At 40.0% G+C, this 411,202-nt stretch overlaps 2 protein-coding genes across 3 annotated transcripts; one reads left to right on the top strand and one right to left on the bottom strand.

The window, feature by feature from the left end:
• The first annotated feature begins 12,815 nt into the window (after window positions 1–12,815).
• Window positions 12,816–274,734, top strand: CREB5 (cAMP responsive element binding protein 5). 2 transcript variants are annotated; one of them, XM_061996946.1, is made up of 11 exons: window positions 12,816–12,854; window positions 55,238–55,309; window positions 58,353–58,446; window positions 68,398–68,519; window positions 99,192–99,364; window positions 198,753–198,879; window positions 200,942–201,052; window positions 261,151–261,474; window positions 266,967–267,194; window positions 268,069–268,177; window positions 269,373–274,734. In XM_061996946.1, exons 2-11 carry the CDS (start codon window positions 55,256–55,258, stop codon window positions 269,534–269,536), a joined length of 1,506 nt encoding a protein of 501 aa, XP_061852930.1. In that variant the 5' UTR covers window positions 12,816–12,854; window positions 55,238–55,255; the 3' UTR covers window positions 269,537–274,734. The 2 variants fall into 2 exon arrangements, with proteins under 2 accessions (XP_061852930.1, XP_061852932.1); XM_061996948.1 differs by lacking the exons at window positions 12,816–12,854; window positions 55,238–55,309; window positions 58,353–58,446; window positions 68,398–68,519; window positions 99,192–99,364 and adding an exon at window positions 170,900–170,950.
• Window positions 274,735–322,548: 47,814 nt separating this feature from the next.
• TRIL (TLR4 interactor with leucine rich repeats) lies at window positions 322,549–327,204 on the bottom strand. The gene has a single exon (XM_061996685.1). The coding sequence runs from the start codon at window positions 326,913–326,915 to the stop codon at window positions 324,609–324,611; it is 2,307 nt and encodes a 768-aa protein (XP_061852669.1). The 5' UTR covers window positions 326,916–327,204; the 3' UTR covers window positions 322,549–324,608.
• Between the last annotated feature and the right edge of the window lie 83,998 nt (window positions 327,205–411,202).

Here is a 411,202-nt window from a genome sequence, read left to right as displayed (position 1 = left end):
ATTACATTGAAATAAGCCTGAGTGAGTAAGTGCAATATCTCACTGAAATGAAAAAGCATGGCGCAAGACGGGGACTTTTTGGCCTCCTTATGCAGTTTTTAGTCCGACATTTCTAAATGGTATAAATACTTAAAAAGTTCTGGGTATTTTCAGTTGCTATTGTTAGACAGAAAACAAGCTCTGGTTTCTTCAAACCTTATTTCATTGAATGTGTCTGAGTCATAGGAAAAGTCATTCCATCATGTCTAGAAACTGTTTTTATTCAGAGCACTTGTCAGGAAAGAAAATAAACAAGTATTAGTTCCTGCCACCATTCATTTCAGAATGGTTAAAACCAATATAATTAAGTCTCAGTTTTGAGGTTTTTTGGTCCTTTTTTCCTTTAAAAAAAAAAAAAAAATCTGAATGCAAAGATATAAGATTGTATGTGTCAGTTGCTGAACATTTGGCATGAACAGCTTTTCCAGCACTTGCTCTGGTTATTATAAGGTTTGAGTTGTAAATGCCTGCATTCAGCAGCAAACCTGTCAGGTTGGAGAGCTTTTCATTAAATGTTTGATCTAGAAATTTTTAATCAGTGCACAAATAAAACAAATTATTAAAGCACTACATCAGCTGCAGTATATGTAATTGGGATGAATGGGGTGATGTAACTGGTGGGGAACAGCACAGGCATTCTTAACAGAAAGCCTGGAGCTACAGAACTTGTTGCCACTAGAGATGAAACAGAGCTTGAGTCTTAACCTGTATCTTGAAAACGGTAAGATGCACCTATTAAAGACATTCCCAAATAAACTGGTGATAAATCACGTACCTTGTGCAGCTTTACTGGAGAAGCTGGGGAAGGATCACCTAAAATACCTTGTGTTTGTGAAATAATGCTGGGATGGAGTGTGTGCAGCAGGTCTTATTTATAAAAAGAAACATGACCAGTTTATATTCTCAAGTTTTTACCAGTGTTCTCTGCCCTAGATGAAGGCAAGTCTGTAACATCTACTTTAGTAAATTGTCTAACTTGCAACTTCAGTACTTTAATCAGGGTAGTGGTTATGACTGTGGTCCTACTGTGACTTCTGTTGTTGCTGCTCTGATACAAGTATTACTAACATTTTAGTTGAAAACAGCAGTTCTTTTAGCAAGTCTAGTTAGTGACATTTCTGAAAAAGTCAGCAGCAAGGTGTTGCAGCTAGACTAACATTTAAAAGGAAATTCACTTACATATACCAGATTAAAAACCAACACCACATAATAATCGGACACAATGCTCCTGTATACTTCCTAATAGATTTTTTTTTTTAGGGTGGTTTTGTTTGTCATTTGTATCTAGGCTAAGATACATTTTTTTTTGTTTTCTAATTTTTGTTTCCTAGTTTAGGAAAGCTAATAAATACAAAAGCGAGGAGTTATATTTTGTTCTGATGGTTACAATAAATCTAATGTTTCATGGCTGAAAAGTCTGTCTTATGTCCCTCTATCAGTAGCAGAGAATTAGACTTGCCTACAGGTTTGTGAGCCTGAAGTCAGAAGCTGACGTAGGTCAGTGAGTATTCCCAAGTATTTCACCCATCTTAGCCACAAATTTTACTGCTGTTTTCAGACGAGTCAGAACTTCACTTTAAAATACTATACTTGGCAACAGCAAGCGATCCCAGCAATCCATGTATCATGAGGGTTACAAGCCAACCAAATGCCTATCAGCTTCGTGGTGGGTTGCACATACACAGCTTTGCATATTTTTGTCTTCAATCTCAGGTATTGCAGAAGTAGAAAAACTCAAGCTCCCCTGCTGATCTGGAGCCTCACAAGCTCTGAAACAACAGGAGGAGAAGTATGTCTTGAAAATGCAGGATCTGACAAGGTTAAACACAACCCAATGCAACAAACAAATCTGTCTCTTGGTCTCTAGACACTACTGGTTAGCTAATGCTCACCACATGGTAATGCACCAGAGATGAAGAAAAGCAATTTTTGATCAAAAATCTTTCAACTCTGAAAATTTAATTCTGTTATAGCTGCTAGTCTCTGGTGGTGCCTCCCTGCAGGGTGCAGGACCTGGGAGGTGTTGGAGCACCAGCCACAGGGGCAGAAGTGGAATAATTTTTAGGTGTCTTTGGCAAATGTTCCTTGAGTGCTCTGAGGCATAAAGGGATTAAGAGGTTTTATTAGCTGTTTTAAGATGGAAACTGATTTGGCTGTGATGCTCTGAGCCACAAGCAGCCCCACATGTAGCTGCACAGCCTCAGTTGGCTCTGTGGCTCCCAGCTCTGACAAAGGTGCTGTTTCTCCCTCTCACTGTGTCTTTCTGGACCTCTGTGGGGATAGAGAATGTGACAAATATAATTTTAGTCTTTGCTGCTGCTGTACCTTTAAAAGAAAAGATTTCTTTCATATTTTTTTTTTTATTTTTTTTTAAATTGCATCCCTTGCCTTTCAAACAGCAATATATATCCTATGTACCTTATCCCAGATAAGATAAAAATAGTGGCTTCACTCCATCAGTGTAATCAGCTGCGTTAATACCTCTGATTGTAGGCTTGGCTCAGAGTTTGCATTACCCCATATGGGCTATGTCTGTGCAAGCACTATTTAAGATACCTTTAGAAACTACCACACATTTAAAATGAAAAAAAATTCTACATGATGAGATTGTAGTTTTTAAGAGCTGTTCTAAAGCAACCAAGTCAAAGATGTTTTCCTTCAGTTTACAACAGTCTTTAAAATTTATCCCAAATTAAACAAGTTAGTGTATTTTGTCTCATTTCTATATAGCTTTTTAAACACACACCAACAAAGTACAAGCTGGTGCTAATATATACTGAAAGCATTTCCTAGTTACAGAGTGTGAAATATTGTCACATGTTTCTCTACATATGGTAAACAAAAATATAATTAGATGCTAGCATTTGCCATCTTTGAAGAAGGATGACTTTGGTATGGCCAACAACTGAGTAATATTCTCATAAGATCTGATCAATTGTAATTCTTCTCTGGTTCCCTGAAGATGTCCCTACATACTACATCTCATTGTTTGACTGGCTATTTTCTGCTCCACTTTCAAGGCTAATGCTTCCAAAATCATTTAAACTTCTTAGGAAATGCTTGGCTTCCTGTTCTGAAATTAACTCTTGCCCATAGTCTTTCTCTTCTAAAAATATTTAACAGCAACCTAGATTAACTCTCTTTGTAATTTTATTCCTGAGTCATCAACAGCCTTTGTGTTTATCTGCGTGTATATTTTGGTAGCTCACAGAACTTCTTCACTGTCTCCAAATCATCTTACCTGGTGTGTCCTGTGTGCCCTTCCCAGTGGGGAAAAACTAGGATGTAAACACAGAGTCAGCAATTAATAGTAAAACTTCTATGAACATCACAAAGTCTAGGATTTCAGAGTTAAGCCTTTTTTCCCTTGCATTTCTAGTAGGCTTTTTGCCATCTTTTAGGGCTTTCCACAAATAAATTAATGCCTCAGTCACTTGGAATTGTGTTCCTTCGTTCTCCTCTCCTACAGAAAAATAAGCTCTTACAGTTCTGTATTTTCCCACATCTTTTTGTTGAAGAAAACCAGCTCTATCACTCTGGCCATTTAATTTCCCTTCTAACCCTGTGATCTTTACAGCACTGTTTATTTCATGCTACTTTGTGCCGAGTGCCATTGGATCTTCAGGCAAGAGTTGTCGGTTTTCTCTCCTGACATTAGCTATTTTATCTTTGCTGCTCAAACAGTACTTCAAATTGTTTAAAATTACAGCTTCAGAAAAACAAGTTCTCTGTTTTTCCATGATGCACCTGTATTTCCTAAAGGTGTTTCTAGTCAAACTTGCTCTAGTTGAATGATTTTTAGTGTTGCTGCTCACTTAAAGGAACTAGGTAATCCATCCTGCATATTTAAGTGCATTAATCTTTTCTAGCAGCAGAGAATATGGAAAGCTGTTTTATCCTCCATTCTGATTTCTCTTCAAGCTATGGTAGGATCATTCCAGCTGTACAAGTGGGGACAATAGGTACTCTGCTTGGTCATATGGCAGTTGTTCAGGAAAAATTCCTTTGAATTTTAGATGGGCTTTTATTGATCCAGAAGGATGAGATTTAATTTCTATGTTTCCCTGTTATTTGCTCATATAGACTCCCTATCCACCTGTGCTTCTATGTAGTTACTGATGGGGCTTTGAGAGACTTTTATGATGACAAATATACTGGGAGTTTAGTTATATTGTTGTATTGTTGCTCTTAGGGATGAAATACATCAGTTCCAAAAGAATGAGTTAATTTACTCTTAAAGTATCATTCTGTATTAGGTAAATCTGAATAGGAATTTATTCTTATTTTACATAACACGTTCACTGGGTTGCTACCATTGCTATTAGCTAAAGTTCAGTGATGTCTGAATAAGTGTCTTACTTGTAACTTTGTATAATATGTAAGAAAAAAACTCTTCTTGAAGGTTTCAGTGCATGTACCATGTATTTTAGAAAATCTTTTTAATTTGCTCACCATCAATATTACATTGCTAACTTAACTGTCTTTGGAGCATAAAGTGTGTTGCTTGATTCCTGAGAGGAGGAGGAGGAGAAGAGGAAATCAAGGTTCATGCCATGTACTGTGTCTGTTGTCCTACTTCTTGATTTTCTGTCGCTTTCATATGTCATTTCTTCTTTTTCATAACAGTATGCTGAAGTTTGGAGCCAAACTTAAAGCACTGCAAAATAAAATACGACTCACAAATATTTGTCCTATTTCCTTACATTATTGTCTGAGATAAAGGTCCCTTCCAACCCCTACCATTCCATGATTCTATGATTTCAGAAGTGGAGGTACTTGAATGTTTCCCTCTTACAATCAAAGAACAAAATGTGCAAAAGAAACTTGCAAAAGTTAACAAGTGAATTATTGATAAATAGATTAAGTTAAAACTGATGTATTTTTTAAATGTCAGATCGGGAACATGCCTAGAAAATCCAGTCTGACACTCACCTACGTACAAATTTTGTAAATGTTTTTCTAGGAGTAACTAGGAGAGCCATTAATGCCTGAGTCTCAAGTCTCCAAAATATTTGCTAACTACTCCAAGTATTTTACAGTAATTTTTTTCCAGTGTAGTCATTCATTGGACCCTGCTACATTTCAATGATTGATTACAGACATGGAATGAAATGTTGGCCTCACAGAATCCATGGGAGTTTTCCTATTGATTTCAGTGAAGCTGGGGTTTTACCCATGGATTTACAGCAGCAAAATGCAACAAATCTGATTCTATACTTCAGCTCAAATAAAACCCATGACACATTTTGTGTTACAAGAATGAAAGCAAAGCTATATACCCTTCTTAAAAAAATTTCTTAAGCATCTGTAAGCTTTTGTTAAATGAATGGTTCTGCACCTGTTGGGGTAAAAGTACTAAAAAGTCAAACTGCTGTTGTTTTGGTATGCATATCTAATTTTGTAATACATACTGCATTAGTTCATCATTTAAAAAAATCACAAGTTAAAAGGTTTTTTTTTCACACACTAGTAATATCATCTTTATGTTACCTGTGAAAGTACCATATAATTTACATAGTCATGATATCAGCAGTATATTATGTAAGTTCTTAGTGGTAGGTGAGCTTTAGTCATGCAGACTGATTTTTAGTTTATTTGATACGGTGTTTAGTCATTTTTTTCTTGAAAAAAGTATTTCAACCCACAAGTCACTACATATTTTCATTTCTTCCTGATATGGCTGCTCTTTATATGTGTCTAAAGCAAATCACACACTAAAACGACATGCTTAACTTTCTTTACCGATGTTTGTGTGAAATGCTGACAGTGCTGCATGGTAGCAAAAACTTCTCTTGCTGCACTGTCACAATCATGATCTTTGCAATGAGAACTGGTGGAGTTATTCCTCACTATCTCCTCAACTTTTCAGGAAGAAAGTAAGGCAGAAATTTGACTCGCCTTGCATCAAAGCCTGATTAAGTATACTATACAGAGATCTTTAAGAGGGGTTATAAATCCATGAACTGTGAGAAGGCTCTATTAAAATCTGTCTTCAGCCCTCACCTCTGGGCTAGAAAATGAACCCCTGACAGTCTACACCTTTACCCTTTGTCCACAAAAGTTGAATTTCTGTGTGTCATCTTTGTTAGGATAGTTCATGTCTTCCTCCTTGTCTCTTGCATTTTTAAGCATATTGATGTGACAGTGTTAGCAGAAGCATTTAGAACAGAGTACCTGTGGATTCTCACAGAAAATATTTCCTTCCCTTCTGTTTTGAGCAGCAAAAGTCATATGAAGATGTCAATGAGCCATCTTTATAGCACATTTAAAGGAGGTGGAGAAACCTTTGTATTTCTGACATTCTTGACATCCCCAAGAAGAGAAGTGGTAAGAGGAGTTGGGTAAAAAAAAAAAAAAAGCCACATGATCCTACGATTTTTATGCATTAATACAGTTGTTAAGTTATTCCAGTCTATTAAGAATCAGAGATGGAACCAAATGAGGCAGATTAGAATTTGTTGAAGAAATCGTGTTCTTTCCTTATTGCTTAAGTATGGTTTTTAAGTTAATCTTATGGAAACATAGAAAAATATCATTTCTTTCACCTCTTTATTTACTATTTTGCTCTTAAAGACAAAAAACCTCCAACAAACCAGACTACAAAAACGAGACCCAAAATCCCAATCAAACAGCAAAAATCTTTATAAATCTCCATGTGTCTGACTTGAGATACTTTATGCAAAAAATGTCAATCACATCAGTCTTCTATATTCATGCACTAAATGGTTAAATTGTAAGTAGGAGTATTCCAACTAGCAAAACATCAAAAAGAGTAAATTAAATAAAATAAGTAATGCAGGAATGGGGGAATAATAATGTGAATAATTTTATAATCACAGAATCATTTCAGCTGAAAGAGAACTTCTGGAGAGAGTCCAGCGCAGGGCCACTAAGATGATCAGGAGACTGGAGCATTTTTCATACGAGAAAAGGCTGCGGGAACTGAGGCTGTTTAGTCCAGAAAAGAGGGGATTGAGGGGAGATCTTATTAACATTTACAAATATCTAAATGGAGGATGTCAGGATGTCAGTTCAGTGATTCTGTGAGTCCAGCCTTTGTCCCAGGCCTATTAACCACTAGACCATTTCCCTAAGTGCAACACCCGACTGTCTCTTAAAACATCTCCAGGGACAGTGACTCCACCACCTCCTTGGGCAGCCCCTTCCAATGCCTGACAAGCCTTTCTGTAAATTAATTGTTCTTCATATCCAGCCTGAACCTCCCCTGCTACAATTTGAGGCCATTTCCTCTTTTTCTATTGCTTGTTACTAGGGAGAACAGGCTGACCTTCACCTTGCTACAAATTCCTTTCAGGTAGTTGTAGAGTGATAAGGTCTACCCTGAGCCTTCCTTTCTCCAGGCTAAACAACCCCAGATCCCTCAGCCGTTCCTCACGTGAGATGTGCTCCAAATCCTTTACTGGCTTGGTAGCCCACTTCTGTATCTTCTCCATCACCTCAATGTCCCTCTTGTAGAGAGGGGCCCAAAACTGGACACAGTATTAAAGATGTGGCCTCAACAAAGCCAAGTACAGGGGAATGACCACTTCCCTGCTCCTGATGACAACTCTAAAGAAGCATGAAATAATGGTGTCTGAGTATGGGGGAAACAAACTGTTCTTTGAATTGTTGTGGACAGAGAAGGAAATATAGTCTTTCTTTTCTGTCTCCCTGGAACAGACAACATGGAACACAGCTATGATAAAGAGATTGTTGGGATATCTGTGATCAGACACACTTGGGGAACCATTACATACCCATCTGTGTACAAAAGTTGAGGAGTTAGATGACATTGTGTGTCGGAGCTGAGAGAAGATGCATTCTCAGCGTCAACAATAAATGCACACTGAGATCTGAAAGAGAGGAGGTTGGAGAAACGCTGTGTGCTTCCTGACATACTGGGATCCCTTAGGAGTGGAGCAAGAGAAATGATGAAAAAAGAGTAGAGACAACTCTCCATCTTACGGTTATGGGCCTTGTGTGTACCCTGGCTGTTCTCACTAGGTTGAAGAGGCCAACACACACCTTTCTGCATGGATTAGCTTCCATCTGGGTCTTTCCTGTGGTGTCTCTCCATTCTCCTGCCCATTCTTTCTATATAGTATAAGCATAGCCCATGGCTTCTCTTAAGTTTACCAGAAGTAAGGAGAAATCTGGAATAGGACTGATTTTGGGCAGCTCGGGAAGAGCTAAAAGCCAGACTTGACATGTCAATGCAAGGCTGTTTCACATCCCTGTGATGTATCACACTTCCTTTCCTCTCCAGCCCACTGGAGAAATGACACGGTTGAACAGGAACATTGCTTACCGTTTATATTTCAGCTCTCAGAAGGGATTTTTTTCAACGTTGAATACTCCTTAACTTCTGGTTAATATTACTTATTCTCTAATTTCTGCCTCATCCTTAAGACCAATCTGGTACTTCCTAGTGAGTCCCTGAAACCATAGAGAATACTTGGTTCCCTTTGCTCATATCCCTTTCAGTCTGTTACTAAAATAAGTAGAGATGAGATCTGAACAGAGTTGTAATAATTAAGGAATCAAGTGTTGCACAAAAACACCATATTTACATCTGCTCAGGATATCATTAGGATTATTATACATTAAATAGCATAATTTGTACCTCCTTTTAAAATATATTTTACTATCACTGTGTATTAAAGCAGATTTGAAGACCTACAAATCATTTTTCCCCCTTACCATTTCATTTCTAAGACTTCACTTTTGTGCATCTAGTACAAATCTTTACTAAAGCGAAAAGAGTGCTGATTGACTTTTTTAAAAACATTTGTCAGGTATTTTCACATGATAAATGTGGAGATCTGAAGTTTTAGTAGTATGAAAAGACGTGAATAAATTACTGTTCGATTGGACTAAAAGATACTGCTGAAAAGTACTTGTAACAAGATAATTGTGAGTGCCAAAGCTGAGAGTAACACTCAATGCCGGCAGCAGCTTAGTTAAACATGTGGTTAACGATGTTATAGGAAGAATGGCTATGTAAAATATTCAGCTGTGCCAGCAGTAAATATTAATTTAATGAGACAGCAATAGTGCCTTACTGAGACTGATATTTGACATACAAAACTCCTGTAATTATTTTAATATTTTTACTTCCCAATGATTTTAATGATATGGCAAAGATTTTAGGTCTTTGCTGAAACAGCACTGCTGTCATTTACTATCAGTCAAACAAAATGTCATTCTAACTCATTTCACTGTAAACGTCTGAGTAGCTTTCACATCACTGCTGCAAATAGTATGTTCTTTTGATGTTTATACTTAAAGAATAAAAAATGACAAAGATATATCTGGAAAATATTTATTAGGACATATTATACAGAAAAGTATTTAAGTAGGGATTTGCCATTAGAAGAAAGCAGCTTTATAAAAGCCTAAGTATAACAATAGAAAAGCAGCTTATGATTTTCTGCCTTTAAATTAGTTATGAAACATTACAGATAAAACAGCTAGGGCCTCATGTAGTTGACTGCTCAGTACTTTTCATAAGCTTCTTCATTCACTTAGAAACATTGCCAAGTTTTGAACCATTCAGGATGGAATTTTCGATGACAGGTGCCTGCCCTATCCAGGAGTATTTTGGAAAGCTGCTTCCAAAACTCAGTCATTCCAGAAAAGGTGAGTTTCCTTGCCTAATACTATCCAACATCTCAGAAGGGGTTGGTTTTGCTTCTTCTTTCTTTCTTTTTTTTTTTTTCCACAAACATGTAGTTCTGCAGAATGATCACTGTCACAGGAGGTGCCTTTGATTGGCCTCTAAGGTTTGCCCAAATTTGTCCCTCACAGAGAGCATGTTCTCAAGTTACGGCTTGTCAGTTGAGCTGTGGTAACTGACTCTGTGTACATTCCTCAATTGATGAGTAGAATATGCTAATCTGAACCACCTTTATAGGGCTTCATATTAAAGAGTTGTTCTTCAGGGTGACAACACACAAGCAGTCTTTGGCTCAGACTGAAAGCAGCAACTTTGCAGTCAGAGTCGTTCCTCTTGTCCTATCAGCATCTTGCAGTCTGTATCAGAAAGACTCAGCACTTAGTTTTCTCAGTGTCCCTTCTCTTCGTGATGTCCTCAGGCTGAAGGGACCAACATTCTCTCCACTGTTAACTGTACAATAACCAGGCACTGAAGTGAACATAGAACAAAACAAAGCTGCGTCTCTCAGTGTTCATTTTTTCATTCCACTTCAGAGATCAGAGTGGTTGCCTTAGGACAGAAGATTTGCAACAGGCAAGAGGAAAGTGGAAACCGAGAAGGAAAGACATGGAAGAGGGAGAACAACAGCAACATCTCAGGGTGACAAGTGAAGCAGAAGTTGGGCATGGAGGAATGCAACAATATGTGACACGTTGCAGCAGGCTTAAACCTGAGAGGAACCATTGACTCTATTCTGTACTCATCCCCCCAAGGGACTACAGCTCATTTTAAGAGTCAAGAGGCTTCCCTCGGGACTTGAGACTCATTTCAGGAATCCCAAATCTCTCTGCTCTGCTGTCAGCAAAAACCAACATAACCACCTATGAAAGTATTTGTCACCACCCTCCCAAAGACACACACACACAAACCGCAGCTGCAAGCTGCCTGTCTCTTTAAGTGGTAGAGATCTGCCCAAATAGATAAGCAAAGTTACTGGTCTGACTAATGTGGCAGTCCTATTCATCTTGCTTTTAAGATGCCTTTTTGCATAACACTCTGGACTGGGCAGAAAGACATGCAGAATATTCAAGTCAAGAATGTTAAACTAAATTTATTAAATTAAAGAACACCCAAAGTGGGTCCACTTCTTTATCCACTGTAATCTGTGTGCAAGTCACAATATAACTCATAAGAAAGCATCACTGTTGGACTGATAACATAAAACTATGGCTAATACTTCACTTACCATTTTGTTTGCTTCTGTGTCAAATTTGCCATAACTGATTCTTACTACACAGGTACCTGGGGGAATTTGGCCTTGTTATCTTTGACTGACATCTGAATTGTCCATTAGCAGTTCCAGTTTGGTCTCTGTGAGAAACCTGAAGAAAAAAAACACCGCCATGACCCCCAGAAAACCCATTGATCAGCCACAGTCCCAGCTGCATGTCTGTAAGAAGTGTGAGTACATAAATTGTATGATGAAATCTCAATGAGAGATGCAGAGCTTCTTCTCACACTTAAATCTTTTTGTCGTGGCCTTAAAAAACAGTAGTGTTTCTCTATGTTAAAATCTTTCCTGTCTGACAGAAGTAACTGCAATTATTAGTCTAGTCATCTCTGTAGTTTATAATTTCAGGACATTTAGAGGTAAGGCACTTTGCACTTCTTAGGCAGTTTCCAAGTAAAATACTTGACAAAATGAAGGTTTATGGTGACAGCATCATTGAGCCTGATCCTAAGTAGTTAAATGAGTTCAAAACCTATCATTAGTCACTGATAAGATCCGCTTCTATCTGCTTAAATCCTGCATAAAGTGCCAGTGAATTATTAAAAGCTGAGGATGACTACTAGATAGTCTAATATAAACCTGTGAAAGAATGGTAATATTGGGAGTAAAGTGCTATATTACTGCTGTTTGTAAAGTATTTCCTGATCTTGGCAGTACAGTACATGTTATATCATTCTTATCACTCTGTCTTCTCTTAACTGAGCATTAGAGAAAAACCAAACCAAGCAATATGTTGCAGATTCTAAGACTGTCTCGAAACACTGTGAGGTTTCCTCACAAGTCATCCCAGGCTTAGGTGCTAAGGCACTGCATTGAAATGAAACCAAACGTCTTGGCGTGAATCAGCAGTTAAATCCAGGTAATGATCATTTGGATCTTTGATTAGACTACCTCCTGGATAACTACAGCATTAGGCTGACAGTGAGGAAGTATTCTTAATACAAGAAAACCCAGAAAAGGAGGCACTGAAGTAGCTTCAGAGTGGAAGGATAAATCTGCCACTGGTCACCGTCTGTGTGTCAGACGTGCCATCAACTAGATACAGAATGTTAGGCACTGAAAAAGCAGTGAAATACGTGATTACATTAGTTAAGATTCTTTACTACTGTGCTGCCTCAGCGCCTCTGGGTCCGCCCCGGCACTCGAGCCTTTACCAAGACACGCGTGGACGACCGAGCACACCTGAGCGGCAGAGGCGCACCCTCGCAGGGCTGCAGCTCGGCACACAGGTTTCCCTCCCTCCTCGGACACTCTGTTATTTTTTAGACATTTTCTAGATAAAACCCAAACGAAATCCCGAAAGAGTTTGGGGTTGCAAGAGCCGAGCCTCAGTCGAGCGCGGGCCTCCCCTGCGTCTGCCGGGCAGCGGGAGCAGCCCCTCGGAGCTCCCTCCGTCCCGCAGCATAGGCGCGCTGCGCCCTGCCCAAGCTGGGAGACGGGGCTGGCAGCCCCCGCACCACCTCATCCCCACCCGGGCGGACGCACAGCCAAGTTACGGAGCCCTCTCCCGGACTGCGCGATCCCGGATCCCGGGGTCCGCGGTCCCCGGCGCGCGGGGCGGGACATTGTTTCCAGGCTGACTCACCCGCGCCGCCCCCGCGCCCGCCCCCGCGCCCTCCCGCGCGCGCAGGGGGAGGGGACGATTGAGACCCGCCCCCGCCCCGCCCCGCGCGCCCGGCCCCCCCCCCCCCCCCCCCCCCCCCCCAGCCTGCCCGGCACGGACCGCAATGATTTAGAAGTTCAGGAATCCCACGTGACGTCACGGAGGGTGATGTAATGCTTCTCTAAATAGAACGTATTGTAACCGTCCCTCAGTCCAACGTGGTTCCTCCGGCCGCGCTGCCGGTCCCGTCCCCGCCGCGCCGGGCGGTAAGTTCCTAAAAATACGGGGCTGCCCCGGGAAGGCGCCCGGCGCGGCGCGCAGCGCACCCCGCACTCCGCCGCACGGCACGGCGCGGCACGGACCGCGCGGGGCAGCAGCGGCGCGGTGAGCGGCTGGGGAAGGGGCAGCCTGCGGCCACGGGAGCCCTTCGCCACCGCATCCGCTACGGAGGCGGGAGCGCCAGTCCCTGCCGCGCCGCTGCCGGGCGCGGGGAACCCACTGCTCCCCCGTCTCCGCAGTGCCCCGCCGAGGGAGAGCAGGGAGAGGGGGCGTAAGCGACCCCCGCATCCCGTGGAGGGTCGGACTGGGCAGGGCAAGGCGGTGGAGGGCCAGGGGTGCACGGCTGCCCTGCCGTGGGGTAGCAGGGCTCCCTGCCCGCACCTCGGGGAGTTTGGGAAGTCTCCGCGCGCCACTTCCCGGGATGGGATGGGATGGGATGGGATGGGATGGGATGGGATGGGATGGGATGGGATGGGATGGGATGGGATGGAGCGGCTGCTGCGGGGCGCAGGCAGCACGCCATATCGCGCTGCCCCTCTCGAGGCGGGTAGGTGGGCAGCTCCCGGCGGAGGTACCGCGGTCTCCTCTGCCCCTCGGCCCCTGCCAGCCCCGGCAGCAGCCAGTAGCTGGTGGTAGCTCGGTGGCGCGCTGCCCCGCCGCGGTTCAACTTCTGGACAAGTTTTGCGGCGGCGCCCAGGCGCCCCATCGAGCCGAGACCCGCTGGCGGTGGCCGCGGAGCAGTGCGCGGAGCGATGCGCGGTCGCCTCCGGCAGACACCCGGAGTGCCGGGCTGTGCCCAGCCCTTACGTCATGCTACCGGCCGGTGTGGGGCTGATGCTCCGTTTCTGATGCCGTCGGGTCCAGGGCGGGGGTGGGGGGAGGAGTGCTGACAAGGTCCCCTCGCTCTACCTTTTCAGTCTCACTGGTCCGCTCATCTCCTCCCTCCCCAGCTCCACATCCCCCCTGCCTCCGCCCTCCCTCACAGGGATCTCTTTCTCCCCAGCGAAGTTTTCAGGACGATAAGAGCTTCAGGAGTGTAAGGGGAATACTTGCTAAACTCTGCCTCCTCTATTATTTATGTCCAAGCATGGTGAGTGATCTTTCATCTCCAGGGCTTATTATAAGCTTTGCCAGTGGGAAGAGAGGTCATTCAAAGACAAGGGCAGGAATAAAGGAAAAAGAAATGTCCATGTGTAGTGAGGTTTTTGTTTGTTTGTTTGTTTTGTTTTTAAATAATCCAGAGCGATATTAGGAGTATCTTAAGATGCAAGATTAGAAGATTTCCATGTATTATCAGTGCTTAACTAGATGAAATCAAAATGTGAGTGGAAGAGTAATAGTTACGGTGATCCATCTTGATTGGGTTTTCCTTGAGACTATGCAGTTTTCAGAAAGATACTGACCTGCTGGCTTGCTCTGGACTTTTCTTGTCCGGCACTCTGAACAAGCAACAGTGCGTCAAGTAACAGTGGGTGCTGGAAAACTCTCTTGTAAAACACTGTCATACAGAAATAATCCAGAAACTGGACTGAAAGAGAATGGAGAGGTGCAAGGTGAGAGCTGAATGCAAAAAAAAAAAGAAAAGTAGCGTAATTTGGGGGAATTTTGGTGAAGGAGGTACACTGTCATGAGGGTATGGTTTTTTTTCAGTAGAAAAGTGTACAGTGTTGAAAGTTAGTGCTCAGTATTTTGTAACTTTCATGTGGTGAATGAGGTTGTTGGTATCAAAAGCTGGAAATTCTTTATATGAAATGGCTAAAATCCTTATTTGTGACTCCTTAATCCTAAGGGGAGTTGTACAGGTCGCAAAGCACTAGGGAAAAGTGTGATTAATGATCAGTGATTAGTGATAAGTGATTAGTGGTTTTATTCAAACTGTTACCTCTGACTAGAAGCACACATCAGAGGATTAACAGGCTCTTTAGATAAATGCTCATTAGTGGAAGGGGGAAAGCAAAGATAATAGACGTGCACACAGGGACAACTTTCTAGGAAAATCATTCTTGTCTCCGGCATAATAAGCTCTATTAGCAGAAAGGCTTTTTAATTTAAAAGTTGCTTTTATCTTGTAAATCAAAGATAGATGTAGAAGTTCCCTGCGCTATTATGGACTAAATTTTCCCATATCCACTAGCTGTGGATTATCTCAGTAGTGATATTTTATGTAAAAAAAGAAACCCTAAACAATTGAATCTTTAAGGAACAGAGCATTCCGAAGTGCTGAAGCTCTGCATCCCAAGGCATCGGCTCCCGACAGGCAGCGCAGAGCCTGCTGGCAGCTGACTAGGTGGCGCAGTCCTCTTCCTTGCGAGTATACCGTCCTGGGTGATGAACTTAGCAAGTAGCAGCTTGTTAGGTGTCCTTCAACACTTAGAACAAAGTTGATTCTGTGCTGGATTGGAGACTAGACAGTGCTAGGAGTTTGTAGTCACATTTTCCACGTCAGTTCACCTAGTAAGTTAAAGGCTACTGGAAAAATTAGTCTCATTTACTGAAAGAAACGGTAAGAGAGAGGAGGAGAGAGCAAGAGAGGGGCAAATAGCTACAACCTGGTATGTAACTCTTGATTGAACTGTTTTCTACTGCTTTAATGAAGTACAGTTCTGAGGACCTTAATTATTGAAACCTAAAATCTCTCGGGAGTTTTTCCCCCAGCTATTGTTGGCAAGTGAGGGTTTGGTTTGTGTTTTTTTTTTAAAAAAGTTCCTAAAAGAAAGAATTGTTGGCGTGGTGGTTGAACAATACAATTTGGAACTGATCACACTCAACAAATAATGGTAAGGAGTCTGTTTTTATGATCACTAACCAGGGATTTCTCATTACTCTTTATCATGCATGCATTGTGAAGAACTGGTATGTACCACTGTCCATAGACTTGGGGATGCTTCTACTGTCCCGTTTGCCTATGTGGGATTTGTGTTTGTTTGCACCTGTGGAGATCATAAAAGTTTTAAAACTTTAAATAAAACACTTGAGCAAAACAGAAAATAGAAATAACGAACTTACGGCATGCAAAAGAAACTGCTGTAATCTATTGTTACGTGTTTAATTGGAGACTGTTAGGAGTAGTCAGGCTAGTGCTTAAAATCAAAGTTTTGTAATAGCATATAAAAAAGGCAATAAGCTCTGGCTGCCACTCTTGAATATTGAATGGCACTCATCCAGGAATTAAAATTGCAATATTTAAAAAAGTTTACACATGTAGAACAAGCAGATCCCTTTCTTCCTCAACAAAATACCCAGTTCAGCTTCAATTTATCAAACTCGAGCTGTGCTAATTTAACCCGGGTGTTGTAAAGGGAGACAAACCATGCATATCGATTAAAACAAAAGATAGATGTGAGATTGAACATGTCATTTTACATATATCTCCGTTTAGCAGAACAACTTTCACAGATAAAGAGTAATACCTTTATAAAGAAAATGCTTTTTTAAAATTTGGTGTTCACTTTCTCACTTTGAGAATCTGAAATACACTGCAATCCCATTTATCCTGTGCACTGTGCAGGAGTTTTATGTAAAAGATTGTTTCAGTGAGAGTTAGAGTTGACTCTGGAGTTGATGAGAAAGAGTGCTTTAAGAAGGCAGCTTTTACGTGCTAAACCTTTCAGCTTTGTGTGGGCAGAATCTCTGTGAGCTCAGTAAGTCTCGTAGAAATGATCTGAAACTTGGTTATTAACTTGTCTGCTTGTGGCCCTGTTTAAAAACCTGTCTCAGTGTCCCTAATCAAGGCATGAGGATCTTAAATATTAGAAGAGTTATTGCAAGGTTGTTCTTGCTTTTAAATCAGCTTATTTAATCAAAGAGTTTTCCTCTAATCTTTGTCATCTTGTGTCTATAATTTCTGCCATTAGTTATCTTTCTGTATTTTCTACAAACGTGTTGCTTGGAGAACTTACACCTGTGTTTCTGTCTTATTAGCTAGCTTTCAATCTTAATTTTAATTCCAGTAACCATCTTTCCTATAAGCCCTTTATGATGAGAAAATTATTTCTGAACAAGATTTTGGAAAAAAAAAAGTTTTTGGAAAAAAAAAGAGCAAAACTGTTTCTAGTTAAATATATTTTTTAAATTATTATTAAGGATCATATGATTTATTGTTGGAACAAACCTGTAATTTTTCTCAAGGCTCTTAAATACTGATTTTTGTCTTGTAACTTGTTACAGGAAAATGCTGCTGAGTACATGCAGTTGCTGGAAACACAGATACATGTACAAAGCAGCAGGTCTTTCAGTTCTGCTTCATAGGTCCAGGTTATTCTTTTGCTTTGATTTGGTTTTGCTTATCTCATACTAAGGAAATTAATAGGTAGGCACGTGTAATTAAAGTCGCTTACTTGACGATTTTTGTGTATAAACTCTCATTGCAATGAATACATCAGAGTCCTAGTGGAAGTGCTTAAAATGCTTTGAGATTCTGTCAGTCATGGATACTAATGCCAAGGCCAATCAGACAGCCTGGTAGGTCTTTACCAGTCTGCATTATCTCAAAACAATTTCTTTTGATTTGTCCTCTCCCTCTCTCCATGCTGTGTGTTATTTAACCCCAGAACCATTTCGCCCTGCCCCCCCTAGAAATTTACATTTCTAGGTAAATTATACATTCAGCTCTGCAAATGATAATGCTCCGGGGCTTTTAGCGATCTTGCCCTGAAGTATTTTTTAGGGCTTTTTCATTTTTCTGTCTTGAGAAACCATCAAAGTTGATCACAAATTTGAAGCAACAGTTTGGAATAAGAGCTATGGAATAAGAGCTGTAAGAGCTCTTATTGGAATAAGAGCTAAACACCTTTTCCTCTTACCACAACTTCTATTACTATGCTAATTTACGTTTTTTATTGAAGGTGTAGTGTTTTCTGACACAAGCAAGACAATGATCTTGAACAATATCTTACCATGATGTATTTGAACGTTAGTCATGTTACAGCAGTAAGTACAGAAATTAGCTTTTGTAGACTTGATATGTAAAACCAAAATGCTGTTATGGAAATATTTTCTTTGTTGTCGTATGTATAATCAAAGAAATTATTTAAATTGACTCAAGTGTACATAACAAGCACAATATAACACATATAAAACAATTATTTCAGTGATGTGGTGAAAAGACTTGTTGAGACAGATAAGCTGTTGTGTCTTGTTACATCCAAGGAGCTGTTCTGTTGGTTTGTGCGCTGATCGCTTGCTCCTGTTACGGCTCAGGTTGAAGGGGCAACCCTGACACTTTAAAATAATAGTAAGTCTACTATTTTTTCACTGAGGTGTTATTTTACTTTGTAATTAAAAATACTGAGAGTCAGCATTTTTTTTACTAGCCATCACATGGGAAATGCAGCTGTTATTTGCCCTCAGAGAGTTTAGAAAGGGTTGGTTGCACTGGTTTGTAGGTTTCTAGATGGTGATATCAAATGCTATTTTATAAACACAAAGAAATTTTCCAAGGATTTTGCTGAAGGCTGTAGGATTTTCAAAGTAAAACATTGAAAGCTTACAACCATTTCCTTAGCTTAGAAGATGTTTTGCTTTTGGTTCTTGTTTCTGACTTACATTTTTAAAAGAATTTGTTCAAGAAGTCAGTCCCATAAATATGCAACTTCAAAATAAATGCCTTGAAACATTGTTATCAGCAGTGTTTGTCTACGTGTTCAGTTTTAATAATCTCGTCTTTTGAAACAGCTCATGCCACTGTTGTGACAACCTTCCACATAAGGTGATTTGAAGCTGTGGGGTGCAGCCCCTCTTGGCCAGAGAACTCCACTCAGCAGGTGATAAAAAGGGCAACATTTTTAGGAGAAGCCGGAGGGAATGAGATCTGAATTTAATTGGGGAAAAATACTACAAATCCTCTATTACCTTTGCCAGCATCAGGAGCTGAGTTTGTTTTTCTTTGGCTCTAAATGTTTTCATTACTCTTACTAGGGTACCGAGACCTATGTTAGCTCAGGAACCGGGCTTTCATCCTCAGCTTTGTACCCCACATAATCTCTACAAACAGTTTCTGTCACCTTTTGGTCCTTTGCTGTATTTTCTCAAATGTCTTTCTTTGCTCATATCGCATTTACTTTTTTTCCTTCCTGAGGGCCTTGTCTGTGGTTGCCACCATGCAGTGAATGTTTCAATGCAGTTAAAGTATTTGGTCCCAATCTCAGTATTTTTTGTATGTTTTGAAGTTTTCTGTCCAGGGATGTACTCAGCTTAAACTGGTCATACCTTGGTCACACTGCCTAAATTTAATACAGGGAAATGTATTTAATTAGGCTGATCTTTTTCTCATTCAGAGGAAGAAGCTGCCTTTTTACCTATTTACTTTGTGGGCTTGTGCCTTCAGTCACTCTTTCATTGCATGTAAGGCAGCATTGTTCATAGGCAACTTTTTCTGAGCTGTTTGCAGAACAGAAACTCAGAAATTAATGTGGCTTATGTGGGAAATTAATGCGGACCAGTGGTTCCTAGATTTAACCTCTGAGTTAACATCTCCTGGCCAAACTGTAAGTTTTGCTAGTTAATATGTGACACTCAACACAGGGGGCTCTGCAGCACAATAAACGGAACCTGAGATTGGTTTAGGATGCATTGTATGGAGTGGCTACAACACTAAGCACTAAATTGAGATGTTGTGTTCTCTCTATTTTCCTTTTTTTGTACTTAAAATCTTTCAGTTCTGGACTTCTGAGTTGGTATGGTAATTACCTGTAGGATAGTATTCTAAGTAAGCTCCAAGGTATGGATATGATATTAGTAGGTCATTTGATTGTGTATTGTTGCTACAAACCAACTACCAGTAATTCAGTCATGTGTGAACTAGTTCACTATTGTTCCCAGTCCAAATACACCTCTCGCTTAACTTTTAAAAAAACTTGTATTGATCAACAATACTGAAATATTGCTAGGTGAGGAGCTTCAAATTGTCAATAATAAACCATACCTCCATAGATACTCTGAATTATCAGTTTTAGCTAGTTGGTTAAATCTGGGCCTACCTTTGGTTCTGGTCAGGTCAGTGAATGAATTTGTCACTAAATAAGACCCCAGCTGGAACTCCAAAGGTGACCTGACTGTGTCAGGCTCCAGCAAAGAGCCTGGAACTGCTTGTTCAGAGATGAGCACTGTATTAGAAATTTGGACATGCTAGTATCTCACTTACAGGAAATTTCTTTGTGTGAGGTGGTGGTAAACTAAAAGCTGATAAATGGAGTAAGAAAAAGTTAGTCAATTGCTTTGTTCAGGCATATCTTTTGCTACCTACTGTTTAACTTCATTACTGAGGGAAAGTTTTAGAAAGAAGAAATGTTTGTTAAGGGTTTGTGACTATTTCAGCCATGACATCAACTTCTCATTTTTGTGACTTTTAAAAAAAAAAGAAAAAAAGCTGCTGATTTTTCTGGTATTGGGGGGCTTGAGGGAGGTGTTGGGGTTTTTTTAAGTTGAAGAGATCAGGATCAGCATCTGTAGAGACTTCCATCATTTGCTAGAAAATACACAAAGTGAAGGAAAATAAGAGATTCTGTAGTTAAAAACAAGTAAAAGAATTTTCTTTCTTTCCTCACTTCCATATCCTAAAGTGTATCCATCTAGCACTTAAAGCTTACCTTATACTAGTTGCTAAATAACGCCAGTGTAAGCTTCATCTACTGGCTGTAAAATGGAAAACTATTTGAAAAAGACAGTTGGAAAACAATGAATGAGATAAAGACTGATTCACTTTCTGCAATTGCTGTACTGCTCTCTTCAGAGCTAATAAAGCAGTGCATGGACTCAAGCATGAAAATAGCTTAAATTTGAGTAGTTGCTGGTTAATCACAAAAAGTAAGGAAAAGCAGCAATTTAACTATTTTGATGTGAATCTTTAAAAGACAAGTTTCTCTAAATAACTTGATACGAAAGTAGAAAAGGCCAAAAAGAGCCATGGGTTTTATGATTGGATAAGGAGAAGTACAGTCTTGTAGATTTAAAAAGTATCAGAGTAGAACCTAATTCTCTACTCACCCCAATAGAAATCTGGAGCAACTCTATTGAAATCTGAGGAGTTATCGACTGCAATAACACTCATTGATAAGAAAATTTGATTCACGGGGTCTATTCTGAACATCAGCTATGCGCTGTGCAAATATTAAAGTAATAGTCTGATATGTCACGTTAAGGATGGCTGTTTTTCCAAAATAAACATGTTTGTAGCCCTCCTCATCTTGTGACTACTTTTTAAGAGGGAAAGGGGATATTGAGAATACTTATTTTGTGCTCAATTAATATTCCTTCCGTGCACTCTCCTTCCTCTCACACGCTTTATGTGTGGGTACGCAGTCTGCACTCTCCATCATCTATCTGTCTGTGTCTCTTTGGCTGTGACAGTCACCACTCTGGCCTCAGGCTTGCATGACGTAGAGGAAAAGCCAACCAAGATTTTCAGTTAAACGTAGCTGGAGATATTTCTGCTTCTAAATATTTTGTGCATTATCAGTGTTAATGATGCTGTTGTGAATTGAGATTAACACCTTAGACTTCAGTTATGTTTTATTTGTGAAGTTGTGTGGGGGTTTTTTTTCCAATACAAAAAAACCAAAGTGACAGATGGAGGGGGAGAGAAGTAGGAAGGCAGTGTAGCCTTGTAGTTTTAATAAATTGAAGTGTTCGTTTTCAGCACTGGAAAGCAAGGCCCGGGCTACTCAAACATCTTGCAGAGCTCCCAGGCTGACCTGCGAGTGAGAGCAAAGTCTTTCAGAAATTGGCAAAAATCTCATCACTGCCTGACCTACTGTGATTTTTTTAAACAGCGCAATTGACGGGGCATTTTGTACAAGAAAAACATTGTAAAGAGTGATGAACAGTGTTGAGTGTACAACCTCCTTCCTGAGCCTTAAACATATGTACTTACTTCCAATTTTCTTCGTTTGACCCAGGATATATGGGGTCAGCTCTGTAACTTTTGAAATTGGTACAAATCCGTTGACTGAAACCGTGGAATGAGGGTATGGCCCACAGTTGTTTACTGATGGCACACAGCAGGTAACTTGTGTGTATAATCTTTTGTGGGAGGATATAATGAAAAGTTTTCAGTCTTATAACCACCCTGGTGTGGAAAGGTTCTCCAGACCCTTAACAGTCCAGAGGTTAATTTATAAAAAAAAATTTGAAAGAAACCCACAACTATTATTCCATTGCCAAGCATTTAAAAAAAGCACTATTTATGTAGGCCCTATATAAGCACACATTGTTTTATGTTCTTTCTGCTGGCTTTGCATTTGACTAAACCATTATTCTCAGAGCACTGCTGTGCTGAGCTCATCAGTGGTGATGGTGTGAAAACAAACAAGTTTTAGCATGAGAAGTCACTATATAATTTGACAAGGAGGTTGTCAACACCAAAACATTCACGTTATTTTCATCTCTGGTCAAAGTGAAGTAAAAATTGGGTGACTAGTGGGAAATATACCTTCTTAGGAGGAAAGGAAGGGATTGGATCTAATTCTGCAAAGTGTTGTGTCAACTAAAAGGAGGACCTGTCTCAATCCTCATTGAAGTCAATGGGCATTGAGGGCTCTTGGGGACTAGTAGCTTTGTGTCCTTTTCCCCCAAAGTTTAGTAACTGCTGAGATGAAACTTAATTCCTCATTAATTCAAACTCCTAGCAAGTTCTTGGGAGAAAAGCTCTCTTTGTTAAAGATTAAGATACCCTCCACCTCTTCAATAGAGTTAAAAAAGTACATACTCCAATTCTGAGTCCTTCAACATGAAGAGTGACAATAAATGCTGATATTCTGCACATACCTTAACAGTACAAAAATCCTGCTTTGGAGAAGAAACATTTCTGGCCTCTGTTCCATTCCTCAAAACAAGGAGACGGCTTCCTATTTTATTCTATTGAAAGTGATCTTACTGTTATCAAGAATGATTTTGTGTTCTCCGGTGTTAAATTACGAAGCTTTGGCACTAATAAGTTCAACTATGAGTAGTCAAATAGGTACTGTGAAAAATAAGCTATCAGCAGAGGTGCATGCCCCCACCTTTTTTTTCATTTGTTCCTTCATGAAAACTTTTGGTGAGTTGTTTTTAACATAATCAGTTAAAGTCCATGAATCCTAGATGAGTCAATCAACTTCATAATCATCTAAAATTTAGGGATTACAGACAGTTTATTTTACTGCTCTACTATGGCCTTACACTTGAACCTTTTACTGGATTGAATTGAGTGGAGTTTGCAGGATACACAAAGAAACACTTTGAAAAACGTTGCTCCCTCTGTAGTAGTTAGGATGCTATGTCTTGTATTTTCTGTCTCATGCTGTCTAATTCTAAACAATTTTTCTTGCCAAAAAATGGTATTCCAAAGTATTAAGACAGACTATTTCTAGGCTGTCGGTCTTCCAGTTTTCATTTCAGAGTTTTTAGTCAGTGCACTGTCAGCCAAATGCTTTTCAGCAGACTGAAAGTTTTTAGAGACAGAATAAGCTTAGGAAAAGTATTTTGAGTGTTGTAATTAATGCTATATTAATTTATAACAAGGACAATAAGAGTTATGATGAGGACTGTCTTATCTAGCTAACCATGGAAATAGATTTTTTTTTCAATTTGAATTTGCTGTGTTGGCTTCAGATAGCTTAAATGTACTGAGGATGCCTTGCAGTGAAACGTCGGTTTGGCATGCTGTGTACTAAGAGGTCTTTGCTGTACCTCCTCTTTTGAGGAAACACCCTTCTTTAAACAGGGGAAGATGCAGCACTGAGAGTGCTGCTGAACCGTGTGGCCATCTTGCATGGTGTGGGAGCCCACACTGCATGACAGGTGCAAATATGGCTGTGGAAGCCACCTTATGCATTTGCCCACTCATAAAATTGCCAGCTGCAGGGTTCAAGTGCCTTCAGAAAGCTCAAGAAAAAATTCAAGCCAGTATCTTACTTGGCTCCAGTGCTTAGAAAATACTGGACAGGGAAATGCCCAAGTCTACATCTACTGAGGCTTTAGTGCTACGTAGAACATGAAAATGGCAACTATGACATGAAGAACACATTTCGTAAAATATCAACCATTTGTAGCCTGACATCACGGAACTTTAAGAGTAAAACCAAGGCTGCAACTGGATAACTGGTTTGTATGGATAGACTCTTGTGTACATAGTAAATGATATACAGGAATAAATTGTGTAGCTTATTGCTGAGTGAGAAAAACGTAAAAGCAAATGCTCAGTGCTATGGAAATAACAAATATTTGATAAATGCTGATTGTCAAAGAGTTAAAAGAAAATGCAAATAACAGTACTATTTAGCCTCTTTTAATTCTGCATATAGCATTTTCTTTGTATCGCAGAATCACAGAATCTTAAGGGTTGGAAGGGACCTCAGAATTCCAACACCCCTGCCAGAGCAGGACCACCTAGAGTAATAACCAACTTCATATTGCAGTGCTGGTTATTTCTTCATCTAATGACCAGCTCTGCTTTGAGCTGTCTGTACTCTCAAGTATGGTGTATATGTGATGGTCTCTGAGTGGCAAGGTCCTGACAGAACCTCTTGTCTCTTGCCAAGACCCATATTTAGCACAGAGGGGATTTCCTTGCCGTTGTGCAGAGAAGACAGTTGGGCCACGGGGTTTCTCCGCAGCCCCATCCAATCCTGAGTTAAATCAAGTAGTAGTTGCCAGGGCAAAAGAGGGTGTCCTGCAAGACACAAAAATACAGACTGAAAAATACAGAGGCCTGAAGCTGTTCATAGTTGACAGATCAGATTTTGTGTCTAGCTTCAGCCAAAATGAATTGGATGAATTGGGAAGAAAATACGTGAAAAAGTCTAAGTACTCAATTTCAACATTTTTTTTCAAAATGAGATACAACTCCTTTGAAAACTGACATATTAAGGAAGACACAAGGCACTAAATCTTTCAGAGATTAGTTTGCTGGATTTTTTTGTTTTGGTGCTGAAAAAAGTCCTTCAGATTGATGCAAATAATTTGTATGTTTGTCTGTTTTTATTTGTCTGCTCTTGGGTTAATGAGCTTGGGTCTCTTTACCTTTCTTGTCCAAATAATACAACACTCTGCAGGTAAGACACGTAAGCTCCTGGAAAGCTGTGTTGTCTGAGAACTTCAAATAGCTAGGTAGAGCCAAATCTTCCAAGTATTTCCCGAGACTTGGTGTGATCTGGTTTGATCTGACTGGGACAGAGAAGATGACTTAATCAACTTAATCAATTGGCTTAATCAACTGGTGGGATAAAAAAAAGGCTGAAAGAATCCAAGTCTTTTTATGGCAACTTTGCTGAGAATAGAGGCTGTCCTCTAAGAATACTGTCAGAAATGTCTTGGATTTCTTTTTTTGCAATTAAATCATGGCATAATTGCTAAATTCAGAAAGTGACGTAAATAGAGAAATAGGGCTTTTTGACTATGCTACTGGCTTAGGTTTTTAGGGTCTTTTTAATTTGTTTCTTCTTTAGGTGAAATGTCAACGTCTAAATGGAAACTGAGTTTTGGTAATTACCCAGTGGAAGTTCTGATAAAAGGTTAGATTAATTTGAATATTCAAGGATGGGTTGAAAGGGAGCTGAAGGAACAATTAGTTTATAGGTATAGAGTTTTTGTTTGCCTGTGATCAGATTAGTTTATCATATTCATCATGCCATATTAGGTTTTGGTGAGGAAGAAATTATTGTTTTTTTATAGTTAAGTGCGAAATTGCATTTCTTGCAGCTTTTCTTAAACCACGTGCAGTATTTAATCTCCATGTGATGGCTCTTTAACTAACCTGTCTTTTCAAGTGAATTTTTTGGTGGCTTGATGGTATGTAGAATATTTCCTTCCTCTACTTCAGCATTTCTAACCAAAATCTGAGCACATTTGAAACCTTAGCTTATTCACACTTCCTAATCATAATCCCCTTGGTTTCCTTGTCAGCACCTTTTTGTGGTATTTCTCTGGACACCTCTATCTAATATCTCCAGAGGTTATTCTACAGACTAACCTTTGACAAGATCTATTACTTACTACTTACTGCTTTTAACAAGGTGAAAAGAGGTCAGGCTCTGTAAAAGGCAGGCATTATTAGAAGACTGCTGTAGAGTCTCTTGGTGGCTTGTCCATCTCTTCTGACAGGACTGTCTGCAAATCAGTTCAGACGCTTCTTCTGCAGCACAAATTACATTTGTGGCTGGGTGTGATCTTATGTAGATAACATACATCCTTGAGAAAGTGATACTACGTGCATTAAAAAACTGTAAGTTGTTTCTCTGTCAAACTTGTAGCCTACCAATGCACTCTATGGAATCTGTGAGACTTTTGCTGTCAGCTTCAAAATTGACAGGGTTTCAGCCTGTTAGTTTTCGTATGATCCATTTAATTGAGCTTCGTGACTGATGCTAATGACTTTTGCTGCTGCAAGAATTGGACTGGTAATGTGGTTACCCCTCCTATCAGAGTTCAGGCTTTTCTAAATGGGAGTTGGTGTTGTCTATTTCTTTAACCTAATTAAGATGCAAAAGCTACCTCTTTCTGATTTGAAAAAAACAGATTGCACAATCTCACTTTGTCAAAAGAGTAATTACAAATCCTTTTGGTTGACATGCAAAATCTTAGAAACTAACCAAAACATAATTTCTCCCAAATTAATTTAAAAGCTGAGAAATTGTACAGGAGAGTTTAGACAGATCCCAGAGGTGATTCATGATTTCTGTACATGTAGAATCTACAGAAACTCCTAGTATATCTTTCAGATGCAAATAGCTATAGTACTGGAGAAAAAAAAAAAAACAACCTGCTGTCTGAGGCTTAACAATAAATTGTGTTTTACCTCTCGCCTCCAAACACTGAAAAGCAGGCTAACTTGTTGCTAACATAGATTTCACTTTTGTCCAGAGTCTATCAATTAACCACATGCAGCCAGTGACTGAAGTGCTCTGTTGTGGGATAGAATTTAAATTTGATTTGTCTAATGGGACCTGATTGCCACATTGCCACCGTATGTGTATGGCATGGGCAGCTGGGGCTGAGTCCTTCACAGAAATTAGGCATGATAACTGTCTGGAGACTATCTAAAGGTAGAGAGAGAGAGTTGGGTGTAAATATGAAATGTATATTAATTATTTTTGCTTCAAAAAAGAACATGAAAAATGAAGTAATGCTTATTTTTCCAGTATGATCACATAGAGGTTAAAATGTGTACTGTTAAGGCAAAATGAAAAAGAGATTCCCTTTGAGTGTTAGGATCCCTGATGTTCCATTTGTTTCCCATGTGAGCAATCTCCCTGAAATCCGCTCACTAAGAATTTATATGTAGCAGTGTCTCGGCATACTCCTTCTTGCCAAACTCACTGTATTTTTCAGGTTACAGACAAGTTCTTTTAAATTTTTTTAATTTTCTTTTTTTAATTGCATTTTCTCTTTTTGGTTCAAACTCTTTGTAGCAGGACATTTATTAATTTACCAAGTGAATTAGCCTTCAGTGTTAAGTTTTAAAATTAAAAGCTGTATGCTGTGGGCAAAGTAAAGCCTCTGTCCTTGTTTAGATGAGCAAGTGTTTGCAGAATGTTTCTTTGAGACAGAAACTTAGAGAATGAGACCAAGAGGTTGTAAGGTGTCTGGATGCACTAACATGGTAGAGCAAGGGATGAATAAACAAATCTTTACTAACAGAAAAGTGGAAAAGCTTGGAGACAGTTTTCTGGTCCATTTTTGGACTGAGAAGGATTTTACTGGGGGCTTCAGAAGCATAAGGTGGGATAGAGTCAGGGTCAGACCCAACAGTGGGTCAAAATCTGCTTCTTTCTCAAAGCTGTTGGATTTTGTGGAGGCTCTGAAAAAAGCCATGAAGCCAGCTGCAGGTAGAATCCATCCCTGCTAGAAGCTGCTGACCACTTATAGCAAACCTGTCTTAATACAAGTTGAGTACAACTTCTGTCAGAGAAGCTTGTATGTGTGCTTGTTTGTTTGATTGATTGATTTTTCCCTAAACCAGCCACAAAAGCCCTACTTTTTATCAGTGTAAAATGTTGCACTGATGTAAAGGGGAATTCCATGTTCAATAGCAAAACCAGAAGATGCAGAACCTGTAGTGTGAGAGAAAATAGTGATGCGCTCTCTCTCTCTCTCTCTCTCTCTCTCTCTCTCTTCACATCTGCTTTCATGCTTCCTTTTACTCAAGATTTTCCAAATCCTTTATTAAGTGTAGAAGACCGTGAAGCTGTAAATATTGAGAATACTTGGAGTGGTAAGTAAAGGTCAATGAAGTTTAGAAGAGTTAAAAGGAATAGGCCCAGTGAATTCTTGTGAGTGTAGTGACTGAGCGGATGAATTCCCCTGACTGCTAACTTTTGTTTGTGCATAGTCTGGCTGGGAGAATGCAGCTCAAGTTAAATGCATTTTCGATTTCTGTAAGGTACTTAATGGTTGACTTTATGCAGATGAGAAACTCACAGCTCATGGCCTCCATTCCACATGCACTCATGATGAGATAAAAAAAAATAGAAGCCAGCTACAGAGCTTTTTGTACAAAGTATTTGCTTTCATTGTAAATTTTGCCTCAAACCTGGAAATGAGACATCTGCTTGGTCTAGCTGGGAACTTTCTTGTCACTGTGGGTATATTTTTTTCAAGTGGTAGTTGACCACATGCTCTGTTTGCATCAGCTGGAGCAGAAACCTGGGACCTGCTGGGAACTGAGGCTCTTCATCAAGAGTTTAGGCTGTGTTATCTCTTTCCAGTCCTTTCACTTCTGCCAAGGAGAATTTATCTGTCCTCCCTTCACCAGTACCTGCTGGATAACGGGAAGTCAAATCCTTTGCCGTGCCTTTTCCTTTCTTGGTTAAGTGATCTGCCTAGTTAAGTGATCTATCCAATTTGGAAGGTGCGATTTTCCTTTCTGACATGTCATGGTCACAAGGAGAGCAGCTCCATGCTCCTGTGCTCTCTCTCTTAAGGCTGCTGAAAAAAATTTGGAGGAGATAGCTCCAGGTGAATTGGAAGAGGGCTGATAGTGCAGAAATGTGCTATTTCACAGTCAGTGATGTTCTTGGCCCTTCCCACATCTCCAGGATAAAGTTAATTTGCCATAAGATAAGGTGGGTCTTCTTATCATGAAAAGAATATTCCAAAACAACATTGGCTTTCATTTCAAAGCAGAGGGAAAATGTGAGTTCAGATCAATCAGTAAGTCAGTGAAGGTGTTTTGTGTCAAAAGACAAGTTCTTTTCTGGATGTAAACATTGTTAAACTATTTGCAATATAATACTGTTGTTTATACTTTTAACTTTTTGCCTATTAAAACAAATTTAAGATGATTAAATGCTTTTAATTTTTAAACATTTTCTTTACCTGGTGGTGCAGTGATTTTTTTTATGGAATAAATTACCCAAATTAGGTGATTCTCCTTGGCCAGCTGGATAAAAAAAATCTTGCAGTAAATTGGTGTGGTATTAAATCGGATTGCTGCTGCTTCTGCTGTTGTTCTGCAACTCTGGTCCAAAATGCTTGTAATTTCAGTGTTTCCAAAGGCTTGGAAAAATACTCTCATGTAAAACTAAACATAGTGGGTAATGAAGGCTAAAATTGTTTATGCTAATCATGTCAATTGGAAAATGATCTTCACTCAGCAACTCTTTTACCAGCAAATTAAGATGGCAAGTGAGTATGTTGGTGTTCGGGATGGGGTTTACTTTGCAGCTTCTAGTGTGCTTCGGAGCTGTCTAACCAATAAGTGCATCTTCTCCTCCTCTCTTTTAGGGCTTTTCTTTTCAGTTTATGTGATGTGTATAAAAAAAAAAATAAAATAAATATGTGTATGCTGCAATTTGTTGCAGTTTGAAAACCTAGAGGAACTTCTCGCGTTCTTTACTCGGAAGGAAGTCGTAGCATTCCAGCAGCACTCCGCTCCTTGCTATCGTGAGCCTGCTTTTGCCAGCTCTTAGCGCGGTGCAGCACCGCCCAGCCGCAAAGGTACTGGGCTGCGGCCGTACCTACTGGGTGAGGGGGCCGGTGCGCGGTGGGCTCAGCCCCTCTGCCCGCCCGCTTGCCAGCAGAGGCTTTTGCGAGCCCCGCTGCCCGCCCGCTGGCCCACAGAGGCTGCCGCCAGTCCCGCTGCCCGCTCGCCCGCAGAGGCTGTTACCAGTCCCGCTGCCCGCTCGCCCACAGAGGCTGTTACCAGTCCCGCTGCCCGCTCGCCCATCAGCAGAAGCTGTTACCAGTCCCGCTGCCCGCTCGCCCACAGAGGCTGTTACCAGTCCCGCTGCCCGCTCGCCCATCAGCAGAAGCTGTTACCAGTCCCACTGCCCGCTCGCCCACAGAGGCTGTTACCAGTCCCGCTGCCCGCTCGCCCATCAGCAGAAGCTGTTACCAGTCCCACTGCCCGCTCGCCCACAGAGGCTGTTACCAGTCCCGCTGCCCGCTCGCCCATCAGCAGAAGCTGTTACCAGTCCCGCTGCCCGCTCGCCCACAGAGGCTGTTACCAGTCCCGCTGCCCGCTCGCCCATCAGCAGAAGCTGTTACCAGTCCCACTGCCCGCTCGCCCACAGAGGCTGTTACCAGTCCCGCTGCCCGCTCGCCCATCAGCAGAAGCTGTTGCCAGCCCCGCTGCCCGCTCGCCCACAGAGGCTGCTGCCAGCCCCGTTGCCCACCCGTCAGCAGAGGCTGTTGCCAGTCCCGCTGCCCGCTCGCGCACAGAGGCTGTTGCCAGCCCCGCTGCCCGCTCGCCCGTCAGCAGAGGCTGTTGCGAGTCCCGCTGCCCGCTCGCCCGTCAGCAGAGGCTGTTACCAGTCCCGCTGCCCGCTCGCCCGTCAACAGAGGCTGTTGCGAGTCCCGCTGCCCGCTCGCCCGTCAGCAGAGGCTGTTGCCAGCCCCGTTGCCCGCCCGTCAGCAGAGGCTGTTGCGAGCCCCGCTGCCCGCTCGCCCACAGAGGCTGCTGCCAGCCCCGCTGCCCGCCCGCTCGCCCGCAGAGGCTGCTGCCAGCCCCGCTGCCCGCCCGCTCGCCCGCAGAGGCTGCTGCCAGCCCCGCTGCCCGCCCGCTCGCCCGCAGAGGCTGCTGCCAGCCCCGCTGCCCGCCCGCTCGCCCGCAGAGGCTGCTGCCAGCCCCGCTGCCCGCCCGCTCGCCCGCAGAGGCTGCTGCCAGCCCCGCTGCCCGCTCGCCCGTCAGCAGAGGCTGTTGCCAGCCCCGCTGCCCGCCCGCTCGCCCACAGAGGCTGCTGCCAGCCCCGCTGCCCGCTCGCCCACAGAGGCTGCTGCCAGCCCCGCTGCCCGCCCGCTCGCCCACAGAGGCTGCTGCCAGCCCCGCTGCCCGCCCGCTCGCCCACAGAGGCTGCTGCCAGTCCCGCTGCCCGCTCGCCAGCAGAGGCTGCTGCCAACCCGCGTCGCGCCACGCCGAGCGGCTCGCCCCTCGGGGCCGGGGCGGCTGCGGGGCTGGTGCGGTGGGCTCTCCTGAGGGAGCCTGGCGTGCCTACGCAAACGTGAGCAAAAAGGAATCAACGACGTTTCAGAGGCCAGTGTGACCCGCTTTAAAGAAAGCTCTCTAAGTAAACCCAAACTCAGTGACGTGTGACTTATGAAGAGAGCTCTTGAGTCAGTTTTAGGAACTCGAAGCATTTTTGTCCTATAGAAACTTTACATCTATTCCGCCTATACTTTCTGCAGCGATGTTTGGTCTCAAGCAGAGTCTTTCATCTGTCAGCTTGTTTCACATATGCAAGTGTGCAGTAACTCAAGGGACTTAAAAGTCAGACGTGCATATAAATCTCACTGAAGAGCAGGGGAGCTGCACACAGAACTGAGTGTTTGCAAGACCAAGATTAAAAGGCAATAAATTAATGTGTTTCTGCCATGGGGCATTAAAACCACTGTATATATTAACAGGGTTCCCAATATTTTTGTAATAGGACACTACTGTTAAAAACAGAACATCATAGGTTTCTGATTATTTTCTGTAGGCAAATGAGAGCTCTTGTTTTTATCCCAGGAGTGCATGGAGTTTTAATCAGCAAGATTCAGATCTTGGGCTTGTTCCCTTTCCATAGTAGTAAATCATTCCTGAATTTTAAGGAGATGATCCACAAATTCTGCTATCGGTGTAGTGCTTCACATCCAGCAACACTGATTTATTTAAGCATAGGTCTTGTACCTTTTGAGAATGTACCATCTGGTCAAATTGTGTTTACTATATGGAAGAAGTCAGCATTTTACTGGTGAATTATAGAAAAATGTAGCCTGACTTACTGTTTAAGTGACATTTGTTTAGGAATAATTTGTTAATTGCTGCTTTGAAGGTGATTCTTGTGTTTTTCAAATGAATATGTTTAGTTAATATCACATACTAATTTACTGAATAGCTAGTCAAGTCACTGTAATGCAACAATGATAGCACGTAATTACCTGCTACAGTTACTCCAGTCTGCTTCCAAGACTCAGCTCCAGAGAAGAGGGAGGGAGAAATATTTGAGATAGAGAGAAGGTCATATTTTTCACTAGTGTGTAGTCCCATTATTCATTCATTCCAAAAGACTCTAGTCTGTAAATCCACCATCCACCTGCTTCGTGTTGGAAGCCTTTCTACAAAGGAGCTCTGGTGAGGTACAGTCCTGACGTCCTGCAAAGAGGTCTCACTGAAGTCGGCCTATGACTACAGTGCTAGTGTTTGCATAGCTGCTATTCTGAAGCTTGTAACGTATACATTTTAGTGTAATTACAATCCTAACAGCTGTCCCATGCTGAAAACGATTTTAAATTTTTCCTAGTGAGACAAGGGGAGGGGTTTTTTTCCCCCTGAAGTAATTCTACATATTTTATTACTGTGCCCAGTTTGAACATGAAGTGTGTATCTGATGTTCTAGCAGACTAGGCATATGCATTTATATACTTTTGATAGTGTTATTTACTTAGTATATTTAGGAATTTGTTAATTTGTAAGTGCTCAGTCAGTGGAAGGTATTTGCTTCAGATGTACGTACTGCTGCTGAAGGACAGATTTCTGTCTATAAGAACTTTATGCAGTTGTACTGAGTGGTTTTATGGGTGAATAGTTACTCTGCATAGTTTTCTTTTCAATGTGTGTATTACCACGTACAGCAGTATCACAATTGCTGCATAGCAGTAGCTCCCAGTTTAGTACAGGACCCTTACATTAACATATATAAGAAACTTTCTATTCCTTCAGTGCACAAGAAAAGGCACAGTTAGTCACTTTACTATAGGAAATAGGTTTGTTTACATACCAAAGTATGTAAACAAATGTGTAGCAACAAGTAGAGTGCATAAACAAGTATAGGGAGTACACTACATAGAGGAGAGTAACGATTTTTGAGGTCTTCAAGACCCGCCTGGACATGTTCCTATGCGACCTGATCTAGGTGAACGTGCTATGCAGGGGGGGCTGGACTAGATGATCTCTAAAGGTCCCTTCCAACCCATACCATTCCATGATTCTATGATTGCAGTATTTGTCATAGATTACTGAGTTGCTAGTAGGTTTATGATGGTAATGTACGTGGCTACAATAGGAACAAGTGTGAGAGAAAACCTTTTGGTTTTTAGCTCTCCCCTTCTATACAAAACATACTACTGGGAAAGAGGAAAGAGACTCCTGCTGTGAAGAGACTGTAGTCACTACAGAGGCTATCAAGATTTCATGTACTTGGTATTACCATGAGTGGACACCATGTTGCTAAGTGAAGCTACTTTTAGTGAGATAGATGCAGGAATACTGCAGCTTTGGTTATCATTTGGGGGTTTTTTTTGTTTACCTAGGGAAGCTGGGTGACCAGGTGTTTGTTTATGGTTTGGGAATGAACTGCTTGGATTGCTGTAGTCTGTTTCAGCTGCTAGATCCTTCTCAGTTTGAGATACTTTTTTTTTTTTTTTAGTGTGTCTGCTAGGCATTACTAACATAAGCCCGTGGGTGGCTTTGTTCCTGGGCATCCCTGTTCATGTTTTTGCTCTGCCTGCTCCTCATGGTTGTAATGCCCTAAACCTGGCATCTCTTGTCTGCCTTTGCCTGTTTTCTCTGTCTGGGTTTTGACTTCCAGGCTCCCCACCACCCCCTGCCCCCTGTGCATTGCTGGATATTAACTGAGTTCAAGCATCATGTTGCTGATGCATATCAAATCTGGAACGATTTGACAAACACTCTACCCACTTGTGTCTGGGTGTTTCTTAGAGGTTTTGGGTTTCTTAGGATTTAGCATTTGAGTGTCCATGTCCAAAGCAGGAAGTCATATTGCTTTTCCATTTCAGACTCCTACTCTACTTGTATTTAGGAATAACTGAAGCCAGTTCTTACAGTCCTGAAATGCCTCTTCCTTAACATTTTCTTCTACAATAATAGCAACACTAAGACATGAGTCTCTCCTCATGTCTGTCAGTTTACAGTAGACAAGGCTAGTGCCCTTGGTGTTCACATTTGGTAGCCAATAGATGTGACAGACCTTCTTTTATCACCATAAAAGAAAATGCCTCAATATATTGTAGTAGTATCACCTCAGCTGGTGCTATTAAGTTTCAACCTCTTTGCTGTACCGCCTTTGTCAGCATTTTTGAATTGTTGTATGTACTCTGATCTTTATTTTAATTTTTAATTTTTTTTTTTTGCTAAGGTGGCCAATCTAGTCTTTACTCATTTCTACAGGTACCATGCCTTTTTGCAGGACTGATGGATTCAGCAGCTCTCCTAAACCGTGAAACCCTCTGCATTTTAGCTTGTTTTTACTTGGCTCTACCTTGTTTTATAGGTATTCTTGTCTTTGAAACAACCTATGTGTTCAGCCAGAGCACTGTGTGACCCACAGTGGCTATTCATCCTCAAGGTATTAGATGAAGGAGTTGTAGTATTGCATTGCATTCAAATCGGTGTCTTGCTCTGTCCTGTTGCCTAGCAGTGGGTGTTACTCCTGTGAGTCATCTACTATAAATGCCAAATGATACCATCTTTGCTTCATGATGTTCTCATTGGCAGCGTTGTGCATCACCAGCACTCGGTCACACTTCTCCCGTCTAATATTGCTGCTCATCACAATTGCAGTGATCATGTTGCAGCTGGCTTCACAACTCAGATGGAATCTAACTAGTTGTTTTATCTAGTGGCAGAGTTGCAGATATAGCCGACAGTTTTCTTGTATAGCATTTGTACACAAACAGTCTCTGCTTAAGTTCCAGATCCTACATTCCCCTCTTATAGGGAGGAGTTTTCTGTCTTCATTACTGCCTGTACAACTAAATGAATTACTTGCTTACCCCACTCCGTGGGATTATTGCAGCATTAGTAGATAAAGCAGTTTCCCACAGTTGTCCATAGTCTGTGCATTTTTTTCTAGTGTCCTTTCCTGATGCTTTCCAGATCCTGTGTACAGGATCAGGGTGTCAACAATCTCAGTTAGTCTGTGTTTGCTGTGCCCTCTAAATTCTTCAAATGTGCCTCTATATACTTCATCTTCACTAGAAGTTATCATTGTTTCAATCCTTTCCCTGTATAATTCATCTGCCTGTGATATTCACAGATATTTGACTTGAGTTACATTTGTTTCCTTCCGTTGATTCCTCTACAAATGCTCTTGCCCTAAATAATGGTTTTTGTCTCTCTAAACTTGAAGTGGATGGCTGCATTCTTAGTTCTCTGATGCAAGCATCTATTCCTTCTTAATGTCTCATGGCATCAGGCTGATTTTTTTTTTCCTATGGTATCATTTTATTTGAGGTCACAGAACTCTGTACACAATTCATTTTTTTCCCCACTATTTCCAGCATTTTAAACACCATCTTCTCATTCACTTTTTGTCTGTTTCTTCCTTGTACTCTTTGTTAGATTGGGGGAATGATGGAAAAAAATGAAGTAGTAAAGCTTTTAAAAATTCCGGTCTTGCTCCTGTGACTGTGCAATGCATTTTGTCTGAAAAGCTGTGTTTTTCTGAATGCCTGTGTTTTTCACTCTTCCTTGCATCTATCCTGCTAGGCTGGTTGCTGTCATTTTTTTGGTATGTTGGGTGCTTGTTATTGATACTAGAGGATTCTGTTTCTGAAACTTATTAAAAAATGGCCTTTATTTCTGTCAATGCAAAATGCTACATTTAGTAGTTTTAGGAAAGTCAATGGGAACCAGCTGCTCTTTATCTCCAGGCCTACAGAGGCATGGGGGTACCCTATATACTGGGTAGGCCCTGGATGGCCCAGATGCTGTGGAGGTGCAACACAGGGCAGTGCAGGTCTGCATGACCCATGGTGAACTATGCTGGTGCTGATCTGGCTGTGGCAGAGCTGCTCAGGTGTCTTTGGACTATGTTTCCTGGTGCTCTGAGTCTGGTGGGGGTAATTTGATATGGTGCAAACTAGTCTGCATTGGTCTCAAGATAATAGCTTGAGCAGGAGTGGTGTTTGAACCAGCAGCCTGACCTCAGAGCCCTGCCAGAGCCTCACAGGCACCATGTAGCACCAGGTACAGTGTTTCTCTGTCTGTACGTAGTTAATCCACTGGATCTGGTTAAACTACCCATGGATAATTGAGAGTCAGGAGTGCTTGTGTATGCTGAAACTTAAGTATGCAATCGAGCGCTTTGATGAATCTGGTCACTAATGATTACCCAAGGTGCAAACCAGTGGGGAACTGGAACCAAGAGTCCTGGGACCTCAGTGGAAACATGGAGAAAACTAAGCAAGTAATCATCTTTAAAGCTGATTTACAGAAGCAGGTGTGCTAATCCTGCAACCCTCTTACTCATGTAGTTAGCTTGGGAAGACCAAAAATGCTAACACTACTGCTGTCTCTTCTGCAAATATATCCCTCCTTAAATTTTAAGTTTGAAGCCTGTCTCATTTTCGTCTGTTCTGTACCAGGACTTCCTCATCCATCATCTCTTGTTTTAATTTATTCTGATACTGTTGCCCTCTCTCCCCTGAAGTCCCTTTGCTTGTGTGTCCTGTCAGTAGATCAGATGAAATACCACCTCCATACCTTCTGATGTTGAAAGTTTATTTATACTAAGCTCTTTGCAACTGAAAAGTGCTTATTATTATTATTAGTGCACGGTTATTTTACTGTGGATCTCCTAAAAGTTTTTTAATTTTTTAAATTATTTCCAAATTTGCATTTCTTCTGCATTTGCCGAATTTTGAGACTCATTCCAGATCCAGAGCCCATAACATTATCACTATTAGTCAGAACTTGTTTGGAAAGGGGATTTCTTCCATATTGACCAATGCTCCATTGTGGCATAGAACACTTGGAAGGTCTTGGCCCCTTTTCTGAGTGCCATTTCAGACACATTTCTGCCAAAGGAGAAAAAGTAATTGGCTGAAGACAAGTGATCGTAGTATCTTTTAAAAAAGTTATTATGTTAATTTTCCTTGAGGGACTTCTCTTTAGATTCTCCTGTAACTTAGTTTTAAAAAAGGTATTCTTGGTTCAAAAGCTTTCTCTTGGTTATGGAGGGGTTGGTATTTTGCTTAGAGTGAGTTTATCTTTTTTTTCTTTTTTTTTTTTTTGTGATGCATCAGAAAGCAATCGGTGTTTTTATAAATTAAAGACAAATGTGGAAAATGCAAATATTTCCCCTATACTAGAGGGATATATTTCCGGGGAGAAACCAGGCCAGGGGTGGCTGTTTTATGTGGTGTATAAGAGATTGCTGTCATCACCCAGATGCAGGAAATACCAGTGCTGGGCTTGAAGGGGACAAAGTAAACTCGACAATGGACTGAAAAGAAAAATAAACAATGGACCAACCATTTTTTATAGCTTGTTTTTTCTTTTGCTTTAACAGTAACATTCACCTTCATTTAACAGAGTTCTGTGAAACATCTGTATCAAGCCTTAAACTTTCTTGACCTTAGTTTAGGTTCAAGGTTCAATATATTCCATGTGCACAGATGATTTTACAAATCCATGAAAGCTCTGACTCTATGCAAAGCATTTTCCCTGTCCCAGATTTGGCCTCTTTCTTGCTAAATAGATCCAAGGACAACTTTTTCTCTCTGTGTCTTTCTCTGAAGACTGCTGCAGAAGCGCCCTTTGGGGCTTGCAGGGTGTTCCAAGGTTTAGAAATAAAAAAGGAAATTTGCCTTAGAGGATGAAGTCAACCTACCATAACAACTGCCCCAGATGTAGTCTTTTATAAGTTGAAGAATTTCATTTAAAGGCTTCATTTTGCTAAATGTTCCAAAACAAATGGTTCAGCATTTGTATAATTTAAAATCTGTACTTCTTATCTCATTTGTAAAATCAAGACAGATCTCTAAATGGCTCTGAGCAAGTCTCTGAGAAGAACAATTTCTCTCCTTCACCTGCCTAGCTGTATTTCTTTCTAAAGCTCATGCTGATTACTATATAACAAATAGTTTCATTTATAGGGTACAGAATTTGGGTCTTAAAGAACCTGGTGGCAGTCAAACCATGAGGCCGGAAATAAAAATTAAGTGTTCAGAAGTGTAACTTCTGTATGCGACAGCATACAAGCTCAACCAAAATTTAAAGTGCCATCTTTTACAGCTATTATCTGAACATAGATGGAGTTTGGGGAATAAAGGATGAGAAAACACATTTAGACAATCTGTGCTGGATTGCCCACATAGCATGAGATACCCTGCCCTGCCTGGGGTCCCACATCACAGTTGTCTTCTGCCTAAGGAAGGTCTGCATGTACTCAGCCAGAGAGTTATTCTTATGTGATCAAGAGGGTCAGTGTGTGCAATATGAAGCACTCCTTTCCCTTGGGATAGTGTGGAATATTTCCTCTTGCTAATTCCAGCAGGTCCCAGGGCGGGAGGTGCCACATGAAGAGAAGTGTGGAGGCTGGAGCCAGCCTTCTGCTCTGGTGGCAGCAAAACATCATCTGGATTAAAAAAAAAAAAGAAAAAAGAAGTGATACGTCTTGGACACTTTTTTAATCTTTCACTTTCTCTCTAATTTCTGCTTTAGGAATGAGAATAGCAACAGTGTTATGTGGGGTTTTTTTTCAGTGTGCTGCCATCCATAGATTTAAGGGCACAGGCAAGCAGCCAGCATGGTCCTAGCTCAGAAAGCTGTGGTAATTTGAGTGTGGAGGAATGGGTTTTTCTGACCACATACAAGCATCTACATGTTGCCTGAGCTAATCCTCCAGGCTTCTTTCAGAGTTGGTAGGGAGAAATTGACAATTCTAGCTCCTGGTTGCTCTTCCTGATCTGGATGTCTACATCAAGTGGATACTGTTCATGTCCCTGTTTCTCTCCACTGATTAGGAAGGAAGTCTGCGATGATTGACTGAGATAGAAATGCTGAGGATGCTTAAAGTCAAGTTGATTATGTGTTCATCATACAGAAGCCACTCAGCTTAGTATGGATGGCAAATTTCTATCTGCAAGGGGCCTATCCACATCAGCAGAGTTTGTGTGTGGATTAGTTAGCCCCACTGAAAGACATGGCTGATTGATTAGTTCAAAAGCAATGTTGTGCTGATATTATTTCCACGATGTGAGTTAGTTGTCTCAGCCCAGTTCTGCATCATGCTGTCTAAACAGGCACGTTGCCTCAGAATCAGCTCAGGTATTTTGTGTGACACAGGAGAGTTGTATCATTAGCTTAGGGATAACTTTTTGATGCAACAGACTTAGTGATTTTACACACTTACAGGCAGGTTGTTAAAGTATTTTCTCTGCAGAGGGCATGAGTTTTGTTGAAGAAGCACATAAGGCACTGGCATTTGTATTTCTCCTGTAATGATTTTGATGCCATAAGATGCAGACCTTATTTATCAGCACACCTCTGGGAAACCATAGATCCCTCCCTTTCATCTCCCCACAATCAATTCCATTTTTGCCTTGAAGTAAATAAATTTTCAAAATAACTACAGTTTATGGAAGAGGGTTCATGAAGCTGTGATAAAGCACTTCAGGCTGTAACTTACACTTGTTTCTGAGGCTTCACTTTTATTGCTTTAAAAAATTCTTATGTGATCTCATGTTAGAATTGGGCACTTCAAAGGGTGTTCAGTCCACGTTCCTTCAAGGCTCCCTATGCAGGCCTATAATTTTTTTTTTCCCATGTTCTGGTCTCTTTTTCTCTTTTTTTTTTTTCTTTCATCCTTATTAACTGGCAAACACCAAAGGGATTTTCACACGCCAAAATGAATAATCTTGCAATATTCTTGCTGGACTTCTTTAAAAGTCGCTGTAAAATCACAGTCCATGGTGGATATACGTATTCATGTTCATGTTCTATCAGCAAGTGCCTGAACTAGTCTTGCTATACAGGCTTGCTTGCTGGAGATCTGCAGGCAGAACTGTCCTGGGAAAGTTCTCCAAAAGGGATTTGATTTAAATTAGAAGTAACTGTTTTACCAACTATGATTTATCACACAATTAAAGTCCTCCATCAAAAAGCACAAGCTATACAGGCTTTGTGAAAAGGGATGGAGGAAAGAAGCAATCTTTTGCAGCATAAATGTAGTCTGATTTTCTTTGCTTGTCCCCCAAATACAGTCATATCCAATAGTGAAATGGGCTTGATCTCTCTAACATCTTGAAATTGGGATGTTCATTAGTATGAGGTTTCACTGGTTGCGTCTCAGGGCTGCATTCTCTGTCAGGAAATTGTGATGAGCTTACTAAAATTGCCATGTCAACTTGTGTATCGTGCATGAACAGAAGAGCCTATCTAGACTTATTAAATTCCCTAGAGACTGCATTGAGGATGAAAGTAAAATATTTCCATAATTGTCCCCTGAACTCTGTCACACAAATGCACTCCCCAAAATATTTTTTCACTGTCATTTCACTTTCTTTTCTATTTCCTTTTTCAGTAGGAAACTAGGAGAATGGGAATGAGGTTGCCAGAGAAAGACTTTAAGAAAAGAGGATGGAGAGAACTTAAGTTCTTGTTGGTGTGAAGGAGTACAATGACTTAAAATTCTTTGTAAATTCTTTTGTTTTGATATTCACCTACCAAAGTGATTTGCACCCTTGTACATCTAAGGTCAAAATACATAAAGAAAAATGTAGAGTCTAGCTAAAACATTGAGGATGGAAGCAATAAACCTTTGAATATTTCTCATAAACAATTAATTGAAAAGACATATGCTTTCAAGATATTTACCTCTGCAATTTTGTCTTTGTTACAGCCTAGGTAATGCTCTGTGAATTTTTTTCCAGGTTAACTTCAAATAGAAGATGCGGCCTGTACCTCAACATGTGTTTTTTGGCATTTGTGAAATGACAGCAAGAGAAAGCTTTGCATTTTAGATTGATTGGTTAGCCAGTATGTTCTTTCATGAGCAGAAATATTTTATTGCTTCTTTGCTTACTGTTGCCCACAGAAAGGAGCCAACTTCTTAGGTCTACATCTCAGCCAAGACAATACCAAAGATGTTGGTGTAGTTTCAAAGCACCTCAAAGGAGGACCTATTTTTTTATTAACAGAGTGACAATCAAATGTTCATATGATGTTGTGTACCACAAATCTATGCATGCTATGAAGTAATGTAAAAATGCATAATAATAAATACCCGTGTAAATGCAAAAGGAATGGTCCAAGATCAAAGGCCGCTTCATGTCAGAGCAAGACAGTATGTAAGAAAGAGGAACACGAGGGGAGAAGTAGGAAGGTGTAGCATAGGAATCTGCTAGAGGAGGTGGGTGGTAGTCCTTGGAAGGAGGCTTCATAATAGTTGCATATGTTCTTGGCGATCTCCAAACTTTTTCTGTTCCACAGAATTTTGCAAAGGACCATATTATTTGGATGATCCAACCAAAGTGGATGTTAAGCATTTTCTTTCTCCATTTGGACACATGAAAAGATAATAGCATCTATTTATAATTGCCACTAACTATCCTGAAAGAAAATCAAGCAATATTAATATTCAAAAAGCTATTTGTGGCACCGATAAATGCAAAAGTTTTAGTCAATATCCAAAAGTGTTCATATAAATATCTCTGTGAAGAAAACCCAGCCTTATTTATAAAAATATTGGATGATGTGTCATACAAAATTATGACAGCTAGAGCATATAGACCTAATGGCCTTCATATTGCTAATGTATACTTGGAGAGAAGTATCCTGCAGCTTTCTGAGAAGAACTCCTGACCCTCCTCAGGTGTCTGATCGGAGGCAGACAGCACAAAAGTCTCTGCAGTTCCAGACACTGAAGCTCACATTTGTAATCTGTTTATCGGGTGCAGTCACTGATATTACTTATCTGTAAAATCTGCATTCACAGGAATTCTGTCACCAGTTACACCTTTATTTTTTGATTATGTTACCACTAAAGCATAGATACACTAATGGATAGACAGATCTGGTCTGATGACATGAGACATCCATTGCTTTTTTGCTGTACGGACATATATATATGACAATAAGGTTAGTGATTCTGCTTGAAAAGACTATGACCTTTAGGGGATTTTTGTGTAGTGGGTTATAGTATCTATATTATTAGGGAATGTTAATGCTTATGTTCTGTTTACTTTTATAATAAGGGGTTTTTTTTTTGTTGTCCTGGTACAAATCTCAATGATCTGTTCCTGCAAGGAGCGGACAAAGGAATTGCATTTGTGTGCTTGCTGGACCATAAGAACAGCCTATACATGAAATTCTCTTTTTAGAAACTGAGGCAATTATATGTCGAGAAAACTTTTTATTTTTTTTAATTCTATTTTAACTTCTCATACAGAGAATGCATTATTCATGGCTCTGTGCACCCTAGTTCAAAATGAGATAAATTATATTAATTAAAAATGCAAAAAGCCAGATCAGTCTATTGCAGTCCAATCCCAAACTAATGATCATGTAGTTTAGTATATTGTAACTATAAATATATACAAGTTTATTTCCCAGCTTTGGCACTGACTTTACATGACTTGGGATAGATCTAAGTTAGGATTTTTTACATGAAACTACAGATTCAACATACTTAAAGATCCTTGCACTTATGATTTGGAGTATAATTAAACCCTGTAGAAAAAAATCAGTCTTTAAATATGTGCTCTTTAGTTTCTTGTCTATATGAAGCCTCTTGTCTTAACTAAGAGAAGAATGAAACAAAATAATATGTATGTGTCTGGCCTTTTCTTATTTGCTTACTTTTAAAGATAAACGTTCCCTCAAGGGATATGATTTGCAGAGGGTGTGTGCAGCATGAGTTGAAAATGAAGCCTTTTAAAGTATTTCTGATTGGACACCTAAAAACTGGAGGCACACAGTATCACCACTTGTTCTTGAAAATCTCAGCCAAGATTTTTTCATTTTTCCCAGAAGAACTATGGCCAGGATGGCTGAGGGTTGAAAGCTGTGTATTTACATAAGCGCAAGTTACAAATCTGTGGTTTTTAGAGATGTTTGAATTTCACCGCTTTGCACTTGCAGCATGTTATAAGTTGCTGGGAGTTGTTCACAGATTGTGAATGTACAGCCTATGGAGAATTACTCCTTACTTTGACTCTTTCTTTTTAGGAAAAAGAATCTTTTTTCATATGTGTGGGCTTTTAATATTCTTGATTGTAGTTGTGGATTGGTCACTGCCAGAAATTTGTGGCTACTCACTGGCTGGGAATTGTTTCATTTTGACATACTGCCTCCTTAACGGAGGCAATAATCCATCAGCCAGAAGGCAGATTTTTTTAATGGGATACAGCAATCTTTTGAGAAGAGTTCTGAGGTCTTTTATGTTGCTGAGAGGTGCTTGTAGCCCTTTAGGAGGGAAAGAAACATCCCTTTGCACACTCACACCTACCCCAGTTTCACATGCACATGCACAAACAGGCACATTTGCTCCTGTAGAGAAGGGCCACCTTCAGTGCCTGCCAAGCAGATCTCTCTGCTATCTATCAGCTGTTGGGACTGTTTCCCATATTTTACATGTGCATTTGTCTAATGACTGTTCTATAACTGGTGCTGTGTCAGTTGATTCTGGAAAGCAGACTCATCTCCATGCCCAACCAGTGGTAGCAGCTTGCTTTGCAGCAGCTCTCTTGATCAAGAACACAGTGGCAACCCATGTCAGATGTCCCCTGCATGTCAAGTGGCAGTGGGGCAAGGACTGCATTTATGTCCCTTTACTTCTGCATCTCAGTTCTCTCATTCCTTGAGGTGGAGCTTGAGCTCTGTTTATATGGAAGTGCACAAGCTATACCTGTGTGGGTTTGTTGCAGAGTCCTGGGTCCAAACTAAGACTGCTTTGGCATAGGAGCGCGCCCAGGGGACCAGCAGCTGAGCAGCCTCCCCACATGTGTCTTGGACTGTTTAACTCTCCAACAGAGACCACCAGGGAAGCTGTATGTCAGGCCAGGGGGCTTGGAGACTCCTTGGGGGCTTGAACCACATAGGGCTCCTGTGGGTGTCTGGGACAGGACCCATCCCTTTCCCCAGCCAGGGAGCAGGGCAGACAGAGCAGCTTCAGCCCAGGTATTGGAACATTCTTGTCTACGCTGCAGCTCTTCTGAGATACTAATGTTTGGACTGCTGTTCTGAAATACTGAGAAGGAGGCAGAGTTTTGTTTGCCTCTAGCATGTAACAAACCTTCTTGCAGGGTGGGTGTTAGTGCTGAGAGCTGGAGGAGGCCTCTAGCCCTCACCACTGGAGCACTCTTGAGTTGCCGGGAAGGCAGGGATCCCTGCTTATGTGCACAGAACAGGCATATATTTAATAAAACTCTTTGAAGATCTGTGTTGGACTCTCATCAAAGTTAGCCTCTCTCTTGGGTCCAGTCCTTTAGTGATTGAAATGCTTGACCCATAGGTTATGGATGCGTCCAGGGTGGAGGAGGATGCCAGCGCCAAGCTGGGGGATCTACAGGAGAGCAGGGAGAACAGCACAAAATGGCTTGGGTAGTTTTATTTTGTTTTGGTTTAGATGTCTCCCAAGCAGTTTGTGGGCCATCCTGTGCTCTTTTGAAGTCAGATACCTGAATTACCAGGGCAGACAGTCCTCAGCCTCCACTCTGACACTGTCTGGATGGAATCCTTCAGTCTTCTGAGGGACTTTTCAGCATTGCTGCTGGCCTGTGTAATGGGGGAAAGGAGGGAGCTTCCCTGTTGAGCCTGACTATCCCAGGCATCACTTGCCTTTCCTGATGTTTTTATATCTGCCTGCAGCAGGGCATCATTTGTTCATGACACCTGCACTGGCCATGTCCCGTGATTACTGCAGTTGCTTCAGCTGTGTCCAGGAGCCTGAAACCAAACTACCCAAAATACACACCCTCCCCCTATGCCCCAGCTCTCATTAATGTTTGCAAATTGTTCTTCTGGCCCATAGTTTTAACTGGTTTGATAAGATGAAAGCCTCCAGTCTGACAAAAATCTCCAGAAGATGCTAGTTGTAATGTGCAAGTGGACCATCAAAATATGGACCTCTTGTTTTAATATCTGCAGCTTCTGAGTGTATAATTTTTTTTTTTAAGTTACGAGTTAGTTCAAGAAAATCCTTGCTTACTGCTTTGCTTGCATATGGCCCTTTTAAAGTCCAGTTGCCCTGTGCTATATTCAGTGCAAATAGTAAGAGTGATTTGGAAACAGCTTTTTAACCTGGTTCCAGAACTCAAACCCTCTTATTTTAATGAAGGAATTTTAACAATAGGCTGCCTCCATGTGTTTGTTCCTAAAAAACATATGGATATGCCAAATCCAACTAAAACTTAAATGAAATAGGTTGTTAAGTTGCTATTAGTAAAACTTGTATGATGGTGAGAAAATCTCTGAAGATAAGGTGTATGTATTGGAGATTGACAATAGCTTTGAACATACAAAGTTTAAAGTGCTGAAAATCAGTCTGCCCTTGATTTGTCAGGGCTGAAAAGAACAGGTTTTAGTTTTTAATGTCTAATGCTGAGTACTGCCTAAGGGGATGTGCGGGCTGCCAGTGTTCTCAGCAGAGATTTGTTAGCTGAGAGGATTTTGTCTTATACTAAGAACACTGAAGATTGAAGGCTCGATTCAGGAGTTTTTTTGTCATTTAGAAGAGAGTCCACAATACCAAAAAAAAAAACCCCTTTAAAATTGTAATTAAAAATTGGTGAAAGTTAATAATTCATGGCTTGTAGCTGAGTTATTAATGGCCTCATTTTTCTGTGTAATGAAAGTCTTAAGCTGACTTGCACATTAACTATTAAAAGAAAGTAAAAAGTGAGATTTACCTTAATTTAAGATTATTTAAAATATACAGAATTGCAGAGTTGTATCCATAAAATATATAAAGTTGGTTTGCAGAGTTCTGGTTTAGGAATTATTTTATATAATAGACCAGAAGGAAAATTTGGGCTGGCATAAGTTTCAAAGCTTGTGTTAAAGCCCCTAACTGCTTCTGGTATGAAAGTCAACTAAGCAGCCTTGTGTTGTTGTTTCCCCCAGGATATCTTTTATCCTTTCTTTTTTTCAATTCCTTCCCTTTGGAAATCCAAGTGTTTATTTGCATGCAAGGTAGGTGAATTCTTTTATCTATTTGTGTATCGTAAACCAAAGCAATTAGCATACTGCAGTTACAGTACACTTAAAACAACCCTTCAAAACCTTCAGTCAATATTATTCCTGGAGGGAAAACTCTTAATTAAATTGTATGCAAACTACAACAATAGGCAAAGTTGTTCAGTGTTTAATAATAACTGCTGGGTGGTGGGAGGGAGGAGTGAAAAGACTAAGTGTAGCAGAGAGCTTTGCATGCCATTAACCCAAGGATAGAAATGAGGTCAGCCTTTGAAAGGATGGACAACACACTTATCTGCCAACACTGGAAAGTCCCAAAAGATTAGCTTATTTGCCAGATGTTACTGGGAGTTCATCATTGACACCCTCTGCTTCATGGGCTTCGTCTCTCACCGCAGTTGCAGTTGCCTTTTCTGCCCTTTGCAGGCTTCCTGTACACCTTCTCTGGTGCATAATGCTTGAATTTTTTCCTTGAAGTACATTTGGTGTTTTGGGGTTTTTTTGGGGGTTTGTTTTCATTTGTTTTTTTTTTATTTGTGGGTTTTTTTTTTTTTTATTTCACAGGAATAATCATGATGAATCACCTTAACTTGCAAAGATAATCTAAAGACTTTGTTTTTCTTTCATACACCCACAATAATACTCTTGGCATAGGAACCACTGATGTGAAGCATGGTGACATCTACAACCCTGGAAATGGGTTTGTTTGTGAAGGGGTTGAATGGGTGTTTGTTAAGGGGTTTGTAGATGACAGAGGACCCACCTCACTTAATCATCAGTATTAACCCTTGGGAGATGAGTGAATATTAGGGCAGATTGTCTGACAGGCTAAACATCTTCTTTTTTATTGCTTTGCCTGGAAAATAACTGTAGATAAAATATTAAGCAGACTGTTCTTATGTTATTTGTGACTTGTTAGGCATAAAATATTGCACTGTAGCACTGTTAAGTGTATAACCCCCTAAAAATTATCAGTGAGAGGGGGTGCTCTGAGATTCATGTTAATAATGACTGTAAGAGCCTGGAATGACATGCTCTGCATGTATTTTCTCCTTTAAATCTTTCAGGAGTTTGGTAGTAAATATTGATTTCAGCTAATGGTGGTTTTAACTTCTGTGTGTGTATTCTATGCCTCAAGGGACTGTCCCCCAAACAAGGGAGAAGCCAAGACTTGCTCATAAAGAACAGAACAAATATGTTTTTTCTTTAAAATGCTAGCTATTAGTGGCTGTCTCTTGAAGCAGATTCCTGTCATTTGTATTCCTGCAGTTGTTCTACAGTTCTCCCACCTGCTTTTCTCCAGAACAATTTGTGAGATGGGCAGTGGCTTAAGTAAGGGCAGATACTATTGCCACTTACATGCATTCAATCAAAGAAGTCTGAGTGTTGAAGCTTTTGAGATAGCAGAGAGTCCTTTTGTAGCAGACAGTTTAAAGCATCTGTTTGAATCCTGCCTTAACACAGTCTGTTCCTACCTTCCTTCCTTCCTTCCTTCCTTCCTTCCTTCCTTCCTTCCTTCCTTCCTTCCTTCCTTCCTCACTTAGCCTTTTACCATGACCACTTAAATCGAATGCCTGATGGTACAGAGTAAGGACAATATTTTTTCATGTTGAGATAACCATGAAATTCTGATGCTATTTGGCTACCCATAGACACTTCATATTCTCCCTAACATTTGGCATGTTAAGTTCATAGACTCAGATACTGGTTTTACTTAAGTAGGGCTGGGCTAGCTATTGAATTCACAGCACTGAAAAACTAGCAGAAAATTGCACATAGGAAAAATGAAGAAATGCTGGTGTGCCAAATGTTCATTGTTGAATAGTGCTTTTTCCTTGCATTGCTAGTCTTTGTGGTTATAGCACTACAGCTTGTGCTGCTGCTGCATGTTCTGCTGAGCAAACCTCTGTGCTCTCAGCAAGGTTAATCTAGTCTCGTGTCATTTCAGACTTGTAACTAGGGGGAGCAGGTATTAGGCTTGTTCTGAAAATGCCATCAGTGGAGGACAGTTGCAGAACCACAAGCCTGGGACACTTCCAGGTCAGGCTGTCCCTGTTTGCCCAATTGTAGAGTGCAAAATAACCACATATTCCTCAAAGTGTTTTTGCATAACTGAAGTAATAGCCATCTTTCCCTATAAATATCTGTTTTCTACTATAGAATATTTCTGTGCTGAGATAACTTTCATGAGCTGTTTTCCGAAGTGCTAAGTGCTTTGTATTTGGTTTTGTGTTGTTTTGGTTTGGTTTTTTTTAGAATTCTCTCTCTACTTCTGTTCTCTGTTTCCTTTTTTTGTCTTCTGTTGCCTGTGCTTAGTAACCTCATGGTGTCCTGCAAAACAGCGAATCTTTTTGCTCTATACCAAGTGAATCCACGATGAGTCTCCTATAATGAAGCAGAGAGCCTAACAGAGTAAACATTTAGACTTGTACACGTTCACTGGAATGGAGATATAGCTCATGCAGTGTAGAGGACAAATTATGCCCTCTACCAAATACTCTTACCGTGCATGGATCGCATACAGTGTTGAGCTCTCATGTTGCTATTGTGGGGGAAGGCAGTAGAGCAGGTCATCTGCTTTATATTTTGAGTTTCCTTTTCAGAGGTATCCTTTTACTTCCTTCTTCTTCCTCAGCCCAGTCCTCCAGCCCTCACTTTCATTCTATTTCTCTTTTTTTATTTCCACTGGTGGTTCCTTGCCCCCATCCCCTTACAGATTCTTCTTCCTCTTATTTTTCCCCTTCTTAATTCCTGACTTTTCAGGCTTTGTTCTTGTTCCCTTTTGGAATTTGTTATCTTTGCCTCTTCTTGTTTAGTTATCCCCAGTTCTCTCTTGAGAAGAAATGAGCTCCGCGTAAGCAAAAGAAAGTCAGTCGGCAGCTATTTTGTTTTCCTTCATAAGAGAAACGGGTGTTTTTTGTGGCCAACACTGAGTGGGGAAGCATCTCCCTTACCTGGTTTGGAGGTGAATGGATATACCTGGAAGAGACATATGGGGGAAAAAACCTTCGAACTCTTGGGGGGCCTTCCCAGTGCTGGATTTTGTTCAGACAACTACTATTCAGTTTGAAAACAACTAGGGTGGTTGGAAGTGTGAAACAAAAACTTTTTTGGTACTCCATTCAGAAATTATGACCCTGATACATACCAGTGGCCAGCAACTTTGCAGGTGGCAAGGGGCTAACTAGTAGTGATGTACCCCCCATTCCACATGGGAAGGTGTGTGCTCACTGCTGGGCGGCAGTGCTGCCAGCCACAAGGAAGGGGCTGAAGGCTGCTTGCTGTTGGGGCAATTCACACATCAACCGCTTTTTGAGAGCACTCGGCTCTGCCTAAAGATTTATGGGGGCTCTCTTCTTTTAAAGCAAATGAATAAAGGCCGAAGCTGAGTGTTTTTCCACATTAAATGTCATAAACGGAATAAAAATTCACTGGAGTATCAGTGAGGGCTTCAGCCTCAGCTCAAATGTGAATCATATTAAAGTCCTTCTTGGGGACTCCAGACACAAATTGCTTTCCAGCATCCAGAACCATTTGGAAATGCTTTAATCCTGAAACAAGGGGATTTCTAATGGAAAGGCTGACAGACTCTTCGTTGTAGCAGCTGAAGCAGGCAGGGCCATGATAATGAGCCCTGTATGTGTGCATGTGGAAAGCATGATGCTGGTTGCAGAAAACAAGCACTTCCACTGAGAAGCTCATGCTGACAAAAACCACCATGCACTGTTGCAGAGCAATGATACTTAAAATTGGCTTTGCTCATACAAGGATATATTGGGAACAACCGTAGTCATTAACCCTTCATGTACTACACTTCCAAAAGCAACATCTTGAGGCGATTGAGGGGTGATCTTATTAACATTTATAAATATCTGAAGTGTGGGTGTCAGGAGATTGGGACATCCCTTTTTTCTATAGTAGCTAGCAACAGGACAAGGGGTAATGGGATGAAGCTGGAACACAAAAAATTCCACTTAAACACAAGAAAAAACTATTTCACTGTGAGGGTGAGGGAGCAGTGGAACAGGCTGCCCAGAGGGGTTGTGGAGTCTCCTTCCTTGGAGGCCTTCAAGACCCGCCGGGACATGTTCCTGTGCAACCTGATCTAGGTGAACCTGCTTCTGCAGGGGCATTGGACTAGATGATCTCTAAAGGTCCCTTCCAACCCCTACCATTCTATGATTCTATAATCTGTAATAACACTGTATTTACCTGTGAATACTACACTGAATACTTGCGACTGGCAGTTTGAAATGCTGCATACACCAACGGAGTTCTTTAATATTCACAAGTGCAGCATAATCATATCTTCTTTCAATTTTTATACATTGTGACTGTAACCCTAAAAAATAGGTGATATTTCATTTATTGCTCATGTCTCTGCATACTGCTGCTGATGCTAGTGACTGTGTATTTTGTGCTTGTATTTGAAAATCTTAGTGACCTTGGTTATACCAAACTGAAGAAACCTGTCTTGCAAGCATGTGCCCAGGTGATTAATTTCAACAAACAGGTTACTTATAAGACTGTAATTACTCACTTGTGCAAATGACAGGATGGGTGCACTGACCTGTATTAGACACATTGTATACATCTCCCCATCGGTCCTTTTTCACTGTTAATCAGAGGACTGAAAACCCTGTAACATTTAGACAGCTAGAGGTTGAAGGCTGAAATGTCACTTTTTAAAAGAAGGTTAAAAAGGTCACACAGCTGCAAATAATAATAGTCCAATGAAAATCAGATTCTTACTGCAGCCCACTTCAAGAATAACATTGAAACAGGAAACAAGCCTCCTTGATGTTTTTACCAGTATAGCAGTAAGATTACTGCTGAGTTTAAGAAAGGGGGAGAGAGACAGAAAAGAGCATGCTTTCTTGGTGTTAGATGTTAGAACTATTTTTCTGATTCAGAAAGGGTGCTCGTGGGACTCTGCAAAACCTCCTTGAGGAGCCTGAGGACATGGGGTACTTCCCTCTGATGCTGCTGAGAGGGAATGTGGTTTGTCACTGTGTCCTAAGGGTCAGTTTGGTTTTTTTGTTTGCTTTATATTTCTTTGTTATGTTCTTTCATTCTTCACTGTGGGCTTAAATTTTATTAATTACAATAAAAAATGTTTAGAGGTATCTCACGCAGAAATCAAGTAATGGAAGAAAATCTGGCTTGCTGCAGAACTTGTCTCTTTTTCATGTGACATGGCTTGGAGGAGTCTTTCTGTTTCTTCTGTATTTTGTTTATTTATTTTTATAATTGGAATACCTTAACTTCTCCTAAGCAAAGTGATATTTCAGGAGAATGGCAGGCTACAACAGTGTAGCAGATTTCCTCACTTACACATTCTGCCAATAAGGCTCTTTATGTGGTCACAATAGGGCAGTAAATGCTGACAGATGTTGTTAACATGTCTATTAAAATTCAGCCTCCTTTTCTGCTGGATAATGCACTCATGCCTGTTGTTAATAATATCAGAACTAATGCTGACATATCAGTATTAGTCCTTGCTTATATTTAAAATCCTTGTTTGTTTCTTCAAAGAGGTCACAAAGTTGCAATAAATTAAGGTATTGATAACAGAAGTAAAAAATACAGACCTGTGCAATTTTTAACTTTTTAGTCATCATAGATTTGTCTGATATAATTGTTGCAATTAACACACGTGAGGAAGATGTAGTACTGTGAAAGGTGCATGAGTGTAACCTGAATTTTTAAGATACAAAAGGTTAATAAGCACCTTAATTCAGATGGAAAGGTTGCTCTGATTTATTTTTATTAGGTGAAATCGAAATGTTGCCATGAGTTGTGTTATTTCCTGGAACCCTCTACACACACTTTTGAAAAAGAAAGCACGGGTTTATGCAGCCCAGCAACATGCACGAGCCCTGTGGACTGTGTGACAGAGATTGTATACGATTCTGCATCCTGAACTGGAGGATGTGAGTTGCATGCCTGCATCTTGAAAAGAGTGCCATGCAAATTGTGCTGTGCACAAGCAAAACACTTCTATTGCTGAGAGCTCGCATCCTGCTGCAAACTTGGACTTGGACATTGCTTGTGCGTCTGCAGGTCTTACAGAGTTCAGCGGGAATGAGGGATGCAAGAGGTTCACACAGCCCAGATTTCAGCTGCTCATTTCTGGTCAACATTCATGCATAAAACTTGAATTATTACTGTAAGAAAGCCAAGCATCGGACACCTTCTCAAAAATTGGAGGCAATAGGCAGCTTCTTTCACTCATTTATTATTTTAAGAGAGTCAGTAGTACTACAGTCTCAACTATGGTGATAGCATCACATATAAATACAAATTTTGCACAGTACAGTTTGTCTTGAGGGCATTGTACTATCTGGTATCATGTTATATGGGTCAAGTTATGCTAGACTCTATCCTGGAGGGCACACGTGATGTAACCATTCAGGATTATTACTTTTTTTTTTTTTTAAGGATTACTATCTGCAAAGAGTGATTCTCATGGGAACCAACAGTTGCTTGTACATTTGTGGTAAACAACCACACTTTGAATATGACACCTTTTCAAAGTACTGAGGAAAAAAACCGAAGTCCGTGTTTTTCCAGACTCTATCCACACAGTCAGGATTCAAATCCTCATTGAGTATGTTATTTTGGTGCTTAGTCCATGCATTTCTATCTAGATAACCTTGTGAATCATTTAATTGTTATCAGGGTATGTGCTGATGGATTTAGGGACTAAAGCTCAAGCTCAGAGTGGGGAGGGAAGTCTTAGACTAAGAATACTCAACAAGAAAACAAATCCCAAATAATTCCTGGTAATGTTTTGAAATTCACTTGGACGCCTGGGACCAGAATTGTTGCTCTCTTGTTTTCTTTAACTCAGTCTCATCTGTTGTTCCGCTATTGAAAATGCAGTTGTCACTCTCCCCTGAGGAGGGGAGAAAGGGGTAACAGAAACCTTTGGCAGTGCTTCAGTTTCAGAAGTAATTGAGATATCAGATAAAGCCTTTCATTATCCACATGTAGCTTTATTTTTTTTCTTTTCTTTCTGTGAAAGAGTCTTTAGGAAAGAAAACATCCCAGGGTCACATCCTATAAGTAGAGGTGGATTTAAAAATCAAACTTAGCTGAAAGTTTTGGTTTTGTTTTTGTGGGAGTTTGTTCAGTCAGTTATCTCTCTGTTGCTTGTTTCTTTCAGACAGGGTAGCATGAATCAGAGCATTTTTATTGCTTCACCTCTGAAGAGCTTGTCTATGCACAGTCTGGAACCGAAATAACTGAAATTAGAAGTAATTTAACACCTTTAGTTATTTTAGTATAAGCCACTATATGAACATACTCTTTCATTTCTGATTATGAGTATCATATTTCAGTTTAACATAACTGTAAGTTGAATCAAAACAGGATGTGAATAATCTTAAAGGAATAGATTACATACAATTTTAGTTATTTCAGTTTTAGCCTTGTGTAGATAGATAGCTTAGCCCTGAATTCAGATCATTCTTCACACCTGATTGTGTTTGGTGCAATAAATCAATTGTGTCAGGCCAGGTGTTGGTAGAAATGTCCACTTCAAGAAAATCAGTTGATACTAATTGTCACCTGTAGGGGTAGTGTCCTTGTGGTGGTTGAAGGGCAAGTAAAACCAGAAATTCTGCACTTCTGCGTGCTGCTTCTGAGAGTCGGTTAAAGGATTCTCTACTGCCACGATTTTTGCTTCCCTTTAAGTTCACAAGTAGGAAAATATCATGTCAGGCTAATGCTGTCCACCCAAATGAAATTTAATTAATAACTTATCATCCAGAAGTTTTGGTTTTGGGTTGGTTTTTTTTTTTTTTGAGAACTTGAGGCATTAAAAAGAATTGTTGGAGTTACAGGTCTATCTAATATTCCGTTTAATGGTGTATTTATTGTTTGCAGGGAATGGTAGCAACTCTTCTGAAAATAAAGCTTTTCTAGCAACAAGTCTTAAGTGTGGTAAAGATATTCCGGATGACAGGAAACATGGTGGCAGGGATGAATAATTTTAGAACTTCTCCTTCTGCAAATTTTTGTAGTTTTAAAGTCTGCTTTTCCACCCAGATATTTGTCTTTGTGTTATGAAAAAGAAATAACACAAACACAACTCTGGTATTTGTCTAAATGGGGCTCCAGTGAGGCTGGATTTTAAGAGGTTTGAGATGTAAGCAGAAATCATATGTTGCACTTTAAGAAGGGTCAGCTACTGTAGTCTAACTTGTAATGCCAATTGTACCAACAGGCTCAAAACATTTCTGGAAAAAGTGTGGTTTTGGGTTTTTTTAATATCCTAAAATGTTACTAAAACATTATTTTTGTTGATGGTGGTCAGGGACACTGCCATAATATTGACTCAAAATCAGCTGCATCACTGTCTTCTGAGGGCAAATGTTTCCTTCGTCAATTTTGTTCAAGACTCAGGAGCTCTCCTACCAGCCTTTAATTGAAATTGACAGGAATGGGAGATGCTATGGGGAAGCTTCAGTTTTAGACAGAACTTACTTCTCAGGCTCCTGAGGATCTAGTTGACCTCCTAAAGGATGAGGATGCACAATTACTTTGTATGTTTAGAGAGCATGTATTTATGTTCTTAGTATTGAATCGTATGGATGAACTTCAAAAAGTAGGTTCTTCTTAGAAGTAACCTAGACGTCTGGTTTTAATGTTCTTCAGCAGGAACTAAAAAAGGAAAGGTAAAAACCCTTTAATCGAGATATTTCTAAGCAGACACGGTCTTATCTAATAACAACACTGAACATATGCTTTTTTTCTGAGGCAGATTTCTGCTGTGAAAGCTTAATGGATTTTTTTTTTTCTTCCTTCAAAGTAAATATGTGCTCAGGAAGGAGTAATAAGAACTTAGACTGTAGGGAGCCTGTTGAATATTAGTGAATTTAATACTCTGAGGAGGAAACTTTTGTTCTTGTCTGTTTTGCGTGTTTGAAATAAAAGCACAAGTAATGTTGATTGTATGTTGCATGTATGTGTGAAGTTTAGAATGTATATATTCATAGGTTCCCTTTCTTTCCCCCTCCCCCTTTTAACATGTAGATTTATGAGGAATCAAAGATGAACTTGGAGCAGGAGAGGCCTTTTGTCTGCAGTGCCCCAGGCTGCTCACAGGTGAGTGGAGTCAGCGGTGATATTAATTGAGTCCTCAGCACTAGCTCTGGCTTGTATAATGCCTCCTGATATATTAACACTTGTCTAATAATAATTTTTGTGTTGTTTTTTTTTTAAGTTCTTCTCCCCCTCAATTCCCTCCTTACCACACAAGATACTATTACAAAATATTTTAAGCAACTGCAACAGCCAGTCAAAAGTGAGTTGGTGAAAGTGCTTCTCAAGCTGCTTCTGTGCTTTCTCTCATCCCAGAGCCTGACATTTCAAGCCAGGTATTGCAGATTGCTTTAGTGAGTAGCAAGAGAGGACACACAAGGCAAGACACGTTTGTCTGTCTTCTGCTTTAATGTATAGGGGAATATTTCCTATTCAATGTGTTAACCCTCTTGATTTTTTTAAATACTTAAATTCAGTGATATTAGGTTTGTTGTTTTGTGTTTTGTTTTGTTTTTTTTTTTTCCTAATCTTTAAGACGTCTTCCTACTAAATATTCTTTGTACGAAATGTGGTCTGTAGATAAATTCTGCCCCAGGATGTACATTTGGGTTTCTTGCTTGCTGGTTATCTTCTGAGGGTATAATTTGACCTGTAACATTAAGTGTTTAATGATCTTAAAAAAATCTGAAGTGTCAATGATTGTACCTGCTGAGATTCTGAACTGAGATTTATGGTATGGGTTTTTTTGATGGTGATTTTGCATTGATGAGGGAAGTTCCACATGTGGTGCTTCTGATGCTAATTCGGTTTAGTGGCAAGAGTTTGTGGGTAAAATTTGCAGGAAAGGGTATATTTTAGGCTTTTGCCACAGGCTGCCTGTATGCATCCGTTTTAAGTAATTTAGCTTACCCATTTCCCACAGTCCTCCTTTCTTAATGAGAGTACTATTTCTCTGCTTTAACTGTTTGTTGCGAGTTTTTACAACCCTTTTGGTTCTTTTGGTGGAATGATGGGTGACTTCTACTGGAGTGTAGGTGTTGATTTTGCCGTGAGCTGAAACAAAGAAGGGAAGAAGCCTGAGGTCTGGTTAACAACTGGCTGAGCAGTTTTACTGTTTCACTAAGTGGAAGCTTTTCTATGTATGTCAGAATGCATCTTTGTCCCTCTGAATTAGGATTTGTTAGTTCAGATCTTCGTGAGCAGAGTTAAACTTTAACCATTCTGTCACAGAAATAGAAGTATCTGAGCTTTAAGGTAATTTCTTCTACCTTTTTGTTGAATCTTAAAACTAACTTCTGCTCAAATCAGTGGACTTGAATGTTTTCATGTCAGCTATTAATTTCCTCCGTGGAGGAGAAGCTGATCCAAACAAACTCATTTAGGTATTCGGAGAGCAGGTTTGGTCATATGCTGTTACAGTTTGGAACAGCAAGCAACTTAGATGTGATATTGTCTTAAAACCCATTCTGTTTCCCATTTCAAGACATGACCTTTGCTTATTGTAAATGAGGGCTTGACAGAAGTGCAGAGTGTAGTGCTGCTATCCAGCTAAGATGCCTGGGGACTGTCATCTGTATGGCCCGTTTGAATGTGTATTGAGGACTGAGTGAGTTGAACTTCTGCAGAAGGAAGAAAGTAGACTTGCAAAAAAGACAGAGAAGTCTTGGCTGGAGGAATAGCTTCTCTGTTGTCCCATGTTCTTTTTAAGCTGTCTGATTTCCCTCTGAAAACAGAGCATTATGTCTATGAAGGAAAATCCGTTTCTATGAGAAAAAAACATGGTGGGTTTTTTTTCCCCCTCACAATTTCATTGAGCAAGATCTTTCATAAATTCCATAATTTTTAACATAATTTTTTAGTGCTACATTTCTTTCAGAGAAATAAACAAGGAATCGGGATTTCAGTGATGAAAAGGTCTTTGGATTCTTTTTTTCCCCTGTGAATTCATTCCCATTATTTATGCTTCTTTGTCTACGGGCTTAGAGAGATTGTCAGAAGGTGTAACATACTGTCACTATTTATACTATAGCCACAAGCAAAGTCACTTAGCCAAAAATCTACAGTGTTGAAAATATTAAGTCACTTTAACTCTATTGTTGCCAGTGTTTACAGTTTCCTGTGTACCTGTTGCTTTAAAAAGCTGCTTTAATAACTTTTTTTTTTCACCCTCAAGCCTGGGTGATACTGCTTTGGCCTTTGCTAGTCCAGAAATAACCCTGTTAAAACTATTACAGTAGTCTGTAGCAAAGGTCTATATATGTGCCTACTGGTGAAAGAAACTTGACAGAACCAGTCTGCTTTTAGAGCTCAAGTGTACAAGTGCTTGAACATTCAAGCTTGTCTTTTCTTTGTCTTATTTGAAAGAAGCTATTTGTTGAAGTCTGTTATCAGACTGTAAAACAAAAATAGCACACTGATTAGTTTCTTACAAAGCACATGTCTCCACCTTCTCTGCTTGACAAAGGAAAATAATTTAATTTAGTATCATAAAAGGTCATAATTAGTTGTTATATACTGAGCACCGTTGCATTGCTTCTTTGAATCAGGTCAAAGTATCAGAATTTTCCAAAATTAAAGGTGCATTTTGCCTGAATACTTTTGAGTTGGGAAAAGATGGCTTATTTGATCATTTTTATTGCTGTTCAGCAGATACAGATTGCAGAAAGACACAAAATTAGAAAAATCCAATAAAGTGATTTAAGATACGCTGTATTATTTTGCATTTGCTGTGGGCTAAGAGCATATACAACAGCAGTTACTGCAGATCCTCAGGCACGTGGTGACTTGTGAGGCTGTAGTAGCTGGAACATGTATTTGAGACCCTTAGATTCCAAAACTTGGTCTGCAGCTTTTTTCAAGTAAATGTGTGACACCTTGCAGTTTTCAACCCCAGAGAACACTGCAGCAAATACATTTCTAAGTAGAGTACAGCTACTTGTTATTCATACTCACTTGCATTTTCAAATATTCTGCTTTCTGTGCCATTTGGACACATTTCTAGCTGGATACATTTCTTTCTCTCATTTTTTAAATTCTGTCCAATGCCAAAAGTTTATTAGAGAATTAAAATTTTCTCTTCCTTTCTTTCTCTGTGTTTGCCTGACAGCGTTTTCCAACAGAGGATCATCTGATGATTCACAGGCACAAACATGAAATGACTTTGAAGTTTCCTTCAATAAAAACAGATAATATGTTATCAGGTAAGAAGACACAAATTCAAGAGTCAAGATAACTGTTCAGATGATGTTGAAAGCATGATTCCTACTGGAAAGCTACTGGCAAAATACTTCTAAGATTGGTTTTAAAAGCCCCAGCTCCAATTAAATGACAAGTAGAGATGAAATAAGCTAAAATGCACATCTTTGGACAATAAGGTATCTGCCATTCTTATGCCTTCCCACAGATTTGGCATGAGAAGGAGGGAAATTGTTCAACCTCAGACATGCTGGCAGCTGTATTGCTGACTCCCGTGTCAACATGCCAGTGAAATATAGGCACTTAAGCACACGTCACCTTAGAGCCCAACAGTGAACGTGTTAATGAAGTGCATTTGTACTGTTACTATAAGACTCACTATTTTAAGTTTGATGGGTTCACTTCAGCAACTGTAACAGACCACATTGTATGAGTCACCTTTCTGGTGACTCGAGACTTTCCCACTGTAAATAGCCTTAACCAGAATGGTAAACTAATTGAGTAATATCCAGTACTCTTTCCCCCTAAAGGTAACCACCTCTCTGCACTTTCACTGTCGTACACAGAGGCTATTTGGTATTATATGCAATTACATCCTTTAGTTTCTTACATACTTTTTTCTTAGGCAGTTTTTTCCTACTCTTGTCTGAAGCACATTGGTGGCTTGCTGGCATTCAAGTAGTGAATAAGCTCATGCTAGCTTTAATGTTACTGCTTCTCTCCTCCCCTGTTCCCTTTCCTATCGTAAATTCCTTGGGCTATAACAATAGATTATTAAGAATAATATCCTTAGGATTTTTCAGGTTTCAAAGTAATTGTAGAAGTAAAACCATTACATAAATGTGTACATGTGTATGTTAACCATTATTTGATATTTATATTTTGGAATAGGCTTCTTCAAGGTAAATTGTGCCATTTTAGGTGCAAATATATCATGATTAAAGAGTCTGCAGCAGAGTAACTCTTTTATGGATAAACTGTTTCCATATTTATGAAAATCATAATTGAGTAGCAATGGCTTGCAAATATTTGATTTAGGCATTTTGTTTTGTTGGGACAAAGCACCATCAAGAAATCAGACAGACCTTGTTCCAAATAGAATTTCTTTTCCTCTTAACACTTGAAAAATGCCATAGGTGACTAAGTGTAGAAAGGAACAGTACATAGCACATTGAGGAGCAGGTCTTGTAAAGTGCCTGCATGCCAGCTATGCCCACACAATCCTGTGTTTGCAAGCACAAGTGAGAAATTGCTGCTCTTGCACTTGGCCATGTCCTCTGGCAGTGAAACTGCTTGAAGACATCTGTGCTGTGTGCACATTCATCCTGTCAAAGTGCTGGCTTTTGTCATGACTTTCTGTTTGGCAAGACTTTTGCTCAAAGGCAGTTTCTAAGGATTATATTCTGTCATCAGTAGTCATGTTTATGTATGGTCAGTTCTATGATTTAGCTGTCCCAATCCTTCTGAGGGGTTGTTTTCCCAGGCAAAAAGCTTTAAGTGGCTACTGCCACTATCACCACTAGTGGGGCCCCATGACCTGCAATTAGCCAACTAAGTATAATTTCGTGGCCAGAAAGGCTCTAAAATTGCTTTTGAGGGATTTATTCTTTGTCCTTTGTGTATGACAATCCTCTGTAGTAATGAAAGAGTAAAAGGCTGCACGTGTTCTCAAAGACTGTGGCAAATGTGTCTGACCGTAAAGGCCTGGCAACCTGGTGCTGCTGTGTATCAACTTTTCTTTTTGCGTTCGTTTGGTGGAGTTGTTTGGCATTTTGCAATCCTTAGTTTGGAAGCATCGTAGATCATCTATTCTCTGCAGGGAGACATTGAAAAATAGTTGCTTCATTACCCACCTAAACCCCGGGGAAATCTAAATACCTTAAAGTTTAAGGTGTTTTATTCTTAGATTTCATAATGAAAAAAATAATGATATATGGGGAAAAGAGTCAGACTCTTCTATGAGACATTTGTCTTAATCTGTTCTCCTTGTGTGTATGTTTGAGTTTAAAAACATTTTTTTTAGTTATTTTACTTTTTAAAATTCGTTTCTGTCATCAGTGGGTTCAAAGAATTACAGCCAACAATTGTCTTCTAATAAGCCAGGTGCAGTGTTAGTGTGGGGTGGGGTTTTTTCCTCTTTTTATTAGTCTGCCTAGAAGTCTAGACTTTCTCCTTTTTTTCCCCCGGTATGTTGGATACTATCTTTTGATACGTTGTATTTGATCCATTCATTATTAGTAATTAGTCATGCAAAACAAGGGGCTGTATGGTTTCAGGTAGCCATTAGAATTACTTATTCTCTTTCCAGAGATAGCTAATCCCCAGTCTGGGATCAGTTTTGTATCAGTAAGATTGAAGATGCACTAAGTGTGTTTTCTATAAATGACCATTGGAGATAGGCACTGAAACTGAAAGGGCTTTTAGTCTTGTACCAATTGGTACAAAATGAAATATGACGAGGAAGTTGGAAACAAAAAATATGACTAGGAAGTAGGAACTTGTTTCCTGTGTGAAATGTGTGCTGAGATCTGAAAGATCAATTTGTTAAGTGAAAGGTAAAGTTCTGTTAGATGTAAAGTTATATATTACTGTGTAGGTGGGGTCAGTCTTTAATAAAAAGGTTCTGTGACCTGATTTAAACTATTGTTGCTATGCAGGTTTATCAGGTAGTTTAGCCAAGAGCTTTGTTATCAGTTAGCTCCACTATATTTTCTTCCATTTATTTCACGCTGGCTGAAAAAGAACAAGTTTTATTAAATCCAGTGACTCTTGAACTACTCAGAAACTCCAGGTACCTACATGCACTAAATAGCAGTGGTTCTCTGACTGTATAGTTGGAGAAGTCTACTAGAGACGTTTCATTAAAATGCAAGTGATTTTTTGTTGGATAATTGACATTACAAACTTTTTTTCCTGTCTTTTAAAATTAATATTGTTTGTTCCTTTTTATGTATGTGTTTTATTTTTGTTTGTTAGAAAATCTTGATATTAATATGGGTAGAAAATCACTGATGCTTTCCATTTCCATCTTTCCTAGCCAAAAAAGAGCTGTTTGAGATAACACAAAATATCTTGTGTAAGTGTTGCACGCTAGTTGTTGTTGCAGGAAACTTTGTAGTGAGGCTGACTAAAATAGATGTAATCTATTTGCTGTTGTGCTAATTGAACATTGCATTGCTTTGAAATCCTGTAGTTTGTTGTGTGTTAAAGCTTTTTTTGTTTTAACACCAAAATATTCATGTCCATGAGGTAGATTGTTCTCTCCAGGTAAGTACTAAAGTCCATGTGGAACTGAACTTTGGGAGCTGAGGACACTGAAATTCCTGTGGTAACAAATTTGGGAAGGGAAGGAGTGATATCTTACCCTTGCTGGAGAGGGGAGAGTCCTTCCAAAAGTGCTGCTAGCAGATGCAGAAGAGGCCAGGATTATCTACATAGAAACCTTGTTTCTTCATGATTGTATTTGCTGAAATCCAGTCCTCTAGATTTCCACTGGTAAATCTTCCTGTGGAGTTAGAAACAGTTTCCTCCAGATGAAAAAGGATGTGCAATAAAGGTAGCACAAATGTATTGCTTTTCCCACGTAATGCCTGTGTCAGTGAAGTAATTTTCTGTATCCTGGTTGTCTAAATTTTTTTCTCATTGTGGTTTACACAGGGAGGTTTAGGCATGAATTTTGTGGAGTGTAAAATGATTGTTGATAAGGAAAAATAATGCTGTTTGATTTCTTGTTTGATTTTGTGTCCCTTGCGACAGCAAATAATGAAAAGTTTTCTAATATTCAACTGGTCAGGTTTTGAATGACCAGAAGAGACTGTAGGTGTGCTGTACCCAGTATGTGTACCCCCACAGAAAGTCCAACCAGAGCTTTAAACAGTAAGTCTTTGTGCTGTAAAGTTTTTGGTAGCACTATTCAGTGAGATGAGGTGGAGGTGAGGGCAGTTCTGCCAGGTATGACGGGCTGCACCTCTTCCTCCTCTTTTAGCACCTGCTTGAGGTGTTTTGACCTTGAGCATTTTGATGCACTTGGGAAGTAACCTGCCAAATCAGTGAAGACACCTTGAATTTCTCAGAATGTTCCTCTTTTCTCATGGCTTCTTGATGGGCAGCCTTTCACATTTCAGTGCTAGCCTGATTACGCTGCCTTTGTTATCGTTGTACAAAAGTATAACATGGGTAAGCATAACAACAGCGCCCACAGCTGAGCAAGCCAAATACCTGTTATTACTGTACATCAGACTAAACTTTTTTTTTAAGAGAGATGAAGAATTAGGTTACACACTTTGGACAAATACTGATGATATCTCATACTGAATCTGTTTTGGTTTTTTTTTTTCAGAAATGAAAACATGTTTCATGTAGCTGTCCTTTGGTTCTCCAATTAAAATTTAAAATTTGAAACTTTCATTTCTGCATTTGTGCATCAAGGAGCCAGGCTAGTTTTACAAAATGCCTTCAAATAAACTCTCTGTGTAGCAAGCTAATGTGGCACTTCTGAAATGCTGGTTTTGAAAGCAATATATTTATACCTAGTATCCTTTCTAAGACTATTTCAGTAATTAGAAAAAGACCCCCACTACTCAAAACGAAACAACAACACAATTTCTTTAGCCAAACATAATATGTAAATAGTGAGATCTCTTTATTAATTTATTTTTCAATTATTCTGGAGAATCAGGCATCACTTCACACAGTGAGGACAGGTTTTCAAAATGGTCAGCACAAAAACATATTCAGTATATCAGAGTGATCAGAGTGTAATTGCTGAATGCTTCTGAAGTCTTCTCCTATGAGATATAATAGGTTGACTTGGGATCTGTACAGGCAAGATCATTCAATCTTATTCTGTGGCTTTTATGTTGTCCACTTACATTTTTGAAGTTTATTTATGCTTGCTGTTTCTTGTAGCTATTCTAGCCATGACTATGTCATCAGAGTGGCTGGTTAGCCACTTAAGTAACAGGCTGCATGAGATATTCATTGCCTAATTTGAAGCTTGACAGGTTATGTCAACCCGGTGGTAAAGGTGAGATTGGAAATAACTTCCTAAGTGATTGTCAGATGACACAGGTTCATCTGTAAAGTAACAATTGGCTAGAGCTAGATGCCTTAAAGCATAGTAAACTAGTTCTGGTAGCAGTTGGGGTTAGAAAGATTTTACATACTGAACAATGGGACTGGGTTGGGATGGCTGGTCAGTATAACAGCCAGATACCTAGGGCTAACACAGACAGGCCTTTATCCCAAGCTGCCTGGTTCAAAATGCAGTTTGGGCCACTGTAGTCCTGGATTTTGTGGCTAACAGCATGCATGCTGACAGCTTCCCACAGTAACGCATGTCCTCAGCAGGAATGCTGACTGGTAATAGCTCTGTCTGAGTTTTGGTCCAGATGGGTCTTGCACATCCAGTTTCTGAAGTGCGACAAATCAGAGCCCTTTTCTCAGTGAGCCTGCAATAGTTGTGGGCGCTGGTGATAGCAACAAAAGTTTTGTTTGTACCAACAGGGAACAGTGAGGTCAGGCACAAGCTGTTGGAACTATTAATGCATTTTTAAGTGCTGAGAATTAGGAATATTTTATTAATTTTGGGAGACCTGAATGTGTAACTTATGCTAAGATCTCCTTTGTGATATTGTTCCAAATTAAAACAGAAAGGCTTGCATAATCTAGGCAAAATAATTACTGTGGAGTGAGAGTAATATCTTCTACTACTTTGCCCTCCTTCTGAGGGAGAACTGCTGTTTTGCAGAGGCAAAATAGTTGCCTCAGGAGCAAAGAAAGACCACTGGACTTGGTAGCCCTGAAGTCCTGAAATCAGTGGGTGTAGTGTATGTGCAATATTACTATACTACACAAAGTCTCCATTTTTTAAAAAGTCTTGATCTTTATCAGTTCTTCTCTCACACAAACACAGAGGTTTTGTGAACTTTGCTTTTGTGAATGTTGAAGGATGAAGTATTACAAGGTAGAAACACAGCTCTTGTTTTACATCTGACTGAGCTGGCTTCCTTGTCTGTGGATTGAGTTTGAGTTTAGGCTGAGTGGTTAGTGGTGTTCCCTCACTGACTGAAAGGTGGGGAAGGCTATCTATTTTAACAAAATTTTGTTGTGAATTCCTGCCCAATTTCTATATCATAGAAACTACAGTAACTGTATGGGGAGACTGAAGCAATCATTTAAGATCACTGTGTCAATATGTAAGTAGTGTAAAGAGTGTAACTTAATGTATCTGTTTGGATGCTTTTAGATAATAAAATAGTTAATTTGAAAGATCAGTTGTAGGCAACACATTTGATTAACTCAGACTGCTTGTGGTGCTGAAGATACAATTCAGTGTGCTCAGAGAAAAGCTGATGAGGCCTTTTTACATTTGAAGTCACATTCTTCTGGGTTGCCTATTTTCTCTGTTAAAATGGATTTACTTCACTGAGAACGTTTTGTTGTCTAACATTTATGGAATGGATGCTGAACAGATTGGGAACTTCTGCTGCACGTGCCTGATCACTACCCTTTTACTCACTAAGTTGCCTCTGACCTAATGTAGCCTGATTTCTGGATCAGCTGTGTACCTTGATGGAGGACAGCAAGACCTTATCTATGTTAGTGTATTTTCTTACCTGCCTGCAAAATTCTCAAGCAACTCTGGAAAAAAAAAAAAAAAAGGTTTGTTTTTTTTTATTCTAGTGAAAGTGGTATCATCAATTTCTTTATGAAATACTAGAAATTGATACCATGCTTATTTGGTATGGATGTTAACACTTCTGAAAAGAAAATATTTCCTATATTTGCTTCACATTCAGATACTAATGTGCTCTTTATGTTCAGGAAGGCATGTCAGCGATTATCTTTGTTTTTCTACCAACCAGTCTTGTTGTTCACTAAAGTAATATTTAATCATTTTTGGAAATAAACCCCAGTTCTCCTGCTTTTTAGTGCACTTCATTTCCCATACAAACTGCAGTCCAAAGGCCAAAGACGGCCCTGCTGTGTAACTCTACTGAGTTGAGTGAGGTTACCCTAAAGCTTAGTTTGGTGTTACTTATTTAAGATATGGACCCATAAAGTGTTGAGCTCCCATGAATGTCAACACGTGGTTGACTCGGCTTCTTATGCTGAGTTCTTGCAAAATTCTTGGAAAGTCTTGTTTCCAACTGCTTTAATACAGTAGTTAGCTGTGAAAACTAATAGATAAATATGTGTGCATTCCCAAACACTTGGGTTTTGTTTCCTTTAAGGTCACAAGTATGATGTTAAAGGCAAAAGAAATAAAGCAGAATTTTAGCATTAAGGACTTGCTTTTTACGTTATTATGTTCCTTCAGAGATGGAAATGTAAATTACTGTGTTTGCATTTAGGTTACTTGTAAAGGTCAAAACCATAGGGCCATACCTGATACAGGTGGAAACTGGCTTTCAGTTGGCATTATAATGGGTGAGGCTGATCCTCTGCTTTTGACTGCAAGTGAAAACTGCATTTCATTTTGTGTGCATTACCTCTATGCTGCCTTTTGTTTAAGGGTTGCTGTGTATTTCTATGCTCATCATGTAAAGGTCATTTTGTCTGGTAACTGTTCCCTGTAAGAGGCAAATAGTAAAACTTGACCCAGCTTAGCTAGATGCCAGAAAACAAATTTTCCTTTGGTCCAATATGGGCATCTGTGATTAGTTTAATAGAGTTTTAATTCTTTAAAGAATTAATTTTAAACAATAGGAAGATTAGTTTTGCAGAATGTGAGTCCAATTTTCCCACAAAATTAGGTACAAAACAGATCAGGCTGGAATGGGAGCTTGAGAACAAGAAACTGACATGCAAGAGAGGATTTTTTATTTCTTTGTATAAAATGTGTGTAAAGCTGATAGGGCCATATAGAGGCTACCTTGCTTTTTTAAATGCAGTTCTGTATTGTAATTTTGAGGGGAAGCTGAGGCAGAATAGTTAAGAACGTGCCTCAGAATGAATGGAGGTGCCTCAGAGTTGACTTTTGAGTCCTTGGTTCCAAAGTTTGGGCTTGATTTTTTACTTCCTACTGAAAGACTAGTCAAGGCCATAGCTGAAATGACAGTCCACAGGCCAATTTAGCTCATCTCTCTTGCAGATTTTTGAAAATGAATGTGATGGTTTAACCCTGGCTGGGTGCCAATTGTTCATCAAGTCATTCTATCACTCCCCATCCTAAACTAGTCGGGAGAGAGAGATATGTAACAAAGGGCTCACAAACCAAGGTAAGGACAGGGAGATCACTCAGCAATTACCATCATAGACAAAACAGATTCAACTTTGGATAAGAACTTTGGTTTATTAATGAACAATCAGAACAGAGAAGGGAAATGAAAAATAAAAAATTAATCTTAAAACACCTCCCTCCTCCCCTCCCTTCTCCCTGGCACTCCCTTCCCCCACAACAATGCAGGAGATGAGTGTTGTGATCAGTTCATTACAGATGGGTTTTGCGGCTACTTCTTCTCAGAAAGAGAAGTCCTCACACTTCCCACTGCTATAGTGTAGGGTCCCTCCTATGGGAGATTATTTTTCATTAACTTCTCCAACATGGGTCCTTCCCACAGGGTGCAGTTCTTCACTAATGGGGAAAACAATCCTTCAGGAACAGACTGCTTCAACATGGATCCTCCATATGGTCACAAGTCCTGACAGCAAAACTACTCTCTGGTGTGGGCTTCTCTCTCCCTGTGGGTTCCCAGGTCCTGCCAGGAACTTGCTCCTATATGGGCTTCCCACAGAGTCACAGCCTCCTTTGGGCATCCACCTGCTCCAGTGTGGGCTCATCCACGGGCTGCGAGTGGATCACTGCTCCCCCTGTGGTCCTACATGGACTGCAGGGAGATAGCCTGCCTCACCATGGGCTGCACTGCAAGTCACAGTGGAATCTCTCTTTCACTGCCAGGGCACCTCCTCCCCCTCCTTCTCCACTGGCCTTGGTGTCTGCAGAGATGTTGTTCTCACATTCTCACTCCCTGTTGCTGCTGCAGTTTAGCAACTGTGCAGCAACTTCTTCTGCTTCTCAAATACGTTATTCAGAGAGGTGTTACCTCAGTCACTAATTGGCCAGGCCTTGGTCAGTGGTCCATCTCAGAGCCGACTGGCACTGACCCTGTCAGCTACACGGGAATCATTTGTTTAAAGAAGCCACCCCTGTAGCTCCCCACTACCAAAACCTGGCCATACAAAACACTACAAGGAGGCCAAAATCTTTTTAACTTGAGTTCCTCCTGACTGTGGCATTAAAGAGAGTCCTGTGCTTCCCCACATTATATCTGAGGTGGCAAAAAATTCCTAAAGATGAAGGCTTGCATTAAAAATCTTTGACTGCAGGTCTCATGGTTTATATGTATTATGAACACTTTTAGGTATAAAACACACAAGGACACTCTTTGTGGTCAAAGTTTAACATTTTATAGCTTTTCTAAAAGTAATTTTGCTCCTTCTTTGGAAATTGTGTTAGAAGCAGAACTTCGTGCTCTGGCTAACTTCATGTGTTTTACAAAGTATATGTACGTCTGAGATGTTTTTTAAGCACTTGAAGGCAGTAACTAGTCTGTATCTGCAGCAGTTTTCTTTGTGCCATGGTGTAAACATGCATTATGATATGCATTGTGTGTTATTTTGCATGATCCTATTATTGGAGGTTTATAGACAGTTATAATGACCATTTGTACATATTTAGACTTATGTGTTGTGTGCCCTGTGAAAACCTGGCCTGCTGTCATTCTTTTTGAATGATGACTGCTGCCTGGTTTTGGATGCTATTGGCAAGCACTGGCTGTCTGTAGTGCATGGTGTCAAAATTCAGTGCTGTGTGGTTTGTTTCTAATGGTGTGGTAGGGGTGGGAAGCCATGGAGAGGTTAGCTAGACCTTCTCTTTTCCTAGAGGGCTATTTAACTATGTCTCTCTCCTTTTAATATTAAAAAACAATGATCATTTCTTGTCACATTCTCAGATCAGACTCCTACACCAACACGCTTTCTGAAGAACTGTGAGGAAGTGGGCCTCTTCAATGACATCGACTGCTCCCTAGAGCACGAGTTTAGGAAGGCACAAGAAGAGGAGAACAATAAAAGAGTGAGTGTGAGCACCCCAAAGCCGCCTTCCCCCTTTGGTTCCTTAAAACATTAAAGGACACTTTATGAAAGCAAATAGTACCTGGTAGTAACCTTTTAGTTAGAAACTAGGTGGCACTTTAAGTTGTGAAATGCTTTTTAAAGTATTGAAACGGTTGACAAAAAATCCCAAACCAACAAAAAAAGAACATTATATTTCCACGAGTGTGTAACTCTGTTTGCCAGGGCTTGATTCCAAGTCTCTACTTTTAAGTAAACTATAATACAAACCACACACCTCTTGAGGGAGAGGCTTAGGAAAAGTATATCATCCCTGAAGTAAGGATTACAAACTTGCTCAAATACATTCCAGGGAAATGTGGATCATAAGGAGGCATTTAGTTTACACACACACACGCGCGTGCATGCACTCAAAAAGTTTTGCTCTTTCCTCTTCAACGTGATGGGCTGCTGGATTTATTTGTCATCATTACTAGCTTTATCGTGTTTCTGTATTTTTCATAAAGTCTTAATATTGAAGAGGGAAACTTTAACTAGATTATACCTAGTAGACAACAGATCCAATTTCCAATTAGTATTCTTTTTGTCTCAGTATTTGTAAGTTTAGTTTGAATTTTATAGATCACTTTATGTGGAGTTAAGTGTACTCGTGTGCCCAAAGACTGTTAAGAGTTGTTTTGAGGGATTCTAAAGAGCTTTTAAAACTTTCAAGGAAATATAAAAGAGCTTAGTGCGATACAGAGGCCGGCAAGAGGTAATGCATGAAATTTTCACTTTTCAAATAAGCATCCAAAGTTCTGATTCCTTTTGAGAACTAAGACGTGTGAGTAATGTCGGGCTTCCTACAGAAGCATATTGCTCCCTGCAGCCCTCCAACAACCTGACCAGTGCCTCTCCTTCAGAATGTTCTCTTTTGTGCCTCTGTTTTCCCCTCTCCCATTTCTACAGCTCTTGGAAATTCTTAGGTAATATGTCCCCTGCCATGGGAGTTCCCCAGTTATTGAATACTGTGTGATTTGACTTAGTTCTTGTGGTAATCTCTGTTTGTCTAATTTGAACATTAACTGGCACCATAATTCAAAGTAAGGCAAAGATGGCCATGAAGCAGCTACGCTACTTAAAGCCAGAGGGCACTTCTCCCTAGCTTGCCTCTGCATTATGTTGCCTCTTGGAGCATCTGTACATCAAATTGCAAGGGCTTCCTGTATGGGTGCTGTTTCTTATAGCTGCTGTATTGTGTCACTTGCTTTGCCCTTTGGTGATTGCTGCCTAACTAAAATTTCATATGAGGCATATGCGTGCTGCTGGGGCTTGTGAAATGTGGAGGCAGCAGCGTTTAAGGATCTTGAGGTCTGCAAAGTAAAGTCTTGCGGGCTTTCAGGAAAAGGGGGGTAAAGTGGATTGCTAATGTGCAGAATGGAAGATGAGACTTGTAGAAGAGACATGGAGAGAGAGAGTCTAGGAGTGGTTTGATTTTGTCTTATGGGGAAGGGAGTCCATGGAGAGTTTATTTGTGGCTCAGAAGGAAAGAGACTGGGACAGATAAAGGAGGAGAGAAGCTACAGGATGATATGCTGAGCAAGGAAAAAGCTTGTCTAAATGTGAGAGTCCAAGCTTGGTCAAGGATGGGTAAAATAGCCCAGACTGACTCTTATAGCTTTGTGTGTAGGACAAATGCTAGGAAACAGCCATGTAATGAGATAAATGTGTCTAAACTTAGACTTAACTTGTTAGTACTTTCTTTGTTATGTGCTGCAGAGGGGAGATGGCCAAAAGCAAGGAGAATATTTCTATATGTTCCCACTTCTTTGCAAATGAGAGGATTCCTAAGCTTTTTTTTTTCTGTGTGGTGGTTATTTTGCAGGAGAAATCTTCTTTAAGTGGGCTTCTGTGCAGTTAGCCACAGATTGCAATGCTTGATGTTGCTGAGTCCATTTCAGTTTATAAGACGTAGTTGTACAACCTGATTAGAAACTAGACAATGACATCACGTTACCTGATAATTCCAATTGTTTAACAGCCTCTGGAAACCTTATTCTGCCTTCCTGCAGCTGCTACTGGTGATCTCCAGGAAGCAAAAGAGTGATGGGGAAATGCTAAAAAAAACCAAAAAAAAACAAGAGGAGGTGAAAAAAAGGCCCCTCCCAAAGGCAGAAGTCCCACAGCTAGCTAACCTGTAACATTTGCTCTGTATTTCCACTTAGCCTGCTGTATGTTCATTCTTATGTTACTAACTGACTGTCAGATAGGAATCTGAAGCAGGCCCCAGTAGGGCTTTACCCAAAGGCAAGAGACAAAGGCTGGGAGAGAAAGGGACTCCTCAGGCTGCAGCCGCCACTAACAAAATGCTTCTAACAGCCTGTCCCTGGCATACGAGTGCAACGTAGCCTTGTCCTAATGGACCTATCAACACTTGGAGACTAAGTCTAGCTGCATAGAAATCTTACTCATGGCTTAGAAAAGTCTTCCAAAAATATTTTTGGTAGTGTTAATTTCTCTGGACTCTGAAAGAAATAGTTTTGTTTGTTTTAGTTGCTGTGGCTTAGCACACAGCTTGATACTGAAATCTTGTAAGAGGAAAAGACTTGGGTTGTTTTTTTTCCTTCCTCCTTGAGATTCATCATTTGAAAACTCAAAGAATAAAGCTCAATTAGCTGCATTCTTTCTTTTTCTTCCTTTCTCTTTTTTTCCCCTTCTGAGTGGTAGCCCATGGATAATCCGTGAGAATTTGTTGTGATTAAGCTGATTATATGGACTGGTGACATTACAAATTAACTGTGAAGCACTGAGTGCAGGGTTTTAGGAACACCACTTGTACCCTTTTTAGTAAAAGTAGTATTACCAGGAGAGCACGTGCATTAATATTCCCATTGCTTATCCATGAACAAATCATTTAACAACTTTTTGCCATAGTTGCTCATATGTAAAGTGGGAGAAGTGGCTCTTTCTGGCTTCTATACTTGATATGTCTTGTGGTCTTTGACAGATGAGTTTACAATCATCTCTTAAAAGATATGTGGGTTTGCTTTTGCTTTGGGACTGTAATAGTAATAATGATGATGACCTCCAGGACCTAAATATTTCAATAAGAAAAATAAAGTTACAAATGGAAATGAGACTGTCAGTTTGGGGTTTATATAATCAAATAATTAACTGGAAGTCTCTGCTTGAGAAACATTTACTCCCTAAAGACAAGGGATGCTGTAGATCAGCAGTAAGTATATCGATAAGCATATAAGAGGCTTTTTGCTTCCTCTTGATGACACTCTTCCTGACACAAAGATCCTACCTGACAAAATTAGCACAGGTGAAAGCATACTCCTACTTGCAAAACTGTAATTATTAAAGCTCTTACGAGCTTGAGGCGGGCTTGAGCTTGGCATCAGACAAAATTTGCAAGCTAAACCAACAAAGCAGGTAGTGCTGGCAGATCAGATGACCATCTTAGCCTACTAGCTGCAGGTTTTAGGTTTACACTGCTCAGAGCATCAACTATCCAAAGCATGTGTACTGAGTTGTACTTGCAGACACATGACCTTTGCTGCTATTGGATAGGCCCTATAGGCCCTGCTGTCACATCTTGTTTTGAGCCTTGAGGTCGGGTCTGAGAGGATAATGTCAAATATGGGAAGAGGCAGGATCTGTGTCTGAATAACTAATTGCACCTGCTTAATTAAAATACATCTAGCCTTACCTCTCTGCATGAAATGAAAAAGAATAGAAATATGCTTACTGTACCATGTGGAGTACTACCTTAAGTATTTATTAGAAATAGTGAGTTGAGTGTTTTAAACATGAGGCATTTTTAAAATCACATTCTGCATATGTTAGAATTTGGATATATGACTTCCTATGGCTTATCCTGAAACTTTGAAGTCTTCTAACCAGTGTTCTCAACCACAGTTTGGTTCTAATATTGGTTTTTCAATGTCAATTTACAAAGCTCATGGCCAGCAAGTACTCTACATGGCTTAATATGCCTCTTCTAACTATACTATTCCACCACAAACACCTCACTGCTAGAAAAGCATCAGCAAATTGAAGCAGTCTGGTAAAGAGAAATAACTGAAACAAGTACAGATCATTTGATGGTTGAATAAGTTAAATCTACAGAATGATTAAAAAGCCTAAATATCCAGTTTAGTTGTGTTAAGCAAGGGATGATGCTACAATATTTGCAAGACATAGATTTGGTTTGTACCTTCTAAGTTCTCTTTCTATCTTGCATGTATTTTTATATATTGGTTTAAGAAGGCAGATAAAATGGACTTGTCTGCTTTATACCACCTCACAATTTCCTGCTGAACTCAGTGATTCTGATCGCCAGAAGAGAATTCTTGCAAATATTTTCTGCATGTCATAGCCCCGTGCTGTAACCTATAATTATGGGGAGGACACTCTTAATTCAAGTCTAGCTATAAATGATAGAATCTATCTCTTGAACAGGTGTATTTTAGTGAAACTCCATTTCCACACTCTGTTGAAATCATATGCTATGCATACCTGGCCCACATGTGTTTGCCTCAGTCTTCTGAAAAGTGTGCAGAAAAAACATGATGGGTTTTTCTCAACCGAAGTATATTTTTTAAAGGAAACCTCTTATATTGCAATAAGGAGATAAAAAGTAAATACCAAATCAATGCCCCTAAATTTGATGAAATAAGAATGTCCAATAAACATTTCTTGTGTTGCACAAACTTGATAGGTCTGGATGCTGTTCTTTTTTTGAGATTTGGTTTGAGTTAACCAATGAAAAAAAAGCCTGATACAGTTTGCTCATGTCAATAGAGAGGAGAAGCAAGCCCTGAGGGAACACTGCTCATTTGAAAAAGATGCCATTTTGGAATCTTCTAACTTTCTCATTAGGAGAAGCTGCAAGACCAGTGTTGGTTGGATATTATGAAACACTTTGTATCTTGTTTTAACCTGGTCCATCATTCCAGTAAAGCAGAAAGTTCACTCCTACATTTAATCATTGGCAATACAGCAGCTGAAACTAGCAGGGCAGTAAATGGGACCCTTGGACAGGAAAGGTTAATACAATACCCATATATGGGAAGAAAAAAATATCTGTTTGGTGATAGAGCACATATAAGTGTTTGGGTTTTAGAGGTCTATATTGTGAAAGTAATAGGCAATATAGTAATGTTTGCCATGCACTTTGTTGAAAGCAAAGAACAGGGAGGAAGGGTTCATTATGGTGGCTGGCTTATTTGATGGATAGCAAATCTAACACTGGCCATTTATGAAATACAGCTGCCCTCCTAAGGAGTACACTCACCTGACTTCACATTATGAATGTGCAGCACAGACAATTGTTTCAAGATGGATATCCATTTTTTGCGCCTAGTTTTCTAGTAATCTAGGAGAGGAGACCTGCAGATTAATTTCCTTTTAAGTGTCATCTTGTAGGAGGTGTTGCCAATGCTGTAGTGCTTTTATATAGAACAGTATAACTTCTGAGTGTGTACCCTGCCTCTATAGCAATCACACTAGCTACAGTTTTCCCTTGTGAATACTCTGAATCCCCTGTGGGGTTGTTGAGAAGAATAGTGTGCTGGTAGTCGTTTCAGAGGCAAGTGCTCTGAAACAGCTGAATTTCTGCTGTGAAGTAATACAAACCAACAAACTCATAAGCCTGTTCCTAGAGCACTTTTGACTCATTGGCTGGCAGTCTGGAACCACAGAAGAAGGCAAAGACGGACTCATGTTTAAATGTTTGCTATTTTGATTGTTGTTTTTAAATTATATGATCATAAATAAACATATATACATTCTCCCTGCCTTTATCTAAAAATGGTGTAAGAGTGTCCATGTTTTTTTCCATTCAAAGATCTCTCTGACATCTTACTCTTCCACTGAGATTATGTATCTTACATGGTGAGTGAGTTACAGCAGATGCAAAATAAGACTAGGAATTTGACTATGGTAATATAGTGCTTAAGGGCCAGGGTACTGTTGTTGTAGGTATGATAATAACTTCAAGCTGTTGCTTTCTTATCAGTTCAGCTGTTTTCAAGGTGATAGCTCAAAACTCTGAATTTCAAAGTCCAAAATATCACCTCACATTCCAAGATTTCAGTATAATGGTTTCTATACTCTAACACCTCAATGTGTGAAGATATGAGCATCTTCACAGCATATTATTTCTTCTGGATGACACACTGAAGTACTGTAAAATACATTATAACACTGTATCAGGGTTTTTCTAATGAGTTATTCTGAATTTTCAGCAGGTTATTTATCTGCTTCATGGGTTCACTGTTGGCTTATATACCTCTTTCTCTTAATTATTAACTTTTGCAGCATTCCTATGGAAAAGAGAAATGCCCTGTCTCTTATTTTCCAAGGCAAAACATATTTCAGAGGATGTTGTTTTCCAAAACTTCTTCATAGTGAGACACCAAATTCTTGAAGAAATTGCACATATGGAGTGAGAACTGCAGGGAAGCTGGGTCCTTTCCACCATTCTGTTGAGCAAGTGGCTTTGTATCTCTCTTGGTTCCTAAGTATCTTTAACAGTGTGGCTCAAAAAGACTGATAGACACCTTCAAAGGCATTTTGGTACCTTGCTCCCACTGAAATAAAGCAGGAGTGAATCAGAGAGCTACCGTAAAGGATCTGGGCTCAAGTGATGTGTTAAAAATTGCACAGGAAGCCTGTGGCAGAGTCTTGGATTGACTCCACATCTCCTTGGTCTCAGCATAGGGCATCCCACAAACCATGTGTGTTAAAGATTTATCAGCTGTTGTTCAGTGTTGCTAAAGACGGGAAGAATACTCTCCTCCCCAGATGGGTAGGCTTGCTGGATTTTAACTGCTTTTCTCTACTTTTGGATCTTTCATGGTAGACGTGTAGTCGCACGTAATATTTTATATGGCAGTTCTGCAACTGGCACTTCAGTCCTTTGACTTTGTGACTCCTGTTTCAAACATATATCTATGTCTAGGCACTTAGTTACCCTTAGCTGAGCTATGTTACAATAGGGCCACTTTCTGTGTAATGATGCAGAAAAGCTGTCAAAACGACAGTTTCTAACATGAGCTTGCAGAAATATTCAGAGGAATAGGCTTTAACTTGGGTTTGTTGCTTTTGGTACAATATCTTCTGCTTGAAGTCAAATCTGTCTTGTCTTCTGTAGCAATGGAGTGTGTTTGAATGGATTTACAGATTTAGATTCTCACATTTGGAGAGAAGACCTGAATGTTTTTCTCCAGCAGAAAGTGCCCATATCATGCAGAAATGCAATTCTTGAGGGCATACATTTTTGATTGAGCTAAACCTCCTTAACCATAATCCTTCCATGTTCCTCAGAATTCCAGCTGATGAATCATCCTGCAGGCCTCAGTCAAGACAGTCCACTTTCCTTCTGGTTCTTATTGTCTCTGTCCCAGAGAAGTTGAGTCACTCTATTGCAATGTTTGGGGTTTTGTTGTGTTTTGTATATTTTGGCTACTTCAAAAAAAGGAGGCCTGCCTGATTTCATTCTGACATTTCTTTCACAACAACACAGCATAGTTGTGCATTTAGCCTTGGTCTTCCTATGAATGTTTTTAATGGCACGGCTTTCTTGTTACCAGTTCAGATTTCAGCAGCATGGACTGGGTGGCACATGATGAAGGGATAAACCTTCCGTGTAGTGGCATTTTTATAAGTCTATCTCTTAGGTAAAGCCCCTAAATCTTGGCAATCTCGTTAGAGCATATGCTCTGCTATTAAACACAAGCTCTTTGCTGCACAGCATGGACTGAAGTCTATATGGTTGGGTAGGTAATAAGATACTGCTGATATGTTTCAGAGCAAGGTGCACTTTTACTTTATTTATGAAGATAGACATGCTGGTCAAGGGCTTAATCACAGCTGATAAATCATTTTAAGAAAGCCTATTAAAACCATATGCTGATTCTTTGTATTAATATGGTGTGTCTGTTTCTAGTCTAATAAGGCGGGGTCTCTTCCCCATCTCCCTTCCTCCTGCCTGGTATGAGAACTGTTTATCTGTTTAAGTGATATTCCTTGCTTGGGGGCATTTCCCTCTTTAAGAGATATCGTTAATAAAGCAAGGTGAATGGAGGAGAGAGGTTCTCTCTCCAGAGCAAGTGAAGCTGCATGTTTTCAGTCACCTTTGTTGAGATAGAATTGCAGAGCAAATGTCTAAAAGCTGAGATGAGGAAACCTATTGGCTGAAGACTGGAGAACCATGGCATGGCCTTCACAGCAGCATAAGGTTGTCATTTTAGCCCAGGTGGTTACAATTCCAGAGCCAAAGAGTTGCGAGGGGGTGGGTGTGCTGACATTTTGGTTACCTCACCTTTCCCTCACTTGAGAGAGAGCTGCTGCAGGAACAGGTTCCATGGCCATCTAATGAGATCCACATTGGTGAAGTTATATTCTGTGCCAAGTCCGATTTATCATTAATTGCTGGGTTCACTTGCAGATCTTTCCTATTATTTGCTGATTATACCCCTACACGTTTTATTATCTTGCCAAAATTTAGATGCTAATAATTTCTTCATTTATTATTTGTTTATAACTCTGTCTACTGCCTAAATGGACATAGTTAGAAGATTTCAGAACAACAACAGCTCTTATGCTGACTGGGTTTCTTTCACGTTTTGCACATGGCAGTCTATTTATAAACCTCCATAGGGACTCCTAAACCTTTACAGTTGGGTTCCTCCCACAACTTCAGCCCCTTTTCTCCCTCGCTCCCCTAAGGCAAGTCTTGTTTTTTTGGCATAAAGACAATGATGGTGATTGTTATGTGGAGAAAATGTCTACAAGCTATGAACTGTGGGTAAGGATTTTTAATTTGTACCTCGAGCAAAAGAATTTGGAAATAAGAGACATCCAGGAGAGTAAGGGTATTTTCACCATAAGGTAGGAGATCCTGATCTGAGTTGCTGGTATTCTCCAGTCTTACAAAATGTGAAACTGAAAAACTGAAAGCTCACTTTACACCAGTTGCGTACATTCTGTAGCATGACCCATTTCCAGTCCTGTATGAAATTACTGTATTTCTAAAAGCCCCCAAACTTGACTGCTAAACCTGAAGTACTTCAGAGTAATAGAAAGAAACCAGAACAACTGAGCACATGCCACGACAGTTAATGATTTCTACAGCTGGATGTATAGCCTCATACATCTCTGGGGCAGTGCTATTGGCTTTACTGGAATTTAAATTTTTAGCCTATTACAACAATGCAAGGATCTGAAGGAAGAAAAGTCTTTGCTTAGAGACTAGGAAAAAAACCCTGAACAACTGTGGTCATGAAGTGATGTGAAGTATCTGGGTACTTGTTGATGTCCTGATAATATGTAAAAACAGGGCCTTTTAAAAAACACACAAGGGAGCAAAAAAAGTAGTTTAACTTTTTCCTTATTCTGGTTTCTCTCTCACATACTTCTCCACAAAATTTGCCAAGTTCACTCGTATCAAATAAATATCGGCTTTCTTTCTTCCCTGAAATGTGAGTAAACTGTGTGTGGCTGGGTATGGTCCCTGGGAAGGGAACAGCCATCCATTCGCCATGTGAATGTACATGTCAAAGTGCAGCTCTGCCAGCTGGTCTGGGGCTGGGTGGGGAGAGACACAGGGAGAATGAACTCTGTGTTACAAACTGTCTCTCTTGAATTTCTACAACCTATTAGTCACAGCAAGCTGCCCTTATTGATTTTGGTAAGAGAGGTCACTTTTAATCCTCTAAAGTGAAGAGAGCTGGCTGCACTCTCCATAGCATGAGATTAAAATTGACACAGCTCTGCATCAATTCTATGAAAATGCCCTAAACCTAGATGGATTATTGCCTTGCCTTTCAATGGATACAATCACAGCATAGTAACCTAGATTAGGTGTAAAAGCTTTAAAACACTTGTTAAGGAAAGCATAGCCAAAAGAAGCTAGAAAATATGTGAGCCTGCTAAAAAAAACCTGCCCCTGCAGAAACAGGCCATTAGATAAACTTTATTTTCCCCTTTTTTTTTTAGAAAAAAAATAAGTCAACACAGAGAAGTTGAGATTATCATATAAAAGAACAAACAAAAGATGACACTATGATTATGAGGAAAGCTTTATTCTGGCTGATGGCCCTTGCTAGTTTTGTTTATGTTCTTTAGAGAACTAAATCTTTGAATACAATTAGAATAGTCTGACTTGAATCTTAAGTGTGCCTCAAAATAAACAGCAGAGGTGAACTTTCAGCAGTTGTCTTTTCATCTTTGTTATCCTCACCCCGACCTGTTTTTCCTGCCTAATGATAATTTGTGGCATACAATTATTAAGAGGAATCTTCTTGATGGAAAAATATGCTTAAAGGAGATAGGAAAATGGTTGTGAGCCTGGAGAAGTATTTTTTTTTCTTTCTTTGGAATTCCAGTAAATGACTACTGACCCATTTAATTTTATGCTAGGTTTTATTTGGAAATTTGTTTTCTGAAGTTTTTGCTGATTTTTCTGTGAGTCTCAGTAAAAATGCAAAATGTAGTGTTTAGGGAAATCTATTGGCTTATCGTCTGAGCCTTGTGTTTTCCCTTTTCACTAGCTCTTGCTTACTGCAGTATTTGTTATTAAAGGCTAGAAATTCCCTTTCTAAATAAAAGGAACTGCAGTAAAAAAACAGTAAGGTACAATGTTAAACTCTAAGCTGTGTAGCTTGTGAGTGTAATGTGTATAATGATGATGGTGCTTTCAATAATCTAGAAGTACTCTATGGTTGTTAGTTGAGCAGATCTCTGAGGTCCTTCTCAAGAGAGATTAAAGTGTATGTGTGTCTTTACAGACAATATGGCTTCTCCTTCTATATTAAGAGAAATTTGCTCTTCCTCACCTGAGGTGGCAGGTAGTATTTTCTCTCAGTTCATGGTCTTATCAAGGCACAGGGAAATTCAAAGTAGGCACAGAAAGGGAGTTGGCTTTTGACTTAACACTGTCACTGAGAAATGACACCTGGAAGAAAACGCAGAAAGTGCCCTGTCTGCAGATTGTTTGATCTTATTATTACCTCCAGTTTTAGCTTTTCTTTTCCTATCAAGGGAGAAAGAAAAATAAGTTATGTATCCAGTCCCTCTTCCTTCATGTTGGAAGAATCTTCGCTGATGTCCTAGCCCTGTATGAGATAGAGAGAAAGGAGGAAGATGGGAAAGTATGGACTGATGAAGGGTAGAAAGGAAGGAAAGAAAGAAAAATACCTTTCATTTTTACTTTATATAAAGGACATACTCCTACCCCAGGTTAGATTTGTGAGGGAAAATGAAAATTCACACAGAAAAAGAGCAAAAATGATAATACGCAGACATGAAGAAAGCTGAGGCAGACTACTATGGGGCTGTGTAAGTGAAAGAGGAATGAATGAATGAATGAATGAAAGAAAGAAAGAACAGCACTCGCATGGGGTAGACATTTAAAAGGCAATTCTTTGTTTCCTGAGCAGTGGATTATTAATATGTTCCTGTGAGGTCCATCTTCACAGAATTGGATGAGCAGAGATACAGGAGTGTGAAAAGCATAATTTCCTTTTCTGCCCACCATCCCTGGTCCCCTAACCCAAGGGAACTGAGTTAGTTTCTCTGCCAAATGTTTCATTGAGATGTCAAGTGATGCAGATGTGCAAGAGAAGACATCAAGACATCAAGTGCTTGTTGATGTCGGGTATTAGAATAGCTTTTTCATGGAAAAAAAAAGTAAGGGAGAATCAGTCTGGATGCTATTGATCTTTACAAAATATTCTTCTCTCATCACACTTCTGTCTTATCTCTGAGGTCCATATGTACATCTCTTGGTATGTATATATCTATGTAAGGCCTGTTTCTCTAATGACAAAGTTATCACAATTCTCTCCCATTTATGCTATTTTTTTCCCCAATAAAGGTAAACTCATGCAAATGTAAATGCTAACATATATGTTTCAAGAAAACCAGGAAAGCTATTAAATGCATTACACCTCTGCACATAAGTTCTTATTTTGTGGATTATTGTTTGACTGGTATCTTTTTCAGGTACAGCTCTCTTATGCCAATTTATTTTCTTTGCTTCATCCATCTCAGCCAGCTAAATGTGCATATAACTGATTCTCTGAAATGAGGCCAAAGTCCATGTACTTCAATAGATCTTAAACATGTGGTTAACTTCAAGCATGTGTGCAGAAGTTTGCTGAATCAGGACTTCTCAACACTAAGATTTTAAATTGCAAACAATCTTCTGTTTTAATGTATTTTATCTACTTCCTCCCATGGACTGTACGTAACTATTGTTACTTGACTCCTGCAGGTGAAGAAAGTTGTAGTTGGTTGAACAGTAATTCAATGGTGAAGCCAATCTTTCTGAGACCCTGCTGTGACAACTGTATTTTTACTTCCTCCTAATAAGTAACTTAACTATGTTATGTGAAAGAGAATAATGGTTGGTTTTTCATGTTATGATGAAAAACTTATTTTTCTGGAGGAATAAAAAAGATCAGCTGCTTTGAAAAACATAATTTATTATAGCTTTTTTTTTGTTTTAAATGAGATTTCTGTATATTCTAACAAAATCTGGTACTAAGATGGCAGTATATGTACAGCATTGTTCACCAAGTAAATGTGAGGCATCTAGCCAGTCTTCTGGATGCATAAATTTGTGTGACTTCCTAAGAGAACAATAAAAGTGTGTGTGTGTGTGTGTGTGTGTGTATATATATTTCTCTATGTAAAAAAAACCCACAAAAAAACCCAACCACACACCCAACCAAACAAAAAAAACCGCACCCAAACCCACACAAAATAAAGCAAAAAAAAAAGCCACAACAGAAATCTGGTGCATCCTTCTGTGTGCAGGGATAAATGGGACAAGGCAGCCTGCTCTGTGTTGTTTTGGTTTTCCCCATCCTGGATCACTGATAGGATGAGGTGAAAAGCATATTCCACAGTGCAAATGCATCTGTCAGAAGGTGCAGGCAGGGGGAAAGAAGCAGTGAGGGAACTATTCCTTTCACAAGGCTTCTTAATATGCTGTTAGTGATGGAGTGCTCCAGTTGCCTTCTTGATGACAGGGAAGAAAAAACCCACATATCTTACTATTGTAGTTGATGCACTTAATGCAGTGTTTTAAAACAAGGTACTCTTCCCTTGTTTTTGTGAAAGGTGGTAAGATTTAAAAAAAAACATTGTGTTTTCACCTTCTTTTCTTACTACTTTTCAGAATTCACTTCCTCACATTTCATCTTCAAACCAGCTAATCTGTCTCCCCTTCTTCTTGAATAGCATTATGCTGACAACAGAGCAGTGAAAAGAGCCGAGACTGCAGGACTTCTAACAATGCCAGAGGGCCCCAGGAACAGGAATGCCCTGAAAAAAATGTGCTCCCATCCAGCTGCCCTTCATATTGTTGTCTCCCTGTCCAATTTACTAGAGAATTTCCCACTGGCTCTTGGCTCATTCCCAAATGAGAATGTAATCTTTTAAAGATTACACTGCATAATGGAGGGACAAGGAGCTCTTTATTAACTGGGATGGGGAGTCACTTGCCATTAGGCAAGGGAGAGGGAGAGGGATGGACTGTAGTAGTGTTTTGTGGGCTCTGCTTTCTGCCCCTTCTTGTCTCCTCAGTTATAGGATGGCAGGTTGGGAGTGGGAAACCGCTGCAGCTGCAATCTAGCAAAAGAATTAATTGAATGAAGGTTATGATTATGGCAATTACTTTTATAACATGAGGGATTACACTATAACTATTATATTGACAACAAGATTAAATTACTAACCTAATACCATAGCATGTTTTGCCAGAAAATAAAAAAAAAATCTCTGCTCGTTCCAGACTTGATGTTTTCAGAAACTGTTACTGCAACATGAAAGAGGTGAGCAGCTAAGGAACCTAACGTGTCCAGATATTGTCTGGATCAGACCTCTGTCACTCGCATGAGTTGTGCCAGCTAGACATCCTAACTCCTTTTGCTATATAAAGCAATGTGGTACCCTGGTAATCTTAAATGCTCCTACTCTTTCTTATTAAGCAGATAAGCTTCTGCCAGCAATAGTTAATAAAGAGATAACCAAAAGTTATACTTGCAATGGGGAAATTTTAAAAACTTCACAAAGGGACCAGATTTGCTCATGTAAACCCATTGAACTGATTGCAAAGCTTTCACACTGTGTTCTCCTTTTACTCTGTCTTTTGAAAATATTGTTTAATACTGAGGATATAGGTAGGTAAAATGAGATGAGTTTTGCTAAAGTCATTTGGAGTCTTCAGTGTGATTTCTTTGGTTTTTAAAATTTTTCTTGCCTGTGTGCTTAGCAAGGTCATAGATGAGACTTTGTCATATAAATAGTACAGATATAGCCTTGTATAGACTGTTCACCATAGGGCTATAAGCTAAGTTAATTACACAGGAAGAGCAGTTTCCTTTTGTTCATGAGCTGGAAAATGAGTAGAAAATTGAATTTTGGAGGCTTCAGAAATATATCATGAGGTGATCATTACTAGCAAATTATCTGACTACATGGAAGAGCCGATGTTCAGCTTCTAAAGAGAAATATAGGTGAACAACATAATTCCATAAATATTTTTATTATTTTTAATATGCTATGTGCTGTGTGATATCTTAAGCAGTTGATTTCATTTTTGGTGCATATACATGTAAGTCTTCTACATACTGCTGGCCTTACGAAAAATCTGTTATCACTGAAGCTAACTGATGCATTTTGAAAGAATGGATTTGTATTTGTAAATCAAGCTTTTCTTCTTCCTTTTCTAGGGAGGAACTGGAGTTAGGGGTAACAAATTGAAGTAAAATGAGAATACTGTTATTTTTGGCAGGATATGAAACCTGTGAATGGCAGACTGTACCTTATTTGATTTTTTTTTTCCTTCATTGTACAGACAAAGAAGAAAATCATCATGCTCTTATGCTGAATCTTTGCAGATGTGACCAGTGACACTTATGAACTGTTTGCATCCATGACACAGGCTTTTTGCTCTTTGATCTTACTATTTGTTTGAGCTTGAAAGAGTCACCTTGGGTAAATAGTGCTCTCAGTAATCAGACATTGAGAGCATTGGGTACTGTTGAGAAGCGGGTATTGAAAGTTGGTTTCATAATTTCCTGTGGTGTCTAAGCAGGCAAACAAATGTATTCTTCTACTTGGTAACTGCAAAATGTCTTGTCGTCAAGTGAGAGTATCTTTCCATTCCCTCCCATGGCTTATAGCACTTTCAGACACAGTTTCTGTGTTTCAAGCAAAACATCCTGTATTAACCTTCTCTGAGGTCTCTAGGTTTGTCCCTGTTGCATTAGATTCTCACTAGTAGGAACAGTTGCACAAGGAATCAACTAGTTTTCTTTTACCTCCTACGCCCAGGGCATCCTATTAAGTCTTTGATTGCTGCTTGCTTTAAGAAAGAAGGTCAGTATGGGTTTACTGCACATCTGCCAGTAGCTTGCAAAATGCTAGATCTTCATATGTGCCCACCAGGCAAGTGTTACCTTTCACAGGCTGCACAGAGGGAATCATAACCCATGGAAAGGGGCTGACCAGATGCATGAGCTATGCCTCAAGCTGTCACAGGAGTTTTACCAGTTCTTGCTGTTCATTGACTTTCCTGACCTCTGTGCATCATGTGCTTAAGCAATGTCTTAAAAGTCAGACTGTGTGTCTCAGAGCATTAGCTGCAAGTGGTAGTGCAACATGATCTGCTGGAAATAGTAAAATCAGTGATACGGATTTGTGCAGACTTCTGTGTGTGCCCTCTCACTGTTAATAGGTAACAAATCACTAACATTTCAGTGTAATGGGGGTGATTATTTTTGTATGACCCTGTGTTTAACTGCCATAAAGATACAGGTGTAAAATTTTTGAAGTTATATGATAAGTACTGAAATACCACCTAGACATAACTGGTATGTTTAGAAGGTCTTGCAATAAAGTTTGGGTGGTTTTCTTGATGTTGATTCTAGAGCATAAACTGGACTGAATATAACTTTTTCTCTTCTACAAACATCCCAGTGGAATTATTTTTAGAGCCTATGGGAAACTTCTTCAAGACCTTCTCATAAGCAGTGTTTTTGTGGTGGTGGTGTTTTCCTGCTGATTTGTATTTTCCCTGTCTTATTAACACTTTGAAAACTTTCAGCGTCTTTATGTGAGTTTCTATGTCAATTAATGTTGAAAAACAGTTTCAAAATCATAGCTGGAACTTTTATTTACCAAAATATTTGGCGTGTAGTTTAGTCCATCTGAACACATCTAAGTGGCACATTAAGTTAGCTTCTTTTTCTTCTGACACGCGAATGGCCATGCAAATACTCTTAGCTTGCCCTAAATATTATGGAAGGAGAGAGAGAAGTATGTAAAGGTCATTACTGTGGTTTACTTGATAGACAGTAGTTTACTATCAACTCTTGTGACTCAATTGTTTTTTAAATACTTGTATATCTTATCTCAACTGAAGGATACAAGGGAAGCTTCTAGTCTTTCCAGATGTTATACATCTCATGAGGGTTTTTTTAATGGTACAACATGGACTGTAACCTGCTTGCATGAAGCATGCAATTTGATACATATCTGTAGAAGACGAATATTTTGATTCCATCTTTAAGTAATATTATAGTGCACACAACTCCTAAATTATAAGCCTTATTTTTACATTGAATCTTTTCAGATGGATGATTTTTTGGTGCTTTAAAACAATAGGCATTTTTGTAATACATGAGTATAACACAGAAAATGTATTGCAGTTTCTTTTGATGATTTTGTTATTTGATACAGTGACATGGCACTAGTGTCTAGCAAGTGAATGCATTCCTGTAGTGTTTTCAAAAGCATATGAGAAACCATATGTTTTCATAGGAAAACAGCTGTTACCAAGCATATGCTTTCGTAGAGTGACAGTTATTAAAAGGGCAAGGTAGGACCACAGCTTGTTGAATAAAGCTAGCAATAACTGTCACTTTGAATGTTCAGTGGTGGTGCATGCAGATATTGCCATGTAAAGTTGTAACTGGAAGGAGAGAGAGAGATTAACATCTATAGTCTGTAGTTTGGAAAAGACAATATAAATCTCTGTCCTGCTTTGAGCTGTGAATGCCTCTGTAGGAGTTATAGTAACAGACAAATTAGCATAATGTAATTGGCTGGCAAGGTCAGCCCCTCTCCAGGAGCATTAGCAATGTTTACTGTAAGAAGAGACAGACAAAGTATTGTGGGGTAGTACATTGTCCTTTTTGAAGGAAGAATAATCATTTTGGACTCTACATCACACTGTATCTTATTTGAAGTCAGATTGTCATATTTCTGCCTTAAAGCAAATATTCTAAAAGAAAAACAAACAATGTTCTCTACTATCATACTTCTTTTTCTTTTGAACCTCATTGAGTTTACATATTTGTTTTTTTCTTCTTTCATTCAGTTGAACAGCCTTTCTCTGAATGCTAAACCTGCATACACGTCTCTACCAATACCTAATAAATCTTGCTGGGAGGATTAAAATTTCTAGTCCTACTACATGGGACACAATTAGTAAATCCAGACAAACTTACCAGCTTTTTTGTTTGGATCTTTTGAAAGTGTGAAACTTTGCACAAAATTCTGGGCCAGCTCTAGCGATCCAGAGTCACTGGATTCAGCTTTGCAAACCCTTTCGCAACTGTGTCAGAAATGTGAGATGGTGCCCATGTTTAGATGACTTTGCATTGAGCCACAAACAGCACCAACTTTTTAGCATTTGATCTCAAATTGGACAAGTTGTGCCAGGTATTTGAAATGAGTTGTGGTTTTAGCCCTGGCTGAGTGCCAGATGCCCACCAAGTCGTTTTGTCACTCCCCCTCCTAAGCTGGACAGGAGAGAGAGAAATATAATGAGAGGTTCCTGAGTCAAGATAAGGACAGGGAGATCACTCAGCAATTAGCGTCAGACTCAACTTGGGGAGAAAAAGGTTTGATTTATTAATGAACAATCAAAAAAAGAGCAGGAGATGAGACATAAAACCAAATCTTAAAACACCTCCCCCCACCCCTCTTTTTCCCCAGGACTTTTCTTTCCTCCCATCCAGCGGCACATGGGACGGGGGTTGCGGTCAGTTTGTTACAGATGGACTTTGCTGCTGCTTCTTCTCAGAGGGAGGCCTCATCACACTTCCCACTGCTACACTGTGGGGTCCCTCCCTATGGGAGACAGTTCCTCACGAACTTCTCCATGTGGGTCCTTCCCATGGGCTACAGTTCCTCACAGAGTGCTCCAGCATGGGGCCTCCCATGGGGGCAGCTTCTCACACTCTGCCCCAACGTGAGTCATCCACGGGGAGAACAGTCCTTCAGGTACTGACTGCTCCAGCGTGAGTCCCTCAGGATCACAAATCCTGACAGCAAACCTGCTCTGACATGGGCTCTCTACTCATGGGTTTCCAGGTCCTGCCAGGAACTTGCTCCAGGGTGAACTTCCCATGGAGTCACAGCCTTCTTTGGACATCCACCTGCTCTGGTGTGGGGTCTTCCACAGGCTGCAAGTGGATCTCTGCTCCCACATTCTAGGTCCTCCCTAGAATGCAGGGGTACAGCCTGTCTCACCATGATCCTTACCACAGGTCACAGGGGAATCTTTCTTTCAGGGCCTAAGCACCCTCCTCCCCTTCCTTCTACACTGGCCTTGGTGTCTGCAGAGATGTTTTCATATTCTCACTCCCTGTTGCTGCTGCAGTTTAGCAACTGCGCAGCATCTTCTTCCCCTTCTCCAATACATTATTCACAGAGGCGTTACCTCAGTCACTACTTGGCCAGGCCTGGGTCAGCTGCAGGGTCCACCTTATAATTGGGAAATGGCTTTCAGAATATCACACACGGGTTGCATTGCCTTTTCTTATATATGAATCACCAGGAATGCTGCAGCTATTTAGCAGCTGTCTTCAGTTAAGTCTTTAAAATATTGTCTGTCACCAAGAGTTGCCACTGTAATTTTCTAGAGAATCAGCAGACAGGACAAAACATGCACATCATCACCTTCAGAGCACTCTCTTACTGGAAAACCTATTTCTTTGTGTGTAGACAGTGTGATCCAATGGATTTCCAAGCACAGTCCTTTCCGTGCTATGATGATGAAGAAAAACCAGACAGCAATCCCTGGACTCTTCAGCAGCTGTATCTTGAGTTTATATAGTAATAACTTCCAGCCTAATTGTAGGTTAGGTGGGTTTAAAATTAGCTGTTGTTACTGTGTACAATCTAATGCTGATACCCCATTAGCTAGCTGCTTTTGAGAAGAAGTATCATGGTGCTACTCGTGCCAAGCTGGCATTCCTAACCCTTTCCTCTGTCCCTTAACTTTCAGATATCAAGTTGATTTGGTTAGTAAACATCCCATTGATATCCACTTTGTAGGCAAAAAAAGCTGCTCTTTGAAGGAGAGCATTGAGAATGACAGTTTTTCATGTGCAGCTAGGTTGTTCCTCACAGTTGTGTGCCTGCCCAGTTTCATACATGGCTCATCTGAAGCTCCTGCTTTCCATTGCCTGTATTATGTTTTACCTCCTTGTATGAAGCTGTCTGACTGTCTGTCACACCATTAGGGGAAGACCAATTGTTTATTACTTATGAAACTGAATACTGTGGCTTCTCAGGTGGAGTGAGACCTCACAGAAGTATGTGGTATTCCAAATGAACAGTATGTAATTTCCACAGGATGGCTCCACACTGCATTTAATTAGTGTGACTGGAAGCATGTACATCTGGATAATTGTCTAATAGCATTATCAAGTACAGTGCAGCTTGTTTGTAGTTCTCTCCATTTATTCCAGTCAGAATAGAAGCTGAGTGAAATATGTTTTGCTTTTGAGAATTCACCCCCTCCACCATGACTGCCATATAACCTCAGTAAGATTTTTAGCCTGACTCTTCTAAAATGGCTTGCAATTTTTAGTGTCCATATTTGGATGTACAGCTGGGAATGCTTTAATTAGATCCAATTTTCTGCAGATGATGAGTTCTCCTTCTCTGAAGAATAGATCCTGCAATGCTATCTGGACTTGGGCATGCAGTAATTCTTCGCTTTTACTAATTTACATGCCCTTCTCTGCTTTCCTGTTTCTAATCATCAAATAACCATTCTTTTGTCTTGCTATTATTCTAATGATATTCATCATATAATTCTTTTCTGCATTGGTTAAAGTATCTTGGTTATAATTTCTTGTCATTTCTGTGAGGCTGAAATTCAAATGCACGCTAATCTGAAGTCCTGTGGAATTGTTCTCTTGCAAAAAACGCCATCTGTTCTATCACTGCTATATTACATTGCTTTCCTAAGTATACTGTGTTGTCTCTAAAAGCTATTAACTTCTTGTAATTTCCAACCACTGTGTAGTCGTTGAAGATATTCATCCTGTTTTAAGTGTAAAGTAGAAGAATGTGAAGTAATTTACTCATAAGTCATGCAATAACTCTGTAGCAGAGTGAAGAAAAGGGTGTCTATGCAGTTCCTCGTGTACCTGACCTGCAGAACACCTTTGGAGTCCAAGGAATTATTTCTAATGTCTTCTGCTGTCCCAATCCTGGCAATACTAGCTTGTTATTTGGTTTATTTCCTGTTAACAGTAGCTCTGCTTTCAGCAAAACCCAGCAAGCTGTGCTTTAATACTAAAGTCATATGCCTTGATTGATGAACTGTCAACTGCTTTTTGCAGGAGGACCATTATTTGTTTCTCTTTCTTCCAAGCATGTTCTTCGAGTCTCGTTAGTGTTTTTTTCCTGCCTGTCTGCTACTGCAAAAGGTAACTGCTGAAACCAAGGCAGAGGTGGGCAAGGGCACTGCGTTTCTCCTTAATCAGACTGCAGAATGTCAGAAACATCTTTGAGGATTTGGAGAGCACTTTCTTGTAATACCTGTTTGCCCATAGCCCTTGCTGTACTCAATGGAACTGAATTTCTCTTAGCTAGAATTGTATTTAACTTTTTTGCCTTCTATGTAGACAATCTAATTGCCTTCCTAAACACTGATGTTTTAAACTCTTATAGCTACAGCAATTGTTAACTTTGTCTGAATGCTTCCAACTGATGAGCCTAATTCTCTAAGTTCTTTCAGTCCAAGATCTAAACTAAGCTAGCCCTCCTCTGCCACTTTTGGCCTTGACTCCTGGACATTTCCCAGCATTTCGTTTTAGTCCTCACATAGTCCCTAGCCAGCCTGGCACAATGTAACTGCTGAGTGGGTTAGGGTTAAAAGAATATTTAGGAGATGCATTTTTATTACCAGGGTAGCAGCATTTCCACTTGACTTCTTATCAGGAAAGTTAAGACTGCTGTTTTTCTGCTTGAAACTGCCTGAATGGAAAATCAGTGGCTGTTTTGTTGCTACCGTCCTTGCTCTCCTTTACCAACTGCTCTGTCTAAAAAACGTTCTGGTCATTGCATGCAGTCAAACAGCTATTGCTGTAACTCACACATGATGCCAATAGCTTATGCCAATGAAATCAATAATGAGAGTTTCAAAGAAGTTTTAAATAAAATATAACAAATTTAAATGCCAAAGTTCTGTCTCTGTGAATTTGCTATTAACAGATTATAAATCGTTTGCATAATGTTGAAAAGCCCAGTGCCTTCAGTTAGCAGTATCAAAGGCTTGTTTAAAGCAATTCCTGGAGGATTGCCGCCCTCCCTCCCAGCTTTCTGTTTCATGATGGATAAAACCAAAACTCCTTACAATAAAGAACGGAAAGGCAGGTTTTCAACTACCCTCTGACTGGACTGCAGATCTGGCAGCTGCTTTTAGATGTCTAATTGCTTGTCCTGCAAAAGTTGACATGCATCTACTTTGAGAAGGTTTTTTGAGTACCCACTTTGTACATACATTCTGTCTGATTTACAGAAATGAAACAGTAGTGCTGGAAAAATACAGAGTAGAGCTTATAATACTGTTTTGTGGGGGGAGTGGGGGTGTTTTTTGTTTTTATTTGATTTTTCCTGGTTTTCTGAATTTATATATAAGTACTAGATGCAGAGAAACATTGCAAAATACTGGATAAGACAGTGGACTTGGGAAAAAAAACCCTTCCATTGAGTCCCGATTTTTGGCTACAAAAATTGTTTACTTTCTCTTTTTCTTCCTTCTTCTTTCCTCACTTTGTCTTTAGATTCTAAGGCTTATGGGCAAGTATAGTCCATCAATGTATCTATACAGATTTTAGCACAATAAGGCCTTGATTTCAACTGAGGCCTCTAGGAATTACACCTAGTGAGTATACTAGCAAATCTTTTTGCTTCCCTGTCAAGTTTCTTACCAGTGCTTCTCCATTTGAAATTCATGGCAAGCTTCCTTGTTTACAGTGATCTAATGGGACCATAACTGAGTCCCCAAGATAACTTTACAGATCTAAGCCATTTTTTCCTGAGACAAAGTTCTATGGAGAACGTATTTTCTTATAAACATGCTTTTTATAAAAGGGTTTGTTGTTTTGTATTTATTGGTGTTCCATCTGCTCTAGAGAATACATTTGAGAAAAACTAGCTCCAGCATGGCATATAATGTTTCATTAGCAGGCATAACCTTGTTTATTTGCTTTTTAAAATTGTATTTAGAAAAGGAAATCAGTTTGCACCATTGACATGCTGCCAGGTTCCTGTTTATAAATGTCACAATAGGCAACTTGGAAGAAATGAAATAGACAATTTATGGCTTTTGCATAAAGTATGACAGAAGTGGGTAGAGACAGGCAGCCAGTTGTGCTTCCTCTGTTTTGCAGCCTTCCAGTTTGCAGGACGTGGTGCAGTGTTAGCACTGCAAAACACCCTGAATGACCCAAATGGAGCTATGCACACTTAGTGTTACTGAAGTTTATTTGAGCAGAAGCAACTCTTTGTGCTATCTTGCTTAGATGGCTATCTTCGGCAAGTAATTGTGCATGAAACAAGCAACACTGAGGAAAATGGGAGATATCTGTAGGAAACTTCACGACATAAGCATGCAATCTGATGTCATCTTTTCCCATAGAGAAGCTATTTCCTTTCAAACTCTAGTGAGACCAGTCTTTCAAAATTTCCTTCTCCTTTGAAATATGTTCATTGTGTTTCCTTTAGACCACTTTTTTCCTTTCTGCTAGTAAATGGTTTATCGTGGGTATGTCTGGTACACACCATTTATTTATTACTCTATATGTCAAAAGCATCATCTGGACAGATGTGCTGAAAAGGGCGTGAGGAGGGTAGTGAGGGGAAGAGAGGAGGGAATCGTGGAAGACAAGGGTCATCTTTCAGTATTCATTTGTACTGATAATTAGAGGGCACCACTTAATGTCTGTAATTAGATCATGTCACAAAAATTGATAAAAGATGAAAAATTCTAAATCTACATTTTGTTCATAATATCAGAGGAGCATTTGCTTAAACCAGCAGCCAAAGTGGAGGACAGGCAGGGAGGATTAACTTAATCACTCCGAAGGTGAGAAGAAGAGAGCAGAAGAGGTGATTGTGCACTCTGGGTTCCAGAAGCTAAGGAGTAGAAGCTAAGCAGAGGCATGCCAAAGGCTGGTCTGCACCGTGATCTGTGTTGCAGATATTTTGTGCAGGGCTATCACCCTTCAGGCAGTGGCTAAACAGACCCTTCGGACTTCAAGTTATGGAGGTGACTGCTGCAGCCTTGAAGTGGCTTATACGTGGCTTAGCACTATGTATGCCTGTCCTGTATCTTGTGCCATGCTTCTTAGCAGCACCACATAGTTTGCTGGAGATTAACAGACTTATTTGCATCACTTAGTGTATCTCAGAAAGTCCTTCTGATAACATAGTAACAACTATTGAAAGAAAACAGGAAAAAAAAGAGTAGTTATGAGGGTTGGTGGGTTTTTAATGCCTCTTTGGAAACAGCCAGCATGTCTATGTTTAAGAATAATTCATCCTAACTTAAAAAAAGAAGTTTCCCTGAATATTCTAGTGTAGATATTTAAGATAAAATTTTGCAAAGCTCCTGCCAGCCCCAGTATGTGTGATATATTAATTAAGAGTAATTGTTCATTAAGACTCAAAAAGACTGAAGATACTTTGAAAAAAGGGCTTGGGTTTTACTGAAGTTCATAGATACCTTTAGAAATGTTATCTTTTTTTGTCAAGAAACTGTAGTTTATGTGCTCTGAAGCAGTAGTTGGGCAACAGTTAAACTCAGGTCTGTGAACTGCTGGTGGTCACAAAGCTGTGGTAAGTCATCTGCAGCTGGTCTGTGGAACCATCTTGCCTTAATTACACAATTTATGATAAGAGCACGGAGTGCTCTGTGAAAATTCAGAGGGCTGACAGAGGTCTGTGATCCAAAAAATTGGAAACCAGTGTCTGAGACTGATAAGTACAGATTCAAAGCTTTCTGATTTCAGTGAGAGCAATGTTTCCCTTCTTCCCCCATCTGCCTATCATTACTTGCCATATTTGAGTAAGGAGATTAATTTTTCTTTACATTTTTACCTCTAAGAAGATCAGGTTGATAACATTTGATTGAACAGTGGGTGCCCAAGGTTCAAGGAGTCAGATATACTTGTACTGCTCCCAGCCTTTGTGTCTCCAGTACTGTGTGGATAGCTAGCTGCGTCCAGTTCAGGGTCAGCTGCCAAATGGGGCTTGGGAGCAGGAAAGAGTTCTTATACATTCTGAGATGTGTCATACATGCTGGTTTGGGTTTCTTTCAGTGTGCCATTTTTGTCTAGTACCTGTTAAGTGAGCAGTTGCCTGCCTTTGAAATGTTTTGAGAAATAGATCTTTTGGCATCAGTTCTGTATCTTTGTATCATCTTCATGCAGAGATTTCATACCTCTTGCTAAATCAAAGAGATAAATGGATTTTAGCAACTGGCAATAAGATCTTCCTTTATCTCTATGCTTAATGTTACTACACAGCCCTTTCCAGCAGTTCCATTCTATGTCTTTTTTTCTGCTTTAGTGCTTTTCTTCATTCAAGCTATACAGATGTTACTGTTTAAAAAAAGTATTGCATTTCAGTCTCCACCAAGTTTATGCTTTCCCATCTTTTGCATAATGGAGCGGTATCTGTTTTCTTTTTCTTTTTTTTTTTTTTAATTTAAATCTCCATAATGGACTTTCTTTTTCCTGTAATCCTTCAACTGCATTAGTAATCTGATTCAATTTATCTCTGTTTTCTTCCCTAGTTCAGCTGCTATGTTTGCTGGCCTTGGGTGGGCAACAAGCTTGGTTCTGTGCTTCTGTCAGTTCAGGTGTTGCATGCTAGTAACAGATTGAACAGTTGCAGTGGGCTTGTGTGAGAGTGTTTTCCTTACACATTGATCTGAATAACGAGAAAACGAATGAGATGGTCGTGTTTCTGGGGAGATTTAATAATTTTTCATTTGAGATGATCTTTTTCTTCTGTTAGGGGAGAATTCATAGATATTCAGTAATTTTGATGGAGGTTGTATATGATTAAAATAATTTTGAAGCCAGCCATTATTTGACACATTTAGTCTGTAATTTTCTTTACAGGAAAACTTCTTCTGAGTTTTTAAGCCAGTGTATTCTTTGGCTGTGTTAGCAGCATATGCAATGAGCGAGTGTGTCACTAGTGGTTTCCACTCGTGTATTATATATATTGTGAAGTTGTGATTTCCATAATGAGGCAAAATGCTACTTTATGCTTCTTAAAAGTGTACATGTGTCTCTTGGTTGTCCTGAATGCTGTGTGTCTGTGGAGCCTTCTAGAATACTTTAGGTTAGACATACATGTTTTTTCCCCATAAATTGTAAAATGCCTGAAAGTGGGACAGTTTAACAATCTTTGTTAAAGTATATTGAGAGGACAGGCTATACAAATTCTAAGATATTTTTGTGTATTTGATTGCTATCTTTAATTTATTTTTTATTTTAAAATTGATGCCTTTTCTGTTGAACTATTTGAAAAATATTTTAAGTTGTTGTTTGGAAAAAGACAGTTAATAACTTTTTGCAGAAAACAGGAAAAATTCAAAAAACAGCTTTTGTCTTCTTTAGATGAATTGAATTTTCTCTCAATTTTGCATAGCAAATATGTTCTCATTTTAGAATTTATGTAATAGTCTGCAAGATATATTTATGTACAATTGGTTATAGGTGAGAGCTCTATTGATCTAAAGGTTCCCTCAGAACATGAATGAGTCTTCAGTTTGTGTTTAACTGGTATTGGCAATTTTCATTAAACCTCTGAGTTAAAAAAGAATAGCTGGAAAATACAAGCTGGCTTTGGTTCAGAAACTAGCTTTTCTAGTTTAAAACCACAAACAAACTCTATATGAAACTCAGAATATTAAAGTGGATTGTAAGGGATGGATCTATCTTCTTCATCCTTTGCCTTCAGTAGATGGAGATGTGTGATACAGGTGGTGTTGTGTGACATGGGTGGGATTTTCTCTGCAAGAACTGGGGATTAGTGGAAATGGTGAGTTGCCTGTGTCTGCAGAGCCATCATTTCTCTGCTGTGGCTGCCAACAGGGTGTGTGTTCTTGTGGAGTGATGCGTAATACTCTCCACCAGAACATGGAAGCATGACTTCAAGAAATTTTTAGTGATTAGAAAAAAAAGAAGTGGGTTGCCTATCTGAACTTAAATGGTTGCATGTGAGAGAAAAATGTTTTCTTGAAAGTCCGAAGCTAAAATGGGGAATAGTATAACTGGGAAGAAGTGAAGCTGCTGCTGATCTATTCCCTTTCCTCTTGCAGCTGGAAAGGTTGAGAATGAACATGCTGATTTGAAAACAGTTTGTGGATATGGCTTGGTTTTTGTTTTATTTATTTGAATGTTAAATACTGCTGGATAGTACAGTATGAGCATGTGGGTGAGGGGAGCATTTCTGTAAAAGCTCTTCAATGTTATAATCGTGGTTTTTGCTTTGGTGGGAGTAACTGAGAACTTTGGTGAGGATGAAACTAAGTTCTAAAAGAAAGAAATTCCTCTTAATTTGTCTGATCTTAATTAAGATCTATGAAATGAATCTTAAGGACAGGTGATGTCTTTCGTGTCCCTAGCTCTAGCATGCAGGTGGCCTGTACCTGTGTGAACATTTAGGTTCAATTTAATAAAATAGATAATAATAATAATAATCTCATATGCCTTCTTGCAATACTGAAGGACAGTTGTGAAGATCTCTCAGAAAACTCTGTGTATTGTACTTTCTCAGAGTGTGGATGGGTCTTGGGAGTGTTAAAAGCAGAGGGAGAGGTTTGTTCACATCATCACTCCTGTTTACTTCTGTGAGTTGGAGTGCTGCCAGCTCCCCATCTAGTAGCAATTAATCTTACCCCTTGGCTTAAGAACTGGAGGAGAAGGAAAAGAGGAGTCAAAGTGAGATGTTCTTCATGGACTCCTGGTGGAAGAGCACGCAGAACTCCTTAAAAGTATAGCTGTAAGCGGCCTAGCCAAATAACAATTCATTTATTAAGTGGAGGTCTCTATTTTAGTCAACATTGCTGAATTTGTCCTGTTTCTGTGACGGCTTAAAGTCAGGTCTGCAAGAAGATAATTAATATCCTATCCAGATCCATTCTGAATTAAGTGCAGAGTTCAACACAGCTATGCTGTTTTGGGACTTCTGAAGACTGTTTGCATCACACATGCATCAAGCCTAGTCTTGCTGTGTTGATGATAAAGTCATTCTGCATGTCTTCATGCATACGACTAGATCTGATAGGCTTTGTGCAGTACCTTCTTACCATCTTTCAAAGCATAGGTATTGTTATTTAAATATGAACTTGCTTGAACTTCTCTGTAAATTCACAAGCGCATCTCACGGATGTAAATTATTCTGAGATTGCCAAATCCTTTTCTTATGAATGTGAGAGTCATGCTGAGTTTAACATTTTGTTGGGAAATCTTAGGCTTTCTCTTGGCAGTGTAGTATCAAGCTATAGTTCCTGCCCAGCAACAGCGCTCGTATTTGAGAAGAACAGACATCTGGATGCTTTGACAGGTTTTCATTCTGTTTTTACTCTCCATGCATCACATGTTCAGCTTATTTTCTGAAAAGATACATTTTATTGGAAATGCTTAAAACTTTTAAAACAGTGTTACAAGTTTATGCATGTACGCTAACAATTACCATGTCTTATGTGAAAACAGAATTTTTTATACCCATCATAATTCATACCACTTGTACCTTAGAGAGTTCTGGAAATACAGGAGAAAAGGAGACAGGAGAAGAAAATTGAAATGCTGGAACTAGGAGTATAGAAACCTGATATTAAATCTTTAAATTCTGCCACACCACGGTTCAACAAAATCCAGTCAAAATCTGGGCAAGTGCTGGGCTACCACTTGTTGAAAGCTTGTGACGGATGTGCATTCTGTCCCTTCCCAGGCCTCATGGGATCATGGCACCATCCATGTTTTCTTTAAAGATCCTTCCACGTAGCAGAGTGTTCTGTAGCTCTTGAAAATCTGTGGCCTGGAGACTTTAATCTACAGAAAGGCTTTCTGAATCCTGGACAGTTTCCTGCCAGTGCTTTGGCTTTGTGCAGACAGCTCTCTTGGAAGCAAGGCAGGCATGTGCAGGCAGATCTGTGCTGGCAGTGGCCAGGGGCGGTGGTACAGCACTAGAGAGTAAACTCATTGTGGGTGACTGATGCTTTTTTCTTTGTTACCCTCTATGCACACAGAGGAACAGGTACTCTATACCTATCTTGCAATTTAATATTTGTTCTAGTGAACATATTACTGAAAGAAAACAGGCAATGCAGAAATATTTGTAAGGATTCAGAAACCGTGGAGGAGGTATAAAGGAGAAATTGAGGGTGAACTTTGAAACAAGTAGCTATCACATATTTATAGGTTTCAATAGAAACACACACATATGATATAAATGAGAAGATTTAGAAGGGATAATGCTAAGATTTACTTGCAGATGATTAGATATTAGACCTGGTTTTGCAAAATCTTGTAATGATCAAAAAAGTCAATGCAGTTTTGAATCCTGAACTTGATTTGGTTTTGTGTGTTTGTTGTTTGTTTCTTTTAAGTAGAACAGGTTTTTTATCAGAAAACACCAATCCATTGAAGAAGTGTTATTTTAATAGGAATGTGGTAAAAAAGGGAGAACTTCTGAAAAACATTCCATCTATCTAAGGCTATTCTCTCTTACTGCCTGATGACATACTTACTGGGCTATGAAAAATTGCAGTTAAAGTCCTTGGCTTGGCTTCCTCTGCAGTCAGTGCTCCTAAGTGAATATGGGATCTGTTGGACCTGATTAATAATGCCTAAATTATTTACTGGAAGAAGAACTCAGAGCTGGGTCTTCTTCGTACTATGTGATTGATCTAACAACTCTGAAGGGAGTACCTCTCCCTCTATATGTTTATGAAGACTGAAACAATTTCCATTAAAGAAACAGAGATCTCTCTGTTCACACTGGCCAGGGAAATCACTTGAAATATGTAAGAATTGAGACAAAGGGGGATTATAGCTAAGGTCTTCAACTATGAGTCCTCTAATTATTGGCTACTTTTGCATGAAGAACATCATCTAAAGCCTTTATTCTGGTTTTGATTCAGAATGTAATCTTTCTTTTTAGGTCTTGGATTTAATAGGTTGTCCGCCTCTCATGTCCTCTACCTTTGATCAGATCTCTGAGTTTCTCACCAACTTCTTCTCTATCATTATTTTGTGGGGTTTGTGTGTTTCCTAGATCAAATTGCCTTATAAGTTGGAATTTTCAATGAAATTTAACTTTAGTTTTCAATCCTGAGTATTGTGGTGGTCACTAAGATGCTTTATGTGAGTCTTGGTGGCAAAGTATGCATGTAAAGGTGGCTTTTTCCCCCCTTTTCCACGGCCTAGCATGAGGTGACAATGGAAAGTTTCTTTTCCTCTTACTGCTAACAATCCACACGTTGATGCCTAATAGGAAAAATAATACTCTCAATGTTACCATGTTTTTCCTATGTAAGCACTGTGGGTTATCTCTGGCTTGAAAGTATTGTTTGTTTTTAAATGTGGGCCAAGTCAAACCCTGTGGTTTAGCAGCAGCATATATTGTGTGTGCAGGCATAACAGGAGAGAAGTTTTATTCCATGTAGTATCCTTAGTAGTACCCTGGTCTCTCATGGCTTGTTTGCTCTGTGGACATGAGCTATCTGTGATTTTTTTATTTTTATTTTTTAAATAACTTTTTAAAGACTCTGAGTTACCTGAAGCAAAGGTTATATATGTGCAAATACAGTGCTATTATTCTGGGCCTCTGGGATACTGTTGCTCTACAAAATGTATGGAGGCTAATAGAAATGGGTGTTTCGTGACATACCATGTACCTCTTGTTACTTTGGGACTATAAAACTTGATTTGCTTGTCAGCGTCAGCAGACCTAGTACACAGTAAACAGCCCAAGTAGTAAATCAAGGTGTCCTGCCCTTAACACAGAAGTAATTTTCAAACAAAGTATATATCGTGTTTAGTTAGAAGAATATGTGCTAAATATTCCCGTTGTAAATTACAAGTCAGAATCTCAGAAGAGTGATTAGTCAACTTGCAGGTATTTTTCCATTTATATTGCCCTGCAAAAGCAAATAGTTGTTTTCCATTTCTTTATCATTGTTGGTTAAAACAAGATTGATTAACCTGGGAGTTGCCAGGAGCCAAAACTTCTCATACAGTTGATATTTTCAGATATTTGGTTGTATTCCTATAAGACAGAAAACCAAGATAAGACATTCATTTTTTAAATTTTTCTCCACCGTTTCCCATCTCCTTTCTTTTCACAGAATATCTCCATGCATAACACAGTTGGAGGAGCAATGGCAGGACCTGGATCTCACCAGCTAGCAAATACGAGGATGCCAAACCATGACACCAGCGTCGTGATTCAACAAGCCATGCCATCTCCTCAGTCCAGTTCAGTCATTACACAAGCACCTTCCACAAATCGCCAGATTGGGTGAGTCTGCTTCCATTTCCTCATTTTTCCAGTTGATTAGTTCCGGCAGCTCCATGTAGAACCAGATGTTGTCCTCGTGGTTCTTAAGGTTCAGCTACATGCAGGACTAGATGTTGTCGCTGGGGTTCTTGAGCTTATGAGTTTTGTACTTAGTCCTGCCAGAATGTGGGAAGGACCCCTGCAATGTGTGTTGCAGGCTGGGGGCGAATGACTGGGTTACTGCATCTACTCCAGACCTGGCACTTTGGTTCAAAAGGGGCTGAGTGCTGTACTAGCAGAGAAATCCTGCTTTCTCCATCCAGTTTTTAGTTTTTATCTGCTTACATTCAAAGTTATTTGTATAACTGCTGTAAGAAGAACGAGTATTTCTGAAGCTGAACCTTTCACTTCCCTCAATAAGAGTTCTGGGTGCTCAGTGGGACTGGGGTATTCTCTGTGTACTCTGTTTAACTGAAGATTGCTAGAAGAAAAAATTAAAAGACCGTCAAGATAAATGGAATTTGGCACAGATACCTCTGTGGAAAGTTGCACAATTGGTGATGATGGATCCATATTTATTCCCATAAATTGATGTTATGGATGCTTATTGTATTGGCTTGAATACCAATTGTGTGCTTATGTTTAGAGAACTGTGTGAACAAAAATATCCATGTTTTGTATATTTGGTTGCTTCCAGCAAACATGAGGTCCTTATAAGTCACAACAACTTGTTTTCAATTATAGAGAAACTGCCGGGATGGTTTGAGGATGCAGTTTTTTTGTCACATAACTGAGAATTTTAGGGAGTTTATGTATGAAAACATTTAGATAAAAAGATATGAGAATGCAGTAGTTGAGATTCATTATCCATAATTTTTAATTTGCTTATCCATTATATGGTAAGTGCAAAAGCAGTCTTTGTCCCCAGTCCATGTATAAATAATTGATGAGCAACTTACAGTCCCTTGAGAGTGAAATCAAAGAATGAAATCCTGGTACTGAAACCTCAAAATCCAGTCCTTGAGTTTTCTTTCAATATTCCTCATGGCTGGAGCAGGATATAGATCACAGCCACTTTGTCTCCCAGTGCTGTGGTAGCAGGGATGGCCCATGGAACTGATTGTTCCTTAAGGCTAGTCAGCTGTGCACACGCAGTTTTGTGCTTCTGGCAAAGCTCCTCTACTTTCCTTTTTAGTACTACTTCAGGATTTGATTCTTAGTGTAGAAATCTGACAGGTAAACATTCAATAGATGTGCCTCTGTGTATATTACATATTGACAAAGCACAGTATTCACTGAAATTTCACATGTAATACTATTCGCCTGTGAATCCTAGACAGTTGTCTTATCCAAGCCCGATTCTGTTCAAAGAAAGGAGACTGGGAGGGAGGGAGAGTGGAAGACAGAGATTATTTTTCAGCATCTAATGCCTTGTTTCAGTTAAGAATGGTTAAGCTTCTGTTCAAATTGTGACATAATAGTTCTAGTAGTAATTATGATCCTAATTAAAAACCAAAAAAAACCTCTCCAGACAACTTCTAATGCTCAGTGGTGAGGTGTTTTATATGAGACTGTACTTTCTAAATAATGAGAAAAAATCCCAACTATGTGTGGTTTTGCAAGACCCTGTCAGTCAGGGTTTGGGTTTGTATTGGTTTGAGGCCATGATCATTAGAATCTCCAAAGTTGGAGGAGTTAGGAGAAAAAAGCCTATTTCCTAGTCGGTCATGAGCATCTCATTTGGGAAACTTTGTCATGACATATCTTATTTCTCTCCTACGACTGAATCACACAAATGTTTCCTAAGTTTGAAGTTAAAGCTGCTTTATTGAGAGGCAATTGTCAGCATTTTGCTCTCTGTGAGATGATGTGTGAATGAGACTTGGTGTGACATCCAACATACTCTGTTCCTCATTCTTTCTTCCTAGGCAGTTTTGTTTCCTGTTCATGCTGCGTCCTAGGAGATAATTGATGTATTTTGGACTTCATCTACTTGCCAAAGTGTTGAACATCCTTGTTGTTTGTCTTCTTTTCCTTCAGTCTTTTCCCTATGGTGCCTGTTTTATTTCTTCAAAGAATATATCTTGTCACTTTCATTTATCTTCATCTTATCCTTCTAAATGTGTTAAGAATCCAAGACTCATTCATACAGATGAGACAATGATTTTGGTATTAGGCAACTGAGAAAAATTCAGACGGATTCAAAAAATGTTTGAGTGCTGCAAAGTTTTGAGAGTTTGTTTTGGCTTTACAAAGTTGAGATGGTTCAGCTTTTTAACAAGCTGAGGGGCTCAAATCAGTAGTTTTGGATTGGGTTCCCTCTCTTTAAAAAAACCCAAAACAACAAAAACATGTGAAGCTGCCCTGAAGGGTAGATGTGTTCTTACCATGGAGAACTGGGCCAGGGAATATGTCTTTTAATGAGCAATAACAACAGCAGAGAGCAACTGGGCAAAACTCTTATTGAGCTTGTTCTGTAAGAGCAGGATCAAGCCCTAAAGGTTATATAGAACCATCTTGTAGCAATATTCTGATTTTTATCACAACCACAAATATTTTAGTGTCAGACTATGGCCAAGCCACCTGCAAATGTTTGTTATGGCCTTACTCCAATGAAAACAGGGAACAGCAATGAAAGTCTTCATTTAGACCCTGCTTGTAGGCTGTGCTCCAGTAACAGAGAATAGGACCCACCTGTGCCTGCATGCAGCTCGTTTCATGGTGAGGAGTGGGCAAGCTCACAGCAGCTGACATTCCCGAGGGATGCAATTTTTCCTTACTTTCTTCTCTTTTTCCTCACTCTCCCTCAATCCCTCTCTACCCTCTGTGCCTCTTTTTTTGTTTGTTTGTTTTTTTGTTTTCCTATCCCATGCTCTGGCTCTGGGGGCTTACATATAAAATGAGATACCAAAAAAGGCATGGGAAAACATGACAGAAATGAGTGTAATGAGTGTTGTTGGGCAAGCCTTACTGGCACAGTGTACATACACACATTGTTTCAGGTATTAAGCTTCAGCTACTACTGGACAGGCATCCAGCCAGATTAACTGGAAAAAGGAAAGAGCATGAAGGTTAATAACTTAAAGAATAAGACAGGGTGCAGTCCCACTTTCCTCCCACCATGTACCTTAGTTTGAGAATAAACAGCAACATTATCTTTACAGCAAACTGGCAGGTTGCTATAAAGGTCCCAGATAGTATTTACGTTGTGAGGCAGTCTCTAACCTCCTTGCCATCTCTCCTCCCTCCTTGCCAAGGCTTTAGCATGTGGGAGGAATGCTGTAACTAGTAACTACTTGTGCTGATGAAAAATCAGTCGAGGAACACTTAGCAGTGAAGGGTGTCTTTGGCTGATTAATAGCACATCAGTTAGAGATAAGATACATGGAGGAAAAGCAGTAAAGCATATGGAAGAAGGGGAGAAAAAATGATATAAAGCATGCATTTGTCAAAGGTATAGAAAGGCAGATAAGCCAAATCAGCTCAAGATACGGGACCATGAACTAGGCTGTACAATAGTAGTGCTTGACATCTTTTTCTTAAATAACTCCATTTCTTTCCAGTGACTGAGTATTCAGCAAAGTAAGTGGAAATTATAGTCAGACAAATTGGTGATAACACAGTACACTGGTTGCTAGATCTGAGCATGTCTTTTTCTAGTTAGGATGTCTTTTTCAGATCAGGAAAGACTGTAGGTGGCTGCAGTCTAACAGTGGAGCATTGCTGGAGAAAGTAAACCTGCTCCCGTTTTTCAAGCTAGTAGCAGAAATAACTAGTAATTATTCCAGCTTGAAACTCACTGATACTACTCTGTAGCTGAAAGGGAACATGGAAGAATCGAGGATTGTCACAGATCCACCAAGTTGTTAACATTGTACTAAACGGAGAGGGAGATATGAGCCCAGTTTCGGTGAACGCAGTCTCCAAAAGTGTAGAACACTAACCATGTGATATAGATTATCTGTTTTCAAAATGTTGTAGAGCATTTAAATCAAGATGGTCTTCTGGCAGAGTATCAGAAGGGAGAAAGTGCAACCACATTTGGTGAAATGCAAGCAGGTAGAAGACAACAAAAGAGGTTTGGAAGATGCCTCTGATGCCTTTATGTACCAAAGAATCATGGTATTAGTGGAAGGACAGCCTTTCAGTCCCTTCCTGCTGCATTCATTTTAGCACCTATGTATTTCCTTTTTGTCCCTCTCCCCTCTCATGATGCCGTCCATCTTTCTCTGTTTTCTAATTTGTCAACTTTTCATGCAGTTGAATGCTTTCCAAACAACAGGGGATGGGAAAGGAAGGGAGTGGTCATGAAAACTGCATGTAATGGCACTAATAGAGGTTCAGTGACACAATGAAGAGCAGACTCACTGTGAGTGCCCTTGGGGATTTGGAAAATGAAAAAAATCTTCTCAGCTGTAGTGTGAGGGACTTGGGATAGTAGAAGGACAGGGCTCATCTGTGGCAAGCACAGGAGTTTTACCATAGCAGCAAGAAATCTGAGGCTGAAGGTGCTGGGTGGCTTCTCAGAGTATCCTGCTATCATCCTTTATAGCTTGAGGAAACAGAAAAGACTCCTGTAAGAGACAGTCATGGGCAGAAACCTTTCCACAATGGGGCTAGTTCTGGAAGACACTTGGAATAGGCATGTTCTGGAGCTACTGGTCTTTGTATATTCCAGGGAAGGTCTATCTTGAAGCTCCAAGTAAGTTGGAGGAGTGACAGGCATCAAAGAGGCTATAGGATATTGTACTTTTATTAAATTCAAAGGCCTTTCCAGAAAACCTGGGATAAAAGACTCTATTCCAACTCATATATTTGAACTGTTGTGAAATGAGAAGTCATCTACAGTGAGAGATAAGTGTCAAAGGACTTTGTGGTTGCTTGATCAGGTCTACACTGTAGCCTTGGTTGCACAAGTTGTAAGAACATCAGTTAGATCACTGAAAGGGGAGGAAAAGGAAGAAGTGAGACAGTGTCATTCCATCCAAATATGGGTTTTTTCTGGCTTTGTACTCAAAGTTGGGCTGTGTGCCCTGTTTAATGTTCCTGCTTTTTCTATTTATGCTAAGACATATTTTCTACACTCCCTTCTACTACACCGACCTCTAACAACTTTAACGTAGAATCCCATCAAGACACATGTGCACAACAGCCACAAGTCTGTGGGAAGCTCAGGTGAATTACTTCAGAAATTGAAAAGTTGAAAAGAAATTGATAAATTGAAAGTGAGCCATTCACAGAAATAAGTTGTTTCGTAGCTCACAGCTAACAGACAGGGTGATATGGGAGAAAATGAAGTCTGATAGATGGATTCTGTCAAGAAGTTTCATCTGTTTTAGCTAGCTGCTGCCCAGGTCCACATGTTGACCTGCAGACCAAACAATGCCACTCTGCACTGACATTTGGAAGCTCTGTCTGCTTCCTGGGCTCGCCTGTTGTTGTTTGCATTGGTATGTTCAGGAGCTGCTGACTCAATTCCTCCTGACACTGCTGAGTCAGGAAGAAAAAGAGCAAATGGCACTAATGTGTGTGTCAGACACAGCACAAAGGACTGATTGTTCATGACATCTCTCTTCTATCCCCAACCACATATTCCTATGCCTTCCCAAAATCTCTAGCTTGTAAGGTTGAGGGAAGGGTTGGGAAGTACTGACATATATCGAGCTGACTTTCAGAGGACTGAAAGGAAGATCATTAGCCAGATAATAAAGAGCCTGTCAAGCAGGAACGGAGACAGTTTAGTGTATTTCTTATCCGACTTGAAGTCAACTGTTATACTGAAATTTATGCACTTATTTTACATATTGGTTAAATTTATTAATGAACGCAGTATTTTATGCTTTATTCTTTCTACTTCACAAAAGTCCTAAGCTTATTAGAAATGTTGCTTATTCACAAGAACACCAAAAATTGTCAGGGATATTGTGTGAGTTGCTGGCCACTGACTCTTACTGGGATTGTTGTCTTTCATTATGAAGAGAAACCATCCCTCTCCTGATGGTTGCCTCAGGTAGCACAACAGCACTCAAGCCAATTCTTGTGTAAGTGGTTTCTAAGAAATGGATCATGGTGTTTCTGTTCTGGAAAGCTTGTCCTGCCCAAGCGCTATAGGAAAGCAAGGTTGGAATAGTGTACTGTACCCATAGCTATCTGAATAGAAATACTGAGCTTTACAGGCATAGGTTGGCTCTCACATCAGAGTAAGTCATAAATAGGACTTAAGTATGATACACAGAACTTAGAGAATGCAATATTGGCTGCTTAATTTTAGTGGCTGGTATCTCTTATGTACCTCCCATGTATGTGTGTATGTATCTATATATATAATACACACTGTATAAATCTTCTTTAAAGGTGTCATCAAAATTTACAATCAGAGCTTCTGATTTTTATGACTCTCTGAACTAAACCAGATGTAAGATCATTTCTGGATGGAAGAAGATCTCAGAGATGCACTGGGTTCGATGCAACAGATCAAACTTTCCCAGACCAGAAATGATCATTAGAGCTCTGCAGAGCCGAATCACATAGCTCTGCTCTTCATCACAGGTTTGCGCTTAATGTGCCCTGATGCATGATTCCAGTATGTGTTTTATCCAAGTGTCAGCCTGTTTGACAGGTAACTAAGCCACAGTAAAACACTAACTCAAACAATATAGACTTCATTTGGTGTAAGGCTTTTTTTCTTCTTTTTTATTTAAGAGAATAATTTGCAGGTTCCAGAGATATAGCACCCTTTGAGTTACTGCCTCACAGGTCTATAATGAGTGAGTAAAAAGTGAAGAGCTTTATGTGTCAGGAATTCTGATAAAAAAATCTAATTACTCATGAAGAAGTTATGTTTATATCTATTTCAGTAGGGGAAGTGACACTGATGTGCTGAACAGAAATGACCTTGATTTGATGTGGTTTGTCTTGCTAATGTATTTTTCTGAACACCTTCAAAAAGATATTAAAATGTACTGTAAGTTAGTAAAGTGTTAATGGTTTTGGACTGGGTTTTTTTAGGGGGGAGGGGGAGGTTTTTGTGGTTCGGGGTTCTTTTTGATTGATTGTTTTTTGGGGGGATTTTGAGGGGGAGTTAGTTTGTTTGATTTTGTTTGGGTATTTTTTTAAGCTGGTACCTGGTTGAAAACGAACAACAATAGTTCAGAGAAAAATGCCTGGGGAAATACACAGAAATTAGACTATATGTACAGAAATTAGACTATATGTAAAGTCTACAGGTAGTATTTCACTACTTGTAGAAGAAGGCATCCCTATGAGTTGATGAATTTTAGAAATCAGTATGGTACCATGTAAGGCATATATATGGTTTGATTTATACTTATGAATAGGCCAAATATTCATTTAAAAAAAACCAACCAACCAACAAACAAAAAAAACCCAAACGTAATTTAAATTAAAAACCTAGATAAAGCTAAGATAATAACATCACCAAGAGTATTTCTTTAAAACAAATGTAATGTTGCTTGATTTAGAAGGGAAAACTAATTTAAATAAATCTGTCATTTTGGAAAACTTCTAAGCAAAGTTCCATGTGCTAAATCATAATTTGAAATTATCCTATCAATGTTTAGTAAAGACTTGCTGAGATGAACAAGGAACTGGTGGCTAGACAGAACCCGCATGTAGGTTAAGAAGTGTTTGTTTTGATGAGTGCAGGAAGAATGTTCCTTGGAAGAAGGAACAAACTAGAGAGTATGTTTTAGAAACATTTACTGCTATGAGCGTCTGTATTCTGCCAACAGAGACCTTTATTTTGAGCTCACATAAATGAAGTGGAATTTTGCCAGTAAGAGCAATTGTGTTACTCCAGTTGTAGGATCCAGGTCCTAATTGGTTTATGAAACAAAGGGGGCAATCACTGAGTTATTACCAGCTTCCTCTGCAGCAAGTGAAGTGAATTGCAGCTGTTCTGATAGGGTCTGTAAAAACTTGGCGAGGTAATAAGGCATTTTAGTGCACAGTTCTCCAAATGAGTGAAATCCAAACCCCTAACTTATTTGACAGTCTTCAGAGAATTGTATATACTTCCTGGGGAATTCTGATTTATGTTACTTTTATCACGCTCTTCAACCATAGCAACCAGGATGACTGGTGCTGTAAATGTAAGAGTTTAAAGTAGCATTCTTACTTCTTAACCCTACAAATTGAAATACAGCGTGCACATAGCAAACATTTGATATAAGAAAAAAGTTGTGCCTGTTGTTAGTTTTCTACCTTTTCTTGCTTGTGTCTTTTTACTTTTCTGTCCCCTTCGTCTCTTGCTCATTTTGTGAGATTAAAAAAAAAAAAAAAGGCACAGTTGTCATCAAATGATCCTAGACAAATTCTTCTGGTGCTTCTAATCCCATGATTTCTTTAATGAAAACCATACTTCTAGTTCTTTGTAAGTTTTCTTCAAACAACGTAAAATTTTCTAGATCTGGTTAGAAGTCAGATATGCTAATCCTTAGCAGAACAGTTGTTCTGAACCATTTGTTCGGTTCATGCTGGTTTTGGGAGAGATTACGTACATCTGGTAGGCCCTAAAGATCAAATACAACCTGACATTTTTTGTATCATTGTATATGTTGAGGAATTCACAATTTTCCATGAAGACCATTCAATGTTTGTTTAAAGTTCTGCTGTTCTTCTCAGCATTCTTGGAATTAAGCATTTTTATTTAGGGCCTGGATGTCTTTAAACAGTATTGGTCCCCCCCTGCGAAATGTCTGTGATTTCCCAGGCAAAGACATGATGACTCTACCTTTGAAAGCAAGATGACCTAAAAGGAGAAAATAATGAGAAGGTTGTTAAAGAGTAATAAATTGAGTTTCCAGGTTGGGTAAATCTCAGCTGATTGGACTTGTTGTGGGCATCCACTTTGAAACCTCAAATCTTCTCCTATTATATTAGCCCTTGCATGGTGGATGTTGCTTGTCATATCTTAAATAGGCTGCTGCCTCTGGCGTCTTGAAAGTGACCATACCACTGCATTTCAGCTGCAAGCCATCTGCGGAAGGCCTCTGATCCTTTAAGCACTTTGGAAGTAAGTTGAATATCTCGCTTCCTTTCCTGACAGGTGTTTTCTCATACCACAAGTCCGTGTCTTGTAACATGCAGTAGGGGTGTCCCACGTATTGCATAGGAAGGTGTTGGAGATGCACAGACCTGAATAGGGATGCTTTCCTGGAGCACCTGGGCAGAGCTTCGTGCAGAAAGCTTCCCTGACATACTCCTGCATCAAGCAGCAAATGTTTTTGCACTATTACTAGCAACTACTCCTGAAGAAGTGAACTTCTGACTCCATATGTCTGAAGGAATGTCTCTTCAGATATGGTGGGCTTCATTAAGTCATTATCACTGCAAGTTGTTGATGTAGCTTCTTTGAGCAACACATGTAAACGAGCATTATGAAAGCAGGCAAAAAGCAGCAGCAGTTTTTAAGTATTCAGTCAAACAAGAAAGTCAGTTAAACTCCACAGGCTGATCCTGGTTGAAATACTACTACAACATTTGAAGACATGAACCGATAAACAAAGGAGACCAAATTGGAACCAAATTCCTATTTCTTTCAGTGTGTGCTTGTTATGAATGACTTTGTTTGAGATTACACAGTGTAGGTAAAAAGCTAAATCTGTACTGAAAATATGTGGTCAGTAGATTGTGCAATTGGAGCTGGTTAATACATACACCAAATGGAAGAGTCATGTGGAAAACTTTGCCTCTTTACAATTAATTTACTTTTTAGTCTGTTTTAATTTCTTTTTTCTCTGCAGTCCATTCAAGGTCCACAGAAGAAAGAGAACTAGGGTATCTTTGAATTGTTCCTGACCTGTGGGGAAATAAAATAGGAAGCAGAATAATATTTCTACTGTGAAGTAGCAAAGAAAGCTGGAAGAAAGTAGTCAATGAGTTCCCTTTGTGCCATACTAAATGGATATGGAGAAAGATACGGATTCTGGGCTTCATGACAGAGAAGCAAATCCATACTCGCTTCCAAATTTTTCCCATGCGTCTCTGTAGTTCTATTGTTCCAATAAGAAATTTGTGACTCAGAGGACTTATTCAAAATCTATATAAAACATAATAGGCAAAGTTCTTTCCAGAAGCCATTGAGTCAAACTGTATTTCTCTGTGGGGAAAGTTGAGGTCCCTTCCAGTCTGGTCTTTTTCTGTACACAGCCTAGTAGTGTGAAGCTTTTTCTTGCGAGTTAATGCAACATCAAAGGTTCTGGGGCCCTAACTCCTATAAGGCAAATGGTAGAAACAATATTGGACCCAAGCAGAACCTATAAATGCAGAGAGAAGCAAAATCCCATATATAAAAGAAAACAGAGCTTGAGAACAAAAGCAGAAAACCACACTTCAAACCCCAAAGGAAAAAAAAGCCATTGATTTTTGTTTGGAGAAATGGAAAAAAAATCCTCGGAAATGTTCAGTTTTCCGTGTAACCAAGTTGGGAAGCTGTAAGATGTGTCCTTGAAGACAGTGTAAATGACTCCAAGCCAAAAAAAATACTCCATGTTGACAATAAAAACCCACCACTGAGGTATGCATTTCCTTCTTACTCCTCCTGCTTGCCCATTATACAAACAGGAAAATAGAGACATTCCTGCCATGTTTACAGGCCCTGCCTTGTTATTTGTATGATGGACAGAGAGCTAAAAGCTGTATTGCCAACACTGCTTATTGGAAAAACCTGGAACTAATTAAGAAACCTCATTTGTTAGTGCTCGTTTGTTCACTGGTGGAAATGATTTGGGAGAACAGTTCTACCAGTACAGAACAGTGCTCTGTAATAGAACTGTAGAAAAATGACAGAGGCAACAACAGCTTTGGGGGAATAGAATGAAAAATATTAACCTAAAACAATTTACTACGTTGGCTTTGAAAGTCAATTTCTTTGTCTTCCAGTGGGGAAAAGAGAATGTAATCTGCCTGAACTAGATGATGACTTGTAATATTTTTCCATGTTGATGATTTACTTACTTGAATGAAATTTATGAAATGCAGTGGAAGTTTCAGTTGAGTAATATTCAATATTGAGTTATATTATTGCTGAATTTGCTGAATGTTCCTTTCTATGGTGCCTTCTTCCAAGAACTATAAGCACTGTGAATCTAGTCCATGCTACTTTTTTAAAATCAAGGCTGTGCATTCCAAAATCAAGATAAAAATCTACCCAATCAAAGGGACTTTTAGTATTTCAACACACTGCTCCCTTTTTTTCTGCATTTCTTGTCAGCTGTCTGCTTAATTCCAGATCTGTTTCCACAAGCTGATACAGGTCTTTATTTTCAAGTTGTGTCACAGGGTAAGAGGTGAGTATACCTGTTGTACAGTGCTTTCCTTGTTGCTGAGATAGGATGGGATTTTCTGAATGAGAAGCTGCAGTAGTGTTGGTTCATTTCAGCAGGGCATAAGGCACAATGCAGTGCCACAGAGAGAAGAGTTGATGAGTAAAAGGTGATGCATGGTCTTGTTGGGGAAAAAAAAGCCTCAACAAGCCAGAAAATAAAAACCAATCTGAATTCACTTGAAAATCAGTCTCTTAAGATTTCGGGCTTTGTTGTAATTGCCGTTTGCAGTCTCTTCTCCATCATGTAGTGGTGCATTAGATGCATTCTCTGTTTTGGCTTTTGCTGTGACGGTGCAAGACTTGCATAACTGCATATGCTAAGGCAGTTTTTCTAGGATGCGTGATCACTTGCAGCTGCACCTAGATGTTCTCCTTCTCTCTGATTCTCCAGTTTTGCAGAGTTGCAAGGGCACATGATCTCTCACGACAAGCTGTGATATTTCAGCTCCCAGTTCGGTGGTGTCTTTGGGATCCAAACTTGTAGCCTAAAAATGGCTAAAGGGCTGTTACTGTCAAGAATAAAGCCATGTACTGTAACTGAGTCTAATCAGTTTGGATCACACTCACAGATTCTTTGTATTAGCTTTATCAGGTCAGGCCATCAGAGAGCAGATAGACAGGTAAGACCAAAAGACCTCTGAACCCAATTAAAGTTGTACCACAAAGAAATCAAATTCATGTGGTATACATTTCAGAAAGTTACATTTGGTGGGCTGTACTTACTTTTATTCTGTAACCTAATGCAGACCATGTGAACATTTGAAACGCTTTTAGCAGTTAAACCAGCTCAAATAACACAGAACCAGAGCAGCAATAAAGAATGAATTAAGACTGATTGCAACTACAGCCTTTTTTTTTCCTCTTAAAGAAATATAAAGGAGTGATATATTTAAAAACTACCCTATATACAGTAATTTTGTTTTCAGCTTTTAGCACGACAATAGCCATTCTCTCATCTTTTAAAGTAAATGTCTGGTTTAGAAAGCAGTGCTGAACCCACCGTCTTTTATTTGCAGTGTTTCAGAGTGAGTTTGGATGTGCTGTGGAACGACTGATATTCCCATTGATGCACATAGTTTTGGAATTTGTCATACAGCTCTGAGATAATCCTGAGGAGCTGGGAATTAAAGACTTGGCACAATAAGAGCATGAGTATGTGAGGATAAGAAAATAGGTGTTTTATTTGCAGTCTCCTTTCTTAAAACCAGCAGATATGTGTGCAGCTTTTCATTCACAAACACTCCTTGCTTGCTGACATTAGATAGGCCTTACGTGTGGTGCAAATAGAGGTTCAGCTGGTGCAGTCTGGTGTGTGTTCACCTTCTGTATTTGCTGAACAAAGAGACTGAAAGAAAGTCCTGAAGCCTCCAAAAGACGTGACTGGAGGTGGACAGTGCCAAATGTGCCTGTGTCCTGCATCTAACTCCAGAAAACTGCTGTGGTTTACATCCAAGGGGGACAAAATGACTAGCTTTCATACCAGTAGGATTGTTCGGTTGGACCAGTTTCTTCATTTTTGCTCTATAACAATGATTTTTCTGGGACTTTGGGAGTCCTGGACTTCCTGGTGTTGGGGAAAGAGATCAGGTCCACAGCTCTTGTCTGTGCTATGTTCTCTCCTCGAGGAAAAATGTCCTAGGGCCCCAGTGCTCTCCTAGTATCTCCAAGCCACTGAAATGCAAACCTCGTGCCATTCAGCTTTTTGGCTCAGAGCCACCTGGCTATCAGCAACTGAGCTCAGCTTCCTGGCTCCAGAGCACGACTGCTAGCCTGAGTGCATACAGCTCAGTTTCCCCAACAGCTGTCCTGATGTGTCTGTGTGTATAACAGCTTTCTTCGCAGCTCCTCCTGTAGAGCTAGCTGCTCTGTCTTTATCCTCCTGTCTTTCCCATAAGCTTTTGGGGCTGATGTGGCTGTGAGTGTGTTCAGGGATGAGGCTCTCAATTTGGCCTGATTAAAACCTAAGGTTGTGTATTGCCAAGACTTTTGAGGTTGCTCTTCATTCCATGGACCATAGACAACAATTTGGAAGTTCTCCCTTTCTCCCTGGGGAGAACAACTTGAGGACACTTGTTTTCTGTAAAGAAATGTCCCTCATATCAGTCAAGCAGTGCTGATGTACTGCTCATGAAATGCACGCTGTTTCAAAGTGTTACTGTAGGGAGCTGGGGCTGCCGTTGCTAATTCTCAGAAATGGTGGAACTGGAAGAAGACCTCCATCTGCACAGAGGCACAGAGGCTGTTCCACTGTGTGGAGACCAGAACTGGTAGAGGGGAAGTGGGCACACTCCCTACTCGCTCTCACTTTTTTTTATAGACTGATCTTGGCAGGGTAATTCAAGATGGTTACATGGAATTAGGAAAAGAGGGCTATATCCCGGGAAGGTTAAAATAGAAAAATGGCTACTACTTCTAACACTGTCCTCTGTCACTCAGAAATGGAGAAAAACAGAAGACTTTGTCAAGTTCTTTAGAGAACAGACACTGTAAACAGGGGAAATAAGTTCTTATTTATAAGAACAATGATAATCAAAGAATAGAGTAAATCAAGTGGATATTGGATGATGGATAGAAAACAACATAAGAAATTATCAAAGAAGTGCTATCCTAGACCTAGGAGCATTCACTTTAGTTTCTTGTTCAGCACTGATGTCATCATGATCTTTGGCAAGTTTCTCAGCCTCTGTTCACCAACTGTAAAATAAGGAAAGAAATACTCCCTCACTTTACAGCAATGTGAAAAGGTATTACAGAAGCAGAAAGCAAATAGATTCCTCTGATACACCATCTTGAACAGCTGATGCAATTAAACATCAGGAATTTTTCTGAATAGATAGTTCTTTGCCACAGAACTGAAGAAAAATGATAGTGTTATGTAATCATGTGTAAAGTAATCTACTATTAATTTGCTGGAAGATCAAATATAATGCAAAAGATGCTTTAAACAGAGTGAGAAATATGAGACTGCTTATACTAGACTTTCTAGACATAGTAATCTAGTACCCCTCCATGGCAAAGAGGTTGAACTAGATCTCTAATGATCTTTTCCAACCCAAACTATTCTATGATTTGCAGAAAATAAATTGAAATGGGTATTAATTACTAGATGTATTTTATAAAGGCAATAGAGAAATACAAGAAACATAACTAAAAGTCATATCCTTCAACTTTTCCAAAGCAAGTTACAACAAGAGCTATTAAACATTAAGATTTGTTTCAAAGGAGTTCGACATAGTCAAGTGTAGTAAGATTTTAATTTTCTTTCTCTCTTTTTTCTTTTTCAGTTAAAATAAATGTGTTGATGTCCAGTTGAATCAGACATTGACAATCATGCAACCACTGAATTTTTTTCTTTATTTTGAAAAAGTATTATGCTTGAGTTATTTTTTCTTTTCTCATTCTGGTTAATTCTATTATGATAGCTCCAAAGACTGTAGAACAGTCTCCATTCTTTGCAAAACACTAAAAAAAATAGTTTTCTGTCAAGAGAAGTGCAAGCCTACAATCCTTTCTCTTGTCTTCAGTCTCTCTATTGCATGCCTTCCTCTCTCTTTAGAGAGAGAGGTAGATGATTCGTTAATCATCTTTCATATGTGGGTTTTCCTTGTTTTCTCTAGACTTGACTATGCAAACTGACTTAGTATCAGACAGACTCTGAGGAAGTTTTCCATCCTATTTCCTTTCTGTTAATGAAAGTTCTGAAGCACTGACCGCATGCATGCTGCCTCTGTAACAGAAGTAAAATGAAAGTAATATATTTGCCTAACTCTCTCTTTCCATCTGGCAAGTGAAACATGCAACAGATAAATGAGACACTCTGACAGCAAATGTTGGAGGCATATCCACGTAGACTATTTAAATGAGACAACCTGTTTTAGGTTTTAGAGCCTGCAGAACTCTACAAGCATCCCTCCATGGCCTTCAATGGACAGTCTGCAACAGCCTCACAGGGCCACCAGAAAAGTGATTAGAGGCTATAGAGAAGTGTTTTGTGTGCTCTCATGCCGGTGAACTTGAGCTTCTTAAGAAGAAAACCAAGCTAAAGGTGCAGGAGAGGAAGCCCATTATGCCATACCCTGAAAATGTCCATCTTCTGTGAGCAAGGACACACTAAACACAAACACTACAGATTTCCAGCAGCCCTTCAAAGTAAAAACCTTTCTACAATCACTTTCACCTGGTATACTTTCTAGTCTCCTAGAACAAATTGCTCCAAGAACACTTAATGTCTTTTTGTTTTTTCTAACAAGCTATTAATGACAGATGCATAACACTCTCCAAACAATTAATGCAGCCTGGGGCCTAACCAGAAAAATCATTATTTCCAAAAACTCCTATTGACAGAACTGCTGCAGCAACCTTTCAAAGCTGCACCCACATCCGACAACAACAACAATAAAACATCACGCTATTTTTCTTACCTCGTAAAGTTGTCATCTCAGCATAGCTAAACATCTTAGTTGCCACCCAGCCAGTAAACATCCTTATGTGGGGAAGGTTATCAAATAGGTCACTGAGAAGCAGCTCTCACATTATCTAGAGTATTATCTAGAGCCCTCAGATTTCCTGGAGCCCTTTCAATCTGGTTTAAGACATGCTTATGTTACAAAGACACAGCTATTTCTTGGCGATTGCTACTCTCACTGATTTATTGGCTTCTGCTAATGGATAAAGACTAAGTGCTCAATCTAATCTGACCTTTCAGACACGCTAGCTGTCAGAATGCCTTTGCTGGTCTCCCTGTCTATTTTACTGGTGTCCCTCTAGGAAAGTGTAGCGATTTAAGGAGCATACATTCCCTTTGGATTGCTGGCTTTAATTCCGTGTCCTTCAGGACTTCTAGTATTAAATGTGGAATACCGAACTGCTGCTTCTGGGAACAGGACCAAGCACTCTACCATCCTAATCCTCTTCTAGAAGGCATCCTTTCAAAGATATCCCTGCTTTCTTCAAGACTGCTAAAACAAGGAGACTGCACTGTCCTCTTCTGCAGATTCGCTTTTCAAGGTTCTGTAATCAAGTTTTGCAGACATTAGAACTGAGATTATGTAAAATATGGATGTCTTGAAGTATTAAAAAATGAAGTGGTGAGGTACACTATCTCTGAAGATTAGCTTTTCTCATTTAAAAGCAGTGTGTTCCCAGATTCTGGATCCCCTTAAAGTCTTCTCTCTCTCTGCACAGCCAAGTGCTAGCACCTCATCAACAAACAATGGAAAAGAATCAAGTAGCGGGATCCTGCACAATTCACATTTATTTAACCCTTTGTCACTGCTATATTCTTTTCACCAGGCATCCTCTTTCTGTCTAAAACAGATGCTGGGATTGCTGGTGCCAAAGAGCTAATATTATTAATAGTTTCTGTGTTTATTGTCAGTGGGACTCGGTTGCACTCACCTCTCTGTGCCAGTTCGTCAAGGGATTCAAGTTCCCCATCAAGGCTTGGAGCAAATCACAGTGCTGACTATGCACATTGGCCTGGGAGAGGGGGAATGTGCCACATTGGTACACACCCTGAATTTCCAGCAATATGGTAAAGTGAGGTCTATCTTATCTTTTTCAAATAAGTTCCAAGATAGAGGTTACTGAACCACTTCTTCATTAGGGTATTTGGAGCCTTTTTTTGGTACCACAGGTACCTGGTTCACTGCACAGCCCTCCCTCCATCCCCAAGGGTCTCTGAACACCCATATCTGCCTGTCTGTGAGTGCTGCATTAGGACACTGTAGATTATAAAGTGATGCAGTATTGCTGTGTAGAACTTTGATTTGTTAAGCACATTTTTTAAAAAAAATAGAATCATAGAATGGTTAAGTTAGGAGAAAGGAAAATGTAAATAAATGTAGCCGAGAAAAAGAAAAAGGTTCAAGTGAGCACGTATCTTGACAGCTTTGTTTGGACTCTGTGAACTTAGAACCTATATAGTAAGATGAAGGTACTGGGCATAAAACCCAAACGTTGGTAGCTGCACTTCACTCCTGTCCAACAACCCCACGCCAAGCACCAGCCTGGAGAAGCGAAGGCGGTAGGGCTAACTCACCACAATGCCACCCAGCAGGGAAGTGTCCTCTTCCCTTATGTCCCTTAAGAAAGATAGTGGGAAGACACAGTTTTAAGTGTCAGGGGAGCATAGTCTGCGCTTGAGTCATAAGGGGCTAAGACACTCATCATTACTAGCAGTAAGGAAACAGTTTTGTGTTGGAAGCTAGAAATAACAATGAGACTAGAATCCTTTTTACAGGATGAAGTGATGACTGTGCTCAAAAAGTTAAAGGAATGAAAGGAAAAAAAGGTGAGAAATATGTTTTCTTTGGCCTTTCCCTGGAACTGTCCCTTTGTTTTCACTAAGTGGAAACTTCAGGACTTCATCTTAGCCTTTCACCCACTCCTCTGCACTAGGAGAAAGCAGCAGAGGGGCTAAGATCAGAAAAGTACTCATGCTCAAGTGTTTCCAAATGTTTCACAGCCATACATTTATCGGTTCTCACCCTCCACCCTATCACCACTCCCTCCACATAAAATCAGAGATTTAGTTCAGGCGTCTAGGCAAGAAGGAAGCCTCCTTCTCCTTTCATAGAAACCTGTACGTCTGTGTCCCAGTGCAATGTTTATAATGCTTTAGGACTCAGCTACGACAACTTGCCAAAAGGCAACGTCAGAGAGATGCTGAAAGAAGTGCAGTTCAAAGATATCCCGGAGAGTCAGGTCATTCATTGTGGGAACCAGGCAATAGTCCTTTCTGGGTTCATGGATATAGGGAGCTTTAGATAGACTGAAATGAAGGATTAGCAAAACTATTCTCCCACCATACCCCCTGCCTTCGATACAAAAGCAGCAGTTACTTCCCACTCCACTCTGTGTGCAAAACAAAGCTGAAATATGATATTTAAATTATTCCCAAGGATGCATCTGCTGAAAAGGAAGGCACGAGCCAGATCCTTCCTCACGCTTGCTCTTTGTCATAGGCTTGAATTTTGGATCATTATAAGCAGGGAGAGAACACACTAATTCCTAACACTGCTAGAGTTTCAATGAGCACTGCTATCAATCATTTAGGTTCTCACTCTTTTGTATTGTATTTGGATAAGTAGAATTGCCAATAGTACAACAAAATCAGCCAAAGTCAGCCCACAGAAAAAAACCAACACAATGGGACTGAATGTGGTCCATTGTCTGTTTCTGTATGGTACAGAAATAGTAAACCAGCATGAGTGTATGCTAAGAGTTCGTGCTTAGATGGAGCCCCGGTGCAGTGGATGCAGAGCTTATAAATATAGGCTGCAAAACTGCAGTACTGCTTTGCTGAATGGTTGGTTCTGCCACCTGGTCATTTAAACACTCTGGGCCTGAATCCGGCCTCACTGATGCTATTCTGTCTGCTTTATATGGACACTGCGAGGAGATGTTTGCTTATAGATCAATGCAAGCATAAAACAGGCTTCAGAAACTTTCACTCATGTCATTATTTTCAGAAAGACTATAACTATTGCAGACTACTTTACAAACTGCTCTGCATTTTCTTCTGTCAGAATATGCCTGTTGCTGTTACGTGTATTACCAGTAAAGAGAACAACATTGGAAAAGCTATTACATTTTCTGTTCAAGATCCCAAAAAAACCTCAGCAAAAGAGGACATGGGGACTCTATGAAGACACCAGAGCTGTGTGCCCAAACTAGGTACCCAGCATCGCCCACAAATGATGCCCTCCTACATCTAGCAATTTGGATCTCCTTTAATAAAGCCCCAGCTTCTGCATTTCTGCACCTGTAGGAGATTTTTATCTTCTGTTTTCAATATATTTCAGATCCTTAGAACTGGAAAGAAATCTTGAAAACAGGACCCAATAGGTCTCTAAGAAGACCAGAAAATGTTTGCCTTTTTAAATCTTTCTGGCTCTAATGAAGCATAAGGCACAAATATTAATAAAATCCATAATAAAGTAGATGTTCCTTTTGTTTGACATCTGTTTTTTTTGTCCTGTGGGGGTATGTTGGGACATACTTTCAAGTCATACTTTCAAGGTTTTCTCTGTGTCCATGAGGGCTAGTAACATAAGTTTTCTTTTTAAATGAATCATTAAAGACTTCGAGAGCCAGTATGTGAAGAAAAGAAAGACACGGTGAGGCTCACGGTAATAATGCTAACGTTTAAACTGAAGAGGTAATAACGGAAGGCCAGAATGAGTCTCTTATGATCTTGGCAGTACTTGGTTACCTCTTTTGCAGTACTCTTTTCTCAAGACCTGTCTTGCTCTTGTGGTTCCTCTCCGACTACTTGTGTAGCTTTTCACATCTTTTTCACAAGTAGCAGAACCAAATGAACTATTATAGATGAAGGACAGAGAAAAATATATTGAAAGGTTTGACCTAACTCTGAGATCTCACAATGCTACTTTGGCATGGACCTCCCGGTGAAGTTTCTGGGGCCACTTTCCCAGTGGTGGCAGCCATCTCCAGTAAGTGTGCTGTGCCTGGGCAAAGGGCTGCTGCCTGAACGTCTGTTTTCACCAGCAATTACTTACACATCAAGATCATGGAGACTTTTGCTTGTATTACAAATGCTGATGCCTCTTAACTCCTGATATTTCTCTAAGTGTAGGATGTGTATATATATTTTCTTTTTAATTAACAGTAGTAAATTGCAGTGGCAGGGAAAGGGAAGTGTAAATGATAGTAGCTACTGTCAAGGTCTTTGTCACACTCCTGGACTCCTGTCTGCTCTCTGCATCAGCATGAAAGGTAGATTGCATTGAAGTTGCATGCTTGATTTTTGATGTTACTGTTGCCTACCCAATTTAAGGAGCTTTCCACCCACAGGAGATGACAGAATGGAAAAGATGGCGACTTTGCTTTAATATGTGCTCTTTTAAAGAAAGAGAGAGAGAGAGAAAGAAAAAAGCTGGTAAGTAATCGTTTCCCTGGCAGAGGGATGGCTGGAGCTCTGCAGCTGAGAACAGCCTCCCCCTTTGGGCAGGGAGGGACGCAATCTGCCTGACACGCTGGCACTGGCAGGCTGAGGGACCCTTATCCAACCTCCCTTGGCTGGAGAGGAATTGACTGGGAGAATCATCAGACCTTTGGGGATGGGTGGGAGGGAGGGAGGGGGGGAGGGAGGGAGGAACAGTCTGCTAGCGAATGTGTAGTAAAAAGCTTACACTTTTCAGCTTTGGAAATGTCTTGAAAAGCTGAGTCCTGTGTGGGGATTTTGCATAGTAATTCACCGAGTTCAAAAAGCTTTCTTTGGGACATAAATTCACATTTTTTAAATGAATGTATGTGTTATTACTCGTGTGGAGAGTTTGGAAGATAACTAATGTAGATCTAACAAATATCTTGGTATTTTATTGAAGAAATTATTTGAAAGTCAGCTTCTTCAGCTGGTTCTTAGTCTCATTGAAGCTATTGGCAAAACTTTTTTTTTGTTTCAGTGTATGTAAGACTTCTCTGTTACACTCTACATAATTTTTTTGTGGCACAAGTTGCCATGATGAAATTTACAAGACTATCCACTTTTGTGAGAGCTGAACACTGACATCTGCATTTTAAAAGGTGATGCACCTATAAAGAACACTTTGTGGTGAATAAATTAATTTTTATTTGGCAGCTTGATTTAGCAGAATTGTCACTTTTTTTTTTTCTTCCCCAAACCATTATCTTTCTGGTCTTCTGTTCAGATGTGCTCTGTGAAACACAAAGTAGAACAGAACACAGGATTTTCTGGGCTATGTCACTGGTCAAGAAAACTGTTTATCAGTTCTGACATAGGGGCATAGATATTTTCTTATATTTTTTCTTCTTGTCCGAGACAGATTTCCCTGAACCCCCTCTGCTTTTCTTCTCCATTCATGTCTGCCCTTCCTCTCTAGCTGGAATCAGGATGTGGATTTCTTCCAAGTGCCTTTAAAGTGCTTTTGGTTTGTTCTTGTTCTTAAAAGGCTGATTAGTCTGAAAGTTAGAAAAGACAAAAAAACCAGGAATTAAACCATGTTATCCTAAGCAGACTGAAGCTAAATTATTGGTTTAAATTTTGGAAAATGGAAGACTTGTTCTGGAAAATTTATTAGATAGTGACTTTGATAAATGCTGACAGATTTGGGAACAAAATAAAAATGCATTTTAAAGAGTCAAAGCTCCTCTAAAGAATTCCTTTTGAACTGTGACTGAGTTTGCCACATCTGACCTCTTCCTCTCAAATCAAATCATACTTCAGACCTACTCTTTCACTTCTCTAAAGCCCAAGTCAAGAACTGGCACATGTGGTGCTTCTTGTAGCATCAGGACCAATGTATGAATGTTGCAACGATGCCAGTACAACCCTTCATCTCTTCGTCACCAATACTGATTTAACACCATTTCTCTAACCTAACTGTACCCACAGTTTTGCCTTGAACTGTTTAATTGTACACGTCATTTTTTGTTTCCGTCTTGCCTGTCAAAAGCTTGGTGAAGGTTTTGAAATTTTATGAGAAACTTGTGAAAAAAATAGGTATAAAATAGTGTAAGATTTAAGTTAAAACTATTTTTGAGGCTGTAGCAAATTTATGTTTCAGAGAGGCTTCTTCTCTCTAGGCTTTCCCAGAGCTAGGTCCATGTCCAGGTCCAATGCATCTGAAATTGGATACTTTTAATTTCAGGACATCCCATCAGGACACTAAATACTTTGGGATGTGCAAACTTCACATGTTCTGATGACTTTGCAGCACTACTTTTCTGCTTGCATTGGAGTCCATACTGAAAGAACTTACTGTCTTAGAGCTTAAGATGTACAAGCTTGTGAGTAGTCTCACTGTCTGAGGTCTTTCAAAACACTGAATTGAAGGGTATTCTTGAGATGTTTGATGATTCTTTAAATTCTTGGGGTTTTTTAAAATTTCACTGAAAATTGATTTATTATATTGCTAAATAACTCCTGAAAATTAATTTACTTACATCTACTGAGCCATAACCCTAAGCCTGCATTTACCTAATTTGATGTTCACACAGTCACTTCTACTTCCACATGAACAAACTTAATGCAGTTGAAATCACTGTGGCTAGAGAACTGAATTTAAATCAGACATCTGCTTAGTGACTGTCCTTAAGCAAGGTATCTAGGGTAAAGAAGAAGAAAGCAAAATCTTCTGCCTCCTTTTGCAAGGGGACTCTCTCTGACATGTCAGTGGGATTGGTACTTAAGTGTCCACGATGACAGTCAGGTGCTGTAGAGCACATTGCCCTGTGCCAGCAGTGCTTTCCTCCCTCTCTACAGCCTTGCTTTTGTGATAGCCAAGGCAGGCTATCACTGTGCAGCATACTTTATCTCGCTGTATCAGGGCCAGCTCCATAGTGCTCTCTGACCTTTTCCAGTCCTGATGTTTCTGAGCTAACAGCAGCTCACAACTACTCTGTGCCAAGCTGTTGGGTTTTTTTTTTCTTGTTTTGTGATGATGGACAAAACATGATGTAGCTCAGCCTTGTGCTGTGGTCCTCTGATCTGCACAGTAAATGACACTGAACTTGTCAGAGGTCTAAGAGCGTTGAATTGATTTGTAAATAATGGTAACAGTTATTAATAGCAACTTCTTCTTTTCTACAGTTCTGACTTTTTTTTCCCATTTTTTCTTTGCTCAAAGCCAGAAACTAGTAAACAAGTAACACTGCAGGTTTCAGCAGCATCCCTTTCATCAAATTAAATTCCAGTGCTGGAATTTAACTATAAGAGCTTGGTTGTCACATGAAATTTTTCAGTTTAAGGCATCTACTGAAATCCTTTAAACAGAACCTGTCTTAAGATGAGACTTTTCTGCACTTGCCCTGTCCTCTATCAGTAGCCCAACTGCAGAGCATGAGCAGCAGTTTAGTCTCCTGCGGGCAGTTATTACTGTTGCTCCATATCTTACTGCACATGCTGGCCTCAGCCCATAGCCACTGTGTGCCCCATCCTGCTGTTGAGAAGTTAAAACTTGTGAGGTGGGACAGGAGTGCTAGGTTAGGTGTCAGTGGATCGTGGTCATGGGTAGTGAGGAGCACACTCGCAGAAGGACACCAGTGCCACTTTCAGAACAGCTCCGTCATACAGCAGGAATCTCTGCCCTGGGTGTCAGACAACGCTGATTAGGAAAAGGTTAAATGTCAACATTGTTCTGAACTGGTAATTGGAAATTTTCCAAGAGCATTTTAGACATGAGACTTTGGAGGTTTTCTCCTTGCAGGCTGCTTTCCCTGCTCCCAGGCTACTTTCCCTCCTCCTCCTCCTCCTCCTCCTCCTCCTCCTTCCCCCACTAACCGCTGTAACTCATTCTGTCAAGTACTGAGTGCCGTCCCTTCAGACCTTCAGATAAATCCTTTACAGCAACAATTTTAAAAGCTGCCGTAGCGTCTCTTTTTGTCTGTCTATCTGTCTTTCTGTCTTGCCTTTCTCCTTCCTAATTTATATTGTGGCAAGGGGAAGGTGGCCCAGCATGGAAGATGGCGCAGAGCAGAAGGGTGAAAGCTGTGTTTTCACACACATGGCTTTCCAGTTTTGCAGAGGTTGTTAGTGCTCTGCTTAGTGACTGCAAGTTGATTACAAACACTGTGTAGCAAGGCTGCTTTGCCAAAACACTTGGAGACCTGCTTTTTTGCTCCCCTTGTCTGATACATTTTAAAATATATTATTACCAAAAAGATTTAAAGAAAAATTTATTGCTTGCAAAGAGGGACACAAATCCCTAGGGCAGAATAAATAAAATAAAAACATGAGAAGTGCATTTACAGTCCTCCTGAAAATAAGAGTGCTGTCTTAAAAAGGTTTCCTTAAAATGAAAAATGGATGACTGAGCTGGCAACTGCTACTAATCTAAAAGTTAGTGCTTTCGATAGTAATGGCTGTGCTGCTAACTCTTTGTTAGCAAGGATATTTAGCTGTAGGATAAGAGGGCTTTATAGAACATTTGCTCCCCTGTGGTTTAGAAATTAGCCTGTATGTGGAATAAGTGAGCAAAGATGGAATGTATTTTCCATTGCCCTAGTTATTCCTGTGCATGTGTGTGTTTTGGTGTGCTTTCGCATGTGTGTGTGTGCAGGCACTAATAGCTTTGTGGTGATGATGGAGATGATCAAGATGATACAGAATGGAAATATTGTGTGATTTTCTGGAGTCAGCCTTTTAGGACTCCCTTTAGATGGGAAAGGCAATGATTTCTGGAAAGCAGGTTTGCCAGCAGGCTTCAGTTAACATCGTCAGATGGTATTTACTGCAGAAACATACAGTCCTGTGATGTGTTTGAATCTGGAAATAATTTTTGCCACAAGGGAGAAAACACCTTGTCGTAAAATGTATTGTATTTTAGTTGTTTATTCAGTGTTATGTCACTCTAATAAATTGCGGATTTAGCTTTGCTTGCATTTATGTTAGTGGAAGATTTTCTCTTGAATTCAATCTAGTAAGATCAACTGTCTCTAGCTCTGATGCCCACTGCAAGACTTGACTTACCGAAGCTTGTACCAGCATTTCTGAGAGTCAGAAGCTGCAGCTGTTCCTCAAGCCATCAGCAGCAATCTGAGTCCCTGCAGCAAACCTGTAAAGCTCTTTCTCCTACATTATTTGCTGCATTTTCAGCCTTTGTTTCAAATTTGCCTGGAAACGGTATCAATCACTCTCCAGTGGTCTCTAGGCAGCAGGAGCAAAGACATGAAGGGAGTTTTACACTAGAGTTTTCTTCCAAATCTTGCAGAGGTGCAATGCATGCCAGTGGGGGGAAGAGCCAAGAGAGCTACATGGGCAGGACTTTCAGTTCAGCTGCCAGATGTGTTTTTTAATAGTGGCTGTCAATGGCAAAATGACGTGCTCAAGCTGATGAGAATCTTGCTTTACTCTAGCAATTGGGACAGATTTCTACTAACTGTGCTCTGCTGAAGGGAGAGAAGTATCATTTTTTCCATATTGTTTGTTGAGCTGTCCTCTCTGCAAGTGAAGTCAAGTCCTGCTCCATTGCCACTGTACACTTGCCTCGCTTTTTGTCAGTTGGTCACACAGTGCTGAACCGATGAATGGCTTGTGCCTCGGGGCCATTTCTTAATACTATTAATAATAATCTTTCAAGCAAAATTAAATTTTTTAAAATTGAGAGTGCTGACAGCAATTAAACAAACCTCTCATTAGGAAACACAGTGGTGTAAAGGCTTGAGAACAACCGAAGGAACTCTTAATATACTGAAGTGTATGTACAGTATCACGCCAGGACCATTTGCTGATTTCAATTATTTTTGTCTCAGAGTAATACTGGACATCCTTGGCAGAGTGACAGTGCAAGCCTTATGGAAAGACCCATTGAAACCCTTCCCAGCACTGCGGCCATGAGAACACCCTAAGTATTTTAAGTTAGCTACGTAGGTCCTATTCTTAACTTTGCATCTCATCAGATACTTTTCTTATTAGAACTTGAGATCCTTCCCTCTAAGGTAATGATGATGTATGTTAAACCTCCAAGATCAAGTCCTAGCTTGTGCGTTTTTAATGTGTTATGACTGTGATCTGTGCAATAGCTGTGCTCCAGCGTTGCTGGGCCATGTGACATAATGGCGTTTTTAATTTCCTCCTTCCAGTCCCATTGCCTGTTCGCATATAGGAAATTACTTTGTTTTTCATGTTAATTGATAGCACGACCTGTTTCAGCAATTCACCAGCTCAAAGGTATGTCTGAGATCTCCAAATGAGTCACTGACATAAATGCAGATGAGCTAAAGCCACTTGTGTTACAGAAGGGCTGAAAGCCAAAGCAGAGTATCTTGATATCTGAGATAGCCTTTTAGCCTGTAGGACCATGAGCTTGTGGCCCACTTTGTTAATGACCGCATTGAAGTCTAGTGGTAAATGGTAGGTTGTAAGAGGCAGCCTGCAGAAACAGTCATGTTAAATTCATGGCCTCTAGCTCAATTGCAATTGATCAATTGCAAGCTAGTAGACGTTTATTTAAAATTTATACCACATGAATGTCTGAGGTAATAGTTGAATACTGTAAAGGGTTTATTTAAAAGAATATTTGACCAGTAGGGTCTTTGGAGATCAAATATTTCATTTTCAAGGGTGTCCTGAGTATTTGAAGAGGAGGAAGGAGAAGTAAAGAGGGATTTGGATAATGCAAAATACCACAGAAAGCAAGATTTTTCCAAGGAAAACACCAGGAAGCTTGGTATGAGCATTTAATGTATGCTGGAGTTTTTAAAAGGAAACATTAATGGTGAAACATGCCCTCAAAGGACAAGCCAGCAATAAATTTTGTGTCACAAAATTACCTGTCAGTGAGATTATGTTTAAATAACGTAGAATTGTTCCTGCTTCTTGAGGGGTTAGAAGAAACTTCACGGGAGAGTGTTCAGAGTATTCAGAATTATGTGCACAAATCCCATTAACAATAATGGGATTTGTGTGTTCAACCTGTTGAAATGGCATTGAAAAATGCGGCTGTTGGTTGTATTTCCCCAAAGCATAGACGTAGCAAGGGAGCAATGAAATCTAAAATATTTTCTCTCAAGTTTTGGTGATTTTTTTTTTTTTAATTTTATTAACCTCCAAACACAGAGTATCTCACTAGCACCCTGAGTGTACTACATCATGATTAAAACCTAGGGGCAATTCTCCTTTTCCCTTGGTCTGAGGTGGGGCAAGAAGTAACAGCAACAACAGAAAATCACACCGAATGGATTTGACATGTCACTGTTCCCATTATCTGTGACAATGGGGAGCATTACTGCATAAACATTCTGCAGGGCAGTGAGCATTTTGAAAGGGGTTTGGCATGTTTTTTTTTCCCCCCTAATATCCTTGCTTAAAAAATCGAGATCTGTGTTTTGAGGTATTGTAGATGAGACTAAATCCTTGTAAATTAGAGTCGTGTATGGCAGAGAATGCTCTAAAGGTGGAAAGCAGATGAAGAAAGGCCAAAAATATACAATTAAGACTTAAATATGACTGAACATGTTGCCATGGGATTTGATCTTATCCTATTTACAAGAGAAAACTTATGACTCATGGGTGCTAAATGATTGAGCCATTACTCATTTATGAAGTAAAAAAAATGGATACCTTTTATGGGATTTTTATAAGTAATGATTACTTCCCCATATTTCTGAATTCTGAGCAAAAACACGCTGTAGTCATAAAGCTCTCTGCATACTCAGCTCCTGTGCAGGCTTTTTGAGAAGTATTTAGTGTTAACTGATTGTTCCTCTCTTCAGAGTTTTCTTCTGCGTGGTGTTCTGCACATTGCCCATGCTGAGTTGTAACCCTTATTTCACTAAATCACAGAGGGAAAGCAGGATAGGTTTTGCCAAAATCTAGATAGATGACACCTAAAGACCCTGTAGTGAACTTCAGGATGTTCATGTAAAAGATTTTCTTTATTTTCTTCCCATCTGAGCCTAGGAGGCCCTTGCAGGGTTTCAGCACTGCTGATTGCCAGTGATTTGTTGTGGTGGTCATGATGCTGCTTACCATGTCCTTTTCCCTAGTGAAGACTTTTCAACTGTGCCTGAGGAGTGTAAAAGATGTTATCCTGCCCCTGCATCCTTTTGGGATGCTCCTGACTCGTGGGTTATCACCCTTTGGCTATCTGGTCCAGCTTTAGTGCTGCTTTCTTCTGTTGGTCAGTGTTAGGTACAGTTAATGCATTCTTTTATCACTACCACTGCCTTCACTTACAGCATTATTAAAGGGTAAACTGTTTTTGAACTCTGGCATTTTGCCCTAGGAGGGATCCATGCTTTTATCATGGTGTATGTAAATTGTTAACCTTTTGTGCTGCTAACCTTCCTGCAAGGTTTGAAGAAGTGCATGTAACCATTAATAGGAAAGAGATATCTGAATATCAGATTAGAATCTGATTCAGAGCTCAAATAATGTAGACAGTCTGAAAAAAAATAGTCTTTTATAAAGTTTTGCTGTCTGACAGCTGGGCAGACATATTAGGAAGATGGATTTGTGTGTGTGTGTGGAGCAATTGTATTTTTTAATTTTATTGTTGATGCAGAGCCTCTGTGATAGTATTTCTCCTTGGGTGGGTAGTAAGTTTATGATGGCCCACAACTGGCTTCTGTCTGAATTAAAGATCAAGAGTGTTCAAGATCCTGGAGGTCAAGGCAAATTATAAACTTTGCATTTGAAGTTACGCATGTTTTCCTGGGAGAGTGTTTGTGAAGATGAGAAGATGTAGGAGTAGTGAATGCTACATTCAAATCTTGAGTTACAGTCTACCTATAATATCTTTCCAGTTGTATTTGTGTATCCATTTTCTTCATATCCATGAAAGTATCTCTCTCTGAAAATCAGACAGACATTCTACAAAGAATTCATGGATGTGAATTCTTGAAGCAGCTGGCCGTAGTATGGAGATAGCATTTCCAAGGCTTTACTTTATCCTCTGGAGAGATGAAACAATTGGAAGAAATGAAAAAAAATCAGTATGCTCATACAACAAAGACATCCCATGGATATAGACAAGAGAAGAACCTTGATCACATTAATTCCCACCACCTGCCTAGTTACACAGAAATGCACAGGGTGCATTTTTAGGTAAATTGACACTGGATGCCAGAATAAAGCAGCCTCTACTATATAATTCTGTTTCTGTGCCAAACTTTATAAGTATTTGTAGGAGATTATGGCTTTTAATGTACCGGGCCATAAAGCCTAGTATTTGACTTGGTATGATTCTAGCTGGTCTATGACATCCTAAGTGTTAGAATAACATTCACACATTTTAGTAGTTGCTCCAACTCCTACAACCAGTCAAGGAGAGCTACATGCTGCCCTTGATGCTGTCCCAGCTACAAATGAGAATTAGACATTTATATTTTCCCTTCTTTTCTGTATATATCTCTGTATCAATGAATTGCAAGCTGTAGACAATCCTGTGGAAAATGGAAATTACTACTTATGGGAAATGACATACAAAATACAATACATTTGTAGAGAAAAAGAGAGAGAATGCTTGTAGTCCATCTTGAATAGAAGACATACAAAGCATTCACACAGACTTTGCTGCAATTTTTTACTCTCAGAGGCCTGTCATCATTGCATTCTCTTCCATGGAACATATCTATTACCAGCTTTATGGTTTTTACTGTGCTAGATCAGAAAATGGCCACTACTCAACTGGAGCTTATCCACTCTTAACACTTGCAGTACTTATATGGTATATCATCCTTACACGTTGATGCTGATAGTTCCCTGTTGGAGGTGTCATCCTGCTTTGTCACCATGGCAGATCTGACCCTTTTATCTCATGTGCGTCAGAGTGGTACACATTGCCTTTCTGAACACAGGAGTCTAGGGGAGCTGCGGAGTCTGGGTTAGCAGTTTGATGACAAGAGTATGATGGGTTTTAGGAAACAATATGGGGTTCCTTTGCAATGTGGGAGCTAACAGGGCCCAGCCTTTGCATGGAGGAGCTTCACATTGTGGTAGCTGTGGGATGTCCCTGTTAGGGTGACTTGGAGACAACATCCAAAATCCATTTGAGCTGAGGGAGTTTTATCAGGACAGAAAACACTGAGGAAGCCCCTTGTTTGTTGTTGACAGAACGTCACTATGTATGTGGCATTTGTAGATCAGAGATGCTAAGAAATTGTTCCTTAGTAAATGCTTTTTACTTCTAGTATTCTTTTACTGGTACTACCCAGTGCTCAAAGAGCCTTTTTGTAAGTAAAAGCAGCATTAAAACTTCATATGTGCTTTAACTTGTGGATATGGAGAGAATTTTGGATAGCTGCATTGTTCCCGTGAGCAAAGCCAATCAACTATTATCTAAACCTTTCTGCTTTGGCATAATACAGGGAAATCAGCCAACCTGCTGGACCTATCTGGCCTGTATTGGGTGTCAGATATGAACAAAATTTTAATGCCAGCTACCAGAGTCGTATTTCATGTCTCTGCTCAATGAATTAGATCAAGAAAGCTTGGGGTTTTCTTAATCATTCTGCTCTGTGCAAGTGAACTAACGTTAATTGCATTCTGAATGGCTGTTGGGCATTGCAGCTGTAACAACAAAAAGTAAGATTTTCTTTTTAACATTATGCTTCAAAAGTTAAATTAAAAATTCTCTTGCAAAAATAAGTCTATAATAAATAGAGTATATGTCAATAAATGTACCAAAGAAAGGCAATCTGCACCTGATATAATAAAGTATTTCTCACGAAAACTATTCAAAGAAGTGTAGCATTTCATCATGACTGTTGACTTCTATATAGAATTTTAGAATTCACCTATGGGATGAGGTTTTTGCTATATTAATGTCCCATTTACACCATTTTGGCTTCATAAAAGGTACTTAAAATATACAAAAATTTGGTCTACAGAACATTTTGTGTTCTGAGAAGAATTCTTCATTACATTTTACAGGTCGCCGTAGTTTTCGGGTCCCTTCATGTAGAACTTAGAAGTTTTAGTAATTTTTGGTGTAAATATGGTAGGCACCTGTTGCTTTAATTTACAATGAAGCATTCAACACTTCCTGTTGCATAATTACACTTAAGTTTATGCTTAATTTATGCTTACATCAAGACTGTAAGATGCTGAATTATCCTGCAAACACTTGGCAGCATTCAAACTATATTAAAGCAAAATTCTGCTGGCCTGTCTGACAGTGGTGATTCTTCTGGCAAACTTCTTTTGGGTTGTAAATAGTTAACATGCAGTAAGATCACTGCCTGATTGATAATTGCACTTGAGAGGAAGGTATCTTAAAACACCAAGATGATGTTTTAAGCTGGCTTTTGTTTTCTCTCTCTCATTTGGTCTTCCCTCGATGTTTTCTAAATACTTGTACATAGCTACAAACAATAGGCTATGTTGCATGAAGTTTCCAATACCCTTACTTATTGAGAAATTATATTTTTCTAATAAGTGAAGACATCATTATATTATTTTTAAGATAGTAATATATTAACTACTGTGCCACAGTCTGCAGTGAACATCTGCAGATATTCATGTTCTGTGATCTGAAAAATATCTTTGTGGAGTTAATGAGGTTGTTTGGATTTTGAAAGCATGCAAGGTACTGCAAACTGAACCTGAATTGATCTAACACCTTTTAGTCAAGAGACACAACATAGTCACATGGAATAATCATGCTTTTCTGGTAATGATCAAGTGTACTATGGTGTCTCCTACAACAGTATTAAATACCTTATTATGATAAACAGTATTAAACAGTATTAAATACCTTATTATGATAAACAAAGATACAGGTTTGTTTTGTTGTAGAAACAGGACATGCCTTGATAACAAAAATGACTTCTCAAGTGTTGCAAGATTTGGTTTCCATTTATTAACCTAACAAAACTGAACAACTATTGCCTCTGAATACTGGTATTGCTTGTGTAAATGGTAAAAATGAAAATAAATTCTTGTTGCTTCTAACAGAATGATTGCCATAGGAAAGGTATAAAAATGTGTGAGGTTCTGTAAGCATAAGCGAGGTTATGCATATTCTGCTAACTTCTTCACGAGCTTGAAATCCTGTTTACATGCATTACTGTTCATTTTAAGCAGGGATTATTTAAGACAAGAGAGGGAAATATTTCACAGCCTAACAGGCAAGAAATAAAGTAAAAGATGATGAGGAGCCATAGGCTGGAGTAAAAATTGGAGAGATTGCCCACCCTGTGTCTCCCACAGCTCCTGCTCATTCATACACCTCTGTGCTTGTCATGTCACAACTGCTGCCAGAGCATTGCTTCTGTTTATCACTGTATCATCAGGTCTAACTGAATGTAAATAACTTTTGAACTATTATTCTTATTTATCATTATTGTTATTGTTACTGCATTTTCATCACAGAAGAGCAAGACATTGCTCAGAGGTGCTGGTGTTCCTCCTCTCCTCCCTCTCCTCCATGTCCCCACATTATTACATTGAGAAAACTTGTCTCTTCTGTCTACAGAGATAGCCTGTAGTTCAGGGTAAGGTTTACTTCATAGCCTAAAAATGGCTCTTACTCCTTGATCTGACTCACTGTGTTACAACAGTACAGTCACTTATAGATCACTTTATTTTTAGAATCTAAAAAAACAGATTCTATGGGAAGCCTTGTTTCTGATCAAGAGATGGCTCCAAACCAAAATGGAGGGAATATCCTTTCAACTTGACCCTTAATATAAGGACTCTCTGACAGTTGTTTCATCTCTTTTGAATGTCTCTTGCACCGTTCTGCAAACATTTTCTGATCAGCTTGAGGAAAAATGGGCAAATGTAGACACTCCCATGTCCTCTGAGGCATGTGAGCTTTTATTTACTGCTTTTCTTCCTAGATAAAAGGTATTTTCTTTGGGGGTGGAAGGTTTTGCTCCTATCTGCTCTCTGAATTCTCATTTTCTTAAAAGGGAGGTGGTGGGGGGGAAGAATTTGAATCAAACCCCACATTGTCAGAGCAGTTTTGAAGATGATTTTCTGTTTTTCCATTCAGAAGTGGAGGGATTGGAGGGACTCACTCAGTCCTGCCTGACAGAAAGGGTTAATTAATGCTTCTTTGTACATTTCAAAAGACAGTAAATACTGCAAAGAGTTTGTACTGATGTATCGTCATTACTGCCTGGCATATTCCCCATATTTTTTTCTCTTTTTTTGCTTTAATTTTTATCCTTTGCATTTTTAAAGAAGTGATTGAGATGTTAGCAATCATAGTAAAGTAACAGTTTTATGTGCTTACTGTCAAAAAGGAGGGATCTACCTACTGCAAACCTCTGACATTCAGCCAAGCCCTGTCCAGATGCTGACAGGTGACTGGATGTTTCTGTCTGCTGGATCACATACAGACAATTAAACTATCATGCTGTGCAGAATATCCACTGGGGAGAAAAAACATATGCATATCTAATAAAAAACCCCTAACCCAGAGTACAGCCCTGTGATGCTCACTCCATTTCAGCTGCGGGTGTTGTGCTGTTGAAGGGTGTGAGAAATTCTGTTACAGTATTTGGTAGTACTGTTCTTCTGGAAGGGCACCTGCCTGCTGCAAAGTGAAGGAGTTCTCCTAAGCTGTATTACTTCCAATAAGAGTTACTACAAAAGCAGAACTAAAAGATAACTTCTTGTATCCTGTGGCATATCTAATTATTATTCTCATAAGTCAATGTCAGATGTAAAAGTTATTCTTGATATGCTAAGAGGATAATGGCAAGACAATCTAATTTTACCTCTTCTTGTGAAACCTGTTGCTTCAGCCTTGACCTGTGAACACTTTTTTTAATACTAGGGAGACACTGGAGGATCAACAGCCTGAGCTTGCTGTAAACAGATATGTATTTTTTATATAGATATTTCTATATAAACAGGTAAATATTTTTTAAAGGAACAAAACCAGTCGGCAACCTCTTTTTGTTTATTTTTTTAAGAAATAAATAGAAGGGGAAGGAAAAGAAGAAAACAAAACCAGCCACACCTTTTCCTCATGAACAGAAGTGCAGAGACATTTTTGTTTGATAAATATGACTTTAGAAAAGAAAGGCGACAAAATGCTTACAAAAAGTTTGCTTAAGGACTTTTTTTTTTAAGCACATGAGGGAGACCACATATGGATTTGCATTCTTGAATACTAGCCTTTAACATCCCTCTGGATCTCATAGAAACTATTTCCTTCTAGTTGTCCTGCTATTAGGCAACCAATGGTTTGGATTGAGAAGCAAGCTGAGGGCTGCCACACGCTGAGAAAGCGGGTCACTGAGGTTAGAATGAAGCACTTGAGCATCACGCAACACGTGCTTTGCAGATAACCCGGGAGGAATTTTGGATGAGTTAGGGTTGTCCTTAGGCTATCCCTATAGCTTACTCCCTATGCTCTTTTCAGCTAATTGTAAGAGATAATGCTCTCCGCAGGCTTTTAGTCTTTTTGTGTATCCCCACAAGAGAATCTAATTAATGCCTATTATAGCATTACCTCTGTGAGAAGTCATTTAAATGAGGCTATCAATCTGCTGTCCAGCTGTTACTGATCCAAGCTGAATTTGAATTGACAGCAGAGCCTGAGAGAAGCTGTTTATCTCTTTACCAGTTTCTGATTCTTCACTTTAAAAGTGTGTGTGGTGATACATAGGGTTCCCAAATGTATATTTGGGGGCTTCCAAAAGAGGTGAACAGCTGCAGCTTTCACTGAGTTATGCTGAGACTGCAGATGATGCCTCTGCAGATCAGGCTCACTGGAATTCCTGAAACAGGATTTCAGATGTACGCTCTCTGGGCAGCTACATCTAGGGATCCTTGTTGATCATCATTGCCTCTCACACACATTAGCAGGCCTACCACAGCCACCTCCATCCCTCCACACAATTAAAAATGGGAACTGATATTTCTCAGCAAGAAATATAGCTTACTTTTCAGATGACTAAAGCTTCCTTGCTGCAATGGTTGTCACTCAGAGAGTAGTATGACCACCGTCCTTTCTGTCCACACTTTATTAAGACCTACTGCTATGCTACATTAATTTTTGAGTTAGAAGGAAAATCACAGAGGTTTAAGAAGGTCAGGGCTATAAGACGGTAACTGTCATAAATTTAACCCTAAACACAGGCAATGAAAGGAGATCCACTAGGATGTGAGAAATGACTGAGCAAGGGAAACCCCTCTGAAACAGGTTAATGTATTTACAAAGTTGCCTGTATTTTAGGCTCTAGGCAGTGGTAGATGAAAATGGAGGACAGGAAAGGGTTGGAAACTCATGAATTCTTTAAAGATTTTATTCTTTCATATACTATGGTACTTTTTCAGTGGTCAAAATTCAGTTTGTGCTAATGCTTCAATCATATGGCATTTATCCTTGTCTTTATCCATCTGATATCCATCTGATATATTTGTGACCCTTTTCTGTATGTGACATACTCTTGGAGTGTCTCTAATAAGCTTTGGGACTAGCTTAGGAAAAAAATCCTTCAAACTATGGACAGCTTTTGAGGAGGTGGTGGTGGTGGTTGAGTCTTGTTACTCTGGCTGTGATCTAAAGCCAGTTGAAGTGAATGAGAGTATTCCCACTTACTTCAATGGGCTTTAGATCTGTATCCCTCTCTGTAAGTGGAGCTACATCTAAAACATTGAGTATTTGGAAGAAAAGAGCAACACAGCTTACATTTCCTGGCTCTGGAGTTTCCTTTATATTGTCCTCAGGTCAAAACTTGTCTTAAAATTCTGTCTCTGCAACATTTACTCCTGCGAAAGGAGATAAAGGTCTTTGTTCCTCTAGAAGTCCCTAGATGACTAGATTGAACAAATACAGTGGTAAATGTCTTACTGTTTTCCATCACCTACTAAAGTGCAGAACCTTCTCCCTCCCCCAGCGTTTCCATTTCCTTTACTTCCTGTTCTTTGCAGATTGGGTAACAAATGCCGAATATTTCCTGAAGTTGACTAATGACAGGACATTGATGTCTGCAGCTGAGCAGTCTGGATATTGCTGGTTGAATTCTTGACTGAAAGGAGGTGCTACAGCTGTGTTTATGGAGGCCCTCCCCACCAGCAGGCTTCTGTCTTTTTAATATCTTTAGGGTATTCTATCAGCCTAGTATAAGCACTCTGCAGCAAGCATACTTCAAATAACTTTTAGTTTGTTGCAGTATTATTATTGCCTTAAGAAAAAGATTATTATTATAGGCCAAACTGAGATACAGTACTGAGATTATACATCCTTTTTTCACACGTTCTGCTCAACAAAGAGTGTTAATGGTTGGAAAAATCCACTATTTGAAATGAAAAGCCATATTGGAGTTTCATGGCCAGGTTTTGGTAGCTGAGGGGCTACAGGGATGGCTTCTGTGAGAAGTTGCCAGAAGCTTCCTCTATGTCCAATAGAGGCAATGTCAGCCAGCTCCAAGATGGGCCTACTGATGGCCAAGGATGAGCCAGTCCGTGCTGGTGGTAGTGCCTCTGTGATAACATATTTAAGAAAGGGAAAAAAAATCAACCTGGGCAAGAGCAATTGCAGATGGATTAAGGAGTGAGTATTTGTGAGATCAATACCTCTGCAGACAGCAAGTTTTGTGAAGAAGGAGAGGGAGAAGATGCTTCAGGCCCAGAGCAGAGGTTCCCTGCAGCCCTAGGAGGACCCTATGCTGGAGCGGATGGATACTTGAAGGAGGTATGACACTGTAGGAAGCTTGCACTGTATCAGGCTCCTGACAGGACCTGTGAACCTATGGAAAGAGGAGCCCATGCTGGAGCAGGTTTGCTGTCAGGATTTGTGACCCTGTGGGGGACCCACGCTGGGGTAGTCTGCACCTGATGGTCTGCACCTCTTGGAAGAGGCTCACACTGGAGCAGTTTGTGAAGGACTGTAGCCCATGGAAAGGACTCATATTGGAGCAATTAGTGGAGGACTGTCTCCTATTCCCCACGCTGGAGCAGGGGAAGAGTGTGAGAAGTCCTCCAACTGACCACAACCCCCATTCCCCATCCCTCTGTGCCACTGGCAGGAAGGAGGTAGAGAAAATAGAGAGGGGAAATTGAAGGAAGAAAGGAGGGGTGGGGAGCAGGTGTTTTTAAGATTTGGATTTATTTCTCATTATCCTATTCTGATTTGATTGGTAATAAACTAATTTCCTGCAGTCTTTTTTTTTTGCCCATGATGGTAACTGAAAAAATTATTTCTCTTTGTCCTTATCTCAACCCACAAGCTTTTTGCTATATTTTCTCTCCCCTGTCCAGTTGAGGAAAGGGAGTGAAAGAGCAGCTTTTGGTGAGTACCTGGCATTCAGCCAGGGCCAACCCACCACAATAGCCTTTAAAATTAAGAGGCAAAGAGGATAAGATCTTTCACAGGTGGAAATTAGTTTGGGTTTAGTTTAGACAAAGTTAGGTTATGCACCCCTGAAATTAACAATGTTTAGAACTGGATTTCTCAGTTCTCCCAGCTATCTTTTATGCTGAGAGCATTACTGCCAAGAGAAAAAGGAATTTAATGAATTTTATTTTATAGCTTAGGCTTTTCCTCTGAAACGGCTAGACTGTCTCTTCTCTTGGCTGGGGGATTTATTTCTCATTATGTCATTAAAACTTCAATTGCTTCATTTCTTTTGTAATGACTGAGATGCATAAATCTATGTTTCTGTATGTATCAAGTTATAATGATGTTCTGTGACAAAAAAGTATCATATCCGTGTATCCCTTGGCCTGATTAGTAATGGTATTGATGTGAATCAGAGACAGGCCAGTAACAAAACAGACAGATTCTCTCCTTAGCTGACATGTGGTGGCCATTGATCCTAGTGTCCTAAAGTGCTACCACACATGCCTATTTTGGAGCTAGAATCCCCTCTTCAAAGTTGGACAAAGATCAGCAACAAAGAGCGGGCAACAGGAAAATTTGAGCTTTTAAACAAGGAAGGTAGAAAGATGGCATAGAAATGAGTTGTGTAGCCATATGATGGTTAAGAGGAATAAGGAATCGGTCCTGTGTGGCAACAATACTCATGGATCTTCAACCTCTAATCAGGTTGTTCCTTTGTGTATGAGTCTAATGGATACATAAATACCTCCTGGGAAATATACCTGTAAAAAAGCCTCTTAAAAATAATGGGCTCAGCTTGTGGCATACTACAAAAATCTGTTTCTTTAAGACATACTTTGACAGCATTGGCTTATTTTTTCTTAAATAAGTGTTTAACTTTGTAAATGAAAGTAGAAGATATGTTTGGAATTTTACATGAATAGTGAAAGATTAAAATCCTCTAAATTCGGGATACACATAGAACCCTTATGACTACTTCTAGGGCATGTTTTTACTTGCTATACTCACCTGTCCTTTTTCAAAATGAATTATATTTGCTTTTATTTTTTTTATGTTGAATATTGCAAAACTAGGAAAATTAAGCAATTCAATAAAAAACCACACACCATAAAATCCACAGTAATTTTCTTCCTTTACTCCATCTTCTCCATTACTGTTTCTATTTTGTTTCCTTCACTGTGTTCTGATTCTCCAGTGTGGAGACTTTCAGATGAAAGTTAACAGATGCTATTCCACACAATCTGACTGCTCCTGAGGGGGGCTTGTTCCCACCAGACATTTTACAACATCTGTTTGAAGCTGACTTCGTGCTCCTTCTGTTCCATCTCAAATTGGAAGCCCCAATGAGAAGAGATGAGAAGGTGCACGTACCGAGGCAGGGCTTTGATCCACAATGCCACACACTGACTGACATTTCCACTTACACTGAAACATGTAGCTCTCAGATATAGGGTAATAAACAGAACTCTTCAGCTGGCTAACAGAGATGCTGTTGAGATTGCAGGAAAAAAAAAAATAATCTTTGTTAGTAGAAAAGTATTTTTAAAAGTCTAAACCAGAAATACATTACATTGTTTATGCATTCTGTTTATTCTTTTGTATTTTATTCACCTACAGCACAAAATTTTGTCTTTGATATGCTAGTAAGTCTTTTCCTGTTGGGCTTAATGGAATTCCTAGGCAGAGCTTCAGGACTTTTCCCTATACCCAATTTTAACACTTCAAATCCTTTCTGTTATAGTGTGCAGATATAATTATTTTCTTTGTTAGAACAATGCAAACTTTTCTGTTCATATTAAACTCTGTCACTTCAACAATTCTCTGTTCTTAATTAAAATCTCTTGCCTTTGAAATGATGCCATTCAATGCTATCTCTTGAAAAACAGGGAAACAAAGAAAGATACACATTTTTCAGAGAGTGAAGGATATTGTAAAATTGTTTTCACAATTGTTTAATACATCTAAAAATATAATACTGCAAAAACAAAGAAATTATTTCATTTCAGTGATGTAATGCTACCAGATCTGAAGTTAACTGACAACTTTATCTCCTGATAGCAATGAACAGGCTTCTCTAGAGCTCTCCTTCTTTCTCCTTTTTTACAGTATGTTAGATTTTGGATGTGGATCGTGGAGAATAAAGACATTTTATGCAGCATTTAAAGTGCTTTGATGAGATATAACGTTTTTTTAAAAAAACCAAACAACTATATGTTTTGTTATTTTAATCTATAGGATGTTTACCTAAAATTCTCCCTGCCTGGTAATGGTGTCATCTCTCATTCTGTTCTGGCTCGTCAAGGTTTTGTAATATGTTGAATTTCTAGTCCTTTGAGACAGGAATTTAGCAATAGATTGGAGCATCTTTCAAAGTAGTAGTGTTGACCAAGTAGTAATTTTTACAAGATTTCAGTGATTCTTCATGAGATTCTCTATATCTATACTGAGAATATGGCTCTCATTCAGATTTGGCTTGTAATGCTTGAGATAAGATGGCCATATTCTGTAGGACAAGGGAAAGTAGTCGGGTGGAGGGAAGAGCAAGACTGTTGTTTTGTCAGAGTGCAGGAACAACCTTCTGGAAGGTTCAATTAAATGTCATAACCAGCTCAAACTTTTTACCTGTTTAAAATGTTTCAGAAGGGAAACGGCCAGAGATGTTTCCTTCCATGCTGAACTTGAAGTATCTCCTTGGGTGTAATTTGGAGTTTTCAGTAAACATAAAGAAAATATTCAGGTACTACTATGATCTATTCTGATCCTTCTTCTTTTGTAAAATAGTAATCTTTCTGACTTCTTATTTACTTCATTATGTTGTGTTAGTGGCTGCTGGAAACAAGACTCAGTCAATGAAATAGCAACACAGTCATACCTACAAGAGTCCCAATACTTTCTAGGCTCAGTGTTTGAACTGCTTTTAGTTGGAATATCTCTTTTAAATTTTTTCCCAAAAGGTCTGGACACATCCTCAAGGCTTCCCAGTTGCTTATGTACTATATTGCATGCATCGTGTAACAGTGATGGACTGAGTACCTACTTAAAGAGTACCTACTTGGTCTGACCATGATGGACAGAGGAGCATGTGAAAGCCAGTGAATTCCCTTACTTTTTTTATCTACAAACTAAAAAGATTGGCACAAGATTAGTACTGACAAATCATGAACCAGGCAAAGGAGGCTTCTCCCTGACGTGAGAACCTGGTCCAAGAGTTTCTAATATTTTAGGCTATTTACATTTGCTTTCCATCTCTTGGGAAAGAGTCTGAAGCTGGGTTTTGAAAGCCCCAAGCACCTCAGTGGAAGTATGTGACAGCACAAGGCCCAAGTCAATTTTCCCATCTTCTTCTAAACTTTTTGTGAATCACTTTATCATGGAAGAAAGAAAGTAGGGTGTTATCTTCTCCTTGAGATTTAGCCTCCAAATACTGAGCTCCTTCTCTTACTAGCTGGTTAACTCCAAGAAAGATTGAAGGTTTAGACAAGTCTGATCACATCACTTAGATTCATGGCGGTAGGTCTAACATCAGTGACATGGATGAATAACTTCAATAAAGAAGTACAGTGGAATAGCATCTTCCACAAACCTATTTGTACCATATGTTATGCCCCAAAATGCTGCTTTAGTAGAATCTCCAAGCCTGGGGCCTTCTGTTTGTTATTAGTGGCATTTGCTTTCAGTTCCTCACCATTTTTTTGTGAGGGTGGGGGGAGAACATGGAATATCTGAAAACAATAACTCTTGTTCATTGACACAAACCGGCTGTCAGTTCCTTGTGGGACCCAGGATGATAAAAAACAGGGGAAAACTATTTTATTTGCAACGTAAGGAATTTTAGCCTGTGGAGATTTTTAGTTCAACAGCAGTAAAGGTAGGGACAGCAACCAGTGAGGCTGTTAAAGGTTGCATTTTCTCCTGCCCTCTCTTTTTCCCAGTCCCTAGAGTCATAATTAAAACCCCAGAAAGTGAGAAGCTGTTTCTAATGCTAACATACAGTTTGGCACAACAAAATCAAGCATTTACTGACTTGTGGTTTTTTATTTAATTTCATTTTTTATAGGTCAAGCTGAAATTTTACTTTATTATTTGGTTTACAAAAGGCTGTTTCTGAATCTGAAACTTTTAAATTGAATTGAGAGTTTCCCAGATATAACAACTATGGAAACAAATACCTTGTACAGCAGCCTGACAATAATTATCTCCTAGTGGAAAAATGAGACACTTTAATCAGATGTGACTGTAGTGCTCTCAAACTGAAAATGCTAGAGATAGTCTCCAGTGCTTTATGCTGCCTAGGACTCCTCCCAAGAGACTAGATGGACACCAAGATGAGCTAATTATCCTTCATATCTTTTTGAGAGCTGTCTAGATTTGAAGGAGCAGTTACATAATAATTATATTTATATACTGTCTTTCCTAGGACTGAAGCATAGGTTAATTACAAGACCCCAGAAGACTTAGTGAATTTGGTGGGTAAAGTGAGAAATAGTTCTGTAATGCTATTCGGTAATACTATTTTCAGACTTCTCCTTAATGCTCAGAAATGCTTTGTGATTCATTTGTAAGAAAGACTGTCAACATAGGATTTCTTTCAGCAACTATTGGAGACATTTATTTACAGTCATAACATATTTACATTTATATTCAGTCATAACTACTCACAGGTCTTAGAAAGCCATCCTCAGCAGAAGGTGATAATTTTTCTGAAGTGGAAAGGTGTTGCTCAGCCCTGTATATGCACTTATACTTCCCATGTGCAAATACCAGTGAGGCAACTGAAACTGGTCAGTGAGATCTGTGGAAAATCTCTCATTGAGGGATAAAGAATTATTGGCACCTGTTGGATAGCCATTGACATTTCTTAAAATACACAGCCCCCTTTAAGGTCATCTGTTAAACTACTGACCACTTGTGACCTTTCAGTCTAGTGTGATTTCAGCCCAAGGTAATATGAACTGATATGCACTGAACTGGTGCATAGTGTGTAATAGTCATTTGTGTTATCTCTTTTTTTCCCCTCTTCCTTGTATATGGGGTAAGGTGGATTCAGAAAGCCTGGGAAGCCTTGGACTTCACCTAAGGGCATACTGTTCCCATTTTTTTATGCATACTGAGACCACAAGTTTTGTTCAGCCATTCCCTGTTTCCTGGTTTGGTGTTACTGTGCAAGACATGGCTTACTGCAAGGCAAGAATTTTCTTGGACTTACTGCAAGACCCCTTCGCTTGTGCAAGAACAGTATCTCTTGAAATGCAGCTATAATCCTTGGACAGTACTTCTTCAGCTGGCACCCTCACAGTATAATTTGATGGTGCTGTCTCTCTAGTACAACACCAGAAATGTAAATTGTGGAGAAAGCTTGCCTTGTTTTCATTCTAAGAGTAGCACAGGCTTCTCCATAAAGAGCAAGAAACCAAGGACTATCCGATCCAACTGCTTGCAGAGAACAAGATGGTGCAAATTGTGAAATCAAAGAGTACTTCCCCTTTAGTTGTCCAGATAATATACCAAAGTGTATCTGTTGCCATATTTAATAAGGTACAACTGAAATTTTGCATTCAATTATAAGATAGAAGCCTAAATATAAGTGCTTTTTATTAACTTACCTACTCAGATTGGAAAAGAAAATATAATTATTTGGGAAATTTATCTATGCCGTTGCTTCTTTGAGTATTATTTTCTTATGCTCATTTACTACAAATATCCATTCATCCATTTTTAATAAGTGCAAAACTAAGACCAGGATACCAACTTCCAGATGCATTTCTGTTTTCCTGGGGAATGTTTATTTTCACTTTGAAACAAAGTGAACTTTACTGTCACAGAATATTCCAAATTCAAACAAAAAACCCCTGAAACGGTGTATTAACACAGTGCACTTGTTTCCAAAACCTCAGAAGAAATCAAATAAGTATCCATACTGAATAAACAGATTATTTACTTTTAAAGTATTTTTAGCTTCTGGTACTGCTCCCAGTTTGATCTCTGGCTTCTTGATTATTGAATCCTGAGGACAGGGTGAGAGAACAAGATGTTCTCTCTCTTGCTTTAGGTCAGGAGTTGGGAACACTTCTTTCATGTCTTCATGGTTTGTCTCCTGTAGACACCAATATAATATAAGTAATAATAAACACACTGATATGTGCCTGGTGGAACTGCTCTGAAGCCAGTCTTATGTTAGTATAAGGTAAAAATTAGGCCAATTATTTTTCTTGGAGGCATCCTACACTTTTTACATATCTGTAAAACTATTAACAGTTACTGTCTGGGTAGTAGTCATAGCTACGGTCATATGGTGTGGCTGCATGAACTTTTTCTGATGGTTTTCATCTTTGTCTGTGTCAAAATGATATTTAAATGTGTGCCATCATGGCAGATTATTAGTGCATACCTAATATTGCTCAGTGCTCTTTTATTCCATAATGCAGCAGCATTATACATGCCAGTCTCTAGTGCCATTTACAGTAGTACATCACCAGCTCCCAGGACTGTTCATCTACATGCCATGACAGCAGTTGGCACTTGGATTGACATTCCAGCACCTTTCATGCCCATACAGTGAAGCTCCAGCATTGCCGGCTGAACCTTTTCACACTGGAATTTAGTAGTTATAACTCAGTCTGTTTGCATGTCTCCATTTCTATTTTTAAGCCCCGCTAATCCTTAGCTAAGGGCCAACCTCCATCTGGCCTTACAAGGGTGCATGGTTGCGAGGGAGTTGTAAGGAGCCTTCCCAGACCTTGTGTGGTCCTCCTGAGAGCCAAGCACAATTGCTACCATAAAAGTGGGGAGGGGCAAGGTGCTCTCGCCTTATATCCCCGTTGAACACAGAGGCAGCAGTGGCTGGAGGAGCTCTGCCCCACCATATCGTGTGTGTACAAGAAATAGAATGTTCCCTCTCTGAAGGATGCTTCTCAAATGGCAGTGTGAACCTAGTGCTCTCTTGTACCACAAGCATTCTCTGAAGAGTGCAGCTGGACTTTGAGATGGTCAGATGCATTTTTTAAAAGCTGTGAAGGTCCTCACTTTGTGTGCTTTCACTCAGGTTAGCCGTTGCAAGTTCACTCAAGGAAATTAGGTATGCAGTCATTGCAGATCTAGCTTTGCATTTGTTGCATGTTTCCCTAAACATTAGGAAAGTAGAGATAATAGAGTGGAAGTCATGGTGCAAGCTGAGCAAGCAGCCTGTGTGCTGCTGAAATGGGTAAGGAAACAGTCTCCTGCCAGTCAGAGGGATATTTTCTCTGGTGGAATATTCTGTCAGGAAGGAGTCAGGGCACCAAGATGGGGGCAGTTAAACAAACAAAGAATTGTTTGTTTAAAAGAAACCTACACTTGTTTTTTCTTCTGTGTGGTTTTGCAGTCTATGGGATTCTGTGATTCTCCACTGTCTCAGTGAGAACACGGAAAGAGACTTTCCTGCTGCAGACTTCTCTGTCTGCCTAGCTGCTGTTGCATACAAATAGACTGGAGGGCTAGTTTTATAGTCTTTTGAAATAACTGTCTTATTGAAGCAAGGCAGGATTGAACCTACTCTCTTGTTGCTTCTGGGAATGTAGACGACCCTACAGATAGCGAATTACATTATGCTTTCCAAGGAAAAGAGAGTTAGTACATGCTATCGCTTCCTGGTGAAGGCTCTTATTTGTTAAGAAAGAACTGCTAAAGCTTGAAGAAGACATGGTTTCAGTGTGCTTTTACAATCGAAGTAGCTGACAATGATGTGGTCTTTTGGAGTTTTTATTCATCTTCCAGTTACTTGATATCCTTTAGTTAGATGTTGAATCTGTGTCTTGTTATGTTGTAAGCAATCCATCTAGTTTTGGAGCACTGTTATTTAAAGCTTTTGGCTAATAGCAATTGGAAGAAGGATGGTGGTTTAGAGGACATGTATAAAGAAGACTGAATCAGTAGTGAAATCAAAGGATGCCAGTCAAACCAGTCTTGTAGGAGGTATAGTGGCTACAAGACATCAGGCTTTGTATGCTGAAGAAGCCCAGACAGTTGCCTTGCCTCCAGGTTGAAAAGCATCTATCCATTAACATTAACCATTTGTGACACACTAAATCACATGCAGTTAACTTTTTCTTTCATGTTAGGATTTACAATTAAATGTTTTTTCACCTCTCTATTTGCACATGTTAGGGCCCACTTTCCTTTTTTTTGCCTGGATCCTGGATGTCTTCTAAGGCCAGCTGAGGAAGTCTGCCACGATGCAAACTCATCTGCCATGCACTATATACAAAGCCTAAGAAAGAGGGATAGTATGTCCCATGACAATTAAATAAGTTTATTTTCCAGTAAATACCTTGCCACACGTGCCAAGCAAATTTGCACTGATACTTAGTCGGATGGTAAAGATTGTGGTACTTGTTGGGCACTTGTATTGATATTGTTTTGCTTTATTCACTGACTTCAATTATGACATTTCTATGCATAATGTTGAGCTTGTATGAAACTGTCCAAGTTTGGTTCTGAATGAAACACACTCATGAGTATCTGCGTCAAATCACATCCAGTAGTGAGTAGCATACACTGTTCTGAAAGCACCAAATGCTCAAACTTTTTTTTAATTATTATTTTTAAGAGTAGAAATGAGAAAGGGAAATACTTGGTGCTGTGTGTTTGAAGAAGCTATTAACAATTTTTATTGGTTATTATTTTACTTTATTATTAGAGAAATAAAATATTCTGTACATTCTGCTTTGCATGAAAATATATAGGCAGTAGAATTTTGTGAACAAAGAAACATGTTTTGCACTAATTCCGATGCACTTCTATTTCATTTTATGAGTTTATCAAATTTAACTTCTGAGAGTACTTCTGCTGAATTCAGTGAACAGTAGAAAACCCTCCTACTGTCTAATTTAACCAGTAAAAATTGTCTTTCTGCAAGTGGGAAAAAAAAGTTTCCTGCTGACTATTTTATATATTGTGTTTCTGTTTTTAAGATTATTTATTTGTATCCTGTTGAACTTGAGTTTTGTTTTGTGGGGTTTATTCCTCCATTAGTTTTGCAATGGATTTCTGCTACTACTCTCAAGTAGGACAAAAGAGCAAAGTTATTCATATGCTTAGAAAATCGATTGACAACTTTGCAAAAAAGATAAGCTATACCTACAGATATGGGAAAAAAAAAAAAGTAAGGGAAAAGGCCAGTGTTTTTACTGATTAAATGAAACAAGACAGTGCCAGGCTGGGAGTGAGATTCTATAAAGCAAAGCGTTCTAAAATAAAGGCATACAATTGTTTAACACTGTTTTTGTATGATTGGCGTTGATGTTTATATAGTGAGCCTTTACTGACATGCCTGCTTCTTCTTTATATGGCTTAATTGCCCTTTTACCTGTTGTCTTTTAAACTCTCATGTGACATTTTTTTTATCTTCTGTTCTAATCCTGTTTGATGTTTATCTGAAAACATTTCTTCTCATTTAGAAAGTCTAATTGGAAGGTGACTGCAATCTTGTATTTTACTTCACAATTATTTTAGTCAAATATTTGTGTTACTTCTTCAGAGCAGAGTTTTCTTGTGGCAGCTTTCTTCATTTAGTTGCTGTAGATTATGTTAATCAATCATAGCTATGGATTTACAGAGTGAAGGGATATTTTATTTGAATCCAGAACAGAATAAGGATTTGAGGTTTGCATTGGGTTGACATCTTTACACATCCCTTTTCTATTACTGTGCTTTAGTCTGTGTTTCCAGTTCATTTAATTTATCATAAGAAAAAAGCCAACCTTCCATTTTTCTGCTTCTCTCACAGACACATGAATTTAAAAGTCTTTGAGTCATCATGTCTCTTCACAGAATTTATGACCTGAAGAGAATGTGCTTATTTAGAAAGTTATATGACCTAGACAGCAAACACTGTCCAGTATCTTTTTAAAAATCAACTATGGAGGCAAAAGCATTTATTTTTACTGAATTCCTGAAAAAAAACCTCCTTGCTGTGTTGAGGTAAAGTAAAAAAAAAAAAAAAAAGATTGCAACTGCATACTGAAGAAATCTAGATGAAAGTGCACAAATAATTTACATATGGAGTTATCTCCATGCTGCCTACTGGGCTCCATCTGTGCTTGCACTGCAATGAGAAATTAGTGAGCCTGTATGTATTAATGCATGTGCAACAGGTGGAGGAAGTTTGCCCCAGTCAATTACGCATGTGACGTTAATTCAAGTTGTTCTGTGCACTGAACTCCTTACAAGAGTAGGAGATTGATACTTCTGACAAAGATGTATTTTAGGGTGAATTATAGCATGGTTCCCAGCTAGGTTTTATTCTTTGCTTTTATTGTCTTGTACTTCATCCTTCTGCACTCCGGGAGAGCCATGTAGGTGGCCCTGCTACTTTGCCTGTTCCTTTTTTCAAGGAAAAGTATTTCTCCTTTTTCCCAGCACTTTACCCTGGATTTAGGCGAAGGCAAGTTTAGCTTAATCAAAAAGGAGTCATGCAGAAAAGTGGTCTGCCACTCCAGTACTCAAACACCATAGAGCAGTGGGAAGTTTCATGTGTAAATTGTGGCTGTCTGCTCCACCTGATGTACAGAACTTACTTTTTTCCTCACTCTTCACCTTAGTCCCTTCAATTATTTAGTATTATATAGAGCAAACCTTGTGTAACTACCCTGTGACACAGCAGACGGTAGTCCAGTCAACATCAACAGTTTTAAATCTGGGATTAAGAGGAACAGTATACTTAATTTATCTACAGAAAGATTCTGTGAAGAGAAAAAGTTATCCAAAATGCTACTTAATATTGAGAATAAAGTGCTAATCGTTAGTCTTATAAAAAATGATAGTGGAAGAGCATAATTGCCACTCTTAAGTGGTGTGGACTTCAAATGTAATCTTGCAGAGCCCTGCCAAAGAACTCCTAATACCAATACAAGAATTTGACTTGTAGTCAATTGACATTCAGCCAGTTTTGACTCAGAGGGTAGAGTGCTACTGACTAAATTGTTAACACTGAGCAGCTGCATTTTCCTAGGAGTCCACTAAGCCAAAAAATGTGATCTTGCACAGCAATGCAGTACCTAATGAATCATGATGAAATCATAATTTCACATGCTGTGATTTCCTTAAGGCTGATAACTGTTTGGTCCTAGTTGGCCATCAGAGCTGGGCTAATTAACTAGACTTTCTAGGCTATGAATTGTGATGACTGCAAGATTTGCTTTTCCACTATTTGCAGCTGCTGTCCAACTATGACTGTTATCTGCAGGCTAGGAACATCCATTCCATGGTTCATGTTACTTTCAACAGGCTGGCTGAGCTCCCGTCATCTCTGCAGGCTCTACCGCATAGAGATTGAGCAAGTAGTCCATACTAACCTCTTTACTGTCATGACTGTTGCTTACAGAGCCTGACCTACATAGCATCAAACCGACTCAGCATACTCTGTGAGCTACAGCCAGAGCAGTAGAGATTTAATCCAAGACTATGGAGAGAACTACTTGGATCAACCCCAATCCCAAAAGAATCCAAGTCTGGCATCAGTGTAGCTTTTTACCTTGAAATATTTACTTTTAAAACTAAGTTCTTTACCATGTCTAAGCTGTTTCTTTACTGTCATTTTATGACATGGCTTTTCAGCTATCAGTGCATCTAAAGGTCATGTTTGCATTTAGTGTACCGACATGGATTCGATATCTCTTTTTTCACAAGGATTTTCCATCTTTGCAGTGCAACCTGTTTGGCAGCTTACGCTTTTTTCCATACCCTGCAGAAAAAATGACTACTATGAAGGATTAGTGTGACACTGATCTTCAAACACAGCTTGCCAGATTAATACATAAATGATCTAAAATGGAGCCTCAATTCATACCTTCTACTATTTTACTCTTAGCATCAGGGGATCTGGTTCGGACTGTGTGTCTGTCTCCTGTGTCTGTTATGGTGATGGTGGGATAGTTTGTTTTCATTTGAGGCCCTGAGTTTTCGCTTGAATAATTCATTTTGCAAAATTCTAGCTGGCCAGTCTCCTGTGTAATATAGTGGAACCAATCAGCCATCTTCAACCGGCTGGTTGGATATATGCTGGTGTAGCTGTTAGTGCAGTCACACGCTCATTCACTGAAGTATTCTGGGAGATGTTTTTATTGCTTTATTATGTTTGTAAATCTCTTTGTGCACAGTGAACACTGATTGAGCAGAATGATCAACTGCTAGTTATACTTTCTGGGCTGTTTACTGAGCAGGTATAATAGCCTGGCTTATGCCTATCTCATGGTTTTAAATCAGCTCCTGCTGACATAGTTCACTCTGCACCTATCGCCTCTTTAATGAATAGACACAAACTAAGGTACGTGGACAGGACCATGTCACGTGCAGCTTGAGCACTGCCAGTAGTTACTGCTAATTAAATTATACAAAGTGATGCCAATCGTCTGGCTTGCCACCATCTCTGTAGGCAACTGTCCAACTGCATGCATCCCTGCACTGAGATGCATCGATTAGCTCACGTACTAGGAGTCCAAATTGGAAGCTCAGTCTCAAAGACTGCAACAAAACGTTTTGCAGCCATGGATAACAGTGGCTGCCAACTTCTAAATGTAGTGCTTTTGGAAATACTTCTCAAATGTGGCCCCTTGGCATGCCTGGCTCCTATTTGCTTTTTTACTCTGCACCTAGTGCGTGTGTGTGCATGTGCATCATGTATCTTTTCCTTGTTATCCACTCTATGTCTTCTTTTTAAAAGATTGTTCAGATCTCACAGCTGTGCTGAAGGACTGGCATGCACAAAAAGGAGCATGTCTGCACTGATTCATTCACACAGAAATGTAGAAGACAGTATCAGATAGACAGCTAGATGAAGTCTAGCCCACTGGCCCACAAGCAGCTCATAGTGCTCCCAGGAGGACTTAGGCTGGGTTTCTCAGGCTCCAAGCTGATTAAAACAAGAGGTAATGTTAAGGCCATATCAAGTCTCGATTCTGGGGTCAGGGGAAGAAGTTGACAGCTGTCCCGCAACTGGAGGTAAGAGGGGCACAGATAGCAGCCATGAGTATGGGAAAATCAACTTTAGGCAGAGATAGTGAAGAAAAATTAAATTCTAGTGTGCCTGTGTTTTTCTTCAGGGTATGCATATATCCACAAAACAATCATTACATTTCTGAGAAGCCTTAGAAGGCCAAAATTAGGCACCAAAGTGCTGTGCTTACTGTCTTTTAAAACACTGCAGGACCATTGCAGTAAGAAAATTTTAAGTATAAATGATATTAATGTACCGGACACTGTGAGCACTTAGTGTTGTGGAAGACACACGATACAGGCAGCCCCTGTCCTAAAGACCCTGTAACATAAGCAGCATCTGACACAAACCAGACAGAACTCATTAGGAATAACTAGGATACATCATACTTAGAGGTGGCAGTGTTTATGTACTTTGTAGTTGTGACTAGGATTGTCACAAGGGTTCTTTTGGAAAAAAAAAAAAGTATTCTGCTCGGTTTGTCCCTGGGCATCATTTAAGTATATTGCTTCTTTCTGAGGAGTAGGGGTAAAAAGAAACCCTTTCAGCAAGGGTTTTGGTTCCATAATGCCTGGGATGTGAAGCTAACAAATCCTATTTGTCAAACTTTGCAATTACATACTCTCTGAAAGTCTCAGCGGTGACTTTAGTCAATAGAACTTACACAGAAAGTTAAGCATTTATGAATTACATTCCTTTTTTTTTGTTTATTTCTTAAAGAGTTGGTGCCTAACTTACTTTCTTACGACGGACCATATGATACAGCTGCTTCAAAAAATACAATAAATTAACTGTATTGCTAAATTGACAGCTGACACTTGACACTTCATGATTTTCTGAAAGTATTCTTTCCTAACTGATTTGCCAGTGTCCTTTAAATTTTCTACTCTGAAGATTGTTTTTATAGGTTAATTCCGGAGTGTGTGACTTCAGTGAGGTTATTTTACCATTTGCAGTTAAGGATTGTCTGAAGTTACTTGGGCTGTAGTCTTCAGCTTAACTCATCACCCATATAGTGCAGGTTTAACCACCAGAAAATTAAGTAATACATTGCATACCATATAATATCTTTAATTATCTTACCTGGTCCTTTAGCTGACTACATAATGGAAAAGAGGAAGAATACTGACTGTCACCTGTTTCCACTAACCTCTTGCTCCTTGGATACTTACTCCTTATAAAATGAAGTGCCTTGAGCTGCTGAAAATGAACACAACAGCTTGAATGTCTTTTGTAGCAGATCAGTAGTTGCTCTATCATGTGACAGGGAATTAGAAAGGCCCACAAAACACTTGTTTCTGCATTCTATAGTTCACTAAAATTGTAGTGAACTCTATAATTATTCTACCAGTAATTAAGGAAGCTTCATGTCAGCTCTTTTACAAATAAATGGGTTTTTAAAACCTGAAATTCACGATCAAAGCATAGGGTCAAAAAATTAGTTGCTAGTGTAATGCATTGTTGATACTAAAAGAAAAGGAAATTATTTTGGCTAATTTGAGTGCAAATTTTTAGTGTACTTTCCATGTGCTTCCATTACACTTTAAGTTCAAAACACTTTTCAAACTGAAGATGAGTATTGCATGCTTAATTTAAGTTCCCTTTGACATTGAAATATTAGCAATTTGGTGTTGCAAACTTTGTAATAAGATCACTATTAGCATCACTATTTCTTCAAAGTATCATACATGACAGGTAATAAGTACTCAAGTAATAACCATTGGGAATTTTTAGGAGAAGTTCTACCAGTGAGTGTAGTTTCCTGAGCTGGATCTGAGCTGTGATGTCAACCAGGCTGTCTCAGCAGAGTGGTGCAATCACAGGATCTATTTCTGTGAAAAAATATTTTTCTCAGGAATAAAATAATAATTAAAAAAATCAGTGGGGAATATCTGACTTCTCATTCAACAAACGATAGTATTGTAGTGTCGATTTTCTGCTGGGTGGAGGAAATAAATCAGGACGTTCTTGTGGAAAGCAAATTTCTGTGAAAATGAGAAACTCCAAAAGTTCTAGTCTTTCAAAGGTCCCTCCCACTTTCCAAATTTAATAAAACATTTTTAAGCATCTATTACCCAACCGTTATTAGTGTTAATGTGGGTTCTTTAGAGATCAGAGATAGGCTCCCTTGGGTGTCTGTCTAGTGGACAACGTGGATGAAATGTTTTTCTTCTATTTTAAAATCTCTGTTGATAAAAGTATCTTTCTTGATACTGTGCTCTGAAAGCACAACAAATGTTTTTGCCTAGTCTATGCTTGTATGTGACTGATTGATGTGGCTGGGATTTCTCTGAGAAGCAGATGTGAGCAATGGGAAACACTGCTGATGAGAACTGTTGCCCTCAGGGATGGGATGTACATATTCTGGGAATAAAGGAGTGGCTAAGATGCTTCCTTAAAAGGGAAGATGTACCCTAAAGTGATTTTCACAAGCTGTCATCCTGAAAGGAGTCATGCCTCATTTAGGAAATAGGAACATGGGGGAAAGAATACACCTTGGACTTTACAGAATGGTAAAGAAGCTGAAACAGGGCTGAGAGACTGAATGTTGCTTTGAAGAGCCTGGGAGTTTTTGTCACTGGTGAAACTTTCCTGGAGGCTAAAATAAATCTATCTCCTGTGAGAATCTCATGCTAAAAATGCGGTGTTATTTAATTAGCAAATCTTTGAGAATAAGGAAGACCTTTCTCTTTTCCAAGTTGCACATTGACGTGGTGTATGTTTGGGAGAAAGTAATTACAGCCACGTCATGCTCTGGGTGTAACTTCACTGCAGAGTGCAGTGGGAAAGGGTGGTACTCACTTCTTGGGAAACCAGCAAGTACGAGAATATTGGAGTTTTTAAAAACAAGATACTCGTTTAAGTGAGACATTTTACGTTGAAGTGTGGAAGCAGTCATTGATTTGCCAGTATATAGTTGGTCTTGTGTTAGTAATTTCATAATGTTGGAAGCGTTTTAGGCATGCTGCCCCATCTGCTTGTGCAGCCTTGTGCATGGACTCCCATCACAGCCTGCACAAGTGACTGTGCACAAAGCTGCAGAAGCACCAGGGGCGTGTATGCTTGCCTGACTGCTTTGATGTCTTTCAAAAGATGTCCATGGGAGATTTCATCTGTCTTTCGACAAGGTGCTTTCCAGAGTGGATGTTCTGATATTCTTTGTGCTTGATTTGAGGATTTCCACCCTCATCACTGGAAGCATAAAGCTATTCTGCAGGACAAATTGCATACACGTTGAGAGGGAGGAAATTAGTTCAAGGGCTCATACACAACAAAATATTATTGAAGTGAGTTTGAGTTAGAAAAAGCATGAATATAACTTGCACCTTTCTGCTTATTTTGTTCATATTGATAAGCAACTAATTGATTTACATTTCCAGTCACATTTTATGCTGAGTGGACTCTATTGTTCTCTCTAGCATGGCAGCACAGGTCATAGTTTTCTGTTGTCATTTTTTAATTGCTACCCATTCTACATTACCAGCTTTCCAAACCCCATTGTAAGGTAAGCAATTTATACTAAAACCAAAGCAAGAATCCTGCATGTCTGTATGTGCATATAAAATACACTGAAAAAAAAAGGAAAGTTGTGAGCAAATGATAGTTGCCCCTGAAACAACAGTCAAACCAGCCAGCTGTGAAGGAAACTAACATGATGTGCTTAAAGCAGAAACACAATATAATGGGGAAATGCGGTTCTTTGTTCAGATCCGTTTCCTATTAACACTTATAATGTTATGCTTGTGCATGCCATCCCCTGAGGACCACTTGGTCAGCCTTAAATGAATAACAGTGGAATAAGTAAAAACTGCTAGATGCATAAAACTTCTGTGCACCCCTCGTCTGTTGTGTGTATGTGTTCCTTTTAAAGGAAATCTGAGCTATTTATTGCATGGAATTTGAGTTAAAATACTGTGTGTTGCCAGGGGCCAGCCACTAACAGTGATTTTAAAAGGTGACAGCAGAGTGAGATTAGGGCAATTTGAGCATGATACTTAAGGTCTCTCTAGCTATTAATAAAGGAGAAAACTTTTTAGTATCAAAGGAGGGGCAATGCACTTTGTAATGCTACTCAGCTGGGCTGATAGCAGTGAGAGAGGCTTCTGCAAATTCAATGCCCTATTGAAGTCATCTGTTTCTTTGCTTTGTATGGTACTGAAGGAGATGCTAGTCAGGTGTTGAAGCCAGAGGAGCAAACATTTATTTGTGAAAATGTGTTTAGTTGAGGGAGTGTGGACATGCAAACAAAAAGAAGATAATCTGGATAAATGTAGGAAGAGCCGTTTCATTGACTACTTTAGTTGTATAACTTCTCCCCGTAAAAAAAGTATTATCATTTCAGGTATCATTTCTAACATCTAACCTTTGTTAGAAAATTAACACTGTATACAGTGAAACTGCAAAATAATTCTGAATTGGCACTGAAGGTAACAACCTCAGTTATCAATGGCACAGGAGCTGGCATTTATATTCTTGAAAAGTCATTGAGTTTGTTAACCAAGACATGTGTGCTGCACTGGGATGAAACTGGATGTTCCTCTGGATGTAGAATGTCTTCTAAGTCTGTTTGGTGTTTTTAGGACTGTCCTGCTCAGGGCACTACCAACACTACTTAATCTAGAGCTGCGGTCTTCCTGAAGGCCTCTCTGATCAGTACAAGAGGATATAATACCCCTGGTCTAGATGTAAACCATTATTAAAAGGAGAGGATTTTTCTGTATTAGACAGCTGTCTAGTTTACTTAAAAGAATAATTACTGGCCTTTCTCCTAGGGAAAAAAATTAATTCATAACGTATTCAAACAATAAAATCTCATTTTGCCGTTCAGCCCTATCCTAATGAGGGAGGGAGCTAGGTTTTAAAAATAAAGCAACAGAACCTTTGATCTGTAACAAAATTGGGATCTCCAAGCCTGTAAGGGCAAAAGAAGTGCATTCTGTATCTCAGCTTGTTAGCTACCTTATTTATAACCTCCCAAAAGCAGAGCTTCAATATGGCTGTAATTAAGCAGTACTCCCTAAAACTCTCTTACCACAAGACATTCTCTCAATGTCTCCCTGTGCAATATTTCTGAACACTCATCATGTCCACTCCTCTACCCTGAGGTCTGACTAGTTGAGACTGATGAAGTCTGAATGCAGACTTCGAGGGATTTCTAATGGGATAATCAGGAGGTGGCTGTTGAGCTTTGGAACATAAGTCATTTTCAGGCTTCAGTGTTTGCTTCAAATCCTAAAGGGCACCTTAGGATTCCTAAAAGATTAGAGAACAGGGCCTCCCAAATCTGTGCTAATGCTCTTTTTGTGACAAAATTGACAGCACAGTTGAGAACTTGTCAGGTAAGGGTGATAAATACAATGGAAGAGCAAACAGTGGGAGAAGAGAGATCTTATGTGATAACATATTCTCCCTGGATGTCATAGACCATGTGCAAATAATGAGCACACTGAAAGAAAGGCAGAACCTGGTTAAGTATTGTGTCAGAAGAGCCTGTGATCTCAGGCTATTAAATACTACAGCACTCTTTCACAGCATCATAATTCAAAAGAAAGGTGACAGTGTGGTAACCGTGAGCTCCCGCCTAGCATCAGGCTGGAAGGCAGGGGGGCAGCACTATCAGAGCACGCTTTGGGATGAAAGGAGGTTATCTCATTTTCATAAGGAAGATCACTAAAATACGTGCTTTGACCTCTTATGTCGGAGCATGAATTTCAATGAAGGGATAAATGGTGACATCTCACCCGTTAGCTAGTTTTTGAGGATCAGGTTGTGTTATATTAAATCATGCTTGGAAATCTCTGGTTAATACATTTAGAGAAACAGCTCTCAGGAACATCTACCTCCCTTCCTTCCTCCTTAAAACAGTAATGAATCCAAATTGCTAATAAAACACAAGAGCTCAAAGATGTTGTACACAGACCATGTTTCTGGCCTGGGTATTTTTTTAATGTCAGTTTTCCCACAGCTGTTAAAATGTTACAGTCATTAAGGTATCAAAACTGTCTAGCCAAGAAAGACTTTTCTTTCTTTAGGCTCTTGAATTGATTGAATATTTTGTTTAGAAGGGCTCCATTCTTTGTTTCTTTTTGTGGAGAAAGTAAAGCTTGTAATCTGTCTGTACTGTAAATCTCAGTTAAGAGCCATTCATTGAAGAATAAACTATGCCTTCTCCTGTGAGGCTATTTTTCTAACAAATCTGATTATGTGCCTGAAAACTAACAAAGGCAATTAGCAGATACATGTCATCCTACCTACATTTTGAAACTGGTTTCCTAAATCATAGGAAAAATGCATTTTAAGATCTACAAGAAATTTAATTTACTGCCATTCTGGGTTTTTATCTGCTTTGACACAGGTTGCCAAGCAAAACGTGAGGCTCTGTATTGTAGTTCTGAATTAGAGAAAGAATTGTTGAAAGGATCAAGGATATTTTGAAGTATACGTATTTACTGCAGTAAATTAGGTCCTTTTCTCATAAGCATGGGGAGCAATCAAAGGACCAAGGATGCCTTCCCCTCTGCATCCCCAGACCCCTGTACTCAGCATCCTGACCCAAAAGCATGTTTTTTCTCAGGGCCCCATGCCAGCACTGCTCAGGCTGTGTTAAACCTTTCTTCTTACATTTATATGCTGCTGCTTCAAATCTCTCCAGTGTGACAATGATCTACCCACATAGCCTTCCCTAAAACACAACTTGGAAAAAACTTATTCCCCTAGATCATCCAAAGTACTGAGTAGCTTTGTACTTCTTTGCCTTTGTTCAAAAGAGAAAAAACAAACAAACTCAAAAAACAGGGAAAGGAAAGGAAGTTTAAAGGATGTTTAAGATGGACTTTGATAACATACTCTCAGGGACTATGTTCACCCTTTTTAAGGCAGGGTTCAAGAGGGCCCATCGGCTAAAAGGGTTAATCAGTTAAGATGAACACCTTAACTGATGCTCCCAAACTGCTCTGAACTCAGCAGCTGAACAGGTGTACAATTAATGAGAAAACCTCAATGAAAAGTTGGTGTTTTCATTGAGGTCACTCTTACATTTCAGAGAATGTCTTACTTTTACTGTTTTCTCCCTTTTCTTCTTTATATAACAAAATTATCTGACATTTCATGAAGCGTTAGTAAATTCACCAGATCATTCATGGCATTGCTTATTTACTCAGATGTGAAACTCAGCTCTTCTGTGTGACTTTTCAAGGAAAGAAGAGTGGAAATATCTGGTTATGTTTATATAAAAGAAGAGTAAGATCACAAGGTTCATTTTGCATAAATTTTTAAATAATGTAATTTTTACTGGCATCCCACTAAAATCATGGCACAGTTTTTTAAGGCTATCAAAAGAGATGTAGTTTTGGCTTTTTTTTTTTTTTTGGGTAGGGGGAGGTGGAATTCTTATTTTTTAAAACTTAATATAAATGTGAAGAAATCTGTAATGCCAAAGCTATAAATCTTTTGCTTTCATAAAAATTATGGAATCATTGAGCTATATGGCTGGAGGGGACTTCAAGTGTTCATCCAATCCTCTGCCCAAAGTAGGATTAAGTAACATCTACATCATTTCTGACAGAAATATCTCTAATGTGTTTTTGACAACCTCCAGAAATGCAGAGCACACATCCTGTTGCTCTGCTTAACTCTTCTTGGCTCTCTTCGAGACAAGTTTTTCTTTCAGACTAACCTGAAATTTTCTTATACTCAATAAGGATAGGGAGAAAGATACTTACTATTTATTCTTTTTGTCTTCAGCAGCCTCTTGTGTATTTGAAAATGTATTACATCCACCCTCTGCCATATCTTCTGTAGACTAACCAGCTTGCTGAGTCGTCTTCTAGACTTCAAAGTGTTTCTCTAGCTGTCCAAAGGGCTCTCTCTGGCTGACCATCTTTAGCTAGGAACAGTACCTAAAAGTGGATGCGATACTTCAGAGGGGCCCCGCTGATAAAAGGAAAGGATTACACAGCTATGTTTAAAAATGTGTGTAGGAGGTAAAAATTTTTTTGGTGTTGGTGAGTACCAAGAAGCCCAGCAGCACTTACAGATGGTTCCCATTTGAAAGGAAATGCAACTGAAAAAGCTAGAAATAAATTCTTTCAGCTTCTCCAAACTAAAGGAGCTCTGCAGGGAGAGGACTGCTTTGTTTTTAATTGCAGAATCCATAGCATTGCTAATAAATCATGACAGTGTGACAAATGACCAGTCTCAGCTGAAGGATAGTGCCTGAAATCCCATTTGGTTAATTGTGTTGCACCTACCAAGGTGTCCCTGGGAGTGGTTGGTTCAGTGATGGCTCCAGGGGAAGCATGCCACCTACAGAATCACCAGCTCTGCTTCCTGAAGCACCCTGGGATTTCCTTGGAGGGCTCCCAAATGCATTTGGCCAAGACCAACCCTGTTTAGCTTATGAGAGCAGACCAGATCACAGCCTGAGGCTGTTATGGCTGCTAGCCATATTACTCATTGGGGATATTTAGTCATGTATCTCTATGAAGGAAGACCATATTGCATTAAATGTGTCGAGTTAGTCCTGTATATATTGTTTGTAAATTGCTTTGCAGCCCTTTCTGAGTGGAAAGAGATACATATGTATAAAATCTTGAGACTTAACGGAGTACATAAAACATGTATGGTACTTTCAGGTAATTTTTCTAATCTTTCATGTGATAGCTATATGGTTGAAAATATAATAAAACAGACTGGGAAGGTGACCTCTTTTAAGTTATGCTGTTTTAGCAAGGAATTACTCTGATTTCACTGTTCAGAGTTTGGCTTTGATACTTCAAAATTGGTCATTCTTCACCAACATGATTGTTTAAATGTAAAAATAGTGAGTACTAGGAGGAATGCTATCCAGCTAACATTAACTGGGACATAATTCCACTTCATTGCAGTAATTCCATTATTAATGAATGTGCAAATGGTAGATGGCTTTGCATAACACACCTTATATTCTCATTCTAGCTAAGACACTCTCCTCCGGTAGGCAGCTTAGAGCAGTATCATCTAAGTCTCCCAATGTGAGGAAGGGTTATAATCTGAAGCTATGATCAGAATGACTGCTGCTATATTGTATAAGGTATTTGTTCTCTCCGTCTTTTGTAGGGTATATGATCTAGGCAAAATGGATGTTGGTAGCTGAGTATCTTTACTGCAGGCTGGCCTAGTAGAGCTGGTCTGCTTTCAAAAATACAAATGAACACTCAGCCACCACAAACTGGCATGCTTTATGCCTCTGTACAAATTACTAACTCATAGCTTTATCTTTTGTTTGTTTGTTTTCCTTTTGAAGGTGTTAGTATATGAAGTTTTGAAGTTAGTTAACCTGGGATGTTGTTCTCTATTAATGGTCTCTGGTCCTGTCATTAATACCCTTTATGACCTCCCTGTGTGATGCCTTTGCCTCATTGTACCCCTGCTTTTAGTGTATACAGCAGGAATTGAAGATTAAAAAAAAAGCATTAAAGAACTGCTGGCACCTTGTGGTAAATGTTTGAAAAACATTTTAAGCAACAGTTTAGACTGTAAAACATACAAATTCTGAATTTTCTCAGTCATTAAGACTATTCTGACCAAAAAAGAATCCTTACCATTTTATTTTATCTATATCCCTTCTATGGCACTTCAGTCCGTTTCCTACCTGTCGCCGACAATTTTATCTGGCACGTGCTAAAACCATGGTTTTCTAAAGCACTTTATAAAGGTAGGCCTGGCTGTTCCCAAATGAGATCATTTTGTTTGCAGGTGTACTGAGTAAGAGGCAAGACTACTGAGCAAGAGCAGATTTTATATGCAGGGAAGAAAGTTTAACTCAACAGAAATATGTTTAGGCAAGGGAGAAAGTCAGATGGTCCCTTGTGCTTGTTTTGCTGCTTATTAGCTCAATGAAGACAGACAATATGAAGAATGTGACTTGAGTTGAATTTGAAAAAAGAAGAGTAGTGGTTTGGTAAACAGAATTGGGAATTTTTTCTCAGGAAAAAGAAGAATGAGACTTGAAGGTCCTAGTAGTTTTATTGCAAGGGAAGAAATGTTGTGAAAGGGAACAGAAGGACTAGGGACGTCACAGATATAGCCTGGTGTAGGCTAAGTAACTAAGCACAGGAAGAATAAAATTGGCATTGTAGAGTAGGAGAGCCAACAGATTAGATAAAATATATGTGTGAAGAGGACAAAACAAAAACGTCTTATATGAAAGCGTTTCTTGCAAACAAGCTGACCTGAGTTCCAGACAGTATATCAGCCTGTCTCTCATCTGTGCTTCTTTCTAAATTCACTAGCACTCTGCATTTTACAGACCTTTTTCTTAGTTCCTATAAATTTTTTATGGAAGCCAAGTTAGCTGAAATGAAAAATAGAGTTGTTTTTCTTAGGTGCATGATCTAAAGCTTAGCAAGAAAACTTGTGGAAAATGTAATTGAGTTAAACAAAACAAAACTTTGAAGGACGTCACCGAATAAAATCTAATTTTTATCAATGCCCTGTAAAGAATTTCTTTAGTGGACTGTTTTCATGGCAAAGTTCAACTCTCAGTTCCCAGGGTTTCTGACTGTACAACTCTTTACACTTTTCACTGTCTTTATAAAAGACAGAAAAAATGGTTTAAGGAAATATTTTTTAAAATATTCATTATCTGGCAAAGGCCAGGCCTGCAGTATTTCAGCCTAAAAAGGGAAAGTTTTGGAAGGTTTTAATAGTATCTAAAAAAGGGACATAGAATGAAAATGAAGATGCAACTCTAAACATAAGTTTTAGTATCATCCTGCAATACTCTTCTAATTCAACTTTACCTTTTTGCATAGTCACATTTATTATATAAGCATAAAGCTTTCTAGAAGATAATATCTGTTATCTAGGTATGTGTTTATAAAATATATGACCTTACATATGTGTATTATGAGCACAGCAGTGAGGCAGGTGAGATCACACCAATCACATCCTAGAATTAATTGTGGTTTTGCTATGTGTTTACCTGATCAGCTTCCATTTGAGCTTTCCTTTAAGCTGCTTTCAGGCACCTGCAGCTTCCATTTCTTTTAACAGCATTTGCAAGTATTGAATACCTTTTTGTTTGAGAACTATGGAAATGATGACCAACTAAGGAATCACATGCAACTGAACAGAGTTTTCATTACTTGGCCTCCAAAACATGGAGGAACAAGAATCTTAAGAGTTAGAGGATGACTGTGATGGCTGCCCATCCATATGTGTCTTTAGGCTGGAAACATAGAATAGCCAATATGGACAACCAAAGCAGAATTAAACCACAACAAAGTGAAAACATATTAACTGACCAATAAAAATAACAGCATTCATGATAAGCAAACCGGCTATAGTTTGTGCTCTGAATCTTGCCAAATTTGGGGCTGCTGGCAGGCCACCAAGAATAGCAAATACAACAGACAAGGGCCCCTCATCTGAGAAAGCCTTGCTGTGGTCCCCAGAGAGCTTTGCCCTACAAACTGACAGCAAGAGCATCCCAGCTGATCTGAACAGACAGTGTGGAACTACAGCATGAGATTTCTGTGGAGCGAGATTAAGCTAAACTTCTGTTTTGTGTGAACTGAGACTAAATGAAGGGACTCAGTTGTTATTTAGTAAAAACAGTTTCCTAGGTTACCTTGGAGTCCTTTTTACTGTGTTGGTATGATGTAATCGGCTGGTTTAACATTTAGAGCTAGTAAAACGTGTGTATATATATATTTTTTTAAAGGATTTGCCTAATCACTTTCATTTTGCACTCACTTAGCTCAATATTAATAGTTTGTGTTGGCTGAGAATTTACAAACAGGCTTAGGAGCATAACGGTCTAGATTTCTTTATCCAATGGCCTGAAAGTTAGAGGGAGTGAAGAGTTTTGTCAGACTCCTAGATCTTTCCTCCCACACATGCTGGCCACCAGATAAATCATGTGCATAAGTTTATAGTGGAGTTGGTGCTGGATGTTGAGCAACACCCAGAAGTGAAGTTCTTGAAATAATTTCCTGTGAAAGCAACAGTAGACAGATTTGTAATCACAGATCACGGCATTAATCAAGTAAACAAGCCATCCATTTTTTTGCTTTGGCATTCCTGAAATCCCTTTTAGGAACACTGAAAATTCTACGTAATGATACTGCCTAATAATGAGCGTAACCAGAGTAGAACAGCACACAGTGACACAGGGGCCTTCTCAGGTCTGGGGGGCACAGATGCAAAATTCCTCTGATAAAAGTGCTGAGAGTCAGCAGGTATCTGAAGTGTTGCTTAAATATTTCAGTAGTATTAGTGCTACTTATCTCCATTGTAATTAAAACATTTCTGCTCTTCAAAACTTTCCAAAATGTTGCTTATCCCACTCTCTCAGCTAAGAGAAATTTCAAGCAGGGCTGGGAGTGAATCAGTAAAATAAGGGTAAACTTTGTCCTGCACTTTTAATTCATGCTGACTCAGTAAAAGCTGCTGACAGCTGCGGACTGCTAAAAAAACTGCAGCTAATATGGGGGAATCTACTCTAGGAAATAGGGCAGGTAGGTTTTGCTCGGCATGATTAAAAATGGGGTTTGCTGGTGGGGAAAGAACTGGGTGGTGAAAAAGAAAGGGGAAGGGAAGGGAAGGGAAGGGAAGGGAAGGGAAGGGAAGGGAAGGGAAGGGAAGGGAAGGGAAGGGAAGGGAAGGGAAGGGAAGGGAAGGGAAGGAAAGGAAAGGAAAGGAAAGGAAAGGAAAGGAAAGGAAAGGAAAGGAAAGGAAAGGAAAGGAAAGGAAAGGAAAGGAAAGGAAAGGAAAGGAAAGGGAAAGATGAAAAAGAGAAAAAAGAAAAAAGAAAAATCTGGATAAGCTTTGAGTACTGAAGTAATGACAATAGAATGAAATTCAATATTAAAAAATGCAAGGCTGTGCCCAGGGGGACTAATAAAAATTTCTAGAAGAAGAAACTAGAAGCTCATCATCCAGAAACAGCTATGTAGGAGGAGGGCTCGTGGATAGTAGTAACTGGTCATGGAATTGCAACAAGCTTCTGTGGTGATCTTCTTGTTTTCAAGGTATCAGCATTCTTAAGTAATGATGCATCAGGAAGATGGCTTTCCAGAAGCACTCAGAGGCATTAGACTGGCACGGGGGACTGATCTGGAGCTAACTTTTAAAACTGATGAACACAAGCTAGGGAAATTTGAGGAAGGTTGGTTACCAAGGGTCTCAAAAATGAAAGAAAGTAACTTCAGGAGAAAAGACTGAGTTGATTAAGGGATAGACAAAACTGGCATGTTCAACACAAAAGGTTGGGGAAAAGGTCTTTGCAGCAGGAGTCTGGACAGATATGAAAGAGGTAAAATTGCATTGGTGAAAGCCAGAGAAAATGATGTTGCAACTATTGACGTGCAGGGTGGTGAGACATATGTTCCAGTTGTGAAGCAATTACAAGAATATATAAGCCCTGAAGTGGCTTCAAGCTGAATTCAGATTGGCATCTCCATGCATAATAATTAATGCACAAAAGCTTGAACATGAGGGACAAAGACAGTAGAACAATTCTAAATATTAATAAATTAAAATCATTCTGCTTGGTAGGAAGAAAAATAGGGAAAGTTTTGGGGAGACAAGAGAGAAACAGTAAAGGCTCAAGGTTCAAAAGATTAAAAACTGGAGGACCACATCCCAATTAACTAGGGAAGCTGCTCTAGGTGTTATTTCTTTTCCATGAAAACTATCAGCTATATTCACAGAAGTGTCCACTTACATTAGAAAGAATTGGTCTGTAAGTGAACTCTGCATGTTCTCAGAGGAGTTAGTCATCATTATTTTAATCTGTTTACCCTGTTTCTATTTTTTTTTTAATTTATAAAAGTCTGGGATTTTTTTTGTGGGTTTTTTGTTGTGTTTTTTTTTTTTTTTTTTTTTTAAATTGAGCTGACTGTGGTTCATTTTTCAACAGAAAATCAATCTTCTATCTTTATGTGAAAAGTCACCAGGGATGCCTGCATGCCAGTGTGATTTTTCCAATGCAGAATTTAGAGAATTTATCCATTGACCTGTGCTGAAATCACTAGGGCAAGCACAACCATTTAGATTTTTAGAGTGGCAAGAACAGGCTAGTGTTAGAGGGTATCCAAGCAGATGACTGCTCCATATGTAAATCCAGTAGTCACAGTTTGTGTGGAATATGTGCTTAACCACTAGATATTTCAGTGTACATGCATGTTTTGTAGCTAGATTTTTTTATTCTGGAGTTCATGTGGATTTTTTAATGCAACAGTAGAAAAGCTGTATGATTTCATTCAGAGAAACTGGTGTTAAAAGTAAAGCAACATCCTGCCCCTCAGAATGTGGAAGTGAAGATAGAAAAAAAATTTCTCTTTCATTCATGATTACAGTAAAACTAGTGGTGCAAGTGAGTCAGTACTAAGTCAGTAAAATTCAGATGTTTTCTGTCCTGAAAGACTTTGCGTGAGTGTCTGTCAGAGACCTGTTTGGGTTTAATTTATTAAGAGATAACAGCTATACTTTTCTAGAAGAAAACCAATGGAAGGCTAAACATAGTATGTAAATCCTAAAAACATAAGTGGGTACAGATGGACCTGACCTGATTTCAGAAAGGATATCTCAGATAATGAATCTGTGACTGGAGACTGTACTATGAAGGAAGCTGAACTAGGATTTCCTGTTTAACTCCCATTACAAAAATAAGGAACAAGACAATAGGTTTTTTTTCCATTTAAAATAAAATGTCTAATCATGTAATAGCTTCATAGAGTTTTAATTCTTATGGATGACTCGTTATGCTGCAAACTTGAGATCACATTATGTTACAAAAGGAATCACTGCAAATAGGGAATTGCAGGCTGGCCCTTAATTGTGTCTGCATCTGTCTCTGTGCTGCAGACTTTTAAGAAACATTGACAATTTCTCATCTGTACTAAAAGAGGCTGGAGTTCAGGTGTCAAGATACGGATGCAAATTAATCTCAGATTTTTGGATAAAGCTAAGTTAAAAACAGTGCCATGTAGATTATGAATTCTCATCATCCTGATAGTGATTGAATGGTGACAAATCCTGTGCCCGAAGATGAGCCAGGACTAGCAGAAATATTTGGCTACCCATAATTCATGGGCCTCAAAGCTTATGTCAGTTTGTCCAACAAGAGTCCAGCAAACATTTCCTAGTGGTCAGTTATAGCTGTTCATTTTCATAGAGGAAATATGTACTCTAAGCTGAATTACTAGCAAAAGAGGACATATTTTTAGAAGCAAGTTATCTTGCGTATATTTTTATCAAAGAGTACTGTAAAGCCAGGCTGATGTAACAAGGGTGACCTGAGTCCCAGCACTCTCCTTTTCCAGTTGGAACTGAGTTCCACATCTTTCCCTATTTAAAAGAAAAAAGAACAAAAAAAACCAAACCAAAACCCTTTCATTTAAATATTAATCACTGTTATCACTCTGAAAAATAAAGATGAGGGCTAGCAAAAATGCATGAAGAAGATAGTTTAGGGGAAGACTAAAATTTGGTGTACAGCTAATCTTTACTATTATTCAGTGCTTACTATGCTGTCCTTCATAGCACATATTTAATTACAGCACATGAGTTTGTTCTTTTAATCCAGATTTTGCAATTTGAACTGACTTTTCTGTCTGTTAGAAGCACAACTAGGAAAGAACATCAATACCAGATCCTTTTCCCTCTTACAACAGTTGAGATGACTATATGCCATACAAGTTTTAAACTGGGTTCAAGACAAAGCTTGTGGAGTCTTACACTAAGGATTAAGGTACCTGAGATCTGAAGTAAAAATATTTAGGGTACATGGATGGCCAAGCTTCTTCAAGCAACTCTAAAAATAGAGGTGGCTTTACTTTTTAACCAGCATGCTCTAATGATCCATTAGAGCAATTAGAATCACACTGGGGGGAGGGAACCTCCTATTTATTATGTATGAACATTAAAGATTACATGGCATTTTTAAAATAATAGCAGCTGTTTACTTCTGTCCTTAGTCAACATCTCCCCTCTGCTCTCCTGTGCTGTTGGGCTGGCTCACTGCCATCTCCCATGTCAAGGGTGATTGCATTGCATGACTTTTTTATGGCTGGCCTGCAAGGTGCTTTGGAATCTTTCAGGGTGAAAGGTTCTACTGAAATATAAAACATTATTTATTATTTTGCATAAATTGCCACATTATTTGTCTTAGATATTTATGGTTTATAGCTGTAATAAAAGAGCTGGCTATTCATACTGGATGACTCAATGATACGTAATTGGATATAGAGCTCTTCACTTCCAGGTCAGCCGCTCATCACTGGCACACAGCTATTTGGCAAGTATATAATAAGTAGGCAATTCCATTTCCTAGTGGTCACAGAATCTCAAGGGCTGGAAGTGACCTCGAAAGATCATCTGGTCCAACTCCCCTGCCAGAGCAGGACCACCTAGAACCTAGAGTTCACACAGGAACTCATCCAGGTGGGTTTTGAATGTCTCCAGAGAAGAAGACTCCACAACCCCTCTGGGCAGCCTGTTCCAGTGCTCCATCACCCTCACAGTGAATAAATTCTTCCTTGTATTTCTTTGGAACCTCTGCTGTTCCAGCTTATACCCATTGTCCCTTGTCCTGTCATTGGACATCACTGAACAGAGCCTGGCCCCATCCTCCTGACACTTGCCCTTTACGTATTTCTAAACATTAATGAGGTCACCTCTCAGTCTCCTTCAAGGTAAAGAGCCCCAGCACCCTCAGCCTTTCATCATAAGGGAGATGCTCCACTCCATAATCTTTGTGGCCCTGTGCTGATCTCTTTCCAGCAACTCCCTGTCCTTCTTGAACTGAGGGGCCCAGAACTGAACACAATATTCCAGATGTGGTCTCAGCACAAAAAATATGATCCCAAGTGGCATTAATGTGCTTAGGACTGTCACTGGGGAAGGATTTCATATCTTGAAATTGTTCTTGAAGATTTGGGTTAAGATTCACTGCCAAAATGTTGTGGGGAAGACTGTTGGCCATCATGCCTCTTGCACATCTCTGTCTCCAGAGCTGTTGAACCCAAACTTTTGCTAGTTTTTCTGCCTTAAATATTTTCAACGGGGTATTTCTAACTCAGAAGCATGTTTATACATATGTATGAGAGAAGGAGGTCTTTGTTCCAGGATTCATTTAGACTTGGTCCAGTGCAGTTTCTTATGTTATGCAGTGCTTATGTTGAAGAAGCCTGGGGCAGTTCTAACAAAGGATATTTCCAGATATTCTATTTCATAACAATTTGGAGAGCTCATAGAAAAAAACAGCTCTATGTCTGATACAGCTCAATGCTGAGAACTTTGTTCTGAGTCTCTGTAAATGAGAATGTCTTTTTCCAAAGCACCCAAGTTACTTTGGAACATGCATCCCCTTATCTTATGAGCAACCTGAAAAAGTCATCCTTAACCCTGCCTTACTTTAGTTCTGCTGAAATTCTTAGTCCTATACATTCTTATAACCTCGCTAGTGATAGCTAATCTGCTCAGACCTCACAGCCTCCCTGTGCAGATAGTCCCTCTGTCCACAATGAAAATATAGGACACCCAAGTTGAATTGAGCATTGAGTAACACCACATGGGTTTGCAGTGGTCTGTAACTGAAAAGGTTCACTGGAAGCAATTTGCAAAGAAATCCTTAGGAAACCACCTGGATGGTTATTTTAAATTAAAAAAGGAAGAGATGCCACTTTAAAAAAATAATTTTTAATACTAGGTTTAAGGTTCCATACATGTGATAGTCATTAAAGCTTATTTAACCCTGAAATTATCTGGCCTCTTTAATTCCACAGGGATTATAAGACTCTTGGGTTAGAAATGAAAAATAATATCAGAATGAAAATAGGACTTTCCTGAGCATAAGACTATTATTACAGAAGATTTTCTTAATCAAGCCTCTTTAAGAGCCAAGCAGTGGATAAAAAAACACAATCACACTATATTGCAGTCATCCACAGGGTCTTTGCTGATGCTTTGGGCCAGTGGTCAAAATAGGCACAAGTCAGTCCCAAACGCTGTGTGCGATACACTCACCTAAAATGCATGTAGAACTGATGATTTGTGCATCTGCAATCTCAATTGTAGTACACCCAGTTCCTTGTTGTAATACACTTTTGAGATAATTCCAGTGTGCTCTGACATTTGAGTTCTCAAAATTCTGAGCTTTCTGGTTGTTCAGACTGGAAACTTTCAGCAGGAGCAGTGACTTTTGTCAAGTTTCTGCTACACCAAACATCTGTGGTGTGCCCCACCACCCTTTCCCAAAGGATGAAACATGTTGCAGAGAGGGTGTTGCAAGCATTCCTGAACCAGACAGCTAAGCTGGAGTCATAAGTGTGCTGGCCAGGGCGCTACTTCGTAGAAGGCTCCCATTAGAATTAAAACATCCCACAACTCTCCTCACAACAGCCCTATTCTTGAGCGTGGCTGAACATGGAAATTTAAGGATGGGGGTGGAGTGAGAGGAGAAAGAAAAGACAGACAAGTAAACAGATAAAGAGGGAGCTCTTGCATGCAAGTGGAATTTCCTCTGAGCACAGGACATTCTTTATCATTAACTGGTCTGTCACAGGAAGGAAAATGGGAAAACAGTGTTTCCTGTTAGAGGGAAGAAAAAATCAATAGGCCTTGGAAATACCTGCCTGGAAAGAACTTTTTGTATTCCCACCAGCAAGCACAAAGAAATTTTTAACTCCTTTGGAGCATAAGTTGTGTTTTAAAGCAGTTTGCTTCTTGAAATGGGACTTCAGTGTAAACATTTTATTTCAAAATTATCAGCAGTTCAGGCTGCTTGGATCTATCTTGCTCATTTCAGAAAATTCTCTAAACTCCTGGAAATATATTTTGTAGGACAAAGGCTGTTCTTAAGGCAGTTTAATTCTTCTGAGTAGATGTCTGTAAAGGTAATAATAATTAAAAGGCCTATTTTCTATACAAATGCAGTCACTTCTGTAGTATTTTGATTAACGTGCTAACAGCGGGACAACTGATCTACTCTCACTTCTAGTAAACACAGTTTTCTTTTGGAAAGTGAACAGTTGCCAGGCAAGCGCTTGAAGCCTCTGGAGGACAATGAACTACCCTGCAGCTCCTGCATCATCTTTTTGGTTGCATTTTGCGCTGAATACAGCAAGGTGGTGGAAGTGTGAGTTTTCCAGGAGAGTCAGAAGAGGCCAGTTCACTGACAAATGCTGCAGGAATTGATGCACGTGCACAAGCAGTCTCAGAGTAATCTGCATTCCTCGGGATAATATTTTTTCTCTTCGGTGGCAGCTTCCTTCTGAAGATAGGCCTGAAGATTTAAGTTTGTGCCTTGATTGTAACTACATTCCCCATCAGTTTGAAGCTGTTCTGAGCTCATGACAAAGAGTATAGCAATGCCAGTGGCATAAGTGGATGAGCAGAAGCTATGTAATCCTGCAATGTAAATGTAAGAGGACAAAATAAAAAGAAGGAGGGAGGATGACCTCTTAGACATGCACAGAAAAAGGGTTGGGAGTCACTTTTTTTTAAATGGAGAGAGAGAAGTGGTTTGAGCTCAAAATGAAACTATCAGCAAGGCTAGAATTAAAAGAAAGCTTTAGGAATGATCTAACTTTTATTTTATTACATTACAGAAGACAAAAAATCAATAGCTGGTAATTCAGACAAAAATGAGTTATACAGGCCATTGACACAATGGACCAAACTTTATAACAACCACATCTGATGCTGTCAAGCCACAGGCTTCAGTGGCGCCAGTAATAATTATGGCTGATCACCTCTAATTCAGAGCTGCCTTGCTTGATAAAGGTGTCACTCTGAGTGGCTGCAGCATCAATATCAACTGAGGGTGTCATCCAATGGGTCAGCCTGCTGCAGAGAGCTGTGAGCTGTGTTTTCTTAATTGAATAGGATAAACCCTTGCTTTTCTCCTCTTCTTTTCTGTCTGTAAAAATCATATATACCTTAAAAAACCCCAATTTGAAATCATGACTGAAACTACTTGAATTCAAGGCTAAACCATGACTGAAGCTAACAGTGTTGATTCATAGATAACATATTCCAAAGACAGTTTCCAACCATAAGAGTATCCTCAGGAGGAGACTTTGGTACTTTACAAAAATCTGTTTCATCGCTGCTTTGATGAATTAATGAATCTGCTCTCCAAGAAACCTGTTTGGTAAAATGCTGCTAGGCAATAGAAATTGCTTTTCATAAACTCCTATCATTATAAGAAAGAAAAAGCAATGGCTTTGTGTTTTCTATTGTTTTCTGCATCTGGGTGTATAGGTGTATCCATTGACTGTCAGAAAAATTAATTTCAGTCTGAAACATTAGGTGGAGTGACTTTATAAAATAGTTCTTTATCTGTAAAGAAAGGAGTCACTTTTAAATACCCCTCTAGTGTTTCAGGTGCCATTAACACAACTTTGCAGGTTGACATTGAATCTGTTAGTCTTATGGTTGCTGAGGGATGGTACATTTCACTTCTTCTTCATATTATTATCATTACCTAGGCTTTGCATTCTTTTGTGGAGCAGCTGTGTGGACTACAATTAATTGTGAGCAATGGACAGTGAGAGAACCTTCTGAGGGGGAAGACACGGGAGGTATTTCAGCCACAATTACTATAGCATCAGGACTTCAAAACCACAATAGATTATGCTCGTGTACATGAAAAATTATTACAAGCTTCACGTACAAACATTCTCTAGCCTTAAAAAAATCTCAAATATCAGACTTGGGAGGTAAACACCAGAAAGGCATCACTTTACGTGCAGGATAGGCAATAGCAGCAGCAACCTTGGATGTCTTGGGGCTTTTATGGTACTTTTTAAGTAGTGGAGAAAGAGAGTGCCTTGCCCTTGTACGTTTGCAGGCGCACCGTTGTTATCCTTCAAGAACGTGGGGCTTGGTTCCAGCCCTGCGCGGCTGAGGGAGAGAAATCCCTCCTAGGCTGAGGCAGCACCGGCGGCAGCGGCGCTGTGCCTTGTCCCCCGCTCCACGCAAACCCGGCGCGCCCGGCTCGCGCCTTCGCCTCGCCCTCCTGGGCCCCCGCGCCATGCCCTCCCGGCCCGGCCGCCGCATCTCCCTGCAGCCCGCGCCGTCTGCGCATCGAGGGGCGAGCGCGTTAGTGTGCGGGATCTCCGGAGCAGCCTCCGTCAATCATCTCAGCCCCGTCCCTGGGTTTTCCTGTGATCCGGCCGGCAGCTGCGCAGGCCCTTCAGAGGCGGCTCTGTTTCTTTCTCTGTTTACTCGTTTCCAATGGCAATTGCACCACCAAGTCTCAGTACGTCTGGAACTTGGCCCGGGGCTGTTTTGGTTACATTGAAGTTTTTGCTTCAGCTCTGCCAGATTTAAATGGTGACTTCACCAGCACTGAGCTAAAAAGGAGAAAAGGGGAGGAGGGAGGTAGTGTAGCGAGCAGGAGCGAGGGAGGGAGAGGGCCAGAGCATTACATCATCATTTGGACGAGAATCAAATGGGAAGGATATGACTCACTCGGGCTAGTTAAGCTTTGGCTCAAGTTCTACATACACTCATTCCAGGGCTCTCATGTTCTGCACCTCAGCAGGGAATTCAGGCTCAGTGATGTCCATGAGGTTTGTTTTTAATTTTCTTTTCCTTTTCTGATTTCTATATACTTTTTTTCCCCCCTTACTTTCCTCCTCCTCTCCTCCTTCCCTCCCTAGTCCCGCTTTCCCACTCTCTTTTCCACTTCAGCAGAGTTTGTTTTCTGGTGCGTGTAACCTCAACTCGTAGCAGCAGAAGCTGGGTTTCTGACCAAACCAAACCCAAACAAGGAGCACAGCAAACTTGAGAGAAGTTTGGTGGATTGTTGTTTGTTTGTTGTTTCCGCCCCCCCCCCCCCCCCCCCCCCCCCGCCCCCCAGTCATTGTGTTGCTCCTAATCGGAGGAGACAGGGAGAGAGTTAAAATGCAGGAACCAATCGCTTGGACGGTGATGTAATGCTGGAACTGCAGGGTTGTTAAGTAATGTGAGAGGAAGGGGGTCAGGGTTGCAAAGCATTTACCTGCTGTCAAGGGGCTTTAAGTTTATTATCAATTGCAGTGACTGTAACTGGCTTCAGACTGCACTCTCTAATTATTAACAGACTTCTCTTTTTTATCTTTTATTATTAAAAGTAAAACTGTATTATGGTATTTTAAAAAATGTGATATTATCACAGCTGCAAATTATTTTCCACCAGGGTTTTTTGATATTTTTAAAATGGCTTGAAACTGGGTATCTCTTTAACAAAAAGCCCAGGGAGTCAAAAAGAAAAGAGAAAGGCAAAAAGGAGTGGTTCTTTGAGCATAGCTGGAGAATTTGGAACTGTATGAAGGGAGCAGTTCAGCCTCTGCCTAGCAGAGTGAGTAAAAGCTCCTACTGTTGCAAATCGGCTGTACAAAGTAAAGCGTTGAAGGGAGGCAGTTTGCAGAGCTCATCCCGAGCAGCCTCGGCGTTTCATCCCTAACACTTGTCAGCAGCAGTCTGATCCCTAGCTCACCCCTAGATCACTGCTTGCTTGATGTGCTGCTCTCATCACCGTTCTGGGACTTCTGAAGTTGCGACCCAGCAGGGCAGATCCCCTCCTGTCCTGGTTCTACTTTCCAGAACTACCTGGGAGTTGGCACATCTGCCCCCTTTTAGCCTTTTCTTTTTTTTTTTTTTTTTGCATTTAGCCAGCAGCCTCTGGGGGATGGAGGGGGGAGAAACAAAAGATACCTCAGCCCCAAGTTCACCGAGAGTATGTTACCCTTAAGGTGGGCCACACAGAATTTAACACCAAGCCTCTGTTTGGGCATTGCTCATGCTTAGATGTGGGATTAATGCAAGATACCAGGTGTGTTTTGGTGTCCTCAGGATACCCGTTCTGCTCGGAGGAGCTCTGCATCAAGTTTCTGTGTCGAAGAGCTGTCTGCTCCTAAAATACTGCTCTCAGAAGTGCCCCCTTCAGGGAAATTCTCTCTCGGAGGGAAACACTGTATTGGTGTCTGGATCAGCAGTGGATCAGAGATTTGCTTGGTAACTAAAGATAGCCTTAAACACACTCTCGAGGCTTTGGTGATTGTTTATATTTTTTTACACCCTAGAATTGGGTCCTGAGTGAGCAGAATACCAAACAGTTTTGTCTGTGATGATGGCAACACCTCCCCATGTTCATCTGAACAAGACCAGAATCCCTAACCAAATCTGCCTTCTCTTTCCTCCAGTAGTCCTCTGCAAAGATATCTTGTGCCTAGCTGTGATGTTCCCACACTTCACTCTCATTTTTTTCCAAAATGCCCTGATTTCCAAGCCCCTCAGTCAACTGCTCGCGCACAAACAAGTGCTCATGTGCCAAACTTTTATCATTTGAGAGCCTAACGTAAGGCCGCACCCGGCTCAGGCCCACGATGCAGTGCAGATATACCATATGGATTAGATTGCGCAGTGCTCTGTTGAGGATGTGTGGGTTGCGGAGGGAGCTGTGCTGCTGCAGGAGTTCATGTAGGATTTCTGACTCATATTTTCTCCTAGAAATGTTGGAAGTACAATTCTACCATCAGAGTAAAGCCGAGTAGAGTCTTCCCTTAGCCTGGCTGCTCTGGGTGCTGAGGTGGACTTGTCTTCACTCTTTCCCTTCCTGAGTTTTCACTCTGGAGAATTTGTACGGGAAAATTCCATCAGTGTTGTCCTAGGATAGTATCTAGCCACGTTGGGCAGAGGGTGACAGACTGTCACACTTCATCTTTGCCTACACAGAAATGCATCCTTGCTGTTTCTCCTATAATAACATAAAATACACTGTGTGGCATGGCCTGGCAGCCTTTGGGCATCAGATTGCATTCCATGGGAGATCAGAATCTCCCATGTCTGGTACTGGCTATTGGCATTTCATCTGGCTGGAAGGGCAATGAAGTAGAACATCTTGGTGCTTCAGTCAGCGTGGACTGTCCGATGACCCTGTCTTGTGCTTACGACTTTCACAAATCAGCTTTTGTCTTCTCCACTCTGCTGATTTTTGCTCAGTGAAGTTAGGTAGAGAGTGTAAAGATATAAATCCTTCTTCCCCTTCAGAGGTGCAACTCTAAGCTACAATTTGCCTCCACTACTGAACTTATATCTACTGAAGACCACAGAAGAAACCAATTTTAAAGGCTTCTTTCAAAAAGTTGCAGTTCAAAATTCCATGTCTGTACACGTGTCTCTGTGTGTATGCATGCATGTATGTATGTTTGTTGCCTACTGAAGCCACAAAGCTTAAAATTAATGAGGTATAACTGTCCTAATGAGAGACAAACAGTTCTAGTTGTGCTTGGCAGGTGCTTTTGAAAGGCATGTTCATCATGGACAACAACAAAAATTGAAGCAGCTGCCGATTCTGGATTCTTTCAGTGCTAGCTGCCCATCTTGTGCTGCTTTGAGGCCACTGTGCAGGTATGCCTGTGGACTTGCAGCTCCATGGTCAGAGGTCAACGCTAACAGACATCCTCAACAGGTCTGAAGCTGGGCCTTCTGGCAAGAGGATTTTCTTATTGAAGATAGATATCTTTAGGGACCTAATTTTTAAACATCAGCCAAGAGAAATGGTAACAGCACTCTGAAAATGAGCATCAGAAGATATATTCAGAAGCACATGTAACATGTCAAACAAACCAGAAGCCAAACACACCAGAACGGGAAGTGGTATTTGCACTGGAGAGCTGGCTGTACGCAGTCAGCCTGTGAAGAAAGGCAATCTGCTTAGAGCAGAGCCTGGCTGGAAGAGGTCCAGTAAATTTTCCCCACCAAGATCCCAAGTAACATTTCCGCCTGCATCGTTGAATGTGTGCATTGGCAGAATACCTGCTCTATAAGCTGTGTGATTTTAAGCCATAATTTGGTGATCCTTAGCTGGTCTCTGCATGCACAAAAGATTTGGCACTGCAGTTGTGATACGAAAGGTAAAGATCAGAGAGCTTATTTTTATTTGACTGAATGTTATGCGGCTGCCCCTGTGTTCCTCGATTTTCTCCAGTGAGACTGCTGTTTCCTTTAAACATTTTTGGGAGACTTGGCCGATATTTATGAAGTTTTTAGAGTTGGCGTGACAAGTTCTGGAGTCAGAGAAGGCCAGATGTTGGGTGGAAGGAGTGGCAGGGCTGGCCTCACATCGTATTTTGGACATGGGAGGCATGAAGACCAAGTTGTCTTCTGCATTCAGGGCAGGGTACTGGGGCAGAGTGGTCTCCTCCAGCCTCCCCCATCTCTCTCTCCTTGCCTTCCCACCATTCTTTTGTTTGTCCTGCACATGCCTAGGCCACGTTCAGCCCAAACTGTTGAAATCAGCTCTGCCAAGTATTACACTTTCAGATCAAAATAAGAGTTTGGTTCCTTCAGTGTGAAATGAATGCTAGGTCTTTCTCTGCAGCTATAGATAAACCAGATATGAAAGTAATTACATCTCATTCCTATCTGACTCTCTTATTTGCCATAATCTCTTTTAATCCCTTTGATACTCATCATAATAATGTTAATCTTAATGAACTCATTTGATATTAATGCGGATGTGATTTGTAAGTTCAGAGCAGTCTTGCCATTCCTGTTTAGCATTTATTAATATCCACTTAACTGTATTTATGCTCTCTTTCTCCTGCAAATGGACTTGGGTATTTCTGTCTTCCACCTAGCTTATGTGGCAGTTCCCATAATGGAACTCTCTTCCCACACTCAGGTTCGTATTTCCTTTCTATTCCTGCTTACACCATCCCAGAGAAATTACCTGATAGAAAGGCTGCATGCATCTGATACTGGCTTTCTGTATCCCATTGCTTACTCATTTCTTCCACTTTCGACATCAAATTTGAAGGAACTCGTATCCTCTTGCTTCTCATTCATGTGGCATTCCTTCTTAGATTGTTTCAGAGATATTACCTTACTATAGCCCTTGTTTCATTGTCTGAGGGTGAATGAGTAGGAGACAACCTCTACTCTTGGCAAAGAGGCAGATTATTTGTTGCTTACTACCAAACTCTCCCTGAACACTCTGTTTATGGGTGGGGTACCTTGCCCAAACAGTTTCCAATGTGACCAGCCAATTCCAGTGAGGGAGGACTATGTTTGGATGTTGAACCTGATCCAAAGCTTATTGCAGTGAATGAGAGTGCTGCCTTGATGGACTTTAGATAAAATCCATACAACTATCCTCTTTCCTTCCTGTGAGCACCAACACTCTAGCTTTGGGATGTGCCCTCCTGAAAAACTACTTGTGATCCCACAGACTGATGAACCTTGCATTAACAGGTGATTTCCTCTCTGTTGGTGCTTGTGTTTGTTCTTAAACATGGCATAGAAGTTCTGTGTTGTGGTACTTGCCATCTTTCCTTTCCATTTCTGCCAAACGTATTTTTAAGGCCTGGATTGTCAAATAGCATGACTTATATTTGAGCCTCAGTGACACACATTTTGCTGTTAAGGGCTTTTGGATCCTGACAGAGCCAGGAAAGTATCATTTATTTAACAGAACACTGTTTATTCCATCCCCACTTCCATTCTTTATTTTATGTCCTGATGATTCCCTGTAGCATCACCTTCCTATATTAAAATGAATAACCATACTGAAAACATCTAATTCTAATTTACTGAAAGATTTCTGCACATTATCATAAAATCAGCCATTGTCTTAATAAAAACTAATACTGGAGAGTGAGAATTGTAGTCTTTCAGGTCAGCACAAGATGTATTTGTGTGATGGTCTTTATTGTAACATAGTATCTTTCATTCAAGTGTGTCACAGGATGTTTTGCAAATTACAGCCATTAAGTCGAAAATATTAAAGCTCTTTATTAGTATGAATACAAGATGTATTCATATAAATAACAAGATGAAGGGTTTTACTGCAGATACCTACAGCTCTTGTGCTGCTCCATGACCGTGAAGAATATGGGCAGTGTGGGTGCTGTTTTCTGGAGATCAATAAATCTGTGCCCATTAGCAGCAGCAAATTAATAATAAAAGTTCATTACTTTTTCCCTAAATGTCAAATAGTTATCAAAAGCCCTGTCAAAAATAATAGTAGAACAGTAGAATGTTTTACCACACTGGAAAAGCTCATCAACGCCAGTAATTTTATATGTCAGATTTAACATGAGCTAGCTTTTTCCAAACTGAGTCTTAAAAACCAGAACAGAAAAAATGTTACTGGAGCAGATCTTCCCTTTGCCTCCGTTTAAGGGCACTCAATATCATGTAAAAAAGAGTTCCCGTACTATGTTCTTTGTGGTCATTTGGTTGCCAGGTCGAAGTGAACTTTTCTTTCACTGCGGCTAAGGATGAGAGCTGTAATTCTCTTGTACCTTCACTCACAGGACTGCAGGAACTGTCATTGCTCTGAATACTTTTTCATTTTCCTGACATCCTTTGATGTGAGTTTCTTTTGTAAATTTGTGTAGAAATAAGATTTCTGAAAAAAATCCAAAATAAAGGCTAAATTAAAGCTCACTTTATGGATTGCCCGAACCAGCAGATCCCTTGCCATTGGAATCCAGTGTTGACAAATACCTCTGTGGCCATTCATATGAAACAGGGCTGTGCTGCACGAAGTGCAGATTAGTACAGAAATCTCTGTATGCATGGATCTGTTTGTTTATACAAACAAAATTGACTTCTGTTATCCATATCAGAAAGAATTTATCACAAGTAAGATTCCAAGGTCAATGACCTAAGGCATTGATGTACGTATATGCATTTGAGTTTCAGTGTTTTTCTTTTTGAAATTGAAACTATATTAGCACAGCAGTAACTCCTATTTCAAGCATTTCCAAAATGAGAAATCAAATATTGGGCAAAAAATTTAAACAACAGTTAAAGGGGAACATTGCTATGCATCAGTGAGGCTTTTGTTTGGCTTTTTACTTGTGAATTTTGTGCACTATGGAACCTTTTCCATTCGGAGGAAACCCTACTGCAGCTGCTGCAGTTCAGTAGGTGCTGTAATATGTTGAACAAACAAATAGTATGTAGCAAATTTTCTTTAGTAAACAACCTAGCCATTTTTTAGTTTAGTTTAACATATTTTGACTCAACTTTGTAGTGCCCTATAAAAGAGCTGCAGCATACTTCGAGAGAAGTACAAAACCTTACCAGCAACATTTATAAAAATCTAATGAGAAAATAAATTAATATTTCAGACAAAAAAAAAAAGACTATAGACTTAACTGGAAAAGTATGGATTTATAAAGATCTATTTAGAAAAGTGAAATGAGGTTGATTGGAAAGTTTCCAACAAGGTTTCATAATTGTTAAAATTGCGGCTTTTGACAAATAATAATTGTTTCAAGGGAAATTGTGAATTATTTCAAGAGAAAATTCTTTCCCATCCAAATTGGTAATAGTTTTTCCTGAGAAATATTTGGGGTTTTTATTTAAAAAAGGTCTTGAAAGAGAATAACAGTTTCTCACTTGCTGTATACTGAAAGATGATTAATCTTTGTATATTTTTTTTCCACTGGATGGCCAATGTCTCTTCTAAATGGTTCTGTTACTTGTGATTAATTTCTGTTGGAAAATGCTGAGCAAGTGTGAAGAGTAGCAAGTGATAAAACAAACAGTAATACTTATCACACATATTACACTCCAGAGTTATAAACTTTAGTCTCACCTGGTGCCCAGGAGAGGTTTTTGACTGATAGCACAGCCAGCAGCACCTCTATGTAATGTCTCCTTTTTTTTTTTTTCCCTTGAAAGATATTTCTTTATCTGAGGCACACTTGGTTTAAGAAGCAATGTTCCAATAAGAGGACTTTTTGTAGCGTAGGTTGGATTGAGATGGATGTAGGAAATGTACGAATCTGATGCTTTCTCACACAGCACTGAGCACAGGAGCATTGGTTTTTGGAGGCACATCTGCATTGGCATGTGTCTGTTGTACACAGTAATTATCAAATAGGGCAAACATTAGATATAATAATTAACTGATTGGCTCAGGGTCAGATATTTGGGTTAACCCGAACAATCACCAGAAGACTTAGGAAGATCTTCTTTGTAGTGGGGAAAATAAAAAATCTCTACACCAAGAAGTAAAGAACATGTGCACCTCATATAAGAGGTATAACTGTGGCTCTGAATTGGTGCTGCTGGAGAGAGAATAAGTTAAACTTCAAGATGCTTCATTCTGTAGCTTTCCCAATATAAATAACAGTCACTTAAGCTTTAGGAGATACCTGTTAAACATGCAAAGATAAAACAGGAATACTCACAAGTAGCCATTTTTGCCTGAAATGTGAGACAAAATGAAGCCAGATATCTTTTCAGTTTATAGACAGATAAATGAAGTCTTTTTCTCTGCTTGACTAAGCATCTGTATTTTCTGCTCACAGTCAGGAGTTACAAGAGAAATCTAAAATGATACACGGAAATCCATCTCAAGTATTTCCAAAGCAGTCAGGTATTTGAGGTTTGACTTTAAATTTTTCCCTCTTTTTCTTTTTTTTTTTTTAAAAAAAAAAAAAAACACAAACCAAAAACCAAAGAAATCCCCCCCAAAACTCCAGGGAAGTTAAAACGTAACAAACAAAAACTTCTGAGTCTTTGTGGTATTTTTCAGCATGTTTTGCAAAACTAGGGGGCAAGTTTTGTCCATCACTGTGTGAGAGATCCATTTGCTAATAACCAGTGAGCAAAAAAGTACATTTTACAGGAGCTTAGCTAGCAGAAACTGTTCCCACTATAAAAATAATGGCACATTAATGCCTTTTTGTATTGAATTCCCTGTATACCTTTTCCTGTGTTAGTATTTGTCCATTAACTAATGACTACCCCATAAGCTGCCACTAATATCACATGTAAAATTGTCTTGCCCTTCTGCATGCTCAGTTATTATTGCAAAATTAATAATTCCTCATGGAATGTAACATGAAGACTGAGAAACAGTAACTAAACATGATTTTTCCGTGGCAAAGGCCTGTGCGATGATGCTGACTCAATCTTATATTTGACTTGAACTAAAAGGCTTAGAAAAGGATATTGTTTATATTAATGAAGTTTCCAAAAGTGCAGTCTAGACCATACAGCCTGTCTCTCACTGGACTGGTGGCACATTCTTTACTGTCATGCATACACCTTGTTTGCATCCTCTTTTCACGTAAACAAGACAGGCTTTGTCACTTCAGAGTTCTGTGCCTGACGCTCTGCTAAAATGACTGTTGAACTGAGAGCAAATCACTGAATCTGGATGTGTGGTAGAAACGTCCTGGCTGAAGGAGCTAATCCTTTTGGAAAACAAAACAAAAAGTCCCATACTTTCCTGTGGGACATACTATTTTTCCTTTGGCTTGAGAGCAGCGTTCCTACCCAGTTAATTTATTAATGAGCCTAATCAGTCTTTAAATAAGGTAGTTTTGAAAGTATCAGTGTTAGTTCTGGTTTTCATTTATGCGTTGATATTGATGTTCAAGTTTCTAACTAGCTGTTAAAATCAGTTAGGAAAATTCTGGGAGAGAAGATGGAAAGGACTGAGTTGGAATATTAGCTTGTTTTTAATAGAACAGGAAATGAAGAAAAACTGACAGATTTAGGTTTCTTTTGTGTCATTGGTGTGCTTGTAGAAAGTGAGTTGTAATGGTAACTGTTTTATGTGAATAACAAATTTGTTGACTTAATAGCTGAAATAAAAATTAATAACTTAGGTTAACTCAAAAGGAATTAATTTCTTAATTACTCTGTGTAAAGAAAAAAGGCAAAGAAATTGCCAGGTTTAGAAGAAAATTAACTCCTTAAAATGAGCTACGTAAATTTCCAAATTAATGTGGCATTTCAAAATGGAAAATTTAGAAACATAAAAAGCCTCTATTTCTGCGAATAGCGGCTTCTCCACTTCATGCTTCTCCACTTCCAAGACTTACTAAATATAATTTATTAGTGAATTTAATAATTTTGGTCAACCTGATAGTGCTGCTTTTGGTAAATTTTCTATTTGACTGAGGAAAAAAAAAAAAAAGCTGAGCTCCAGCTTTTGAGCTTGGCTGCAATTTTTTGCATAAATCACATCAGTTACAATGCGAGTGAATTCACTGTGGTAGAGTATATTAAATTCGAACATGTGCTCCATATAATTGAATTCTCTATCCTCACGTTACTTCAGAGTTTGCGTTGATATCGGGACCCTCCAGAAAGAGCTTTTTGTCATTTCCAACGCAAGCATGGCTCTTGCAACTTAATTTTTTTTCCAGCATATCTCACCCAGTGTGAGTTGCAGGGCCAGCAAGGCACTGTGCTGTACTTTCATCATCTCTGCCATCGGTAGAACTAGCTATGAGTTACAGTGGCTGAGGAAATCTTGCAAGGTTGTAAAACTCAGGAATATTAAAGGAGGGCATGTAAATTCATGTAGTTTGATGCTTGCAGGATTGGAGACTAGATGTCCATAGAAGATGATTGAGAAAACTTGTTTTCTTGCCAGTGACAGGTTAAAAATAACTCTTCACTTTAAGCTGCCTGTAAGACCGTTTCTAGTCTTGCAAGACCTCTGGGAAAGAGTTTCTTTTTGCTTCAGTGGGAACCTTGACCTAAAGAGTTGAGTCTTCTGTTTGGTGCCTGTTTTCCCTGGAGTTTCAGTGACTTATCATTTTGACTGTCTGGGATTTGATGATTTGAAATACCAAAGGGATCTGGAAGGGTTTTCGTTGTCACACAGTCCCTGCGGACTGGTGGTCAGAAGGGGAGGTGTGACTGGATGCCCAGAATGGTCATTCACTTGAAAACCATGTTTCTGTTTTGACAGAAAATTTCTCAGTTAGTCTGTTTTTTTTCTACTTTGTTCAGAGAAGAGTCAGAAGTTAATGAGGAAGCCCATAAAACTCCATTTTAAGGTTGCGTTCTTTAAGTCATAAAATGAAGGTCCTCTGGGTGAGACAAAATGTATTAAATATTAAACACAACATTCAGGGTGGCTTTTTTTAATGGATATTTTCCTCAGAAAAGAACATAAATGAAACATATGTAATCCTAAGTCGATTAGTCTAAGTGGGAGTCTGTCAAAACGTGCCAAATTTGCAGTGGTTTTTGTGTCTGTTAAGTAGCAAGATTCTGTGATACACTTTCATTTGGTATGATTTTTATCCAGTAATGTGAATTTCTCATTTGGTTATTTCTCTTTGCGGTGATCCTTGATATGTTACTTAAAAAAAAAGTCTGAGCAGTTGAACCATATGTTTGTATCATAGCTCCTAATGTCAAAATTTTAATTGATTTTCCCATATTCAGGGTTAGGAGGGAGCTGTATCATGTTCCACGACGTCATAAAAACAAAAATATTTGAAATATGTTTTGAATAAAAGGAGAGGGGAGAAGAAAAAATGCTTAACTTAGAAAAGATGTGGGATTCATTAACAAAGGAAAATACTGGCCACGGACCAACGGCAAGCCAAATGTTTTGCCAGCAGTTTGCAGTTCACAGTCATCATTGCATGTCATTCTGCCTCCTGCACCAGCCCCTCCAACCATATATGCCTTGCTTTTAAAGAGAAACCTGTCTGGTTTGAGTTGAATAAATTAATTTGGGTTTACTTAGTTTAAAAACAAAAATATAGAGGGCCTAATTTTATTTCATTATGCCCGTGGGTAAAGGCAGTCCAAGGTAATTACAACCACAGTGCTGGTTGCTCTATCTTAATTAAAGAGGGGGTTTTTTTTACACATAGGTTTTTGCACAACCTAATAAAATAGTTTGTGGTCTGGCTTGCCTCAGTGTCGTAAGAGTGTACTCACTTGAGAAATTGTTCAGCTTTTGCTAAAGCTGAGGCCCTTCCATGCGAGAGGAAGCATGGAGCTGCTCAAGAGAGCACAGGTAGTTTACAGTCCCTCCTATTTAGTGTAAGGGCACCATCGTAAATCATGCAGCAAACAACCTTTCATACAGTCTCATACACTAAGGTGCATGCTTGTTGGCAGCAATGAATGTGTAAGCTTCAGTAAGTTTAAGCAATAATGAACTCTAGAAATGTGCAACACCGGTTACACACCTGTGACTGAACCTCTTATAATTGCCCTCCCCTAGTCCGGTTTTGGATTGTTTGGGATTTTTTTTGGTCGTCTTTGCAAATAAATATGATTTATTGCTCAGCAAATTCTTTTAAAGAAAAGGCATAAAAACATATAAATAATACACTTTGGGATGCTGGTTAAAAAAAAAACTCAAACAAACTCAAATCCCAACAAGCATGGCTAAGATGGCCTGTTATTAGAAACGTCAAAGAAGGCATGTTTGCTAGTTGAGTAAATCAAGTAGCGTGGTAAAGACACTATCTCAGGGATGATTAAGGGTAAGTGATTTTCATTACTACATTAAGTTCTCCTTTCTGTTGTGGTGCTTTTTATATCACATCAAGCTTAGCTATTTACTTACGCTGCTTTAAAAAGCCCCAGTGCCTCAATCACTGAAATAATGACTCAGTGCATTGATTCAGAAAGACAACAACACAAGCTAGCTTTGCTTAATGCTCAGGAACCTGACACAGGTACTTTCTTTGAGTGCTCCATCTCATGCAGTTGGGATAACTGACTGAACTCAGTTTTGCAAATACCAGTGGAACAGATCCCCAGGTGACTCAAATCAGTAAAATTTTGCTTCTCCAACGTGTTCCCCCTTTCACTTGGCACTAGTGCTTTTCTTCAAGTTGCACGACTTTCCCTGACTTTAGATTCACATTCTTAGATATTTAGGGCCACCAGTTGTCCTCTAGTCAGATCATAGTTGTGTTACCATTCTCATTTGCAAGGTCGAGGTTCACAAATGTTTCTGAACCTTGCAAGAAGGGTCTCAGTGTTGGAATAAGGAATATCCGAAGGACCCTAGATGCTTTGCTGAGTGATCGGCGGTGGATTTTGTTTCTTTCTGTTGGGCATATGGATTCTCCTATGGAGGGGCAAGCAAGTTTAGCTTCAGCTGCTTGAACTGACAGTTTCACCGTTTATGAAGGAGGAAATGCCAACAGGCTGTGCATTGTACCCCAAGCCAGGACTCCATCCAAGGAGAGGGCAGCCGTAAGCTGCTTTGGGCTGCTCTGAAACTGCTCTGAAACTGTCTCTGTGGGACAAGGGGAGCTGAAATGTGTAGTGTTTGACAAAGCTGGAATCTCTTCCAGCCTGCCTAGGAATGGCCCAGGTCACTTGGCAGCACTGGCTGCATAGGGGTGCGAGTGTGATTATAGACATCTGGGCTTCCTAGAGGTCTTCATGCCTAGAATTAGGCATGTGTAAATGGGGAGAATTAGCCTAGAGGTGGATCAGAGAGACTTCCACCCCCCACACTTAAGTTCAGAAGGTGAAAATACTGATTTATTTCGTACTCTTTGTGGTGATACTGAAGCAACAACATCCAAATATGCTTCTAGGATGCAGTTGCCAAAGAAATGTTTCACAATGAACACAGAGGGGCATCCCTGTGGCAGCCTCAGCTGAGGTGCTAATGATTTCATAACCTGTTCTTTTATTATGCAAGCCATAAAACCTGCTGAGACTGCTCAGTACAGGGGTGCCAGCTGCCAAGGCAGGATCCAGGGCGCAATGGTGGATCAATAATGGGTTTGCATGTGGAACAGATCTATACTGTGTATTTTACATACATGGCTTTGAAACTACAAGAAAACAGCCACTTTCTATTTCCATTTACATTAGAGTCTTTTATTGAAAATCTGAAATAGACATTTATTGTGACCATAACCTTACCACAAATTAAAATCAGATCCCAAGTCCCCTGTGAAAAAGAAGCTCAGTATAATGTATGGAGATGTCAGAAATGATACTAAATGACACTTAACTTTAAACCCCAAACACTACGCTTAGCCATGGTTTAGGGTTAAATCTGCAGTGGAAATAAGACCGGGAGCTAAGCAAGGCTTACAGGGGAGGGAATGTCCCAGTAGATGTATAGCCACAAGCTAAAGAACAAACAGCTGGTTGTGTGTGTCTGCCAAATGCAAAGTGTCTTGCATATATACTGCTGCATTTTCTTTTCTTAAACCACAGATTACCTTTGTTATATATCCTACATGGTCCAGGCCAGATTTATATGAGATATAATGTTGTTGGTTCAGATGGTTTGGTGATATAGAAAAAGAGATAAAGGCAGATTTCTGTGTTGATCTAAAAGGTACACATCTGAATCTTTATTCCTAAACACCCAGTTTCTCAGCCAATTTTATGTATGAGCCAATTTAAGGACTTGTTATCTGGCAGACTAATACCATGGATAAACTGTGCTTCACAAAATAGAGAGATCAGGGAGAAAAAAACCAAATCCATGCTGACCTGCGACCTGACTCTGCTGCTATTCTCTGCATTCATCATATTTACCTTTTCTATTAAAAAAAAAAAGAAACAAAATGACAACAGCAAAGGCAGAGCAGAGTGAGTAAGCCATGGCTTCCGACCCCTGGAAATTGGCCATACTCACTGCTGTGCAAATTCCTGCTGCTCTCTGAGCTGAGATCATACTGTTGGAGATGGCAAGTGTATAGAGCACAGATCTGTATCTTTCTTCCATTGCTAAATATTAACAGTAAAAAATAAACGCAGGTGATGCAACAGGCTTTGACCAGGACTATTTATGTGACTGTTGAGATATTTTAACCAGATCAGTCAAATGTCTGGCACTCTGTGGGCCAAATCAAATAGAATTGATGTTACTGTAAACTGAGTGGAGCTGACATTTTCTTGCTTAGGTAAAGTTAACATTTTTTTAGATGTTCACGTGCACTATATTGGTGTGTCTCAGGGTATGTGTGTGACAAACATTTTGCTTATTTTATAGGAGACATCTAAAATATGGCACATCTTTGCCTTTTCATTCTGCCTGTTCTGCCTCTTCTCTTTCCTAAGCCCTTTTCCTCTGCCCTCCCAACAGAGCTGAACAAACATTTAAAAAAAAAAAAAAAGAGAAAGAAAAAAACAACACCCCAAACTAATGTGACTTAAATGTCAGCATGCTCTGAACTTATCAGGCCAGCAAGAGAAACAAATTACATAGTCAGAGGCCTTCCAGTGACAACTCCAGTGTGCTCGTTCCCACAGTTTAAATCTGGAAACTCTTAATGCAAATGCTGGAGTTGATTGCAATGGTTACGGTGGCACTTCACTGAAAAGCATTGCTTTTGAATTCAGTTTTGCAGTGTTGTGCAGTCAGTGCTGGTTAAAACTACGCTCATGTTCTTGGAAGGGCTGTTTTCAGATCTGTATGTCTACAGGAGACTGAGGCCACATCTAGACAAGTGGCATTATTTCAACCATGCAAATGCAGCTACAGAAGTCCTTCTAGCCTGATCAGCCTGGTCTTTTTAAGCTAGTTTATACAAAGGTGATTTCTCCTTGCTCACTTACAGTACTGAAAACTGTGAGGTGCAAAATCCTAAAGTTATCCAGTACTCTCAGAGCTTCAAAATTCACTTAATGCAGTTTTTGACTCTGCAGATCATAATTCTATATTACTTATGTTGACATGGAAATGTTCTAGCTAAAGCAGTGTGCAGTGGCAGTTCTCAAAGGGAACCAGAAAGAAAACAAGAAACAGTGCAAACCAAAACTACTCATGGAGAAGGTATGAACACTTACAGTTTGTGTTAAAGACATGAAATAAATAATCAGAAATAAAAATAGCAATGTGTTAATTCATACCGTAGACTCTTGGAAGTTGATAGGATGACCAGAGCTTTTGCGTGATTGCCTACTGACTGTGAAGCCCTTTAAGTTGGTGAAGTGATGCAGTCTTAATCTTCAGCACAAAGGTCTGGTTTGGGAGAATGTTTCCCCTTTAAGACAACATGTCTCTCAAGACAAAAATGAAATTTAAAAAACCCCAAACAGCTGCAAAACACTAAACCAGAAACATCAGTAAAAATTGGAAGGTAAAGTAATCTTTATTATTATTATTATTATTATTATTATTATGTAGTGAATCGTTAACAGGCATAAGTCAGCATTTCAGGGTATAATTTAGGAAAATACCTTTAAAGGTGTCATAGTTTTTTATGGGTCTGATCATGTTCCAAATGACCATGTTAGCAACACTCCTCTGAACTTCAGTGGCAAGAACATCTGCCACATTAGGAACAACCTCTCCTTGTCTTTCTCAGCTGTATTGTATGTGCCGCACAAGGCAAATATGATGAATGTAAAGCATACTGGAAAGCTGGATTGCCTAATTGGCTTCAGCCAAGAAGAGCAGCAAGGGTAGAATTTGGCCAGTGCTCTCAGGAGAAATGCTGTGAATATTATTGTGATCCTCCTGCTTCACTTCATAAGCTCATCACCACCAGGGGTCAGGAGGAATTGCTCAGACCACAGATGTCAAGGTGTGAGGTGGGGATTTTTGTTTTCTTTTGAAGCATAAGACATAGATCACTGTCAAAGCTTGTTTTACAACGAGATGTAATGCATGTTATATAGTGTGTGTTTATGGAGTCTGCGTGCATGTGTGCATATGAGTGAGATTCCCAGTTGATTTAAATCCATTGTCTTTGGCAAAGCTGTGTGCTGTACACCATTTAGAATTGGCCCTATTGCTGTTGACATGTTCATGCTTTTCTTATTGTTTTCTCAAATTACTGTGTTAACTGGGTTGCAGCTCTTGACCTGTCCTTATTTTTAAGGTTTATATTTCGTTAGTGATATTTTGCTCCTAAACAAGAACATTTTGAAGGTCACCAGGTAGACTAATGTGCAAAGCTTTTCAGGAGAAAAGTTTTGAATACGCCTCTGATTCTCTCATCCCAAAGAACAATTCAAAAGTGAACAGCAAAGTATAAAACCTTGACTTTTTATATTTTATCCCATTTTCACTTGCTTCTATTTAAAACATTTCATAATAGGAAGTCTCCCTTCTGATTTGGGCTGGAGAATCTAAGAAAAATGCTTAGTGTGTGACACTGCTGACCACTCAGACTTGCTGCTTTTTATTATAAGTATTAGCTCGTTTGTATGCATATTTTGAAAACTAAGATTTAATATTTACATGTTATCTGGAATTTGATCTATGACTTGAAAGGCTACTGTAGCCACAGTAAGAATGAAAATAGCCCTGAACTGTTGAAAATTCAACTCGGAGCACTCAAAGTGGTAATGACTGCAATAGTAGTTTTGTCGATATTTATAAATCAATGCAAACCAGAAACTGAATGTTTTAATTTACTACAGTTTCATTGTAACTGATACCCTCAAGTTTAGAGCTTTAAGCTTTGTGAAGTGCAATGTTATTGCAGGGCATGCATCCAATTTTTAAAACATTATATAGATTGGAGACAGATGAGCTTTTCAGAATTATTTTAGGCCTATTTTGATTGAATGCCTGAGATGCATTTTCCAGTGGAAATTAATTGCATTGATATGAAAACAAATGAACACCAACCTCAAAATTAGCTGCAGGTTCATGCTCAAACCAGTACTTGAAGGGAGTGGGCACAGATAGTGACTGGAAATTACAATGACAATAAACATCTTGTTGCAAAAATAAAAGAAACTTTTTTCAATGCCTGCTCTATTTTGTTGTCCCTCTTAGTGTGTATGGATGGATAGGGAGAGAAATGTTCCCATATACCTGTAGTTGCACGTGAGTGAACAATGGCTTTTACTCCCTATAACTTCTTCCCCTTACACACTGCTGGAAAAACTGTGTCAGCATCTAAGTGTCAGTGAAATCTCCAGCAGCCACTACTTCTAGTGCTCTGTCATTGCTGTGAGGCATTGTCATTCAGTAACATACAGTGTTCTAGGAGACTTTCTTAGCAAATAGCAGCCAACATGATTTCTGTCCTTCAGTGAAGGTTACCTTAGCTATGTAAAATATGCTGCACATGAGTTTGGGATTCTTGTTTTCTCAACTGATGCTCTTAATCAGTGGTAACTCACATTCAGATGTAGGCAGAGAAGGTAATGCTAGCTCAGAGCTGATATCTGTTGAAGTACAACTGCAGCAGTTCTCCATGACTTTGTTCTTTCTGCCTTGAGCTTCACCTCTTCCCTGTGCTTCTCATCATTTGTACTAATACAGCTGTCAGTTGGGATTTTTAGCATGTTTAAGAGATGAAGTGTGTGCAAAAGTTCCTCTCAGGAAATGGCATATACTCATTTTGATCTTTATGAAAGTTTGAAAGGAATCAGTGAAGTGGGTTGGAGGTGAGAAGAGGGTCACTGAAGATTTATAGCTATTTGGCAGCTCTAAGATAGTTTTACACCTGGAGGTGACTTGCTAAACAGATAATGGAGAGTACACCCTCATGTATATGCTCCTCTCCCTCCTCCCCCACTGCCACCCAGTGGAACAACCAGCAGCTTTGAGGCACCGAGCACGTTTAGGACGGTGACCATGGTGGGTCATGCACAATTTCTAACTTTAGAGAGATCTTGGCACCACAGCAGTATGTGCTGATGGCAGAAGTTCTAGAGAAGCAGCAAGCATTAACAAACACAATGTAACTCTTTGGTATTCTCCTTAAAGGATGGGATTGAGAGCTGAATTTTGGTCTGCTGCTGATGTCATATTTCATCTGAGATTTTTCCAAGCTTCTAATTTTCTATTTTACTTACTTGCTGTTTGGTTTAAGAAATAATGTTTGTATTTTCTTATGTAATGCCTTTCTTAGAGATTTCTATGGTATATGTTATTTTTGTAGTATTGTTGATGTTGAGGGCAGAATTAAAATCTTGGTAAATAAATCATCTCGTGTATATACCTACTTCTTTTCCTTACTACTGACTGTGGACAAACTCTGTTTTCCATAGTGCTTACAGCACGGTTGTGTCTTATCAGAGTTAGACAGTTTGCCAGCAGCACATGCTCAAGTGTTTTTCTCTCACTTAGATTGTTTTCATTTGTCAATCTCTTTCTTGCAAAATTATGACCAAATGAGTGCTCCATGTCCAACCGTAGCACTACGTCTATGAGTTGGAGACACTGTCTTTGGTTTTATACGAAATCTAGACTGCCAAAAATGAATGAGAAGCTGATTGAGAAAGTATTATTCATTTTCACAGATATGGAGCTGAAGAAATGAAAAAAATAAGATTCATCCTTTTTCCTTTTTTTTTTTTTAATTGAAGGAAGATATTTTGAGGTGCACTGTGTTCTTCTGCTGACTACTGACAGCAACTGTGTTGCTGTGCGGATCTTTTAGGTGCCTGAAGTGAACTGGTCATGATCAGAAAGAAACCAGCCCAGGATTTAAGGACTGTCACTCCAGGAGCAACCTGCTGTTTTAATTTAGAACCATTTTCCCAACCTTTTTGGGCACAACCACCTTCCCACTCTAACTCTTACAACATTGACCTGCTTCTGTAGGGGGGCTGGACTAGATGATCTCTAAAAGTCCCTTCCAACCTGTGATTCTATGACTGGATGTGGGGCACATGAGGGGACATTGAGAAAGAAAAAGTCAAGAGATGTTAAGCTATCCAAAGCATAAGGTCTCCATAACAGTCCTGTCTGCCTGCAGGGATGTGAGATCAGCAAGTACATCTTTCTTAGACAGCAAGGCAGGCAAACCTCTCTAAAACACATGGGCATGAAACTGCTGCTGCAGCATCCATCATTCTGTGGAGGACAGTGAAAACATGTGCTGTCATCTTTGACATTTTAATTGAAAAGAAAGCTTACACAGACTTCAACCTTAAGCAGTGTGTTTATACAAGTGTATACAGAGAAATAATATGTCATTTCAGAGCAGGCTCATTGCTATAGGAGTTGGTTTAGTAACTGAACAATTCAACATTAGCTCACACACCTTGCCTTGTTCCATGCCTCAATAATTTTTAGTAGAAATACTTTGCCTAGAGGCATGCAGTTATTAAAAAAGAGGCTCAGCTTGCTTAAAGTCTGGAATTATTAGCTCATGGTAACAAGCCTGCACTGGAGAAACTGTTGGTTCTTTGTTTTCATGAGTTCACTTTAATTCACCGTCTTATTTTCAGAGACAAACTTCTGCTTTGTTTGGGAAGTTAAAAAAAAAAAAAGGAAAAATATATAACTTCAAAAATATTGTTTTTAAAATTTTTTGTTATAAAGCAGAGTTTACAAAGCTCGTCTATCTTAATATTTCTGTGAAATTGCACTGGTCTTAAAATTAAGGGTACATAGAAAGTGAATTTTGAGCAATTTGTTTTACCATGTTTCTGGTAAAGGGATCTGTTGATAGTACTTATGGAGAGCTCTCCAAATACCCTATCAATCCTTTAGGAGTAAAAGGAGCTTTTTCTCCATCCTTTTGTAACCTACTGTGCTTTTCAGATGCAAAGTTATGATAAAAGCTATTTGCACTGCTGTAACTGGGAATGGAGTCACTTGAGCAAAGGCAGGCTCCAGCACTTTTAGGTAGCACAAACCCAGTGGAAGAGTTACTTGGTATTCAGTTGTCACTTTTGTCTGGATGCTGTAGTTAGGTTTAGTTCCAGCTGCTTAACCTGTTTATATTTTTCCTCAATGAGCCTTACATTTTCAATTTTTCTTGAATTCGTTTCCCAGGCTTGCCAGGAGTCTTAAGCCCGACTCTTAAAAAGAATGGACGTGTTAGAAATTGTTTGCGTAAGCTTTATTGCTGTTTTAAAGTCAGCTGCCATTTGGTACATTTGTATTACTGCTACCTTTTTTCGTAAATGAAAACTGATACACCTTTATTTGTGGTGATGCAAAATCATTTGTTTTCTGTAAGAATTAAGCTTGATCTTGTCTGAGCCGGGAGATCCTAATGACAGTGGAATCAGTTTGACATCGTTGCTTGCTTTTGTGACCAAATCACGTTTATGCTGCAGTTTTTGGATTTTATCCTGCTTTTTTATTTCCATACAAGAATGTGGTTTTGTATGAACTAGTTCTTTTATAATCCCTTGAACCTGCCTTCCTCAGTGTTTCCTTGTTTTAACTATGCCATTATCCTTCACGTATCATTTGTGAGTTCCAGCTGTGTGCATAACACTGTGCAGAACCTAAATTTCTCCAAGGAGGTTATAGTCTAAGAAACCATTCTAGCTTTTCTTATTTTTCTTGTAATGGGTCAGGCAATAAGACCCAGTGAAATATTTAGAGGGAAAGGAAGATTGAAACCAGCAGTTTCTAAGACCTGTAAGAGCCAAAAGGCAAATGTTAATGGGTTCTGTGAGGCTTCCAAGGACCTGCTGGTCCTTGTACTTATGCTGAATTTGCAGAGGTTCCTTAAACATGTGTTCAGGAAATATAGGTGGCATTAGCACAATTGGAGTTTTTAATGGCAAGATTTATCATTGACTAAATCTTTAAATAGTTTGGCCCACTGAATACATTACAGCAATAGGGCTGCTGATTTCTGAGGCTTTTCTCCTACAAGCTTGGGTGAAAAGTACAGAATTCTCAACAAATTTTGGAAGCGCTTTCCCATATATTTCTAACATTTTGCTGTAAATGTATCCATTTCTTGTTTGGAGTTTTAAATTTTTTTTTTTTTCCGTATGACTTAAATCAAGTGAGTAAGAATGGATTTCTGATGGAGTTTTTTTGTTCCAGGGAATACCTTCTCACCTGACATCAAGGGATACTCGATTTGAGAAGTAACATCTCTTTGCCTGCTTTTTTGTGTGTGTATCATTCCATATATGTATGCTGTATCTTGCTCCTTTTGTGCTGCCTGTTTCTGAATTTCTTCTACCTCCCTGCCTAAAAAAGTATGCCTCACTATCTTAATTGTGCTAGCTCTCCTCAAACACTTACATGGGCTTTCCCTTCACTTCTGAATCAAGTGTCTTGTCTTTAGGACTTTTCAAAGCTCAACCTTATCTTATCTGAGTCCTCTAGTTTCTCATTACACTGTCAAGTATCACTTTCACTTTGCCATTGTCTTTACCATCAGTTAGTTTCTCTTTCCCAGACTTAAATCTCTTCTTGTCCAAAGTTGGGAAAATACATTAAGGTAGCACATATATGAAAATGTACATGCTGTTTAAAAATCTCTACAGAAAGCATAGTTTTGTCTGGATGCTCCCCAAATACTCCAAATTATGAGCTACAATTTTCCCTTTCTAGAGTATTGCCCTTCCTGTGTCTCAATCTTAGTTACTCCCTTCCTCTTACAAACTTCCTCGGTCCTGTTATTTCTGAGCATACAAGTTAAATAAAAACCACCAAGAAACAAAAAAGCAACCTGAGGAGTGCCACTAAACTGTCTCCAATTCTTTAGTGTGTTTGTTTGCTTGTATGTTCTATCTCTGTCTTCTACTTTTCATCTGTTTTGTGTCTCTAGATTGTAAACACACTGTGTAAGAATTGTCTCTTATCTGTGTTTGTACAGTGCCAGGCTCAATAGGGTCCCAGTCCCGACTGGGACCTTTGGGCACCACTGCAGTATAAATGTCTGCTACTGATAATAATAATCTACCCACATCATACAGATGTCTGAATTGTCTGAGAAATACAAACAAGGATCTTTACTAGGTTGGCAGGGAGCCATTCATTTTAGGTGCCAGTTTTCTTTTTCCCTGAATATGGATTGGCTCTCTGAAAAACCTGGCTACACAAACTTCCAGCTTCTTGGAAAGTTTGTCTCTGCTGATCCTGTGATTAAAACATCATTAAACATGGAGTATACCAGGTCAGGTGAGGTCTCTGAAACTATGTGAGGTATTCAAAGTACTTGTCTGATGCTTTGTTGTTGCTTTCCTTTGTGTTTGTTTTTTCTTTCCTTCTCTGAATGACAAATGAATTAATTGAAACTGGACAGAACTGCCTTACTTTTTTGAGGGAGGGAGCAGCTCAAATAATGGGCCACAGAAGAAAGCTATGGCTGGATTGATAGATTTAAATAATGCCACCATGGATCAAACAACAGCAGTCCAGCAGTAAGTGAGGCAACCCCTCTAGTCACTAGACTTTTCTCAGGCTAAAACATTCCCTCCACTTCTTTGCCCTCTGACTGAATTTTTCAAATATTAAAGGTCAAGGACAGTGTATGGGTCAGGTACTCTGGTCTCAATAGCTACTGTGGAAGCAATTTGCAGCTGGTCTGTAGAACCACATGTTCCAGTGACCGTGTGGTTCACAGTGAACATTTTAGCAATGAAGATTTTAATTGTGACAATAACCTGTTTCCCATGGGACATCCAGAAGGTGGACCGTAGCCAATTGTGCTCATTCTTAGCATGGTAGGCTGCTTAAGTGCTTCTGCCTGAAAACCACTCAAATTATGTGCACATACACACGTTGAAAAGATCCAGGCTGCTGGTATGCAGTGGTTGCTCCTCTTGATATTGATACTAATGCTATCCTTGCTGCCTTATTCATGCATGTCTCCCTATTATTTCCACTTGTTCTTCTTCATTTTATCCTTGGACTGTAGGCTTTTTGGGGCAGGACATTACCCATAGTTTTTAAACCAAGGCTTCTAGGCATTGACATAATAAATATGTATAGATATGTGTACATACACATAGAAAAATACATACATATAAAACAATGAAAGTCTGGGCAAGTCTGTGTTGCATAACTGGAGCGTGGTGCATAAAACCCTGAGCTAGTGCTGACCCAACATGGCGAATTGCCACTGCATAACCATCTGTGGGCTGCTCCTCTGTGAGCTGGCTGTGTCTGGAGGACACAGAGAGTCAGGGGATGAGTTCCTTTGCTCCAGTGCAACTCTGTATACTTACAGCTTTACTTTTTCCACACTAGAACTAACTAAAGTAGAGCAAACTGTTGTGGTGTAGGTATTCTTACGAACCTTGTATGCACACTACATGCAGGAGGGTAAGAAGCAAGAGGAGTAAGACCCACTGATTCAGAGTACTTTACCATAATAGAAAACATATTGCAGTGATACTTTAAATAGCATCAGTCCTTCTGCACGTAGCCCTGAATGGTCTAAATCAGTATGAACCTAATCTCATGAGACCTCGGCAGTGTCATCTGCAGAAACTGTCCTTGAAGACTACCAAGTTAAGGGAAGCCTAATCTCTTAATAGATTAATGGTAGTGTTTAGTCCTCAGACAATATCGAAAATTGGGTCAAATAGGTGTTGTGGCAAAGCAGGCAGAGTATTTGGTATTAATCAAGAAGGCATATGGTGAAGTATATATCACAGGTATTTGATTACATTGGTGGAGTTATCTTTAATAGTTGGGTAGAGTCACATGGTGGAACATGATCGAGTCACCGTGGCTTAGTAGGGTACCGCCCATCTGTTTAAATGTTAGTAGGGATGACTCATGGTGTTAGCATGGCCGAGCAGAGGGAGGGGAGCCAACATGGTCAGTTGCAGCAGCTTGGCTAACGTGATATTTTACTAAGCCACCGTAAAGCTATCCATGCAGGCCACGTACACGCAAAGAGGTAGTGTACAAATGCTGACTTAGACTCCATCATGTCCAACAGCAGGCTCCTGCTGGAACACAATGAAAATTCTTGAATTTGGGAAAAACCCTACAGATGGACAGTTTTTCCTTGAGGCTGAGCACTTGCCAGTTCTCTATCTTATCTGTCCTTTATTTGTGGGCTGTTTGCCCAAGAGCCCTAGTTATTGAGCTGCGTAGGTGCCAAGGAATTAAAATTCCTCAGTCAGCAGTATTGACTGACAGGCTGCAGGCAGCACGTCCTCAGCATTTACAAAGAGAGGAGCAGAGTCAACGTGTCCAACATTAAAAATAACAATTACAAACTCTCGCTGACTTTCTTTGCTGCAGGATAGAAAGCAACAACAAAAGAGATTGTGTTGTCCTTGGAAGGAGAAGAAATGTCTTAGATAAATTGAGTATCTCAGCCTGTACGCTTCTGTGCCATACATGTTTCCTGAGCACTGCATGAGTGAGTGCTCACGAGCACATGCTAATCAATGACCTGTATTCAATGTAGAAGCAACAGAAGTATTCACAAGTGCTGGCCAATGTCAGCTTCCCCGAGGGGAAGAGGAATCTAGTGTGTATTATGCAGCATTTTTATTGGTGGCAGGAGTGGTGCAGACTTCTCAACCTCGAAGCACAAGGTCTCTCTGACTGCTCTGCACCTCTTTGCAAAAACACACACGGTAACAGCCTAGCAGGAGTTTAGCAAGAAAAAATACTTGAAGTACTGAAGAAAGATTTTTTCTTCTTGCATATATATACTTGCATATACTTAAGTGTAAAGCATATACAGACTTCCAGAGCAAAGCAGCGTTAAAGGTGAAACTGGGGACAGCAAGGAAGCTTTTTTGCTGTTTTAATAAATACGAGTAACTCTCTTTTGTCCAAGACCCATATTCCCAAACTCATTAAAGCAATTTTGGAAATGTTTTTGGCTCTGCAACATGTAAGCAAAACTCAAACCATGAAGCCTCTTGAGAATCCTTTGCACAAATTGCAGAGGTCAGGCCAAAATAAGTTTCTGTCAAACAGCCTAACACCTAAGCTTATTATAAAACTGGTGAATTGTACAAAGGGTCTGTATGTGAGACAGTCTCAGAATGAATAAAGAGAGGGAAGGGCCATTGTCAGGGTACTTGTTTTACTTTGGTACCACTGAAAACTCATGTGATATTTTTATTGAATGAGTTGCTCCTGTTAGCCACCACAGTTCCTGTAGGCTGTGTCTGAGACAGTGGATCTAGAGGGCTCCAGAGCTCTAGCGAGTGGATTGGTGCATGCTTCAGCCTCATCCCAGGACACGTGTCAGAGTGTACCACCACTTTCCCCTTTCCTGCCTGCTCCTCTCTGCTTGCTGTCCTGGTAGGAAACCCAGGATGCTTCTCTGGAAGCACATCCACTTCTGTTCCTCACCTCCCCCTAGTGTGGGAGTCCCAGCCCTTCCATATGGCTGCTGTTGCACAGATTTGAAAGTACAAGATAGAGAAGAAACATTTGAGCTTGTTGTCTGCTGCTCTGATGGGCTGTTGCTGTGATGAGGATAGGCTGGTGGGAAGTGGACTCTGTCTGTTGGGGTCACCATAGCCTTTGGAAACCAAACTGAGATCATTCTCCTTCTCATGTTTGGCCCAGTATCTCTAACTTTTTTCATCTGAAAAGATCATTGACTTTGCTTTTCATGCTATTTTGACCCTGTCCTAATGATTCATCAGTCCTCTTGCGTGCTCAAGTGCTAGTGCAGCTAGCTCGAGTGCAGCTGTGTTTGAAGTGAAGAATTGGATGTGTCAGGGGCTATGTGTTTTAAGTATGTTTTCTGAGCTCATTTTTTTCTGCACTACATCCATTCCAATTACACCACCACCACCACAGGTGCCCAGGCTTAGCCTTGTATTGAGCTGACTGTAGAGTACCCTATGCCGGAAGCTGATTCATGCTCCCTCACAGCACTTCTTGCACCTTCTCACAGGGTTACAACACGTATTTGGGAAGCACTGTCTTGAGTTTCTTTGGAGGAGTATGAAGATGTAAAGTACATCATATTTCTCCAACAGTAGATAACTGCAAAGGCAAAGGAAGAACTTCTTGTCTGTATCTGAGATATATTAGTTGTTGTTTTGTTTTGTGGGGTTTTTTTTCCCCTTCTGAATAAGTACTGTGTGTGTCTGGGAGGATTTTTAAAGCATCCTTCAAAACACAGGCTTTTTCTCTCTGTGGAGAGCTAAACAAAAGGATGGGTTCAGTCATGTGCAGCTGCTAAAGAAAGGGCAGCTGAGGGCAGAAGGGTGAGAGGAGGAGGGGTATCTGAGTACAAGGGATTGAGAAGGCAAGGACTTTATGTGGAATTTGTTGGGAGAGAAATGTTTTGGGGGGGAAATGGTCTGGAAGAGAGGAGGGCTGAAGGACTAGAAGTCCAAGGATGGGAAATCCTGGGAATTTTAAGGTAGAGAGATTAGGTGGTTTGAGCCCTGGGCAGAAGAGAATAAGACTTGTAGGACAGAAGAAGCTGGTGTTGCCATGAGGCAGACACCTCCATTTTGGGACCCTGGATGTGGTGTCCTCCATACAGGATTTCTGTGAATCCCATTGCTGACAGCCTTTGGCCCTTTTGCTTGTTGTTAGATAAGTGGAAATGACAGCTAAAGTATAGAGGAGATGTGCAGGTATTCATGATTGCCAGTGTCATTTACAATTGGAGGAACAAGTAGTAAAGCCTCATCATCTGGTGTGACACAGTTCAGACCAAGTGGGAGAAGCGACTGTCCTCCCCCTCACAGCTCTGAGGTTATGACTCTGCTTTCCTGACCAGCCCAGCCTGATTTTGAGGCTTTCATGGCCAGCTGTGGATTTCTCACTGAATCAAAGGATTCTTCTGTTAAGGATGAAAATCAGCCCTGATGTTTAGAGGCTCAAGACACCTTTAGACTCTTTCCATGCTCCTCCCTCCAGAGGCTCTTCAAACTCCCAGACTATGCCCCCTTCACTCTGGTTCTTCTTATATCTTTAGGGGTAACTCACCTGGCTAATAAACAGTGTAAAGCATGTGCTGTACTGCAGAGGATCCTGCTTTGTGAGAATTGAATGTACCAGCTTGTACTAGCAATATTTCTTGAGGCACTCTATGTAAAACCTTTCTTATTTTCATGCTTTTTGAAAAGGTAACAAGTTGTATTTCCTCCAAACTTCAAGCAACTTATACTTTCTTCATCATTTAAAAAAAAAAAAAAGCTGATTAGTTTAACTGACTCCCAAGATGACATTCTTAAAGGCTATTTTCAGAGTAGTCACAGCTTTGTTTAATCCATTAATTTTATGATTCTGCTTCTTTTGAGTGGGCCAGCTTTCTCATGTGCACTCTTTCCCTGTGCTGTACTTAAAAAAATCCTTCTAAATCTTTTGAACTCCTCTTGCCAGAGTAGCTCACTCTGGTTTTTTGTAGTCTGTAATTTTTACCTTTATAAGCTACTTAATCTGAATGTAATTTTGCTGATTTTCTTTTTTGTTTGTTTGGGTTTTTTTCCCCCGTTTTCTGTGACCTGGTGATGTGCTACCTGTTGAAATCAGGAACCTTGCTTTGGAACAAAGGCTTGGTGGAGTTTCTCAGGAGAGAATATACAAAGGGAGATGAAATACTTGCTTTAGAGTAGATTATTTAGAGGTGGTAAAATTTCAGAATTAATTTCAGAGTGTTTAAATTTCAGTCATAGTCTGCAAAACTACTATCCAGATATTTTTGTTCCCAAGGGCTGAATTTACAGCAATGCATTGATGTGGCATGCCAGGACATTTTCTTGCTTTGTAGAAATCTTTTGCTGGCCTCTGTAAGATGCAGAAGTGCATAGACTGAGACTGTCTGTTAATGTTTACATTCATGTTCTGTCAGAGGAACTATACTAATGCTTTAACCAATACATAGTAGCGGGAAGGTCATTCATCTGTTCCTTGAAAACTTTCTGCTGATTTATGCAAGAGAGGACAAATGCTGGATTGGCTTATCTGTGCCTCCTTGTCTAGAGTTGCCCATGCCCTGCAATGGCTGGCACGGGAAGGCTTGTTTTGGTCTACATAGCCCATGACAGCTTTCATTCGTTTTCTCCTAGGCCTGTCCCAGGTTCTCTGTCTTCACTACTGCACCTACATAACCGACAAAGACAACCTATGCCTGCCTCTATGCCTGGCACCCTGCCCAACCCTACTATGCCTGGATCTTCTGCTGTGCTCATGCCTGTAAGTTTTTTGGTTTGGGGGTTTTTAAAGGGGAGCGAGGTTGGGTTTTTTTACTTTAATCAGCCTATGCAGAGGTGAAAGTCTTCTGGATTTTCTATTTATGGTGCAGATAATGGCAGGTTAATTCGTGTGAAAGTGATTAGAAATGGTTTACACGAGGTTAACAACTTTTGTTTTTTGCACTTGGTCACATAGGTGAGATCAGTGTATCTGTGTTGGAACAAAGACTTCAGACTTTGTCTCAAGTCAAACAAAACTGGAGAAGTTTTGTATTGGTAAAATACATAAGTTATGCCAATGAACTCTATATAATCCTCTTATTTGTGGGAGATAACCAGCTAACAAGGAAGAAATGCAACTTTTCCAGCCTGGTAACTTGCACTTAATTAGGATCTGGTCATGATCACTGCTCATCTTCCATTCATTTCTACAGAGACAGGAATATTTTCCATCTTCTAAGAGACAAAGGGGTACTTTGCAATTGTGACTTCAAGTTCTTAACAATGTTTTCAATATAAGACATTTGGGCAGATTAGGCGTGAAGATGAGTAAAGATGATGAGGAAAAGAGGGGATTGTGAAAACAGAAGTTTCTGTTCTGTCCCACAATGTTCAGTTTGGAAGACAACCTGAAAGTGATCGACCGTGGGAAGGGGGTCTGAACACTGCTTGTTCTGGCTTTGCTGGAGCAAGACGGACATTCCACAGGGTTACAAAGATTCAGATTTGGCTGCTATTTGAGCAGTCCTTAAGAAGTCATTAATTACTAACTTGTCAATAAAGCTTTCCTGAAATATCAACCAGGAAGTTCAACAAAAAAAAAGTATGAAACATGTCACTGTGGGCTTTTTTTTTTCCTAGCACAATTCCTGAGGAATCTGAAATGGAGAAAACGTCCTGGCTTCAATGTAAGCCCAGGGCATTTGGGTTCCTGCCAGGGAGCCCTTTGGGCAGTTCTGTTTGCAAACAAGCAGGCTGAGCATGGAGGTGAACATGGAGACCCTGTCAGCACTGACTTATCTGGCTGCAGCCCCCTCCCCACAGCCCTCCTGAAAAGGCTGCAGGGAGATGGCAGTGGGAGATCCTCCTGCCCCATGGAGAGGGTGAGGGGCCCTAGCAGTGGCAGCTTCTCCTCACCAGCAAGCAGTGGGTTACTGTCCTCTCCTCAAAGCCCAGCACCCATTCAGTCTGGCATCATGGAGGATGGGAGTCAATACCACACCACAGGGCACAAAAAATAGCTCCCCAGCTCAGAAGAGCTCAGGAAGATCCAAAATCTTTTTTTCCTATGACCCAAAGGTTCAAGGACTAGCCCAAAGTAAGGCAGAATTCTCAGCTCTGATTGAAAGCAGCACCACAACCCTTATCAGCCCTACTAATGAAAAGTAGTGTAACAGGGCTTGCCTCTTTCTGGAGACAACATTCCAGGAAATTATTTTATCCAGGCCTTACTACCATTAGGTTTTATTCAGAATTGTATCCCTCCCTCCCAGCCTAGTGAGATGTTTGCTTTAATAGCCAGCCTCTAAATAGTCAGGAGTTCTTTGTTTCTTGCTATCTCAGCTGTTCATGAAAGCTTCCCTTACAAGACATATGGAAAACTCTTCTCAGCTGAGCAGTCTGAGTTAAGAAAAAAGAGCTGCCTTGTTTTCCATATACTTGAGATTGCAGATTTTTATTTATGTTTTTAACAACCTAAGTTGCACTGCACTGACAGGAGAAGCCACAACTTTATACAGCAATGCTTTTAAAACCACTTAACTCCAAGTGTTGTTATACTGAAAGGGAAAAAATTGTTACCAAAAAAAAAGCAAACCTGGGTGGCTGCTACTTTTGTTTAGTAAAATCTTCTTTTTTATAATTGGCTGTGAGTTTTCAGGGCTGATTCTGATGAAACACATGCCTGCGTGCATACACACGTGCAACTCACAACACAGATTGTTATTTTTCCAGCCATGACTTGAAGAGATAAAGCTGAGTCCATTTAAATAGAAATCAAACATAAATTCTTGCAAATGTTTCTAAACATTTTTAATTTTTTTTTCTCCTTTTTCTTTTAAAAGATGGAGCGACAAATGTCAATGAACTCCAACATCATGGGAATGCAGGGGCCGAACATCAATAATCCGTGTGCTTCACCTCAAGTCCCTCCAATGCATTCAGAAGCCAAAATGGTAAAAAGAGGAAAAGTCTTTTAAAATACTTTTTTTCCTTATACTGCTCTTGCATACTGGTTACCCAGACAGTGGGGGATGTAGCCAGACACTGCTTACTTCATTCTTAGTCATAGGTTGTATTTCTTTTTCATACACTGCAGTAAATTGCCTTTATGTCTGTGAATTTTCAAGACAGTCCTAGTCCTAGCTGAACACCCAGTGAGAGGAAACGGAAGTGAAGGGTGGACTATCTGATCCAAACTACGTTAAGTACAAGTTTTGGGGAAGAGTAGTAGAATTCAAGCAACGGTCTGGCTGGTTCTCTGATGGTGTCTGTGCTACACAACTTGGCTTAAAGAAATGTTAGCTAATAAAGAAATAATTAAAATGTGTCTGATGTGAAGGGAGTATACATAGTCTTTAGTTGTTTTCGAATAGGTGCATGGTGTGGCAGGGTAATGGCAGCCTTAGAAAAGCAGACCAAACGATGTAAAACTGGGTTATTTTCTTTTGCTCAAGTGCAACAGAGGTGCTGCTGTCAAAAAAGAAGAGTCAGAATTTGAACAAAAATATTTTGTTTATACGAGTCAAATAGTGTTTTTTAAAGCTATTATACATCTTACAAGGTCAAGGCTTCTCAGGCAAATGTACTGGTATAGAATTAATGTAGCTAATCTAAATTACATGTGGGCATTTGTAACTTTTCACAGCTTTATATGTACTCTGATGGAGGTATTTGGCACTGATGTCCCTGGAACCAAAATGTACAAACACTTATGCATTTTAGTTTCAGAACTGCCATTTGATGGCTAGTGGAAATATGAGGACAAAAGTTTGCAGTTTAACTCTGTATGGTTTTTACATCCTCTCAAGATATCTCATCATAGTGGAAAACAGGAGTAACTTCATTGAACTTCTTTCAGTGGCATTTCGCCAAGGTAAAATTGTCTGAAGTGAGAGAATGAAATCAAGCCGACAAAGATTAAGCAACCACATGTTTTTATATATTTCTACCTTGCATGACTGGTACGGCTTTTAAAGTTGTTGTCATCTATCCGTAGGCAAAGAAAAATATCTTCTTGTCTATAGGTATGGTACATGTTCCAGGTTAAGAGCAACAATACATATGAGCTTATTTTGTCTCTGTTTTCTTAGATTAGATAGGTCATGCCTTTGCCTCACTGTTGGTCTGGGTTAGCTGTTAACCCAACCTCTGTTAACACCCCATCTAAAACCACACTCTGTAAACATGCAGCCAGTTGGCCAGAAGAAGAGCGATAGCCAAAAACGCTGGCTCCCCCAGCCAAGGAAAACTTGTGGTCAAGAGTTCTCTCTCTGTTGTACCACACAGTGACGGTGACATGCCAAATGGCAACAGCATCTGCAGCTGAGCTTGTTAAAAACTTTTTGGAATAGGCAAGTGTTTTTTCAACACAAGCATAGCTGAGCCAAGCTAAATACTCCTTGGCTGAATAAATCTAAAACTGGCATCTGTTTTGGGGACTAAAGGTTCTGTAGCTTACTCTCCCCCTGCACCCCTTGCCTTTTTTTTTTTTTCTTTTTTTTTACTGGAAGTGCGAGGCTGCTTAAGAACAAGATTAAATTATTGGTATATATGGTGAGAATTTGATGCTTTAGTAGCTGGAACTGTGCATTAGTACAAATTACTTCTTAATATGGATAAGCAGGTTTTGTCCCTAAACTTAATGCACGGTTCTTTGAGACAGAAATTGCTAGTTCCAAAGCACAGTAGAGTGAGCAAGCAGCACCTTTGCTTCTCAGGGGCTTTCTGCCACTCTTTTGACGGTGGAAAAAATCTACATACATTAAGTCTTAAGAGTAAGAGAAATAACCTCAGGGCCTTTCTTCATTTAAAATACTTCTCTTTTTTTAAAATATTCTGGATTCTAGTTCTGTGCCTCATTTCTTTTTGATCACATGTGTAACGTAAAAAACCTCTTCATTTAGCCACTGCTTTGAGGAACATGAATCTAATAACAATACTTTGTATGAACACAAAGTGGAAAAATGTAGGAAATATTCAGAGCAAAATTATTTCTTACATGTAAATTCATGAATTTTAAATGTGAATCATCTGTATTACAGGCATGTTTGTTCTTATTATTAACTATTTCACTTTGTGCTCAAAGCATGAGACTTATATACTCTGCTGACTTTTTTAAAAAGTCAAACCTGAAGGTGCTTAGTACCCTTCTGGATTGCAGAAGGGTACTTAGGAAGGAATTTCCTTAGGAAGGTATTTTAAATTTCCCTAGATTCTGTTAATGCTGTTACTGCTGGCGCATCCAGCACAGCCTGTGTGCTCTTAGGTTGGCCTTACATTGCAAAGAATACATGCTGAACACTAGGCAGAGTCATCTAAACTGCTTGCAGCTAATGACTAGAGTAACAGGAGAAATTTGGGCAACTTTGGACCTGATTAATCAGCCGTCCAAATCCATGGCAGATGGATCAACATTTTCTTTGTTGCCTACATGAGAGGATGCAGGACAGTCTCCTCTAGATGTGAGATCCAGGTGTGAGATCAAATCCTTTCTGTCCTCATGAAGGTATGTACCTGAGCAATGCAAGTGTGATTTGGTATCACAGAATCATAGAATGGTAGGGGTTGGAAGGGAGCTTTAGAGATCATCTAGTCTAACACCCCTGCAGAAGCAGATTCACGTATGGAGTAGTTTTAACACTGTTTGCTAACTCATGTGATTTAATTTGCTTCTGGAAAATGAATGTGAATAAATAGTATCAGTATGAATGCTGTGTGATGCCAGGTTTTCTAGAGAAAGCAGTTAGATGGCAAAAGATTCACACTCTTGATTGGTTCATAATCGGTTTGTGTCAGGAAATGGAAGTCAGGCGGATAAATACATACATTGTCTGATATCTAAGGACATCTACAGATACTCATAGAATACGTGTTGCATTAGTGTTATGTTTCTATAACAAACTATTTATCTATATCTATTTAATCAGCTTGTATGGCCTGGTATTTGTAGAAGGCCACACAAAGGTATTTGTTTCCTGGTTTAATTTTTTCAGGAGAACATTCCTTCAAATATTAAGGTATTACAGATGACGTCCGAGAACTGATTTAATTTATCACAACAATCTGAGTTTCCCTCACAGTGTGCCTCTCAATTAGGTTATCACCTAATGCTTTAAAACTGTCCTAGTAAATGAATGAGTGAACATCTAGATCAATACTACTTTCTTCTTAGATTCAGAGCTGAGTGGATAAAACCTCTATGCTGCCCACCAAAAACACACATTGATTTTGTATGAAAATATATTGCAGTGGAAAGTGGAGGAAGCATACAGGTCTAAGTGTACATGGTAAAAATTTGCAGAATAGTACGTGTAGCATATTAACATGTAGTTCAGTAGGCTGAGAATATTATGAACTTGGGATTTTTGGTGGTACCTTTGCCTTAATGTACTGCTTACGTAGAGTTTGGGTTTGCAGTTTCAGAACATTCAAGGTTTTGTAACTTGGAAGTGCAATCCTGCGTGGATTACCGGAGTGAAGGATAAATAGTGTGTACTAAAGCACTGGAAGGCTGCGTGACAGAAGGTCTTTTTTGTGGAGCTGATGACTCTCTATCTGAATTGCAGGGCATTGATCTTTACCTGTAGAGATTTATGAGCTCTGAAAGGTGGTATAAAAAGCAATCTGACAATGAAAATAATTGAACTTAAAAATACAGTTTTCAATTTGACCTGCTAGTTTTTTCCTTTACCTTCCCCATCTGCCCCATACTGGATATGTAGTTGTATAAAATTTGAACAGAATGCAATATGTGGGGCTTGGCAGTGCCTGCCTTCCTAACAGAATCTGTATGGTTCTTTAAAAAAATAGAAAGAAATTATATATCATAAGTGTGTAGGGTTGTGGGCTATTGTTTTTGCCTTGCACTAGATTGAACAAATAATAAAACAAATTTGAAAGCCTCTATGAAATGGAAGAGTGAAAACATACAGAAAACAGAAGTAATAAACCAGTAATGAGTATGTTCCTAATTATAATAGTAAAATATCCATATTAACTGAACCTCATAATTTGCCTAAGAATGCTGGACAGCTTTGGGGAGTGGGGAGAAGGAGAAGTGGAAAAAATTGTGGTTAGCCACTTGTCGTCACCATTAATTTTTGTCTGCCTTAATGAGAGTTAAAGGTTCACATCCTACTGGTGGCTGTGAAAATCCTGGTCCAAGTATCACTCAGCTATCCATCCCCATCCCAACAGAAAGGCAGGGCTGAGTGAGTTTCATATGCTAGTCAGACAGCCACTGCTTGCTTTCTCCAGAAACACAACATGTCAGCCACATGGGAAAAAGTCACAAAGGTGACTGGCCTGCCTCAGGTGCAGATTGGGGTCTACTTTTGGATGGATTCTTCTGCTTCTTCTTGTTTTACATATAATGTGCATTTCTACTTGTGAGCTGTGATGGTACAACTGAGGCAAAGGGAGAAGCTGCTGGAGTAAGCTCTTACCCTCAGCCGGAGCTTGGTACTTGTCTCAGTCATTGCAGCAACCATTGGATAGGGAAACAACAGTGCTGTCCTCACAGCACTGGCAGCTTGGGACAGCTGGTGGCATTGGGAAGAATGTTGCAGAGTATCAGCTCTGGGCCCAGCTCTGTGAGGTTTCCATACTGATTTCAAGCATGAGGCTGGCATAGGCAGTCCAGGCAGGATCAGAGTCCTTGAAGCTCTAGATTTAGCTACTTAACATTTCATGTCTGAAGATAGTTTGTTAAATATAATAAATAGTGTGAAGTCCTTGTTTTCCTATTAAGCTGGCAGGGAAAGAAGTCACTTTAGTAGAGCAGCACGCATTGCTTCAGGGTCAGAAGGCTTTTCTTTGCACAGATTCTGGACTACTGAGCAGGAAGAAAAATGTCACATCTCTGCAGAGCTTTCAACAGCAATTGCTCATCTTGTCCTTCACAGTAAAGTAATGAAAGCAGCATAAGAAAAAAAAAAAAAAAACACAATAAACTAAAACCACACATGTACAAAGCAAAGCCTTCCATATGAAGAAAAAAAAGAAAATCATTTTGACAAAGCTTCCTGTGCCAGTAACTGAGAAACTTTTTCAAGGAAGGGACTGCTAAAGAGTTAAAAACATGATGTTTCTGCAACTGTTCACAAAACTCACTGTTCTGAAATTGTATCTCCCGTTACATTTGCGCTTATGTTTTAAAGTCCCAAAAGCCAACCTTTCAGTGTGGCCCTGAGCTACGCCTTAAAATCCTCACTGAGCAGCAGCTTTGCCTGCAGACCGTATGCCTTGCTGTGCGTTAACGTATTATTGTGATGAGTGAAACTAATAATATTTTGTTTTGTTTACTGAAACAACACCTTGTACCCAGCATGCCTAAATGCTGGATTATGAACTAGACTGGGTAGGAACTAATTCTTCTTGAACTGTCAGTGGCTCAGTAAGTGCAATAGAGACATGAGCCGGCTCAGTAACTCATAGCTGCTGCAAATACGTGTCAAGTATTTGATCTTGCTTCTCCTGAGTGCATACAAATTGCGTTGCTTGTTGCAGACACAAGTTGTAACAATTCCTTGCATTTTTCTTTCTTTGTGTCACTTTATCTTGCAGTGATCTTATCAGCACTATTTCCTTAGAAGAACTTGGCTTTTTATTATTTTGTTTGCCTTGATTCAGCTGGGTGTTAAAATGACCTCGCTTTCTCCCCCACCCACCAGCCCTTACCCTTTCTCTTTCCCTCTGTTTCTCCACCACCCTCTCTTTTCTCAGAGGATTTACCGTCTTTGTAGATTTGTTTCCCTTTCTCCTTTTCCCTCCAGTGTCCACCCTGATTTTGTAACCATAGCAATAGTTGAAATACTATCCTAATGTTTGCTTGCTGTAACTGTCATCTAGCCCAACACATGAACTTCTGGCTTTTGCGTGTTATAAGGTTTTGAAACTTAAGTCAGATGCATCTGTGTATGTGAAGGCGACTTGTTTGATGCCAAACTGTCCGTTTCAGAAAAGGTTTTGTTTGTGTAAAGTTGTGTGTTAGTGACTGCTGGTGCAAGTAAAAGCAAGTCCTTATGGTAGCGAACCCAGGGAAAAAGGAAATTACAGAAATAAAACCAAGCTTGTGTTACAGGGAAGTTCTGCTTCACATAGATATATTTTGAGTCTTTTACTTGGAATATGTACAGCTTTCACTTTCCAAGATTTTTGCAAGAGGCATGAATAATGGAAGTTGTTTTGCACTTCTGGTCATTGCATGTTAAGCCTGCGGTTTGCTTGGGATGTACGAGTGCATCTCATGACAAGCAATGGGCTTTGGGGTGGAGGGGATGTTGTTATACGCTGTACCAGCTTTGTATTTTAACCACTGGGAACATGAGAGCTGGAAGCAAAATTCTAATGGCAATAAATCTCTTGTTTGTAGATAGGCTTAAAAAACATTTTCTAAAAAACTATACAGTAGCTAATGAAGCAGTTTATTAATTATGATACCATTCCTGTGAGATAAATAATTTTAGACTGTTGAACTGAGAGAGAGAAGTGAAGTGACTCACTACAGGCCACACAGTTTGTCAGTGGAAGAGCTGAAACAGCACAGAAGAATTTCTGACTGCCACTTCCAGAAAACACAACTTCTGTCTGAATAGACTTTATGTATGTGTTGTTTTTTTCAAGGTTTTTTTCCCTATTAATTAGTAATATTGGTTTTATCAATATAATTGTGGAAATACAGTGTTTTTTCAGAAGAAGAATGTGGAGACTCTGAAATCCTCAAGCTTATGGGGGTGTAGGCTCAAAATTAGCATTCAAATCCAAATGAAGGTGATGGTTTATATTTGGGTTTAAAGCCCCTGAAATTTCCTGAACTTTACTGATGAGATTTTGGCCCAAAATGACAAAAATTAACTGATCTTCTAAGACTTCTGTCATCTGAGATGATGGAAGCCTTGTGAGATCAGCTTCCCTGGCATTGTGGCTTTCACAGAAATCTCAGGAGAGCACTTACTTTCACATAATGTCAACCATATCCAAACTGGGACTAACAAATACCCCTGTAGAGCTCCTTCTAAGGTCACTGGTGTATTTGAAATACTGCTACGAGCTGTGTTCAGTCTGAGGAAATGCTCACAGCATTTGTCGTTTCTTCTGTCAGATCTAGCCACTCACACTTTTCAGTGGTGGGAGGGATATGTCGTCCAGATGTTCATTAGTGTAACTTCTCTTATTTATGTCAGATAATTATGAAGGAGTAAAAAAACTGGGACAGGCTGGGTCTCCCACCCTGGAAACACTTATGCAGCTTTGCTCCACTTGCTTGCTTTTTTTTTTTCCCCTAGCAATTTGCTGGCCAGTAATGTTTAACTGAGATTTTAGTGTATGAAATGCTGTGAATAATCTTCCCAAATGTGTTCTACAATCCGACTGCATGGAGTGTAGTATAGTTGGTCATGTTCTATGCACTCTGTATCCTCCTTATACTACAATTACTGTGTAGCCCACCTTACCAGACACCACAGAGGACTTGAGCAGACTTTATTCATAGCTTGTTGCTCTTCTGAGGACTGCAATTTCTCTGGCAGTGTGAGCACCTCACTGCTATACTGCTTTAGATATTTTACCCTGTTTTAAGCGACTTATGTTACAAAGACAGCAAAATACTTGATATGACTGGAAAAAAATTCCTATTAGTATTATAGAGGCAAAGGGAACATCGTGTTTGACCAACTAAAGATTAAAGACTGTCAGTCTTTTAGGAATAGAATTTATTTCACGGAAAGTCTCCCTCTTCTTGTCGTGATGTACCACCTTTTACTCCTTCTATTTTATATGTTAAATTCACACTGAAACCAATGCATTACCTTATTGAAAAATGTTCTAAAATATTAGTTTAAGATAGTATCAAATTCTTCATTTAGTAAAAATATCAGTGTGTAAGTAATGTAGGATTGTTACTCTTGTTATATGACATTTTCATTCATTCATTTTCATTCAAAGCTTGGACTTCAAATTATATGGTGAAAAAAAAACTTTTGTAAAATAGAAAAAAAAACAGCCAAAATTCCTATAGCATTGTTTTTCAGTCTGCTGGAAATAATTTAAAACAAAATAGCCATCTTTTCACTGCAGTTCTCCTCTCCATTTTAGTTTTCCAAAACAAGTGTTCAGAAAGGAAAAAAAGTCCCATAAGCAGCTTAAAATAGAATTTCACACTCCCCTAGCTTTAAAAATCATAGGCAACATTTTTGGTATAGTCAAAGATCACTTTTAAAATTTAGCCCCAATCCTCTGCTGCTGGAAACCTGTATAAATTCCTTGACTTCAAAGGAACTGTGTGGGCTTTGAATCAACTGAGGACCTAGTTCTGAATTTCAAAATTTTCCTTTATGCAAGCTTTGGCCCTTCCACAGTTTGATACTGCCAAATAAGCATTTTCTTGGCTTTGGCTTTTAGTTTTAATATTTTTCTTTTATTTAGAATACAGTACATATTTACTTCTTTTTCTCACATTGGTGTTTTGCCAGCTCTTCCAGCATCTTATATGAACTTTTTCTGACTTTATTTTTCAACTATGCTTCCTATAGCTGTTCATTACATAACATTTAAAGACAACTTGTTTTCTCTAAGCCCCCAAATAATATAAGATTTTCAGAATTGATTCCTGATACCAAGCAATCACTGGGAGTTTTTTCACTCTCCTTTATCAGTCAGTGACCGGTATAGGTACCTGTCCCTAATGGTTCATAATGAAAAATTGCCTGATATTTCTTTGAAATATGGTAGATGGATGAATATATGAACATATGAATATATGATGGATGATTCGTGTTGTTATATTTAGGCCACATTATTCTGGAATGTTTAAATTAGACTAAAAGCCAGCCACCTCTGAGTATATATGTGCAAACATAGAGTACATTTTTAGTTTCCCATTTGGAAATACATATAAAGTCCAGGGCTGTTTTCAAGTGGCAAGAAATATTGTTATATTTTTATTATGGTATTTCAGTTCACACTCATACGAATATGAAAAGTTTAGTAATGGCATATCCTCAATACTGCCCTCAAATGCCAAGGTTACACATGAAGTCCAGTGGGATCTAGCAAATGTTGAAACTTTTATTAAAGCCCAAAGCCCAAAATAGATTTTATTAGACCTGTACAAATTATTTTAAATTATGTAAATATTTTTAATATGTCTGGCTTCTGACAGAACACCACTATACACCAAAGTATGATATTTGCCTTACTGTGCCAACTTTTTTCTTTTTTTTTTCCTTCCCAAAATACCTAGCATCATTACTGGGTTTGACTAGAGTCTGCTTTATGTGCTACTTGTGATTCAGGAGAAATGTATATTAAGAGGATGAACTGTGTTCTCCAACTATTAACAGAGGCTCTTTAGCATGAGGTTAAGCTTGAACTTTGTTTTGGCTGCCAAAGTAGAAGCCAGGAGATACGCAGCATAGGGTGAGTGAAGTCCTGATCTGCTTTGCGTCCGATGGACGTGTACAGCTACTCTGAAGGCTGATATTGATGTGTAATGTGTGTGTCAGAGAGAAAACTATGTATTTGGATTTTTGCAACAGATTTTGCTCTAACTTCATCTTCTAGGAATCCTCTCAAATTAAAAAATCCTGCCAAAACATTAGTATCTGGATGTGTACAAAATCTGGACTCAGACTACTTCATTTAAACAAGAGGCAGTATTAGGTAATAGCAACAGCTAACAATTTGAAGAGCTCCAGCTTTGTTGGTCAGATGTCTGCAGGTGTGCCTGCTGGTGTACATTTACATGTACATGATCTTTCTTCCTTTCTGTGGTTTTGGTGGGTTTTTTTCCTTCTTCTTTCCATGCACTTTTACTGTGCAAGCGTAATCTTATTATGCCTATTTGGCTAACTTTGTCCATCTATTTATTTGTACATTGCCTTATCACCTTTCTTGAAATATTGCAGAATGTTGAAGAATAATAAATAACTGAAAATCCGTGCATGTTATCCAAAAAACACTAACATTTATGATGACTATCATTTGCACAAAGAATGAGAAATTTGTTCTGCTACATCCAGTTGCAGAGAGTTGCCAGTCTTCTAAATGATGTTAATGGTGGATGAGTTTGATTGGAAACTTGATCCAAACAGTGTTTGAATTAGTTGCATAAAGAGTTCCCAGAGGTAATCTAGGGTTTATGTGAAAACTGGTATATAACTGCATCCCTGTTGAGAATTAAAATAGGAATGAATTGCCATTGGTGAAGTTAGTGGTTACTGGGATTGTCTAAAGATACCCAAATCCTTAATTTAAGAAAACAAAGGAGCCCAACCCTATTTTAAAGATTTTAGAAAGCGAAATTTCTCTTTCTACTACATTTACAATTCAAAATGTATTTATGCTAGTCTTACCGCCCACAAAAATCTCAATAACATAGCTGTGACTTGTAGTACCCATCCCAGTATTTTCCTCCTAGAGGAGGAGCTACGCTTGCACTAGAGCTCCTAACCACCATAACCAGGGCAATTGCCAGATGGGCAAAGTAGCCTTGAAGTTCCTCAGTTTACTAGTTTCCATCTCTGGTTTGCCCTCTCCATAGTGAAAACAACAGAGACCATAAACATGCATTTCTCTGGAGAATGCAAAATATTTCTGCAGAGATTTTTAAGGTCTCAAGCAAAAGGTAAGCTCTCTTGAGTTACATGTGTGAAAGGGATGATAAGCAACCAGTATTAAATCCTGGATGTTTTTAAGTGGTTTCCACAGATTGAACCGAGGACTGCATTTTCTGAAGTGTCTGTCTTTCAGAAACACACTGCCAGCCTCCTGGCTGTTACAGGACAGGGGAAATCATGATGTACACATGGTTGAGAAATGGCGTTTTCCTGAAGTTGTGGGCTGCCTGCAGGCCCATCTCTATTTTTTATTTCTCAGTCGGATCCTGGGCTGCCATGTCCAATGAGAGGAGAGAGGGTCTGCGGTCCTGGTGCTCCTGAAGTGAAGAGTGTATGTGCTACCTCTGTGGGGTGTAAAGCAGATCCCCTTCCCTCACAGTGTTTGTAAAACACCATGAGAGCCTGGTTCTCACTGATAGATATCTCCTGCCCCTTCCTGAGCCTTGGTGGAGAGTACACAGATGCTGGTGTTGGGCTTTGCTTTCTGTGGGAGCATGTGCAGGAAAGCCAGCAGTGCATCTGTGTCTATGGATGCTCCTCTCCTTCAAGGGAGAAAATCACCCAAGACATACCCCCAAGCCCGTGTCCTCTTTGTTTACATACCCAGTAGGTAATGTTAGCAGGGTGTCAATGGATACTATACCTGTCGTCTTGAATCTCCATGTAGCATTTGATGTATCTCCCATAATAAATTATGTACTTCAAGGAGCAATAACAATAGCTGAGATTCTTGAGACCAGAAGAGTCACATTACCAGAAGTACCAAAAAGGCTGATTAAAATTAAATTGTAGCAGACAATAGTTGTGTTACAAAGGAAAGCTCAATTACAGCCAAGTCACTTTCTTTGCTAACCTCTGACTTATTTATTTCTCCTGCATGCTGCAGTCTGCATACTCTTTCTGGTTGTAATGAGCATTAATTGATTAGCTGGATCTATGAAGAGCTTGAGCACTCGTAAGTACTATCCCAGTGGGTACACAACTAAATAGTTTATGAGGTAATTAGTATTTTAATGCCTTTTCTAATGAGCCTTTTCAGTAATGAAATCTCATGAGAACATTATTGGTTCATATATATTTCTTCAGACACAACAGAAGGTAAGCTAATGCTATTAAGAGATTTTAAAGCTAGTTTATAAAATGTTTTTTAGCAACTTATTTTTGAATATTTGCCTTGGTTCATTTTGCTTTATTAGAAAAAGAAATCCATCTTAATTTTTCCCACCACTCTGCCTCTTGCACTCCTTTCTTCTGACAGAATTCTTACACTATACTGCAATTTCAAATAATTGGGATAATTTTTGAGGCTGCTACCCGATCTCCTAAGCTCAGCTGTAGGTAAATAATACCATACTGTCTGGGTGTGTTGTTTCAGATGTGTTCTCATCCTGAAAAAAACCCAACTCTGTGCCTGATTGCACAGTGCCTTGAATTTATGACTATGTCAAGTTTGAGAGAATGACCAGTCTCTACAAAGCCTTTCAATGTCAAGCTGAGCTCTATTCTGGAGGCTTGAAAGCAGCACAGAGCTTGTAACCATACAGGCAGTCTTACTTCACTTCCTCCTTCAGGTACATTGGATATACCCTGTTTTACCCAGGTTTAACCTACAGTGGGAAGGAAAATCTCGTGCCTTGCATTTTATTTCTCTGGTATCTAAAAGAAGACAGCCTCAGACAGCTTTGCTGGGAAGAGCTTTTCAGTGTGCAAATGGCTCATTTTATTGTTGGCCATGGGGATCGTACTTGCTTTTTGTTCTCTGGAGACCACAAGGTATCAGCAGCTTTTATGTTCTCATCTCTTAGGGCTCACTTCTTCCATCTGGGAAGTGCAGTCTTGTCGTGTCTGGGCTTTCGACTGCAATTTAACAGCAGATATCAATGCTGTGAAACAGCCTGTGCCAAAGACCAAAGCATGTATGTTTTGGAAACCTGATTCATAAATTAGTTTTACATAGCCTAGGTGATGTATGCCTTAAAATGCTTTGGAAACTTAATTTTAAGTTAGGGATGTACAGATCCTATTTAACACTAGAAACTGTAGCAATATAACTGTAAGAAATTCCCCTATAGAGCTCTCATTATGTAATGTAAGTTGCAGTAAGTCTAATTCATCCTTGGGGTATCTTTAATGGTGTCAGCACAGTTTCATGAGGATGGATTTGGCCGAAGGACACCAACACCATAAAACCTGACTGTCTTCCACTGGTATTTCTCTCTCTGTCTCCAAAGCTTTGCTGAGACATGCCAGTGTGATATATTGATAGCCTAATACTTTTTGATTACTTTAAGTTCTTAGTAGTACATGTGAAGTTTTCTTCAGATTAATATGAAAAGCCCCATTTGCAGTTAGGCTAACTGTAAAAGGACATATAGAATGGTGTTCTTTGACTTCATGTATTTGACCTTGTTTGCAATACCATGCTTTGGCAATGGTTAGGAGGTGAAAAACACCCAACACTGACCACGGCTTTCCACATTGCCTGCCATCTCCACACCCTTTTGCAACATGAGACCCAACAGCACAGGCAAGGCTGACGCCTCCTATGTCAGCTCCTAACAGCACCCGGAGAGTCTCAGGTTTTCATCACTCTCCCATGTGGCACGGTGGAGCTTTCTCCTTAAGGCAGTCAGGCATGCTTTTAGCATGGAGACTGAACAGCCTAATCTGTTTCCTCAAACGAGATGTGATGGCTTCTTGTGTCTATGTTCACGGGCTAATATGCAAAATAAATCAGATTTACTTGTGTTGCCTTCAGAGCTGAGACAGCCACCCCATCTGCAATGAGACCACCTGCACAGTCAGCAACCCAACAGGTTGCACCCACACTAGCACCCAGAGAGGAAAAGTCAAGTGAGAAGATGCACATCATATTACCAGCCCAAGATTAGAGGAAAAATATACTAAGAGAAATGTTATGGTTTCCCTTCTGGAAACTACATAGAGGGCGTTCCTGCTCTGTATTCAGGAGCTTCTTTAGGGGTGAAATAATTTGTGAGACGTCTATGAGAGTAGGAGCTCCAAACTGTCTTTTGGTGGCCTTTGAACTTCGCTAAAGCCATCTTTGAACACTAGTGGAGCACAGTCAGAATTAAATTGAGGTGGTGAGGAGACCAGTTGCCAGATGTTGTTTTTCATTTTGATAATATTTAGTTTAAACTTGAAATGAGCTGAAGTTGTTTTGCTTACCTTTTCAGAGACTCTCTGTATTTGTTTGTGCTTCCTGAGTCATCACCTGTCTTTGCCAAGGCCTCATTGCATCTAACAAAAGGTGTATTTTTGATGCACTTGTGGCATGCACAAAGCCTTTCTATGAACTTCACTGGACATGTCCCTGTCTCTGCTCCAGAACAAGTCCATGCTCGGAGCTCTACTCTGGTAGTGTGTAAATGCTGAGTAGGCTTTCGCGCATCATTGGCTTAAAAGCTCAGGTTTCTCAAGTTCTGATGGATTTAGATCAGTCCTCTTACCGTTCATTCCATAGTAACATGTATGTATATATATACATACATATATATATAGTCTATTTGGTGATTGCTAAAAGAACAGTTGAGAAGTAGGCACTGAAGAAATGTCTTGGCTCTCCTATAAATACTTGGAAATAGAAAAAGGCACTTAAAAGATAAGTTTAGCACTTTCTTTCTTCTCCGTGAGTGTATTATGAGGTCATGATTAATGTCTTTGGTGATATTTGGAGGGCAGAAATCAGTGGTATGCTCAATTCAGGAAGACCTCTGAATTGGTGGGGCCCAGGGGAACTGGCAGGTCCAGGTCTGAAAGGACTCGTGATGTCATCTCATGTGGCCACAAGGAATGCAACTATTACTTCTTTAGACATTATTCTTGGATAGCACTAAGATGTGGGGGATTTTTTGGCCTCCAAAACACATTAATTCTACTCTGAGAAATGGAAAGGTTCTCCACCCTTAGGAGAAGCTGTTTAGGATGTGAGGAGTCTTATGTACAGGGGCAGGAAGCTGCTGGGGGTGTATGTATGCTGCAGGACAATCCAAGGTGACTCTGCTGTGGTGATGTAAGCTAAGTTCAGAGAAATGCGAACCTATAGATGAAGTTTACTTGAAATAAAGCTACTATGAGGTAGAGAAACAAGGACAATAGAGGAAAAGGATATTTTGACATTTATTCATGGCTTTCCTGGGGTGTCTTGTATTGTATAAACTGATATTGTGTTGGTGAAACTCTAGATTCCCTAAGGCCATAGCTGTGACTGGAATTTAACTTATTTTGCTTTGAAGAAAGAAGAAAAAAAGTAAATTTATTACACTAGTGTAACTCCTGTCCATTCCACACATAAAGGGATTATGAGCAAACACATCATTTAAGAAATTACGGACAAACTCATAGTTTCCCGACAGTCTTCTTCCAAAAGTTGTGCATTTTGAGAATATATATGTTCCGCATAGAAGGAGCTGAATGCCATATTTTTCTTTAGTCTTTTTTTTCAATAAAAGAAGATGCTATTGAAGCCACATTGGGTAGTCTATCTGGTGTCACTGATGAGCTCTGCAAGAGATATGGTATCTCTGTTTTTGCTTTTAAACTGAATGAATGCATTCGAAAAGCATTGGTAGTTTAAGCATTGTATTCTTGTAATTTGTTAAACTTTAATTCAGAATAATTGTGTGTTGTATTTACAGTTAGATTTAGATAACATTTGCTTATTTTTACATATTGTGTCTGGCTAATAGATGACAGACATAGAGTGAAACTAAAACATAGAGAACCCAGACAATAAACATCTATGAATCTTTGTGCTTCTTCACAGTGTGATTTCAGAAACTAAGTACGCAGATGCTCAAGTTGTTTGTGGAATTAAGCCTTTAGTTGCTCAGTTACGTTACTTGACCCTATCATCTTGAGCTTCAGTATCAAAAGATAAATTTACAATAAGGAATGAATAATGAGGATGAAAAGGATGATATAAATTGACCTACCTCAAAAGGCCAGAAATAAACTGTTAGCTAACAACATAAAGTGCAAACTGGAAATGTAAGAAAGTACAGTACATCTTATTATAGGTTTTCCTATTTCAAAGAAGACAGAGCAAAGGATATGCCTGAATTTCATAAATTCTCCATTGTTTTCAGAAAATATGCTACTATTTAGGTGCTATTCTCATTCCAAAGTTGGAACATTTCTTTTCTCACTCTTGTCAGTCATACTCCAATAAAAAATTTGTCCCAGTGCATTTCTGGGGACAAGGAACAGCTAATGGCATAGAACTTAAACTAAGTAGGCTTAATATCATAGTTTATGTGTAAATAATGAAAAAAAACCCCAAGGATATCTTACATGGGTAAGTTTCTCTATGAACATCATTGCTTTAATTCACTAACAGTGTTACTCCTGGGAAAAGAAAAAAAGATTTCTGGATTTGTAAATGAAGCTGAAACTATGGGGTTCACAGTACGAGGGCCACTCTGAGTACAATGTGGCATTAATGTGCTCCTTGCACTGAAGGCTGGAGCTGCCTGCCAGAGCTAATAAATGGATTCTGACTCTGCCGTGTTAGCCTATTACCAAATAGAAAGGCTGATCACAAATTACAGTTTATCTGATGTGTTCAGATATAAGCATTAGAAAAACATTTGCTTAACAGTAATAATTAGTCAGCGATAGAGGCAAGTTTTACCGATTGCTTTGGACCACTGAGGCAAAGGTGGCTTTCTGTGGGAAAAAACTTGTTGCTGTCCTAGTAATTCATAAAAAGCAAAAGAAGATGCTTTAGTTTGATCTCTTCTAAAGGTGAGACCAAACCACAGCATTTCTAAAAACCCAAATAACCTCAGTCTTTACTGCCAACACTATAGTGTTTTAGTAACACTACTTTTCCTCAATTAAACAAAACAAAAAAGTCTTGTTGAAGAGTTATTCCTGGCTTGAATTGAGATTGTGCTTGCATAGATACAACCTTTCTCTGAGTGGTTTCTTTTTAGCTTAAACGTTAACAGTTAAATTAGAAGAAAACTCACAATTGGCGCAGAGGAGCTCAGCAAATCATCACTCAGCCTGGGCTGCTGAGATGCTTTCGTTCTTTAGCAATGAACTCATACCTTGGGCTTTTGTATTCTCGGGGAGAAGAATTCATAGTTCAGATTGAACTGCTAGAAACAGGATGGTTAAATGAAGCCCAACAGTAAGCAATTTGTGTTACTGAAGCATGTCATTGAAACTTGGCAGAAGTGCGAGCTCTGAGCTTGTGCTATGGAATGGTTTTAAGTGCTTGTCATCCCATAGATACTGCTGAAAATGTTCTGTACTGTCTCTCCTTTCCTGCACTGTCTGGGAGAGTGAGTACCAGAATAAGTCTGTGCATTTTCATTTGTTTGACTTTGAATTTTCTGTGCTTTGGTTTCAGTAGCATGGCTATCAGATGAATGAGGTTGTATCTGTGCCAGGAGAGATGCAAAACAGCCCATTACTTCATTGTGTGGTTGGTTTGCTTGTTTGTTTTAAAAGTTTGCATGTACTAGTGAATGCAAGGGGATGATAGCATCTAATAATTGTAGTGCTGGCAGGAGGGATGCAGGCTCACCCACATAGCCTGCCAAGGTACCTCTATTCTGGCTTGCAACACCATTTCTTTTCCAGCGGTTGACCTGTTGTCGTAGCACAGAACTAGAGAGCAGTTTTCAAGTGCTCACAACTGGCATATGTAGTGAGACCACCGAAATAGTTTTCTTTTTTGGTGTGATTAGTTTTTGACTGCTATTGTTGGCATCTCATGTGCCAAAGTATTTAACACAGTACTTCTGCTGTGAAAGTCCTCATTTCTACTTTTGCCCTGTTGCAACTAAAGGGGCATTTATTATTCCTTTCCCAAGCTGGTCATTCTGTGAAAGATTTTGAGAGGGATTTGCCAAAAGCAGGAAGTATTTATAGACTAACAAACGCTGGTAAACTCTGTGTTGCAGAAATATGGGCTTGATTGCTTTATATTTGCCGGCTTGTAGAAAGCGTAAGAATATCTTAAGAGTTGGCAACAGTTTCAGTGTGTATAGTTTACTTCAGAAACTTTTGTTCTGAGCATTAATTAAAATATAGTTCTGAGTATTAATTAAAAGTACTATGATAAGTACTTCCTCTGCTAATTAAAACACTGTAATTATTTTCGATTTACTAGGTTGCTAGGGTTACCTAATGCATCAATATGTGTAGAGGTGTTCAATGAGATTGCCAGATTTTTTGAAAGATAAATAGTTTTACATGCTTCAGAAGTAAACTCCAGTTGGCTAAGGAATTGGCCAAAGATTGAAAATGTGACATCATTCTTGGCAAGTGATAAAGATGTATTTTTGTTAACAGACACTATACGAAAAGTGCACAATACTACTTCTAATCTGTGTCTAAGAATAAAGAAATGTATTTTAGTCAAGAATCACTTTTAAAAGAAATGCAGTTTACTGACCAGTCCTGTGTATGAGTCTGTGTAATGTAATGTATTTTTCTATATCCCTTTTTTGTTGAAATACGTGTATTAATACATTAATATGTATGGCATATGACTACTTTTAAATCAATACCAATATTTAGCAGATAAATGTAATTATTGCCTATTAATTCTTCCATCAAATCCATGTTTGTGTAATAGACATACTGTAATCGCCTTCTTGAGTCCAATCACATACTTCAACTTGCAGCAATTATGTTTTAACTTAATTCCAATGACTGATTAAAACCATGTGTATTCAGGTTTAGATAGATGTGCTTACTAGGGGATTGTTAAACCTGCAGAAAATATGTTTTTAATAATCCATTAGTATTTAATTAGCACGCAATAACTGTCTTATTAAATCTAAATTAAAACCTGATTTGAGGCATGTAATTGAAAATGCCATTGGGTAAAATCTAATCTGTCAGGGATGAATATATGTGAACTAACACCACCAAATTTTTCTTTTCTGCAGTTTTTCAAGGCCTTCCCAAACATTCACTTAATCATCGCAGTGGAATTTTGCAACAATCGGTTTTCTGCAAGTGCAGCATTTGAAATGCTTTTTGGGTCAGAGTTGTCTTCTTCTGAGAGTTCGTCTTGATTTGAAAGACAACTCTCTGGGTGAAAAATGAGAAATTCTTAAACCTTTACCAGATGCCAAAATGTGTGTAGGGACCCAGTGAATGTTTCCCACTAGCCAGTGAAGAAGAGCTGGTTTGCAATGCATGCCACATATTAGGTGTCCCTCAGCACCTCAGCGTATGCTGACAAACGTGAAAGGAAGAGGGATTTTTGTGACTGTAATACAAGAGTTATTAGCATGTGTTGCTATGTACGAGTGGTCACATAACACAGCTGGTAAGAGCAAATTGCAGCAAAATTAGACTATTTACAGAAATTGTGGCACTTTTCACTGTTCTGGGATGAGTGATTCAGAATCTGTCCAGAATCAAGTTTTCAAAAATGCTACTGGTGGATATGCTTCATTAAGACAGCTAAAGGAGTCTGTGTAAATTATCAAACCAGATTACTTGTAAAGTTCAAAACATCATTGGTTTGAGATTAATAGCTACTCTGATCCCTGTAAAGATACATTTAATTAACTGGCTAGCAAATTTATAGCAAAAGTCTCCTCTCAGATCTGCTTTGCTGAGTCCAAGTCTGCTATTCCCCTTTTTCATCATAAAACCATCCTTCTTTGACAGTAAGTTGGAAAACTGCAAATACAGGAAGTACAAGTTATGAGTTGTAATTTAGCAGGTGAATCACGGGAGATAACTTTCACAGGATATTGTCAACTTCAGTCTGCTTTGGATGCTAGTCTGCAATGGTCCAATTTGAGATCTAACCATTATTTTGCTTGTATGATTTTGGGTAATGTTCTCCTGAACCTGAGGTGGTTCAGCAGACTGAAATTTAACTGCAAAGGATGGGGTAGATTCCAAATGTTGATGGGGATGTCTAGGGATGCAAGACTGTGGCTAGGAAGGGAGTAAAAGATTGCCATGGATGGAGAGCAGGAAGGAGCAGCAAAATATTTTGCTGAATCACTTGGCCAGCAACAACTGAAATGTTGACAGACCCCAGCTCCTGAGTTCCAGCTGACAGTTCTTTCCTTTCCTGAACTCACTCCTCTGGTAGTTTTTTAAAAAGGCGGGGAAGGATGAAGGTAAAATACCATCAAAGAAGGATTTAAGGCAAGGAGACTTTTAAAGGGGGAAAATGAAACTTTAGAGTAACCTCAGCTAGAGGCAGAAGTGGGACCTTTGAAGAAGGGTAGGAATCTGCAAACATATGTAAGGTACAGCAAGGCGAGGTGAACACAGAAAAGCATCAGGGCTTACTTTAAGAAGACCAAAGAAAATTATGTGTCAGTGATGGGAACAATCCCTAGGACTATCCAAGTCAAATTAAATACTTATAATATGTATGATTGGGCCACACATGAATAGCTGTCATGGTGAATACACTATGTGTGTAAATTCTGAATGTGTTTATTTGAACTTAGACTCTAGATGTTACTGGACACTCATGCAAACCTAGAGCACTCTTACACTGAAGCAGTGAAAAGTGTCACAATTTCAGTAAATAGTCCTATTTTGCTGCAAATTGCTCCCACCATCTGTGATGTGTGATTGCTTATACACTGCAACTGTGACAAAAACACTTTTATAATAAAGAGGTACAGCAGAAACTGTGAGCAGCAGGATTCGGTAAGAACACCTAAGTCAATGAAATGTAGTCAACTCAAATGACTGTACGCCATGGAGATGTTCAGAATCAACCCAGAGATGTTGATGTGGCAGGGAGGTATCTATGGCTGGGAACTGCCAGGAAGAGGAAATAGAGTGCAAAATTATTTAATTGCTCATCTATTTTGTTTGAAATTGGTGGAGTGTCAGGTCTAGCTATGGAAACTATCCAAGGTTTGTTTACATAGCCCAATTTGAGACACCTGTCTAAATCAGGAACCAAAGCTCCTAATAGAGTTAATGGAGCACTTAGGTTAAGAGCTAATTACAGTCTAGCATTAGGTTGTCTGGGTGGCTCTCTGGTGGCACCATGGAACTGGGAGCTCCCTAGCCAAGTGACTGATACAAGTGGTGTGAGTAAGCACTCATCCCCCAAGCTTCAAAAGGTTCCATGGTGAAATTCAGGTTATGATTGGTTAAAATCTGCGAGTCACAGAGAAGGACACGGTAACAGCTTAGTGGAATAGCATATATATTAGTAGTAATTTGTAGTTAGAGTTTCAGCAAGGAAAAGATCTAGTATCTTGTAGAGTTATATTGACTTCAGCAACACTCTTTTACCCTTATTAAGAATCAGAATCAGGGTTCTGGTTTTTTAATCAGTGTTTTATCTTTTCGTGGTGCATGTTTGCATATGCCGTCTTTCCCTTCCTTACTAATAAGCAAAAGAAGCCACTGTGGGATCAATGAGGAGAAGGTTATTACCATGGTTATCAATTAAAATATTGCATGTGGTTTGTTATAGTGTTTTTCAGTGCTGGCCTGTAAAATCAGGATTACTGAAAAATTAAAAAGTCTCTCACAGATTGCAAAAAATAGAAGTATTTGGCTTTCATTTCTAATCAAACAGGCTAAATATTCATGTTTATGTGCCTAAATGAAACTTTTGTATGCAGTCGTCCACCCCATGTGCATGAATAGTAGCATTGTAACAGGATGAGGTCACTGCAGAAGGGAAAGTGAGGTAAGAACACAGCTGAATCTACAGCCTCTCTGCTACATGGTGCACCAGCTTGTGCTTAAAGGAATATACAGCACTTTTGCCTGAGCCAGAGTCGCTGTGGGCACTGCCTGCAGAGCTGAATGCCTCTCACAGGGCTCTAGATGCATTCCTGGCTCTGCTGTATGGTCTGATGCACAGTATATGGTTTCCCCAGCTTTTACAAACTGCTCTTCAGAGACCTCTTTACACATCTAATGTAAGTGAAAATCCATATGGTTTATTTTAAAACCTTCGTTTAAAAAAAATAAACAGTTATCAGGCCTCATTCTGCTCTGACTTATGTGGCATAAATCCTGAGCAGTCCCTTTGTAATACTCACTGATGTACAGGATTTATGCCAGCATCAGGGGGACCAACATTTGGCCCATCAAAGGGCTTTTTCCCCCCTCATTCTTTTAAAAAGAAATGTCTCAACTTTATAAAGACTGATGGTTTCCTATTGGCGCCACCTTTGTACTCAGTGGGAATTCTTACAAATATACAGTATGGCATATCCTGGTGCATGCATCTGAGAGCTGGGCAGTGGAGGGGTGACATAGCAAAGTGGTGTCTGAAGGAGTATGAGATTTGCTAAATCTGTGCGTCAGTTCATATTTTACCAATTTCTTGTATTAACTTTAAAGGCCATATGAACAGGTTGCCAAGGGTACACTGGCAAATCGTCTCTCCTCACCCACCATCATAATTAGAGCTCTGAGAACTTGGAAAAACCTGCCTAGCGAGCAGGCCCTTCTCGCCCTTTTTCCACAAGGCTCTCCAAGCTCACAAACCTGGGTAGACTTGGAGCAGCTGCTATTTCAAACAAGACTGTCCATCCCAGCCTCACCACCTAGCGTGGGAGCCAAAGGGGCTCTGTTTTCATCCCACACTGCCTCTTGTTGCCTTGGCTTCCCGCTGTAGCTATATGAGTTCCCAGCAAATTTGTCCGAAATAGAAATACCTTCTTTCTTATGGTTTCCTTTGGCATGTCATGTGGTAGTGAACCCACCACTCTTTTTGACCCAGACTTATCAGATTAGCTTATTTCTATCTCGCCTACCAAACTCTTCCCCTCAGGCAGCTGCTGACAACTTTGAGATCAGACCAGTATGCCGCCTGATGTTTCTGAAAGCAGGACACTCAGTACTATGTTCCTGCTGCAGAAAGCTTCTGATCAAGACAACACCAGGGTTTATTCACCGATTTTAAAAATATGTTTATTTTGTTTGCTTTTCTTCCCCCTCATCAGACAGGCAGTGGATTGACTCACAAGTATTACCAAAGTAAAATTGTAAAAGATTTGCGGCTCGTTTGATACCCTCATCTTTGCCCAGGAGAGGAAAACCAGGTAGAATCTGATGAGACACAGAGAGAAATTGTGAAAGCTTTTTCCCTGGGAAAACTAACCATTTCTTGGTTATCTGAGCCGAGACCTCGTTCAACCTGGGCTGCCAGACAGGACACCCAACCTTGAGTGAGAGTCTTTCCTATAGAAACGGGAACTTGGAGGCTCTTTTATCTCTGCTCCATGACACCAGAATTATTTTTTGTATTTTTCCTGCTTCCACAACATGCAGCTTACTCATTAGTGCTGGAGTCAGCCCTCTCTCACATGTAGTTTCGGATGTCAGAAAATCTGACTGAGAGGCAGCTGCAAACAGCAGGCTGTGAGCTGCTCAGCTTCACCACCATGAAAATGTGCTGCTGGCCTGCCATGGTCTGTCGGGGTTAACATCTGCACTTCTCATTGGCCCCTGCCCCAGCTGGGACTTTGGGATTGTGGCAGCACAAGGAGAGAGAGATGACGAGATAGGATCCCAGGTGACAGAGAATGAGTGAATGCGAGAGTGATGGTGGGATGAAAAATAACAGCTGTAGGTGAATAAAGGAAGCAAAAAAACATAAAAAGGGAAAAAACTCCATAGTTGTATACAGACCCTGCAAAAGAAAAAGAGTTCCAGAGGGATGTGGGCAAAAAAAAAAAGTATCCTGATAGTATTTTGAACAGTGACAGTCTTTGGAAGCTGGACATGCAGCTTAAGATGTTTTTATTGGGAGAACATAGTAAAAGCAACACAAAAGAGTAAATGCTTGTCCTTCTTTCTGATTCTGGCCTTTGGTGTATGCATCTGACTACTCTAGATAGGGTAATGTTATGGGACAGGAGCAAGAGGAAACTCACAGTGCTGCCAGAAGGAGCTGGTGCTCTGCTTCTCTTATTCTCTTTTCTCCTCCTGCCCTTGGCCACCTGTTAGCATCCCCTTGCCTCCTCCATCACCCTCATTCCTGCCAAAGCCTCCCTTTGTCTAATCTGCATTTTAAAGCTCAGTCTTGTTATGCTTTAATTACATGTTCTGGTGGCCACTGCTTTTTTCCCAAATGCCTGTGTCCTGTTTTTGTCTGACTTTGGAAAGACTAGGGGTCGGAAAGTGGAGGAGAAGGAATTTGGGTTCTTGCAGCCCAAGAATAAATGAGCCTTTTGCTTCCAGGTCAGTAGTTCAAGTCCAGCTCACAGAAGTCGAGCTGGAAAGTGATAGCTGCTTTGGTGCTCGTTTGTAAAGCATTAGTTGGTGGTCTCATGTGGGTCTGGAAATGACAGGTGTCCACATTTCTTCTGGCCCAAGTTGGCATCTCTGCTGGCAGCTTCAGTAGCAGGACCAAAGACTATGTGGGCACTGAGCCCATGATACCCTCGCCTGGGTGGTCTACCTAAGCTGGCGTTAAAGCAAGCTGGCAAGGGAGCCAGGGAGAGCTGAGACTGCTGTTGCCTGTGTTGTACCCACTCTGTAAATAAACAGGGTTATTCAGCTTTGAGTGCTGTTCCTGCAGCTTTGATTTTATTTTTAAAAAGGTTCTTTTTCTCCTGTTTGCACTTTTCTTTTTTAGTTTTCTCCTTAAAAAAAAAAAAAAAACAACAAAACCCCAAAACCTTTGAAATAATTAAACTTTGAGGAAATTGATAGATTGGGAATATAGAACTAAATTTACAAGGAGACAGTTCAGGGAGGGGCCCCATTTTGGAGGTCTGATGTAGATGGGTAAAATGATGTAACTGGGAAAAGCCTCTATCCACGGCAATTTAACTGATTTTTATCTCACAATCAAGCTCAGCCAAGTTACCTCCCTGTCCTTGTCACCCAGGTGCTAGTACAGGATCAGTGAAAGTAATTTGGAGCAGGATTGTATCTTTTTAAGTGGTGATGTTCCTGCACCATCTATTTCTACTGTCTGACAGCAGCTTCCAAAAAATCAAAGCTCTATAGATTTTTTCTATGCACCTCTGAAAGCCTCCAGGAATCTCATTTTAAATACTTGGACTTGCATCCTTTGTCTTCCCTCTTTTTATTTGCTTTTGTATTTATGCAAACTTTTCAAATGCCTGGAAATCAGGTGCATGAGGCCGTGTTATGCTGATCCATGACAAGAAGAGGCATGGGGATGCAGGGTTGTGTGATGGCAAGCTCTGAACACACTGATCCTGGAGTGGCAGAGGGTGTTACTGAGGTGTTACAATTCCTCAACCTGTTGCTGAGAAATACAATGCCTTTTAGTGGTGCCTGCTTGCTACGTGACCTTCTTGTCCCCCTCCTACTCCAACAACCTGCGTGGTCACAGGTCAGTTAGCTGCTGTAGGTGAAATTTCTGAGCGTGAGGGATATAGCGGTGCCTCAGATGAAATTCCCTGAGACTCTGCTACCCCCAGGCAGTGGAGCAGGCGGTGACACAAAAGATTTGAGGCATATGGGAACTGGTGGGTCTGTGAGCATAGCAGGGTTGGTTCCCCTAGCTCCCATGCACAGTTCTTAGTTGCCTAGCCTACCTCCAGACAATCAGAATGAGCTGTAAATGACTCCCAGTGAACTCCTCATCCTCAGCTCATCTCAGGGGTGCTTGGAGAATTCTCACCTTGTTCCACTCCTGTGTCCTACTGTAGCTCAGAGCCCTGCTAAGGACATGGTTGAGCAGCCTGTGTTCTGGGAAGAGCTGCATAGGAACATTAGAGAAATGGGGAGCGCTTGGAGAAGTCATGCGTGATTCACTCACCGTCTTTAGCTGTTCTCACAAATCATACGTGGTTTTATATTCCCAAGGCAAATGTAAATTGTCACTGCTCGGTTGACTTCATTGCGCTTTCGTCCACTCACTCGAGGTGTGGTTCTGCTCCATAATCCTTAAAACAGTAAAAACAAACTCCAAAAACGTTCCCCACCTTTGCTCTGCTTTTGTGAAACTGTTAATTCAAATTCTGCCTGGACCTCACTGGGTGCAGCTACTGCTGTTGGATTATTCAACTCTTACAGTTGTGCTGTCACTGTAAAATCTGCTTTTTGCCTTAGCCTAGGTTATTGTTCTTAATTGTACGTTTTCATCTACAAGTGCCAAGTGCCTGCTTTAAAAAAATAAAAGCATAACCCCCCAACCATATGCTAAATTCCTAGCTGCATAGTAAAGATTGATTACATGTGTTTATGTGTAATTTAAAAATGGTTCATTCAGGAAGTGTATGGTCTTTTAAAGGCAAGTTTAAAACCTTCAATTCTACATTAGTTTATTTATGTTAGGGAAAAGGGCCTGTAGTACTAAGCAAAACCCTGTGATATATAGGGTTCAGCTTGAGAATTCTCAGAACTATTTTATATATTTTTATTCTATCAATATGCTCTTTCACAGCTACTAATTAGTTTTGTTAGTTGACGTACAAAGAAGCATATATAAAACGGGGAAAAAGTAATTCCACAGCACTAATAGTATTAATGAAAAGCACAAAGTCTGGAGGCAATTGTAAAAACACTAGTTCAACCAAAAAGTAATTTTCATTTGAATTAGCATGATTACTTACATAGCTTTTCCTTGTCACAGTACACTGAGTTAGGATGTTTTGAAGCTTTCAGTGTAGAATTCTAGTACATGTTAGAAAAAATACATATAAATACTGTGTACATATGCATAAAATAAAGCTATAAATAAACAAGAAACACAGTAAACTTCAATTCTACTTTTAGCCTCTTTTTTTTTCACTTTCAAGACTGCTTCACTTAATTGCATAGGAAAGCAAATGTGGCTGTAAATTGATTGGTTGCTCCCATGCCATGGGGAGGGGTATTGGAATAACACAGCTTTTGCACTACATGCCTAATTAGTTTACAAGCTGTGGGCATTCATGCGGCTGGAGCTATTTTGCCTGAAGGGGTGAGAAGGGAATCACCCTGTCTGTTTCTTTTGCACACTAACTGTAGTATTTGCTTACTAAAGAATCTGACTCAGTTACTGTGGGATGGTTTGCTGTTGCTGAAGGTGAGCCCAAGGAGTGCTTGCTGATGCATACAGAGAATGGCAGCTGGTGTCACAGCTTCTCACTGTGCAGCCCGCCAGTGGGTATTGTTCTCCTTTCCAATACCTCCCATCCTCGTGTTGTTCCTGACATGCCCAGGTTCCCGCAGGCCTGCCATGGGTGTTTGTTATGTGGAAAAAAAGGATGTCCTGCCAATCCACATCACTAATGCAAGCTTCTCAAATGACATCAGCAGCACAGGAGAATTTAGTTCCTAACCACATGCAAATAGGTCCCAGACTGTCGGTTATGCCATGATGTCAGCTCTGATTCCTCATCCATTATTTGATGCGTAAATGCCAGATATGTTCCCTCTCCCTTTCCCTCCCCTCCCACACAGAACTTCTGGGTTTGTTTTGATTTTGTTTGTGGATAATGTGTTTTGAACAACAAACATACCTCCTCAGGAGAAATTTCTTTCAAGGGTGATTTCCTATACAAGCTTTCCTTGTCTTTGTTATCATTTTACATTATGGTGAGCCATTAATTGCTAAAACAATCCAGATCTTTTCCCAAGGGATTCAACTAAGTGTGGATAATAGCTCCAACGTTCTTTGTCATGAATTGGCATTAACTTTGTTAATAAAAGCTACTGTATCATTTTGGCAGCATGAAGCATTAAAGTATGTCAGCCTGCAGGTATGCTAAGGCACAGCAGCAAATCAGGTCATGTTGTGCAGGCTAACATCAGGTTAGATTTTACAGCACGTACGTCTATTTTAAATGGCACAGGCCTCCAGGCTGTATAATTTGGGACACTGGGACATGGAATTTGTCACTGCCAGGTCTAAGGGTCGAAGCCACTGAGCTATGAAAGGTGTGCCTCTTGTCACCTAGCATTAACTGCCTCGTTCAACCTGGACTAAACTCCTCCTGTAAGCTGTTAGGGGGTAAGTCATCCCCAAGACATGAAATGAGTTTCCCTGGGCAGTAATAATCTAGATATGTATTTTAGACCACTGATCCTAACTTTAGATTAATTCTTGCTCCATAGCTGGTGTTCATTGCCATTTAAAGTTCATTTCATTCTAGTTTCCTTTTTACTGGTACCTTTCCCAGAGGAATGAGGAGGGTATTGGCACTTTCTGAGCATGGGCTGCATCCTTCTGCCTGCCATTCTGTGGGCCTGTGCCCCAAGAGGCCACTGCATTAGTTGCTCTTTCAGTGAAGAGACTGAGATTGGGACCTGAGAGTTCTTCATGACTTTCGGATTTAGCCTGGGTCGGGTTTTTTTTTTGAGGAGAGCTTAAACAAGGCAGGAAATGGGGAAACTTATGCAGGTGTTGCCAGCAGTTTAATTTGGTTTTCAACCAGAGGTCTTTGGATCTCTTATCTTCACATAGTTCTCCATACATCAGCTCAAACTGTTCCCTTTTAAAGCATTCTGTAAATAATATTTCCAACACAAGGGAGCTTAAGTCTATTTGCAAAGCTACTGAATAAATATACAATACTAGCACAGAAATCAAATTACAGGGGCTGATGCCTTTCTAATGATGCTTAGTTCAAGTGACGGAGGTATTACAGGCAAGTGAGAGATCTCCCAAATCACAAAGATGTAATTAATTAATATCTCCTACATTGCCAAAAAAAGAGAGAGTATTTTGACAACAGTGTTTTGAAACAATTATGAATTGTTCTTTCTTATAGCCCCAAAAGGCAAAAGCAGGAATGTAATTACAATACATTCCCCTTTTTCCCCCTATTTTTTCTTTCTGATCGAGTCATAGAGCTCACATATTGAGTAACTGGGAGAGAAGCCAAAAACATTCCCTTTACAAGTGACTTTAAACTATGCATGAGGTGTGTTTTTTCCTTTTGTTTCATGGAAACATCTCTGTTGTTGGCAAAAAGTTTAAGTTAGGAAAGTTGGTCTATAGTGCTGCGTTGCCAAGGTTTCAAGACCAGGCCTAGATGGTCCATAAAATGATTTCCTCTTAAGTAAGAGTTCTGCCTTATTAAAAACAGAGACTGTGGTGATCCCTTGCCTTTCCCAGATCGCTAACTCACTCTCTGGGGGATGGACAGATAGTGGGATCTTCTCTGGCCCCTCATCTGCCCCTTTCCCTCACTGGAGCTCCAAGATCTGTGTCAGGTTAGTGCTGGGTGCAGCTTTGGGGGCAGTGGTGGGACAGTGTGCAGGTAGAGGAGGATATTCCTGTTCTGGGGACCCCATTGGTGGTTTTGGGGATATTTAGGGAGGTCTTGAAGCACTGTCTGTCTCCTGTATTTGCTGTCATGCAGTCATGATGGAGACCATGCTAAGCACAGCATGCTTTTGGGGAGGGAGTTGCTAAAAGAGCTAATGGGGGACAAATCTGTTGTGATGCTTCCCTTCATATGGCTCAGGTGGGACCGTTCTAATCTAAGGCCTCCACTGGGGGAGGAGATTCAAGGGAAAATCAAATGAAGGAGGCAAAAGTCCACAAGTAATGGAGCGTCAACTGAGTGAGACTTGGCCTCCAGTTCCAGCTGACAGGTCTCTGAAATTGTATTCTGAGAACTGACTACAAGCCCTGGCTCGAGCATCGCTCACTCCTCATACTTGACAGATCGTAGTGCCCTGACTCACAGCTAGCTCACAGGGAACCAGAGCCTGCCTCACTCCCTCTGTGTAGCTCAGGGGAGGTGCAGGTTTAGGAAACTGTGGTAACGCTGCTCAGGTTGAGCTGTCCCTCATCAGAGCATTTGGTGCTGTACAACCCCTCTGCTGTCCTTAGTGATGCCAAATTTCCTTCAGAAATGAGACAAGAGCTCTGGTATCTGCAACATCCTTTCTTTTCCCCAAATTTATTTGCAAAGTAGTAAGTGTGTGCCAGAGCTGAATAAACCTCGGCAGATTATTGTTTTGACTAATTCAACCTAAACAACCTGTGGGATTAAATGAAGGGGGCTTTGTTTATATAAGAGTCAGAATTGTAAATGGGGAGTTTGGATGTTTATTTCAAAAACTTTGTATGGTATAGATACAGATAGCCAGAGGCTAATCCAGGAGAATGCAATTAACCCAGGAAAGGAATTCAATTTAAGAATTTCTCTTGTGTCTGTTTCGAAACTACCTGGAACAGCTTGTTGTGCACTTTAATTGAAAGTAACCTCCTCATGGGTATTTATCTCGATCTTAGCAGACTCACTCGGTGGCATATGGGATGGAGGATGAGGTTGCTGAGTGCATCTGGGAGACAGCTGTGTCTTGTGATTGAACTTCTTAGGTATATAGAAGTCGATTACACCTCCACTTGCATACATGGAGACAAAACTTGGTCTCACTCTGGTTCTACATGGTTGCAGCTTTGCTGCAATTCTTCTGGATTTCTTCTACCATGCATAAAATTCAGATCATATTTGTCATATGAACTGAGATGAAAATGTCACTGCTTGCTTTATTTTGAGGGGGGAAGGGGGAGAGGTTGATGCATATTAGGCAACAGACTGTTGTTCCTCTCTCATTTATAAACAAGAAGTACAAAACCTACATCTGTTACCATCTTTTTATAAAAAAGAGATGTGTTTCCATCAATATGAAGAGAATATGAGAGCAGGCAAAATGAGTCAGGCTAGACAGCAATGCAGGAGGACTGCACAAACATTCGTGCTTGCGAATGCAGACAAATTGTAACTAACCAAAGCAGTTGCCACATCCTTCCCCTTAGTCCTTTCTGCTGTAGAGCTGGACATGCCTTCTGACCTGCTGCATTTCAAGTACAGGTGTCTCAAGTATGGGATGAAAGAAATGTCAGAAATTAGGTGGGGTTAATATTTTTCTGGAAGTGTCTGTCCCTTGCATAGACTAAAAAGGATGATTAGATGACAGAGTTAGCCAAATTTCCTTGTTGTGGAAGTGAAGTTAGATAAACCCTATTTTTATGGGACTGCTGCTGAATAAAATGGGCCAGACTAGTACATTTTACACACGTGCAACCTGATTGTTATTATGGAAGATATCTGTGAAGGTGCTGATCCCTGATGAAGTCTGCTTTAGGAGTATGTTGTGATTGCACATTCATTTTCATTTACATTCTAGGTGTTTCATCTGTCTCTGAGTTTAGAGTGAATGCTGTACTTTCATATTACAATGTTTACCTGTTTTTTTATGTGTCTATATATGCACATGAATGTAGTAGAGTATGCATCCTTAAGAGTCATGGTTAAGAGTCTTAGCAGTAATTTTGCAATTGCTTCTCAGCACCTCAGAAAGGCCGTGTTAAAAATGACTGGTAAATACATATTTAGAGTAATTTATTTCATGTGTTATTTCACTTAGTCCATTCCCATGAGTGTTGGAAGCAAAACTGGAGTTGATGTCAGTGGGAACAAAGTCAAGTTCATTATGTGGAGTTCAGATGCAGATTTCACTTCCTATTAATATGAAAAGGACTTCAAAGCAGTAGATTATAAAGTCTTTACCTAATATATTACTCGCTATTTTCTCTGATGCTTTTGTCATTTAATAAAAAAATCTTTCATACTTTACCTAAAGTAATTGTAGACTGGAGATCTATAATGTCGCTGCTATTTCCACATTTCAGTTGTCACCTAGAAATTTATATCTGTACTTAGGATAATGAGATTTAGTGGGGTCATTTACACTTGGTGAGCATTGTATAAATCACCATTACCCGTTTGTGCATCATGTGGCTTTTACCTTTTCTATCATAGATAAATATTTTTTACAGTCTGTTGCTATTCATATTCTCTTTATAAAATTCAGCATATACTATTCATTTAGACAGGGGCAACAACAAGAGATAATGCCAGGTTTTGGCTATTCCAGTATTACTTATTGGAGTACTGTTTGGGGTGGTTAGATCAAAAAGAGCTGAAAGGACAGGTTGCCTTTCAGTGCTCTATTTATTGTTTTCATACATTAAAAGGGCTCTTGCTGTAATACAAGCAGGGGTGATAAGCACTCACTGTCACTAGACACAGTTAAAGCAACTGCACTGTCAAAATTACCTTTTAAAAACCAAACCAATATAAGTTGCAGTATGTGTGGTCATTCCCTGAATATCTTGGTTAAGTATCTATCATGATGTACTTGATTATGTTCTTCCTTTTTGATTTATCTTTTTCCTTCAAATGTAAGTGATGAAAAATTTGTCTTTTCTTACCTAAACAAATTCAGAAAGTCCCTTTTGAGCTCTTTGTCTTCTCTTTTATAACTCTGATCCTAGTAAAGCAAGTGGGTAAACATTGATTCTCACACCAATTCCATTTTATGCATTTGTTCTTCTTGGACTGGGATGCAATTTCTTTACTACCATTTGCCCAGACATTGTGGCACGTAAGAGCCCTAATTTTGACTGGGGTGATATAGGCTCACACAGGCAAACACATTTGCTAGGAGGAGATATGAGAAAGCGCTCGCTCTCCAGCTTGATTCTGAAGTCTTACTTGATTTGACCAAACTTTATCATTAACCTTGGTGTTCCAAACACTAGAATAAAGGACTGATTTAGGAGGATCAGACTGCACCAGGTGCAGTGTGGGCAGCATATGTGCAAAGTATTGACCAGAGCATCCGACCACAACACCTAGGTCTGACCCTGTGTCCTGGCCCTGTTCAACACCTCTGCATTCCCTTTACCCCTCCACAGGCTTCCAAAAATGCAGCATGGGTTAAGGAAGGAGCTACATCCTTAACTCTTGTGTGTTTGGTCATTTGTTGGTGATCAGTGGTGGGTTGAGCCAGCTTCTTGCTTTTACTTTGCCATCTAGTTTGCAGTAAGAAATAAAAGAGAGGGAATCGGGCAAAAAGACGTGCACTGACAGACATTCAAGTAATTTGAAATTCCTGCTTTCATTGTATTTTGACAATAGTCCTATTAAATGTGAATCATTCTGTGTATTATTCTTATTACTCATTCACCTCATGTAACAGGCTTGGTCCAAGCACTGCTCAAGTCTTTCCACTGACTTTACTGGGAGTGGGATCGAGTCCTCCATGCTGCGTTAGCTTGAGTGCTTTCATGGCCAGTTTTAAAGCCATTGTTCTACACAGCCTGGGACGAAAGTACCAAAAACTCATCTCTTAATATTAGCTAGGTTCTTTTTAACTTCTTTAGCTTAGCTTTTCAGACCAATGGAGATAGATTAATATTACTAATAACAAAGAAATGTTTCCTTATTATGATCTAAATGTTGAAGTATTATAAAGTATGAAAATACTCAACTGACATTCAGAAGGGAAATAGATATCTTGAGTCTTTACTATATCTTGCTTTGACCTCTGTAGATAAAAAATGAAAAAAGCTCTGAGTGAACTCTGTCAGACTTTGAAAATACTACACTGGAATAAGTCTATTGAAACTCTCTGTTTGGAAATATTTAAAAATAGTTGTTCAGTTCAAAAGGCTCAAATCTGCACACAATAAAGATACCACATCCAAGAATTAAAACATATAAGTGAAAACTGATGTACACTTTAGCAATATCTCTCTGAGACATCTCTGCATGTAATATCCTTTCCTGAATATGAGTCTTTATTTTTGCAAAATAGGGCCAACAAATTGTGCCCATTAAATGCTAAATTTACTAGCTGGTGTTTGCTGAATCTGGCCCTTATTAAATGTCCAGACAAGCTTGTTGTAGTTTATTTTGTAGGACGTCTGGTTAGAACATTAAATACAACAAGGAAAAACAAACTTAAAAGTAAAATGGTTCAACCCTTGCCCTACTGGGAATTTTTTTCCTTGATTGGATGGAAGCAGAAACAGGTCATTCCTTCCAAATAAATTAGCTCAAATTTAAATATTCAATCAAATAATTTTTACAAGGGTAAATCTTAACCAAGAATGGGTAGAATTTTTATTTTCTATTTTTTTATTTGGTTTTTTTTTTTTTTGTGATTCTGGTTCATGTGGAGTAATTAGATTAACGTATTCCCTCTAATTTTATACTTGATTTCTACAGAGGGGAAGATTTTGCTAAAATCAGCAACATTTGCCAGTGAAAACGTTTTTTAAATAACCTTGCATTATCACTCAGCAAAAGTTCTGTTTCTATTTGTTTTGGCACCTTATAATCAATGTTTTTCCCCCCAACCAAGATTCTAGTTAAAGTTCTTTTTAAAAAATCAGGTGAAAATTGTAGCCTCTAAAAGACAGTATTGCATATGTGAGTCTGCCACCCCTGACAGGCTGTGCGTGTGTCACTGAAAAACCCCAACAGTTTCTTTAATTTTTTAATTCTCTTTTTCTCGTGATCTGATGTTCTCAGCAAATTTTTAACTTATCATCATGGTCAGCAGTGTTAGCAAGCAGCTTCTTTATTTCTTAAGTAATCAAGCAGAAATTTCCACATAATTTTAATTACTTACAGATTTTTAACAACCTGAGATCACTGAAAGTCAGTATATTCCCCTGTTACTACGCTGCAACAGCGATAATATCGTTATAATTCCTAAACTTAGCATTTCTCTGTATTAGACTGAAGTGAACTGAGTTATTTCAGGTGCTCTGGCACATTAGGACATTGACAGGACAAGGAATAATGGCTTTAAATTTAAAGAGGATAGATTTAGATTAGATATAAGGAAGAAGTTCTTCACTGTGAGGGTGGTGAGGCACTGGAATGGGTTGCCTAGAGAAGTCATAGCTGCCCCATGCTTTGAAGTGTTCAAGGCCAGGTTAGATGGGGCTTTGAGCAGCCTGGTCTAGTGGATGGTGTCCCTGCCCGTTTCAGGGAGGTGGAACCAGATGATCCTTAAGGTCCCTTCCAACCCAAACAACTCTGTGATTCTATTATTCTATTAATAAATAGGTGGCTTATTGACAATAGATCTGCAATACAAGCTGTGTAGTAATATTTCTAAGCATTCCTCGGGAATATAGAGTGACTATAAACTTCATATGTACTGCTATGCTCAGCAAGCTGTTATGTTTTCAATAATGAGGCCCTAGTACATTATGTGCTAAGATTTGCTATATCCCAAAGCAAAAGCTGTCAGAGCAGTCACAGGGAGTGGTTGCCCACTCTGTTACTTCCTCCCCTTCCCAGTTTGCATTCAGATCCTCAGGACATGTTTGGTTTTGGTTGTTTTGAAGTGGCAGGTTTTGTTAACTTACTGTTCCATCCAATCCTAATAAACATCATCTGTCAGCCACCATCCTGCCAGGCTGTTCCCATCTTCCCCTTGCTAATCTTCATGGTGTTTTTAGTGCTTTGCTTACAGTACAAACACTTTCACGTGATGTTGGGTGAAATGTAGCTGTTTCATGGTTTTGATTAGATAAAAACAAAATTAAATACTCCTTTCTATCAAGAAGGAGGCTTCTGAGTCACACTCTGCTGAATATGAAATGTTTCATGCTTTGATGGAAATGAAAATGTATGGGGTGGTAACAGTGCTAGGATTTTCTGTACATGTCCCCTGCGTATCTCCAAAGGAGGTACCAAAGCAGCATCCTCAGTTGGTCACAATGTGGCTCTCTTGGGCAAGCTCAAATCTGTTGCTGCCCCAGGTCAGGAGTTGCTGGAGAAGGCAGGGTGGGTATGCAAATGTATAGTAATGAAATTATTATGTATCGGTATTGTCATAGTGCCTAAAGAGCCTGATATATTGTTTGGAGAACTTGTGGGTGGATGCTGAAGTAATAGGAAATTACAGTGACTGTGGGTGGTAGAACAGAAACCCAGCGGTGCAAATCTTGTAAAATGGGAGGTGTTCATACTGCCAAGATGAACCTGGAACATAAAGCATCCCTGGAACTTTTCTGTAGAGCTTCACTTCTCCATGTTTTTAAACTGGAAGGGCATCTTACTGTTACAAAGGAACTCCATAGATAATGTTACATCTCACTGTTGTTTAGCTATTGGGCAGGGAAAGCAGTAAACTAAATATTTGTTTTGTGAAATTATAATATTGCTGCTGTAATTGCAAACACACAAATCAGGCACTGACTTCCAACTAGAGCCCTGCTTATGGATGCTGACCTCCCAGCTCCACCAGAACATGTGTATGTGTTTCCATGCATTTCAAGGACCGCCTTCTGAAGTCTTGTAGACCAGCTGTTGAGTAACAGTGCTCTAGGACATACCAGGGTCTCAATCTATGAGCATCTGGCATTAACTTTTTACACTTATGTAAAATCGATCTGGTGGTGGGATGCTGCATTTTACATGAGTCCAAGTGACTGCGTGAGATGCAAAGAGCATTAGATGTGTTAGTATAATGCTAAAGTCTTTAGTGAGCTTGAATGACTTATTAGACTAAAACCCTTTGAGGTGAAATGTTGTAGCTTCTTAGAGACAGAATCGAATCCACTCAGAGAAAAGGGGATGCATGTTTTGGATTTGCATGCATAATTTTAAGGAGGCAGAAAATGAATTAGGTTAGATTTTCACCTGGTTATCTCTTTTCATGTGACTATTCTAATAAATTCTTAAGGTCCTTCAGTGATAGTAAGTGAAAGAAGACAGGAAAAAGAGCTTTCCACCACCAAATTCTCGCACCCTCACCCACTGTGCAGTGCTGGGTGACTGTTTTTTGCTAAAAAAGAAAGCAGCATGCCAGCTGGATATCTTCCTGCGGTAGCTAGGTTTTCCTTGGAGGTTTCCCATCTCTACACTAACTAGGCTTGACTATGCTTGGCTTATGAGCTTTTGTGAACATCCTTGCCAAGGTGGGATGACTGTAGGCAAAATGAGTGCAGCAGAGAGACAGAGGCAAGTATGTAGGAGTGATCAAAGTCTAGAGATCTGCTGGCAGACACATCTCCTTCCTACGCTCTGCAGCCAGTGGGTCCAGTGCTTTCCCCCTCTCCTACGTATGAATCAACACATCCAAGCGAACGGTGCCAAAGCAGGGGGTGGGTAGGAGCCAGCCTTAGTACTGTACAACAGCTGTTGTTTTGCCAAGATATTCTGTAGGAAAGTCAGAACAAAACTCGCCTTCTGGACCACGAATCTCATTAAAGTTCATCAATGGCACTGGAAAAGAGAGAACTTAAAAGGTTTGCCACTTTTTTTTTTAAATGCTGTTACAGTAGAAGATACTATGTAGATGTTATAAAAGGCGGGCTTTAAAGTTGGGCGAAGTTGTCTGCCGCCAGTCCTAGTGAGACGCTAGAGGTGGTAAAAAAGTGAATTTGCCAGCAAGAAACATTTATTACTGCATGGCAGAAAGTGCTTCCTGTTGAAATGACAGATTGGCAGAGACACTGGATCCGATTCCTTTTAGTTTCTTCACCGGTGTTTTACAGGAAGGTAATGGTGGGAGCTGGTAGACAGCAGAGTAGCATTGTTGCTCTATTATAGCTTCTTTATTCTTTTTATTTTCTCCTAAATTCAGCTGCACATATATATTTTTTATATTTTTAAGATTTTTCTTTTGTGTCAAAGACCTTAAAAACCAAAGTTAACCCAAAACATATAAGGAAAGCTTTAGCTGGCACCGCATGTAAATGTTATAGTGCCAGCTGCCAATTTGCTGGGCGGTTAGTGTTTGATTTATAGTTTCACTTATGTGTTTGAGTGGGTGGGTCACAGCTTTTTGGTGTCTATTTTCCTTGTTTTGCAACTTTGATTAATAATTTCACTCTCTGCAGTCACTATGTCCAACAGCAGAGCTCTACCTTTGATGGGCAGGATGTTTGTAACTCTTCAAGTGCTGAGCTCCTCCGCAGTGGTAGATCCCTGCCTTCTTCTCCCCCCTCTTCATGTAATGTCTTTTCCTTGCCTGGCTGGAGGAGGAGGAGATGCTGTGCCAACTCTTTGAGCTCTCACTCAGCTTCTGCCTTCACAACAACTATAAACGTTACCAAGCGCCCCCGTTGTTTTCATACTCCATCCGTATACTCTATACTTGCTTGGAAGTGAACCTTGTGGAAATTTTGGGCTTGTGAAGAACCTCGCAGATATTTCCATTTGAACTGCCATGGTAGCAATAACACACTATGCTTGCAGCCTGCTGTCCACCTAGTGACCTTGAACTGCTTTGCAGACACTGCAGAGTGAGATGCCGAGATGGCAGAAGCCCTGCTCGAGGACCTGTGAGGGGCTGAGCAGGGGTGCACAGGAGGGTTTTACTAGGGGGCAGGTCAGAGGGGGTACAATGAGTAAGGCGCACACATGTGGGTGTGTGCACAAACATACGATCTTGAGTCCAGTCAATAAAAGCATGAAAGGAAAAATGGAGAGACTCAGTTCAACTATTGTCAGACACATGAAAGAATTCACCTCTGTAATCTCTATGTGCAATCACTGACAACACCAACGACTCATTCTCCTTCACTGTCCTAAATGTTGCAGTCATCATTTGTAACCTAATATTGTATCTCACTGTCCTTCCAACACTAATGTAAAACCACATCAGAGCAATGTTCAAGGTGACCTGCAGAATGCGTATAAACTCTATGTCACGCCATTAGGATGAACAGTTGAAATTCTGGGATGCTTTCTGGCACGTTGAGCTGAGCTTGGGCATGCATGGGATATCTGTATTGGAGAACCATAACCTAGGCAGAAAAGTTGGATTTGGTGGGAATGATTTACACAGAGGCATACATAATGCTGTTCAGTGTGCTGCATCTCTGGTGTATAGTCTGTGCAATTCAGTGTAATGTACAGTACATAACTTCTGTGAAATAAGAACAGCCATGCTTGAATTCTGTGGACTGTGTAAAGCCTTATTACCCAGATTGCTCACCTTATCTAGTCCATTCCTGTGTTTTTTGTCCAGGATACTGCTTTAGCACAGTATTTTAAGGAAGAAATTGAAACAGGGGAAGATAAAAGGTGTTTTGTGGTTTCTTTTTAATTGGAGGCTGGAGGCAAAGTGCCTCCAGATAATTTCTCAAAGAAAAGTCATTGTCTTCTCCCACTCTTGTCATTAATCTCTAAAATTATTGCACAATTTCTGTTTAATGTGTTAGGATTTCTTAATATGTTAAGACAATGTGGAAAGACAAATTTGAACAGGAGGGAGCATGTTTCTTTGAATGCATAATTTTTAAATCTTCGTCTGAAGTCTTCATTTGTCTTGCCAGCCAAACCTTTTACAGTTGAAAACTTAATCAGACTCTGTACAATTGAAAATACGTGTTAAGGGCAATTCATTAAAAGAACTGGAAGTTGCTACAAATATTGAGAGTGATGGTCATTCAGATTTTACTGATTTTTGAATGCTGGAGCTGTGTTAAGTAACACTGAAATCAGAGATTCCCAACATATGGCTCACATGATATTTCCAGTTCCCCACTTTTTTATGCATTACAAAGGACTTGATACATTCACAGTAACGCATTTCAGTGTATTCTGAGCACAGCAGGTACTTGAATGTAGTACCATGCCTAAATGTATTGCAGTGCACATATGTTCTCATACATTGCACAGTAGCCCTCATATTGTTTCCACAAACAAGAATTCGGGGTCCCTAGGTCTAAATTTCTGATTCTTTAATTTAGTGTGCTGTTGCATTAGTAAAGCTCTTTTTTACCAATCAGAGACAACAGACCTAATTTTGAAGTATGATGTGAATCCATGAAGCCCCCATACAAGCTTTTTTGCTTGGTTTCATTAATGATGCTTGAAAGGAAGAACAGAAATTAAACTGAAGTATAAAAAGCCTACAAAGACATCACTTTAATTTGGAAAATTACTCAACCCATTTTTTGATAATTCTCAGGTACTTCTTTTGTATTTATCCGCACTCAGATTATTTCCATTGGCAGACTGACATGTGTAACAGAGTTTCCTTTTTTTTTAATGAAGCCTTTGGTCAACTCTTTCTATGCTTCGTGCATTACAGTCACCAAGCAGAGCTGCTTATGCTGATTTCTGGCCATATTTTGAACCTCATGTTAGTGCAGAATAACTCACTCAGGTAGTCTCAGTGAATGACTCTCAAATTTCCAGTAAGAGGGTCACCAGCGAGCTTCTGTTTTCCATTCAAGTTCTGGTGTCACAGCCCAAGCAGTCTTCTGTTTTTTGTCAGCAGATCACTTTGAAGTTTAGTAAGCCTGTGCAGTTATCTGTGTTGATGATCTGGTGTTGAGCGTCGCACTAGAAACACCAGCTATTTGAACACGATTATGGCTTTATTTGCAAAAGCAGTTACTGTGGATTTCCACCCCCTCCCCCCTAGATCACTCTTTCATTCCCCAGATTGTTCTATATCCAGCTCAGAATTGTACGACTTGTCATTCTGACTCACTGAGTTGAACAGTATTACACAACTATTTTTCCTGTCAGTTATGGGATAATATTGCCAAAACTTCTCTGTATCTTTTCCTATGTATTTGCAGGTTTTGATGGATATTCTACTAATCAGTAAGGTGGGAAGTATTAAACAGGTATCAAAACACATCCCCTGCTACTGAGGAGGGTTACTCAAGCAACACTATAATTTAGATGCTTGGTAATCAACTTAGAGCATTGCGACAGTTTGAGTTGTTTTTGTTAATAGAGATGAAATTATGGGTGTAACTAGCTGGCAATCTTCAAATAGACTTTTGCAAGCTGTTTACTCAGCTGTCCCAGGGCAACAACTGCATATGTGAATGAATTCTTCCAATATCTCCAGTGTGGTATATTTAATTTATCCTATTTTGCCACAGTGTGAGAGAAACAAATTTTGAAGAAAGTAGGATTCATGTTAGATGCTACATTGCAGCTTGGCTGTACATTAGCTGGGTAGTTTGACATCATGGCTGAAGATTTTGTTACTTCAAAGTATATTTTTACTTATTTTCCAGTAATTTAAACCTCTGGAATCAAAATGAGAGAAAAAACAAAGAAATGTAAATCACGGCATTTTTAGTATATTGACAAAGATAGGTTTCATTTTTAAGTCAACATGACTGATACTAAAACACTCTGGAAGCAACTACTGAGATTTGTCTGATTGAAACTAGTATATGCCTATTTTAAGTGGATATAGTTTGGTCTACCCAAGCATGTACAAGTTTAAAAGACACTTTAAAAATATATCATTGTTATTTCCTTTGTGGGAAAATCCTGTCAGATGCATATTGCTCTTGATACGTTGCTTCTTACAAAAAATATAGGGAATTTAAGCTCAAAAAGACACATTCATCTGTGCCTGCATGGTTTTCAGTCAGAAGATGATAATGGTAAAAATAGCCTTTTGCAAGTGTGGACTTTGAAGATTGATGAAGTCATATCAGACCCTCTTTAAAAAAAAATAAGAGATGCTAAACGAGTGAGATCATCTCTGAATCTTATTAAAATATTCCAGAATGTTAATACAACAGTAAAAAGATGCGGATAAAAATGACAGGAAATAATTAGGGAATATTTTAAACAACTTCCAAGCAGGTTTGGCTGCCATTGAGTCCTGTTATGTTTTCCCCTCCACCTCAAATGTGATGTGAAAAAAAAATAGTGATAGAAACTGCAACAAAAAAGGACCTGATATAGGAAATAATATTACAATCTGATTCGGAGCTGTGCAGGGAAAAACTGGCTGTAATACTTAAATACAGAGTGAACACAAAGCCCTGCTCACTGTCCTATAAAGCTGTTTGCTAAAAGTCCATATGTGACTTGGTGAATGTTGTGGTCTAAGCCATTTCTGGGGCAGGGAGAGACAAAGGATGAATGTTGTGGTCTAAGCCATTTCTGGGGCAGGGAGAGACAAAGCAAGAGGGAGAATGGAGAAGGAGAAGCAGTTGTAAGAAGTGACACCAATTGATGACACCTATCAGCTGCACAGAAAATTAACTACTTTACGATTCACTGGTGTATATAATGTGTCATATTCCACAAATCCAGCATAAAAAGGTGTAGCACTGCCACAGTTAGAGTCAAGAGTAGCTTTCTGTCTTTGGCTCACGATCAAGTTCATTTGAGCATGTGGAGCTGCTTTTGAATGTAAAAAAAAAAATTAGAAAACTTTTAGTGGGCTGCTTTCAACATTGTTTTTTAAAAGTTGGTAATGTCTAGACTGATTTCTTACACTGCAAAACACATGGAGTGTCCTTCTTGCTGCAAAATGTTCCTTGTGATTCATAGGTCTTGGACACCCCCCTTAGGAACTGGAGCACTTTAGCTATAGATTTTCAGTGTCATAAAGGTGATAAAATGTATTAACCTAAACAAAAATGTCTCTGTCTGGCTTCTGAGAACTCAAACACAACCAGATGCGGTGCTAACGAGCAGCACTGGCATGGACTTGGAAGGACAGGTCCAGGTTCTCAGCTGACATACATCACTGTAGCTGCCGGGCCAGCCACCATCCACCCAGCAGAGGAGGGCAGGGCAGGGCAGGGCAGGGCAGGGCAGGGCAGGACAGGGGGCTGCTTGCCTGACAGCCTGCCTGCTTCCCAGCCCACCCGTCCACCGCACTTTGGCTGCCAGCACTGCATCTAGGGAAAAAAACAATTAAGCAGCAAAATATATGGGCTCCTTGCTTAGCTTTACTTTTCTTTGGAAGCAACTTCTGAACTGCTTTCTGACCACCGAACATCTGTTTATAAACCAAGGAGAGATAAGAGACAAACAAAATGAGAAGGAAAAAAAAAAATCAAATAGCCAGCCACTCAAATTTGGAGTAACTGTCCTGCCAGGTGATGACAGAGTTCCATCAGACTTTGATGGCAGTGTAGCTTGGCATGAAAGAGGTAGCTGCTGAGAGAGCAGGGGTGCCTCATTTAGAAAAGATAAGCTGGCAATCACAGGGAAGAGTTGTGGGAGTGATCTTTTCTGTCTCAAAAAAGAAGCTCTTTATCAAGTCTGTTTTTGTCATAGCTTTGGGAAGCACAAGTGCTGAACTAAGAAGCAAAAGATAGTAGAGAAATTCTAGAACTGTAGAGCAAAGTACATCTCTCCATACACCCCCATGGCCCTAGCTACATCCCTGTGTATGTATTTCTTTAGGTCTGTGGCACATCAGATGAGAAGTACACGTTCACTGATGTATTAGATGAGTTGTATCATTAGATTTTTGTTTGCATGACGTTAAGTGCCCGAAGCAACCATGTAGTTAAAGCAAAAATTATATTTATAATTTTTCTATTGTCTGTTCATAGATGTCAGTGGACTTGTTGACTCTAATAGGGCACAAGAAGTTAGACCCTTACTGCATCCTGGGGACCCACAATACCATCAGCAGGAGAGAATTAAAGGGAGCAGAACTGTTCCCTGTTTGTAAGCAAGTCAGCTCTTAGACTGTTTCTGGTTCTGCCACTAAGAGTTTCTGTGATATTGAGGCAACCTCAGAGTTTTGGGCGATTGATCTGTAAACTGAGTCTCCCATTACATTTACTGACATTGGGTTTAGCGCGAGGTGCAGCAGCACAGAACTATGCAAAGGCTGGGCAATTTCCACGCTTGGGTCTGATGTTCATAAAATGCTTTGGGATTCCTGGAAAGCATGAAGGCTTATTGTTCACTCACAGCAGATTGTGTCACCAATTCCCAGGCCAGTTGCCTCATAGACCCAAATTAACCAATCAAGCACTTGGAATATAAAATATTTGAAGTAGCCTGAAGTTGTTCCTGCTACCGGGGAGAACTGATAAACGTTCCAGCAGAGATAGTCTCTATGACTGCTGGCAAGTTCCCTTCTGCCTGCTCCTAACTAAAGATTGCCACCACCACCTTCCTCACCTACGTCTTGCCACTGTTAGGTGTCTGCCCAATGTTTGAGTGAGCAATATGATTACGCATGAATTTACTGAAAACCTGGGCTGCTGCTGTACTAAATAAGATCAATACAGGTCCAGAATAGAACAGCTTTGCATTTTAAGTTTAATAGTTTAATTTGATATTATGCTGCCACACATAACCAGTTTTTCTGCAATGTGACAGTAAATGCTTGTTTCTCTTTTTCTGCTGTTGGAAATTCAATACCTGTAAACTTAAAGGTCTCTTCTTTGGGGCAGTTCCTTATATTTATGATGGCAAGGAGTAAAACATATTGAAATAGTCGTGGTTACAATATATATAGATTCTGAATGCATGTTAAATTAGAAGCAATGAGAAGTAGAATTACATTTGTTTTGTAACACTTTACAGTTAAGGCCAGAACCATTCCTGCCAACGCATCTGCAAATGTTTTAGCTCATAGCTGAGAATCAGAGCAACATTGCTAAACATGGGTGGATGGTACAGTACAGCCTAAGTGTCACCCGTTGAATGAAGAACTCCACAGAGAATCTGGCTAGAGTAATTAATGAATCCATTTGGAAAAGTCAGTGCCCTTCAATTAGCCTGAATGTAGCGAAGCAGATGGGATCCCATCCTCCAGGGAAAAAATTGAGAAAGATCCTAAGAAATACTGCATTGGACTGATTTATCTGGGTAATTATAAGCCTCATTTGCACAAAACTGTTCAATATGGCTGCAGTGAGAAAATTAAGAATTTATAAAATGTTGATATGTGGCCTAAACTATCGTCAGCAGTGGAATCATCTGTCAAGCAGGACCTTGGTTCTGAATATTAAACTAATCATCAGCCAGGAGAGGCTGAAATGTAAACTTGGCCCATGAAGCTGGGGGGTAGAGGGGATGCATTTATAGCAAACCTTTTGTTAAAGGCTCCTGTGAGCTCATCTGCAGTGGAAACATTTGCTTCCATCCTAATTTGATACAAGGTCCTGCCTTGAAACATCCTGCAATTTTGAGAAAGAGAAATAATGCCTCTAAAGAAACAAATAAACAAAAAAACTAAATTGCAAACTTTCTTTGAAGATCTGGTCATGGAGGAACAAAACGAGCAGAGCAACAATAGCAGCATTTGAGATCACGTGTGTCCTAACCTTGTCCCAAGGAGACCCATTTATTCTTGTCAGCAGCCTCATTTTCAAGTCAAAGTGTTGCAGGACTTACTTGTATGAATTGGAAGCCACACAGTGTCTTTTAAGGACTAGACTTGAAGCCAGTACACCTATACTGTAACTGTGCCCATGTGTGATAGAAAAGGAAGAGGGATGGTTTATAGAAGCAGCAAAAGAAAATAAACACTGATTATGGCAGCACTGAAACTGCAGAGAAATTATGATCTGCAGGTCCTAGGGCTGAGAGGCTATTTGTCTGTAGGAAATTGCACTCCAGCATCATGGACTTCCCACATGTTTTGTAGTTCTAGAAACACTCCAGCTCAGATAGCTCCAAGTAGTATTTTGCACATTTTCTGAATTTGGAGCTTCGACAGTCAGAAGTTTGGGACTTTTTATCAAATCGGAAAAATAAACTGGTTATCCTAGGTGGGCAAAGGAAAAAAGTGGGACGTATCACTCTTCCAGCCTTCTAAAATGCTTTCCTAGTTCAGGGCATTTCTCTGCCATTCCAAAGCTAGCCTTTCCCTCTGTGTTATTTTCCTCCCTCACAAACATCTCCTTTTCAAAGATGGTAAATGTTGGTGGGTACCTGAGCAGCACAATCCTTGCCATTTCCTACCCCCTCCGGTAGCTTGATGCTCTATGAATATGTTGGTTTGAACACTATCCCTATTGAACTTGAAATTCAGAATGTATTCATCTGGTTTAGTGAGTTTAAGAAAGCAGTCCCGGTCAGAATGTCAGACATAAATGATTTTGAGGCACTGAATGGGTGGCCTCAGCTGTAAGCCCGCTTTACACATTCACTGGTGTGCACAATGTATGCTGTTACATTTAGTATTTTCTTTTTTTTGTTTCTTACCTCAGAAGGCCTGAGACAATGCAGTGATGAGTGCACTGGCTAGAACAGCTGGGGTGGGATGTTTCCACTCCCGGTCATCCTCTCAGCCTGACAGCAGGCAGTCTGAGACTGGCACAGTTTGGCCTGTGACTGCACCTTCTCACCCTCTGCTGATAAATAAGCAGGCTAATTGAATTAATAAACAGCTCTTTTCCCTGCCAGCTGGAGCACCATCAAAATGTGTGATAAATTATCTGTCAGTGCTTTAACCAGAGGGAAAAAAATGAAAAAATTAGCTGCCTCAACCTTTCCTCTCCAACTCTTCTCTCTGCTTTCCCCTTCCCCTATCCACCCAAGTTCCCAGTTTGGTTTGCCTCTACTCTCTTCACCCTTTGTCTTTTCTTTTTTGGCAGGTCTCCAGAGAGAAGTAGCCATGAGAGTAACTCGTTTGGCCAGGCTGCTAATGGGTTGTTAAGGCTGTAGGCAGCAGTGGGATACTGACATTCCCACAGCAATCTGGGAAAGAGAACCAGGGGCTGCAGGAGTGTGGGGCACATCTTTGGGGTGAAACTGCTCGTGCCTCAGCTGCCAGCACATAGGGATCTCTTAATTGCCCTTAAATTGTGAACTCTTGTGGTTGAGACAGAAGCTGCACACAAGCTGAAATGAAGGGTGCAATCAGGCAGGAGGAGACACTCCTTAATATCTTCATCAGTAATGAAAATCATGGGATCAAGGGTACCCTTAGCAAGTTTGCAAACACCACCAAGCTGAGTGGGGCAGTTGACAGACCTGAGGGACAGGATACCATCTACAGATAGTTGGCCTGTGAGAACCTCATGAGGTTCAACAAAGCCAAGAGCAGGGTCCTGCATCTGGGTCAGGGCAACCCCTCGTATCAGTACAGGCTGGGGGATGAAAGCATTGACAGCAGCCCTGCTGAGAAGGATTTGGGAGTACGGGTGCATGAAAAGCTGGACATGAGCTGGCAGCATGTGCTCACAGCCCAGAAAGCCAATTATATCCTGGACTGTATAAAAAGCAGTGTGGGCAGCCTCTCTACTCTGCTCTGGTGAGGCTTCCACCTGAAGTCCTGCATTCAGCTCTTGGGACCCAAATAAAAGAGAGACATGGACTTGTTGGAGCTGGTCTAGGGAAAGGCAAAAAAAACATCAGAGTGATGGAACACCTCTCCTTTGAGTAAGGACTGAGAGAGTTGGGGTAGTTCATCCTGGAGAAGAGAATCATAGAATCATAGAATGGTAGGGGTTGGAAGGGACCTTTAGAGATTATCTAGACCAACCCCCCTGCAGAAGCAGGTTCACCTAGATCAGGTCGCATAGGAACATGTCCAGACAGGTCTTGAAAACCTCCAAGGAAGGAGACTCCACAACCCCTCTGGGCAGCCTGTGCCAGGGCTCCCTCACCCTCACAGTGAAATAGTTTTTTCTTATGTTCAAAAGGAACTTTTTGTGTTCCAACTTCATCCCATTACCCCTTGACCTGTTGCTAGATACCATCAAAAAAAAGGAATGTCCCAACCTCCTGACAGCTATCATTTAGATATTTGTAAATGTTAATAAGATCTCCCCTCAGTCTCCTCTTCTCCAGACTAAACAGCCCCAGTTCTTGCAGCCTTTCCTCATATGAAAGATGTTCCAGTCCCCTGATCATCTTGAAGGCCCTGTGCTGGGCTCTTCTCCAGAAGTTCTCTGTCCCTCTTGAGCTGAGGAGCCCAGAACTGGACACAGGACTCCAGATGAGGCCTCACCAGGGCAGAGAAGAGGGGGAGAAGAACCTCCCTTGACCTGCTGGCCACATTCTTCTTGATGTGTCCCAGGATGCCATTGGCCTTCTTGGCCACGAGGGCACATTGCTGGCTCATGTTTAGCGTATTATCAATCAGGACTCCCAGGTCTCTCTCTGCAGAGCTGCTCTTCAGCTGTTCGACCCCCAGCCTGTACTGGTGCATGGGGTTGTTCCTTCCCAGCTGCAGGACTCTGCACTTGTCCTTGTTGAACCTCATGAGGTTCCTCTCTGCCCAGCTCTCAACCCAGTCGAGATCCCACTGAATGGCAGCACAGCCTTCTGGGGAATCAGCCAGTCCTCCCAGTTTGGTGTCATCAGCCAACTTGCTGAGGGTTCACTCTGTCCCCTCATCCAGGTCATTGATGAAGATGTTGAACAAGACTGGCCCCAGAACCGATCCCTGTGGAACTCCACTTGCCACAGGCCTCCAACTCGATTCTGTGCCATTGATCACCACCCTCTGGAAGAAGGCTCAAGGGAGACTTCATTGCAACATTTCAACACCTAAAAAGGACTTATAAGAAAGATGAGAACAAAGTTTTTATCAGGGGCTGTTGAGAATGAACAGGGGGTAATAGTTTTAAAATGAAAGAGGGTAGATTTAGACTAGATATAAGAAATTGTTTAGGATGAAGGTGGCGAAACACTGTAACAGGTTGCACAGAGAGGTGATACATGCTCCATCCCTGGAAACATTCAAGGTCAGGTTGGATGGGAATAGTTGAAGATGTTCCTGCTTATTGCAGGGGATGAGATGACTTTTAAAGGTCTCTTCCAACCCAAACTATTCTATGATTTTATGAGACAAGGCATGAAGAAACCTTACACTGACTTGCTGGCATGCCGACCAAAAGGAGTATTTCATCATAACTTTTAGTCTTGAGTGTCACAGAGGCAGGCAGTACCTAACAGTTTGGAGTTGTTTTGTTTCAAAAGAGAGGAAAACAATGAGACAGAAGGGCTTAGTGATTTTCATAATACAGTCAGAATGTCCCTGTCATCGCTTCTCAAAGTGCTGTTCCTTTTGGAAATAAGGCAGCACTATGTAGAGTACCTCAACAGCCCTAAGTAACAGGAGATAAAAAAGCTGTTGATGCTTCACGGTCTAGGTATAAGGTAAATAGCTGAAGTTTCTATGGCATTACCAATAGTACATTTCCAATGTACTTGTGTACAGTCCCCCTTTTTCTAAAGCAACAAGAAATGGGAGGTGCTGTGGAGTTGCTGAGGTCTGAACTAGGAATGAGATCACAGCGTTGTGATCTTGTTCAGAACATGACATTTTTCTCTGGTGCATATGTCAAATGAATCAGACAATGATAGTGTCAGGAAGATGGATAATACTGTCAGCAAGGCTGGGAGAGGAGACAGGAAGATGTGTTGAGCACGAAAACAGGATGGTATTTATGTCTTTCTCCCACACTCATTAGTAATACACAAGAAATATTTAAAAAAAAAAAACAAAACAAAATGAAGGTCAGGCAATAGCAGGAGCAGCCAGTCCCCAGCGTGGTTTTTTGGAAGGCTTGTGCATGCTGTGAAGGACATTGAGCCCTGACGGATAACTGGTGTGAAGGAGTGTTCCAGTGATCCTGACAGCTGACAACATCTCGTACATGGGAAGTTGTCTGGGTCTGTCATCTTCCTATCACTGTGGGGAATGCTCACCAGACACGTGGCCTGTTCTCCTTCCATCAGGGTGCTGGTTGCTGCAGAGACCCAGTGCCTGCCTGGGGACAGGAATTTACCCTTAAGTGGTTATTTCTGCCCTCTTTACCTTAGGTGGGAGGGATAGGGAAGAGTCTACAATCAAATGGGACAGGATGCTCTGTACCTGTCACGCAGTGCCAGAAAGGAAATCCTCCTCATGTGACAGCCACCACAACTGTGGGTCTAGCCAGACCCCTGACCTGTGCAAATTTGTTCTGTATCCTGTGGTATGTGCTAGAGGAAAGCTGAATCCAGCTGTCCACAAATGGCAGGATGAGTCAATAGCTTACTGAGAAGGCAACATCCCTCACTTCCCTGGAGAAGGGGGTTTTTTTGTTTACTCTGACAAGTTTCTCTGAAAAGCAGTATTGACAAAGAGTAAGCATACCATGTGCAAGAGAATGAGCAGCTGATATATTGCATTTTAGTAAGTCATTGCTTGTCAGCCAAGCCATTAGAAGTCTGTTGGGATGCATTCCTAGCCCCTTCAAACACAAAGACTCTTAATGTAAATCACAGTCACGCTTTTCTTTTTTACACTGAAAAAAAATATTTTGGAGTTTGATTCTTCTTTTCTCTTGTTTAACACTGTAGCTATCCTAAAGCATATTAACAAACCTCATGGCACTGATAGAGTAGCTAGCTGGTGAACAGTTGAGATGCTGCTGTTCTGGAGTCTCAAGTGGCTTTGAAATTCAATGCATCTGACCCAAGATACTGCTGTTTAAAGGCAGTTGATAGGCATGAGGTGGTGAAAAACAAGGCAGCAACTTGAGCTGTGTACAAACGAAGGGGGATGGCATTGCAGGTGAAGAATAAAGAGGGCAATGGTGGAGGACAGCAGCCTGAGGGATAAAAGACCTTGCATGAGGGTGTAAAAAGACAGTACATATCAACACTGATATGTTGAATGCTGAATATTCATTAAACCCATGCAAGTAACTCAATACTTTTGTAACTGGGAAAATTTACACAAAGTGAACTTGTTCACATTCTTCATGGTTTGTATCTGTGTACTACATGCTATACATGAGTGCATGTATTTAAAAGTCAGTAGTCACTAGGTGGTCTTCGGAAGATAATTGAAAGCTGTCTGCTGAATTAAAATGTTATATTCTTTTTTGAGGGGGTTCAAATGCTGGAATTTAGCTTTAAAGAAATGTGAAATAACCCATAAGAACATTCTCATTTTTCTTTAAATTCTTCAGAATTTTTTTTTTCTGAAAAGAAAATTATTTTCTTTTTTTTTCTTCAGGAAAAAAATATTCCACGAATGCTTTAAAAATGTTTCAAGAGTCACTTAACATTAGAAACAGAGGAGAAAAATAACTTCACCTGAAACTACTTGGTAATGAGACAATGTCTAACTACCTGCATTCAATTCTCCAGATGGGCTAATAGGCTAATGAGCATCAATACTTGTTCACAAAGAGCCCTGGGGTCCCTAATGGCTATAAGTGGTCAAGGCTTCTGATTTTACGTTTCAGTCTGGTTGGTATAATCTTGAAACAAAATCTGCAGATCAGATTGTGTCCTCCATGCAGGCAGTGGCTCTGTGTGTGTGCGCGCATGTGTGTGTACGCCCTTGAGCACAGCACATCTGGGATGAAATCAAAGCACTTTAAAGTGCACATGTATCCCATTTCTGCCTTGCTAGTAGCCCTTTAAGTGTGCTGGGTTTAATCCAGGAAAAATGAGTATGCAAAAATCACACCAGTGAAGGAAAAAAAACCAACACCTAAGTTTTATATACTGGGATGGCATTTTTCTTTGAATATGAATTACTTAATCATAATCAGCCTTAGTGAGAGGGGGGCGATGAAAGTTCAGAAGTCTTCTGACAGAGAAGGACTTTGAGCCTGCTGTTCTCATGTCCTTGGTGTGTATATTATGCTCTTGAGGGAGAAAAGGAAAGCAAGCAACTTGCATCCTCAGCATACTGAGTCACTCCATAAGGGACCTTGAGGCTTCAGAGCACTATTCGGCAGAGACATTTTTGCGGTGTTAATCCCCTCTGATATCTGAGTACAGATTAAAATACCCAAGCCCGCAGTGTTTCTTCCAATGTTGGAGTGCTCTAATTTGAGGATTTGTTCTGTATCTGACTTGTACAGGATATTCCCCAAACTTCTTCTGAAATCAGTTCCCACTTTTCTCATTTAATACATTCATAAATGTTCATCATGTGCTCAGGCAAGAGATATATATATAGCAGTGCAAGCACTTCCCACTTGCATTATACTAGAATATGAGAAGATGGTTTTAGAAGCCTAGTTACAGCATTTGCTTGCTGCAGTGAGGAAGACCTGGACTCCAGCCTCTTTGCCAGAGTGTTTTATATCCCGTGTGAAGAAAAAGTCCATAGTCTCTTGTCTCAGGAACGAATTGTAATACAGGTGTTAGAGAGTAAATCTGGAAGATGGGCAATACACACTCAGGTCTCCTAGAGCTCAAGTTTTCTGACTGTCCTACAAGGTGCTATTAACGCTGAGTGATTTTATCAGCACCGTCTTTTTGTGTGTTTTCCATGAGTGACAACCTAGCAACCACAACTCTAGTGTGGTAATATCACGTAGGTGAATCTGGCAGAGGAACTAAGCAAAAGACCACCTATTTGGACAATTAGGATGCCAGTTAGGTATGGGCCTGCCTACTGATAGCAGGCACAGGTAATTAATCCCCAAAATGTTAGACATGTTGCTGTCAGAAACCTGCCTCTCCAGGGGTAAGTAGCAGCTAAGTAACAGCTTTCTTTTTGGACTCTGGCACATAGAGTGGAAATCAGGCAGAAGTTGGTTGTGTTTTTTGGGTCCTTCCATTGATACCATACATTGAAGTTGTATGACACTATTTGCCAGTAATAAATCACTTGGCAGTTTGTTGTGTGATTACATAATGAAATATCCCTTGTAATGGATACACATGCAGGGATTGACTTCAACTTGGTGGCAATTAGGGATTTGATTTTTTGAACTTTACATTTCCTAACTCCTGTGCAAATCAAATCCAGTTGTTTAACACTGCATCAAGAAGTGATCCACGTAGGAAATAGTATATAGTTAGAAACACAAACTGTACTTTTGGTGTATTCTTTGTCATGATAGTAATTGTACATTAACAATGCTTGTAGAATAGGAATGAAGAATTTAGTATTTTTCTATTTCTAATCCCTTAAAAGGTGGTGCATTGCACAAGGATCATTATGCTTATCCCTTCATCTCAAAGTGGCTTTGAGACGAACAGAAGGAAATAATTCAATTCTGTTTTCTGCTGTCCCCGGAGCTATGGCCATTCTCAATGAAATATTGTCCCTAGAAGATGGCAGATCTGGCAGAGTACCCTTGGCCACCTTGGCTGCAACCTGCACCAGAGTGCTTAAAACTGGCAGTCATCCGGAGAGGTGTCACTGGGACTGATGTCACCGGGCAGCGTGGCTGCTCAGAGCTCCTCCGTGCCCTGAGTTCAGGGACACCGAAGCGGCTCCTGCAGCTGATCCGTCCTTGAGCAGTATGATGTCTATTAGTTTTATTGCGGCTTTGATTGTTTGTAATTGATTCTTGCTGCTTTCTGCTGAAGTTTAATTCAGTTTGCATTTGGAAGGACAAGGGAGCAAATTTGTTGTTTTTATTAGAGGCTAAGCTGCACTGAGGGCTGAATGATGATCCATTGTTCATGTTACAAAATATGACTAAGTAGGGAAGAAAGTACAAAGGAAGGGAAAAGTATAATTCAGATTTGCCAAATGGCCTGAGAATAATTAGAAGATTAGCAGTTTGACGCTGTTTACTGGTGAGTTGTGAATTAAATGGATTCCCCTTTTCTCTTTTATGTGTCACTTCAGTTGTGGATTTCATGTCCTTCTCACACCTCACTCCTTCTTCAGTTAATACGCAGGACTTTATTTTACTGCAGAAGAAATGTAAGAGCAAGTGTTTAATGTGGCATAAGAGACTTTCTATCGGCCAATATCTGAAATGTGCTTCTAAGTATCTGCAGTTCACTTAGTGGGTGGAGATGAATCGCCTCCAATGTGCTTTTATGAATGTGAATGGAACATTTGCAAAGAGTGGTTTCTGCTGTTTACACTGTGAAGGGCTTGTGAGCAGTCAACTATAAAAGACTCAAATGACACTTATGCTTAAGTTGTCTCATCATAGTCATAATTGGTTGAATGGATGAAATTCAGTGTAATACTCTGAAATACACTGGGTGAAGTTGTTTGCAGCTTTAGCTTAACTCTATGTAGTCATCTTGCATATGATGCTTAGAGGAGCATGAGTCAAAAAGAAAACTTGGCCATTGCAGATGATAAACCAATATTAGTGCCACTGAAATCAGTAGTATGCTTGCCATGAAGTTTGGCTAATCAAGATTTTTATCCTGAGGTTGCTACCTGATTTCAAATGAGGGCCATGCTTCATATCTGTATTTTTTCTGATATCCCACCTCTCTCTAGTCTCTCCTGTCCCCTGTGGGAAACTTATTGCACTCCTGTGTAATAGGGACTAGAATCACAGTCACTAGGGCAAGAAAATATCATTGAGGTCATATTCCATCTCTCTAAAGGGAACTGATATAATCTCTTGATAAGAAGATACCAGACATTAAGCTGATACTACAGCTAGTCTTATCTCTTCTCTAATGTAGTGGGATTTGAGCATGCAGATCTGAAGGGGAAGAAAAGATTTTTCCTGAGTGCAGCAATTAATACTTATTCAGAACAATTCAGTCCTACTCAAAACCAGGACTCTGTGTTTGTCCCAATATAAAACTCATGTGGATGATGTAATATTGTTTGATGCCGAGAGAGACCACTCAGGTAATAATATCTGTAAAACTGGAGGCAATTTTTATTATTTCCCCATTGAGGAATAAATGGGATACATGGTAGGGGTGCCTGGGAAAGCTGGTTAATCTTCCAGCACCACTTCCTTCAAGCCCAAAATCAGTGTCTCCACACAAGCAGAAGATCAGGAAAAGGAGATAAGAGGCCTGCATGAACAGGGAGCTTATGAAACAACTCAAATAGAAGAAGAAAGTCTATGGAAGGTGGAAAATGGATTGGTTGCTTGGGAAGAGTACAGGAAAATCATCAGAGTATGCAGAGATGAAACAAGGAAGGTTAAAGCCCTCTTGGTATTCACTCTGGCAAGGGATGTAAAGGAGAACATGAAAGGCTTCTTCAAGTACATCTACAGAAAAAGGAAGACTGTGGAGAACATGAGCCCACTGCTGGATGAGGTGGGTGCTCTGGTTACAGAGGATACAGAGAAGGCAAAGCTACTGAATGCCTTCTTTGCTTCAGTCTTTACTTCTAAGGCCAGCTCTCAGGAAGCCAAGTTGCTGGAAGATAAAGAGGAAGTCTGGACAAAGGAGGACCATCTCTTGGTGGAGGAGGATTGATTTAGGGGTCTACTTGGCAAGCTGGACACCCACAAATCTGTTGGTCCTGATGGGATACACCCACAAGTGCTGAGAGAACTGGCTGATGTTTGTTGCTAAGCCACTTTCCATTGTTTTTGAATGATTATGGAGTACAGGTGAAGTACCTGAGGACTGGAAGAAGGCCAATGTCATTCCAGTCTTCAAAAAGAGCAAGAAGGAGCACCTGGAAAACTACAGGCCATTCATTTGCACCTCCATCCCTGAAAAGGTGATGGAAGAACTCGTGCTGGATGTCAACTATAAACTCATGAAGGGAAAGGTAGTTATCAGGGGGAGTCATCAGGAGGAAATCCTGCTTGACCAACCTTCTAGCCTTCTACGAGGGCATAACTGGTTGCCTAGATGAGGGGAGAGCATCAAATATCATCTACCTTGACTTCAGCAAGGCCTTTGACATTATTTCCCACAACATCCTCATCAGAAAGCTCAGGCAGTGTAGGTTGGATGAGTGGATGGTGAAGTGGATCGAGAACTGGCTGAATGACAGAGCCCAGAGGGTGGTGATCAATGCCCTGTGGCCAGTGGGGTTCCACAGGGATCAGTTCTGGGGCCAGCCTTGTTCAACATCTTCATCAATGATCTGGATGAGGGGACAGAGCAAGTTGGCTGATGACACCAAACTGGGAGGACTGGCTGATTCCCCAGAAGGCTGTGCTGCCATTCAGCAGGATCTCCACCAGCTTGAGAGCTGGGCAGAGAGGAACTCATGAGGTTCAGCAAGGGCAAATGCAGAGTCATGCATCTGGGAAGGAACAACTGACTCTATGTACCAGTACAGACTGGGGATTAACCTGCTAGAGAGCAGCTCTGCAGAGAGAGACCTGGTTGACGATAAACTAAACATGAACTAGTTTATTCATAAACTTGAATAAACTAAACCAGCAATGTGCCCTTGTGGCCAAGAAGGCCAATGGCATCTTGGTATACATCAAGAAGAGTGTGGCCAGCGGGTGGAGGGAGGTTCTCACCTCTGTTCTGCCCTAATGAGGCCAACCTGGAGTACTGTGTCCACTGCTGGGCTCCCCAGCACAAGAGAGGCAGGAAACTCCTGGAGAAAGTCCAGCAGAGGACTGCCAAGATGATCAGGGGACTGGAACATCTCTCTTATGAGGAAGACTGAGGGGGGATCTTACAACACTTGTAAATACTTAAAGGATGGGTGTTGAGAGGATGAGGTGAGTCTTTCTGTAGTGCCCAGTAACAGGACAAGGGATAACAGGCACAAGCTGGACCACAGAAAGTTCTGCTTGAACATAAGGAAAAACTTCTTTCCTGTAAGGATGATGGAGCCCTGGCACAGGCTGCCAAGGGAGGGTGTGGAGTCTCCTTCTCTGGAGGTCTTCAAAACTCTCCTGAACACATTCCTGTGTGACCTGATCTAGGTGGTTCTGCTTTAGGAAGAGGATTGGACCTGATGATCTCTAGACGTCTCCTCCTACCACCATTCTGTGAAAAATAATGTGCCATAAATATTATAAATATTTATATGTATATGAAATTCCCCAAATTACTTGAGTTTTCAATTGTGGGAAAAGTAGCCTCCAAATTTACAGTTTTATTTATCTTTCTTTTTTTCCTTAGTAAAGTGAAAAAAATGCTGTCTGTTTTTCACTAGCAATTTTTGGAGAAAAAAAAGATGGGGCAAAGAACAAGGCAGCCTTGAAATACATGTCATGATAGAGAAAAATCAGAAAGTAGTAAGATCCTGAACTGCAGAGGTGTAGGATGATACTGTTTTTTGTTCATGATCTCAAATGTTTGTAGCCCATTTTTGTCCATCTTAGGTTTTGCTCAAGGATGTTTAGCAAATAAATTATGAGCTATGTTGATAAAAGGAAATATCAAGCAATTCACTCCACCGTAATGTGAGACCTTAGATGGAGGAAGCACTGCCAAAATTGCCTGTTTCCAAAAAAACTGAATATTCTAGGTATAGTGATAATTTCTTTGAGATGTTAAACTTATATGACGTTCAATGGATTAGCTTCAGAGTAAATGTTTCAGTTAGGGGCATTACCATGAGCAATAGAACACTCATACCTGTGGACACTAATACTGACTATTTCTATTTCCTTCTGAGCATCAAAGATGAGACTTATGTGCTTCTGGCTTCCTGTAGGATCAAAAGGGACTTTTCTATATTCACTTGATCAGAGGCAAAGCAGACTGCACTCTGTGTATGATAGCTCATATTGTCTGTGTCACTGACAACTTTTAAAGGAAATGTCATAATGGAGTGGGAATCAGCTGTAATTGATGTTGGGCACTGTTACTTTGATGACATAATAAAAATAATCGGTAAGGGCTAAAAGCCAGGTAAGATGAGCACCTGTATTTCCTCTTGGCTCAAAGGTAGTGGGGATTTTCTTTAAAGGGAGAGGAGAGGGATCATGCCCTAGAAAACACTGCCATTATGGTTAGCAGAAATCTCAGGGGTTTGTGAGAGCAGATCTGAGTATCGAGTTCTCTGTTTCAGCCCCAATATGGGAACTGCCGAGTGCCTGCAGGCCCTGGTAAAGTCAATCAAACAGCTTCTGAAAACCTGACAGCCGCAGGATTGGATCCTGGGTTACTGTGTCATTCTATAGGAGATTTGCTAGTGTAGTCAGTCCAGTAAGCTCAATTTTGATGCCATCACCTGAACTAAAACAGCTGTTTGCAGTTAGTGCACATAAAAAGAACAATAACAAAAATGCAGCCTGCCCTTCCAGTCCTACACACACTTAATGCAAAGAGCTCACCAAGTTCTGGTGACTTTCTCTCCCTGTGCTCTAACTAAAACATTCAAAACAATTGACCTTGCTGAAGACCAAACGAAAAATAATGTTTATCGTTCCTCCAGTGTTTCTGATGGGCAACAGTGACTGGTTAATGGAAGATAAATGTTTCTGCATGTGTGTGTGTGTGCAGACAGGGCTCTCGCTGCTGCGGAGCTGATCTAAGCACCAAGTTAGAGGGAGGCGAGGGCCAGGCGACGGCTGTTGCGGTGCTGGGATGGGATGAGGTAGAGAGCTGGTTTCTTACCAGGACTGGGATCCAGGGCAGCTGGCCCACCCTCCCACTGGGAACAGTGAACAAGGAGCTTGTAAAATACACAGACCAAATGGAAGTGACCCCTATTGACTGAAACCAGATGCATGTCAGACCTCTCACTGTCTTTCTTGATTTGCTATCTCAAATAAATGGACGTAGTAGAAGGGGCTATGGAAAGAAAACAAAATAATTTATTCTCCTTGAAGTTGTGCCACACTAATAAGACAGAGTTTGTACAGCTGAAAAAAAAAAAAAAGTTTATTCGTAGATTAAGTTTTTCCCTCCTTTTTTTTTGGCTTTGAAAGTCTGCAGTTTAGAAAAAGACACGTTGTAGTTCAGTTTCACAGGTCTTTGACAAATATTGCATTGGTGGATTTTGTTGGGTAATCACATAAAACTGCTGGCTAATGAGAGCTGGTCATTTTACATTTTGATTTAGGAAACCAAGTTACAACAGCTTTTGTAGGTGATTTGGCTTGGAACTGTGTGGTGGCTCAGCCCGATGAAAAAGATCTTAGTGAGTCTTGAAGAATGACATGCAGAACAACTTGACTTATTCGTATGTTGTTTTCCATACGTATCCTAATACACTCCTGGGTAACACCAGTTATTCACCAGCATTGTGAAGAGCTACTTGCAGTAGCCGGGGTAGCACTTGAATTTGAAAACATTAAGGACAACGGCTGCTCAAATCCTCAGTTTAAACCCAGATGGATTACTTCAATTGGTATAAGACTGAGCTCTGTTCTGACTTTAGTTAGGGAAAGAGGGATTTAACCTCATTGCTTCAATCTCCTTTTGAGGAGATCATCAGGTTGTGACACGTGCCATCATGGTTTGATAGGCTTTCTTAAGGAAACTTCTTAATAAGCCATCAGTCTAGTTTTCCTTCACATAAACTGAGGCATTGATGTGTTTTGCAAATGCATCTTTTTTTTTTTTTGGTCTTGTTCAGGCTTTTTCTTGTTCAGTCTTTTCAGACATTTTTTATGTCTTGTTAAAGAAATAAGCCACCAAATTTGGATGAATGGTTCTATTACAATGTCTCAGTGGAATGACCTTCTTGAATTCTGCAAAAATGTGTAGGATAAAAAAATTTGAGGATGACACTTTGAATTGACCATGTTGCTTCTTTCTGCCTTCAACAACCTCCCTTTTTTTTCTCTAATATTTTTCTCTCTTTTTCTTCTTAAGAATTTATTTCTTCCCCACTCCTAGGTGCACAAACACAGTAGGGTAGCAGTTTTGAATAAGGAAGCCTTTACCTGTGACCTTGCAGTGGAATTGCACAGACAGATGTTATTTCAAATAGAATAGATTGAAGTTCACACCTTTACATTCTGAGTGTCCTAGCAGTCACTCTCTTTGCTTTAAGGACAAAACCAAAATGCAGTTCAATCTGATCATTGCTCCTCCACTGGCAGATTTCAGCCATGTTGGCTTGTAAGGTCTTATGACCATCATCTGTGACCCACAGATGTTGCTGTGGGGAAAGAAACCCCTCTTTTCCTCATAACACTGCTGTTTCTTTGTGGCTGTAGGTGTTTCTTGGCTATTCTATAGGTGGAATCTGTTACTGAAGAGCTATCTGCTATTCTATATATCCTCTGGCTGGATAATGAATTATGAACTAGTTGATGGATTATTCAGATCACACAGGTCTGGCATCACAGATACCATGGATTGCCTTCCTTCTGTTTCTATCTTCCTATTTTCTGCTGACTAATTACTTGTGTTAGTGAGAGCAAACCAAGCTTATGTTGACTTCTTCAAAAATATAAAGAGGTCTTGGATGACTGCCTGTAAGGAATGTTCTACATTGAGCAAGATGCAGAAATATGGATGTGAAAGAGGTTTCTGTGGGTTTGGAAGAAGTCCTTCTTCTAACTGACATCTGTCAGGCTCTCCCTTTAGCACACTCTTTTAGCCAGTGATTTTGGTAGTCCAAGGGTAGGATGATACCAGTGAGGTGATTGTATGCCAGTACAGTCCACAGCTTTGGGATGGCCCTGTAATTGCACTGAAAGGAGACTTTTTTCTTCTATATTTCAGCTATATCTTTAGTATGCAAGGGCCCTATCCTGCAGTCCAAAATGCAGCAGCCCTTCCCATTGCCCTTTGGTGGTGTTCAGGTAAAAGTGAATCCCACTGATATTAAGGAAAGTTTTGCCCTGGTCAGGGCTCCAGGGCCAAGTCCAGTGATAGTACAAAACATGAGGAGTACAAAAACAGAGAAAAGGATTTGCATGTGATAACAACACAGCAGATGATTGAATTTACCAGCAAAGAGGATCAGATTGAGGCCACCCTCATTATTTTCCTATCCTTCTTGTGAAAGAACAGGTTGTGTGCAAGCACAACTGTAAAATACATTTGAGCCTGAATGTGAAAAACACATAAATGCAGTCTATTTATCAGTGACCCTTTAAAATAACATCAGTAGTAAAAAGGGGAACTTTGTTTCATCCTTATTTTAATCAGTTTCCCTTTTAAAAGTTGCAAGAATACAAGCTTCATGAAGCTAGTGCTACTGAGCTGCCAAAGAGGAAAGGATGAGAGCCAGTTACTTTTCCTCAGCAGCACAGTAGGAAATGCGTAACTGTTAAATTTCAGTTCAGATGTTTATATCTTTACATATTTACAGTGGAACACTAGGTTAGAGCCCAAGAATACGTTCTTTCTCAAACTGAAATAATATGCTTTTTTTCAAGGGAACAGGAAGAAAAAAACTAAATCTCAAAACATGGGACAAGGCACTACAATAGCAGAACTCTAACTGTGATTGCTCAGATCATTGTGTATGAATGTTGAATTTTCTGCCTTGTTCTGTTCCAGAGACTGAAGGCAGCGCTGACTCATCATCCTGCCACCATGTCAAACGGGAATATGAACACCATGGGCCACATGATGGAAATGATGAGCTCTCGGCAGGACCAGACGCCACACCATCATATGCACTCACATCCTCATCAGCACCAGACACTGCCACCTCATCACTCGTACCCGCACCAGCACCAGCATCCGGCGCATCATCCTCATCCTCAGCCTCATCACCAGCAGAATCATCCCCACCACCACTCTCACTCGCACCTTCACACACACCCAGCACATCACCAGACCTCGCCGCACCCACCGCTGCACTCAGGCGGACAAGCACAGGTAGACCTTCAGGCCGTGCTGCCTCGCTCAGTTTTGCCTGATCCCTGTACTGTTTCTTCTTGCCCGTATGTGTTGTCAGACACAAGCCCCTCGAGGCTACTCGTAGATGTCTGCTACCAATGGTGGGGAGGCGCAAACTTTATTCAGAGAACAGTGAGGCAACAACTTGTTTTGCTGCTTAATTTGCTAGACATTTGTAATATCTTACTTTATAAGGAGCTCTCGGGCTTTTCAGTGCTCTGAGCTCTGCAAATTGCCACATATCCTTTTATGGATGAGGTTTATTTTGGAGATTAGCATATGATATGTGTTACTTAATGTGTTTGAACCTGAAATTCTCTGGCCAAGATTTAAAGAGCTGTATGTGTTTTACCTGCAGAAATACATAGCACAAAACTGGAGGTAGTAGAGGTAGTTCTAAGATACACTGGCTTAGAGGAAAAGCAGAAAGGATGCAGACTCTGAGAAGGGGATAGCAGCCTCTGTCTGCAGACTATGAGAGAAATCAGAGATTAGCTGAGAGTGTGGGCAATAATGGGCAGATGTTCTGACAGACAAAAAAGATGGTGAAGCCAGTCCAAGGAGAGAGATTTAAACCAGGAAGGCAATTTTTAAATGGATTCAGATGATGAGAAAGTGAAGATCTCCATTGAACAAGATGGAGATCTCAATTTTTGGACCAGATATATTTGGCAATTTGAATCACTCGTACCTGAAGTGAAGTTTCTTGAACTAATGAACCACTGAGCACAGACTTTTGCAGAGTCCTTTTTCTAGAGGAATTCAATTAGTGTCTTAAGATTATAGGCTTCTGCATCCAGATTGCACGAGAAAAATAAAGCTCTTACTCAGATCTGGGGGGTAAATTTAAGGAGGACAAGTGGGCAGTGCATAGAATGAAACCAAAGAGGAGTGCCAGCCATATGAAGTTCAATCTGTGAAGTATTGTGTTGCTTGCAAATACCTTTCAGACAAGCTCTTAGAAAGAAAATCAGAAAATTTGGCTGATCTCCCAATGTCCCACAACATTAACTATTTACTACCATCTAGCTTTATTATTGCAGGGGCTGCAAGCATACGGGATTTCCCTAAAGCATTTGCTAATGTAAAATGAATTGTCAGCTTTACAGAAACAGTCTAAATAAGAGAGCAGCAGACTCCCCTGTGAGAAGATGTCCAGAGCTTTCCTAAGTTTAGTTCAGTCTACACATTGTGAATTCAATTATTTTCCCATCTGTTAACGAGTTACTTTCCTTGGAGTTGTTTAAAAACTGCAATAAAAAGACGTTATCTCATAATAGAGAAACCAAAAGTATCTTATGGTTGTCTTGGAACTCCATGAGAGAGCAAGGATAAAGTTGCACTTAGCAGCCTGAGGACTCCATGGATGAGGTGGAAGAAGTCACTAAGCCTTTCTGAGGCTTTTAAAACAAGGTAATTGTACTGACCCCTCACTGAGGCTTTGGGAGGATAAACATGCTAATGCAGAGTCAGATACCAAAGTATGGAGCACTGCTGCAAAATATCAATATTACCACTTTTAACAGGTGAGGAGAAAATAGCTACAAGAGATTACAAACCTCACAGCTCAATGAGCCAGTGGCACTCCTCTGGACCTGCTCAAGCAGGTCTGTGTCTTTCTTGCACTCATTCCAGTTAGGAGAACTTAGACTTATTTTGCTTTGTATTCCCTGTTAGATAGACACCTCAAAAGACTCACAGGTGGGCAAGAAGAGATACATGCACCAGAGAAGGTGGGCTGACTGGCAGTCAAAAAGTTGTGTCAGGTTCACACCTTATCACAGCCCACACAGTCCCTGGAGCTGGGCCTGTGCAGTCAGATGAGCTTTGCCATGCACAGTGTGTCACTGGAGGCAACAGGCCCCATCAAGGATGAAGGAGGTCTTCACCCTGTCCATAGGTATAAGTGTCACAGAAAATGGGAACAGAAGGTGATGAAGTAGGAATACTGGGGCCAGCGGCTTCCCTGGACAGCAGGCCTCTTGCTGCACGTCTGCTCCCATGGTGCAAAGGCATCAGTGGGGAGAAAAGAAGTGTTTGCTCAGTAATAACCAATTAGTTAGTACTTTCTAAGCTTATCCATAGTCCCCATGGTAATGGCAGATGGAGGTCAGATTGGTCCAGCAGTTATTAATTTTATGGTGTATTTTACTAAATATTAACCTCCTTATTCTTCTGAGCTAGATTCTTCCATTCCAGACCACTCGCCAAATGACAGCATGGCTCATGCTGCTGTAAGCAGTGTGCTCCCATGCTGAGACTGTTGTTATTTGGAAGTTATTTTATGCTTTTCAGCTACCATTTTGATATACAGGACCCCAATGAATTATGATTTTTGTAGAATGAGTGAATGGGTACTAGTTTTCTGGTAAGTTGCAAAAAAAATGAGAGAAATTCTGTATCAAGCATAAAAGTAGAAATCACCTTTTGATAGGTATCTTTCTGAGAAAGTGAGGTATATTATCAAGTTGTAGCTAAGTAACCTCAACTACTACAGGAACGATGCTATTATTCTTGTTTTGGTCCCATGAAGGTGTCTTTGTATCAAACTTGCCAGAGTGATAGCTTAAGCAGAGTAGAGGTTTGGATGTTTTTTCATTCTCTTAGCTGTCCTACATTTGTCTTCATTATGGATATGTGATTAGTATCCTCAAAAAAAAATAGCCTCTATTTTAATATATGTTAATTTTCTTTCATACCACTAGGCAAGGCAGCAAAATCCTGCTAGAGAATCATGCTTGGACAGTTACTAAGATGTAGGCTAAAAGATTTCAGGGTTAAGAGCTATCTAGTAAGAGTCAGTTAATTATCCCATGTGACATTATTTGTGATGTAATAGCAACCTTTATAATTAATATCTGCCAGAGATGGAGAGAAGGTTTTGTTGTTCTGAAAATGTGCTTCGACTGCCCAAAGACTGACTGGTACATTCTGAAACCAAAATGAACTAGTAGTTATTCAGGGAACTTCTGGACAGAGTCCAGCGCAGGGCCACCAAAATGATCAGGCATCTGGAACATCTTCCTTATGAGGAAAGGCTGTGGGAACTGGGGCTGTTTAGTCTAGAGAAGAGGAGACTGAGGGAGGATTCATATCTTATTAATATTTATAAGTATATAAATGGTGGGTGTCAAAAGGTTAGGGCATCCCTGTTTTTGATGGTATCTAGCAACAGGACAAGGGGTAATGGGATGAAGCTGGAACACAAAAAGTTCCATTTGAACATAAGAAAAAACTATTTCACTGTGAGGGCGATGGAGCCCTGGCATGGGCTGCCCAGGGAGGGTGTGGAGTCTCCTTCCTTAGAGGTCTTCAAAACCCACCTGGTTGTGTTCCTGTGTGACCTGATCTAGGTGGACCTGCTTCTGCAGGGGAGTTGGACTAGATGATCTGTACAGGTCCCGTCCAGCCCCTCCCATTCTATGATTCTATGAAATGATAACATGAAGGAGAAAAAAAAAGAATCATATAGTTATCTTTTTCTGCCTATGTAGCAGACTCTACTGAGGGACTTGAGAATTTTTAAAGTTAAATTAAAAAGGAGAGAAATGGGATAAGGAAAGCTTTTGGTGTCCATAAACATAAATAACAGATCTCTGAATTCTGGGAGGGTGTTGTATGTGAGAAAATTCAAGGCCTTTGAGGAAACGTTAACGTTAAAACTGATCTCTGAGGCTTCTGTATGGATGTATATTGCTAAAGAGGCAGCATGCCCGAGTTGGTGGATAGGGAGCAGCCAGTATCCCTAGGCAGCGATCTCCCAGTGTGCATGGCAGCCTAGGGATGCTGCAGACACCATAGCCCTAGGACTCCAGCCCCTGGTGTGGACAGAGGATTAGAGATTTTACCAGCAAACGTTTGGAGTTAATACAGCCTAAAATTCTAAAAATCAATCAGAAAGCGTGGTGTTGCTTATTTTTTTTTTAGAAGGTTATTTAAAAACAAATGAACAAACAAACATTTTGTTTCTGTTCCTCTAAGAGAGATTCCCTGATTGTGCAACATAAAGCTGGGAATAAATTCAGCTTTATGCAAAAAGCGTTATCTGATGCACAGAATAATTGCACATAAAATTGCCACTTTAATTGATACCAGTCAGCTGGGGGAGGGAGCAAACTTTTCTTTGCAGTTTGTGGTGAGATTCTAGACAGAAAAGGACCTCTCAAGATGATAGTTATCATTTTAATTGAGACAGACAGAAGTGTTAGGCAAACACATGTTAATTGCTGCAATTGAAATTCAGGGCTCAGTCTGACAAAGCGCTGAGTACATCCACTCCCTGGAGTCAAAAAGAAGCACCTTGGAGGTTTGGGCCTTTGCCCGAACAAGAGGGTTAATTTTGAGTCAACAATTCAGGTTTCCAGACTGTTCCAGACTGTGCAGGAGGGGCAGCAGCAATGTGAGTGGCAGCAGCGGCGCCCGCTGGGCACAAGCGATGGAACCTGTGGGTCAGACTCCCTGGCACAAGCCAGAGCCCCGTGGCCTGGGTGCCGTGGAGAGGCAGAAGAGTCTTCCAAAAGCTGAGTATTTCCAGGCAGCTGGACATTAAGTTTGATGCTGGTTCCTGATAGGGATGTGACCATGTGTTTCATCCACCCAGGAGAAGGAGCACAGACTATGTGGGGTTGCCAACACCACACTCCTTTTCTGTAATGGCATGGGCCAGTTACTCTCAGGAACAGGGTCAATATTTTCCTACACTTGAAAAAGCATAAATACACCTAGTTTCATAGCAGCAGGTACACATGTGGTATGCCTCTACTGTCAAAGCTAGGCTGCTGAACAAGGAGTATAGCATCCATGAGAGTCAAGTGCAAATGCTTGATAAGGGGAATATACCTTCTCTATGCAGTGCAGGGATATGAAATGCAGGTTTGAGTTCAGGTACCTAAATCCTTTCTTTTGCCCTCAGCTGAGGGGCATCGAGGTCTGCTGGCCTTGCATGACCCTATTCTGTGCTCCACAGCTCCACTCAGGTACAAATAGCACTGCAGCTCCTGTCTCCAGAGGTGGAAAGGCATGAGATAGAGACAGGGGAGCCTGTGAAATACAAATGTCCTAAAATTTTGGAGGCAACTGGGAAAAAAAAAGAGAGACATAAATAATACCACTACAGTCTTGGGCTTTGATTAAAACAGTTGCTGAGAGAAACTTGACATTTCAGGTTTGAAATAGGTGGTGGCAGAGAAAGTACCTAAGTGAATGTTTTTAATAACTAACTGTAAGGGGAAAAATATTTTCCATACTAATATTCAGATGATTGTTTCAAAAAAATCTCCCCTTTGAGCGTGGTAAGGATTTGCCAGCAGCTAATTTCAGTGGCATCTGATACAGCCAATTTTGACTCACGCCTGTTGTAGACCTCACTGGGGAGCAGGATGAACATGTGAGATTTCCTTTTCCATTTCAGCATCCCCCTCTGTAACTTTCTCCCCTCACCACCCCTTGCCAAACCTCTTGTTCCTCGCCAGGTCTCGCCAGCAGCACAGCAGATGCAGCCCACGCAGACAATACAGCCACCACAGCCAACCGGGGGTCGCCGGAGGAGGGTGGTGGACGAAGACCCGGATGAGAGGAGACGGAAATTTCTGGAAAGGAACCGAGCTGCCGCCACACGCTGCAGACAGAAGAGGAAGGTCTGGGTGATGTCACTGGAAAAAAAAGCAGAAGAGCTCACCCAGACAAACATGCAGCTTCAGGTGCGGGCCACTGTCTGCGCCCCCAGGACACAGAGGGGCTCTTTGTGCTGGCAGGGGCTGGCAGTGCCTTTGGGACTGCCCTGGCACAGCTGCTCCTAACTGGAGCGTGGGCATAATCAAAGCCGATTAATCAAGATGTGTGTGCTTCAATTAAAGAAATTACATTTTAGTGGGATAAGCCAGGAAAAGGCTGTCTTGGGATTTAGAAGCCTTCACTAGATGGAGTTGTATTTATTTTCTTTTCTTGTCGCTGTTTTTTGTGGGGATATTTTTTGGAAGTGACTCTAATTCAGACTTCTTCAGAGCAGCACATGTAGCTAAATCCTCATTGAAAGCCAGAGAGATATGAGCATAAATAGTTAACCAATAATGAAAACAAAATGGACAGTACTTCTGCCTTCATCCAGAGGTGTGCCTGTGTGCTGCAAGAGCAGAAAGACTTACTAATGGCAGTACCCCAAAACACAGGGGTGTGAGCAGCACCCAGGCACCAGCTGTGATGAACTGTGGATGATAGCAGTTCTGCCACTGTACCCCTGAATGTGAACCCTGTGGGGTCTGGTCCCCCACCCCATCCTGATGCAAAGAGCCAGAATCTTTCCTAAGTGGATCAAAACATTGCTTCAAGTATCTCTGTTGCTGTGAAGTTAGTTCATTTGTCAGTGTTCATCACCAAATCTGAAAGCCAAATTGCCCTCAGAACAAGTTATAAATTAATGCCCTGAACAAATGTTAACATAAATACGAGCACCAAGTGACATTTTTTTTCCCATTTCTGAAGTCGTGGAGCAGTTTCTGTGTTCTTGAGTTTCAACTTTGCAGAAGAGCCTGGTTGAAGTTCTGTGGCAAACCAAACCCTCTCTTTCTTTTCTAGAATGAGGTTTCCATGCTGAAAAATGAGGTAGCACAGCTGAAACAGTTATTGTTAACACATAAAGACTGTCCGATAACAGCTATGCAGAAAGAATCACAAGGATATCTAAGTAAGTAGCTGGTATGTTTGCACTGTCTCCACACTCCTCACAGGAAAGCAAAGTTTCTAATTCTTCCCTCCAGAACCCCTTGTCAGTCACATTATCGCTTGAACCTGTCTTCTCAAACATCATTCAAGCCATCCAGTCTCCTGCCCTTACTTATCCAGCCGTGCTCAAATGCACAAAGGCCCTGGTTTGCACCTCATGCGGCAGGGCTAGCCTTCCCCATCCTTCCCTTCCACACGGACATGCATGCGGATGGACGCTCACTCCTCTGTGGAGGATCCCGTTTGAACTCACAGCTCCAAACCCACAAGAGTCCTCCTGGGCGCAGCGCTGACAGCACCTTAAAATAACTCTCAAAAGGAAAGTTAAAAAGGAAAACATTACAGTCCCCTCCAGCAAAAAGGGTCCTGTGCTCTGACAGTGGCGCAGACCAGGCACAGCACAGGTTTCCAAGGTTTGTTCACTCTTTTTAAATTCTTATCTTCTTCTTTTTTTTCTTTTTTCCCCCCAAAATTCTCATCTAATGGAGCTGTTGAATCGATTCTGTCTAGCTGATGCATTTTATGAGGGTGGTAATTTAGGGACAAATTCCTTGCTTGGCTCTAGAGTGGCACAGAAGAGCCTCAGGGTTAATATTTGCAAAATTGCGGCATTCTCTTAAAATAGAGCCCATTTCTGTCTCTTCTGCATCACTATGCATCTGGCTCTTTAACAGTACTCAAAGAAAAAAAATACATAATTGCATTACATGCCTATCAACTATTGCTTGAATTAGATTTTCTGTGCTGCAGTGCACTGCACTCTAATTTTGATTCCTGCTGGAGCAAATGAAGCATTTTAAGCATCTCAACTGATTTTATAGATCTTAAGATATCAGATCTTTTATCCCGACATTGGTTTCATGATCATTAGGTTCTTGGACTTTTACCAAGGTCCATACTTCTGAAGTCAGGTTGATACCACAGAAGCTGATTTAAAAAAAAAACAAAAACAGAACACCCCAAAGCTGCAATAGAGAATAGAGAGAATGCTGGATAACGGTATTTTGAAGTCCTGAGACTTGCATTAATACTATCAGATTGTTAGTGTTGCTCCTGTAGTAGTATATCCCTGTTCCAGAAGTGTCACCCAGCCTGGACTTGTTAGTCAGATGGAAAGATAAATGTATATTGTCTCTGTGCTCTCACTCCTTTCCCAGGTCCCGAAAGCAGTCCTCCTGCGAGCCCGGTCCCAGCTTGCTCCCAGCAGCAAGTCATCCAGCACAACACCATCACAACCTCCTCCTCCGTCAGCGATGTTGTGGGAAGCTCCACTCTCAGCCAGCTCGCCAGTCACAGAACAGACATCAACCCCATCCTTTAAAAGAGGTTGATCAGAAACTGCTAGGGGAGTGGGGCAGCGTATCAAAGTGTCCTCTGTGCTAAGGACATTTGCAACCATAACTCATGCCTGGAAGATTCCTCAGTTCTTGAAAGACTCTGGCTTTCATTTTTATAGTTATTAAAATGTCTTTTATACTTAGTTACATAAAAGGGAGTTATGCAATTAATATGCTATCAGCTTGAGAAATGCTTTGGTGCTTTCTCCAGTTTTTTTGGTACCAGTTACTTGTTTATAAACCTAACTGTTTCTGTACATAGTCATGTTTCCTTCTCACCGATATAGCCTGAAGCCTCAGAAATATGGAGTTGTGTTAAACTGCAGCTTGTTAGCCAATGTGAGGCATGAAAAATATTAAACAGAGTCATACATAGGTAACTAGGAGTAATTAGGCTATAAATACATATGGAGAGGGAATCTGGTGACAGCATAATAAAAAGTGAGTTAGCATTGTGCTATGAGCAGATCCCATCTTGCTTTCAGAGCCTCTTTCAAAGTGGTTACATAGGACAAAATCAAGCCCAAATAACATGCTCTCCCCCTTCTCCTCTCTCCCGTACTCTGGCCTTTTCTCCTCCAGTTACTTTTACAGCTTCTTTTTCCCTTCCCAAACCCTTTTAATCCCGCAGCTTTTTTTTTTCCCTGCTTTTTTTCATTCCAAGGCTTTCTTGCTTCCCTTTCTTTTTCTCAAAGAACGGTGATGAACAAGTGAAAACTTCAAGCCCACCTAAAAACTGTCGGCACAGCTGCTGCTCTCACTTGCTCTTCACCTGCAGCTGGGCTGCGCTGAGCGTTTGGCTTTTAAAAAAACAGAAATGCTTCTGATTTAGTGTTTTTAATAAACAGTGAAAGGCAAAAGCAGTGCAGCCCCAGGTGAAGCGGGATTGAGAGCCAGCTGTGTCGATGCTAGCAGCCCTGTAAGCTTCTGCAGTGCAGTACGAACGAGCAGCACCCGAGAATCACAGCAATTCTTTTGCACTGACAGTCATTAACATAGAAAAATCTATGTAGTACATAATAATTCAGAAAACTTTTGTACCCTAACCCAGTTGTGTTGTTCTAGCAATGAAAGCCAACAGCCTCAGGTTTCACGGCCTATAAACAAGAAATACATCAGCATAACGGTTCTGTCCGGTTGGAAAAATGCCATTTTTAATGCCTAGGGAAAGCCCTGCTCTCTGCAGGCATTCTTTTAAGTGTTCCTGGACCTATCTCGAGCTGACAGACAGCAGTGTAGCTTCACTGACTTTAATGGCACTTAACGCCCGTTTGCTGCGCGTAAGGAATTGTCTCATTAGGACGCTAAACAGTTTTTAGAAGACATGTGGCTGCTGGAAAGCGCTGCAAGAATGGCAAATCCCACTGTGCCCTGAGTAAAATTCAGTCTTGCAAAGAGGGTCTGGAAAAGAGCCTTATGCCACAATTAAGGTTTTTGTTTGGACGCTTGGGCCTGCCCCTCAGCGCAACTGATTTGCATCCCCGAGTGGTACCAGTGATTGATGGCAAAATCAGACAGAGATGATGCCAATTAATTATGCTGCCTTGCTGTATGTGGGGACCTGATTTTGCTCTCAAGTCTGTCAGCGACAAAACCTCCCACTGCTTACCCGGGGAGCAGGCTCCAGGCTGGTGATAAATGATCAAATATTTTGAGCTACATCTTTAATAGCAAAAGCTAAATCAAGTTATTCCCAGCAAATCCTCTAGCCCTGAACATGCTTTGTTCTGGAGCAAAGTTCTCTTCCTTGAAGATCATGTCTTTGGTTTTTCGAGGAGTCACGGGTTTTAAGAGGGTGGCTCTTCTCTATGCGGGAGGGAGAGTGAAACAACCGAAGCATGAGGCTCTGTAAGGAGCAGGGCCCACCTAGAAAGGAAAGCAAAATTCTAAGGATCATTCCTGTCCAAATTAGTTCTCACCTTGGTAACTAACTTTTACTCAGTATTCTTTTCTTTAACAGCTTGCTTTCCATTTATGCAAATACACTCAAAAGATTTTTAATGTACAGTATAAATCTCGACTTGATTATATAGTCTAAGAACCAAAAAGAGATGAAAAAATACAAATGTAAAGGATTTTCTATTATATTTTAGACAAACATATGCTTTTAAAGTGCTTTAAATACCGAATCTATAATTGTTTTTAACCTCCAGTTGTAATAGCTAAATGGTTTTGCTTTATCATGGCTCCCAAGGGAACTTTCTCAAATACGCAGTTGAGCAAAATGTTCCAGCTGAGTATCCACTATGTAAAAAAAAAACAAAACAAAACAAAACCAAATAAGCATCTCCCCTGTGTCTGAATTTCATCATTCAAAGAAAATGCCACAGGGTTAATTTTTAAAACTTCAGCTCTATGTGGGTAGCACTTAAATACATTAAAAAATAAAAATCAATTGTTGGTAATATTAGAAAACCCAGTTGAGCTACACTGCACTAGAATTACAGTTTAGCTTCATTTTATTCAGTCTCTTCAATTAAAATATTTAGCTGTTAAACTGAAAGCCTCTACATTAAAAAGGAAAAAAAAAAAGAGAAAAAATACAAAAACCTCGCCTAAGTTTTGTTAAATTCAGCAACTTGACAGTTTGACTGATGTGTATTATATATAGCTCAATTATTTCTTTTTTTAATGCTAACTAGGCAAGCCAACCACACATGTTGGCCTAAATGTGTAACTACAATGAAATGTCTCCTCTCTATACTATTGGCCTTTAGGTATAATCCTTGCTAGTGATGTGGAAATAAGTAAAGGATGAAAAGCTATTTGCTATTGCTTCTTGTAACTCTGTCGCAGGTTCACAGGCCAAGACAACATGCAGCATATTTATATCAGCTATATCTTCAGTAAAAGGACCAACCGTACCAGGCACCTTATATTGCTCATCAGATTCACTTCTACGTTGAAATGCTCTTGTTTTCCACGGGGGTGATCCTGCAGCCTTTCCTCATGTGGCTGGTCTGGCTGGGCACCAGAGACTGCCTGAGCAAGGGCTGAGGGAGAAGCCCCTGCCCCACTGTCCTCTGGACGTCCATCTGTTGCTCGATCAGTGGCACTGGCCTCTTCCTAAGCACATCACTCTAAACGCACTTCCCGGCCTCTTTCTGGTGAGGAGAAATCCTAGTTTTCCATGAGCTACTATTGGAGATTGCTTCGCTTTCCTCCTGCCCCAGCGATCCAGCCCGTCGCCTGGCTCCATGCGCCATCCAGCTGCCAGTGGACGCCTCCTTGGGAACACTCCCCTCGCCCACTGCCCCGGGCAGCTGCCGGGCAGCCACAGCCACTGCCAGCGCCTTGTCGCCAGAAGCCACTGCTGGGCACTGAATCTGAAGCGCCTTGGAAATCTCAGCCATGGACAACTGCAGTGCTTTGGTGGGAAAGAAATGATGCTGTGATCCGGTTCCTCCATCCCTGACCCCCCTTCCCCGAGTCAATTTATGCAAGCCATATTCATAATGCTGCCTGTGGGAGACAAGTAGTTTGTGTGCTATCATGGTGTGTTTTATAGGGATGACAATGATGATGATGATAATAATTTATGGAGAATTTCACGCTGTTGGGAGTTAATTCCTGCTACGAAGCTAAATGTCTGCTGCCCATCTTCTGAATAGTGGAAAGTCAATGGTTCAGTGCCTCAGTGCGTGCGGATTTAATGTGTTAATTGACTCTGTCCTGTAAACTAACAAGCCAGCCATAACTGTTGTTAAATGCCCAAACTTTTGAGGATTCGTATTTTTTTAAGCAACAATATTTAGTGTTGAAAACTAGCCTTTTAGTTTAGGCAAAAAATGTGCTTTTTAGCAGCTAATACCTTTTTTAAAAAAAAAGCGTATAGAGTGAATTTATGAAAATTCATGAGGACCAAAGCGATTTTAAAACAGGAATCTATTAATTTAGTATTCACATAGAATTTTATAAAGTATTTATTAATAAATGTTATTTTAACACATTCCATTTGAACAGTATTCTTGTACAGAATCTGTTTGGGTTTTTTAAGTTACAATATTAGTTTTGCAATAAACTACTCTAAGTGTGTGTGCATCTTAAACTTTCAGGGTCTCAAGCAGAAGTCATCCATCTAAGATGGAAAAGCTTGCTGAGGTCAGTTGTACAGAAATTCCTAGAATTAAATGTTTTCCTTAAAGCAGCATCTGCTCTTTTTTTTTTTCCTTTTTCTTTTTTTTTGGTAGCAACAAAACAAATTATGAACCTTCAGTTGTTTCCTTCGTATTGGAAATGTGCTCTCGCATTTTAGAAAGCATGGGTCAACATATAACTGGAAAGCCTGTCTTTTTTTTCACCTTTTTTTTTAAGGCTGATTTTATACATCACTATGGGAGATAGATGTAACCCCATCCTTGTTTCTTTTCTAATATTACATAGTGAGTTGCACTATATTGCCTTATCATTGCCTCTTCTGTCCTCTTACTAAGCAGTGTTCCTTAGATTTAGACCATTGAAGCTCCATTATACATCAGAGAAAATTACTGGAGGGGGAAGAAGAGAAAAAGATTGATCTGTAGACATAAAAACTAAACTGTGCCTATAAAACAAAGCCAGTTACAACTAATTAGTATCTTATTTCTACGTTTCAATTATTTATATAATTTTAAAATTGCACTTTAGCTCTCACTCTCTTTCTTGCTCTCCCTTGTTGAATCATTTATAAATACTCTTGTAAAACATTTGCACCAGATACATTTATATGCTTCTGCTGGTGGCATATCTACAACTTGTCTCTCACACCTGCCCGAACGAAGCAGCTGAGAACAGCCAGTCTGCAGTGTGACTTAGACTTTATACCCTCTTCATGACAGCATATAAATGTTTTATTATGCAAAGTGCGTGTGGCAGCATCTAAGCTACATTTATAATCTCTCATCCCGAGAACCAAAGTGTCCTGTATATCATAAGGTCAGGAGACTGGCTGTGTTGTGCATTGTTGTGCACTTTGACTGTTGTCCAACTCACAGTAGCTGTGAAGCTGCAGTGATAACAGTGGCCATAACTATGTATTAGAGTTCTGAATCAATAAAATATGTTGCCTTATAACTTGACTAGGGACAGCACCTTTAAAAAAAAAAAAATAAGGAAAGAGAATAAAAACTTTCTAAGGACAAACAAAAGCAATATAATCTCAAGTTATTTCAACACCAAAAAAAAAAATTGTTCAACTTTTCATCTGAAATAATAATCTTACTACAAAGAGACTGTATACATCCATAGCCACATTTTTGTTTTTCCCAGAGCTTACAGTTATCTCAGTTTCATCAGTGGCTTGACACTTAAGAGCTAAATTGCTTACCATTATTGGTTTTCCATAGCTTTCAAAATGACTTTATAGCAAATCTTAAACTGCATGAGGCCAAAAATGTCAGTGTTTGCACACGTGCACAGACAGGAATGTTTCTCAGTGGAAATCTGATCCTTCCCCTCTCCTTGGACTGGAATCAATACTTTCAACTCGCTAATATTTAGATGAATGTATACTACCTGGGCTTTATGATCTCCAATTCTATATTTATGCAAATTAAATGTTCCGTTTCACCTGATGGAACTCTTCCTGAAGCCCATTTAAGAGTATGCTATCTCATGCCATGAGACTCTCAGACCCAAATCTCCTTCTTGACTAAAAATCTGTTTGACAGCCTTCTGAATGAAGATGAAAGCTCCTTCTGGCTTTGCAGAAACTGCAGCAGTGTCAGCAAGCAAAGTGTGGGGGGGGGAGGGCTGATAGGGCATTTCAAGGGAAATGTTTTCATTGTTGGAATTTAGGAAATTCCATATAATTTTTTTCCTCGGCCGTCAGAGCTGAGATTGCAAAGAGAACCCTGTCAGAGACAACTTTTACCATGCTTCCACAAGACAAACTATTTTGCATGAAAAGTGTAGTTGCTCTTCTTATAAGTGCATGCCACTGAGAGTTTTGCCTTTATCATTGAGACCCAAGTGTTTCCCAGCCCATGGCCGTGAGCTCTGTCCCCTTCTCTCTTAACAGCCCATTCAAATACTGGGTGGCACTCATCAGTGAATATTGCTTCTTTGGACTGTTGCCGATGTCCTGGTTTTAAGGAACTTTTAGCACTGCTTGGAGTAAGCCTAAACTATCGAAGTTTATATATAAATATATATTATATTAAAAAAAAGGTGCTGTCACAGTAAGTTTTGGGCTTGAGGTTGTTTGTATTGTATGCAAAGATTTTGTGTTTGTTTGTCTGTTTTATTCTGTAAAGCAACCACCTTCCTTACTGGAGGGAGATTAATTTTTTTTGGTACATAAATGTAAATACTTGCTGCAGCATTTAATATGTTTAATTTTGTTAAGCTTTTTGTTGCATTGTGAACCCATTATTGTTACAAATGGACAATGTGTTCATTGAGACTGTTCAACTAGGTCAGATTTTTACATCTCTTTCTAGCTAGAAGAGACAGGAATTTTGTGCATTTGTACAAATGTTAATAATATCACTGCAATTCCAATATAATAAAGCACTCAAAATACAAACAGCTCCAGTAGTTTGGCTGTGTCTGTACCCTAGACATTTTACAGTACAGATAACTCCTGCAATCGAACCACACTACTCTTCAGTGGTTTTTATTCTGAGCCACAATCCCTCATCTCCCCCAAAATCAGAGGACCACAGTGCTGGGCACCTTCCTGTCAAGTGGTAGGTATGAGGGGCTATGGAGGCCTTACAGCACACTGTTGCTCTCCAGCAGCTGAGGTGACTTTGCAAGAACAAATTCTCTGAAGCTTTTCCAAGGAGAGAGGCTGCAAAGGCTCAAACAAAAAGACTTACGTGGTGGAGTCTGACATGAGGCCTCGGCATAAGGATGAGGCAAGCTGTTATTTTACTTTTCCTTGCAGCTGGAGTGTGCTTATATCAAAATACACTCTATGCTTGTTATCCCGCCAGCCTCGCTTCTTGCCAAAAGCTGCCTGGAAATGGATTTCCTGCTGGGCTAATTAGCTCTAATTGTGATGCCCCTGTTATCTTGCCAACCTTATTTCTCACTCTAAATTGGTCCATACAGACCTTGGCACAATAATGCGTAAATGGTAATCTAAAGTTAGTCAGGATGAATCCATCTCTTCAGTAGGCAAGCCAGATTTTGATTAATGCAACATGATGACCTTGCTGGCAGTGCCGGAGCAATGGCCTGACCTGATGGGGCCCGAGACACGAGAGGGGCAGCCTGTGCTCCAGGGCCCAGTGCGCCCGCACCAGACCCATGCACCGTTACTGTGCTGCTCCCCTGGAGGCCCTGGCACGGGCACAGCTTCTGATGCTCTCCCTTTGGTTTTCAAGAGGCTAAATCTGGCCAAGAGCATTCACCCTCCTAAAATGGGTAGGAAAAAGGCAGAGCTATGCTCCTGTTCCCATTCTCCTTTCATAAAAGCTGGAAGATTCAGCAGTGGGTGCACATGGCTCTCTCTTTAAGGGGGTACAGCAGACATTTTCCCCAAACATCGAGTCATGGTATTAGTGGGAGCCATTTCTGAGGCCATATACTCCTGCATCGCCTTTAAAGCAGGGCTATCTTGCCATGGCTCAACCTGTATGTATGCAGCAGGGCTCTTGCTCTGGGACCAAATACTGAAAGAGGACCATCATCTCTGTAAAAATAGATGTCCCTCATGAAAGCATATCACAGGACTATTTTATTGTCCACACAGTTATATTTACACCTGACAGTATGAGCTAAGCAAGATGTATTCAGGCTGAGGTAACGCTGCCCTTCACAGCTGATTCATGGTTTCCCAAACCTGATCACAGTATTTGTTCCTCTTCCAAGCAGTCCAGTGTTACTATTGCTCTCTCCAGGCTGCTCTAAACATCATAACAAAGTTATTATTAGAGAAAAAATGAATCAGCCTGAATGCACACTTCTTCCCCTTTCCTTTACAGGGATGCAGCCAGAACTAGACTAAGCTGAGGGCACTCTCCATCAGTGACCAGGTTGCCCCAGCTTATATCGGTTGGAGCAGACTCCCTGCCACACCAGCTCCTTGTGCTCTAGCTTAACATGCTTTAACACTTAACATGCTCACAGCTGTCTCCTGAACCCAGACCGCAGCCTCACCTACTTGCTGTAAGGGTGCTCAAAATTAATGGTAATGCAGCACAGTTTGGGTGGAGATGATAAGCTAGCAGAGGGCACCATATGTATCCGAAGGCACTGGCACAAAGCAGGCATCCTTAATAGATTAGCAACAGCAGATTGGAGAAAACAGACAACTCCTCTGAAAAGGGGTGGGAGGATGGAGACTAAGGATAAGGGGTTGGGTGCAGGTAGCCAACTCAAAGGAGCTCAGACGTGGAGACAAGAGCAGAGAAACTGGAAGTGGTCTTGTGCTAAAGAAACCATTCAGCAGGTAGGTGGAAAAGCAGTTAGACATTAATGCTTTTTTGTTAGTTTTGGGGTGATTTGAAAAAAATACTCGGGTAGACAGAACACTGAACATGCAAAGATACAAAGCTCTCTGATATCACACCGGCTCTCAGCATAAAAAAAGCCAAAGCAAGTCTGATCCCCTCCTGGGGAATTTTCCACATGCAGCACTTGAGGACAGCCTCTGAAATGGCATGGTTGGTTCTGTTCTCTCCATCAGCAACCCTTAACCACCCACAGCTCTAGCAAAGGCTTGCAGTACAGACCTACCTGCCAGCTTTCCCTGTCCACTCTGGAGCCAGCACTGCCCAGCAGAAGGCTGGCAACCGGCTAGTTCAGAGGGAAAAACAGTTTTCCTCTCTGTAATAGCTAGTGGCTGCTGAGGCCCCACTACAAGACACTCCAGCTCTGCGACTACTCCCAGCATTACCCTCTTGCACCCACTTTCTCATAGAAAGGTTTTACTCAGAGTCATTGAAGAGCTCAACCCACAGGGAATAAGCACAATGTTAAACACAAAACTTCCTGAAAACTAGTTTCAACGGAGTAAAAAGAGTCAGAAAGGAGGAATCAAAATTAAGCCAGGATCACAACTACTCCCCAGATCAGAGCCAGCAACTGAGGAGTTGGGGCCATTTACTCAATTCTTTGGTCTGCTTTGTTATTGCAACTGCCCTAACTTCTTTTTGCCTCCAGTCTGCCCTGCTGCAACAGGGACATTTGTTTTGGTGTCTCTAAGCATGACATTAGTGCTTGCCATTTGCTTAAAATTCTCTTTCTGCAGCACTCTTGAGCAGTATTTTTCCTCCAGCCTGCTCTATTCTCCGGTGCAACACAATGCCATGGTATGAGAATGACCCTGAAATGCTGATAAAATATTTAAGACACGTGTTCTGATTGTGTTAGGCAAGCAAATACTATGAGAGCCCGACCATTAGTGAACCTGATCAACCCATTCCCCCAGGACTTGCTAGCAGAGCAAGCCAGAGCAGCCTGACCTCAGAGCAATGGGCAGCTGCCTTTCCCAAAAGAGAGGGGAGCTTGAAGGTGGATTTGGCAGAGGATCAAGGAATTTGCAGCTTGTGTGCCCTACTCTAAAAGTAAATTATATAGATAGATTTAGATGACAGATATAGATATAGACAGGCAGGCATAGATTGTATACATATACACAATATAGACAGATACATAGATGCAGATGGTATAGATGTGTGCTTGTATATGTGTGTATACAGCAGGTCAGCAGGTGTTTTCACAGGGCATTGCATTCAGCTGACAGCAAGTCAGCTTGAAAGAAAGATATATACTTGGCATAACTGGCTAGTTCATGTAGGAAATTGAGTCAAGAAAAAATAAATAAAGGCATAAACAGTTTAGTTTAAATCTGGGGCCCTCAGGATTATAATGGATCACATAGGAAGACAGGAAGCTTTGTATGGAAAGACTCTATATCTTCCTTGCACTTTCTCTTCTGTTTCACTAATCATTTTCAGTCTGTGTTATAAGGCAGCTGAGCCAATTCCAGCTTAGTAAAAGTTTTTCTTAGTTTCAAGAAGCTGTGCTGCAAAGACAACATGTAGCCATAGATGAGAAAAGTGAGTCCATGACTGTGGACTCCGGTTACACAGGATTGTGTTTGGTATCACAGCACCAGTCATTGTTTTGGCTTGGGTTTTCTTCTCGTCGGCATTTTGATGTAGCCATTCCTTACACTTTGATGTACAAGTTAAATTGTCAGAATTAAACCCAGGCAGTTTTCACAAGCTGAACGAGGAGGGTGAGGCAGTGGTAGGTTTGCTTTTGCCCTGCTGCAATGGTGGCTTGCCTTTAGAGGCAAGTTTTTATCATTCATCTCAAGTAAGTGCAAGCTCCAATGACTGACACCCACTTTGCTCCTAATTTCTGCAGTTCTTATCTTCTGAAGTAGCTGAGGGACTCTTAGCCTTCTACAAAGGTATTCCTGCTACCTCTTCTTGCTAGTACTCTATGGGATGAGGTGGAGGGCCTGCAGGGACACCCACAGCTCCACATTTCCACAGCAATACAACATGGAGGTGTCCTGGCAGTGAGATCTGCAGGGCCCCTCCCGCACTGACCCACTTGGCTCTGGAGCTGCAGGTGACTCCTGCTACCACACTGCAAGAGCTGAGCTAAACCAAGGGACTGTCCTTCACCTGACCGTACCTCAAGCCAATATGACTAAAACCAAGGAAAAACACAGCAGAAAGGCTGCCAGCATAGCAAACTGGTGTGGCAAACCATGCAGCTTGCTGTGTGTAGGGGCCTGTGAAGACAAGCAGAGCTGCAGGTGGGAGGGCAGGGAGTGAGCAGAGCAGGGAGAAGGCAGTGGGTTGGAGATGGCCAAGATGTTTGTGAGCTGCTGTGTGTTGAAGATGTACTTCCAGGCTGTGCCCCAGGCACCAGATGGAAGCTCTAGCGACATGGTGTCCACAGTTTGTGCCATCAGTGGTGGTGGTGCAGCCTCACTGTCCGTGTAAGATTTACTCACCTGACTGCACTTCTGGTGCTGACCCACCAGCAAGGCTTCACTCAGAGCTGCCCTTCCTCTCCAAACCCCACGAAGCCAAAAGTAGTTTTAAAATATGATCTGGTCTTTACCTAACAAGAGCCAGCCAACCTCAGTCTGCAGACAGATGGAAATCTAAGCTGCTGATTAAAACAATGGAGGGTTTTTTCTTCTTTTTACGGTTGCTTTCCAGAGCAGAACCTACATTTTTAATTGCTTAGGAAGACTGTCAGAAGTATCTTCATGAGGGCAATTTCCTTTGCTATGTTATTCTGCAAGTCACTTAAGGAGCGTACAAAATGTACAAAAAAGTCCTTTTTGCTCTCACAAAAGTCCTTGCTTCTCTCATAAAATCGTTTCTCCTTCCCTTGCAAGGCTTGGAGGAGTGCAGAGAGGCACACAGGGCTGAGCCCCGCTGAGGGAGGGCACTGCAGAAGGAACCTGGCGTGACTCTGGCACTCATGGCTCCCTTCCGCAATGAGAAAAAGGTCCCCTTTTCCCAATCAGAAATTAAGCCTCCTTGGCTTGCTGAAGCCACAGAAGACATCAGTCCCTTTTCCAGGAAAGCTCTGCTCCTAACGTGGCATGAGAGCAGTAGGATCCCATTGGTGTCGCAAAGCAGAGATGTGCCAGCCGTGCTGGGCTAATCGGAGCGAGCAGCTGGGAGGGGAAGCCAAGGGCAGCTTTTAAACGCACGCGGCAGAGAGAGAGGAATGAAAAATATTAAATGGATCGAGCCTGGCCTTGGAACTAGACAGGCAAACATCCAAGCCGGTCAGCAGGGAGTAATGAGGGCTTTTAAATTAGATGTGATCACCTATCTGTGGCTGTACAGAGGGTTTTCTGTGTAGCCCCCATACCTCAGGGAGAACCCCAGACACATGAGGTTGCAAGTGTGCTGTCCGTGCAGGGGCTCTTTCATCAGAGAATTTCAAGTGCTTCTCAGGCTTTAATTTAATGACCTAATTACCCAGGGATTTAGGTAAATATAATTGTCTTCATTTTTTCCCAGCAGCACGCAGAGAGAAATAAGCTGACAGAGAAACTAGAAAACATGAACACACCCCCCACTTTCCTATTCCACTTTCTTTCCTGCTCTGGCCAACAGCCTGTACGTCATGGCCCTGACAGGAGACTTCAGGCAGATGCAGCTTTACCTGCCGAAGACATAACTGTGCAGTCCTCTCTAGAAATCCCAGTCCTTGCCCTCAAGGAGAAATGAGCTGTTTTGCTTCCCATCTGTCTTCTTCAAAGTGCTGGCCAAGCTCGTCCTCATTAAGAGGCCATTAAAACACCGATGTTCCTGACATTATGATTTCCTCTTGGATCAGATGGAAAGATTTTTATATGCTGTAAGAAGATTCTCCGTCTCTGAGATTTCTTTTTTATTTGCCCAGACCAATGGCTTGTGAGAAACAGGAATGGGAAACCATATCGGCATTCAAATAAAACGCCACGATCATCCACAGAGCCGAGGGGGAAGCCCTGCAGTCTCATTAACCAAACTAGCACATGGTTCTAATCAAACGGGTGGGAGCGAGACATTCCCTTGGCCACGGATACCACCGGTTTTTGCCTTAGGTTCCAATTCTGTAACTCTTATTCATCTGAAGATAAACGGGCTTTTCAGGCAGGGAAAGAGGGCTTTGGGACTGGACTCTAAGGCTTTTCATGTATTCAGTTGTCACTTGCCTTTTATATTCAAATTCTGATGGGTCAGACTTCCTAGATGGTGTCTTTCAACACCTAATAACTCACTCAGCGAGCTCCAGTGCTAATACAGATGTCTTCTTATCAAGCTTGAAATGGAGCAGTTTGGGGATTATTTGAAAGACACTTTTTGGTGCTCTCTCCCTCTATGTTTATACTGAGTCCTTCACGAGGATTATTTATGTGGCATTTCTTTTCTATTACACAGTTGAAAACGTCACCTGTTTTAGCAGGAGATTTCTGGGGTGAGTGCAGAAATATTTTGAGGAATTTGGTCTCTGCCATTTGCTAATGGAAAATCTAGTAACCAAAGTGGGGTTTTTTTAAAAACCACAATAAATTTTATATTTGTTACTGCTGGATTCCCATTAAATGCATTAATTACATGAATGTTTAATGAAGCAAATTAAAAAAATACCCATTATGTATAGGGGACTGTGAAAAACAAGGTATTCAGCACCGTGTGCTCTTATATACTCTTAATAAAAGACTTTCCCTTAAGGTAAAAACCCAATAAACTATGCCATAATGTGCTATGGGACCCACCATTGATTTACAATGCATTACTCTTTTAGCAGTAAGCAACTTTTGCACAATACACAGCAAGCTTTTATATATTTATATACACGACCTTTTTTTCCTTCTAACAAAGATTTATTGAAATTCCCCAGAGCATATTCATTTTCTGAAAAGTCCTTTGTTTTGCTCTGCCATATTAGTCGTAATAAAGGCAACAATCTCCTTCCTGATTGACACTTGTGATATTAAAATTACAAAAAACATGGGAGTCGACACCGCAATGCTTTGTATAGAAATAGTACTCTGCACACTCCATGAGACCAAATGCGAATGGAGTTTGCTAATACCTGGCATTCTGCAAAACTGTAGCACATTGGGTGAGGTCTAGAAATACATGGTGAAATTATCGTAAAGTCCCAGTTTCTAATTCCTCCAAGGAAATATAAATTATTAACTGTTAAAATAAGTTCATACACCTTCTGTTCCCCCAAATATAAATGACCAATACATAAAACCTATACCAGCAATTTCAATCTAATCACCCAGAAAGTTAAATTATGCATAACATGATGATCATGGGTCGAAACTCTTGAAGAAATAAAGGAGGATTCCCTGAAAGGCACTTGCCAATCCTTCGCATGTCATCAAAGACTGTTTTTTCAAGCACGATGTAATGTCTCATGACATAATGGAACAGTTCTCGGTGTTCCCTATTAGTCACACTGATTATTATAGTTGGCACAGGGTCCTCTCCACGTTGGTTCCTTGGAGGTATGTTTGCTCTCCCATTCCCATTCACTCCATTATAAGATCCCTTGGTTCTAAAAGGGTCTCCTTCTGCCTCGGCTTCACCTATATAGTCACAGCAGGGGAATACGCAAGACTGAAGCTTGCTATGGTTTACCCCCAGACACGTTCATACATGCAGAACCGTGGCCTATAACTAGAGTAAGCACAAGAGACTTTGTGGGGAATAAAAGACATCTTTGATCGCCTTAGTCACTTGAGAAAGGTCTGCTGAACAGCCAGTGTTCCCCGAATTCACAAGCCTTTGGGGCTGCAGAGCGGGGCCGTGACATTCCTCTGCCTATCACCCTTCCAGCCTCCCCACGGCCACGGCAAAAGCCTCTGACAGCCGCTCCCAGACCTTCGTCCTGACAGTGAGCGTTACTCCCCTGTCACCATCCCCAGTGCCGGCGGGCACAGGTCCCGCTCCCGCCCAGGACAAACGGGCCGGTGCCCAAGGACAGACCCGCAGATGCCCCAGGTTTTGCTCTGCCTCCGGCAGATGCTTTCTCTCGGCCAGGCAGCCCAGGCACGGCCGCGGCCGGAGCTCAGGGGGCGCTCATTGAACGCCGGGCATCTCGCTGGCGTCGACGGGGCCAAACCCGCCGTAACCGGGAGAGGCCGCAGGAGCGGGGCGAGCGTCGTTGGGTACAATGGGCCGCGGTGCTGGCCCGGCTCAGCTCGGCTCGGTCCGGCCCGGCGCGTCTCGGCTCGGCTCGGCGCGTCTCGGCTCGACTCGGCGCGGCTCGACTCAGCGCGGCTTGGCTCGGCTCGACTCAGTGCGGCTCGACTCAGCGCGGCTTGGCTCGGCTCGACTCAGCGCGGCTCGGCTCGGCTCGGCTCGGCTCGGCTCGGCTCGGCTCGACTCAGCACGGCTCGGCTCGACTCAGCGCGGCTCGGCTCGACTCAGCGCGGCTCGGCTCGGCTCGGCTCTACTTTCGCGGTCCGTCCGTGCCCCCCTGTGGCGCGGCCGGGAAGCTCAGGCGGCAGCAGCCACTAGTCCCCAAGCAGCCCGGCTGGGCTTGGAACGGCTCCGGATCCCGCTCCGGCCCGGCTTGGCCCCGGAGCGCGGGCTGGCCCTCCCGGCTCGGCAGTTCAGGCCCTCGTGGGTTTAGCGTAATGGCAGCTCTTTCTCGGGGTTACTGTGTCACCTGCGGGAGGGCACTGAAAAAGACCATGCGCCCAACTGACCCGCGTCCTGCTCTTCCTACAATGCTGCCCAAGGAGAGGGGATGGGAGTTGCACTTGTGGGGTTTTCCCTTTCCTGTTTCAGAGCTGACAATTATTGCTGTCTTCTCATGTACCTTGTTACATATCTGAAATTGCCCTCTACTTCTATTTTTCAGCAAGAAACCAGCCATGAGGATGCAGCTGTAGGAGTATGAATGAAGAATTCCAGCCAAAGAATGAAAACAAGGGAATTAAAAGAGTCACTGTCATAAGTATCTTCCTTACTCTTTATATATATTTACATGTCTCAGCTGCTTGCTCTGTGAACTATACTATTTCTGTTATCAACTTCAACAAATGTGGAAATGGCAAATTGAAAACTTGACAAGCAAATGCTCGATTGGAATAAAGCTCCAGAGCTTATAAAGGGGTACACATCCATGTGCTGTGAATAATCCATCTCTCTCTTCTGTACAGCAGGGGCAGTCTCCAGCTTTCCAAAGCTTTCCCCATTAAAATGCTAATCCTAAAAGAAATTAAATGAGCAAGCAGTATGGAGTCTCTATAAACAGGACAGCACAGCCTGGGGAGGGACCTTGTGCATTGGGCATAAGTAGCAGGAGTTTGGTGGCAGTGGATGACCAGTATGGAAGGAGGCCATGAAAAGTCAAGTGCCAAGCATAGCCACCTCTGAAACACGTGAAAACACCCTCTTGCCTGTCAAAACTTCTGCCTTTCTGAGGAGCAAATGGTGCTCTGGCTAGGACATGTTTAAGAAAGCAAGCATTGGCCTTCACAGACAAGTGATATTCTCAGAGATGTGGGGCTGGAGGTACTTTGGGGGAGGCGGCTGGAGAGAGAAGGGCTGTTGGTTGGAGATGCGTCCTGCCATACAGAGGGACAGCTCTGAGGTCAGGGACAGCCCTGAGGGGTTATGATCAAGCATGATTCAAGTAAGAGGCAAAGAGCAGCAGAGGGAAGCCAGCAAAAAGCATGTAGAAGCCAAAAGAAACCAGTATGGTCAGAATGGCAGGTAGAAACCAGCTGCCTCACCAAAAGAATTGAGACAGTCCAAGAATAACCTGTGTGGGAAATCAGAAGAGCTGCAATGAGGCAATTTAATTGTTGGTACTTTGTTTTTCTCAGTACCCTAATCAATAATCAGAAAATTATGTTAATTTGCAATAAATAATAAAGTAAAAATTCCACAAATTGATACGATTTTGCCCATGACAGCCTGAGCACATTATGCTGGCTGACATGAATAAGGAGGCCATAACCCCTTGATACCGATTCACACCATAAATCTATCCCAGTACAACACACACTGCACTCACCATCCTGAAAACTTAACATTATTCATCACAAAAGTTACTCATGCATTTCCAATCACATAATTCATATTTGGACTTTGGGAATCTGGCAAATTATCATTTAAGTTATTGGTGCTTGAGGCGTCAATGGGAAGAGCAGGAACTGAAAAGAAATCAAAATCTTTTGGTCATATGGGAATTCTCACAGAAGCCAGATAGGTTTTGTACAAAAATATTTGAAAGTTGTCAGGGCATGTGCAGAGATTTCAGTTGAAAGGAACGCTCATGCATTTTAGGTAAAACCATTAAAACAAGGGCTTTAGAAATTAAGAGAAATCTCAAACATCTGAGTAAAATTCTGAGTTGCATATGTGTCACAGTTAAAACACTGTAAGTCAATAGGAGAGAAAAATATTGTTATTATTCACTGGTAAATTAGTTTTCTCCATTTTGCTGTGTGTCCCAGGAGCTCCCTTTTACTGAAGTGATCCCTAACATTAGAGCACAGCTATCCCTCTTAATGCCATTGTTTAGAAGGAATATTCGAAGCAGACCACCCAAACAAATCAAGCAACTACTTGAGTCATGCTACTGAAAGTTTTGCTGGAAACTACTTCTAAAAAACAGTTGTTAGGTTTAAATCAGAACTGAAACCCTCCTTCTTCATACTGATACTCCAATATAGTACAAAATCTACCCCTACAAGTGCTGACTTTTGTGCCTGTGCCTAACTCTTAGTACCATGAGACTATTGGTGATAGTACAGATAAGCACAAGCATGAGTGTTTGCAGAAACCAAGCTTATCTCCAGCTTGAATTAGTAGGGTTCAGGGTACTTGAGCAGACATACACTTCTTTTTCTCAGGAGCCACAGGGTGAATAGCCTCCAAGTTTCAGATCTCCCTTTCCACTCTAAAGTCAAAACTTCAAAAGTCTGCAGTAAGAACCTTCGGGGATTAATGTAATTCATTCTTTCCTGTCCAAGTTTTACATTATGGGGTTATTACACTGCTCACCACAACTGCGAGCTCTTGGCCAGAGACAACTGTTTCAGTTTATTTTAACAGGGTGTTTACCTTATTAAAGAAATAACAAAGAAGGATGATTGCATTAATTACTACATCAAACTAGCTGCCATGGCACTCCCCCACTAACCCTCAAATCAATTAGTTGCATCTGTAAGTCAAGTGATTGAAGGTTTTTTAATTATTATTCCTTTTCCCCCTCTTTTTTCAAAATCCATTTTGCCGTTAATAGTGTCTCTTCAAGTGAAAGCTATTGTTCTTCACTGAGAGAATGGAAAGATTTAGATGGTCTTCTAACATGTGGTAAGAGGTTCAAGGCTTGATTCATGGTTGCTCAGAACCTTCTAAAGTGATACATACCCCACAAAGTGATTTTAAAATGCTACTGTTTTCAACTGATAGCAGTTTAAACTCTTCTTCCGCTGGTGTAATTTGTTACAGGGATGCCAAAAAGCAGTAAACCTTTGGGGCTGTCGCATCTCTCTGAACGCATGGCATTACTGGCATCACACTAATTTAAATCCAGCATTAAGAACAAGATAAAAAATAGCTAAATTTCTTGTCTTTGTGATCGACCTAGTTTCCTAAGGAACAACATGTATGTGCTGTATGCAGGGGAGTGAGTATACATCTTTATTGTCCTTACATCTTTAACCATTCATACCTCAGACAATTTGAAAAAAAGTTAAGATGGGCAGCAGTCACAAAGCTCCAACCAGTTTAATGAAAGGAAGGGGCTGGATAAAGATGAGAGAGAGTGCTTGCCTCATTATCAAGGGAGAAATGGACACAGTCCTCTCCACCTATATGTGAGGCACAAAGCCATGATTCCACTGGTCCCAGGCAGTGTGGCCTGAGCACGCAGTCTGGAGGGTTGGGAGATACCCACTCTTCCTCCCACACACAGACCATTGCAGATGGTACCCAGGGTGTTTCGTTGCCCCCAGGGCTCTGAAGGGACATGTGTAGTCAGGGTATTTTAGGAGTGGGGTTCATTTTTACATCAGAAAGGGACAGAGTACCTCTTTATTGCAAGCTGCCTGCAGAGACAGCAGCAGGCACAGTGCAGCCTCCTACATCTCTGATAGGGATAGCCAGCAAGTCCTTCAGCATTATTAGCAGTATCCTACAGCTGCCAATTGCAGCTGTAAGGTAGAAGGATGACAATGGAGCTGGCTGCTGCTTCACAGTTCTATTTTTATCCAAACCAGATCATGAGCAGTTAAAAAAAAAAAGCAAAAAAAGCCCTGGAGCTGCTCTAAGCTAAACCAGCTGTTTATCAACAGCTTGCAAGGGCAGGGAACAGCAATATTGTTCCTATCATCTCCTGTCTTCAGCGTTCTGCCTGCCACCAGCTGCAAAAGCCACTGGGGCTAAAGATTTCTCAACAATGGAATAAATTGCACGGTAGGAAGATCCATCTCATCCTGGTCCCATTGTTCTAACAGTACAAAATGTCTCAGTGAAACAGAGAATCTGGCTCTTCATATCTCTCCTAGCCTCTAATAGGTTTCAGCAAGAAAATATGTTGCTTGTCCCATTTTGTTGTGAGTACATCATCACAGTCAGAAACATTAAAACTTTTCTTTTTGAGGAAAAATCATTCACATTGAATGTGTCACCTTAGGTTGCTTGAGAAGAGAATAGGGGGAAATAAAAGAGAGACATCTGACTGTGCCATAGGGGAGATCTTCCCACTAAAATTACCAAGGTGGGGGACATCATTTTTGAATATAAGAGCCTCAGTGTCACCATTGCAGTCAACTAACAGGACTAGGAATTTCCCTCTTATCTCTGGGTCAAATTCTGCTGGTGGACACTTCGTTTGGATTCCGTTTCCCTCAGCTGGGCCTCATCTTTACATCTAAGAGTAGCATTTGGCCACAGAAGAGAATTTAGCACTTCTGTTATAAGCAGAAGCCTTTGCTATGCCTCATGTGGGATTTCATTCCTGGGCACAAAAGTCTAGGGAGATCAACAGGGTGCCTTTGTTGCCCAGTGATTTAAGGTGTGTTGATTTGCATGACTTCATCTTCCACCTTCCGACACTTATGAGGCTTTACTGAATTAACTGAAAGAGAGGCAGCAGAGAAGTGGGAGAATGGGACCATCCCACATGGATCATTCATGTCTGCTGGTACTTACAACATTACAGAATTCCTGTGTTTTGCAAGAAAAAGAGCCCACCCACCATCGCTGTACCCTGGTGCTTACGATATTAAGCCATGCAAGTAATAGAGGGTATGTTTGTGTTTAAAAGAGTATTTCAAAGCCATGTGTGGTAAAGAAAATACCTAGCATGATAAATCATTTAAGATGTTTGCAATCTTACAAAACAGGGATTGTTCAGGATTTTTATGTTTCACTCCAAATTTTCTTTCAAAGGAATGGGAGGAGAGAACGTTTTCAATTTGTTTTGCAGACATGTAATTTTCATGTTTGTATTATGCCTCTAATTAAATCATTGAGAAACACTCAGCAGAATTTGCTTCTGTTGCAATACCTTCTGAAACGAAGAATTAGACTCCTTGCTAGTTGTAGTGACAAAGGGAATATTCATCTTCAAAAGAAAAAAGCAAACATGTTGGTGGCCGAGGCTAAGTGCACATAAAGAACAATTCCAGTGCCAAAGCACAGGCACTTAATGCAATAGATCCAAAGTAGCCTTTGACACCCTAGGGTTCCAAGACTTCCTGCTTGAGGCTGGAAAATGTGACATAGGACTCTACAACACAACTACAACCTCTGGAAAGGCAGGTAATGGGCAGGCAGAGTGTCTGAAATGCCACTCATTACCATTGCTTAGACATTGGAATTGCAATGCACTGTTGTCATTTCTTCCTGCAGAGGTTTGAAATTCTTATGATTCTGTATTTGATGGGAAATAAAAGAGGGTGTGTGTTTCTGTCTTGTTTATTATCGTATCCTACTCTGTCTCTCATCATAAAGTAAGTTCTGGTATAGACTGGGGTCTCATCTGTAATACCATACTAAAAAGTAACTGTTGTAGCAACACTATTCTCAGTAAATCATCATAAATCCAAATATTCCATCTTTTAATGCAGGCAGATAATCTTATACAATTTCAGATAATACTCATCGATGCCAATAATTTTTTCCTAGCACCACATGGTACATAACACTGATGATTAAGTGACCACCAGGTGCTTATTTAAAGGCTGCAATAGCATAAGCCTTTGATAGTATGCACAAAGAGCAGATTGACCAAAGTAGAGGCTAAAACTGAGCTGGGATGTATTTGATGACATTAACATGCACTCTGAGAAGATGTATGTACTAAGGAACTTATGAAAGAATGTAGAGATGTGGAAAGACAGAGGCAATAGGAGCTGCTTGCAAGGCAAACATTAAAATGATGGTGGCTGGAGAGAATACAAGTCGTTGTAAACCAGAAGAGGAAATAGCTTCTCTATGAAAAAATAGATAGCAAGAAGCCTGGACTGAGTATGTTTACTTTGTAGTGACTCTACGTGAGCAAGAGATGCATAGAAATGATACCATACTGTTTACTGGAATTCTGCTGTCATACTGACAATATGAAGATCCATCAGGAATTAACTGCAAGTGAAGAATCCAGAGAAAAGCCAGGGAAATAAAGTATGCTCGAAGGCATAATATTAAATTTGAGAGCATTGGCTGCATTTAAGTTACCTTATGAAACCAGTGTGTTCCAACTGACAATAGTTATTCACTGTTAGGAGAAAAAGTCTCTGGGCTTATCTACAGTTGAGCTTTTAGTGAAATAGTTACTCCAGATTAAGTGTCCTTAGCAGCAGTTACTAAAAGTGAACTGAATTGAAATCAGAATTGCATGGAGTCTTTCTGTGCATGGACTTATAGCGCAACAAAAACTGTGGAATAGTTATCCAGGAAGAACTCAAGATCAATCAAACCTGTGGCCTTGCAAAGAAAATGAGAACTAGCTTTAAACAAAATCTATTAGGATAGTGCTTCTTCCTTCAGCTTCGTTTTTGGCCTAGGAATCACATTTTGACTAGAGCTTTATTGCTTTCGGAGGACTGCAAATAACAGTACTCAGTTGTATAAAACCATGGAAATGGAAGCCCAGAATGGTACTGTTCTCCATGGTCTCATTTCGAGGAGAACAGACCAAGGGCCAAACTGTACCCATGACTGGGGGCACACATACATCCTTACTGTAAAAATTGGTAGTAAGGAGAAACATGTGAGATTTTTCAGGAACTTGTGCTTTGTGAGAATGACTGATATAATCATGCATAAAGAATTGAATATTTAAATGGGCTGGGGAATCTCACCTGCTGATTACTTGATGTTAGAAAATGTCATTTCAGAACTCAGAATACCCTTTCAAAGAATTTTCTAACTTTTTCAGTCCCTCTGGAGTCATTAATTATACAATTTTGAGAATCAGTCAAGGCACATACTCAGGTTTTTTTCTCCAATAGGCGGAGAAATCTAGCATAAAGATATTTTACCCAGTCTCTCAGCAAATTAATAGACAGGCATGTGTGCTTCCTTGGCTAACACTTTTCACCTGTGACAACTGCAGGTAATTATTTTGTCCAAGTGAAACTGATTCTAGGCATTCTCAATGAGAAAACCTTTCTTTCTAGGTTCAATAAAATTTGGTATGCATTTCACCCTTGGAACTTAGATCTTTCATTAAAAAGTTGTATGTCAGTAGGAACTGAGTTTTTGCATTTGAATATTGGTCTCCAAAGAGACAGCAGTAGTGGGAGCAAGAGTGCCAACGTTATGCTTTAAAGATGAGGTAAGTTACATCATGCCCAAACTTAAGAGAGAAATGAGTTTGTGACAGTCATTTTTATTACGACAAGGCTGCTTGCAATGGTTGAAAAAAAGCAGATGCACCAAGAGATTTTTTAGGATAAAGGTTGGTAAAAAGTTGAGTAATTCTCCTATTTCAGATAGAACTACAAATTGACCCTGAAGTCTAACAGCCAACAGAGCTTTGGCACTATTTTAAAACTACACTGATTGTTGCCCAAATGTTTACAGAAATCCCACCAGAGCCACATCAAATGAAATATTGCTTTTTGAAGGTAGACATTTGTAATAGTGTGTCCTCCTTTGCAAACATCATTTAAAAAATAAATTAAAGGAAAGACAAAAAGAAAGCCATAGGTTCAAAACTGAAACCAAAGCAAGGACTCTCTGGCCATTGTGAACATAACCCAGCCAGTAGACCACATCAGTAATGCTTCCTTTCCAGTGTTACTCTCTTCAGACTGACACCACTGTGTGTGTTGCCATACCTGATGCTGATGCCGCACCTCATGTCCCAGTGAGTTTTCCTGTTTGGATTCAGTTCTACTTTCTGAGCTCTGTGGCTGTAAACTAGTTCATGTGCAGTCAATGAAATGTTAGGGCTAGTGTAAAAAAAGAAGGAAACGATGGCTGCACTCAACTTTTGTTATGTATTGTGCCATTAACCTTGCCTATTCATTTAAATCATCTGAGAAGGAATAGACAGTACACTAAGGAGAGAGCATAGAAAAACTAGTGTAATTGTGGTGTTCTGAAACTTGTTTGTAAAGCACTTTCAAGTATTCAAATGAAAGATGGTGGAGACTGGGTTTTTGCTAGTAAAATCTGAGTAACTTATTGAAGTATTCACAAGGTGAATGCAAGAGTTACATCATTAGTCTTCTTAAAACTTTTCACAATTGAATTCTACAAATCAGCAAACAATGAAATTACTCCATTGGTTACTGGGTGCAGTAATATTTACTTCACCAGTACAAGTTGCATTTATTGGGCATTGTTACATCAGCTAATCATTAGCAGGTCTGCCCTTAGGAAATTTTGTTTAGCAAACCAAAAATACATCTCTTTTTAATGTGAAACAGTTGACATGAAGGATTATGGATATTAGATGAGGGTTTGAATTTCGAAACAGGGAACTGGAATGTGAGAGGCCCCAAAGCACATATATTCCTGAGCCATCTGTTGTGCCAGCTACACAAAAGCCAAAGAGGGCCAGGAACTGCTTAAATTTGGGAATGCTGCCATGAATACCAAGGGAGGAAGGACTTGCGACAAGACCCTAACAGCTATAGACCTTAGGGCAGAGAAGAAAGAGTAACATCTCAAACAAACTGAGAATCCAAACTGCATCTACTTTGCTTTTCAGACTCCAGTGCTCCCACTAGCCATATGCTAGAAAAAATTACAATCTTCAGAGTGATGAAAACTTCAGAATTCTTTCAGGACAGTGCTTGAGTTTGGATGTTGGGGAATGAGTACTCAATATATGCATTTGCCCTATCTAGTTCCTGCTATTTTATTTTCTTTTTTCTTAAACAGCCAGTCTCTCTGTCTCCCCTGGAAAAAAAAAAATCTCTGATGAATACCGAGAAGCAATTTGAAAAATAAGCAGTAGAAAAAAGTTCCAGCCCTTCATCTCAGCTAGAAAGGAAATCAACCCACTTTCCATAACTTTGTCAGAAATATCACAACTGTTTCTTTTCTTTTTGCAATAACCACTGAACTTTTTTCTTAGTTATTTTATAATTCTTTAAAAGTCGGATTCTATCATGAGATTTTGAAAAGCAGCCATTAACTTCTTGAAAGGTCAAAAAGTAATACAGGATCACTGGAGCATTAAAATGTAGCAACGTACATATGCAAACTGAGTTTAAAAGCACAGAAGCACTTGATGAAAACTGCTACAGCAGAAATATACAGTACTCACACACCAGTAAGTGGAAACATACAGAAGCTGGTTACTTCAAAACCCATGTTTTCCTTCACAAGACCCAAGTACTTCTGAATGCCAGTGTGACTGCTTACAGGAGTAAGTAAAATTCACACACAGTTTTCAGGATGGAACTCATTGAGTCAGAAGCTCCTCAGACATGGACTCAGCCCTTTACCAAATCAGGTATGACTGCACATCACTATATTAAAAAAGATGCAAACTCATTAACTTATCCCTGGGAGAATTTCTGTCTAGAAAATAATAGGAAGAGGCTGTCCCACTGAAGTGCCTTGAGTAATGCTGAATGTTCTGTCTACTTCTGCTCCGAGCCATTCCTACCTATCAAGTGAGAGTTCACATGATACTTCACATGATAACAGACTGCAAGGTTAAAGAGGACTGCAACACACCTCATCTGCTTTCATTTCACATGGATGTAAGAGACTAAGTACAATGCAGGGTAAATGTAATATCAGTCCAGGAAGCAAAAAGACTTGTTTAGTCTTCCTGCCCATGACACAATGCCTCTCTGCAAGTCCATGGAAAGATAACTATTGAGGTGATGGTCTTCTGGGGATGTAAACATCACGTCGTTTGTAACAGAGGAAAGATCACTGAGTTGTTTAAACTGCTTGAGAGAGGTGATAATTTTCAATCACTGCTTGACAGAGATTTCATTTTGGATCTAATTTGTGGGGAAAAACATATACCTCCTTAGCCACTCTGCGACTGAGTTGCAGCTTCTAGATTTCCAGGCTGGCAGATACAGCTTTGAAGAGGAGCTTTTCACTGTTCTTGTGACCTTTGACTAATCTAAAAGCCAAGAAAATGAAATCTATAATACCAGGGAGCCACAGGTTATCAACCTCAAAGACCCTCTTACCCATGTACTCTCCATGTGGTACAGAGAGGCATAAATACAGAGTTCAGATTTGGGTGATGAAAAGTTTATTTCTCACTGGAGTGGAGAGTCATGATTTATTTAGCAAAACAGTACTTGCTTGTTTTGGTGTATATTTACCATCACATCACTAATGCCTCCCTTCCTTTCACACACGTCACTAGTTGTCCTTTATTTGCAGCACCATATCCGCAATTTACTCCCCAGAACAGCATGTTGTTGCAACTCAGCTGAACACCTAGAGTTTCTGTGATTGTTATCTTCATACGGCTTACAGCAGCCATCACTTTGCAGATGGACAAGGTGGGTTCAAAAGGCAGTATTTTTCCCTTCCTTGGTTAAGGAGGCAGCAGTTAGCTGTTGCTGCTGCCTGGAATATTGTTAATCTACCTATATCGAAATCAGTAGAGAAAAACATGAGACACAGTTTGGCTCTTACGGTGTCCACTGCAGCACTGTCCTTGACTTCAGAGTCTCTGTGAGGTCAACTCATACTTTTTACGTGAACTAAATATGTTTCATGATACATCTGCTCCTTGAGGGCTGTTTGTTGTGTGTGTTTAAAACTGTTGAAAAATTACTTGATTTTCTTCATTTTGGCAAGCAAAGGAGTTGGGATTTTCAAAACAAATTCCCCATCACAATTAAATAACAGATGTTGAAAAAGGGTAGAAAAAACTACAACAGACTTCTATTAAGAGAGTAAGATCTAATGGGTTTCCACTATTTTATTTATAGTTAAATCAGTGTTTATAGATTTTAGATAATGTATCTAGATAAGATAGTGCTCCATATGGTATCGCAGAGGCTGCACTGTCAATATCTTCAATTCTACTGAACCATACTTTATTTAATCTCATTTATATAAATAACACAAATTCCTTAATTGCTTTCCATCGAGCAAAAGTTAGATAAATATTACTGAAACACAACCTGACTTTTTGAGCTTTTGTTTACACTGCCTTGACAGCAATGCACTCTTATAAACCAGTGTTCTTCAGCAGAGAGGCTTGATGTCTAAAGAAACGTTTGAACATGAAGCTTCAAAAGCAACACAGAGAACAGAAATTAGGGAACATCTTTCACATTTAAAGGAACCATTGAATATACTCTAATAATTCAGAATACACCAAACCTTGATCATATATTCATCAGATCTCACCTGTGGTTCAGGATTAAGAGACTGGCTGAAATTTCTCTGTAAGAAATGCCCAAGAAATCTCAAGACAAGACATCTATTACACCAGTGGTACAGTTACAAACCAACAACAAAGAACCATTGTAACAATTTTATGCCATGAAAGTACTGGCTGTTTGAAGACAAGGTTTTTAATATATCAAATGTATGTAGGATATGTGGATATAAGTATTCCATTGAGCTTTTTGCAAGAGAATGAAACACATTAATCCTAATGTTCAGCCAAATTCTAATTGTAGCAATTTTTTACTATTTCTTTGAAGTGTAACAATAGGATTCAACCAAAAATAACAGTAAATGATAACAAATTGTCATTGTTTAAGCCCAGCCAGCACCAAAGCACCTCACAGCCGCATGCTCACCACCCCCACCCCCACCTTCCATAAGTTGACAGTGGCCCCAGTGAGATGTGAGAAGAAAAGATAACCAAGAGCCTTTTGGATCAAGACAAGGGCAGGGAGGGCTCACTCCCAGTTATGGTTCTGGGCAAAACAGACTCAACTACTCGACTTTGGGAAGGAAGTAAGAATAGTTTATTGTACTACCAGCTAGAAACAGAACAGACAAAAGCAAAACCGGAGCAGGATGATGAGAAAAACACAACCAGCACTTTAAGATCTCCTTCCTTCACCTCTCCTTTCTTCTCAGGCTCAGCTCACTGCTCCTGATATCTCTAGCTCCTCATACTCAGCAGCACAGGGGGTCAGGGAATGGCTTCTGATTCTAGGTGCACCATGCTGGCCTACTTTTCAGAAATGCTCAGCACCTCCAGGTCCCCTTGCCATGGAGGCTGGAGAATGAGACATTCCACACTTCAATCACTGTATTGAAGACACAAACATAAAATCTAAGGCAGTGATTTAAGCAGATTAACCTTATTTACAAAGTTGAGCTTTAACGGGTGTTTAACTGTCCTCCCTCCAAATTTAACAGGGTTTTGATTTTTCAATTAAGCAATCAAGTTCAAACAGAAACTAAGTTAAATAAATATGACTGCTTTTGCCATTCTCACTTCAAAATGATCACTAAATCACAGAAAATTGGACATCATCATAACAAGAAAGAATGCCTTATAACAAAAGAAAGAAAACTTAAGAATCCTGTATATGTAAGAGTGCCTTCCAAGAGAGATTAAATACTGAGCAAATCCTTGCAGTCAAGCTTCATGTATTGTACCTTCACTCTTGGATTGTTAGCATTATGCCTTGCCAATTCATAATTAACATCTGCTATGTCTAAAAAACTCAATGTCAGATGTAAACTGCTAAGATCCTTTAAAATTTTTGCATCACATGTGCAAACCCCAATTTTTGAGTGTGGGGGGACAGAAGTCACTAGATCGTCACCTCAGTGGCCTGCCTCGAGACTTCATCTTCACCTAAAAAATCAGAGAGATTTCTTAGCCTATGTGTTACCCAAAGGAAATGCTTCAACTCAATTTGGCCTATTTGGCTGTTCAGGAAAGATTTTTTTTTGATTACCTGCAAACTTTTTTAGATGATGACATGTAAACTCAAGAAACAGATGTAAAAAAGTAACCTGGAGATCTCTGGTCAAAACCATCCTCATATCCAGTGAGTGGGGAGGTGGATTTAAGGGTGACAAGAACCAGAGCCTCCTCCAAAATTAAAATTCACTGTGGTATCAGCAAGCAAAGCTGTGTGTGTGCATACAAAATTAACACTGTCTGTGAAAATAAATAGCCTTGGCAGCAACATTCTAGAGCTGGAGCATAATTGGCTTGCATTTTACTCCGTTCTTTTTCCTTGTAATGTCTTTGTGCTGTGCTTCTTTGTGTAAAGAGACCCTCATTCAAGGGATTTATAGCTTTTCAGGAAGGAAATTAAAGATTCAGTGTCTTTCCATCATTCACAAAGAGATTTGATTTTAAAAATAAATTATTGTTTTTATTTGTGAACGCAGTTTGTCTGCATATCTTCAGACAGCTCTAGCTGTTCTTGCGTGAGAGTTTGAAATACAGCAACCAGTGAGTGTGATGGGATGGAAGTTAAAATAAGAAGCCTTTTTCTTTTCCCTCCAAGGCATATTCAGAACATAGGCTTCATCTGAACAACAAAGAGACAGTCCATATTCGTACCTTCCCCCTCACACTTGTTTGGATCAGCCTGTTGAAGGGACCAGATTTAGGTTCATAGCATTCCTTCCCCCAATGCTCCTAACACTTGATAAAATAAAACTGATTATGGATATTTCACTCCCCACCCCGCCCCCCTCCCCCAATTACATTGAAACTCCAGAAAAAGCATATTCTAAAGGAAGCCTTAAAGAACAAGATGAGAGGTTATTCATTACCTCCTGCAAACTGGACTGAGTTAAGTGCCTGGTCCTCAAATAGATCTGATCCCGCAAGAGGGGGAAGGCCTGAATCCCACAATGGACTCAGTGTGGCAGCCCCCCTCACCCACACAGGATCCCATTGACAGCACTCAAACAATCTCACCCGCTGATGAGCGTTTAGAGGTCTACACTGGCCATGCCACAAGGTTTTTTCCAAGAATAGCTAGGGGCATTCATCCTAAATAGCCCAGAAAGTCTGGAGACAGATCACATATTTTTATTGAACATTAGGCACGCAAACATGAACACATGAGGGTTAACTGCAGACTTGAGGAGGGAAAGATGTTAAGTGCCTAGGCTTGTTCCACCCATTTAGATCTGTTTTCTCGGAAAAGTGTGAGAATTAATCTGGTGATATATAACCATAGTCTCTTCTCTGAAGACTGCAGCAAATGGAAACAATGAGAAGTGCTAAGCTGAGTCCGACCCCTGAGTAAATGACATAATCCTCCCCTGTGCCAAAACATTGCCTGAGGAATTCCTCAATTTTATGTTAACCTGTTGTAATTCTTTTAGATGTCCCTTAGCTCCCATGCCCCTCGCACAGGCAAGTGAAACTTGGCCATTTTACTGGGGTCAAGTGTTGGGACTGTACAGACAGCAAGAAAGAATTTCATAGGGAATATGAAACCAAACCAGGACAATGTTTCAATACAAATATCTTAAGGGGTGTCACTGCCTCTTTGTTGTACAAACTTCATGCTCTCCTGACCTTGTTGACCATGGCCAATTTTCACTCCTAGCTCATTTTACCTCATTATTGTTGGACAGCCATCTAGTATTGTGCCAACAGGCCTTTCACTTTTCATTAAAAAAAATCTAATTAGCAGAAAAAGCTGTCTTTGGTTTAAACTCAGCTTTAAACTGATCTGCTTAATATTGCTGTATTTCAAACAACTATGCCTCTTTAGACATATATATCTGCTTCCTATACATGTTCTATTTTGGACATATATATCTGCATTCCAAATGCTACAGTAATAGGGAATTCTAGTAACACGACATGAGTTGAATCCAAAGTCAGTTTTCCTGGAGACACTCTGAAGAAGACCTGAGCAACACACTGAACTACAGAAAGGTTCCCCATCCAAAAGAGGAAAGGAACTCATTGCTTCTCCTGAAGAAAGGGAAATCTGACTCTTCTAGTCAACGGCTATACATAGTGTAGCCACAAAATATTCCATAAGGTGTCAGTTTTGTGGCTTGAAGAAGTAGGCAAAAGGCTTCAGTGGTAGATGTAGTAAAGTTATGGGTAAAAAGTATTATCATCATCTGAGCAATTCTACAGAGAGTAGGGAAGAAAAGACTGATACCTCACAAATATATTAGAGTTCATTAAACAAATGAACCCAACCAGCCCATGGTCAAGGAAGCTACAGCTGACTATCTAGGTTGCTGAAAGAAATTAGACAGGGAATCTCTTTGAAGATGAAGAAGCTAAACTGCCACGGAACAAGAGGGAGAGTCTCTCTAGAGAGTAGGGAAAAAATACTCAGGTTTCTCAATAGAAGAACATCAAATATTGTGGTAGGATCTATTGCTGGGAGCGATGCTGTTCAAATTCTTGAAAATGTATGAGGGGTGGGGTGGGTAGTGATGCAGAATTGTTGAGAATTGTAACAATAAAGGACAACTGGAAAGATCTGCAGAAACATCAGAAGAAACTTTTTGATGAAGAAAATGGCAAGATCAGCTTCACAATGAAGCAGCCACCACTTTTATCTTATGTACCTCGTGGAGGCTTCTAAACAGTTCACCACTACTCAGGAAAGTGAAAATAACTTTTTAAAAATATATCAATTAAGAAAGGCAGATCATAGTACATAAAATAATAGGAAAAGGGGAAAGAACAAAATGGAGAATGTTTCACTGCTGCACTTACAAAATAGATATCACTGTGCAGTTCAGATTCTACTCCACCTGAGAAGCTATAGAAGAAAAAAGCTGTAGAACAAGCAGCACCAGTGATTAATGCTAAGGTACAGCTGTCATATCAGGGATGAATGAGGAGGCTTATTCTCCAAACTTGACTGCAGGGTGGCATGCTACAGGCTAATGAAATCATTAGTGACATAAGTTACATAGGGAAAGCAAGATTGTCCAGTGCCTTCTTATCCAAGAACCATCTAAAGATACAGCAAGCAGAAAGTCCAGATAAGCAAGAAGAAATACTTGTTCATTCAATGTATTCTTAATCCATAGGACTGTGCTATGTCCAAAATTGCCTACGTCGTTTTAAAGTTCAAATTTATAGAGAAAAATCTGCAGAGAACACCTTGGGTCCAGGCAATTGCTGCATATGAACAGCTGCAGACTTAGAAGATCTGTCAGGGAAGCATCACTACATGTTTTCCTCTCCTAAAACAGTCCCACAGGCACCTACTGCTGACCAGTGTCAGAAACTAATAGACTTGGCTCCTACATGTGAGTTAAACCAAAAAACCCTCATGTACTAGAGTTGCAGGACAGTCAGGACTTAACACTGTGACAGAGCGTCTTAGAAGACAAGAAAAAAAAAAAGATTGGAACAGTATATAAAACACTGTATTATTCAAGGAGGCATTCAGTCAAAGTTAAGTGCTGATAAAAGTCCAAGCTGGTTGAAGAAAACACCTTTCTGCATGACATGCAAACAGGCTTCAGCATTCACTGTGATTGGAAGCTGTCAAGGCCATGAACCTAGCAAGAGTCAAAAATGAACCAAATATTCATGTGGATAAATCATCGTTAATGATGATAACTTTGGATGGGATATTAAAATTCACACTTCTGGGGTTAAGCCTATCCTTAGAGGCTAACTCTAATGAGGGAGGCAAGTCATCCAACGTCTGCTGATGCAGGATTCTCACACCTTCCCTTTTGTCAGGCAGGACACAGGTGTACATAGCCCCTTTGATCAAATCACAAGCTCTACAATGGGAACAAGTTTATATATTTTTCTATTTTTGCACCAGTTGTAGATTCAAAACTAATGTATTATGTGCTTCTTCCTCTTTTTAATAAGAATTACTAACGATATTTATTATGCCTTTATATCCTTTCTGTTCTTTAGGAAAACAAAGAGTGGGAGAGGTGTGGAGGCTCCAAACGTATTGTCTGTGACCATTCGCCTTGGACAAGAACTTGATTTATTGGCCATGTCACCACACCCTTGGTAATAATCATAATAATGAACCTGTGAAAAAGGGATAGAAATGCTCAGCCATATCAAAAAGGAAAACACAGAAAAAACAGGTCAAAGTAATAAAGCATGGAGCTATTGCTCAGAGCCTACAAATGAAATACAGCTGTAGAACTCATAGGAAGGACTGTAATGGTAGTAGAAAGCCACAAAAAATGAATCAATCTGATTAACAAAGATCACTCTAAACCAAAATATAAGACAACATAATTAGCCTATTGAGTCTGTCACATATAAGCATAAGTCTGGATTATGATTCTTGGGCAATAAGTAAACCCCCCCAAGAAAGTTTCTCCAGGCTGGAAATGGTGAGAATTATTTTAAAGTAAAACTAACAGGTTAAATTTTCCAACAAACTATTTACTTTCATAAAATTTAGGCCAGTCTAAACCCATATCACACAGAAATATTTCCAAGTGAGAAATTAAAATCAATCTCTCCAGAAAGCAGTGAGTGAAAAATCTTTTGTGTCACAGCAACGCTGTATCATTCTGTGAGATGAACTGAAAAAAAGAGTTAAAGTAAATCCAGTTAATGTATTTGAATGTGTAAATGATGGAAAAACAGAATACAGTAAACAAGTGATTAGAAATGTTTTCATATTTAAAAGTGTTTCAACAATCACCGTTACAGGTAACACCACACATAATTCACTTTTATTCCCACCCCCCTCCCCAAATACCTAAAACTACTAATTCAGGCAATGATGTGGCCTATTGACCCAAAGTTATCATATTTAATCATCCACAAATTGGAGGCAGTTTGACTCTGTAGCAGGTGATACCTGCGTTACCCACACCACTACCATCCAGCCTCCACCAAGGGCAGGGCTAGGAGTGTGAGCAAGCAGATATGGGAGGTTAAAGGAAAAGGGCATGGAGAACCTGGACAGAGCATGGAAAAAGCAGAGAGGTGGCTTCCTACAAAGGACTGTGGAGAGACACTTCTGGAGTAACAAACTTCAGTCCTGGTACTTGTTTCCCACTGTTTCCCAAGTTAGCACACCCATTAATTTCATAAAAGTGGCAGGAGGATTTGCTAACATCTGTGAAGTCCCTTAAAATTATGTCATGTTATTAAATGTGCATTGTACATGCCAAAAGGGATCAACTCCTACAGCTCTGGCTTGCCCAAATGGTTCAGCTAAAGCCAGTGAGAATAATAATATTTGGGTGAGCAGGAAAAAATTCTCTTAAGGAATAACATGGATCAAACCGCAGGGCATTTATTGTGAGAAGAAGGGAAAAATGTATATTTTATTCATTTTATGACAACTATTGCACAAAGTTGCCCTCACTTGCTTACCCCCAAGGGGTTATACCCTTTCCAGGGATAGTCATCCGTGCCATTTGCATCAGCCATTTTAGAACCAAGCTGTTCTCATCAAAGTTAAAAGAAATTTCACAGGGGCCTCCCATGGCAGCCTCCCTAGACTCGCCGTCGTCATTGACGTTTAGTGCAATCAATCTTCTCTCCATCACTGAAGTGAGGAACTGGGTAATCTTCTGTGCATATAGTTACCAAAATAAGCATTTTTGAATGAATATACAAAGGACTTATTTAAAAGCAACACAAAGAGGACTTGAGAGGGTGCTAGACTTTGTGACCCCAGTACACAGTAAGTAGACGGACAAAGGGGTGGAATGAGACATGAAAGAGTTAAACAATTTTAAGAATGGAGTTTTAAGAAGTGCTTTTGTATGGAAATTAATATGAAAGGGAGACCCAAAAGATTTCTATTTTGAATGAAAATCTGTCCTGTATATGTTTTAGGGAAGGATTGTGATTCAGCGTTTGCCTTAGTCCATCCTGTCATAGACAGAGATGTTTCCTTGCCTTACCTGTCTTTGTGCCATGTGGCCTCGCCACCTCTCTCATGCCAAGGTGGCTCTGTGGAATTGGTCCATCTGAAAATCTCTCATATTTTCTTGATTTAGTCATCAACGGTCTTCCTGTCCTCCTGTACAAACATCGACGGCACAAGGCAGTTCAGAAGAGGAAGTAACTAAACCAAAAATAAATAATTAAGGTACAGAAAGGTGGAAGGACTGATCTACAGTAACAGGTGAACTCATTTACTATGAATTGCAAGAGACTTCCCTTCCCATTCAACCCCCCTCCCCCCCCAAAAAAAAAGTCACAACCTTTCTAACTTGCTGACCTTGATAGTAATTTGTTACACAGTTTGCAAATGTACATGTTGCTCCAAAAAGGGCAGCATACAAAATAAGTAAAGGCCCGTGTACCTGCATTCCTAGCTCCCACCTGTAAGGGCTGAATAGAATAATTTCATCTGGATTTACACTACAGGATCTGAAAATCTACAAAAGTAACAACAAAGTAGATTTTAAGCAAATCTCTTATTATCTGTTAGTTTCACCTAGTTCTGATGGGAATATGCTGCCTGCAGCATTTATGAAACTCTCTGTTCAGCACTGGTGGAAGTCCCCTAGAAAGCATTGAGCTCCCCTGTGGGCAACTGCTGAAATATCAGCCCCAAGCTATGAAATGAGCATCTCTTAACAATATCTCAAAAGTTGAAATGCATCAACAAAACCAAAGGAGATTATTGTCATTCTTAGGGAAATTAATAGATTTTGTTACCTTGAACAGAACAGGTTAATGGAAATTGCATATTTAAACACTGAATGCTATCCCCAGCATACCATAACTGCAGCTCAACAGTTCTACATTAAAGAAAAAGTGATTTACAGTTATCTTCAGTTCTGGTGTAGTTGATGAATTTCTCATCCTTAGCTTCTTTTCATTTGGGTTTTTTGGTTTTCTTCTTTGTTGGAATTTTTTCTGGTTGGTTTTCTGTGGGGTTTTTTTTTGTTTGTTTTTTAATTTGCCAGATTAGATATTAAAATACAGCCCCATGGGTCATGTAAAAATATTTCAGGGCCAAGCCTAGCACTGAAATTCAAACTACAAGCCTAATGAAAAGCACAGCATCCTCAAGGAATCCTACATGTCCACACACATCCCTAGTGACAGGTTGGGGATAGGAATAATTTTTGATAATTGAAAAAAAAAATCATAATGCTGCTGAAAGTCATAGATGAAAAGACTTCATTAGATTATGTGAATCAGCACCCTGCTGCTTTACAAAGGTCTCAAGTGTGTTCTCTGGCACCCTCCGGTGCACCTTTAGTTCAAGTTGAAATGGTTTAGATTGTAATTAAGGGCTTGCTGAAATAAAATAATCTTAATTGACTGGTTTTGTATGTGACTAGGAAGACTTTGGACTCTGAAATGAAGATACAAAAAGGGGGGAAATCCCACTATGTTAAGAGTTTTTCACTGCCTATGGTACATTTCTTTTTACTTTAGCTTTTTTTTTTGGTTTCATTTTTTACCGTTCACACACACTAGCTAATCATACAATGAATACACTAGGCTGAAGGCTTTTTTTGGATTTTTTGCTGCCAGGTTTTTTAAGTTTCATGAAAACCACCTGTTGGATTCAAAATTATTTTCTTTTCACCTTCTATATAGGAATCGAATAATTACACTTTTAAAACATGTTTTTTGCTGCGGCATATTTAAGAAAAAAAGGACAAAATAGATTCAGACTTGAAGGACTCCTGTAAACATAATATAGAATTAAGCTCTGTGAATCTATTATCAACAGAAGAACTTAGAAGAACTAAGTTAATGATAATAAAGCATTTAGAGCATGTGATCAGTTACATCCTTTTTCATTCTTGCAATATTAACAATAATTTTCTCCAGGCTTTATAGCTATACAAAAAAAGAAGGAGTTTACAGCACTTGAACAATCTTTGAAACCTTGTTATAGTCTTCCAAAAATGAAGTAATGTTTTCATTTCCCATTTACCAAGAAGCTGTGACCACTGACAGCATTACAACAGTTTCGAAGCTGTGTAAAATTTATGGGTGTACAAACATCTGTAGTTTGCAAGTTAGTATGCACATGCTTTTAAGCAGAAGTGTTGGCAGAATCAGACTAAATCAGCCTAGAACACCTCAAATACAAGCAAACTATTTGCACCCAAAGGAGGTAATGCCACGTAAGTTTTATGCCCCTCTACTACTTTCTTGGTTGCAGTCTGGGAAAGACACCTAGCATCAGCTAATTTAGACCACTTCTTTGTAGATATTATTGTCCTCATTTCTCACTACCTCTTCCACTACCAAGAAAAACATAGCTTTTTTAGGAAATACAGCCCAAATCCGATGGAGAGCTGCAATAATTCCCGGCACCACTGGGTGGCAGTGGCTGCCTTCGGGTGAGAAGCCGAACTGCGCCGAGCTCTGCGGCCGGCAGCCGTTCTCATCCCGTGTACATCACAGGGACTGAACGGAATCCTCCATTTACCGCCATTTACTGCTGTGGCACCTCGTTTAAAGGGCTGTGGGTATCCTGCAGGTGCTCTCTCACACTCCGTGTAAGCTCTCATTCCTCTTGAGAGGGCAGAGGGTGGCATTGCACAGGTATGAGTACCACTGCTTTCATTCACCCTTGGTGGTTTCAGCACAGCTGAGACAACCTTCTTCCAGGTTAAAAAGGAAAGTTTTTCTAGACACAAATACTACCTGGGAGATGTGCTTACATGGTAGTCCCAATGAAATATGTGACAATGTAGACATGTGCTTCTATTCACATTTTTGCAATCTCAGTTATCTTCATATACTTAATTAGCATTACTCATTAGTGCCAAACAATGAGTCTTTTTGAGGACATACATATCTGGCCAAGCAAAACAGCAATACCTTCAGTTACATTATCCACTGCCGAGTCTGGACAGACAACTCACCAGCATCTGTAAGCTGATAGTGTCAGTGTTATGTTCACAAACAGAAATGCCAAGTAAGCTATGCTTTACCTCAGTAGGGTCAACATGGCTCCACAGGTATCTTTCTATTTGCAGAATTCTTATTACTAGTGATAGACAAGCTGGAAAACACAGCTTCCATCACAAACTCAGCTAGAGTTTGGGACCTGAAGTTTTAAAGGTATCTTCCTACTTCTACACTGAAGAAATGATCATAGAGTTACTGGAGGATGCTAAACATGAAAGTTATATACGTCCTTTCAAGCCCTCTAAAATGGGCCGATTCGTCTTACTACAGCTCATAAAGATGGGTTGAGTGTTGTTGGTTCTTATCAAAGTAAATGACTTTAAAATCTTAACAGACTACAGACATTTGTCTCAAAATCACATAATTCTTTCTGCCGGAGTGGTAAGCAATTTCTGTAAGCTTGACCACACTTTGGTAATTTTCTGCCAGAAGCAATGTGCTGTGAAGCAAAAAAAGGCAACTATATAAGCAGTGGTTTGTTTAGCAACAGGGAAGTGCTGGATTAACAGACAGTGAGCTGTTGAAATGATCTGTTGCAGCAGCTCTGTGGCCTTGCTATCTTGATCCATTAACTGCATTGAAGTTTCAGCATCCTCTGCAGCACAGATCAGTTATCTGATGCTTAAAGCTCCATCTAATTATGTGCAGTTCTTTGCTTTAAGGCTGAAATTCAGCATTATAACTGACAATAACCTGATCAGGTTTTGGAAGTCCACACGCTTTTGTTCTACTGCAGAATGTGTTTGTTTGACTGTAAATCAAACCAGAAGCAGCACAGAAACACTGTGACCACCTTACCAATTTTGATTCCAAAGAAACACAAGGGAAAACTTTTTCACTGTGAGAGTAACGGAGCACTGAACAGGCTGCCCAGATGGGTTATGGAGTCTCCTTCTCTGGAGACATTCAAAGTCCACATGGATGAGCTCCCATATGACCTCTCTAGGTGGTCCTGCACTGGCAGGGAGGTTGGACTAGATGTTCTTTCAAGGTCCAGTCCAACACTTAAGATTCCGTGATCCTATGATTCATCTCTGGACATTAAGACTGTGAGCTGCACTTAAGGGAAGCTAACTATCTGAAAGCCAAGTTGTCTCCTACAGCCCCTGCCTGCAATTCAAACTTAGTCCAAAGACTTTTCTTCAGCTCTTTCCCCTGAAGTACCCAGGGTCAGCAGCAGAGTTTTCCCTCTTCAGCTGCTCTAAGAGCTGGAGTTGGTGGTGTTCCAGCACATGTACTTTAAATGCTTTTATGTGATTTGGATTCTGTGCAATTCCCCCTTACATATGCACTCTCTACAAAAAATGGCTGTAATTAATGCTGTTCAGTGCACTGTGGATATCTTAATTTAATTAGTGCTGTTAAATTATGTGGCAAAAAGCAATTCCTCCTCTCTTTTCATGTGCATCAAAGATCCCACAGACAGCAGAACCAGTATCTTCCTGGGAAGCAAAATTTTATGACATCAGACAGGAATTGTACATTCCTTAACACACCACAGAGAGTCTCTACAGACCCTGTGTGTGACTGGAGACAGAAACAAGAGCCTGAAGAGCATTAAATTGCAGTTCCTCTTAGAGCAAGGTCTTGTATGCTGTTGATTTCTTTCAGCTCTGTTTCTGGATCACTACTGTCTTCAACAAGGACTACTTTTTGCCCTGTTTCTTTCCTCACTAAATTTATTTCCAAATTTTAAGTTTGAACCATGTACAGAGGAGTCATTGCCGAGTGTTTAAGTAGCATGACAACGGGAGACCTATCATTCAAAATGATGTGTAGAAAATTACTTTTAGGCACATTTAAAGATCCTGTGATCTTAAAGCATGATCTCATTGGCATATCCCATGTTCTAGGAACACAGATTTCAGTACTGCATCAACATTATCAGCTTGTTTGGTACTTGAATAAAATAATTTTCCTGCAAGCATTTAACTACTGAAGCTGGATGTTTTATTGCCTTTGTTTCCTTTACATCAAACTGATCTTCTCTAAGAGCTATATATCTTTCCCTAGTTTAAAAGTACTGTTTCTGTTCCAATACATCATTTTATTCTGTAACACAACCATATAGTGCAAGGAAATGAGAGGGGGGTGTGTTCTCCATCTGGCAGATGATCCTCAGAAGTGGAAAAGAAGATGTGCAGGCTTATGCTATTAAACTCTTTCAGTTCAAATGGAATCCAGCTGTTTGAGATCCACTACGTTCTTGCAGTTTAACTGCACACAGTATGTATACTTTCATTCCCTTTATTTTTGTTGTCTCTAATTTTTGGGGCCTGAGATCATAAACGCCTCAGTCTTTCAAATGTGAAGTGCAGCTCTTGGTAATTTGTTCTAATCAACTGCAGTAAGAAATGTCTGCTCCATAACCTTGAATGCTTTTTCTCTCCCTTGACAACAGAATAGACTTCTTGCAAAAAATAAACATCTGGTTTGAATTGAACATCAAATTGCAGTTACTTTGAGTGCCAACTATTAAATTACCTCAAATGTTTTATATTTGAACATGATTTTTCAAGACAACTAAGTTTTTTAACTGTAGCGCAAATGTACATGTAGAATTACTTTAGAAGGTTAATTCCATTGAACACACTTTTTAAAAAGTCATGTATAGCTTGGTCACTGTTTTTTGTTTTTCATTTATAGAAATTGTTATTCACAAAAGTTTTGATACAGCCAAATATGCCTCATCAGATGGCAAGAGAAAAAAAGCTCCATATCGAACTCAGGGACTTAATTCTGAACTCTACAACATATGAAGATTGTCAAGACTGTCCAAATCCATTACATCAAGCCAGAAAATCACATGGACCAAGATTATACTCTGCATTTTGATAAGAAAGCTAAACATTAAAATTCATATCTAAGACTTCCCTCATCTGAAAAAACAACCCTCTTTCTTTATCTAGCTTTATTTTTGAGGGATGAGTCTTACAGTCTGATTTTCATGACAGCATTTCAAATTTACAGCTTTACATAAATAGTGCTGTTTTCCTTAAACTATTCAGCTCTTGATCCACCACATTTAAAAAAAAAAAAAGTATATTTCCAGCCCTCCTAGTCACAGGGAACTTTTTAAGGTAGAAAACAGTACAACTTGAACTATCAAAAGCATAATAAAATGAATACCAAGTCCACTGTTTTGCTAATACCTGTGATTTCCATATGACAGGGACTGACAGTGTTGCTGAGGCTTTATGTTGCTCCAGGGAGGGGGAAAAAAGTGAATATTTTATTCACTATGAGAAGACTCTAAAAGCGCATAAAGGAAGTGTAAATAGAACTCATTTTTAACATTTCCTTCAGTATTTCTCTAAAACAAAGCAGAGTAGATGCAAGTGCAGACCAATATTTTCATTGTTTACTTCTTCTTCCCAGACACTGATCAAAGTGAAACTACAGGGAGAATTGATGCAAAAAAAAATAAATTAAAAGCACAGATGACTGCAGCTGGGCAAATTTCTGGCAATTACTCTGTTGACTTCTAAATTGGACGTGACCCAGTGTCAGTGGTTGTCTATGCTTGAATTTTCACTGAAAGTGATTATAATTGTTGTGATGATATGATTACTCCAAGGAGGAAGTAGTAATTACAAAGATGGGGCCACCTGATCAGAAGTTTCCATATTATTTAGATGGCTATTTATAATACTGACTGTAGTTTTAGCTGTAATAGTTGAATACTAAAGCACAGATCAATCCTCAGATTCACAGAGAAATAACATTAAAGCTTGTTCTTAACAAAAATCTACTTAATTGCCTCAGGTATGGCATGGGAAAACCACTGATTGTTTATGGACAGTAGATAGATATGAAGAATTACTTAATTTACCACATGTTGTTTGCTGAGTCATCTGAACAGACTTATGAATCACAAAGCTGAAATCCATCAAATACTACGAAGAGCACACTTTCACTCTAGGGAAAAAAACCCAAACCCCTGAGTAACCCCATCATTGTGAGGTTCAGAGTATCTAGACAATAGATGTATTTAATTTTCACTCATTGAACTTCAGCAGCACAAATACTCTAGTGTATGTGATTAGTGGAAAAAAATCTACATGTCTTCAACGGGAGTTCTGCTTGCAGCTTGGGTGAAAATAGCTTCAGTTACTACTTAAATAATGCAAAATGGATATGTCTGAAAGTTAAGTCATGGAATCATAGAAGGTGATAGAAGACATGAGGACAGAAGAGACCTTGGAGGCCATCTGGCCCATCTCCTTTCTCAAGCAGGGTCCCTTAGAGCCAGTTGCCCAGAACCATGTCCAGATGGTTTCTGATCTTGTCTAGATGGCTTTTGTAGTCAACCCCTCACTAATTCTATCCTTTATCTTCTTTAGTTTAACAAAGTAATTTCCCTTTATGTTACTTAGTAGCAAAACTTTGCTGACAGAAAACAGGGAAAAAACTATCTGTCATCTTTAAGTACTTTGAAAGAGGTAATACTGTCCCCTCAGTTCTAGAGGAAAACTGAATCGTGAAGCAACAAGAAAATTACTGTCACAGGGAAAAAACACACTTGCAAGGAAAATATGAAGTGGGGAGCTGAGTCCTGAAGACAGTGCCTTTTCCCATGAGAAAGGCCATAGGGCATCTCACCCTGAGCTGAATTGCAGAGACATTCTGGAACCAGATGTGATGACTAGTATGTGGGTTCTAAAACAGACATACAGTCAATACTGTGTTCACCTACATATCCTAACAAGTAGACATACCCCCAAATACCTATCCAATTACCTAAGCCAGTTTTAAAAACTGTATTAATTACTTTCTTTTCTGTTTGATTAAGATTAGCAGTAAAAAACCAGAAGAACAGTCTCAAACTAGCTTTCAGCTGAGGTGTGTTACTATTGAAAGCTGTGCTGAAGTAAGTCCCACCTTCATTTCAACATAACCCATGAGGGTAGGCAGGCCTTAAGACTCCAAGGCATGTAAACCTTAAAATGTTTTCCTGTGGAAATAATTTGTGGAAATCTATTCCAGTTGAAGTTGTGACATAATTATGGAATTCAATATCTGCACAGGATTATTTCATGACTTTGTCACACAGGAATCTACGGTCAGTCTTTAAACCAAATATCTACTGAACTAGATATGCCTTAAGCAGCAGGGAGGTTGAAACCTAATAAAGCAACTTCTTTTCTGTGTCTATGAAAGTGGTTAGAGACTGCAAATTAGTAATTTCAGAATAAACATACTTCCAAATTTTATGAAGGAGACATATAAATGCATTCACCAAGCTAAACAAGGATGTTTAGACAAGGGAGAGAAAGAGGTGTGGTTTTGTATAGGGAAAGGAGATCCAAATAAAACAGAGAGAAGAGGGTCAAAGGAAACTATCTGCCCTAGAAATTCTCTGTGCTTTACATGAGGAACCATGTACAGTGAGAAAAGGCCTGAAGGCATAGATATTGCAGACTACTAGGGCAACTCAGGCAGAGAATACATGTGCCTAGGTTTTTTGTGTCATCCAGATTTGTATATTCATTTTCAAATTAATGACTATCTTGTTTATAATCCTGATACATCAACTCTCCAATTACGTGTGACAACAGCAAAATTCTGAGGAGGTAAATTGTGCATCCCCAAGGATGAACTTGAGAGGAAGCATCCTTCAATCAAGACTTTTCTAGGGGCTTAAATGAGTTGATTTATAAGCCTCACATTTTTTATGAAGGAAGAAGAGGGAAGCTGTGATTGGGAAAAGGATCAAAGTTACCATGAGAAAAACTGTCAGAAGAGATTCTGGGAATCTTCAAAATATAATTAAATTGGGTTTTTTTCTGCAGTATGACATGAAAGACTAATGAACACTTAGCCATAAAGAACATTGTGAGGGCTCTAACAGACGTGTGGGAACAGTATCAGTAGCATGGAGTTACAGAAAAAGCAGAAGTAAAATACAGAAAAATGAGTGAAAATAAAAAGTGAAGGAGAGAGAAGAAAAAACACTCTGAGTAATTCAAAGAGAAAAGTAGTATGAGGGTTGTATTTTCAGAAACATATATGTGTTTGTGCTTTTTTTGCCCCCTTCTTCTCTCTCTCTCTAGTTCCAAAATTTCAAAAAAAATGGCTACTAATTTGGACACCCAGTAGGACTTTCTCCTGTCAGCTTCTCAGGCCTCACAGAGTCTACAAGAGTATTGGCTTTGTACTGGTCTCTGACTCTTAGTAGAAAAGAAGGGAGGTTCAAGGAGGATGATATGTTCACAAAGCCAGAATGGAACAAAGTCTGCGGTGAGTAGCCCAGTGGTTTAAAAGGCTGCCTTACTGTGAGCCTTGATCCCTTCTCAAAGCTGAGTCCACTGGGCCCACCAGGGGTACACACCACCACCAGCCAAACTTTCACTCTAGGAAACTCCTTCACCAGAGGCCAGATCTTCCCCCAAGAGCTCTTCTACCAATCTCAGCAGGTCAGCCACAACAGGAAACCATTCCACACTTCTGCACAATTGGTGCAATCTCACTCTCAGCAAGAGCAGAAGAAGAAAGTCCCATTTACTCCCCAAAAGTACCTGCATGACTAAACTACCTTCATATTCTATGACTGAAATACTAACTTAGTTTAATTTTGTGTACCTGCACACAAATCAGCATCTCTCTTGTAACTTGAAGAGCAACTCCATGCAAAGTTCACCTATATTTGCTAAAAATTAGCCTGCAGCATCAAGCCAATACAACCATTACCCTGATGGGAGCTTACACATAAACCTCATTTGGCAATGCAAGTTTACCGTGACTTTCAGCAACTTTTAAAGGAAGTACTTTTGTTTCCAAGAAGTGTGATATTTGCCATTACTTGTGATTTAACAGCATCAACCCACAGCCGTAAGCTATGGAGTGTTATATACTGTAACATGTGCTGGGAGAAATGGAGAAGCAGCAATGCTCTGTTGCAAGGGTGGAACTTGGCTGTGGTGCCTATCCTTCCAGCTACCCCAGAGACAGGAAAAGTGTGTTCCTATTGCAATTGCTTCTAGACCTGCTTACTGCTAAAGAATGAGACTTTGCTGCTACAGATAGCAGCCTACCATGTGCGTGGGCCATGTTTTTGTCAAGAAAAATTCTGTAACCAGTGATTTCTGACTACTCAGTGCACAAATGGGCAAGAATGGGGAGTGAGGAGAGTGTTGAAACACTCATATTCCTTTCTTATGAAAAAAGCCCCAAGCAAATAGGGAGGTCCATCTCCTGGCTGTTAGACAGGGATGTAGGAGCAGAGTAATTAACCAGGACAAAGCAATCCTATGAGCACTTCAGGCCTTGCATTTTCATAACCTGGTCAAAGGTTCTGAATGCCATAACCTTTTTTCTTCACCAAGCCTTTGTTTGGCTGTCATCCTTGTTGTCAGTGCAGTTTTCTCTCCAGACAGGCTCTCAACCCTGCCTACTGGCTACACAACTGGTCTTGAAGATACAGTTTGTCCTCTGGGCTTCTTGCCCACACATGGTTGTGGTGGAAACATTGATGTTCTCATGCGTTCTCACTCTCCTTGCAGCTGCTTCCCTCTGGAAGGTTATCCTTTGCATCCCATCCAATTAGAAGCCTGCAGGGGTTGAATGCTTGCACAGAAGGAAGGTCTCCAAGCTGTAGGCAAGAGGAACTGCTGGGAGTGGAAAGCATCTGCAGCAAGGAGAGAAGCACCCTGAAGGCAGGCTGCAACAGTTAATCACCTGTGATATTGAACAACTAGTTCAAGTGAATCAAACCAAACTATGCCTAGTGCACTGAAGATCTGAAACTGAACCTCCTTGGGTAGGGCCTTTGTGTGTAGACATACTACATAATAATCCCAATCATCATAACAGTTAAACATTTACATTTATCATCCCTTCCCTGGTGACTGCTTTATCTGTTCACCTTTTAGAGTGAGATGTCACTTTGATCATAGATTTATAGTTTGCTTAGTAGATCTGACTCTTCCTATCATTCACGCATTTGCATTCACAGATGCAAATAAGCAACCCAGTAACCTTACCAACAAGTGGCAAGGGGTGGTAATATATACTACCAGTAGTGATATTACCCAGCATGTGCTAGATGGACAAGTGGGGAAGATGAGCATCCACGAACAAACAGCCCTATTATTTTAACAGCATTCTGGCTTGCACTAGCTTAACCTTGCTGTGAAACTACAGTTTGTTTTTCTCCCCTAGCTATGCTCAGCACAGCAACAAACAAGAGAGCCATGGGTCTGCATAAGCACACGGAACCTTTAAATCCACAGAGTGTTTTAAAGAAATATGTGGGAAAAAATATTCAAAACCAATGTGTGTTAACATGCAACAAGAACACTGATATCAAAGCTGCAGTCCATTAGGGATATTTTCTTCCTAGAAAATAGCTTTTGAAAGAAAAGCATTTCCTACTTAATGTTTCATTACTGCTTAAGATTGCCCTTGTCAGGACAATCTAGACAGACTTCAAGAGGTGCCAAATTACAGAGACCTCAGGTTTTTCACAGTTAGTTGTTCTTTTCAATGCTAGACTCTTCTAAAGCAAATGAGATTGAATTAGTATGTTTTTGCTGTATCTGTTCTTCTGCTCTGCTGTTTCCCATGGCCTAGCAGAGGAAGTCTGATTGCCAAGTGTTTTCTCATTTTGTTTAATCTGATACAAAAGGTCACCTCGAGTATCCTTTTGCTATTTGCTCTAGAGCTCAGTATAATAGGTGGCAGCCCCCAAAAGAATGCATGTTGCTAAACTTCAGAAATGTTTGGTGTTTTAGATACAAACAGATGTTTCCTTTTGGTAGCTTCATTTTCCATGTGATATTCCAAGAAGCAGAAGAGGCGTAGCCATATCACAGATGAACATTTTTCAGAAATTAATTAGCTTCACACACTGTAACCACAAATTATGAGAATGTAACTTCACAGTTATGTGAATCATAGAATCATACAATGATAGAGGTTGGAAGGGACCTTTAGAGATCATCTAGTCCAACCCCCCTGCAGAAGCAGTGCGTTCACCTAGATCAGGTCACATAGGAACATGTCCAGGCGGGTCTTGAAGACCTCCAAGGAGGGAGACTCCACAACCCCTCTGGGCAGCCTGTTCCACAGCTCACTCACCCACACCAGAGATCAATAATTGATTTATTTAATCAGACTCCTGTTTAAATAAACCACCAATTCTTCTTAATACCCACAGCTAATTTTTGCAGTGGAAGCAGGAAATCAGAAAGACTGGATCACAGTCAGGTCAGATGTACACCCACACTGAAAATTGCAAAAATTGGGCTGCCTCGGGATTCACTGTGCTAAGCCAATTTGGCATAATTCAGCTATACTGATACATAAATAATTCCAGGAGCAATAATTTAACCTGGAGGATTAGGAAACAACTGTGGGTTTATGCTATAATCTTGTGGTCCAAATTTGTTAATAATATAGAATAAAACATAGTTTTAGTTATATCTCTGCTGCTCTCCAAAACAATCCCCTTTGCAAAGTGGTTTTTAGGCAAATTCACACACACACACACACACACACACACACACACACACACAATCACACTGGATATATTGAGAGGGCAAATTAAAATTTTAATACAGTTACACACACACACACACACACACACACACATACAATCACACACACACACAATCACACACAGAACAGTCTCACTGGATATATTGAGAAGGCAAATTCAAATTTTAATACAGTTACACACACACACACACACACACACACACACACACACAGAGAGAGAGACACACACACACAGAATCACACACAGAACAGTCTCACTGGATATATTGAGAGGGCTTCTGGCCCCTCAGGAAAACACATGCTATTCCGACCTTTACAGATACAAAGTATTTGTTCTTTGCAAGTTTATATTTATGGGTCAGGCATAATGACTTTACATGGAAAAGATGAGTCAGAAAAACTGCACTTACTGCTCTAGAAGAGCAAATTGAGAATCTGAGGACACGAAAAGGGCAGAGGAATTATGAACCAAAGATTGTTTAAAATGTTTCAGCATTTCCGTTAAGCATCTATTCTGTCTCCTGACTTCAAAACATACAGAGGTCATTAGATCAGTTTCAGAAGCTCTGCTGTAATGGCCCAGTTTTCTTTACCCTGACGTTAAAAACCTAATAAGGCAAAGAACGAGGGGTCATGGATGGGGTGTATTATACAGCAGGAAACAAACAAAACAAGAAGCAAAAAAATCCTCAGAAGGCTTCTGAGAAATGCAGGCTAATCCCAGCAGCTCACAGAAGGATGGCATGGGAGAGAGAGACCGCTCTGTAGGGCAGCTCCCTTGGGGATGCGAAGAGCAGGCTGCCTAAAATGAGATTAGTGCCTTTGAGAAGTATTATGCCAGATGTGGAATTCTCATGTATAATGTACAGATTACTCTTGGTTTGCATATTCAGATTCATGAATAAAAATCTGGTTTCTGACCGTTCCTGTCTGATTCTGAGTGTTTTAGGTCCAAAGGATACTTTCTGAAAAACAGGCAGCTAAACAAGCTCTCTGATGTGAAAATAGATACAGGTGATAAAGCTCCACCACTGGCCCATATGTCAGGATACCTTCTTCTGTAGGAAACTAATTTCAGCCAAACCGGAAAGATCACAAGTACAGAACAGGAGAAGTCTGACAGCTTTTCCCCTCTCAGGAGAGAGGCAACAGTCTTTCTGAAGAATCAGACTAAATTACAGATCACTGAGGATGTCTGTCTGGATCATCATCAGATGAATGGTAAAGCTTTAGGCAAGAAACACATTTTCTATATACATAATCCTTCTTCTCTTGTACTTCATTGACACTACATAAAAACAATATGCAATACATGTACTGGTCACTCTGGAGAGAAGCATATTCTGAGTGGCTACAGTAGCTGAGACCAGGTGAAACATAATGCAAGAGGTATAAAACTTGACACCTTATTACAGATCACAAAGAGAAGCAAAAGGCATCCAACCATGATAAGGGGATGAGCAGGTATGATACCACATGAATTCATACAGCCCTGTGTGTAATGACCACAATATTGAACTTTAATGCCTCCAAAGTCTATGTTTTGTATATTTTACAAGCATCTGCATCTTCTCAGACATACTGGATGGTCAGAACCCTTAAACACATATTTCGATCACTATTGCTATAGTATTCCAAAAGCTTCTAGCCAGATAGAGAAAGAAAATGGAACATGGAAGAAGACAATTATTTTAAATATTTTGTCAAAACCTTCAGTTTTTCTTTCTCCTTCATTAGGTATTGGCAATATAAAGCTCTGTGACCTGTTGAAACTTTATAATGTAAGAGTGGCAGAAGAAACTCAGAGCTAACTTTGGTCACTGAGTTCAATATGAAAATGAATAAAGCAGTAAATATGCCAAAAAATCTGTAACTTGCCAGTAGTTCCTATAAGCCTGGTGCAGGTGCTGGGATCCTTGCAGTACACTTCTGCCCTTCTCCTTGTGCCTTCCACCTGACTGCTCGTACTGATGCAGTACTACCTTCTTCTAGCATCTTACTCATTGGCACAGGGTTTTCTTCAACAGATCAGGGATGTTCTGTTCAGCCTGCTACCTGTTCACTTATTTGTTTGTTCTTCTCTAATTTTTTAAAGTCTATATAATGGGATTTTGTTCTTGTTTTACCTGGTTTGAAATAAGAGATAACAGCTGTGTGAAATAGTCTGTTCTTATAAAGAGAAGTAATCTTAAATAAATCCTACTGAAACTGAAGTTATTTTATTCAGAAATGATTTTTAATTGGAATTATTCACTGAGATCTCACTGATACTACTCTGTTGGCACAAAGGGAAGTGCAGAGGCTTCTAGTTTTCCTGTCAGGATGCATTCTGAAAAATCTGAGACTGTAGAAGTCCAGTGGGAACTGAAGATATCCCTTCCTTCCGTTTCTGTGGCTCCAAGGGAAAAGAGATACAGGTCAGCATCTTTTTCGCTGGAATGGTTAAGAACTTTATTTATTCTGTAACATATATTGACCTTAGTTGATTTTATAACTGGAGAGTTATAAATAGGTTTCACACTAAAGGCAGCATCAAAAAAGGACTTTTTTTAAAAAACAAAACCTCCTTGCTTTTCCTCTGTAAAACTGAAGTCAGCACAGACTGAAGTAACTGGCAGTTTGCTGAAGGTGTTAACAGCTCTCTGAGGTGTCTGTAATACGCAACTGGGTACACTTTGTTCTATTAAAATAGTCTCTCATTTATTTTATTTAGAGGTATTTAGAATACGTCCCAGGTGGAAAATACTCATGAATGCCAAACTGTGAGCTTGTAATGATACTGACTTACACAGATTTTGGATTTATTTGTTGTTTATATTTGTACTTGCAAGCGCACCTGAACTTCAGTCTGCTCATATGTTTTTATCAAACCTGCTAAAGTCACCTACCATTCCAATTAGCATACCTGTACCTGGAAAACTGCTGCCATTCTCACTTACAGCTATTTACTTTTAGCTTTTCACTTACACAGTGGTAGAAAATCACCTTAATCTATGAGCTCCTAGGCCTCTGCAATTGCTTATGAAAGAGGAGAACTGATAGTTTTTCCAGCCTTCCAAACACAGACAAACTCTAACAACCCAAACAGATGTGAGATTGGTTTTTTCATGTTTTTTCTGTGGTAAATACCTGATGGATTAGAGCTTTCTAAATACACTGCAGTTGCCAAAGTCTACCAATAATGAAAGCAGTGGCAGGACCTAAACATGTATGCACTGGAATAGTCATTGGTCTGTTCAGATTGGAAACTCTAGAAAATTTGGGCATATGCAAAACATCACTAGAATTGATTTTATACCTTTAGGACTTACTATTTATTTTGTTGTGGTTTGGCTTTTTGGTTTGGTTTGGGTCTTTTTTCCCCAATGTCATCAACAATGAAACAATTGGTGTTTGGTTTGGCATCCTTAGGTTTCAGAGTTAACAACTTACTACAGTGATCATGAAAGGTTCAGCCCCTTCAGCAATCATCAGCTGAGGAAGGTATTTTCATGCCATTAGCACTCAAGTTCATCTCTCCAAGCTGATAAGATCTGAGAACTAAGTATTTTTTTTTTCTTTTTTCAGATAAGCAGTGAATCTTAGAGCACAGTTCTGCAACACAATTCCATTGCCACAGATCTATCATCAATGAGTACGTACATGAAAAGTCTTGAAATCTTGTCCCTCTCACATGGAGTGAGAACAGAAGGATCAAGCTGCTGCTGCTGCAAAAAAAAAAAGGCATGCTAAACCATCTGCTATGTGTTCTGAGCAACACTCCAAATTGTCTCATGAGTCTAACATATGATCCTTGTCTTGCAGTATCTGTGTTCAAGATTTAGATCATGACACAGTAATGTCAAATAAACCATGTCATCCTTCCGTTTTAAACAAAGTATTTTTTCCTTTCTCTTCTGAAAGCACGCTTCTCCTCAGTGTGTTCCTCTATAATAAAATTGTTTCTGACCTGTCATCTGATAGGTACCACCACTGAGTATTCTCCCTGATTTCAAATTATCTTACAGTGGTAAGATAGGGGCTGCTACAGTGCTAAGTAACTTCAGTATTCAAACTGAATTTTAACTTGAATATTTTAACATTAAGCAAAATGGAGGGAACACTAATATCAGTGGTACTATGATAGATATGTCAATGGTACAATAACAAGTGAAACTTAAGATTGTACTAAACCATGGATTTGGACGTATTGAAATCAGTCTTTCCCGCTGTAAGCATCAACTACAGCAGTGTAACAGTGAATCCCTTAGTTTAAAAGTGATACATCATTTCAGCGAATTTTTCTAGATCCAGCTAGGATACATGCATATCCCTACACGGGGACATAATTTGCTAACATAACGCCAGTCTTTGCTGTAATTGGCAAGAAATCAAATAAAAGAGTAATGCAATTATTTACAACCTTCTACCTTCTTCACATTGCAAGGAAAGAGAATTCCTTTCTTGTCTTAAAACTGGCATTCAGGTATCCTTTGAAGACAACATCCTTGAAATATTTGTCCTTTCTTAGATAAACCAGTCTCTTAATGAGAAAAATTGTCTCATTATCTATGTATGATTATTATCTATTGTATGTATCCAAGCCTTTTGCTAAACAAACATATACTAAACCAACGGCAATGAAACAAATTGCACCCATGTTAAATGAACTGGGAAAATTCTGGCTAACAGTGTGCCAAAGACTTCATAAAAAGTTTATCTGCTCTATTTCCTTGAAATTCAGGTCTCATAATCAAGTCTTTTTTCTAGTCTCATTATTGTGTACCTATAATTTGTCTGATTTTAAAAATAATTTTTTCAACCAAAGCTTAATTTGTGGATCTCACATAACAAATGCACAACCTTTGTGCCCAGAAAAGTATGGACTAGCATGAGCAATCAGACTTTTAGAAATGAGGTAGTACTTTTTCTGCTCACTGAAGGAGTTTTCTGCAAATAAATACACTGTCATTAAAACATAAAATCTTTTTGTGGACTCATCCACTACAATCTAAATGTCGGTTTACTGGTTACATGAATATCTTGATGGAACTAGACTAGACTCTTTTTTTCCCTCCCAGTTCCTCATTTCCCAAATCTCTCCCAGGGAAGAGCACAAAGGAAAAGGCACGAAAGACATGTAATTTACCTTCTTGTAAGGGAAATAACATGGTTCAAATGACGATGATATTTTGAAACGTGGCATTTGCAGTGCATTGTGAAAAACAAAGTTAGTACTGCATAAAGAAATCTGCATTTTTATAATCCAACTGTGTCAACACAGGCTCTGAGAGTCAAGGAGTGGTTTTCAATAAAGGTTTCTCATTCACCTCTAGACTCTCACTGATATAATTCTAGCCCTGGTCTCTTTGGATTATTTCTCTCTAGTTCTGTGCTGTAACATCAACATTTCTAGGATCTCATGGAGAAGTTTTAAGCATTTTCAGTTTTACAGATCATTGATGCTTTTTCAGTAAAGGTATATCCTTTACGCAGGATTTTTATCTAATGTGAATGGTCTAGATTTTCTTAGACTGCTGACAAACTGAGTGTCAAGCCTACTAGAAATTGTTTAAACAGCTTCTCATCTTGGAATGTTTTTTCCTGCCTCTGCGGTGCACCTCACATTTTGCCACTTCCAATACTTGAGTGAGTTGAACAGAATCAAAGAATCTGAGCTGGATGAAAAATAAGGGAGAAGAAAAGTACTAGGAAAAGTTATTTTCCAGGAGGATCAGTTTTGCAGTTCACCTTCCAGATGCACAATAGACTATGTCAGCTGGCTGCAATGAAGGGTTAGGGATTTGGGGGAGGGGGCAGGAGGTGAGCAGAGGCTGCACAACCTGCTGCCAGAGAGGCTCTGCTACCTTCTGCAGACCCCTCAGCAATAGTCCACTTTATTTGATGGGACAATATTTTGGTGATTTGCAATCTTTGATAGACAATGTGCTTGGTAATTACTTAGCAGGAAAACAACACTCAGTTCACTCATCCCCAAGCTGCATGGATTCCTCCAGAAGACAGGGCAGTAAATCTGTTTCTGATAGAAGGACAAAAATTTTGAGTGATTTGATGGCAAATTCACCTACTTAGAAACAGCTGGTTTTACAGTCAATCTTTAGAAAGTAGCTTACTTTAGAAACTACTCAAATATTAGAGGCATTTAATATTTACATCAATCATTGAATATCACTGACATTTTCTTCTTCAACCACCTGCTAGTACAGCTTCCCTCCTGCAACAAAAGCTGCAAGTAACATCTGTATCAAAAGCTTAAGTATTCCCTGAGCTACAGAACTTGTAACTTCTCAGAAGTTACCAACTTCGTTCTGTTAATCATCTTTTATTCTGATGTTGCACAGATCTACGCATCTACTTCTCCTATGCTGGAACAAAGATCCATTTCCATTTCAGTCTAGAAATTTTCCAGATGCTTGTATAAATTTGAAAACTGATATAACACTACCTTATCAGTATCTCTTGGGACAGTGATCTTTCAGTTTCAGAACTGAGCATTTCAATTATCTTAGCGTTTCCACTATCCGAACATATTATGAGCAAAACAGAAAATTTAATGGATGGTGAAAAAACATGAGAGACTGAAAAATTAGGCACTCTCTGCAGTCCTAAGAAACAGTCGTTCCAGTAACAGGAAGAAGTTGCAGACAGGCTATGTTTGAAGAGTGGTGCATTATGAGATGTAATCTAAGACACAAATTTTCTTTCAGCAAATGGATTTATTGACACAATTGATTATAACCGTGTACAGCAATCTATGCATCTCCCATTGGAAGAATATCCAGTGATGGAGCTAATGTTAGTGTGATACACAGCTTTACTCAATAATCCCCACTGCATTTCTAACAACAGTGGTGTGTTCCACAGGCAGTCATAAAAGCCCAAAAGCACCCAGGTGTCCAAAAGAACAAAGATTTAAGATTCGTAACAAAAATTAAAACCTGATCCTGAATTCCTTCTGTTTTAATTCCACTCAACATGTGTCTATAAGTGTTATGAATTTTAATCTATACACTGACAACTGAATTTGGCCCCTGATATTCAGGAAAACTACCACCTGTCAAATGAAATCCCAAAGAGCTTGTTGCTACTGACTCAAGAATTAAGACTTCATTTTCTCCACTTAAAAGGGAAAAGATTAAGGAAAAGATCTCTATTTCCTTTCCTCTTATTCGAATTTAAGGATTGAACAAAATTCCCTCAGAACACAAAGTCTTTTCTCTCCATTCAGTTACTGAACTCCAATTGATAGTACCAGTTACCATGGTATCTTTTGTAAACACTTGTTCATCTGAAAAAAAGAAATCCAAATAGCTTACTTGCAATTATGGTAATAAACAATTTGTAGTCACCAGCACCTCAGGACAGCAATGAATGCATGATATTGAAAGGAATGCCTCCATCGTTCACTAACACTTCCTTCAGGCCATTAAGTTCCACAGGAGTTCATCTGAGGTTGTACATCAAATTCAAAGGAGCACAAATAGTATCAATGGTCTCAACAATTTACCAAACTCCATCTAAAATATTTGCATTTAAAGTGTAATCCCAGTTTGGACTCTTAATTAGCTCCTTTCCAGACCACACAGAAAGAATTATTAATGTAAACGAAACCACCGTATTTCATATCAACAGAATCACATTCTGTAAATATTTAGGAAAGTAAGAGACAGAGGATGTGGAGAGCAACTGATCATAAAATGATTAGCATTGCTCTAAAACCAAAAGCAAAATGCAGATTAAAAAAAAAAGCAAACCAAAACAAAAACAACTCCAACAACACATACTACTGCATAAGGGTTCAACTTTAGCATTACTCAAGCAGCTATATAAAACACAAAATCTAGATTAATATACAAAAATGTTTTATTTCACAGTGAGGTACACAAAACTTCTAGCTTTAGTAGGCTATGAGAGAATTGCCTGTTAGGATAAAGATTGTTTCACATTCTTGAAATATTCTATTTTTTCTGAAGAAAGGCACCAATACTATTTCTCCATCAACAGTTCACCTCTGCATCCACCCATTTAGAAATTAAGATGGATTATATGAGGGTCAGTTATGTGCCGACCATCACGACCCAGACAACTGCAGCACACATTAATGTGTCCAAGTACCAAGCGTATTTATTCAAAAACAATTTAAAAATAGATCATTTGTAAACATATTACAAAACTCTGTTAGTTTTTCCTAGTGGTGTGAGTAACACGTTCCTGTAAAACTAACCAGCTGCATTATTCTTTCCTGTTTACAAAAAATTATGAAAACACACTAATGCACATTAAATCGCCTCACATTTGGCTTAAGATGGCACAGCCTTTAAACTGTCCAGCACAAAGCAGACATTTCTCAGCCCTCCAGATGACTCATAGCTTGTATACGTTTTAACAGTAATGTCAAAAGATGACCCCTAGTCCAAATTTTTTAATTAGGAAGGGCTGGTGCCTCAGCAAGTCCTGTCAAAGTGCCCTCGGACAGGCCCAGGCTGCTCACTGCAATTGTTGCTACCAACTCTGATCCAAGAAAACCACCTGTAAAATACCACACTCAAATTTACTGCTCTGTGTCCACATTAGGGAGGCACCAGCTGCTGTTTGCAGTAGCTCCCATTGTTTTGTTCTCCTCATGGCATGGAACTGTTGCCACTACAGTCAAGGCTTTTGCTTGGGTTAGCAATGATTTCTGAGAAAGTGGTAACCGCCTGGCACACACGACCGATTAAGTGCATCTCACAGATGGCATCAGTCCCGGCCTGCAATCAGGCCCGTGGAAGGCAGTGACTGCGCTACAGCTTCCCCCTCGGAGGCCGTGACCCTGTGAGGCTCACCCCAAACCCTCGCAGACCACAGGCCGCCTCTCCTCGCTGTGCTGGCTACAGCTCCCACTCTCACGTGGCAGTGCTGCCCAGCTGCTGCAGTTCGGTGGGCTCAGTCAGCGAACCGCTGCAGCAGGTGCTCATCAGCATGGCGGGTGCTGCCGCCACTCTCCATAAAGCGCTCACAGGGGAACTCGATGAGGTCGGCCTCGCTAAGGGCACAGGCGGCACCGCGGGGTGGCCGGTGGGACTGGAAGCCAGAGAAGTCGGCAGAGACACCAGTGCCCATGGAGCGGAGGGGCCGCCGGGTGGAGTAGAGCTGCCGGACGTGGACGGGAGCCGCCTTCCGGCGCCGCCGCCCCAACACCTTCTTGCGCAGCAGGCGGGAGGCCCAGGCGGCCAGCGCCGCGAAGAGCAGCAGGGCATTGACAGCCAGCAGCACCAGGGTGAGGAGCTGCTGGTCAGGGCCGCGGGGCCCGCCCGCCGCCACCGCGCCGTCCTCGGGCAGGGTGACCAGCCCCGCGCAGTGGTCCCGCGGCGCCACCGGGCACACGCGGCCGCCGAGGACGCCTTCGACGCAGACGAGGTAGGGAGTGTCCGGGCGGAGCTCCCGCAGCGTGGCGGCCGGCTCCCCGCGCTCCGGCAGGTACACGAAGCGTTGGAATTTGACAGCGGCGCCGAAGCGGTCGAAGAGAAGGCGGAACCGCGCCGGGCCCAACAGGCGGGGGCTGCGGTGAGGCCGCACGGCCCAACGCACCGTCACCGAGCTGGAGCCCACCGCCTCCACCGACAGGTTGCAGAGAAACAGCTTGTTGAAGTCGCACGGATCGGACACCAGCGGCGGGACGCCGGCGGCCGGCGCCGCGCGGGGCTGTCCCGCTCGCCGGGGCCAGGGCGCACTGGGCGGCGCCGGGCCGGAGGCGGGCGGGCGGGCGGGCGGCAGCGGCGTGGGGCTGGCCGCCTCCGCCGCGCCCTCGGGCGCCCCCAGCGGGCGGGCGGAGGAGGCCGTCGGCGGCGGCGGCCCCGGAGGCCCGTGGGGAAACGCCGCGCCGCCGCCGCTGCTGTTGCTGCCGAGCCCCTCGGCGGCGAGCGGCGCCCGGCGCTGCTCCTCGGCTAGCGGCGGCGGGGGCGCGGAGGAGAAAGAGGCGGCGTCGAGGCAGGAGCCGCCGTCTGACGGCGGCGGCAGCTGGGCGTCCTGCAGGTAGTCTAGATACTTGCCGGCCAGGGCGGGCGGCAGGCGGCACTGCACGAAGACGGTGAGCAGGCGGCCCTGGGAGTGCCAGGACCCCAGCCAGTGCTTGAGGCCGCGCAGGCGGCAGTCGCAGCTCCAGGCGTTGCCCTCCAGCTCCAGGCGGTAGAGAGCCGGGCTGGAGGCAAAGAGCTCGCCGGGGAGGGTGGCCAGCGAGTTGTCTCGCAGGCTCAGCTCGCGCAGGTGGCCGAGGCGACCGAAGGTGGTGGGGTGCAGGGTCGTCAGCACATTGCGGCTCAGATCCAGCACCTCCAGGCTGCTCAGTGGCTCCAGCAAGGCAGCGGGCAGGTGGCTCAGCATGTTTCCCTCCAGGCGCAGCTCCTTCAGCGAACCCAGCCCAGTGAAGGCATTCGGGGCCAGGTGAGCCAGGCGGTTGCCACTGAGCGAGAGCTTCGCCAAGCTGGGCAGGTGGTGGAAGAGCCCTCCTGTCAGGTGCTGCAGGCTGTTGCTGGCCAGCAGCAGGGTGTGCAGGGAGCGCAGTGGACCGAAGATGTCTGGGTGACGAAGGGAGCTCTGCTGGTTCCCTGAGAGGTCTAGGAAGCGCAGCTTAGCCAGGCCATTGAATGCCCCGCGGCTCAGCCAGCGGATGCGGTTGGACTCCAGATGCAGGTAGAGTAAGTTCGTCAGCCCTGAGAAAGTGGAATCGCCCAGCGAGCCCAGCTCGTTGCCATCCAGTCGCAACTTGACAAGGCTGCTGAGGCCAGAGAAGGAGGCAGCGCTAAGGCGGCCGATCTCATTGGCGTTAACATAGAGGATTCGCAGCTTGGCCAGGGTGCTGAGGGTGCCAGGGGCCAGCGCTGGCAGCAGGTTGTTGCCCAGGTAGAGCTCCTCCAGCCGACCCAGGCATTCAAAGGCCTTGGGATGCAGAGAGCGGATCTGGTTGTACTGCAGGTCCAGGCGCTGGAGCCTTGCCAGGCGGTGGAAGTCGAAGGCAGAGATGTTGACAATGAAGTTGCCCCCGAGGCTGTAGGTGAGGACATCCTGGGGCTCGACAGCCTTGGGCACCGAGCGCAGGCCTCGGTTGGTGCAGAGGAGGTGCTGGTGCTGCTGGCAGTCGCATGGCTCAGGACAGATAGGCTCCGCCGCGGGCAGCAGCAGGAAGAAGAGTGGGACGGAGCACCAGAGCACCCGCGGCAGCACCATCAGGCGGACCCGGCGCGGCGCTCCCATCCCGGGACGAGCCGTGGGCTGCTTCCCCAGCCGGCTTTGGGTCTCTCCGGCATACCCCCGCTCCTCCTCCGCGGCTGCTAATCGGCCCCTCCTCTGCTCCGCGCCGAGCTGAGCTCCGCGCCGGGCAGGCGGGCGCGGCGGCGGCTGCGGGTCGCGCTGTCCGGCACCATGGGCTCGCCCAAGGCGGCCGGGGGCGGGGAGCGGCCGAGAGGGCTGCAACGGTTGCGACGGCCGCTGCCCGGGCTCTGCCGCCTCTCGCCGCCCGCGGGCTGCGGTTCGGCAAGGCCGGGGCTGCCGCGGGGGGCGGGCAGCCGGCAGGCTGTAGAGCGGAGCTGCGCGGCTGGCCGCTGCTCCGCCGGCTCTCCCAGGGGCGGAGGGGGCGGGCGGAGCGGGGACGGACGGGGGGGCGGCGGGGCGGCGGGCGGAGCGGGGAGCAGGAGAAAGACGAGCTCCGAAAGTTGCCGAGAAAACTCAGCGGAAATTCGTACTTCCCACTGTGCCCTAAGGGACCGGAGGATCGGATGGAGCGGGGAAGAGGGAGGACGGCGCGGCTGGGGGCGGGGGGGGAAGGAAGCCCGCGGCCGGTCCTGGCTCTGCTCGGCCCCGGCAGCGAGCAGGGGCGCTAAGTGGGAAAGCAGGAATTGGAACCGGCTGCAGCTGCCTCCCAGCCGCATGGGCCGCAGATACTGCTGCACATCGGAGAGGGGGAAGGGAACAGAAGTAAACTGCTCGTCGTCCCTAACCCCGGTTTTGTTTTTTTTCTTCTCCCTTGTAATTAGTAACCTGCTAAAAGCAAAGGATTGAGGGCTTTGTTTTAAGCAAAGGGCAGACACAGAACTAAGCCACTCATAATGCATCAATAATGAATTTTCCACACCCATCCTGCCCAGTAAATTCTTGACAAAGCTGCCAGTGAAGATGCAGTTGAATGAAGCTTTGGCTTCTATGAGGGACTCGTCAGGGAGATGAAGATACTCTTTAGAAATAATTCCTATTAAAAAAAAAAAGCATTTCTGTCAACAGCATACAAATACATAGTGAAAGGAGGATGTTGGAAAGCATACTAAAAGCAAAATAGATTGTGTACTCATCCATTCACTGATTTGCCTTTCCAGTTGGCATATTTTGTTTTTTTAAGATGTCACCAATGAGGTAAGTAAGTGTCTAAGGACTAAAGAAAATGCCTGCATATGAAGGGTTTATAAGGCTGTCAAGGATGATGAGAGAAAGAAGATAATGCCCAAAGTATTCAGGGGGTTGGACTAGATGATCTCTAGAGGTCCCTTCCAGCCCCTACCATCCTGTGATCATGTTGCAGGTTTAATAAATACATTTGAAGCTGTCATCAGGTGAAGTTGTATCCAACTGCACACACTTTGCATGCACTTCTGGACTAAAACAATGTACATGCCATGTTCCTTTGTCTCTCCAGAAGACAGAATTTAGCTTTTGTGGAAGTTTTGTTTTTAGTGGCTCTGTCAACATGAGCAGGTAGCATGGCATGGTAGTTTGTGCTAAGTCCCCATTGTCCACTTTTATGGAGAGGTGTTACTTTGATTTGATCCTGGTTTTTTTTTGGAGAATATAAAGCCCACGCCAAGCCTTCCCAGGAGCATGAAGCACACTAGTGTATATGGACATGATTAGCATTTTTGCCTCAAAAGCACACTGGCAGCCTGGAAAAGCCTTGAAGATAAAGCTTGAGTCTACCAAAGGAACATCACTGTGACCATTGGGATTCCTAGGTCTTGTATTTACCTAAGGCTGGACCTTATGAAGAATAATCTTTTTGTAGTGGTAGCTATAGCACCGTGCTTGTGTGAGAAGTCATATTTGCAGCAAATTGATTTAAGTCACCTGGGTGAACACTGCAAATATCTTATACAATCAATTGAAAGCTCTTAAAATTTGCTCATTGGGAAAACCCAGAGCAAACAGTAACATGCTGGAATTTAGTTATGGCAGGTTGGGTTATTTGGGGTTTTGTTTGTTGAGAAATGGCAGCTGTGTAGGCAGTCTTGATAAGCTAGAAGAGTAGCTGAAAGACTAGGTACTTAAAGCTGAAAGTCTACTTCTGGGGGAAGGCATCATAGATATTATAGTGTGTTATTTTTTTTTTTAAATAAGCAAAAATGGTGGAAATCAAATAAGGCAGATTTCACAACTTGCTGAATTCTGCACATGCACTGTCTTGTCATCAAACAATCATGTTCTTAGATTAACTTACTTTAAATCCGTGTCCTAAATTGTTGCAGCATTATTTTCTGAGGTTAGACAGAAGTTTGTCTACTTCTTGAGCGAAGCAGAAAGTTTCTGTTTTCATTACTTGTAACTGCTGTATTTCAAGCAGTACATACTTGCTGAGTAATTTTCACAGAACTTTTTCCTAGGCTTTTTTCTTCTTTTCCTAGGTTTTAAAAGCAGCCCACCCGGCATTCATTCAAGTTTGGGTTAAGAATCCAGACTTTGTAGCTCAGTCTCTTCCTTATTGAATATGTTTTCACTTGCCAGCTTTTTCTTTGCAGTATCTTTTACATCGTGTCGAATACACAGAAGAAGGTACAAGGATTTTTTTTTTTCACCCTACAAAGACGGTGTGTTTCTTTCCTCATTCTCAAAGCCACTACAGTGCAAGGGAAGACATCCTGACTCTCAGAGGTTTTTTTGATTCTGAGCAAAGCCTAATTGACTAGTGACATTTCCCCCCAACAGTTTTGCTTCACTGTTATGTGCCTTAAATACTGATATTTTAGAGAGCCATTCTGCCCAATGGTATGCTTATGTTCTGTCCCATTGAACTTTTGTTTTGAAACATGCTTAAGCTTATAAGAGCAATTTATGAACTGTCCTTCTGTTGCAGCACCATAGATCTTCTAGTTATGTGTCTGTACAAATACTAAAAGTTTAAGTCATATGTCTTATTTATACTTTCTGACACTTGGCAAACATTATGATTTTTGCTGGGTTTGGGAACTTACAAGTGACAGAAATGTAATAAAACTTCTTTTACTGGCAATTCTTAAGAAGATAATTTGTCACATACTTATTCTCACACTGGAAATATTTTGTACCAGAAACAAAATAAACAAATGCAATTGTTATTTTCTAATCATTTTTTGAATTCAAGTAGGAAGTTATTGTTTAAAATACATTAGGAACACATCTGTTCAGATAAAAGATGCCACATTTGTTCTTCTGCTTTGGAATAGGGGCTTTCCAGCTGCAGGAGTTCTTGCTTTTTTACCCAAGCACACAATGAAAATTTTAATGCATGACTGAGAAATAGTAACCTTTTTTACCCTAAACTGAAAAATCATAAATCCAACTATTGAGAAACTGGGATGGTAGGGGGATGTGGGTTAAGAAGTAGTCTGTTTTCAAAAGCTTTACAGGTTATCTTAAAATGTACCTTCATGATTAAAATTTGAAGTTTGAGGACTTTTCCAGGCCAAGAACAAAAAGCAAAAGCAGAAATACTGTCTTTCCACTGATATGTATCTATTCCTATGATGATTATGAAAGAAAGAACCTTAAAGAAGGGGTTTTTAATGTCCAAATAGTATCCATATGTTTGTTATACCCAAGACCAAATACCTCTATGGTTTTCTTTTTGCTGTTATTTTTTCAAGAGATATTATCTAGGCACTGTTCAGTGGACTGCTGATTGAAAGTGGTGAATGTGTATTTGTAGGCAGAATGTGAAATGGAGTGAAAGAAACAGCACACTCGTAGCCTATCCTAATATACACTGGGACTGTGGCAGTATTGCCATGAGAAGCTTCCATTAAACCAAATTACTCTTTCTTGATTGCAGAGTAAGAGAACTGGTGCTGAACTGGTAAGTTTAAGGCCTGATATCTCATAGCTTTGTGTAATTACCAAGAATGATAACTAGTTCTGTGAAACTGAAGCTTTATCTCAAAAGAGGAAATTTCCACTCATGGATTAAAGCATCTTTTAAGTGGTCATCAGTTTGAGTGCTGTTCTGTATGTCAGTGTCAGTAATGCGAATACCATAGTGTAGGAAAATATGACAAGTCTAGTGTCAATGTGCTTTTTTCCCCCTTTGAAATAGTACAAACTCTTCACCTATACTGTATAATTTATGTTGGTTGCACTTACTGTAGTAATTAACATTTTAAATTAACATTTTAAATAAAAATTTTTCCTGATACAATGGTTTGTGTTCATGTCAGTTCTTCAGAAATAAAGCACAACTCCCAGGCCAGCAGTGAATGTTACATTCCTGTTTTGCTCCATGGAATGAAAACTATCGAATGTTTAATAGATATCTGGTCCCATCATCCACAGAGGGCTGTGGCATGCAAGGCTCTGCTGATTGCACGTGTCTTTAAAAAAATCTCTTCAGAATTAAATGTCTGAGTTAAAGTATTTGTGGGTTTTTGACATAGGATGCTAGTCTAGACGTGTGTTACCATTGTGTGCATGCTCTGTCAAAAAATCCAACCACCTGAGGTTCACATAGTGTAGGTTGTGCCTCTTTGACTTCCTCTAGGCAAGCAGTTCCAGGACTTTGTGTTGATTATAGGAATTGGTTCCTTTGGGTGTATTAGTTTACTTTCTAAGCACTTTCAAATCTGTTTTTTGGGTTTTCATATGTAGACTGTGTGAAAAAGTTGTAGCTGTCTCCACAGGTAATGATGTACCCTTATGTATTGTCCACGTGACAATCAGCTCGCTCAATCCATACAGTTACAAGCAAATCAAGTAATTGATGTTGCTATAATATTAGTATTTCATAACAGTAAATGGAGAATTATATGTCTCTGTTCTTGTGTGCCGTGATCTCTGCCGGTATGGATCACTTACAAATTACCTTTTGTCAGTCAGATTGCCTGAGTCATACTTGGAAAATTCTGACCAATTATTTAGCTGATATGTTTTGCTTTGTCTAATGCTTATTTCCTTATTTCCTGACAAACTTTAACAGAAGTACATACTTTCTGTGTAGTTCAGCATCTGTGACGGTAAGAAAGGAGAGAGCCCTACTTGTGTCAAAATAAGAGTTGTGTAATTTATGTAAAGCAAATGCTTATGTAGCTTATGCAGGGCCAATTAGCTGTTGCAGTGTCTGCAATTCTTTCGCATGATTATCTTTTTATATACTGAATCTTTGCAGTATTGTTAGACTACTTTTCCATAATGGGGTAAGAAATCAAGCAAGAGTTCTTGCAAACATTTTCCTCTTCTCTTTCTCCATAAAAGGATATGTATACTTATGGCAATCTATGTTGTAATGGGTAATACACTCTTGCCATGGTTTTAGTGTGATAGATGCTCTTTTCTGTTCCTATCATCCAGTAATTTGGAAAGTCTGTAGCAGAAAATAAGACACAATACCACTCAGACCAGGACTCCTATTACTAATAGGTAAATACCTTGCTAATCCAGTCCAGTATGCAGTTGATCTTCCTCATTTTGTTGTCTGTGAGGTCTCCTACATCATTTACAGCAAAGCTGCTTCTTAGCCATCTGAGATAAGGCTGAATGGCCTATAGTGCTCAGGATCTCATTTCTGTCTTTTAAAGGTGACCTTTTTCCAATCATTGAGGACCTACCACAATTCCCATGATCTTTTGAAGATAGTAGAGAGCAACGAAGTCAGCCAATTCAGATGCAGCCTATCTGAGGCCACGGACTTGTATATATCCAGTTAGCTTTGGTGGTTTCTGTGGGATCATCATTTGTTGTGGGTAATGTTTCACTCCCACAGACTGCTACTAAGAAGCTGCAACATGTAAGAAAAAAACCTTTACCAATAAAAACAGAGGCACAAAGACCTCATACTTTTCTATTTTCTGTATCACTAGGTCCCCTACCCTATTAAGCAGTGTTCTCACCTCTTCTTTAGTCTTTTTGCTTCTGTTAATTGAAGCCTTTCTCATTTTTGCTTTTCGCATTTTTAGCTAGTTTTGGCTTTCAGCTGAGCTCAGGCTCTCCTGTCTGCATCTCTGTGTGCTCAGGCATTGTTTCCTTTTCTCCAAGTAGTCTGTTTCTGTGTCCATTTTCTGTCATCTGCCATACTTACATGTCTTCCTGAGTGTCAGAAAGGACCATTCTTGTGCTTTCTTTGTTGTCTTTGAAAATCAGCCAGCACTTCTGGGCCTTGTTAACCTTCATGACGGCATCCCATGAGTCCTGACAAACAGATCCCTGAACCAGGCAAGGTCTGCTGTTTTGAAGGCCAGGATTGTAACTGTAATAATTTATCCTGCTCATTTGACTCAGTATTTTCAAGTCCACAATGTTATGGTCTATGCAGCTAAAGTTCTCCTCAACTTTCACAACCCCAACTAGTTCTTGATTGTTCATGGAAGCAGGTCTGACAGAGCACCTACTTAGCTTGTCAGTCATCTGCATCAAAAAGTTGTCATCAACACTTGATCAACATGTATGCCCATCTCCTATTTAATGATTAGTAAATATGAGCCTTTAATAATTGGGAGATGCGTACTTGACCCAGAACTGGAATGACTCAGCACACTTTTGATGTTAGTAGAGCTCATAGGCTAAGCCCAGACATCTGACGTCTGAGCCCAAAGACCTGGCCTCAAGTCCTGGATGGCCTTTAAGAAACCCTTCAAACACATGACTAAGTTTTGATTAGAAAGACTGACTAGGTCATCAGATTTAGTCATCTGCTGCTAAAGTGTGTTGTATGAATCCATTCACATTCTTTTGAGAAGTTTTTCCCTGTTTATTTTTTATTTTGTTACTACTGGAAGCATCTCAGAAGACATTTTGGCTACAGTAGGTAACCTTCCAATTTCTGACAACTTCTTCCTATTTAGTTTGCATTAGTTCCTGGGGGTCTAAATTATCCTTTATTCTAAAAACTCTGCTTATCTTTTGGCATTTACTGTTCTGGTATTTACAGACCTGGTCTTATCCCTTCAGGCTGTTTTGTAAACAATCCAAGCTTATTTAAGCTGCCACAGACAGATAGACTCTTGATTCCCCTGTAGGTGCCAATGTGCCTCATCTCTGGTTTAATTACTCTTTATTGGATGAGTGATCGAAATCTACATCCAGATAAAGTCTATTTAGTGCCTGAAGAGAGTTTCATATGCTTAAAATTATGCTCCGTTTGAAATCACTTAAGGCCATTTCATTCAGCCCTCTGTTCTAACTTGCAGATTTGCGTCACATGTCAAGTGACACTTCTAGATTTTATGGAAAAATCTGTAAAATTTTGACACTACTTCTTAATACCGCATTTTACACTATGTATGGTGATATGTGGTACTGAGTCATAGTTTTTAGTGAAAATGGACAGTAAGGCATTGTTATATAGTTCTTCAGTCTCAAACACTGAGCATTTCTCTATAAATTGACCTGTGGATATATGTGTATTTGGGGGAGAGCAGACATAAACATTCTGTCTTTCTCTTAACACTGCAGACAGTGAGCCTTTGAAGAAGAGAAGTAGATGTTTTTAATCTTGTATTGAGAATTGCTCTGTGCAGCCACTTCATTTGTGTAAGAACTTCGATAAAGTGTTTGTAGAGTTTTTCAAAACATTTACTAATTTAAATGAGAGGACTTAGAGAAATGAAGTAAAAGCAAAAGCTCTGTAGTCCTTGCATTCTTTTATTTTTATAAATATTTGCATTTTGATTACACTGTACTTAATACCACATGATGAAATGTGATACTGGATCAAAGCTGTTGCTCATGCTGTAGCTGAGACTTGTTTAAAATGGATGATTTAATGGTGATATTCCATTATAATTCATAGTATTGGGTTACAAATTACTGTAGCTGAATATGTTCCAGTTAGCTCCAGTGAAGACTACATGATACTGTCGGCAATGTGAACAAAAGAGGGGCTTTGCCACATAGCTTTATGCGTAGAGCTGGTGATGAAAGAGTTATAAGAACATCTAACATAAACAAGAAGTTGCTCTGATATTCTGACGATCTAAAAACATGTAGGCTAGTTAGTATATAATAGTGTATGGTGGGGCTAAAAGTAGCTGGAGAACTTGCATATGATTTGTGTTGGTCATTACTCAAACTTACCAGCTTTGGTTCTGCAAAGATTTCTCCTGTGTCTGCAGTACATTATTATCTGTCATTAAAGATCTGGATGATGGAATAGAATACACTTGTTATACTGGCAATGCTACACAGAGGAGGTACTGCAGATATTGGAGGCTAGAGTCAGAGTTCAAAATTAACTTGATAATTAAATCATCTGAGGAAAAAAGTAATTTATAATCCCTAAAAGTATACGGTGAAGGGGAGAATGTAAGCAGGGAGGGCAGAAAGGATGATGGGCGTTACAGCAGTTTTGGTAGGAGAGGATACATAGGCTGGCATAATGTGCAAGTCCGCTGTTTTCACCACTGTAAGTAAGAAGTCTTATATTAAAAACGTGCTGGTGAGACAGGGAAGTTTTTTTTTTTATTATTTTTGGGATGGCTAACTGAGGAACAGAGCTCAGCTTTGAAGTGTCTAATTTGAGAGGCTCATCACCTCTTTTATAGTGATTAAAATTTATGTAGTATTTAACTATTTAGTGTATAGCTTCTGCTGACTAAACTTGCACCTTTGATTCAGAGGTCACTTCTTTTGAAAATCAAACTTCCCAGATGTTTCAAATTACACAGCCATGGTATAAAGGACTCCGAAGTTGTAGGGGTTGTGGGTTGATCTGTGCTAGAGACAAAGATAGAATCTGCTTCTCTGTGGCAGTATTTAAGTATTTGGACTAAATGAATGCTTTTTCTCCTTAACCCTTATATTTCTTGTTTCCTGTACAACTTCACTCTCATCTCCTGCTGTTCACAATCTACTCAAGCCTTTGAATTTCTGTGCTACTACTCCAAGATCTCTGCTCATTCATAAAGAATTATACAGTAGTTAATATCAGAATGTATGTTAATATATAATCTAAATATTAATATTCTGGAATTTCTTACTAGATAAATATTTAGGTTTTAGAATCATAGTATGTTTTGATGCGATTTTATGTGTTTTTAACTTAAGTTCTTGTCATTTGAAGTCCTCTAATACTCCTGTGAACTATGGTGGTACTATATTTTTCTTCATGCAATAAGAAATAAAATATCTACATATTAACTGTTTTTCTTTTCATATCAGACTGTGAAGAACAATCCTCAACTGCTCCCAAGTATTACCATGGTAACTGATGGTTCTGCTTGAAAGTCACTCTGGGAATTCTGAAGTTACTTGGACAGTGGATGCTGAGTTATCTTCTGAACTGAGTGTTTTCTTTGATTAGAAACTCTTACATATTTCTCCCAAGTCATATACAATATAGTTTTTATTTCTGTACCTTTGTATTGTATGATCAGAATACTATGTCATGGAGTCTTGAGAAGGCTTGTGCCCAGTCTTGTTCAATTAGTCACTCTAAAATTGTCAAAAAAGAAAGTATTTCACGGTAATGCTGGATATTTAGGTATCTACATCTGCATTCTTCTGTCAGCGTTGTTTTAACAGACTCTTATTTTATTTCCACCTCCCCACCTCCATTTGTTTAATATGATGGGTAGTGGTTTTGCACAAAATTAGGAGAATAGATTTGTACCAAAACTAACATCCTGAAAGCAATAAAACTTAATAGAAGACACATTTGTAATGGACTGCTAATTAACAGCAATCTATAGGATTAGTGCAAACATATCATGTTACAGATATCTCATTCTTAATCGATGCAGGTTCAGAAAGCTGGTTTCAGGGACAGAGGAAGGAAGTAGGGGAAGAAGGGAGAACTAGAGACATAGGGAAAGAATCTTGTTTTGTTTTTTTTTTCAGTACTTTCAGGTCACTTAGTAATTCAGTCATTCTGATTTGTTGCATATAACTGCAAATGGCTTATTTGATTGGCTTTATTCTTTCATAAGTAATTTTATATTGCAGTGACTACTAATAGCTGACCTACTGTGGATTGTACAGTCCATGTGAGAAAGGAAAGTAAACACTAATGCCATCAGGATACTTGGTCAACACAAACCAGAGCTATCCAGCCTGAAAGTAGGGAGACTCGTATTTAAAAAAATACCTATTTAGCTGAAATCTCTAATGGAACAATATACTTGTGTCTGTGGTATAACATACACCTACTTTTCTTCATGGAAAGTACAGTAAGCACAGAATATTTGACTTGTATTGATTTGTTTGCCTCAGTGACTCTTATGTTAAGCTGAATATGTTCTGTATTTTGGATCTTGAGCTGGCATTTTTTGTTATACCATTACTGGCTTTTCCTTACATTGGTTAAAGTGCTGGTCCATCAGCATGCTACAGTTCTAGTCATTCCCTCCCCTAAATGTTTTAAAATATTGTATAATCTGTAGAGCTTGATTTATGTATGAGGCTGAATTAATTTAAAAATGAAATGTGTTCAACAAAATAAGGGTTTTTTTCTTTTTCCAATGGTAATATTACTGTGTTCAAAATTTGAAATATAATTAAAATGATGCAGAAATGAAAGCTGCAACTTTTCAATTAAAACATCCATTTTGTTCATGCTGTAGAACAAAAGTATAGCTGAAGCAGGTAATTCACTAATACTGAAAACTTCACCCATGATAATAAGTGCCGCAAAGGGTTTAACATTCAGCATGAATTATGGTGATAGCATTTATTATATATATGTACAGTGTAGAGTGGTAGAATTATTTAAGCACATTGTTAAAGTTTCTAATAAAAAGATTAAGCAGTGTCAAATCTTTGTGAGGTTAAAAATCCCTTTTTTTTTTTGCTCCTTTACTTCAAAATTGTAATGAAACAACTTCTTCCCCTCTTTACCAATGGTATCTATGTTAAGAACAGCTTTGATTTTTGGGAGTTGTTCTCTCCTCGGCTTTCCTCCTTAAGACTTATTTACTGGAAATAAGCAAAACTTTCCTCCATGGACGTTTTCATCTCAATGAAAATTCATTTTTTTCCATCAGCAGAATAAGCACAGAATGGGATGCTTGGAAGGAAGCTTAGAGTTCAGCTGGGTCAGTCTTCCTTCAGTTTTAGGGATCTCAAGTCAGAAGTGCCAGTGGCTGTGGGGTTAGTCTAGTCTCTCTGGCTTATTGAAAGAGAGACAGAATCTCCAGGCTTGCTTCTTTTTTTCAAGACATGCTCTGAGAGAGAAAAAAAAAAAAAAAGATGGTGGCCTTGATAGGTTAGGGAACAAAATATACATTAAGCCCACTGCTATGTTTGTGTTTAAAATAGATGTATTTCTTAAAGTGGAATAAAAATCTGCAGACGTTGGTCAGTTGACAAACATGACAATAATGAACAAATTTGTGGGAAAAAAAGCAAGAGATAAAATTGTTATTGTGCACAAACAACTTTAGGTCATAATTTCAATGGAAATAGGTTATTAAAATTATGACATTTGAAAAACTATACTTGGATGGGCAAATATGGGACTGAAGGCTTCTGTTTTGGGCTAATCTGGCCTTAATTGTCCTCATGCATGACTGATGCCTGTATATAAGAGAACAGTTTCTGGGACCAATCCAAGGCTACCTGCACTGTGTGGTGGAGTTGTGGTAACTTGTCCAGTAGTTGGAGACAGAAGAGAATTGTTGTGTCAAAATACTGAGGTAACAAAGTAAAAACAATTCAGAGGAAGATGTAAAATAACCTATCCTACCATATCCATGAGTTTTTCTCTCATTCACAAACTTATCTCTTTTTCCTTTTCTTTTTATTTTTTTCTCTTAATCTTTTTTCTTTTCTCCTTTTTTCTTTTTTCCTTTTTATTGTCTTTCTTTATGTGATTTAGAGTTATTCATAAAAATATCAGATATTCTTATTTTTAACACCCTTCTTAATTTTTTCCTTTGATTTAGATAGAAATATCTATTTTCTGGAAATTACATTTGCTCCAACAGTAAAGAAAGATTAATGAGCTCTTTATGTATTGCTACTTGCAGTTCACTATGAAACTGCTCTTGTGCAGCCTGATCAGCTATTTCTGTTGGCACACAACAGAGCTGGAGTTTTGCCTAGAGTAGCACAATCTTTTTATTCACTGAAGAAACAGCTAGTCACCACCTCAGCCGTGTGGTACTCTGCCTACTGCTATGCAGGGACACAGTTACTCACTATTTGTGATAGCCCCACACCTCTGAACCTCTGTGATGTCCACATATTATCGTTATTTTTCCTAGCACTTCTCTGTATTCCTGCTTTTTATACATTTCTGTTGGGTTCTTTTGGCTTCTTTCACTGAGTGCCTGACTTGACTACTTGCTTACAGTTGTCATGCCAACTTCCAAGTCTGGAAACTCAAGTAGAGACTGGTTTTATCTTTTTTTTTTTTTTTAAGTACTCACTTCACAGTTACCAAGCTGCATGAACTGAATGCGTAAGTGTGGCAAACGTCTCTGTGACTTCAGTCTGACACTTAAATTTCTACATCTCCGTTTCTGCTTCATGAAGACTTTTTCATCCCTTCCTTAATCCTTGCTGCTTGTCTGCATGCTGAAAATCACGAAAATTAGAAAGAGATCAGTGAAGTGGGGAATGGATTTTACAGACTAGTTATTACATTTTTCTTATTTAAACAGACCTGCAAAGTTATTTCAAATAACCTACATAGATGTAATTTTTTTTTTTAAAATCCATGAGTGTGTTCAGTTTTTCTGAAAGTTAGATATTACTGAAGTTGATTCACTTCTCATGCCAAGTCATTCAATATTTATTTGTATCAGCTTTCCAAATAACCAAGTGAAAAATACAAGAGAGGTACAGGAAATTAAAACTGCAAACTCTTAACTCCTTATGCCGAGGTCATATGCAATCATTATGTCTTGTTAGTAACTTATGTAACAAAGACATAGTTCTGTGAAATAACTGCTATCCAAAATAAACAGTAGTTTTAATAAGATTGCTGTAATTGACAGCTACATTCACAGGTGAATAACATTGGAAAATGTAACCAATTTAAAGAGAATTGCTTTAAAGAGGAAGAAACATGGAAACTTCATCTTGGACAATATTGCACTTTAGAGATTCCCAAGTAAGTTTGTTCTAGGTTTCACAGAACTACCTGTATGGCTTGTGTAATATTGCAACTAAAGTGTATGTTGCTTTCCTCAAGCTAAAAGACAGCAATTTATCACTGAAGATATTTCATGTATTTCATATATAAATACTTACTGTAATTTCATGTATTTCATGTATAAATACTTACTGTAATTCACTACAGTTCTTACTTGAAATTGAGCTTTCCTGGCTGCAAACTTTTATTGAGAACATGCATTTATTTTGCATGAACTACTTTAGAGAATCAAATAAACTGGGTCAGCCTTTTCACACTTGGTTAATAGTAATTTCCTTTTCCTCTACTGTATTAGACAAGTATGTTTGCTTTAACTGAGCATGTTCTGAAGTGGAAGGCTTTTATATTTCATTGCAAAAGGCAAGAAACCTCAGATATCTAAAGAAGCTTTAATCTGAGAGGCAGCTGTTGTGCATCAGTGTTCCAGAGCTATATTAAACATTATCCTACACTTGGGTTTCCATTGTAATAATCTCAGAAAATTTCTTTCCAAATACTGGGAACTCTGCAGTCCATCTAGTGCATTGATGACTTCTTCTAGGTACAGCCTGCTAAAAGAAGACTCTACAACTCATATTGGCCTTTCCTAAGGATAGAAGAGTAGTGGTAATGACCTTGGTCAACAGCTCCAGGTCTTAGTACTGTAGATAACTACACAATAGATGTTTAATTTAAAAGGATCTAGAGACCATTTGTGCCTCTTACCACCACACATTCTACAAGAGCCAGTAAGAAGAAAAGACCATCAGAAGAAAAAAACTGCCATCAGAAGAAAGATGAAGCATTGCAAATGTCTTGGGATCCTGTGGTAACACAATCTTCGATCAATACTTTCTGCATAATGTTTAGAAGTATATACATGGTATATATATGCATGCTACAGACCGGAAGTTTCCTGGCAGGACTTGCCTTTCTAATTCTACTTCAGGTGCCTTGTTAAAGTGGGCATGTGAGAAAGATAAAATGGGCTGTCCTTCAGAGCTTTTCAATACCTTAAGGAGCAGCAGCACAGCCCAATTTGTTTATTTCTTCTTGTACTTTCCATCCTAACACATGCTAATGATGAGGCAGGTTATAAACCACATAAAAATAGATGATCAAGCTGCAAAATGACCGAGAAATACTGTTTACATACTACATCTGCCAAGAGGAAATAAACTCTTGGTCTTCTATGCTAGGAATGTAGCTTGAAAAGCAATGTTAATTCATATCATCTCCCTGGTACTTCCTTGACACTGGATTTTATGCAACTTTTCCTAACTAGATTTATTGTGAGAAGATCATGGGATGGGAGGAGACAGAGACAGTTAGAAGAGCTAGTCAGCTGGAATGCTGAGAACTACTGCTTTGGAGGCCTCTCATCCATGTAGCACTATCAAATGCACTTTGCTGAGGAAAGGACAACTTGTTTGTTTTGGCCACAGTTGATGTGAGCACAGATAGTGAAAAGCCAGGGAATCCAACTGGATAAAGAACATCTGCAAATGATGTTCTGTTAATGCCTATTCTATCCAAAGAAGCTTTGATGCTTGATCTCAACTCTGGTCTTGGCCCCACATGTTGCTTTGTCAGGTTCATTCCAGATCAGCTTTTTTTCCCTGTAAATAAAGGAGGTGTAGAATCTGTTTCATGCTGTTCCACAATAATGGTTTACACTGTTCAGGAAAAAAAAAAAAAAGAGTATATGGAAATCCATTATTGAAGTAACTTTAAAAGCTAACTCTGGATTTTGAAGTTTGCTGTTTGGATCTGGCCTATATTTCTCTATGTTTTCTTTTTCTTTAGTAACTAAAGAAGATGGACTAATTTAGCAATGCATCAATACAACATGAGAAGTAAATTATCTAATGCTCCATGTAGTATAGAGGCCAAAAATGTGAAATGTTGAAGAATATACTAGTTGAATTTAGAGAGGAAAATAGGTCATATTGCTGCAGGAGGGGCGATTTATTGTTCTCTGTAAACTGTGACTTTGATCTAGACAGCTAGGAGGACTGATTTAGGTCAGACTTTTCACCAATCTTGTTTCTATGGATACTGCAAGGTAAGGACACCTAATTCAGTATTTGTTCACAGTTTTGTGAAGTAAGTTATATTCTAGGACAAAGTAATTGGACTTTCAGTCTGACAATTTTTTTCTGAAGAAGAAACATACTTTTGATTATTCGCTTTCATGGTCCTAATATATTAATAATCATGAATAATTGGTTATTACAGTTGTAGTATGTCTTCATTCAGCACAAGTGTTCATTCTCTCAATTTTAATTCTAGTAAAGGGGGATGACCACAATCTTGAAGTTGCTTCCAAAGAAAGCTTTCAAGAACACAGAGTTGGAGAAAATTTGTACTTGGGAGAAACTCAAATTTAGTTCAACTGCTTAAAACTACAGGCTGAATTTCATGTTCTACACAGATGCTTTGCATGGACTCTCTGAAATTGAAAGCTAGTATCACATCCAATGAGGTATTGTTGCAATACCTTGTATGAATCCTCTCTCTCAAGGATTCAACACTTAATATAGGTTATCTTCTCTGCAGCTTTTTTTGTTTATCGTGAAGAGAAAAAAATGATTCATCATGGAGTGACCTATGACACTTCAATTTTTATGATGTAGTCTCCAACAAGATAAGCAGTAAGTTGGTGGCCAATATTTCGCTGTTCGCAACATTTGTATCTACAATGTCCCCTTATAGGGTATTGGATTGTTTGGTAAATTAATATAATATTGTAATATATTATAATAACCTTTATTTCTTTTGCTACAAATTAATTTACTCTTAAATCTACTTAACATTTATACAGTTGTTTCAAACTTAATCTTTCAAACCAAAGAGTGTTAAGGTGAATTATTACTTGCATAATAAACCATAACAAACAGTAATCCTTGAGCACCAAAAGGTACCTTTTCAAAGTTAATTTCCATTGTTAAGAATAGAGATTCTGGATAGTTTGATGATTTGATGCTAAATAGTGACACTGAGTCAATAATTTACAAACATACACAGTTTTATTTCAGTCGTGGTATGCTTCACCCAGTAAAATTAGGATCAAAACATGAAGAATTGCAACTGATGGTCTTTGATCCTTTGCAATAAGGACAAGGGTTAGACTTCAGGTTAGATTACCATGTCAGGCTAGGGAAAGTTATAACATTGGCATTATTCTTGGGTTTGAAAAGAGCTTTTTGAGCTAGAGCTGGACCTGATGCTAGTTGGCTTCCTGAAAATATGGTTTTCATTATATCTGGGCAGATTTCATTTAAAGGGTGTGGTGGTTTAGCCAGGTGTCCACCAAGTCAAAATCACTCCCCCTTCTAAACTGGACAGGAGAGAGAGAGAAATATAATGAGAGGTTTGTGAGTTGAGATGAGGATGGAGAGATTGCTCAGCGATTAGCGTCACAGGCAAAACAGACTCCACTTGGGGAGAAAAAGGTTTGATTTATTAGAGGAACAATAAGAACAGGGAGATGAGAAATAAAATTGAATCCTAAAATACCTCCCCCCACCCCTCCCTCATCCCAGGACTCTCCTCCCTTCCCCCCCAGCAGCACAGGGGATGGGGTTTGCAGTCAGTTTGTTACAGATGGACTTTGCTGCTGCTTCTTCTCAGAGGGAGGCCTCCTCACACTTCCCATTGCTACACTGTGGGGTCCCTCCCACAGGAGACAGTCCTTCAAAAACTTCTTCATGTGGCTACAGTTCCTCATGAACTGCTCCAGCATGGAGCCTCCCACGGGGGCAGCTCCTCACACCCTGCCCCAATGTGGGTCATCTACCGGGAGAACAGTCCTTCAGGTACTGACTGCTCCAGCGTGAGTCCCTCACAGGATCACAAGCCCTGACAGCAAACCTGCTCTGATGTGGGCTCCTCTATCCCCATGGGCTCCCAGGTCCTGCCAGGAACTTGCTCCAGTGTGGGCTTCCCATGAAGTCACAGCCTCTGTCAGACATCCACCCGCTCCGGCGTGAGGTCCTCCACAGGCTGTGAGTGGATCTCTGCTCCCCAGTGGCCTCCATGGACTGCAGGGGCACAGCTGCCTCACCATAGTCCTCACCACAGATCCCAGGAGAGTCTTTCTTCCAGGGCCTAAGCACCCTCCTGCCCCTCCTTCTCCATTGACCTTGGTGTCTGCAGAGACGTTTTCACATTCTCACTCCCTGTTGCTGCTGCAGTTCAGCAACTGTGCAGCAACCTCTTCCCCTTCTCTTATACGTTATTCACAGAGGTGTTACCTCAGTCACTAGTGACCAGGCCTGGGTCAGCTATGGGTCCGTTTAGAATTGACTGGCCCTAGCCTTATCAGCTACAGGGAAAGCTTCTGACAGCAATTTGTTTAAAGAAGCCACCCCTATAGCCCCCCTGCTACCAAAAACTTGGCCCAGGTAAAACCACTACAAAGGGTTTTCAAATATTTTTAAAGGTGAGAAGTCAAGCTGATGTGGTAGTTGAGTCCATGTTACTGTAGGATTTTAAAAGGAACAACAGAGTACTTTGAACATGTTTTAAATGAAAGCTAGTAAGCCATGCTTAGCTTTTGATGTGGCAGGGGTTTCTAGTGACGTGTAAGGAGCTGAGGTACAGAAAGGCCTTGTGAGGGGCAAGGTGAAGGACTGGGTGATAGGAATCACTATGTCAGTGTTGATGCTCAGATCTAGGTATTATCAACATGTCTTTTAATGTCGTTACCAGCATGAGACACTGAACTCTGTCTAGTTCAGTTTGTTAGAGGTCACTAATCAGGTATAGTTTTAATTTCAGGATAAGTGTTAATGTTAGGGTTCAGGGTGGCACGAGCAGGAAAGAATGCGGTTTCTTGGTCTAACCAGGTCAGTAAGGTCGGTTTTGTGGTTTTGATAGTAGGGTGCAAATGCCCTAAATGTAGCAAAAGGCCCTTTCCCTACACTCAGCCCTGTTAGAAAGACGAGAGCTTTACTTGTCCAAGCTGTAGGCTTGTGCTTTCTGTCCCAGTTCATCTCAGGGCAGCTCAGTGACAGGAGTCCATGGGAGACCCTTGTGATGTGAATACATAAATCAGGAAAGGATTTCCTGGTTACTTATATGTTGCTACTCATAACAGCTAGACCTTGCATCAAGGCTTTCAGGCTGCAGCTCAGGAAGAGACTGCTTCTCTCAAGCCTTACAGATGAGACATGATTACATAATTTCTAGAAGTTCTTGAAGTTAGCTCGTGGATCCTGTTAGAATTGTCATTCACATTTGAAGCTGTACTGATCCCAATCCTAAAATAAAAGCAAAAGCTCTTATCAAGTCAAGTTCTTAGAACTATGTTGCCCTGATCCTCAGCCACTTTTTCTCGACTCAGCAAGACATCTTATTGGGCAATCCTGATCCTTTCATTAGCCATAAAGTAGCCCTAAAACTCTGCCTTATTCAGAGGACAGTGGATTAGTGTCACTGTTAGTCACTACTCTGAGCAGAGCTTGACAACTTTTCCAGGATCTGCAGCAACTCAGGTTTGCAAACCAGAGTCCACTGCCTATTCCAGGTTTGCAGCAGGACAATCTCTAAACTACAGCTATCCACTTACCCCAAATTAAGTTACCTCTCTCTAGCTGCAGGGATTGCAGCTCAACAGTTTTCATCAACCCAAATTCTAGTGCTACATACTCTCTAAAATCTCTTACAAATGCCACAGCGAAGTGCAGTTGGCTACCTCTAAACACTCTTTGATGGCCCCTCTTTAGTACTCGAACTCATCCATTCTGGACTGAAATTCAGTCCTCCTCTACAACCTCCTTACTCGGGAGAGTAGGCACAAATCTTTCACTGTGTCTGGTAGGTGTTAGTAAACAATTTAGTGCTTTCTCATGACATGCAGAGATACTCCTTCAGTGTTAATGAGGGGCAGAATCGTCATGATTCAACAGGTTGACATGATTCCTGCTGAGCTCCTTTTTATTATGTAATACTGACTATGTCTTTTGCAGCCTACTGAAGTATGCAGCAAGTTTTTCTGACCTCCAAAACATCATACAGCACAAAAATGGTATGGATTGAACTTTCTGAATTTCTTTGGTTGGCTACTAGAAAGTGTTGAAGTGACAGTTAGTGAAATGGTTTCAAATGCCTTTAAACAGTATAAAGATGGAAATGCTCTCTCTTTTTTTGAGTGATTTATACTATGTATCCAACTTGCTTTTGAGACAAGGCTATTAATGGCTTTTGAAAATTTCTCCACATATAATTAAAATACTGTTTGCTCTGCTAAAAATGTTTGAATGGACTAATCATGTAAAAAATTAGCACAGTTAACTCAGTTCATACTAGATAGCATACAGCTTCAGCATAGCTAGATATATCCAGTATTAAATGACATCTGAATCATTCTTCCAACTATATATAAACATGAGCAAGGAGGTCTAGTAGCTAATCATAATTGTTTAAGAAAAAATAAAGTAAAATAAGGAAAAATCTGATTTACGTTACAGAATGACAGATTTTCTTTAACCTCCCTGCTATTATTGTCCAACAGCATGTATGTTAAACTTGGTATCATTTATGTTTTATTGTCTTTTGGCACAAAATGCTCTAACCCAGAATCTTACTTGAAACACATAAAGTTCACCTTTAAAAAACCCACAAATTACTTCTATCCAAGTCTTTTTACCTGTTTAATTAAGTTGTGAGAAGAAAATATCTGCATCTGGATTTCTAAAGTATGAGACTCTCTTTTCTGGAGATGTATTTGAAAGGAAAAAATATTCCCATGGGAAGATTTGTAGATTTATTTAAAAATCTCTAGGTTCCGTGATTTTTGACATTTACACAAGAAGAAAATGCAGGAGGACAAACATTACTGTGTTATTGTGTCTTTTTACCTTGACACTAAGTAGGAAAATGTAGACTTCAAAGGGTGGGAGAAAGTTCAGACTTCATGCTAAATCAGTTTTAGGCCTCACTCCCAGGATATGCCAGCTATGCCAATTTTTTTTAGGACATAAACTGTAAGATAATGTTAATCGAAAGAAAACCACAGCCACCATGCTCATTTTCTTTTGGCTGGGGAATCAGTTTAAATCCCCAAAGCTGCCAGTACTGTATCCTTCCAGACAGCCTTCTCTCCCCTAATCCAATCACTGCCATGACCAGAAGCTGCTATCTGTGCTGTGGATTTCCAGATTTCTGTCTTAGTTGGCAGTCTGCAGGATCTAGAGGCACAAGACAATAGCTGGCTCAGTCAGATGGGGAAACATCTGCAGCCCCCCCTTGCTCCAGGCTCTGTTGCAAAGGATCACTGGGAGAGGTCCTTCAGCAGACTCTGCGTGATTCAACTGTGGTTGGCATCCTTGTGAGAAACAAGGGTGGCAGTGGGATGCAGTGTCCCTGCTTCCAATGTCTGCAACCCAAGCTTCCTCTTTGACCTCCATATTCCTGTCAAGAAAGGCACTCTTAGGATATAACTACCCTGTGTGATTGTATTGGAAATAGCGTGGCCAGTGGGACTGGGGAAGTGATCATCTTCCTGTACTGGGCACTGGTGAGGCTGCATCTCTAATATTGTGTTCAGTTTTGGGCCCTTCACTACAAGAAAGACATTGAGATGTTGGAGCATGTCCCAAGAAGGGCAACAAAGCTGGTGAAGGGTCTAGAGCATACGTCTTATGAAAAGTAGCTGAAGGAACTGATGTTTTTTAGCCTGGAAAAGAGGAGGTTGAGGGGAGACATGATCATTTTACAACTACCTGAAAGGAGGCTGTAGTGAGGAGGGTGCTGGTCTCTTCTCCCAAGTAACAAGTGATAGGACAAGAAGAAATGGCCTCCAGTTTGACTGAGTTACCATCCCTGGAGATATTTAAAAGACATGTAGATGACGTGCTGAGGGACATGGTTTAGTCGTGGACTTGACAATGTTAGGGTTGCAGTTGGACTTCATAATCTTCAAGGTCCTTTCCAACCTAAGTGATTTTATGATTCTATGATTGGGGACAGTCAGGAATTTAAATAGGACTAACAGATATCAGGTTGGCTGAATGGCATCATTGTGGTGTGTCTCAGTGGTTGCACTCCTGTTACATATAGTCCTGATTAAAATAGTCCTGGCTCAAATAGTCTGGTCTCTGTATTAAGACTTGCAGGAGAGATGGTATGCTCCCTTGCATGCGGCAAACCATATGTATGTTGAGCAGAAGGAACTACAGATAGAAATTATTGTTTTCACCGGCTGTCAGGTTTACCACATACAAGGACAGTGGATTTAATATAGTCAGCCTTTCTACAAAGGAAGCTGTAGCAGCTGACTAACCTGATGCCAAAGTGGATCTCTGGGTCCAGTGACCTGCCATGCAGGACAATGTTTCTTTCTAGCTTGTATTTAACTTACATTTTTTTAAGCCAGCTTTTGCTCCTTTAGAAGTAACACAATTTCAAAGGAAACTGAGGTGCTCTTTTTCCTGTAACCTGCCTTTTCCAGTAGCCTAAGTGCCTCCAGCTATCTTTTTTATACCTGTTTTTGTATCACTTTCGTCCCTCGGGTACTTCTGACTATTATTTCCTGGCTGAACCTTTCCAATAGTTGTGATCAACACAGCTCTGTTGAGGAATGGTCAGGTCTCCAGAACATATTTCTTGCAGAGAAGTCAAGATCATTCTGGACAAAAACACTATTGTTATTTACTGTGCTCAGCTATGGATTGAATCCTAACAATTGTCTCTGGTGGCTTGCTTTCAGGAAGGCTTTGGAAGGTCCTCGGGACACTTCTGCAGCACTGCACATGAAAGAGCTGGTGGGAAAGTGTTTTGCTGCACTGGAATTTCCCAACACAGAGCAGCATTGTCCCACATCTTAGATGATCAACAAAGTCAAACATCCTGTAAGTGATAACTTCTAAGGCCTAATATGATTTGTTAAATGAGTGAGTCTATTGTTTAAAATAAATGCTAAAACAATCAGAGGAAGTAGCTAACCTCCTTACAGGATACTATTAAAGAATTAATGGATTATTAAAGGAGAGTATGCTTGTACTGGGTCTCACCAAAAACAAGCTCTTGTTGACATCCTTCCTTTTCTGCAAAAAAGTCAGTTTTGATTGCAGAATTTTTAAGTAAAAAGAAACCCCAGAATTAAACTTTAATTAACATCTACAAAGAGAGAATTTAGGTTATTTTTATTTCTGCGATGAAGAAATAATGATGATTTTACATTTCTTTTTGTAAAAGTGGTGCTATTTCTTTGCCTTTCTTTTCTCCATTTTTTATTAGCTAGCTTTATACAAGTGGTTCCTTGTGATTTGTCTAGGGTATCAGTAAGCATGTACAATTAAGCCAGTGAGAGGAGTACTGTGAAACAGATGTGGACAGACCCCAGCATAATGGGGCAGCTGAACTGCTGGAAGCACTGAGCGGAGAAGGCTGTGTTCTTGTTTTCTGATCTCTGGCAGGGGAATGGAGTTGGCTGACACTGGGTATTTTGAACAGCCCTGTGGCTTTGTGGTAATACAGTGCAATATCATTTGGGAGAGCAGCTGGATTCCTGATGTGGAATTATTATTCCCTGGCTGGGATGTGCTGTGGAAGCAGTGAGCTCTGCTGCCAAACTCAAAGGGCAACATGCCTTGCATAGGGAAGACTGGAGACCAAACTCTGATAAGAGACAGTTTCACTCCTTGCACAGATGGCTGTCAACTGCAGGAAACTCAATGTGAAGTGAAAGACGACCAAGAGCTATGGGGTGGGTGGAGATGCAGGAGCCTCAGATAGATTTTGGAATAGCTCTGAATGAATAAAATGGATGTCTTGGCTTATAGTCTCATCCACGGTTCCCAGTAGCTATAGAGAACCAGATTGGAGTACTAAATTAATAAATATCACATAATTATGATCAGGTTTTTGCAAACAGATTTTGTGCAGACCTTAAAAAGTGTTTGCCTACAAACAATGAAAACTTTGTATTTTTAGACAAAGCTGTACAAATTATTCTAGAGACATGTTCAAATTTTCATCATTTTAAACTTTAAATCAAGTGTAACTACAGCAATTGCTTTTGTCTTAAGAATATACCTGGATCCTTCTACAATGGCTTCACAATGATAAAGACAGTGAGAACTTGATGTGAACCAACTCACATACCCAACAGAAAAACATGAAACAGCATTCTGACCAAACATCATTGTAAAATCTAAACTGATTTTATTGTTTAAAATAACAAGGCCATTTTTTAATGAGCCAGAAGAGTGTGTTTCTTGTATTGGCTTCTACATCAGCACTGGAGAAGGACCATTTATTGTCATTTGCTCCTTTACTTTTTAGAAGAGTTATTGCAATGAAAGAGGATCATTGTCTCCTTAAGTAAGAGTGTGCAAAACAGATTCACTCTTTTCCCCAGAATACACCTCAGAGAAGTCACCACTGTCTCGCAATCAATGCTTGCAAAGGCAATATCTATTTTGTACCAGCTGTAAACACTAGGCAGTACAAAGACCCTGTGTATTTACTGCTACTTAGTTCTATGAAAAAAAGTGCTATTGAAAGATCCTTTTTTCTCCACCAGGACAAATGTATGTTCTCAGCGATTTTCCATACATCAGTGGCTTGTGCCTGTCCAGTTTACCATCACCAACTGAAATGAATGCAGCAGTTCTTCCTTCTGCACATACTAAGGCAGCACATTCCATGTTTTGAACCCGCTACATAAGCCGTCAATTGTGATTACGCTTGTGTTGTGGGTAGTGGTTGTGTCAGCTGCACCACTTGCAGTCTTGTTCCAAGACAGAAGAGTCCCTGGTGATCCAGCAACTAACTTGGGGAATTTGAAGCTTCAAAATAAAACTGAGGTCACTAAGAATTTGTTTAAAGTTAGTTAAAACCATTATCTTTAAATAAATGCAATAACAATCTTGGAGGGGAAGGTGAGAGGAGGAGCTGCTCTATGAAGAAAGCCCCAGTGATGAACTAGACTGAGGTCAATCCTACTTTTTCATGTGAATATCATTCAAAACTAGATCATTTAATCAGAAAATATTACTTTATGGTAATGCCTATGAAGTCCCTAGTTGAGATGGCCATTTTCTTGTATTACACATCTACAGGCATAGGTATTTATTATTAGTCCAAGGCAGGTCCTTGGACTTAACTTGCAAATTTGCAAATTATTTATACCAGGTCACTTCCATACAGCATGAGAGTATGGCAAGAGGATAATTAGTCCTGCCTGTTTTCAGGATACTTTCAACAATTTCTTCATGTCAGCTTTCACATATACCTCAACTAGAAGCTACAAAAGAAGGACTCTGCTATTTTTCTTGGTACCCGTGAGTAACCTAATCAGCTAAAATGCATTTGTGTAAGTAGCTGAAGTGAGATGTTCATACTCACTTCAAAGGGTGAAAGGAATGAGAAGTGGACAGCAAAAAAGTTGAAATTTGTGTATTTTCATTCTATAAAGGTAAAAGTTAAGCTACTAAAATGCACTTCAAAGTGTCATTGGTGCAAGAATTTGTGTTAGTCAGGCTATTCTTGGAAAACTCAGTTGCTGCTATAGAAGTCCTGGGAGCATAGTAGGCAATCCAAGACAAGACTAATTTACCATGTGTGGGCTTGCAGGCATATAATCCAAATTGCATGAGCAACAGTTAGAATGGAAAGCTACAAATCATTTGGCATGGTAATTTTTTCAGTGGCTGGAAATTACGTGTTTATTTAACACATTAGTGTTACAAAGCAGTGAAAATAAGCAGAGTCACAATAAAAAAACACAGATTTTTGGTAGAATGGACAACAACCTAAGATACTTAAAATCTAAATTAAAAGGTGATATGTTTGGCAACAACAAGCTACTGTTCTGCCACTTTTTAATTCAGAGATTTTTTTCCTATTTAAATTCACTGCTATCTTGAGAATGCAGAAGATGGGTTAATTTCTGCTGTATTTGACTACCCAAACAAAATCCTAGGGTAGTCAAGCTTCTCTGAACTCATCCTGTGGTACACATGATTGATTTGTTTTGGTAGTAGTATTGCAAAATGAACACTGATGTTTATGTTTGAGGAGAAAAAGGAGAATCTAAGGATAAGAAAATGTATACCCATGCATCTATCGTGTTTACAGCCACTGGTATCTAGCAAGATACTAGTATCAAATACTCAGAGGGCCTATGCTGCCTATGTGCTATACCCAAACTATCTATCAAGTTTTCTTTTCAAAGAAGGAGTTGTGCCTAAGTGCCAAATGTGAATCCAGTTCCATGCTTTGCAGAGCAGGCATTTGCATTTTTAATTTAACAATGACCACAATAAAATCAAGCTTTTCTTTCTGAGAACGAGCTACTCCAGCAGTAATTTTCCCAAATCTATTTAGCAGTTTGCAGATTGACTAATATGATGTAATGCAATGGGGAAGAGCAGGAATATTTTATTAGGATTTGTCAGTTTGCTACCTGTACATTTTACATTTAAAGTGTCTTGCTTGGAAAGTGACTAAGCATTTACTTTTATTGATTTGATTGCTTTGGTTAAAATTTTGCACTACCTCCTCTGAGGTTGTTACGTACAACAACATTTAGGCTTTAAAAATTGTGTTGCAAATACTAAGTTTTGACAAATATCACATTTGCTTCATTGAAATTAAACTACACTCTCTAGGATTTAAATTTGTTTGGGGAATTTTCGCTTTTGGTTTGCTGCCAGGCCAGTATAACTTGACCTGTTCTAGTTTGGTTTAATAATCCAGCATTTGGAAGATTAATAAAAATGTATGAATGTAGCAGTCTTTTACTAAAACGTGCTTTAATGTGACTTTATGCCAAATGCTTTGACATTCCAGTGTGTCCATCTTTACAATGTGTAGTCATTCTATGAAGATTTTTTCTTATTTCATCAAGGTGTCAGCATGTAACAACTTTTCAGCTATTTTCCATCTCTGTCATGTATTCCCACAAAGTTTGAATATTTCATGAGTTTATCTTTCTACCCTCCACTCCCTCCTCTACTTGAAAGGGTTAAAGTAGAGCTGGGAAAAGTGCAGAGAGGGGCAGGAAGAGCCACAAAAGGAATGAGCATGAAAGGTCTCCAATCTGAAAAAGGACAGTCGAAATAAGATAGCCATCTAGTAAATCATGAGAGGTGTGAAGAGGGACAGTAGCAATTGGTTCTTCTCTGTCTTCAGGGCAAGCACTACAGAGGATCTAATAAAGCTAATATGAGGAAGTTCTTCATCGGACTCACAGGCAGGCTATGAATCTCTATCTCACAGTACTGTGAGTACTGGAAACTAATAGGGAGCCAAAGAGAGACTACTATAGGGATTGGCATTGACATTATGCGTAATTCAGACAGTCACTGAGCAATCAGTGGCTGCAGGCGGGGACAGCCCTTGCTCATCTCCCATAATCTTCTGCAGGAATCTGCTTTTGGCTAGGGTTAGAGGCAGGACTTTGGGTTAGCCTGACCTTTAGTTTTACTCAGTTCCTATAACGCCAACGGATATATGAGTTCATTAGATGGGCTAAGATTCATGTTATTGTCAATACTAGTGACTTAAGACGTGCAATTGTAGCATGTCCTTAAATCTTCATATTCTCCCTTTCTTGGCCTCATCTATACAATAAGATTGTACCAGGTAAAATATATTGTAGAATGAATCAGCCAGTTGTGCAAACTTCAAAGGCATGGCTACGCTTTACTGTGAAGTTGACTGCTCTCCATCAGGCTCAAGTTGGTAGTTTGGTTCATTCAAATAATGAGCTTGCACTGCATTGAAGATAAAAATTTGACTCTAAACAGTTACTTGGGCTCATGTTTCTTTGCTCTTAATTTTATGGCTTTTTTTTTCCTAAGAAAACACTTTCTCCCTCCTCTTTAACACACTGAACACAGACAGTAAGCATTTGTCATAATGTAGCTTGTTTTAAAGCTAAGAGCCAAAGAGTTTGACAGAAAAAGTTTCCAATTTGGTCAACACAACCACACGTTTCTGTTTTAGGTAAAATGTAAAATGTAAAGCCACAGCAATTACAGCCCATTTTTCCATACCACATGCTTACCATTTATAAAGTCTCTACAGATCCAAATTTCATGAAGAATGCTTTTTTCTTACTGCTCAACAATTGTATTTGGTTTTTAAGCAGTGAAAAGACAGAATCTCTGCCAAATTTTTAAAATCACCTATATAAAAATGCAAAGACCTGGCTATGGAATTAAACACTTCTTACTTATCACAAACACATGTAAGTCTCTTTTTTCCCCTTTCTGCATGTTAAGAAATGTTAGAATCTCTTCTCAACATATGTGTAAAGGCAATGTGGTCTATTAGATAAATCACTAGGCTTAGATTTTCGAGACCCAGATATTCCACCTTTGATTTTCTTACAGGCACCAGGGAAAATCCTACTGCACTTTTCTGGACAAGCTTTTCACCTGAAAAGCTGTAATGTAGTAGGGAATGGGGGATGTGGTCAGTCCCTCACAGATGGTCTCTGCCACTTCTTTCTTCTCTAAGGAGGAGAACTCCTCACATTCTTCCCCTTCTCCAACATAGGATCCCTCCCATGGGACACAATCCTTAATGCACTTCTCTGGCATGAGTCCTTCCCAACGGCTACAGCTTCTTCTCACGAACTCCTCCAGCGTGGGACTGCTCTGCAGCAGCACCATCCCAGGCACCTCCTGCTACAATGCTGCCCTCCCACAAATTCACAGCCTCCTCTGGGCACAGTCACCACTCCTGGTGTGGGGTCCTCTATGAACTGCCAAGGACTCTCTGTTTCACCACTTCTCTTCACACGGTGCATGGGGACATCTGCCATCTCCCCATGGGATGCAGGGCAGTCTCTGCTCTAGCACACCTCCTCCTCTCTTCTGTCACTGACTTTGAGGTCTGCCTGGTCACCTGTTTCTCCTCCAACTCTTTCAACCACCACCAGTCAGAAAAGAAGGAAAAAAAGGAATTAAAAACAGGAAGAACCCTCCTATTCCACCTTCTTCTTAAAAAGTGATCACAGAGGCACCCAATTGGCTCAGCCCCAGCAATGGGTCTGACTCAGAGCTGGGGAAAGTTTTGAGCAACTTCTTACAGGAGCCATCTTTACAGCCCCTTCCCTATTACCAGAAACAGCTCAACACAAACCCATGACAGACCATGTGAGGACTCAGACACTCAGCTTTTATAGCTATATCCCAAAATTAGAATGTTCTCACAATCTGGCAAATTTCCAGTTTCTGAAACAAAGTAGGACAAAATCCAGCACTGCAAGCTAATAGCACTTGTCACACACATCCAATGTCTAAGTGTTCTCCAGATACTCACAAAAGTTACCTGTACTATGGTAAAGAAATTACTTACAGTTAGAACTGTAGTCAGTTAACAGTAAATTTAACAAGGGTCACAAGAAGGTCACATTCAATGAGAAAAATATCACAAGAACTTTAAGAACATGGTTCAAACTAGTAAAGAATACAGATTCTTTTGATACTTGACTTTCCATTTTAATTCTGTAATAATTTGTCTGGAGGTGCTGTGAAGAATTAAAAGAAACTAGCGTGAAAAATGAAATGTTTTTTCAACTGGGGGCCAAGTTCTTGTTTTAATTTTGAGCAAGAGAATAGTCCTGTTGAGGAAACATGTTGAGTCTCCAAGTTTCTGGCAGAATGGGATAGGATGCAATGGGGCTGTGTCCACAGCTGTGAGCTGTCTTCTGCCCTCTACCCAGGCTGTATTGGCTAATGACTCTCAGCAGTGATTTCTCTGCCTGTATCCTGGGACTGTGCACTGCCTTTCCCCAAACCAAGATGATGTTGCCCTTGGCAAACACAAACCTGATACTAATCATCCTGGTTTGTCTTCATTTTCAAGCAGAGGACTTCTAAATCCAGGTACCTTAATTGAATGCATTTTATTTCCTGGGGAAGAGCTCCGTGTTTTCCAAAGTTGTTGAGAAGCCAGAAAAACACCTTAAAGAAGATGACAGAGCAGTAGTGGATTAAACTCTTGAACCAAAACAGAGCTACAAAAGAGCACAAAATCAACATTCAAAGTTGGACTGATGTCAATCACTGGTCCTAGTTCTCATTTAGTGGTACCCAGTGCAGTTTGAATTTTAAGAGATTTTTTGGCTATAGCTCCTCCCAGTTTGCACTCATTCCAGTTTTGTATCATCAGAAAACTTGCTGAAGGCACAGTCTGACTCATCACCCAAGTCATTAATGAAGACTTTGAGTAATATTGGACCCAGCAAGGATCCTGGGGAACATCACCAGTTCCTGCTTGATTACTTTGTTAGGTTTATCACCTTTTGAAGCAGCCTAAAATTTCAAAGGTTGCCCATATACTTTGCCTTTCTCTTTCTTTACCAGGGCTTCTGCAGGGCATCAGTTCCCAACCCTGCTCTTTTTTGAGAATCAGATTAGTAGCTGAGGATCACTCATGCATTTGTAGAGACTGTGCTAGACTCAAAGTGTCATCAGAAAAACCTAAAGATTCAGATATTACGAGGTGTTTTTGACTCCTAGCATTCTCTGTAGACTCTTGACAACCTCCAGAGAGTGAAAAAAAATTGAAAACTTTGCTTCTGGAGAACTTTCAGCACCAGCATTTTAGCTGGCTATTCATTTTCTTGTATAGTATACATGCATTTCATATTTCAACAACAAAGGAGGAATTCACAAAGCTTCACTTCAATGAGGAGGCACGTCAATGATAGGGAGTTTTGAAGGGGGATTTAGAGCAGGAGCTTAACTTCAGACACTCTAAATCGTATGTCTGAAGGAGCTCCTTTCTTTCCAGTGCCTGTAGAGGAAGTGCAGAGAGATTAGCCTCCATCAACACTCCTCTAAGTGTCAACACAAACGTTTGCATATGACTGCAGTTAGGAAATCAGATAGTTTAGTGCAGCCATTAATTAAACAAAAATGTTAAGTCAGTCTCACCATACATTTTCATAACTGTAATTGAACAAGAATTTCAGTGTTTGAAAAGATTTTTGTAATTAATTGCATGTGTAGAAGCAACAAAACACTAACAGTGTCTGAAAAATTACCCTCAATGCCCTTAGTACATTTAAGCCACCAAAAAAGGTACCCTGCCTTTGCATAAGTGCACTTACGGTATGAAAAGAAATGGTTTGAAGAAATGTCATTCCAAACATGGTATATAAGTGTTGCAGCATATAAATAAAGCAGATTGAAAAATTTGTTAAAATATTTACATGCACTGTAAGATTTAATGTTTCCTCAAAAACACCATTTACAAAAGTGGTTGATATAGTAAAAAATGCACTTAACCCTTGGCCTGAGTATTTCCTGGTATAAGTTCATGGTGGCAGCTTGAGAAACCATAAATCCCCAGAAGATGTTGCAGCAAATGTGTGAATCACATGTTCTTGGACGCCATTGCGGGTGGACTCCAGTGAGTTAGGGGGAAGGAGATTGATGCTTTTTGCATTCTAACAGCCAGGGAGCAAGGGTAAAGGAAAAAATGTACCTGGATGCTGAAAGCACACATCATTTTAGAGGAAAGATACCAAAAGTCAAAAAAACTATACATTGATTTAAATTCCAGGCTGAAGTAATATTTACATTTTGTATCATTCAGGAGCCAGCAGCAACTTTGTGGGATTTTAACCAAGATAAAGATCTTTTTGTGTGTAGAATATGAAGATCTTTCCTATATGAGATACTAAAAAAAAGCACAAAGCTTTTCCTGTAAAGACTCATCCGAGCTAGATGGATGAATGAATACTTGCAATGTTTATATGTGTAAGTGATATTGAGAGAGATGGATTGCTCATAGCTTTAAGAGAATTTTCTCTATCTCCCATATTTACCAGCACAGACACCATTTTATCTGTTATACAACACATTATGGATGAGAACACAGAAAATTACCATATACCAAATATTATGAATTTTAATGGTAATATTCTTCCATAAAGTGTTCTTCCTGAAATATTAACAAGCACTCAGATTGCATTCATTGTTAGTATTAATTTCTTCTATTGTTTGTTACTGCTAAATATTTTTATTACATTGTATATAGCTTTATCCACATAGAAAATACAATAAGATGTATTCAAATGTAATGCAAATCTGGGACTACAATATAATTCAACTAGAAATTATAGCATTTCTCCATTATTTTCTCCATCAATAACTGTTGCAATAGGGGCTTATTTGACACAGAAGAATTAATTGCTCCTTTAGTGGATTTTACTGAAAAGAACAAGACCTGTAACACGCAAGAAAACTCATCAGGTGTGTATGTGTTAAGCAGAAAGAACACAACATGGGAAGATGAACCAGACCATACCAATGTGTATAAAACATTTTCTCATCAGTGTTATTTCATTGAGAAGCAGTCAGAGACTTATTAAATGTGTTATCAGTTTACCAGAATTTCTTTTCTTTTCAGTTTATATAAGTTTTCTTTTTCCCTCTGTCTCTCTTCCGTCTTCTAAAGCTCTAGGATTACTCAGTGGTAATTATTAACATCAGTATTTTGGACCCTAGTATATAATCAGGTATTAGATATGCAGGTGCTGAGCCATGCAAATACCATTAATTTTGAGATGAGGAATTTTGGGGACATATTCATGGCAGCTGATTCAGTATTGAAGCTGGGCTCCGACCCAGTCTTATGATCCTTCCTGTGTTACCAGCCATTGAGAGCACACAGTCACTGGTGGGGATGTCAGCTTGAGGCTGATGAGAAAGCTGAGACGTCAGGAAAGCCAACCATAGGAAAGGCAAGTCTGAGGCAGATTGGCAGCAAGTCAGTTTCTAAGTTGTAACGCTTGTATTAAAGATATTCTGCCTTCCATGCTTAATAGTAATAAAGTTTGATTGAAGACATGTTCAAATTGCACTCTCTCTGATGCCAGGTATTTAATATTAAGTAGTTTGGGGGTTTGTTATCTGAAGCAAGAAGGATTTAATTTTATTCCAGATTTTCACATTAGAAACTTGCTTTGTGGCCTGGAGCCACTGAGCTAGAGAAGAAAAAAATTAAAAAAAGGCTACTGGAGGTCTAATCATCTTCCCTTTGGCAAAAACCATCATGGTTCTTTGCATGTTTTTCAAAATTAGCCCACTGTAGGAGAAGCTACCCATTACTGCAGCACAAGGAAATCCCCGTTTTACCTTGAAACTGCTGCAGGGTCCAATACAATGATATTTCTTTTTTTTCTGAAAGTACAGAGCTCAGGACTCCTACGATGATGAACTCCCATCTCTCTCCCTTCCTCCCTCCCTTCCTCCCTCTCTCACAGATACACTTCCTAGCCCTTCTGTTTGCAAAGATAATTTTCCTGCAAACAAGAAGCTCAAAAGCAGAGAATCAAATTAAAAGAAGAGCCACAAGGTACATATTGGTGCTTTTTTTTGTTGTTTAGCAAGCCTCCTGATCCTATGGCAATCCAATTATATTTTAGGCCTGGGTCACGATTTCTGAATGCTTGATGGCACATCATATATCCTTGAGGATCCACAGCAGGCTATGATGGTCCGTAAAAACTGTATTAGGTTAATACACAACTCACCATTTAGGAGGCCGATAGAGGGATAGCTTTTGCCAGCAGAAATTCTTCATTTCCTTTTTGGTGGCAGGAAATGCAGTGCCTGTATCTGAATCTTTGGTTAAAGAATGTGTTAGTTCAACATTTCCTATCACTAGCTAACAGCAACATGCAAATATGAGCTATATTCATTTGGCCTTGCATGGATAGTTTCACCTTTAATGCAGCCATAGACATTTAGAGGAAAAGAATTGTCAATAAAGTAATCTGTGTACTGAGGGAGACAAAGCCCTACCTGGAGCATAAACAAAGAATTTAAATTTCAGATCCATTGGCATAATGGGTTTTGAAACCTGTTACACGATAAGTGTCCTTTTGAAGCTAAGTGCAGATAGCAAGAGGAAACTAGAAACCATCTTTCCACACTGAGCCATGGCCTAGGAAAGCAGGTGACAGGTCAAATCACGTAAGTCAGTCACATTTACCTGAACACCTTTAGCTACACCTTAAATAGCTGGAGGTTGTTTCAGGCTCTCTGCTTGATGCAGAGAAAGATTTACTCTTCCATCTCAACATCTTATGCAATTTTAAGCTATTTTCATTATTATTTCTTGTCCTGTTTCTAGGAGAGAATAATATGTTGCAGACAAACTTGTGGGCCCTTCCTAATAACCCAGTGACCTTCATCTCTAACACTTTGTGGTTTCCTGCATGGGGAAGCACTAGAGCAGTAACCTCCGCTCTCTTAGCAGATTAATCCAAGTTGACTGCAATACATCTGCATTTTGGCTGCTCTTCTATTCACAGACCAAAAGAGACCAGGATGGCAGTGAAACATATCCAAAGAAGAGCACATATTTCTTCCATCTACTGATGGAGATTCCTAGTTAATTTGAGACTGCTTTCAACTACAGCAACACAATAGTTACAGCTTTGTGCTGTTCCATGTCTCCTGCTTTATTTTTTTCCTTGCTGAATGGAAGGAGGAAAGAGAGGATGAAGGAGTTTCCCTGGTGCAATTGTTTCTGTCAGGTAAACTCTTCATAAATCTCCCCCTGAGGAATGCAGTTCATTAAAGCCCAATTAGACACCAATGGCTTGATTTACCTCATTAAGGTTAACCTAAAGCAGCAAAACCAGCAAACTGCTGTTAGGGATTTATAGCTAGAGTTTTAGCAGACTGTGAACAGACAAATACCAAGGCAAAGAGAATTCCTTTTAGTGTATATTTTTGAGCATAAATACATATTAAAAGAACATTCACTAAACCTGGAGTCAAACTGAATATGAAAGAAGGAAGACGTTACCAGATACAGTATTTTACCTGCAATACTTTTTTCATTTGTTTGTTTAAAGTATAAATATGTTTTTCTTCAAGCTATATGAGGTGAAAAGATCAAGAAAAAAAATAGTCTGGATATTATTTTTCCCATAAAACTTGCAGTCAAAGGAAAGAAAGTTCTTCCAGAATTAGCATTTGTTTGCATTGCATCTACCAGTGCTGCAAGAACAGGTTTGTTCAGCTTTTGAAGCAATAACATTTGCAAGAGTCTGTGCGTGCCTGAAGGAGAAGGGTATGGATATTATAATTTCAAGGACTTTAAGAACAAGCATTCTGAGTAAAAATTACTCAGGTAGCATACCCAGCACTTTCAGAGGCTTAAATTCCTGTGAATGGGAATTTTGATTATTTTCTTTATCAAGCTGAAAACATTTCTTAATGCTTCAGACAGTGCCATCGTAGAAATAGCTGCACGAGTATAGCAGGAGAGCAGCTACACACATTTATATGGATCTATAACCCAATTTATTTGTGTTACCAGAGGCCTAAAAGCAATCAAGAATTTTCATATCTAACCTATACTGCTCATCTAGGCTCCCTCTAAGGATAACAGAAAGGTGAGAAGACTTTCATAGGTCCTCTACAAGAGCTATATAGCGATTGCTTTGTTTTTATTGCTAGATTGCATGCTACACAACTGGATTTGCTGAGGAGTTTTGCTTTAGGAAGGCAGAGTTTAGGTAAGGTCCCAAGTTTTCTTTTTTTCAGTTTTCAGCCAACTATGGCAGCACACAATTTTTATAACAGAGGTTTTACCAAAGGCAAACTTTAAAGATTCTTAGTAGTCCTGTCACACAAGAGACTCAAAAAGCTGCGCGAGGCTACAATATGGGTGTAAATGTGTGTGTGTGTAAACACATACCTATAATACCCCATTTGATAGAAAAAGGAAGTCATAGTACATTCTCTGATTTATGCAAAATGATTCTCTCTAAGATGAAACAATCCCAGGAATTTCTTCAACCTCAAATTTATATTAACCTGTCTTAAGTTACGTTTGCTTTAGATAACAGTACTCAGATACATCACTGCTATCAGTTTCCTCTCTTTCAGCCTAAGATCCTTAAAGATGGAGGGACAAGTTGCATAACTCAAGTGTTTGAGCATTTGACCTTAAAGTTTATCACTGAAGTTCATAATAAAGTTGTACCGCAGAGAAAGTTTGAATCATATTTCTCTGAGAAACTATTGAGAATCGTTTCAGATTACAATATTAGTTCTTTGCAGTTGAACCCTCAGACAAGCTACAGACTGGGAGTTCACCAAAGCCATTGAGCCATGTCAGACAACAGTAAAAAAGGGTAAGTATTCAGCAGTCATAAACAAATGCAAGCATTATGGTAAAAAATATGTATACATCTCAAATACAAAGTTATTTCTGATTTTCTGAAAAGAAGATAAAACTTTAATAGCAAGAGAAGATAAAATGTAACTGCAACCTTAATGTCACCAGAAGTTCTATTGAAGCCATATAGTCATGTCTCTTAGTAACAAAGAGATAAATTATAACCTTTGACTTTTGGAAATTAATCTTCAAAATGTGCAGAGTTGCCATAGCTCTCTGTTCTCATGGCTTTCTTTGGCCTCTCTCAAAGTGCTTGACTAGAAGTGGGATGCTAAGAAAAGACAATGTCCCAGGTCTGGAAGCTTCTTTGTATTTTTTTAATCTTCCTTTCCTGATTTTCCTAAAAGTCATTGGTAAAAAATGCCCATTTCTTCTGTGCTAAAGCTTACTATCATTTTGAAAGAAATGTTAAAATCCAGTTGATAAGATGCATTTCATCTGGAAAAGTTTTCTCTGGTGAAGTTCATGGGAGAAATTTAGAAAACATTTTACATGGAAAATCTGAAACCTATCACAATAATTTAGGTCATATGAAGATAGTTCTCTTAATTAAACCGAACTCTCTCTTCCCCCACAGAAAATTTAGTATCTGAAAATTTACATGCACCAGCTAAGGATAATTTTTTAAAGGAGCTGTGCAGAACAGCCTTCCTCTATCACTGCCTGGACTGCAAGTGAGTCTACTCTTACCCTGGTTAAAATCAACAGCTGAACTCTTAAATATGCTGTGTAACTGTGCGGTCTGGTGAGCAACTGAGCTGGCCTAACAGTCTGCTGGTGCCAGAAGGCAACACCTTCGTGCCATTGTCCCTCCTCCTCACCCACAGGATCCCCCCATCTCTGCAGAGCTGCAGCCCCTCATGCAAAGGAGCCACAGTCTGAACGAGATGGAAAAAACAGGTTGAGAAACTAAATGACTACCTCAAGGTCACACCATAAGTCAGCAGAAAAGAGCAAACCAAAATTCTGGTTTTCCAAATGCCAGCCCTGAACACCAGCCCACACTGCGTCTTATCTAAACAACCAGAAACAGGCCAGCACGGGAAAACAGGAAGAGGTAAAATAAGCAAAGAGCCTTTTTCTCCTTCTTTTCTGGAAAAGAAAAAAAAGCGGTCAAATCAAAGGAGCTGATTTTCTGCTTTTGTTTAGATGAAGGCATTGATGTATAGATCAAGTTTCAGTTTGACAAGTAATACCAAATAACACCCAGTTTGGGCAAGTTGCAGAGGAGTGCAGCAGTCTGATTTGTGAAATCTCTGGGACCTGTGCAGCTGTGGTATCCAGCTGGCTCTCCCCACCTTATCCAACTGCTTCTGAATCCATTGGCCAACTTCAACCTAATGTTCATGAACACGTGTGTCTAAACAGAGGAGAAAGAAATCTGAATGAATACTCTAAGAGAAGCAAAGCTGCAATCTGTGGTCATTCAGGAGGTTAAAGAAGAGGATTTAGAAGACATAGATGTAGTTTAAAGCTATTGCAGAAGGGAGTAATGGACAGGAATTGAGGCTATGACTGTAAAACAACATCATAGTAATGTAGGTTTGTAAATGCTGCTGTTTCTTTCATGGATGACAAAATATCTTCATGGTTTTCTTCAAACGACATCAGGCGTTTGAAGCTTTCTGTTAAAAATCTTCTGAGGGATCATTTATTTTCAAAGAGTCAGAAAGAGCTTATATGTTTAAGTCTTGTGGAGAGAGCTCCTACACAGAAAATAAATTTATCAATGTGTTTATATAATTTTGAATCTTACATGTCCACAGTTTTCCAAAATAAAAAGGAATGCTCAAGCCTGCAAGAATGTCTACCTTTATTCTGATCTCTTCCAAGCAAAGTTCTTCCATTTTTGCCAGTGTGTTCCTAATTGATAATGTAAATGTAAAATTAGATCCAAAATTTGAAAGGAGACACCAATGTGCCTGATATAATAAGGGAGACGCTTCTGCTATTTGTTTTCCAATGAGTCAGAGACAGCAAAAGAACACTCCCGAGCAGTGAGATAAGTTCAGAATGAAGCGTCCAGTCACAGACAGATACATACCATGGATTTTGTCCTTTGAAAAGGTAGGAAAGGTAATTGTAAAATAGCCTTAACATTTTCAAGTCCATTCAGAAGTAAGAATGACAAACACTCCTGCATGATTCAAGTTAAGGAAAGTTTAAATAAAGAAAGTTCATCATTTCAGTAATGTTACTGTGCTTCAGAGCTGTTACTTCTGTTACAATTATTAGAGGTTGGGAGTGGGACACACAGCCCTGGAAATCTGACACAGGCTTCGACAATGGCTTTCCAAGCATGTTTGGGCAACACTGTTTCCATCTGCACAGTTTCACAATGTAAAATATGATGCTTGAAAGAACAGAGGAACTCCAGCTTGCTTTCAGTTTGCCACTCTGGCTAGTGGAACTTTGGGGGTTAAACAGACATGTCTATGAGAGAGCAAACACCTTCAAATTCTCTACATTGTCTAACAGCTGCAGCATTGTTAATGAACAGAGGCATTTCAGCAAGATCAAGCAGTATCACCTTTGAAAAGAGTAATAGCATGGGCATGCTTCAGCGCATAAAACAGGCTGCACGAAGAATATTCTGCACAGAGTGTTCATCTGTCCTGTCCCCTTTACACTAGCCATCAACATAAACTAAAAGGTCTGAGTGAAGATTTTGGGCCTCCAGAACTTGATAAATTAATGCAAATTAATAACTGATCTGTGATGAACTGTAAAATCAGGGCTGAACATTTGTATTTTTGTGGAAGTATGCAGGGGCAGAGTGCCTCAGCATCAATCAACAGAGGAAGGGGAAAAGACTCCAAGACGGCTATCGACCAAACAGCCAGGCAAAGCCCTTGCAGGCTTTCCTGGGGAGCTTGGAACACTGCCTCATTTGTTCCAGATGTAACCTACAAGACTCATTTGTTCTGATGATGGCTAGATAGCAATTTTTCATATATGGGTCTCAAATGGTAAGTGACTATGGTTAAAAATATCAGTCACATAAGCACTGTTCAAATCAGCAAGCATGAGATCTAGGATCACACTTTACAAGACTGTCTTTTGTTCTGGGTCCACAAAGGCTGAGAATGTGACACGGAGAGTGGTACAAGATTACTCTGCTTGGTCATCACATGATTTTCAGCACTGGCTCCCTGACATGTCTCTCTGTAATCTGCCTAATGCTAATCTGTAGGTTGATGAAAAATCTCTTATGATTTCATAAAACACTCAGTTTCTGCAAGACTTGATATGTTAGTATTTATACATTTGGTCCGGCATGGAAAATGTATGTCTCATGAGACAGTATCAGGGTTCCAGCATCTCTTAGTAGGAACAACTGTGCTGAGATAATCTTGGAACAAGTAATTATTATTACCCAGACAACAGTATTTAGCATCAGAAGATTCATGGGTAATATAAATGCAGCACTTCATTGCCACTTTCTACACATGAAAGGGTAGTTTTAAAAATATAAATGCATGCTATATTATAGCCCAGAGAAATATTGTATTTGGTAGATTTGTAGACTAAATGCTTTTTTAAAAACAAACAAACAAACCTTTATGAGTTCTCCCCCTTCAGGATTGATCTTTATAAATTTCAAAAATGTAGAGTATCTGAAGAGATAGCCCATAGTAAGTGCAGCATAATTAACAGAATCAGTCTAGACTCAAGTATAGCAAAACCTGGTAAAACCAGCAGCAATAGCTAATGTGTTACCATGCTTACTCATGTTTCCAGCTCCTCATAGAAGATCACACAGGGATAACATCTCACCAATATGAGGTTTACCTACAAATTAAATTTATTTAACAAGATGATTCATTTGGAAAGAAGTGTTGAATCTTGCATGTCACAGTGGAAAATGATGAAGAAAATGTGAAAAAAAATGGAAGTTTCAATCAAAAAGACATTGTGAATTACAATGAAATTGCTACAAAAAATAATAAACTTACATAGTGAATATATATAATACCTACAGGTGTTTTTTTTTTTTTTTAAACATCTATAAAGTTCTGTCAATTGAAATGGCCAATTTTGAGAGAATAAGAAAAAAGCTGTTTACCTCATTATCATACAAGGATGACTGAAAGTGATCAGATTCTTTAACTGTAAAATAAAAGTCAGTTGTTCAAATAAGGAGAACAGTAGCTTGGTGCATGTTATATCCATCTGTAAAAGCCTATTCTGGAGACAAAAGCACTCTGTCAAGACTCTGGATCATGGCTTACTCCTGAGATAAACTCATGTAATAAATTCATTTAGAATAAGTAATTCTAAATTACAACTTTTGCTTTAATTTCTGATAACAGAAAATACCCAGTTTTGTTAAAAGAATCTGCGAATTCTGAGAATTCTTCAAGTAGAAGACAAGATGTATTCCAGCATGCTTTTTAAGTTGGACATTGGCAGCAGATCTTTTTGGATGTTAAAATATACTTTGAGTGTTTTAATGAAAAGTAAGAGTGTGTTATTTATAATAAATAGTCACTCAACCAGTTTTTCTTGTGATTATGCTTATAAAATGTTTCTTTGGTTGTCAGAGACATGACTCTTCCCAGAAGATTACATGATCACAAATATGTGATAGATAATTTATAGATAATTCTCCAGAGAGTCACTCGTGGGAAAGAACATAAGAAGTGAGAGAAACAGAATAAACAAGAAGTGAAAAAGAAAATACACTAATGAACAAATTAGACTATCTTTCAGCAGGGAATATAATTTCCTCTGCATTTCCAGCCACTTCTGGGAATAAGAATTTGCTTCTTGAAAAACTGAGTTAGAGGATTGAATAACCATGGTATAATTTTTACTGTTCTGATCAAGTTTATCCTCTACATCCCATTGCTTTCTGTTCAAGAAGTGTCTAAAATAAGGAAAATAATTTGGATTTTAGGATTTCAGTGTGCTAATTAGGTACAGAAACATTAGGACCTGCGTACTAGGGTGAAGCTGCAATTAACTGAAATTTAATGAGCTGTGTAATGATAAGTGACAGGGCTATGCAACTTTACAGCCGTAATTTCCTGACTAGATGAACTCTTAAACACTGCAATCCTACATCCTACCCCAAGGCACGTTGACCTTTCTAGCTGCCTAGAGGAGAAAAAATTGCCTGCAAAGATTTTAGGACCTACACAATATTTTTGCAACAGGAAATTCCTATAGTTTCAGGGCAATTTCTCACTCTGATCAGAGCAAACATCATTTTCCACGCTAGTCTAAACATTTTTTCTGCTCCCTGTAATCTAGTTTATGTGGCTAGAAGAGTTTGTCTGATGACAAGAGGATCCTCTGAAGTAGCCTCAGTCAGATAGGATATCAAGGGCATCCAATATCCGCAGCCACATCAAATAGAGTCTGAGTGATGGAAAGGATGCTCAGAGAAAGCCTATGATAAAACACCTCATAAAAAAGGACCATAAATGTAATCCCAGAAAGAAAGCAAACACCAACATTAGAAAAGCTCTATCTGTAACATTCATGAACATGAAGGAGAAAGTTTGCTAGATAAAGCATGGGTCTGAGAATGAAGTGACTTGCAACCATTAATTGCTTCTGACTGTCCATGGCTTTTAACAAGCCAAATTCTTGCTGCAAATCTTAACATGGGAAGTATTACAGATAATAAAGTCATTTGTAACTTTAAGTTATTTGAAGATTATGAAGTCCTCAGATTCCCTATGGGAGACACTAACGTATTGCTAATGCTTTCAAAACTCAGTAAAGGGAATGTTTTCTTTTAAATCTTAATCTTTCTAAGATACATAAACTGCAATGTGTCATACCTGTGTGATCACTTTTTTTTCTCATTCATTCCTGTGCCTGCTTTAGCACAGTGCCCCCCAGTATGTACTCCTTGGAGCAGGGTCTGAATTTTAACCCTGTTCTTCTTTTCAGCCACCATCTCCTGTTTCGTTCTTGCATTTTAACAGAATTTAGAGTAAACAAGACTGAAGAGCTAGTGCAATGAAAGAGCATCTGGAAAGCTCTAAAATACTAGATTCCATCTATACTGGGATTTTGTGGAAATTTAAATATCTTGGTCAATAAGAATGATAAAACTCCCATTCTCCTGCAACAATTTTCCTTGGAGGCAACCAAGACCTCACTAGACCCTGACGTTGCCTGCCTGTACACACAACAAGAGCTCAGGCTGAATGGTTCACTCTCACTCATGCTTGAGCACAGTTCAAGATTTCTGTGTAGATCCTGGAGACATTGAACACCTGGGACTTGGCAGAAAGCCCATCAGGGTGGTCACATGCATGGAAAATATACACAAACCGTATGTACGCACAGTGTATGGCACTGCTTGGGACTTCAAAACTGAAAACATCTTTTGAAAGTGGGTGGCATGGGAGGAAATGATGAAGAAAACAGATTAAACACAATGTTTTCCAAATGCTATATCTGTTATTTCTTCTGTTATCTATCTGTTTTGGAGTATCTATAAAGCTAGTAATAATATAATAGCAACTGTATGCTTATCAAAAGTCCCAAGGAGGTAATAGTTGTTCTGATATGTAGTTCTAGGGCTGTGAAATGGGTGATGATGTGGAATACTCAGCAGCACTACCAGACTGTGATACCTCTCTGCCTTTCTCCACCCAAAGAAACTCTTTGCTTCCTCAGTGGCTTGATGTGCAGGATGATTTTTTTTTTCTGGAGCTGTCAGCAAAATTGACTTTTTTTATCAGTAGTTTTTTTCTTACACCGTTTCCTGACCCAATGCCCATGCAGACTGACGGTACAGCAGAGAACACACAGCTAATGTGACAAGGGAGCAGTGCATTAAGCCAGTTTTGCTACAAGAGTAACATATAATGAAGTTGTGTGAGAATTGTGGCCTTATGTAGCTGTGAAAGGAGTCAAATAAAATTGCAATTCAGTTAACATTTTTAGGATTCAGTTACCAGCTATGTTTTGTGATGAAAAGCCAGTCTAGCCCTGGACAAATATTACCAGTGCTTCATTTGCAGTGTTACCAACACCCCTAGCTATTCAAAGCTGCCACACACACTCTCCACTGTTTCATTAATTAGGCAAAGGGAAATATGATTATGCAAGACAGATCTTCACATATAAAGACTGTAAGTGCTTTGCTGTGGAATTCTCCTATAATAAAGTTTCTTTTGTTTTATCCTACTGATGAGACAGGAAGCAGGGAGACTGCAGGCAGGTGTCCAGGACACAGCTTCCTTGTCCTGGCCTTATTCCTAGGGTCATGTCTCTCACTATCTTTTTTAGCTGAAAATAGGCAAACAGCAAGAGTAGAAAAGGACGTGAATTTAGTTGCAGTCTTACGGGGCACATTGCACTGGTGTGTGGTACTTGAAAGTACCTCTAGGGTAAAGGTAGTGCCATGATCCATCTGCCTTTGGAGAAATCCAGTCCACGATAGGCTTTGTAAAGAGGAATCTCCCCTTTCCATCAGCATGTGTGTTGAGCTCTGAGGGAGGGTAAGAGTGGGAAAAGGAAGCAACAAAAGCTCTGAGACATCTGACATCTATCTGTCTGCACCTGATGCAACTTCATGGGGAAGATGCCTCTTCACAAGAATCAGAGTTAATGGACTGCTGATAGGCCTTGCTTTTCTTTATTTTCTTGCTTATCTTTACAGGTCACTTGCTTGTGCATTTCTCAGATTCTGCAATATAGCTTTCAGAGATGAATGGATAATATCTAAATATGACAAAAGCTTTTAACAGCCATTTAATGTCCCAATTGAGTAACTCAATCTGTAACACAAAGACTATAGAATGAAGTGCCAATAACGGTTGTATCCAATATTTCCCTATTTGCCACAACACACACAATTAACCCTTGGCAAATAACACAAGAGTGAAAAGTGAGGTACCACAAGTCTTTGGGATACAAGCAGAGGAGACATACAATTCACACTGACATGCCGCAGACCAGCAATTCACTGGCTGGTCATCACAGTACCTGGATTTTGTATCATACTCACATACCAGTGGCATGGCACAATTATGGGTGAGTAGATAAGAAGAGTTTGCTGTTAATGCTGGCTTATGAAAACTTCTTTCTCAGCCACTCACAGGGATTTGAATTATACAGTGTACACTGAACTTTTTTTTTTCAATTAAAATAACAGCAGCCAAACACTTAATGCGGGAAGGTTAAATGTATGTGAATTAATTCCTGAGGTCTTTTTCTGATTTCAGTATGAACAATGCAGCCAAAGTTGTGGGAGAGCCTTGAAAGATAGCCAATTTGCTCATGGGCTGTATTTTAATCCCTGCCTAAACCCATTAGTATAATATTTCCTTGAAAGGACAGTATAAAACATCTTCTAGAAAAGCCTGATTAAATTCTGTAAACAATGTAATTGAATTCTTCAACAGCTACGAGAGAGAAAAGTACTGAAATCTTCCTACTTTAAAGGCAACTTATTACAATCATAGGTCCAAATAAAGGAGAGAAAATACAGCCTAACCTCCAAACCATAGCAGAGAACCCAAGGGAAAAAAAACCCCTGGCATCTGCCCAATCAGTGAAAATGTTTTCATAGGATTTTGCACACTTTATCTTCAGTGAAATGAGTTCTTTAAAACTCCTCCTGAAACACACTGAAATCAAATATGATTTGAAACGATGATGTAGCAAGACATTCACCAGGTTTTTGATCACTCCAGATGACTGAGTCTGATCTAGTCATCTGTTTTGTAAGACTTTCCAGCCAAAATGCAGCATTTCTCTTGTAACTATAATTTATCAAACAGATAAACTGATGGAAATTATTCATCCACTGTTCCAGTGTGTGCAGTGTATGATGAAGAGTTAGAGACCATTTGGAAAAAATCACCTTCCCACTGTTCCTTCCAGTTTCTTCCATTAATTCCAGTAGTCCTTTTAATGTAAGAATTATAGTCAAAATAAAGTGGTTTCCCAGAAACAATTTAGCTCAAAAATGCTATTGCATTTCTATATAGTAAAGAATTAAATAAACTGATAATGCTCCACCAATGAGACCTCTTGCATAACATTTTTTAAACTTTCTTGTTGTTACTAGCCACAAAAGTAGCTTTCATATTAATTTCCCCTGGTTTTGCTGCCATGCAGTGAGTACTCTGTTATGATCAGGGCAACATGGAGAGTGAATCTCAGTTGGTGTACTGAATTGAAAGCATTTTTCACCTATGTGCTCCAATGTGATGCAAAAGTTGTTCAAACTTGTACTTCTGTTCCTTGAAGTTTAATCTTATTCTGGATTTTCTGAGGATGTAATGCTTATTCTTGTGATAATTATCCCAAATGACCGATTTATACACAGTAGCAATTGCAGTTTGACACCATGTTCAAATAAAAGGATTTCCTTGTATTTTTAAAATGAAAGAACATACATGCAGAATCTAAATTTTAAAAGTCAAAGACAAAGATTACGGTACAATAGTTGCTTAAAGACACGTACCATGAGAAAACATTTGCTCCTGCAAAGTGGTGGGGTGGGTTTTCTAACTCTGGCTGTTCTTTGGTGCTTTAAAGGAGCAAGACATAGTGAGTACATAGCCACTGGGGACATAGGTGATTTTTAGCATCACCTGTCCAGATGGGGAAAAGGGACAAGCATTGAGGCTCATAGGCCTTGGAAATGGTGAAAGCAACAAACTTCAGAAGCTGCAGGAGGCTAGGTGGTGAATTTTGAGCAGGCAGATGGCTAGGAAATTGATGACAGTTGTGGTAAACAAAAACTGCACAAAGGGCCAAAATCAACAACTCCAAATCATTCAGAAGAATGAACATTCATTACAAACAGCAATGGGGTGTGATTGACGCTGGAAAACAGATAGAGTTTTCCCTTCCTTCCTTCCTTCCTTCCTTCCTTCCTTCCTTCCTTCCTTCCTTCCATAGCTACATCCCTGAACCAAGGGCAAGACATGATTTCCAGCACTACCCTTGTGTTCATCCATACACCTCCATCCCAGGCAGGACTTTTGCCTGTGCTGAGCACTAGGTTCTGGCACCAGGGCTGGTCCATTGAGAGGAACTGCCTGACTGGCATTACTTTCTCAACATGGTTTAGGAGGATACTTTGGAAGCAGCCACCTGGCTTTGTGGAGGGATAATAGGTGAAGGGATACAACATGAGCCAGGATGCTTTGCCACAGGGATATTGGATAACCTCTGGCCTCTAATTCAATAATGTCAATATTAGCTATTGAGTCTAGGAAACAAAGAGGTAATTTTACATGGGATTAAGAAATAAAGTCTGCTGCATGGGAAGTAAACTCTATGAAAGGGTAGCTTCATCTCAGTGAGAAATAGGAAAGCACAACCATTACACACTCATTAGAGGCAGCTGATATATGAGATTTCACCGATTTTTAACTAAATTGAATGCTTAAAGGTCTATATTGTTATTTACATCAAAGACATTTTTAGTAAATAAGATTACATTTCATTAACGGGATTAATTTCTTCTTTAATTTTTACTTCAAATAACTACTAAATCCAGCAATATTCTAAAGTTTTTTCTGTAACTTTATATGTGATGTCATTTGCCCTTATTGAAATGTTTAAAAGCAAAATTAGGTTCATAGATGAGAAAGGGAGATAGGTGGCTCAAATATTTCTTAGTGAATAATCTGCTTGGAGAGAAAGAAACTTACATTCAGCAGCTCGAAAACATGACAACAGCTGAAAATTAATTCAGACACATGGGAAAATAAAGCATATTGCACAGGGCCTAAGCTAATTGTAATCAGTAAGTTTAAACCCCTTCTGGCTTTTGAACGAGCCTGGACCCGTTGCTTTGCCTTGTATTTGCATTCTGCACAGATAAGCTGAGCAATACCTGCCTCAGCAAATATTCAGTCAGGATTTGTGCACTCATTTCAGTCCCTCACTTCCAGCTTGTGGCATGTAAGATGTATTCTGTGACAAGGATTATGCTCCGTTTTGGAGAACAAAACATATATCACTTGTCAGCACAGAAGCTGTGCAGCTAAGAAGCTTTGTGATTAAGAACCCTCACAACTGCATTCCATAATTTATTCATAGTATCAATTACAGAATTCCTGGTAGAGGAAGTCAAACTAATTATATTTTTTAAAATTTAAATTAGTTTCTTCTGTTCAGTTAAGGAAAGCCAGAAACTCTTCAGGGTACCCACACTGCCATTGGCAAAGTGTAAGCTTTGCAGTCAGACCATCAGCTGGAGCAGCTGCTGGAAGAACACTCTTTGCAAAACAAAAGCTCCAGTAAAACCACATAAGCCACTTAAGTCTTAGAGAGTGACCGCTTTGCCTGCTGATTACATAAAGGCTACTATCTATGATTGTAATTCTGTAGCTTTTAAAAAACAGAAATATTGACTAATATATTCAAAAATCACGGTCTGCATTCAAGATGATGAACAACCTCTCTCAGCCCAGATTCATGAATGTAGCTGGTGGCTTGTGATGTGTATGTTAGGGGCAAGATCATCCTAGACCTAAACCACCTTCTGAGGTGAGCCTGGTCTTCCTCATCGTTGAATGAGGAGCCAACAGCAACCAATTCCCTAGGTCAGGCCCCTCAGATAGATGAACTAAAGAGATGGATTTTATTCCTGTGTTCCCTGAGTGCAGCTGAGTTGTGTATTTATATGCTCCACTGTGATGTGGGTCCTGCTGCATTCTCCCATTGGAGCTGATGATTCATGAACCTGAATTCTGCAGAACTTCCCCTTGCACCACTCTGCCTCCTACCTGCGCTAATTTCATTGGGCTAAGGATGTCACTTCAGCTTGTTTTGAGGACTGGAGAGAAGGACGAAGGCTTAAGCTTTCATCTAAAACCAAAGCTATTTTATTAGATCCTCCAATAAAAAATATCATCTCTTACTAGGAGAGCGGTGTGACAAGTAGTTTTTCTGGCAGAGTATATACTGTGGGCATTTTCTGATGTAATTTCAACTTCCAAATAAAAAAGTTCTGAGCATGTACTTCAACTGCAACTGCTTATGCCTTGGTAAAAGAGCAGAGGGCCCCAGGACCCATCACAGCAGTTATTACAGGACATTCCTTCACATATCCCACATAGTGAGTTACAGCGAGCTGTATTATAAATCCAGCTGTATTTTTAGGTGCATTAGTGGTCGCTTGACTACAACCGAGTCTGGTCAGAGTTCAGATGTTTGGTGGAGGTTTTTTTAATTCCCTACATTCCTCCTAAGACTTATTCCTCCTATAAACTTATTTTCCAGATATTTCATTAAAAAAAAATCTCAGGGCTGCAACTTCTGTTTACTGATTGCAGGGGCGGGGGGAGAGGTGGAGAGGGGAGAGCAAGTATTTATTTCAGGAAAATTTCCGGAAACATTAATATACTAACAAGTAGTTTATTGTATTTCCTAGTTACAAAGAAAGCAGGTTACCAGATCAAGCAGAACCAACACCCTACCTTTGATAATCTTTTTCAGAAACTTTCTAGTGTCTAGACCAATGATTTGTGAATGGCCAGGAGATAAGATATAAGCAGCAGGGAAACCTATTTCTGCACAGAAACGAGATCAGAGACTATGTAGTTAAAAGCTCTTGTATGCATTAATGCGGCTAATGAGGATTTACTCTTTAGCATGTTTTCACTAAAAATCTATGCAACTACAGCCCTGCCATGGAAAGTGTGATTTCTCACATGGGTAAATTTATTCAGCTCTGGAAGCAATGAAAAGTTTGTGAAATTACTCGAGTCTTCAGGCTCCAGTTGTAAGGGACATTTGCTGGGAAGGTTGCTGTAAACAGTACAAAAAGTATCCCAAAAAACAGAGTCAGTACCTATTTCCAATATCATGATGCAGATACTCAATGACATGTTCTGAAAATTGTCACATACATAAGGAAAAGCCTCTCCTGACTTTTAAACCTACCTTTAGCGCTTCAGAATCCTAAATCATTTGGTGCACTTCATCGTATTTGTGTCAGAAGAAGGGAAAGCAACAACAGTTAAGGAACCCAGACACGTGCTGTGATTCAGAAGATGATGCATTTTCTAACAGGAGAGAAGGTGGAAGATTTTCTTTGCAAACAGTCATGCTTCAGATACCACAGCTGCAATCCCACTTTCTCCCAAGAGAAAATGCTGCAGGGAAGCAAAGGTATCATACATAGTCTGTCTACTGTCTTTGCTCCCCCTCTGTGAGAAAGGGAGTAAGTAGCTACTTTAATTTACATTTTATGCATGCCAGTCAATGAATTAAATCTAATTGTATTAAACCCACTCCCATCACTATTTTATCATATTCCTGGTCTTTCAAACTCCATACTCACAAAGTCAGATGCAAGGCTTTGCTTTGGACTGTATGATGGGATACAAAAAATATTTTATGCAAAAGAGTTGTACCACTTGTGATCTAATTAAAAAATGTGTTCTTTTAAATAACTTGTGTAGCAAAGCATGCAGAGTTTGATGTGCATTTGTGTCTTCATTCAGTTATTTGTATAGAAACTTGTCGCCAGTCTTGTCAAATATCTGATCTCCTCTCAGATGCAGCATGTACAACTAAGACTTTTAAGAATTTGTCTTCCCTTTTTCAGATAATTCTGTAGAGTATAAACATCTTCTGACAGACTGAACTAAACCAGTAACCAAAAAATGATATCAATATCAGTGTCAAAGAAGTCTCTTGAAGCAGTATTTACATGGGCCCCAAACATCTAGTTATGACATCATCTTATCGATTATTTTGGATCATTATTGTGAGAATTTAGAAAAATCCTGACTCTAGAAGGGATTACATCCATTATGGGAAGTGTGATCAGATATGTTATTTTAGCTTCTAATTTCATATCCAAGTGCCAAAAAAACCTGAGCACCAATTTTCAACAGTTTCACTTCAGATGACAATCCTTAATATCTAAGTTTGTTCACAGCATTTGTGAGTACATTGCAATCCTCAAATAATCTCTAGCATAAAGGGAAGTGCCTTAACAAAAACTGAAGTGGAGGAGAGGTGAGACCACGACCATGCAGTTAAGCTGTTCTGTTTGTGATCTGCTGGGAAAGGAATTCATCTCCAGCTAGAGACAAAGCTCTAATATAAAACATGATTAGGCTTGAATACAAGAGCTATCAAGAAGCTCATTAATGTTTCAAAATTTCCTTGCTAAAGATGTCTTATAGTCTAAGCTTTAACCGAAATGAGTGCGCAAGCCAAATGCACCAAAGTCAGTCAAGCTGCTTCTAAACTTCAATCAATATACAGTGAAATGCATGAGCAGACAGGAAGGAAAAACTAAACTTTACACTAGCTGCATTTAGGCTACTTCCTAGTGCTGGTATAAGAATGTTTACTGTCACTAAACTATGTTTTTTTGCTTATACACCAGCATAGCAAGGTCATTTGTTTGAATTATCCCGAAATCTTGCCTGACAATAAAAGAAATCATGGAAGTTAATATATTCTGCAACACTCTTAGAGAGATAAGGAGGATGGTTTGTACTATTACATAGCCAGCCTATGTTGCTTAAATTTGTTTTCTAGGTCATTTTCTGAAGCTTAAACTTGAAGTTCATTCCAGGTATTAATATTAAATGATTGTTTACATTTTCTTTATCAAAGCCACAGTGAGAGAAGAGAATGCTTTCATATTATTGTACAAAGTTCTCACTCACACCTGGAAGGAATTGTATTACATTTTCATTTAAGCAGTTTCAAATTTATAGTCTATCTCTAGTATAAGGAGGAGCCAAAGGTTATCTGATCTCCTAGGAAGCTAATTTAGAACTAGTCATACAGTGGAGGACAGGTCTGTTAATATTTGTAACTACTTGCATTTACTTATTGTCATTAAACCCTCTTTTTTGTCTTTAATTTTCTACAGGAGACTAAGGTCTGCACTTGACCACAGAGAAAACTCAGTCTGAACTGAAATGTTCTGCCCTCCCATGAATAAAGGGGTTTTCATTTTATTCTGCCCCCGGCTCCAAATCCCCTTAGCACTGTTTAGTTTGTGGATACAATTAGTTTTGAAATATTTAGAACTTTAATACTTCATGACATTTTCCAGCCGCCATTCAATAACCTTTGAATTCATGCCTAGTTCAAGGTGTTCCCAGAGAAGCTTTCCAGTTCAGATTTTAGTTCAAAAGACTTGAGGCCCAATATATTTTTAAGAAATCTCTACTTTGTTTCCACCCCTAAAAAGACAGCTAGGAGAAGGCTTACACATGCATATGAATAACAAGTCCCTGCAGGGCTGAAAGTGGACTACCTTTACCTGTGTTCTCATTGCAGCTGAAAGTACTCATTAGGAGACAGATCCCATTATGCTAGGCACAGTGCAAGTACAGAGAAAACTGCAGCTCTTTCAGCTACTTTACAGGTTGAAAAATAGGTTTATAGGTTTTCAGTTATTGTTTTATAAGTCCCTATGGTATCGATGCATAGTACTGTAAGAAAAGTCCAGCTACATTGCGTGTTGGCTAGTTATCACAAAAGTTTTCATTCAAAGTAACTGTAATGGAACTTATTTTCTTTAACAGCAACCAGTAAGTGCTGATTTATCATTTGCCCCAAGGTTCTACCATAAAAATGGGAAGCAATCCTCAAGTTTGAACTTGTCTTATGAAACGGTCTGGCATGTATTTCTTTTAAGTCTTTCACCTCATTTAAATTTAGTCTTTGTGATTATCTGGAATTTAAGCTGAATGACAGTGTGATTTGTTCCACTATTTTAACAGAGGTCTTATCAGATACATTAAAACTCTTCTAAAATTGTTCAGATTTTCACCCTGGCTCACACAGCAGGCCTTTCAATTCTAAACACCAAAGCTTCTGGTCATGTGGGTTTAGAATTGATCTGGAATATCTTGTATTGCCCTTTGACATTTCTGCCACAAGTTAGTTCACTTAAGATGGCAGCCAGCAACAACAGGCTCAGAAAAAATAGGTTAATTATGCCTTCATAGCCACTGAACTTCTGGCCTGAACAAATATCCCTTTTCTAACATACTGTGATAGCTTTTATTACTGACATTGGTGTAATATGTGAAAGAATATCTTGAATATACTAAATCAGGGTCAAAAATTATTTCTTATATTGAAGGGTTCACACATCACTTCATTTCTTTTGAGACAAAGATTAATGGAACAGATAGTGTAAATCAGGTTTGCAGTCCAACAATTTTTTTATTGCAAGGTTATGGAAGCCACCTTCAAACATCTGTTTTCTTTCCACTTGACACTGTTATTCAAAACATTTATTTTGTATGTGTGTTGTGACATTAAGTTAAAGCAAGAGCAGCTCGTCAGAAAGCGACCTGGAATTGCTGGTCATCAGGAGGCTCAATAGGAGCCAGCAGCACGCCCGGGCAGCTAAGAGCCAGACCACATCCTCGGACACATCAGCCACAGCAGATCCAGCCCGGCCCAAGGGGTGATTATCCTACTCTAGTCAGTGTTGGTGTGGCCTCACTTGGAGCTCTGTGTTTAGTTCTGGGACCTATAAATTAAGAACAATACAAAAGTCCTTGAATGCGTTCAGAGGAGGGCAACAAAGCTATTGAAGGGGCTAGAAGAAATGTTTTACAAAGAGCAACTAAGGACTTTGGATTTGTCTTGTTTGGAGAAGAGAAGGCTGAGGGGCAATCTCATGGCTCTCTACTATAGCTTCCTGAGGAGGAGAAGTGGAGAGAGAGGTGCTGATGCCTTCTCCCTGGGATCCAGTGACAGGACGAATGCAAATTGTTCAAAGCAGCATCAGTGGAGGTTCAGGAACAATATCAGCTCCTACATAAGCAGGCATTTGTGCAAGTTTTGCCACATTGCTTTGCTTTCATTGCTGTTAAATTTACTAACCCAAATTCAGTCCAGACTCTGGAATATTTTGTGTGACTGAATGGTAACTTTGCAACAGTGCTAATTTGAAACAAAGAAAGGCAAAGTTTGCTGGGAAAAGTAAAATCTTTTGTTTGAGAAGTTTGGAATTGGTTTCTTTATTTAAAAGGTACAACCAAACTAAGCCATAGGCCTTTGGAGCATGTCTCCTGTCCCACTTTCAGAGCTGGATATCTCAAAATTTATCCCTCAAACTTTGTCTTCAGCCATATAAATATCATTGGAGGCAAACAAGTGGCAGATATCATCTTTGCAGAAGTGACAAGTTACCTAAATGGTGATGTAGATACACAGGTCTTTATCTGAATTTGTTCCTGTAGTAGAGGAATACCCCATTTTCTTTAATTTGTCTTCATAGCCTCCATAGGAGATGAAACATGCAGATTTGCCTGCTTTACAGGGGGGACACTAGCACATGAGGCCCTATCCCTTCATTGCAAGCCTTTAAAGGCATTGAGGTAACTGGAAACAACCAGCACTACAACTAACAGGGAATTCAGGTCAGGTCAATATGTGCCTTGCCTGAGAGATTTTACATGTTTTAATACATGATGACACTATTACAGCAGCTGAATATTTGCGCAGATGCAGCCGCATCAGCAAAACACATCTTACGTGAACAATCCCTTCAAAGCCAAACAAGACATGGCAATAAAGGTTAGCAGAAGCCTCTAGCCTGTATGTGTCTTTTTTATGGGATGCTTTCTTTGCCTTCAAACTGAGAACATCTCAGTTCATCTATCAACATCTCCTTGTCCCCAGGACAGCTGTCCTAGTATTATGGATTCGCTGTTCCAAGGCTGGCTGTGCAATCAGAGGATGCCCTTCCCCAGTTGCTGAGACAGTGGGAACTGTGCTGCTGGGCTAGGAGAAGGTACTTTTGGTAGCAAGTGGATGATTTTCTCAAGCCTTACACTGAGCAGAGCCTTCATATTTTGGCCCAGATCAAATATGATGTTTCCAGGGACTTGGTGGCAGGTGCCTAGCTCTCAACAGACATACTAATTGAAACTTCACCATTCTGGATATGTTTCAGGTTCCAGCCTTATCAAACTAGCTAAGTGTTCCTCTCCAAAATGAGTACTGCACTGACAGAACTCTTCTAATAGCATTCTGCCTTTTTTTAAAGCATAACATTTGTCTTAGGTTATTGGTTTGGGGTTTTTTTGCAAGTCTTAATGAGGGACCTGTTTCTTCATATTAAATATGTAGCAGCCCAGCTACAAGGGATGGGCAACAAATACATAAAGCGCAGGTGTCAGAAGGATGGAGACAGGTTGTTCTCAGTGATGTCCAATGATAGGACAAGGGGCAATGGGTACAAGCTGGAACATAAGAGATTCCAAAGAAATACAAGGAAGAATTTCTTCACTGTGAGGGTGAGGGAACACTGGAACAGGCTGCCCAGATGGGTTGTTGAGTCTCCTTGTCTGGAGACATTCAAAACCCAACTGGATGAGTTCCTGTGTGATCTAATCTAAGTGGTCCTGCTCTGGCAGGGGATGTGGGACTAGATGACCGTTCAAGGTCCCTTCCAACCCTTAAGATTCTGTGATTCTGTGAATAGTTATACATACAACATGCAAATACTTACTGAAAAGCAAAGTTACATGTTAGACATACAAATGATAAGGTTATTAAAGTAGAATTAGCTATGACTTACTGGGAGTTTGTTACTTTGTGCATAGAAAATGTGCCATAACCTTCCTGGCAGCTACATGCTCGTATTCATTAGAGAGCACAATACTTCATTGCAATCTGTGCTCAGATGTGCCTTGAAACAGATCCGCTACTTCTGAATGTGAAAACTGGAAAGCATGTGGTCGAGTCCTCATCAGCTCTCAAGACTGCATTTCTCCTGATTTCCATGGGATAAGTCAAACTTTCAGGGCTTGCAGACCCTTAGTTAAAGAAATTAAAACGACTCATGAAAGACAGGATTGTGTAAACAGAGTCTGAAGGAGCTCTGTTTGAAATTAGGCCAAAGCAAAAGCTGTGGCCAGCTCTTCCTTTCCCTTCAGTTGCTTGGTGCTGCTGCAAGGGACACCTTTGCCAGACAGCTCCTGACCTCCCTCATGCCCCTTTCTGACCCCCAGCCACTCAGCTGGTTTTAATTGCCGAAGGCCAACACAAGGTCCTTCAGAATGTTCTCTAGTGGCATCTCTCTGTTTCTTCTGCTGAATATATTTAGAAGCCTGCTCAGCTGGCTGCTGGATGTGCCCCTTTGCCTCTTAACCTGAAAGCCCACTGGGGAGGGAATTCCATAGCCATAGTCTCTTGCACAGGCATGCAATATTTGAGATTGGTTCCTAGAGAAATGATATTTTGCTTCTCAAAGATAATTTTTGTTTGCTCTTGGTAACTCTAACAAAATCTGAACACGTTAGAACATATTTTATATTAGACAACAAAACAGATAATCAGCTTGGTAGCATCCGAAATTTTTGACAGCTACTAGAGATTAAAAGCTATTAGAAAATAATTTGCAAAATGGCTTTTATCAAAGCAGGACAAACTTGCAAAGAATAGAACAGAGAAACAAAGAAAAGGTAAGGCTCATATCTCCCACCTCCATAAGCAATTCCTTTGAAGCTGATCATAACCTGGGAGCTAGGATTATAGGTGTGAATATGGCACCCGATGGCAAGTGTAGATTTCCCATTCTAAGATTGGAGGGAGACAAGGGTGATTGATACAATGAGAGCTAAAATGAAATTACATGGTCTGTTTTATGTAAACGCCAGAGGATTTCTTTGTTAGACTGCCTAGCGATACTTTTTAAGTCAGTTTTCATATGGTGACTATAGATTTCTGGTCTTTTTATTTTCTATTGCTTTTCACCGTTCACTTAATCAATTCCTAATGAGCAAAAATTATACTTAATATCATAACCAAAGGGATCCAAGATTCTGTTGGCAAAACGGTTGAATCATCTGGAGGATTTGAATAACAAAATCTCATTACTTACAATGGAAACTGAGCAGTCCAACCACACAGAAATCTGATCCTTTAAAGGATTTTTTTGCTGAATGATCTTATGCTGTTTTCCAGAGACACGGAGGGATAACATATCAGCTTCATTTTTGAGCTCCTAGTTCACTACACACAATATGAGGTCTATTTAACCAGTGTCTATACTGGTTATGACTGCAAAGAAAACAGCCAATGTCTGAGAAGGAAAACAGGTGCAGAACACCTGGACAACAGCACTAGTATCAGTGAACTGTCCTATTCATGCCAATGAGCCCAAGGTGTATTTTTGTGATACATCTGAGCCACTTATGTGCAAACTGCTCACAAACTGGCCTTTCTCTTCTCCACCACCATTCCTTTTAAGCCAGCTCCAGTGTCAACTTGAACATAGAGTAAGGCAGATCAGGAAAACAGCACAGAAGAAAACTTGCCTTCCAACCAGTTTCTAGTCCATAAAAAAGAGAAAGAAGAAAGAACAGAATCTTGTCCATGAACTGAGAGGATAAGAAGAAAATGTGAAATCTGTAGCCTGCAACTGTAAAAATCTGGCAAATTATTCCTCAGTCATAAGTGCTAGTGACCTTGTTAAAAACTCCTGAGCAAGCTCTGATGGTACTAACATACCTGTACTACACTTGAACAGGTTCCAGAAGCACATTAGCTGTGGTAGCTATTTGCTGCTCCCAGACTCAAGAGCCTGCCTCCAGCAAGCAGCCTTGCATGGAAGGGGAGAGGGATGCAGCTGTCAGCAGGACCACGCTGACATGGGACCAAGGATGGGACTTTGCTTCCTTCTAGACTGGCATGGAGGTCACTGTGCTGCAAGACTATTTCAGGTGTAACGTGTTGTGATGTACTGTACACTTCATTTCCCTGAGGGGCTTATGCCTGTGATCTTCCCCTTCCCCTCAACCAAGCACTCCCACAGCTCTACTGGGGAAGTACTCATGCTCGTTCCCATGTTTAACCAGTCAGGAGATGCATCAGCCAGGGGAGAGGATGGGGCAGGATTGGATTGGATTGGATTGGATTGGATTGGATTGGATTGGACAGCTCTTTTTGACATCCTTAGATGGGCTTAATCCCATGAGAAATTTCTAGTGTGCATGAGTGCGCATTCATAGTGTAACTATGCTAGCAACACTTTCTAGACTGGACTGGCTTGTTTACTGGCAATCATCTTCCAGTGTGGTGGTCAATGCTACTGTTATTTAGTAGAGTATTTGCCCCTATTTGCATGACATGCAAGGCCAGTGGTCCAGCAGAACTCTTGGACCAGAGTTCTATAAGAGCAGGGTATGCATGTCTTCCACGTATCTCATTTCAGAGCCTTACATGGGCATAAAATGGGAGAGGTCCACTATTTTCCCCCCAGCTTACCTTTTGGGCTATCTAATAGGAAAGTTTTGCTGTTAAGCTCATTTGTAATCAGAATCAATGAGCCACCAAATAGAGTGAGACTTACTTGTCTCTATTATAAATTCCCTATTTCATCTAGTGACTCCACTACAGCATCTTCAGGAAATCAAATGCTGAATGAGAAGTAGCTGGCTCAAGATGAATCTGGCAAGAATGCAGCAATTCTGGTCAAGACTGAAAAAGAAAAATGCTTCAAGAAGTATGTGATACATAAATGTTATCTCCCCTTTTCTCTATGTCTGGTTATGTCAACTCACAGTTCCTAAGTCATACTAATATCATCATCAAGCTTAGAAAATCCTTATAACATCAGCAAAATATGCCTTTGGCTCTCCTTGTGAGCAAAGTGTTCTATCATTTTTGATGCTAGAAAAGGGGGGTAGTGGTAAGAATCTCACTTTGGTAGAAAAATGCAGCCTGTCTGTGCTGCAGACATCCCTGCTGTTCAGACACCTCTTTGTCTTCCAAACAGTGCTGGTCAAATTTCAAAATTTCATCTTCACATTCCTTCATCACCTCAAAATCCACCTATCTCATTTCCCAGACTAATTATACAAGATGTAAAGATGTAAAGAAATAATTTTTCTTATCTAAAGGAGTTTAGTTCTCACAAGCAGAGACTATGGAGTAAAGTTTTGGTAGTTAAAATTGAATTAATCTGCCCTTAAAGCATTCTTTATCGTTTCCTTTTGGACAAAGATTTTCCCCTTTAATATTATGTGCATATTTTCATTACCGTAACTCCACTTCTGCCAAAGGCAAGAGAAGAAGAAATTTCCTGAAGCATAAACAAAAAATAAGTTCAAGCATGATTGCCTTAAGGGAGAGGCAAAGAACAGTGATATGGGGCTTATTTACTCCCGTAAATCTGAAGCAAGCCATAGGAATTCAATACCATAAAAATCCAGGTATCCTATAATATTTCCTATGAACAAAAATTATGAAGGCACCATATTTGATCTGGAGCTGCACACTGCTTTACAGGAATATGAGACCAGGTTTCTGTTTCAGGAAATGGAAGACCAGCTTTACAATAAGTCATAGTAAAATGATAGTTTATGGTGGTAGATAAGCAGAATACCTCAGCTTCTTTACAAAGAGTAGAGTCTGAATTTCAATTCATTTTGAAAAGAAGTAGCTTTACCAGTTTATATGTCTTTTCTGGCCCACGCTGTAAGAATTAACCAATTTTTGTGATAACAGGATGACCTTCCAGAAACACGAAGTGTGATGAAAGGAAACTGTCCCAGGTATTGTTAGATACCGTCTAACCCACACCAACATTTTTAAACAAAATCAACCATTTCAGGGTTTTTTTGATGGGTTTTTTGTTGTTCATTACTACTGAAGCAGCAGGTTTCCTAATGAAGAAATCAAACTGGAATCTGACACTTCTGAGTCAGAGTAGCTGCAGAGAACAAAACTATAATAAAACCAATATCCTTTGACCAGTTTCACATGTGTTAGTGGTTACTATCGCCGCCTTTCTCAGTACTGCCTAACTACATAATCATGGGCTGCAAAGGGAGTTCAAAGGGCTTTTCTATGAAGGAACCCCCACTGCTTCAGTTACTGTACAATGCATCCTCTTGTGGATGGTCGGCAGTTTAAAGCTAAAGAGGAGACCTCAGCTTGCTTCTGTCCCACAGAAAAGCAAAGCTTGTCTAGTGAATACAGAAAGGTGGACCAACATTCTTCTGTTGTCTTAGGTGCTTAATTATTTTGCTACATCCCTGTCAAGTACTCCAGCTAATTCAAGAATTCTCTGTAACACAGGTTGCTTTGTCCTCCTCTTATTTTCTTTTGCAGATGTTACTGCTTCTTGGCTGTCACATGCAGGATCACGGGTTAAGCAGACTGACAGTCTGAATAGTAGGCGTTGGAAGGGACCTCTAGAGATCATTTGATCCACTCCTCCTGCAGAAGCAGGTCCACCTAGACCAGGTCACACAGGAACGCATCCAGGTGGGTTCTGAAGACCTCCAGAGAAGAAGACTCCACAACCTCCCTGGGCAGCCTGTGCCAGTGCTCTGTCACACTTAACAGTAAAATAGTTTTTCCTTAAGTCTAAGTGGAACTTTCTATGTTTCATTTTCTTTCCATTACTCCTTGTCCTATCACTGGATACTACAAAAAAAAAAAAACAAAACAAAAGCACCACCTCATGCTCTTGACATACACCTTTTAAATACTTGTAAGCATTAATGAGGTTCCCCCTCAGTCTCCTCCAGGCTAAGCAGCCTTTGCTCACAAGGAAGATGCTCCAGTCCCCCGATCATCTTGGTGACTTTGCATTGGACTATCTCCAGAAGTTCCCTGTCCCTCTTGAGCTGAGGAGCCCAAAACTGGACACAGGACTCTAGGTGAGGCCTCATCGGGGCAGAGTAGAGTGGGGGGATACAGCTGTTCTTATAGTCACATGATGATACAACTCTGTATTTAGACCAGGGAAGAACACTTTAATCTCATAGGTAATACTTTGCCACTAATTTCAGATAGTCCAGGATTTCACCTGAGGCCTTTAAAACTAAACAGTGCTGACTGGGAATAAGTTTAAATTAAAAAAAAAAAAAAAATCTAGACAAGAATATTACATAAGGGAACCAATCAGTCCTGTCCTTTAAAAATCACCACTGCCAATCTGATTCTAAACCATACTATCCTGAAAGAAAAAAAAGTCCCTCAGATGTTTCATTGGAAAGTGAAGCAGAGATAATAACTACTATATTGTTTCTTCTAGAAGGCCCCTAAAATCTGTAGTGCCGTTGCTGAGAAGCCAATGGCTTTTGCTCCCTCAGCTGGTTAATTCATGAACATTTCCCAGAGCTACACTATTACTGATAGCTCAGTTTTCTGCAGATCATTAGTATCTTTACATGTGCAAAGATATCTTTCTCTCTAAAAAAAACCCTACAATAGTGACAACAGTACAGTGTGGAGAAGCAAAAAGACTGACCCTGCATAATGTCTTGAGTTGTCTGACAGTAGCATTGAAAGATAACAAATGAAAGAACACGTTGACTCTTCCTTCTCATCTCCACACGTTTAATTAGACTCTACCCTGACAGAACACTCTTATTTAAATAAATAACATGAGCTTTTCATTTTGTACTCTCATGAAGTGCATAAATACAAGAAATTGTAGTTAATTCTGAAAAATAGCAGTCTGTACTATGGAATTTCCTAAAGCACTTTTAATTGTTATTTTCTATGGATTTTTATTATTTAAGCATTGTCTTCTCAGTGAAAAGTACATAGGACTGACCACATGCTCTCAAATATACCACCTGTGGAATCCGTTCCCTGTAACACCCAGTGCAGGCTTAAATAGACAAATAGCAAACTTCTCGTCTATCTAACTGTGATTCATTTGAGGTTTTAGTTAGGATGCTGGAAAATTCCATTTTGTCTCTGTACCATTTTTTTTCCCAAGGAAAATTATTTGACAGTATGCTTTATTCAATTATTTCCTGTACATATTACTCTCTGTTCTTTGCCTTCCTTTTAAAGGCAAATCTAATTGAAATGTGGTAGGCTACTTTCTCTTATTAAGTTACCATAAAAATAAAATGCAGCTTCAGTATATTTAGTGAAAATATGTAATGAAGTGTCAGCAAAGGAAATTTAATAATTCTTTCTAATTTACACCTTTTGGCTAGATTAAAGTGTTATATATGCTTGCAGGGTAAGTGTATGCCAAGGAAAAAAGGAAGAAAAAAATAGGGCTTCTAGGAGCTACATTTTTCTAGTGAACAATTCTTCTTTATAAATAATCCAATATATTGTGATGTTTTTCATAAGAACTGTGTTGGATTATTTTGTCATTTTTTTTTGTGCACTAGACAGGTAAGTTAAAATAAAGTCATAGGAATCTAGTTACTCCATTTACTCATGCAAAACTAGCACTGAAAAGTGCTTGTACAAGAGCAGGTTGCTCACATAACACCTACCTGGAAAAAGAAAGCATCTTTTCTTTTTTCCATACCTGAGATAAACGTAATAGTCCATAGAAACAACACGATGTTTTGCTTGTAAGTGATTTGGTACAAGACTTAGAAATTGAATTAAGAATACTCCGTAGGTTCAGTTATTCAGAGGAACAGAGCCAGCTGCCAGAAATCCCTGTTGGGACTGATTCTTGATTCTACTTAATTCCAAGGTAATCTTTAAATTCATGAATAAAGAATTGAAAAGTCTTCAGAATGGACTCAGATTCTTTTCAGAGTTTCCTGCAATGCCTTGAATCAAGGGTAAGATCAATTTGGTGCAGGAGAATAACACAATGTCTAAGTGTATTCATAAAAGAGAGAAAATAGCAGCCCTGGGAAATGAAGATTGTGTTTTACCCTGGGTCTGTTGAGACAGAGGTGATACCAGACCAGAGTCAGATGTGTCAGCTTTTGCCTGAAGCTCCTTGAGCTTCGTCAGGAGATATTAGCTTTCAGACAGCCTTGCATTGCGAGACAAGGCTATGCTTAGGATACAGAATATGGTGGTTCATACGGTGTAGGCCACAAAAAAGCTAACTTTCAGCTTTTCATCTAGAATTCTGTCAGCAGTTTGAAGGTAGAACAGTTAGATAAAACACCTGTACACATACAGGCAACCCTTGCATATAGTCACATCACAGAGGTTCTCTAATCAGAGAAAAGAAGACTAGCAGAAATTTTAAAGAATCTCATATACTTTAACGTTAGCATCCACTGATAGACTGCTTCTTTGAAGTAATTTTCTGAAGGAACTGGGGAGAAGTGTGTATAGATAAGAAATATGTATGTGTCTACTCTCTCTGTGGGGTATGCAGAGAATTTACATCCACTTTTCTCAGGTGATCTTTTGCTAATCCAGTAACAAAACTGAAATATACCAACAGAAACTTTCAGAAAAAGACTCAGAGGCAGAGAATTACACTGCATTTCAAATGCTTCATATTCACCTAAGAGAAGGGATATAGAATTTATAACAGAAAATTGCTCCTACCCCTCTTTACTGTAGGAAGATCCTAAATCTTCCCTTTCATCATTCTGCTCGCTGGTCTCTGTCACTGAATCTAAGGCAATGAAGATTTATTTCTTGAGCTCCCAAGTAATTATCAAGTCAGGTAGTTTCCAGGGACTGGGGGCAGTGTTATCCAAAGTCATTTCTCTACTAACATAGAAATTATTTTTCTGGTAGCACAGAAATCACTGGGAAAAAAAGTGGGTAAAGGCACTAGACTATAAATAAAAGTACAAATCAAGTTTATATAGGAAATGTTAATCCAACTCAAGCAACACATTTTAATGGACATTTACTTGAAATACACAGCAGGGTTCCATACAGACTTTTCAGGACATGATTATTTCTTATCATTAGAAAACTCATTTTGCTAGGTTTATGGCACTTTACAACTGTCTCTTGGTGTTGAATATATAACTCCAGACTGAGCAGCCATCTCATCTAGAATTCACATAACTTCTGGGAAACGCAGCCAATACTAAAGGACATCACAGGTCACAGCATTTCTAAATTGACCTTTGGAGGCAGCAATATTTTTTTTGTAATGAGACGATATTTAGAATTTCCTGGCTCATTTGAAGGAAATTTGCATGGTGTCTATGGAAGCATTAAAGTTGAACTAAATTCTGTTTTCTTAATTCTGTACCTAGCCAGTAGATATCACTCAGTCTCAGTGGAAATGGAATATGACAGTTTTCATCTGGTGAAACTATAAACAATATTGTTCAAGGAAATCGATTTCTCCTTTCAAGAAGACAAAGAGAGGGAAGTTTAGCTGGCTTTGGCTTAAGTCCTGGCCATAAAGAGGGCTGTTTTCTCTTTGAAGTGTTATATGTACCTCTCCAGTTACAAGTAAGCAATAAACATGTTTAAAGATGAACAGTCCTGGAGTTAAGAGTGAGAAGAGTTTGTTAGTCCTAGAGGCAACTACCAAGAATTGAGTATTTAAGTGAAGGAATGGAGGGCAAAAAGCTAAAAATGGCCCACCAGCTGTCAATTTCCTGCAGCTATACATGCTTTTCTGGAAATTTTAAACTTGCCTTGGCTTTTCTCTTGGTTCTAGGGAAGGGGACTGTATTAGTGAGAAGGGAAGATGCCTGAAAAAAATGTGAAACCTATAAAGAGACAGCTGAAATCAGTTTTCTGCACTAGCCTTTGATTAGCTGTTCTCCGGCTCTAAACCCCTGAAGCTAAAAGAACTAAAAACCCCAGCCATAAACAATGAATGCTTTGAATTAGCTTCTCTTCATATGTCATGCAAAAGGAGAGGACTGACAAGCCCACAGTGAATAGCCATACAAAAGGTCAGCTGGAATCTGCAACAAAATCCACACTAAGAGCATCTTCCATAAGCTTAAGAAAAGCTGCATTAAAATTAAGATGCCTGTTAATTAGGCGAGTAAAACATTTGTTAATGGAGGAGAATATCCACAATATCAACCTACCTGATGGTGCTGGGAGCGCCAAACTCTGTCCTCCTACAGCCCAATGCTTCTGACCCATTTTCTTCAGTGTTCAGCCTCCCCTAAGGTCACGTCTCATTGCTTAGGGAGGCAAGGAGACAACAGATCTAAAGGAAAATAAATATATTTAGTACAGGAAATTCAATCCATCCACTAGAAGATTTTGTTCCTCAAAACACCAGTAAGTCTCAAAACAGCCGGTGACTATCTGCTTCCACTAGGAATGAAAAGAAAACAAAAAAGATCTAAGTAGTTGATAACAGGCTATCCATTCTGAAGAAGCCATTAACACTGAAATCATAATCTTGTCCTGAAAACCACTCAAACAGGCCTGCAAAGTCCAGCCTTCAAGCCCACCAGTGGACTTTCCACACAGTTTGTGTATTTAAACAAAAAGATCAAGGAAGATGCTTTCAAGCAAGCTAGCGCAGAATTTTTTTAGGGGAAAAAAAAAAAGGAAGCATTTACACCAAGATGTTAGGAGGAGAGGTTAAAGACATAAACCAGGCAAATCTTAGAAAAAATATGGTTTTTTTCTGCTAGAGATAACCTGTTACAAGTCTTGTTTGTGCCAAGATCTGTTGAACCAGGTTTTATGAGGGTGAACTATGAGGCAAGTGATTGTTTTTAACCATTTTGAATGACTATTTAACTATCCACCATTATTTTTCCCTTAAGTTTCCTATTTCTGATTTTCTTTTAGTTAAAAATTCATATTGCACACATTACAGAGAATTTAGTGCCCCAGAGAGGTTTCTTAACACCAGCGGTTATTACTAAAAGCGGTAACTTCTTCATAGCTCCTTTTTACATAAATTCCTTTAAAACGTAAAGGAGAAAAATAAAGACCAAAAAGACTTTAGAAGTTGCCCAGGAAATGTTATCAGTACCATCTTCTGGGAGCTCAGAGGGCAAGTGTTTGAAAAAGAGATATAATATAACCAAGGAAGCACCACTTACTCCTACAAACCCCCTTCCTCATCACCGTTTTTTACTACACATCTTATTGCATTAGCATAACTAAAGCTAATCCCAAGATAACAATAAAAGAAAATCCAGGATACATGAAAAAGAAAATCCTGCTACTAGTTTTGCATCACTAACCCTACTTATAGGTTTTTGCTCACTTTTCCTATTACGTTCTAGGAAAATAACATCGCATTGCTTCTTGAAATTAAAATAAATAAATCATACTTAGGGCCACTAAATTTTATAGCATCAAGATACATTTGCATTTTTTCTCCTTTGGCATTCTGCACAAGCCCAAGAAGAAAGGAATCCATATTCCATTTTATCAACCCTTTTCTAAAAATCAGAAAGGAAAAGCCAAACAGCCTTGAGTCACCTGTGAATTTCTGTCTACTCCTCAGCCATTACTGTCATCATGCTCCACGAATGAAGCGTCTTCCAGAGGCTGTGGATTTGCATAACCAGGATGAACCTTTTGGGTTTTTTAATAATTACTTTAGTAAGAAGGAAAATGTATATTAAATTGAAGTTGCTTGTGTAGCCAAAGCGAGGCTTAAAAAATGTTTAGATGGTTATAAACAGATGTGTACTTCCATAGATGCAAAACCACATATGCGGCTGCCATTTTCCCTGTGCATGCACATGATTCAGAAAGCTGTCTCCAGAGGTTTCTTTAAATCTTAACAGACAGTTGCTAAAGCATGGTTGGCAAGTATAGATCACTTACTTTCAGATAAGGAGGAAATATGTATTCAGTGTTTGCACTTACAAGATTATCAATCGAAAGCATTGGAAAACCTGGATGTACAAGGAAACTTGTTTACTCATTGCTGACAGATTTTTTGGGCAACTCTAACTCTTTTCCAACAAAAACATTTTTCTATAAAAATATTACTACAGAACAATATAGTAGATATTTCCTGCCACTCCTAAAAGCTAGATGTATTCCTGTTTTCCCTTACATGTGCCCCTAATTTCTGTGGCATGTGTTAAAAATAGCTATAATATCAGTCTTATAAAATTAATATGACCATGGAAAATGTGCACAAGAGACACCATAGCTACTGTATTTTCACAGCATGTTCTGTATTATAAGTGCTGGACCCTTTCCATTATACAACCTGTTTTCAGCTGCCCAATTTTGGCCATAACTTGAAACCTTCCATGCCAGATTTCTGACCCAAGTCAGTTTAGCGGATCACATTTTCAGCTTCACTTGTTTGAGCTTTTCCAAGAATCATCTTAAAGCATCTTCATTATTTTCCTTTCAAACAAGTCCTGTGTTTCTGGACTTTGAAGCAAGTACTTTAGCAGAATAGTTGCTCTGTCCATGATGTACAAGAGGGGATGAAGCTGAATGTGGAAAGGAATGAGGAGAACATGAGGAGGACATGATGAGGAAGGAAAAAAAAAATACACAGGTGGCTGGCATGAGACCATAACAAAAAACCAAACCCAAAACATCTGCCTTTTAAAACAATGTTCTTCTCAAGTGAAGGGCTCAAAAGCTAGAAAGTTTCAGATTAAGGCTGCCTGTGTAACCCTAGATCAGTCTTTGGGATGTTTTTATCACAAGTCTCACTCAGAGAGCAACTGTTTGCTTACATGGTACCTCATCATTACAAGGAAAACAATCAGACAAAATAGGATGTCTGAATTTCTTTCAGCTTTAGTTAGCCTCCTGTATGATGGTACCTGTTCCAAAACTCACCCTATACCAGCTGTATCAGAAGACAAATAGTAATTTTCAAAAGACCTCAAGAAGCAATATGAAACGTTACGACTATCCTTGTGGAGCAAAGAAAACACGGGGAAGATAATGTTGGTGCAAAACAACAGAGAAATAAGCATTAGAGAATTCATTCCAAAGAAAATGCTATAGTATTCTCTACATATGTGTAAGTCATCAATAACATAATCCTTTCCTGAAAATTATATAGTAGGAAACAATCTATACCAAACAACAAATAAGTGAGCAGCATTCTGAAAGGCAGGCAGAAGCATATTGCAGGATATCTATTTGAGGGCAAAATGTAACTGTGATTTATGTTGAAGGCAGACAAAAAAAAAAAGGATGTTGTGGAGGTAGAAAAGTTTACCCAGCTACAGAAAAATACAGAGAAAATATTTAAAAGCATTACAAGTATTTCAGATTTGCATCAATAGCGTATGTATTAGGACCATTGAGATCTGAGGCCAATGTATAATCATAGAATCGTTTTGGTCAGAAAAGTTCTTTAAGATCATTCAGTCCAACCACTAACTTAACACTGCCAATCCCACCACTAAACCATGTCCCTCAGCATCTCATCTACATGGCTTTTAAATATTTCCAGGGATGTAGACTCTACTACCTCCTTGGGCAGCGCGTTCCTGTCTTTAACAATCCTTTCACAGGTTTTTCCTAATATCCAAACTAAATCTCCTCTGGGGCAGCATGAAACCATTTTCTCTTTTCCTACTACTTTTGACTTGGGAGAAGAGGCTGACACCCACCTTGCTACAACATTGTTTCAGGTAGATGTAGAGAGCAGTACAGGCTCCTCTCAGTCTCCTTTCTCCAGAATGAACATCCACAGCTCCCTCAGCTGCTCCTCACAGGACTTGTGCACTAAACCCTTCACCAGCTTCATTGCCTGTCTCTGGACACGCTTCAGCATCTCAATGTATTTTGTAATGAGGAGCCCAGAACCGGATGCTTGAGGTGCAGCCTCACCAGTGCTGTGTACAGGGGGACAGTCACTTCGCTGGTCCTGCTGGCCACCCTATTTCTGACACCAGCCAAGATGCCACTGGCCTTCTTGGTCACCTGGGCACACTGTTGGCTCATGTTAGGCAGCTGTCAATTAACACTCCCAGGTCCTTTTCTTCTGGGCAGCTTTCCAGCTACACATCCCCAAGCCTGTAGTGTTTCTGAGGTCCAAGTGTAGGACCTAGCACTTGATCTATTAATTCTCATACAAGTGGCTTCATCCCATCAATCGAGTCTGTCCAGAAGAAACAGTCTAGTCAGGAAATCACAATATAAAACAGCAAGGTCAGACATTATAGAGAGTATGGGGCAGTACTAACAGGAGAAGAAAGTATATGCTAACTTTTCTTCAGCTGTTCTTTGTCAAATTCATTATACTTGCACTCAAAGTGCAGCAAAGAAATGTTGATTCTGCCAACAGGGGTGTTTTCTCCCTTATAAATGCAATAAAATTCTTCAACTAGGATTCTGCCCAGATAATAATGCTCTTTAATACTCAAAGCCAGTCTATTTCAGTATAGGGAAAATACAGGAATTTCTGTAATAGTCTTCCTTATTTTTTGAGAAAGTTTTAGAACCTCCTAAATCCTGTTGTCAATGGCAAGTGAAGTATTTAGAAGCTCTCCTTCCCCAGGCCTTCTCTCAAAGTCTCTTCCGATATCAAGACTTCTGAAGATTAATTTGTTTTAAAATCTACTCTATCAAGCAGCCATAAGAACCGTAAGAGATGTAGTGAAATATTGTCCTCTAAAGTCCATTCTTCAGCTTGTTTAATTTAACAGTAAAATATTTAATTTCAGGGTCTGCATGGATAAAGAATTTACAGTCAGAAAAGGATATTAAGTGTCCACTGAATTCTTTTGATGCCCCCTGCAGGCCAGGTTGGATAGGAAACCCAAATCCTCTTAGGAAAAACCCAGTAGGTAGGATCAAAGTACCAACTCTATTGAGAAATAGAGTGGCATACATTATAGCTTGCCTCATAAACTTACTGATACACAAGTTGTTCCTGTTCCAACACGCACAACCAAAATGCAAAACAGTTCTAGATTCCTTCTTGCTGACCTAATTAGGCAGAAAAATGAAGGCTGACAGAACATCACGGCAGAGATGTGTAAAGCCAAATATGGGAGTAAAACTGGAAGCATTGGTACGTGAGTCTGCTCCATCCCTGCAGTGACATGCAGCTTTGCTTTATTCTAACCTAAAGATACAAGTCTGTTGTCAAATGCTTTCTCTTTCATTTAATACTGACTCACAGATGAGAACATTTAGTTAATGGCAGGGATAATGGGGAGTCAGTCATCTTCAAGAAGCTGAGGGTTTCTCATTGTAGTGACTTCTCCCTGCTCTATGCCCTCCAAGACTTCACAGTACTTGCCTGAAAGTCAGCAGTGGCTGAGCTCTCTTCTCCAACTTGGTGCAGAGTATCAAGACCCTTGAGGAAAAATGTGATAAAACTGCACTAGCTGGTTATTTTTCATGATTTTCCTTTTTAAATTTGGAGACAGCACACATTATACATGTCTCATAAGGGACCTGTTCTGCCAGCAGTTTGGAAAAAGGCTAGCTTTCTGAGATGAAATATTCTACTTCAGTACTCAGGAGGAGGGCAAAACTGTAATCACACATCATTAAATGAATCACCCCACTACCTTAGCAGGATGTAACAGGATATAGTGAGCTGCAAAAACCTGCTGTAGAATGTTAAAATTACTCTTTCTTGGGAAAAAAAAAAGGATCAATTACCCATCATTTTTTTAAATAAAAGATACATAAGACCTGGAAGGCATGAGGCAAATATGGTGGGATAATTCCCAGCTAAAAAAAAAAAAAAATAAGATAAAGTAGAAACACAAGACAGAAATTTCTAGAGTATGTTTGTGAAATGAGTTGTAGGGAAGACAATAACACTGTGACTAGATAATCAGCAGTGGGAAATTAGTACAAAGGAAGGAATGTAAGGTTCTCATAACCTTTTAGTTCCTGCTGTCATATGTTTTATAGGAAAAAAAAAAAAAGTGTTCTACGACAGGTCGTTGACATTGATGGACACACACATGCTGATGAAGGGTCATTCTGGACCTCTTAACCTGCAGCTGTTTGGAACCAACATGCTACTGGTAAGAACATGATGGGTAGGAGAGAAAGGACATGAAGTCCAAGTGAGCCTCTCTAGGGGAATCACTGCCATTATCTGGCCTCCGTTACACAGATGTTAACTCTAAGCTATTTAGTGTGCTTGTTTGATAGCGAGTGCCTAAGGTATAGTGCTTTTCTTCTGAAATGTCATCTTTCTATTGTGAACAGTGAAAGAACTGACATGCTGAGGTTTTTGGGTGGGTTGGTTTTGTTTTGTGGGGTTTATCTCTGCTAGCCTCTTGCATGATAACACTGCCTTGGGAGACAATACTCAGAAGAGATTGCTGTTTCGAGTCTTGTTTGGTTTAGGGAAACCAGAATAAATTTTCACATTTACTCCTTGGAAGGGACAAACAAAACTTAATTTTCTTCTTTCCTTCTCAAAGAGCAAGAGGAAATTAAAACAAGTGTTTAAAAGGAGTGGAGTATATGTTCAAAACATTTGTAAGAAAGTCAGTTTCAGTTAACAAATACATATGCTATCGTAACAAAGCTTTCAAGGTAGCACCTATTTTCCTCGTACACTAAAAATTCAATATATTTGTAAATCAAAGCAGTTTTTTGTGCACAAGATGATTTGCCTCAAGACTTGTTCTGATTTATTCTGCTGGTCAAGGTGACAGTGCTGATTCAGACTTCTTCACACCACAAAAAACGTGGCGGTGTGAGGAAAAGCCCTGCTTTCAACAGACAGTAATGGGCAGTTGTACAGCTATACAGGGTCCCAAGGGGCAGACACAGGCCATTCAGTTTAGTGAGTCATTACAAGGCATAAACAGATAGACAAAGATTTCTTACCTGTGATGAACAGAAGCACAAGAATAAGAAGGAAATAGACTAATGTTGCACATCCTGCTTCCGAGCAAATATTACTGTTTAGTCACACACACCTAAAGAAGCTGGTATTTTCTCTACAGATTTGTCGTGGTTCAGGCCCAGTCAATAACAAAGCACCACACAGCCTGTTGCCCACACTCCCCCCACACCCCCATCCTCCCCGACCTTCCTTAGGACCGCAGTCCCCAGCAAGATGGGAGGAAAAAGACAACCAAGGACCTTGGGGTTCGAGACAAGGGCAGCGAGGGATCACTGCCAAGTATGGTTCCAGGCTACTACTTTCAACTACTCAACTTAAAGAGGAAAGTAAGAAACAGAACAGAAAGCAAAAATAGAGCAGGATGATGAAAAAAATACAATCAGCACTTTAAAATCTTCTTCTGTCACTCTTCCCTTCTTCCCAGGCTCAGCTCACTGCTCCCGATATCTCTACCTCCTCCTGCTCAGCAGCACAGAGGGGCAGGGAATGGGGGATGTGGTCAGTCCCTCAGAGATGGTTTCTGTCACTTCTTTCTTCTCTAAGGAGGAGAACTCCTCACATTCTTCCCCTGCTCCGACAGAGAGTCCCTCCTATGGGATACAGTCCTTAATCAACCTCTCCAGCATTTGTCCTTCCCAACGGCTACAGCTCCTTCTCACGAACTCCACCAGCATGGGACTGCTTGGGAGCAGCAGCACCCCAGGCACCTCCTGCTGCAATGCTGCCCTCCCACAAATTCACAGCCTCCTCTGGACACAGTTACTGCCCCTAGTGTGGGGTCCTCTACAAACTGCCAGCAAATCTCCTCTTCACCACTCCTCTGCATGGGTTGCAGAGGCTCAGCTGCCATCTCCCCGTGCGATACAGGGGAGTCTCTGCTCCAGCACATCTCCTCCTCTCTTCCCTTGCTGACCTTGGGGTTTTCAAGGTTGCTTCTCTCTCCTCCAACTTCTTCCATCAACACCAGTGAGAAAAGAAGGAAAAACAGGAAGAACAGGAAGAAGCCTCCTCTTTTGGCTTCTTCTCCTTAAAAAGTGATCATGGAAGTGCCCAGATGGCTCAGCCCCAGCAATGGGTCTGACTCAGAGCTGGGGAAAGTTTTGAGCAACTTCTTACAGGAGCCATCTTTACAGCCCCTTCCCCATTACTAGAAACAGCTCCACACATATCCATGACAAGACTGTAATGAACAGGGAAAATCCCCACCAGCATCTTAATTTGGGGTAAATGCCATGAAGAATTTGGTTCCTGCTCTAGTCTGTGAGATGTCCGGCCCAGTGTGAAATGTAGGAGCTGCACAGTAAGTACTTGGGATCCAGACAAAACATCCCCCAACAAACACATGATCCAGTCAAGATCCTGTCCCTCAAGCACATCACTATGTCACTGCACTTGTCCTGCTTACCTGTCCAACTCTGAGCATATGTAAGTTGACTCTCAGAAAGGGAATAGAAGTGATTCTCCCTTAAAACAGAACATGTAAAATGAGAAAGTGATGAAGAAGAAAGGTAACTTAGCTTGCTAATGAACTTTCTTCTGGCATGAGGCATTTCACTTGAACTAGTTTTATAGGATTCTGGTGTTTGCCAGGTATTTACTAGTAATTTGGAAAATGTAAACACTTTAAAACTTGTTATGAGAGAAGATGAAAATTAAAACCTGTTTTGATTAACGTAAACAGTTAACTCTCATGATTTTGTTTTCACTTTTTCAGAGAATTTTCCCTTAAAGATTAATTGTGTAACAGTACATTCAGTAATATATCAAACACGAGCACAGTTAATGAACTCTGCTCTTGCAATATGAGCAGTACATTAGTCTATATCATTGCAGTCTCATTTAATCTCTTGCTTTGACTCTTAATTCCTACAGCTTCAGAAATTGGTAGTGACAGGGGCCTCCAGATCCCTAGTGAGGGCTAGACTAGGAGTCTATAAAGTTGTTTTTACTGTGTTGCCATTTTCAAAAGAAGGGGTAAGCAAGAGTAGCTGACCGGGATCCCCTCTTGATGGCTTGCAATCCTTTATCTCTTTGAACACAGACTGCTGCTGACTCCTAAGGTCTCACACCAGCTCAGCAAAGCCAGCAGAGCTGTTGCTTTAGACATTGCCATTTAATCATCCAAGGTATGAAAATATATCACACATCTGGAACAAGAAAGGAATTTGCTGCTGTGTTTATTTTGCTTTGCTTAATGGTCTATCATGTCATTCCATTTTATTCCCATTTTAACATGGTATGAAGAATCCTCTAGGCACCCTTTATCTAATATCTCCTGCAAAACAATTTGCTTTCACTTCTTTAAGTTGTTCTCACTTTCACAGTAATACAGCAGAGGAAAAGAAAGTTTGTGATGATTTACAGCAGGAAGCAGATAATGTGCCCTCCTGGCATCTCTGAATGAGAAACGGAAAGCCTTCATAAACACGTTTGCAGAAGACACGATCAGAAACAGCACATTGCAACTTTGGAAAGGCCCCAGCTACAGCGTTTGCATTTATGTCCTGAACCTCTTGCACTTCTGGATTGTTCAGCTCTCAGACTCGTTTTCCATGCTATTACAAGCTAATTCAGAATTTTAAAAACATTACTTCTAAAAGCTTTCGTGTGTTGATGTCATAGTTGGTTCCCAAACAATGGGAAATGAGAATTTTTTAAAAGCACCACTGACAAGGAAGGCTGAGTGTGTCTGGAAAGCTGCCTGGTTGATGTTGGTCAACAGCTGTCTGAATATAAGCCAGCAGTGTGCTCAGGATGCCAAAAAGGCCAATGGCATCCTGGCCTGCGTGAGAAATAGTGTGACCAGCAGGACCAGGGAAGTGATTGTCTTGTCCCAAGTAACAAAGTGATAGGACAAAAGGAAATGGCCTCAAGTTGCATCAAGGGAGGTTAAGGTTAGATGTCAGGAAAAAAAATCTTCACTGAAAGGGTTATCATGCACTAGTATAGACTGCCCAGGGAGGTGGCTGAGTTGCCATCCCTGGACATGTAGATTTGGCTCTTAGGGACATGGTTTAGTGATGGACTTGGCAGTGTGAGGTTAACAGTTGGGCTCTTGGACTCAGTGATCGTAAGAGTCCTTTCTAATCTAAATGATTTGATGATTCTATGATTCAAGCTCCTCAGGACTTCCTCAGGTCTGTGTATGCAAAGACCTACAAACCTCTGCCCTTAAGAGTGTGGGAAGAATACTGAAGGAATATTTTAGCTACAAAAAACCTCCCAAGAAAATCCCCATGGACTTGGTAACACTAAAACATTTTTCAAATGTATATTGTTTTCAAATAAAAATTCATTTAGTACAGCAAAGTAAGCTCCATCAATTTTACATTATGAAAGTAAAGGGAAAAAAATAAAAGCTTAGATATAGCTTCAACTAAATCTTAAACAGTAGTTCTCACTGTTCATGAACTTCCAGTAAATGAAAAAAAACCTCACATATTTTGGGGAGCTTTGTGGCTTCAGATGTTATTTCAACAATGAATGGTTAGTAAACTTTCCTTGAGGACTTTAGAATTTACAGAAGAAAGGAAGGAAGGAAGTTTCCTATGTTCCTTTTTATAAGGATTTAAATAGTACAATATTGCAAGAGGATACCAGGCCCTCTAGAAGGTCCAACATTTTCACAGCTCAGGATTCATGAAAAAGTAGTCCACAGATGGATACAGTTCCACAGCACCACAGGTGCAAAGCCGGCAATAAAAGCTAAAACCTGCTGTTCATTTGAATACAGGATCTTTGGCAAGGTACAGCTGTTTGTTTGAGCTAAACCACTGCAAAATAAACCAAATAATCAATATCACAAGTTTGTACCCTCATCTTAATATCTGTTCAAGCCTTTAATTGCATTTATATAAGAGACCAGAAAATATGTCACAGGAGAGCTGCGACAAAGGCTATCTTCTGTGTTGAAAACAGACATATGTGTGCTAATTCAAAGGGCCAATGAAACTGTGAGAGGTTGGAAAGGTTGGGAAGAAAAGTGACAACAGTCTGAAAATAATACTAATATGGCTCTGTGAATATCTGATAGTCTCCTGGAGACTGAGTCCTCGGGAAAAGAGAAGAAAAGGTATTTGTTATTGCTGAAATGAAAATCTGAAAGAACTATTTGGTGAGCAAGGTCTATTTGTGGTTTCAGACACAGGATAGTCCATTCAGCCTCAACCATTTTGGATCCGAATCAAGATGAACAGCCTAAAGAAAAGGTTGGAGTCACACAGTTGCTGGTGCTGTTTAAATGACTCATTAGTTAAAACTCCACACTAGTAGAAGAAAGTGCTAGATTTTCTTGATTCTCCCACCATTAGAGACTGAAACTAGTATTGCTGATTCCCCAGGAGAAACTCATTCTGATTTTTCTGCCCATACAAAAACATTACAACAGGTAGCACTGAATGCTCCATGCTCTAAAATAGTTTACAAATGAGTATTTGAGTGGGAAAACAAAGGTAAAGGTTTCCTCTCCTGACTTCATGGAGACATCCCAAGGAAAACGAAGAACAAAAAAGAAATTTTGATTGAAAATCCTCCACTCATCCACACACATTCTAGTTTACTGAAAATCTTCACAAATTTATAGAATATTGTAGATAGAATCTTATTTGTACCAAAGCTGAAGCGTATTACAAGTAAAGCTGTTTCTCTTATGTTGCTTTTTACAGATTATGCTATAGGCCTGTACAGGTTAGACAGAAGCCTTGGTTAATCAGTAGATTTACTTGGATTCAGCAATTATGTTGGAACAGAGCTGTTTTGTGTTTCACAACCTGTTGCAGTATTCGTTTGAACAGAAAAGGCAGTAAAAGTAAGTTGGTGGTTACACGTACAGATGTTTCTCAACCATAAGAAAAGGATGAGCTTGTACTTGATCTGCCTTTCCATTTTTAGCCATAAAGAAAAACATTGCAGGAAAAAACACGGTTAAATTCCAACATCACTAAAATCTGAGAAATAGCTGCAGCTTGCTCCTGCGTCTGGATTAGTTGAAGTGATTCATATGAAGATAATACTAACCGTTCAGTAAGCATTGTTCACTTTCTGACTGAAATCACTTTCTGAAATCAATGCAGAGTGCTCCACTCACCAAGCAAATGTCATTACAATTTAACTTGCAAGGACATGCTCATTTCCTGACATGATCATTGCTCAGAATGCTCTGAAAACGTATTTCACACAATTCAGACAGGTCCTTTACCATTGCCTTTAATTGCTCTGCACAAACTGTGGGAAGAAGATTCTTAAGAGCAAACCCTTGTGATAGGATTTTTCCAGAAGAGCAGCAAGAAAGTAAGGTTGGGAATCAGTCTCCTGGAATTTCAGTAATACATGAAATCTCAATGAAACATCTGCTTTCTGACCAAGCTCCTTATACTGCTCAGACTGATTTTGCCGACCCACTGTTTTCACAGACACCTGCTTTTGAAAATAAATGCTCATTGGATAATTAGCTGAAAGGAATCTGACAGCAAAATCAACCTGCTGGGCTCCTCTTGACCACAGTCCAAAGATATCCTGCTCTGCTTAGCGTGATTAGGAAGACATCATTCATCTACAGCTATACCGCTGAACCATTAGTCCATATCATTGCATCATACGTTGCAGGGGGGTTTTTTTAGCCAAATCATTTACTTTCACATCATCATAAAAAGCTAATTATGTTCCATGTGAAAGGAAGTCACACTTTTTATTTTTTCTTTTGTAAAAATAGTTGCTATAATTTCTAGTGAAGTAATATCTTCTCAGATGCTCAACAAAGTTCAAGTGTTTTTCCTTCTGACAAATCCATGTAAAAACACACTGAATATGATAGAGCCAAATTACTATTGTAGGGCAGATCCTTCAAATTGGAGCAACTCTTTGCTACTCTGTTGCTAGTGTAATCTATTAAAGAGTCTTAATCTGACAAATGAAGGACAACACCACTGTAGTAATGTTCTTTCTGTCTATCTAGGATAAGCCTGCAAAGGGGCTCTGAGGACTATCACTCTCATCACACACCAGAGGTAGTCATATATCTTTCTTCCTGAGCTCATTGCAGCTGGGTGTGCAGGATGGGAGCAGAAGATCTGGCAAAGCTGCACTTCCAATCAGCTCAAGCACTCACTGAGGGCAGCACGCTATGCTGCTCAGCTACACATCAGGATCCAGCTATTGCTTTCCACTGTGATTTGTCTCTCAGAAAGTCCAAACTGTCAATGTGGCTTTCTTACACTGGCATTGCTAAAATTCATTAATCGTGTTGATTTCAATGACGGTGTTAGTCACTCTGGCAGGACACTTGTCGACTCTCCATCATTTTTCCTGTATGAGTTTCCCAAAGGCTGACTTTTAGACCACATGTATGTGGGTGCAGCGCGTATTTTTGTTCTTCTAAGCATTTTTAAATCCCTCCTCATTTCAGCATTGTTATGCCTGATGAAAAGCAGGTGAGCAGGAGACTGTTTAATGCTCCTCACCCAGTCATGCAGCAAGGCCATGCTTCCTGTAGTCTTCTGTGAGTAAAGGAAATGGAATAGAAAATAACACTGAACGACTTTTGCAACAGTATGAGAAGCACAGCAGTTCCACTCACACAAAACCAGTCGACCTTCAGCAAACAGACTGCCTGCCACTGGGAGTTTTTCAATGGATTTAAAGGAGGTGGTAGGAAGGCTCAGTCTTGAAAACACAGATTATTGACTAGACAACCAGGGCAGAACAGGGTTACTCCTGATATAAAACAGCAGTGAGTCACTTCTTCAATATGCTCATTTGAATCTTATGTATGGCAATTACAGTCACCTCTCAGTGTTTCAGTCATGGCTCTGCAGTGTCCTGGGCACAGCACTCTGAAAAGCCTGGGATGTTTTTGTTTCATGCCCTTTGCTTTTTGGAGAGTCACAGGTGAGAATTTCACATCTCTACTGGTGGAAGGACTCACTGAAAATGCAGGATCACACTGAGGAGTGAACAAATGCACCAAAACAGAAATCCAGTGCAGTACCTTGTTGGATCAACACAAGACATAGAGTTCCTTCCTTTTAATCCATTTGGCACTGGTGTAACCTTTTGACTTAGAAAGGGTGCAGCAAGATGTTTCTGCTGAAGATGTTAACTTTTTATAAAGTTAAGTCCCTGACGCAAAGTTAGGGAAATAAATGGAATTCACATCAAAATTGGAGCCCTTGGTTCAACTGTCTACCTAAAGACAAGCTTTCTGATGTGCGTAGAATGTGAGTCTAATATGTCAGCTAGATATTTTGACAACATGGTGGTTGTGTGTTGCTTGTGTTTTAACCATCTGCTAAGCACATTAATTCTTTCAGAGAAGGGATAGACAGTGACATGCATGGCAGAGATTTACACAGTTTGCATTACAGCTTTACACCCAACCATGAGGTCACAGCGCCCCTGGAGCAGAGTCTGGCACAGCACCACATGAGAAGAGACCAGACACAGTCCTTGCACTTGCAGGGACCACATTTCTTTCTCATTTGGTGGCTGGCATGGATTTCTGAGAAGCATGAGGAAAATAACCCTGAGCAGTCCGTGTGTGGGAGGTGCGACCAGGCTCTTGGAGGTGCTACCATAGCACACCACAATCTGTCAGCCTGGTTCAGCCACCGCTTCCTCAACATAGCAGGGGCAAGTCACGGGAAATTGTGTGAAAGGAGTAACAGCAAAATCAAAAACAGCTCTAATATGGTCTAGGGAAACCAACACAAATAAAAGCTGGCAGGCTGTAATCAGCAGGGTGGAAGATCTGCTTTCAGAAAACAGGCAGGAAAGGTGTGAGGGAACATAACTTCCTTTCAGAATTGTTGGTTCTCCTACCTCAGCATAGAAAGCAAGCACACTGATTTTATATTCTGACTCCAGGTCACTGGAACAAAATATTTCCTTTAATTTTAAATGCAACTCCTAAACAAAATTTTTTTACTCTCACATGAGGAGGTGGTAGGTAAACTTTCCCCTTGTCAGCTCTGAGATGCTCACAGAGGAATGATCCTCCTGAAATAAGAAATAACAGTAGCCAAAAAAAAAATTCATAAACACATCTGTATAGCTTTGTATCTTCAACATAAACTTTAAAGCCTGAAGCAATTAAACTATGTATTTCTGCAACAAAATCTCCTGGCTAGTTTTGAATTGAGGTCACAGTAACCATATTGTTCACTCCTCAAGGACAACTGATGACATTTTTTCTTACCTGTTAATCTATTTGAAAAAATTCTTCATTTAAAAGAACATGGACTGCTGCTTGCAGGGGCTGGAACTACATGTGCAGTATTTGTTATCAGCTTGAGGAATATATCCAACATGGTAATGCCTTAGCTAAGCAATAACTAAATCAAGTGCTTACAAGATGTCAATACATTTTTTTTATTATGCCTAGAGCATAGAACAAGCTTTGACTCCTGTGCAAATCTCTTATTCTGTACCCTGAGCTTGTATTCACTTTCCTTTACTTAAGAAGACATTTTAGATAGAGGGGGATCTTTAACAGGAAGAGCTTATCAACTCATTGTTTACTTTAAAACTTCCCACTATCTACGAAGTGCCAGGACAGTGACACTAACGGAGAGACTCCATGCCAGCACCAGCTTAACTGTCACATTGACTTCCAGACTTGTTCCAAAATATCTTCATGGTAAACTTATTTTGAGGATGATTTTTTTGTTGTTGTTGTTGATTGTTAATAACTTTTTTAAGGAAAACTTAAGATTTATTAATTCATTCTTTCATTTACAATAGTGTGAAAAAAAAAAATCCAAGATTTAAATAGATTAAGATCATTCTCAAACATGGAAAAGGCTCCAATAGAAGAAATAAGACTGCATAGAACACACCTTACCTCTGTGATACCAAGATCATCACAGCGCAATTACCTGAAACAAAATGCAGCCAAGAGAACAGATTGGCCTAGTAAAACAAATTCCTACTTCTAATCTTTGTATACCTAGTGGATAAAAAGCAGTAAACTAGCTCTTACCTATCTGGGCTAAAAAAGATGGAGTTTAATAGGATAGAAGATTTAAGACAATGTCCAATGTTTTTGGATACTCAGGGTAGGACTTGGTTCTCAATAAATTCAGTTCCAGCAGAGCAGAATCATCTTCCCTCTTTAAAACAGATACCTGTGAGCTAGGCAGCTGGATAGCTCTTTAAGATCCATTGATGATGTTGACAAATTCTTGATTGACTGTAATGGGATCTAAGTCACATTAGATGCCTAAATGTAGGCCTCCTGATATTGTGGGTCCCACTCGCTCTGAGATTACTTGAATGGTACATAGCAAGTCTTCTTAGTCATAGTCTCTCAAACAAGAGCACCCAAGGACCTAGAAGGTATGTCAAACTCCAGTTATGCCTGAAAGACATTCAGATGTCTGATCAAAGAGCAAAAATAGGTATTACAGGTCTTCATATTTGCTTAGCTGCAAAATAAAGTTTTGACTTGCTGACATGTTTTGAGACATACTATTGCAATTAGAGGACAAAAAGTGTCAAGAAAATCTGAAAAGTACAACTAGATATCAAAAAATTGTATATTGTTTAAAGGTCATAAAGACATTCTGAGGCATATTGAGTTTAAAACAAACCCCAAATTCTTGTAGCTTTAAGAAGTCTAAGTAGTTTATGAATTGCAGAGAAAACCTGCTGTTCATGTTATTAAGTGCTAAAACTAATAATACTTTAAAAAAAGATGCTGATTCTCGATTTTGGTAAATCTATTCCTTATTGTACCATTTCTTCTCTGATAGTTTGTTTGACAGTTTGACGTACCTGTAACATAGGTACAAGTTCTTTTGGCTTCACTTTTATTAGCTGTAGTTTAAAACTGAGTTTACAGAGGTTGTATTCAATAAAGTTCTGTTAAATTATCTTCCAAGAACACATCTAGAACAAGAAGTTTCTAATATTACAGAATCCCCCAGTCTATAAAGTTGTAGGCATTCCCACATCTCACACCATTTCTGAGACAGATAAATAGACATTATCAACATATTATTCCTCTTCCATTTGCAGTTGCAGCTGCATCTTTGGTTCTATCCTAGGAAGTTATAATGCTTAATCATTCTCTTCTACTGAGCAATCCATAGGGGATGCAGTTTCTAAGAAGATGGTCCAATTTTTTTGATGTCTTTATCCCTTAGGGAATTGCATTTACAACTGAGTTGAATGTTAATGTTCAGCATTCTACAGTCTAAAAATGTCAAAATGTCTATGGAATAATCTCTGAAGCTTGTTCTTGGATGTAATGTCAAGGATAAATATTAATAGATCTGCTATAAATATAAACATTTATCCTTTGAAAAACCACTTGAAAGAGTAAAAAAATCCATCCTAGAATCTTACATATACTAAATCATGCACAAAAATGACTTTCCATATAATGATAGTATTAAATTGCAACTGCAATTCGTGTCAGTGAAAATTCATTTAATATTTTTCACTTACGGGCATCAGACAAAAATGAATTACGACAGCCCTGACACAGGCTGTGACAGAAACATTTGTTTTCCTACGCTTGTAAATAAGAAAGAAGGAAATAAGAATTAATTGATAAAATTTGACTGTCTAAGAGTTTAGCTATTCATTAGTATGAAGCAACTGCTCCTCAAAGATCTAGTTTGTATCATGTATCTTACAGAGAGAAAAAGGTTTTCCATATAGTCTCAGGATGAAATCAATAGTCACAGGACCATACCAAAACTGATGCTCCACTTAAGTTCTGACTGAAAATTTTGACAGCTAGTTTCTGTTTCCAAAAGAAGTAGGATAAGGTCTTTTATTAAGAGGTAAAATAATTTAAGTGACTAATGTCCTCTATTTCCAATACCATGAGAATAACAGAATGTGAGCTAATTTTAACATGTGGAAAGAACATTTAATTTTATCAGAAGGAAACAATGAAGAATCTAATTTATTCTCCACATGTGTGCATAACCCCCATTGATATTAATAAGAGTTAAGCAGCCTATGGAGAAGAAAATAGGCACCCAGATGTGGAAAAATGTTTTAAGAAAATTATCTGAAGCTTTCTAATGACCACAGAAATTATTTCTTTTTTTTATATCAGTGGAGAGAGAAAAACAGTTTCATATCCAACCAGTCATGAAATTTTTCTGGCTTTCCCAAAACTATATGTATGTGAGCAGTGGTACACAAACACACACACACACACACACACACACACACACACATACACACAGATGTACATGACTTCAAAAGATCATCTAGTCCAAGCCCCCTGCCAGAGCAGAACCTCCTAGGGTAGGTCACACAGGAACTTGTCCAGTTGGGCTTTGAATGTCCCCAGAGAAGAAGACTCAACAACTCACCTGGGCAGCCTGTTCCAGTGCTCCCTCATCCTCATACTGAAGAATTCTTCCATGTATTTCTTTGGAACCTTTTGTGTTCAGGTATATACACATATGCTCTTTGTCCTTGACACACGGCATGAACCTGTCTGAAATTCTGCTGCTCTTCCCACTGGTTCTCTTCACAACTAGAGAGAAAATAAAGTAAATCTTGCTTCATTCATGTATTTTTTTAATTGAGTATTTAATATGCTGTCAGAGGTATAAGACGAGACCAACAAAGGCTGGTGAACAACCTTATTGGCCCTGTGCCACATTTTGCCTTAACTCTACCAATTTTGGTGAATGTGGAGAGTAAATCTTGGCTAGTCATTGGCAAGTTTCCTCAGCTGCGCAGTGGCACTCACACAAAAGGCTGTGCTTTGAATTCATCCTCAACACTTTTACCAGTCATTTCCATTTTCTTTTCAAGATGAACTTTGATATAAGGAGTTGGTCATTAGCAAGTCACTCCACCTAATTCTCTACTCTTCTGAGGCATTTCCTTCTGAAGACAAACAAATACTTTGTTGTTGCTGTGATATAGCTCTTTCCCTTTGTTTTCTGAAGTTTTTGAGAGCAAGTTTCTCCTAATGTTCTTGGACAAACCCACTATTGCTAAGTGGGATGTCTACAGAGCCTGAAAAGGTCATCCCTTTGTTGGTGTTCACAGCAGGATTTTAACTGAATGACATTCAATTTTCTTTCCACTGCATTCACCGGGGAACTGCCCAGGCCTTTAAATCCTGCACTGTAGGTTCTCTTTAGCCAAGAACTTGTAATCTTCAATGAAAAACATTTTCAACACATTTACAGCCCTCATTCTGTCCAGCTAAACTCATGATGTGTTAATGTCATTTTGCACACAGATACTTATTTATGGCTCTTTTATATACCTTTTATCCAATTTTATCTTTAATGTGCAATTTTAGAATATCACTTGAAGCACGTCTCTGATAAAATTTACTAGAATTTGCATTTCACTTTATGCTTTTGCATGTTTCAAAATGTCAGCATAATAATGAGAGCACGACTTCCAAGGTTTTGTTTTGTTTTTATATCTGTGGAATGAAAGGCAAGGTTGGGCATGGGCATCTCTGTTTGCTTTCCTTTTGAGTCATAGACAATAGGATCTTCAGTAACTGATGAAAGCTCATTTGTACTCCAAATGTTTTCCTGTCCACTTAAGCTGCCTTTATAGAACATGCAAAATGAGTATTCAATATTCAGTTAATTATGCACTAAATGGAGTAAGTCAAATAATTAACTTAATTAAGCATTCTTTTTTCCTTAAAAAAATGCCAACAACAAACCAACCTCAACAGGGAAAAAAAAAAAAATAGCTATGACAGGTATTGCCAATAGGCTCCCAGCTTGACTATCAGGAGACATTCATTCCCTTGCTTGCTGCTATGGTTGTTTACCTCTGATGCTGATTTTCAACTGGAGACTTCACTTCACCTTAGTTTAGTTTGAAAGCTTTTTACATTGCCAATCTTACATAGTTACTTAGTTCTATTTATGGTATATACCATATAGGTATATGTTTATAGCAATATATATTTATGGTATAGATATGTTCTTTACCATCCTTTCATCAAAATATTCTCTTAATTGTGCTTTTATTCTCCTCAAAATCACAAATAACAGGTTTAGAAATACAGATCTCATTAAAGTATTACTGAGAGTTTCAGAGAGAGAGAGAGGTTTTGATGACAGTGAATTTGATGAAGGTTTGGTTTTAACTGCACTGGAACCAAAATCAAGCCTTCCTTTCAAGGTCTGGGCTGTCACATACTTAAAATGGATGTGACTTGCAAATTTAAAGGGGACAACTCCAATTGTAAGAGCTCCCATCCCTATTGCTTGATGTGTCTGTCAATCTGCACTCTTTATAGTCTTCATACAAGATAACTTTATCCAGTTCTGAATGGGAGACAAAGTTTGGGTTTTTTTTTTTCCTGGGAATTTGGACAATAATTGGTTGTAGGATACAGGCAGCTTTATTTTTCACTTTTTGTTAGAACTCCATCATACTGTCCCTTATATATTCTGGACTGAATGTTTGAAACTACAGCAAAATAGTAGCAGAAGATACATGCTTGGAAAAATGCAACTAAATAAGCAAGGTAATCCATGATGCCATATCTTAGAATAAAGCTGAACTTACTGAAATCTAGGATTCCTCAGGATCATGCTCCAATACCTAAGATCTGCAGAACTTCTTTGATGCTGATCCCTTTCTCACAAACCCATTACAGCTCAAAATTCCATTTCTAATCTTCTTTTCCACTGAGAGATAGTAAGAATAGGTTCGTTGGTAAACTTGTGCTTATCTGACTGCTGTCCTTGGTGGAACAGTACAAAGTAAGTGTAAGAGGAGTTTATTCTTGAAAGGATGTCTTTTCATTTATGAATACAAGAAAAACTCAGAGCTTTGTGAGTAGCAACATTTGTCTCTCCTGGTTTATTTCCTTTTTTCAGAACTACATAAAAATATATACTGACATTGCCTTGTGGCATTACAATTTTTACTGTGGTGCATTATAGTTTCCAAAGCACATCACTTTTTATGATACATGGTAGCTTAAAGGGAAAAGCAGTATCCAGTAGGGAAATGAAGGGTGAAACACTGGCTTCTTTGAAGTCAGTGAGAAAACTATTGCTGCCTTCAGCAGAGGCAAAATTTCAACCCAAGCATTAAGGGACAAATGTGGAGCCATATATTGATTTACCACAGCGAAGAGACCTTCCTTCATGCGGAATCTAGAATGCTTAATATTAGTAGGCCTTTAGGAAATTGTATTACATAGCTGAATGGTATGTTGGTCTGAAAAAAAAACCCAAAATCTCTACACTTCACCTCTGATCCTATAAATGAAGAAAAATAACCCAATTGCAAAATCTTTATAGCCTGTAGGATTTCTGTTTACATATGTAATACAGAGCATCCATATCTGAACACGTTTAAGAATGAAACAGCCGAGCTTGAGGCTACCCCAGCCTATATTAGTAAATTGCAAGGTACACAAAATTACAGTTAGATGGAATTTTATAAAGGAGTAGAAAATATTTATAAATAAAAAAGAAACAAATCACACATTAAGATGGGAATGTTCCTCTAGTAGCTGCCTCTCTATCATTGAAAATATTTGTGGCTAATTAAGAGAATCTGGTGTCACAGATAAACAGGGAAAATATTGACATAAATAATTCATGAACATCTGAAGTAAATAACTTCTAAACAGATATTTTGACTAATTTACTTTAGACAAACAAATGAGCAAAGCCTTGTTTCTGCAAGAATCTGATGAGTGTAGTTCTCAATTCTGTAGTTGAAATAATTTTTTTTGGA

This window comes from Colius striatus, chromosome 5 (genome assembly GCF_028858725.1).
Source record: "Colius striatus isolate bColStr4 chromosome 5, bColStr4.1.hap1, whole genome shotgun sequence".
Taxonomy (NCBI): domain Eukaryota; kingdom Metazoa; phylum Chordata; class Aves; order Coliiformes; family Coliidae; genus Colius; species Colius striatus.
This window is presented reverse-complemented; position numbering and strand designations above follow the sequence as displayed.

Coding starts and splice junctions, on each gene's coding strand:
- CREB5 (XM_061996946.1), top strand. CDS start 55,256: ATGAACTTGGAGCAGGAGAGGCCTTTTGTCTGCAGTGCCCCAGGCTGC. Junction 68,520..99,191: donor AAGAGGAGAACAATAAAAGA/GTGAGTGTGAGC, acceptor TTCTTTTCACAG/AATATCTCCATGCATAACAC. Junction 268,178..269,372: donor AGAATCACAAGGATATCTAA/GTAAGTAGCTGG, acceptor CTCCTTTCCCAG/GTCCCGAAAGCAGTCCTCCT.
- TRIL (XM_061996685.1), bottom strand. CDS start 326,915: ATGGGAGCGCCGCGCCGGGTCCGCCTGATGGTGCTGCCGCGGGTGCTC.